At 47.7% G+C, this 576,716-nt stretch overlaps 1 protein-coding gene across 2 annotated transcripts; it reads right to left on the bottom strand.

Annotated features, from left to right (window-relative positions):
• Positions 1 to 195,260: 195,260 nt before the first annotated feature.
• Positions 195,261 to 551,112, bottom strand: RAD23B (RAD23 nucleotide excision repair protein B). Of its 2 annotated transcripts, none has more exons than XM_078676661.1 (10): positions 550,629 to 551,112; positions 463,306 to 463,387; positions 404,481 to 404,560; positions 378,065 to 378,369; positions 335,544 to 335,596; positions 323,203 to 323,330; positions 321,995 to 322,163; positions 246,949 to 247,076; positions 221,369 to 221,563; positions 195,261 to 196,176 (listed from the first exon to the last, which is right to left on the bottom strand). In XM_078676661.1, exons 1-10 carry the CDS (start codon positions 550,716 to 550,718, stop codon positions 196,063 to 196,065), a joined length of 1,344 nt encoding a protein of 447 aa, XP_078532787.1. In that variant the 5' UTR covers positions 550,719 to 551,112; the 3' UTR covers positions 195,261 to 196,062. The 2 variants fall into 2 exon arrangements, with proteins under 2 accessions (XP_078532787.1, XP_078532785.1); XM_078676659.1 differs by having other exon boundaries at positions 195,919 to 196,176; positions 221,369 to 221,582; positions 246,950 to 247,076; positions 550,629 to 551,040.
• Between the last annotated feature and the right edge of the window lie 25,604 nt (positions 551,113 to 576,716).

Below are 576,716 nucleotides of genomic sequence, written 5' to 3'. Positions count from 1 at the left end.
AAAAAAGCAACCCAGTTGGGTAATCCCTGCCCTGACCCATCTAGACATACAGCCATCCTGAAAAATCTCTGGGAGGTCGGTGTTACCGTTAACTGGAGTATAGCAACAGAAGCGTCCCAGCCCTAACAGTCTGCAGATATTAATCCAGACTTTCCAGATGCTCGAGATAGTCTTGAGTCTAGTTTTCTTAAAGAAATTGTCATTGACATGGCGCCATAAGCACCCTTTACTTCTATCCCCTAGAGCCATTTCCTGTGGGGTAGGGATTTGAAGGTTGCTAGAGTCGATAGCTATCATACTCACGCAATATTTGGCCACTGTAGCCCAATAGTAAATCCTAAAGTTAGGCATAGCTAACCCCCCTCTTTCTTTCCGTAGCATAATCCATTTAAGTGCCCTTCGAGGTTTCTTAAATCCCCAAATAAATCTGGAAAACCGGGATTCAATATTTTTAAAATAGTGCGGAGGAAATTCTAGACAAATTGTTCTAAAGAAATATAAAAATCTGGGTAATACCAACATTTTAATCACATTGCATCTGCCGCCAATAGTCAGATGTAGATTATCCAATCTGATCAGATCTTTTCTGGTGCGCCCTATTAATGGGTCGAGATTTGTCTGTACAATTTTGTCTACCTTGGCGCTTATACTGACGCCGAGATATACAGCCTGCTCCACTACTCTAATGTCCCTCATCTCTGCTTTTTCATTGAAAACAATCTGAGTTTTCCCTGTATTCAAGCTATATCCGGACGTTTTGCCAAATCGTATTGCCTCTTCTTCGACAATTTTAATAGCTTCGTTCGGGTTAGAGGTAACTAGAGCTATATCGTCCGCATACGCTAAAACTTTTGTATCATAATTATTAATCATAATAGGTGCCACACGCGGATGGCTTTCCAGTTTGCGGATAAATTGATCAATATATACCGCAAATAAAAGAGGCAAACAGGGGCACCCTTGTCTAGTTACCCTCGTGATCATAAAACTCTCCGACATGCTCCCATTTATCATGACGCTAGCGCTCGGGTTGACATAGAGTCCTTGTATAGCTTTAACAAATCTATTTGTTATTCCACAGTTTAACATAGCTGCCCATAAAAACTTCCAGGAGACCCTATCGAACGCCTTTTCTGCATCCAGTAAGATGAGGGCCATAGGGTCTCCTGTAGTCTCTACATAGTCAAATAGGGTTATCACTCTCTGTATGTGATCAGTCGTTGATCTACCGGGGATAAACCCATGTTGTCGAGGTGACACCATCTTATGAATTATCGGTGCCAGCCGCCCAGCTAGAAGTTTGGAGAAAATCTTTGAATCGCCATTAATCAAAGTTATAGGTCGGTACGAGCCCATCCCCAACAGATTTTTCTTTTTCTTCAGGAAGATCATAATTTTTGCTAAGGACCAGGACGGAGGAGGGTTCCCCCCCTGGAGTATGGAAGTAAAAAGCGGTAGCATGATTGTTTTCAGTTGTTCTGCGAATTCAACAAAAAACTCTGTAGGGATTCCATCTACCCCTGCCGCTTTACCCAGAGTCAGTGATTTCATGGATACTAATATTTCATCCCAGTTAAGGTGAGAATCCAATCCATCCCGATCCTCTTGTTCCAAGCATCTCAGATATCCTGTTTCTAGCGATGGCAACTTATGCTAATCCCTCCGTACCCTGACCAGATTGAACAGCTGTGCTTTATTCAAGTTCTGATGTAGAGAGGCTAGTTCTAGTTTACCTTTTCTGTTTGTATAGACCAAGAATTGCAGTGTTTCCCCTCTAATACCAGCCTTCAAAGTATCCCATACTATCTCAATCGGAGCGCTACCTAAATTTATTTCTAAGAAGGATGGTAGCCACTCTCTCATATGCCTGCAGTATTCCTCATTTCTTAAAAATGCGCTTTCAAAGGTCCAAGAACTTCTAGTGCGAGTGACCCTACTACATTATATATTAAGTTCTAATGGGTTGTGGTCTGAGAGTACCCTAGGGAGCTTCTTTATAGTGCAAGTGTCCCCGATATAATTTGATAAAAGTATATAATCCAACCGGGCATGACGTGAGTGAGGATGGGAGAAAAAAGTGTATCCATGGTCCCCGGCGTGTCCCAATTGCCATCCATCTATCAGGCCATGCCGTTTACACAGATCTTTGAATGCTCTAAAGACTTTAGGTTTCCTCCCTTGATATTGGTATTCAGGGCCCGAAGTCCAATCCCAAGGTAGGTGGATGTTGAGGTCACCACAAACAATGAGAGGTAAGGGCCAATGTACCAGTTCATTAGAAATGCTCAGTAAAGTATCTGGGTCATCCCCCACATTCCCATAAACTGTACATAAGGTCACCATGTTTTGCCCATTATTGTAGCTGCACTCTGTAATAGCTCATCTCCCAAATTTGTCTGCCAGCGATCGATTGAATTGTAACCCGCCTCCCTTTTTAAGAATGGCCACTCCCTTTGTGCGAGTTCCCTGAGTGGAAGCAGTTACCAGTTGGAACCCTAAGGATTTTAACAAATGTTGCTGTCCCCCATCTATGTGTGTCTCCTGTAAGCAGACTATATTGGCCTCCACAGCGTGCAATCCTTCAGCTACCGTTTGCCTCTTTTTTAAATCATTAAGTCCACAAATGTTCAGTGATACAATTCTTAATCTAGCCATCCCTCTTATAAGTCTTTCTTTGAATTATACTCCACATTAATATTAGTTCTATTATTATTTTATGTACCTCTTTTGGCCCTTAAAATTATATCTAAATAATATATTCGACTTCTTCCAGATCCTGCAACTATTTTCTTGAGTGTGTATCTGCTTTTTAAATCCTTTTTGTGAAATTGCTCTTTCCAGGACCCTACAGCTAATCTCTTTAGTGAGTGTCTTCCCCCCTTCCCTCCCTTCCTCCCCCTTAACTCCCCCCACCCCCTCTTACCACCCTATGAGGCGTCCTGGGTCCCTGAGTACCCAGGTATGGGCATCCGTATAGTCAGTACGGTTCAGTAAGCCCCGTGTGCTGGTCATATATACCCTAGACATATCGACTGGAGGGCGGTGGATACTCGTTTGTCTCTACTCAGCCATTTTGCTAGACATTTTTTGACAAGTCCCAAAAAAATCATATCATAATTGATTACCAAGCAGTATCCGATTCCCCCCCTTCTCTTCCACAGGTTGTGACCCATACTATTTAGCAAGTTTCTTGGTGCTGGACAGTTCGCTTATATGCGTAGCAGTTTCAAAGTCTTTAGGTCTTTCCTTCCCATTTCGATTTACATGGGTTTCTTTTTTCCCTTTCTCTTTTATTTTTCCATTATTTTCTATTTGCCCTTATTTTGGTTCACGGACTCAGAGATTTCCTTTAGGGAACTCTCTGCGTGGATTTCACTTGTGAAACTTCTCGTAGTTCCTCTGAAGCTAACTTTTAGACGCGCTGGATTTTGTAAGAACACTGTTGCTCCAAGTTTTTCGAAGGGATTGAAAAGTTGTCGCATACGCCATCTACGTTCAACAGTTGCGTGGGCAAAGTACGGCCTGGCAAAGAACATAAATCCCTTGTGTTCTCTTTTTGTCGTAGGCCTAGCCAGGTCATAAATAGCTTCACGAAGTAAGAAGTTTCCGAAGTGGACCAGCATAGTCCTAGGATATTGGGATGGTTTGTCAGAGCGTTTCGGTAAAGTCAAAAGAAAACGATGGGCCCGATGAATTTCCCTGTCAATTTCCCAAGATCTGAGTTCCGGGAATGAGGATTTTAGAAGGTCGGACATAAAGCCCCTAGGATCACCTCCTTCTGTTCCTTCAGGAATCCAGAGAAAACGCAAATTATTTCTTCTGGCTCGGTTTTCCTGGTCTTCAACTTTAGACATTAAGTCTTTAATAATGCCATCTTGTTCTTTTGCCTGAGTTTGAAGCTTGCCAACATCAGACTCTAAATTCTCTGTACGTACTTCTACAGAAGCCATTCTGTCAGAGATCCCCAGACAGGTATTACCCACTTTGTTAATAGCTCCTTCAAGTTTTTGAATAGCCACATGGTTCCGTTGACTGTCCTTTTTTACATCTTGGTGGAAGATTTTAATAGAGCTGAGAACTTCCCTCAATGAAGGCTCTATTGACAATCCCCTGTCACTTCTATTTCTGTTTTTCCTTTGCCCCCCCTCTTCATGTTCGTCCAAAAAACTCTGGTTGCGTTCTAGTTCCACATTTACTTTTGAGTGGGAGCTTTTTCGTGTTAGTTTGCTTCTTCCTGTGGTATGCTCCGTGTTACTCCCCGGGTCTGTAGTTTCTTCATAGGATGATTTAGATTGTCTCTTGTGCCTTGTTCTTTTTTTTTCCAACTGTTTCCTAGGGGTAGTTTCTTGTCCTGATTCTCTTATATTTATATGATCAGTGAAATCAGATACCTCAGGGGTTGGTCCATTTAGTCTGGGGTCTTCGATTGCTTTGCTCTCCTCGCTGGAGATGGAAACACCTGTCTCATATAGATCTGAATTGGAGCCTTCAGATAGTGCGTCGTTCAGCGGTCGAGACAATTCCACCGGGGAGGATATTAGCATTTTAGGACTAGGGTGGTCCTGGTTCTCCATGCCTGTATTGTACTTAAGGCAAATCTCGGCTCGCTCAGCTAGCTCGCCTTGTGTTGTGACAGTGTTAGACCCTTCTGCGCTGGGGCATGAGTCAGGAATTAAGTCCAATTTGGGGCTCATCATAGTCTTTTCCTCCATATTAACATGATCTGAGCGCGGGGCAGAGTCAGCACCACTTGCAACCCCCTCATGATTACCTTGTTCACGCATGGTGCTCTGTAGTTTCTCATCATTAGAGCTAATGTGATGCCCGTCCTTCGTGAGTGGGCTGAAAATATTGGAGATCTTAGACTGAGCAGCACTCGACTGTCCGGAAGCTTTGGCCGCTGCTTTTAAGCTTTTGATTGTTTGTAATCTTCTTGCTTTTTTTGCCATTAACTCCAAATTCTCAATGTCTTCTGAATCCTTTCCCTTATCCTTCTCTTTCTCATTTTCCTTCCCTTTCTTTTTCCCCTTCTCACTTTCTTTGTCTGCGTTCCTTTCTATTTAAGTGTTTTTGCTTTTTACGTCTTGTTTTTTAATTCTCACGTTGCCATCTTGTTTTCCCTCGTTATTTTCCTTTGCCTTAGACCCTCTAGTTTCCGGTCGTCTCTGCGTGTCCTTTGCCTTCTGTGGACACTGTATGTTTTCCATGCTTTTAATATTTCCCTGGTTCATCTTTTCCAGACTCTCCAAGGCCTCGGTCGGAGTCTGGGTCTCTTGTGGTATCTGTGGGGTTACTAGTGGGACCGGTGGGTCTTGTGCCGCCATTCCATTGGTAGATTTCAAAATGATTGAGTTATTGGTCTGGTCCCCTGCTCCCCATCCATCTGGCCCCACATAACCTGCCATATCCGTTGCTTGTGTCCGTGCTTGTGCCTGTACCAAAGCTAGTGCTTGTTTCAATTGCAGTGGCCGTGGTGTTGAGTGCCTTAACTCCCGCGGGTGTGGTGCTCTTTTCTTCACTTTATTTATTTTTGTCCTGGTAGTCACAGCTGAGATTGATTTTCCTAGTGCATTTGTAGTTTCTATTACGGCTTTAATAGCTATTTTAAAAATAGTCTGAACCCCCTTTCCGGGCCCTTTGACAGTCTTGGAGCAAAGACTTGTGGCAGCCTTGGCTCTTACACCTGCTCTCTCGGTTAATAATCTTCTTTATCTCGTGCACTTGGAGCGTGCTGGGCGAGAAGCAGAATAGCCTGCATGAGGTTTGATCAAGCAGCTCATACGCGTATTTTAATATACTGTCCCCAGCCTCCAGCTTTCCCCAGTCTTGCCTTTTTATGCTTATTGCTTATTTTTGCCTTATTTTGCCTTTTTTTTGCCCTTTGCTCCTTTCTTTACTCTTGCGTCTCAGTGTTCCGTGCTTCTTTTTAAGATTCTTTGCTTCCCTTTGTTCACTTCGTTTCCAGCTTCTTTACGTTCCCTTTGTGTTAGCTTACAAGCTTCTTGCATCTTTCTGATTCCTTACCCCTCCTGCCTCATGCATAGCCAATCTGTGCATGCGCCAGTTAAGTTGACTGTTTGCTCTGCACTGTTTGTGCTGTATCTTCGTTATCTTAACTGCCTATCGACCCCTTCAACCCCCTTCAAACCTCTGCCTACTACCTCCTGGTTTCTGCCTTTTCGCCTCCTTTTTTCCTCCTTTCGCCAAACCCCGATTCAAAGTTCCTTTCCGATTCTGGTTCCGTCTAAGCCGACCCCCGACTGAGGCTGAACTGTCTGTCTGCCTCTGTGTGATTCAGTTTTGCTACTCTTAGAACAAAGTCAGCAGTACATTGCTCCGTACTTGGTCTGTCAGTCACCGTCCCCTTGACAACGTGGGCCTCCTTAAGCGCACCCGACGGTGTTCGCCGATGGAATGACAGGCAGGCTGGCAGACCGGCTAGGCGAGTGGGGAAGACGGGATGAAATGTAAACAGCAGAAGAAGCCGAAGGTGAGAGCAGCGGCAATGGCGGCAAACGAGGCTGCTGCCGTAGTAGGGAACTCCCAGGGAGGTGAGAATTGATCAAATTGATGAAACCCGTGAGATCGCCTGAGTCAGCTGAATGGTGGGTGGGGTATCTCTGCCGGACACAACCCAGCCAAAACACCGGCGACACACCAGATACAGAACCACGGCTCAATCACAGCTCTGCAGAGTGCAAAATGTAAGTCATTGACGCCTTGACACATTAGACGTTTGATTCACTGAAATGAGCAAAGCATAAACAATACATAGGCAAGGCATACAAGTCTTAACGTGGCTTTTTAAGATGTCTGTCGTTTCTACGTTACCAAGTCCATACGCGTATACTCATGATGATACTCACGGTTGCATGGCAGCAGCTGAGGCTCCAAAACAGTGCGGCCCGCAAATGCAGGGGCCCCCCACTAGTCTCTCCACGAGCAAGGCAACAGAGCCCCCAGCACCAACACCGCAACGCACCAGCACTAACTCCAAGGGATCCAACCACTGTCACAATCCACCCTATAGCAGGAGTGCAGGCAGCAATTGTAAAGATTGTAGATATGTCGGGTTTCTCAAAATCTCCAGCTCCGGCTCCCGCTTCGGCTTTGACTATGACTTTCCGATCCCTTCTCCTTCTATACCACCACGGCCCTTAGCTCTCCCCTCTCACCTAGCTCTGGAATTACCTAGGGTTTTTAGGCCCCCCTCGAGCGTTAGAGTTCCGTTTAGACCGTTAGTCCGCTAGTCCATTAGGACCCGCTGGCATCTTCCTGGCATCCTGCATCCAGCTGGCCTCTTGTAGCCTTTTCCTGCACATAGCTACACCTTTTGAGGAGGCGAATAGCAAATAGCCCTTCCCCTCCTGCGGTGTATGCCACTCCGCACTGATTATCTGGTTATCTGCATAGTCACAGCCTATTCCTGCTTTGACCAAGGCCCACGGAGCGAGGCTTACTGCGACCTCTCACACAGACGCCATCTTGCCTCTCCTAGAGATACTCCTTCCTAGAGATACTCCTCCCCACCGGGCTTTCTAATGCTACAAACCTTCCTCTACAGGTTGTGGCGCATCAAACTATTTGGCTAAGAAGCTGGGACAGATCTGGTGAACTCCTTATAGCCGGAATGGTGAGTCACGCATCCTAGCATATTACACAAATGTTCCAATATAGGAATGTTTTTTAATTCATGAGCAATTGGAGGATCTAATTGTCAACCCATGATGTATCTTTGTATATAAATGTGACACACAGTTATTTGTCTCCATCAAAGGGTATACATTGAACATACTGAACAGCGAAAATTTCTGGTTCAGTATTGTACCATTTATTTTTCACGTGTTTTCCTATAGTTTTTTCAAGCATCACTCACTTATTTATTGCAGTAGCTACATTACCGACTCTGAAGAAAGAAATTACACTATCCTAGGTCTGATAGGCTGAAACATGTTGGTCTTGTAATAACACAGAGGCCTTGAATCTTGGCACCTGTGTTACAAGCTATATTTTGTTTTTAATCCTGACACCGGGCAGCTGAATAAAAGTTGTATCATAGCTGACCTCATAGCCAGTGTTAACCACCAATATCATAGCACTGCACTTCTTTCATCACACCAAGCTCTCATGGGGTTTTAGTACACCCTCCGTCCTCATTAAAACATCCCTGAGCTCCTCCCTCGTAGCGAGGGGGTTGTAGCCCGAGTGAAGACTAGGTCTCTCACACGAGGAGGTACCCCCAAGATGAAGCATGACACCTCTGGAGTGTGAGGGGAACTGTCCTTAAAAGGGAAATCCCCCAGCATGCACTAAGACACATCTAGACACAGCATAGACCTCATCACTACGGACCTGGGGCTTCTTTTGTGATGTGTGTTGTAGTCCGTGCTCTTCTTGTATGCTCTTGTTTTAAGCTGGCCTTGTGTGAGGCTAATCAAAAAATTGGGGAAGGGGATCTCTAAGTCTGAGATTAAGCTAGTGAACTTAAGGTAGGAGTTAAAAGTATTGACCCAATCTGTGAAGGATTCGCTGCTGTCCTTGTTGCCCTTCCAAAAGACTCGGATGTCATCAATGTATCGCTTCCATAAAAGGATGTTGGTCTTAAATGGGTTTGTGGTGCAGAGGATATGTTTGGTTTCAAAGTCGGCCATGTAGAGGCAGGCCAGACTGGGGGCAAATGTGCTCCCCAATGTTGTCCCCTGTACCTGGTGAGAGATCTGGGTTTTGTACATGAAGTCATTATTTTTTAGAGCAATGGTTGCACATTCAATGATGAATTCCGCTGTGGTGGCAGTGGGGAGGTTGGTAGCTCTCAAAAGAAAATCAATCAATTCAATAGCGGCGCCTTGGGGGATGTTTGTGTACAGCACCTCCACATCAAATGTCATCAGGAAAGTAATCTCTTCTGGGTTCCCCATTTTGGAAATGAGATTCAGAACGTCCTTGGTGTCTTTTAGGTATGATGGGGTGGTCTGGACCAGGGGTTGGAGGAAGTAATCACAAAACTGCCTCAGCTGTTCCACACCTGTTTAGAATGCTCTTTCTCCTTCTTTAGGAACAGATCGTAAGTAAGCCATCTGACCGTCTGCCCTATTTAGAATGGACGATCAGAGGTCCCTCATTGCAATGTATATCCTGGCAGTGAGGGACAGTACATTAAATAAAGCTCCACACAATGCAAGAAAACAAGTGTGTGGGTCATATTATTACTGTTTGTTTTAAAACAAACTCCTGCTTTGGCAGTTTGTTTATGAAAATTAAAACGCTTTGGAAAATGTTGGCAGTCAGCTGTCATGTTTCACTGAGCCTTCTATTAAACTCTTTCTGCTTTGATAGGAACCATCATGACTGCAGTTCTTGCCAATGTATAGAGATGCCAGCTGGGCTGGGGGACATCACTAAATTTGATGGGGAGAGTAAAGGCCGTAAAGCGGTTTGCCACCTTGTTTGCCCTTACTCTGTCTACTAAGTCCTATATGCGGCCCTCTGTTTAGAGCAGCACAGTAGATGAAAACAATGGTTTGGAATGCTACCTGAGGGATTGTGTGTGGTTACATTATTTGAAAGAATTCATCCCATCGCCTTTTTGGTGTCTGATTGCCAGTAGGATGCCTGGAAACCTGAGACTGGTGTAGCTTTCCAAGCATACTACAGTCAAAGTTGCAAAATCAAAAAAAGGAGTAAATTTGCCTCCGTTCAAGAAGTACTTATATAGGTGCAGATTTGCTACTTTTTAGGTAAACTGATCATTATGAGGCATATTTGTAAAAATAGTGTGAGAAGTTGGCCTTGTATATGATGTTCACTAATTAAAGTGGGTACCTTGCACCAGTCCAAACAACCGGTATGGTGATTTGAGAGGTCAAAGATAACCTTAGAAAGCTATCCAAGTGGTAGCTGTGGAGAGCAGCCTTCAGGCTTAGTCTTGAAGGAATGTTAAGCAGCATGTTTTACCAGAATGCAACCTTATAGTATTGGTTAAATGAAAGGAGAACCACACAGTAGTTATAAAAAATGTGTATTTATTACTATAACACAATCTAAGAGTGACACAGTATCTTCTACACAAAGATACTCACAAAGCACACAATACTGTAGCACAGAAACAATAGCACTAATGCACAGTGATCTCCAGGGGGAGACCAAACCATATACTAACATAGTGGTAGAAGAACCACGACTCGAGTCAAGACAGTGTTTAGAGGATATAGAATTGCTGGGACCCCAAGGAACAACCCAAGGTGAGTGGGGACCCCACTGAGGACGGATGCAGTGTGGGAACACGACTGCATGCACCGTACAATTCTATGGGATAGTTGCGATTGCAGTTGCAGTTTTAAAGTAGAAGGACCCATGTGAGTGGGATTCAAAGAAACCCAGTGGAACTTAGAAGGTTGGTGAGCCACCCCACCCGTGGATAACATAGTACCAGAGTTACCTATCCCAGAGAAGCCTGGTGCATAGGGCTTAAGTGACGTCGGAAACCACCGTCAAACTCAATGGAGGACTTCAAGTTGCAGTCCTTCTTGCAGCCCAGGAGGCCTCGGGTTAGCACAACAAACAAGGGAGTCCAATGGCGGCTCCTCCTGGCAGCATAATAGTCTCGTCTGGCAAGATGCAGTCTATAGAGCCAGCAGCACCTGGTTACAAGTTCATGCAGTGTCTACAAATATGGAGTCATAGTCCCTCTACGTATATTCAAACTGTTTTTGCTGTGGAGGGAACTTAAAAATAAATCTTACAAGTTCACACTAACCCCTTTCAACTCAGCCATGGCTCCAGACATCAGTCGGGGGTAAATGAGCACTTTGTATGAGAGCAGGATGCACCATTTATGGATGTAAGTGTGCCCAGCCTCACTCTCTCCCAGCCCAGAAAGACTATCAGTATGCAGAAGGATGCAGATGCCTCTCTTGTCACACCCAGCCCTCCCAGTGTTGTGACTGTCTGGAAAGTATGCACAAAGCCTAGCTGTCACTCTGCTCTAGATTTGGATTGGAGTTAGGCTACAAACACAAAGAGTCATTAGCACATGGAAATGCCCACTATCTAAAAGTGTCATTTCTACAATAGTAATGAAAAATCCTCCTATACCAATAAGCAGGATTGATTACAACTATTCAAAACATACCAGCATGGCAATACTACTCCTTCCAGAGCAGGAATTATCACTTACAGATATATAAGGGCATTCCCAATGCTAGCCTAAGAGAGAATCAGCACTCACTGTAGTGAAAATGAAATTGGGTGCTTGGCACTACCAGGACACGCCGCCACACAGTAAAGGCACATATACTACCTTTGACCTACACAGCACCCTGCCCGTAGGGCTACCTAGGGCTTACCTTAGGCGTGACCTATATATATCAAAAAGAAGAGTTTCAGGCTTGCAAGTAACCTTAAATGTCCGGCCAATGTGGCAATAAACTGTGCAGGCAGGCCCTGCAGTGGCAGGCCTGGGACAGGTTTGAAAGTCTACTTCTTTGGGTGTCACAATGTGCGCTGCAGGCCCACTAGTAGCATTTAATTTACAGGCCCTGGGTATATGGGATACTACTGTACAAGGGACTTACAGGTAAATTAAATATGCCTAACAGGTGTAAACCAATTATACCAACTTTAAGGAGAGAGCACATGCATTTTAGCACTGATTAGCAGTGCTAAAGGGCCCGGAGTCATAAAGACAACAAAAGCAAGTGAGAAAAAAAACAGTAGGAAGGCAAAATGTTTGGGGCTAACCCTGCAAAAAGGGCAGGGTCCAATAGTCTCCTACGCCGATGTGCCCAGCTCCATTCTCTCCCTCACCGGCGAGAACACTACCACCAGGACTAACTATACCCCCTTTGTGACCAATGTGGCCAAATGGATGAGGGAGAACTGCCTAAAACTCAACATGGGCAAATTGGAAATCTAGATCTTCGGAAACTAGAGTCCTCATGTGACTCCTCCTGGGGGCCAGCTGAACTGAGACCCATGCCCACAGACCAGTCCAGAAACCTCGTTATCCTAGATGACAAACTTACAATGAATAAATAGGTGAACCCAGTGTCGTAACGCACTGCCGCTACAGGCACTCGTAGAACACTGTCAGATATACGAGACCCTGTATTGGCCAGAAAGACTACATATCCCATGACACCATGTGAGAAGGACATATTCACGTTGAACCAGGAAGACACACCTGCATAAAGGAACTTCCGGGGCACCAGTCCGGTGCCGAATATTCATTCCTGGAGCCGCAACGTTGAGTGAAGGGGTCCAGTAAGGGTGCCTTGAGCACCACTTATATTACGCCCTTTGTATTATTGTGGCAGCTGTTATCAGTCTTCACAGAATTTGGTCTACACTACTTTGGGCAGCGTTCTGGTATTTCCTTTACTTTGCCCTGTTGACTGAGTCGGGGCTCCGACTCTTGCAGGGGGAGGGGAAAACTTTGTTATAGCTGTTGTTCAATTAGCAGTGACCTTGCGTACTCTTAACTTACAGTGGATCAACGAGTTCGGCTCTAAGCTACTGTACTTACTTTACATTTCCGTGCAGGTTACGTGTACGTTGTGTTGATTCTGCTCTCACTGCATTTCCCTTGTCTGCAAGTTGGCCTCAACTCATGCAGGGAGATAAAGAGAGTGTTGCCCATAAACCAAGCTACACGTTTCTGTTGTGTAGTATTATTTGACTTACCTTTTGTTCTAAGCATTATTAGGAGAAGGCGATCTTTACTTTAGACTTAAGGCATACTCTCTTTATGCTATCTAATTACAAGCCATTAAGATTGGTGTTTTGCTTCTATTCCCAAACAGGGAACGATCAAAGGTTCCTGGAGTGTCATGATCTTCCTTCCCTGTTAAACACCCCTTGCGATGGACTTCTGGTATGTTGTGTTACACAGAGAGCTATACTGGTAGTTGTGCATAGTGTATAGACGTACCACAGTTCTTCCATTAATACCTGTATTTCAAGCTATAGATTGTAAGGATTACCAACCACAAGGGATCTGATTCCAGAGAGAAGCTGTTTTATCTTTCTTTACAGGTAATACATTTATTAGTTATATAAGCGGGGGGTTAGGGATGCTACCTTAGGGTTTCAGTACAACTATGTGCTCAACGATATGTTTGTTTGTTACAGGTCTCCCTCCCCACTGTTCGCCTCCTTTCCGTCACCTCATCAGGTCTGTTTGCTTTTTCAGACATTGGGCTATCAGGAGGTGGACCATATATAGCAAAGCACGATCCTGGGGATTCCAAGGAAGCTGACACCCAGTAACCTTTTTTTAAATGGCTCCCCATGTACACAAGACGCACTGTCGCCCAGGTCCTTATAACCAGCAGACTAGACTACGGCAACGCGCTCTAGGTCAATGTCTCCAACTAGCTGACTCAAGGACTCCAGACCATCCAATACATGGCAGCCAGACTGATCCTAGACATCCCCAGAAGCACCCACATCACTCCCTACCACACTGAACTACACTGGCTACCCATCCAGAAACTATGCCAATTCAACTGCCCATCCACGCTTATAAGCCCTCCACAACACTGTACCTGCATATCTCAATGACTGACTTCAACTCTACCGTCCAACCAAATAGCTACACTCAACCTCACTTGCCCTTGGACGTGTCCCCCGCATCCGTAGAAGCACGTCAAGATGGTGCTTCTCCTTCATTGCCGCCGAGACCTGGAATTCACTCCCTCAACACATCAGGAACACCCCTGTTACTACTCAACGTCTGCAAGAAATTGAAGACCTGGCTGTTCTACTAGGAGCTCCACCCAGGCAACATTCCTTTCCCAGCACGTGGATACTCCCACAGGTGTTGAGTTGCATCATACTAATTGACCTAACATAACATTACATAACAAAAAGAGGTCAACTCTGATGTCAAGTTATTTAACTGGTATTTTTGTGTAACACACAATGGTATGGTACTGCACAAGCGCAAGTCCTAATCCACACCGCTAAAACCCAATGTGTGGAATTCCCACAATTCCTGGCAGGGTGAACCACAAAAAGTTACTATATTAATCTGTGCTTAACCCTGGGTAGCTTGGCACAAAAGGAGTTAGGCTTAACCTACAGGCAATGTGTAAAGTATCTATGCAGTACACAAACAGCAATAAAGTGGAAACCCAACACAAGAAAAAACCCACACCAATTAAAAAAATGAGTACATTTTTATAAATTATTTTGACACTCAAACAACAAAAACCTAATCTATGGAACTGGAGTTATGAATTTCCAAAGTTTTTTGTAAAAACTAGTCTAAAAGATCAAAGCGTCAGCCACAGACATCTAGTCACGCTAGACTGGGTCAAAGTCAAAAAATAGAGCACAGGTTGGGTACAAAAAGTGGATTGGCCCAGTCAGAAGAATTTTCGGAAAAAATGTTTGGAGAAGTTAAAGTTCAGTGGGGCAAGGCTGCAGGCGGTGTCCGAGGAGGAAGTGTCATCATTAGGGAGCTGCTGGACAAAGTCACGTTGAAGATTTCTATATTAGGACCTTGTCACTTTTTTGGAAGTCGGAAACCTCCAGTGGGACGAAACAGGAGGCTGTGGCTGAAGACAGTTCCAGGAGCTCGGACACCCCTTTGGCGAAAGACTGCTGTGTAGGATTTGCTGCACAGAGAAGAACGTAGCAGGAGTAACCACAAAGTCAGGTCGACCAGCGCAGCACCTTGGGTGAATGGACGAGCAGGTTGGTCCTCATCTTCCCTCGGTCCTCATAGCCAAAAATGTCCACGTCCCAAGTTTTGGATTTTGCCTATCCGGGCACCTTTAGCACTACAACAAATGGTCCAGCAGGGCTGGTGGGTCACTCCTTGAGGGTGTGGGACTCACTCAAGCGGGGTCCAGGAGCGGGTTCAAGGCTGTGGGAGCCGTTCATGACCCTGTGGCTCTTAACAGGAGGCCAGCAAACTAGATCTTGGAGTCACTCAGGTTATCCGGGATTAAGGTAAATATGCAGGGCGTACATCATGGCTGTCCTCTGAGCATTCGTGGCAGGCTCCAGGCAGCAAAGCAGTCCTTCCAGGTGCAGCAACACAGTCTTGTGAAGTATACAGCAGACCACAGTCGCAGGCAGTCCTCTGAGAGTCCTTCCAAAGATTTAGAAAATGAACTGAAGAGTGGGTCTGAGGGCCCTATTTGTAATTCCTGGTGTCACCTTTGAACTTGTGAGACGTTTCTAGAGGTTTCTCTTTGAAGGGCTTGGAATTTTCCCGACTCCCCTGCCTTGGCTACAAGCTGCATGCAGAGACAAGCAGAGAGAATGTGGAGGTGGGAAGCCCTTTGTGTGAAGGCTGAGCACAGCCTGTTCAGTTGCAAAGGGGATTGTGCTGAGCACCCCCCAATCCCACCAGCAGATGTCCCATTCAGGCACACCTAATCCCTCTATTGTTTGACTATCTGTAAAGAATTTGCAAAGTCTGTCAGTTACACCCAGGCATGTGACCCAGGGGAGTCTACAGGCACCAAATGACTAATGGCAGGAAAATGCCACTTTCTAAAAGTGATGGATTTAGGCCCAGATCTCTGTACTGGGGTGAATGTATGAAATTGTTCTGCATTCTGTCCATCAACTGGTGTTTTTGCATTTGTCACCCTGAGTGGGACGGGTATGCTCAGACGTGAGTCCCGTGCTCCCACACCACTGGAGTCAAGCTATCGTGGCTGAAGACGGCTGATAGCCAGAAACCGGTCCTAGGATGCTTGATTCTGGTCCAGGGAAGACATGGCTTGGCAGTTCGGGCTGGACTGTTCCCATGAGGCACAGGGTCAAGGCTGATTTGCATATAGCCATGTCTGAACTGGGGTGGTGTGGTGAGAAAAACAACGATGGATTTAGGCCCAGATCTCTGTACTGGGGTGAATATATTACATTGTTCTGCATTCTGTCCATTAACTGTTGTTTTTACCTTTCTAAAAGTGGCATTTTCAAAAATATTATTTAAAATCGGACTATACCAATGAAGAGGATTTTTTATTACAATATCATATCCACTAAATATGAAATGCTTATCTTCTTAAAATTAAACATAGTCACTTATTAAATGTAATAAGGCAACCCTATGTTATCCTATAGGGCAGGTAGGCCTCACAATAGTGAATTTAGAAGTTTTCGCTACCAGGACATGTACAACTTAAAAGTACATGTCCAACCTTTTAATTACAATGCACCCTGCCCTATAGGCTACCTAAGCCCTACTTAGGGGTGACCTATATGCAATAAAAGAGAAATTTAAGGTTTGGCAAGGGGGCTTATTGCCAAGTCAAATTTTCAGTTTACATGTGCATTCAGGCTGCAATGGCAGACCTGTGACATGTTTTAAGGGGCTACTTCAGTGGGTAACACATGGCACTTGGTTGTGCATAAACTACTGGCTGTTTACCAGGGATGCTGTCACCATGGCTACTGCGGTGTCACACCTATCCCGCACACTCTCTGAGCATGCTCTGATATACCTAGAACTCTCCCCGCCACTAGCCACCTCATGCACTTTTACTTGGCACCAGGGTCTCGCCCTGGTTCAGTCTTTAGAGCTGAGATCCACACTGCGATCATTGGGTACTTTGCGACCAATAAGAGGTTGGTTTCTTCACCATCAGTGCTATAGGAAGCTTTTAAAACCGTGATTCGAGGGGCGTGCATTGCAAAATACGGGGTGTTATATATAGCAATCATGATGCAACTAGCTAAGCTCGGGCATGGACTTTGGGTGCTGAAACTTGAGTATTATGCTTCCAAGAGTGCCACTACTATGGCGGTTATTCATGCAAAACTCACTGACTTCAACAAGGGGGCTGTGCAAGAGAAACTACATGCACCATGAAGCGACTGTGCATCAGTACAGGGAGGGAGATTATCCCAGCAGCACACTGGCCACATGCTAGCAAGTCACAGGCTACTGATTATGTAGTAGAGCTGCTTAATGATCATCAGGAGCAGCAGTCTACCCTCACCACCTTCCTTCTCACAATGATTGCCTTGTAGTACCACCTCTACAGTGCCATGAATTTCCGAAGTGAAGAGAAGTTAAGTCAGGTCAAGTCAAATGCTCTTATAGAGCGCACTTTTTGCCGTGAGGTCTTAGAAGCACACGGTCTAATTTGACACTATACTGCTACTTTGGCTCGACCGAGTACTTCTCCTATACTTTCACTCCCCCTTTACCGAGGATGAGGTACTTCAGGTCATACAGAGCGTACCCAGTGACAAGGCGCCCAGCCTCAATGGGCTTACAGCCTCCTTTTATGAAGAGTATTCTGCTCTCCTGGTTCCACACCTACTCATTATGAACGAGGCTATGCTGGAGTCATCACTTTTTGAGGCAGTGATCACGATATTTAAACCAGATAAGCCTGAGAATTGTCGCGATTCGTATAGGCTGTTATCAATGATAAATGTCAATAACAAAATATTTACCAAACTCCTCACTGACCGTCTCCTCGCTCTGCTGCTGGACATGATTCACACAGACCAGTCAAGGTTTCTGCCAAGACGATTCACGCCATAATTACTGTACACTGTTCACCCTCATCCACAGCATTGAACCCCAGCTTTCTGTAATCGCTGTCCTACTAGACGCCACAAAGGCATTTGACTCGCTGGAGTGACCTTTCCTATTTCCCCATATCTTGTGTCTTGGCCATAGCCTGCAGTTTGTGCACCTCATTTGGTCACTGTACACCTCCCAATGGCGAAATTACGCTTAAAAGGAATGATATCAGACCAGTTTCCAGTTACGTGCGGCACCTGACAAGGTTGCCCATTCTCCCCAGTTCGGTTTGCGGTTGTAATGGAGCCGCTGGCCACCTGGCTACAGCAGCATCATGCCAATAAACAACAGAGGGTCCCTGAAATCTCAATGGGGAGGAAGAGAGCAGGGAAAAACACAGGTTAAATAACAGAATCTTCCTCCAAAGGTTATAATATTATGGGCGATTCATCCAAACCATATAGATAGTTGTCCCACAGATTATAGAGCATCACAACATTTTATTGATTCACATTTTATTAGTATCAAAAAAAGATAAGATAATTACATATACATACATTTAAAAATTACTTTCTTTTCTCCAAAAAGTGCTTACAATACACAGGCAGAGGTCCATAGTTCAGAGACAAGGCTAAATAAGGAACACTGCATATACAACACCAACATTTAGTAGGTAACAGTGATTCAAACGCAAGAAAAACACATATTACAATAATACAATGAAGTGACAGTACAAAAAAAGACTAGACAGAGAAACACCTACGTGCGTTTCGGAACACACAAACATATACAAAGTTCCTTCTTCAGGGCAAGAACATTTTTGCAGGTATTTGGGTGGCCATCAGAATTTAAATGGAGCGACCACCGGATATGTAATGTAGCAACTCACAGAACGTACATTTGATGTACAAGAGGAGAAAACAATATCTTCCTGTAGTACGTGGAAGCTAAATGCAACAAATAAAGGCTCCACAGAGTTCAAGATCAACAGCGATCTCGAAGTAGAAAAAATTATCCCGATGGTCCACTGTCGATCATGGGCTGAAAGATACCTTCCCCTGTCTGCACTTCAAGGAGAGGATGTAGGTTTAAAGGTGGTGAACATATCAGGATGAGTAATGAAGCGTGATGTACCCGCAGGGCAGACTAGCCAGGTTCGCAGAATAGGGGCGATTTGAAAACTAATCACAGCATGAATAACATGATAAGGTAAGTCAACCTCCAAGCCGGATAAGTCGCCCTGTGGCGCCTGCAGGGTAAGAGGGGCAGGTTCCCAATATCGGGATTCTAGAGCTCCTCGCTGTGTGATTCTGGCTGTAAAAGGCAACTAGCAGAGACGTCGTCAGGGTTCCTCCGAGACCGGGACAGCAGCATCATGCACATCGGGGCTTCTTTTCACAGCCTGCAGGATATTAGTCTCAATGTACACCGATGATATCCCGCTATATATTTGGGAACCTCAAAAGAGCCTTGACCCAGTCATTCTGGAAATCATCTGATTTGGCGGCTACTTGGGAATCCACATAAACTGGGCCAAATCCATTTCTTTCCCCTCACTGAGGGCAGACAGCCGTTCAAATCAGAGTATCCCTTGCAGTGGGCCTTAGAGCTAGTGCGCTACCGCGGCATCTGGCTCAGCCATGACACAGACAAATTGGCATGCTAACTATGGCAAAGTTATGGCGTGGTTGGACGAACAAATCCCGACCTGGAAACAGCTACCCATGTACTTGAAGAGCGACTCGTGATTGCAAACATGGTTGTTACCCAAATTCCCAGTACTTTAAATGGGCCGGTACTCACCGGTACTGAGTACCGTCACTTCCAAATTTTCTACCCATCAGTACCGGCACTTTTCTTTAGTCAGGGAGAGTACCGGTACCCTGATTGAAGGCACGGCGGGCTCGGCTTCGGTATCTACTCCAGATGCCGCTCTGCTTTCAGATCTCGCAGTCGCACTGAGCCTCTGAAGTCGACTTTTGCAAAGAAGCTGCTAAAGTCCAGAAGTGCCCCTTTGAATGTCCCCACACTGCAGGGGTTTGAGAGGGCTTGCATCACGCTGTGATTAACAGTGCAGGGTCTAGGCAGACCCTGCACTGTTAATTAGGCGTGCAACAATCATTCAGGTGTAAGTGGTAACTGCCAGCATGAGGTCTGCATTTTCCTTGTCTAGAAACGCCTGGCTCAGCAAACTGGCGTCTCGCTGGTGACTGGGCACCATTGAAGCCTATGCAGAAGCTGTGAGGTTTGGTCGGCATGTTCATTTGTTTGTTTACTGGCCTCCTTCGACCCGTACTTGTGACCTTCACAAATGCTATTTTGTATGCTGCTTTACGGAGTGGGACATTGAGGCATTTTGGCAATTCCCCTGAAAACGTCAGAGATGTGAGTTGCCGTTTTTCCCGTTATGATTGCTTGCCAATTACCAGCACAAGGAACTTAATGAGACAATCATGTTTCCTGATGAAATGCGGTTTAGCATACGGCTTCCTACCGAGTTATTTCTGTGATAAAATTGTCCTGTACATAAGGCTTATGTTAATTTGCAGTTATCTGTTTTTCAGGTCGAGACTTACATAACTTAACCTGGGGCATTAGGGGACTAGTAGTCCAGGTCATGTTATGAATGTTAACATGCAGGCCGACAATTTTGTCTGTAAGATTACACAATTTGTTTTTTTCAGCCTCTTGCATGTTGTTCATTAAGCTTAATATTACCTGTTGAGTAGGTATGTGTAGTATCTTGTGGCACGCTGTTTATTGGGTGCTTCAGAATATCGCTCCCCTCTGCAATGCATTATTAAGACAGTAAGCCTTATTGGTATGTCATTTGTAGATTTTATCCCAAATGAAATACTGTCTCCTCTTAATTAGTCTACTTATATATCAACAGCATGTTTTTACTATATGTTTTAACACGTTTTTTATTGAGGTTACATTCACTGAAGGGGTCAGCGCCATCTTATGAGTCCATTCATACACATTTTTGTGGTTTTAATAGTATATGTCCAACCCTTTGGCAGGCAATTTGGTCTTTCGTGTGCTCTTTCATATTCACTGGTAATGTGGACTGATTACATCCCAAAGTCAAATGTATTTTATAATTTTGCAGTTTGCTTAATTATGTTTATTGCAATTTTTCATCTAAGTAGCCACACTATTTGAGTGTCAAGTTGTGAATTATTCACTTCATGTGTCTGAAGAACTACGGAATCCCTCATTTCTATGTTTACCATGCCTAACAGTGGGGGAAGGGCTATTTAAGCTCACATGTGTATGGCGCAGGCCAGGTTGTGAAAGGCTGCTTTGGCAGCCGAAACCTCTCTCTTCAGTTATAGGGTCAAGGGAGAGCAGAGAAAATAAATCAATCCTCGAGTGCATGCCTTTTTCTGATGGGAGCAGGAAGGATTGTGGAGATAGATAGATATATATATATATACATATATTACCTACTGGCGGTCGCCAGTAGGTATATATAGTTAGGATTTTTTGTCTATGGGATTTTTGAAAATTCTATGTCTAATAACTTTGGCGTTTGTGGACGGAATTGGCTGAAATTTTCAGGAAAATGGAACATTTTGTTTCTGAGCAGCCCCTGAAAATTTTGGGGGGGTTCGTCAAGGGGGGGCTGAGAAAAAAGGGGGGTCCCAAAACGTGTTTTTAACATTGAGTTTTCCATAGGGCGGTTGGCCTCACTTTTAGCCCGAACGGCTGAATGGATTTGCACGAAACTTGGCAAAATTGTAGGGACTGGTAGCCCGATGTGCCTTTGCTAGGTCTCAATATATGTGCTCCAGTGGATTTTGAGAAATTAACGTTCAAAAAAAGATATATCTGTAACAGCGGACCGGGCAGCGCTCCAGTTCGCGTACTTTTCGCGTTACGGAGCTTTGTGAAGCGAAGCTGATTGGTTCTCCGGCGTCTGTAAACATTCCAAACAGTCCGTAGCAGCCGCCATCTTGTCTCTCGGTAGGATCGAGAGACGAGAGGAGGCCAAAGCGAAGGGGCAAATGACCATAAGGGGGCATAGTAGATCCTCCCTGACCCCCTAGGTTTGATGTGGAGGTTTTAAAAGGGCCCCTCGGGGCAAAAAAAAAAATAATAATAATAAAACGGCTGAATGGATTTGCACGAAACTTGGCAAAATTGTAGGGACTGGTAGCCCGATGTGCCTTTGCTAGGTCTCAATATATGTGCTCCAGTGGATTTTGAGAAATTAACGTTCAAAAAAAGATATATATCTGTAACAGCGCTCCGCTTCGCGTACTTTTCGCGTTACGGAGCTTTGCGAAGCTGATTGGTTCTCCGGCGTCTGTAAACATTCCAAACAGTCCGTAGCGGCCGCCATCTTGTCTCTCGGTAGGATCGAGAGTCAAGAGGAGGCCAAAGCGAAGGGGCAAATGACCATAAGGGGGCATAGTAGATCCTCCTTGACCTCTTAGGTTTGATGTGGAGGTTTTAAAAGGGCCCCCCGCGGGGCAAAAAAAAAAATAATAATAATAAAACGGCTGAATGGATTTGCACGAAACTTGGCAAAATTGTAGGGACTGGTAGCCCGATGTGCCTTTGCTAGGTCTCAATATATGTGCTCCAGTGGATTTTGAGAAATTAACGTTCAAAAAAAGATATATATCTGTAACAGCGCTCCGCTTTGCGGAGATAACATTATCTCCCTATTACCTAGCTGTTGCTAACACCAGTTAGCGACCGCTAGTAGGAGATAGCGACCATCTTGGGCTCCACTTTGCATGTCAGTGATATTTATCACTAATGACATGCAAAGTGGGCATGTCAAGATGTTAGCGACTGGAAACAGTCGCTAACATCGCTATCTTCTATTACCAACTTTTGGAGATATTCGCGCTAAGCGCGAATATCTTTAAAAGTAACACCTGCCCTGAGCAGTTCTTAGCCATGTTATCCAATGGGAGGTGGATAACATGGCTAAGAGCATTAGCTCGGTAATGCATGAATATCGCTGACTTTTCAGCGATATTAATGCATTGCGGTCGTTTTTCATCGCATTTGCGATAAACCTTGATAATAGCAAGGTTTATCTGCGATAATTTCTGACGATGCTTAGCGGTAAAAAATTCGTTGCTAAGCATCGTTAGGGATAAATATCGCTTAACTTTGGTAATATGCCCGAACGTCTGTTAACGTTCGATTCGAAGGAAATCAGGAAGTGTTGAAAAACATTGTCTGCGCCATCTTGCCTTTTTTGAAATGCCACACTTTTGTCGTGCACGGCAGCCATTTTAGATGCCTTGACCAGACCCACTCTCTGTACGCTGTCGATCCTTAGCATGGCTCCCCACCCTCGCAAGCATTTCCCCCAGGCACTGGTCACCCCCGCTCTCTGTCTTATGCATGGGTAATAAACCTCCCCCCATCTGCGCTGCTCTTCCCTGAGAATCACACCCTGTGCCCGCCCGACACCTCCCTTTCGCCCTATTCACTACCGCACCCTCTGACACTCCTTTTCCTCTGTGTCCAATTGTCCAGGCCGGTCCTAGGCTATCAGCTAGCCCTGCAGATGTAGTTTATGGCCCCAGCTGTAAAGAATCACCCCTCTTCAAAGGAGTTATAGTAGATCAAGGCCCACACCCGATGAGATCCGTCACAGCACACGCGTTCCTACTATCTGAAAACCATCCTGTATTGTGATTGGGGAGGGGACCGAGCCTGAAGCGGAAGATTCCAGGGATGACTCTTTGTACATCAAAGTTTTTACAATTATGTGTCACATTAAAAATATATAGCACTCCAACAAAGTAGTAAGATTATAAAACTTTAATAACTTATAAATATATACAACAAAACAAAAACAGTAAAAACATTTAAACATTTTTAGGGAAAATGAAGGAAGTAGCGGTCGGCTGTGCGAATAGTCCCAACGTAGCACAACGTCCAGATTTCTGAACGGCACCCAGGTGATGTTGCCTGGGTGCCGCACTGATTTCGGTATCCGGCGTGGGGCGTCGCGGGGGGTGGGTCATCAGTAGCGGTCTGTTGTGCGAATAGTTCCAAGGCAGCAGAACGATGGCACCAAGGTGATGTCCAGTAAGTTGCCGCCCTCCGAATAACGGCGTGGGGCGCCCCGGGGGAGGCGGCGTGAACGGGCCTCTCCAGGTGGAGTCTCGTCTGTTGTAGTGGGGCGCCCCTTTACCGTTTCAGTTGCCATTCCGTCCGCTTTTGGTCCACTGTGTCAAAAGCCGCAATTCAGCTGAGTTGCGCCCACTCTTGCGGTGCAGCGATAGGCGGCTGTCACAGGACTCTCAAAATGGCGGCAGGCTGTTTCCTTTTTGGGCCTGGTCCACTGAAATGGCCCTGGGACACCTTGGAAATCGGACGCTTGTCTGCTAGGTCTTGGACCCCATTCTCGAAAGCGTCCCCTCCGCCTTGAGGATTCATCAAAAGTTTTGGGGGCCCCCCGACTCCTGCAGGCTTCTGGTGGGGAGCGGCTGCCATGATTGCTCGCGGAATGACTACGACGGAGCCACGAGATGGTGGTGCTTTCATGGTGACGCCAGCTTCAGTCTGAAACATCCAGAAACAAGGTGGGGCTTTCATCGTTTGGGGGAAAAAAAAGTTTTCATCCAATGAAAAGTGTTGTTTTTAGGTCATATGATCAAGCCTTCCATCATTAGGAAACCAAAAGTAAAATGAACCAATGAAAAGTTTTATAAACAAGTCACATGACCTGTTATGCGGCATAGGGTATAAAATGCGGAGAAAATACGTTGGCACGTGAGGCGGCGTCAGTAGCGGACCGATGTGCGAATAGGCCGAAGGCAACACAACGCGCCAAGATCCGGATGGCACCGAGGTGGTGTCCAGCAAGTTGCAGCACTGGTGTGGCCATCCTACAATGCTGAAAGTCGGCGTGGGGCGCCCTGTTGGCCTGTGAGTTCGCGTCAGTAGCGGACCGATGTGCGAATAGGCCGAAGGCAGCACAACGCGCCAAGATCCGGATGGCACCGAGGTGGTGTCTAGCAAGTTGTCGCACTGGTGTGGCCATCCTACAATGTTGAAAGTCGGCGTGGGGCGCCCCGTTGGCCTGTGAGATGGCGTCAGTAGCGGACCGATGTGCGAATGGGGCCAAAGGGAGCGCAACAATATTTTCTGAATAGAAGACACCACAAGGCGCTGAGATGCCAAGATCCGGATGGCACCGAGGTGGTGTCTAGCAAGTTGTGGCACTGGTGTGGCCATCCTACAATGGTAAAAGTCGGCGTGGGGCGCCCTGTTGGCCTGTGAGATGGTGTCAGTAGCGGACCGATGTGCGAATGGGGCCAAAAGCAGCGCAACAATATTTTCTGTATGGAAGATACCACTAGGCGTTGAGATGCGAAGATCCGGATGGCACCGAGGTGATGTCTAGCAAGTTGCTGTACTGGTGTGGTCATCCTACAATGCTGAAACTCGGCGTGGGGTGCCCCATTAGCCTGTGAGATGGCGTCAGTAGCGGACCGATGTGTGAATAGGCCGGAACCAGCACAAGGCGCCAAGATCCGGATGGCACCGTGGTGGTTTCATAGTTGAGAGGCACTTCATCTGCAGTGGGGCGCCGAGATCCGGATGGCACCGAGGTGATGTCTAGCAAGTTGCTGTACTGGTGTGGCCATCCTACAATGCTGAAAGTCGGCGTGGGGCGCCCCATTAGCCTGTGAGATGGCGTCAGTAGCGGACCGATGTGCGAATGGGGCCAAAGGCAGCGCAACAATATTTTCTGAATAGAAGACACCACAAGGCGCTGAGATTCGGTTGGCACCGAGGTGATGTCTAGCAAGTTGCCGCACTGGTGTGGCCATCCTACAATGCTGCTCCGAATAACGGCGTGGGGTGCCCGAAGGGGGGGGGGGGGGAGGCGGCGTGAACGGGCCTTCCTAGGTGGAGGCTCGTCTGCTGTAGTGGGGCGCCCCTTTAACGTTTCAGTTGCCATTCAGCTGAGTTTCGGCTGCTCTTGATGCTACAGCGACAGGCGGCTGCAACAGGACTCTCAAAATGGCGGCTTGTTCTTTGGATTTGGGCCTGGTCTACTAAAATGGCCCTGGGACACTTTAGAACTCGGACGCTCGATTTTTTTTTTCCTTTCCTGTACATGCAAAAAAAGGTAAATTCCCGGTACGTTACACGCTTCATCTGCCACGATGTACTCTCCAGAGGAACCGAAAAAAAATATAGTTATGGTAACTATACCATGCATCGTCATATGGAGAGGTGGCACCAATTAATTATAGTGCTGCATAAAAGAGAGATTTGGAGGAGAACCCCCGACCTGCCAGTACATTCATCAAAGAAGTGGCACTGACAGCATCAGAGGCAAGGGAAATGGTCCCAAATATTTAGAACTTTGGAAAGATTAAAATGACATGTTTAGATTGTGGCAAATTAATTTCATGTGGACAGATGAGTGTTACTCTAATAAATACAGCATATGAACATCATCATAGTCGATGGTTGGTAGAGACATTTTGACTATATCCTGGACCTGCCCGTCCTCGCCCAAAATGGCGCCGGAATAAATGGGACTCGTAACTCCTTGTTGTGTACTGGTTGCAGAACCTTGAAATCACGAGATACGTATGCAGTTTTGAAGCATATGGCGGGCGGGGACGAGAATTGATTGAATATTTCGACATCCCTATTGATATTAAGTTCTGATGTGTTATTGATTACTGTACTATTGAAAGTTCGAATTAACGTCACCCATGGTACTTGCCCGCAAATGTATATCTAGATAATTTTATTGTAACTGGCCCTGTCGTATTTTAATTATAAAATGTACGTCCACCGATTCCGCAACTGTTAGACACCTTAGTTCTTGCAACCTAATGGCCCGCCCGTTACGTTCCTCTACAGTGTAAATGTCTACTCATCATATACGATTACAGTTTGCTCCGTGGCCGGCCCACGTGGTTATAGGCTCGTATTTGTATAATGAAATTTTCACAATAAAGGTTTTTAAAAGAAAACATGGTAGTAGTATATACATTGTTAAAGTTTTTAATAATAGTTACTGTTTTAGAATCATTAAAAGGCAAGTGAAATAAAGCAGACCAATTACATGAAGGGTAAAAGGTATAATACGCAGGAACGCAGTAAAGATAAATGGTCAAGGGCTGTTGTGTTTTCTACTCCTGCAACATAAAGTGATCGATAAGAATCTCATATTCAGGCGTATCGGCGACTAAGACAGCAGGTCGACCCTCTTTTGCTCAACGGCTCCGTCATGGGACGAAGAAACGCTCTTTTTCTCAAAAAAAGAATATATTTTACTTGCAGGACAGTTGTAAATTTTCCGGGAAAGTACATTAGCCTGGAACATTATAACATATATTTAAGAAAAAATAATGTTCGGAAGTAATAAAAAGCGTAATTTTTAGGTCATATGACCAAGCCTTTCATCATTAGAATAAGAAAAGTAAAATGAACCAATGAAAAGTTTTATTAACAAGTCACATGACTTGTTATGCTTACGTTACGCACTGCGCGTCGCGCCCCGGATGACTTCCGGATGCGCTAACGCGGCGCGTCATATGACGCATTACGCGACAACGCAGGTCCAGAATATAGTCAAAATGTCTCCACCAACCAGCGGTCGGAACACAACCCCTTTCAGCAGGCTAAATAGTTCTGTTAAATGACAACAGAAGGGACAGGCAACAAGAACCATCAGTCAAAGAGGGGAGGGCTAGTTCTTCTCTACCGGGTTACATTGGGGCGCTACCGGAACTGATCGAATTGGTAGTCTACAGTGTTTCTGGATGTTTCAGACTGAAGCTGGGGTTAGCATGAGAGCACCACCATTTCGTAGCTCCGTCGTGGCCATTCCGCAACCAATCATGGCAGCCGCTCTTTATCGTTATTTTGGGCGGGGTGGGTGGCGGAGCCGAGCTGTTTTGCAGCCATCATTGTGTGGAGTTCAGTTCATCTCACTAGTTTCGTATTTGTCATGAGGGGTTGTTCCTAATGTTTCTATTTTAGCGAGGTCAAAAAGAGATCCCATTAGTGGCCTACTGATTTTGCTCGATTCCTTTTCTTTTTTTTTTTACACGATTTTTCGTTATCTGCAAAGACTAAACAGAGTATTGCGACTCTGTGTTTGTTTGTAAATAGAGAATGAACCAAAGAGAACCAATTCTAAAACAGTAAATGCTTGGATAACAATCAATCAAATGGAGAGAGAAGCAGGCACGACGTATTACAACGGGGGCAAAGGCCTGCGTTAACTACCTTTCACTACCTGCAAAGAGAGAGTACTCCTAATAGAAATGAGGGGGGGGGGCACCATTCAAAGCAGATCAGTGTGCATAAACACGAAAATGTTTTCACTTACCACGTACTTGACATTCGACAGCTTATGATATTTGCTATTAAAAAACCATTGAAATTCACTGAAAAAACCATAGGTTATAGACCATATATAGTTAGGAATTAGCATTTACAAAACCTTGAAAATTCACTGAAAAAAACATAGGTTATAGACCATATATAGTTAGGAATTAGCATTTAAAAAACCTTATTTTACTCACACAAAACCATTGAAATTCCATATATAGTTAGTTGCACTAACTATATATCGCGCACCCGCAATCCACTGCTGATGATGTCACATATTACATCATTCATGACATGGTCAGTGACATCACTGATGACATCACTGATGACATCTCAAATGACATCACTGATGACATCACTGATGACATCTCATTTGACATCAATGACCACATCACTGATGATATAATTCATGTGACAATACAATGCATCTCCTCACATTTTAATATAACCTCTGTTTCACCCAGTGTTAAATACAGAGTATAATTTTTGAAACCATTGACACACCAATACTAGTTACTACATACGCACTCACTGATTCCTACGTCTACACACACATTCACTCATTCACCCATACAATCATTCATACATACAATCACTCATCTTTACAACACTATCATATGCACTCATACACCTATACAGACACTCACACTCTGCCACTCATCCATGGAGTTACTCACACACCTAGTCAGTCCTGTAAAGAATCAATCACACTTCCATTTTCTTGTCTATACAGTTAAACATAGAGCACCTTACATTTTCAAACATATACTAACACATACTTACTTTCTTATACAATCATTGATACAAGTACACATTGATCTGCACAGAGTCACACACCTCCCAGCCAGCCACACACACACTCAGTCTCCCATACAAATACTTGGACAATCAATCAATAACCCATATAGTTAATCATATAGCTACTGATCAACACATGCAGCAGTTTACAGAACAACAGACATAATGATGCACAAATTAAGACAGTTTAGTCACTAACCCATGCACTCAGTGAGACACATTTAATCACTCACTCATACATTCAGTCACGCACCTACTAAATCCTTCGTCCAGACACTTATACATCTACTCATTCTTCAATATGTAAAACATATTTAAACTTTACAGAAACACACAGTCACTGGATGATGTCATCAGTGATGTCATCAGTGATGTCATTTGAGATGTCATCAGTGATGTCACTGACCATGTCATGAATGATGTAATATGTGACATCATCAGCAGTGGATTGCGGGTGCGCGATATATAGTTAGTGCAACTAACTATATATGGAATTTCAATGGTTTTGTGTGAGTAAAATAAGGTTTTTTAAATGCTAATTCCTAACTATATATGGTCTATAACCTATGGTTTTTTCAGTGAATATATATATATATATATATATACTTATCCTATTTAGCTTTCATTTTGTGTAATGAGGTAACCTGTTTTGTTTACATAAACACATTTCTCATGGTTTAATATGTACTGCAACTTGCATAAAAGTCATTATCTATAATTATGTCTTGCCCTTAGCCCCGCCCACCTGCCACTCCTCTAGCTCATTTTAATGAGTACCTGCACTTATTTTTTCCCATTTAAAGCACTGCATATTCCTATACCTTTTCATCAACATTCCCATCCCACTCATGCCACAATTCTTCTGGCACCTGCGTTCAAACTGGAAATAAACTGGCCTGGGCTGGAAAGCAACCAAGGATCACATGGGAAACACTTACACTGCGGTTGCAGCAGAGTGGCCTAAATGCACCGGAAAATTTCATTATACGCACTCTGCAGTCAGGGCTAAAATATCCACCTCTGGCTTTACCCTACGCGCTTTCAGACCCATGCAGTGGTGGAGGAGGACGGGGTGGCATACTGTGCTCAATCAGCCGTTCAAACCTCCGTGTGCAGAGATTGACACAGCCGAGTGTGTCCGGTCGGCCTCGGATTGCATTCGGAGCCGTGCTTGCCTACCCTGCGCCTTTATGCCCTATATATCCCTCTAGCACCCAACCCCCAATGGCCGGAATGGCAAAATGATGATGCCAGAGTGCGAGCCCATAGAAGGAATTTCATGACATCTACCCTGACGGCCAAATTTCTACCCCCATTGCAGTAAACGAGTTCCCCTGTCACTGCGCTTGACGTCATGCTTTACCACCAGATTCTCGCTACCTGCAATGCTGCGCAGGACACGTTTCCGGCACCCCTGCCCACACTACACGTGCTCGAACACATGTTGATGAATACATCCTCCGTAAACTAGTTACCCGCCACTACACTGGCAGACTGCGGCTATATCACCCAATTAAAGACCGTAGCTCATACATTTCAGATTTCTTCATAAGCTGTATCGCACACCAACATAATTACTATGCATAAGGCTGGTGGCTGAGACATGCTGCTTATGGTTTTGGTGCCCCGGGGCTCATTCCGTCATCTTGCCAGGGACTGCCCGAGTGTGGTGGTCTACTGGCTAGGGTTGCAGTCAAGCCTACAGCATGTAAAGGGTAATTCTCCCCCGCAGACTCCACTGGTAAGCCCCTTAGGGCATGTTAGAGATGTTCCTCCCTGGTATCTTAAGCCCTACAGATATCCTTTTGGCAAAGTGACGAGTGTGCGCAGCCAGCAGGAAGGCAGTGGCGGCTAGGAGAGACTGGCGGCCAGGCTATGTCACAGTAGATAGCCACCGTTTGGGAGGTAAGTCCTAGTCATGGCCCCGGTAAACTCCACTCCGCTGCAAGTGCGGAGTTTTTGTGAACTTTGCACTCCAAGTGGAGTGTGGAGTTCTAAATCTACGCAAACTCCGCTGGCGGAGTGGAGTTAACTGAACACCCTTACTTTAAACTGGTTGCGGGCCGGTTTCTTGTAGTTGTTTAAGATCAGCAACGGGTGAGTGCAATGTGCTAACTTTAGTTTGTCTTTGTGATGTGATTTCTGCAGCACAGCTTTGAAGACTAGGGGGCATATTAGCAAGGGCCCTATCGCTGCTTTAGCGGGACTTTTTCCCGCTAAAGCAACGATAATTTTATCGCCCTATTAGCAAGCTGTCGCTAACAGCAGTTAGCGACAGCTTTTAGGCGATATCGACTGGTTTGGGGCCCACTTTGCATGTCAGTGATATTTATCACTAATGACATGCAAAGTGGGCGTACCCAACCTGTTAGCGACTGAAAGCAGTCGCTAACACAGCTATCGCCTATTAGCAAGGCAGGCTGTGCGATTAAAAAAGTCGCGCTGAGCACGATTATCGCCAGAACCTAACGCCTACTCAGACCATGACTTAACCTATATATCCAATGGGTGGTGGATATTCAGGTTAAGTCCCCATTAGCGTTAATGCCTGAATATCGCTGGATTTCCAGCAATATTAACGCATTGAGCCGCTATCGCCGGATATTTTATCGCATTAGAGATAAACGTTGCTAATAGCATGTTTATCTGCGATAAAAAAACATGCGCTAAGCGCATTTAGCGATAAATATCGCTATTTGTTGCTAATATGCCCCAAGATCTTTAAACGTGAAGGTGAAACAGACTGCGTCGCTGTCCATAAGATCTATAGTGATTCGTCAAGATAAACTTGGGCTGCTGACTTGCTATCTGCACTACAGATTTCTAGCCACAGTTGATTTTCCAATGTGTCTTCCCTTTCGGCACTTTGAAAAGGCCCCTTGTCTTTCCAGTGTTTGGATAGATAGGTCAATCTCAGGTGATTGCGTGCTGGGAAACCATGCTTTGGGAGGTCGAAGAACGTCTTATAGGTGCTAACTAAAACTTTGTCCAGTAAGGTGGAAACTCGTTTAAACATAGCCTCGGATCCATAAGCTAGAGTAGGAAGTAGTTTGGCATGTATGACTTCAATTAGAGGTTAAAGGCTCTCATTCCAGGGAAGTGGCCAGCTTGCTTTCATCACTTAACGCTCTACACTGATCTATTGTGAATTAAAGAGCTAGGAACGAGTAAATGGCACAGAAAAAAAAGGAAACCGACATCACCACTCCGAAGGGGCACTTTATGACTCTAGTGATGTCACGAGGTGCTGCGTGTGGCACCAAAGAGCAGCTGGTGCCCCCTTTTGGCATTGGAGAGCTATTGAAAAGTTTCCGGATCCAGACTGGCGCCTACGATAATCAAAAGGTGAGGGAGAAATCCACAGGTAGAAGTATTGATCAGAAGCCACTGCATTTCTGCTGCAGAGTGATGTGTGAAAATCAAAGGTTTCGACTGCAGAGGTCAAGTGAACCTCTTTTTGAGTTAGAATTGCAATTAGGTTATTTAATACATCGTAGCACACATTTCTGAAATTGACTTTTAGCCATGCAGGAATATTGGCAGCTTTTCTTGGAGGGAGATACATTCTAAACCTGCAACATTTTATTATTCTCTGAACAGGTATTAGATAAGCAGATTTGAATACCATCGCTACCATTGCGTAGAAAAGTACAATAAAAGGGATGAAGGGTGCAGCAAGCAAGACCAGAGTTGAAGTGTTTGCAATACCCAATGAGTAGCGATGTAATCCCAAAGAATTACTATAGGAAGAAGCACTTCTGAATTGAGAATTCTTACTGTACAAACCAGGGAAATTTGAAGAAACGTATTTTGTATGCGCTCATTTACCTACTTAAAGAAGCACATCACTGACAGCCATATAATCGACAGGTGATGATAGGTAAAGAAATGCTCTTTGTTGAATTGAGAGAAGACTGCAGGATGCTTTTCTTGTTTTTGAGATGGATGGGCATTGTTAGAGCACACATGTGAGCTTGTCCCTATATCAAAGAGTATAATTCTTCTTTAGGACTATTTAAAACAGAAGTAGAAACAGAAGAGATTAAATAGACATTTAAACAGTTTCTGGAAACAATTATCTGACTTTGTAAGCATGCAGCATGTGTTTTCTGTCATCCTTCTTTATTCTCTCAGCAGCTTGCTCTTGCCAAGCAAGCTCTGTCTTCTTGTATGGCAACATAGCAATATTTCTTTTGTCACTTGAAGGATTTGGACTCAGAAGAAAAGCACTTAAACCCATGCCATCATTTGTTTCCAATACATGTTTTTTGTCTTTTTTCAGAACTGAGAACCGGAAGACATCCATGGCTTGCACAACTTACCTATACTATTTGTAATCACTGTAACAGGAGAATAAGTAGAACACCTAGGACCTGCTGAAGAACATGTATCTCAAGACAAACCCTTTCCATACATACATTTCCATCTAACACATATAGGGCTATTCCAGTCGAACAATGCAGTGGCATGTTAAAAGTACCCTTTTGGATCATTTCATTTGCATCATTATTCAATATATTACCTTTAAGTTAAAATGTGTACACTTGACTTTAGGAACCAAAATCAAGCAGATGACCTATTCTAGGAAAAGGCTGAAGGGCTATTTTAATCTAGGAAGTGAATTATTTGAAAGGGACAGGGAGTTTGGTTCGGATTCTGGCTCCTGAGTCCCTCAGATTATTAAAAGCTCACATCTGGCTAAACCATATAGCAGGGGCAATTTTAAGATTTGCAAAAAAGAAAGTTACTTGGTTTCCGATCTTTCCAGCAACAAAAATCTATAAGATACAAGCTAGGGGTGCGGAACTATATGGTGCTGTACTATGGGTATGCTGCAACATGGGGGCTATAGGCACCAGCAAAAACAATTTTATTAGAGCCTTAACTGATTTAGGGACGGGAACACCATTGGTGCCATCAACATTGGACCTTGACATTAACCCTTTCATGAAGCTGGCTGCTCTGAGACAGCGTTAGTAATGGGGTCTCTAGTTGGCAGGTTTTTACCCTGTCCAAGTAGAGAACCTTCCTTCTAGTCATGATAAGGGAGTACACTTCTAAAATAACCACTGCTCTCCCCTATCGTAGCTTGCAGTCAGGCTTATCTCAGTGGCAACGTGAAAAGTATTTGCACATAACACATAGAAATACAGTGAAAACACTACAAAAGGACAACACACCAGTTTTATAAAAATAGCCAATATTTATCTGTGTAAAACAAGACCAAGACGATAAAAATCCAACATACATTAATCCAAATAAGAATATTGCAAAAATAGATTTAAAATACAATTCCTTGAAGTCCATAGCTCCATCTGGGGCTATCACGGCATTGTGAACAAGCAAATCCGACAGTTTAGGCAGACACAAGGTCGTCGGCTAGCTGCGGTGTCAGGAAGACCACGTACAGTACCTTGGACATGAAGGGCATCGAGGACCTTGCGATGAGCTCTGAAGAGGTGGGGTCACTGGCGTCAGCAGGGGCTGGAAGTCGGTGCAAGAGTCATTGAGCCCTTGGAGTCACATGCTTTGCAGATCGAGCTTTGAGTTTGAAGTCAGGAGCGCTGGCATTGATGGCACTAGGGTTGCAATGTGAAGTGGGAAGATGTGACGAGTGATGCTTACAGTCACGGTGCAGGCAACGGCTTGGTGAGGGCGTCCAGCATCGTGAGTGAGACTCAGGCTGCAGTGGGAAGCAGGGCAATGCTATGTGCGGTGTGCACATGTCATGGTGCAGGCAGCTGTGTTGTCGTCGCTGTTGCTGAAGCGCTGTCGGTAGATCCAAAGTAGCAATTGGACACAGGAAGATGATTTGTGTGGTGCCTTCAGGTCGTGGAGCAAGCAGCGATGTCTGTTGACGAGGCTGGAGTCAATGGCACAAACATCACTTGACCAGGGCTGAGGTGTGGGATGGGGCGATGCTTTGTGTAGCTCACGAGCAGTGTCCACAGGCCAAGGTGCAGGCAGCGCCGTCAATGTCAGCATGGTGCCTTTTCGAAGATACCAGGGCAGTGATGTGATATGAAGCGAGGTGAGGCGGTGCGATGTGCGGTGCCCACAGGTCACAGTGCAAGCAGCGGCTCAGTGACAGCATCAGGTGGTGACGTCGGGAAGACCAGGGTTGGGGTGCGAAGTTGGGGGATGCTCTCTGCAGTGCTTTCAGGTCACAGAGCAGGCTGCAGCGTCGTAGTTGTTTTTCTTCTGTTGCAGCACAGAACACACAGGTCCCAGTATTGTTGGCAGATGAAACTGAAGTCTTTGATCTCCTGAGACTTCTTAGACAGGAAGAAAGTTCTACCTCTAGCCCTTGGAGAAACTCAGGTAATAAGTTGCAGGAAGTTCAGTCCAGTCTTTCACTGCCCACGACAGAAGCAGCAACTGTAGGCCAACCCGAACAAAGCAACACACAGAAAAAAGGGCAGTACTCCTCTTGGCAGCTCTTACAGCTCCTCTTCTTGGCAGATCCCTTAGTACAAAGGAGTTCTACATTTCTGGGGTTTTGTAGTAAATATTTATACCCCTTTTTCAGTTTGAATTATTTGTTCAGAAAGTCTGCCTTGTTCATCAAAACCTCTGCTGTCCTCCCTGGTCCAGTCACACTACAGAGGGTGCAGATAGACTGTGGCTGCCCTGCACAATGCTATCATGTGCTAGTGACAACTCCTTCCACCACTCTAGCCCAGGATGGCTCATCAGTATATACAGGGCACACCACAGCTCCCCTTGTGCGAGTGTCTGGAGGGAATGCACAAACTAGCCGTCAATCTAATACACAGATGATTATTCCACAGGCAGGCAGAGGCACAGGATTATTGAACAAGAAAATGTCCACTTTCTAAATGTGTTACACAAACAAATGATGGATGGAATACTGAATGAATCATACATTCACCCCCAGTCAAGAGATCTGGGTTAAATCAATCATTCTTTTGCTCACCATGCCATCCCAGTTTAGACCCAGTCATATGCAAATCAGTCTTGACCATGCTCCTCATGGGAATAGTCCAGCCCAAACTGCCAAGCCAGGTCAGCCCTGGACTGGTAACAAGCATCCTGGGACCGGTTTTGGAGTATTACATCTCATCAGCCAGACTAGCTTAAATTGAGTGGCACAGTGAGCAAGAGACCCAGGTCTGGAAATACCCATCACACACAGCGCGAAAAGTGTTACACAAACGATGGACGGAATGCTGAATGAATTATACATTCACCCCCCAGTCAATAGATTTGGGTTAAATCCATCGTTCTTTTGCTCACCATGCCACCCAGGTTGGACCCATCCATATGCAAATCAGTTTTGACCCTGTTCCTCATGGGAACAGTCCAGCCCAAACTGCCATACCAGGACCTCCCTGGACCGAAAATAAGCCTCATGGGACCGGTTTCGGGGTATTACCCCATATCAGCCAGGCTAGCTTAAATCCAGTGGCACAGTGAGCAAGAGGCCCACGTCTGGGCATACCCATCCCACTTAGGGTGAAAAGTGTTACACAAACAATCAATGTTCGGAATGCTGAATGAACGTGGGTCCTGTGCTCACGGCGCCACTGGATTTAAGCTAGCCCGGTTGATGAGGGGTGATGTCCCGATACCGATCCCAGGGCACTTCGGGACAGATTGTTCCCATGAGGAACAGGGTCAAGAATGATTTGCATAAGGCTGGGTCCAAACTGGGGTGGTGTGGTGAGGAAAAGAATGATGGAATAAACCCAGATCTTTGTGACTGAGGGTAAATGTTTGCATTGTTCATCATTACGTTCATCATTTGTTTCTTCTGCTTTTGTTGTCCCAAGTGGGATGGGCATGCCCAGACGTGGGTCCTGTGCTCACCTCGCCACTGGATTCAAGCTAGCCTGGCTGCTGATGGGTGATGTCACAAAACCAGTTCCAGTATGCTTGTTTCTGGTCCATGGAGGACGTGCCTTAGCAGGTTGGGCTGGACTGTTCCTATGAGGAACAGGGTCAAGACTGATATGAATATGGTTGGGTCCAAACTGGGGTGGCGTGGTGAGCAAAAGAATAATGGATTAAACCCAGATTTTTGTGACTGGGAGGTAAATGTTTGCATTATTCAGCACTCTGTCCATCATTTGTTTCTTTTGCTTTTCACTTTCTAAATGTGGCATTTTCAGAAGCACAATTTAACTAAAAGATGCGTCATTAAATTCTGAGCTCAGGGAACCTAAACTCCATTTCTCTATCTGATCCCAATTGAAAGGTGTACTTTTAAATTCTTACAATGACCACCAATGGGAAAGACAGACTTTCAATAGTGAAAACCGACATGCACAGTGTTTCACTATTACACCATGTAAAAATACACCACTACATGTCCTACCTTTTAAGTACTCTGCACCCTGCCCATAAGGCGGTCTTGAGCCTACCTTAGGGGTGACATTTTATAAAAGGGAGGGGTTAGGGCTTGGAACGTAGGTGCACTTGCTAGGTTGACATGGTCGTTAAAAACTGCGTGCGTAGACTCTGCAGTGGCAGGTCTGAGAGACCTTTGAAGGGCTATATGTATGAGAGACACAATCAGTGCTGCAGGCCCACCAGTAGCAATTGAATTACAGGCACCGGATGAGCACAGTACATTTATACTAGGGACTTACCATCAAATCAAATATGCCTATCGTGGAGAACCAATCGTAACGCAGTTTACAGTAGTAACACCTGCACTGCAGCACTGATTAGCAGTGAAAAAGTGCGCAGAGACACTGAACCAGCAAAACCGAAGTCCAGTATACAATCAAAAACAGCAGGTCATAAAGCAAAAAAGACAGGAGAAACATGTCAAAAGATGCCAGGTATAACAGACAGTTACTGTTTTGGGTGTGTATTTGGGTCACTGATGAACTACACCCCTTTTTAGAGAGAGACTCATTGAGATTCTAAAATTGCAATCTTCCAAGAAGATTTAGTGGCTGACATATGTCCAAAAAAACTTGGATTGGGTGAGGCCTAAAACATTTCTGGGGTGATCCTTCCTGGGCACTGCAGGCACAATGGGCAAATTAAGAATGTGGGAGAGCTGCTGCTCAGATTGACCGGTCTAGTCATACAGGCAGCCTCACAAGACACTTTTAACTGCATAAATCTGTATCTAAGGCAGAGGAATCTTTAGACTACATCGGCTCATCATTTTTGTAGTTTAGGCATGGGACCCTTCCAAGTGCTGTGTACACCTCAACATGAGACCATGCAAACCTGGCCTCATGTGGTGCTACTTTTGTATGCTTCTGGATGAAATTGAGAAACATTTGAAGTTTTTCTGTCCAAAATAGGCTAAATCCAGAAGCAGGTGGATGTTCCTCCATGCCTTTGCTTGGGTTTGTCAAACTGAATATATGCCCGTAAATATGATTCCTCAACTGTGAGTGTAGTGGCTGTATCTAAATTTCTTTATGAGGCATGACTTATCAGACTAAACATTGTTTGTTCACTCTTGGAGACTTTGTGTACTGAGACCACCCGTGTAGGATTTCAGGGATCCTAATTTTTAAAAATATTCTTTTATTTGATTTGCTGGAATTTTAGGGTTTGGGCTATTTATTATGATTAACTGTTTTGTCTTGATGATAAAAATATATTTTCAAGCTATCAATCAACTAAACATTGAAACTTTATGAATCAAAGGTGTTTTCAGTTAGGTACATGAACAAAGCTTTGTTTAAAAATATGAATTCTCCAAGATACAAAGGTGCAGGAAACATGGTATCAGGTCCCTTGATTTGATATACTTTTGTGCCCCAACACTCTTCTTTTTCTTTTTTTGTCCTCATTCACCTCGGAAAGGTAGATAAAGCAAGGAGTCCATTGTTTCTGCCCTTATTTTCAAGGAGGGGAAATGCGGACTTCCTTTTTTCCTGTTGGTTTAGTTACCAGTTGATCTTCCATGCAATTTCCCATTCCTATTGTTGATTTTTTACTTTGCTCCCAGCTTTTCAGTCGCAGATATTTGAATTTGGAGAGAGTTCCCGCCATTATCTCATTTAAGTTGTGCCAAGATAATAATTTGCCGTCTTGTGTCAAGTCGCCCCAGATTTTAATATCAGCGACTTTGATTGGTGTTGCCAATTTATCCTTGAGACACTGCGGGGTACCTGGTCATTCTCAGATGGGGGCAAAGTACGAATAATAATTCAATTTCATAAGATGTCTGATTTGATACCATACTCTTGCCATTGACTTTAGGACCTTCAATTTAACCTTTTTTTTAAACTTGGGATAACCAAATTTAAAAAGAAAACCGTCTGAATCTATCTGGCACTCCTTTTACATGGCTGTATAGATTCGACCTATCATAGATGTGTTCGGCGTTTTTGTAAGCATTCTAGAATTCTTTAATTGGAAAGCCCAAGCTTAATTTTGGAGGTCAGGCAGGGTTAAGCCTCCGTTCTCCCTTCTCCTCTGCAATTATTTCCATGAGATTCTAACCCCTTTATTAACCCAGATGAATGAATTTATATCCTGTTGTATTTTTTGAATTTTTTTAGGGCAACCTCACGCAGCTGCCCTCCAGCTCTTCCTGAGCTACAGGGCGGCTGTAATGCAGCACGTGCCGGCAGATGAAGACAGGCAGACAGGGGGCCACGGAGCGGGATCACTCTCACCTACTCGGCACATTGAAGGGGCGACATCCAGGGTGGATTGACAAAAACAGGGCGCGTCAGAACAGGTTAAGTTCCACTATTTCGGCAGACATTCCGGCATCAATCCGCGTGTTTGTAAGCGCTTCTCAGAGCCGCTTTCGACGCGTTCACTCGGCTGCCATGTTCTCCTTCCCCCTCCCAACACTCTTTTCTTGCCAATATGTACATTCTTATTCCAAAAGTAACTAAAGGAATTCTACAAAATAAATGCCTTTGTATCTAGTAAATAAAATGTTTTTCATTCGCCCAGTATCCTTTAAATAACATTATGCCAATGGCCCATATGTTTTCACTCTTAAAATAAACCAAGCTCTCTTGAAATATCTTAGACCAGCCAATTGATTGTACCAATTATACATTTTTATTTTGATCTATGAACATAACGATGACTAAAATAATGAAAACTAAAGTTTTTGGCAATTATCGGCATCCAGATAAGGATTTTCATTGTTCAATAAGGCATATGCCTCAAGATCATTTAGATGGTTAACTGTGTTGATGACCAATGAATTTGCAAAAGGACCTGGTTTTATGATATCCAATGAGATGTAGTATTTGAATTACTTAAGTGGAACCCACAATTTGATATGCCACTATCCCAAAGATTGCCATCAGGCAATTGGTATACAGTGGCATTACCAGCATGATAAATATTAACTACTATGAGGAAAATGTGGTTTTAGCTCTTGCATCATAGGAAATGGCAGGGTATTTTCAGGAAGATAGTGCCCACACACCATTATGAAAACAGTCATGAAAGTAGTAATACACAAATTGAATAATTAAGTTACAGCAGAAATTCAAATGAATGGCCATGGTGAATGAATATACCTGTAATGCAAAAGCAATATATTCAGTGGCCCTTCTTACGCCTTATCGTGCCACGCTTGTGCCTTCTCACAGCTTGTTGAGTAGCCACGTCCCAGACTTCGCTCTGGAAGTTTTTCTCCATAGAGCTTGTGTTTGCCAGTGACCACTTGGATGTTGTTTATCCATCCGTGCTGCTTGACCAGCCCCATAGTTCTGGCCATGGTTGCAGCTGCCACTGGGGGATCAGGTGCTGTCCCCACGTCCTTCTCCCATGGGAATCCAGAGGTGATTGGGCATACAGCAGGATGGTCAAGGAGCTGCAAGAGCAAGTCGATGATCATGGCCGAGGCAGCAACGAATGAGTTAAGCGTTTATGGGGACGCTTGGCTTGATGGCTTTTTTCCTCTCTACACCCTTCCCTGACCATCCTACTATCCGCATTACTGGCATGACACCCCTGGATGCTCCATCAAAAATGAGCGAAACCTTTGGGAGGCAGCAGCGGCTTCATGACAACAGGGAGGAGGCAAGTCTACGACAAAATATTTTCACATAGAATGTCCCTCATTTTACTTGTTGCTACAGTTTGCAAACCACTTCACTTATGTCAGCAAGCCACAGCACACTTTTCTTGTCATTTCCTGTTTTGGAACTAGTACTATTCATCGCATTAGCAACAACTCTGGTTACAGGCAGGGCCACTACAATTATGAGATTCTGCAGCAGCTGCTTTTTTGCATATTTAAGGATTTGCCGCAAAATCCATCATATGCTGCATAAACTGTAGACGTTAACAAAAAAAATGTGTTTCTAGTTAAAATGGATCAAAAGTTACTAAAACTGTGGTGATATCTGATCGCACATCATGGAAGACTCTTTGCAAAGGTTAACTGCTTATCTTTCAGTTGCTTATTTATGTGTTTGGTAGTTAAACTGGTACCAATGAGTTGACATTTTTGTCTGGATGGTATTACCATGTGAAAGAAATTATGAGGTAAAACTCCCTGCGGCATAATTCCAGATGTCCTGGTTACGGGTTAGAACAATAATTCACCTAATCACAAGTCAAAGATTGGAAACTGCAGCAATCAAACTATCATCCAGGAAACATACTAGAACAAAATAAAGACCAGAGCAAAATCAACAGCTTTAAATTTAGATATACTTATATCCCAACCATGCACTGAATCTGATGGTGTGTGATATTGGCTTAAAAACATAACACAGCTTCCACAAGAGGCATTTAAATGCAAACATAAAATAACTAGATCAGGTTTTTCAGCAGCTCACCCCCAGACACTTGATTTGTTGTAAAACGCCAGGTTGCTCTGCCTTCTATTGCTGCAGGAGTGGAAATAGCCTTGCAATATAAAATATTATGTGTAACTGCCCAAATACATTTTCCCATGGGTCGTCTCTGGAACTATCTGACCGGGACTCTGATAATGAATCAATTTATGGCAGACAGAAGCTTCGGCCCAGTATTTAAATTCTACCAGCACAACCACTCAGGTATAGGAAACTCATCAGAGGACCCTGACCTACTGCTTCACTAACAACTCCTCTCTCAACATGGACAACTCACAATCCTACCAGTACAGCAACAATTGACACCATCTTCAGAGACTGCAGCTGTAGTTTTTAAAGTTCCGTCTAATCTGGATATTTCCATCCAAACGGATTTAATCTTTGACATAGATGTCCCACCTACTTACCTGGTTCTCATAGTGATGAAAGCCACAGCCAGTACATTACACTCACGGGTGAGTAGTGCGCTTTACAAATACTTGATTGATGGTATAACATATCAGACACTGATTGTTCAATCAATATCTATAGGCAGACTGATACTAAAAGAAATTGCAGAAAAAAAAAACCTTTAATATCCGATAGGAAATATTACCCAAGAAGATCTGTCGGACGCCCTAGTCTTACAAGTGGAAAAAATTATTCGCATTGATGATCTAGAATTGTTACTGCTCAAAAGTAAGGGTTTAACTGAGGGTTACAGAATTTCATCAGCGTCTGAGCCCCGTCTCTCCGCGGATCCCAGCACAACACAATTACTGGGGATCCTCACGAACCACCATCAAGAAGCTAATGCAGACATTTTTACAACAAATCTAAATATCACAAAATGCAGACATCAGAGAAGTGGAGAACAACTTGAGTGTTATATAGTAAACTCTAAATCGGAGAGTCAATTACATAATTTTCAATCTTACAGTAGAGACGCAAAAAAAAAATACATAAACAGGCCAAAATGAGTATCTGAGACAAATCAGTTCTCAGATTAGTGAGCAACAGAACTATTCGATTATTGACATCAACACAAATCATAAAAGCATGCAAAAAGAACCCCAAAAACATAATCCTACTTCTCCCCAGGCTATTCTACCCTTACAATCTGGACTATAACAAAACATGACTAAGAGTTACCAAACAGATCAACTTCTAAAGCATTTTACAGATTCTTAATCTAATAACGTTAATGATAAAGAACTCTTAGATTTAGTAAACAGTAAGGGTCCCATCGTCCATGTTGATATACAGTAGGAGATAATGGCCGACTCAATTAGTGAAATGAACAGTAGGACGACAAATCAATTAGAAAGTAATACATACAGAAACTGCCAAGATTAACAGCTTAAATATCAGTGAGCAGAAACAAGATTCTGAGTTGTCTGACGAAGAGAACAGAGACATACTTATAAAAGAAAATCTGATGGCATCGCAGAAACAGTGAAAACTCTAAAACACCCCATACCAGAAAAAATGTTAAGCAATCGAGTACTGCCACAACTACTCCACAACTTCGTAGGAATAACATGGCTCTTGATCAAACCTATGTGAATGATACTGTAATCGGCAACATCACAGTTATTGAAATACAAACGTCTTCTACCTTTGCATCCGGTAGCATGCATGATGCCCAGATGAAGTCTCCCTTCCTACTTGACATCTTTCCAACCTATATCTCAGGCGGGCCATTCAAAATCATAAACCAGAACTCTATATTAAAGATCTTGGAACATGGTCAAGTCATCTACTAAGCATTTACTTTATGATTGATAATCAATCTCAGTAACAGTTTACCAGAACAAGTTGGGCAACAGAAGACTTGCATTTAGAGTTTCTAAGTAAAATATAAACTTTATCAGACTGGGGGATACTTTTAAATCTAAAATAAAAATTAACAACAAAGGAGTGACTATGAAAAAAAGAGGTGCTATCAAACTTAGATAGTGAGGTGTGATATATTTCACTCTGTACTGCAAATGTGATCAATGCTGACACACGTGCATGTACAAAGTGAAATCTCTCTATCTCCCTAAGAATGCCCAACAGGTCTTCCACTAAGGGTGAAACCTAACGTGTATCGTGATCACCCAGTGTTAGAAGGGGGAAAAACCTTGCTTTTTAGAAGGACCCTCACTCACCACTAGTTGGTGACATGCTTCATCATTGGGTCCCCGCTTGGGTGACCGAATGTCCCCCCAGCGTGCTACAACGCCTGATTACAGCGGAGCAGGATGTGGTGAGTGTAACAGTGCCCAAATTAGGAGGTGACTATAAGTGAGTGTTCAAGTGTATTAAAAAATGCAAAAGTTGTGCCTTTACAAAAATCTTTAATAATGGCCAACCTGCATTGGATAAAACCAAAGTGAACGGACAACTCAAGGTTCTGAGTTAAGGAACCGGAGTCCTAGTAAGTATCAAAAGTTGGTCAACATTTTTTTGCTGCTTATGTTGCAATTTGCTCAGCATTCGTCAGGACCTACACAAAAGTCCTCCGGTGGTGTGCGCACGCTAAGGCGTACCCTCCCGGGAGGCTCAAAATGTTAAAAATATATATATGGAATAAAATACCGGATAGTGTCCGTAGTTACCCACTACAATTTGTAGGGATACACCAAAAACCTCACTAGAGGCATGCTCACGCCCCTTCGGTTAAGACAGCGCGGGACTCTTTCACTCGGTGTCTATTTCGGCACCCGCGACTCCCCGCTGTGTACCTGCTCTCTCGGCTGCTGTCACTGGGTGATCACGATACACGTTAGGTTTCACCCTTAGTGGAAGACCTGTTGGGCATTCTTAGGGAGATAGAGAGATTTCACTTTGTGCATGCACGTGTGTGAGCATTGATCACGTTTCCAGTACAGAGTGAAATATATCACACCTCACTATCTAAGTTTGATAGCACCTCTTTGCTGTCAGCAGCCGAGAGAGCAGGTACACAGCGGGGAGTCGCGGGTGCCGAATTAGCGCGTGAAAGAGTCCCGCGCTGTCTTAACCGAAGGGGCGTGAGCATGCCTCTAGTGAAGTTTTTGGTGTATCCCTACAAATTGTAGTGGGTAACTACGGACACTATCCGGTATTTTATTCCATATATATATTTTTCACATTTTGAGCCTCCCGGGAGGGTACGCCTTAGCGCGCGCACACCACCGGAGGACTTTTGGGTGGGTCCTGACGAATGCTGAGCAAATTGCAACATAAGCAGCAGAAACATGTTTACTTACTAGGACTCCGGTTCCTTAACTCAGAACCTTGGGTTGTCCGTTCACTTTGTTTTTATCCAATGCAGGTTGGCCATTATTAAAGATTTTTGTAAAGGCACAACTTTTGCATTTTTTAATACACTTGAACACTCACTTATAGTCACCTCCTAATTTGGGCACTGTTACACTCACCACATCCTGCTCCGCTGTAATCAGGCGTTGTAGCACGCTGGGGGGACATTCAGTCACCCCAGCGGGGACCCAATGATGAAGCATGTCACCAACTAGTGGTGAGTGAGGGTCCTTCTAAAAAGCAAGGTTTTTCCCCCTTCTAACACTGGGTGATCACGATACACGTTAGGTTTCACCCTTAGTGGAAGACCTGTTGGGCATTCTTAGGGAGATAGAGAGATTTCACTTTGTACATGCACGTGTGTGAGCATTGATCACATTTGCAGTACATAGTGAAATATTTCACACCTCACTATCTAAGTTTGATAGCACCTCTTTTTTTCATAGTCACTCCTTTGTTGTTAATTTATAATTGATTGGGGTATAGGAGTGTCTACTCATGCCCTCCCTCTCTTGTTGGTATTTACCAATACTTTTAAATCTGCCAGAACAATGAAATAAGCTCATTAAGAAAAAAAATTAAAAAAAGGATTCAGAAACAAGCTCAGGCCAAACAACAAAGTCTGCTCTAATCCATATGCCGGCATTCAAGGGTCCCGATATTCAAAATGCTCCAATGAAATATTTTCGATTGCACATTTTAAATATACAGATTTAAACCTTTACATTACATTTAAATTAGAGTGATGGCAATCTACATTCCATTTTTGGCTCATCACATAATTTGCCTACAAGTAACGTGGACAACCTTTACAAAATTACATTATATTGCATACTCCAGCTATAAAAAGCACGTAAAAAACACAAAAAAAGAACGCAAAGCAGCCACCTATCTATTTTTTTAAAATCCGATATGGGAATGAATAGCTACAGTAACTACCAACTCTAGATCTAAAAATGTAATCACAGTAGGAGTTAAGGTTAATGCCAAGTTTCAGATTTATTTAATCAGTGTTTACATTGCACCAACACTAGTAAATGATAGGAAAGAACTTACTGCAACATTATGTCATAAAGCAATCTTAATGGATGCAACCAAAAACGTAACATTCCTTTAACTAATGATTTTAATATTGCCGTATTACAATCTGCAGCAGATGAAAAACGGGAGAATTCTGTTGACCAGAACATTGGAGTGCCTGAGGCAATATTTGTCAAAACAAAGGAGAATTTGCTGACTTTTTAAATATCTTGCCTTTCGCCACAATCACCCCTCAGCCAATCAGGTGCTGAGCTTGCCACTTGTACCAGGAGGCTGCCGGACAAACACAGCGGCCATCTTGAGTCAGGTACGCTGGGTGGCGGTCTAGTTGGTGCAATCGCGCTCTGCAATCAGATATAAAAACAGACGGGCATGCCTCCGCGCAGCGGACTGTTATGTTACTGTATCTTTAAAAATGTCAGTTGATTGCATCATTAATGGAATGATTACATTCCAATTGTTGAAGAATCAGTTTGCTGTAATCTCTACCTGTTGATGGTTGTACATTAAAGATCCTTCTACAACTTATCAGATTTCTGAGCTTTTATCACTGGCGACGAGGACCTAGGCTTGATTGGGGACAAGCACTTACAACCATCAACTCCCCTACGATGGAAATTTCGTTTTGGACTTGGCCTTGCTCGAATTATCAATTTTGAGCATTAGATTGGATGTTACATTTTGGATATTAACCTGAACTGGGCTTAATTACTTGCTTTCAGTCTACTTGGATTTCGCTCATGGATTTACTTTTATCTAATTTCCTATCTGCACCTTGTTGGATTAATCTACACTCTTCTCTTGGATTGGTTGATTAAGTTTCCTTTCGTTGAGAAATCTTGCTGCATTTGGACGATTCTACATTGGACAACATTGAATTTTTTCGTCATTGTGCTTATGGACTTAAAACCATCGAAATTGAAGAGAAAGGTATCGTCCTCCCCTCACTAGCGCTTACCGTTATTCCTTGTTTGTATTCGAATCTATTGCAAGCCATCGCGTGTGACTTCAGCTGCGGATGCCATTGCGCGTGTCTTGCTGCGTTTCTGTCCTCGCTCTTGCCGCACTGTAGAGCCTCGACCCTCGGACAGCACGCAAGTCGCGTGAAGCGTCACCACGCAAATCACATCACGCAAATCACGTGGAGCGTCATCACGCAGCAGCGGCCATCTTTGTTTATCCTGTCACCATGGTAACGCCGATGCGCACGGCAGCGCAATCTACTTAACTTTTCTCGCGAAAGTTTACAGCAACGCGTTTAAACCAAGTTGTCCCCTACAACGCGCAAATACACAAGGTGCAGCAACATACATTATTGGATTATCGTCACCAATGTTGTTATAACTGCCTCCACAACGCCGATGTGCACGACTGCACATCAATTATTCTCTTATACGCCGATGCACACGGTTGTGCATCAGGAACAGTTATATTATTAATTCCACACTGATGCACACAGCTATATATAAATTATCAAATTCATGATATTGTGCACTTTCTTACTTAAGGTTTGGACCACATTCATGTTTCTATATTGTACTTCACACATCAGTGTTTTGTCTTCATGTTTACAATTATTATTTAGAAATCCAAGTGTTTTGTAGACACTTAACACAGCCCATATTTTTATCTCGTTATTTGAGTTTATTCTTTTTGTTATTACTAAGACATCATTAGTGTAGTGTATTACATCTTCACCATGGCTACCACATCTAGCATGCCACAGCCACCACCATTTCTTTCGGAGGAGGGTGAACCCATTCTTCCTTGGAAAAGGTGGAGAAACCTATTTGATTCATACTTAATTGCTATTGGTGGAGAAAAGTTTTTGGCAAGCCATCTTATTGCACAATTTAGGAGTTGAAGGCAGACACACTTATGACAGTATGGACAGTATACCTGTGGGTGGAGCTGATGGGGAACCTGCAGATATTTTCGAGATGTCTATGACTATGTTGGAACAGTATTTTGGTCCAAGAATTAATGTTGTCTTAGAACAACATAGATTCTTTACTCGTGTCCAAGGTTCTCGTGAACGTGTAGGGACATATGTCGCAGCTCTGAAAACTCTTTCTCGAACATGCGATTTTGGTGTATTGTCCGAATCTCTAGTTAGAGATCAACTCGTTCGATGCACGAACAGCTCTAGGGTTCAAGAGAAGTTATTATCCAAAAATCCCACATTGAAAGAAGCTTTAGATATAGTAGAGGGAATGGAGAACACCTCTACATGGGTTAAAGAAATAAGAAAGAATAAAGAAGATGATAGTCACACTGTTAGTGATGGTAAAAAGAAAGTTTCTGACTCCGTACATATGTTAGAAGACGACGAACTGTTTGGTGAATATCATGAAGAAGTAGCTAAAGTCAGTGTAAGTTCTAAGAGCAAACCTATCCAAAAGACACTTGCCCAGAAAAACACTCTTGATAATCGCTCTTCTTCGTCCAAAGAGTCTAATTTCTCTAAAGAACGTGATCCTCACCAACAACGTCCTATAAGTAACCAAAAAATACGTTGTTTCAGGTGTGGGAGTTTTTCTCACACTTCCAATTTTCCTCATTGTTTAGCAAGGGACAGCATCTGCAATAACTGTGGTATCAAGGGACACTATGCACGTGTATGTAAGTCTGGTAAAAAGAGAGAAATCAGTATACCAACCTCTGATATTGTACGTACACTTGTGGTTTCCAATGTTAATGGTGCAATGGTTGACACAGAACATATTTTTATGCCATTCTGTGAAGTAAAAATTGACAAATTCATATTTAAACTTATGGCAGACTCTGGGTCCCCTTTTACTTTAATTGGTAACAAGATTTGGGATGAGGTGGTTGGTTTGGAAAATGTTCAACTATTACCCCCTGATATCTCTCCCCTTAGTTATAATAAGTCAAAAATAGAGATTTTAGGATACACTGTAGCCAACATTTCCTTCAGTGGTAAGAGTATATCTGGAAAAGTTTACGTAGCTGTCAGAGGTGACAATCTCCTTGGATGGCGACATCAGCATGATTTAGGGATTATTCTTAATCCTGGAGCAGAAGATCCAAAAAATCAAGTCATGCTAATGGAAGATTTTCTTTCTAGTTCTCTTCACTCTCGTAGTGAGTGAGTGGAGAAGTGTGGCTCAGGGGTTAGAGGCAGCAGACCCGGAAGCTGAGATCGGTCCTGGACCAGGGTTCGATTCCCCGCCTCGGCGGGTCTTGGGCTAAAAATTCCACGGACTCGATAATTCTCGCCCCGGTGCCTCCTCGACTCACGGGTTCACACTCTGCGACTCTGGGCAATAGCTTGCTTAATCTCCACAACGGCCCCTCGCGGCGGGATGCCTGACTTTCACCTTGTGGATACCCTGCTATCTCACAGGGGAATACCAGGAAGGGTTCCCTAAGCAAGCGCCGGGAAACCCACTGCGGGTAGCTGTGCGCTATATAAGCTCGACTACATTTACATTTACATTAGATGTGTGTGAGTCAGGTAAATATTTTGATGATTATCCAAATGCCTTTTCTGACAAATTGTGGTGTGTAAAGGGATTTGAACATAAAATCATCCTTAAAAAATCTGCCAAACCATGTGTACACAAAGTCAGGAAAGTACCTAACACGATGCTAGAGCCACTTAAGCTTGAGATTAAAAAATTGTTAAACTTAGGAGTGATTGAAGAGATTGAATCATCGGAGTGGTTAAGTCCAGTGGTTCTAGCACCCAAGGATAGTGGGAAATCGATTAGGATGTGTGTGGATCTTCGCGGGTTGAATGAAGGGATCTGGGTAGATCGTCAACTATTGCCCAACATAGCAGAGAGTATAAGTATTCTAAAAGGGGCAAAGATACTTAGTGTTCTTGATCTCTCTTCTGCTTACCACCAAATTGTACTACATAAAGATTGCAGGCACTTAACATCGTTTGTTACACCTTTGGGTGCTTACCAATTTCTAAGAATGCCTTTTGTTTAGCTTCGGCAGCCGCATGTTTCCAAAGAGTGATGAAGATAGTTTTGGGCAATCTCTCCAATGTAATGTTCTTTCAGGACGATATTTTAATTCATAGTGTAGATATGTATGAACATGACAAAGAAGATCTGTCTTAGATAAGTTAAATGAGAGTGGACTTACAGTGAAAAAGGAAAAGTGTCGTATTGGTTTAAAGTCTGTCACGTATTTAGGACACGTTATTTCTGGGAATGGAATTCAGCCCATATTAGAACTAGCTGAGAGCATTGTTAAGGCACCTACTCCAGTGGATAAGGATCAGGTCAAATCATTTTTAGGGATGGCGGAATTTTATTCCAAGTTAGTTAAGGGTTTTGCCAGTCTCGTTGAGCCCATTAGGTCTCTTTTGAAAAAAGGTATACATTTTTCTTGGTCTAGTGATTGCGAGAAAGCCTTTGAATTGGTTAAGAAAGAAATAGGTAAAATGCCAACTAGGTCATTTTGACTCCAAACTCAAAACTATTTTGACTACCGATGCCAGCCTTAAAGGATTAGGCGCTGTGCTTTCCCAAGTTGTTAATGGTGAAGAAGTTGTTGTTGCTTTCGCTTCAAGAGCTTTAAAGGAAGCTGAACATAATTATTCTTGTATCGAAAGAGAAGCGTTAGCAGTATTTTGGTCTATATATCACTTCAAATTTTACTTATGGGGGATTCCATTTGTGGTTAAATCTGATCATCGTCCCCTGATTCAAATTTTTTCATGTCATCAAAGTGATCATATGACACCAAGGTTGAAAAGATGGAGTGAAGGTTTGCAAGAATTCAACTTTATTGTACAGTATATTCCAGGATTGAACAATAAACCTGCTGATTGCTTGTCACGTCTTCCCATTGATAGAGATTGTGTTACAGAGGTTGCTACTTGTATAAATTGGGTTTTGGAGTCTAGCATTTCCGAGGAAGAATGGTCAAGGAATGTTAATAATGATGTTGTGTTTCAATTGCTGAGGGATGTTATCAGGAATGGTTGGCCAGATTATGACACTCTTGAGAGTGTATTGAAGCCTTTTTGGTCTGTGAGAAATGACCTAACTTTCTTCCAAGACAATTTAATGAGAGGTGATAGAGTAGTGCCTCCTAGTGATTTAAGAGAAAGAGTTGTTAATCTCGCTCATGAAGGACATTGGGGTAGAAATCTCACGAAAGCCCGCATCAGGGAAAGATACTGGTGGCCTGGAATGGATCGCATGGTGGAAACTGTTGTCAAAGATTGCCATTTGTGTGCGGTCAATGACAAGTCACGTACCACCAGTCAATCTCCATTGTCACCTGTTGAAGTTCCTATTGCCGTTTGGACAAAACTAGGCTTAGACATTGCAGGTCCATTTGAACGTATGCCCTCACATGAGAGATATGTTGTATTATTAGTTGATTACACTTCTAAATGGGTAGTATCCAAATGCATGAGTACAGTCAACTTCAGAACTCTAATTGAATTTTTAAAAGATGTGTTTGTGTCGGAGGGTGTTCCCAAAATTGTACTCACTGACAATGGAGTACAATTCACTTCCAGTGAAATGGGAAGTTTCTTGAAAAGCCTGGGTATAATTCATCAGAAAACAGCTCTTTACTCTCCTCAAGCAAATGGTCTCACGGAGAGGATGAATAGAGTTGTGAAAAGTTGCGCACAGAGGGCCTTAGAGTCCAAGACTTCATTTAGCAGTGTTTTAAGGGAGACGTGGTGGGCACACCGCATGACTCCTAATGCTGTCATGCAGAGGTCTCCTTTTGAAGCCTTGAGGGGTAGATTAGCTTGTTCTAAACTTAATCCTACTTGGCTTCCGGAGAAAGTGAGTGGAGATAGCATTGAAAGAGAAGTAAAGAGGAGAGAAGTATTGATTAATTATCAGCAAAAGTATAAACAACGTTATGATACTAGAATGGTTGTTAAACATAAGAAATGGAACATAGGTGACAGCGTTCTTGTGAAAAAAACGAAATTTGGTCACAAAGGTGTCTCAAACTTCATTGGTCCTTTCACCATTATTTCCATTAGAAAAAATGTTGTCACCTTAGACAATGGTTGCATTTGGAACATGTCTAAACTAACCAAGTGCAATGATGTCAGAAATCATTTCAATGATAATTCCAATCTCTCCAGCAATTCCAATGCTTCTTCTTCTACTCCTAGAAGGTCTTTACAACTTCCCAGGAAGTTTAATGATTATGTGATGTATTAGTAATCTTTCTGTTATCATATAATCTTCTTTTATAGTTATAATTTTTATCTCATAACAAAGAATTCAATTTATTCTTTTATTATGTATAGGGGATGTGTTATGTTACGTTATCTTTAAGAATGTCATAGTTGATTGCATCATTAATGGAATGATTACATTCCAATTGTTGAAGAATCAGTTTGCTGTAATCTCTACCTGTTGATGGTTGTATATTAAAGCTCCTTCTACAATTTATCAGATTTCTGAGCTTTTATCATGGACGCGAGCAACGGGCGCGCCAAAGTCGTGCCGAAGGACCACCAAAGGATAGCCCGTCTGTGCCCGTCCAAGCCCAGAGGCACCGACCCCTGCCCGCACAAAGCCTAAGACTCTTCCAACGCCCCCCCAACGAATCATTTATACCTCTGATAAATTGTGCTTGATTATAAATGCGCACAACCTTGACCAAAACCCCGTGTTCAGGTGTCGGAATCTATTTCCTGATTCCTTGGAGGGTCCAGTTGTGTGCAGACACTGCTCCTTCCAAAAAAATCTACATCTAACCTCCGTCCCGTCTGTGAGACTCCAAAGATATTTCTCCACGGGGGGGAGCACATTTATTTTATGCAATGTGCGTTCCCTGGCTAAACATCCCTATGAAATCTGGGACATGATCACCTCACACTCACCTGAAATCTGTTTTTTCACGGAAACCTGGTTGAACCCAGGGAATCATCCTATTATTAATATTGCCATACCTGATAACTATAAATTCATTCACCTCGATCGCACCGGGAAAACTGGTGGCGGAATTACCATCGCCTCCAAAAAACATCTTAGCATTTCATGGGTCTCTACCATGATGCATGAGAACCTAGAAATAGGCATTTTTAAGGTCATCAAATCTCCAAAAGAGAGCTGGTTAGGAGCATTAGTATACCGTCCCCCGGGCTCAAAAATGGACTTTGCAAACACATTAACTGATTATATAGCCATCCATGCTCTCGTTTCAAAGAGTTTTTTGTTGTTGGGGGACTTTAACCTCCATTGTGAGGTCAACACAAATGAAGAGGCCACAAACTTCCTAAGCGACTTAGAACAGCTGGGTCTCACGCAAAGAGTAATAGGCCCTACGCATCAGGCAGGCCATACTTAGGATCTAATTTTCTCAAATATGGAACAGCTAAGATGTGATCCTCGCTGGCCTTTTACCTGGTCTGACCATCATATGGTCAAATTCGAAATGATTAATGCCCCCCTGCAATTTCCAAAAACAAAAGAGCAAAAAGTAGACCAGAATTCCGTAGACCCTGGCACAAATTATCGCCCTTGGCCTTTAATCCCATATTTCAGACTGAGTTACTGATGCAACCCCAAGATCAAGAAGTGTCGAACATGCTGATGTTTTTTAATACAACTCTTACAAAATCCTTTGATAAAACTATTCCGGCCCAAAAAAAAAAACCTTAGGCCTCCCTCCAACGAGCCTCGGCCTCTTGGTACTCGCCAGATTTGCGACAGGAAAAAACTTCCTGCAAGCAACTAGAGAGACTCTGGCGAGCATCAAAGTGCTCCCTAAATAGGCTAAAATTCAAATCTGTTCTAACAAATTACCATCGTAGCCTAAAAATGGCCAGACGCCTATACATCCTTAACCAAATTGAGAATGGCGCTAACTCGGCCAAAACCCTCCTCCGCATAGTTAGAGACTTCACGTCCCCCGAAGTCTGTAAGCAATCCCCGGTAGAATCCCAGGACCTATGTGATGCTTTGTCTACCTTTTTTCAGGACAAAATGTCAATAATTTGTTCTAACTTCCCTCAGTCCGATACTGCGATTCCCACTATCACACCTAGCCCCTTTGTCCTCATAAACAAGCCAACTTGCCATCTGGATAATTTTCTGCCAGCCACACTGGAAGAAGTTACTCAAGCATTGGAGACGGCAAAATCGGGATCTCCCATTGACCCATGCCCCCCGAAAATTATGACGCTACTAGCTCAATGCTGTGCCCCTACCATTCACATTTTTTTTAACCTTTCCATCCAATCAGGTGTTATCCCCACATCCTGGAAGGAAGCGTTTGTTAGACCGATCTTAAAGAAACCTTCGGCTGACCCAAAGGAGCTCAGTAACTATCGCCCCATTTCCTTGCTCCCCTTGCTCGCCAAAATCTTAGAAGGCATCATAAACAAACAACTGAGCAGCTACCTGGAAGCAAATGACATCCTGGCCCCTTCGCAGTCCAGTTTTCGCTCGGGTTTCAGCACAGAGACTGCTCTTCTAGCAGTTACTGACTCCTTGAGACTGACCGTGGATGTGGGGGGCTCGGCCATCCTGATCCTTCTTGACCTCTCCGCAGCTTTTGATACCGTATCTCACTCCAGGCTCGCGGAGAGGTTAGGAGCCTAAGGAATTCAAGGCCTAGCCTTAAAATGGCTAATACATTTTCTATCAGACAGAGCCCAGACAGTCATCCTCGGTCCTTTCAACTCTGAGAAAACAGCTTTGGACAAGGGAGTTCCCCAGGGCTCCTGCCTCAGCCCTACCCTTTTTAATATTTACTTGGCCCCTTTAGCTGAGGTAGTAGAAGCTCTGGGCTTCGAAACAGTCTCCTACGCGGATGACAGTCAGCTGTTGTTCACCATAGGCTCAGACCCAGAATCAGATAGGCTCCGCTTTACCAAAGGAATGCTTGTGATATCCAATTGGATGTCCCACAACTTTCTCCAACTGAACCCTGGAAAGACTGAGGTAATGCTGTTGGGAAAAGCGGCAAACATCTAGAGCAACGAATGGTGTCTGTCAAAACTGGGGCCCCCGCCCCTTCCAAAGCAACATGTAAAGAACCTGGGTCTGAAGCTAGATCACTCGCTCACTATGCGGGACCATGTAGCAGCTACGGCTGGCTCCTGCTACTATAACCTCTGCCTCCTCAGAAAAATCTTTACATATATACCCACATACCATCGTAGAACGTTGATCCTAGCAATGGTGACCAGCCGCTTGGATAATGGAAATGCCCTCCTTGCGGAGGTTGGGACCTCTCTCCTAAATAAGCTGCAAGTTATTCAAAATACGGCGGCAAGAATGATCCTTAACATGCCGACCGGCTCACCGTCCTTGCCTCTGCTAAATTCCTTAGACTGGTTACCAGTGAAAAAGCATTCCTTTTTCAAAATTTGCTGCCTATCATTTAAAGCATTGAATGGACAAGGCCCAAAGTACTTACAAAAAAAGCTAAACAGATATTCCCCAGGACGTTGCCTAAGATCAGCTACGGTTGGATTGCTCCACATTCCACGCATCCGGCTAAAGAGAGCAGGAGGTATGGCCTTCTCCTTCCTGGCCACAAAATATTGGAACAGCCTCCCCAAATCCATCCGGGAACTTTCTCATTACACCTCCTTCAGAAAGCATCTGAAGACCTTCCTGTTCTAAAATTATGCCCATTTAGCCCCCCGAATATGCCAACTCATGCTGCATCTTCCAGACAGCGTCGAGATGTCCCAGGGTGATTCTAGCGCTATACAAGAGTGGATAACATAACAGAATTGGACAGGTAGACTGACCAACTCCATTCTTTTTGATATAGGCCTTAGACACCAGAATATGAGATATATTAAAGATCAATTGAAAAAAGCAACCTTTAGGCTGCATAAGCAAAAATCTCTTATCGATTACACTTTAATTCATTTAACTGACTTCAACAACATCAAGGAGTATCAAATATTACTAGACCAGAAAGGGACCATAACCCGTAGCACAAGGGGCGTGGCTAGGCCAGCAAACATGGCAGACCTGCTCAGGTAGAGATCCGCCGGGAGCTCCATGTTTGTGGCCGCAATTATCCGCTTATGCTGTCCTGCAGTGGCTGCGGACGGATGAAGACACCCCTCGGCACCTATAGCAGATCCAGGGCAAGTTTTGGCCTTGACCGAGGGCCCCACACCGGACCACGCCACCCGGACCTGTGCCACACTGGGTGAGCTCTCTCTACAATTGGACCCGCTGATCACGTGAGTCCGAGGCTGGGTGCCGCCCACTGGGCCCCATCGAATGGCGCAATTGTCCCTGAGCCACCGTGGTGAGGAGTTTTGAGTGACATTTTCACAGATGGACACATGGGCGGCGTCCTTAGCCTCTGCACTATTGGGCTGAACTGCTGATGTGCTAAGAAACTTGAAGAGCATTCTGTTTTTCGCGCAACTGGTGCGGGGCCCAGACATTGCATTGCACGGACTGCTTGTCCTACGCACCGGAATCTGTACTCTGAGACCGAGGACTGGGGGAGCTGTGTCGACAGCCTAGGATTACCTGCCTGATTGCCGGAGTCGTGCTGAGGGGAGGCGTTGGCGGACTGGGGCACCTGCGGCCGGCTTGCTTGTGAGGTGCTGCTGAGCTGTGACGATCGGACGCATCCAACAGTCACGGTACACTTGCGGGCCCCCGAGATGCTCCCTCTCCCTGCCCGGACTACTCACCTCGCCTCTCCTGACGCGGACACCCCCGGGTCTGGGTTTGGGACCCACGTAATGGCGGATCTGGCGGGCGGCGTTATGTGAAGACTGGAGTGTCCACACAGCCCTATCTGCTACTGGGGTGTTCCGCCGCCTGCTTTCCCCCGGCTATAAAGCACCACTACCTAGTAACCTCCATTTTGCCTCCACTGTCCTGGGATTCTGGCAATTACACTGATGGACTATGCTCCTTCGTCCCTGATCACGTTCATCTGCTGGACATTCAATCTCTCAGCCACAATGGCACAGTAGTGCGGTACCCAAGCGCCAGAACCAGACATGCACTGACTAGTGGCGCTTCACTCTACCATTGTGCCCTAATTGCAGTCCTATGATGTGGGTCCCCTACATGAGGTGATGGTTCCCTAGTGCACTGTGTCTGACATATGGAGGGGCCCTGAAGCAGTTATCTTGACCACACTGTTCAGCTACAGCCCTTGCCGGCCCGGGAGAGGTCAGGGGCTTGTGCTCATAGACACATGTCACAGGGCACCCGCGCCAAGGTGGGCGCAGGAGGCGTCTTCACTTCCTTTGTCTTTCAGGAGCAAGGCGAACAAAATGGCGGTACAAATCCATGCAGACTCAACTTCTAGTAAACTAGACGCAGTGCTAGCTGCAGTTGAAAAACTGGGAGAGACCCTAAATCAAACGCGTACTTCGTTAGAGAACAAGATTGAAAAAGTGTCTATTGACATCACTCAGTTACTAGCTGACCACCGCAAGCTGGCAGACCGTACTACTGTCATAAAAACGGACATTGCAGACATTGCCCCACAGGTTGCAGCTAACGATCAGCAAGTTCAGAGCCTACTAAACCAAGTTGAGTTCCTGGAAAACAGGGTCGGAGATGCCGAAGGACGGACACGTCGCAATAACGTTCGCATAGTAGGGGTGCCGGAGGAACGGGAGGGGAGGGTAGGGACCCCACCACCTATATTGAGGCCTGGCTTCGTTCCCTGCTACCTGGTGGACCCTCTCGTCCTGTTTCGTGAGGAAGCGTGCGCACAGGGTGCCCACGAGTCCACCGCCAACAGGCTCTAATCCATAATCGTTCTTAATTCGACTTCTTAACTATAGAGACGGACACCATACTGCACGAAACGAGAAAATTACAAGATATCCAGGTCAATAACCACAAAGTCATGTTTTTCCCAGATTACACATTGCAAGTTCAAAAGCAAAGGTTTTCTTTCATGACAGTCAAAAAACGCCTTCGACAATGCAAACTCCAATACTCCCTTCTATTTCCAGCCCGACTACGTGTGATCGCCAACGGGAAAACTCACTTCTTTCAGAACCCGACGGATGCTGAAGAATGGATGGACTTTTATGTTTCTGCGCACCCTGAGAAAGTCATTGCCCAACCACAGACACAGGCGCATACTGCACCCTCCCGCCGCCGTCGTGCAGACAAAAAGCAGAAGCGGCTCCTGGCTTCGTCAGCTGCTGGGCCATATCAGAGCCAAACACTGAATGAGCGACGTGAAGCCCTTCAGGCAGCTGCGGAAATCACAGGTTCTCTAGTGGATGATCTTGCCTCCGTCTCAAGCAGACACGAACAGTTCAGAGATAACGAACCTTCGGATGACCTGCAGGAATCGCAAGGCTTGTGTGAACTGCTAGATGTTACGCCACAAACGTCAGCCGATCTTGGTTAATAAGCGGCGCCCGGGCACAGCTCCTGTGTAGCATGCATGTCAGTCGCTCAAGCCAATGCGCTCGACCTGCTCTGCTCTACTCTTTCTTGCGCAGCAGCCTCGCCGCAACCAGAGTATATATGCGGCAAGATATCTTGTCAATCCACAGATGGAGGATTCCCTCGGCGCCATGGTGTAAGTACACATGTACTCTGCAGATGTCGGCAGAACTTGCTGGGTCAGGATGTCATGAAACATGGCATCCGCCCTTTAATACCTTGCCGACAGCCGGGGAGCTTCAGAGAACTGAACTGATCAAGTTATCTGCATATTCCTTGTCCTTCACGTTGTGCGTAGTACACCCCCTTAGCTATTATGTAAATATTGTCTTGGTACAAGGTTTGGATGATTGCCTGTTGCAACTTCGCCCTTTTGGAATTTTTCATATATTTTATTTTATTGTTTCAATCGCCACTCAGCACGTGTCTAAGTCATGGATATTATGGTGGTGTGGGACCAATGGTACAGTATTCGTTTGTGTTGGTGAGGTCCAATTTCCTCGCATCTTGTTTGTGCACTCTCGTGTTGTTGATATTTTTATTAGATAATGGCCTCAGTTAAAATAGGTATCTGGAATGTGCGGGGCATCCACACTCCTTCCCACAGATATCAAATGCATTCTGATTTAAAACGCCACCGCATACAGATAGCGTTCTTACAAGAAACTCATTTAACCAAGAAAGAACTCTCGCACTTACATCGCTGCTGGCGTGGGCAGTTGTTCGCCACAGGGTATTCAGCATTTGCACGGGGGGTCTTGGTGTGGGTGAGACCAGGGATCCCTTTTAAAGTTGTGGACACCAAAATAGACAGAGGGTAGGTACGTGGCAATCAGGGGCGAGCTTGATGACAGTATATGTGAGATAACAATCCCAGGCATACAATATAAAGAAGTGGCACACTAGACAATGGCAAACACACAACTAATTCAATATTTCACTTTTTAGGTAAGCCGAGGTGCGCTTGGAAACTATGACTGTATGTGCACTTTTTGTGTGGGTTAGTGACCCCTTATCGTTCTATATTTGTAGAAATCGTCGAGGATAATTATATTCCAAACTTGAAGATATCGGTCTTCCGCTTTCCCACATTAATAAGAAACAACTTGAAAATAATGGTAAGAGGCCACTTTTCTATAAAATTAGAATACTGCCAGAATTCCGATGGTGGGTACTTGCTCAATAATAATGTAATCGTATAGGCGATTGTTAAACAGGGAACAACATCGTTTTTGTACACTTATAAGGCAACTATTACGTATATAATATATTAGACCATTAGAATAGACCTGAACCTTGGTTAGTTTAAATAATAATGAGTGAAAGCAAGCTTAAAATCTGAATATGTAATAGTTATGGCCCTGAATTAACACCTTTTTACCCGCAGATGTTCAAGAGACCATTTTTGATAGTTTGAATTTTGTTCATCTAACCCTATACCAGCCAAATTACGTGTTCATCATACGAAAAATCTTTTTAATATAAGGTAAGATCCTTTGCGACAATATACTCATTCTGTAGTGAGGTCCTTATTTGTGCTATATGCTCTTATACTGGGCTGAGAATAATCATCTTCAAACTAGATAATATATTTACTTCAAACTTATGCACATCTGGTCTGAAGGGAATAAATAACGAGTAGGGCTTAGGTTGGTACAACACTGATTTCTATAATAAGGGCCCTCCTTAGTTCTGAGCCCTCATTATGGACATCATTCCCGGTTCATTGATAGAATATAGGACTATTTCCCTCTCCTGAAAGGTTGACTAATATCTTTTCTTTTATCCTTTTTCTATTTTTTATGCTTTGGTCTCCTCGCTAAAACTTTTTCATCTTACTGTCTCTCTCTGTAGGTTGGTAATTAATAAATCACCTAGGATAGTGATGGAACATCATTGACTTATGCAGCAATTTTTATTTTTCAACCATCATGTATCAATGGATAAATGTCAAATATATGTACGAATAAGAAAGAGATCTATACATATTCAATGTTTGTACGATAGTATATGTGTTTAAATGCTATATACATGCATTCTCCATTTGTGTCTCTGTTTGAATAATCAGTAAGGCATAGGTATTTTTTGACAATGTATTAAATGAAGAAGCAGTACATCAGCTTGTTGAACAGAATAAGTGGCAATAGAATGTTGTTTGGCAAATCTAAATACTAATTCAATTATCCTGCTACAGATTGAAGGAATTATGGAATAAAACATTTTTATAATCCTCTTTTTTCACAGAAATATGATGGTTACAGTCCTGATGAAGGCATAGTGTGTATGTCGAAACGCATCGACAGGAAACCATCAATTCTTCAAATAATAATTTTTACTGTGACAACATATGTATTAGTACAATGTTATTTTATTAATTTGGATCAATGTATTGATTTTTATTATATGTCTTTATCATATTAAACATGTATTTTTTCATATTGAATTAGTTGTGTGTTTGCCATTGTCTAGTGTGCCACTTCTTTATATTGTATGCCTGGGATTGTTATCTCACATATATTGTTTGCCCTGTCCCAGGATATTTATCCATAACAGGGGGTCCTTGCTTTTTTCACAAGTTTTACCCACGGTTATCCGTGTGGGACTATATCTCTTTTGGTGTTTTATGCATATACTGCTGCTCTTTATACCTATGCATTAGAATCTTGTCTTAATAACAGAATTTCTCTTGTATTGTGTCTTTCGTTCATCTCCTATCCTTTTCTATCTTTTACCTTAACGTTCATTCTATTTAGAATTCCATTATGACCCAAATGGAGACGTTTGGCTTCTCAGAAGAAGATTTTGCTACTCTGATAGGAACTTCTGTACCCGCCAGTACTAACTTTATGTCAAAACCACAGGGAAATAGTGACATAACTAAGCTATCCAACCTGAAGAAGAAACTAATAAGGATTGAAGCTCATGGCGAGTTTATGCTCAATTACTTAAAAGCTGGAATTATTCCATTAGGATTACGGATTAGAAATATCCCGGGCTTATTTGTAGATATAAAATCTTTTTTACAGAAATGGAGCATGATTGCCAGTAGGTGCTCCAGGGATTTAATGATCCTAATTATAGCTACTTCTAAAGAGTTAGCATCGGATATAAAGAAAGAGATAGAGGAGTTAGAGAATAAAATCAAAACATCTACAGTAATAGTAGAAGCAGATAAACAACTTGAGGCTTTGCATAATGATATTCTATCTTTTTCTGAATATCTTACAAAAAGAAAACAAGATAAATTCGCCAAGGACAAAAGATTCTATACCTTGGAGCGTACCTACCCTTATTTAAGAGAGAGTTTCTACAATACGGATAACCAACAAGGAGAAGCTAGCTATAACCAGCAGAGAGTAAATCATTTTTCAGATTCCTCTGACCCCGAATCAGATAGCGATTCTAATTATCATGATGATAGTCATTATAACCCCCAGAATGGGCGTAGAAACATGCGCCAGCCTTTTTTGGGATACAGAGGTGCGAGACGGGGACGACAGAGTACGATTCCAACCACCATCCCGGGGTCATCATCAGACATACCAGCATCCTATAGAACCCCAACATTACCTGGAAACCCGCAGCAGACAATATCGGAGGCATTGGATGTAATTCCTATCTTTAATCTGTCAAAACATAATCTAGAAATTCCAGATGTATCTCTACTCTCTAAAGGTCTAACTTTTGTCCCACATGCCACTGTAAACTTATTTGAACTCCATCAGGACCTTCATTCCTTTTTTAGGAAAATAAGGCTCCAAAAGTTCTTTATGGATAATATTGACTTAGATCATGATAATATTAATAATAATATTGTTGCTCTACCTTCTACATTCACTCCATCATTGGACCAACTTGGTCCTGAGATGGCTATGTTTGAGAAAGTGGTTTTATCTAGACTTGAACAAGCTCTCAGATATGTTCCAAAACCAAAGTATAATATTACGAAAGAAGAGTACAATTCTCTGCAGAAATTTAAAAATGAAAAATCCTTGATAATAAAGAGCAGTGATAAAGGAGGAGGTATCGTTCTGATTGACACCGCTGCATATGAAACTAATATGTTAAATATGCTAAACGATCCTCTTTTCTATAAAAAAGTTACCAACAATCCTACCGATAGGGTAATTAAAAAAATTCATCAAATCACAAAAAGAGCTTTGGATCAAAAGATAATAACTAAAAAAGAATACGAATTCCTGAATAAATCACAAAGGAAAATAGCATGCATTTATGGGCTCCCAAAAGTGCACAAAAACCAGCAGGATTCCCCTTATCGCCCTATTGTGTCCACTATTGGGACTCCCACTGAAGCACTCTCTAAATATGTGGACAACATTCTCAGACCGTACATTTCATTGACCCCATCATATATTAAGGATACAGGGGCAATGATTTCCAAGGTAGAAAATTTACCATTTGACAATACTAGTGACCTATTGGTCACTCTTGACGTGGAAGCTTTGTATAGTAATATTCCACAAGATGGAGCTTTAGAAGCCACTATGTGGTTTATTGACTTACACCAAATACCCTGTAATAAGCAGTTCATATCTGAATGTCTGTCCTTGGTTTTACAGGAAAATGTCTTCCAGTTTGCTGATTTACTATATCAACAGATAAAGGGCGTGAGCATGGGGGCAGCCATGGCTCCGTCGATAGCAAATATATATATGGCTCGGTTTGAATCTCACAACATCCAAAATGAGATGGCCCCATTCTTTGAGTCTGTTTCCCATTGGTACAGGTTCATCGATGATATTTTTTTCATCTGGACCAATGGGGAACAGACTCTGAGGGAGTTCCTGGAGTGGATTAATCTTGCTGATGAGAATTTGCGCTTCACGGCGCATATAAATGAGAATCGAGTTGAATTTCTAGATATATACATTAGAAACAATTCCAGCAAATTGGAGGTAGATCTTTATTCTAAGCCAACATCCAGAAATACCCTGCTTCATTTTTCAAGTTTTCACCCTAGGAATCAAAAATATGGTATTCCCTTCTCACAATTTCTTAGGGTGAGAAGAAACTGTACAAATATCAAGGATTATGATGCCCAATCTGTAAAGATGAAGCAGAAATTCCTTGACAGAGGATATCCGCACCGCCTTGTCCGTGAGGCATACAAACGGGCGCGATACTATGACCGCGAGGTTTTGCTGAGATCAAATAAAGATGTTCAGGCACCAAAACTGGTGTGCATTACGAAGCATTCGACACTGAATGCAACAGTGAGGCAGATAATAAATGCCAATTGGCACCTTTTGAATATTGAACCACTGAAACCTAAATTGAAGAAACCGATGTTTGCGCATCGTAGAAATAAAAATCTAAAGGATCTTGTAGTAAGATCAAGATACTCTGGAATACCCAGCAATCTCCCCTTTGTACAAAAATCAATACAAGGATCCAATCCTGTAAAAGGTACTTCGAGATGTGGTTCGTGTAAGTCATGTGACGGTATTATACCAGGAGAGACCTTTAAACTAAATGACTATGATATCAAGGCCAATGATTTCTGGACATGTAACACCTGTAATATAATCTATTTGATCGTATGCCCATGCAATATGGGATACGTGGGTGAAACATCCAGATCAGTGAAAGTTTGGTTACCCGAACACAGATCAGCCATAAAAACACGTAAATTGACAGCCCCTTTGGTTACCCATTTTGTGGATTTCCAACATTCACCATCAGACATCAGATGGCGTATTTTGGAAAAGATCCAAACGCCTAATGCCAAGGGTGGGGAGAAGATACGAAAGAAAAGGGAGGTCTTTTGGATATTCTCTCTTAAAACCTTCACCCATGGATTGAATAATGATTTACCGTGGGAAAATGCTATTCTGTAATCTAAATCTGTTGTAGTCGAAAATGCAGAGAATATGCGTTTCTGCTGCGTGATTGGCGTGATCTCGAAATATGGAAATACTGTTTCTGTGAATTAGAAATAGCTCTAGACTGTGCCTGGCAAATAGAATTAAAACCTAAATATAAAATGTAATGTAAACATGTTACTGGGTAGGTACCTAAACCGTAGATAGTATATAACTAAGAAAGAAGGTTTTTGTTTGCTACATACTGTTTCCCTTGCTGATAGAATAGAATTCTTAGTGAACGCAGCCTTACCAAAAGAAAAAACAAGGTAGACACACGTGTGCCAAGATTAAAATCGTCTTTTTGGCATAGGATCTAAGTAAAATAGGATCCTTCTCCTTTAAGAAACCTTAGTAAAAGGAAGTGAACCAATAGATATCCTCCTCTTATAAAAGGGCTCTAAAAAATGAGCGCGAGTTCATTTTCGTGGAAAGCGGAAGCGATAGATGGTATACGTGGACACACCGCATCTCTATGCTTTGACCGGTAAGCGTGTTATCTTTCCCGCACTTCACGTTGAATCCTTAGAAGTGCAGCAGCCTCCTTTTTGTAAAGTTTATGACACGATCCTTTCCTTTCGTTTTAAACATCTAGATGCGCCATATGTAAGGGTTAGTAGCTGCGGAAAACTAACAAAGTTATCACCGGCTCTGATACATCCACTTTGCGTGATACTATCGGTAAGAATGCAACCCTGATAATTTGTTCGTTGTAACTGATTTAGATTACGGTGTGTTTAAAGTTGAGCCGTTTTCTCTGTTTTCATTTAATTAGAGACATCGTGCACAAACCCTTTGTGCTTAGAGTGAACGATTAAGTCGTCTGAGCTGGATGCCTCTAGCCAGAATTAAAACCATCACGAAAAAATATTTCACTTTTTAGGTAAGCCGAGGTGCGCTTGGAAACTATGACTGTATGTGCACTTTTTGTGTGGGTTAGTGACCCCTTATCGTTCTATATTTGTAGAAATCGTCGAGGATAATTATATTCCAAACTTGAAGATATCGGTCTTCCGCTTTCCCACATTAATAAGAAACAACTTGAAAATAATGGTAAGAGAGGCCACTTTTCTATAAAATTAGAATACTGCCAGAATTCCGATGGTGGGTACTTGCTCAATAATAATGTAATCGTATAGGCGATTGTTAAACAGGGAACAACATCGTTTTTGTACACTTATAAGGCAACTATTACGTATATAATATATTAGACCATTAGAATAGACCTGAAACTTGGTTAGTTTAAATAATAATGAGTGAAAGCAAGCTTAAAATCTGAATATGTAATAGTTATGGCCCTGAATTATCACCTTTTTACCCGCAGATGTTCAAGAGACCATTTTTGATAGTTTGAATTTTGTTCATCTAACCCTATACCAGCCAAATTACGTGTTCATCATACGAAAAATCTTTTTAATATAAGGTAAGATCCTTTGCGACAATATACTCATTCTGTAGTGAGGTCCTTATTTGTGCTATATGCTCTTATACTGGGCTGAGAATAATCATCTTCAAACTAGATAATATATTTACTTCAAACTTATGCACATCTGGTCTGAAGGGAATAAATAACGAGTAGGGCTTAGGTTGGTACAACACTGATTTCTATAATAAGGGCCCTCCTTAGTTCTGAGCCCTCATTATGGACATCATTCCCGGTTCATTGATAGAATATAGGACTATTTTCCTCTCCTGAAAGGCTGACTAATATCTTTTCTTTTATCCTTTTTCTATTTTTTATGCTTTGGTCTCCTCGCTAAAACTTTTTCATCTTACTGTCTCTCTCTGTAGGTTGGTAATTAATAAATCACCTAGGATAGTGATGGAACATCATTGACTTATGCAGCAATTTTTATTTTTCAACAATCATGTATCAATGGATAAATGTCAAATATATGTACGAATAAGAAAGAGATCTATACATATTCAATGTTTGTATGATAGTATATGTGTTTAAATGCTATATACATGCATTCTCCATTTGTGTCTCTCTTTGTTTGAATAATCAGTAAGGCATAGGTATTTTTTGACAATGTATTAAATGAAGAAGCAGTACATCAGCTTGTTGAACAGAATAAGTGGCAATAGAATGTTTGGCAAATCTAAATACTAATTCAATTATCCTGCTACAGATTGAAGGAATTATGGAATAAAACATTTTTATAATCCTCTTTTTTCACAGAAATATGATGGTTACAGTCCTGATGAAGGCATAGTGTGTATGTCGAAACGCGTCGACAGGAAACCATCAATTCTTCAAATAATAATTTTTACTGTGACAACATATGTATTAGTACAATGTTATTTTATTAATTTGGATCAATGTATTGATTTTTATTATATGTCTTTATCATATTAAACATGTATTTTTTCATATTGAATTAGTTGTGTGTTTGCCATTGTCTAGTGTGCCACTTCTTTATATTGTATGCCTGGGATTGTTATCTCATATATTGTTTACCCTGTCCCAGGATATTTATCCATAACAGGGGGTCCTTGATTTTTTCACGAGCTTGATGACAGGCCACTAGTGATTTACCTCCCTGTACGCACCCAACACAGACCAAGGAGAATTCTTTGATCACATTTTGCGGGTATTAGCACCCTGGCATGTTGTCCCTATGTTGATAGGGGGAGACTACAACAGCGTGCTAGACACAATGCTAGATCGTTCGTCCCCCCCCCCTTACCGGCCCCAATCACAATTCATGCCATGAAAGCATTGAATGACTGGGCAGAGCAATGGAACCTGACAGATGTGTGGAGACACCAGCACCCGACAGATAAAATATTTTCTTATTATTCAGGGGCCCACCGACTAGATGTGCGACTGGACCACTTCATGATTTCAACTACTTTGCTACCCCATGTAATATCAACACATTATCTGGGGCGAATGCACTTGGACCATAACCCCCACACTTTGGACTTACAATGGGATAACACTAGACCCCCGACCCGACCTGGCGACTGCAGCCCGACACCTTATTAGATCCGCTGGCTACTGCTGTTGCGCAATATTTTGAGGACAACGTCGGAACAGCTTCTACGCCCCAAAATGAATGGGACGCCTTTAAGGTGGTGGTGCGAGGCCATAGTATGCACATGCAGGCAGGTATGCGTAAACAATTGGAGGGGGATCTGCTGTGAGTGGAGCGACAATTAGCTGAGGTTGAGCGGGAAGGGGCCGGGGATGCTGCGAATGCCTTGTCCAGTGCACGGGCAGACCACTCCAGTCTGCTGGATAGATTACGTTGTTTAAATTATGCGGCATACTCTGAAAGGACCCATCGCCAGGGCAACAAGGCAGGCAAGCTCCTCTCATGGCTGATCCAGCAGGAACTTTTGGCTCCTCCGGTCACATCTTTATATACAATACAGGGGGCTATGGTATACACCCAGAAAGTCAATGACGACAAATTCACATCCCATTATGATGCATTGTATAAGTCCCGCACGCAGGTCACGCTTTATGAGGTCCAGACTTTTCTGGCGGACCTCGCTTTGCCGAGACAAACTCCCATGTAACAAGAAGACTTAAACGCTCCCCTTCCGCAAGAGGAAATCAGAGACAGCATTTTCTCATTATCTAACGGCAAGTCACCAGGCCCCAACGGCTTGCCGGCAGAATGTTATAAAGCTTACTCCAATATCTTGCTCCCGCCGTTATTACATTTATATGCAACGGCCATAGAAGACTCCTCGCTCCTGTCCACACAAAACGAGGGGACCCTGATCGCTCTGCTTGAGCAGGTCACAATCCACAACTCCATGACTTTCACCGCCCTCTAGCACTCCTTAACACCGATTACAAAATATTTACATCGGTACTGGCCCCATTAGTGAAGACATTAACCCATCCTGACCAGAATGGTTTTGTTCCTGCTAGGAGCACATCCCTTAACATACGTAGGTTGTTTCACGTACACGCGTATGCCCCGAATGACTGGCCACGTTCCGGATGCCTGGTGCTTGATCTGGAGAAGGCATTTGACTCCTTTGAGTGGTATTATCTTGCGGCAGTATTACGCAAGTACGATTTAGGGGAAGGTTATATTAATATGGTGAGTCTTCTCTATCAGTGCCCCACAGTACAGGTTAGGACAGGAAAATTGACTTCTGATACCTTGAGAGTGAGACGTGGGACGCGGCAGGGCTGCCCGTTGTCTCCCCTGCTCTTCTCCCAGGCGATGGGAGCCCTTGGCGGTGTTACTTAGATCCAGCGGAGATGATTGGGGCATACCGCTAGGCGATGGCACTCATGTGGTATCGCTCTACGCGGATGATCTACTTCTGTACATCAGAGACCTACAGGCGATACCTCTGGTCATAGCAGACATTTTCCCACAATTTGAACGTATGTCAGGGCTTAGAGTAAATTGGGCAAAGTCTGGAATATACTCTTTTACGAATACGGTGGCAGAAACAGACATTAGTATTAATGGATCCGGTCTGGCCTGGCACTCCACTATGTTTAGATACTTAGGCGTCTACATCTACAGATCCCCCTCTGATATACTAGATGGCAATCTAGTGAGAGCCATTACGGCAATCAAAGCACAGGTGGGCTTTTGGAAAACACTGCCCTTGAACATAATGAGTCGCGTCACTTTAACCAAAATGATCATCTTACCACGATTGTTATATTATTTTTCAATTCTTCCCATATATGTCCCCGCCGGCATTCTTCGCAGCCTAGAAGGCATTCTTTGAGACCTAACCTGGAACAGAGGTAGACCACACATAGCGTTAAGCAAACTATAGGTGCCCACAAGCAAGGGAGGCTTAGAAGTCCCGAAACTGGAGCTCTATCTAGCCTCTCAGCTACAGTGGGTATCAAAATGGATGAGTGAGAAGGAACTGCCGGACACCGCGACCACGGCACCCCGTGGTCGCAGTCCCAGCTATACCACTTCTTTCATCCTATAACTAGACTCCCTGCCCGTCCCAGCTCTATGTAGCATTGGTCCATAAATGTTATCGAAGAAGCCTCTAACTGACCCGCGGTACGCACCCTTATGCTCCGCTGATACCACCAACAGGGATCCCCAGGGGTAAAGAGAAAATATCCGACGCTGAGTTGGCGACATGGCACGAGGCAGGGCTTGATGCGGTGGGTGACCTGCATGCGGAGGGCACTCTCCTTACGTTTGATGCACTGTCCGCAGAAAATTATCTTTCTGCAGGACAGTTCCTTTTACATGCTGCAATGATACAAACCTTGACTGCAGCCTGGGGAGACGTAATGACTGAGCTCTGCACACACTCGCTCATCCAGTACTTGCATGTGATGGGGGAGAGGTCGCACGTGGGGCACTGATTAGTGGAGGCCCTGCTGACACACACACTGGCACGGTTAATTAAACTTCGCGCGAGGTGGGCTGCGGATAGACGACGGCCATGTACTGATAAAGAGTGAGATTCACTGATAGCTGGGTCCACATATATACCACGCAACTCGTGATTTAAACTTATCCAAACATATATTATACATAGGCTGTACCTTTCACCAGACAAAATCAATGACTATTTTCACCTCAACACCTCCACCTGTCCCCGATGCCATCAGATTTATTTATTTATTTATTTATTTAAAAGATTTCTAAAGCGCGTAGTCACCCAGAGGGTATCCCAGCGCTGAACCTCTTACTCACAAAGGGGAGAAAGCCGGGGGGGAGAGAATGGCTTAGGGAAAGAGTAGGGTTTTGAGGGACTTCCTGAACCGAAGGAGATTTGGTTCTGTTCTGAGGCTCAGGGGGAGTGTGTTCCATTTTTTCCCCGTGTTGACCGAAAAACGACGGCCACCGAACCGGGCCTTCTTCACCTTGGGGATCGTGATGTAGTTCCCATGTTCGGAACGGAGCGCTCTCGTCGGTCTGTACGGTGTAATCCACTTACCTAGGATAGGGGGGCCAACATTGTGCAGTACCTTGTGGGTCAGACAGAGGGCCTTGAAAGTTACCCTTTCCCTAATGGGGAGCCAGTGCAGCGTCCTCAGTGCGGGCTTGGCAGATGTTCTGGCCGGGGTGTTTGTTAGGAGTCGGGCTGCGGCATTCTGGGCTTTTTGAAGCGTTTGGAGGGTGGATTCTGGAGCTCCTAGGTAAATGGCGTTGCAGATTGGCGAGGATCTACTACACTTGCAATGGTCTTGCGCCACATTACAGCTATATTGGCATACACTGGTAGACACACTAGCAAAATGCACTAAGACGCCATTTCAGTTCAACTGGGAGACCTGTGTGTTGGGATTATACCCGCGGACAGGAAAACAAAGTTATATCCAGATTCAGAGATCTGGGCTTGATCACGGCGAAGCACCTTATTACCAAGCGATGGGAGCACGCTGACCCTCCAGCCTCAATCCATTGGGAGAAATCCCTCACAATCTGACTGGCTGCCCCGGGCCACCAAAGGTGGCCACCTACGAGGGCGGCCACCCTTAGTGCCATAGGATGGCACAGACCTTAGGTGCGGTCTAGTGTTGGGGGGACCGGATGGTCCCCCAGTGATGTCACTTCCTGTTTGGGGAGGAGTCTGAGGGGGTATATAACCAAGGGGGCGAGGGTCAAGCGCCCTCTTTGTTCCTGGTCTCTGCGGCGCTTTGACCCTCGTCCTCCCCCGCCCGGACCCCAAGCTGGTGACTGCCCGTGCGCTGTTTTTTAAGGTAAGGAGGCTGGTTTGTTGTCGTGTGCAGAGTTATGGGGGTTCGCTTATATGGTGGGAGGTCTGTATGGGTGTGCAGGGGAGGGTCCGTTCTGCAGGGTTTCAGCTGTTGGGGCCCCATTACATTCTCCCGGACAGCTTGCTTGCCGCGTGTTTTTCCTGCTACTGGGAGAGTGTGTGTTTGACCAAGGCGCGGTAGGCCGCTGGGGCGGCAGGTTGTGCAGTCTCCGGCGGGGTGAAGTGGCCTAGGGTTCGGGGGTGCTGTGAGGAGTGGCGAGCGGGCAGGAGGTTCGTCTTTGCCCTGGCTCGGAGCCCCCCCTCCCCCATCTCCTCCTCTGAGTTTTCGTGAGGGTTAGGGCTCGGCGAGTTAGAGTTAGCGCTTCTTCTGCGTGGCCTCCTCGGCCTGTTCTGCTTTTCGAGGCCTTGCAGCGCTTACCCCTTTGCTGGCTCTGCTCGCGTCGGCCCCGGGCCTCTGTTCCTTCCTTGGGGTGGTCGGAGTATTGGCGGGATGCGGGGACGGCGTGGGCCTGGGACATCCTGCTCCCTCCCTCGGCTCACGGGCTAGTTGGGGGGGGGGGCATCTGCGGTCAGGCCCGTGTGGCCTTTCTCCCTCCGCCTGGTCCACTTTTGCTTCGCGCCCTGTGGCTGCGCCGGTCTTGACATCCTCGTATTGGGGGCCTTGGCGGGTCCTCCGTTGGGGGAGTTGCTATGGCCGGTAGCCTGGCCGTTTGCTTGCGCGTGCAGGTTTCACACGTTTCTATATGCCCACCCTGCCTTATTGCAGCTATTTGCTGCGGTGTGTTGGCGTTTCCGCCAGGCTTGCATTTTTCATTTAATTTGGTGTGTGAGCGATGTCTCTCGGGCGGGTATTTGAGGGAAACCGGACGGACATTCCCCCGCGCATGCGCAGTGGCACGCGTGTTTTGTTCGACCATGCCGCCCCGCCCCTCCCCTCATCCCTCCTCGCAGCTAGCCTCAGCGGCGGGGAGGGGATTGCACAAAGAAGAAGGCGTTTGTTTTCTTTTAGGCCTTTTGCTTACCGCGGAGCCACTCGAGGGCTTCTTGCCCGAGTAGGAGCACTTAGGTGGAATTCTTTACACGTGAACGATTTACTAAAGCACACGTTAATTCACTTGAAGTATTTTTAGAAGGGGATGCGAAGTTTATGCATTCATGGAACTTGAGATGCATCAGTGCAACGATGATGCGGGGGGTGAGGGGATATGTCTTTCTGCAGGACAGCTGGATGAGAGGAGCGGCACACGCTATGATAGACTCAAACTATGTGTTTGCGGCATTGATGATGCATACGTGGGGTCAATAATATTCTGGTGTTAGGAGTGGGGGGGCTTGGGGGAATTTCATTTGTTGTTTTGTCTTACTACAGGGCAGCTGCAACAGAGAAGGTCGACGCACGCTATATAGCCCACACACGATGTGGCTCAGGAATTGCGATGCATTAATCAAAACAAGCTAGCGTTGTATTTAATTTTAACTTTAACTGGAATGCAATTGACAACCAATATTGTGCAATATTTAACTAACTGATCTAGGGCCATAATTAACTGGGCAGGGTAGAGTTTGGGGGGGTGCTGGCATTAATTAGCAGCAGACCTTGGGAGACTGTGTTGTGTGTGTGTGTGGTTAAGTCGGCTGAACTTCAGCGACAGGACAGCACACAGCTGTTTGATCACGTGCTATGCACTAATTTTACTTTAAAACATGTTGCGAGCTAGTGCATGAGTCTTCTGCCTCTGATCACTCCGGTCACTGACACCTTGACGTGTGACATAACATTTTGATTTCCTTGTGGGCGAATTTGGACGGCACGGCCGGGACAAGCACAAGGCAGTTCTGCGAGCACCTGTCCGCGGTGCCGGCTCCCATTTCCCCTTACCCCTGGCCGCTTCCTTCAGATACACGATACAACAAGTAATGGCTTACACTCAGCATGTCAGGACTTAGGCTGGTCGTTGGTTGCTAGTTGCAAGTGAGTTTCAGTGGGCCGGGGTCTCGCAAACCAATAGCGGCGGTGGCATTCCAGCACCCTTGGGATGCCCTGCCTTGTGGGGGACAGGCGAGTGAGCCAAGCCTGCCGCTCCAGCCTTTTTAAGCGGCAGAGCAGTAGTGACCCCCTTGCAGTTCCCCAATGTGCACGTATTGTCAGTTGATGTGAGAGAACTGGGTTTGAGTCGTGTAGTGACTCACCGCATCCCGCTGCAGTTCGCAAGCATGTACTCACTTTAATTTTGCCTATTATAGCGCAGACTTTATTCGAAGGTGGCAGAGTGCTTCACAATAGGAACGGACCGGTTACATGAGAGCACTATCACTGAACACATTACTAAAGTAAACGATATGTTACATAAATAATGTGACAATTAAGAGCAAACATTACAAGAGTTACCAAACTGCATCACAGGAGGATAAAGTGACAGGGGTACAGGTAACTAAAGCGTTGAAAGTACAAGTAGAGGTAAAATTACAGCGATACCTGGCAGACAGTCAAAACACATGAATGAACGCTACGTAGGCGACGGTGGCACTTGTGCAAGTATCGGAAGCAAACACATCGTCAAAGGTGGCTAACAGTGTGTTACAGGAGAAATGTAATATGTGCATGTTACAAAAGAGTACCAAACACAGGTAGAAGAATATACTGCAATAAATGACAGAATCTCAAACAACATGAACACACTGGGCAGACACTTCCATAGCCAAAGCGAAATATATTGTCATTAAGGAAAGGACTGCCTTCAGATAATGGAGAGGGCATGAAGTATAGTTAGAAGTGTCTTTATAGGAGGATAACTTTGAGGTCAGTTTAGGAAAGCCCGTGAGGAGGATGTGTTTCTGGGACGAATTGTAAGGGGACGAGTTAAGAAGTTACTCTATATCACACACATCTCTGCAATGTATATAGCATAACTTTGAATTAGAGCTGTTAATAACTGATGGTTAGTATCATCATTGATCAGTTTAAGAGTGTATTATTGGTGTTGTCGGAAATAGTGCCTTCATCCATAATTTCTGGCATGATGTGCTGGGGCGATGGTAATATTGCTATCAAGGAATCAAAAGTTTAACCGGAACAGTGTGGGCCTACTAGGATATATTTGGCTTTGCATAGATTATTAGTGCATGAACTCTTAACATCTTGAGGCTGAACTCTTGGGGAGCGAACATAGATTTAACCTATCAGTAAAGTGTTGAATGACGGAACTATGCTTCAAGATCTCAGTATAAAAGCAAACGTGAAGTTACGCGAAGCAATGTGACTACATGAGAGGACAGTAGAATAGGTTTAAGCTGGGCATTACAGGAGGAGAATGGGTCATGTGTACTAATTACTATGGTGTAAATAGTACAAGTGAGGTACATTAGTACAATCATGGAAGACAGTCAAACATAAGAACAAACGTTATGTAGGCATTGGTGCAACTCGTACAAGCGCCGGAACATAACAGACTATAACAGGTAGCAAGATGTGTGTTACCAGTGATTGGTGACGGGTGCATGCGACAAAAGAGGACCATACTATGTTAGAGGGCTAGACTGCATTAATGGGCAGACCCTCAAGGCATCAGAACACTTGGGAAGACACCTCCAGAGTCAAGGAGAGGAGAATTCCTTTCCTGAAAGTTCTCCCTTCGAATATTAGAGAGGACAACCTTAATTTTGGAAGTGTGCAGGTAAAGCGGACAAATTAGTGCTCGTAACTTTCAACTGGCCTGGGTAGCGTGTGGGGCATTAAGGGCCATGTCGCATTGCTGAGAATGCAGATTGGTAGATCGGGGGGTGTGAGCTTTTGATGAATGTTTTCTGTCCCTAATGCAGGAACCGCGCTGGAGAACTGCCCTAACCACATGGGGGGCCACATGAATTATCAACAGGTATAAGGATCATAGCACACTGGGGGCAGTGTGCCAGGGTCTGTGATTCCCAGGTTCTCCCCAGTTGTCTTACTATCCGTGGTGTGGGACGCGTGCTGGTTACACTCATGAAAGTAATACATCGATAGTCCACTGGGAGCCGGGACATATTAGGTAGCCCTGTGCAGTATTTGGATGTTCTCGCTTACTGTTGAGTCTGGACAATGTGTTGTTTTACGGTGCAATAATTGGGGTGCTCCCTCTGGGTGCAGTGGCATAACAAGGGCTAATCATGCATTTCATGCAATAGATAATTGGAAATGTATTTTCATTTAAACAACTGGTTGATTTGGTCATATCTGGCATCCCATGTGCAATAAGTAAATGTGTTCGGTAGTCCAGCAACAGGTGTGCAACTAAGGGGCGCTGATCCTGGCGATCGAATGTGCAATGAATTACTTGGCGTCGCTGGTTGGGGGCTGTTTTCATGGCTTTGTTCTTTCTGCCAGAAATGCACGAGTTTCGCGCCAGAATGGTCTAACCCCGCCTAGAGGGCTGGCATACCATGACTTGGAGCTGGTACAGGGGAAGAACACACTGGAGCTAGTGTTTGGGGCCTGGGTCAGAACATCCAGGATTGGAGTGTAACAATTTTCGAATTTTAGGACAATCTGGTCAAATACACAGGCAGCACCTTGAGAAGGTCAGGTGGGAATGAAAGCCGGATGTCCAAGGCATGCCCCGGGCTCGGAACTTGTATGCTGTTCCTGGTTAAGTGCTCTTGGGGGGAAAGGTGACCCAAGGTTCTGACTTCTGTTAGGGGATAGTAGAAGCGGTGTTATGGACAGCGGTTGCACTAATTACTAGGACATCCATATACTTCAGCCCCTGTTGTGCCCAATTACCTCTCAGCGCTTAGGGATCCACAAAGGTAGTGGGCAGAAGACTGGTTTGGTAATCATTGGTGGGTCTTTGGGTAAGCGCGACCAGGGTCCACACAAAGTCCAGAGGATGGGGTCAACGGCCTTCAGCCCAGGGCAACATTTTTGCCTTTGGGGACCGGGTTTGCTTCTTCTGACACTCTGCATCTTACTCTGGGATGGGTCAGTTCTGATGGCTAATGAGACGTATTAGAGAGCTCTTTGGAGTAAGGCGGGCGCAGCAGGGACCTGGGTTAACCAGATCAGGCTTGCTCCTGAGCTTGTCAAGTTATATACGGGCTTAGGAGGCGCTGCACCATGAGTAACGGCTTAGTACAGCACCTTTTCACTGGTTTGGTAGGGAACCATCATTAGCAGCGGCGGCTGGGCACATGGGTAACGGTGTGGCTCCGTTTAGTTTGCCCAGGGATTGGGCGGGCAAGGTCAGCAGCTGGCGGCCGGATACGGAGTGGAAGAATTGCTTAACCGCATAGGTACTATGCACACCCAGCAGTCAAGGATGCTAAATTTTATGCAGAACACTGGTTAAGGTTAGGAATATATGCAGTTATGGGCTAAACATAATATCCGCCTTTTTTGGATCTAGGGGTCTGCGTAAGTTATTTCCAGGAGAGGGCAAGTTTGCCTTCAAAGTGCAGAAATGGAGGGGATAGGGTTCCCTTCAGACAACACCCACACACTGTTGCAGGCATAGTTGAGAGGTTCAGGGACTTCACTCATAGGTTTTCCCCATTTCCCCTGATCAAATGGATTGAATGTTACCTGTCGCTCCAGTAGGGCAAAGCATTACGGGGAGATTGTCAGCTAACGGGTCGGCTTTGTGGGAGGGAGCCGCCTGGCTGGCCCTTTATAGGAGGTTATATCCCCGGTAGGTCTAGGTAAGGGTTGTGAGGCCAGATGCCAGACAGGGGACACAATGCCACTGCCAGTAGAGCGGCTGACCTGATAGGGGCTTGTTGGTTGCTGGTCAGCCAGCTGTCCAGAGTAGGAAATGACTCGGGGGTGGAGCACTATAAGGACATCCTCAGAGCACAGTTTGCAGTTAGTTGAGAAGTTCAGGGACATTACTGTTACAGTTCCCTGTCCGGAGTAGCGGCAGAACTGAGAAGGTAGTTTGGTTGCGGGGCAGCACTGTGGTCCCGGGAAGGAGAGGACATGTCCTTGATTGAGCTGAGGGAGGCCGGTGAATGCACAGTCTGTAGTTCAATCGGTCTATGGCGACTAGGATAAGGTGGATAGTGTCGCCCGACATACTTTGGAGTGGCTTGAAGCATTGGGGATTTTGTTGCATAAGACCTGGGGTGTTACATACTAAGTGCACTGGGTGTTTTTTATGAAGACGGTGTTCATTTATCCGAAGTGGGGATGGCGGCTTTCTGCTGGATGTAGCGGAAGCCCTGGTAGCAGCAGGTTGTAACTAATAGGAAGGTAGTATGTGGGGGGACTCTGGGGCGGCGGCGTCCGCACCCAGAGCCATGGCGGAGTTGCAGGGCGATCCAATGCCGGAAGGTACAGTGGGGTACCCTCTACAGGAGCACCGGAAGGGTGCGAGAGCAATTTATCCCCAGGGAGATCCACGGTGGGATCCTGGAGGAGTGACGGTGCCCCGTTAGTCCTTCGGGCGGTTGTGGACCTGAGCCGGGGGTTGCCTACAACACTCCGCTCCCCGGAGGAGGAGGGGCGTGAGTAAGGGGCGGACTGAAGGTCCGCCGGGGGGAGGGGTTAGACCCTCCCCCAAAATTGACAACGCCCCGGCAGTTAACACCACGGGGGTTATGGCTCATCAGGTGGGCTGGTCGCGAGGGGCGGCCTGTCCTTGGATCGCCCGTAAGATAACCCAACATGTTGGCATAATGTACATGCTATTAAAGCTGCAACAACTTGCTGCAACAACTTTCTCCAACAACTCATGGTGTGGTGTTTGTTAATTGGGAAAGTTGGCCGAGGAGCGGCCTGGGGTATGGGCCGATATTGGCACTATGGGCACAGGCTGAGAGCGCTACACTACACAAGGAAGAAACTGTGGGCCTGCGCAAATATCAGATTGCGCAAACCTGGGATACTTTTCTTAAAGTGCTCATGCAGCCAGACACCGCAGCTCAACACTCGTAGCTTCCAAATCCTCCCCCCTCCCTTTTCTTTTTTCCCCACTCCATGGCATCGCTATTTGTCGCTGGGTATGTCTCGGCTGTGTGTAGTGTGTTCAAAATCGCGATGCGCCTCCCCCCGCCGCAATATTATCATGGAACTTCACTATTGTTTGTTCAGATTTTACAATGCATTGGTTCACATACACCCTCTTACCGGTCAGATCACGTGATCTCTGTAGGCTGCAAATGGCGATTTTCTTTTATGTTTTTGTTGTTGGTTACAGTTTATTTAGATGGGCATCACACTCAAACGTTTGACGCAGCCACTGTACATAAAGACAACGTACATTCTTTGCATAACAACCTAGTCAGTGACTAAGCAGTGACACAGGAACTGGGCCATATGTTTGTATGTAATAACTTGTTATTTGATGCATATCTAATTTCCAGAGCTCCCAACAATGCTGATGTATCATTCTTGTCCCGCAAGACTCATTAATATTATGTATGTAATCAAAAAAAAATTCAATAAAAAGATGTTTAAAAAAGAAAAAATAACCCGCAGCACATCCTTTAAGAAAAAACAAACGATATGTTTGTACTGGACAATAATAGTTATCCTGACTATTCAATGGTAAAAGGCAGGAACTAAATAGAGGAATTTCGCCTTGAATGCCCAGTTACAGTATACTCTAGTACGATTGATCTTTATTAAAGCAATGCAGGATTTAAACTCTGGTTTCGGTAATCTGGTTTTGGATATTCCCTCATGCGCTAAACATCTGTCTGAAATATTTGGTTTTGTGGCTAAAACTAATCAAAAATAAAGCAGAGTTCACAAACCTTGAACCTCGTTTCACGTACAAATGAAAAAATTCTTTAGGGTGAAATTAAGACAACTATTTTGGCTAGATATCACTTGGCCAAACTTCAGGTCTGTAAAATATTTCAAAAATTGTTTGACAAAAGAAATTTAAAGATCAAAAAAACAATCAAGAGCAGATCTGAACACAGCTCCAGGATGTTATTCTTACAGAAAACATGCAAACGTTCTGGTGGCTACGAGAACTAATTCCTAATAAATGGGGAGATAAGCACATTCTATTAAGATCCTAGAAAGAATATCTGATTATCCTTGATGGAGTAACACAAAATAAACAAGTTACTTACCTTTGGTACCGCCTTTTCTAGTAGAGACTATCTAATTGCAGATTTCTTACCTTAGATTTATCCCCAGGAGTCTGACTGGATACGGAAACTTTTCATGAGCAGTACACCCATGCCTGCCAGTAGGTGATGTTGTCCGACTCTGCGTGGCGATGGTGTCCACACCAAAAGTGACATGACGTGCCTATATAGGTGCCACCCCAGCACGGACGTCAGTTCATTTTTGTAACTTTACATGCGAGGCGTGCGGAGTCACGAAGAACGCGCATCACTGGTGTGGAAAACTAGGGCCCTGAAAGGGGGGAAAAAATGTCCCTAGAGATCCGTTTGCAGAGTAGGGAAGATGGTTGGGTCAGTAAGAAATCTGCGGCTAGATAGTCTCTCAACCGGATAAGGAGTTACCGAAGGTAAGTAACTTTTACATCTGATAGCGACTTCTAGCCGCAGATTCCTTACCGTGAATAGATACGTAAGCAATACCTCCCAGGAGGTGGATCTGCAGAATTAATTCACACTAGAAAGTCCTGCAGGACCAAACAGGTAATGTGGCCAATGCACCGGACAATCCAGGATGTAGTGCTTGGTTGCAGAGAAGCCCACTTTGCTGCTTGGCAGATGTTGACCTTAGCCCTAGTGTTACAAACACACAAGCCTTCAGGGGGTTGCTTTTCGGCCGATGCATAGCAGATTTTAATGCAAAGCAGAATCCATCAGAGGTTGATCCGTTTATGCACAGCTTTCCCCTTCTTGGCTCCAACATACCTCTCCCCACTGCTGAACGAGACCTTGCACCACCTCCGGATGGAAACACGATTAGTGATCAGCTCGGCATCTTTGGCTGAGTTACCACTCTGGCTTTCTGAGACCCCACCATATGTTGAACCATCAGGGATACCTTCCGCTGTTCAACCATGTCCAAAGATGCAGAGCCTCTTGACAAATGGTACACAACCCTACCCCACCTGGTCTGTAAACATCTGAACTAGCCTTCCCTTCATGGAGGGTAGAAAGGCTTACGTTGCCAGCTGGATCGCTTGGAGCTCCAGTAGGTTGATGTGGAGTCCTGATCTCCACCTGTCCCAGATGGCCGTCCCATACCAGGAGAGAAGCATCTGTCCCCACTGTCAGATCTGGCTGGGTCAACAGAGGGGGCTACCACTATCCCAATTGCAATTCGTTAACCACCACTGCAGATCTTTTGCACTTCCCTCCAAGATCCGGACCAGCCTGGAGAGATTCCCCTGATGATGCACCCACTGGAACTGGAAGAGCCCACGTATGCCAGCGAGCATGTGTCACCAGCAGGATGTAGAAGTCCCAGAGTCAGTATCACCGAAATCCAGGATAGAGACTGAACCATCGATATCATAGCCTGAATATCCCAGTCTCAGTCCGGGAGGGTAAGCCCAAAACTGCACTGTCCAGAACAGCCCAGATGAAAGGAAGCATCTGTGAGGAAGTCAGGTGTGACTTTGGCACATTGATAGTGAACCGCAGAAGGTCCACTGTAGTATGGAGGAGGGAGAAGACTGCCTGGGACAAGCCTGCCTTAAACAGACTGTCGCCGAAATAGGAAAAGACTTGTACCCCTGATCTCCACAGTTGAGCTGCAACCACCTTGGTTAACATCGAGGGGAGCTAGTAAGGTTAAAAGGGAGCACAGCAAACAAAGTTCTAGTGACCCATTGTAAACTGTAGGTAACGTCTATGGCAGGCAGGTTGGGAATTGGAAACATGCATCCTGCAAGTCCAACGCTACAATCCAGTTCACCTGGTCCAGGACAGTCGGGACTTGAGCAAGCATGAGCATTTTGAATTTCTACTTTTTGAGTAAGAAATTGAGAAGGTGCAGGTCTAGGATAGAGTGGAGGCTGCCATCCTTTTTAGGCCCAGAAAATTAGTAGGTAATAACGACCATTACCTACTTCTGGCATTGGCAACCTCTCTATGGCTCCTTTGGTCAAGAGAAGGAAAGATGGTCTTGTCGCAAATTGGTGGAGGGGTCGCCACAAAGGGAGTAGCCCCTTTGAACAACCTGGAGAACCCAATGGTCTGATGTTATTGACTTCCAGCGGAGCAGGTGATGGCGTATCCTACCTCTTTCTGGCAACCCATTATGGTTGGAGGGCGAACTAAAGAGTTTTAGAGGTTGCGGCTGCCAGGGAAATGGTGGATTAGCCTGCCCGACACACAGGGTGTGGGGGTATCACGTCCTTGGCCATGCAGAGGCTCGGGAGCTTGCATGCTGTGGTGGTGTGGTTAAAGGCGCAGCTGGAAGACCCTTCCATGGCCGCAAAAAGAGCATAAGGCAGACTGGGATTGGCGTAGGCCATAGAAAGGCTCAAAGACCTGGTAATATCTTCACTATCCTTGGAAGCACTCCAGCATGGAGTCTGCCTTGCCTCTGAAGAGAGGGGAGATATCAAAGGCCATGTCAAAAAGCGAGGCTTGAACATACCCTGAAGAGCCAGTCGTTTTCAGCCAGGAATGGCACCGCAAAGCCATTCATGAAGAAACCGCTCTGCCTAGCGAGTTGGTCCTGTCCAGCTCATGTCCGATTGTGAACTTGGCCGCATCTCTTCAGTTTGCCTTAGCTTGGGAGAGGAAAATCCAGGTCTCCTCCGGGATCATGGGTAGCACCTGCGCAACTAAATCCCACAGTGCATGGGGAGTATCAGCCCAAAAGGTATGTGGTGTTCACGGACTGCAGTTCCAGGCTGGAGAAAGAAAACATTTTCTTGTCTAAGGTGTTCAACCTCTTGGAATCCCTATCCGGTGGGGTGGTAGTGAATGCACCAGGGTTTATACAAAGCGTGGAGGCTTGAATCACCAAGCTCTCCGGAGTAGGGTGTTGCATGAGGAAATTGGGGTCCCCAGGGAAAGGGGACTGGCAGCAGGCAATTGTTCTGTTCACAGGTGCCCCTGTGCAAGACTCGGACCAGGTCTCAAGCAGGAAGTTGGTAAGTGCATCATGAAATGGGAGAAGCAGTTCTGAGTGAGTCACTCCCGGTTGAAGCACTTTCATCAAGATGCTAGTCTTGATCACCACTGAGGGCAGGTTAAGGTCCAGGACCTCGGCTGCCCTTCTCACCACCAAAGCAAAAGAAGCTCCCTCCTCCGTAGCCACGGTAGGAGGAGAGACCATGTCAGTATCTGTGGTGGTGTCCAGACCACTAGGGTCTTCCAATTCCTAACAAAAGGCCATGTTTGGGTCTAGGGGCTGGTATTCCTCAGGGTCCAATGGCGCCTCACAATCTTCCCCAAGTCCTAGCCATAGGAATAAGGCTCAGGTGTGTGAGCAAGGCTCTAGTTGGAGCCTGATTCGGCATCGGGCGACGCCCCTCGGCTGTGCGTCAGAGTCAGGGATGAAAGTGAGGATGGTGCTGCTGCGAGCGTTGACATTGGAACTGGTGTAGGGTAAGGTTGAGGTGGCTTGACCGGTGCCGTCCCAGATCCGTCCTGGCAATGGTGACAGACCTGTCAGCTGGGAACCACTATGGGGCCCTCCCAAACCTGTGTGGCCCAAAGGCAAACCAGCTTGGGCAGATCACCAAAGTATGAGGTGCAAGGTGCAAGGCCTCATAAAACTTGGGAGTTGGACGGGGGTTGCTCCTGCTCCTGGAAACGTGGTGGGGAGTGATGGAGCGGGATAGAAAACAGAAATCTGTTTAAACCCGTGAAGTCACACTTCCATAAATAAATTAATAATGCTAACAATTTGTGCTGTGTGTATAATAATTCAACCTAGTTTAAAGTTACATTACATTACCGAACACGTGGGAAATTAACATGTGTGCTCATAAATGTGCATTATGTTGCATTCTTATGTATGTGGAAAATAATAAATTAATCTTGTCTATTGTCATGTCATAACTAATAGCAGCTGTTTTTGAAATAATGGCATGTGCTTATTTTGCTTCCCTTGTCTATGTGATGTCATTTCTACTATTCTAGGTGCACATAAGGCTTTATGGATTATGAAGACTGGTAGATATAAAATGCTGCTTTATTTGTGCTTTACTGCTAGGTAATTTAGACTAATGGGTTAATTATTAGCAATGATGGGAGGCAACAGAACAAACTGTATTTCTTTCATTAATTATTCTTTGTGTTTGTTTATATAATAGTTTTACAAGTGAAGCTTAGAGATGGCTGCAGAAAATTAGTACCCTTTTAAAAGTGGCGCAGGGACAGTGGCGCAGAAAATTGACGCTTTCTGAAAGAGGCCTAATGATGAAAATGGCTCAAGTGAAAATAATTCCAAGAAGGATGGAAAAGGCCTCTGAGCTTTTATTTTGAAAGGCTTTGGATTGAACTGCTAAAAAGATGACTTTTTGGAGAAATTTGCTAACGTTTGCTAACGTGCCACGGGAGTTCAGAGCTGACTAGCTCAAGGTCAAAAGGAAGCTGTCGCTACAAAATGTAGCAGTCTAAGGAGAGCTGCCAAGACTTCTAAATGAACAATGAACTAGTGAATTTGCCCGGGCATGTAAGAAGGAGGTGTCACAGTTTACTGTGGTACGAGGTGGTTCAGCCAATGGAGAACTAGAATTCGTCTGCTGGAATGTGAAAAATAGTTAGCTCAGCTAAAATTAGGGTATAAGAATAAGTTCAGAGAACACATAGTTGGCTTACGCTCGAGAGAATTCTGGAGGACGATGTTATGCTGATGGACTTTACACGTGAGGACAGGAGTTTTTATTAATTACTTTATTACTAGGTGATGAGGGTAGAGACAGAGATATAGTTAGGATTTTGGGAAATGCTTAATTTTACTTATTCCTGCTAATGAATAATAATTCTTGATTTATGCTCTTTTTATTAATACTGAATAAATCTTTCTTTATGACATTTTCTAATGCTTGTTTAATAAATTACCAAAACCTAAGTTTTTCTAGATGTGTTAAAATAAACTTTCTAAAATGACAAGCTGGTCTTGATTATTGCAGATGGTTTAAACAACTATATTTAGATCTTATCGCCTCATGATTCAAGCGCTCTATTGTTGTTATGGGCCTAGTGTTGTAGTGTAAGTTTTGTGGTAGTAGATAGTGTCATTTGTGTAATATTTTGGTGAGAGCGCTGGATCAATTTCTGGTAGCCATCGGACGGTTTATATATGTTGTTTTTGACATACATGTTACATGCATGATACATATATGTTGGTAAAATCATAGGATTAAGTTTTAACACATGTTGAGTTTGTTTATTTTGTGCTATGTGTGTACCGGTACAAGAACTGTGTGATGAGAAAGTAGTCATGCAGAATATCTGATCTGTTTCTGTGATATCGCCGAGTATCACTGTTGGTATCGCCGTGTACCAGAAGTATTGTCGCCGTGCAATACAGTGTTGTCGCCGTGCAACACAGTTTTAGGGCTAGGTCTGAATCTTGTAACAGTGAGGGTTTTCTAAGAAATTAGAGCAGCATGAGAATAGGGACAAAGCGCCTTCCATAAAACTCACTGTGATAAGAGTATTAGTTATATTCAAGCTTGAGTGAAGGGCAGGGTAATGTCGGTGCATGATTATCTATAAACAGGTGAGAGTCCTGTACGGGTACATGTTTTATATCTATAAACAGGTGAGAGCCCTGTACGGATAACGGTGTTATTTTGCTAACGGTGCATGATTTCTATAAACAGGTGAGAGTCCTGTACGGATTTCATGTGTGTCTGAAGTTAGGGAATTTTCAGTGTGAAAGTGCGTGATTGTTTTGTAAGGTATGTTCAAGTGGAACTCTTAGATACTGTCACTTCGCGGTGCGTTCAGAGGAAAATGAGTTCATATTCTTACGTGTTAGAAGGGTAGGGTAAGAGTTGCTCTACTGGCAAATGGAAATTATCCTTAGTGTGAATAGCGACGTCTATTCCGAAGTGTGGATACTTGAATGTATGTAAACTATCCTAATTAGAGAAGCAGACAGATGTGTTTCGTTTTTTATGTATTCACTAAATGTACCAAAAGTAATTTTAAGGTACTTAGGAAAGTTCAGGATAAAGTCTGTACCATTCTAAGACTTTTATGATGATGTGCAGTGTTTAAATACATTTAAAAGCTCTGCACGCTAATAAAATTCAATTCAAAAGTATTCAGCATAGTTGAAAAGTATAAAAAGGTGAACTATGCTATTTTAAAACATTCAGGAGCATTTTAGAATGTTTTGTGTTAATTAGGCAATAATTAAGGTATTCCACGTTATTAAACTCGTTAAAATAAGTAAAAAGCGATTAATATTCATTTTATAAACATTCCACACTTTAATTATAATAATAAACTGTTCTCTGTGGTTTAAATCCATTAAAATGTGCCCCGATCGAAAATTGTAAGGGAGGGGCTGGTTTTAGGAGTGAGAACGTGTGGGGAGAGAGCCTGCAGCTGCAGCAGCTGCCTACGTCAGAATTGCCGCGCTCGGATTGGCTAGAGCGTCAGCATTGTTAATGAAAAACTGCTCTCTGATTGGTTGAGGCGTTGTTATGGAGTAACTAGCTAAGCCTCCACTTTTGTTCCCTTCGTTTTAATAATAGCGCTAAATTAAAAACTGATGCGTGTAGTAAGTGCAAGGCTTAAAGAATAAAAATAGCTGTCAAGCACCCAAAGTGTTATAATAAATTATCACTCCAATTAATTGAAGAGTCTGGAGTTCCTTCTGCTAAAAGATTTTATTTAAATAAAGGTCCACAAAATAAATGTCCGTTTTAATTCAATTATAATAATTTCCAAACACTGATATTGAGAGAAGAGTATAGCGCGCTTTGTTAAAATACATTTTGTGAAGGAGGGGAGGCTGTTAAAGCGCGAGTACGAGAGAGAGCTGTCTGCAGCAGCTCCCTACGTCAGCCGCCGCGCACCCATTGGTGAGAACACCGACGCGTCATACATAGTGCCGCGTGTTGATTGGGCGAGGCTCCGTGAGCTACTCTTCTATTGGGCGAAGCTCTGTGAGCCCCGCTCTGATTGGACAAGACTCTCCCTATTAACAGTATTGGTTGGAGTGTCATGAGTAAATAATTAAAAGTATAAATTATCGCTTTAAATTCCCTTCCTCGTCGCGCTATTGTTTTTGGGTCACAGCTAATGTGTGACAAGCGCGCGAGAAAGAGAGGGATTATTAATTTGCCGCGCTATTGTATGAAAGAAAAAAGTGTATTACAGCTGATGTAGGCGAGTGAGCGTGCGCTGTATTAGAATATTTCTAAAAACTGTATAAAGCGCGAAAGGAGAGAGCTGTAGAAGCAGCGGCCGTGTGTGTAAAAGCCGCCGCGATTTGATTGGGCTTGTCATTATAGAATAGCTCCCTGATTGGTTGACATATATTAGCATCAGAGCAGAACTATACTCTGATTGGTGAGCAAACGTTTCCATATTCAAAGTGATTGCGCTCGAATTTACTATTGCACGTTATTACCTATCAAATTTATTATTATTTAGCAAGTGTCCCCAAAGTTAAAATTCATATTAAAAAGGGTAGGTCTTAGTGGATTTGCTGTCTGTATGGACTAATCTCCAATATATAATAAGAACACAATTGAACATAAATTTAAGCCGCCGCTTTTGTTTTCCTCGCTATAATAGCTAAACGCGGGGGGAAAAGATTGAAATAAAACGGAGTTGGGAACGAAGGAGCCGCCTTTCTATTGGCTCAGATCCCGGCTCGTCATAAAAGAGCTGTGTTCCCATTGGTTAAGAGGCCGTAGTGTCATAACAAGGCCGCGACCTGGTTGGTTGAAATATAAAGCAACTCACTGATTGGCTAGAGCTCCGAATTGTTTGCAATTTGTCTCCGTTTTAATTTTTCCTTAAATGCGCTAATAATTTAAAACAAAGCGTGTTACATCTAAATTGAATAACGAGCATTGTGTATAATTTTTTTTAAAAATAATTTTGTTATAAGAGAGAATTTTGAGTATAAAGGAAGAAGGGAAGATCGTAGGGCATTGTATACCGTGATGTGATTGGAGAAAGCATTATAGACACGCTCTAATTGGCTACAGCAAAGCAGCGCTCTGATTGGCAGGGAAGTCTGGCAAATGAAAGCGAGGCCGCGTTGGTATTTACTGTGATTAGATTTCCTTCCTTACCGCGCTATTATATTGTATCACAGCTGATGTGTGACGAGCGCTAAAGAAGGAGAGAGAGACTGCATTAACAGCAGTGTATGTTTCAACTACAGCCTGGTAGAAAATACTGAGTATCGCGGAAACTGCGCTCCGATTGGCTAAGGTGTTCGTGAGGTCACAGCAAAGTCGCGCTGTGATTGATTGAAGCGCTACTGTGTTCTTCACAAATTTAAATGTCCCCGATTAAATTTCTTTCTTTGCTATAAACAAGGTGTGTTACAGATAAAGTATGATAGTGACTGATGAACATAGTGCACTTTATTGTAAGCTCAGCTCAATTATGCAAAGAAGGGGCTGAGCATGGAGAGCTAGTCATCAACACCACTTATTAAGTTATTTGCCGAAGTATTTAAATTAGTCCCTGTTTTGATTTCCTTTTTGTCACTACAATTACACTGTGTGTTGTCTAGCAAGTATTGCGTGCTGAGTTAAAATAGTATTTTGCAAAAGGGCTGAGTGTGACTGCAGCAACAGTAAGACACGTCACAGCAGAAGAAGCGCTGTGATTGGTTGATGTGAAACGTTGTGATTGGATGAATGTTTTAGCTCTGTGCTGTAATTGGCTAATGCGTGTCACGGAATCTGTGCAGGGATTGGCTGAATGCGCGTTGCTGCCTGCTAAATTGTTTACATTTGTCCCTGTTTAAATTTTATTCCCCGCTATTGCTTTGCTTATCATAGTTAATGCGTTTAGAGACAGCTAGTTATGCGCTGTGTTGTGGGCTTGTTTGCAGAGGAGGGGCTGATTGGAGTGTGAGAGCTCGAAGGGAGACTACAGCAGAAGTGGCTGTGATTGACTGGGCATTTATTAGCGCTAGTACCTGAAGCTTTATTTGAAATTTAGTCTACAAATTGGGGAAGTGAGATTAATTGTTAAATAGCAGTCATCACAGAACTATTGGTAGTACATTATTAGAAAAATCACGTGTTGCAACTGCAAATACAGCCACAACAATAAAAATAGTGGCAATAACAAATACTACTATTAGAATAGGAACTACAGTATTATGTTGATGTGTGTTATAGTAACAAACAAACATTTTAATAAATAAAATTTGGTAATTTGTGATTTCTATATAAAAATTAAATTATTGTTTTAAATGAATTAATAGAAGGAGTTTAAAGGTTTTTGCAGCAAGAAATTATATGTAAATTAAAGGCAAACAGATTAGGTTTTCTTTTTCCACAGGTATACGTTGCAGAAGGTGTGTAAGTGAAAAATAAGTACAATTAAAACACATGTGATTATATGTTGGTATTATTGTTATAAATAAATATATTACATTGCTACTGTTTTTGCAAATTGATAATTTTTCTTTACAGGTTAATTAAATTTAGTGATACAGGTAAATTAGGAGAAATATTAAATTGACCAAATTATAAAGTTTTATACACCTGATAGTATTAAATTAATTAATTAATTGATCAGCAAGCGCTGTAAGGCAAATTTAGAGAGTATATTTACAAAATTAATTAAAGAAAATGTCTTCCTTATATAAGAAAATGAAAAAGGTTGTTGCCAAATGCGAGAATAAATTAAAGATTCCCAAATTAGCAAAAATAAATAATAAAAGTGTCAAAGTAGAAAATATTGATCAATGTAAAATTGATATTGTAAATATGGATCAGAACAGAAATTCAAGAAGACCCCCAGAACAGGTTAATGTAACGTCAAAAGTGTCGGATCAGATTGATAAAGTGCCAGCTCAGAATTCTACTAAAATTGATGCAATAGAAAAGCATGATGAAATGACTAGTACTTCTGGAATTAATATTCCTGATCATATAAATTCATCAAATGATTTAAAAGAGTCCATGAAAATTATGGAAACAGAGATAGTCCATGTGCTTAGAAAGGATGAAATTAATTCCACAAATTTAAAGGTCCCATTAACTGAAAGGGTTTATTCTATTGTACTTGAGATTGAATTAGTAGGGACTACAGCTCAGCAAGAAACAGAGATAACTTCAGTTCTGGTAAGTGAGAAGTCTGATACTAATCTGATTGATTTGACACAGTCTGATGAGTCGAAATTATGTTCAACAGAAAAGGAGATTGAGATAAATGAGCTGAATGAACAGCTACAAATACAGCGACAGGTAATGGGTCAGCAGATTGACATGGCTTCATTGCCATTGCAAAATTTTGTTAATGAACAAACAGACAAAACAGATACAGGATTAAATAAAGAACAGGAAAACAGTCCAAAAAGATTAAATGCACTTCCAGAATGTTGGAATAAAATTGATGTTCTTTTGAGTGAAGACATCAAGGTAAAGGATACAATTGATCAACAGATTGAAACATTGACTTCTGCAGGTTCACTTTTCAGAAATGCAAATTTAATTAAAGGGTTGATTGATAATATTCAATTGGCAGAAAAGTTTGCTGTCATGATATGTGCAGCATACAAAATAAATGATGAACATGCTTTGAGTTCACTAATACTAACATCTGTAGTTGAAACATGGCAGAGAATTAAAGACTTTCAAGATGATGCAACTCATGAGGAGAAAAACACATGGTTGAGAACAGATTTTAGACAGCGAGATGAGGATGAGATTTGGATACACAAAGATAGTAGAATAGTTTTACCAAATAGCATGATTACTGACATGGACAGAATGTACCATAAAATTGCAGAATTTCTTTACCAGAGGCGTCTGACTTGTCAGCAAGTGAACACAATTAAGAGAACAGTTGTGAGATTGGGAACAGAATTACAGGAGAGTGATTTATTCACTGGATTACAAATAGATTTCTGTGAGATGTCACTACATGACAAACTGTGCTACATTTTTGTGATTTTCTGTTTGATTACAAAATGGATTGAAACATTTCAGATGCGACATGATGATGAAATTACTGTTGAAAAATTATCAGATGGTAAAAGACATATTGAAAACAGATTGCTCCATTGTACAGATAGACTAGAAATTTCAGATGTTGAGGAGCATGGGAATGTTATTATAAAAGACAGAGATGCAAAAATGTGCCTAGCTGCAGGTACAAAGTGGACAGATGTTCTTCCACTTGTTTTGATGTTTCTGAAAAACACTACTGATAAAAAGACAGATTTAAGTCCACGTGAGATTATGATGGACAAGGTCATGAGACAGACATTTATACCAGAGAAAAGAATGATACCTATCAATGATAGCATCAATTTGGAGAACTGCAGGAATTTATCAGATGAAATGATTTCTGTGTTTGATGAAGATGAAACTGAAGTGCAAACAAGAGAAAAAGAGCAAGTACTTGATCTGTTACCAGGTAAAAGGATCAGGAAAAAGGTTCGTCTAAAAAGAAATTCTCTAGTGCCAACGTGGCAGAAAAGGAGGCTAGTCAGTCTTGTTACAACAAATGCAGAGAAGTGCAAAAGACTGAAGAGGTGGATTGACACTGGCCATACTTTTCGTGTATCTACACCTGAAAATCCTGATGAGAATAGTGTCACAATTGATGATTCAGATTCTGAAAAAGAGCCTGAAGAGAATCCAGATCTTGAAGATCGACAAGTTGGTCGACATCTGGAGAACATGAAAAGAAAACAAGCCTTGATTGAAGAAGACTTGAAAGTTATGACTGAAGACTCAGAAAATGATGGAAATCTGCCAGAAAAAGAAGCAGAAGAAGAATGTGATCAGATTGTGATTCAAGACCAGGAGAGTATTGAAAAGCAGAAAAGTAACTCTGAAAGCAGGAACAGGAATTCTGAAACTGGGAAGTTGAAGGTAATTGAAAAAAAAATGAATTGCCAAGTACCAGCTACAAAGATGATGTTCCTAACGGAGTGAAGCTGCCGAGTAAAGAAGTACCTGAGTCCAGAATGGAAATGTCTGACACTGAAACTAATGAGAGTGATGAAGATTCTCAGATGAGAAAATTCAGAAAAGGAGCTTGGAGAACAGAATGTAATGTGACCAAGCAAAAGAAGAAATTACCAAGAAAAAGTGATGAATGGCCAGGAGAAAATGAAGGCCTAAAATTCAAATTGAGATACAGATCAAAGAAACAGATTGATGAGATATCAAGTCAAAAAGATTCTGTAAAGAAAAGTGAGGCAGGAAAGAAAATAGAAGTGATACCTGAGGTAAATAGTCACAGTCAAAAAGAGATTGAAGACAAAAGTGACAATGATTGAAGTACATACCTGTTAAATTTTTAGGTTTCTGTTTTTGGCATAAGGCTGAAGAAATCTTGTTAGGCGACACAAGGTCGAAGAAATTATGTTAGCTGAAAAATTAATTTGTGACATTAGGTCGAAGAAAAACTGTTAGAAGGTTTAAAGAGTATAAAAAAAAAAAAAAAATAAATAAATTGAAAAAGGGGGGTGTTAGAAATTTTTAGAAAATTTAGGTAAAATTTTTGTTTTATTTTTCTTTGCAAGCTTAATGAAAATATAATTTTGCTTTGGTTAATTTAGGTTATTGTTCTTTTTGAAATTTACAAGGAGAAGTTTTAGGTCAATATGACAAGCAAGATACTGACATTTTATTAGTTATAGTTTTTACAACACATTTATTGAAGCTTAGTTGTATGTTACACAAGAGAAAGAAATAGAACTAGAGGGGTTTCTTAAAACTCAATATGAGAATTGTAGATAAACTGATGAGATAAGTCTTTAGAAATACTAACACAGGTGAAATTGAATCATGTTCATCTTAGATAAAATCTTTGCTAAAATATTGGGTGGTGGTGTGGTGATTTGTTAATCACCAGATGAGGGAGTTGATGGAGCGGGATAGAAAACAGAAATCTGTTTAAACCCGTGAAGTCACACTTCCATAAATAAATTAATAATGCTAACAATTTGTGCTGTGTGTATAATAATTCAACCTAGTTTAAAGTTACATTACATTACCGAACACGTGGGAAATTAACATGTGTGCTCATAAATGTGCATTATGTTGCATTCTTATGTATGTGGAAAATAATAAATTAATCTTGTCTATTGTCATGTCATAACTAATAGCAGCTGTTTTTGAAATAATGGCATGTGCTTATTTTGCTTCCCTTGTCTATGTGATGTCATTTCTACTATTCTAGGTGCACATAAGGCTTTATGGATTATGAAGACTGGTAGATATAAAATGCTGCTTTATTTGTGCTTTACTGCTAGGTAATTTAGACTAATGGGTTAATTATTAGCAATGATGGGAGGCAACAGAACAAACTGTATTTCTTTCATTAATTATTCTTTGTGTTTGTTTATATAATAGTTTTACAAGTGAAGCTTAGAGATGGCTGCAGAAAATTAGTACCCTTTTAAAAGTGGCGCAGGGACAGTGGCGCAGAAAATTGACGCTTTCTGAAAGAGGCCTAATGATGAAAATGGCTCAAGTGAAAATAATTCCAAGAAGGATGGAAAAGGCCTCTGAGCTTTTATTTTGAAAGGCTTTGGATTGAACTGCTAAAAAGATGACTTTTTGGAGAAATTTGCTAACGTTTGCTAACGTGCCACGGGAGTTCAGAGCTGACTAGCTCAAGGTCAAAAGGAAGCTGTCGCTACAAAATGTAGCAGTCTAAGGAGAGCTGCCAAGACTTCTAAATGAACAATGAACTAGTGAATTTGCCCGGGCATGTAAGAAGGAGGTGTCACAGTTTACTGTGGTACGAGGTGGCTCAGCCAATGGAGAACTAGAATTCGTCTGCTGGAATGTGAAAAATAGTTAGCTCAGCTAAAATTAGGGTATAAGAATAAGTTCAGAGAACACATAGTTGGCTTACGCTCGAGAGAATTCTGGAGGACGATGTTATGCTGATGGACTTTACACGTGAGGACAGGAGTTTTTATTAATTACTTTATTACTAGGTGATGAGGGTAGAGACAGAGATATAGTTAGGATTTTGGGAAATGCTTAATTTTACTTATTCCTGCTAATGAATAATAATTCTTGATTTATGCTCTTTTTATTAATACTGAATAAATCTTTCTTTATGACATTTTCTAATGCTTGTTTAATAAATTACCAAAACCTAAGTTTTTCTAGATGTGTTAAAATAAACTTTCTAAAATGACAAGCTGGTCTTGATTATTGCAGATGGTTTAAACAACTATATTTAGATCTTATCGCCTCATGATTCAAGCGCTCTATTGTTGTTATGGGCCTAGTGTTGTAGTGTAAGTTTTGTGGTAGTAGATAGTGTCATTTGTGCAATATTTTGGTGAGAGCGCTGGATCAGGAGGCGTGGAGCCAGCCCAGGCTTAGGCGTGTAGCCAGCCCAGGCTCAATCGCGGAGCCAGGCCTTTAATGACTACGCACCCTCGTTTTCATAGATTACTTCAACGAATGGGGTGAAGTGATAGGCCTCTGCAACTTCTTACTCTTTCTTCTTGTGGGACTTGGCCAAACGCCCAAGTTACTTCAACTGTGATGAAGATCGATGGTTCCGCAAACGATCCTGGAACTTTTCGATTTAAACTGTCAAGGCATTTGACAAAGAGCGGCAAGAGACTTAAGGGACCACTCCCTCAAGGCCTTGGGGTGCATGGGACAGCAGTGAAAGCAGGTCTTCACATTGCGGTCACGCTTATGGCACCAGCTGCAAATGAAATATGGGTCAACCAATGTCTGTTGGTGACAGGCCCTGTAGGGCGTGAAGCCAGCTTTCCTAGTGGACATCTTGCCAAACCAGGATAAAGATCTAAATATCATTGACAAAAAGTTGAAATAGCTCTCTCCAGCTCTGCGCCTACTGGTGCGGAAAGAAAACAAAAGTCAGTGAGCTGGGATGGTGCCAATATAGGCATCTCGCACGTCACTTCCGGGCGTAGATGATGCCATGCAGACCGACGCCATCTATCGGCGTCCAAGGGCACTGCTCTTGAAAAATGTCCTGATCCAGTCTGACACCTGGGAATAATTCTAAGGTAAGCAAGCTACAGCTAGAAGTCTATCAGATAAACCCTATAACCTCGATATGAAAAAGGAGATGTCTGGTTAAATCATTTTACAATCAGAAACTGAAAGTCTTATTAAAACCTCTAACAACTCACTCGCTTTGGGCCGAATGGTTTCCCAAATTCACTTAAAAAACTCAATTCATCAAGATGGGGAGCTTTACTGACTATAATAATTAATACAGTGATTTATTCAGTTTTTGTATTAAGTTCTTGGTATTATTCAATTATCCAGCCGATTTACAGAAGAGGGTTGAAAGACTCCCTACAAAGCTATTGGTTGATCACACTGCTTGACGATGATGAAAACATCTTCGCCACGTGTCAGGCCGCCTTAGAAAAGGGCCGATAAATCGAAGAGAATACTGTTTAATCAGATGAGCTTTCGCTGAAAAAGTTCTACCATAGACAAAATAGCACTTTCCATCTTAGCCCAGAAAACATACCTGAACTTGAATATATTCTTTGCATTCTTTATTGATTTCTCAACAGCTTTCGATAAAGTAAACAGATCAAAGCTGTACTAGTGGGGACAGCCCAAGGACTCTTAAATATTTTAATTAACCTTTACAGCGATACCTGGGTATGGATGAAACTATGGGATGGCAGAGGGGTGTCGCCCAAAATTAAAACCTTCAACAGATTAAAGTTTGCAAGTTGGCCCCATTACTATTTAATTTATATATTGCGGACCTGTAAGGTTGTCTTATAACAGCATCGGGGAGATTCAGCTTAATTGTTAACACAACGTTCTGTATTTGGCATATGGAGATGACAGTCATCCTTTCCACTTCACAGATCAGTCTACAATGCCAGGTGTACAGGGTGAGTGATTTTAACACTGATAACGTGCAGGTTCATATCACAAAAACAAAAGGTTCTTTGGTTGCCAAAATCCTATAATTTTCTGTTCTCTGACAAAATTGAATATGTGACAAACTTCACATATACGTAGGTGTCACTATAGACAAGAAATTAAACTGAAACTGGCACATCCGAGTCATAAATCTGCAATAATTATGGGATTTATGAAATGATTTGCACCAAAAGATGACAGGGCAGAGATTGGACCAACTCTAACAGCTGCCAGCACTCAAATAGTTCCAGCTCTTGCTTATGGTTGGGTGTTGGAATTAAGATATAGTACGAAAAGTAGAAACAATATTCTTGAATGGCATCAGGATGCTATTTAATGTACGGAATTTAACACAGCAAAGTCAATTAGGTCTCTTGTTTGGAATCATGTCTTCACACATTGACCTCTATTAACCAAATGAACTATTTCATCGACTGGGTGGGAGGGTGATGTTTTAAAATGTGATATCAAGAAAGCTGCTAACAGTATTGTATATGGTTTTTAAGAAACAGACAAAGAATCTAACTATATAAGAAGTAATCTGCAGTTTTGACTCATTTCAGATGTTGACTTTTCTGGGAGAGATGGCAGAAACACAACGATTTCTTCATGACTGGGTGATTCATCATTTGACAAGGTTATTTCTTGCAAAGGTACAGCATCTGTAGTTGAAATAGATTAATTTAGTGGCAATTGTAGCAATCATATTTGACGTTGCAGCTGGTTCAATTAATGAATGTGCCACTTGCACCACATCAGGATCAGTAATTTAATATAGTAGCATAGCGTTAGACTCAGCAGGCCATAGGACGGAACCTATGATTTTAAAGTGGCCGATCCCTCCCTGAGTAACTTCAGAAAAGGTAAAGTTTACCTATTGTGGGTTACTTAAAAGAATCGGTCACGCAAGGCAACAATTTACCAAGAATGTGTTCTTGGACTACCTCTCCCACCTTTGTGGCCCACCCATCAACAACAGTTTCATCTTCAGTGGCTGAGCCTAGCAAACTCTTCTAGCTTGCAAGTTTCTCTCTCACCTCTTGGATGTTCTGTACATGTGTCACAATCAGATTAATTAATAAGTGACTCCACCATTCCATGCAGCTCTAAGTCAGGCACATAGATAGGTTCCTCTAGAAGCATTTCGTATGGATTGCATCCATTTAGTATACTTACATAAGAAAATAATGGAGTGCACACCGAGCCCTGTATTGGTGATAGTATTATGGCAATCCAAAATCCTAGCAGTCAAGACTTGTTTAAGTGTGGTATTTGCTTGCTCTATGATTCTGTTTTGATTAGGACAGAAGGGTTGCAAGAACAGGAGACATGCTCCCAGAGAAGACAGATGCAAAAACAACAATTGATGGACAGAATGCAGAACAATGTCATACATTCACCCCAGTACAGAGATCTGGGCCTAAATCCATCGTTTGTTTGCACTCCACACCACCCCAGGTCAGACATGGCTATATGCAAATCAGCCTCGACCCGGTGCCTCATGGGAACAGTCCAGTCTATCAACTGTTTTTGCCCAGAGAAGACAGGGCATCAACAAATGACTGTTGCAAAGGTTGGATCATTATTTGAGTGGAAGGTATGAACTGCTTCCATTGCTACTAGACACTGTAAATCTTCTACAATTTTGTGATCACTGACATTCTTTTGTGGTCAAACTCTCAGATATTTAGAGCAAGAATCAAACAACCCAATATATACTTAGATTGATTGACAACGGGCCAACATGGTCAAGGTACAGGACATTACATTTTTTATTTGATACTGTAAGCAGAGTAGGCACTGGCCTTATAGCAGTAGGGTTCATTTGTTGACAACTGTTTTATATATTCTTTATAGTTTTTTCAGTAACTTTGGCCAGCATTATTGTTGTTGTAGCACAGATATTGTTATCTGTCAGTATAAGCAGAAGCTATTCCTCATGAGCTTCTACAATAAGATCTACTCTACCTTTTTAATTTAAAATATGCATATGCCTGGCCCCAAGTATGACAATCCTGAGTACATTGTCTTTAGTAAGGTTATATGAATATTTAGAAGGGAAACAGCCAGAAGGCATTTCCCTGTTCGGTGTTTTCTGTATTACACCTTAATATTTGCATCAATCTTTTGAAACACCCTAGGCTTGCACCGCTGTGCTGTTTAGATCTCTTTAGTACGAGTTCCTAAACTTATATTGGCCACTGTATGTTATTTGTCAAACAAAGGTAACTTGTCCTATAAGGAAGTAACTTTTCCCCAACGCTGTTCATCTTTTATCAATCTGCCTTCTGAATCTGTTAAAGCAGCAATGGAGGCATGTCTACAGTGTAATCTTTAGCACAGAGCGCTGAAAAAGACCAGAGTGAGGGCCTTCTGAAAGGCAAGAAGGAGTGTATGAAGAACAAGTTGCATACCTTTGGTACCAGTCTTTCTGGAGGATAATATGACCACAGAGCCCGCACTTGTGAATACCCTCAGGCACGAGACTAGAGCCATATTTTTCTCTTCGGCAATTCCCTTGTGTCAGTAGGTGGCATTATGAGTCTGCGTCAGATCAGTCCCAACCTAGATAGTAAGCCAGGGCCCCAACATTGTCACCATCTTCATGTGCTGACATCAGTTTCTTTCTCATATCGGTCTGCGCCATCCGACTCAGACTTCATAATCAGATTGTGCAGATCTCTAAAATGGTCTAAGCAAGTCCATTCCATAAAACAGGGAGGAGGATGGGTCTGTGAGGAATCTGTATTTGTTCTTCTGATGTATACTTCTAACCGCAGATTCCTGAACGTGTGAATAGATAGCAAAGCAGTACTTCCCCAGGTGGTGAGTCTGTGGAATTTCTCAGGCCAGTAAATCTTGCAGGACAGTTTGGGTAAATGGACTCGCCCACCGAACATGTGCAGGCAGTAGCGTTCATGACAGTGTGAACTGATGCTCTCATAGCAACTTGACAGATGTCCATGCCTGGCACACAGGCACAAGCCACTGGGAGTAGCCTTTGCTCTGGTAGAATGTGTGCACAGGCCTTTCGAAGGCTCTATCTTTGCTAACCAATAGTCGATTATGATGCACAGTACAATCTATTTAAAGGTGTCTCTTCAAAGCTTTTTCCTTCTTTGCTACCAAGAACCCAACAAATTATCTATTTGGGTCTAGGCAATTAAGCCTGTTTCTCTTTAGAAAGATGAGGCAGAAAGAATAAAGTCGGTAGGGTAATGAGCAGTCCAATGTGCAAAAGGGTTACACCTTTTGGGAGAAATGCCACTTTAGTCCTGAGCACTTGCTTGTCCAGAAAGGTCGAATTATATGGTTGCTGGACAGACAGTGATTGTAGTTCTCTTAGGAATCGAGCTGACAAAACTGCTAAAAGACATGCTTTCTTTATGGCGAGCAATCAGATGGCAGCTATGCATTGGCTCAAATGGAGTGCAAGAGAAAATTGAAAACAAGATTGTGGTACCACTGAGGCACCACAAATCATATTAGCAGGAATATATGGATCAGCCCTTGGAGCAAACGAGTCACAATAAGTGATTTGAATAAATATGATTGATCAGGTAAACAGAAAAAGGCCCTAAGAGATGATAAATACCCTTTAACTGTTGCATATCAAGATTATGCTAAGTTATGGTTAAACAAAAAGAGTAATATGTCAGAAAACTGTTTGTAAAGGTTGGATATTTGGGGAAGAACACCAGGTGTTAGAAACGGGATTTCTGGTTGACTAGGGCATACGCCTAAGCCAGGCAAAAACCACCCCTCTAGCCAGGGCAAGGGAGTTGCACGCTAAAGATAAGCCCTGCTCACCCCCTTGGCAGCTTGGCACGAGCAGTCAGGCTCATCCCAGAGGCAATGTGTAAAGCGTTTGCGCAACACACACACAGCAGCAACAAGCTAGGCACACCACAAAAGAAACTCCATACAAGGTTATATAAAAATAGCCATTGTATTATCCAAAACACATTAGAACCATAATCACATAATCACAATGTACACTAGGTAATATTTACAGGGGATTATATACAGGACCAGGCCAATCGGGCTACGGTCAGAACCATCAGAATGCAGGTAGTAAATATAACACACAACCAGTAACTACTAGTATAATAATGACCTCAGCATAATCACATTAGGAATAAATCACTTAAGGCATAAAACACATTAGGCCCAAACCTCATTAGCTTAAACACATTATGCAATAGGCCTCACCAGCATGAACACATTATGCAATAATCATGGTGCATAAATCACATTTGCGCCTAGTGCCCTATCTTATTGGGCCTAAGCACAGTATGCCTCCACATTAGGCATAGATCCTAAAGCAGCAGTTAACCTCAGTGGCACTAAGCATAAAGCACAAGTTACTTAGTTGTGTAACGATATATCTGTAAGAGACAGTTAGTGATAGATTCCTTACCTTAGAATATCCTCAGGCGTCAGACTGGATCCGGAGAGTTTTTTCGTCAGCAGTACCCCTGCGCGTTGGTAGGCATCGTCCTACGGCCCCGCGTACGTCGCTGGCATCGTAGTCGCAGAGATGATGTTGCTGGAGCTACTTAGACACGTCCACGGGCACGGACGTCAATTCTGTACACGACTTTCCGTGCCAGGAATGCAGAGCCATGCAATATACTGACCACTGGTGCATTGAAACTAGGACCGTGAAAGGGATGACCTTAACCCTAGAAATCAGTTCGCAGAACAGGGAGGATGGGTGAGGCGGTAAGGAATCTATCACTAACTAATGTCTCTTACGGATATATATCGTTACAGAAGTAAGTAACTTGTGCATCTGAAAGAGACAAGTTAGTGATTGATTCCGTACCTTAGAATAGATATCCCAGCAATACCAACCCCGGTGGTGGGTCTGACCACAAAGATCATGCTAGAACGTCACGGAGAATAGAACGACCAAAGAAGCAGTCTCTCCAGACTTGACTGTCAAGACATTAATGTTTGGTAAAAGTGTGCAACGAGGCCCACGTGCCTGCCTGACAGATGTCTTGTAGGGGGACACCTCGTCCCAATGTAGTAGTAGCTGCTGTCGCCCTGGTAGAATGGGTGCGCAACCCCACCTGAGGTTCCTTTTTAGACCGAGAATAACAGGCTTTGATTAACAAGACTACCCAGCGGGAGATAGTCCTCTTGTGTACAGCCTTGCCTTTCTTGGCACCCAAGTAGCCAACAAAGAGCTTGTCATCCACCCGGAACTGTTGTGTGCGACTTAAATAAAATGAAAGTGCACGTTTTGGGTCCAGCCGGTGGAGCCTCTCTTCCTCTCTGGAATGGTGCAGAGGCGGAAAGAAAGTGGGCAAGGAGATATTCTACCCAATGTAAAAAGCAGTGACAACTTTCGGCGAGTGCGAAGCACAACCTTGTCCGGATGGACTGACAATAAAGAGGCTTACAAGAAAGAGCCTGGAGTTCACTCACACGCCTAGCGGAGGTGATGGCAACCAGGAAAGCAGTTTTCAAAGTCAACAAACGAAGAGGACAGTTGTGGAGCGGCTCAAAAGGAGCGCACATCAAACAAGTAAGAACCAGATTCAACTTACACTGCGGCATCCCAAACGGAATAGAAGGGAAAAGGTGAGTAATGCCTTTGAGAAATCTATTAACAGGGGACTTGAAAAGAGAGGGCAGTATAGGACGCCTGAGAAAGGCAGAGATTGCAGAAAGGTAGCCCTTGATAGTGCCCAGAGCAGAGCCCTGCCAGGCCAAAGAAAGAAGGAACAAAGGTCCTCAGAAAGAGGATCCACAGCCTTTGTTGTGCACCATGCCACAAATTTGTTCCACCTGCAGACGTACACCGATTTAGTGGAGGGACGCCTGGCTAACAGAATGACTTCACAGACCTCAGGAGGCAAGTCAAACGGAATCAACTGTCGCCGCTCAATCTCCACGCATGTAGGTGGAGGCTGGACAGGTTCGGGTGGAGGACCATCCCCTGCTACTGCGACAGAAGATCCTCCCGAAGAGGCAGTCTGATCGGTGGATCCACGCTCATACTGAGTAGCTCGGGATACCAAACTCTTCGAGCCCAGTCCGGTGCCACAAGAGTGACTTGGGCCCGGTCATGCCTGTTCTTCAGCACTCTGGGCAGAGGTGGTATAGGTGGAAAGGAGTACAATAGACCACAACTACACTTGCGATGAAAAGTGTCGCCAAGCGAGCGCCGCCTTAGAATTTCCAACACGCAGAACTTCTGACATTGCGCGTTCTCTTTGGTGGCGAATAGAGCTAACCAAGGCTCTCCCCACTGTCGAAAGAGACCTTGCACCACCTCCGAGTGAAGACTCGTTTTGTGATCCATCAGGCACCGGCAGCTGAGTTTGTCCACCCTGGCTTTCAAAGAACCTGCCAGGTGTTGAACCGTCAATGAAATGCCTTGACGCTCCAACCATGTTCAGAGGCGCAGAGCTTCCTGATATAGGGTCCACGACTCAACCCCACCTTGTTTGTTGCAATACCACATGGCGGTGGTGTAGTCTGTTACCACCTGCACCACCTTACCCTTGACAGAGGGAATGAATGCTTTCGGTGCAAGAAGGATTGCCCAAAGCTCCAGAAGGTTGATATGGAGCCTAGACTCCGCCGGAGACCAGAGGCCTCTCATCTCCGCCTCTCCCATGTGGCCGCCCCTTCCCAGGAGGAACAATCCGTCACCACTGTGTGCTCCGTTTGGGTAAGGGAAAGGGATCTGCCGCTGACCCAATGCTAATTCTTGAGCTACAACTGCAATTGTTGTGCAGTGCCCTCAGAGATCTGTCCCGTCATCGCTGTTTGGGAGGATAGACCCAAAACTGTGCAGTGTCCAGAACCGCTCCGATGAAGAGGAGCTTCTGAGAGGGAATGTGCTGCGACTTCGGCGCGTTGATGGAGAACCCCAGCAAATGCAGGAGGTCGGCCGTAGTCTGGAGGTGGGACACTACTGCCTGGGGCGAGCCCGCCTTCAACAGTCAGTCATCGTGTTAGGGGAAGACTGTATCCCCTGATCTTCTCAGATGAGCTGCGACCACTGCCATTGCTTTTGTGCACACCTGAGGGGCGCTTGTAAGGCAGGAGGGTAGCACAGTGAACTGAAAATGGTCCTCCCCTACCATCCTGGCAGGACGGGGATATGAAAATAAGCGCCCTGCAGGTCCAACGCTACCAACCAGTCTTGCGGGTCGAGGGCACACAAGACCTGAGCAAGTGTGAGCATCTTGGAATTCTCCTTCCGGAGGAAGCGATTGACATACCGAAGGTCCAAGATGGGACGCAAGCCCTTGTCCTTCTTTGGAACCAAGAAGTAGTGGGAGTAGCAACCACGACCTACTTCTGGCATCGGAACGCACTCTATGGCCCCCTTGACCAAGAGGGCTGTAACTTCCTGCTGGAGAAGTGTCAAGTGATCCCCGACAAGCGGTGGCATGGCTGGAGGGCTAGTCTGGAAGGGGAGGGAGTAGCCCCTTCGAACAAGTTGCAGAACCCACTTGTCCGATGTGATGGTGTGCCAGTGGTGGAGGTGATGGCGAATCCTGCCACCCACTGGCGTCTGGTGGGCCTGAAACACCTGACTAGGAAGGTTTGGAGGCAGTGGCTGGGGGGGGGGGGGGGGGGGGGGGGGGGAGAAGAGGTAGACTGACCAACACGCTGGCCCCGTGACCCACCTCTGCAGGTCCCACGTCCGCGGCTGCGCGGAGATTGTTGCTGAGCAGGCTTGTGGCTCTGAAACGAGCATGCTTGGGCGCCCCTTCCTTGGCCACGAAAGAAGGAAAAAGCAGAAGCGGAAGTAGTGCGTGTGACCAAAAGGCCCAAGGACTCAGTCGTAGCCCATGGATCCACTTTCGGGACCGCTCCCGCAAAGTTGTCAGAGCCATTGCCCGGCAGTGGGGTCACGACTCGGAGTCGTGGTCGCGCCCCAAGCAGTAGAGACACTCACGGTGCGGGTCTGTCTCCGACATTGTGCAGGGACAGGCCACTCAGTACTTAAAATCGGGCATCCTCATGCACCTGTAGATTGATATATACTTGAAAACAGAGACAAAAAGTCCCCAAAAACTCTGTCAAGAAATGACTAGGGGTACCATTCTCTCCGGATCTGCGCTTGCTGGCACAGAGAAAGAAAGAACTGATGTCAGCACACGTGGGCGCATCTAAGTAGCTAAGTAGCTCCAGCGACGTCATCTCGGCAATAACGATGCCATCGATGTACGGGGAGACGTACGCAGAGCCGTGGACGACGCCTACCGATGCGCAGGGGAAAAAACTTTCTGGATCCAGTCTGACGCCTGGGGATATTCTAAGGTAAGGAATCTATCACTAACGTGTCTCTTTCCGATCACATTATAGAGTAGGCATCACAGCATTAGGCATAAACCCTTTATGCAATCTTTGGGCCTTGCGCCCCACCAGAGCACCAAAAATATGACACCAGGGAGGAGCCTAACCAGCAACCATGATGGCCGCCTGATCTCTCGGCTCCGCCGACCCTTTTGCTTTCTCCCGTTTTTCTGCTTAATCCTGTGTTTATCCTGCTGCTACCAAGTATTTGCGGAAGCGGGAAGAGACCCCGGATCTATCGGTGTGCCTTGTTGCCGAATCCCGGCGGTGCAGCAATTGAAGCGTCTCCGTCCCTGCCTCGCGCTGCACGGCTACTACCAGGTCTTTGTTCTCGACTGGGACCGGCCTCGCTCGCTGCAACAATCACCGCCGCTGATGGACCATACACGGTGACGCAAGCTTCGTCCTGCTCCCGGTGGCGTTCTTTCATGCTTGGGGGCTCGCATATTGCCGCTACGGGGAACACATAGTATCGTGTTTTTCCCTTGGCCGCAACTCCGTTTGATACTTTGTCTCCCTGTGAGTCGGCTGGGCGCCATCTTACGGACTGTTCTCCCTTCCTTACTCGGGCGGACCCTGGGCAGCTACCGAAACTGCGGCTGTCCTCCCACGCCAAAGCTCATACTCTGTGCCCATGCAGTGTGCCTCCTTTGAGCCTCAAGACTTGCTCCGCCATTACTCGGTTCTACGTGGTGCCCGGCTGACCGCGGGTGGTAATGGTAGATGCCTTGACGGGCAGGGCTGCCCTTGTTTACCCCGCGTGCAGAGGACTGCTGAATCCTTTCATCATGGTGCACCAGTACTGCTCAGTGACGTGATGTGCGCCCTGGCTTCTCTGGGAGAGGCTCTACACTCGGCTGCTCGTGTGCTGGGAGACCGGCTGGCTTTGATCTCCCCTGTGGCACCATTGCTTGCACATGGGCGCCGCCGGGGGCAGGACATTGTGTCGCAAGTTGATTCTGCCCTCTGTTGTCCCTCCACTCCGGCTATTACTGACGACCTGAAGGTGCGAGACCCACTTGTGGCCAAGATACCGGCTGTACTATCCTTGGAGCAGGCTGCAGTTTCGGGACGTGTGATGCGGCTGGAGCGGCGTCGCTGGGCGCCATGTCTTGTCTCCTCCTGAGGTCCCTGGGGTGTCTCGATTTCTCCTCCTGATGCGACTCCTATTGCCTGGACCTACCAACCCCGGGGGATCACTGATGCTCGCCATTCTCGTTTATGCTGCGGATACCTGCATTGCTATGTCTCGGATGGACCTGATTGATCGTCCCTTTATTCAGGTTGGATTATTTGATTTGCCTGCCTCCTTCAGGATGTCTACCGTGAGGCCGGACTGCGTTGCTGCTTCGCATCGCAGGGGACAGGGCTGAGACCGCCCCCCCCCCTTCTGTCGGGACCGTCTCACTTGCATCGCTGGGACATTAATGGACTGCCGGGGCTGTCGAAGATGGGTATTGTACTGGTCGCGGGGTCTGGGAGCGGGCGGCCGGAATGAAACCTTATGGTGATTTGGGGAAACTTGATGGCCCTCCTCCGGCCTTCTGTGGATTAGGGTTTTTTCTTCTTTTCTTCCCTTCTCTCTGTTCTAAATTTCGGGTTTGGTTTCTGGGCGACAGGCACGCAGCTTGGGGGGGGGTAGGCCGTAGCCTCCGCATACGTGCAGGGTGGGGGGTGGGGGGTAGGGTCTTGTTTTTGTTTCCGTTTCTATGGGCCTTTTTTCTCTTGTCTTTTTCCTTTTCTTTCCTTCTTTAGGGTTGTTAGGTGCTTTGGGGTAGTGTCACCTATTTTCTCCGTGGTTGATTCTGTTTTTTATGGTTTTGGTGTTCCGAGTCAATGGGGCGGGCGGTGGCCGATATGTGCTGTGTTATTGGGCTATTATCCTGATGGTTACTATCCTTTGTTGCTTTTTATTTTACTCCTTCTGTTGTTGATGACTCGCTGGTTCCCCGCCATTGCTTTCGGTGAATTGACTGCACCTGATCCTTCTTTATTATTAAGTTTTAAAATTAACCTCACTTCTCCTCTGCCTGGTGGTCCCACTTTATTTTCGCAGCGTCTTGGACAATTGTCGTATATATTTTCCTGGGGACTGCCGCATTGAACCATCCGTACTGTTTGTGCTATTGATTGCTTTCGCGGCCGGCCTGTATGGTTGTGGGCCCGTACCTGTATGCTTGCTATGCACAATAAAGGTTTAAAAAAAAATAAATATATATATATATATATATATGACACCAGGCCAACTTGCCTTTCACTGGGGCCCAATGGCCCTTTGTCCCAAATGTCAGGGCAACCTAGATGCTCAATGTGATGGGGGCGCAGGAGTGTAACTCACCCCTTCCACATCCTGAAAGCAAAGTGCCCCCTTTGTTCCAGCTGCCCTCTGTCCAGTGGGGCAGCTGTAGGAAATTGGAAATGGTACCACCGTGCCTCCTGGGCCCTATAAACAATGTGCCCCACATTGTAGCTGCCGGTAGTCAGGGCGGTGCAGCTGTAACAGGCCAAATGGGCATGGGCACAAGTACTAACTGTGCCTCTGGAGCACCAACACCACTCTGCTCTGCCCCATTCCCCGGAGCTTCTCCAGGTGCCTTCACGGCATGAAGAAAATAAAGGCTCCAGCATGGCCCCACTCACCGGGGCTCCTTCGTGGACTCCACTCCTCACGTTTCTCAAGGCTGCACTCACGCAGCAAAGCCGCTCCCGTCTCACGAGGAACCAGACGGGCAGGGCACGTAGCGAAGTCTCCGGAGGCTCTCTTACACGGAAGGCGGCAATGGAGCCCACAAGGCTCCAGCCCCTCTTGGGCATATGTGGGGCTCCCACCAGCTCATGGGGGCCCCCCTTCCTTGGCCGGACTTCCCTTTTGGCGCCCCACCACAAGGCATCCTCAGCGCTTAGCTCCGCCCCCGTTCAGGCAGTCCGCCTGACTTCTGGTTTTGCCTGCCGGTCCGGCGGTGCACACACAAGCCCACGTCTAGAGACTCACGTCAGGGAACACAAACCGGCGGGGTAGGCTCCCGCTCCGGTTCGCTCTCCTCACAAGTGCGGGATGGGCTACCGCGAGCAGGAGCACACGATCAGCGGGGTAGGCTCCCGCTCATAAATAAGCACCAATGCAGCTGCAATTGCGGGGTGGGCTCACGCCGCAAAAATTAACCAAGCAGCACACACTGTGGGGTGGGCTCCCGCAAAGGCACACCACAATGCGGTGTGGACTCCTGCTCCAATAAACAGCACAGGGGGAATCCCACACTCCGGGGGGGGTTCCCTCACAGCCCGTCACAGCCCAGCGCTACAGACACCCACGCTCCCTCTTCACCTAGCAATTCACACAGCGCTCACGAGGCGCTAGGGCCCTAAAAGTTAAAGGCGCAGAGCTGGGCCCAGGCAGGCCAGCACACAGGGCCCTCCAACAGGGCAGTTCCTCCTGGGGCCCAGCAGCAGCAAGCCCCCATGTCACAGGGAAGCACAGGAACAGAACACATGGTGTCACAGCCCCAATATTTATATCCCAAATTCCTTTGCCTGCCCTGGCACAGGGCTTGGGGGAACCAGCCCTAACTGGTTCTGGGGAGTGTGGAGCACTTTGTTTACAAGGCTCCTCTTCCCTTTGTCAGGTTGGGGCTCTGTCACTAGACACCACAGGGGGGGAGCCAGCATTCACATAGACAGGCAGGGTCAGGGGACTACTCCACCCACTACTCCAAATGCAGATGCCCTATTCAGCCTAGCGCTGACTCACCCTGCCCTCCCTGGAGCCACACACATCTCATCAGCCCCTGTCACTCCAAAACCAGACATGCAATACACATCAGGCAGGCAGACACACCGCACACAGAAATTCTAAAATAGTTAGAATAAATCTGCATGCACCATTGCGTAGCATTTATTATCACTATTCCAAACATACCAAACTTGACCACGCTGCTCCTTTGATATCCGGAATTACCACTGAAACATTTATCACGGAATCCCCAATGCATTCCTATGGGAGGGCAGCCTCAAAGCAGTGAGAAACCAAAAGGGCTGTTTGTCACTACCAGGACACAAGTCACACACTCAAGGTACATGCCCTACATTTTACCTACAATGCACCCTGCCCATAGGGCTAGCTAGGGCCTACCTTAGGGTGACTGACATGCGGTAAAAGGGGGGTCACAGACATGGGGCACACTTTAGGTGTCACGTCACAGTGGCAGTAACACTACGCACACAGGCCCTGCAATGGCAGAGGCCTGAGACAGGTTTGAAAGGCTACTTTGGTGGGTGGCACAGTCAGCTCAGCAAGTCCACCAGTAGCATTTAATTTACCAGCCCCGGGTATATGAGATACCACTTTACAAGGAACTGACAGGTAAATTAAATATGCCAAACAGGTGTAGACCAATCTTACCATGTTTATCACAGAGAGCACACGCGCTTTACACAATGCATTAAGTCTCACATTATTAACGTTTGAGCTTTTGGCATTGCTAAGTAATGCAACACCAATAGCTCAAACTTTAATAATGCGAGACCTATTGCATGCAGGACAGAAGGTCAAAATTCAGGACAAAACTTTGTGGAAATGGTACGTTTTACCGAAACATCAGAGGAAGTTGCGCAGTAGTATACAGGAAGTAAATAGACAATCACTTAAGTACAAGTCAAAATAAGTTTATATTAGGTTGAGACAATCGCGCACTTCACGTTTTTTTCTGGTGCAGAGAAGGTACAATTCTTAGGCCTCCCAATAGAATTATGGATTAAACAATGCATTGTTCTGGTCGCCAGTCTCTCAGCTGTATCCAATTTGTATTTAACCTCGTGGGATCAGGGTGACTAAATGGGGCGTGGTTTGTTAAACACACAGATAGTATTGAGTAGCATGCATTGTGGGATAATCGAGTCGGGGAGGGTTAACGTATATCTTCACTGCCAGCTCTGGCTTTCAATACCCTCTTTTCCCTTTAAGTATGTGATCTTGAGCTAATGATCAATTATAAGTAAAAGGATGATGCACTTTGAGCTCTTAAAAAGACCCCTCTGGGGAGTCACGCCCAATGGAAGAAGGAACGCATTACACACGGTGTTCAAGCTGGTGCAGCGAAAAGTAGCTTCAGTAAACGGAGACACAACCATATGCTTATTTGCTTATATATAGCCCTTTTAGTAAATACTCAATACAAACACAATGTATACAAAGTGAGTAAGGTGGCCACATGTGTAGATCTGGGAAACGTTAGCAGCAGATAAGTTAGCTCAAAGGGTTAGTGGGCCCGTTGCAAATATCTGTGTGCAACATGAAGTCATGTGTTCTAAAAGCAATGCAACAAGTCATATTAGTGAATCAATGCAGGTGCTACCATGATCTATGTCGCGTACACGGGTGGCATGCACTCAACCTTTCATCATTTCCCAAGTAATTCATTTTGCGCACGGTCCATAAAATGAGTCATCTGGTTAACAGCACTAAAATGTAATTGCATAAAAACGAAATAAAAATATTCAACATCAGGCACAAAACGCTACTATTAGCAGTGGAGAGTAAATCTATCCTTTGAAAATCAGTACATAAGCAAATCCCCTCAGCTTTGCTAAAACGCCTTGGCCGCTTTGGATCGCCTTGAAATAACTAATAATTAGTTCAATACGGAAGCGACTGTACTTCACGACGTCCCCCAAAGCATCTTTAGGGAACATTTGGCCGTAGTGTAGTGATAGTTAGCTCAGAAGTTGATGCACGCCCCCTACAGGAGAGTGAACATAAGCATTAGGTCACTAGCAATGTACCCGGTAAGACAAATCAGCTAGTAAATACCACAGAGTTGAATCATATTAAGACCTGCAATATAAAGAGCGTTTACACTTCTAGGAGCTTGCTGTATTTAATAATACATTATTGGTAAACCCATCTTCAACTTAGCGCCGTACCTTGCAGCTGCTTGAACCGGCCCTCTAGAACGTTGGCATACTGCGCTGCATTGACGAAGGTGGCAGGAGACAGTCCTGGGGATGAGGGCGTCTGGGGAACATCCAACTGCCCGGATTCAAACTGGAACATCTTTGATTAATTCTTTATAGCGCCTCAACAGCGAGGGTGGCACAAACAAATAGAAATAAAAGAATAATTCAATAATGCAAGCAGATCTTCAAGTCGGTGCTCAATAAAGTATTATGTCGCTTTTCTTAACCTAGAAGAGATGCAACGAGGGCTCAGCGATCTACGGGTCAAGTGTTCCAAACAGAGCCTCCACCATCCCAAGACAGCCACTCCCTTCTTTTAGTTTCCCTCCTAAAAGAACAGGAATTTGGAGTAGGAAAACAATCCTGAAATCTTGAGGAATGTGGTTTCAATTCTAGACAGGCCTGTGAGGGGATCTCTCAGTTCCCCCTGAGGTGGAGGAATCGTGAGCAGAAACTGATTGAAAACAGCAGCGGGAAGGGGCGGGTCTCCACGAGGTTGGCAAGAGGTAGGTTGGGGGTCCTCAGTACCCAGCGAAAGCGAGTTTTCCAGGGGTGTCCTCAGCAGCAAGCTGGCTTCAGCATGCTAGCATGGCAAAAGGTCGGAATCAGAGGAGCCCCGGGACAGGTGGTGGTTTTCAGCGCACTTCAAGTACAACAGGAGGTGCTGAAGCAAGGGGTGTTCTGACGCCCTTGGCCTGGCAGCTGAGGCGCGCAGGGTTCTTCCTCAGCGGCGGCCGGAGGCGTGTGCAGAGGTATTTCCCGAGCTGCAGCACCTTGATGACTGCACAGGGTTGCCACACGGCTATCTAGTAAACAGTTTTTGTTAGCTCATTTATATTTTCTTTAACTATAGGTGCCCCACCCCTCACATCACGCACTAGTCCTGATGAAGACCCCACAGTAAGGGGCCAACCAACCTACAGTGACCAGGGGTCGAAACGTCGACTTTTCTATCTTTATAACACCTACCCACAATCAACAGATCATTGCTACTGTGTTTTATTGTATGGGATAGGATTTCACAATTGTTAGAGATGAAGGGGGCTATAATAACATGCCCATGTGTTGTCAACCAAAAAATGGTTTGTGTGACCACATCTGACTTTTGAATACTACTTTGCACAACCTCAATCCTCACGAATCACTTACCACTTACCTCCCCCCCTTCTTTTTCGCCTCACTTTGGGCACAACGTTAACTTGTATAAAGTATATACATAAAATGTATACAAATGAGGATGTGAATAAACAACATCACTCATCCAAGTTGTTTTATTAGTAATATGTACATGGCCTTCCAATAATTTGTTTGTTTTTGAAAATCACACTGACTGGGACCCCCACATATGCAACATTAAATACCCAGGTCCCAGTACCATTGGGTCAACCCTATTGTGTAATGTCTAGTACACAGGGGCAGAGCCAGAGGAGTCCACTTGACAGGAGAGCTGGTTCAGCTAGTACAAGGTGCGTGCTCAGGGCACCGTGCTTGCCTGTCTCTCATGGGCCCCAAACTGCTGAGTCCTGTAAGGGCACTGTTAGAACTGGCTATTTCTGGTAGGCTAAGGCTGACACCAAAGCCAAGCAGAAACCACCATTCTAGTCAGGGCGAGGGAGTCACACGCCAAGATAACCCCTGCTCACCCCCTTGGTAGCTTGGCACGAGCAGTGAGGCTAAACTCGGAGGCAATGTGTAAAGCATTTGCACCAGCGCACAACAGCAACAACATCCTAGGCACACCACAAAAGGGACACCACACAAGGTTATATTAAAATAACTTTTGTATTGTCAAAACACATCAGATAAAAAATCACACATGTACATTGTGCCAACTGGCACGGGCAACATTCATAAGGGATTATGTACAGGACAGGGCCACATGGGCCACTGTCAGAATCAACACTTTGTAGATATAGAAATAGTACTTATAGAACTTAGAATAAGTATAGCAAAAAGAATAACAGTTGTAAATCACATCCAGTAACTACTGGGGACAGGTAAGTACCACCTACGCAACCCTAAACACCTTAGGAGAATGTCACGCAGGGGACCAGGACCTCACTAGGACCACCTGTACTAAAAAGGACAACCACCTAAGTATCACACAGCATTTAGGGGTCTAGGAAAGAACACATTACCCATGATGCATAAATATACATTCAGAGGAGTAGTAAAGGGAAACACATGATGCATAAACCTACACATTCAGCGGTGTTAAGAATAAAGCACATGATGCAATAAAAATACATTCAGAGGTACCATAACAATACAATAGCGCAAAAGTCACATGATGTCTAAAAACATTCAGAGGTGCAGGAATAAAAACCATACAATTGCACACAACCTTACATAAGCCACTACCTGTGGCAGTCCCTAGGCCAACTGGCCGTGTTGGGGCTAAGACGCCCTGAGTCTCAATGTCAGGGGCCTAAACGGAGCAGGTGCCCACAACTTGCTGGGCAGCTGGGAACATCCCAAAACCTAAACAGTGCAGCTGCCCACTAATTGCTGGGCAGCTGGGAATCATCAAAACTGCGCCAGGGCCCTCACTGACCCTTAGGTGCAAACTGCACCCACTGCTGGAGCCACACAGGCTCTGGAACTACACACAGTCAAACGTTGGAGCCACTCAGGCTCTAAAACACATATGCCCCATGGAGCCCTCAGGCTCTGAAAACAACTGTGCCCCTTGAGCCTCTCTGGGCTCGAGATCAATGGGGCCTCCTGGACGTACATAGTCCCACTGAGCCACACAGGCTCTCTACTCAATTATGGCCCCGTCGTTGGAGTCCCTCTCTGGGGGACTCGAAATATCACCACTGCCCAGGAGCCTCTCGGGGCTCTAAAAGCATTAACCATGCCCTCGGGGCCCTCGTGGGCCAAACAAGAATGCGGTGGGGCGGCCCACTGCCATCTGGGGCCGCCCTGACTCGAGTGCCTCAAACCGGCACCGCACGGAGCTTCCCCCTGGCCCGACAACACTCACCGGGCTGCTCCATGTGCTCTCGGGTCTTCGGTGCGGCGGGGGCGGACTCGGCGGCATCTGAGGAGCTCCTGCTCCTCACGGACTCTCCTTGCTTTGCCCGGTCCCCCGTCTGGGGACCGGGACTCAGTGTGGAGCCAGCAAGGCTCCCGGCGGCAGTCTCTCTTCTCTCTGCGGCGGGGGCAGGCACCGGCAATGTGCCTCGCGCCCCCTCCGCTACTGCTCCACTCCTCCGGGGCTCCCTCAGCAAGGGGAGCCCCGCACCGGCGATACCAGCCGCCATTTCCCGGGCGCCTTCTTCCTCTCTTCCCGGGCTGCGGGGCGGGACTTCCGGCCGGTTGCGCTGGGATTGGCCGGCCGGCCAACCACTTCCGGGTCGCTGCGGGCAGCGCAGCGGCCCCGCTTTAGGCAGGCGGGGAATCATTATCCGAGGGGTGGGCTCCCTCGAGATAAATAAATATAAAAATAAAAGCGCTATTAAGCGCGTGGGGCAAAGTACAGCGCTCCTAGCGCTGTAAGCACACAAAGCGCTCAAGCACTTGGGGGCAATAAAGCGCTCCAAAGCGCTAGAATAGCAAGTCAAGCGCTTCCAAGCGCTACAACAGAAAAATAAAGCGCTCCTAGCGCTAAAAGGCAACCAAAGGTCAACAGTCCAGCAAAAAGCACACTCAAAGCGCTCCTCAGGCGCCAGGGCCCCAAAAGTCCTCCACAAAGTCCTTTAGGAAGGTGAAGCAAAGGGGACCCAGCAAAAGGGTCTCCAGAGTCCAGGAAAACAGCAGGAATCCAGGGCAAAGCCAAGTCCCCCCCATCAGCCCAGGCAGGGCAGAGGGGTCCCCCAGCAGTCCTCCAGGCATCCAGGGGCTGGGCAATGCCCGCCCCTGGTAGATTCAAGTCAGAAACAAGAACATTTTGGAAGGGGACACAGCCCCTTCTTATACAGAAAAAAGTCTTTGAAGTCTTTGTGTAGGCAGTGTGAGAACCAGCTAGACTGGTTTATAGGGAAGTCCTTCCAGTATCAGGGACAGAGGTGACAGTCGCCCAGCGGGGGGGTGGAGCCAGCATTGTGGCAGGCAGGCAGAGCCCTTCACTATCAGGTGCTAATCTCCTCCCACTTCCCTGGCAGCAGATGCTGCCTTTCATCCACGGCTGACTCAGACAACCATCTGGGGGCTCTGCAGCCCCTGTCACACTCAAACCAGACAGTCAATCCACAAGCAGGCCCAGGCACTCCTGGGCCAGGCTCACCAGCCAATCACGTGCCAGCAGACTCACTACACAAATATGCCAACTTCTAAAAGTGGCGCTTCTAGACTAGACACAATCATGCCGCATACACCATTACGCAGCATTCAATCTCACGAGTTCACACATATCAAACTCGACCCTGCACTCCCCACACATCAGGAACTACCATGGGCATACATATTCCCCATTCATTCCTATGGGAGGGCAGGTCACTCACCACACATACACAGAGAGCACACGCACTTTACACTGTACCACAGTGAAAAAGTGCGCAGAGGCCTAAAATCACCAACCCAGGTTCCAGAAACAGGCTAGGAAAAAGCAAAAAGTTTCGGGGTGAACCTGCCAAAAAGGGCCAGGTCCAACAGGCACGTGGTTCAGTCTGCGGTGTGACGGGCAGGGTCCAGCAAGGCCATCTGCACTCAGTGGTCATCAGCCACAAAGTAAACTCTCAGCACCAAGCAGTGTGGGTGCTCAGTTGCAGGAAGCACTTGCCCTGCCCAAAACTACCTGATCCTGTGAACTCAGCCAGCTTATCACCGAGGCCATCACATGGCCGAGCCAGGAGCTGCAGCAGAACCTCGTCACATTTACAGTGTTTTAAAAAAATTGATTCGCTGTGAAATGGTTTCCCCGCCCAAAAAAGAAGCTTGCTAGTGGTGCCCGCATGCGCACCACAGTGAGAAGTGGTTTCAAAGATCGCGCCCGTGTCTGGGCACGATAATTGAAACCACATAGCTGTTGGTGTGCGTAATAGACACCAATAGGCCATGGGCTGAGCAATGCGCCCGCCTTTGGCCTATTGCATGCTCTCTTGATAAAAAACGAAGGCCAATCGCATAGCACAAAAGGAAAAGCACACGCACGAGCGTGTGCGATTCCTAGGTCAGTGCTGAAACCCGTTTTTCACCTACTAAATGCCTCGCGCTTCGCGAACAGTGCTGTGCACTGCACCGCTATGCACGAGACCTAACAAAAGGCTAGGAGAAAGCCAAAAAGTTCACGGATGACCCTGCAAAAAGGGCCAAGTCGAACACCAGGCAACACATTTTTCTCAGTATCCAGCATAAATTATTTTTATTGAAGGATACCTGGTTCACAAGAAAACACTCAAGGATGCCAAGAAGTTTGTGTACCGCTCTTGTTGAGAACCAGGTCGAGTTTTGATACATTGGGATTACCGCCTGAATGTCCGGGACTCGTTAAGACTGAGGGAAGTACTGGAGCAGCACTGTATTCATGGTGACTCCCAAGGCCGGACTGGTCGTAGCGGGCACCAGGCGTTTCCCCGGTGGGCAGCCAGGGTGGGGGCCGGTTTTAGGCCCCTGGGGGACGTTTGTTGTAACTGGGGACCTGAAATATAGGCCCCCTGTAACAAAATCAGCCAAAATAGGCCCTAGCAAACAGCTTGGCCGCACCCCCTCCTCCCTCCCAGGGGGGCCAGCTGAGCAGTTTGCCAGGGCCGGTTTCAGTTTCCAGTCCAGCCCTGGTGACTGATGAAGGAAAGCCTCTATGAAGGAGACGGATGTGACTTTGGCATGTTGTTGGGCATCGTATGGAGGTGGTCCACAACCATTTGAGGCTAGCTTGATTCAGGTAACCAGTTGTGGGAAGATTGGTACTCCCAACCTGCGAATGTGGGCAGAGACCACAACTATCATTTTCATGAACACCTGTGGTGCACTGAAAAGGATGAAGAGGAGAAATTAAAACAGAAAGTGATTGTGGCCTACCTAAAACAGCAGAGAATGCCTGTGAGACTGCAGGATGGGTTTATGGAAATGGGCATTCTGCCAATCCGGCACAACCACTCAGTCTCCTGGAACTATGGCAGGCCGAACTTGGGCCAGGGGAGCATCTTGAACTTGACCTTCTTGAGTACGAAATTCATAGGGCGAAGTTAGAGGATAGGGCAGAGGCCTTAGTCCTTCTTTGGAACTAGGAAGTAAAGGCGTCCCAACGAGTCCAGACTTCAGACCCAAATCATCTCTATGGCTCCTTTGTCCAAGAGAGGCTGAACCTTCCCTCTCAGAATAGACAAGTGGTCCTCTAAAAGTCTTGTGGTGTAGGAGGCATCTCCGTATTTATTTATTTATTTATTTATTTATTTGCGGGTTTGTATCGCGCTAGGATCATCTCCCGGAGGAGTAGCTCCGCGCCTTTGAGAACCTTTCAGCTTGTAACAATAGGTAGGTAGATGTCATTAGTTAGGAAATAAGAAGGTTTTTAACTGTTTCCTAAATGGGAGATATTCCTGACAGAGTCTCAAGGAGAGAGGAAGGCTGTTCCACAACCTTGGTCCAGCGATGGACAGAGCTCTTCCACCTTGTCTGGTTTTTCTGGCTCTTGGAACTTGTAAAAGACCTTGTTCACTGGATCTCAAGGATCGAACAGGTTTATAGAGAGAGAATCTATTGTTTAGATACTCTGGGCCTTTGTTCTGGAGACTTCTATGTATAGTGCACCCTATCTTGTATTTCACCCTTTGTTTGATGGGTAGCCAGTGTAGGGTGTTCAAAAGAGGCTTTGATGGTGTGCGGGGAGGCTGATTTAGGACAAGACGGGCCGCCGTGTTCTGGACTACCTGCAATCTCGCAATAACTCCCTCGTTTACTGATAGGAGCATCCCGTTGCAGTAGTCCAGTCGACTCAATATAAGGGCCTGCACTAACGTTCTCCTAGTTGAGTCAGGGAGCAAGGGGAAGACTTTCCTCAGCATAGCGATCACGTGGAAACAAGAGCCCACCACTTGATTGCTGTTTTGTTTTAGAGAGAGCTCCTGGTCCAGACGCACACCAAGATTTTTTACCACCTGCTTTGGCTCCGGGACTGGGCCAAGATCTTGCGGCCACCAGTCTGGGGACCATAGGAGCTTTGCCTCACCGAACAGCATCACCTCCGTTTTTGCCACATTGCATTGCAGGAAGTTTGATGCCATCCAGTGAGCCACTGCCTTCATCCCCAAGGAGAAAGAGTTCCTGACCGTATCCGTAAGATGTTTAAACGGGAAGAGGAGTTGGGTGTCATCCGCGTATGACATAGGGATGAACCCATGGGATCTCATGATGTTTGCCAGGGGTGCCACGTAGATATTAAACAGGGTCGGGCTTAAGCAGGACCCCTGTGGCACCCCCTTTGAGATCCCCAACTCCTCTGACCGATAGGCACCCAAGGTGACAGTCTGGGTGCGGTCGGTCAGGAAACTCCTCACCCATGCCAGAGCTACACCTTCCAGACCGATGTTAACAAGTCTGGTGGTCATGATGTCATGTGACACGGTGTCGAACGCCGCAGACAGATCCAGTAGAACCAGGATGACGGAATAACCCCCATCCTGGAATAATACCCCCGTAGGGAATATCAATTTTATAATATGTAAAGCACCCATACGTTTGATGCAATGCACTGTCACTTGTGGAGGTAAAAGGTGATCTGACCTCCTTGAGTTACTGTGTGTTGCAGAGGGCCAATAAAAATGTATTTACAACAGCTGTGCTTTTGGGGCGATGGGCGGTGATTAAGAAGTTTCCCGCCACTGCAGGCCGGGACGCTAATGGTCGAATACAAGCCCTCTGCTTTGAAAACCTTGGGAAGCCTGCAGGTTGAAACCCTCTGGAGAAGCCTCGAAAGAGGTAAAATCATTGTGGGAACTGTCAGTCCAAGGGAGTGTGCAGTGGCCTTGCTCAATTTGAAGTGTGCCAAGGCTAAGTCCACCTGGTCTCTGAAGAGTCGTGTGTAATCACATGGCATGTCCATCACGGATTGTTGTATGTCAGTCGAGAGCCCTGTGGAGTGAAACCAAGTATGGTACTGAAGCACCACACTGGTCCCCATTGGCGACCCGGAAGTGCTTCCCCAGACAGCCGGAAGCCGACGGGAGCCCACCCCGCGCTCCTGTGTGAAGGGAGAAGTGAGCGGGACGTAGAGCCCAGGCGGGAGCCTACCCCGCACTGGATCTGGACCGAAGGAGAAGGGCTGCCGCGCTAGCGGGGCTCCTGTGGCGTGAGGAGAGCCCCGCTGCACGCAACTGGAGAAGTTGACCGCGACGTCTGAGCCTCCCCGCAGCACAGCCCAGTGAGTGTTGACAGGCAGGGGAGAACTCCGGACATATTCATAGTGCCGGAGAGAGGCGCAGTGTTCTCCAGGTGTGTAGAGCGGCCCCGTCTGGTCAGCGGGCTGCTCTAACGAGGCCCCTTCTGATTCACGAGTCCCCCAGCGAGGGCAAAATGCCACCAATTCGGGGGCATTTTATTAATAAGAGCCCCCGAAGCTCAATGGGGGCATTGTTGTCTCGAGTCCACGGGGCTCACAGGTTGTTTGCCCTATTGTTTATTAGAGCCCACGAGGATCTAGCGTGATTTGGGGGGCACAGTTTAATTCAGAGCCCACAAGGCTCCAGGGCGCATTTTGTTTCTTGAGCCCACGAGGCCCCTGTTTGTTCATAGAGCCCACGAGGCTCTCATGTTGCTTCCAGGGGACCTACTGTTCATTTGGAAGCCCAGAGGAGAGCCAGGAGGCACGCTGATGCCAGGCTCAGCTTTCCAGCTGCCCAGGAGTTAGTGGGCAGCTGCCTCGTTTAGGCCCTTGCGAATCTTCTTTGGCTGCCTGCGCAGTCAGCCCAGACATTCTGGAAATTGGGCCTGTAAGCCCCTGAGAAGCCAGGTTGGCCTGGGGTCAGTTCTGTGTACTTTTTGGTGCAAATGTGATACTTGCCTAATGCGATTTATGCAATGCGTTTTGCCTATACCTCTACGTATGTTTATGCTTAGGTTATTTTACCTAGTATAGTTATACTAGTGAGTTCATGGTTCCCTGCGTGATTTATGCCTAAGGTGTTTAGGATTGCGTAGTGTGTTCCTACCTTTTACCAGTGGTTACTGGCTGTGTGCTACATTTGCTATTTGGTGCTACAATTACTCTATGTTCGAAGTGTTATTCCTACAAAGTGCTATTTCTACAAAGTGCTAGCTCTACCAAATGCTTATTCCTGAAAGTGGTCCCTGTGGCACTGTCCTGTGTATATAATCCCCTGTAAATTCTGGCCATGCCAGTGGCACAGGGTAAAGTGTGTGTTTATTATCTAATGTGTTGGTATAATACAAAGGCTATTGTTATATATAACCTTGTTTGGAGTTTCCTTTGTGGTGGGCCATGGGTGTTGTTGCTGGGTGCGCGCGCAAACGCTTTACACATTGCCTCCAAGACAGTTCTGACTGCTCGTGCCAAGCTACCAAGGGGGTGAGCAGGGGTTATCTTTGGCGGGTGACTTCCTTGCCCTGACTAGAGTGGTGGTTTCTGCCTGGCTTTGGCACAAGCCTCAGCCAACCGGAAATCCCATTTCTAACACTAACCAAGCAGTCAATAGTATCCAGATACGAGCAAATCATATTTTTGGCTCGGTCTTGCTCATTCTATATGATCTGGAGGAGTTTTGTTCTGAGATCCTCCGGGACTGCTGGCAAGATCTTTGCCACTTTGTCCCACCATAGCGACTCAGGAGTCAGAGGGAGTTGACTGAATGTAAGACATGGCTTTCAGAGGAGAACAAGTTTTGACAATATCTACATGCCCCCGAAGTGGTCGGAAGCGCTTTGTGGTTGAGCCTGCTGGTAGAAGTCAGGACTACCAGACTGTCTGGTGTGGGATGTTGCAGGAGAAAGGCAGGGTCTCCTCGCTATCTGCCGCCTAAGTGGTTGGTAAGATTCTGGCTTTGCCCCCAGGTGCCTAGCAGGGGTTTCAGTGAAAGCCCCATTAAAAGGTAAAAGATTACTGTGGGGTCTACCCTGGCCGCAGGACCTCTGTGAGAACATGTATCTTAATCTCAATGGTAGGTAGGTAGTTACAGGTTGAGGACTTCTGCTGACCATTGCGTAGGATACATGCTTTTCTGTGGCCATGCCAGAAGTGGGAGTGCAGACCAGTGCCTAGAAAGGCATCTAGTCCACAGGCATTGTAAAGTTACAAAAATAGGTTTTGATCGTTATAAACCTGTGAACTATCATCATTTGGGTCAGGCAAATTGTATATTTATAGGTTTTATATAGCGCTAGCTGGATCTGGAGTTATCAGAGCACTTTACAGAATAGTGTAAACCTCTCCGAACCCAAATTGCTAGCAGCCGAGATGGATGGGACTCTGGCGGACGTCATAACAAATTCACTTCGGAGTCCAAAAAGAACTATCAGCTCCTCTGATGCGAAATTGGTGCAGGCGTTTGGGGTTCTGGCCTCTGTCATGGTGCCTTATGGAGCATAAATGCCAGAGCCGGGGCGGACACAGAAATTGGATTAAGGGGGCATAGTCTGCATCGGGACAGATCTGCCAGCAGTAGATTGACTGGAGGCCCCCTCTGACCCTTGGAGCCCAAAGGCACTCCAGACGGATCCAATAGGGTATAAAAAAAAAGTCAGCATGGCTGCTTTGAAGGCCTAGACATGAGGTGGCATCACCAATGGACCAGGGAATTCTGGTGGAATTCATACCAAAACCAGGATCAGTTGCGAGGTCTGAGACAGAGATAGCGATTTAGAAGTACTCTGGACTCCACCTAACACTTTGTGGCAGGATGAGGGAGTGTCGTACTTCCGATTTCTTATGCTTCTCAGATTTACCCTGATGACTTCGATCGGGAAGAAAAGAAGTTGTAGGATTTGCCTTGGGAACAAGAACACGTCTGTGCTCTCCACTTGAGTTGGTCCTTTCATTGATTTCTGCAACATAGAGCCTCACACTGATATTTGCATGTGGTAATACTTGTAGAGATTAAATCTTGTTGTGTTAGGGTGGAGACATGCCCCTTGCACAGTGAAAAAACAAAGTCCGACGAGCCGGACAGATGAGTCATAAGGTGTGGAAGAATAAGTAATTTACCTTCGATAATGCCTTATCTGGTAGAGTCCAGATCTAGCTGCAGATTACTTACCTTTGCATTATCCCCAGGTGCCAGACTGGATCCGGAAATGTTTCCACAGTAGTACCGCTGCGCATCAGTAGAGGGCATCGACTGACTTCGTGCTGACGTCGTCCACTGGATGTGATGTCAACAGAATCCATATAAGCCCTCCCCTGACTCCCGTTTCTTCCTCAACTACTACCTGCACAAAAACGCAGATACCAGTTTCTATACATGGCTTATCGTTTTTGTGCGGAAAGTAGTCGCGGATAAAACTGATGTCAGGGGATGGCTTATATGGACTCTGTCGACCTCACATCCTGTGATAGGTGTCCCTGACACTGGGTCAAAGTGAGAATCTGTCCCATGCCTTCCGGTGCTTCCCAGCACATAGGCGATTCTAGCTCTGATGAGGGAATAACCATCTCAACCTTTAATGCATTTTAGTTCTCAGCCTCCCTATGGTGCAAGTCTCAGCCCAAAGGAGGTAGATGAAGGCTTGACTGACTCCAAACCGGCAGGTCATCTCTCGGGGTCAGTGAAGCCATCCAAATTCGTGATCCAACCTTTGTGTCCAGTGCGCAGCCCTTCAGGGGTCACACTTGTGACACCAGTGTTTGATCCAATGGGGCAGATTGCCCCTACTTTGTCTCTCATCCCTCATGCCAATGTGTTGCCTCTTTGGACACCTCTCATACGCAGTAAAGTTGTGAAAGGCTGCAGCGCCGACGTCCTATGGCGTGACTTACCAGCCGACAGCGAGAACAAAGGACTTCGGGAGCTGGTCCTGGGAGAAGAGGACCACAACCGATGAGGGATCTTAGGCCACCGTGCCGCTAACAGTGCCATGCGGTGCTCCTGCAACACTGATGACCAAAGATGAAGACATGAGTCACACCGTTTAGAGTTAGGGTGCATACCCAGACATCACATGCAAACAGAATGAGGATGCAGGGTCGACATCGTAGTCCACTGGACCCCAAAACTATCCAGAAAAAAAGCACACTTTTGTTGATGTTGAGATAGGTCAAAAATGGCCACAGGTACCGCTATCCGGATCCACATGGAAGTTTGGAAAGGAAGAAACTGATGTCAGGGGAGAGCTTACATGGATTCTGTCAGTGTCACATTCAGTGGACAACATCATTACAGTCTCTAGACGAGCAGAGGTATGGCTGTAAAAAAATTGGCGCCTGGGGATATTTCAGAGGTAAGGAAAATGTGTAGGAAGCTGGCTGTGTATATCCTATACAAACGTAAGGTATAGTGTGCACAGTCTAGTGGATCACCAAAGGCTTACAGAGATAAAAGTAGATTATTTACTCTTTATTTGTGGTTGTGTGGGCGAGCAGTAAGGCTTTAACAGAGTAGTGTTAAGCATTTATTGTACACACTCGGGCACGAAATTATGTGTCACACTCAAAGACTGACCTCAGAACAACTGTTTGTATCAAAAATATTTCTTTGTTGTACTTTATTTGTAGAACGAAGCAGGCTTGGTACAGGTAAATAGAATGGTACTTTTCCAGACATATTGATCAACAAGCAAGCTGGATGAGAATGACTTGTTACAGATTTGTGCAAAGATTCAATTACAGTTGAAATTACTGTGCAGTTACTTTGTATTTACTTTTTAGATTACTTTTCTTACTCGGTGTGGTAGGCCTAGATACCACACTGGGACATTTTCTGAACAAATGTAAGTAATTCAATTTGTCATCATAACACACTTGTGTGGCTTTTCATACAATTTTCAACTCCACACTTAGAACTTTTTTCACAGGAAAAACAGTCACTGCAGTCCTATGGTAGAACATGAGGTTATTGTTTTAAAGGGAAGTAATCCATCTTGGGAGTCGAGTTACTGGGGTTAGAACAATGGTTCCCCCCAGGGTCAAGGATGCACTCAAAGAGCAACCTCAGCAGCAGTAGGGTGGCCGGGTGTAGAGTACCAAGGCCCAATGTTATCCAAAGGGGCATTGAGGGGCTCTGGTTGGTGGTTGCTCTTGGACATGCCACTTGGATGTGGGAGCAAAGCTCCTAGGTTTTAGCTTAGGGCAAAGAGGGATCAGAGTCAGCACACAAAGGGCTCCCACAGCTGCACAGGGACGGCAGAGTGCAAGGTGCTAGATTGGCGTTGGGCCCTGTTGGTTTTAATGGGGATTCTGTGGTCACAACAAACACTGCAGGCTCCGGCACAACGACTTACTGGAGGAGATCATTGGTTGGAGAGGTACGTTGGAAACCTGGGGGCTGCCTGGACACCGTCGGTTGGGCCACCCAAGGCCATGGGGCATTGGGTGCAGGGGTGTCTTTAGGCATCAGATTTTCTTACCAGCTCTGGTCTCGGGGACCCTCCAGATAGAGGCTGCAGGCATCAGCTGGAGAATTGAGGTAGGTCAGGGATCACAGGATTCCAGGTCAGGATCGCTGGGGAGACCTCATCAGGGTGTTGGGCTACAATAACTCAGGTGCAGACTTGCAGTTCGGCCTGGAACCAAAGTCTGTTTGGTGTGCAAATCCGGTGATCACAGGAGACAGACTCTTGGTAGGGAAGGCAGGGCAGGTCCTTCAGGTTCTGGGGGGATGCTGGCTACTGGACACACGGGTTTTGCGGGAGCAGGTCAAGGTCAGGACAGGCTGGTAGGGCTGGGGCCAACTCAGTTGGTGTCCTTCTCCTCTTTCAGCACCGGTCTTTGGTCTTTCTTCTCTTCATGCTCGTCTGAGGCAGCAAGCTTCAGGGTTGCCCATAAGTACTAAATTTAGGGGCATTTCCGGTAGGTACAGGTCAGGACCAATGTGTCCCAGGCTTGAGGTAGGTACAACCACTATTTTGCCACCCTTCAGTGAGAGGGGGCTTAAGCCTCACTCTGGTTGGCTAGGTCTCCCATCTTCGAGATGACGGAGAGTTGTGCTGTGCTTTGCTTCGCCTCCCCCACCGAAGGGGTGGGGTTGGCAAAGGTGGGCACATCGCTCCTATTTTGGTTTCCCCATCGATTCTCCCTCTCAAGGTTTGGGTTAGAACCGGTGGGAGCCAGTTGCTGGGAGCAGTAATTGGTTGGGTCACCTCACAAACGTGGCAAGCCTTTGAAGATCTCTTTTGGGGACCCTGTCTATCCTGGGGGAGGAGGATTGGCACCTCTGCCCAGGATGTGCTTTATTTCAGGACACCGAGAGCAGGAGGTTCTCAACCAGGGGTCCAGAAACATGCCTGGGGGTGGCAGCTGGTGAGCAGCCAGGACCCTAGTGTTAAGTCATTTTTCACGGGACATCTCTAAGATACCTTCTGAGTGAATTTGGGTTTAAATCCCACACTGGCATCAATGTGGGTTTAATGTGCTGAGATGTTTGGTACCAAACTTCTTCAGTAAAGCCATTATTGAGTTGTGTAGTTCAGAATGACAAACTCTGTGACAATAAACTTTTTATGGCATTAATGCACTTGTAATGTCGAACAATGGACTTCAACACTGTAGGGGTATGGGGTTCATGCACCTGTACCCTCACCAGAGGTTTAGTGCACCCAGCTAGAGGGGTGGCTTACCTATGCCATAGGCATGGCAGGAAGTAGATTGCAACATACATAAACGCCATGCAGAGGAGGGGCCCTAAGGCGACCAGAACTCACTAGCAGAGCGCAAGCTATATAACAGCTACCACTACCCCACCTTGGGTAAGTTAAGTCCCAAGACATGGGAACCCTCTTTTGAAGAAACTTCTGCAGCAGAGGAAAAAACGAAAGAACCACAGGGAAACAACCCCCGCGAAAGGCTTATCAAGCAGCCCAAGAGAGAAACAGAAGGTTTAATTTCAGGGCCAAGTCTGTGCAGACAACTCTAGCAAAAACACACAGTCTACAAAGGGCCGTCCAGCAGCCAACAACGCCACAGTCCCAGCAAGGAGGATTCAAGTGGCCATAAACACACCCCACGGCAAGGGCAATCAGCCCAGAAGAAGATCCAGAACCAGATCAACTCCGCAGTCACTGAGGAGAGAAAGGAGGAGGGGGAGGATGAGGAGGGGGAGGATAAGGAGGAGGAGGAAGAGGAGGACAGAGCCCTGCCAAGAACCTTTGGATGGTGTAGTCTGCCGGGGCATGGAATAACAGGGTGGTATCAAATGGAAGACCAATCAGCCGCTCCCGAACATTTTCAGGAACACGCAGTCCCGAAGCCAAGCATTGCGGCAGAGGGCGACTGAGAAAGCCATGGCCCGGCCTAGCACTTCCGACATGTCCTGAGCAGAGCGGAGAAAAGACGCCGCTAGCTCCCGGCCATCCAGGGCATGATGCTGTAAATCCACCTCTCCTGAGAAGCGGCAGATCCCAAGGACTCAGCCGAATCCCACAAACAAGAGGTGGCCCTAGCCAACACACATAAGGTGTTAAGGGCCGCAGGGCAGCACTGGTCAAAGTGAACATGTTGCACCCTCAAGAGTACAGCCAGCAGGCCTCCCGGGACGGTATATACAACAGTGGCGGCAGGGAGGGAAAAGCAGTCTCTAGAAGTGGACTGGAGGCAGAGGGGTGGAGGTAAAGGCAGAGGGGTGGAGGTAAAGGCACGCCGGGTCACGCGGCGCCGGAAGGTGCCGGTGCAGAAGGTGTTGAGGCCCCGGATCCCCTGAGGCAGGGCACCTCCAAGTCCCCCTCAGGGAAGAAAGGAGCAAACCCGCAACGGGAAGCAATAGCTCCCTCCCACCAGAGCCCTGGTGGAGAACCTCCAAAAGATGGTCCACCGGGAAATGAGCAACCAAGTCACCCATGCGCAGAATACCCACAGCCGAGGACACTGCATGAGCAAAGGCCGCACCCTCCTCCGCAGGGCCCCGCGGTGTAAAAAGCAGCCCCTCCGTGGACGACGGCTGTAAAATAAGGCGGCCGTCCCCGAAGACGAGCAGGGCGGGCAAAGGCCAGACCTGGAAGTTAGAAGGAACCGAAGAGTGGGGGACCTGTTGCTCCTCCAGCGAACAGCTTGGCCTTGAGAATGGAAGGGAGCCGCCCTTCGATGATGCCGGTGAAAAAGCCACCATGCGGTGGGCTGTCTCCGGGGAGAATAACACCAGTAGGCCCTCAACCTTCGGAGAAGACAGAGCGTCCGAAGACGAATCCGCGACTCGACGTCTGTCTGGTGCCGTAGAGTCAGCTGCCTGAGGCAGGACGTCATCACCATCCGGCACCGAAGGAGAAGTCGGATAGGGCTCCTCCAAGTCACACCGCACCAGGGACCGGAGCGGAGCGGCCAAGGGGCGGCACAGGAACGACCTCCAACGAGGAAGCCACCTGCGTGGAGGAACGAGAGGGACCAGGGGAGTGACACGAAGCCCTCTGCCAGCCTCAGCCCAGAATGTGACGGAGGTGACCCGCCGACCCATGCAGTGCCGCCAGGGCAGATTCAACCTCAGACACCACCCTCCGACGTGGCAGCCGCCTGCGTGGAGGGAAAGGTGCCCAGAGGAGGACGAGGTGTCCCCGTCCAGCCTTGACCCCAAGCGGGACGATGAGGGTCTAGCAGGTGCCGGCACCGTGGTGGCATCAGCTCAGCCGTGGGCAAGGCCGCCACCAGTCCAGAGGGACGAGCAGGGGTCAGGGATTAGACCCGAGCCCCTGCGACCTCCTGTGACACCACAAGGACTCCCGCAGGAGTTTGCGGCGGGGCAAAGGCATCTTGGTCCGAAGGAGGGACCCCAAAGAGCCGCATCCCAACGGCACCATATCCTCCAAGTCCGGAGCCGAGCCAGTCGGCGCCGGAGAGGGTCCTGTGCAATGCAAGGAATCCGCTGACAACCCAGGAAGGGAAGGAGGAGGAGACACCAGCGAGGCCTGCAAAGCCACCGCATATGTCTCCAACTGGACTCTCGACGCCCTTTCACCGGGAAACGGTGGATAGGAAAACGACGCGCGGGCCGAATCACCCGCGGAGAGCCCACGCCCCGGGCAGGCAAAACACCAGCCCCCAGGGACACGCTGTGACACTTACCCACCGGAGAGCGATGCTCTCGTGACATAGGAGAGGGATGAGGACACAGACTACTGCCACTTCTGAAACAGTCTGCTGAGGCTGATCGAGGGGATGAAGCTCGCCTTGAAAGACGCGCCAGAGCAGTTTCATCCGGCGCTCCCGCCGCAACTTCCCTTCAGCTGTTGGCACGCCTTACAATCAGTGGAGCTGTGATCCTCCCCTAAACACCACATGCAAATGAGGTGAGAGTCCGTCGCCGACATAAGACGCCATATGACGTGCAAGTCTTGAAGCCCAAAGGCATTCGCACACTGCTCCACCAAAATATGTCACATTGAGGAAAGAAAAGGGGCCCAAACAGGCCCGAACAGAGATCGGATCCGCGTTGCACGCGGAAAAGGAAAAACGGACGTAGGCGCACCGGGGTGGGACTTATGTGACCTCGCTGACGTACGCAGAAAAACACCTGGGCGGAGTCGCGTGATGCCGTCCCCCCTGGCGCGCAGGGATGCTGTGGCAAAAATTTTCCGGATCCAGTCTCACACCTGGGGATAATTCTACGTTAAGGAATTTGCGGCTAGTAGTCTCTATCAGATACATACTTACTCTCTTATACAATCACTGATACAAGTACACACGCTGTTTCGGTACACTCGCCTGGAAGGGCGGCTCAGCATTGCACGTAGCGCTGCTTTGCAGCGCGCCTCTTTTTAAAAAAGTCCAGTTTTTTTATTTGCTTTAATTTTCTGTTTTGTCTCCTTGTTTTTACCAGGACGGCCCCCTGACTGCACATAATTGTTTTAACACCGCTATTTCAGCGGGTCCGGGCTCTGGGGCGGTTGGGCTCAGCAGTTTCCTGACGTTGGCTGCCATATTTGAATGGGCAGTGGCGCTCTGGTAGCGCCATCTTGAGTGTCCTTGTGGGGCAGGTGAGACATTTAGGAGGACCTACTTAAGGCGGGCCCTGGGTGTGTAAGCTCTGTTTCGGTACACTCGCCTGGAAGGGCGGCTCAGCATTGCACGTAGCGCTGCTTTGCAGCGCGCCTCTTTTTAAAAAAATCCTGTTTTTCTATTTGCTTTAATTTTCTGTTTTGTCTCCTTGTTTTTACCAGGACGGCCCCCTGACTGCACATAATTGTTTTAACACCGCTATTTCAGCGGGTCCGGGCTCTGGGGCGGTTGGGCTCAGCAGTTTCCTGACTTTGGCTGCCATATTTGAATGGGCAGTGGCGCTCTGGTAGCGCCATCTTGAGTGTCCTTGTGGGGCAGGTGAGACACATTTAGGAGGACCTACTTAAACCGTTCCTCGCAGCGGGGTTGCCCTCGCGTTTGCCAGAGTCTTGCCAGAGTCTTGCCCGTCTGCGTCCCGGAAGCGGCGGAGCGGAGGTAGTGGGCTGGAGGTTTTTATTACTGCTTATTCTTATTTTTCTTGTTCTTCCTCCTTGTATTCACTCTTGGGCAGAATGATTCGCTATTCTGCTATGGAACTTTGCGCCTTGCAAAAACACTCTGGTGCCTGCCGGTCAGTGTTTCCGGCCCGATACAGGGGGAAACGTCGGTGTTCTGGATGTGGTTGGGCGCCTACTTATACCCCTGCTGCGCCACGAGGGAGAGGAGATGCCGGTGTGAGACATCTAGGACTACTGCTGAATACCAGGTCGGTAGGCAAACACGCGCTGGAAATCTTTGATCTCCTTGTCAGAGAAAAACTTCTATTTCTTCTCCTGACTGAAACATGGCTGGGGGAGACGACCAATCCGGACATTATGGCGGCAATTCCACCGGACTATAACATCTTCCGGCAGGATAGAATCACAGGTAGAGGAGGAGGGGTGGCGGTGGTAGTGAATAAATCAGTATCCTGTTCTACTCTTTCTCTTAACACCATTACAGGATCTGAGTCTTTAGCATTCACTATTAGATTGACCCCGCAACAAGCCGTGAAAGGACTGGTGGTGTATAGACCCCCTGGCCCAGTGGGTTCTTTTTTTGACGACCTTCAGATGGCGATTGCGGGTTTGGCATTAAGCACACAGCATTGCCTGTTGGCAGGAGATTTCAATTTCCATATGGATATGGGCGACGATTCGGACGCCAACAAACTGTTGGATATTACGGCTCCTTTGGGTCTTGTTCCTTTTCTTACAGCCCCCACACATGATAAAGGGCATACTCTTGATCAGATTTTCTCTTCGTTCCCTCTGGTCGACATTGAGCTCCTCCCGGTGCTCTGGACTGACCATAGGCTGACCAGATTTGCCATCCTGGCCAGTGAGTCACCCCCGTGTAGTGCGCCCAGACAACTTGGCCCTGTTAGAAGGGCCTTGCATAGAGTCTCACCTGATTTGCTAGCCATGGCCGCTGCGGACCACCCGTGCCCTCTTATAGGCGATTTAGAACAGGACGTCGAGTCCCTGCAGGGATGGTTGGTGGAGAGGCTGAACGATCTGGCCCCCCCGATGGCCCTGCGGGAGACGGCTAAGAGGGTCTCGGCACCATGGTTTACCGAGGCTCTGCGGGTTGCCCGCAGTCAGTGCAAGGTGGCGGAGAGGGCGTGGCGCCTTAATTATGATCAGGGGGCGAGATTGGCCTATAAGACCATGGTTAAGTCATATCATCGCGATATTCTTCGGGAAAAAAGAGACTATCTGGCTAGGAGGATTGATGCCGCCTCCAACTCCTGTAAAGAGATTTTCTCGGTGGTCCGGGAGTTTATGGCCCCTAGATCCAACACCTCCCAGGGTGTTCCATCGGAGCTGTGGGTCTGTGACTTGGCCAAATTCTTTACAGATAAGATTAAAACTATACAGGACTCGTTCACAGTGGAGTCTTCAGAGGAGGGTGTGAGTGCGGTGACAGGACCGGCACGGCTGTCCGTGCCGGTTGTGGTTCTCGAAGAGTTTCCTGCCATTTCCAGCGATGCCTCACTAGCGCTCTTGTCCAACCTGATATCGGGCTCGCCTCTAGATCCCTGTCCGGCCAAATTCTTGGCTAGGATGGCTACCGTGGTTAATCCACTGGTGAATCCACTTGTGAATCAGTCTCTTAGTGCCGGGAAGGTCCCGTCGCCCTAGAAAAGAGCCATGGTGATCCCCCTTCTGAAGAAGGCCGGTTCGGACCCAGAGGTTTTGGCTAACTACAGGCCAATTTCCCTTCTTCCAGCGTTGGCTAAGATCACGGAGAAGCATGTGCATGGCGTCCTCTCCGGCTATCTAGAGTCCAATTATCTGCTTCACTCTTCGCAGTCCGGTTTCCGCCCTAATTTAAGCACGGAGACGGCACTGTTGGAGGTGTCGGAGATCATTAGGGAGACTCTGGATGCTGGAGGTAGGGCCATGTTGGTCATGCTTGACCTATCGGCGGCCTTTGACACCGTCCCCCATGGGGTGGTCCTCGCCAGACTACAGGACATCGGTCTGAGGGGGACGGTGCTCAATTGGTTTACATCATTTCTTGAGGGCCGCCGACAAACGGTCTGGGCCTCTCCGAGCTCCGCCGAAATGCCGCCATTGGGAGTCAGGGTTCCACAGGGTTCTGTGTTGAGCCCGACTCTATTTAACATCTTTTTGACACCTTTGGCGGCACTGGTGGAGTCTTTTGGGGCCCGGATCGTGTCCTACGCGGACGACACGCAACTGCTTTTTGCGTGTGGGAAGGATCAGGCCTTCGATGGAGAGAACATCCGGGGGTGTCTGGAGCAGGTTTTTAGCTGGCTTCAGCGAAACAGTCTTAAGGCCAACCCCAGTAAATCGGAGGTGCTGTTTTTCGGCTGCCTCCAAGACCCTGATTGGCGTGCGTGGTGGCCCGTGGATAGTTGTCCCCCGGCACAGGCATCGTTGGTGGCCAAAAACCTGGGAGTGAAGCTGGACAATGGCCTGTCGTTGGTTCCACACATACGGGGTCTGACGGGGACTTGCTATGGGCTGCTCAAGATGCTCCGGAAGTTCCTACCTTTGCTCACAGAGGAGCATAGGAAGATCACCATACAGGCCCTAGTGGGGTCCAGATTGGACTATGCCAACGTCCTCTATCTAGGACTCCCAGACTATCTAGTTCAGCGGCTGCAGGTGGTGCAGAATTCCGCGGCCCGCGCGATCTTCGGCCTTCATAGGCGAGCAAGAGCTTCCGCATTGGTGCAGGCGCTTCACTGGCTGCCCATCCGAAAGCGGGTTATGTTCAAGGCTCTGACCTTGGCACATAAAGCGCTATTTGGCGCAGGAGCAGAGTATCTGCAGCGCAGGTTGACCTTCTACCGTCCTACTAGATCACTGCGATCGGAGTCTCTGTTCCTGGCCATAGTGCCACGAGTGAGGAAGGCACGCACTGGGGGTCGTTCCTTTAGTTTGAGGGCCCCTCAGTTGTGGAACACCTTTGGCATTACGCTCCTCCTCAAACCTGCTCTTGTTTAGGAAAGGCCTTAAGACCTGGCTTTTTAATCTTTAGGAGTCCCTTTTCTTTTTTTCTGTTGTTTTCTGCATTGGTATTATGTTGTTTTATTCTGAGCTGCCTGATAAAGCGCCGGGACACTCCCCTGGAGTAGCCGTGCGCTATAAAAATAAACATATAACATAACATAACACTCATCCATACTGTCACTCTCACAATCACCGACTCTCACGTATAGTCATTTATATACACTAAGTCTCATACACACTGCCTTTTACATATGTAGTCACTCGGACATGTACCACTGAGACATCCAATCTCTCACCAACCCACCCATACACCCACTCACCCGCCCAAACAGCTGTTTCCACAAGCACTCTTGAAACCATATACCCAGTGAATCAACCACTCACACATCTATGCACAGTCACACACATCCCCCCCCACACACACACTCAGTCTCACACGTTCAGCTGTCGTTGCTCAATCTCCAAGCATAAAGATGGAGATAGGGTGCTCTACTAGCTACTGGGCTTTTCATTGGGCTGGCAGGGTGGGGCTGGTTTTGTTGCTGGGGACCGGCAGACTACATTCCTACGCGCAGCTCTACTAAATAAACAATGCAAAGACAAATAATTTCAAAGCATGAATAAAGTGTACTCTAAAACCATTTGATTTACTATTTTTCATTTAGAACAAAACTCCCGGTAGCCAGTCTGGCCTCATGGAGATTGCTATGGACCAGGTGCAGCAGACCCTCCTGGAAGGGCTGGGCTAATCGTAGGACACATGTTGAAATCCAGGAGTTCTGAATACTATACTCTTTGTGCCCAATCCGGGCCACTAAGATGACTTGGTCCCATTCGGTCCTGATCTTTGATAACTGGGCAGGAGTGTTATTGGCCGCAAGGCATAAGAGTCTGGAGTTCCACTTTAGGTGGAACTAATATTTGAACAACAGGCGCCTTTGTAAACTCCAACTCGCAAAGGTCTGACATTGCACATTCTAGACTTTGGCAACCAGCTCAAGCTAAGGTTCTCCCAATTCGAGAAGGAGATCTAGCACCACCTCCAGGTGTAACTGCCACTCGTGATCTGCTAGGCCTGGGTGGCTGTGATCATCTGCACTGGCATTCAACAATCCTGCCAGGTGGTTGAACACCTGGAAAATTCCTCGGTGGTAGTCATTTCCAGAGGCACATGGTCTCCTGGCACAGGGCCCACAACCCTGAAAGTGCATAGGAACGCATTGCTTGCATGTAACTGCACCATCACCCCATTGCGTCTTGGTAGTTGTAGTTCAGCTTTTCACACAAAGTTCATATCATTTTCAGCTAAGGCAGTCTGTCTAAATCGTATCTCTAGACACCAGTGTTTCTGGATTCCTCCCTCATCAGTAGAGAATATTTACGGGTTGCTGCCAATTTTCTCAGGTATAATCCCACTCATAGCGTGAAGGCATTCCAAAGCTCGTCAGCTTGGGGGCAGCTCACGAGAGCCTTGTGAAAGTGGGTAGGAACTGCATTAGCTGAAAAATTATATGAACTGTGTGTGAAAAGCTGAACTACAACTACCTAGACATGATGGAGTAATGGCACGGTTACATGTAAGAGTCAGTTCCTACCCACTTTCACCTCCTTCCAGATGACTGTGTAAAACTAAGGGCACACTAAAGGGACTTGGCACGTGGGAGTGGCAAGTGGACTGGGCAGCCCGTAGATCTTAGCGGTGGGCAACATGGCACAAGATTGCTGGGGATGGATTGGCTGACAGTATGGGGTACCTATGCCGAAGCCATGAAAGTAACAGTAGGGCTGATGTGGCTGGCAAGGCGGGGTAAATAAGCCTAGGAAGTGTGCCATGGCCCTTGTCTCCATCAACCGTTTGAGAGCGGAGCCTGCCTTGTCCCCAAACAAGCAATTCCTGTTGAACGTCATGTCCTTGAGAGAGGACTGGACACAGCCTGAAAAAACCGGTGGACCGCAGCAGAGCATGGCGGCGAATGGCAACACTGGTGCCAATGGTCCACCCACAGGAATCGGTACTGTCCAAGCCACAATGAATTGTGAACTTGTCTGTGTTGCAACCATCCTGTATGGCTTGAGCAAACACAGTCGGAGACCGTAGGGGACACCTGGGAGGAATTGAGCTATGGAGTCCCAAAGGGCGTGATAACAGCACCCCGCAGGCAGCTGGCATTCACTGATCTGAGTGTCAAGTTGGTGAATGAGTAAACCCTTTTCCTGAATGTCTCCACACGCTCAGAATACCTATCAGGGGGAGGCGTCTGGAGTGTGTTGGTATTAGTCTTGCCTGCAGACATCTGCACTACCAAGCTTTCAGGTGAGGGATGTGGGGATAGAAATATACAGTTGCCCAGGGCAGGATTGTGGAAACGCATCACCACATTTGATTTGAACAAGGATGATTAGTCTGGTAAACCCAAAAAGACTGAAAAGGCTGACTGCTAACCCTTACTAGTGCATACTGCCAGTCTTTGCTGGGCCAAAGATAGAATACATCCAAACACGTCTGTCAGTTTAGTTTGCAATGGGTCAATGTTACGGGTGCTACACCAAGCCACAAACAGGGTCTGACTGAAACAGATTTCATAGGGCACCTGGCTAACAGGATGACATTCACTACTTGTGGAGGTAGATCGAATGAAGCTAACTCCCTCTGTTCAGCCAGAACGCATGGAGGTATAGACTGCTCAGGGCTGGGCGCAAGACCCTACAGCAACAGAAGATCCTCTTGAAGCAGCAGCCTGATCAGAGGAGAAATGTTCACACCCAGAAGTTCAAGGTATCACACTCTTCAGAGCCAAAACGATAACTTGGGCCTGTTGCACTTGATCTTCAGTATGCCGGGCAGATAAGATAGCAGAAGAAGGCATACAGAAGTCCTCACTTGTTGCAAAAGCACATGGTAGTGGTGCTGTCCGGGTGGACCGGAAACTGCCTCCTCCTGATAGCAGTTGGCTGAAGTATAATGGTTTTCAACACCAAACAAACGTTCCACAACTCCAGCAGGGGGACGCAGGTCTCTACTGAGATCAGAGCCCTCGGACCACTCCCAGATGACAACTCCAACCAAGCAGTGACTGTCACCACTGTCCGTTCTGGGTAGAAACGGGAGTCTGCCGCTGGTTCAATTTGGATCCAGCAGCAGTACCACAGCAGATATTTTGTGGTCTGCCTTGGAAACCTGGGTGGAATCAGACAGGTTCCCCTGGTGCTGGGGCCACTGCGAGTTCAGATCCCACCACAGAGACAGCATTTGTCATCTGGCACGGTCACCAAACACGATGCGGGGGCCAGGGAAATGCTCATTGAGACCCAAGACGGCGAATTAAACCTCAGAATCGTAGCCTAAATGTCAGGAAACCCTGAGTGTGGACAATATCTAGTCTGGTCCTGATAAAAGGGAGCCTCTGGAAAGGAGTTCAGAGTGACTGACAGGTTGATAGTAACAATTTTAGGAGGTTCGCTGTTGTGTGAGGATGGTCTGTGACACAGGTGGGAAGCCCACCTTTAACAGGTAGTCATCGAGGTAGGGGAAGACTGGTACACATGCCCTCCAAAGGCATGCTGTGACCACTTGTGGGAAAGGAGATTTCTGCTGCAATAACCTCCCAACCCCACCCCCACCTTTTGCTCGACACTTGATGCACTTTGACTTTATGTGCCCTGGGTCTCTGCCAATCAGGTTCCCAGGGCCTGTGTTCTTTCCCGAACCTGTAGCTTTGTACCCACAATTGGCACATCTCTGGTCACAGGTAAGCCCCTCGTAAAAGGTACCATGGATACCAAGGACACTGCGACCAGAGAAGGCCTCTAAGGCCTGCATCACCTATTGTGCCCCCATTAGAGGCCCTGCACATTCACACCCACACACTGTCATTGCAGGCTGCGTGTTTTGGTGTAGAAAAAAGTGAAGAGTCAACATGGTGTGCCATGGCTGCAACCCACTGCATGGGGCCTAGGTAAGTCACCCCTCTAGCAGGGTGTGCTAGCCCCCAGGTAAGGGTACAGTTGCATGATCACTGTACCCCTACAGTGTCAACGTCTAGTCTTAGACATTTTAAGTGTAGTAAAGCCATGAAGAGTATATGGTCTAGGAGTTGGTCATTACGAACTCCACAGCACCATAATGGATTTACTAAACACTAGGAAGTTTGGTAGCAAACTTCTCAGTACATTAAACCCACACTGATACCAGTGTGGGATTTAATATAAAATGCACTCCGAGGGCATCTTAGAGATACCCCCTGAAAAACTACCAGCCCTGGTGTGGTTCCTAAATGACTACCTGCCATTTGCCACCAGCAGACAGGTTTCTGGACACCTGGGTAGAGGGCCTCTGCTCTCTGGGTCCAGAAACCAAGCCCATCATGGGCAGGTGTCATGCCGTTTTCCCCAGGACGGGCTGGGTACACGAGGAGAACCTGTAATCTGTCCTGGCATTTAGCTGACCCCAGCAACTGGTTCCCACTGGTTCTGACCCCCACTTTGGGTGGGAGAATCAGCAGGAAAACCAAGTTAGGAGAGGTGTGCCCACGTTTGCCAACCCCCACCTCTCAGGTAGGGGAGGCGAGGTGAAGCACACATCTCAGTACCCTCCATCTTGAAGATGAGGGGAGACAGCCAATTAGAGAGAGGCTCATGCCCCACTCCCACTGGAAAGTGGCATAATAGGGGAATGCACTCACCTCAAGGAAGGGACCAATTGGTCCCTACCTGCACACCCGGTAATGCCCCTAAATTTAGTATTTGGGAGGACCCTGAAACTTGCCTCTCTAGATTCCTCCAACCTACGAAGGGGGATGGAAGAAGACGCTCAGCAGACTAGACTGGAGAAGAACTGAATTGGCCCCAGCCCTACCAGACCGTCTGCAGTTTCTGGAAATTATGTGCCAAAAGTCTACTTGTCCTGCAGCCAGCCACCTCCAGAACCCCTGGGAGGACTGACTGCCTTCAACAAAGACCGGATCTCCTGCAACCAGCAGCTTTCTTCCTAAGAAACTCCAAAGAAGGACTCAGAGACTGCGGAGGACGAAGAAACTAGATGCCTGGAACCACCTCTGCACCGACTATGGCCGGAGTCCAAGTGGCCCACTGTTCCCAGCAAGGCCCCCACCCCCCCAGGGCTCCAGATTCCAAGTCCACCATGGGTTGACCCCTCCAGGATTCACTAACGTCGCCTGCAGCCTCTGCACGGATACCCCTCTCAACCGCGAATGGCCTGGTAAGGTGAAATCCGACATCTGGACGCCCTGTGCCCTGGAGAAGAGAACTTGAGGTGTACCTACGTCCCGAGCCCTCAAACTAACCTGCCCTGCTGTTGGTTCCTCCTCCTGGAAGACTTATTTGATCAAGCCTGCAGCCAAAATCCAAAACCAGCAACTCCCACAGGAATGTATTGGGCTCCTGATTTCTCCTAAGCACCCTGCACCCGGCCACCCCAGCGCTGCTAGTGGTGTGGACTTGGTGCTGATCTGGGGCCCCCTTTGCCATGACCTTAACCCTAGGAGCTTGACTCCCAAGATAGAGTGGCCTGCCCGTGAGCAGATCCCAACCAAGGTGCCCCCAGCCCCATTGGCTTACATTGGGACTCTGCACTTTGCCACCCTAGTGCCACTGGCGGTGCGATTTAAGTGCCCAACTCAACCTTGGGAACCCTTGGTTCTAACTCCCAAAACCTACTCTTGCAGGTCTTTTACTTAACTGCAAACCGATAACCTTCTTTTCTCCCATGTTATGATTTTTATTCCTAAAAATGTTGTGTTGTACTGACTTTGTATGAAAACCAAAGTAACTTTCTTTGAATCAGAAATTGTCGTTCTTACCTGTAAATTGTAAGAACTCTTGTGTGATATCTCGGCATATCACCGCAAGTACTCAAACTGATAAGTAATCAAAAGTAATTGCTATGTATTTTACACTGTTTTAAAAGCAAATACAAAATTGTAACGATTCGAATTCCATCCACAATTGAATTTGTAAAGTTATAAAGTTTTGCATTTGAAAGTATACTTCACTTACTACCTGTGCCAAGTCCTACTTCGTTCTAGTAATAAAAACATAAGTATACCGTTTTATACTTACCTAATGCACAAGTTACTACTTGTGTAACGATATATCTGTAAGAGACATTAGTTAGTGATAGATTCCTTACCTTAGAATATCCCCAGGCGTCAGACTGGATCCGGAATTTTTTTGCGTAGCAGTACCCTTGGCGTCGGTAGGAGTCGTCTGCGGCTTTGCGTCCGTCGTCGGCGTCGTGATGACGTCGGAGTACTTAGACGCCGCCTCCGCGTGCTGACGTCAGTTCTTAGACACAGCTTTTCCGCGCCAGAAGCGCAGAGCCATGTTAAAAACCAACATTGGTGCCATTGAAACTAGGGCCCTGAAAGGGGATGACCCTAACCCAAGATATCGGTTCGCAGAACAGGGAGGATGGGTGGGTCGGTAAGGAATCTATCACTAACTAATATCTCTTACAGATATATCGGTACACAAGTAGTAACTTGTGCATCTGAAAGAGACACGTTAGTGATAGATTCCTTACCTTAGAATAGATACCCCAGCAATACCAACCCCGGTGGTGGGTCTACGAACCAATAATCACACCAGAAAGTCCTGGAGGACGGAACGGCTAAAGAGGCCATCCCTCCGGACTTGACTGTCCAGGCAATAGTGTCTTGCAAACGTGTGCAGCGAGGCCCACGTAGCTGCCTGACAGATGTCCTGCAAGAAGACTCCCCGGCCCAGGGCAGTCGTAGTCGCCGTGGCCCGAGTGGAATGAGCCCGCAATCCAACAGGGGGCTCCTTCTTAGCCAATGAGTAACATGCCTGGATACACAAGATGATCCACCGAGAGATGGTCCGCTTGTGCACCGCCTTTCCCTTCTTAGCGCCCACGTAGCCAACAAAGAGTTGGTCATCCACCCGGAACCGGCGTGTGCGATCCAGTTAGTAAGAGAGCACATGTTTTGGGTCCAGACGGTGGAGCCGCTCTTCCTCTTTAGAGGGATGCGGTGGCGGAAAGAAGGTGGGCAAGGTGATAGACTGCCCGATGTGGAAGGTCGTGACAACCTTGGGCAGGAAAGATGGCCCAGTCCGCAAAACAACCTTGTCCGGATGGACAGAAAGGAAAGGGGGTTTAGATGAAAGAGCCTGGAGCTCACTCACTCTCCTGGCAGAAGTGATGGCAACCAGGAAAGCAGTCTTCAGAGTAAGACGGCAGAGAGGGCAGTTGTGAAGCGGCTGAAAGGGAGCGCACATCAGAAAAGTAAGAACAAGGTTCAAGTCTCGTTTGTGATGCCTCAGTGGAACAGGAGGGAACGTGTGTAATGCACTTCAGGAAACGATTGACAATAGGGGACTTGAACATAGAAGGTTGATCAGGCAGCCTTAGAAAGGCTGATAGGGCAGAAAGGTAGCCCTTGACAGTGCCCAGAGCAGAGCCCTGCTGGGCGAGAGGAAGAGAAGAACCTCAGAAAGTGGGGCAGAAAGTGGATCCACAGCCTTTGCTGTGCACCATGCCACAAATTTATTCCACCTGCAGGCGTATACCGATTGGGAGGAGGGCCTGGCTGCCAGAATGATATTACAGACTTCAGGAGGCAAGTCAAATGGCCTCAACTGTCTCCGCTCAATCTCCAAGCATGGAGGTGGAGACTGGACAGGTTCGGGTGGAGGACCGTCTCCTGCTGCTGCGACAGAAGGTCCTCCTGAAGAGGCAGACGAACCGGGGGATCGACTGACATACTGAGTAGCTCTAGATACCAGTACCTTCGTGCCCAGTCCGGAGCCACAAGGATGACTTGGACCCAGTCGCGCTTGATCTTCTTCAGCACTCTGGGCAGAAGTGGTATAGGCGGAAAGACGTACAATAGACCGCAACTCCACTCGCGGCGAAAAGCGTCTCCGAGCGAGTGCCGCCTTGGAAATTCCAACGCGCAGAACTGATGACCTTCGCGTTCTCTTCTGTGGCGAATAGATCTAACCAAGGTTCCCTTGCGCCACGTCAGAGTTCAGACGCCATTCGTGATCCATCATGCACCGACGGCTGAGCTCGTCCGCCCTGGCGTTCAGGGAACCTGCCAGGTGTTGAACCACCAGGGTCACGCCCTGATGTTCCAGCCACTGCCAGAGGCGCAGAGCCTCCTGGCAAAGGGTCCACAACCTCACCCCGCCCTGTTTGTTGCAGTACCACATGGCAGTGGTGTTGTCCGTGAACACCTGCACTACACTCCCCCGAACAGAGGGGAGTAATGCCTTCAGTGCTAGACTAATCGCCCGCAGCTCCAAAAGGTTGATGTGGAGCCGGGACTCCGCCGGAGACCAGAGAACTCTGATCTCCGCCTCTCCCATGTGGCCTCCCCAGCCCTGGAGGGACGCGTCCGTCACAACTACGTGATCCGGTTGGGAAAGGGAGAGGGATCTGCCGCTGACCCAATCGCGGTCCGTGAGCCACCACTGCAGCTGTCTCGCAGTGCCCTCCGAGATCAGGACATGGTCGGATAGGTTGCGCTGATGCTGGGTCCACTGAAACTTCAGGTCCCACGGCAGAGCCCGCATCCACCACCGGGTGTGATGCACCTGCAGGATGCAGGAGGCCATCAGCCCCAGAAGCCGTAGCGTCAACCTGACCAAGACCCGGGATAAAGGCTGAAAGAGTGGAATCAGAGCCTGAATATCCCGAACCCGCTGTTCGGGAGGATAGACCCGAAACTGCGCCGCGTCAAGAACCGCTCCTATGAAGAGGAGCTTCTGAGAGGGGCACAGGTGTGACTTCGGCACGTTGATGGAGAACCCCAGCTGGTGCAGGAGGTCTGCCGTCGTCTGGAGGTGGCCGACGACTGTCTGGGGCGAGCCCGTCTTCAACAACCAGTCGTCGAGGTAGGGGAAGACTGACACCCCTAACCTGCGCAGATGAGCTGCAACCACCACCATCACTTTTGTGAACACCCGTGGGGAGCTGTTAAGGCCGAAGGGGAGCACGGTAAACTGAAAGTGCTCGAGGCCAACTGTGAACCACAGGTAGCGCCGGTGGGCCGGCAGGACGGGGATGTGGAAATAAGCGTCCTGCAAGTCCAACGCTACCATCCAGTCTCCTGGGTCCAGGGCAGCCAAGACCTGAGCTAGAGTCAGCATTTTGAACTTCTCCTTCCGGAGGAAGCCGTTGACGTTCCGTAGGTCCAAGATAGGGCGTAGGCCCCCTTTTCCCTTCTTGGGTACCAGAAAGTAGTGGGAGTACCAGAAAGTAGTGGGAGTAACAACCACACCCTACTTCTGGCCCAGGAACGCGCTCGATGGCCCCCTTGGCCAAGAGGGCCGTAACTTCCTCTTGCAGAAGTCGCAAATGATCCCCCGATACACAGTGGTTCTGCGGTGGCATGGCTGGAGGGGTCGCCTCGAAGGGGAGGGAGTCGCCCCTTCGGACGATTTGCAGCACCCACCTGTCCGATGTGACAGTGCACCAGTGGAGGAGGTGATGGCGAACCCTGCCCCCCACTGGCGACACATGGGCCTGAAAGCACGGACTAGGGAGGGTTTTGAGGCGGATGCTGCGGGGGAAGGTGTGGACTGTCCTCGCCGTTGTCCCCGACCGCCACCACGGCGGTTTCCATGGCCGCCACCGCATTGGGTATTACTCTGCGGTGCGTATCTGGCAGCACGTGTGGGTACACCTCTTCCTTGACCACTAAAGGAGCAAAAGGCACCCGTTTGCTGGTGCGGGGCCGAAAGGCCCAAGGACTTGGCCGTAGCCCTGGAGTCCTTAAAGCGCTCAAGCGCATGGTTTGCCTTGTCACCAAAAAGGCGACGGCCATCAAACGGCATGTCCATGAGTGTATTCGGGACATCAGCCGAGAAGTTGGCGGACCTCAACCAGGCGTGGCGACGAATCGCCACAGTCGTTGCCATCGCTCTGCCCAGTGGGTCTGTGGTATCCAGTCCACACCGAATAGAATAACGTGCCGCATCTCGGCCTTCCAGAAGGGCTTGGCAGAGTTTAGCCCGTACCTCCAACGGGCATTCTGGCAGCACTTCCGCGACCGTATCCCACAGGGAGTGGGTGTAGCGGCCCAAGAGGCATGCGGTGTTGGAAGACCGCAGTCCCAGACTTGGGGAAGAGCATACCTTCTTGCCGTATTGCTCATATCTCTTGGATTCCCTGTCAGGCGGAGCCGACGGGAATGCGGTCTGGGAATTGGAGGTCTGGATCACCAGGCTCTCAGGGGTGGGGTGGGTGGACAGGAAACAAGGGTTGCCCGGGGCGGGCGGTGGCGTCTGGCCACGTTCCTATCTACAGGCCAACCTGTAGCGGGCCTGGACCAAGTGCCCAAAAGAACGTCGGTCAAGACCTCATTAAACGGCAGCAGAGGCTCAGCCGAGCTTGACTGCGGTTTAAGGACCTCAGTGAGGAGGTTAGTCCTCACAGCCGCGACGGGGAGTTCAAGGCCCAAGGCCTTGGCCGCCCGCACCACACTGTAGGTAGCCCCCTCCTCCATAGCCACGGTAGGAGGTGAGACAAAACCAGTGTCTGGCGAGGTGTCCAGACCACTGGCATCCCCAAGTTCACCTGTCCAGTCCTCCTGGGACTGACACTCCCGTGTCAGAGGGTCCTCAGACCCCTCCCAATACTCGTCACCCATCTATCAGGGGTGTCAAAGGATGGGGCCGGCTCATGGAAGATGAACTCTCCGAACGGCACTGAAGGCGGCGCCGTTCCGGTGCCGGAACCGGACCGAGGTAGGTATCGGGGACAGCGTCGCCCGAAGACGGCGCCGGGGGAGACACGTGAGGGACCAGCGCCGGGGAGGTCGTTAGGTCCACCGGCGACGATCCGGATACGGAACCGGATCCAGTGGGGGCCTGAGGTGCCGGGCCTGAAGGCGCCAGCGGCTTCGGGGCCAAAGCACCTGACGGCGTCGAAGCACCCGACCCGCTAGGGCCCTCAGACGGGTCCGCGCTGGGCCCGAAGGCGCCGCGGAGCCCACTGGGGGAGTGAGGGACCTCATGGCCATGAGAAACCGCTCGATCTCCTCTGGCGTCGCGTGCGGCCCAGGGACCGAAGGGTATGGGGCCGGACGCAACGCCGGCGACTCCAACGGAGCCGTGTGGGTGGTGCCACCTGAACCCCGGCTGCGTCGTGCGAGCGTCGGGGGGAGTCGGAAGAGCGATGGCGTCTCTTCGACTTCTTGTGCTTACCTGACAACTTCGACCCCGAGGAGTGATGTCGACTCCCGGAGCTACGATGGCTCCGCTCCTGCGACCGATCCCTCGACCTCAGTCTGGACCGGGACCTCTCTCGGCACGGGGCCGACTGCCGGAGTTCGAGTCGCTAGCGAGACCGCTCCCGCCTAGCTTTCGAAGTTAGGGCCCGGCAGTCGGAACAGGTCTTGTCGTCGTGGTCGACGCCGAGACAGTGGAGACACCGACGGTGAGGGTCGGTGACCGACATCAGTCGGTAGCAGTTAAAACCTGGCATCCCTATCGGAACCGTTCGGAGTCAAAGACTCAAAAAGAAATGATTAAAAGGGATCAAAAAGTTTAGTCAAAAAAGACTAAGGTACCACTTTTTCTGGATCTGCGCTGCTGGCGTGGAAAAAAGAAGAACTGACGTCAGCACGCGGAGGCGGCGTCTAAGTACCCACGACGCCGACGACGGACGCGGAGCCGCAGACGATGCCTACCGACGCGCAAGGGTACTGCTACACAAAAAAAATACGGATCCAGACTGACGCCTGGGGATATTCTAAGGTAAGGAATGTATCACTAACGTGTCTTTCAGATCGGTCTTGATTCTGTCTCGGAGTGTGTGCCGTCAGTCTTGATTGAGTGAGTGAATACAATATATGCTTACCACCCTCCTGCTAAGCCTAGCTGCTCGACCACACTACCACAAAGAGAGCGGTTAGTGAATATCTAATTTAGCCTCTGCTCTACCTCTGGGGATCCCCTGGACTTGTGCACACTTTACCTTACTTTGGTATAGTATCTACAAAGACAACACCCTTCATTGGAGGATCAGCGGGGGGGACTTTGCATTTGTTGGACTAACTTGGTCAACACCTGACATACGTGACGTAAGCGAGGTCACACAAGTCCCTCCCAGCGTGCTGACGTCCGTTTTCTTCGGAGAAACTTTTCCGTAGCACAACGCAGAGCCACCAACAAAAACTGTGAAAGTATGGGAACAGGGTGCGAAGGATGAAAAATCTGTGAAATAAAGGAGGATGATGAAAGACACCATCGTAAAAGACAGAGTTAGACACTGCTTACATACAAGTGAAAAAGCTGTGAGAAAGCCCCGCAAGCTAAGCGAAGACCCTTCCCCAAGGGCAACAAGGGAAGACTATCTCAACAGACAGAAATAGACTGTCATTGCCATGTAGAACTGTGACGTCCAGCAAGAACGGAGCACAGAGAGAACAGTTCACTTGCAGGAAGGTATGAAAAGACTGGCACTGCCCGTATAGTAATGGAGGTCTGAAACAGAGGTCAACAGATCCCCAAAGAAGACTAATGTAGAGGAGACCAGAACCCTGAGTCAATTGAGAAGGCGGGAGGAAGGGAAGGCAGCAGGAGAAGAAAAGAAAAAGATGAATTTCCTCGTGAAGGTGAATCAAAAGGCACCATTTTACAGAAAAAAATCCCTTGGAGAGAGTCAGCTGTATTATGGCAATTCTCAAAGGGACGCAACAATGTGAGCACCGGTGGGAGAAAACCAATGGGAACTGAAAGTGGCCAGTGGAGTACCCCACTTGGCAAGGTGCTCGCAGAACGGGGAGGCTAGGTGGGCGTTAAGGAATCTGCGGCTAGGCAACGTCTCTACCAGATGCACAAGTTACTACTTGTGTAACGATATATCTGTAAGAGATATCAGTTAGTGATAGATTCCTTACCTTAGACTATCCCCAGGTGTCAGACTGGATCCGGAAAGCTTTCGCCAGCAGTATCCCTGCGAGTAGATAGGAGTCGTCGTAAGGCTCTGCTTGCGTCGCATTTCCCGAGATGACGTCACTGGAGCTACTTAGACGTGCCCATGCGCGCTGACGTCAGTTCTGTACACAACTTTATGCGACAGGAATGCAGAGTCATGTAAGATACTGATCATTGGTGCAGAGAAACTAGGGCCCGAAAGGATGACCTTAACCCTCAAAAACAGTTAGCAGAATAGGGAGGATGGGCGGTAAGGAATCTATCACTAACGTCTCTTACAGATATATTGTTACACAAGTAGTAACTTGTGCATCTGAAAGACACGTTAGTGATAGATTCCTTGCCTTAGAATAGATACCCCAGCAACACCAACCCCGGCGGTGGGTCTGCGAATAAGATTACACCAGAAAGCCACAGAGAACAGAACGGCCAAAGAAGCCGTCCCTCCGGACTGGACTGTCACGGCAATAATGCTTTGTAAAAGTGTGCAGTGACACCCACGTGGCAGCCTGATAGATGTCTTGCAGGAGAACACCACGTCCCAATGCCGTAGTGGCTGCTGTTGCCCTGATAGAATGGGCACGCAGTTTAGCCATAGAATAACAGGCCTTGATACACAAGACGACCCAGCGGGAGATGGTCCTCTTGTGACCAGCCCGGCTTTTCTTGGCACCTGCGTAGCCAACAAGGAGCTGGTCAAGCACCTGGAATGCTTGTGTGTGACTCAGGTAAAAGGAGCGCACACCTTTTGGGTCCAGACGGTTGAGCCTCTCTTCCTCTCTGGAAGGATGCGGAAAGAAAGTGGGCAAGGTGTCTGCCCGATGTGGAAGGCAGTAACAAACTTTGGCAAGAAGGAAGGACATGTGCGAAGCACAACCTTGTGCGGATGAACAGACAGAAACGGAGGCTTACAAGAAAGAGTCTGAAGCTCACTCACTCTCCTGGCAGATGCCACCAGGAAGGCAGTTTTCAAAGTCAGAAGACAAAAAGAAGAATTGTGAAGCAGCTAAAAGGGAGCACACATGAGATAAATCAAAACAAGATTCAAGTCCCACTGAGGCATTTTGAAAGGAACAGGAGGCAACATATGCGTAATGCCTTTTAAGAATCTCTGTACAACAGGGCCCTACAATAACGGACTCGATCAATGCCTCGCTTTCCTCTCGAGTAGTCCCCCCCCCCCTTCCTGGAAAAAGGCATTGGTAAAAGCATTATTGAAAAAAACCCGATTTGAGACCCCGACTGCCTTAGTAACTAACGACCCATTTAATTACTTCCCGGGGTTAGTAAAGTGGCAGAAAAGCATGTCAACCAGATACTCTCCAGATACTTTGAATCAGGTAACCTTCTGCATGCGTCCCAAACTGGATTGCAACCGGGCCAAGGAACTGAAACTGCCCTATTGGCAGTCGTGGAAGACTCCAGAAGGATTCTGAATGCAGGAGGTTCACTGGCCGTGCTACTTTTAGATCTTAGCGCTGCCTTTGATAAGGTGAACCACCGTATCTTAGTCCAACGCCTCCAAAACATGGGCTTATCTGGAGTTGCTCCATACAGGCAGCGATCCTTCCTAGAGGACAGATATTTCCAAGTAGTTGAAGGTGATGCCGTGTCAAGCCCTCGGCCCCTCCACTGTGGGGTGATCCAGGGCTTGTCACTGAGTCCAACTCTCTTTAATAATTACATGGCCCCTCTTGCGGATATCGTCCTCCCTTTTGGGGTACATATTGTCACTTATGCGGACGACATCCAATTGGTGGTTGCCTTGAACCATAAGGACAGAGCCCCGATTCGTCTTGGCCCTTGCCTCGAAGTGACTAGCTGGATGCAACATTCCCATTTAAAACCTAATGGAGAGAAAACCGAGCTCATGCTCCTTGGTAATTCATCCTCTTTTGAGGTCGCTATTTCGTGGCCAGTATGTATGGGCCCCGTCCCGACACCCAAACCGGAGATAAAGAGCCTCAGCTTCTGTCTAGACTGAGCTTTGCTTTATATCTCAAGCTAGAAGGGTTGTTGCATCTTGCTTTGGCATACTAAGAATGTTGCACAAAATACTCCCTTTGCTACATACTCAAGCAAGAAAGCTTGTAGTACAAGCGCTTATTCTATCGCGCTTGGACTACGGAAACGCACTGTATCTATGCGCCCCGTGCTCGGTTCTGGCTAAGCTTTAAACAATGCAAAATTGTGCTGCCAGGACACTTATGGGCACTCTGAGCCGCCAATCGGAAAAACCGGCTTTAAGGGCTCTTTATTGGCTTCCAGTGCTTTAAAGAGTCCAATTTAAAGCCCTGTGTGTTGCCCACAGGCTGATTGGAGGAAAAGGACCAGCTATTATTTCCTCTTTGGTCCAGCCCAACCATGTAAACAGGTAACTACGCTCAAATAGCCTTCGTCTGGCTCTCATCCCCAGAATTAAGAAAGCTAGAAGCGGCGGCCACCTCTTTTCCTACAATGCCGCCAAGCTTAGGAACTCTCTCCCACTTCAATTAAGAAAGGAACCTAATTATATGGCATTCCGTAGGATGTTTAAAACTTGGCTGTTCCCTAAATAACACCAGGGCTCTTCTCCGAATAACGTCGCTGCCGCCTGATAATGCTCGCAGCGCTGGGATGCCTCCAGGTAGCCATGCGCTTTATAAATGTTTTCATTTCATTCATTCATTAATTCATTTCACATGGAAGTTGAAAAGAGAAGGCTGATCTGAAAAGCTGAAATTCCCAAAAGGTAGCCCCTGATAGTGCCCAAAGCAGAGCCCTGCCGGGCCAGAGAAAGAAGTAGGAAGGAAGAGAAGGACCTCAGAAAGAGGGACAGAAAGGGGATCCACAGTCTTGGCTGTGCACCATGTCACAAATTTGTTCCACCTGCAGGCGTATACCGATTTAGTGGAGGGACGCCTGGCTGCCAGAATGACATCACAGACTTTAAGAGGTAAGTCAAATGTAATCAATGGTCGCCACTCAAACTCCACGCATGTAGGTGGAGGCTGGGCAGGTTAAGTGGAGAACCGTCCCCTGCTGCTGCGACAGAAGATACTCCCGCAGAGGCAGTCGGATCGGGGGAATCCAGGCTCATACTGAGTAGCTCGGGATACCAAACTCTTCGAGCCCAGTCTGGAGCCACAAGGATGACTTGGGGCCCGGTCGCGCCAGATCTTCAGCACTCTGGGCAGAAGTGGTATAGGCAGAAAGGTGCACAACAGACCGCAACTTCACTCGCAACGAAAAGCGTCGCCGAGAGAGTGCCGCCTTGGAAATTCCAGCGTGCAGAACTGATGACATTGCGCGTTTTCTTCGGTGGCGAATAGATCTAAGCAAGGCTCTCCCCACTGTTGAAAGAGACCATGGCCACCTCCGAGTGAAAACGCAATTCGTGATCCATCAGACACCGGCGGCTGAGTTCGTCTGCCCTGTCGTTCAAAGAGCCCGCCAGGTGTTGAACCATCAAGGAAATGCCATGACATTCCAGCCATGTCCAAAGGCGCAGAGCCTCCTGACATAGGGTCTACGACCCCACCCCGCCCTGTTTGTTGCAATACCACATGGCGGTGATGTCTGTTAAAACCTGCACTACCTTCCCCCTGACAGAGGGAAGGAACGCCTTCAGTGCAAGAAGGATCGCCCGAAGCTCCAGAAGGTTGATATGGAGCCGGGACTCCGCCGGAGACCAGAGGCCTCTGATCTCCGCCTCTCCCATGTGGCCGCCCCATTCCTGGAGGGACGCATCCATCACAACTGTGTGCTCCGGTTGGGGAAGGAAGAGGGATCTGCCGCTGACCCAATGCGGATTTGTGAGCCGCCACTGCAATTGTAGTGCAGTACCCTCAGAGATCTGGGCGTAGTCGGACAAGTTCCCCTGATGCTGCATCCACTGGAAGTTTAGGTCCCACTGCAGAGCTCCCATGTGCCACCTGGCATGGATGGTCAGCAGGATGCAGGAGGTCATGAGTCCCAGCAGCCTCAAGGTCCCCTTGACTAAAACCCAGGAAAAGGGCTGAAAGATCAGAATCATAGACCGAATGTCCTGGACTCGCTGTTCTGGAGGATAAACCCGAAACTGCGCAGTGTCCAGTACAGCTCCGATGAAGAGGAGCTTCTGGGAGGGAATCAGGTGCGACTTTAGCACATTGATGGAAAACCCCAACAAATGCAGGAGGTCGGCCATAATCTGGAAGTGGGAGAAGACTGCCTGGGGCGAGCCCGCCTTGAACAACCAGTCGTCGAGATAGGGGGAAGACAAACCCCTGATCTGCGCATTTGAGCTGCGACCACCGCCATCACTTTCGTGAACACTCGAGGGGCGCTGGTAAGGCCAAAGGGGAGCAGGGCGAACTGAAAATGCTCCTGGCCCACTGTGAATCGCAGGTAATTCCGATGGGCCGGCAAGAAGGGAATATGAAAATAAGAGTCCTGCAGGTCCAGAGCCACCATCCAGTCTTGTGGGTCGAGAGCAGACAAGACCTTAGCCAGAGTGAGCATTTTGAACTTCTCCTTCCGGAGGAAGCGATTGACGTTCCGAAGGTCTAAGATGGGGCGTAGACCTTTACACTTCTTTGGAACCAAGAAGTAGTCTGAGTAACAACCACAACCTGTTTCGGGCGTCGGAACGCGCTCGATGCCCCCCTTTGGCCAAGAGGGCCGCAACTTCCTGCTGGAGAAGTGCCAAATGATCCCCCGACATGTGGTGGAACTATGGTGGCATGGCTGGGGGGTAGACTCCAAGGGGGGGGGGGGTAGCCCTTTCAAACAATCTCTAGAACCCACCTGTCTGATGAAATGGTGCGCCAGTGGGGGAGGTGATAACAAATCCTGACCACCACTGGCGTCTGGTGGGCCTGAAACACCGGAGTAGGAAGGTGTGGAGGCACTGGCAGTGGGGGTGTTGGTGGACTGAGCCCACGTCTGCGGCTGCTCTGGGACTGTTGCTGTGCAGGCTTGTTCTGAAAGGAACATGTTTGCACGCCTCATACTGAGCTTCGAAAGAAACGAAAGTTAGAAGTGGGAGGAGTACGTGCAGCCGAATGACTTGGCCATGGCCAGAGTCCTTAAAACCCTCCAATGTGGAATCCGCCTTATCAACAAAGAGGCGGGTGCCATCAAAGAGCATGTCCATCAAAGTATTTTGGACAGCTGCAGAAAAGCCAGTCGTCTTCAACCAGGCATGACGACGTAGCGCCACCGCTGTGGAATTGGCCCTACCCAGCGAATCAGCGGTATCAAGGCCACAACTTATAGTGAACTTGGCCGCATCTCTCCCCTCCATAAGAACCCGGGAGATAACTGTCCGGGTCACCTCCGGACACGGAGGTAGCACCTGCTCATCCGCATTCCATACAGAATGGGAATAGCGGCCCAAGAGACACGCAGTGTTAACAGACCGCAGTCCAGAACTTGTGGAAGAATAAAACTTCTTGCCACACTGCTCCAATTTCTTGGTGGAGCAAAAGGAAACGCGGGGAAGTGGAGGCCTGAACCACCAAATTCAGGTGTAGGGTGAGGAAGGCAGGGTCGCCCAGGGCCGGGCGATGGAGTCTGCCCACACCCTTGTCCACTTGGGACCCAGGGTTGGGCCGGAACCAAGTGCCCAGAAGCATATCTGTAAGTGCATCATTAAACGGCAACAGCGGTTCTGTAGAAGAAGAAACTGGCCGAAACACTTCAGTCAGTAGGTTGGTCCTGACAGCCACTGTAGAGAGCTCGAGGCCAAGAGCCTCTGATGCCCTACGTAGTACAGTGGAAAAGGAACCACTCTCCTCCATAGTAGCTGAAGGGGATAGTGAACCAGGGGCGGAGTGAGTGTAATCCAGGCCACCAGCCTCCGCCTCCTCATCCAAGTCTGGGACGGACTCGCACTGTGCTGCGAGAGTGTCTTCAAACCCTTCCAAGTCCTCCCCTTCCTCCACAAGTGGACGAGGACGTGGGTGAAGAAAAGGGTATAAGTTCTCCATCAGCGTCAGGATCGGTGTCGGGAGACATCGCTCCGGCACTGGTTCGGCGTCGGAAAAGAAGTCGATGCCGGCATCGGCCGCCGGCGATGTTAGTGGGGGCCGTACGGGGTCCACCGGCAAGAACGGAGAGCCCTGGCCGGAGCCACGGAGGCCTCTGGGCAACAACGACGTCGGGCCGGTGACGTCGAGGAACGCAGAACAGTGGGGTCCAAAGGCGAACCGATGGGGCCCGCACGGGCCGAAGATACGTGGTATGCAGACACGAACTCTTGCAATTCGGCCGGTGTAACCGATGGACCCGGGAAAGGTGGGTAGACCACCGGTAACTGTTCAGGCTCCGTTATAGCCACAGGGGCAGTGCCACCTGGCCCCTCAGCCACGTCCCACGACCGGCGAGGGGAGGACGAAGAGCGGCAACGCTTTTTCCACTTTTTGTGCTTCGCCTTACCTGACTCAGAGTGTGAAGACTTCTGAAGGACAGTGCTTGCTCTGCGACCGGGCCCTCGACCTCCAACGGGAACGACGTGGGTTGACTCCCGGGTCTCCAGCCACTTTCGGGACCGCTCCTACAAAGTTTTCGGGGCCATGGCCCAGCAGTGGGAACATGACTCTGTGTCGTGGTCACGCCCCAGACAGAAGTGACAGTCACAGTGCGGGTCCGTCAGCGACATTGTGTGCGGACAGGCCTTGCAAAGCTTGAAACCGGGCATCCCTATGCACCAGGAGTAAGTATTCTTACAATTTATATCAAACAAATACTTTAGTCCATAAATGACAGGGTACTGCTCTCTCCGGATCTGCGCTTGCTGTTGTGGAAAAAGAAAGAACTGACATCAGCACACGTGGGTGCGTCTAAGTAGCTCCAGTGACGTCATCTCGGCAAATAAGACGTCAGCGACGCACACAGAGCCACTACGACGCCTATCGATGCGCAGGGGTACTTCCGGATCCAGTCTGATGCCTGGGGATATTCTAAGGTAAGGAATCTATCACTAACGTGTCTTTCAGATACATCGTTACCGAAGGTAAGTAACTCGTACATCTGATAGAGACATCTAGCCGCAGATTCCTTAACTTAGAATAGATACCACAGCCATACCCCAAAGGGAGGTGGGTCTGCAACAGAACAACAGAAAGCGCCAAGCACTTGAGCTGGCAACAAAGTGACGGACAATGGGGGAGGCTGTGGCGGAACAGCCAGAGAGCAACCCAATTAGCTCGGAAGAGCAAAAGATAAGATGCAAGACATCCCAAAAATGTCAGAATGGCGCTACACCAAACCTGTATAAGCATGAGATGTAGAAACGGCACCAGCCATATACCAGAACAAAGGAAAGAGAGTAAGAAGGACCACTCTCCACTTAATGGCACACTATGTGGACACTGACCAAAGGTTGAGAAGAAACATGAAGAGTTGCAACCAGAGCCTACCAGACTAGCCCACAAAAGGAAGGCCAGAGAGGCTACAGCCAGGAACCAAAAGGTCAAGAGGTAGAACTCTCCAATGTTTTTAAAAGTGCAGGCGGAAACAAGAAAAATGCCAAGTGCACTCCCAGTCCCAAACAGGGAAAACAGGGACGAACAGTAACAATCTGAAGTACGGTGATGCGGGCCCCCACGGAAACATGCACAGAGCAAACAGCCACAGAGACCACAAGGTGGCGTAGGTACAATAAGCATCAGACTGCCTGACAAGGCAGCTGCTTGAAGACTAAGGTGAGAACCAACACACAAAATACAGATGTGCAGGGTATAGACCTAGGACAACTGACATCAGAAGAGCCGTCCTGCATGCCCAGCTGATATAATATAGGATGATACCTAATGAAGGAGGCACATCCGAAGGAAGGGGCAGGAGAGGTACCAAAGTACCAAGGTGTAGAAACGGAGGAAGAACCTCAGAATTCTAGACCACACTCTCCGATTGGAAGGAAAGTAACTCTGGTCCAGAAAAAGAGATATCGTTCAGTATCTGAACACCAAGAAGGGAGCAGTGGAAAACTGGGGAACCACCCCAGTAAGTGGAACGCAAAAAGGGGCCATATTGGCAATTCCGCATGCATCACTGAAAAGCTCCCTGACACATGGAGACATTGCACCAGACCTCGCAGCCTCGAAGAGAGGTGAAGACGTAGGAAGAAGAGTACCCCTGGAACTTGCATATATACATAAATAGACTGATATATATATATATATATATATATATCTATATCTATATCTCAAAGACGGGTAAACAAGCCACAACTATGCTACATGGCTGTACATGAACATACCTAGTGCATTAATGGCAGACGGTAGCCGCTTTTAAAGCATGATAAACACCCTGAAAACCTCCAAAGGAGGAGAATGAGGCAAATAAGCAATATGACCCGTGACGTATAGAAGATGGCGCCAAGGCACAACATTGAGCATCGTACAACGGCAGATAAAAGTACCAGGTGACGCAGAGAGTCCAAGGAATCTCTTAGGCCCAGTTGACATAAAGCAGAGCTATATAATAGCAGACATGTACCCCACACAGAGTATGCACACCCCAACAATGGGGAACACCTCTTAGGACAAACCAGTCAGAAGGCCTGACAACAATCTGTGGGACACTGCCACAGTAGACTAACTGCGAGCTCAAAACGCATAATGCACACAATGAAAGGTTAACTACCCCAACCATGTGAAAAGAAGACCTGAGGCTTACCGCCAGCCTAAAATCAAATAGCGCATCTAAAGGATGCTAAAGGAAAAGGTACCACCCCAGAACAAACGCCTGAGGCATACAGGCCTAAGGGGGAGGGTAAAAGCCCGCAAGGAGGCGCTGAACAGCCGATTCGGAGTGAGCATCAAACAACAAAACCCCATCAAATGGTAAATCAACAAGTCTCCCGGATATTCTCTGGGAAGATGCTATACCGCAACCAAGCATGGCGCTGCAAGGCAACAGAACCAGCCATAGCCCGGCCTAAGGAATCAGCAGTATCCAAGGCAGAGTGGATCATAAACTCAGCAAGGTCATGGCCATCCCTGAGAAGACGAAGGATGTCAACACGAGCGCCTTCAGAGTTGGCGGAGAGCAAAAACTCTGCAGAGTCCCATAGGGCAGAGGTAGCCCGAGCCAGAACACACACTGTATTTAAGGACAGTAGTGCAGCACTAGTGGAGGCAAAGATGTTCCAACCCCATGACTCAAGCCATCTGGACTCCCGGGAGGGAGGAAGCATTAGTCAGGGAAGGGAAGGCAATTTGCAAAACAAACCTCTGCACATCAGGGTGCACAAACTGGCTCATGTGGAGCAGGACAGTGGCAGTGCAAAACCGAACGAGCTACTGAATCACTCCAAGCAGGCCGAACCCAGATCCTCAAAAGGGCATCATAAAGAGAAGCTTCAAAAAGGCAGAAGCGCCTCCATATTACCGGATCCACGGTGAAGGACCTCAAGCAGAGGGTCCATAGACTAGGGGGCTTAAGGGGGTTGCATGTTCAAAATGCAAGTGACCAAAGAGACTACTCTCAGAAAGGCCACACCAGCCTCGGTAGCCCTCTGTGGAGGGGACAGCAGCTCATCTGAAGGGGAGGGCTGTAAGCTAACCCTCCCAATACAATGATGGTGCAATCAATGCCCAACTGAAGGGAGCCTCATCGAAGAATAAGGATCCTGATGGGGCTGTTGAGGAGGCGAAGAGCCTGCCGGGGCCCGGGGGCTCCTGAAGAGGCGGGGAGATCCTGCCGGGTCCACAAATTCTAAGGGGGGCACAGGCAAGAATATATCCGGCGTCGCCGGGCAACACCAAACTCTCTCTAGAGACTTCGGGAGAAGAGTCAGCAACCCGGGGTCGATGCGGCGCCAAAACGACGTCTGTTGGCGCCGATCGTGCCTAGTCAGACGCCGACTCCACTCCATCCGGCGTCAAGTCGGCCCCATCCAACACTGAAACCATGATAAGCTCCCCTTCCGCAGAAGGAGAAGGCGCCGCAGCTGAAGAGGCAAGCCGACTCTGCCTCAACCACGACAGGCTACGACTCCGGGGAAAGAAGAGGAGGCGGAGCCGGGGAGGAGAGTTTACGGTGCCAGAACAGCGCCGACCCTGGCTCCGGACAGGCAGCCACCTGCCCGGAAGGCCGGGGTGTGCTCAACCACCTGCAACGCCACAGGGGTCCCAGAGGGACTATGCAGCACGGCAGGGGTCCAGTGGGTCGTAAAGGGGGACCCAGCTGGGCTGCGCCCTGACGACACCACACCTCCAACCTCCCTGGGGGCAAGGACTCAATTGGAGCCGGGAGAAAATCCACCGGCGAGTCCGTTGGGGATCCCGCAAGAAGCAGAGGCCCCGAGGATGTCCCAGGAACGAGAGAGGACTCAAGGGAGGCCTGCAAAGCCTCTGCATAGGCCTCAATTTGGTACAGAGTCGCCCTCGCACCTGGATAGGGCAGATAGAGTGGGCGGGGGGGGGGGGGATCTGTCGGGGGCGCACATCCGGAATGTTACAGGAACCAGTGCCCCCGACAACAAAAGAAAGTGAGGTCGAGGAACTCTGCAACATGCGCCTCGACTTACCTACAGATGGCAAACAACGGCCCCGGGCCCCAGAGGGTGATCGATGGCGGAACCAGATAGTAGAGGGACCTGCAGGCGAGAAAGAGGCTGGGGGACGAGAGTACTCTGACCGGGACAGCCGTGCCGAATGAAGCTTCATCCGGCGCTCCCGCCAGGACTTCGGCTTGAGGTGTTGGCAGGCGTCGCAGTCCGTGGAGTCATGGTGCAGACACCACATACAAATAAGATGCGGGTCCGTGGCGGACATCTGCAGCGAACAGGAAGTACAAGTTATAAAGCCCGAAGGAATCACACACTGTTCCAGACACGAAGCATCGAAAAGGAGGCTTGAAAACAGGCCAGAGGAACCACTTACTCCGGATCCCTGTTGTACGTGGAAAAGAAGGAAACCGACGTCAGCGCGCCGGGAGGGACTTATATGACCTCGCTGACGTCACGTATGTGGACGTCAGGGCGGGATCGTGTGGCGTAGTCCCAGGCGCTCAGAGGTGCTGCTGCAAAATAAATTCCAGATCCAGTCCGACGCCTGGGGATATTCTAAGTTAAGGAATCTGCGGCTAGATGTCTATCAGATATCGACTTTAGTAAAACTCTTTTTTGAATTGGCTATTTTCCAAAATTTTAAATCTTATTAGGGGCTTGTGTTAAGCCATTGTAGTAGTATTTTTAGAAACTTAAAAGTCACTCAAGTGTGGGGGGAGGGGGTGTACTCAAACTTGTTTATAGGTCTTCTAAAAAGAACGTCTGGGATTCCCCTGGATTCTGTGCTCACTATAACTTATTTTGGTCTAGTATAAACAGAGCCAGCTTCCTACACCACTGCCATCACTTTCATGAACCCCGCCCCCCCACCGCCTACCAACGGGGAGCATTGAGAACTGAAAACACTTGTAGCCCACCTTAATCCACAGATAGTGCCAATGGGCCTGCAGGACAGGATATGGAAATAGGCATCCTGTAGGCCCAACTCCACCATCTAGTGTTTGGCATAGAGGGTTAGTAGAACTTGGTTTACAGTGATCTTCTTGAATTTGTCCTTCCAAAGGAAGAAATGGGGGTGTCTAAGACCTATACTAGGACGAAGGCCTCTGTTCTTCGACACAAGGAAATAGTGAGAGTAACAACCTGTTCCCAGTTCTGAGGCCAGTACCCTCTTAACAGCTCTTTTTGACAAAAGAGCACGAACATCCTGGAGCTTAACAGACAGATGATCCTCTGAAATATGCTCTGATGGAGGGTCAAAAAGGAATGGCAGGGCATATTCCCGTTGGGGGACTTAAAGGACACCTGTCAAATGTGATGCAGTGCCACCTCTGGAGGAAGTGGCTGAGTCTGCCTTCCACCGGGTGGGTGGTACTGTGCCACCAAGTGCGCACTAAAGAAGCTTTGAAGTCGTTGACCAAGGGTGCTGGGCTTGGACATATGCTATTCCTAATGGCCTGGAGACATTGTCTGCAGGAGTCATGGCTTTGACTTCAACAGACATGGAAGGCTTGTTGTGCGGGTGGTTGGACTGATGATGCGGATACACCAAGCCCCAAATTTGGGGTGACTGCTAAATTAAGGTCGAAAGAGCTGAGCCGGCTCAGTTTATAGCGCTCCATGGAGTGATTACAGTTATCACCAAACAAGAGTGATCAGTCAATGGACATGTCTATTAGGGATGGCTGTCAACCCCGGAAAAGCCAGTGGATTTCATCCTTGCATGCAGGAGTGTGTGGGTGTAACAACCCAGAAGGAATCTGGTGTTAACTAACCTCCGGGCAAGGCTGGTCGACTAAAACATTCTGTTATCAAATGCTTCTACGCGTTTGAACTCTGCCTGGAGAAGTTGGGAAGGTGTTCAGGTTCTCTTGGCTGGCGGACGCACCACCAAACTGTCAGGGTTTGGATGAGGAGTTAAACATTGAGGGTTGCTTGTAGCTGCTCCTTTGGTGAAGGGGTTTTGTTGATTGACTGAAGGATCAGCACATGGTTTAGCCCAAGTGCCTATGAGAATATTGTTGAGGTTCTCATTGAAGGATAGAAGAGGTTCCCAGACTGATGGACCTCAAGAAAGGACATTAGTTTCACCCCCATACTGAGGAGGTGGAGGTGAAGGAATTTAGCAGTGCTTCTGAAGACTGTGGAGAAGGCCTCTGCCCCTTTTGGCACCAGGAAATAACAGTTCCAAAGCCAGAGGCTGAGGCTCTCCTAACGGCTCTTATCCAAAAGAGCCTGAATTTCATGCAACAGAATGAACAAACGATCCTCTGATAGCCCATGTAATGTAATTGGAACAAACAATGGGGTGGAGAGTAAAGAGGGTGTACCCCTTTGGACTACCAACATGAGTGTAGGAGAGTAGGGTCTGCAATCCTATGATCACCCAGATTTTTGCTTTTTGCTGCACTGGTTTACGACTTTCCCTGGCTGTCGGCCTGCTAATCAGACCCACAGCCTAGCTGTTCTCTCTATCCAAATTGTACTCAGGTACTGAATTGGCACTGGGCCCTCTCCAGGTCCCTGTACCCAGGGCTGAGGTGCACCCAGAAGTCTCCCAGGGGCTGAAGCATGTATTATGCCACCCCTGGGCTGACTAACTAAACTGACACAACTGGCTGCACGACAGCTGGGGCAAGGTGGTGTACTCACCCTTTGCTTTAGATATAGTATACCTATATCTAACCCTAAAATGGACACACAGATCTCCTATCAGTCACTCCTATGGCAGGCCTTAACAATCCTGAAGGCAGAGTGCTTGGAATCGTGTGAGATGGTGCTCTGGCATGAGCTGAGCCTGTCTGCGGCTTTCGGGATCCATCCCTTGCCGTTTCCATGATATCGCATACCATATACTCTTAAGTGCATTATAATCCTCGCGGTTATATGCCAACTCTGGTATCGCTTTATCAAAACATGTCGAGTAAGGTGTCATACGAATTGGAATACTAACCCCTCGCCAATTCTGGCGACGGGGTTAGCATTCCACCCTTCTAGAGGGACACGACATGTGTGTAACCTATAACCCGGTTAAAAGTCAGACAGAGCCGCCACCGAGACACAAGTCTGCCCTCCTGCTGCTGGGAGTCCTCCCAGAGCAGGAGGCAAGGACAAAGGGTTTCCTGCCAGGGGCGGTGCCAGCACCGTCCCAGACAGGGTTTTGTGTATTCCAGGTAGGCAGGGCTACAGAGGAAGGTGACTGCAAGTGGCACCCCGGTGCTCACTGTGCATAGGCCGGCTGAAACCAGTTCCAGGGGCACTCCAGCCCCTGGCCTGGGGAAAGCCCGCCAAAGGAGAGGGGTGTAACCACCCCCCTCCTGGTCCCACCCATAGGGCAGGACTTAGTCGCGTGCCAGCCCCCTTTTCCCAGATAAAGGTAGGAGCAGGCCCCCTTCCAAATTAGATCATCTTTGGAATCAAGACACGACTTTCTACGAAAGGACATCAAGATTTCTTCTTCAAGATTCTCCCTTGTGACTAAGGAGTAGTCACCCTGCATCCGCAGGCACCATCCTAAGAACACTGCGGTCTGCTGCAAGTCCTTCCTCCGGAATCGACTGCCCAGCTCGACAAGACCCGGCTTCCCTGGCACCTCCGACCTCTACTCACCTCTACAGCCAAGCTGAGAACCGTGAGTGCGACGAGACCTCAAGGGACCGACTATTGCCAAGACTGCACGACTTCTTCACAGCAAGCCCGCCGAGTAATCTCCTGGCGAGTGCTTTGGGGTCCGAGAAGCCCCAGCCCTGAGCAGCTCCAGCACCGAAGAGCAGCCCCCCAGCATCTCCACGATCGGCGTGGGGCCCTTCTGCTTTTTGCTGCTCACCGCGTTGTTTGGCTACTAGCCCGCTGGCTTGTGGCCTTCTGAACGACGCCTGACAACATCACTGCTGCTGGTCTGGTTGCTCCAGACTGGCTCTTGCTCCCTTCCAGAAGAGGAGCACCCCGGACCCTCCTGGTCCACTCAAGACGCCATTTTGAGTCCACCGCGTGGGCTTGAATTAGCCAAGGCTTTGTTGCCCAATCCTGGGTTCTTCGACGCCGACAGCTTCATCCATCGTGGGACAGCTCGCCTCTCCATCCTGGTCGCCGACAACGCCTCCTGGTCCGTGAGATCTGCAGAGCCCAGCGTCGCCCACTCACCTAGCCGAGGTGACTACCATCCGGTGCCCTCCTGGTGCCCCCTGACTACTGGCTAGTAGTCACGAACTTGGTCCCCTCTGCTTTCAGGTATCATCCATCTTCGAGATCCAGGCTTGGATCCCTTCGAACTCTCTTCACTGGTCGCCTGCCAGCATCTTTCTTCCAGGCTCCTGGTTAGTCTACGAGGATTCCCGACGTCTTTTGAGACATATGCAGCTGCAGCCCCTGGGCTAGGTAACTTCGGCATTTCGGTGCCCCAGCATAGCCTCACTATCCAAGGGTCAGGATCCACTTTCGTTTTCTCCCTACCAGGTCGGGTTCGCCCGTGAACACTAACTTTACCTTTACTAGCTATCATAGACTTTGTCCCGCATCCCGCGTGAGAGTGCACACTCTGCACCCGAGTCCCCTGGGCCTCCTAGAAGTAATCTAACGATTCCATAGTCAAGTCCTAGCGATTCCAAAGCCTATTAGTACTGTACTTACCTGCTAGTAATTTCGCATTCCACTTTCAGAGTATATGGTTTTTCGTGCCCCTCGGGCATTTGTGTATACCGTGCTAACTTAAGTATTTTTACAAGAGTTTTGTTGTGTGCTTAGCTCCCTGTCTCATAAAGAGCCAGGGTAGTCTTGTTATAAATAAATACACTGTTTATTTTCATAACAACTTGTGTGGTGTCCTTTCACTGGGTGTTCAAGGGGTAATGTGATGGTAAAACAGCTGGCTTAACACGCCCTCTAGAGTCTTAGCCTTAGACTGCTCGTATCCATGCTACTAGGATAGCTGGTCTATAAGGTTGACTTACAACCAATCATCAATAAGGGTTGTTTGGACTGATATATAGTGATCACTAGAATAGTGAACACTGCACATCAGGCCAACTTCTCACAATGAGCCACTGGTCAGATTTCATGACTAGTCGTCCGCTGAGAAAATGGGCAATCCTGCCTCCCACGGAAAGGTTGCTTGCCTCTAAGTAGAATCTAAAGTGCTTGGAGGCTACTGGTGGGCCTTGATGTTGTCTGAAGGTGAAGCCTCAAAATGGGTGGGTTGTTGAGGATATTGCCTTGTAGGTATGGAAAGACTGAGTAAGCACGCAGTTGCTCTGTTGTATAAACTGCTTGAGGAGAGTAGTCGGCATTCTCCCCAAAGAGGTAAGACCAATCAAATGGCATATCTGCGAGTGATGCTTCAAAGTCCCAAGAGGCCAGTGGATCTCATCCACAGGTGGCACCTGAGCACCACACTACTGCCAACCACTCTAAGAAGTATGTTGGGTCCAGGCTGGACCAGATAAAATACTTAGTCGCATCTAAAATTGGAGTGACATTCCGCTGAGACTGCTGGTAAGATCTCAGCAACTAAGTGACAAAACGCGTGGAACACACTCAGCAAACTGCTGGCATTGACTGACTTGAAGGGGAAGCAAGCAGAAAAAAATGATCCTCTTTACAAATACCTCAATTCGTGACTGTAACCAGTGGGGTAGTGGCAGTAAAAATGGGGTTAAGTCTGCTAGTGGAGTACTATACAACCAGGCTTTTTGGAGTAGCATGTTGCATGAGAAAGGCTGGATCACCAAGAGCGGGACTGTGGTAACATGCCACCTGCATGTTCATCAGTCGAAAAAAAGCAGGTTTCGGTCAAATTTCTTATTAGTGAGTGTCAAGGCCTTGTTAAATCGCAGCAGAGGCTCAGATGAGGATTGTCCAGGTTGTAGCACTTCTATCAGGATGTTAATTTGTACCTCAACTAAAGTCAGTTGTAGATGAAAGCGTTCAGCCTTCCGTTTATTAATCCTAGTGAAAGAATCAGACTCTTCCTGGAAGGACCAGGGGGAGAGACTAGTGTTGCTTAAGGAGAAATATTTTGCCAACTGGTCTCTTGTAGGTCCATATAAAACAATTGTCATACTGCGGGAAAATTCATCCACAACATAATCATCATCATAAGCTGGTTTGCACTGGTCAAAGTCTGAACCAAAAAGTTGTGGAGCACTGACAGATAGCTCAGAGGCAAAGGCATTGTCTTATCAGAGTCCAAACGTATGAGGGCCAGGCAATTAGGAACTGTATTCGCATGCAGCTGAGGTGGAGGTGGATTCGACTCGGACAGAACTATTGACTCAACCTCAGCTAGTGGTGCCAGAGTGGACGTGGAAGGACCCGCCTATGGTTGGGGTGCCAGGTGTGCAATAAGCCCCAGAATTAGAGCTGAATACGAAGCAGGCTCAGGAGGCATAGGAGGAGCAGACGGACTAATGAACAAGTTACTTACCTTCGGTAACGATATATCTGTAAGAAACAGTAGTTAGTATTAGATTCCTTACCTTAGAATATCCCCAGGCGTCAGTCTGGATCCGGAAACTTTTGCGTAGCAGTACCCCTGCACGTCGGTAGGTGTCGTCTGCAGGCGTCCCCTGCGGCTCCGCGTCCGTCGTCGGCGTCGTGATGACGTCGCTGGAGTATATAGACGCCGCCTCCGCGCGCTGACGTCAGTTCTTTGTACACAGCTTTTCCGCGCCAGAACACGCAGAGCCGTGTGAGAACCAACACTGGTGCCATTTGAAACTAGGGCCCTGAAAGGGATGTCCTTAACCCTAGGTATCAGTTCGCAGAACGGGGAGGATGGGCGGGGCGGTAAGGAATCTAATACTAACTACTGTTTCTTACAGATATATCGTTACCGAAGGTAAGTAACTTGTTCATCTGAAAGAAACAGGTTAGCATTAGATTCCTTACCTTAGAATAGATACCCCAGCAATACCAACCCCGGTGGTGGGTCTGCGAACCAATACAATCCTACACCAGAAAGTCCTGGAGGACCGAACGGCCAAAGAAGCCATCCCTCCGGACTTGACTGTCCAGGCAGTAGTGCCTCGCAAAGGTGTGCAGCGAGGCCCACGTAGCAGCCTGGCAAATGTCCTGCAAAGGGACTCCCCGGCCCAGGGCAGTAGTAGCCGCCGTGGCCCGAGTGGAATGGGCTCTCAGCCCAACAGGAGGCTCCTTCCGAGCCAAAGAGTAGCACGCTTTGATTCACAGAACGACCCACCGAGAGATGGTCCGTTTATGTACCGCCCGTCCCTTCTTCGCACCCACGTAGCCAACAAACAGTTGGTCATCCACCCGGAACTGGCGTGTGCGATCCATATAAAATGAAAGCGCACGTTTTGGGTCCAGACGATGGAGCCGCTCTTCATCCTTTGAAGGATGCGGAGGCGGGAAGAAGGAGGGGAGGGTGATGGACTGCCCGATGTGAAAAGCAGAGACTACTTTGGGCAGGAAAGAAGGTCTAGTTCGTAGAACCACCTTGTCTGGATGAATGGACAGGAAAGGAGGTTTGACAGAAAGAGCCTGGAGCTCACTCACTCTCCTGGCAGAGGTGATGGCAACCAGGAAGGCCGTCTTTAAAGTCAGGAGACGGAGAGGACAGGAATGAAGTGGCTCAAAGGGAGCGCACATCAAGAAGGTCAGAACCAGGTTCAAGTCAAGAAAGAGGAGAACCTCGGAAAGAGGGGCAGAGAGAGGGTCCACAGCCTTTGCTGTGCACCATGCCACAAATCTGTTCCACCGGCAGGCGTATACCGACTTTGTGGAGGGACGCCTGGCTGCCAGAATCACATCACAGACTTCAGGAGGCAAGTCAAATGGCCTCAACTGTCGCCGCTCAATCTCCACGCATGGAGGTGGAGACTGGACAGGTTCGGGTGGAGGACCGTCCCCTGCTGCTGCGACAGAAGGTCCTCCCGAAGGGGCAGGCGGATCGAGGGACCGACTGACATGCTGAGTAGCTCGGGATACCAGTACCTTCGAGCCCAGTCCGGAGCCACAAGGATAACTTGGGCCCGGTCGCGCCTAATCTTCTTCAGCACTCTGGGCAGAAGTGGTATAGGCGGAAAGGCGTACAACAGACCGCAGCTCCACTCGCGCCGAAAGGCGTCGCCGTGCGAGTGCCGTCTTGGAAACTCCAACGCACAGAACTGATGACATTGCGCGTTCTCTTCTGTGGCGAATAGATCTAACCAAGGCTCTCCCCATTGCAGAAAGAGGCCTTTCGCCACGTCCGAGTTCAGACGCCATTCGTGATCCACCGAGCACCGACGGCTGAGTTCGTCCGCCCTGGCGTTCAGAGAACCTGCCAGGTGTTGAACCGTCAGAGTCACGCCCTGACGTTCCAGCCATTGCCAGAGACGCAGAGCCTCCTGGCAAAGGGTCCATGACCCCACTCCGCCCTGCTTGTTGCAGTACCACATGGCGGTGGTGTTGTCCGTGAACACCTGCACTACACTCCCGTTGACAAAGGGGAGGAATGCCTTCAGTGCTAGGCGAATCGCCCGCAGCTCCAACATGTTGATGTGGAGCCGGGACTCCGCCGGAGACCAGATGCCTCTGATCTCCGCCTCTCCCAAGTGGCCTCCCCAGCCCTGGAGGGACGTGTCCGTCACAACTACGTGCTCCGGTTGGGGAAGGGAGAGGGATCTGCCTCTGACCCAATCGCGGTCCGTAAGCCACCACTGCAACTGTCTCGCAGTGCCCTCCGAGATCAGAACATGGTCGGATAGGTTGCCTTGATGCTGGGCCCACTGAAACTTCAGATCCCACTGCAGAGCCCGCATCCGCCACCGGGCGTGATGCACCAGAAGGATGCAGGAAGCCATCAGCCCCAGCAGCCGTAGCGTCAACCTGACCGAAACCCGGGATAATGGCTGAAAGATGGGAATCAAAGCCTGTATATCCCGGACCCGCCGTTCCGGAGGATAAACCCGAAACTGCGCCGAGTCGAGAACCGCTCCGATGAAAAGGAGCTTTTGAGAGGGACACAGGTGTGACTTCGGCACATTGATGGAAAACCCCAGCTCGTGCAGGAGGTCTGCCGTCATCTGAAGGTGGTGGACGACTGTCTGGGGCGAGCCCGCCTTCAACAACCAGTCGTCGAGGTAGGGGAAGACTGAAACCCCTAACCGGCGCAGATGAGCTGCGACCACCGCCATCACTTTCGTGAACACCCGTGGGGCGCTGGTAAGGCCGAATGAAAGCACGATAAACTGAAAGTGCTCGTGGCCTACCGTGAACCGCAGGTAACGTCGGTGGGCCGGCAGGACGGGGATGTGAAAATACGCATCCTGCAAGTCCAACGCCACCATCCAGTCTTGTGGGTCTAGAGCAGCCAAGACCTGAGCCAAAGTCAACATCTTGAACTTCTCCTTCCGGAGGAAGCCGTTGACGTTCCGTAGATCCAAGATAGGACGCAGGCCCCCCTTGTCCTTCTTGGGTACCAGAAAGTAGTGGGAGTAGCAACCACACCCTACTTCTGGCCCAGGAACGCGCTCGATGGCCCCCTTGGCCAAGAGGGCCGTAACTTCCTCCTGCAGAAGCATCAAGTGGTCCCCCGACACACGGTGGTTCTGCGGTGGGATGGCTGGAGGAGTGCTCTCGAAGGGGAGGGAGTAGCCCCTTCGGACGAGCTGCAGCACCCACCTGTCCGATGTGATAGTGCGCCAGCGGGAGTGGTGATGGCGAACCCTGCCACCCACTGGCGTCACATGGGCCTGAAAGCTCGGACTAGGAGGATTTGGAGGCTGCTGCTGCTGGGGGAGGTGTGGCCTGACCCCGCCGTTGTCCCCGACCGCCTCCACGGCGGAATCCACGGCCGCCACCGCGTTGAGAAGTATTCTGCGGTGCGTGGCTGGCAGCACGTGTGAGACCGCCCCTTCCGTGGCCACGAAAGGAGCGAAACGAACCCGTTTGCTGGCGCTGGGTCGAGAGACCCAAGGACTTGGCTGTGACCCTGGAGTCCTTGAAGCGCTTCAGCGCGTGGTCCGCTTTGTCGCCAAACAAGCGACTGCCATCGAACGGCATGTCCATCAAAGTATTTTGGACATCCGCCGAAAAGTTGGCGGATCTCAGCCAGGCGTGGCGACGAATCGCCACCGTCGTGGACATCGCCCTGCCCAGCGAGTCGGTCGTGTCAAGACCACACCTGATTGAATATCGTGCTGCGTCTCGGCCTTCAATCATAGCCTTGCCGAGCTTCGCCCGTACCTCCGGCGGGCATTCTGGCAGACACTCCGCGACCGTATCCCACAGAGAGTGGGTGTAGCGCCCCAAGAGGCACGAGGTGTTGCAAGACCGCAGCCCCAAACTCAGGGACGAGAAGACCTTCTTCCCATACTGGTCGTACCTCTGATTCCCGGTCGGGCGGAGCCGACGGAAATGCGGTCTGGGAAGTAGAGGCCTGGATCACCTGACTCTCAGGGGTGGGATGGGTGGACAGGAACTTGGGGTCGTCCGGACACGGACGGTGGCGTCTGGCCACGTTCCTATCAACAGGCGAACCTGAAGCGGGCCTGGACCATGTGCCCAAAAGAACGTCTGTCAAGGCTTCATTGAACGGCAGCAGAGGCTCCTGTGGGCATGACTGCGGTTTGAAGACCTCAGTGAGGATGTTAGGCCTCACGACCGCGATGGGGAGCTCAAGGTGTAAAGCCTTGGCAGCCCTCATCAACACCACTGAATAAGCAGCCCCAGCCTCCGAAGCCACAGTAGGAGGCGAGACAAAGCCAGGGTTAGGAGAGTCGTCCAGACCACTGGCGTCACCCAAGTCACCTGTCCAGTCCACGTCGTACTAACACTCGCGTGACAGAGGGTCCTCAGACCCCTCCCAACCCTCTCCATAATCTGCATCCTCACCATATTCAGAGTCAACGATGTAGACCGGCTCCTCGGGGTCAATGGGCCCCATCGGCGCCGGACTCGGCGTCGGACGACGCCGGTCCGACTCCGCGTCCGGAGTAGGAGAGGGAATGGGGACGGCGCCGCCCGGAGGCGGCACCATGGGTTGCCCCGATGGAATCGGCGCCGGAGAGGCCGGTGGACCAGCCGGCGTCGACCCTGAAGGGCCCAGCGGCGCCGGGGCCGCCGGCGGCGTCGGGGCCGGAGCACCCGAACCGCTTGGGCCCCCGGACGGGACCACCGGGCCCGCAGGCGCCGTAGGCCCCGTCGGAGGAGATAGTGCCCTCATGGCCATGAGGATCTCCTCGCGCGACGCGCCTTGCCCAGGGACCGTCGGGTATGGAGCAGGCAGCGCCGGCGACCCACGCGGAGCCGCGGGGGTGGGGCCACCCGAACCCCCGGCCGCGTCGGGGGGGAGTCGGGGGTACGATGGCGACGCCCCGACTTCTTGTGTCTCGAACCAGAGGAATGGTGACTACTTCCGGAGCGCTCGTGGTGGCTCCGCGACCGTTCCCTCGGCCGCTCCCTCGACCTCCGGCCGGACCGGGACCGCTCTCGACGCGGGTCCGACACCCGGAGCTCGAGTAGCTTGCGGGACCGCTCCCGCCTAGCCTTACTTGTCAAGGCCCGGCAGTCGACGCAGGAGTCCACGTCGTGGTCCGCGCCCAGGCACCGGAGGCAGAGTCGGTGGTGGTCCGTGACCGACATCGTGCGGTCACACCCGTCACAATTCTTAAAACCGGGCATCCTACCGGCACCTTAAGAGTAGATATAATCAAAAAACTTTGGTCAAAAGACCGGAGTACTGCTCTTCGGATCTGCGCTAACTGGCGCGGGAAAAAGAAGAACTGACGTCAGAGCGCGGAGGCGGCGTCTATATACTCCAGCGACGTCATCACGGCGCACGACGCCGACGACGGACGCAAAGCCGCAGGGGACGCCTGCAGACGACGCCTACCGACGCGCAGGGGTACTGCTACGCAAAAGTTTCCGGATCCAGACTGTCGCCTGGGGATATTCTAAGGTAAGGAATCTAATACTAACCTGTTTCTTTCAGATGTAGACGCTTCCATGTATCCATGGCCCAAACGGTGCAACAGAGGAAACCGGAAGGGTGCCGAAAATAAGAGTACGGCCTCAAACGACTCAATCGGTTAGGTGACAGTCATGGAAATTCAGGGTGCATTGGCTCCTCAGTAGGGGACCGAAAGCAAAACCATAGTGCACATGACGTCCTGGCAACTTCTCAAACAAAGTGGTGAACCTGGGACAAGGCCCGCTTGGATTTTTTAATTTCTGCTTTGGCTTGAACTTACCCCAAAAATTGTAACGAGATAGCGACGTGTCACAGGACCAGCCCACAGTGTAGGGGCAGGTCTGTGTCCTTGACGTCAAGTGGGAGCAGCCTTTCACAATTTTGAAAGATGCTCACATACAGCTTTCCTCACTGTCCTGGATTGCCATCAGGGCACACTCCTCTAACAACTTGTAGTCATGGACCACTGCCAGACACCTCATGGGAATCGGTCTCAGACATTTGTGTGAGACAGTCCTAACAAGGATTAAACCCCCTAAAGTTTTAGTAGGTGGCATTTTCCCTTGTAGACTTGAAAAAAATTTGGAGTAAAATAAAGCTCATCAACTGAGGAGAAAAAAGTAGGAGCTAGTTCCAGATCTGCTTATGAAAGCAAAGAAAGAAAGTAAAGCATGCCGGTGTGCTTGATTGTGACTTATAGGTGGCTTCAGTCACTTTCGGGGCATAGCACAGTCAACCCACAGCCACCTACTGGAGTTTAGGGCCTATGCTTAAACTTTTCTGGAGCCAGTCTGGTGCCTGAGGATATTCTACAAGTGAGGAATATGTGGTTAGCATCCATCAAAACGTGGAGACCTCTGACCGTTGTAGATGTGCCACAACCACCATCCCCTTTGGTAAGGCTCAGGACACAGATGTTAGCCAAACAGGACTGCAAACTGGTAGTATGTGGCACATACCTCCAACCATAAGTACCTCCAGTGCAACTGGAGGATTAGTATCTAGCAACGGGCTTCCTGTGAGTTGAGGGGCACCATCCAGTTTTCGGCTTCCAGCAAGAACAGTATCTGAACTAGAGACCGCATTCTAATCATTTCCTTGTGCAGGTAAAAGTTCAAGAACATGCAACCTAGGATCGTACGTAGACCACTGTGCTTGGGAATTCGAAAGTACTGAGAGGAGCACCCCTGCCCAATTCCTGCTCTAGGATCAAAAACACTGCTCCAGTTTGCAGCATGGTGGCCACCTCCTCCTGCAGGATGCGCAGATGATTCTTCGACTGAAGAAACCGCATAAGTTCCTGCTTTGGACTAAAGGAATTGAGGGAAGAGGATCTGCAGAGGACGCAGGTCCATAAAGGGTAAGAGCGAAGTCCATGTGATCTGAACTTATGGTCTTTTAAGCCAGCAGAAAGGAGAATATCCACCAACCCTCTTGCAGTCTGCCACATATGCGCTCCTTTACCGGTAGCTTAAAACGGTTTTCCAGGTGGTGCAAGGGGGCATAAGGAAGAGAAAGGCAGCTAAACTAGACAAGTCTTGCATTTGCTTCTGGACAGGCAGGGGCTGCTGAAAAACAAAAGACAGAGGAATATAGTTCAAGAGACTGGACAGTAGATCTTCCCATTTAAAATATCACCAAGATCAATTCAAGCTTTTCTCCAAACAGACAAGCCTGTCAAACAATATGTCCATGAGATTCAGCTGTACATCTCCAGAAAACCATGTAAACCAAAAGCCACGTAGGCCTCCTCAGGGTTATGGAGGCACCCATCTCCTTGGACACAGAATCCACTGTGCCCAGGCCTGCCCTGATAATTTTCCTTGAGGTATACTATTAACCCTCACCACCTACCCAATGGTTCCTTAGGAGGTCCGGCAAACTGAATTACTTAATTTGCAGTGTCTCACATGGCATGGATATAATTTACAAGCTGGCTGGTCTCCTTCACTGATCTAAGGGCCAATCTGACAGCAGAGAACACTTTACCAATAGCATCAAACTTTTAGGATTCTCTGTCTAGTGGTTGTCGTGGGAACTCGCCTGTATTCTGCTTCATGCATGACAAGACTAGCACATAAAGTGGGTTGGAAGGAAGGCAGGCAGGATCTCATTGGGCAGGCCTATACCATCTAGCAATAAGCTGGTTTATGGTAGAAGTACGCTGGCCAGGCTGCTTTGATAGGGTCAAATATTGACTCATTAAAAAGCAATAAAGAGTCTGATGCTGCAGAAGTGGCTGTAGGACCTCAGTCAAAACCTTAGACCTGGCCTCCTCTGCAGGCAAGGGAGGCCTCAACACCATTGCTGTCCTTCTCAGGACAGCATGGAAATATGCAAGCTCAGGTGATTTGCCCAGTCCGATGGTATTCAGCAAAGCCAGGAAAGTCTGCAGAATCCAAGGACGGAGGGCAAAGTAAGCTTGCCACTTTACAGCTTTCATTCATTATCGCCCTGAACCACATTCTCAGACGTTTGTATATGGTCAGAGCCACATTCAAAAATGTATTCTGTTTCCCAATAATGCTGGTGTGGTGCGTTCATGCTGCAACTCCTCTCTGTACCCAGTCTCAGTCTACTCTCTGTCCCTCCCTCTTAGACAGCATGATGATTGCTTTGGTTGCGATGGCCGTTTCTGTGATGGAACCAGCGCTGTTGATGGTGTGGGTTTCCAGAGGTGGTGGTGGTGGTAACAACACTAATGTAGAAGCCCCTGGTTTGAGGCTTGGCACTGGGATAGTGCCAGTGGCACTCTGCATGGGAATCCAATGGTCGAATGGCTCAGAGGATGGACCAGGCAATGCAAATACATAAGCCGAAATAGATCCATGGGTCAGAAAAGGAACAAAAAGGAACTGCTGAAATGGTCATCATGGAGTGAAGCAATTGGTCCAGATGGGCTACTGATGCCAACATTTCTGGATAATCTTGCATTAGTGCAAGAGCAGTAAAAGGTAAGGGCAGCTGTGGGACGAGGAGCATAAGCCTTATGGAAGACGCTGGATACTGCATTGCCACAGCAGGAAAGGGCTCCACGGGCACAGTGATGTTAACTAGCTCCTAGCTTTGCACTCCGTGACATGCTTAGGCTGCATTTTTGCACAACTTCAAGTTGAAAGTGTGACTGAGTGCCGGGGCGATTCGCAGCTCACACAACAAGGGATAGGTTATATATAGCGCTCCTTCATGAAAACACAACTTTGCAAGAAACTTGCAAGGATGCAAATTTGAAGAAGCTGCTCTGCACACATTCGCAAACTATTATTGCATTAGGATGAATGCCAACGACAATCAGTACGAAGTAGCTTTTTCACAATTCTCACTGTCCCACCTTCACATCTAGTCATGGCTTTGGCCTCAATTAAACACATTTGGATTAGAGAAAGATCCAGAGATAGAGGGGAAAAAGCTTTTTTCCTTTGCAGTTTTCCTGTGTTATCTTTTATGGACTGCAACTGGATCTCCCAGGGAGGTATTAACTAATGAACAAGTACTTTTTGTGTGCTACTAGAACTTGATAGGATCTAAGGTTGGAACCAAAGGCCTATCCACTCAAAGAAGAGCGCACACACACCAAATGAAAAGGAGTTGCAGATTAAATCTTTTAGGATGCTTAATAAAAAAAACCCTGCTAAATATTTACTGACAGTGGATTACATACACGGAGTTACAATACTGAAAGCACGTGAATGTATGAAAGATACCAATATCCGAAAAATTAAGCTTTCATTAATTTTGTAGAAATTAGTTTGTGTGCACTGATGGGTTTGGGCCAACCCGCCAATTTATTGGTCACTTAAAAATATGTTTTAATGTGTATTTGGATTTGAGGGCAGCAGACCAGATATTTATGCAATGAATCTGCAACACACTGTTTGTGATGAGATCATGTTAATTCTTTTAACACTACAAGTATTGAACATTTGATAAACAGATAGAAAAAAATTATTTTAAACTGGGGGCTTAACAATTAAAACATTTGAGGTCGGTTTGCTGGTTTCTGAATAGGATTCCATGGATTAGTGAGTTTAGAAGGAAGAATTTTAAAGAGCACTTTATGTCTAAATTTGGTTGCATTCTCTCGATGGAAAGAGACCCATATGAAAGTGGGTCCCATTAACTGTATTCCAGCCCCAGTTTCAAAAGAATTATAGGACTAGGGAACTATGGACTGAACTACTAGCAATCACCAGGAAGTGAAGTGTGATGTCAATCATTTTAGTATTTGTAAAGTAAATGTTCACCCTTACTAGGGCATCGGGGTGCTATGACTAGAGATTCTGTAAAACACAAATGCACCAAAGCTCCAGGAAGCTGCTAAAGTCATGGAAATAACCAAACTTTTAATGGGGTTTCAACCAAAGCTATAGGAGATTTGAATTACACCTGCTGTGCAGAAAAGGATTAGCCATCCATAGCTTTTAGGTATCACAAGGAGCTGTAGGTTTCTCAGCACACAAGGGAGAATGTCCCATTTAAAATTGGGCTGAAAAAGTATTCAGGAGAGTAGACTGCATTATAAACCAGACTGGTTCATAAAGGATACAGGCCTTCACAGTGTAAAGAAACTCAAAGAGGAAACCCCACACTCTAGACTGGCTGCCTAATTCTCGATCAGGGGCAAATTACACAACAAACAGAAATGCAAGCCCAGATAGGGATTATGCTACTTACCCTGTAGAAATCGGTTCTTGGTATGTAGTGCTGTAGATTCACATGCTTCTACTTCTGCCATCTAGTGGTGGGTCCGGAAGAGTGCAAGTTGTTTCTCTTTGAAGAAGTGTTTAGAGTCATGAGGTAAAGCGACTCCTCTCTGTGATAATGCGCAGGGATATTGGCTTCGTTGTTAGATTGTTTTCCCGCAAGCAGGTGAAAATGAACTAAAAGTAAGTGTCAGTAAAGAGATGCCCATGCAAGTAAAGTAATATAAAGGAACTGCAACGGTCACACGGTCAGGTGTCCGCGGAGGAGGGTGGCGCATAGGAATCTACTGCACTACATTCCACGAACAGACGCTAGGGGACCTGAACTTCCACCTGGAGAAAAACAACGACAACAACTCCACCACCCTGCTCGACAACCTCAGACTCAAGCAACTGGTGAACACCCCCACCCACTACGCCGGCCACACGCTCGACCCCATCTTCTCTGCCAGCAGCCACGTTGCCTTCAGCCACTCCACCGGACTACACTGGACCGACCACAGCTGCATCCATTTCACCTTCAAGAAGACCACATCCCACCACCACACGCTACAGATCCCCCGCAGATGCTGGAGCAAAGTCACCACAGACCAGCTGACCATATTGCTGAGCCAGAACCCACCTGCCGACACCCCTGACACCAACGACGCAGCAGACAATCTCGCACAGTGGATCACCAACTGCGCAGACTACCTCGCTCCACTAAAGAAACCCCCAGGCAAGACTAGCAACAGAAAAACCTCATGGTTCAGACGCCCTCAAAATCGCTAAGAAAGTTTGCCGAACCCTCGAAAAAGCATGGCGCCACGAATGGACCTCAGAAAACATGACAGCCCTCAAGAGCGCCACCCGCGAATACCACCAGATGATCTACACCACCAAAAGGTCATCGTTCAAAGAGCGGCTTGACAACAACTCCCACAACAGCAAGGAACTCTTCAGCATCGTCAAAGAGCTCTCCAACCCCAGCAACAACGACCTCACACCTTCGCAAGACCTCTGCGATTCCCTCGCCGCATTCTACCACCGCAAGATCGCAGATATACACGAGAGCTTCGGACCCCAGACTCCGCCTCTAGCCACCAAACCAATGAACCTCACCACCAGCCTCAGCGCATGGACGCCCATCAGCACTGGAGACACCACCCGCGTCATGAACACCATCCACTCCGGCTCCGCCTTCGACCCATGCCCTCATCATATCTTCAACAAAGCCGACACCATCATTGCACCCCACCTCCGGAACATCATTTTTAACAGCTCCTTCACGTCAGCCACCTTCCCTGGAAGCTGGAAACACGCAGAAATCAACGCACTTCTGAAGAAACCAACAGCGGACCCCTAAGACCTCAAGAACTTTCGCCCCATCTCTCTTCTTCCCTTCCCGGCTAAAGTCATCGAGAAGACCGTCAATAAACAGCTGACTACATTATTCGAAGCAAACAACTCGCTCGACCCATCCCAGTCCAGATTTCGAGCCAACCACAGCACCGAGACCGCCCTCATCGCAGCCACCGATGACATCAGGACCTTGATGGACAACGGAGAGACAGCCGCCCTCATCCTCCTGGACCTCTCGACAGCCTTTGATACCGTCTGCCACCGCACCCTAACAACCCGCCTCTACAACTCTGGGATCCAAGGAAAGGCCCTGGACTGGATCACATCGTTCCTCTCCGACAGAACCCAGAGAGTCCGCCTCCCTCCCTTCCGCTCCGAAGCCACCAAGATTATCTGCGGCGTGCGTACCCGAGGGCTCCTCACTCAGCCCGACCCTCTTCAATATCTACATGAGCCCCCTCACCATCATCGCACGCAAACATAACATCAACATCATCTCCTATGCCGATGACACCCAACTGATACTCTCCCTCACCAAAGACCCTCTCACCGCCAAAGCCAACTTCCAGGACGGAATAAAAGATGTCGCAGAATGGATGAAGCACAGCCGTCTGAAGCTCAACTCTGGCAAGACGGAGGTCCTCATCCTCGGACAATCCCCATCCGTTTTGGACGACTCCTGGTGGCCCACTAAGCTGGACACCGCACCGACACCCACGGGCCACGCTCACAACCTGGGATTCATCCTGGACGCCTCCCTCACGATGACCAAGCAAGTCAACGCAGTCTCGTCCTCATGCTTCAACACCTTGCGCATGCTCCGTAAGATCTTCCAGTGGATCCCCACCGAAACCAGAAAGACGGTCACCCAGCCCTCGTCACAAGCCGACTGGATTATGGGAATGCCCTCTACGCAGGAGCCACAGACAAACTTCAGAAACTGCTTCAGCGCATACAGAATGCCTCCGCATGACTCATCCTCGACATCCCTCGCTGCAACCACATATCCGCCCACCTGAGAAACCTGCATTGGCTCCCTGTCAGCAAGAGGATCACGTTCAGGCTGCTCACCCACGCACACAAAGCACTCCACAACATGGGCCCCGAATACCTCAACAACTGCCTCTCGTTCCACACCCCCACCCGCCAGCTCCGCTCCACCAGCCTCGCCCTCGTCCCACGGATTCGCAGAGCCACCACCGGAAGATCTTTCTCCTACCTGGCAGCCAAGACATGGAACTCCCTACCCGCACACGTACGACTGACCCAGGACCATCTCACCTTCAGGAGACACCCCAAGACCTGGCTATTCGATCAGTAGCGCGCCCCCCCCTCCCCCTTCAGCGCCTTGATACCCTCACGGGTGAGTAGCGCGCTTTACAAATGTAGTGATTGATTGATTAAGGGGACCATAAACTGTTTGAGGCATGTGTGGCTGTAGGTACACATGTTTAGCATAGACTGCAAAGCAGACCCTTTTAAACAGCGGTGGCAAACCTGAGGATGTTGCAGTTGTTTCAAATAACACATATACCTGACTGACCTACATTGGCTTGTTGCTATGCTAAATCATCCACACAATAATGTTTAGTTAAAGTGTGTGGTGTAGACAATGTAGCTCCTTTGCATATATCAGCTATAGGTATATTGCCCAGGAAAGCCATACAGCTCCTATCTTACGAGTAGTGTGGGCAAAGTTCTTTTAGTTTTGGCATAACATGTTTGAATGCATTTAATTATCCATCTATCGTACCTCGCTAATAAGAGTGTGGATGCTAGCGATGCACCAATGATTGGAAGGCTGCGCAGCTACTCTTTTGCCTGAAGCATTAATAAGTTTCGACTCTGTCAAAAGATGTATCAGCTGAGGTCTGTGAATTAGCTCTTTGGCGTGCAATGGAAACAACTAAAGAGTCTGGAGGAAGCTGCCCGTTAATATATTGGGTCAGATATTGCCACTTTGTATTTTCTTTTTTTCTACCCTAGGTGTGATGATGCCTGTTTGAACGGTGTGTTTAAATAGATCCTCAGCATGTCGGAGCATGCCTTTTAGCATGGGCAGGTGCTGAGTCACCCTATGGGTATTGGAGAGGGTTTCAAATAGGAAATCGTCAATAGTGTCTTTACGTAATGGAACTAGGTGCTAAGCAGCCGCAGTAGCAATAAGGCCCTGGTAAGAAGAAGCATCATCAGGATGTGATGGTCTGGCTGGATATAGGTCAGGGTCAGTATCCCCTGGAGGATCAACATCAGTTGTCCCAGGGATCTGTAGTTTCAGGATGAGAATCATCTCCAAGAGGAGCTTGTGAAGACACCTGTGTTTTAATGTCCCCTGTACCAGTGTATGACTGAGGTGGTTAAGAAAGAGGTGGAGGAGGTGGTGAAGCAGTTAAAGGAGGAGGCGGCATAGGGCTGGTGGCTATGTCCTTTTTCCCCTTTTTATGAGGAGGTGGCCTATCAATGTCCTCTTCAAAACAAAGCTGGGGCTGAGATGTTAGAGGCTAATGCTGTACAGCTTTTGCTATTATTCGACAAGTTTAAGGCTGGATATAGATTTTTGCTTTGGAGCGAGCCACTCCTGCATAACCTGGAGGAATGGTCCTGTAGGCATGTATGTTGTGGAAATCACAGGTTTTGGAACCTAAGTTTTTCCTTCAGTGTGGAAGTGGATTTTTCTTTCGGTGCTGAATGAGTTTGGTCTTTGGGTGCTGAAGAACAAGTTACTTACCTTCGGTAACGCTTTTTCTGGTAGATACAATATCTGCCTGTGGATTCCTCACCTTGTGAATATCCCCTTGCGTCAGCAACATTCGGAAATTCTTTTTGTAGCCTCGCGACGACGTGGACTTGGACGTCATAGAGACACGACATCGCTCGCGACTCCGCTGACGTCACCGACGCCTATAACAGGCCCACGCCGGCGTGATGACATCAGTTCCGCCCTTTTTTCCGTGCCATCGAGGCACACGGACGAACCAATGACAGTAGATATATACAAAGTACACACAGTACACAATAGTCAAGGCAAAACACACAGTGTAAAGCAAATGCAGGAAAGCAATTGAAACATTTCCATGACAACAAAATATATATACATTACATTACAGTAACTCTGGCATAGAAGAGTGGACAACAGGGAGGCGGGTGGGTCAGTGAGGAATCCACAGGCAGATATTGTATCTACCAGAAAAAGCGTTACCGAAGGTAAGTAACTTGTTCTTCTGATAGATACATCTGCCGTGTGGATTCCTCACCTTGTGAATAGAGTCCCACAGCAGTCCCCACTCCCGGAGGAGGGTGTCCACTCTTCTAAACCAGGAAATCCTGAAGGACAGAGCGCGCAAAATGGCCGTCCCTCCTCACCTCGGAATCCAAGCAGTAATGCTTCGCGAAAGTGTGGAGGGAAGACCAAGTTGCCGCTCTACAAATATACTCCACAGGAACACCTCTAGCCAATGCAGAGGTCGAAGACTTAGCTCTTGTAGAGTGAGCCCTTATACCCTCTGGTGGTTCCTTACCGGCCAAAGAGTAGCAGATCTTAATGCAGAGGACGATCCATCTCGACAAGGTTCTTTTATGGACCGCTCTTCCTTTCTTGCAGCCAGCAAACCCAATGAAGAGCTGGTCATCCAAACGAAAGTCTTTAGATCTGTCCAAGTAAAAAGACACCGCCCTTTTGGAGTCCAGACGGTGCAGTCTCTCTTCCTCCTTAGAAGGGTGAGGGGGAGGATAGAGGGTAGGTAGGGTAATGGACTGACCAAGGTGGAAGGGAGACACCACCTTAGGCAGAAAAGCAGCCCTGGTCCTAAGAACCATTCGATCAGCATGAATGGTCAAGAAAGGGGGCTTGAGACTAAGAGCTTGAAGCTCACTTACCCTCCTTGCCGAGGTTATTGCAACGAGGAAGACTGTTTTAAGAGTAAGAAGCCTCATGGGACATTTGTGAAGAGGCTCAAAGGGAGCACCCATCAGAAAGGTCAAGACAAGATTTAAGTCCCACTGAGGCACAATAAAAGGAGTAGGGGGGAACTTATTTGTGAGGCCCTTCAAAAATCTTAAAACCACAGGAGACTTAAAAAGAGATGGCTGATCAGGCAAACAGAGAAAAGCCGACAGCGCAGAAAGATAGCCCTTAACTGTGGCAACCGCAAGTCCCTGTTGCGCCAGAGAAAGGGCAAACTGGAGAACATCAGACAAATGGGCTCTCAAAAGGGTCAATAGACTTTTCCCCACACCACGTGACAAATTTTGACCATCTATAAGAATAGATGGACTTAGTGGAGTCACGCCTGGCTGACAAGATGACATCCACAACGTCAGGCGGGAGGGAAAAGGAATTCAGGTTGCCCCGTTCAATCTCCAGGCATGAAGGTGTAATGTCTGGAGGTGGGGGTGTAGAACCTGCCCCTCCATCTGAGAGAGGAGGTCTGCCCTGAGAGGGAGACGGAGCGGCGGGTGAGAGGAGAGGTGGAGAAGATCTGTATACCACACCCTTCTTGGCCAGTCCGGGGCGACCAATATGACTTGGGCCCGGTCTTGGCGAATCTTCCTCAGAACCCGAGGAATCAAAGGTATGGGAGGAAACGCGTAAAGGAGTTGACTTCCCCAACTCAACTGAAACGCATCCCCCAAGGCTCCTTACATCGGAAACTGGAGAACGACAGGCAGTGAGCATTCTCGCGAGTGGCGAACAGGTCCACCCGAGGAGTCCCCCACATCCGAAAGATGTCGTGAACCACCTCTGGGTGAAGCCTCCACTCGTGGTCGGCAGAGAACTGCCGACTGAGACTGTCTGCATGAACGTTCAGAACCCCGGCCAGATGATTTGCCATCAGACAAATCTGATGGTCCTGAACCCAGGACCAGAGACGCAGAGCCTCTCTGCAGAGACACTGCGACCCCACTCCTCCCTGCTTGTTGATGTACCACATCGCGGTCGTGTTGTCTGTCAGGACCTGGACCGAACGACCGCGAAGGGAAGGGAGGAAGGCCTTGAGCGCCAAACGTATCGCCCGCAATTCTAGAAGGTTGATGTGAAGCAACCTTTCCTCTGGAGATTAAAGACCCTTGATCTCCAGATCCCCCAGATGAGCACCCCACCCTAAAGTGGATGCATCCGTTATCACTGTGGCCACCGGGGGAGGCAACTGAAAAGGCTTCCCTTGAGACAGGTTGCCTTCCACGCCCCACCAGGATAGATCCGCCGCAGCTTCTCTGGAGATCCTCACTGACTCCCTGAGATCTGTGTTGTGCTGATACCACTCCCTGCGGAGGCACCACTGGAGTGCCCTCATGTGCCAGCGTGCATGGTTGACCAACAGAATGCAAGAAGCCATCAGACCGAGCAGGCGAAGGACCTTCAGGACTAGAACGACCGCTCCATTGAAAAATAAAGGGATCATCTCCTGTATGTCGCGAATCCTTTGAAGGGGAGGGAATGCACGACATACAGTTGTGTCCAGTACAGCACCTATGAACAGGTTGCGCTGGGAGGGCACCAGGTGAGACTTGGGTACATTTATCGAAAAACCCAACCTGTACAACAACTGGGTTGTCTCCTGCAGATGATGGAGCACTCTCTCTGACGACTCTGCCTTGATCAGCCAGTCGTCCAAATAAGGGAATACAGGAATCCCTGATCTTCTGAGATGCGCCGCCACCACTGCCATCACCTTGGTGAAGACTCGAGGCGCAGTAGTAAGACCAAACGGAAGGACCGCAAACTGATAGTGCTGCGATCCCACCGTAAAACGGAGATACTTCTTGTGCGACTTCAGGATTGGGATATAAAAATACCATCCAGTCTTCTTCCAGCAGAGCCTGAAGAACCTGAGCAAGGGTGAGCATCTTGAATTTTTCTTGCTTTAGATAAAAATTCAAGATCCTGAGATCCAGGATTGGACGAAGCCTGCCATCCTTCTTGGGTATCAGGAAATACCGGGAGTAGCATCCCTGACCCCTTTCCTGCTCCGGGACCACCTCTATCGCACCTTTTCTCAATAAAGTTTGAACTTCCTCTTGAAGGAGTAACAGGTGTTCCTCTGAGCAATATCCCTGACACGGAGGGTAATTTGGAGGGAATTCCCGAAAGGGAAGGGCATACCCATTTTCTACGAGATTGAGAACCCAAAGATCTGATGTAACCGATTCCCAATCCCGTAGAAAGTGGGTAAGCCGACCCCCCACCGGACCCACATGATCCTGAATGGCGGATCTAGGGCTGCTTTTCCGTGGCTGGGGGGTTGGAGGAGGTGGAGGAGGAAGAGGCTTGACGTCCTCGAGGACGAACTCTCTGCTTTCCCCTGTATGACCTATACAAGGTATTTTGCTGCTGCTGCTGTTGTTGCTGCTGCTGACCTTGTCTATATGAACGAAAGGAAGAGCGACCAAACCCTCTGAATTTCCTGGTTGTAGAACCTCTGATCTGAAGGCCAAGAGATCTAGCGGTCGCTCTGCTATCCTTGAATCTCTCTAAGGCCTTGTCTGCTTTTTTCCCCCCCAAAGAATCCTTCACCATCCAAAGGCAAATCCAATAAAGCAGACTGCACATCAGCCGAAAAATCAGATTTCAACCAAGCCGAACGCCTTGTGGCAACCGCCGTGCCCATGATTCTTGCCACAGAATCAGCAGTATCGAGGCCGCTTTGGATGACCTGACGGGCTGCCGCTTGAGAGTCAGATAAAACTTCCTCAAAGTCTTTTCTGCTATCCTCTGGAACCTTAGAGATCAATGAACGCATAGAGTCCATAAGTGCATGTACATATCTACCCATAAGGCAAGTGGCATTAGATGATTTTAATGCCATACTAGCAGAAGAAAAAGTCTTTTTGGCGACTTGATCCTGTTTCCTGGCCTCTTTGTCGCCAGGCACCTGCGGAAAAGCACCAACCGACTTCTTAGAACAAGCGGCCTGAATCACCAAGCTCTCAGGAGAAGGGTGAGATGACAAGAAGGCAGGATCTTCAGGAGCCACTCTATACCTCCTAGCCACACTCTTCAAAACTGCAGAAGCAGAAAAAGGTTTCTTCCATACTTCCATAATGTGCTCCGTTAAAGCATCATTAAATGGTAGTAAAGGTTCCACCGCTGAGTTCGGAGAATGAAGAACCTCAGTCAGTAAATTTGACTTAAATTCGACAGCAGGTAAAGTCAAACCTAAAAGTCCTGCTGCCTTCTTCATAACAACGTGATACGGCTGAACATCTCTAGAGGGAGTATCGGGTCCCGAAGGTAAAGCCCATTCTGGAGAAAATTCAAGACCACTCGCCTCTGCCAGGTCCTCGAAATAATTCCCATCCAGCTCACCTTCTTCCAAGTCTGAATGAGACTCACAAAATCTCTGTTCATCTAGGAGACGCTGAGCCTCTCTCCTAGACCTCAGTTTAACTCGAAGTGCAGCCGGATCCAATGTCGAATCCGACGGCGCCGGAGCAGACGTCGGAATCGAATCCGAAGGCTTGGAAGGACGTTCCATAGACTTGCTTGGAGCCGGCGACGCCGGAGCCGTCGACTTCGGTCGAGCCGGCGTCGATATCGGCGTCGACCTCGGTGGAGCTTGGTACTGCCACAGCGGGGTCGGGGCTGGCATATACGGCATGAAAGGTGCCGGAGCATATGAGTGAGGTACACCCAAATTAAAAGCCATTGGACCCATGGGACCCGAAGGTGCTCGAGAGGGGTGCCATGATCTTGAGAAAACACCATACATGGCGTTTAGAAAGGCAGAAGGGTCCTGACCTGGAGCTGGAAATGGTGGATGCTCAGGTTGACCTCGAGGCAGATTTGAATCTGTTATATTAACAGGATTCGAAGTCTCCTCTTCAACAGGAACTCCATCGGCGTCCTCCAGAGTTGAAGATGGAGCCGGAGACTGAGTCGGAACCGGAAAATGAGAATGGACCAGCGACTCCGAAGGTGAGGCCTCACCTTCCTGATCCGACACTTGTGGAGGAATTACCTTCGACTTCATTTTCCTGGGAGATTTCGATCTTGAGCCAGATCTATCATTCGAATGATGTCGGGACTCATGTCTCCTCTTCCTATGTTTTTTACGAGAGCTGGAAGCATGATCAGATGAAGACTTCGAGACAGACGCCTCACGAGATCTCGACCTGGATCTCGACTTCGATCTCTTCGAGTGTTTTGAAGATCGTCTAACTTTACTCGCCTTCAGCTTAGCCACAAGAAGTTTTGACTCTTTCTCGTAGAGCCTTCGGATTCATTTTCTGACACGACGAACACCCATCCACGTCGTGGTCAGAGCTCAGACACCAAATGCAGTCTTGGTGTGGGTCCGTAACGGACATCATCTTTCCACATTCTCTACAAGGTTTAAAACCTGTTTTCTTTGTGGACATGACAATCGAGTAAAAAGGGCAGAGAATGGAGAATCTAAGAAAAATAGCAACAAAGTCACCAGTAAAGCTACAGAGTATCCCGAAACCGTTAGCGTCGACGACGCGGAAAAAAGGGAACTGATGTCATCACGCCGGCGTGGGCCTGTTATAGGCGTCTTTGACGTCAGCAGAGTCGCGAGCGATGTCGTGTCTCTATGACGTCCGAGTCCACGTCGGCGCGAGGCTACAAAAAGAATTTCCGAATGTTGCTGACGCAAGGGGATATTCACAAGGTGAGGAATCCACACGGCAGATGTATCTATCAGAAGAGCTTTTTGCCTTTGTGCTAGGAACCGGTTTGTAGGGCCATGGGGTGCTGGGAGCCAGGGAATGAGTTGAATTGCTGGGAGCCAGGGACTGAGTTGAATGGCTGGGATCCAAAGCTGGTTGGGCCAAAGCTGAATGTGGTAATTTCAGCTTAATTTTCGCAGGTTAAGGGCGGGGCATCCGTATCAAATGTTTGGTGCCTTCCATGGACCAGGATAAGTTAATTTAGCTTGATCCCTTTCATTGGTCTTTACAATTGGACCACTGTTACATGTTCCATGGCCTTTAGGCAGTGGAGGCCCAGAAGCTGTATATTCACTCGGTCCAGAGTCTCTTAATACATTCTACAGGGAAATGTGTATTCACGGTTCGTTGACCCGGAGAAATGTCTTCAATTTGGAGACTTCTTTCCATCTCTGAGTTGGATGAAGATTCTTGGCTGGAGAAGGCCTCTTCCTCAACTGTAAAGGCTTCCAGGATTTCTTGCCAGTGTTATCTTGTTGTCCAAAGATGTCTGGTATATCCTTGATCTCCCTGCACTGCATTTCTCTGCAACATGTCAAACAGTCCCTCCATGTCTTTTTCGATCTAAAAGATCAAAAATCTTCAGTCTTCTGCTCTGTGATCTGGGCACAGACATATGTTGCAAACCAAATGTTTGGTCAGTTCTCGGATATTTTGCACGGCAGGAGGGTCAAAAACGAAAGGAAGTTTGTTCTATTAGTAACACAGTGTGGATGGAGGCAGATGGTAAAAAGAATATGCTCAAATGGGCAAAGTCAAGTGAAGCTCGCTGAACTGACAGCGAGATTTTCAGTATTTATTTTGATACGTAAGAATGTAAACTATCGCAAACAATGCAGACAAATGGAGAAAGGTATAAGGAACCAAAGTGAGCCCGAAGCTTTCTTGAACTGGAGCGCCACCAAACACGTCCAAACCTGATGGCGAAAGAAAACAATCCAACAATGGAGCAGATGACCAGGCGCACTATCACCAATAGGAGTCATTTTATCTTGTGACTTGAAAAACTTAGGAGAAAAACAACCTGCACACATTCAGATCAAACACTAGATGGCGGAAGTATGCTAAGCATGTGTATCTACAGCCACACATGCCTCGAACACAGCATTTCCATAATCTAAGCTTGAGCTTACAAATGGAATTTGAGTAGTTTGAGTAGGTACTGAAAAGGTAAAGTACATATTTCAAAACAAATAGGTGGAGAAAAAAAAACAGATTTAACCACCACTGAGATCTGATCCGATAAAGTGCTGAATCAATGAATACTCCCAATGTCTTCACAACTTTCACTCGTGAAAGGGCTAGGCCTAATGAAGAGGGCCAAAAAGGAAAGTTCAGGGGGTTTAGGAGGGCATACAATCAGATTTGTTCCCTTTACGATTAAGAGTTTCTGCTAATTCAGCTCTGAACATTAAAGACAGTCATGCAGTTTAGCCACAGCAGTCAGATGGTCACCTTCAAGTTTAACAATGATCGGTATACCATTTTTGTATAGATTTCATTTTATCCAAATGACTTGATTAAATGGGCCAAAGGAATAACTTATTTAAAACAGCAGGAAATGAATGGAGTTGTGGAGAACACCACACAGACAGTGTCTTTCAGAGGACTCGAAAGAGGCCTGAACCACCCAAAAGGATCTCCGAGAAAGATTTGGCAAAGCTTACGGAGGAAAGGCAGCTGAGAAAAGGGTCTATAGTTAGACCACTCACCTGGGTTTAGCCTTCTTTGAATACCTGGAGAACAGCCTTCATAGAGGAAGGACTTCATTATAGTGCCGGATCTGCTCTTATCTAACACAAGGTAATCCTTATGGAGAGGAGCTTAAACAGAGTCCCAAGAAGAGCCAGAATGTTCCTTAAAAGTGACAGTGGAGGGAGAAATAATCGAACCTCCACTATCGGTAGCAGTTGCCAACAAGTAGATTCACCATATCAAAACTCTATTTTCTAATTTCTATCACACCAGATGTCCTTTTATTTGCCACTAATAATACATGTATTTGCTTTCAGACAGTTAAGACCGGGGTGCCTAGCCCAAATTGCGGTTCACTTTAGCCAAATGTGTTATTTGTAACAGAAATCTAATGTGGAAACCTATTGTTCTGTATGTATGGGATTGTACTATCTTACATTCGTGGTTGGAGGCATTTAATTTTAAAGCTGTGAGCTGTAGTAAAATATAAAAGGAAAATGCTACTTACCAGTATGCATCTGTTCTTGGCATGTAGAGCTGCAGATTCACACACTATGCATATATCGCCATCTGTTGTTGGGCCAGGGTGTTTGCAGTTTTTTAATGTCTTGGAAAGTCTTTGGAAGTCACGAGTTAGGTAACTCCTCCTTTGGACAACAGTGCGCATGGGCATCGACTCCATCTTCAGATTGTTTTTTCGCCAAGAAGGGAAATTATGGTTTTGTGAACAGAACGATGTCCATGTATGTTGTATCTAAGTAAGATAATACTGGAACAGATAAAGGTAGCCAGGGAGGTGGGTGGGCATGTGTGAATCTGCAGCTCTACATGCCAAGAACAGATGCACACTGTTAAGTAGCATTTTCCGTTCGAGGCATATGAGCTGCAGATCACGCACTATGCATAGATTTCATAGCAGTACTGTCCCTTTAGCAGCGACCACCAGTATCTGTTGCAGTAATTTGAAATAGTGTTTTGAGTACTGCCTGGCCCACACTAGCTTGTTGTTTGCTTGCACATCTACACAAGTGTTTTGTGAATGTGCGCGGAGTAGACCATGTAGCTGCTTTGCAGATATCATATAATGGAATGTTTCTTAAAATGCCATGGAAGCCCCTATTTTACGAGTGGGATGAGCTTTAGGGGGAATAGAAAGTGTATGTTTTGCTTTGTGATTGCAAATCTGTATACATTTGACAATCCACCTTGCAATTCCAGACTTTGATATGGGATTGCCTTTATGTGGTGGTTAAAAGGAAACAAAAAGCTGTTTTGTTTTACGAAAAGGTTTTATTCTTTCAATATATTAAAGAAGTGCGCTTTTTACGTCTAAAGTATGAAGAGCTCTTTCTGCTACTGTTTGTGGTTACGAGAAGAAGACTGGCAACTCTACATATTGGTTGAGATTGAAGGGAGTAATAACCTTTGGAAGGAATTTAGGGTTTGTTCTGAGAACCACTTTGTTATGAAGGAGTTGTAAAAATGGTTCTTGAATAGTTAGTGCCTGTAGCTCACTGACTCTTCTGAGAGATGTTATTGCTACAAGGAAAGCAACTTTCCATGTAAGAAATTGTAGCGCACATTTATCTAGAGGTTCAAATGGAGGACCCATTAACCTAGTTAGAATGAAAGTTAGATTCCATACTGGGCAGGGTGGTATTCTGGGAGGAATTATTCTTTTGAGGCCTTCCATAAATGCTAATGGCAGGTACTCTGAATAATGAGAGATGTTGTCTATTTTGCAGGTAGGCTGCTATGGCAGCGAGATGTAATCTGATTGATGTGTAAGCTAGGTCACACTTTTGAAGATGTAGTAGGTAATGAATATGCTACTTACCAGTATGCATCTGTTATTGGCATGTAGGGCTGCTAACATTCATATCTGTTGCATTAGATCGCCGCCTAGTGTTGGGTCCGGATGATCGCACATTGTTGTCCTGGAAGAGTCTTCGAAGTATCCTGAGATAGGTGGCTCCTCCCCTGGACTACAGTGCACATGGGCATCGGCTCCATCCCCAGATTGTTTTGAGCCATTGTGGCAGAGATGGAGTGTAAAGTGTAAAGGATGTCCATGCTAATGATTGAATGCAAGAGTATGTCTGCAGCTGCGACAGGCACCGGGGAGGAGGGTGGGCGATATGAATGTTAGCAGCCCTACATGCCAAGAACAGATGCATACTGGTAAGTAGCATATTCAGTTCGAGGCATGTGGGCTGCTAAATTCATATCTGTTGCATAGAATATATAGCAGTCCCTCCATTAGCGGCGGTTGCCCGTGCCAGCTGCAGAAACTTGAAAAAGTGTTTTGAGAACAGCCTGTCCTACAGCTGCTTGCTGCTTGGAATGCACATCAACACAGTAGTGTTTTGTAAAGGTATGTGGTGTAACCCACGTGGCTGCTCTGCAAATGTCTTCTAAAGGAATGTTCCCCAGGAAAGCCATAGATGCCCCCAACTTGCGTGTGGAGTGCGCCCTTGGGGGTATTGTCAAGGTACGTTTAGCCTTCTGATAACAGATTTGGATGCACTTAACAATCCACCTGGCTATTCCTGCTTTGGAAATAGGGTTGCCCTTGTGCTGTGGCGAGAAGGCAACAAAAAGTTGTTTTGTTTTCCTAAAGTGTTGTGTCCTGTCAATATAGTACATCAATGCCCTCCTGACATCCAAAGTATGAAGCATTCTTTCCGCCACCGTTTGTGGGTTTTGGAAGAATGCAGGCAAGTCAATAGTTTGGTTGAGATGAAACTGTGACACCACCTTCGGAAGGAATTTGGGGTTAGTACGCAGTACCACCCTATTTGGATGAATCTGAAGGAATGGCTCTTGTATTGTGAGCGCTTGCAGCTCACTAACACGCCTCAGTGACGTAATAGCTATTAGGAAAGCTACTTTCCACGTTAGGAACTGGAGTGCACACGAGTGTAGTGGCTCAAAAGGTGGTCCCATCAGCCTGGTGAGGACCACATTGAGGTTCCACACCGGAGCTGGCGGTGTTCTTGGGGGAATGACTCGTTTCAGACCTTCAAGAAAAGCCTTAATGGCAGGCACTCTGAAGACAGAGAGATGCTGCCTGTTCTGAAGATAAGCTGCTATGGCGGATAGATGTATCCTAATGGAAGTGTACGCTAGATTGCACTTGTAAAGATGTAACAGATAGCAAATGATGTTAGGGATAGATGCATCTAGCGGGTTGATGTTATTAGCCGTACAGTAAATGACAAAACGCTTCCATTTTTCAGCATAGCATGCTCTGGTAGTAGGCTTTCTTGCCTCCTTGATGATGTCCATGCATTCTGGAGGTAGGTGAAGGTATCCAAACTCTAGGACTTCAGGAGCCAGATCGCCAGGTTGAGCTGTTGCGGATCTGGATGCTGAATGTCTCCATGGTTCTGCGTCAAAAGTCTGGGCGTGAGGTGCAGCCTTTGATGCGGCACCACCGAGAGTTCCAGAAACGTGGTGTACCATGCTTGGCGCGCCCACGTTGGAGCAACTAGGATGAGTGTCATCGAGTGCTGCCTTAGTTTTCTTGCCACCAGCGGTATCAGAGGGGCTGGCGGAAAAGCGTACGCAAATCTGCCTGACCAGTTCATCCATATCGCATTCCCCTGCGACTGTGGGTGAGGGAACCTGGCGGCAAAGTGTTGGCATTTTGCGTTTTAGTTTGTGGCAAACAGGTCTATCTCCGGCTGACCCCACTGCTGGAAGTACGGGCGGAGTACTGATGGGTGCAACTCCCACTCGTGCATTTGATGGCTGTATCTGCTGAGCAGATCCGCAATCTGATTGTCCTTGCCCGGGAGGTGTTCTGCCATGAGGAAAATGTTCCTCTGAATGGCCCACTTCCACATGCTCTGAGCCAGATGAGACAGCTGTGGCGAGTGGGTGCCCCCCTGCTTTTGAATGTAGTACATCGCGGTCATGTTGTCCGTCCGGACTAACACTACCTTGTTGCACAGATGTACATTGAAGGACTTGAGCGCCATGAAGATTGCCATCAGTTCCAGATAGTTGATGTGCATCTTCTGTTGCTGCGTCGTCCATAGTCCCTGCACTGTGTAAGTGAGCAGATGAGCTCCCCATCCCTGGAGAGACGCGTCCGTTGTCAGGATAATCTGTGGCACTGGCTCCTGGAACAGTCGGCCCTTGCAAAGGTTGTGTGGATTCCACCAATGCAGAGAGTCGTACGCCCGACTGGTAACCAACACTAGGTCTGTTAATTGTCCCTGAGCCTGTGTCCACTGATTTGCTAAGCACTCCTGGAGCGGACGCATATGTAAACGTGCGTGAGGGACTATGAAGATGCAGGAGGCCATCATGCCAATCAACTGCATGAACACTCTCGCTGGAAGCGAGTGTTGTGGTCTGAACTTTTGGATTAGAGACTGCATGCTGTCTATCCTGACTTGTTTTGGCTGAGCCATGGCCGTCAGGGTATTGATCGTCGCACCTAGAAACTGCCGGACATGTGCCGGCTGAAGATGCGACTTTGGGTAGTTCAACGAGAAGCCCAGGTCGTGAAGGAGGTGAATGGTAGTCGACATGTCCGCGGCGCACTGTTGTTCCGACTTGGCTTGAACGAGCCAGTCGTCTAGGTAGGGGTAGACATGGATGTTCTGCCTCCTGAGGTGCGCCGCTACTGTCGCCAGACACTTGGTAAACGCTCTTGGGGCTGTGGTCACTCCGAAGGGCAGGACCTTGAACTGATAATGCTTGCCTTGGATAGTGAACCTGAGGTATTTTCTGTGGGACGGGTGTAGTGGAATGTGGAAATAAGCATCCTTGAGGTCCAAGGTTGCTAAGAAGTCCCCTTGGTTTAACAAGGGAAGAATCTGTTGCAGTGTTAGCATATGGAAATGTTCTGACAGTATATACAGGTTGAGGGGACGCAGATCCAGAATGGGTCTGAGAGAGCCGTCCTTCTTTGGAATAAGGAAGTACAGGGAATACACCCCTGTGCCTTCCTCCTCCACTGGCACGAGCTCGATTGCGCCTTTTTGCAGCATCACCACTACTTCTTGCTGCAATAAGTGCAAATGCTCTGCGGACATAGGCCGTTGCCTTGGTGGAATGTTGGGTGGAGTGGACTTTAACTCTAGACAATAACCGTACTGGACAAGTTTTCGTACCCACCTGTCTGTGGTGATGTTTGTCCAGACTGGCAGGAACTGCTGGAGTCTCCCCCCGACATGTGTTAAATGGTCGGGGGGCAGTGACAGAGAGTCACTGTTTGTTTGGGGCAGAGGAACGGGAATTGTTGTTTCCTCTGCCACGTCCTCTGGTGTTGTTTCCTCGATTACCCCCTTTGTTCTGCTTGGGGTACGAGGACTGTGCTCCACCTCTAGAGAACTGCGACTGTTGACCCATCTGTCCTCTGGTGACTCCACATGCACCTGAGCGACGAAAAGTGTTGCCCCGGAACTGTTGTGATTGTAGGGCCCCCATAGACTTAGCTGTTTCGTTGTCTTTCTTAATCTTTGAGAGTGGTGTCAACATCGGGACCAAACAGTCTATCAGGATTGACGGGCTGATTGAGTATGGTTGTCTGAATGTCCGGTTTAAACCCCGATATGCGGAGCCACGCTTGCCGTCTCAGCATGACGCTAGTGTTAATAGCCCTAGCCGCTGTGTCTGCGGCATCAAGTGCACACTTTATGGCTGCATTGGAGATTAGTTTGCCCTCTTCTATAAGCAGTTTGGTAGCCTCTTGAAACTGCGGAGGCAGGTGTTGTAAAACTTGCTCTAGGGTGTCGTAATGCGCCCTATCATAACGTGCCAATAGTGCTTGTGTATTTGCAATACGCCAGAAATTGGCAGCCTGCGCAGCTACCCTTTTGCCCCCTGCCTCCAGCACTTTTGACTCCTTGTCCGGGGGAGGAGCTTCACCCGTCGTTTGGGAGTTCGCCCGTTTGCGGGCATTTGCGACCACAAGGGAGTCAAGTGGCAACTGTCCCCGAATGTATGCAGGGTCTGCAGGTGCTGGTCTGTACTTCTTCTCGATGCGTGGATTGACCACCCTCGCCCTGGTAGGTTCTTTAAAGATGTCCGCAGCATGTTTAAGGACCCCTTTGAGCATAGGCAGTGTCTTTACTGTCCTTTCAGAGACTGAAAAAGTGTCAAATAGAAAGTCTTCTTCAACTGGGTCAGCATGCATGTCCACATCATGATTAGCAGCTGCCCGTTCAATGAGTGCATGAAAACCTGCAGAATCTTCTGTTGGGGATGCACGTGCAATGAAAGGCTGTGGGTCCTGCCCCACATTCTGGGTGTCTTGGTCACCTATGTCGTCATAGGAATCCTGCTGTGCATCAGGGTCATTGATGGGGAAAGTGTATTGGTCATCTTCTCCATATCCCTCACCCTCAGAGTGTTCTGGGGAAGGTGTTGGGCTCCTTCTAGGAGGAGGCTGTATAGGTTCCATCAGGGCTGAAGCGTCCTGAGCAAGCCGTTTCTTCTTTAGTGGGATGACATAAGAGTCCACTGGCTGTGAAGTGATCTTTCTTTTGTAAAGGGTCAATTTGCCCGTGTCTGCGTCGATAAAACGCTCAGAATCTTCTCCTGAGTCGGGTAGTCGACCTGAAAGTGCTCCAGACGTTGATGATTCCGACGTCTTTGGCGCCGATTTTGTCGTAAAGGCCTTCGGTGCCTCCTTTGGCGGCAGAAGGAAGAGAAGTTTGCCTGCAGACTTTGCCGGCAAGTCCATCGGCTTCTGGTGCGACGGCGTCGGAGCCGGCGTTGCAGAGGCCTTCTCCCGAATTCTCTGTAGTGAAGAGACGATGGGGGACGCGTCACTCACAGCGTCACTTGGCGCCGACGAGGAGGCCTTCACCCTGCCTTCGGATCCGACGTCTTGTTGGCCCTTTTGAGTCTTAGACGTTGATGCTGCAGCCGTGGACACAGAGTCTTTGGACCGATGTGTTGAGCTTCCAGCTTTCGATCCGTGTGATTTTGCAGGCTCCGTTTCCACCACGCGTCCGACTAACGATGTCCCAGTCGGCACCGGAGTCTTGTCGCTGGCTTTGACGGGCTTAGACGGCGTCGCACCGGTCGACCCGTGCCGAACTCCCTTCTTAGAGGAAACCTCCTCCGCCGACGATTTCGACACCGTCGAATCGACAGTTTTCTTCGACTTCTGTGGACCGGAGGTCGACTGAGTCGATGAGGCAGCAGGTTTTGGTGTTTTTGGTGGAGCGGCCGCCATCTTAGGGACGCTCGAGTCCGTAAGTTTCGGTTTCACTTTCGGCTCGGCCATTTTAGGTGTAGTCGATACCGCTTGTTTCAGTTTCGGTTTCGATACGGGCTGCGCAGCAAGTATGTCCGTGGCCGGGCCTGAAGGCGGGGCCGTGGCTTGCGGTGCGGGGTCTTGGGTAAGGCCGACTGGCGATCCCGTGACCCGAGCCTGATCCGTGTAACCTTCGGGGCATAGCTCATCCCCTGAGCTATCTTCCGCGGCCCCATAAACTTCTTCGACGTCCCCTACCTCGTCGACGTATTCAAGGCCTTGACCCACGACTCCGTCGTCGTCGTCTTCCGGATCCGCCTCGATGTCCGTCGCGGGCGGTGAGATTTGAAGATGATGGCTCTGGCCCTCCTCTCCTTGGTCGCCGAAGATGTTTTCTAGATCCGGGGCCGCTTGTCTGGCCTCAAGGCGCGCCGAAGTTTGAGTGTCTTTTTTGACCTGAATCTGGAGCAGGCCATGCAGTTGTCCTCGTTGTGGTCCGGCGAGAGGCACTTGTTACAGACCGGGTGCACATCGATATGTGGGTATTTTGACCCACAGACGGGACAGTATTTAAACGGGCTCCGCTCCATGGCAAAAAGTTGCGGTCGTGTTGCGATGAGAAGGCCTCGATGTCCGAAGAGTGATACGACTCCGTAGATTCCGACTCAAAGAGACGGAAGAACTCGAGACCGTAAGCAAACAATACCGACGCAATGAATCTAAGGCCTTTTGGCCGTAAAAAAGCTAGTTTTCTCGGTTCCGACAGAGACGTCGAGACCGCATCCGAACCCAATGGCGGAAAAAAACAATCTGGGGATGGAGCCGATGCCCATGCGCACTGTAGTCCAGGGGAGGAGCCACCTATCTCAGGATACTTCGAAGACTCTTCCAGGACAACAATGTGCGATCATCCGGACCCAACACTAGGCGGCGATCTAATGCAACAGATATGAATTTAGCAGCCCACATGCCTCGAACCATATGTTTTGAATATACGCATTTAGAGGATCGATTGCGTTATTGGTACAATATATCACAAATCTCTTACACTTGGCTGCATAGCAGGCTCTAATGGTGAGGCATCTAGCTTCTTTGATTACATTCATACAATCAGATGGAAGATTTAGGTACCCAAAACTTTTAGGATTTCAGGAGCCAGATCGCTAGGTTCAGCTGTGCTGGACCTGGGTGTGTGATTTCTCCATGGTTCTGGGTTAACAGTTGTGGGGAGAGATGTAGTTTTTAGTGGGGAACTACTGATAGCTCCAGCAAGGTTGTGCGCCATGGTTGTCTGGCCCATGTTAGAGCAACTAGGATCAGTGTTGTTGTTGCAGCTGGAGTACCACTAGTGGAATGAGTGGGAGAGGTGGAAAAGTGTAGGCAAATTTGCCTGACCAATTCATCCATATCGCATTACCTTAACAATGGGTGTGGATATCTGGCGGCGAAGCTTGGGCATTTTGTGTTTAAATGTGTGGCGAAGAGATCTAGGTCTGATGCCCCCTCATTTGGAAAAACGGTTGAAGCACTCGTGGATATGTTGTGTTTGGTGACTTAACAGATCTGCCATCTGATTCTGTATTCCTGGAAGATGTTGGGCTAAGAGGAATATGTTGTGCTCTGTGCTAGTTGAGAGAGCTGAAGAGAGTGCTTCCCCCCCCTTGTTTCTGTAGATAATACATTGCTGTTATATTGTTCGTACAGATTAAAACAGCTTTGTTTGACAAGTGTTTCTGGAATGCTTTTAATGCCAGAAATATTGCTAGTAGCTCCAAGTGATTGATGTGGAGTAGTCTTTGCTTCGGTGTCCACCTGCCCTGTATGGTGTGATGCAGTAGATGAGCTCCCCAGCCAGTGAGCGATGTGTCTGCTGTTAACACGATTTGTGGAACTGGCTCTAGGAACAGTCGCCCTTTGGAAAGGTTTTGGGTGATCCACCACTGCAGAGAGTGATATGTGAGGCCATCCACGAACGTCAGATCTGTTAATTGACCTTGAGCTTGGTTCCACTGACGTGCTAAGCAGTCCTGTAAGGGGCATATCTGGAGTCTTGCGTGAGGTACTATGAATATGCAAGAGGCCTTCATCCCTATTAGTTGCATAAATACTTGAGGTGGTAGCGAGTGTTGCGGTTGGAACTTTGTTATAAGGGCTTGCTATCCTGGTCTGGATTGGGATATGCAAGGCCTTTTGAGGTGTCTATTGTGGCACCTAAATATTGGTGGTTCTGGGATGGTTGGAGGAGGGACTTTTGGCCGATTTAGTGTGAACCCCAAGTCGTGCAGTAGTTGGATTGTAGTATGTGTGTGACATACACACTGAGTATGTGACTTGGCTTTTATGAGCCAGTCGTCCAAGTATGGGATGACATGAATCTGTTGTCTTCTTAAATGGGCTGCTACCACTGCTAGACATTTTGTGAATACTCTGGGTGCTGTGGTAACTACGCATTGGGACAAATTTGAATTGATAGTGCTGCCTGTCCACTACAAACTGAAGATATTTTTTGTGAGCAGGGTGAATGGGAATGTGGAAGTAGGCGTCCTCGAGATCTAAAGTGGCAAGGAAATAGCCTTGTTTGAGTAGAGGAAGGTTTTGTTGAATAGTGACCATGTGGAAATGGTCTGATTTTATGTATAGGTTTAATGGTCTGAGGTCTAAGATGGGCCTCAGGGTTCCATCCTTCTTTTGAATCAGAAAGTAGAGGGAGTGAACACCTGTGTTTAATGCTGAAGGGGAACTGGCTCTATTGTATGTTTGTGCAGTAGGGAAAGCCCCTCTTGTTTTAGAAGCGTTAAATGTTCTGTTGCCATTGGGTGCTGTTTGGGTGGTATATGGGGGGGGGGGGGGGGGGGGGGGAGGCAGTGAGCTCCAAGCAATAACCATATTGAATAATTTGTCTAACCCACTTGTCTGTGGTGATATTGTTCCAGACAGGTAGGAACTGGGTTAATCGTCCCCCGACTGGAGTAGAATAGTCCGGGGGGAGTGATGAGAAGTCAATTGTTTTGTGGTGGCGGCACGAGTACTGGTAGTCTTACCCCTACCTTTGCTGTTATTGCCCCTGTAGTCTCCTCTGTAATAACCTCTGGGAGAGGAGGTTTGTGTGTGACTTTTATACGACGTAGAGGCATTATATGTGTTGAAGCCTCTAGAGGCACCCCTATAAGAGGAGTGATGAAAGGAACCTCTGGGAGCTTGCAATTGCAAGGATCCCATTGATTTGGCAGTGTCAGTGTCTTTTTTCATCTTTTCTAAAGATGAATCCACCGCAGGCCCAAATAAATGTTCTTTGTCAAAGAGTAGTTTGAACCTCTTGTTTAAATCCGGATATCCTTAGCTAGGCATGTCTGCGTAAAAGGACACTGGTATTTATGGCTCTTGAGGCTGTATCTGCAGCATCGAGAGCACAGCGAATGGAGGTATTAGTTATTTGTTTACCTTCCTGTATAAGATCGTAGACTTTTGTTTTATATTCATCTGGAAGGTGTTGTAGTAGGTTCTCTAGCTCGTCCTAGGGCGCCCTATCGTATCTGGCTAGTAAAGCCTGCGTGTAGGCAATTCTCCATATGTTGGCCGCATGTGACGCTGTTCTTTTGGCAGTTGTGTCCAATAGTTTTGACTGTCAGATGGTGGAGCATCACCGGATGTTTGAGAGTTGGCCCTTTTCCTGGTGTTGGAAACAACTAAGGAATCTAGTTGAAGCTGTCCCCTAATGTATGTAGGGTCAGTTGGGGCAGCTTTGTACTTTCTCTATTCTAGGGTTAATAATTCTAGCTCTAACTGGGTCTTTAAAGACTTCAGGAGTGTGTTTAATTATCCCATTTAGCAATGGTAGAATAGAGGTGGACCTTTGGGATGTTGTAAAAGTGTCCATGAGAAAGTCGTCCTCTATGGGGTCTGTATGTAAGTTTACCCCGTGGTATTGTGCAGCCCTGTGTACTAGTGGATTGAAACCTATAGTGTCCTCTGGAGGGGATGGTCTAGATGGATAGACATCCTCCTGTGGTACATCAGGAACGTCTGGTGTGCCATCATTTTCCCATCTATCATTTGGGATGTAAGGAATAGGCTCTTCTAGAGGTTCATTATGTCCTTCATCATCTCCTTCGTCACCAGTGGTATCATCAGTATCTGGAGGTAGCGGAGATTGTGTTGGTCTTGGAGATGGAACAGGAGAAATATGTAGTGGAGAAGGTGGAGGAGAGATGCTTAAAGGAGAGGTGGCAATGGTTCTTTTCTTTAAAGGAAGTGGAGATGGTATGGGTTTGTCAGTTTTTCTTTCATTAGAAAGACTAATCCTAAGATGACCTGTTTGCGGGTCTAATTCCAGAGAGTTTGTTTTCTGGGATCATGTGTCAAAGTTGTTTCTCGGAAGCGTGGTGTTTCAGTGCTGATTTTTTCGGTTTCGGCCTGTCGCACAGTCTTAGGAGTAGTTTTATGCTCCTTTGTTTTGGCCTGAGGAGTTTGTGTGCGATCCGAAGGTTTGGTTGGAGTCTTTGGAACCGGTTGCTTGGATGGCACCAATGATTTTTTCGGATCGGAGGTGACAGATGTTTTTGGAACCGGTTGTTTTTTCGGTTCCTATGTGTGTTTCGGAACCGGTGGTTTCTTTGGCTCCGAGGATTTTTTTGGATCCGAAGTGTGAGTGTCATTTGGTTTCGGTGCCGAATGAACCGGTGCAGAACCGGGCTTCGGCACGGAGGAAGACAATGGTTTGTCTTTTGGTTTCTGTTTGTCGGTGGTCAGTGCCGATGATGGAGTTTTGGCACAGACACCAGGCTGACTCGGTCGGGGGTGCCCTGAAGGCTTACTTGTAGACTTTTTTGCCGAGCCCGAAGGCAGGGCGTGGGAAGTGTTATCAAGGTGTGCACCTAGGCCCAAAGGTGAAGGTGTTACCAAAGCCTTTGGATGGGTACGTGGGGGGGGGGGGAGGGGGGGTTGGCGGGGCGGAGGAAGGTCGACGCCAGTACTTACCTGTTGCCCCGGGGTGATATCTTCCACGTCGGAGTTCTAGGCAGCTGAGCCGCTGCAGGTACCTTCTTCCATCTGCCCCACATTGATGCCTTCCTGGTAGATGTCGTCCGGTATCGATGTGGATGATCGAGCCATACTTCTTCGTGCTCGCCGGTCTCTGATGCTTTTCTTGGAGTAGAAAGAGGCACAAGCCAGACAATCTTTGGCCTCGTGTTCAGTTGAAAGGCAGAGGTTACACACCTCATGCAGGTCAGCATATGGAAACTTGGCTCCACATTGAGGACATTTTTTGAAGGGAGACCTTTCCATGCGCCACGAAGGCATGATGGCACAGCTAGGCTCGAAGGCCTGCTTCGACGACTGGAACCGAAGTAGAAGTTTGTGGTGATGCGCGTCGAAAGGAAAACGCAATCGAGACAATACCGAAGAATTAGGTAAGGATTGCGCTTCGAAAGTGAACTCTGTAACGATACCAAACTGGAACGCGTGGAACACATCTGAGCCCGATGTGGAAAAAAACAATCTGAAGATTTAGTCGGTGCCCATGCACACTATTGTCCAAAGGAGGAGTCACCTATCGCGTGGCTTCCAAAGACTTTCCAAGACAATAACAAACTGCAAACATCCGGGCCCAACACCAGGTGGCGATCTATGCATAGTGTGTGATCTGCAGCTCATATGCCTCCAACAAATATATTTAGTCATGTGATTTACAACTCTTCAGAAAGGACACTGCATTCACAATCCGGTACGGAATTACAACAATTTTGTTACCTTTGCACAAATTCATGCTGTGTGATTAAGGGAAGACCATTACAAATTAATGCAAAGCATTTTTCAAAATAATGTTATTCAATGTACGTAAATTTAAAAATACACTTTCAAGTAAAAGGTTATATTTTCTAACAAGAAAGAAATAGGAAAGCATTTCATGCCAGTAAAGAAGCTCTTCATAACCAAACGTGCAACAGTTGTTTTAAAACTTTTACTGCAATATGACATTGAAGTAAACAGTAATTAGATAGCTACCATTTTTTCAAAAAGAAAAAAATGTAAACAGGAAAATAAGTTGCCTGTAAGTGTACAGCTTCTCAAATCGTATCAAGAAAAAGGGCATCTCACATTCACTGATTAGGAATTTCCTTTAGTGCTGTAAAATAGCAAGAAAACGATTTTCAATTATCCTTAAATTCAGTTAAAGAGTAAAGTGTTACTTCTGCACAAAAATCTGATAGAGGTCCTTTCAAAGCAGCAAAAATCAACGTAAAATTTGGCGTTTCTGCTTTCTAGTCGTGCCTATCCCTTCATAGATTTTACAAAGCCATCATCCAGTGTTACTATGAGATACAGATGGAATATTCTAGGTAGCTTGGAGGCGATTTTCAAAATACCAATGCAACGAAGGAAGAATCTGAAAGCAGGGCAATAAACTAAATTTCTGGATCTAATGCGCTCAAAGTAAATTGTGAAAACCTAGAACAAAACAGCCCAACGGTTATAGAAGGAACTAAATGCCTGCAAAAGCGGATTTTTGGTTGTATATTATATTACATGTTGACTGTTGCCCCATCTCCTTTAAGCAGACCTTTGCTGTACTTCTCACTGCCCAATTTCCTTTTATCTGCCACACAATATTTACCGTCCCCACACCAATAAATGTGGATATGACCTGCACCCTCCCCCCTGCCTTCCAAAATTATCTTGGAATTCAATGACCAGAGTTAGAGTGATGCACTGGTGTGAGATAAAAGGTACAAGTCTCTTGCGCTCAGTCATCATCAAAATTCTGCTGTAGAAGGAAGTTGGCAGCCAAATTTTCATTCTTCTCACAAGCAAAATAAGCCTGTATCACAAGTCCTTCTGGGAAACCTAAAGCCTTTAACTGTAAAAGAAAGAAAAGAAAAGCACTGGCAGTTAGATTCACATTTTGTAAATGCATCAAGCTAAAGCATAAAAATAGACTGCACAACTCTCCTGCTGCTGGGACACTTGCCAAAACTCTCCTTACCTGTTGGTTTCTGCATTGCCCTGATAGCATGTCTCCCGCCTCCCACCGCCGCACACTAAACAGCTCGCTGTGTGGCTGCAGAGTGGAGGGGGGGGCCCAGCGGGCGAAAGACTACACTTCCCATCAGCCTTCGCGCCGCACCTGGGATCAGCGGGACGTTCTTGTTATCTGATTTAGAACCTGACTTTGTTCCCGAAGGGGAAGGTGTAACTAGTAACAATCAATCCATCAGTACAGCTAAAGTGAACACCAAAACAGTTATGCGGGCGGTGGGTATGGGGACTCTTGATGGTTATCTGAAACAGATAGAAACGGCAGTTGCAAAGGAAATTGAATTAGTAGAGCGGAGATTGTCCTTGGACCCAAATAGGCAAACAGTCTCTCCGTCCTTAATTGTAGTGGAATCCGCCCCCATTGTTGCTCCGTCGGACTGCTCGCATCCCTACCTGACATTAAATGGGTCAGAAGCAGCAGATAGTCTTACAATCTCTCCCGCACCCCTACCTGGAACGAGTGCAGCCCCTTCTCCCGTGCCTATATCCACTAGTCAGTTGAGGGCTAGACCAGACATGATAACCAATCGTAGTAAAACCGTACCAGGGAAAAAGAAGGCTAAGAACACCCCACATGGTAGCTGGCAACAGGCAAAACAGCCGAGAAATAGTAACTCCTCATCTGGGTTGGGTCGAAATGGAGTTAGTGTCTCCCACCTAGACAACGAGGACAGTGGTAGGGAAGAAATGATTGTATTGAATTAGATACTGAGAACATAAGTGGGGGAATCATGTCAGATTTTGTTAAGATTTTGGATGCACGTCTTAGGTCATTTACTTCGCCCTTAATGGTTAAGTTGGAGCGAATAGAGGACCGACTTAGTGCAATTGAAAAACATCTTCACACTAAGGGTCCAAAGACGGGGCCAAGTACATCGGCAGCTCACTCGCTAAGTGCAGTTATAGCCTCAGTTAATAATTTGCTGGACTCTATAATCACCCCACTCCAACAACCGGCACCTCAAGCCACTCCCCAGGGCATAGGACTAAGTATTCCATCTTTAGTGTCAAAAGTCACTGGAGACACTCAGGGAGAGAAACAGGGTCTTCGGGGTCCAGTGGGGAGATTAAGCTCGCCGACAGCCCCCCAAGAGAGAATTGTCATTACATCTACCAGTAGAGGCATCCCCTTATACAATAATCCTTGCTAATGTTCCCAAAACGGAGGGCGGCCAAAAAGAACATTGGACCTCACTAAAAAATAAGGCCCTCCGCTACCTGTCCAACAAAACAGTTTTGGGAGAACATTTGGATAACAACTTTATGATGACTAGTAGGGTGCCATGGGTGGGTAAGACTATGAAAAGCTTAGAAGGCGACTGTGTCGTCATAAGCTTTAGATCCCCCAGGCTGGTTGATGACATATTGAGGCAGGCTGGGTCGGTTAGAATTCAAATTGAGTATGTAAACGTACTCCCTTTGGGGTTCGTTTATCCTCCACATAACATTAGGCCAGTGTGTAGTGATCTATTTAAAGGGAGAGGTCCTTATGAATTCACTGTTCCAGTCTTTAACAGATTTGATACCTTTTCTAATCTGGGAGAAAATGAATGACTAGGGAGCCAAGAAGACACTATCATCCCTGTCACCCCGGTTAGAGCCCCCAGTGCAGCCACATCGGTAAGAAAGGCCCCCCTTGTAGATGGGCGTGATCATGGGCCTAGGGGTACATCCATAAAGCTGGTTACTTGGAATGTTGCTGGTCTGAAAAACAAAATAGATGACCCAGTATGGAGAGAATTTATTGGTGTGGGTGACATTATAGGACTACAAGAAACTTGGGACACAGGGAACATCCTGAGTTTGGATGGTTACTCGAGTTATTTTATTCCTGCTGTTCCATCTAATATGGGGAGGGCGAAGGGTGGCCTGGTTACTCTAATTTCAGTTACCATTCCCGGTACCCATACCCAACTAGATACGGGATCCCGAAACTGCCTGGCAGTACAAATCTCTCAGAGTGGGGTGGGAGATGTCCTAATTATTAATTCTTATAACTCATATGAAAGAGTCAGCACGACTGACCACCTGGCCATTTTAAATCTTTTTTTGGCAGATTATAAGGAGGTCAATAAAAATAAATGTTTCATTATAGTTATGGGAGACTTCAATATCCATGGCTGTCCGGATAAATGCTTGTCTTTAGATCTATTAGGTCCACTAGAGCAAGGGGAGACTCATTTTGAACACTCTGTAGAGGGAGATCTCCTTGAAATAATTTTGGCGGATAATGGTCTGATGCTTCCTTCCATGCTGGATGAGGAAATACCTACCTTTAAAGTGAATGGTAGTCACTCAGTTATTGACTATATCTTTATTAGCTTAGCACTGGGGGATAGGATTTATGGATATTCGTCGGTTTGGTCACATTTCAGCGACCATAACCCAGTGGTCCTCAGTGTTTCGGACCTGATCATAAAGCCTGTGATAGCTCAAAATAGAACTGACAAATTTGATATTCGTCCAACAGATCAGGCCCGTAGGATTAGATGGAGTAGAGTCATACCGGGAGACTTTCATACCAATTTAATAATGAAGGTAGGATCTGAGCTGGACACGTGTTTGAACTTGGAACCAGGGATTGAGGTGGTTTTAGAGGCTTATTCAATAATTTGTACCCAGGTCTCAGCAGACCTTAGACCTACAGGGAAAGCTAGGGATCCTGCTGAGATGGGGTGGTTTGATCGAAATTGTCCGTCAGCCAATAAAAAGCTAAAGGCCGCCCTGAATTGTAAGCCAGTGAATAGGGATACTGTGGCCTTAAGGAAAAATTGTAATAAAGCACTGGAAACCAGAAGACGGGAGATGGCCTGGGAAGAATTAACCTCTGTAGATGTGCTCAGGAATAGTGCCAAATTCTGGGCTGTCGTTAACAAACCCTTTTTCCATGACCCTTGTAATGACCAATTAGACTGTGGTATTCAGGAACAGGTGTGGTGCTCCCATTTTAAGTCAGACTATGAAGGGGAAAACTGTGGGGAGGTGATTATGCCTACCCCTATTTTTGTTCCCTATACTTAACGGTCACCAAGATTGAGGTGGCAAACGCCATCGGGAAGATGACGAGCAATAAGGCTCCGGGTCCCGATGGCGTTCCAGCCGACCTCTTTAAATCAAATGTCAAGACCTGGTCTACAGTTTTAACGAATGTTTTTAACAGGGTGTGTACAGCAGGCATCCCGGACAGTTGGTCTGAATCTGTTATCATACCCATTTTTAAGAAAGGCAAGAGGGTATCCCAGTTGTTATCGCCCTATCTCTCTCATTGATTCTTCGGTGAAGGTGCTAGGGCGAGTGGTCCTAGGCAAAATAAAAGCTTGGTTGGAGGATAGACACCTTTTCATGCCTGCAATATGGGTTCAGGAAGGGACGAGGCACTATAGATCAAAGCCTCAACCTTCAGCTACTAATTGGAAAATACACCATTGCCAAAAGGGGTACGCTATATTTAGCCTTTATGGACCTTTCCTCGGCCTTTGACCGAGTGAATAGGTCCAAACTTTGGGGATTGCTCCTTAAGCTTGGCATTGATAAAACATTGTGTATTTTCTTGCTGATTTACATAGGGACCTTACAGCCACAGTTCGATATGATCGCTTAGGTAACTGTACGGGCAAGATTGGGATCATTAACGGGGTTAGGTAGGGGTGTATTTTAGCCCCTCTACTTTTTACCCTCTATATTAATGACCTGGGTGCTGTTTTAACGGAGGCGTGCAAAGATATCCCAAGAGCTGGCAAGTATTCTATTCCGGCATTACTTTATGCGGACGATGCCGCTTTAATAGCATGCACAGAAATGGGGTTGCAATGTCTTTTAACCGCATGCGTGCGGTAGGATTTCCGCCCGTACGCTGGGTTTTACGGATTCGCATGTTACGTGACGAGCTGGGCTCGTCATGAGCGTGCGAGGAGGCTACCTCATGACGAGCCCAGCTCGTCATCAGCGTCGAAGGGGTTAAACCAATTTGCTAATTTTATGAAAGCGCTGGATTTAAGTGTGAACTTTTCATAATCTCATGTAATGATTGTGGGCAGCAAGCCCAAAAGAATTAAGACTATGCACTGTGAATGGAATGTTTTATCTAGGGTTACAAGATTTCCATATTTAGGGGTTATTTTCGACGATAAGTCCACCTGGTTGCCCCAACTAGTTGCTAAACGTAAAGCCTTTGCTAGGTCTATCCTGGCTGTCTTGGACTTCGCCCGTAAATTAGGGGTGAAGCCTTTACAGGCTGTGTTGAAAACATATGACGCCAAATGCATCTCAATAGCTATGTACGGAGCTGATCTGTGGGGGTTCAAAAATGTAAAGGCGTTGCAGGTGGCAGAGGATAAGTTCCTGAAATCTATCTTATCCGTCCCCCGGTCAACACCTGGATATATTGTTCACCAAGAGTGTGGGGTAGAATATTTAGTAGACCGCATAGCCTTAGCCCCGCTATTGAAATGGATCTCAATATGGCTAAACCCTGAACTAGAGCTGAATCATGAGATTCTCAGGGATTGTTTAGCCCTTGAGTATGGTAATACCATCCCCTAGTTGAACTATGTTAAAAAACTAGCAACAGAAATGAGTCGTCCAGAATTGTTTGATCACCCAAATAATTTACTAAAGGGGGATGAGAAACGGGTGAAAGATACATACAAGCAGTTGGTATACCTAGCAAGAGAAGAAAAGGAATTATGCAAACCAACAGTAAGGGCTCACCAGTTGTTAATTACCTTCAGTGGTATAGAACCCTACCTGAGAATCGTCAATAACATGAATCATCGTTACTTACTGACTAAGTTTAGACTGAACAAATTCCACCTTCTGCTTACCGAACGCCCAGGTTGGACTAAGAGGATGGAATCGTTGATTTGTTCTTGTGACAGATTCTATATTAAAGACACTGTGCATTTTATTTTATTTTGTAAGCATTTGTGCCCTATTCGTAAAAAGTTAATTATTCCTCTTATTAGAGATAAGGGCTTTAGACAAGTTAAACCTGCCCTTTTGTACCTACAGCTGTTGTCTAATACCTGGGAGAATTTTAATACAGCAAATTTCTTGACAATAGCAATGAGACTTAGGAAGAAGAGTAATTGGTTATAGTGCACATAGTGGGAGATTTATGAAGCATGACCGAGCGCTTTGCTTCTTTTTAAATTGTCTTTTGTGTTTGTATTGTTCTTCTTAAAGATATATATAGATATATATATATATATATATATATATATATGTGTGTAATTGTATTGTATGGCTTGTAAAAATTTGCACAATCGTTCTGTTATATTTTTAAAGTGGTCTTGACTTGGATGTACTGTAGCATACTTTTATGGTTTTTTCGTTATGAAACCGAATAAAGTATTTTTGACTGACTGCACAATACTGTAATCTGAACCAGAGTGATACTAATCAGTTTTCCAAGAACACATACTTATTCCAGGAGAGATATTCAAATTCTGTGCAGCAATGCAGTTCTGAAAAACGCTACTTTGCTGGTTAAGCAATGCTACTGCTTTAAAGGAAAAATTAAGATTTCTAGCATACTGTCTTTACATTAACCAAATAACACAACAAGTTACTTACCTCTGGTAAAGATGTATTTATGAGTTGTGGATCCTTACCTTGGAATTTCCCCCAGGCGTCTGTCTGAATCCAGAGACTTTATCAACAATAACCCAGCGTGTCGGTCGGTCGTGGGCACAAGGATGACGTCACGGGACCTATATAGACGCCGCACATGCGTGTTGTCATCAGTTCTTAACACGACTTTTCACGCTGGAACCGCAGAGCCACGAAAGACACGAACCACTGGTGCGTCCAAACTAGATCCCTGTAGGGGAGTCCCTTTCCCTAGAAATCAGTTTGCAAAGCGGGGAGGATGGGTGGGTGGTAAAGAGTCTACAAATAATATGTCTCTCCCCGATACATCATTACCGAAGGTAAGCAACTTGTTCAACTGTTAGAAACTATTAGTTGTAGATTCCTTACCTTAGAATAGATACCCTGGCAATATTGTCCCCGGAAGAGGGTCTGCGAACCAAGATCAGAAGAGAAAGCCCTGGCAAACTTAACGGGCAAAGCATCCGTCCCTCCGAACTGGACTGTCCTGGAAGTAGTGTCTGGTAAACGTGTGCAGAGATGCCAATGTCGCCGCCTGATAAATATCAAGCAGTGGGTTCCCCGTGCTAACAAAGTGGCTGCTGCTGTTGCTCTAGTGGAGTGACCACGTAACACCACAGGAGGTTCCATCTTCGCCATAGAATAGCATATTTTAATACAGAGGACAACCCATTTGAGAGATGGTCTGTTTTTGAACAGCCCGACCCTTCTTGCACCCTCATAGCCAATGAAGAGCTGAACCACCACCGGAAGCCCTTGGCACGATCAAGATAAAAAGACAACACATGTTTTAGGTCAAAATGGTGGAGTCTTTCCTCCTTGCAGAGATACAGGGGCGGGTAAAAGGTGAGCAAAGTGATGGATTGTCTCACACAAAGGGTGTGACCACTTTAGGAAAGGAAGAAAGCTTTCATTAAAAGTACCTGTGAGAAAGTGCCATCTTTCTTGCATTGGTATGCCCCCACTTTTTTCTGAACTGCTGATGTGCTTTGACTGAGCGTGCCCTGGGCTCCTGCCAACCAGGTACCCAGGGCCTGTGTTCCTTCCCTAATAACTGTGTTGAAACAAAACCCAATTTGCATCTCTGCCCACCTATCAGCCCCTAGTAAATGGTACCCTAGGTACCCAAGGAATAGTGACCAGAGAAAACCCCTAAGGGCTGCAGCACTTATTGAGCCACCCTTAGGGGCCCTGTACCTTGGTACCCACACACTGCCTTTGCAAGGTGAGTGCCTAGGTACAGAACTAAACAAAGAGTCGACATGGCACACATCCCTGTGTGCCATGCCCACAGACCCACTGCCCTGGCATACATCAGTTATCCCTCTAGCTGGGTGCCCTATGCCAGTGGTGGAGGCACAGGTGCATGAGCCCTGTGCCCCTACAGTACCCAGGGCCATTCCTGGGCACTAAGTGCAGTGATGCCATTAAGAGTATATGGTGCTGGGAGGTTGTCATTACGAACTCCACAGCACCATAATGGCTACACTGAAGACTGCCAAGTTTGTTACGAAACTTCTAACACATTAAACCCACACTGATGCCAGTGTGGGATTTAATATAAAATGCACAAGAGGGCATCTTCGAGATGCCCCCCTGAAAACCTAACCTACAATCCACGTTTGGCTGAGTGGCTGCCACACAGCAGACATGTTGCTGGACCCCTGGGTAGGAGAGCCCCACTCCCCTGGGCCTGCAACAATGCACATCCTGGGCGAGGTGCTAGGTTTCCTCCCCCAGGATGGGCAGGTTGAAGCTTCATAGGCATACCGCCTCTGTGAGCTTCTCCAGACCATTTGCTGTACCCAGCAACCAGCCCCCAACCGTCCTGACCCCCACTCTGGCAGGAAGACTGGTGGGAAAAACTACGTCAGGAAGGGGGCTGTGCCAGCCTGTGCAAACCCCACCCCTCAGGTGGGGGAGGCGAGGTAAAGCACGACCCCGGGTCCCGGCCATCTTGTAGATGAGGAGCCCTGCCAATCCCAGCTAGGCTCCTACGCCCCTAACACAGGAGAGGAGCAGGCTAGGGGGTGTACTCACCCCAGGACCGGGACCCATTGGTCCCTGTCCATGCCCTACCTGTAACGCCCCTAAATTTAGTATTTAGGGGCTCCCTGAACCTTCCTACCTCAGATTCTGATATCAAAAAGAAGAAAGAAGATCAAGAAGAAGACCGGCCTCGCAGCTGCGAACAGGACAACAACAACTGACTTGGCCCCAGCCCTACCGGCCTGTTGATCCTGGAACCTGCTCCTGCCTAATCCTGGCGACCTCCGCAGACAGCAACCTTGGGACACCCAGAGGACCTGCCTGCCTTGACCCTCTCGAAGATTGGGACTCCCATCAGCAGAGGCTCTGCTGCAACAACCCACCTGGTGCTCACCAGGAAGCTCCGGACCAGCCCACTCTGCACCAGCCAAGCCCGGGCCGGGCCAACCCGAACCAAGACCACGAGGACGTCCCCTGGCAACTGGGACCCGAAGTCCAGTACCCAAAGACCCTCCTCAGCGAACCAGTCGACGCCTGCAGACTCAGAACCAGGGGCCACCCCAACCGCGACCAGCCGAGGGTAAGCTTTTCCAACCCCCAAAGACACCCTTGCACCCGGCGCCCCACGGCCCCCTGTGCCTCCCTGTGGGGTACCTACCTGTGCTCCAGCATCCCAACTTACCTCTCGAAGTGCTGGTAGCCCCTGGACAGTCTCCGTCCCTGAGCCTGCAGCCTTTGTTCCCTCTTCAAGATCCTCATTGGATAACATTGAGCGCCCAACAGCTCAAAGGCACCGTCCACCCAGCCGCCCGAGTGCCACTGGCTGTGACCCCTTTGTCCAATCCTACTCCCCCCCCCTCCCCCCCTGCCCTGAGCCACGTGGCCTGCTAGCCAGCAGCCACCAACCGGAGGAACCCTTTCCCTCATTGGATATCATTGGGCCTACCTACCTCTGCACCCGGCTGCCCCTGTGCCGCTGGGACTGAACTAACAGTACTCACCTGACCTTGGGGGACCCCTGAGTCTATACCCAGAACCTTAAATTCACCAACCAAGTACTCACCTGGAAACCGGTAACTCACTTACCTGCCATTGGATAACATTGACCCATTCTGACTCGAACATTTTCTAAGTGTGAAGTTTTGAAAACTTCAAATATTCCTATAAAATCAGCCGAAGTACGAAATCCAAAGTATCCACCTGTGATCAGGGGAGAAGCCAGCACTGTACCTTTCAGCCCAGTACTGAACCGTAAAAGTAATCCCTCGCGGGTTTACTAGTAATCTGTATTTTCTCCATAGGAACCCATTGTCTGCTTTTCTATGAAATTTCTTCTGTCTACTTTTGAAAACTGCAAATATTCTTTAAAAATCGTACGAAATACTGAAACGCAATTACCTACCTGTTTTGAATTAAGCCCCCAGTGCTGGCCCTAGGAGACCAGTGCTGGGTTACAAAAGTAACACGATCATACTTTACCTGCAACCTAAATTTCTTCCCATTGAATAACATTGTCAGATGCATTGAAAAGTTTCTAAGTGTGAACTTTTAAAACAGCTGTATATTCATGACAATTCATCACAGTAACTAAAACGTTTTTGCTAATCTGGCTTCAGATTAGGCCCCAGGACTGAATCTAAGATCTGGTCCTGGAACTATCAAAGTAATCCATAAAGTAATCAACCGTACTTATCTGTGGAACACCCATTGAGCTCACTCAATGCTAGAGTGTGTTTCAGAACTGTGTTGCTTACTATCTATCCTGTAATTATTGTGTGCACAAACTTTATTGCTCCTTTGCAAAGTATTTACATGAGAGTACTCATAACTTGAAAAGCATATTTTTATAACTGTTGGTTCTAAAAAATAAAACAACTATATCTGAGGATATAACAACAATGGCCTGGAGTTTAGTTATTGAGTGTGTGAAACCTTTAACTGACTGAGTGTGTACAACAAATGCTTTACACTGTCCTCTGGTACTGCCTTACTGCTCTACCAAGCTACCACTTTGGAGAGTAAGGTCAGTTCTGACTTTAACCTCGGTTATACCTCTGGGGTTGGTGGACTCTATACATACTGTACTTCATTCTAGTCCAGTATATACAGAGCCACTTTCTCACAGCACCACTTTATCCGGATGGACAGACAGTTGCGAGGATAGGTGATGGCAATAAGGAAAGCAATTTTGACAGTCAGCAGCCTTAGAGGACAATTATGAAGGGGCTTGAAGGGAGCACACAAGAAAAATTCAAAACAAAAATTCAGATTGGGGCATTATGAAAGGAGATGGAGGAAACAAATGAGTAAAGCCGTTAAATTACCTAGTAAAAATGGGAGACTTAAATTAAGAAGGCTGATCTGGAAGGGATAGAAAGGCAGTGTTAGCTGCAAGATATCCTTTACGAGTGCTCAAAGCAGATCCCAGCTGGGCCAAAGAAAGTATGTTCAAGAGAACCTCTGAAAGGTGGGCAGAAAGTTGAACAGCCTTTGCTGTGCACCATGCCACATTTGTTCCACCCACAGGCGTATACCGTTTTAGTGGAGCAACATCTGTCTGCCAAGATAACATCATAAACTTCAGGCGGAAGGTCGAAAGCTGTCAACTGCCTCTGCACAATCGTCACACAAGGGGGCAGAGCCTGGACAGGAAAGGTTCAGGTACAGAACCCTGCCCTGCTGCTACGCCCAAAGGGCAGTCTGATAGGAGGATCGATGGTCCTGCTCAGAAGGTCAGAGTACCAGACTCTTTGTGCCCAATCCGGAACTACAAGAATAACTTGAGCCCGGTCATGCTTGATCTTCTTGAGCACCGTGGGCAGAAGTGGTATGGGCGGAAAGGCGGACAGGAGGCCGAAGCTCCATCTGCGATGGAAAGCGTCGGGGATCGAGTGCTACCTTGGAAACTCCAATACGCAATACTGCTGACAATGCCATTCTCTTTTGTGAGGCGAACAGATCTAACCAAGGCTCTCCCCACTGCTGAAAAGAGAACTTGCCCCACCTCTGGATGGAGACGCCATTTTGTGATTGACCAGGCACCGACGGTTGAGTTTGTCCATCTTGGCGTTCAGAGAGACCACCAGGTGTTGAGCCACCAGGGTCATGCCATGTCGAGAGGCGGCAAGCCCTGTTTGTTGCAGTACCACTTTCAGTTGGTGTTGTCCATGAACACTTGCACCACTTTCCCTTTGAGAGAGGGAAGGAATTCCATCAATGCCAGTCTGATCACCCTGAGCTCCAAAAGGTTGAAATGGAGACCAAACTCTGCCGGAGGCCAGGCACCTCTGATCTCCGCCTCTCCCATATGGCCGCCCCAGCCCAGAAGTTCCCTCCGAGATCTGGATGTAGTCGGAAAGATTCCCCTGATGCCCACTGGAACTTCAGGTCCCCCTGGAGAGCCACCATATGCCACCTGGCATGATCAGCAGCAGGATGCAGTAGGCCATAAGGCCCAGCAGACTGGAGTTATTCTCACCAAAATCCGGGATAGAGACTGAAACATTGGTATCATAGCCAGAATATCCCGGTTCGCTGCTCGGGAGGATAGGCCCGAAACTGCACCATGTCCAGAATCGCTCTGATGAAAGGGAGCGTCTGAGAAGGAGTCAGGTGTGACTTCGGCAAGTTGATAATGAACTCCAGCCAGTGAAGGAGGTCTGCCGAAATCTGGAGGTGGGAGACGACAGACTGGAGCGAGCCTGCCTTCAACAGCCAGTCGTTGAGATAGGGGAAGACTGGAACCTGCGCCGATGAGCCGAGATCATCGACATCACCTTTGTGAACACCAGAGGGGCAATCAATCAGAGTACTTGTAAAGCGCGCTACTTACCCGTGAGGGTCACAAGGTGCTATGGGGAGGGGTGGGGGGAGTGCTGCTACTTGAGGAGTCTTCTGAAGGCGAGTAGGTCTTGGGTCTGCTGTACGTGGGTAGGGAGGGTTTTCCAGGTCTTGGCAGCAAGGTAGGAGAATGATCTGCCGTCGGAGGTCGTTCGTTGAATGCGGGGGACAGCGGCGAGGAAGAGGCTGGCAGAGCTGGCGGGTGGGGTTGTAGAAGCTGAGTTTGCTGTTCAGGTAGGCTGGTCCGGCGTTGTGGAGTGCTTTGTGTGCGTGGATGAGGAGCTTGAAGGTGATCCTCTCGTCAACGGGGAGCCAGTGTAGGTCTCTCAGGTGGGGGGGTGATGTGGCTGCGGCAGGGGACGTTGACGATCAGTCGGGCGGAGGCGTTTTGGATGCGTTGTAGTCGTAGGTGTTTGACTGGGATTCCTGCGTAGAGTGCGTTGCCGTAGTCCAGGCTGACAAGGGCCTGTGTCACCGTTCTTCTTGTTACGGTCGGGATCCACTTGTAGATCCTGCGGAGGGTGTTGTAGCAGGAGGAGGAGACGGCGTTGACCTGCTTAGACATCGAGAGGGAGGAGTCAAGGATGAATCCTAGGTTGCGTGCATGGTCAGTGGGTGTTGGTGCTGTTCCCAGTGTGGTCGGCCACCAGGAGTCATCCCAGGCTGAGGGGGTGGGTCCGAGGAAGAGGACCTCCGTCTTGTCCGAGTTCAGCTTCAGACGGCTGGTCCTCATCCAGTCGGCGACGGCCTTCATTACCTCGTGGAGGTTGGTTTTGGCGGTGTGTGGCTCCTTGGTGAGAGAGAGGATGAGCTGGGTGTCGTCGGCGTAGGAGATGATGTTGAGGTTGTGATGGCGGGCCACTTGTGCGAGGGGGGCCTTGTAGGGCTGAGAGATGAGCCCTGGGGGACGCTGCAGATGATGTTGGTGGCTTCGGATCGAAAGAGTGGGAGGCGGACGCTCTGGGTTCTGTCGGAGAGGAAGGACGTGGTCCAGTCAAGGGCCTTCTCTTGGATTCCGGCTTCTAGGAGGCGTGTCTTTAGAGTGCGATGGCAGACCGTGTCGAAGGTGGCTGACAGGTCCAGGAGGATGAGGGCTGATGTTTCGCCGTTGTCTAGTTGGCGCCTGATGTCGTCTGTGGCGGCGATGAGGGCTGGGTTCTGTGGTTTCGTCTGAATCCAGACTGGGACGGGTCCAAGATGTTGTTGTCTTCCAGGTGGCAGGCCAATTGCATGTTGACGATTTTCTCGATGACCTTTGCTGGGAACGGGAGCAGGGAGATGGGCCGGAAGTTCTTGAGGTCCTTGGGGTCCGCCTTGGGCTTCTTGAGGAGGGCGTTTATTTCGGCGTGCTTCCAGCTTTCCAGGAATGTCGCTGTTTCGAAGGAGATGTTGATGACCTTCCGTAGTTGGGGTGCGATGGCTGCATCTGCTTTGTTGAATACGTGGTGTGGGAAAGGGTCTGACGGAGATCCTGAGGGGATGGAGTTCATGACCTTGCGTGTCTCGTTGACGTTGGACCAGGAGGTCAAGCGGTTGGCGCTGGTAGTGTTCACAGGGGAGGTGGAGTCTGGCGTAGTCTGGGTGGTCGTGGTGTTGATGCTGTCGTGGATGTCAGCGATCTTGTGGTGGAAGAAGATGGCTAGTGAGTCACACAGTTCTTGTGAGGGCGGGATGTCGTTGGCGCTGGGGTTGGAGAGTTCCTTTACGATGCTGAAGAGCTCCTTGCTGTCGTGTGCATTATCCAATCAGTCTTTGAAGGAGGATCGCTTGGCTAATCTGATGAGGTGGTGATGTCTGCGGGTGGCGTCCTTGTGGGCTGCGTGGTTGTCCGGTGTGCGTTCGTGGAGCCATATCTTCTCCAGTTTCCGGCATGCACGTTTGGAGGTCTGGAACTCGTCGGTGAACCAGGTGGCTCTCTTGCTGGCGTGGCTGTTGGAGGGTTTCTTGAGCGGGGCGAGTGTGTTGGCTCAGTCGTCGATCCACTGTCTGAGGTTGCAGGCTGCGGCGTCTGGGTTGGTGGGGTCGGCGGGTGGGTTCTGGGCGAGGGTGGTGATCAACTCGGTGACTTTGCTCCAGCAGCGGCGACGCAGCTGTTGGGTGCGGTGGTGCGTAGTTGGTTTCTTGAAGGTGAAATGGATGCAGCGGTGGTCGGTCCAGTGGAGTTCGGTGGTGTGGTCGAAGGCAACGTGGGTGCCTGTGGAGAAGACGGGGGCCAGCGTGTGGCCGGCTGCGTGGGTGGATGCGGCGGTGACTAGTTGTCTGAGGCCAAGGTTGGCGAGGTTGTCGATCAGGGTGGCGGAGTTGGCGTCGTTGTTCTCGAGGTGGAAGTTCAGGTCCCCGAGGAGGATGTAGTCCGTGGAGGTGAGTGCGTGGGTGCTGGCGAGGTTGGCGATTGAGTCGCTGAACTGAACCCGGGGGGTCTGTAGATGAGTGTTTCTCTGAGGGTGGTGTTGGGGTCAGTGTGGATCCGGAAGTGGAGGTGTTCAGGGTGTCGTCTGCGTGGGTGGCGACCTTGAGGGTGGACTTGCGGACGATGGCTATTCCTCCTCTGATTCTGTTGGCGCGATCCCTGCGCGTGTTCTTGTAGCCGTCCGGGATGGCTATGGCGATGTCGGGCGCTGAGGAGTCGTTCCATCAGGTCTCAGTCAGGAAGGCCAAGTCTGGGGCGGAGGTGTTGAGAAGATCCCAGAGCTCGACGGGGTGTTTGCGTGCGGAGCGGGTATTGAGGAGTATGCAGCGGAGGTGGTTGGGTCCAGTCCTTGGAGGTTTGGTGGCTCTGTCGCAGGTGAAGCTGCAGGTGCGGCAGGAGAAGGGTCCGTGGGTCCGCTTCGGGGCAGCCTGGAAGCAGGTGTGGTTTCGGCCGGCGTTGAGTGCGTGGAGGGTGCTGGCGTCGTAGTGGAGTCTGGTGTTGTGGCGTTCGCGGGGTCCAGGGGTTCTGGCGCTGGGCGCGGTCCAGGCGCGGACGGGCTTGCCTTCGGGGTGCCAGCGGCACACTCGCTGCGCGCGTCCGCTGGACGGCTGTGCAGCGTCCGGCATATATGAGGAGGTGGGAGGGAGGAGCAGCTGGGAGGCGTGAGCAGTGAGTGGGCATGGGGCGGGGCTGCAGGGGGCACTGCGGCGGGGAAACAGTGGCACAGAAAGCAAAATGGGGCACAAGGGGGGGAAACGAGGGACACAGAGCAGAAAACGAGACACTAAGAAGGGGAACAGTGGTACAGAAGGCAAAATGAGGCACAAGGGGGCAAACGAGTGGCACAGAGCAGAAAACGAGGCACAAAGAGGGGGAAACAGTGGTACAGAAGGCAAAATGGGGCACAAGGGGGGGGGGACGAGTGGCACAGCAGAAAACGAGGCACAAGATGGGGAGACAGTGGCACAGAAAGCAAAAAAGGATGGAGGACACTTACCAGCGGCAGTGGCAGCAGCAGCAGGGCCACACAGTCGGAGCTGCGTGGAGGGGGAGTGACCTACCTGGAGGGGGAGTGACCTACCAGGAGGGTCAGGGGTCGCTCACCTCACCGCGCAGCGTCCGGCATATATGGGGAGGTGGGAGGGAGGAGCAGCTGGGAGGCGGGAGCAGCGATTGGGCAGTCAGGGGGGCAGGGCTGTAGGGGGCACAGCGGAGTGGGAAACGAGTGCAACAGAAGACAAGAAGGGCACAAAAAACGAGTGGCACAGAGGGCAGAAGGGCACAAATAACGAGTGGAACAGAGGGCAGAAGGGCACAAAAAACGAGTGGAACAGAGGGCAGAAAGGCACAAAAAACGAAGGAAAAACGGGTGGAACAGAAGACAATAGGGGGAGACAGTGGCACAGAAAGCAAAAAGGACGGAGGCCACTTACCAGCGGCAGTGGCAGTGGCAGCGGCAGCAGGGGCACACAGTCGGAGCTGCGTGGAGGGGGAGCGACCTACCAGGAGGGTCAGGGGTCGCTCTGGGGTTGGCACTGGTAAGGGCAAAGGGAAGAACGGTGAAATGAAAGTGCTTGTGGCCCAAGTAACGTCTGTGGGCAGGCAGCATGGGGATATGAAAATAAGCGTCCTGCAAGTCCAACACCACCATCCAGTCTCCTGGGTCAAGGGCAGAAAGAACTTGGGCCAAAGTGAGAATCCTGAACTTCTCCTTCCGGAGGAAGAAGTGAGGGCCTAGAATTCTAGGATAGGATGCAGGCCTTGGTCTTTTTTGGGCACCAGAAAGTAGAGGGAACAACCATGACCTACATCTTCCCAAGACTGGGCCTTTGTACCCACAATTGACACATCTCTGGCCACAGATAAGCCCCCTGTAAAAGGTACCATTAGTACTAAGGGCACTGTGACCAGGAAAGGACTCTAATGGATGCAGCACCTATTGTGCTACCCTAGAAGGCCCTGTCCTTTACCACCCACATCCTGCCATTGCAGGCTGCATGTTTTGGTAAGAACAAAAGTGAAGAGTCAACATGGTACGCATCCCTGTGTGCCATGCCTGCAACCCACTGCCTGAGTCCATTCTTAGATATTTTAAGTGTAGTAAAGCCATGAAGAGTATATGGTCTGGGAGTTGGTCATTACGAACTCCACAGCTCCATAATGGCTTTACTAAACACTGGTAAGTTTGGTAGCAAATGCACTCAGAGCATCTTAGAGATGCCCCCTGAAAATCGACCCACCCTGGTGTGGTTCCTGAATGAATGCCCGCCATTTAGCACCACCAGACAGGTTCCTGGACCCCTGGGTAGAGAGTCTTCGCTCAATGGAAGCAGAAACAAAGCCCATCCTGGGCAGAGGTGTCATGCCTCCTCCTTCAGGATGGGCTGAGTCCACGAAGGTGAAGCTTCAAAAGCCTGCCGCCTTTAGAAGCTGTCCCGGCCTTTTTGCTGCCCCCAGCAACTGGTTCCCACCGGTTCTGGCCCCCACTTTGGGTGGGAGAATTGTCAGGAAAACCAAGCTAAGAAGAGAGGTGACCCCCACCTTTGCCAACCCCACTCCTCAGGTGGGGGGGGGGCAGTGTGTGAGGTGAAGCACAGCTCAGTCCCCTCCATCTTGAAGATGAGGGAACCCAGCCAATTAGGAAGAGGCTCATGCCCCCCCCCCTCCCACCTGAGGGTGGCATATTAGGGGCGTACCCACTCTAATGAAGGAACCCATTGGTCCCGACTTGCACACCCCTTTAAATGCCCCATAATCTAGTATTTAAGGGCAGCCATGATTCCTCAGATTCAAAGAAGAAAGAAGGACCGAAGAGCTATGCTGACCGAGGTAGAGGACACCTACTGCGTTTGCCCTAACCCTACCGACCTGCTCCGATTCCAACCTGCTTAAAGCGAGGAAACCAGTGTGTTCAGCAAGTCAGCAGCCCCCCAGAGGCCGGAGGACCTGCCCTGCACTCACCTTACAGACGGTCTCCAGTGAGCACCAGATTTACTCAACATAGACTCGGAATCTAGCAACTCTGCAATCCTACACCACTCTGCACCAGATGCCCACGGCCCGAGTTAGAGTGGCCCAACACCAGGAGGAAGTCTCCCCAGCGATCCTGGCCTGGGATCTGGTAATCATCGACCTCTCTCAAGCTGCAAGATGAGGTGGATGCAGCCTCTACCTGACGGTCTTTTCCCCTGACCAGAGCTGGTAAAGAAACTGGATGCCAAAAGACACCCCTGCACCCAACGCCCCACAGCCTTGAGTGGTGCAACCGACAGTGTCCAGGCATCCCTAAAGAACCTAACTTACCACTTTAGCCAGTGGTCTCCTTCAGGAAGTCTCCCTGCTAGAGTCTGCAGCAACTTTGCCGAACCAATGGTCCCCACGGAGAATCATAGTGTTCCCAATGTCTTCTTGGCACCCTGCATACAGACGCCCCAGTGCGGCCTGTGGTTCAGCTCCTGTGCTGATCGTTGGACCCTGCAGTGCTGATCTTAACTCCAGGAGCTTTGCTTCGACACCCAAGTGGCCTGCTCATATGCAGTCCCTAAGCGAAGGCCCGCACCTGCACTCTGCACACAGCCACCTCAGTGCCGCTGGTGGTGCAACTTGAGTGTCTACCTAGACCTTGGAGAACCTTGGTCTTAACACCCAAATCTCCCACTCATGAGACGTTTACTTACCTATGAACCAGCTAACCATTTTCCTCCCATAGGAACCCATGTTTGGGACTAAAATGTTCAAAGTGTTAAACTGTTGTTTTATATGGAGAAAAACGTCAGTATAACTTAAACCTAGGGATACCACTCCCAGTAGTGAAACTAATCAAAAAGTAACCACAAAGTATTCTAAAAGTAATAACTGTGTAATTTGAGCTGCTTTTTGACAATATTCCAACCTGTAACACATGGAAATCCATCCTCAATTGTATTTCTGTGTAAAGGTTTACAAATGAAAGTGTATTTTACCTACCTGTACCAAGTCCTGCTTTGTTCCCGAAATAAGATATAAATATACTTTTTTAAGCTTACCCAATTGATCTGGATTCGGTCTCTGAGTGTGTGCCATCAGTCTTGATTGGGTGAACACAAATGCTGAACACACCCTCTGGATAAGGTAAGTAGAAACAGCTCTCTTTGTGGTAGTGTGGGTGAGCAGTTGCTACTTACCTAATTTAGCCTCTGTTATACCTCTGGGGACTCACTGGACTCTGTGCACACTATATCTTAACTTTGGTGTAGTGTATACAGAACCAGCTTCCAACATCCTCTCTATAGCTCCCTTGGCCAAGAGAGCCAAACCTTCCCTGTGTAGAAGTGCCAAATGATCCTCCGACATGCGGTCGTAAAAAGGTGGCATGGAGGGTGAGGTAGTCTTGAAGGGAAGGGAGTAGCCACTACGGACTATATGCATAACCCACCTGTCCAACATGGACTGCCAGCAGAGGAGGTGATGGTGAATCCCGTCTCCAACTGCCTGATGATGGGCCTGAAACGTCTGACTAGGAAGGTTTGGAGGCAGTGGCGGGAAGGGGGGTGTGGGCTGGCCTGCCCACTGGCTCCCTGACCCGTGAGGACGCTGGGTCCGACTTCTGCAGCCACTCAGCAGCTGGACAGGTTGCTTGTACCGGTGGCTGGGCTGGACAGGAGGTGGCGGGGAGCCCCTTCAATAGCAACGAAAGGGACAAAAAGCAAACTGAGGTGGATGGGTAAAAGCAGCGAGGCCCAAGGATCTGGCCGTAGCCCGAGAATCCTTAAAGAGTCAAGCACAGAGTCTGCTTTGTCGTCAAAAAGGCGAGTGCCATCAAGGGCCATGTCCATCAAGGTTTATTGGCCATCCCCCGAGAAGCCAGAAAACCTCAACCAGGTGTAGCATTTGAGTTCTACCGACGGGGCAATCCTTCTGTCCAGTGAGTCAATGGTATCCAGTCCACAACATATTGTGAATTTGGCTGCATCTCTCTCATCAGCCACTTCCTGGGAGAGGACGGCCTGGGTTGCCTCTGGGCACTGAGGCAGCACCTGTGCAACCGTATCCCAGATGGTATGGGAGTATCGGCCCAAGAGTCTAGCAGTATTCACTGACCACAATGCCAAGCTGGAGGAAGAAAACATCCTCTTCCCAAGGTGATCCAGCTTCCCTATCTGGAGGAGCAGAAGGGAATGTGCCCTTTGAAGATGAGGCTTGGACCACCAAGCTCTCAGGGGAGGGATGTTCAGTCAAGAACGCTGGGTCGCCCACAGCGGGCGGTGGGCGATTGTCTTGTCCACAAGAGCCCCTGTGACCAAGGTCTTCATTAAATGGCAAGAGGGGTTCAGAAGTGGAAGCCGCAGGCTGAAGCACCTCTGTCAGGACGTTAGTCCTGACTGCCACCGAAGTGAGCTCAAGGCCAAGGACTTTAGCTGCCCTTCTCACCACTACAGCGCAGGAATCTCCCTCCTCCAAAGCAACGGTAGGGGGAGAAAGCAATCCAGTGTCAGGGGAAGTGTAATGACCACTGGCAACACCTGGTCCATCTGCCAGACAGGTTTGTTAGGCTGGTCAGTTAAAGGGTCCAGCAGTCCTTCCCATTCCTCTTTACCACCTACTGGCCCAGAATTAACACCATGAAACAGGAACAAAAGTCCCTTTTGGCATTGGAACCAACATTGCTCGAAGTCGTGGCAACTTCAGGGATGAGGATGGGGCCGGCGACGACCAGGGGCGCGTCATCGTCGGGATCGACTTCGGGGGGAAGGTCGCGTGAAATCGACCTTCATCGATCCGGATCCAATACCAGATCCACAGGGGCCCTCCGGAGTCGGGGCCGATGAAGCTGGCGCCAAAGGCCTAGGGCTGCCCCCACCAGACTCCGCGGGGCCCAAAGGTGCAGCAGGGAGGCCGAACTGTCCAAAAAGGAGGTAAAGGGCCTCAAAATTTCTGGATTTAGGCAAGAGACTCACCGGTCCTGGATAAGAGCGAAGTAGTCTCAGAAGTCTGCTCTGGAGACAGACGGGTGAAGTTGAAGAATGCTTGTACATTATATCTATTGATTATTTTTCCAACAATATTGCCACAGCAATGCGGACAACTCCATAACAGACCCCTAGCAAACCCTGGTACAATTAAACTAACCACGCGCAAAAAGGAAATCAAAAAGTGGGCACAAAGATAAGTCGGGTAAATTCTAAACCCAAGCTGATAAAGGCTAAAATTTTGTTCAAAATAGAAATAAAAACTGCAGCTATCCTTTTAGGAACCAGTCTCTCGTTCACTGAACCCAGCAACGCATGTTATTCAACTCAAAAGCAGCACTAGTACTATTTGAGCACCCTTAACAGAAAACAAACAATTCTCTTACTTTTCCTCAACACAACTGCAAAACTGAAATCTTACTTCTGCACCCATAAAACACCAGACTGATGAAAAGCTTTTTAGAAACTCAACTCGTAAGACCTACCCAAAATAGTCAAACGCAAATCACAAAAATATGTCAAAGGCCAACAGCAGCCAAAACAATCAAAGAAAAGTTTATTTGCAATAATTTGGCTTACAACAATCAACGCTTCTCTAACACAGGTCCTTCACCCCAACGTAATCAGATAGGGCCAGATCTTGCCTATTATTGGGGGGAAAAAAACCAAATCACTCTGAAATTCTAGAACACTTCAGACTCATTAGCAATCTTCCCCGATTTGGAAAAGTAATTGTAAAGTGCGGTGTACACCAACTAAACAGTCACATCAAAAACAGTGAACTTCTCACAAACCCCAATCAGACTTCAGATTAGTCTTCTGCACAGAAAACACAACATGAAATATTCTAACAATATTCTGCTCGCAGAACTAACCTTGATGGGTACCAATTCATTACACAGTAACTCAGCCACACCCTCAAGTTTCACACTGGACTTCTTCCTTTTACTTGCACAACAAGTGAGCAACATGGCACAGTCAGTCAACAACCACCTACATTCATTAAATTAAAAAACAAAAATCAAATACCTAAGCTCTCCCATAGTACTAAGTGTAGGAGAGTGGGGTCTGCAATCCTATGGTCACCCCAGATTTTTGCTTCTGGCTTCACTGGTTTACGATTTTCCCTGGCTGTGGGCCTGCTAATCAGACCCACAGCCTACCTGTTCTCTCTAAATTGACAACCATGTACTTTAGGTGCATTTACCAATTGGTACTGGTCCACCTTATCAGTCCCTGTACAGTATACCTTAGGTATCCAGGGCATAGGTGTACCCAGGGCCGACCAGGGGCTGAAGCATGTATTATGCCACCCCTGGCTGGCCATCTAAAACTGACACACCTGGCTGCACGACAGCTGGGGCAAGGTGGTGTAATCACCCTTTGCTGTAGATATGGTATACCTATATCTAACCCTAAAATGGACACATATATTCCTATCAGTCACTCCTAAGGCAGGCCTTATCAATCCTGAAGGCAGAGTGCTTGGAATTATGTGAGATGGTTCTCTGGCATGAGCTGAGCCCGTCTGCAGCTTGCGGAACCAACTCCTAATAGCTGTCCCATGATAACGCTATACCATATACTCATAAGTGCATTATAATCCTCGCGGTTAAATGCTAACTTTGGTATAGCATTATCAAAACATGTCGAGTAAGGTGTCATACGAATTGGAATACTACCCCCTCGCCAATTCTGGCGACGGGGGTAGCATTCCACCCTTCTAGAGGGACACGACATGTATGTAACTGTGAACCCCGGTTAAAGTTAACTCGAGCCTTGGCATCACAAAATGGATGCTGCCACCACAGACACAAGTCTGACCTCCTGCTGCTGGGAGTCTTTCCAGCGAGGGAGGCTTGGACAAAGGGTTTCCTGCCTTGGGAGGTGCTAACACCACCCCAGACAGGATTTTGTGAATTGAGGTAGGGAGGCCTGAAAGGAATGAGACATGCCTGGGGCACACAATGTGTCCTGTGCATACACCGGTTCAAACCAGTTGCTGGGGCATCCCTGCCCCAGCTCTGGCGCGAAACCGGACAAAGGATAGAGGGTGTAGCCACCCCCCTTCCTGGTCCCACCCAGGGGAGGGACCTAGTCAGTAGTGCAGCCCCCTTTAGGAGAATAAAGGTAGGAGCTGGTCCCATTCCAAATTAGAATATCCTGAACAACTTTACAAGAAGAAACTCTGGACTTCGACGTTCTGCTCAACAGAAGACTGATGAATCTCCCTTGTGGGCAAGGAGGGTCCACCCTGCACAAGCAGGTACCATCAAGCGTCCAGCGGCTTCCCTTTGTCGTCTTCACTCGAGGATCCAGACTTCAGAGCCCGACGAGACCCGGATTCCCAGACCTCTCCGACCTCAACTCACATCTGCAGCAAAGCTGAGACCCGTGGGTGCGACGAGACACGTGGGACCGGCCATCTTGAAAGAACCTGCACTTCGCTTCCAGCACGACTCCCGAGGAAAACTCGACCAAGTGCTTTGGGTATTGAGAAGCCCCAGCCCCGAGCAGCTCCTGCACCGAAGATCAGCCCTCCAGCCTCCACGAGATCTGCGTGGGGCCCTTCTGCTTGTTTGCTGCTCGACGCGTTGTCTGGTTACTTGCCGGCTGGCTAGTGGCCTCCTAGACGACGATCCACGACAACTTCACTGCTGGTCTGGTTGCTCCAGACTGGCCCTTGCTCCCTTCCAAAAGAGGAGCACCCTGGACCCTCCTGGTCTACTCCAGACGCCGTTTCCACTCACCGCGTGGGTTGCCTTTGCCAAGGCCTGTTGACGCCGAATCCGGATCCAACACCGCCGACAGCGAGAGCCTGCGTGGGACAGCTCGTGCCTCCATCCTGGTCGTCGAAGACACCTCCTGGTCCACGTGGCTGCAGAGACAAGCGTCCACTCTTCACCTGATCGCGACGACAGCATCTGGTTCCTTCCTGGTTCCACACCCGTCACTGGCTAGTGACTTTGAACACTGTCCCCTCTGCTTTCAGGTCCTCTTCTTCACCGATCCACCCTTGGATCGCACCGGACATCTTCCTCCTGGTCGCCTGCAGCATCTTTTCTTCCAGGCTCCATAGACTTCAACGCGAGAACCCGACACACTTTGACACCTATGCACCCGCAGCCCGTGGGTGAGGTAACGAGAGCATTTCGGTGCTCAAGGGTAGTTTAACTGTCCTAGTGTCCAGATCCACAGTCTTCTTAGTCCTAACTAGTCAGGATTGTCCGTACTCACCTTTAACTTGAACTGTACTGTCCATAGACGTTGTTACGCATCTCGCGTGTGAGTTCACACTCTGCACACGCGTCCCGTGGGCCTCCTATTACTTACCTAAGGTGAAGATAGCGTAGTCCTAGCGAACCTCCAGCCTCTGGACAGCTCCATTTCTTCTATCGACTTTCACATTCCACTTACTTAGTATATGGTTTGTCGTGCCTCTAGGGCACCATTGTAATTTTGTGCAACTTATCGTATTTTTCTTAAGAGATTGTCATGTGCTTAGCCCTCTGACCTCATAAAGAGTTCAGAGGTGTTGGTATTAATAAATATAGTGTTTATTTTCATAACAACCTGTGTGGTGTCCTTTCATCTGGTATTCAAGGGGTTATATTGTGGTAAAACAGCTGGCTTCACATGCCAAAAGAGTTTAGCCTAAGACTGCTTTGTCCATGCTACCATTAGGATAGCTGGTCTATAAGGTTGACTTACAACCAATCACCATAAGGGTTGTTTGGACTGATACAAGGTGATCACTAGAACTAGTGAGCATCATATATCAGGCCAACTTCTCACACTAAAAACCACAGTTCATTTTCCCATCTCAAGAACTGATTTGTGCAACAGCATCCTGTCTGGTATGCCGTGATTAACCCTTGCTGTGCTCAAAACCACATTTTTAGCTAAGATTCAGCTATAGAACAAGTGCCCAAGTCTACCTTTTCACAAGGTTGGGCTATTTTGTGTCAATGTTTGTTTGCAGAGCGGCCGTTGAAAAGAAGTGCCTTTAAATATATTTTGTGCTTGACGGTTGCAGGGTAGAAAATTCCTTGCTGAGCGATAGTGGCAAGGGATGGTGTGCAAATAATATGTTCCTTCTCAAGCGTCTCACAAGTGTAGTGAATTGAAGACATCGTATCATAGATTTAGCAAACCTGGGAAATCATCTGTTAACAGTATTAGCTGTTTGTTTCCCTATAGTGTCATTTAGGCTTCAAAGAAAGCTGAGGGGACTTGGACATAATGAGTGGCAATGTCCAGGAGTAGAAAGGATCGCTTTTGGGGCAGATGTGCAGTGCCAGCTCCTGAATAGGTCCAGGGAGAGAGGACACATTAAGGACCAAGGAACACTTCCCAGGAACTCTTCCCCCAAGATAGCTGGTGTTTTTTGCCCGAATGAGGAAATATAAACCCCACCAGTTAACGGCAGTGCGAAGCTAAAGCACAAAAAGGGAAAACATTTGCTGTTCGGTACATCTGTGGTCTATGTAGGCATGTCCAGGGAGTATGTTCCCCTAATTACTGTACTTCAATTTTTCCTGCAGGCAGGGCACCTATTGGGGCACTGTCGTTCAGCGAGCTTTCCACCAAATAGAACATGCAGGCAAACAGCAAATCTGGCAGTTGTAGGAGAAAAATAAACATATGAAGGCCAACTGTAGCCTGTAAAGGCCCTGGACTAAAACAGAAAAAAACACACACACAAGGGAGAGAGCAATTGATAAAATTTGTTTCTGTCAAAGGTATAAGAATGATTGGACAGTGATGTGCACTCCAGGGTAGAAGACTGGACGTTATGCAGAATCCGAAGCTGTACATTTGTTGAATAGTTTGTCACCCAGTCAAGAGCTTTTTCTGTAGACTGAATTTATCAGTGTGATCTCTAGATGGGGCAAAATTAAGTGTGCAAATTTAATTTTTTGCACATGCAGTATTGTGATGTAAAACTTTGCTAAGGCTGCTTTTATATTTTTTTCTAAAAGGAGTACCCAAATAGGAAAATATGGGGGCCAAGTGCAAAGGTAGCAGTCTATGTCTAATCCAAGTGATAAAGCAGAAACCGTTTTATTCTGTTGGTTAGAACTATCCAATTTGGAGATTCTTTGCGCCATTTGGTATCCTTTCCACCTCAATGCAGAAAAATGGATCAGGTAACAAGTCATTTTTTTCCTTACAAAAAATCTTAAAAGTACTTGTGCATGCATTCATCAACTCACCCGCTCTATAGCTTCTTTTTCTTGAGGTGTAACTTGAATATAGTTCATGTGGCCGCTTCCGGAGTCACCTGCCATTCCAACACCACCACTGCCACCAGTACCACCTCCACCTCCACCACCTCCAGTCTGGCCACCAGACTCCTGAACTGGCTCATTTAACATCTGAATAAACTGCTCCTGGTGTTGACTGATTTGCTGTGGTTCATCAGGGAACAAAAGGGAATAAAGATACAACACGCTGAAATAAAGTATTGTTGGTTCTAATTGTTGGTAGTTTTAAGTTTTTTCATAAATATTCCCTGAAGCATGCTGAATAACATACTTAAAATATCCGGTGAGAAAAACAAGTTAGTGACAACTGCAAACCATTGATAGAAGTTGTCACCGCCACACAATTATTAGATAACCAATTGAACTATTAAACTACTCACCAATAACTTAGAAAAACACCAAGGCAGAACATGTGAAAAGGAAAATGTTACTTACACATGTAAGCATCTGTTCATAGCGTATAGTGCTGCAGATTCACATGCTCTGTTTACTCCCCTGCCAAACAGTGTTGGGCTGGACATCTACAACTTGTTTTTCTTTGAAGAAGTCTTTCGAGTCACAAACTAATCTCCCTTAGCCAGCAATGGGCATGGACTCCATATTAGGCCGTTTCCCACAGCGGGTGAGAGTAGTATGGAGAGGTGAATGAAACAGTAAATGATGCACTTGTACTGCAGAAAAGGAATAGTTATTTGAGAGAAAAAAGGTCTGTAGTCTGAACCACGAATGTCTGGAGAGGAAGATGGCTGCACATGCATCTACAGCACTACACACTACAAAGAGATGCGTACAGGGTTAAGTAATATTTTCTGTTTGTAGCATGTGCTGCTGTATGTAAACATGCTCTGCATAGACTCTAAAGCAGAACCCTCCGTAAGCAATGACTAGCATGCGGCTGGTGCAGATGTCGATTGTAAGGAAATGGTCCTTTTTGTATGGTAACCCCCATGTTTTTAGGTCTCGCGTCAGAGAAAGACCTTATGTCGCCCGTTTGCGGGAAGGTGGACAGGAGATATGCACGCGCTTTCCCTCGGCGGATTTCACCTCGTGGGCGTGCACGTGCACATCTCCTGTTCAACATTCAGCAGCCTCTCTCATTCACGCGCGCGCACACAGCCACACTCACGCATGCGCACACACATTCCCAAGCGCACTCCCCCCCTCCCCCCCGCACACGCAGGGCTTACATACACACACAAACGTGCACACACACACACACCCTCCCAACCCCACTCACCGGGCACACGCAGGGCTTCCATCACTGGGGGCATGTCATCCGGCATCATGTCAGGAGGTTAGTGGCTACGTGTCCAGCCCCGGTCGCCGATACCAGGCCGGTGTTCCATAATCCACTGCCCCCCATGTGGCAGTGGACCCCCCATCGTTGTGCGCATGCGCACTAATGGTGCGCATGCGGATAATAATTTTCATGACGTTTTCATGACGTCTCACTACCACGCCTATCAGGGACTGTATCCCCTGTTTGTTCACACATTTACGTAAGTGTGGGTGGGGCCAGTTGTTCTACGTTGCCATGTGTAAACACTTCATTCATTGGCTCATCAACTGCTAGTCAGCGCGCTCTCTTTAGACGACAGCCGAACTTGATAGGGTTGGAGCTATGAGTGAGGCGCCGCGCGAGCGAGCGCGCGGGGGGGGGGGGGGGGGGGAGGTGCTGGCACTCCAGGATACTGCGCCTCACCCCTCGGGTACCTGGGCACCGGGCTAAGGCAGCCAAGAGAGCGAATCACCAGGGGCAGCGTGTGGCCTGGGGTGGCGCGGGCGTCCCTATCCTCTTTCTATACAATTGGTCCACCGGGGAGAAGGCTCCAGTGTCGCCCCAATATGCAGCGCAGCGGCGGCTGCCCTGAGCGTGTGGCCTGGGGTGGCGCGGGCGTCCCTATCCTCACGCCGGGGAGAAGGCTCCAGTGTGTCCCAAACGGCATCCCCCGACCTGTGTCTCCTACTCGGGGGATGCCGCCGTCGTTCAATCTGCGGACTGCGCCTGGGGCGGGGGACCTGCTGTTCGACCCCGGAGGATGCCTGGCTCGAGGTGCGGGGCGGGCGGAGCAGTGGTGGCTGCTCTGGAGGGGGATTTAAGGGTGGGGTGGGAGGCGCTACCGTGCACCCTCCTGTAAAGATGAGGCCCGCAATCGGAAGTATCAAGTTGTCAAGATTAATTTAAATAGACACGTTTTCTATTGTTTTTACAAACTTAGCACACAACGTTACCGGTGTCGTGTTTTACCACATTAATAGACTAACCCTGCATGTCCCACTATTGGAAATATAAATTCGTCTGCTAGACCCCTTATACTTTAACTGATGCTTAAGCCCAGAGCATCTTTACAACTAAACAACGTCATTCTTATACCAAATCGTCCATTGTGGACATGTGTAGAACCTGTAGGTCACAGGCTCGATCCTTCCGAGGTCATATCAGTCAGTTGGTGCTATGGTTAGCAAATATTTTCCCACATACAGACGAGAAAAATTGTATAAAGTGTGCGTCATGTATACTTATTATTAAAAGTTTGCTTGGTAATGCACAAACCCGTTCAGAAGACGTCAGTGTGACCATTACACTGGAAAAAGAAGTTAGAGGTTTATTATGAAGGAAAGCCTTATCACCTGTTCTAGATCTAAAGGGCTGATCTCACAAACAAAATCCCCTTTTGTTGCACTACCCTACACAGCCACACACACTTTGATTCCATTACTGCAAACTGTACTATTGCAGCTTCCCTTTGCCGATCCAGACATTCATTTTAAATATCAACTTTAAAAATACTGATATTAGTGAACTCCACGTTACTACCAAGCGGTAGCCGGTGACCTGCACGGACAGGTGTATGGTTGATATGAAGGTTTTAACTTAATGAAACCTATTTTGTTTTCTCATACATTTAAAGTATTCAAGGGCGTTCTAGGGTATGGTGTAATGCTAAGCTATGGCGCTTTCTGGCTATACACTCGATTACTTCCGATAATATTTCACACCCCAGATCCTTCCCTAAAGCCTTTACGGTTAACAGCGCAAAGTGCTTTGTTGTTGGCCACATAAACCACCAACATAAAGTGTTCTGCTACCATCCACAGAGCGCTCGGTAGAAGAGCAGAAGGGTAGCTCCGACCCTCTCCCCCCCAGCCAACTCGGGTGTCACCCCCAACTTTGTGCCCCCATCTGGGGCACCCGAGAGCAATGTCAGGACACCCCGCTGCGTCCATGTTGCACTCCAAGAGGCCTTGTCCCCACCCTGCGGAGTTGCGAAGCTTGAACCCCCCCCCCCCTCCGGACTCAGTCAAGAGCTCTCAGGCCAGGTTACTGTCCTGAAGAAGCCCTCGGGAGCTCGCTCGCGCTCCCCCATCGCCCGCACCGCGGGGGCTGCCGAGGCTAACGCCAATGGACCAACCCCTCCCAAACCTTGGCCCGGTAACTACCCACGATTAAACCCAATTTAAGCGAGACCGCCCCATCTGAAGGCCCGAGCACTGACTCGGCGTCACAGATTTGGGTATTAGGAGTGCGGTAGGTGCTGGTACAGTCCCTGCCTCTGCAGGGCCCCCATGTCTGGAGAGTCCTGCAGCTCCCACCATGGCCATGGTACAGTCCCTTCCTCTGCAGGGCCCCAGGTCTGCAGATCTCATTGTGGCCCTGGTACAGTCCCTTCCTCTTCAGGGCCCCAGGGCTGGAGAGTCCTGTGGCTCCCATCGTGGCCCTGGTACAGTCCCTTACTCTGCAGTGCCCCCAGGTCTGGAGCCCTGAAGCTCCCATCGTGGCCCTGGTACAGTCCCTGCCTCTGCAGGCCCCCCCCATGATGGAGAGTCCTGCAGCTCCCACCATGGCCATGGTACAGTCCCTTCCTCTGCAAGGCCCCAGGGTCTGCAGATCCCATCGTGGCCCTGGTACAGTCCCTTCTTCAGGGCCCAGGGCTAGAGAGTCCTGTGGCTCCCATCGTGGCCCTGGTACAGTCCCTTAATCTGCAGGGCCCCCAGGTCTGGAGCCCTGAAGCTCCCATCGTGGCCCTGGTACAGTCCCTTCCTCTGCAGGGCCCCAAGGTCTGGAGAGTCCTGCAGCTCCCACCAAGGCCCTGGTACAGTCCCTATCTCTGCAGGACCCCCAGGTCTGGAGTCCTGCAGCTCCCACAATGGCCCTGGTACAGTCCTTACCTCTGCAGGGCCCCCATGGCTGGAGAGTCCTGCAGCTCCCACCGGTGTCCTGCAACAGTCCCTGTCTCTGCAGGACCCCCAGGTCTGGAGTGTCCTGCAGCTCCCACCCACTCTACCGTCCTCAATCTACCGCCCTCACTCACTCTACCGCCCTGACTCACTCTACCGCCCTGACTCACTCTATCTATCGCCCTCCCTTACTCTATCGCCCTCCCTTACTCTATCGCCCTCCCTTACTCTATCTATCTACCTCCCTTACTCTATTGCCCCCCTCCCTCTCTATCTATTGCCCCCTCCCTCTCTATCTATTGCCCCCCTTACTCTATCGCCCCCCCTTACTCTCTCTCTATCGCCCTCCCTCTATTTATCTATCGCCCTCCCTCTCTATCTATCAATCGCCCTCCCTTACTCTATCGCCCTCCCTCTCTATCTATCTATCTATAGCCCTCCCTCCCTCTCTATCTATCTATCGCCCTCTGGCTAGGTTCTGTTATCTGCCGACATTCCATTAAATTCAGAGGCTGCTGTTTCATGATACTTTGATTTGCATCTCTGCACCACCACTGCCATGCACACACGGACACCAAAAAAAAATTATCATTTACAATGCCAGTAACTCAAACTTAAATGCTGCGAGACCTATTGCATTGCAAATGCTTGTTGGACTGATGCTGCTAGTTTATCGACTCGGAGTGCATGGAGGCCTGTTAACCTGACCTCAGTGCCCTTTAACTGGAAGGTCGAATTTGCTTTCACCCAACTGGCCAAACTAACTTACCAGCAAGACCATAGTAAATGGTACCCAGGGCATGTAAGTTAGAGGGTCCACCTCCAAGGATTGAAGCACTGGCTGTGCCACCCACAATGGGAAACCAGTAAAACGAGACTTCCAGGCGGCCATTTGCAGGCTGGAAGAACAGGTTTAACTGCTGGCCGACTTTACATTTAAAGCAATGGCAAAGTCAGACTTCCCCAGGTATATCTGGAAGTCGCCCCTATGGCAAGCCTATTGAGTCCTAGGGCAGGATGCAACATATACCACAGGCAGAACATGTAATTTAACATGTTAAGATGGTAAAAACGCAAAACTGTAGTCTTTATGGTGAAAAAGCTTGGTTGCCCAATTGGCAAGTGCAGAGTTACGCACCAAAAGCTCAGCTGTGCATCCTCCTGGAAAGGTGCAACCAAGGATGGTCGTCTAAAGTATAAAAAATCTTGTAACATTAAGCCCCACTTGAGTCTCAGGTCGAAATTAATGTACTAAGTTGCAGTGTGCAAATTTAGCAAAGTTGCCACTTTGTTGCCTTTAGTCCCCTGTGCTCGTACCAGTTGCACACAGGGTCCTGTTGCTGAGACAGCTTTCTGCTATCCTGGGGAGATGTTCTACCGGCGGACAGGAAAGGATACAAAAGGGGCCTGCTTTGGAAGGTGGTGTCACCTCGCTCCTGCAGGAAGCCATAAGGGTGTTGGCCCAAAAAGCAAGCTTCAAAGGAGAAGTCACCTTTGAAGACCAAATGGGTAACCCTTGGGAGAGGGGCTACTCAATTGTTCAGACAGGCTGGCACTTGGGACAGGAGAGGGGAAATCATTTTCCAAACCGGTTTTCAAGGAGGGTTCAGTCAAGGAGCTCAAGACACAAAGAGAGGGGGGTCCTGCCATACTGGAAGCGGGCACAATAGTGCACCCTGGAATGCTCAGATGTCACACTTCACAGAAGTGGTCATCAGGTGGAAGGGAATCTAGTAGTCTATTGACTATCAACTGTATCTTGCACTGATGGCATTTTATGAGCATAAGTAGGGTAATCACTGGCACACCAAAACTCATATCTCTACTGGAAGGACTGAAGGGGGACTGCCCTGCTGCACTGTGGAAACAGCAAAGAGGTTGCACTTGCGTGGACAGCACCTGCTGGCTAGCCGAGAAGGACTGTGCCTGCTGTGTCCTGCTTAGGGAGAATAAACACCACCAGAAGTGCCAATACTGTTCACTATTCATTCCATTACTTCAAGAAAGGGGCACATCCCTGACTCAATGTGACACCAAAAATTTCACTTGATATCTTTTATCTGAATTTTTGAAACTTCATTATACTTTTTTTCTATTAAAGTTAATCAAACAATCTAAACATATCATATATACAAACCACACCCACCATTTACATGTTTACAATAAACACAAAAATAATTTTTTTAGACATTACCTAGGTACAACATGAAAGACCTACACTTCTGAAAAGAATACAAACAATTCAATACATACAATAGAAAACAGATTTGAATTTGCTGAATGATAATTATATAACCAACTGTCCCTGTTATCAATGAACCCACTGCCGTGAAACCTAATACTATTTTCACTTGATATGTTTTTCACAAAGTCTACAACGAGACTGAGGTAATTCTCTTTTTGCTGCACTTGTTGGAACAAATTACTGGGTTGTCGATGCGTTTAGAACCCAAGAATTAATTCACAGGGTTCTCATCAGGACCAAAAGCTTTTTCAACAAGATCAGCCGATCTCCTTTCATCCACCTATACACTTCGTATCTCCTAATTGTTTTTGTTTATGGGGGTGCATTATCAGCCATCCTTGCCATATTTACAGCTTCTCTTTCTTTAGTCTTTATTTTTTTTTTTTTAATTTTTTTTTTTTTTGTCCTCATATATGCCACCAGGATTCTTATGCTCTAGATGGGTCTCGCGGTTACCTCTTATACTGTAGTTTTCGTGTCCGCCCCGGAAACAGTATCATGGCAAACAGGGATGTCCCAGAGGTAGGCTGTTTTCCTTATCCCACTCCTCAGAGCCTATTTTGGGCGCCCTAGGCAAAGTGGAGGACAGGACCGACACAACCTCTGGCATAATCATAGGACCGCTCACCTGTTCATCCAGATCACCAGTTTAGACCAAACATTTTCAGTACTCTCGTTACAACCAGCTAAGTCCATTTTACAAACTTCCATTATATATTTCAAGCATATTACAAATCTAGGGGGAGACGCTGACTTCCACTCCATACAAATTTGTCTCCTTGCAATAACTATTATATAAAAAATAAACTTAGTGTCTAGATTGTTAATATTATAATCGTCTGTTAAGCCAAAAAATACAAGTCTACGAGAGCAAGTAATAGTTATAGAAAGTACGTCACTCAAAAAATCCGTTATCGCTTTCCAATAATCTTGAATAGCTGGACAATCAAGGAAAATATGGACATCATCAGCGGTACAATGATTACATCGAGGACAGTAGTAATTATTATGAGTAATCTTATGCAGTTTGGCAGGGGTCCAATAGACTCTATAAGCCGTAAACAAATGATTACGTCTTAAATTGGCTGGTTTAATTAGCCTCTGTGAAAGCGTAAAAGAGTCTGACCAAACTTTACAGATTTCCTCAGGAGGGTCGGATATACAGTTTCCCCATAATTTTTTCAGCTCCAAGTGCAAAGTACTATACTCTTCTGTGATCATTAAATTATACCAAAATGAAAGTTCTTTTAACCATTTCCCCCCCCCCCTGCCAATTGCATCAAGAATGTCTGTATTTTTCTCCCTTTGCATATTTTGACTAGACCACCAGGCAGATAATTGATAATATTTGAACCTAGTCAGCTGGCCGTTGGTTAGTTGTGCTAAAGAGTTCCAGTTTACTAAGCCTGAATCTACCCAGAGATCACCCCAATTTTTTAACCCGGCTGTTTCAAAGGTTGTGAAAGGCGTACTTGAAGACATTGAGGTGTACCAGGAGAATCCCATATTGGAGTGTGTGAATGATAATGGATATCGAATGTCTTCCTGATAAACCCCCAGTTTCTTAATGCAGTCTGTAAGATTCTGAGGCGAATTTTTTAAAAACAATTCTGGTCTCCAAACTTAAATAAAAAGAAATCATGGTCATAAGGTAGATCGTTTAATAAGGCTTGAAACAGGCGGCCCTGCGATGATGCATCTAACTTGTTTGCAAGGAGCCTAAATTTTTTAAAGTGGAAGGCATGGCAGTATAACATTAAATCCGGGACGGCTAACCCACCATTTTTTAAGCCCCTTCTCAGCTTCTTCCATGCAATTCTAGTGGACTTGCAGGCCCATATGAATGATCCGATTTTGCCCTGTAAAGTATTAATGTCTTTAGGTGAAAATGATAGAGGGATGCAATTAAATAAGAAAGTCAATTTTGGAAGAATTATCATCTTAATAAGATTGACACGGCCATATATATTCAAAGGCAGGCTCCCCCATCTGATTAAAGTTTTATTGATGTCTTTAGCCACCTTTTGCCAGCTGAGTAATGTAATGTCTTTTACAGATTGGGTTAGGTGAATTCCCAGGTACCTCATTGTCTGTTTTGCACCCGATATGTGTATGTTATTATTCCATCCCATAATCTCCGTTTTCTCCTTATTTATCTGGTAACCTGACAAATTCCCAAATTCTTCCGATAAGAAAAACAACCTTGGTATTGCTGCTGAGTGATCAGAGGTATATAAGAGAAGATCATCTGCATACAATGCCACTTTCAGAGATAGATTACCGAGCTGGAATGGTTGAATTATATTGTCCTCTCTGATGCCACACACAAAAGGCTCCATATACACATCAAACAGAAGGGGAGACAAGGGGCAGCCCTGCCTGGTTCCACGAGATATATCAAAGCAATCGGATAGGATTCCATTAACTAGAACCTTCGCCTTTGGATTATGATATAATGATCTGACCGCCTCTATAAAAATAAGAGGGAACCCAAATGCCTCCATTGTGGCCCATAAATACTTCCAATTGACCTGATCAAAGGCCTTAGCCGCATCTATGGCGATCAGAGCAAGCGGAAGACTTTTAGTGCTGGCATAATCTATGGCTCCTATTGCTTCAAATGTTAATTCATTTAACTGTCTCCCTGGTATAAAGCCTCTCTGGTCAGGGTGAATTATGGATTTTATAACCTTCGATAGTCTAGTGGCTAGAATTCCAGAATAGATCTTCATGTCGGTGTTTAACAATGAAATGGGTCTATAGGACTCTATTTGTTTAGAATCTTTGTTAGGTTTTAGTATGAGCGTTATAATGGCTTCAGCCCATGAGGGGGGAGTAGAGTGACCGTGGATTAATAATGAGTTAAAAAGATCCCTTAGCGGAGGTATTAGTTGATCTTTATTATCTAAATAAATCTCCACTGGCAACGCGTCTGAGCCTGCAGCCTTCCCTCTTTTCATTTTCTTTAGTTGTCCCAGAATTTCCCCTTCTGTGATCTCACTTCCCAAATAAGCTTTATCTGTTTCAGACATTAGCGATAAATGTTTTGTTGCCAGCCAGGATTCTAAATCCTCCCCCTTAGGATCTTTGACTTCCGTGTAGAGACTACTCATAAAGGACCTTGCTTCTCCTCTGATCTCTGCATCCGTTTCCATCAAATCTCCTGTCTGCCGTTGTACTAAGGCTTTAATGTTATTTCTTGTTTTCTCTTCTCTAGCTTTCCAGGCTAGGAGGGCTCCACACTTTTCCCCGTAATCAAAATTTTTTAGTCTACTAGACTCCCATTTTTCTTTAAGAATTCTCTCATCTGAAATTTTTAACTGAAGTTGTAACTCTGTAAGTTCCTTCTCTAGCGAATGTACTCTACTAGAGTTCGTTAGGATTGCATTTTGTAATTCAAGATCCTTTCTTGTTATTGCAGTCAAGTCTTCCTTTCTTATTTTTTTCCTACTCTTTCTCTTATGATTCATTAATGAACTTAAGACTCCCCTCAGATAGGCCTTGTAAGTTTCCCATACGACTTGAAGGGAGGAAGTTCCTGAATTTATTATGAAGAATTCTAATGTTTTGTCTTTAATGTCTACTTTTATTTGTTCATCTAATAAAAGTTCTCTCCAGTGTCCACCTAAATTTTAGGGGAGTTGTATTCAGTTCAATTACCATCTCCAAGACAGCGTGGTCCGATAGTCCTGTAGGTGTGAAGGAGAGGTAATTGATATCTTTGAGAAGGTGTTGATCGACCAAAAAATGATCTATTCTTGAATGGTTCTTATATTTCTTACTATAAAAAGTAAAGCCTAGTTGAGTTCTATATTTTTTCCTCCAGACATCAACTAGAGTAAAATCTTTCATTAGGACGTCCAGGATGGCAAGTGATTTTAAGGGAGCATGGTATTAAGCTTTAGAGGTTCTATCCAACTTTTGGTCAAAGACCAGGTTGAAATCACCGCCTAGTATTAAAGGGCCAGTTGTCGTGAGTAATGCTGTTTCGAGTTTGGACAGAGGGCTCGAATTATCCTCATTTGGACCGTAATACACAGCGATGGAGTAAGGGATATTTTGAATATATATTTCAGCGACTAACCATCTTCCCGATTGGTCTGTCTCAAAATTTCTTAGAGTTATCCCTCTGTTTGCTCGAATTATGATAGAAACTCCCCTTGTGGCACCTGCTTGCCTGGAGCGAATTATCTCTTGGACCCACCGAAGCTTTTTAAAGAGAGAATTACACACTGCGGCCTCTAGGTGTGTTTCTTGAAGCATTATGATTTGTGCATCAGAATTTTTTAGGAATTCACAAATTCTGTTCTGTTTTATTTTTTCCCCTAAACCGTTAATGTTCCAGGACAGGACCTTTAACTTATATGAATTGATCATGAATCTAATATCCACTCATACCCATCCATGCCTCTATACAGAATAAGTTTGTTTATATATGAGGATTTTTTTTCTTTTAATTTCCCCCTGACCCCCCCCACCCATACAGCCCCTCCCCCCTGAGGAACCCCCTCTGCATACCTGGCGATGACTTCGCCTTTTCGGCGCAGCCGGGTGGTGTCCGCGACCAATAATAAGTTTTTAGCGAGATGAACTGAATCAGAAATAAATCATATCCCCAGTTTTATCATGCAACATTTTATGCAATAATTTGCTTTCTCGTGTGCCCCCAACCGCTTTTTTTTTTTTTTTCCCACCCTCTTTTTTTTTTTGCAGTTTCTACCATCTTTAAGGTGAACGCCAGACTTTCCAGTACTACTCCTCCTGCTCGCTTCTCATTCGGTCCAAAAGGTTATCAACCTCTTCTGGCTGTGTGAAGCTGTAGGTCTTATTCTTCCACATAATCCTGAGCATAGCCGGAAATCTCATTTGTACCTGGGCTCCCAGCGACCTCAGATCCGGCATTCTAGTGCCCAGCTCTCATTGTCTTTGTGCAGTTCTTGCTCCAATATCCGACCTAATAAGATAAGAACTAGACTTGTAGAGGAGGTCTGTTTTTAACAGATCTCCTCAAAATAAGCTCCTTGACATTATACGTTTGGAAGTTTACTAGTATTTTTCTAGGTTGTTTCCTGTCTGTACGTCTCTTATAGGGGTCTCTGTGCACCCTTTGAATTTCTGCCTCCAGATCTATGTCCGGGCGATCTTTTAGGACACCTTCTCTCAGAAGTTTACAGACAAATACCTTTATGTCCTCCAGCTCTTCCCCCTCCGGTATTTTCAAGATTCTTAGGTTGTTCCTACGTGCTTGAGTCTCCAACCGCTCAATATCCATAACCAAAGATCTATTCTGGACTTTTAAATGCTCTATATCTTTTTGGTTGCCATGCACTGTTTTGTTCAAAGCAGCTGTTTCTGTTTCAAGGTTCCCTGTACGAAGAGTGACCTGCTCCAGCCTAGATTCTAATGCATCAAATCTATCTTGTATGGTTTTTTGGTTGGTCTCTGAGATCTCAAATTTCAACATCATATCGCCTCTAAGAGATTGAAAGAGATCCCCTAACCTGTCGCTCTCCCGCTCCCGCTCACCAAGGTCCACAGAACTTCTCCTCGATCCAGAAATTATTTGAACAGTTTGGTTATCTTTACTTACTTCCTTTCTCCTCGCCTCACCTATTGAATCTTTGGAGCTACTTTGTGCAGGTTTTACTGCTCCAGACTGACTCGGTTCGTGGGGTTCTTATCCTGGTTTCCTTGGGCCTCGTCTACTGGGTTTACTTTATTTACATTTGCCGGAGTACCTATTGCTGTTGCATTTTCAGTCTCAGTCTCAGTCTCAGTCCCAGGGGGATTTAACTGTCTTAAGCTCTCTAAACTCGACATATGAGTTCCCTCAACATTTTCCATGTTTTCCAAGTTTTCTAGGACCTCGTAGCGGTTTTTTAAGGGTACAATGACAGTATTGACCTCCGACTGCACAGATGAAAGCCTAGCTTGATCTAAGACCTTAAAGAAAGATTTAAGGGATGGGGTGCTTTTGACCGCCTGACATTCAAGGGCTGCCCCTTTAAGTTTCTTAACTAAAGTAGACTTTTTCTTTCTACTTTTACAGGGAGTTAGTGGCATGGGCCGCTCCCTCTCTTCAAATTCAAATTCCAAAGCACATTTTTCCTTTAATTCAACCCTAGATCTCAGCTGATACCTATTTCTTCTTATTGGGAGAATAATCCCCTTTTTTACGGGATTGGAGCTTGGCTCCACTGCGATAGGCTCCACTGTCACAGATAACGCCGCTTACGTTGACTTGTGTCCCGCCGGCTTGGTACCTTTCAAAAATGCAGGCTCTTGTGCTGAGACTTTCCCTAAAATAGCATAGCCATCCTTGTAAGTAGAGACATCAGACTGCGTTAGATCCATACAGCAACCCGACCTCTCCGTGATGTGAATGGGAGAAGTCTCTACCGCTTTAGTCCCATAGCCCCCACATCTTACAAAAGAATAAAGATTCTTTCTCACAGGCTGTATTGTACATGATTGCTGCTCAGAGGTGTATGCTACCAAACCTCCAAGTTTTAGTCTAAACAGCACGGAGCGACATCTGCTCCATAGGCACCGTTGGCGTTCTTCCAGTATGAAAAAACAGGTAAGCGCAGGTCCGTTAAGGCCCTTGCGACGTTTTTTGAAAATTTTTTTATTTCCTTTTACCTGTTGGGAGGCTAAGCCGGTGTAGATACGTTATATTGCCTCTCTCACCGGTCGCTGCAGGTTAGATACATGCGAACACAGTCTGCTCCACACACTCTGCCCGCATCTCTCGATCGTTGTATTTTGTTTTCCCCGGCGGCAGAGCCGGGTTTGCGCGGTCCTAGCGCTGCCTGCGACCTGCAATCTCCTCTCGGGCGACCGGCTGGCCAGCAACCTCAAAGAGAAAACAAACAGAGGTGCCGGCTTAGCTTAGTGCTGGATAATGACGGGGGAAAACGCATCTGCCGCTTTACCTGTCAGAAGGGAAACTCGCGACTTCTCGCTACAACATATCTCTCGTTGACCAGCGGAGGGCACCACGGCGCTGCCGCGACCGGCTCTCAGCCCGCCGCCATGTTCCTCGTGGGCGTGTCTCCTAGCCCCCCGTGTGCCAATAGTTGGCGTTGTTCGACTCTGCATAGGTGTCATCCGCCTAGTCTTTATTTTCTGACGCCTTCAAAAACTGAGTATTTTAGAAATTTTTAGTTGTATGTCTCGGCAGGGATGGCAATCTTCCTCGCGCATTCACTCAAACGGGGAATTGTTTTTTCAGAAGTGTATGTCTTTCATGTTGTACCTAGGTAATGTCTAAAAAAATTTGTTTTGTGTTTATTGTAAAAATGTAAATGGTGGGTGCGGTTTGTATATATGATGTGTAGATCGTTTGATTAATTGACAGAAAAAAAGTATAATGAAGTTTCAAAAATTCAGATAAATAAAAGATATCAAGTGAAATTTTTGGTGTCTAATTGAGTAAGGGATGTGCCCCTTTCTTGAAGTAATGGAATGAATAGTGAACAATATTGGCACTTTTGGTGGTGTTTAGGATTAATGGGCACAGCCTTACTGTTGAGGGGTCTTACCTTCTGTTAGCTGCTTAGGGAGAAGTCATCTCCAGAACCCAGCCAAAGCCAAGAGATTCCAAGAGTCAGTGAGCTGCCATCCTGTCCACAGTACAGGGGTAAAACAGCTGAAAAGCCTGCTGAGGCAAGTTGGTAGCCAAAAGACTTCAACCCACCAACTGCCGCCGTGCAGCCACAAGGACCAGAAGCACACAGCTGCACTAGAGTCCGCTGAGCCAGAGAGTGCCAATGGAGTGCAGCTGGGACCGAACCTGTGACTAGGACCACCTCACCTCCATCATGGACCGAGGAGTAGTCGCAGCAAGACCTCTGTTGACCGCATTGCATTCACAGTATCCTTTTGAGCATCTGCAGCATCTTCCATCCCCTGCATCAGGATCACTTCCATAGAAAAGCCCTGCAAAGGATATAAGTGCCTGAACTTACTGTAGACCGCTTATCAGCTGAAGCAACTGCATCTGAGGATCTTGTTGCTCCCCCTGACTTGTTCTCTACTGGATTTGGTCACCTAAAGTGATCTCAATACAAATAGCCAAAACCTTTAGTGAAAACGTTTAAGTGTCACATTAGTTGAATTTGCCAATGCGTGTTAGTGGTTGAAATGCTTTGATCTACTATACTTTGTAAATTCTATATCTCCGGAACGCTCTTGTGGATCTATTTCATTGTGGTGTCTAAAAATACATAAAAATACAGTCTATTTTTATGAATCGGTGTCGGATTTCTTTTGTGTCTTGTAACTTTCTTCAATTGATTTGGTGCTATTCATATGCTTTACACTTGTTCTTTTGTGACAGCTTTGCTGCTCAGACCTACAGCTACCCAGGGTTCAGCTGAAGGTTTGACAAACAAAACCCAAGAGTCCTAAAGAGGACGGTAAGTGTATTACACGATGAAGTCACACAATCGCAACATAAAATACACTTAATTTCCTCACATCTGAAACAAAATTCTTAGACCTGTCTGGCCAACCAGTGCTTGTTTTTAGGTCTAGAACATACACACAGTAGTGCTCAGTAAATGTGCATGGGTTAACTATGTAGCTGCCTTGCATATGTTGGCTAGGGAAATGTTTCCCCCAAAAATGATGGTAGCCACCTTCTTTAGAGTGGAATGAGATAAAGAAGTAATGGGGAGGGTCCTTTTGGCTTTGGGATAACAAGCCTGAATGCACTTAACTATCCATCTAGTAATTCCTGCTTGGATGTAGGCTGTCCTTTTGTGAGGCTTTGCAAAACTACACAACATTTGTCAGCATTGCAAAAAGCTTTATTCCTGTTAATGTAATACATGAGGCCGCACTTGACATATTGGTTATTGAACATTCTCTCAGGTACAGAGTCTAGTTGGGGGAAGAACACCAGGAGCTCTACAGTCTGATTATGGTGGAATGACAAACCCACCTTTGGAAGAAACTTAGAGTTAGTCCGGAGTACTAACCTGAGCTTGAGATCCTGCAAGAAAGGTTCTTGCAGGGCGTGGGCTGCCGATTATTAATGCAGTGTAAAGAAGTTACTGCCACCAGGAAGTGAGCCTTCCTGGAGAGGTACTGGAGTGGACAAGAGTGTAAGGATTCAAATGGGGGAACCCATGAGTCTGGTCAGTATGATATGGAGGTTCCTCACAGGTGCAACCCTAGGAAGGATGACTCTCTCGAGCCATTCCATGAACACCTAAATAGCAGGAATGCAAAAGAGAGAGGAAGGCTCCCTGTTTTGCACGTACACAGCTACAGTAGATAAATGAACATGCACTGAAGTGTAACCTAGGCATGATGTCCGAAGGCGGAGTAGGAAGATGACGATGTCTTGGACTGCAGGTGTCAGATTATTTCATTTCTTGGCAACACAGTAATGGACCAAACTTTTCCACTTTGCAGCTTAACATGCAGGTGTTGCAGCTCTACGAGACTCTCACATGATATACATACATTTTGGGGGAGGAGACGCAAGTATCAAAATTCTAGGTCCTCAAGTTGCCAGATCACTAGAACTAGCTGCTTGGAATCGGTGTGCATTATCAGGCCTTGGTTTCTGCTGTGAAGGTCCAGCCTGTTGGGAAGCCTCTCTTGGGGGCTGATCTGCATCTCTAGTATGGCTGACTATACGCAGGCTGCCAGGCCCATGTGGTGGTCACTGGAAGACTGTTAGTGATGTTTGTTGCATTTTCTGCACCACCAGTGGAAAAAACAGGACAGGCAGAAAAGCGTAGGCAGATATCCAGGACGAGTTGACCTATAGTGCATGGACTATGGATCGAGGCTGTTGTAACCCGGAGTTAGAGCATTTTGGGTTTGCAAGGTGTCAAACAGGTCTACATCTGATGTGTCCCAGCACCGGACGCAGTGGTGCAGGACTTGCAGGAGGAGATCCCACTTGTGGGCTTGCTGGTGCATTTTGCTTAACAGGTCAGTTAGGTCACTGTTCACCACCCAGAAGTTACTGCACCATTAGCTGAAGGCGGCGGCGAAGGGTCCAATCCCAGATTGACTGAGCAAGGAAGGAGAGGGGTACATAGTGAGTGCCCACTGCTTCTGAAGGCAGTACATGGTGATCATACTGTATCCTAATCAGGACTACTTTGCCCCAAATAAGCCGCAAGAAGGCTTTAAGAGAGAGGTGAGTGGACCACCAGAAGCTTGAGATAGTTGATGGGGTGGTTCTGCTGTTCTGGAGACAGCACCTGCTGTATTGCGTTGTGGTCAAGGTGAACTCCACACCAGTTTCGGAGGCGTCTGTGGTGATGGTGACCTAAAGAATGGGGGTCTAGGAAAGGCCTGTACCGCAACATGTTGTTGCTCTTCCACATCTGCAGACAGTCATGACCGTTAACAACAATAGATCTTCAATCTGCTGTATTAGGTGCATGTGGTACTATAACGATGCACAATACCACTATACCAAGAAGCGCATTACAGTTCTTACCGTGACGATGTGGGAGGCAAAAGAGGAACTAACGGCCCAAAGACCGCAACCCTTTGAAGACTTGGGTAGGCTTTGCTGCCGACTGAATTTAGAATTGGTCCTAAAACAGGTTGTATCTGGAAGGGTTGGAGGTAGGACTTGTCACGTATATGGTAAACCCAAGACTATGAAGAAGGGAGATGGTTGTCTGTGTCCCTTCTACGCAATAATGGATGCTTGCACTCTTACTCAGCCAATTGTCAAGAAACATAAGTTACTTACCTTTAACAATGCCTTATCTGATAGAGACTATCTGGCCATGGATTCCTTACCTTAGATTTATCCCCAAGTGTCAGACAGGATCCAGACATTTGTTTGTAAACGGCATCTGTGTGCCAGTAGGTGGCGTTGATCGGCTCTGCGTATAGGCGGTGGGAGTGATGTGCGCAATGCCTATATAGGTGCCACTCCAGCGTTCTGACATCAGTTTCTTTTCGAGACTTTCCACACCAGGAGTGCGGAGCCACAAAGAACTGACCACTAGTGTGAAAAACTAGGGTCCTGAAAGGGGAAAGCCTTATCCCTAGAAATCCATTCGCAGAGGAGGGAGGAAGGGTGGGTCGCTAAGGAATTTGCATCTAGATAGTCTCTCTACCAGATAAGGCGTTACCGAAGGTAAGTAACTTGTTCATCTGATAGAGACTTCTAGCTGAAGATTCCTTATCTTAGAATAGATGCCCAAGCAATACCTCCCGGAGGTGGGTGTGCAAAACAATTTTATACCAAAAAGTTCTGCAGGACCAAATGGGCGAAGTGCCCATCACCACGGACCTGGCTGTCCAGGCAGTAGTGTTTTGTGAACGTAGGCAGAGAGGCCAATTGTAGATGTCCAGGACCGAAACTCGGCATGCCGACTCAGTGGTCGCAATATGGACTCTGGAGGAATGAGCACGCAAGCCCTCAAGGGGTTGCTTCTTGGACAGTGTGTAGCAGGTCTTAATGTAGAGCATGATCAATCGGGACATGGTCCACTTCTGCATGGACTTTCTCTTCTTCGCTCTGACATACCCACTGAAGAGTTGGTCGTCCAACTCTCATGTGGTCAAGGTAGAAAGAAAACGCTTTTTTTTGGTCCAGTTAGTGGAGGCGTTCGTCTTCTTTAGAGGAATGCAGCGGAACGTAAAAAGTAGGCAGGGTGATGGACTGGCCTTCATGAAAAGGAGTGACTATGCTAGGCTGAAAAAAAGCACTAGTTCGAAGAATCAACTGATCGAGATAGATGTTTAAATATGAAGGCTTAGATAACAAACCCTGAAGCTCACTAACCCTCAGGGCAGATGTTATCGCAACCAGGAAGGCAGTCTTGATGGTAAGGAGCCTAAGAGGATGGTTGTGCAAGGGCTCAAATGGAGCACACATCAGGAACGCCAGGACTAGACTAAGGTCCTACTGACGCAGGATGAAGATAGGAGGAAACATGTTGCAAACCTTTAAAAAACCTATGTACAATCAGGGATTTGAAGAGGGATGGCTGGTCAGGCAACCACAGAAAAGATGACATGGCAGAAAGGTAGTCATTAAAGGTCCCTAAAGTAGAGCCCTGCTGGGCAAGAGAATAAAGAAGGTCCTGAGAAATGGGGGCAGAAAGAGGATCAATCCCCTTTTCCACACAATGCCTCAAACTTGCCCCAGCAGCAGGCATACCGTCTTGCTGGCGAGACACCTGGCTGTCAAATTAATATTACAGACTTTAGGCGGATGCTTGAAAGAGGTCAACTGTTCGGGTGGAGTACCCTACCCTGTTGTTGTGACGGAAGCTCCTTCCGAAGGGGCAGCCGGACCGAAGACCAATGGGCATGCTCAACATCTCGGGACAACAAACTCTCGAGCCTACTCTTGAGCTACAAGGATGACTTGGGCCCGGCTGTTCCTTATCTTTTTGAAACACTGGGCAGTGGTAGTATGGGCGGAAAGCCAGTAGTCGAGATAGGGAAAGACTGGCAGTCCTGATCTCCCCAGATGAGCTGCAGTCACCTTGGTGAAAACACAAGGGGCACTTGTAAGACCAAAAGGGAACAACCTTTGGCTGCCTGACCCATGGGGCCTGTGGCACTGCTCTGGCTAGAGAGTCAATAGTAACAACTCCACATCGGATGGTGAACTTGGCTGCATCTCTATTGTCGGCAACAGTTTGGGAGAGTGTAGGAAGCAGACTCTGTATATGATATTGCCACTAGGTGGTAGTACAGTGCACAGAGTCCAGGGGTTCTACAAAAGTTTACAGGGCTCAATATAAAACCCAAAATGCTCTATTAGGGGTAGTGTGGGCAAGCAGTCTTAGGCTTAACACAGAGAAGTGTAAGACACTTATTGCATCAATAATGGGCAAACGACTCAAGATCCACACCAATTTTAGAACATTTTACTTTGTACTTTATTTTAAGACCCAGGTCTTCGTAATAAGGTAGGAATATGCTACTTACCAGTATGCATCTGTTCTTGGCATGTAGGGCTGCTGACATTCATATCTGTGCATAGATCGCAGCCTAGTGTTTGGTCCGGATGATTGCACCTTGTTGTCCTGGAAGAGTCTTCGAAGTATCACGAGATAGGTGACTCCTCCCCTGGACTACAGTGCGCATGGGCATCTTCTCCATCCTCAGATTGCTTTTCGCCATTGTGGCAAAGATGGAGTATAGAAAAGTAAGAGATGTCCATGTAAATATGTGTAGAAAAGTACTGCAGCTGTGACAGGCACCGGGGAGGAGGGTGGGCGATATGAATGTCAGCAGCCCTACATGCCAAGAACAGATGCATACTGGTAAGTAGCATATTCCGTTCGAGGCATGTGGGCTGCTGAATTCATATCTGTGCATAGACTGTATAGCAGTATCTCCTCTAGCGGTGGTCACTTGTACCAGCTGCAGCAGTTTGGAAAAGAGTTTTAAGGACAGCCTGGCCTACAGCAGCTTGCTGCTTTGATTGCACATCTACACAGTAGTGTAGAGTGAAAGTGTGTATGGTAGACCATGTAGCTGCCTTACATATCTCTTCTAGGGGAATGTTTCCTAGGAATGCCATGGATACCCCCATTTTACGCGTTGAATGTGCTTTTGGAGGAAACGGACCGTTTAGCTTTTTGGTAGCATATCTGAATACATTTAACTATCCATCTGGCTATTCCTGATTTTGAGATGGGATTCCCTTTATGTTGTGGTGCAAAAGCAACGAATAGTTGCTTTGTTTTCCTGAATGATTTGGTTCTGTCAACGTAACATAGCAGAGCCCTTCTTACATCTAGTGTGTGTAGGGCTCTCTCAGCCACTGACTGCAGGTTTTGGAAGAAAATTGGTAATTCTATGGACTGATTGATATGGAAAGTGGATATTACTTTTGGCATAAACTTAGGGTTAGTACGATGCACTACCTTATTGTTCTGTATTTGCATGAAAGGTTCTTGAATGGTTAATTCCTGTAGCTCACTTACTCTCCTAAGGGAGGTAATGGCAATTAAAAATGCCACCTTCCAAGTTAGAAATTGTAATTCGCATGAATGTAGTGGTTCAAACGGGGGTCCCATAAGTCTGGTAAGTACTATATTTAAGTTCCAGACTGATGAAGTTGGGTGCTTTGGAGGGATTATCCTTTCAAGTTTTTCCATAAAAGCTTTGATTGGGGTACTTGAAACAAAGACATGTGTTGTCTATTTTGGAGGTAAGCTGCAATAACAGCAAGATGTAATCTTATAGAAGAGTATGCCAAATTGCATCTTTGAAGATGCAATAGGTAACAGATAATGTTTTGGATGGAAGCATCTAATGGGTTGATTTGGTTATTTTTGCAATAAATTACAAATCTCTTCCATTTGGCTGCATAGCATGCTCTAGTAGTTGGACGTCTTGCCTCCTTGATAATGTTCATGCAATAAGGAGGCAAATTAAGGTACCCAAACTCTAAGACTTCAGGAGCCAGATCGCTAGGTTCATCTGATTGGGATCTGGATGCCTGATTTCTCCATGGCTCTGAGTTAAAAGATGTGGCGAGAGGCGCAGTCTTTGGTGGGAAACTACTGAAAGTTCTAGGAACGTTGTGTACCATGGTTGTCTTGCCCATGTGGGAGCAACCAGGATCATTGTGAGTGACTGCTGTCGTAGTTTGCGTGCCACCAGCAGAATCATTGGGGCTGGTGGAAAAGCGTACGCAAATCTGCCTGACCAGTCCATCCATATCACATTGCCCTGTGACAACGGATGTGGGAACCTGGCGGCAAAGTACTGGCATTTTGAGTTTTCGTTTGTGGCAAACAGGTCTATCTCTGGATGCCCCCATTGCTGAAACAATGGTTTGAGAACCTGAGGGTGAATCTCCCATTCGTGTAGCTGTTGGCTGTGCCTGATTAGCAGATCTGCTACTTGATTGTCTTTCCCCGGTAGGTGTTCTGCTAGGAGAAAGATGTTTTTTGGAATTGCCCACCTCCATATGCTCTGTGCTAGGTGAGATAGCTGTGGAGTGTGTCCCTCCCTGCTTTTGTATGTAATACATGGGAGTCATGTTGTCCGTCTGGATCAACACAGTCTTGTTGTACAAGTACTTCTGAAAAGCTTTGAGTGCTAGAAATACTTCGAGCAACTCTAAGTGGTTGATGTGCAGTGTTTTTTGTTTTATTGTCCAGAGCCCTTGAACTGTGAATTGAAGTAGGTGGGCTCCCCAACCTGTCCGTGATGCGTCCGCTGTTAGTACTACTTGTGGAACCGGCTCCTGGAACAGTCGCCACTTGGAAAGGTTTTGTGGGTTCCACCACTGCAGAGAGTTGTAAGCGCGACTGTCCACAAACACTAGGTCTTTTCATTGTCCTTGAGCTTGGTTCCACTGCCTTGCAAGGCATTCTTGCAGTGGACGCATTTGAAGGCGGGAATGAGGGACAATGAGTATACAGGAGGCCATCATGCCTATGAGCTGCATGAACACTCGAGCTGGTAAAGTGTGTTGTGGCTGAAACTTTGAATGAGAGTCTGCATATTGGCTATCCTGGCTAGATTTGGATTTGCTTTTGCTACTGATTTATCTATGGTGGCTCCCAGATATTGCTGTATGTGGGAGGGCTGTAGATGTGATTTTGGGTAATTTATGGAAAAACCCCAGACTGTGCAGCAGCTGGAGTGTTTGAGACGTATCTCTTGCACACTGCGCGTACGAGCTGGCCTTTATTAGCCAGTCGTCGAGGTATGGAAACACGTGGATGTGTTGCCTTGTGAGGTGTGCTGCTGCAACTGCTAGGCATTTTGTGAAAACTCTTGGGGCCGTAGTTACCCTGAAGCGGAGAACTTTGAATTGATAATTTTGCCCTTCTTTTGTGAACCTGAGCTATTTTCTGTGAGCTGGATGTATAGATATGTGAAAGTATGCGTCTTTGAGGTAAAACGTAGCAAGGAAGTCGTTTGCTGGAGTAACGGGAGTACTTGCTGTAGAGTAATCATATGGAAATGCTCTGAGAGTATGTATTGATTTAGCGGTCTGAGGTCTAGAATGGGTCTGAGGGACCCATCCTTCTTGGGAATTAGGAAGTATAGAGAGTATACTCCTGTCCCCAGGTGTTTAAAAGGGACTGGCTATATGGCTCTTTTTTCCAGCATGGACACGACCTCTTGTAACAGTGTGATGTGTTCTTTGGACATAGGACGATGTTTGGGTGGTGTGTTGGGTGGAGTAGAAGTGAGTTCCAGGCAGTAACCATACTGGATAATTTGTCTGACCCACCTGACTGTGGTAATGGCATTCGAGACTGATAGGAATTGTTTTATTCTGCCTCCGACCGGTGTTGGGTGGTCCGGAGGGTGTGTCACTGTTTGGTAGCAGTGGAGGCTCTGGTGTTATTGCCTCCACATCCCCTGCCCTTATAGTTTCCCCTATAACTCCCTCTGTTGGAGCCTTTATTAAAGGTACTCTGGGTGTTACTTTTGAATGTAGAGGAAGCCTTTGATGTGTTGCCTCTGTAGGAGGAGCGACGAAAGTAACCTCTGTTGTTGAAACTGAAGTGCGCCCATTGACTTCGCAGTTTCAGTATTTTTTTTTCATTTTGTGTAAGATTGAGTCTACTGCTGGACCAAACAGGAAATCTGGGTTAACTGGTTGGTTGAGGATTGTACCTTGTTCTTAAAACCAGAGATGCGTAACCACGCATGCCTGCGTAGTAATACACTAGTATTAATGGATCTTGCTGCTGTATCAGCTGCGTCAAGCGCACATTTAATGGAAGCATTAGTTATAAATTTGCCTTCCTGAATTATGTCGTTAGCTTTAGCTTTAAAAGGTTCTGGTAAGTATGCAGCAGACCTTCAAGTTCATCGTAGTGCGCTCTATCATAGCGTGCTAATAAAGCCTGTGTGTTTGCAATCCTCAATGAATTTGCAGCTTGTGAGGCCACCCTTTGCCTGAAGCTTCTAGGATCTTAGAATCCTTGTTAGGAGGGGAGCATCTCCTGTTGTTTGTGAGTTGGCTCTCTATCAGGCGTTTGCCACTACTAGTGAGTCTAAAGGCAACTGGGATTTGATCTAGGCGGGGTCGGAAGGGGCCGCCTTATATTTCTTCTCTACTCTGGGGTTGAGTACACGCGCTCTGGCTGGATCTTTGAATATGTATGGCGCATGTTTGAGTACCATTTTCAACATAGGTAGTGTCCTGACATTTTTCTCAGAAGTAGGAAAGGTGTCAAATAAAAAGTCCTCTTCTATGGGGTCAGTGTACATGTCCACATTGTGATATTTTGCTGCCCTATCTAGCAATTGATTGAAAAGAATGGTGTCAACAGTAGGCAACGGTTTTGTAGGGTATGTGGAGGTGTCTAGGATGTGCTGTGGATCATATGGATCGTTTTGGTCATCCCATGGGTTATTGTGTATCAGGATCTTGTGCATCTGGATCCTGTGGCTCATCAAAATCGTTATGAGGATCTACCCCCATGTTCTCTTCCTCATCATATTGTGAATGTGTAGGAGAGTAAGGCACAAAAGGCATATTAGGATAGAGAGGAGGAGTGAAAGGTCTAGAGGGAGATGTCCCGAAGTCTTACTTCTTTGGAGGAACAGGGGAAGGAGTGTCCATGTCCATTGGTCTCTTTTTCCGATGATAAACTAACTTTTCCTGTTTCAGGGTTTATGTACAGTTTAGATTGTTCCTCACACACTGGATCAGGATGGAAGAGTTCTTCCTCAACTGTCCGTGGCCTTGGTACCAATGTTTTTGGCTTGGTGACTAGTCCGTGACTTTTTGGCTCGAGAGCCTTAGGTCAAGGAGCTGTGTCTGGTTCGACTGTTGCCTTAGGGTCGTAGGCCTTTTTCGGTTCGACGACTTTGTCCTTGTCGAAGTTCTTAACAGTCTTTTTTGGTTCGGCGACCTTCTTTGGATCACCAACCTGTTGCGGACCGACCGGAGTTTTTGGTTCGATAAGTTTGTCTTGTTTTTTGTGCTCGACGACTTTTTTCAACTCCATGTTTTTGTTCGAGTCGACTGCTTTTTCCGTGTCGACGGGCTTTTTCTTCGGGTCGTGTATCTTTTTTGGATCAACGACCTTCTGTGGCTTATAACTCTTGTTATGTTCTAGAGATTTCGGTTCGATAGCTTTCTTGGTTTGGCCGACCTTTTGTTCGAGAACCTTTTCGATTCGGCGATTTTTGGGTCAACACCCTTCTTTGGTTCGATGGCCGTCGGTTCAACAACCTTTTTCGGGTCGACAACCTTTTTGGGGAGAGTGTTACTCGGGCCGGGTGTATCGAAAGGCTTAGTCTTGGGCTTCGGAGCCGAGCTGGAAGGCGGGGCTTCTGAAGTAACTAGTCTACCTCGGCTAAAGCCTTTAGGCGATGCGTCGACCGGAGCCTTTTCTTTTGGAATGAGCGGGGTTGGGGGCTGAGTACTCACTTTTTGCCCCGGCGTGATCTGGTCATCAGAGTCAGACTGGTCCTCGACGGTGATGATTTCTAGATCCGAGTCTACCGCTTCCGGGAGGTCGTGTTAGTCATCGAAGATGTTCTCCGTGATCCCAGGCATAGTTCTGTTCCAAAAACAGAATCCCTGCAACTCAGTCACAGAGGGGTAGGAATGTCACAACTCTAGGCAAGGACAAATACCAGTGCGTGGTGCATACAATGGGTACTCTGTAAGGAGACCGATCATACCATAACCAGTTTCCATATCCAAACCCACAAACCACAAGCATGTTTTACAACAGACTAACCTAGATACACAGGAGGAATCAAGAATTCCGTTATTTAGTTGATTCAACTAGGGCACCAACAGGCTTTCCAACCATAAAACAGGTAAAAGTGCTCAAGAATTATAAATTCAGCTATAACCAATATAGAGTCTCTGCACAGTCTGGTTGGATAGGGCAGAAGCAAGCCTCTACTAAAAGTGGTGAAACACTTTCAGCGAACACCCTGGCCAGCAGAGCCTAGTGCTGAGGAGCCTAAGTGGACCAGCAGATTATAGAGATCACAAGAGAAAAAATACAGGGTAGGCTACAAAAAAGAAATCAGAACAGGTGCAGGGCGTCCGATCACTCCTTGTTTTACAATGCCATTTGCCCTGCATTGTCAAATTTCAATAAAGTGAGCACATACACAGGCAATCATATTACAAAACCGAGCAGCTCATGAATCTTACCTGGAGTAGAGAGGGGTTCTCCCTTCCTATCTGCTGTAGCAAGGCTGGGAGCAGGGATGGATTCTGCTGAATAATTTGCCTCATCTGCTGAAATTGGGGCTGGTTTTGTAAGAATTCCAGCGGGTTACCTGAAGCACAAAATATATAAAGTTTTAAAGAAAATACCAAAAAGTGCAACACATTTCAACTGCTGCAAAATTCTGCCATTATTTAAAAAACAAAAGAGATTGCTCCAAAACAACAGAGGAATAGATTATAAAGCATTGCGACTTCACTGCCACAGACAATTCTCTAAATAAGTACAGCTCATCAAAAATTGAAGAACACTTTATTACAGAATGGGGGATGGGGGTGTACATTTCTCACTTTCTTTGAAGAGCCACAATACACAAACAGATTCAGGTAAGGCTTGGAATTTCCCAGGGCATTTCTACTCTTTAAAGTAAACACGTTCTTTCACACAGATCTCAAATGGAGGAGCATTTTCTGATTAGCTGTTTTACACAGAAATGTTTCTTACTTGTAATCAAGGTTCATGGGAGATTATACTAAACTTATGAAAAATGCCCATCTATAGAGGAGAAAACTGAAAGAAAGACTTTACAAGAGAAAGGAAAACTTGACTTGTTTTAAACTTATGGTTCGCTAGAAGTGTTCAATTTTTAAGAAAGGGTGGTCGAAGCTATAAAAAGGTACTTTCAAGGCAGCTGCCTTCAGTGCTACGTTTAGGAATTAACTAACTAAAGTAAACACAGCAAAAAACTGCAATGTTTCTTTGAGGCAACCAAGCTGCCTATCCAGCTTCAAAGGGCACTAGTCTTGCAGCTGATTTTGAGGCTTACAATTAAGCAACACCATTTTAATTGGATAATTGGCCAACAAAGCACACTGCCTTTATTCAGAGAAATATGGAGTGTTCATAATTTCCATGCAAATTCTAAACAGGTTTCTCATTCCCATCCTATCCAGTGATTAAAGAAAAACGGAGAAAAGAAAATGTATTGCCAGCAACATAAATGCTAGCTAATCAAACTGGTTCTACAGAGAATATTGCGTCATTTCAGCATCTGTTCTAGCGTCAGTCTAAGCAGAAGACCCTCACAAATGCAGGAACTGATCTCAATTGTCATGGAGGGCTGATAAAGTTAGATTCTCAGCAGGACTCAAAATAAGAGAAGTTTATCATGATAAAATCATATCAGTTCACTAGTTCATTTGTCGACGTTTCAACCCTATATAGAGTGATTTATCAGGGTCATCATACGGACAACAAATTAATGGTAGCAACCAGTATATAGGGGGAAAAAAAATACCATATGAAAAACAATTAGTCAGGACATTAATGTCGGGTCACTGAGTAAAGGTAGCGTAAACGCTGCAAACTGTCGCAGCTCTCTACCAGACGAGTCACAATATTGGTTGTCCAATGCACCAATCTTCAGAAAGTGCATATTTCAGCTTTTGGGCGGTGTCTGGCTACCTTTATTCAGTGACCAGACAATGTCCCGTCTAATTGTTTTTCATATGGAGGGAATCTTTAACTTTATCAGTCCCTAGTGAGAAATGTACATATATGTTGTATATATTTTTGTACAGCATCGACGCAAACTTTCACAAATGTCGCCATTCACATTCTCTGCGTCGATTTTGGAGCACCTGTTATGTGATTAAATATATTGAAATAAACTGAACTGTATGACTATTCATGTGTTTCTGGATTGTAATACTTGGCCTAGGAGGTTAGGCTCTAAACATCTCCTGAAGGGAACCATTGTCTCGTTCTTGCCTTTCCTAGCTCGGGTTCCCAGGGTTACATAGTTGCCCCATAACAGTTTGATAATTGCAGAGGCTGCTTGGCGATCTGCATTTGCGAGGAGCTTCTACTTAGACTCTTAATACTTGGCCTAGGAGGTTAGGCTTTAAACTCCCCCGAAGCAAACCATTGTTTTGTTCTTACATTCTCTGCACATATCCAGAATAAGGAATTACATTTTGTGGAATGTTATCTTGTGTGAACCTAGATCTTTTCTGAAAGCTATCTGTTTACCTTCAGTAGCAGTTTATTGCACTCGACACAATCCAGTGCTCTACAGATCCTTTAGAGGACAGCCCTTTAAAATGAGAACATAACCAACTGCTTATTCTCAATGTATTTGTTTTCCATGAAAAATAGTTATATTCACATCATGGGGTCAGAAGAACACTTCTGATAGACGTGATGTAGGAAAAAAATGTAAGGCGCTCTATAGTCTGCATTACATGGAAAGAAGATCGTATAAAGAAGAAACCTTAGGTGGTTCCTTAAAATCTGCCTAATTTTGTACAGAGAACACTTAAGGGCTCATCGTAAAGGGTCTGGATCTCACTACCCATGCATACTGCATATGTGTAGGAGCTAAAAATCCAGTCCCATACGCTTTGATACTACAATGTTTCAAGCCCCAAAAAAGAGCAAGTTTTCAGATTGGGTGAATATTTTACTATCCCAGGAAATATACAATTTGAAGGGCATTAAAGGAAATTAGGAACAACTCTTCACATAAGCACTGAGAGCTGCTCCTGAAACCTTTTTCGAAGTGAATTTCAACTTAGATTTTTCCAAGCAAAGGTTTCTGGCACATCATAAGGTCAATGAACTTCTTCAACACACAAGCTCCAGAATCGTACATTTGAATGCATGTGATGTTTTATTGAAAAGTCTTCTTGCTTTTATAATGTTGGTGCAATCCAGAGCCATTTAATTCAGGACCCAAGCTGGCAAGTTGATTACTGAAGCATACACAACAATCACCTGTATATCCTCCCTTATATGTTGAAGATGTGTGAACCACTGTTGGTGAGGCCATTTAGGAAACAATATCTTTCATATCTTAGCTTGTTTCGAAACCAAATGAGTCAATTTGAGATTTGGAAAAAATAATGGAAAGGTGTAGAAGAATGCAGCTACACCAAATAAACATGTCCTACAGACATTATACACACACAAAGGGACAAAACACTTAAGACATTTACCACCAAGACATTATCCCAGGCCCAAGAGCAAATAAACACTCAACCTGATCACGGTTTGGGAGACTTTCAAAGCCTCAAAGTAATGTATTACCCAGTCATCAGCCCACAGCTGGATGGGCAAAAGCAGAAACTATACAGTCTGCAGCAACTGTAAGCCATACTAATGAAAGTTACAATATTTAAATGCCTATCATTGTAGGGCCAATTTCTACTCACTAAAATGTTTAATCTGCCACTCATTTTCATGCTAGCTGATGTTTCAGTGAAAATGAGCAAGCATTTAAGTGAAAGCTGTAGCAAGTGAGAAACCAGTTACTTTACTTCAGTAACCCCTTATCTGGTAGGCACTATAGCAGCAGATTCCTTACTCTAGTATTTTCCCCTGGACTTACACTGGGTCCAGGCATGTTTCTACATTGACACCACCTACCTGCGAGCAGGGGTACTAATCGGCTCCGCATGGCATAACTTGAAGGGACGTTCGCAGTGCCTACTCCAGCACCCCAGCGTGCTGACGTCCATTAATATTCATGACTTTCCACGCCAGAAGCACGGAGCCACGAAGCACACCAACCACTGGTATGGAATACCAGGGCCCTCAACAGGGAAAACCTTGTCCCTAGAAATCTGAATCCAGAGGGATAAGTTACTTACCTGTAATCCTAGTTCTCTTCCAGGGGTATCCTCAAAGTCATAAGCACAGAATATTCAGACCCATGCGCGGGGACCCCGGAAATAATATAAAATATATGGAAATCACATATCTAGCTCCACATATATGTATGTACATATATCATTTTTTCTCACACCAATGCAGCCCCAAAACTGAGGCTAAACAATGTAATTACCCATGCATAGACTATTTGCAAGTATATAAAAAACACATTAGGTCAAATAGCACTTGTACTCTGATTTAATGAGCAAAACACTCATAAATCCTGAAAATTGCTAATAGACATTGTTAGCCCACAGACTGCATTGTAAAGCAATGGCATAGAAAATGAAAGCATTTTCAACAAAAACTGGCACCGTGTCTTTAAGGCAGCCATCACCCCTGGCTTCCCATCATGCCTCGGGGTGACAGGTCAGTTGTGCTTTGCACAACCCTGAAAGTCAGGGCTCAACAATAAACTATACACACTTGGACAACATCTCATTTACCTGGGGAGGCGGTTGGGTTGCTTATGACTTTGATGAGGATACCCCTGGAAGAGAACTAGGATTACAGGTAAGTAACTCATCCTTCTCTTCCAGGGGATCCTCATCAATAGTCATAAGCACTGAACAGAATAGCAAGCCCATCAACCACATGCAGGTAAATGAGAAAAACATGACCCAACCAAAGTTTGTAACAGCCAAAAATCAGCCGTTAAACAGATTCCACAAAGAGGCCTGGCCTACCTGGGTATCTGCTCTAGTGTCTGAATCTAGACAGTAGTGTCTGGAAAATGTATGGACAGACCTTCAGGTCGCCGCCTTACAAATCTCAGACATGGGCACATTATGAAGAAAAGCTGTAGTAGCCGCTTTCCCTCTGGTGGAATGTGCTTTGAGAGAAAACCCCAGGGTCTTCTGCGCCAATTGGTAGGAAAGTTTGATACACAAAACTATCCACCTTGAGATGGAACGTTTCGAGGCTGCATAACCTGATCTGATCGATCCATAGTTGACAAACAGTTGATCAGACTTACGTATAGATTTGGACCCATCAAGATAGAATTTTAAAACCCTTTTCAGGTCCAGAGAATGCAAGGCCCTCTCAGCTGGAGTGGATGGATTGGGAAACAAGCATTTACAATGCAATGGTTTCGCCTTTTGAAAAGTTTGAGCTATTTGCATTGTAAATGCCTAATTTGTATTTATGTGTTGGTTTTGAAAACAGATAAATAAATGGCATTGTCATTTACAATGCCAATAGTTTAATCTCTGGCAAATGCCACACAGAAACACACAGACCCACACACACCAACAGAGCCCCACAAACACCAACAGAGCCCCACACACACACACACACACACCCCAACAGAGCCCAACCAACAGAGCCCCACACACACACACCCCCAACCAACAGAGCCCCACACACACACACACACCCCAACCAACAGAGCCCCACACACACACACACCCCAACCAACAGAGCCCGACACACACACACCCCAACCAACAGAGCCCGACACACACACACACCCCAACCAACAGAGCCCCACACACACACCCCAACCAACAGAGCCCCACAAACACCAACAGAGCCCCACACACACACACACACACACCCCAACAGAGCCCAACCAACAGAGCCCCACACACACACACCCCCAACCAACAGAGCCCCACACACACACACACACCCCAACCAACAGAGCCCCACACACACACACACCCCAACCAACAGAGCCCGACACACACACACCCCAACCAACAGAGCCCGACACACACACACACCCCAACCAACAGAGCCCCACACACACACCCCAACCAACAGAGCCACACACACACACCCCAACCAACAGAGCCCCACACACACACCCCCCAACCAACAGAGCCCCACACACACACACACACACCCCCCAACCAACAGAGCCCCACACACACACCCCAACCAACAGAGCCCCACACACACACACCCCAACCAACAGAGCCCCACACACACACACCCCAACCAACAGAGCCCCACACACACACACCCCAACCAACAGAGCCCCACACACACCCACCCCAACCAACAGAGCCTCACACACACACACCCCAACCAACAGAGCCCCACACACACACCCCAACCAACAGAGCCCCACACACACACACCAACCAACAGAGCCCCACACACCAACCAACAGAGCCCCACACACACACACACACCAACCAACAGAGCCCCACACACACACACACACACCAACCAACAGAGCCCCCCACACACACACACACCAACAGAGCCCCACACACACACACCCCAACAGAGCCCCCCCCACACACACACACCCCAACAGAGCCCCCCACACACACACACCCCAACAGAGCCCCCCACACACACACACCCCAACAGAACCCCACACACACACACACACACCCCAACCAACAGAGCCCCACGCACACACACACACCCCAACCAACAGAGCCCCACGCACACACACACACCAACCAACAGAGCCCCACGCACACACACACACCAACCAACAGAGCCCCACGCACACACACACACCAACCAACAGAGCCCCACGCACACACACACACCAACCAACAGAGCCCCACGCACACACACACACCAACCAACAGAGCCCCACGCACACACACACACCAACCAACAGAGCCCCACGCACACACACACACCAACCAACAGAGCCCCACGCACACACACACACCAACCAACAGAGCCCCACACACACACACACACCAACCAACAGAGCCCCACACACACACACACACCAACCAACAGAGCCCCACACACACACACACACACACCAACCAACAGAGCCCCACACACACACACACACACACACCAACCAACAGAGCCCCACACACACACACACACACACACCAACCAACAGAGCCCCACACACACACACACACCAACCAACAGAGCCCCACACACACACACACACCAACCAACAGAGCCCCCCCACACACACAGAGCCCCCCCCACACACACACAGAGCCCCCCCCACACACACACGGAGCCCCCCCACGCACACAGAGCCCCCCCACGCACACAGAGCCCCCCCACGCACACAGAGCCCCCCCACGCACACAGAGCCCCCCCACGCACACAGAGCCCCCCCACGCACACAGAGCCCCCCCACGCACACAGAGCCCCCCCACGCACACAGAGCCCCCCACGCACACAGAGACACACGCACCCAGAGCCCCACACACGCACCCAGAGCCCCACACACGCACACAGAGCCCCACACACGCACACAGAGCCCCACACACGCACACAGAGCCCCACACACGCACACAGAGCCCCACACACGCACACAGAGCCCCACACACGCACACAGAGCCCCACACACGCACACAGAGCCCCACACACGCACACAGAGCCCCACACACGCACACAGAGCCCCACACACGCACACAGAGCCCCACACACGCACACAGAGCCCCACACACGCACACAGAGCCCCACACATCGATCCATAGTTGACAAACAGTTGATCAGACTTACGTATAGATTTGGACCTATCAAGATAGAATTTTAAAACCCTTTTCAGGTCCAAAGAATGCAAGGCCCTCTCAGCTGGAGTGGATGGATTGGGAAACAAGCATTTACAATGCAATGGTTTCGCCTTTTGAAAAGTTTGAGCTATTTGCATTGTAAATGCCTAATTTGTATTTATGTGTTGGTTTTGAAAACAGATAAATAAATGGCATTGTCATTTACAATGCCAATAGTTTAATCTCTGGCAAATGCCACACAGAAACACACAGACCCACACACACCAACAGAGCCCCACACACACCAACAGAGCCCCCCACACACACACACACCCCAACAGAGCCCAACCAACAGAGCCCCACACACACACACACACACCCCCAACCAACAGAGCCCCACACACACACACACACACCCCCAACCAACAGAGCCCCACACACACACCCCAACCAACAGAGCCCCACACACACACACACCCCAACCAACAGAGCCCCACACACACACACACACCCCAACCAACAGAGCCCCCCACACACACACACCCCAACCAACAGAGCCCCACACACACACACACCCCAACCAACAGAGCCCCACACACACACACCCCAACCAACAGAGCCCCACACACACACACCCACCCCAACCAACAGAGCCTCACACACACACACCCCAACCAACAGAGCCCCACACACCCCAACCAACAGAGCCCCACGCGCACACACACACCAACCAACAGAGCCCCACGCGCGCACACACCAACCAACAGAGCCCCACGCGCGCACACACCAACCAACAGAGCCCCACGCACACACACACACCAACCAACAGAGCCCCACGCACACACACACACACCAACCAACAGAGCCCCACGCACACACACACACCAACCAACAGAGCCCCACGCGCACACACACACCAACCAACAGAGCCCCACGCGCACACACACACCAACCAACAGAGCCCCACGCACACACACACACCAACCAACAGAGCCCCAGGCACACACACACACCAACCAACAGAGCCCCAGGCACGCACACACACCAACCAACAGAGCCCCAGGCACGCACACACACACACCAACAGAGCCCCAGGCACACACACACACACCAACAGAGCCCCACGCACACACACACACACCAACAGAGCCCCCCGCACACACACCAACAGAGCCCCCCACACACACACCAACAGAGCCCCCCACACACACACCAACAGAGCCCCCCACACACACACCAACAGAGCCCCCCACACACACACCAACAGAGCCCCCCACACACACACCAACAGAGCCCCCCACACACACACCAACAGAGCCCCCCACACACACACCAACAGAGCCCCACACACACACACCAACAGAGCCCCACACACACACACCAACAGAGCCCCACGCACACCAACCAACAGAGCCCCACGCACACACCAACAGAGCCACACACACACACCAACAGAGCCCCACACACACACACCAACAGAGCCCCACACACCAACCAACAGAGCCCCACGCACACACACACACACCAACCGAGCCCCACGCACACACACACACACACCAACCAACAGAGCCCCACGCACACACACACACACCAACCAACAGAGCCCCACGCACACACACACACCAACCAACAGAGCCCCACGCACACAGAGCCCCCCGCACACACAGAACCCCCCACACACACAGAACCCCCCACACACACAGAACCCCCCACACACACAGAGCCCCCCACACACACAGAGCCCCCCACACACACAGAGCCCCCCACACACACAGAGCCCCCCACACACACAGAGCCCCCCACACACACAGAGCCCCCCACACACACAGAGCCCCCCACACACACAGAGCCCCCCACACACACAGAGCCCCCCACACACACAGAGCCCCCCACACACACAGAGCCCCCCACACACACCGAGCCCCCCACACACACAGAGCCCCCCACACACACAGAGCCCCCCACACACACAGAGCCCCCCACACACACAGAGCCCCCCACACACACAGAGCCCCCCACACACACAGAGCCCCCCACACACACACAGAGCCCCCCACACACACACAGAGCCCCCCACACACACACAGAGCCCCCCACACACACACAGAGCCCCCCACACACACACAGAGCCCCCCACACACACACAGAGCCCCCCACACACACACAGAGCCCCCCACACACACACAGAGCCCCCCACACACACACAGAGCCCCCCACACACACACAGAGCCCCCCCACACACACACACAGAGCCCCCCCCACACACACACACAGAGCCCCCCCACACACACACACACACACAGAGCCCCACACACACAGAGCCCCCACACACACACACACACAGAGCCCCACACACACAGAGCCCCCACACACACAGAGCCCCACGCACACAGAGCCCCACGCACACAGAGCCCCACGCACACAGAGCCCCACGCACACAGAGCCCCACGCACACAGAGCCCCACGCACACAGAGCCCCACGCACACAGAGCCCCACACACACAGAGCCCCACACACACAGAGCCCCACACACGCACACCAACAGAGCCCCACACACACACACCAACAGAGCCCCCCACACACGCACACAGAGCCCCACACACAAAAACAACAGAGCCCCCACACACACACACACACACACCAACAGAGCCCCACACACACCAACAGAGCCCCCACACACACACCAACAGAGCCCCCCACACACACACACCAACAGAGCCCCACGCGCACACACACACCAACAGAGCCCCCCGCACACACACACCCCAACCAACAGAGCCCCCCGCACACACACACCCCAACCAACAGAGCCCCCCGCACACACACACCCCAACCAACAGAGCCCCCCGCACACACACACACCAACCAACAGAGCCCCCCGCACACACACACACCAACCAACAGAGCCCCCCGCACACACACACACCAACCAACAGAGCCCCACGCACACACACACACCAACCAACAGAGCCCCACGCACACACACACACCAACCAACAGAGCCCCACGCACACCAACCAACAGAGCCCCACGCGCACACACACCAACAGAGCCCCCCACACACACAGAACCCCCCACACACACAGAACCCCCCACACACAGAGCCCCCCACACACACAGAGCCCCCCACACACACAGAGCCCCCCCACACACACAGAGCCCCCCCACACACACAGAGCCCCACACACACACAGAGCCCCCCACACACACACAGAGCCCCCCACACACACACAGAGCCCCACACACACACACAGAGCCCCACACACACACACAGAGCCCCACACACACACACACAGAGCCCCACACACACACACAGAGCCCCACACACACACACACAGAGCCCCACACACACACACAGAGCCCCACACACACACACAGCCCCCACACACACACAGAGCCCCCACACACACACACAGAGCCCCCACACACACACACAGAGCCCCCACACACACACAGATCCCCCCCACACACACACAGAGCGCCCACACACACAGAGCGCCCACACACACACACACAGAGCCCCCCCCCACACACACAGAGCCCCCACACACACAGAGCCCCCACACACACAGAGCCCCCACACACACAGAGCCCCCACACACACAGAGCCCCCACACAGAGCCCCCACACACAGAGCCCCCACACACACACAGCCCCCCACACACACACAGAGCCCCCCCCCACACAGAGCCCCCCACACACACACAAGAGCACACACCAACAGAGCCCCACGCGCGCACACACACCAACAGAGCCCCACACACACACACCAACAGAGCCCCACACACACACACCAACAGAGCCCCACACACACACACCAACAGAGCCCCACACACACACCAACAGAGCCCCCCCCCACACACACACACACACACAGAGCCCCCCCACACACACACAAGAGCACACACCAACAGAGCCCCACGCACACACACACACCAACCAACAGAGCCCCAGGCACACACACACACCAACCAACAGAGCCCCAGGCACACACACACACCAACCAACAGAGCCCCACGCACGCACACACACCAACCAACAGAGCCCCACGCACACACACACACCAACAAGAGCCCCACACACACAGAGCCCCCCACACACACCAACAAGAGCCCCACACACACAGAGCCCCCCACACACACCAACAAGAGCCCCACACCAACAAGAGCCCCACACCAACAAGAGCCCCACACCAACAAGAGCCCCACACCAACAAGAGCCCCACACACAGAGCCCCACACACAGAGCCCCACACACACAGAGCCCCACACACACAGAGCCCCCCCCACACACACACACAGAGCCCCCCCCACACACACACACAGAGCCCCCCACACACAGAGCCCCCCACACACAGAGCCCCCCACACACAGAGCCCCCCACACACAGAGCCCCCCACACACAGAGCCCCCCACACACAGAGCCCCCCACACACAGAGCCCCCCACACACAGAGCCCCCCACACACAGAGCCCCCCACACACAGAGCCCCCCACACACAGAGCCCCCCACACACAGAGCCCCCCACACACAGAGCCCCCCACACACAGAGCCACACACACACAGAGCCACACACACACAGAGCCCCCCACACGGAGCCCCACACACGGAGCCCCCCCCCACACACACAGAGCCCCCCACACACAGAGCCCCCCACACACAGAGCCCCCCACACACAGAGCCCCCCACACACAGAGCCCCCCACACACAGAGCCCCCCACACACAGAGCCCCCCACACACAGAGCCCCCCACACACAGAGCCCCCCACACACAGAGCCCCCCACACACAGAGCCCCCCACACACAGAGCCCCCCACACACAGAGCCCCCCACACACAGAGCCCCCCACACACAGAGCCCCCCACACACAGAGCCCCCCACACACAGAGCCCCCCACACACAGAGCCCCCCACACACAGAGCCCCCCACACACAGAGCCCCCCACACACAGAGCCCCCCACACACAGAGCCCCCCACACACAGAGCCCCCCACACACAGAGCCCCCCACACACAGAGCCCCCCACACACAGAGCCCCCCACACACAGAGCCCCCCACACACAGAGCCCCCCACACACAGAGCCCCCAGGCACACACACACACCAACCAACAAAGCCCCAGGCACGCACACACACCAACCAACAGAGCCCCAGGCACGCACACACACACACCAACAGAGCCCCACGCACACACACACACACCAACAGAGCCCCACGCACACACACACACACCAACAGAGCCCCCCGCACACACACCAACAGAGCCCCCCACACACACACCAACAGAGCCCCCCACACACACACCAACAGAGCCCCCCACACACACACCAACAGAGCCCCCCACACACACACCAACAGAGCCCCCCACACACACACCAACAGAGCCCCACACACACACACCAACAGAGCCCCACACACACACACCAACAGAGCCCCACACACACACACCAACAGAGCCCCACACACACACACCAACAGAGCCCCACGCACACCAACCAACAGAGCCCCACGCACACACCAACAGAGCCACACACACACACCAACAGAGCCCCACACACACACACCAACAGAGCCCCACACACCAACCAACAGAGCCCCACGCACACACACACACACCAACCGAGCCCCACGCACACACACACACACCAACCAACAGAGCCCCACGCACACACACACACACCAACCAACAGAGCCCCACGCACACACACACACCAACCAACAGAGCCCCACGCACACAGAGCCCCCCGCACACACAGAACCCCCCACACACACAGAACCCCCCACACACACAGAACCCCCCACACACACAGAGCCCCCCACACACACAGAGCCCCCCACACACACAGAGCCCCCCACACACACAGAGCCCCCCACACACACAGAGCCCCCCACACACACAGAGCCCCCCACACACACAGAGCCCCCCACACACACAGAGCCCCCCACACACACAGAGCCCCCCACACACACAGAGCCCCCCACACACACAGAGCCCCCCACACACACAGAGCCCCCCACACACACAGAGCCCCCCACACACACAGAGCCCCCCACACACACAGAGCCCCCCACACACACAGAGCCCCCCACACACACAGAGCCCCCCACACACACAGAGCCCCCCACACACACACAGAGCCCCCACACACACACAGAGCCCCCACACACACACAGAGCCCCCCACACACACACAGAGCCCCCCACACACACACAGAGCCCCCCACACACACACAGAGCCCCCCACACACACACAGAGCCCCCCACACACACACAGAGCCCCCACACACACACAGAGCCCCCCACACACACACAGAGCCCCCCCCACACACACACACAGAGCCCCCCCCACACACACACACAGAGCCCCCCCACACACACACACACACACAGAGCCCCACACACACAGAGCCCCCACACACACACACACAGAGCCCCACACACACAGAGCCCCCACACACACAGAGCCCCACGCACACAGAGCCCCACGCACACAGAGCCCCACGCACACAGAGCCCCACGCACACAGAGCCCCACGCACACAGAGCCCCACGCACACAGAGCCCCACGCACACAGAGCCCCACGCACACAGAGCCCCACGCACACAGAGCCCCACACACACAGAGCCCCACACACGCACACCAACAGAGCCCCACACACGCACACCAACAGAGCCCCACACACACACACCAACAGAGCCCCCCACACACGCACACAGAGCCCCACACACAAAAACAACAGAGCCCCCACACACACACACACACACACCAACAGAGCCCCACACACACCAACAGAGCCCCCACACACACACCAACAGAGCCCCCCACACACACACCAACAGAGCCCCCCACACACACACACCAACAGAGCCCCACGCGCACACACACACCAACAGAGCCCCCCGCACACACACACCCCAACCAACAGAGCCCCCCGCACACACACACCCCAACCAACAGAGCCCCCCGCACACACACACCCCAACCAACAGAGCCCCCCGCACACACACACACCAACCAACAGAGCCCCCCGCACACACACACACCAACCAACAGAGCCCCCCGCACACACACACACCAACCAACAGAGCCCCACGCACACACACACACCAACCAACAGAGCCCCACGCACACACACACACCAACCAACAGAGCCCCACACACACCAACCAACAGAGCCCCACGCGCACACACACCAACAGAGCCCCCCACACACACAGAACCCCCCACACACACAGAACCCCCCACACACAGAGCCCCCCACACACACAGAGCCCCCCCACACACAGAGCCCCCCCACAACACAGAGCCCCCCCACACACACAGAGCCCCCCCACACACACAGAGCCCCACACACACACAGAGCCCCCCACACACACACAGAGCCCCCCACACACACACAGAGCCCCACACACACACACAGAGCCCCACACACACACACACAGAGCCCCACACACACACACAGAGCCCCACACACACACACACAGAGCCCCACACACACACACAGAGCCCCACACACACACACAGCCCCCACACACACACAGAGCCCCCACACACACACAGAGCCCCCACACACACACAGATCCCCCACACACACACAGATCCCCCCCACACACACACAGAGCGCCCACACACACAGAGCGCCCACACACACACACACAGAGCCCCCCCCCACACACACACAGAGCCCCCACACACACAGAGCCCCCACACACACAGAGCCCCCACACACACAGAGCCCCCACACACACAGAGCCCCCACACACACAGAGCCCCCACACACACAGAGCCCCCACACAGAGCCCCCACACACAGAGCCCCCACACACACACAGCCCCCCCACACACACACAGAGCCCCCCCACACACACACAGAGCCCCCCCACACACAGAGCCCCCCACACACACACAAGAGCACACACCAACAGAGCCCCACGCGCGCACACACACCAACAGAGCCCCACACACACACACCAACAGAGCCCCACACACACACACCAACAGAGCCCCACACACACACACCAACAGAGCCCCACACACACACCAACAGAGCCCCCCCCCCCCACACACACACACACACACAGAGCCCCCCCACACACACACAAGAGCACACACCAACAGAGCCCCACGCACACACACACACCAACCAACAGAGCCCCAGGCACACACACACACCAACCAACAGAGCCCCAGGCACACACACACACCAACCAACAGAGCCCCAGGCACACACACACACCAACCAACAGAGCCCCACGCACGCACACACACCAACCAACAGAGCCCCACGCACACACACACACCAACAAGAGCCCCACACACACAGAGCCCCCCACACACACCAACAAGAGCCCCACACACACAGAGCCCCCCACACACACCAACAAGAGCCCCACACCAACAAGAGCCCCACACCAACAAGAGCCCCACACCAACAAGAGCCCCACACCAACAAGAGCCCCACACCAACAGAGCCCCACACCAACAGAGCCCCACACCAACAGAGCCCCACACACACAGAGCCCCACACACACAGAGCCCCACACACACAGAGCCCCCCCCACACACACACACAGAGCCCCCCCCCACACACACACAGAGCCCCCCACACACAGAGCCCCCCACACACAGAGCCCCCCACACACAGAGCCCCCCACACACAGAGCCCCCCACACACAGAGCCCCCCACACACAGAGCCCCCCACACACAGAGCCCCCCACACACAGAGCCCCCCACACACAGAGCCCCCCACACACAGAGCCCCCACACACAGAGCCCCCCACACACAGAGCCCCCCACACACAGAGCCCCCCACACACAGAGCCCCCCACACACAGAGCCCCCCACACACAGAGCCCCCCACACACAGAGCCCCCCACACACAGAGCCCCCCACACACAGAGCCCCCCACACACAGAGCCCCCCACACACAGAGCCCCCCACACACAGAGCCCCCCACACACAGAGCCCCCCACACACAGAGCCCCCCACACACAGAGCCCCCCACACACAGAGCCCCCCCCCCCACACACAGAGCCCCCCCCCCACACACAGAGCCCCCCCCCCCACACACAGAGCCCCCCCACACACACGAGCCCCACACACACACAGAGCCCCACACACACACAGAGCCCCACACACACACAGAGCCCCACACACACACAGAGCCCCACACACACACAGAGCCCCACACACACAGAGCCCCACACACACAGAGCCCCACACACACAGAGCCCCACACACACAGAGCCCCACACACACAGAGCCCCACACACACAGAGCCCCACACACACAGAGCCCCCCACACACAGAGCCCCACACACACAGAGCCCCACACACACAGAGCCCCACACACACAGAGCCCCACACACACAGAGCCCCACACACACAGAGCCCCACACACACAGAGCCACACACACACAGAGCCCCACACACCCACCCAGAGCCACACACACACAGAGCCACACACCCACCCAGAGCCACACACACCCACCCAGAGCCACACACACCCACCCAGAGCCACACACACCCACCCAGAGCCACACACACCCACCCAGAGCCACACACACCCACCCAGAGCCACACACACCCACCCAGAGCCACACACACCCACCCAGAGCCACACACACCCACCCAGAGCCACACACACCCACCCAGAGCCACACACACCCACCCAGAGCCACCCACACCCACCCAGAGCCACACACACCCACCCAGAGCCACACACACCCACCCAGAGCCACACACACCCACCCAGAGCCACACACACCCACCCAGAGCCACACACACCCACCCAGAGCCACACACACCCACCCAGAGCCACACACACACACACACTCAGGAGAGCAAGCACAGCCATGTTTCCAGTGCTTGGCTATTCTGAACAAACCATTGGTATCCGGCCTGCCACTCAAACGAAAACAACTCCCAGAATATCTTCTATGAGCATTGGTACCCAGGAACCTGCACTAGCCTAACTGACTTGATAAAGTAACAGTGACCAAGTGGTTAAATTTACCTTTGCTAAACTTTACATTTTGTCAGTTGCTTTTCTTTGATTTCGTCAGGTTACAGTCCGTCAAGAAGAACTAATGCTGTTCCGGGGTATTAATTCTCCAGCATCCTGTGCATGTTGAAAGGGGACCAGGGGGGTGATGAGTGGGCTGAGCTATGAGTCGATGTCACCTCATATTATGATGGGTTAGGGTTCTGCAGCAGTGAGGTGAAGCTGATGCCTTTGTTTACCTCTCGTTTGACAGTTTGATTTTGTCTTGTAAAGCGAGGCCTTTGCTCCTTTACACCCCGAGGCCTTGGAGATCAGCCCGAAGCATGGGCATGGTACATACAGACACTGTGTTTTAATCGACAGCACCTCGCACTCTTCCGCAGGCTGCATGTCTGTCTAATAAAGCTGCTTCTCATCTCCCATATGACCTGGCTTTTGACTGCTCTGTTGGATTTTCTCTTTGCTACTAAAGGGTGCTTTGGGAATCTTTCTTTAAAATCTCTTCTGTCGCCCAGATTGTGTGGATCAGTATATACTCCGCTTGCAAGAACAACATGCATTCTTTTCCCCGGTAGTATGAACCCTTTTCACCGATAAATGAGTTAGCTTAGTTTAGGCATGTGGAGAATAACCCCGCACTCTGTGTGGCGGTGAAAGGTGTGCTGAGGCATGACAGCAAGCCCCTTGAACAAATGCCCTCGCCGGCTGGTCCCAGGTTCTTTGCAGCTTTCGCCTGCCAGGAGCTTTCAAAATCTGTCCTCGTAACAAGACTTGAGTGGCAGCAACGTTTGCATAGCTAGCGTTCTTCAGGCACTGTGCTGTGGACGGTGAGTGGAGACCAGGTCACCCGTAAACGGGTGATCTTGAGGACTAACCTAGTTTTCTGCAGAAACCGCTGTTACTATGAAGAGCTTTGGTGACTCGGGGAAAGGTAAATGAATGTGAGCAAGTTGCAAGGTGACCCTTAAAGTGCTAGAGCAGAGGTCTTCAATCTATGGGGCGCGACCCCCAGGGGGCCCGCGGAGTCCTCAGAAGTGGGTCGCGCATTCACCAGCCTCACATCTGCTTCGAATCCAAAACGTTTCCTCTTCGTTTTGTATTAGAAATACTTGCATATCAGGAGGCTCTCTGATTGGAGGACTAGGTAAAATAAGCCAATCATAATGTAGCTATGTCATCAAAACCTGTCCTCCAATCAGAGACTGCAGCATGCATACTAGGAAATGCCCGCAAACTTTGTCCACAAAGATTTGCAATGCAGCCTGTACTGCGAGGGAGTTGTGCAATATTCCACGCAATCGTTGCTGCCTTGCTTGGCCATCCCTGCTTTCACCTCGTGCTTCGTGGCTCGTTGCTGCCTCTTCCTCGTTACTTCCGCTGATTTCCAAGGCAACCCAAAGCTTCCCAGTTTAATTAGGTAACCTGCCTCTACCCCAGTGCAGACATACACTGAAACTATCTCGCGCACACCGATCCTTATTTGTTTCCCTGATTTAGCCACGAGGGGAATTGGGCAAAGGCTCCAGTTAATTTTTATTTTCTGTGTTCTGTCCGTTTTCGTAGTCATTTCTGCATGCGTGTCTATTTATTTATGCTGCCTGAACTCCGCGCTCAATTTCCTTGATTGCTCCAAAGAAACACAATGGAAGATAGAATGTTTCTCTTTAAACACGGCGGCGTCCGTGTGGTGCTTGATGCTGCTGACAATGGACATTCACTGTGAAATGCTTGAAAAGATGTTAACTAAGCAAAATGATGCTATAAATATATATTTTTTTACTTTTCACCTAAGCTAATAGAGACTAACTTGGACTACTGAAGATGACAAAGTTGATGTCTGAAACATCATTGCTTTTACGTTTGCTTAAATATCACTGCAGAAAGATGCAGGCCGCATGGTTAAATGAAAGTGTCAATGCTCGTGTTATTTGTCTGAACGAAGAATGTATTTTTTCAATAATTGACAAAACCAAATATTTTTACAGCATCAAAATATTACATGGTAAAGCCTATACAATTCCAATATTATTAAACACATTTGGTTGTGCAGTCTTTGCTCTATTAAGCAGCGCCACAATGTAGCAGTGTGGGTTTTGATGGTACTATTATGTTGCCCACTAAATTGTCTTAATTTGGAGCAGATTAGGATAAATCACATTTACTTACTGAATCTCCCTACTAGCCTCCTCACAGCAAATTTTAACAACCACTCAAATGTATAACTTTTTTAATTGATTTGTGCAGATCAAACATCTAGGTCTCATATGTGGCCTTGAAGCTAAAATGGACTTCAATAAACTCCAGGGTTGGGGCAAAGGATCCAGTTCATTTTTATGACTTTCAAATGTTTATTTTCAGTGTGCTTTCCGTTTTCATTCTTGTAGCAGCAGTTTAATATGATACTGATTGCCATCATTTCCAAAGAAAAGTGCTGGCCATTTGTTCATGTGTAGAACTCTGCAAAGGCTTGGGTGTGGTATTTCAAATTGAGCTATTTTAACATTGTTTGCATTTAATCTTAACATGGTGAATTAATGCATGGAATTGTGAACCATTTCATATCAGCTTTACCAGACAGGGATGAGCAGTCATGCTGAAAAGAATAAAGGATGAAGACTGTGTACACCTTCCATTCTGTGTGACTGTAAGACAGTTTCCAACAAGATATCATTGACACACTGCAGCAGTGAATGCTTTGTGAGTCTTCAGCTCATTTAGAACACATGCTACCATTAATCAACCAGGTACCGGGGAGAAGGAGGAGACAATGGTGTGCGGTAAACATCTGTCCGTCTCATGTCAAGGCCAGGCTCCCACAGAATCACTGTGTGTGCTGATTTGGATGCTATCCAGCTCCTTGCTGACAGCCTGTGTGATCTTAAATAATCTAGTTTACCTTTCTCTGTTAGATATCCTGTGGTTGGTAGCTGCCTCTGAGTACAATGAACGTCACCCACAAAAATGAAACAGGTGTCTTTTGACTTCCATCTCAAAACAAGTGTATTTTGCTACCTTTCACAGCCTCTCTCCTGACCCTCACTCTGCGAAGGCCTTCCCAAGACGAAGGCTCACTTGAGCCAGTCTGACCATGCAACATGTTGCCCTGCACCTGCACCAAGTGCATGGGCACATGTGTTCACAATGGATGTCATTCTTCTTCCAGACACTAAGCCCCCCCACTGAACTGATCGTATGGCCTGAAAAGAAGGGCACTTCTAGGGGCACTGACGTGAAAGAGGTCATAGGTCACCTGCTAGGGACAAGAGACTCACCATAAGCATAGGTAGTCTGCTCCAAAATGGCCTTTGAGTATAGCCCAAGCACACAAATCACAAGGGCATACCCCATGGCCGTACTTGTACCACGTGAACATAATTATAGCCTAGGTGACTGGACACCCCAGCAGCCAGCCTCTTAGCATTTTCTCATGGCCTTCAGAATTTAAACCAAGATGGTTGCCAAAAACCGAAACAAATAACAAAACCCAAAAGACCACGAACCACAGTCACCCACAAACCTTTGGTTTTGCTAAACACTGTTTAATTCTATTTCCCCACCATAAAATGATTTGCCCTGGGAATTTGGGGCGCTTTTGGTTGACCATGATGGTGAGTACCAAGTTCTTGGGGGCAGATTTATGATGCACTTGCGCCTCCTTGCGCTGCAATTCGGCGCAAACAATTTGCCTTATTTACAACGTGACGCATCTATGAGATGCGTCACGTTGGAAACCCCTGCGCCATAAGGAGGCGTTCCTGCGCAGGGGGGGGGGGGCGTTCCTGCGCAGGAACGCCTCCTAAAAGTAGCTGAGTGAAATCTATGAGATTTCAATCAGCCACTTTCTACGTCAATTCCTTACGCCTGCTTGAAGCAGGCGTAAGGGTGACGCACAATGCATTGAATAGGTGGCTCCTGTGCATTGCAGGAGTCATGTCGCACTTGCGACATGACTCCTGCAATGCGCCGCCCGTACGCCGAGAGATGCGTCACGCATCCTCACTGCCTTGCACCATGGTGCGCCGCATCATAAATGCGGCGCACCATGGGTGGCGGAGCAGTGTTGCACTGTGGCGCATGTTAACTGGCGCATCCCTGGGGATGCGCCAGTTAACATAAATCTGCCCCTAGATATTTTGGTCGGAAGGGGGTCCTTATGACAAAAGTTTTTTGACAGGGGGGTCTCGGCATCAAAAAGTTTGAAGACCTCTGTGCTAGAGAGAGAGAGAGAGACCAATAAAATCGACAACGTTCTAAAAGCCACACTTAGAACTGATACAAATTGTGTCTGTATTTTCGGTTGAAAAACAATAATATATATTTCGAAACTGGAAGGGGGGACGGGCTCACGGACAGCGGGAGGGGGAGGGGGGACGGGCTCACGGACAGCGGGAGGGGGAGGGGGGACGGGCTCACGGACAGCGGGAGGGGGGACGGGCTCACGGACAGCGGGACGGACAACGGGAGGGGGGACGGGCTCACGGACCGCGGGAGGGGGGACGGGCTCACAGACAGCGGGAGGGGGGACGGGCTCACAGACAGCGGGAGGGGGACGGGCTCACAGACAGCGGGAGGGGGACGGGCTCACAGACAGCGGGAGGGGGACGGGCTCACAGACAGCGGGAGGGGGACGGGCTCACAGACAGCGGGAGGGGGACGGGCTCACAGACAGCGGGAGGGGGACGGGCTCACAGACAGCGGGAGGGGGACGGGCTCACAGACAGCGGGAGGGGGACGGGCTCACAGACAGCGGGAGGGGGACGGGCACACAGACAGCGGGAGGGGGACGGGCACACAGACAGCGGGAGGGGGACGGGCACACAGACAGCGGGAGGGGGACGGGCACACAGACAGCGGGAGGGGGACGGGCACACAGACAGCGGGAGGGGGACGGGCACACAGACAGCGGGAGGGGGACGGGCACACAGACAGCGGGAGGGGGACGGGGGCACACACAGCGGGAGGGGGACGGGGGCACACACAGCGGGAGGGGGACGGGGGCACAGACAGCGGGAGGGGGGACGGGCACAGACAGCGGGAGGGGGGACGGGCACAGACAGCGGGAGGGGGGACGGGCACAGACAGCGGGAGGGGGGACGGGCACAGACAGCGGGAGGGGGGACGGGCACAGACAGCGGGAGGGGGGACGGGCACAGACAGCGGGAGGGGGGACGGGCACAGACAGCGGGAGGGGGGACGGGCACAGACAGCGGGAGGGGGACGGGCACACAGACAGCGGGAGGGGGACGGGCACACAGACAGCGGGAGGGGGACGGGCACACAGACAGCGGGAGGGGGACGGGCACACAGACAGCGGGAGGGGGACGGGCACACAGACAGCGGGAGGGGGACGGGCACACAGACAGCGGGAGGGGGACGGGCACACAGACAGCGGGAGGGGGGACGGGCACACAGACAGCGGGAGGGGGGACGGGCACACAGACAGCGGGAGGGGGGACGGGCACACAGACAGCGGGAGGGGGGACGGGCACACAGACAGCGGGAGGGGGGACGGGCACACAGACAGCGGGAGGGGGGACGGGCACACAGACAGCGGGAGGGGGGACGGGCACACAGACAGCGGGAGGGGGGACGGGCACACAGACAGCGGGAGGGGGGACGGGCACACAGACAGCGGGAGGGGGGACGGGCACACAGACAGCGGGAGGGGGGACGGGCACACAGACAGCAGGAATGGGGCGGGGATGGGCTCACGGGCAGCGGGAGGGGGCGGGAACAGGCTCACGGGCAGCGGGAGGGGGCGGGAACAGGCTCACTGACAGCGGGAGGGGGCGGGAACGGGCTCACTGACAGCGGGAGGGGAGGCGGGAACGGGCTCACGGACAGCGGGAGGGGAGGCGGGAACGGGCTCACGGACAGCGGGAGGGGAGGCGGGAACGGGCTCACGGACAGCGGGAGGGGAGGGGAGGCGGGAACGGGCTCACGGACAGCGGGAGGGGGGGTGGGAACGGGCTCACGGACAGCGGGAGGGGGTGGGAACGGGCTCACGGACAGCGGGAGGGGGTGGGAACGGGCTCACGGACAGCGGGAGGGGGTGGGAACGGGCTCACGGACAGCGGGAGGGGGGTGGGAACGGCCTCACGGACAGCGGGAGGGGGGTGGGAACGGCCTCACGGACAGCGGGAGGGGGGTGGGAACGGGCTCACGGACAGCGGGAGGGGGGTGGGAACGGGCTCACGGACAGCGGGAGGGGGGTGGGAACGGGCTCACGGACAGCGGGAGGGGGGTGGGAACGGGCTCACGGACAGCGGGAGGGGGGTGGGAACGGGCTCACGGACAGCGGGAGGGGGGTGGGAACGGGCTCACGGACAGCGGGAGGGGGGTGGGAACGGGCTCACGGACAGCGGGAGGGGGGGGCGGGAACGGGATAAAAAAGTAGTAAAATATGCCGCTTACCTGCTAGCAACTCTACCTGCATGGCATACTGCTAGGCTGCGTGATGGTAGTGTGGGGGAGGGGCGAGAGGCGAGAAGCTCGGGGGTAACATGGCGCAGCAAGGTTTTATGATGGGTTAGGGTTCTGCAGCAGTGACGTGAAGCTGATACCTTTGTTTACCTCTCGTTTGACAGTTTGATTTTGTCTTGTAAAGCGAGGCCTTTGCTCCTTTACACCCCGAGGCCTTGGAGATCAGCCCGAAGCAGAGGCATGGTACATACAGACACTGTTTTAATCGACAGCCCCTCGCACTTTTCCGCAGGCTGCATGTCTGTCTATTAAAGCGGCTTCTCATCTCACATATGACCTGGCTCTTGACTTCTGTTGGACAGGCCACATGAAGGGCTCGCTCCCTCCCCGCAGGACAGGGCCCGGGCCACCGTCAGCACCATTGCCCGGCCCAGCCGCCATCTTGGACACGGCACCGCGCGGCCTCAGCCCTACCCCAACCCTGGGCCTGGCCAGGCCCCGACATCCCGGCACCACCATCCACCCAGGAGGTGAACGGACCACTTGGCAGGTCAATGGGAGTAAGAAGTGTCGATGGCTCTCCCCCGCCAGGTGCCGAGCACCCCCAGCCTCCTCGGGCGCTGGCTCCACCCCCCTGCTGGGTGTCTGGACTCCCTCATCCCAGACCTCCCGACCTCCAAGAGCGAGGGTCCGGACATCAAAGGGCGCCAGACCTATAACTGAGGCCGCCCCAGGACAGGAAGGCAGTTGTATCCTGGAGTCGAGAGACACCGCGACGAACTCATCCTTGACGGACTGCGGGCGCTGCCACAGCCCTGCCTTGTGAACTATTGTCCTGCCTGCTGGCGCTGCCGCGGCCCTCTGCAACCTTCATCCTCGTGGGACCTGCTGGCGCTGCCGCGGCCCTCTGCAACCTTCATCCTCGTGGGACCTGCTGGCGCTGCCGCGGCCCTCAGCAACCTTCATCCTCGTGGGACCTGCTGGCGCTGCCGCGGCCCGTTGCAACCTGCATTCTCGAGGGACCTGCTGGCGCTGCCGCGGCCCGTTGCAACCTTCATCCTCGTTGGGACCTGCTGGCGCTGCCGCGGCCCGTTGCCACCTACGACCCCTTCGGGACCTGCCGGCGCTGCCGCGGTCTGACCCGTCCGAACACCGAGCTCGAGGATTGTGAGCTATCCCAGTTACACCTCCGTACCCGTGGGTACCAAGACTGTCCCGCTACCCCCTTCCCTTCCTAGAGACTAGAATTGAGAGGATCATCGTGTCCTGATCGCCTTGTATCGTACCACCCTACTACAAGAATTGCCTATAAAAGGTGTTATCCTGATCTTTGTGTGGTGTCCATCTGTGGGGGGGAAGTTACCTGTCTGTGCGATCGCTAGAGACGGTCCTCACCGGAGGCCTCTCCCTTGTGCTCGGCCGACCCTCCAGGTCCCCGTCTAACATTGGTGGCTAGCGGCGCGATCCGAACCAACGCGTACCGCACAGACAGTAACTCACCCTACGACTAAAACCACAATGACGACCAAAGAGAGCGGATCGGCGGAGAAGTTCCAGATGGAAAGGCTGGAAGAATACAACCACCGAGAGCTCAAACAATTTTGCATGGACTTAGGCATTGCTACCACCGGGCTAAGCACAAAAGAAGACTTCAAAAACGCTCTAGAGGCCTGGACAGAGACAAATACCGCAACCCCCCGGGACCCCGCAGCCCCGGAAGTCAACACCACCCTGACGGAAGAACGGAGAACAGGCCCTTCCCGTGAAGAGATCCAAGAGCGGGAAAAAAATAGATTACACGAGTTAGACTTGGCACGACTCAGATTAGACGGAGAATTGAAGCTGGCGGAACAAAAAATAAACTTAGAACACTTACGGCTCAGAGAAGAGCGAGAGGAAAAACAGAGACAGAGGGATCTCGAAGAAAAAAGACTGGCATACGAGCACGAGTGCAAACTAGCGGAGATAGAAATACGCAAACTGAACAAAAACCTAGGGGTGCCCGAGCAACCGCACTCCCCGGGTCCTACCGAGCAGAAGGTCCACATCCCCAAGGATGTGGTCCGAGAATATCACCGGAACGACGACATACAGCAGTGGTTCAAGGCCTATGAGATTGCCATGACCGCCCACCGGGTCGCTCGAAGTGACTGGGGAGCCGGTCTATGGGGGAGATTCGTCAACGAGGGTCGTGATGCCCTGCTGCAGCTTCCGGACCATCAAATGACGTCCTATGACCATATGAAGGCCGCCCTCCTCAGTCGATATGGGCTTACACCAGAAATGTACCGCCAGAGGTTCCGCAACTGCACCCGGATCCCAGGTACAACGTGGTTGGAATACGTGAACTATTTCAGCCGAGCCTTCGAGGGGTGGATCAAGGGTAACAACGTAACCACTTACGAACAACTCTTCAATCTCATTGTGTGGGAGCACCTCTCCAACAACTGCTTCGTCGAGCTCAGGCAGCACCTCCTCGACAGTAAATTGACTGAACCCCGGCAGCTCGCCACCGAGGCTGACCGGTGGGAGAGCACCCGAGTGGCCCGGAGTGGGCCGAATGAGCAGAACAGAACCAACCAAGGTCATCATCGTCCCCGAGGAGGAGGAGGAGGCCCGGGCCGGGGCAGAGACGCCGTCCCGGCCGCACCCGCTAACGCCACCCCGGCTCCAGCAGGCCGGGGAAACCCCCCGATGCGCCCGGGGTTCCGAGCCAACGTGACGTGTCATCGATGCCAGCGAGTCGGCCACTATGCCAGTGACCCGACCTGCCCGAAGAACCAGGTCCCCGGGCCCCGCCAGGTGGCGGCCGCCGCCCTGGGAGAAGAACAAGTCTCCGAAGACACTGAGACCTATGAGTCGGAGCAGTTCGAGTGGGAACCCGCCGCCATGACCCTGGCATGCCTGGGAGGAAGAGACATGGTCCTGCGGACCCCCCTGCCCGCCAACACTCGGAAGTACAGCCAATGGGTGAGCATCAATGGGCGCAAGGCCGAGGCCCTGCGTGACACCGGGGCCAGTGTGACGGCCGTCCGTTGTCACCTGGTGACCCCAGAACAAATCCTACCAAACGTACTTTGCCCCGTCCGATCGGCAGATAACTCGGAGAGCCTGTGTCGGATGGCCTGCGTCCCCTTCGAATGGGGAGGAGTGTCCGGCATGCTGAAAGTAACTGTCCGCGACGATGCCCCCGTGGACTGCCTCCTGGGGAACGATCTTGAGAGCTCCCCGTGGGCCGCTGTGGAAAGAAGAGAGCATCTGGGGATGTTGGGTCTCCCGGACTGGGCGTGCGTGACCACCCGGTCCATGGCCACCCGCACCATCCCTAGACCAGAAGAACCAGAATGGGCAGCACCTCCGCCCTCGATCGCTCCAGAAGAAGACTTCCTCCAGACCGACCACCCGGACCCCACCACAGAGGGGTCCACACAGCCCCCCGAGCTTCCCGACCTGGCTCAGTGGCGTCAAGAAGGGGGGCCCACCCAGGAACAATTCCGGCAGGAGCAAAAGACCTGCCCCTCCCTCGAGGGATTGCGACAGCAAGCGCTCGCCCAGAGCCAAGGAGACACCACCGGGGCCCACTGGGTTTATTGGGACAATGATCTCTTGTACAGCGAGCAGAAAATCGCAGAACTGGGGGCCGGGCGAGTGCTGGTGGTGCCCCTCCACTTCAGAGACTTCCTGTTGAACCTGGCCCATGATGTCCCCCTGGCCGGGCACCTGGGCCAAGACAAGACCTACCACCGCCTGGTGACTCACTTTTTTTGGCCCAAAATGAGAAATGACGTCTCCAACCATTGCCGGTCCTGCCCGACCTGCCAGGCCAGCGGGAAGAGCGGCCGCAAACTCAAGGCACCCCTACAACCATTCCCCGTGGTGACCACCCCGTTCGAAAGGGTGGGAATAGACATTATGGGGCCCCTGGACCCCCGAACAGCACAGGGGCATCGCTTCATCCTGGTCCTGGTGGACCACGCTACCCGCTATCCTGAGGCGGTCCCCCTTCGTACGATAACAGCCCCAGTAGTGGGTCGAGCCTTGATGGGGATCTTCTCTCGAGTGGGCTTCCCCCGGGAAGTCGTCAGCGACAGGGGTACGAACTTTATTTCAAAGTATATGAAATCCCTCTGGCAGCAGTGCGGAGTCACTTACCGATTCACAACCCCCTATCACCCCCAGGGGAACGGACTGGTCGTGCGGTTCAACCGCACCCTCAAGGGGATGATCATGGGGCTGGAAGAACCCCTACGCCGCCAGTGGGACGTGCTACTACCATGCCTCCTCTTCGCCTACCGAGAAGTCCCCCAGAAGTCCCTCGGCTTCAGCCCCTTCGAACTCCTGTACGGACACCCCGTTCGCGGGCCTCTCAGCCTAGTGAAGGAGGAATGGGAAATGGCCCCCCTAAAGACCCCTCCGGACGTCTACAAATACCTCCTGACCCTCCGCAATCAGACCCGGAAATTCAGGGAGATCGCTAAAGCCAATCTGGAGGCCAGTCAAGAGGACATGAAGAAGTGGTACGACCAACATGCCTCCTCCATCGAGTTTGAACCGGGTCAGCAGGTATGGGTGATGTCCCCCATCGAACCGTGTGCCTTGCAGGACAAATGGACGGGGCCCTTCAAGGTGATCGAGCGCAGGAGTCCCGTCACCTATCTCATCGACCTGGAGTCCCCCCGGAACCCCCTCCGGGTCCTCCACGCCAACAGACTCAAACCCCACTTCATACGCTCAGAGCTCAGCCTGCTGATGGCTACCGACAGTGGCACAGAAGGAGACTCCGAGCCCCTCCCTGACCTACTGAGGACTCGGGAAAGAGATGGTTCGGTGGACGGGGTCCGACTCTCCGAGGCCCTGACCCCAGAGCAGCGTCAAGATTGCCGGGCCCTCCTGCTGCCGTTCGCAAACCTGTTCTCCCTCGCACCCGGAGTCACCTCCTGGTGCCTGCACGACGTGGACACGGGGGACAGTCCTCCTGTCCGACACCGGGCGTACCGAGTACCGGATCGGGTACGTACATGCATCCAAGAAGAAGTCTCCAAGATGCTCGCCCTCGGGGTCATCGAGCCTTCGGACAGTCCCTGGGCCAGCCCGGTCGTCCTGGTCCCCAAGGCTGCGGCACCAGGCACTACGCCGGAGCTCCGATTCTGCATCGACTATCGGGGGCTGAACGCGGTCACCCGAACCGACGCTCACCCTATCCCCCGAGCAGATGAACTAGTCGACCGCATGGGGGCAGCCCGCTACCTAAGCATCTTTGACCTGACAGCGGGCTACTGGCAGATCGGCCACACCCCCAGGGCCCAAGAACGTTCCGCTTTCTCCACCCCGGACGGGCACTACCATTTCAGAGTGATGCCCTTCGGCATGAAGAACGCTCCAGCCACTTTTCAAAGACTGGTGAACCAGGTATTGGCGGGCCTCGAAGAATTCAGCGCCGCCTACCTGGACGACATCGCGGTATACAGCCGCCACTGGGCAGACCACCTCCACCACCTCAGAGCGGTCCTGCAGGCCCTCCAACAGGCCGGCCTCACCATAAAGGCCAGCAAGTGCCAGATCGGCCAGGGGTCCGTGACCTACCTCGGACACCAAGTGGGGAGCGGTCTGGTGGCCCCCCTCCAACTCAAGGTAGCTGCCATCCAGTCCTGGCAACCCCCCGAAACACAAACAGAGGTCCGAGCCTTCCTGGGGCTCACCGGATACTACCGGCGGTTTGTGAGGGACTATGGCAGCATTGTGGGGCCCCTCACGGAACTCACGTCTAAGAACCACCCAAAAAGAGTCAACTGGACTCCCGACTGTCACGCAGCCTTCGAGACGCTGAAGGCCGCCATGTGCACCGCTCCGGTGCTCCAGGCCCCCGACTACAGCCGCGAGTTCATCGTGCAGACCGATGCCTCCGACCATGGTATTGGGGCCGTCCTCTCCCAACTGAACCCCGAAGGAGTGGACCAACCAGTGGCCTTCATCAGCAGACGCCTACTGCCCCGAGAACAGCGCTGGAGCACAATTGAGCGAGAGGCCTTCGCAGTGGTATGGGCCCTCAAGAAGCTCCGGCCGTACCTCTTCGGAACCCATTTCCGGGTACAGACAGATCATCGGCCCCTGCAATGGCTCATGCAGATGCGGGGGGAGAACCCCAAACTATTGCGATGGTCCATCTCCCTGCAGGGGATGGACTTCACTGTGAAGCATCGCCCTGGCCAAGACCACGCCAACGCGGATGGCCTGTCCCGCTTTTTCCGCCTCGACGAGGAAAGTCCCCAAGAAGATGGGTGACTCTCCCCGCCTTCAGCTGGGGGGGACGCATGTTGGACAGGCCACATGAAGGGCTCGCTCCCTCCCCGCAGGACAGGGCCCGGGCCACCGTCAGCACCATTGCCCGGCCCAGCCGCCATCTTGGACACGGCACCGCGCGGCCTCAGCCCTACCCCAACCCTGGGCCTGGCCAGGCCCCGACATCCCGGCACCACCATCCACCCAGGAGGTGAACGGACCACTTGGCAGGTCAATGGGAGTAAGAAGTGTCGATGGCTCTCCCCCGCCAGGTGCCGAGCACCCCCAGCCTCCTCGGGCGCTGGCTCCACCCCCCTGCTGGGTGTCTGGACTCCCTCATCCCAGACCTCCCGACCTCCAAGAGCGAGGGTCCGGACATCAAAGGGCGCCAGACCTATAACTGAGGCCGCCCCAGGACAGGAAGGCAGTTGTATCCTGGAGTCGAGAGACACCGCGACGAACTCATCCTTGACGGACTGCTGGCGCTGCCACAGCCCTGCCTTGTGAACTATTGTCCTGCCTGCTGGCGCTGCCGCGGCCCTCTGCAACCTTCATCCTCGTGGGACCTGCTGGCGCTGCCGCGGCCCTCTGCAACCTTCATCCTCGTGGGACCTGCTGGCGCTGCCGCGGCCCTCTGCAACCTTCATCCTCGTGGGACCTGCTGGCGCTGCCGCGGCCCGTTGCAACCTGCATTCTCGAGGGACCTGCTGGCGCTGCCGCGGCCCGTTGTAACCTTCATCCTCGTTGGGACCTGCTGGCGCTGCCGCGGCCCGTTGCCACCTACGACGCCTTCGGGACCTGCCGGCGCTGCCGCGGTCTGACCCGTCCGAACACCGAGCTCGAGGATTGTGAGCTATCCCAGTTACACCTCCGTACCCGTGGGTACCAAGACTGTCCCGCTACCCCCTTCCCTTCCTAGAGACTAGAATTGAGAGGATCATCGTGTCCTGATCGCCTTGTATCGTACCACCCTACTACAAGAATTGCCTATAAAAGGTGTTATCCTGATCTTTGTGTGGTGTCCATCTGTGGGGGGGAAGTTACCTGTCTGTGCGATCGCTAGAGACGGTCCTCACCGGAGGCCTCTCCCTTGTGCTCGGCCGACCCTCCAGGTCCCCGTCTAACAACTTCTCTGTTGGATTTTCTCTTTGCTAATAAAGGGTGCTTTGGGAATCTTTCTTTAAAATCTCTTCTGTCGCCCAGATTGTGTGGATCAGTATATACTCCGCTTGCAAGAACAACATGCATTCTTTTCCCCGGTAGTATGAACCCTTTTCACAGATAAATAAGTTAGCTTAGTTTAGGCATGTGGAGAATAACCCCGCACTCTGTGTGGCGGTGAAAGGTGTGCTGAAGTATGACAGCAAGCCCCAGGTTCTTTGCAGCTTTCGCCTGCCAGGAGCTTTCAAAATCTGTCCTCGCAACAAGACTTGAGTGGCAGCAACGTTTGCATAGCTAGCGTTCTTCAGGCACTGTGCTGTGGACAGTGAGTGGAGACCAGGTCACCCGTAAACGGGTGGTGATCTTGATGACTAACCTAGTTTTCTGCAGAAACCGCTGTTACTATGAAGAGCTTAGGTGACTCGGGGAAAGGAAAATGAATGTGAGCAAGTTGCAAGGTGACCCTTAAAGTGCTAGAGAGAGAGACCAACAAAATCGATAACGTTCTAAAAGCCACACTTAGAACTAATACAAATTATGTTTTTAAACCGAAAATACAGACACAAACATATATATTTTGAAACTGGGAGGGGGGACGGGCTCACGGACAGCGGGAGGGGGGACGGGCTCACGGACAGCGGGAGGGGGGACGGGCACACAGACAGCGGGAGGGGGGACGGGCACACGGACAGCGGGAGGGGGGACGGGCACACAGACAGCGGGAGGGGGGACGGGCACACAGACAGCGGGAGGGGGGACGGGCACACAGACAGCGGGAGGGGGGACGGGCACACAGACAGCGGGAGGGGGGACGGGCACACAGACAGCGGGAGGGGGGACGGGCACACAGACAGCGGGAGGGGGGACGGGCACACAGACAGCGGGAGGGGGGACGGGCACACAGACAGCGGGAGGGGGGACGGGCACACAGACAGCGGGAGGGGGGACGGGCACACACACAGCGGGAGGGGGGACGGGCACACAGACAGCGGGAGGGGGGACGGGCACACAGACAGCGGGAGGGGGGACGGGCACACAGACAGCGGGAGGGGGGACGGGCACACAGACAGCGGGAGGGGGGACGGGCACACAGACAGCGGGAGGGGGGACGGGCACACAGACAGCGGGAGGGGGGACGGGCACACAGACAGCGGGAGGGGGGACGGGCACACAGACAGCGGGAGGGGGGACGGGCACACAGACAGCGGGAGGGGGGACGGGCACACAGACAGCGGGAGGGGGGACGGGCACACAGACAGCGGGAGGGGGGACGGGCACACAGACAGCGGGAGGGGGGACGGGCACACAGACAGCGGGAGGGGGGACGGGCACACAGACAGCGGGAGGGGGGACGGGCACACAGACAGCGGGAGGGGGGACGGGCACACAGACAGCGGGAGGGGGGACGGGCACACAGACAGCGGGAGGGGGGACGGGCACACAGACAGCGGGAGGGGGGACGGGCACACAGACAGCGGGAGGGGGGACGGGCACACAGACAGCGGGAGGGGGGACGGGCACACAGACAGCGGGAGGGGGGACGGGCACACAGACGGCGGGAGGGGGGACGGGCACACAGACGGCGGGAGGGGGGACGGGCACACAGACGGCGGGAGGGGGGACGGGCACACAGACGGCGGGAGGGGGGACGGGCACACAGACGGCGGGAGGGGGGACGGGCACACAGACGGCGGGAGGGGGGACGGGCACACAGACGGCGGGAGGGGGGACGGGCACACAGACGGCGGGAGGGGGGACGGGCACACAGAGGGCGGGAGGGGGGACGGGCACACAGAGGGCGGGAGGGGGGACGGGCACAGACAGCGGGAGGGGGGACGGGCACAGACAGCGGGAGGGGGGACGGGCACAGACAGCGGGAGGGGGGACGGGCACACAGACAGCGGGAGGGGGGACGGGCACACAGACAGCGGGAGGGGGGACGGGCACACAGACAGCGGGAGGGGGGACGGGCACACAGACAGCGGGAGGGGGGACGGGCACACAGACAGCGGGAGGGGGGACGGGCACACAGACAGCGGGAGGGGGGACGGGCACACAGACACCGGGAGGGGGGACGGGCACACAGACAGCGGGAGGGGGGACGGGCACACAGACAGCGGGAGGGGGACGGGCACACAGACAGCGGGAGGGGGACGGGCACACAGACAGCGGGAGGGGGGACGGGCACACAGACAGCGGGAGGGGGGACGGGCACACAGACAGCGGGAGGGGGGACGGGCACACAGACAGCGGGAGGGGGGACGGGCACACAGACAGCGGGAGGGGGGACGGGCACACAGACAGCGGGAGGGGGGACGGGCACACAGACAGCGGGAGGGGGGACGGGCACACAGACAGCGGGAGGGGGGACGGGCACACAGACAGCGGGAGGGGGGACGGGCACACAGACAGCGGGAGGGGGGACGGGCACACAGACAGCGGGAGGGGGGACGGGCACACAGACAGCGGGAGGGGGACGGGCACACAGACAGCGGGAGGGGGGACGGGCACACAGACAGCGGGAGGGGGGGACGGGCACACAGACAGCGGGAGGGGGGACGGGCACACAGAGGGCGGGAGGGGGGACGGGCACACAGAGGGCGGGAGGGGGGACGGGCACACAGAGGGCGGGAGGGGGGACGGGCACACAGAGGGCGGGAGGGGGGACGGGCACACAGAGGGCGGGAGGGGGGACGGGCACACAGAGGGCGGGAGGGGGGACGGGCACACAGAGGGCGGAGGGGGGACGGGCACACAGAGGGCGGAGGGGGGACGGGCACACAGAGGGCGGAGGGGGGACGGGCACACAGAGGGCGGAGGGGGGACGGGCACACAGAGGGCGGAGGGGGGACGGGCACACAGAGGGCGGGAGGGGGGACGGGCACACAGAGGGCGGGAGGGGGGGACGGGCACACAGAGGGCGGGAGGGGGGAAGGGCACACAAAGGGCGGGAGGGGGGAAGGGCACACAGAGGGCGGTAGGGGGAACGGGCACACAGAGGCAGGGAGGGCGGGAGGGGGGACGGGCACACAGAGGCACACAGAGGGCGGGAGGGGGGACGGGCACAGACAGCGGGAGGGGGGACGGGCACACAGACAGCGGGAGGGGGGACGGGCACACAGACAGCGGGAGGGGGGACGGGCACACAGACGGCGGGAGGGGGGACGGGCACACAGACGGCGGGAGGGGGGACGGGCACACAGAGGGCGGGAGGGGGGACGGGCACACAGAGGGCGGGAGGGGGGACGGGCACACAGAGGGCGGGAGGGGGGACGGGCACACAGAGGGCGGGAGGGGGGACGGGCACACAGAGGGCGGGAGGGGGGACGGGCACACAGAGGGCGGGAGGGGGGACGGGCACACAGAGGGCGGGAGGGGGGACGGGCACACAGAGGGCGGGAGGGGGGACGGGCACACAGAGGGCGGGAGGGGGGACGGGCACACAGAGGGCGGGAGGGGGGACGGGCACACAGAGGGCGGGAGGGGGGACGGGCACACAGAGGGCGGGAGGGGGGACGGGCACACAGAGGCACACAGAGGGCGGGAGGGGGGACGGGCACAGCCAGCGGGAGGGGGGACGGGCACAGCCAGCGGGAGGGGGGACGGGCACACAGACAGCGGGAGGGGGGACGGGCACACAGACAGCGGGAGGGGGGACGGGCACACAGAGGGCGGGAGGGGGGACGGGCACACAGAGGGCGGAGGGGGGACGGGCACACAGAGGGCGGACGGGCACACAGAGGGCGGAGGGGGGACGGGCACACAGAGGGCGGAGGGGGGACGGGCACACAGAGGGCGGAGGGGGGACGGGCACACAGAGGGCGGAGGGGGGACGGGCACACAGAGGGCGGAGGGGGGACGGGCACACAGAGGGCGGGAGGGGGGACGGGCACACAGAGGGCGGGAGGGGGGACGGGCACACAGAGGGCGGGAGGGGGGAAGGGCACACAAAGGGCGGGAGGGGGGAAGGGCACACAGAGGGCGGTAGGGGGAACGGGCACACAGAGGCAGGGAGGGCGGGAGGGGGGACGGGCACACAGAGGCACACAGAGGGCGGGAGGGGGGACGGGCACAGACAGCGGGAGGGGGGACGGGCACACAGACAGCGGGAGGGGGACGGGCACACAGACAGCGGGAGGGGGGACGGGCACACAGACGGGGGGACGGGCACACAGAGGGCGGGAGGGGGGACGGGCACACAGAGGGCGGGAGGGGGGACGGGCACACAGAGGGCGGGAGGGGGGACGGGCACACAGAGGCACACAGAGAGCGGGAGGGGGGGACAGGCACACAGAGGCACACAGAGAGCGGGAGGGGGGACGGGCACACAGAGAGCGGGAGGGGGGGACGGGCACAGAGGCACACAGAGAGCGGGAGGGGGGGACGGGCACACAGACAGCGGGAGGGGGGGACGGGCACACACACAGCGGGAGGGGGGACGGGCACACACACAGCGGGAGGGGGGACGGGCACACACACAGCGGGAGGGGGGACGGGCACACAGACAGCGGGAGGGGGGACGGGCACACAGACAGCGGGAGGGGGGACGGGCACACAGACAGCGGGAGGGGGACGGGCACACAGACAGCGGGAGGGGGACGGGCACACAGACAGCGGGAGGGGGACGGGCACACAGACAGCGGGAGGGGGACGGGCACACAGACAGCGGGAGGGGGACGGGCACACAGACAGCGGGAGGGGGACGGGCACACAGACAGCGGGAGGGGGACGGGCACACAGACAGCGGGAGGGGGACGGGCACACAGACGGCGGGAGGGGGACGGGCACACAGACGGCGGGAGGGGGACGGGCACACAGACGGCGGGAGGGGGACGGGCACACAGACGGCGGGAGGGGGACGGGCACACAGACGGCGGGAGGGGGACGGGCACACAGACAGCGGGAGGGGGACGGCCACACAGAGGGCGGGAGAGGGGACGGGCACACAGAGGGCAGGAGGGGGGACGGGCACACAGAGGCACACAGAGTGCGGGAGGGGGGACGGGCACACAGACAGCGGGAGGGTGGACGGGCACAGACAGCGGGAGGGGGACGGGCACAGACAGCGGGAGGGGGACGGGCACAGACAGCGGGAGGGGGACGGGCACAGACAGCGGGAGGGGGACGGGCACAGACAGCGGGAGGGGGACGGGCACAGACAGCGGGAGGGGGACGGGCACAGACAGCGGGAGGGGGACGGGCACAGACAGCGGGAGGGGGACGGGCACAGACAGCGGGAGGGGGACGGGCACAGACAGCGGGAGGGGGACGGGCACAGACAGCGGGAGGGGGACGGGCACAGACAGCGGGAAGGGGGACGGGCACACACAGCGGGAGGGGGGACGGGCACACAGACAGCGGGAGGGGGGACGGGCACACAGACAGCGGGAGGGGGGCGGGGACGGGCACACAGACAGCGGGAGGGGGGCGGGCACACAGACAGCGGGAGGGGACGGGCACACAGACAGCGGGAGGGGACGGGCACACAGACAGCGGAAGGGGGGACGGGCACACAGACAGCGGAAGGGGGGACGGGCACACAGACAGCGGAAGGGGGGACGGGCACACAGACAGCGGGAGGGGGGACGGGCACACAGACAGCGGGAGGGGGGGAACGGGCACACGGACAGCGGGAGGGGGGGAACGGGCACACGGACAGCGGGAGGGGGGCGCGAACGGGATAAAAAAGTTGTAAAATATGCCGCTTACCTGCTAGCAACTACCTGCATGCCACACTGCTAGGCTGCGTGATGGTAGTGTGGGGGAGGGGCGAGAGGCGAGAAGCTCGGGGGTAACATGGCGCAGCGAGGTTTCACGGAACGGGCAGAGTGCAGGGAACAATCACCACAGACCAGCAGAATAAACTAGGCACCGCATGGACAATATTCGTGAACAAAGGATTAAAAAAAATGAGTGCAGGGTTCCGGGAGCGAGCCGCGGGGGGGTTGGGGGGCTGCGGGGGAGAGCGGGACACGTCCATTCCGGCAACAGACACATTTGAAATGAGAAAAACAAACCTTGACAAAAAAAAAAAAAAAAACATCCGCCCACCGCCGCATGACGTTTTAAAAAGGGGCCCACGAATCGCCTCGCACAATGACGGACGCCTCTCTCTTCCAATGGCTAGCCTCCATTTATGGAGCTAGCCAATGGAAGACAGAGGCGGGACAAAGCCACATACTATTCTCAAAAGATTTCGCCTGCGTGAACGCTGCTGCGCAGCGGATCGCCAGGCGAAACCTAAAAATGTGGGTAGAGAGATGGTCTGGTTTACATGGAAATCGGACACCACCTTAGGCAGAAAAGAGGGATGTGTCCTCAACACCACCCTATTCAGATGGAACAGAGAGCTTGAATTTCGCTCACCCTGCGGGCCGACGTGATTGCTACCAAAAAGCAGCCTTCCAAGAAATATGCTGCAAGGTTGCTTTATGAATAGGTTCGAAAGGAGGACCCATCAATTTCGATAGCACCAGGTTCAACTCCCAGGGAGGCGACGGAGGGCGTACCGGAGGGTAGACCTTCTTCAAGCCCTGTAGAAAATCTTTCACAGGGCTTGAATCTTTGTACCACAGGAGGTGGGTTTGAATATGCATTTGTTTGTACCTTTGTAGCGTCTTTAAGAACTGAGTATGGTTGGGGGACATCCATTGGAAGCCGTGGCGGTTACCGCTTATCCCTTAAACTCTTAGATTGCCGGTCTGAAGGAGTCCCTTCTTGCAGGACGAGAGGACTTGCACGGACATCAGAGGTATCTACCACGGAGTGGCACATGTGTTACAAATAATAAATAGTTCATGAGGTATGTGAATGATAAGTATATACAAAACATATAGCTCATGACATGATATTTTGCAGGTAGGGTGGTCTTGTTGCTCCCCTCTACTGATAGCCTACCGGGAGGGAGTCACTTGGATTCATCTAGAATCTCCCCGAAATGTATAAGAGGTAGTTTTGCCTATGCATCTTGACTACAGGCGTGTATGTCATGAAGAAGCTTATGTATATCAAAGAAATCTAACATTGCAAGTCTTGAACAAATAAATTAATATGGCTGTAATGCCAGAGGTGATAATTAGTAGAGAACAAACACCTAGGTGCTGTAGATGATCGTAGTGATATGCTAGAGACAACAGGAGCTAACTGCCCTTCAAGTAAATGGTTATTGAACTACTGTGTTTTGTTTATGTTAAGATAAAGTATGTGCGATGATTTAATGTTGTAACCCTGTACCTGTTATGTCAAAGAATGTGCTGTGATGCTTAGAAAACACACTCGAGGCAATGTAATTATGAGATGTGCTTCATAGGATTTTCATTGTGTATGTGCAACTGTTTTTTAAAAAAAAAATCAATTTCTTTTTAATTACAGAAATTACTGGGAAGACATTAAATGTATTCCTGATGAAGGTGGCTTTATTAGAAGGACCGCCGAAACGCGTCGATGCAAAAAAGAAAGGAGGATTATGTTCTATATTAATTGAAGATAATTCTGACGCTCTGCTGAAATAAGTTTCTGTTTGTGACCTCCTTTTTAGGTCTCGCCCTGGAATTCGCATCCAAAGGATGCGTCCAGGGTCGGAGACTTATAGCGAGCTGACACGGGGGAATGACGGACAAAAATCTGTCACGCGCTTCTCCCCGGCTGGATTCAGCTGCTTGCACGCGCACCAACATTCACGCATGCGCACATCACAGGCACACGCATACACAGCACTCACGCATGCGCACATACACACGCGCTGCTTACTTTCACTTTGCAACCCCCCCCACCAGTCATCGGATTTTTTTACACACGCACGCATGCATGCATACATACACACACACAGACACACGCGCACGCACAGACACACGCGCACGCACAGGCACAGGCACACACAGGCACACAGAGGCACACAGACAGACACATACGCGCGCGCACATGTCCCCTCCCCCCCCCTCACACCCCACTCACCGAGTTCTTTTAGTGTGTCCCTCTCTCCTTCCCTCTCTCCTTCGGCAGGCAGCGGCAGGCAGCGGGTCATCCTAGTAGCAGGCGGGGCTCTCCACGAGCACAGGAGCCCCGCTAGCTGACACGCAAATCTTCCGGCAATCTTCCGGCTCACGGGCACAGGAGCGCGGGGTAGGCTCCCGTCTGCTTCCTGTCTTTTTGCGGCCCCGCCCCCGTCCCAACACAGGTTGCCTGGCTTCCTGTTCGAGCCGGGCTGCGGCGGTGAGTTTTTGCATGTTCTACAACTTTAAATTGTATGTCTATATAGTCAATTAAAATGATAAATAAGTCCACAAAGCTAAGTAGTCACATATATAGGCTTCTAATGTATAAACGGTCTTGACTTGTTTATGCCATGATGCGATGCCCACTCATAGGTCGCCACCCAGCTGGATGAGACAGCGTAACCGCCATTGGCTGAAGAAAACTGTAAAACGCAAGGCGATTGGTTACTATGGTTCAGCTGATGTTTTGGAAGTTAGACTTAAAGCTCGTACAGCCCTTCCTTCTGCAGAGCGCCACTACTGGCTGGTGTGGCGCTAAGTAAAAGAAACTGCAGTAAAACACCTCGCAGCGCCGCGGTTAGACATGTAAGCGGTGGTGTGATATCCAAATCTTATTTGTTTGCCACTAGATGATCGTGAGGAAATCTCCTTCTCTTATTCTGCCTCCCTTTTCCTCTGGCCACAACCGGCGTCACGTGGATGCAGACTGAAACCTAGTACCCGTAGCATCATAAGTGTATGCTTAAGGCTTGGGAACCGGAAGGCAGATTGGGGTGGACTCCGGGGCCGGCCACCTCGGGGAGAGGATGGAGCCGCTGCAGAGGAATGGCTACCAGGGGCACGGCCGGTACGTGCTGGCAGTGGACGTGGGCAGCACCGTCCTCAAATGTCACGTCTACGACAAGGCGGCGGCGGTCAGGGGAGCCGGCAGCAAGAAGGTGACTGTGGGGAAAGAAAGGGGGTTGTGGGAGAGAAGGAGGGGTGTGTCGGCTGGGAGTGCATGAAAAGACCCGGGCTGTAATAAACAGACAGTGGGACAATGCAGGCTTGCAAGAAGAGGCAGAGAAGGGAATGCAAGAGCGGAGGTTATGCAGAGCTGTCAAGTTTCCTAAGTCTATGCTTCAGTGGGTCACCCGGCCCAAGTTTTTCCTTTGCTTTTTGGGACTTAGAATAGTTCTTTTTATGGAGGGGTAAACCGGACTGCAAGTAGTGGGTCACCCGGCCCAAGTTTTTCCTTTGCTTTTTGGGACTTAAAATAGTTCTTTTTATGGAGGGGTAAACCGGACTGCAAGTCCCAGCATGCAAAGGAAATCCTTGAATTGATGACTTACTCACGACCATGGGGAACTCAAGAACTCTGTCTGTGATACATTTCAACTCACCCTCATTTTGGGGGGTGTCCCACACACCTTAGACTCATCTTCACCTTCCAAACGAGCAATGCCTTCCTTGGACTTCAACAGGGTCACAGAGGAACCTCCTCGCCTTCCAAATATGCTTCAATTGAGTTCAATAGGCTCCCCCTCAAAGGACCCCCAATTTACACACACTTAGGATACGCAAAAGCTTAGGGGTGCGGTGCTTTGCCTAAGAATGGTCTGAGACAGAAGCATGTGGGAACGGGCTGCATAAGAGAATGCTTTGTAATGCATTAAAGAGACGAGTGCAGTGCAGAATATCCACTGTAGCACTTGCTCAGTGTGCCATGCAGTGTCCTCGAGAGAGAGAAAACTAAATAAATACAAATATATAATATATATATATATATATATATATATATATATATATATATATATATATATATATATATATATATATAATCAAGTAGTCAGTGCTATGTAGGTTCTGCAGCTGTTGGAACATTGAGGCATAACGCATACTCCGTGCACTATGATTACTGATAACTGAAGTGTAAAAGTGCACTGGTCCTTTATCACGTAGCAGTGTGAAGTGCAATTGCTGAACTTGGCACACAGCTCAAAAGGTGGTAGATACATAATTAGGTTATGGAGACGTGGCATGCCTATGGTATTTTTTAAACGAGCAATCTTTCTCTATGCATTTTCTGGTTATGTGTCATGAATTATGTGGCAAGTGATACATTATGTGGCAAGCGATGAATTATGTGGCAAGCGATGAATTATGTGGCAAGTGATACATTATGTGGCAAGCGATGAATTATGTGGCAAGTGATAAATTATTTTGCTAGTGATAAATTATGTGGCAAGTGATAAATTATGTGTCATGAATTATGTGGCAAGTGATACATTATGTGGCAAGCGATGAATTATGTGGCAAGTGATACATTATGTGGCAAGCGATGAATTATGTGGCAAGTGATACATTATGTGGCAAGTGATAAATTATGTGTCATGAATTATGTGGCAAGTGATAAATTATGTGGCAAGCGATGAATTATGTGGCAAGTGATACATTATTTGGCAAGTGATGAATTATGTGGAGGGGAGGGGCTATAATCATGCAGAAGACGCCATTTTGCTGCTGCATAAGTCATAGGTGGGCTGCATCATTATATGTCAATATGCAACATATTTTATATGTCCCTTTTTATAAAAACAAAACATAACTACTGCAAAAAAAATTCTTTTATGCAAACAAATTTAAATACTGCATAAATAATTTTAACAACAAATACTTTATATGTAGCTTTTTATGTACATAAGAAAACTATAGCATAAAGCAAAAAACATTGCCATTTACAATAATAATAGCTCAAACTTAAATAATGCGAGACCTATTGCATTGCAAATGCTTGTTACCAATAGGAATCTAACTGTTTCCTTATTTTAAATGTCTGTCCCGGTTTTTAAACTTTTTTATATTGTACAATAACATGAATAAACAGTCTAGTATTTTGTTTGTTTGTACATTTTGCCTCGCTAGTAGAGTATCACGTTAATGTTGTTGTTTCCATTTATGTGTATTTGAGAACGTGTGGTCTAATAGTGAGGTGTCCCAAAGGGAAATTTTTGCTTGACGAAAATCTTTCACAGCCTGCAACTGGAAAAAAGAAGGTTGGGAAGGTGACCGCCTATAAGCTGTTATAGCTGCTAAGTGCACCTTAATGGAATTACATTTCAACCCTGCTGTAAACAGACATAATAGGTAAGGGAGAATGACCTCTTCCTGACCCTTGATAGGATGATAATTGTTCTGCATACGCTTCTACTTGCATGCATATGAATGCCTTGTGGAAGGCCGTCTCGCCTCTTTCAAAATGGACGTGCAGTCCTGCGGCAGTCCTAGGTGGTCGTATTGTATGACCTCAGGAGGCATGCTGCCAAGTTCAGTGACGGAAGTTTGGGATGATGAATCCTGCCGTTCATCTTGAATAGCAGGTCCGGCCTGCACGGCAGCCTCTTGTGAGGACACACTGACAGATGTAGAAGGTCCGTGTACCACCATTGCCTCGGCCAATCGGGGGCAATGAGAATCATCCTTGTGTACGAGTGCGTCAGTTTGCTCACCACCTTCGGGATCAGCGGAAGGGGTGGAAAGGCGTACACAAATTCCCCTGACCAGTCTATCAAAAGGGCATTCCCTTTCGATCCTGGTCGGTAGAATCTTGAGGCAAAGTCTCGGCATTTGGTGTTTTCATCGTCCGCGAAGAGATCTATTGTGGGACGACCCCATGACTGGAAGATGCTTTAGACAACCTCGTCGTTGAGAACCCAGTCCTCTTTGTCTTCGAAATGCCAGCTTAGAGCGTCCGCTCTCACGTTCTGTTCTCCTGGGAGATGGACTGCTGTGACTGGCAGATTCCGAGCCAGGAGCCAATGCCACAGATTTTGCGCTTCCAGGGAGAGGGTGCGTGAGCGTGTTCCTCACTGTTAGTTCAGGTAGTATACATGGTGATGGTGTTGTCCGTTTGTACTAACACTGATTATGTTTGAATCGAGGGCAGGAAAGCTTTGAGGGCTAGATGGACTGCCCTCAGCTCCAACATGTTGATGTGGTAGGAGCGCTCTTTGGGAGACCACAGTCCTTGCTTCTGGAGATGACCCATGTGTACCCCTCAGCCTTGTATAGAGGTATCTGTTATCAGCGTCTGGGCAGGCGGAGGTTGATGGAACAGAATGCCGACTTGCATATTTCGCCTTTTCATCCACCAAGGTATGGACGCCCGTGCTGTGTTTGACAAAGTGATCTTGTCGTCCCAGCGAGCTGACTGCTGGTCCCACTTGTCCTCCAGATCCTGCTGGAGGACGCATTCGTAGTCTGGCATTGGGGACCAGAAAAATGCAGGATGCCATCGACCCTAGCAGAGAGGCAATCCTTTGCACCGTCAGAGCTCTGTTCAGGGGAACCAGTTGGCATTTTTGAGTGATGGAAGACTGTCTCTCCTCCGAAGGAAACACTTTTCCTGCCTTGGAGTCTAGCAGAGCTCCGAGGAAATGTATTTGCTGCATCGGCTGTGAGGTTGACAATTCACACGCAGACCCAACCGATGGCAGTGATCGATGCAGCTCAGAAAATGATTCCTTACACTGTCCGGGGAAGGACCTTTCAGCAGCCAATCGTCCAGATATGGGTACACAAAGACACCTCTGCGGCGTAGGGCGGTTGCTACCACTGCGATGCACTTCGTGAACACTCTGGGAGCTGACTTCAACCCGAATGGGATGAATTTGAACTGGTATGGGATGAATTTGAACTGGTAATGAGAGGTCCCCACCCGGAAACGGAGGAATTTCCTGTGACTGTGAGCTATTTGTACATGAAAGAATGCATCTTGTAGGTCCAGCGAACACATCCAATACCTCTGCCTGAGATGTGAATATATTTGATGAAGCGCCAACATGCAAAACTTTTCTTTTTTGACGTAAAGGTTGAGTGTCTGCAAGTCCAGAATGGGCCTGTACTCCACTTTCTGGCCTTTTTTCTTGACCAGAAAGTATCTTGAATAAACTCCTTTCCCTCTGATATCTTGGTACCCTCTCGATAGCTGACTTTGTGAGAAGGGTGGCTATCACTTTTTGCAGGAGTTTTAACTGATGACTCGATGTAGGCAGTGGAGGGATAGAGAGGTTTATGTTGAAACCGAAGAAAGTAACCATTCTGAAGCGTACCTAACACCCAGCGATCTTTTCTAATGGCCCGCCACTCTTCCATACCATACGCAATGCTTCCCCCCACTGGAGTGGTCAACGCACTGGGGGAAGAAAAGACTCATTGTTTGGCTTGCGCCTTGTTGGAGTTATTGCCTGGTCGCTGATTACCTCCGCCTCTTGAGGAGCGCCTGCCCCTATATATTGGGATTTTTGCTGCCCCTGTTGGTCTTGACCCTTCTGCCACTGAGGGGTTTGAGCCCTCTGTTGGGAGGATCGCTTGTTGTAGGGGCGGAACCTTTTGCGGAATTCTTTTTTCTTTTCAAGCCCTACAGCTTTTAGTGTGTCCAATTCAGTCTTCATACCCTGCATTTCCTCATCGGTATGTGAACCGAATAGAGATGTTCCAGAGAAAGGCAGGTTCATGATCCTTGTCTGAGCTTCTGGCTTTAGGGCGGTAAGGCGCAACCACAAAGACCTTCTTGCACATACCCCGTGAGCATATCCATGCGCCGACAGGGTAGCTCCATCCGCTGCAGCACTAATAATCTGGTTGGAGACTTGGCTGCCCTCCGTAAGGATCTCTTTGAAATCCCTTCAATCTTCCTGAGGGAGTTTTTCTACGAAGCGCTGTAGGAAATCCCACAGGGATCTATCATAGCGGGCCAATAGCGCCTCATCATTGGAAACCTTCAGCAAGGAGGCAGAGGAGCCGCATACTCTTCGTCCCCACGAGTCTTGCATCTTGCTCTCCTTGTCTGGAGGTACAGGGGAGGAAGACGCCACGGCATGGGTCTTTCTTGCCGCTGCGATGATTACTGAATCCGGGGGTCGGCTCTGAGGCATAGTGGGTCCTCCTCAGGCGACCGATATTTTTTAACCTTTCTATGCTGATGACGGAACCGCTTCGTCATCGCCTGCGGTGGCGCTGTGCTGATGACGGAGCGGTTCCGTCATGGCCCGGCCGCCGCGCCGGCCCGGCCGCCGCGCGGCGCGGATTCCGCACCTGCGCTGGGCGTTCTATTGAGTGGGCGGGGCCATGACGGAACCGCTCCGTCATCAGCACAGCCCAACCGCGGCTGATGACGGAGCGGTTCCGTCACCAGCATGCGGCCGCCCCGCCCCCTTAGCGCTGCGGCGGAATAGCCGCCACAGCGATGCGGTTAAGAATCCTCGACGGTACTGACTTTATGGTCGCAGGCGTGAGGAATACATCCATGACTGGTTCTATTATCCCTGGAACCTAGGAAGCAGAGGTTTGGCCGCCGTCTTGTGGTGCAGTGTTTCAGAAATCACTGAAGACTTGGTCTGGCCCGCTGTCATGGGAATCCCCAGCTTAAGCGCCCCTCTGCCTAAGATGTACTGGAAAGTTAAGATGTCGTCCACTGGAGAGATTCTCAACGGTGGACTGTCGGTTAGTGTAGGAGAATAGTCTCTATGGGAGCAAGTAGACGAAGTGGTAGGAGATCTGCGTTGCCTTCTCCTGCTCCTTGACCTTCGCCTGAGCGCACTGGGGTGCGCGTTCGCTCTCTGGGCCTGGAAGGAGGTCGATCCCGATTCACCTGCTGCGTTAATCGAGCGGCTGTGTCTTTGTCGGGGGCCCAGTGGTGTAATGGTCTGTACCACCCAGGAGAGAGCCTGATGGAAGGCGACTTTTGCGTTTCTCTCCTCTCAAGGGAGCATGCTGGAGGAGATATCCCGGTGAGAGACAGGAGATCCTGAGGGAGATGGCGATAGGCTCACCGAAGGAGAGACCTCTGCTGAAGGACATCTAGAGCGAGATCTGGAGCGACTCTGCGATGCCTGGTGTCTTGGCTGAGACTGCCCTGAAGAAAATCTCTTCTTTTTTTAAGGTGGGCTCGAGCGTATAGGAGAACGTCCCCTTGACTTGGAACGCCTCGCTGGCGCTGATGCCACCTCCTTTCTCGGCGTCGACTTTGGAGATCTCTGCTTCGATGCTGGCCGGTGACCCAGTGACTGAGTTCGCAAACTCGACGTCGACTTTACAGGAGTCTTCTGTGTCGACGTTGGACCCAATGCCGGTCTCGACACTGAAGGTGGCGGCTGGTGTCTCGACGCCGGGGTCTGATGACCCATCCTTGGCGGAGACCCGTGGCTCGACGTCGAACGCCGACGAAGCAACCTGCTTGGACGTCAAACTCCGGTGATGCGGCGTCGACGAAGAGTGTCCTTGCGTCGAAGGCCAGTGAAGAGGTGTCGACAAAGCGTGCCTTGATGGTAAATGCCTGTGCCTCGACGTCGAACGCCGGTTCGTTGACGGAGCGCTGTGCCTCGACGTCGATCGCTGTGGCGACGACGGAGTGATCTGCCTCGACGTTGTATGCCCACCTGGCGACGACGGAGGCCTGCCTCTCGACGTTTTAACGCCACCTAGTTGACGTCAACGGAGGTACCGGAGTCTTCGCAGTCGAAGAATGTGTTTGGAGAGGTCTTCACCATCGCGGGCAGCTTCAACGCCGATCTCGACGCCGACGAACAGGTCGGCACTTCTCTCAACGTCGAACACGTTCTCCTCTTCTGCTGCCTTTTAGGAGACCTACCTCTTTCAGAGAGGCCATAAATTCGGATTCTCTCTCTGTCCTTGAGGGTTCTCCTTGATAAGTTCTTACAATATTGACAGCATTCTGCATTATGAGTCTCAGGGAGACAAAGGATACACACAGGGTGCATGTCAGTCCTGGCCTTCTTTTTACCACAGAAGGGGCAAGGATCGAATAGTGAAGGCCTTTTGACAAAAATAAACCTTTTCTAAAGAACAAAAAATAAAAAAGGCAGCACCCTAAAGTCAAAAGACGTCGAGTGAAAGTGAAAAAATTGAAGAATTTCAATATATTTTTGACAAAGTCAAAAAAGGTAGGAGCTGTAAAACCAGGATCCTCACTGAGGGAGCCGGAAAGAACAACTAAACTAACTGTCACCCCTGAGGCATGATGGGAAGCCAGGGGGCATGGCTGCCTTAAAGGCACGGTGCCAGTTTTTGTTGAAAATGCTTTCATTTTCTATGCTATTGCTTTACAATGCAGCCTGTGGGCTAGCAATGTCTATTTATTAGCAATTTTCAGGATTTATGAGTGTTTTGCCCATTAAAACACAGAGTTCAAGTGCTAGTTGACCTAATGTGTTTTTATATACTTGCAAATACATTCTATATATGGGTAATTAAATTGTTTAGCCTCAGTTTTGGGGCTGCATTGGTGTGAGAAAATAGATAATGATATATGTGCATACATATATGTGGAGCTAGATATATGTGATTTCCATATATAATTTTATATTATTTCCGGGGTCCACACACATGGGCAGGAATATTCAGTGCTTATGACTTTGATTAGGATCCCCTGGAAGAGAACGAGTCTCTACCAGTTAAGAGGTTACTGAAGTAACTTGTTCATCTGATAGAGACTTCAAGCCGCAGATTCCTTACCGTAGAATAGATACTATAGCAATACCTCCCCGGAGGTGGGTCCGCGAACCAATTTCACACAAGAAAATCCTGCAGGACGGAACGGGCAAAATGCCCATCCCTGCAGACCTGACTGACTAGACAGTATTTGGTAAAGGTGTGCATGGAAGCCGACGTTGCAGCCTGGTAGATGTCCAGGACCAGAACTCCATGTGCCAACGAAGTGGTGGCAGCTTTACCTCAATGCCAAATCGAAAGCACAACTGCCACCGCTTAATTTCCAAGTATACTCTGCCTAGCTGCTGTGACAGTAGGTCCTCCCAAAGGATGAGCCTTATCGAAGGACAGATAGATGCTCAAGAGTTCAGGATACCAAACTCTCCTTGATCTGTTCAGCGACATTAGGTTGACTTGGTGCGGATCTGTCTCGAACTTCTTCAGAACTCTGGGCAGGAGTGGTATAGACAGAAAGGCATACAAGAGCCCCAAGTCTGGAAGTGGTTGAGGACTGCATGGGAGGGAGCCTGCTTTGAACAGCCAAGGTGGGGGATGATCGCACCTGCGACCCCCCGAAGGTGATCTGCCACTAATGCCATCACTTTCATGAACACCCAAGGGGCACAGGTAACTGAAAATGCTCCTCTCCCACTATGAACCGCAGGTAGGTAGCTGGACTGGCACAACAAGGATATGGAACTAGGTGACCTGCAAGTCCATTGTCACCATCTAGTCTCCAGGGTCGAGGGCACACAAGACCTGGTCAAGGGTGAGCAGTCTGAAATTTTCCTTCCTGAGTAAGAGAATGAGAGGGCGCAGACCTAGAATAGGCCGAAGACCTTCGTCCTTCTTGGGTACTAAAACGTAGTGTGATTAAAAACAATGTCCTACTTCTGGCACTGGCACTCCTCAATAGCCCCTTTGGCAAAAAAGGCTTGCACTCCCTGCTGCAAAATGGAGACATAGTCAATCAATCGCTGGGTGGAAGGTGCGGCAGGGACACAAGTAAGGGTAAGGCGTACATTTTGTGAACAATTTAGAGAACCCACCGCCCCAATGTGAATGTTTGCCAACTCGGATAGAATCAGTGGATTCTGTCTCCCATTGTTAGGTGTTATAGCCACTGGGTGGCTGTTGCCTGGAAACTACACTAAAAAGGTTTGGCAGGTGAGGCCCCTGGTGGGTGGGGGGCTGGACAGAGGGGTGTACTGAGCAGCATGCAGACCTTGGTGAGCACCACAGCCTCTCCCGCGAAACTGCTGGATTCCCTGCTAAGGTGGGACAGACTTCATTCAAAGCCACGACAAGATGCTGAATTTCTACTGGTGAGAATGGGCAGAAAGGCCCAGAGAGTGAGCGGTAGTCCTACTCTCCTTGAAATGTTCAAGTTCAGTCAGCCTTGTCCCCGAGCAAGCGAGTTTAATAGAATGGATGTCGCCTGATAACCCAGTCAATTGTAGCCATGCATAAATTGTGAACTTGGCCGCATAATGACCCACCGAAATAGCTGTTGAAAGACCATGGAGAAGGTCTACTGGAACACCAAGGAGGACTTATGCCACGGAGTCCCAAAGGACATGAGTATAGCAGAACAGAAAACAAGAGGCATTAATCAACCACTGGGCCAAACTGGCTGAGTAGAATAAGTGTTTTTGGAAAGTCTCCAATCTCTAGGATTCCCTGTCAGAGGGAGTAGTAAGAAATTTGTTGGGGTTGGTCCGGCTAGTGGAAGCTTGCACCACAAGACTCTGGAGACGGGTGCTGTGACACAAAGGGTGGGTGGCATGGAGCTGGATGGAGAAACCTGACAATATGCTGTTTAACTGGAGGGCTGATACATGGCTTAGACCAAGCCCAAAGGAGGATATCTGTCAAGGCCTAATTGAAATAGAGAAGGGGTTCAGAAAAAGTCTGGGCAGGCTGAAAAACTTTAGTCAGGGTTCTCATTTTCACCTCCATGGTGAGGAGGTGGAGGTCAAGGACTTTATCTGCTCTACGCATGTCTATAGCAGATTCTACTGGGGCTGGGGCAGGAGAGAAGGAGTAGTTTCTTACCTGTAACTCCAGTTCTGTAGTAGGGGTATCTCTGTTATAGTCATAATCTAGTGAATAGTCCCGCCCATGTGCAGGGACCCCGGAGCTATCAAAAATAATCTCTTAAGCGGTTTCTTTGCTGTCCTGCATAGACACTTAAGAGAAAATCAAAGACAAATAATGCAGCCTATAACTACAAAGCTACATTGACCAGCACTCCATAATGAAGTGAAAAGGATCGCCAAATAAAATCAAATTTTACACATTGCCAAGTTTCACCCATAGAGAAACTTCCTTTCACCAAAATCCTTGAAATGAGAGAGGAAGGGTTGGACAGACAAGCCCCCATAGGCTGCCATTATGTGTCTGGAAAAGGGATACCGTGCCTTTAAGGAACTCTCCAGAGACCCTCGGTATCCCAGGATGCACAGCTAAAGTCCTTTTACTTTAAGTTCTTTTTGAAGGTGTATAAAGCAAGGCCTGTAGCATACAGTACATTATCATTTTCTCCACCGGGGAGGAGGGCGGGCGTTTATGACTATAACAGAGATACCCCTACTACAGAACTGGAGTTATAGGTAAGAAACTACTCCTTCTGTAGTAGGGGATCTCTGTGTATAGTTATAATCTAGTGAATAGAATGGCAAGCCCATCCCAACAACCGATCCGGCGGTGGAGGAAAAAGACAACACCACTTCTGTGCAAACTGATTTCTCAACTAAGCCTGCCCAACCTGAGCATCTGTCCTGGCATCAGAGTACAGACAGTAGTGTTTAGCAAAGGTATGGACCGACTTCCAAGTGGCAGCCCTGCAGATATCTGCAATGGAAAACATTACGTAGCAAAGCTGTTGTAGCTGCTTTGCCCCTGGTAGAATGAGCCTTAGGCTTACCCCCTAAGGTCTTGTTAGCTTTCTGATAACATAACTGGATACAGGACACAATCCACCTAGAGATGGACTGTTTTGAGGTTGCAAGACCAGTCCGGACCGACCCGTAATTGACAAACGATTGGTCTGACCTACGAATGTCCTTGGTCTTATCCAAGTAGAATTTCAACACCCTTCCGACATCCAGGGAATGAAGAGACCTTTCCGTTGGAGTGGAAGGATTTTGGAAAAACGTAGGTAAAGTTATAGTCTGATTGAAATGGAAATCAGAAATCACCTTAGGAAGGAACTTAGGGTGAGTACGCATCACAACCTTAGCAGCATGAAATACAGTATAAGGTTCTTGGCAACACAATGCCTGAATCTCACTCACCCTGCGGGCCGATGTAATAGCCACAAGGAAAGCCGCCTTCCATGATAAGTGCTGTAGTGAAGCCTTATGAATAGGTTCAAAAGGTTTCTTCATCAACCTGGACAGCACCACATTCAGCTCCCATGAAGGCGAAGGAGTAGTTTCTTACCTGTAATTCCAATTCTGTAGTAGGGATATCTCTGTTACAGTCATAATCTAGTGAATAGTCCCGCCCATGTGCGTGGACCCCGGAGCAACCAAAAATCTCTTAAATCGTCTTCATTGCAGTCCTGCATAGACACTTAAGAGAAAATTAAAGACAATAATGCAGCCTGTATCTACAAGGCTACACTGTCCAGTACTTTAACTAGAAATGCCAAGGATATTTTACCAACATCACATTTCCATAATGTGTCAAGTTCCATCCATAGAGAAACTTCCCTTTCACAAAAACCTTAGAATGAGAGAGGAAGGGATGGACAGACAAGCCCCCATAGGCTGCCATTATATGTCTGGAAAAGGGATACCTTGCCTTTAAGGAACTTTCCAGAGACCCTCGGTATCCCATGATGCACTGAGAACTCCTTTTACTTTCAGTTCTTTTTGAAGGTGCATAAAGCAAGTCCTGTAGCAAACATTACAGAACCATTTTCTCCACCGGGGAGAAGGGCGGGCACTTATCACTATAACAGAGACACCCCTACTACAGAACTGGAGTTACAGGTAAGAAACTACTCCTTCTGTAGTAGGGGATCTCTGTGTATAGTCATAATCTAGTGAATAGAATGGCAAGCCCATCCCAAAACACCAACCCAGCTGTGGAGAAACAACAGACAACACCTCTACTGTGAAAACAGATTTCTCAATGAAGCCTGCCCAACCTGAGCATCTGCTCTGGCATCAGAGTCCAGACAGTAATGCTTATCAAAGGTGTGGACCGACTTCCAAGTGGCAGCCCTGCAGATCTCTGCGATGGGAACATTACGAAGGAAAGCTGTTTTAGCTGCTTTGCCCCTGGTAAAATGAGCCTTAGGCTTACCCCCTAAGGTCTTATTCGCTTTCTGATAACATAGCTGAATACATGACGCAATCCATCTGGATATGGACTGTTTAGAGGTAGCCAGACCAGTCCTGACCGACCCATAGTTGATAAACAATTGGTCGGACCTACGAATATCCTTGGTCATATCCAGATAGAATTTCAACACCCTCCTGACATCCAGAGAATGGAGAGAACGCTCCGCTGGAGTGGAAGGATTCTGAAAAAACTTTGGTAAAGATATAGTCTGATTAACATGAAAATCAGAGATTACCTTAGGAAGGAACTTAGGGTGAGTACGCATAACAACCTTAGCAGCATGAAACACAGTAAAAGGTTCCTGGCAACACAATGCCTGAATTTCACTCACCCTGCGGGCCAATGTAATGGCCACGAGGAACGCCGCCTTCCACGACAGGTACTGCAGTGAAGCCTTGTGAATAGGCTCGAAAGGTTCCTTCATCAACCTGGACAGCACCACGTTCAGCTCCCACAAAGGCGAAGAAAGCAGAACAGGCGGGAACACCTTCAATCCTTCCAAAAAATCATTTATCACAGGAATCTGGAAGAAGGGTGTCTGCGAAGGGCATTTCCTGTATTCCGTCAATGCTGCGAGGTGAACCTTAATAGAATGGAAATTAAGGCCAGACTGAGCTAAATGCACAAGGTATGGAAGTATGACATCTTCCTTGCAGGTCGTCGGATCATAGTTCTTAGACGTGCACCAGATGCAGAATCTCTTTCACTTGTAAGTTCTAGTGGAAGGCCTCTTAGCCTCCTTCAAGATGTCCATGGAATCCTCAGGAAGATTCAAGTGGCCATATTGCACTATCTCAGGAGCCATGCCGCCAAACTTAACGTTGAAAGGTTTGGGTGCACCATCTGTCCCCCGAACATCGTGAGAAGGTCCGGTCGACACGGCAGCCGCCGGTGAGGTAGGAGCGACCGGTGAACCACTGTCTGGGCCATTCCGGAGCGATGAGGATCATCCTCACCCTGGACTGGGACAGCTTCATGAGTACTGCCGGAATCAGGGGAATTGGTGGAAACGCGTACAGAAAGCTGTTCGACCAGCTGATCCAAAACGCGTTCCCCAGAGTCCCCGGCTGGTAATACCTCGAGGCGAAATCGCGGCATTTTCTGTTTTTGGCGGTGGCGAACAGATCTATGTCTGGAGTGCCCCATATGACAAAGATGTCGCCGAGCACCTCGTTGTTTATGACCCACTCGTAGTTTTCTTGGATCAACCTGCTGAGGGCGTCCGCTTGAACATTCTGCACACCTGGCAGATGAGTCGCCGTTATCTAGCAGCCAGTGCCAGATCGCCTGCACTTCCTGTGACAGTGTGCGCGATCTTGAGTCCCCCTGTTTGTTGAGGTACTTCATTGTGGTCATATTGTCCGTCTGCACAAGCAAGGAATTGGTCTGGAAGGACGGAAGAAAGGCCTTCAGTGCCAAGTGAACAGCTCTGAGTTCCAGGAAATTGATGTGATACGTGGACTCCGCCGGAGACCACGTTCCCTGGATCTGTAGATAGTCTGAATGCCCTCCCCATCCCTGGAGAGACGCATCCGTCACGATAGTTTGAGTGGGGATGTCCTTGTGGAAAGGAACCCCTCTGAGGAGATTTTCTGCTGAGCAGGTCCGGCCGACACGGTAGCCACAGGTGGGGAAGAAGCTACCTGTGAAGCAGGTCCGTGAACCACCGCTGTCGGGGCTACTCCCGAGCAATGAGGATCATCCGTGCTCTTGACTGAGACAGCTTGATGAGTACCGCCGGAATCAGGGGAATAGGAGGAAAAGCGTACAGAAAGCTGTTCGACCAGCTGATCCATAGCGTGTTCCCCAGAGTCCCAGGTTGGTAGTACCTGGAGGCGAAGTCTCTGCATTTTCTGTTTTCGGCAGTGGCGAACAGATCTACGCCTGGAGTGCTCCACCTGTCGAAGATGTTTCCTAGTACCTCGTTGTTTAGGACCCACTTGTGGTTTTCTTGCACCAGCCTGCTGAATGCGTCCGCCTGAGCATTCTGCACACCCGGAAGATGAGTAGCCGTTATCGTCAGCCCCCTGGCTAGCAGTCAGTGCCAGATCGCCTGCGCTTCTTGTGACAGTGTGCGCGATCTCGAGCCCCCCTGCTTGTTGAGGCAATACATTGTGGTCGCATTGTCCGTCTGAACAAGCAAGGAGTTAGTCTTGAAGGACGGATGAAAGGCCTTCAGTGCCAAGTGAACAGCTCTGAGTTCCAGGAAATTGATGTGATATGTGGATTCCGCCGGTGACCACGTTCCCTGGATCTGTACTTGGCCTGAATGCGCTCCCCAGCCGTGGAGAGAAGCATCCGTGACTATAGTCTGAATGGGAATGTCCTTGTGGAATGGAACCCCTTGAGGAGATTCTCTGCGGAGCACCACCATCTCTGGGACTGTGGAGCGTGAAGGGACAGCCGGATCCTGTCGTCCCAGCTCCCCCGCTTCTGGTCCCACTGATCCTCCAGACATTCCTGCAGCAGCCTCATATGAAGGCGTGCATGAGGGGTGAGGAAGATGCAAGAGGCCATCGACCCCAGTAGAGAAGATACCGTCCTCACTGTCGTAGATGGAACAGCTATGAGAGCCCGAGCCTTCCGAAGGATCGATAAGCGTCTCTCCTCCGAAGGAGACACGCTTGCTGAAAGAGTATCAATGGAGGCTCCCAAGAACTGTAGGCACTGGACAGGAGTCGGAACAGACTTGGACATGTTTATGTGCAACCCCAGCTGGTTTAACAGAACGGCCGTCTTGTTGAAGTGCAATGTCGCTTCCTGGAAGGTGGAGGCTTTGATCAACCAGTCGTCCAGGTACAGGTAGACAAACCTCTTGTTCTCTCTCAGGTGCGCTGCCACCACTGCCATGCATTTTGAAAAAGTCCTGGGTGCAGACTTCAGTCCAAACGGTAGTACGGTGTACTGATAGGGATTGGTGCCTACTAGGAATCGCAGGAACTCCCGGTGTTTCCGTGCAATGGGCACATGGAAGTACGCATCCTGCAGATCTATTGCGCAAAGCCAGTCTCCTCGTTGCAGCGGAGGATAAATCTAGTGCAAGGATAGCATGCGAAATTTCTCCCTGCGAATCCATTTGCTTGCTTGTCGCAAATACAGAATGGGCCTGAACTCGTTCTTGTCCTTCTTGCGTACCAGAAAGAACCTGGAGTATAGACCCTTTCCCCTTTGAGACAGAGGGACGTCTTCTATCGCCCTTTTTCTTAACAGGGTATTGGCCTCCGCTTGGAGCTGGCACAGCTGGAACTGCGAGCGAACCGTTGGAATTGCTGGAGGCGGGCTGACAAAACGAAGACTGTATCCATTGCAAACAATATTCAGCACCCACTTGTCCTGAGTTTGATTTCTCCACTCTGCCAGGTAATTTTGTATGCTTCCCCCCACCGGAGCGGGTAACGGACGAGGGGGAAGTAGCACCTCAGGGCTTAGACCCGGCCGGGCCCTTGTTCACCGAGGAGGACTGCTGGCCGCCTCTGCCCCTCTGACGCTTTTGGAAAGGCTGCCGCTGGTACTGCTGCTGCTGTTGTTGCTGCTGGCCAGCTTGACGACCTTGCCCTTGCTTCTGGGAACCATACCTCCTCTGGAACGGACGGAAGGACTTTCTCCAAACCAACGGCCTTCAATGTCTCTACTTCTGCCTCCATGCGGGCAATCTCATCTGCATGCGTCTCGAAGAGAGTCGATCCAGAGAATGGTAAATTTGCGACTCCGGTTTCAGAGGTAAGGCTCAACCAGGACTGGCGTCTTAAATGAATGCCATGGCAATAACCGTGAGCCGCCAGGAGATAGGCGTCCGCCTCAGAGCTGATGACTTGATTGGAGACCATCATGACCTTGTTCAATATCTCCTGGAAGTCTTCCCTCCTATCCCTCGGGAGGAGCTCAAACTGTTGCAGAGAATACCACGAGGAACGGTCATAGCGACCCAAGAGCACCGAGGCACTCGCCGCTTTCATCGAGGTGGCAGCCGTACCGCAAACCTTCCATCTGGCTGAGTCCATCTGACGGCTCTCTTTGTGCGGAGGCACCGTATTAGACGGAGCAGTATCATGCTGTTTCTTGGCTGCTGTCCTGATGACCAAATCCGGTACAGGATCTGACCTCAAGAACGCCGGATCAGAATCCGGGGGCCTGTACTTCTTTTGCAGCCGAGATGGAGCCGACTTCACCGAGGCCGGGGTCAGAAACAGCTTCATGGCTGGTTCCTCAGTCCCGGCACCAAGGGCAACAACGGGCGAGAAAGATGTCGTTTGCGCAAAGTCTCAAAGATCACAGAGGTAGATGGAGTGGGTACCGTCAATGTGACCCCTAACTTCGCTGCCCCCCTCAGCAGCACCTCCTGAAACATCACAATGTCGTCCACAGGTGACACTCTCGTAGGAGGGGAAATCCGATAACATTGAAGAATACCTCCGGTCACTTGAGGAGTCCGTGTAACGGGACCGTGACCTGTCCCTCCGATGGCGATAAAGGGACCTTGTGGAGGAGCGATGTCCACTGTGAGTGCGATCCCTCCCTCTAGACCTAGATCTCCTGGGTCTCGCCGGAGCCGCCGGTTTTGGAGGAGGTGGAAACAGAGGAGTTGGAGCCGGAACCCCAGGCCGAGGTTGTGGAGGCGGTGGAAGAGGAGGCAGAGGTGGTGTAGGAGGCGGTGGAAGTGGAGGAGGAGGAATCGTTGCTGGAGGAGGATGCAGAGGAGGCATCCTCGGAGGCAGTGGTGGAGGCGTAGGCGTCCTGGGCCTAGGAGGCGAGTAGGTCCGTGAATAGTCCGATTCCGATGACCTCACCACTCTCCTCTTCTTCTGAGCAGGCCTCGAAGAAGATGTTCTTGAGGCAGACCTCTTTGCGGCCGAACGCTGGCGCGACCAGGAACTCGCCGATCAAGACGACAGACTGACCACTGAGGCAGGGTCACTGTCCTGGACCTTTAACGTCTCCTCGACGTCGATTTTTCTTTCCTCGACGAACTCCTCGACGTCGAATGTCTTCACCTTGACTTGCCTCTTCTTGACGTCGACGGCGAACGGCGGTATAGCCTTGACGGCGAGCTCCGTCGCCTCCTGGACTCATCTCGACGTCGATGGTGTGTCGACGCCGGTAAAGTCCTCTACGTCAACCTCGTCAGAGGTGTCGACGTCCTGCCCCTCGACGTCGAACGGCGACGCCGCTTGGACCCAGAGGTCTGGGTCGACCGGGAGCAGATGATGGTCATCCCTCTCGACGCCGAAGCTACCGACATCGACCAGGATCGGTGCCTTTTCTGGGCCTTTTCTTGACTGGGGAGCCCCCAGAGGCCGAAGCACGGGCAGAGGACGATGACCGAGTCCCTCCATGCCCAGAAGTCCCACCTGTTTCCGGATGTCTCCTCTGCTCCAGGCCTTGGAGACGAATCTTCTCCCTGTCACGCAGGGTCCTCCTGGAGAAAGAGTGACATCACAGTACGCATACTCTGTGGGGGTCAGATTTGGCCTTCTTCCTATCACACTCAGGTCACTTGTCGAACAAAGCTGGCATTTTCGACAAAAAGAGGTGATAAAACTGGTTAAAAAACACAGCAAAAGGAAGAGGAAGACCCCAGACATCGAGTGAAACACTCAAAACATTGGAAAAGTGCCAAAAATTGAAGAAATACCCAAAAGGGGAGAGCTCAATGCTCCAGGGTCCTGCTAGCAGGAGCCGGAAAAAAGAACTGAAAGTAAAAATGACTTTGGCTGTGCATCCTGGCATACCGAGGGTCTCTGGAGAGTTCCTTAAAGGTACGGTATCCCTTTTCCAGACACATAATGGAAGCCTATGGGGGCTTGTCTGTCCAACCCTTCCTCTCTATCATTTCAACGATTTTGGTGAAGGGAAGTTTCTCTATGGGCGAAACTTGGCAATGTGTGTAAAATTTGATTTCATTTGGCTATCCTTTTCACTTCATTATGGAGTGCTGGCCTGTGTAGCCTTGTAGTTATTGGCTGCATTATTTGTCTTTGATTTTCTCTAAAGTGTTTATGCAGGACTGCAAAGACGACAGCTGGAGAGATTTTTGATTGCTCCGGGGTCCCCGCACATGGGCGGGACTGTTCACTAGATTATGACTATACACAGAGATCCCCTACTACAGAAAAGAATGGTTTCTGGGAAAGTATCAAACCCACTAGTCTCTTGCACATCCTCTTACCAGCTGTCATTGGAATAGGGCTGAGCGAACTAATCACACTGGTCATAAAAAGCAAGAGTCGGTTCCAAAAAGGGAGAGTAAAGAATGTTGTATGACTTGAGGAAATGCTAGTGCAGAACCTCGGTCGGATATGGTTGTGATGTCGGTCAAAATCGGACCAGTGTCAAATCTGTGTCAGCGAGGACAATTGGGGTCACCTGGTCAAGCTCCATAGTCTGTATTGGCATTTATGTACCCAGGCCTGGCGTGGTTGTGGGCACTGGAGGCACAGTATTGGAGCAAAGGGCAGAAGTGGCTCAGAGGATCCAGCTGATGCCAATTGTGAACCTGCTGGCGGGAAGTCATGTGGATGGACTCTTGGCTCTTTAGGGCCTGAAGGCATGTCTGAGGGAGTTGGTAGAGATCCAAAGAGCCAGAGCTGTGCAGAATCTTTTTTTATCTGGGGGAGCGTGGCTGAAGGCCTCGGAAACTGGGGTTGTGTTGGAAGTCACTGCGGAATTGGTTGCGAAGCCAGCTGATTTGGGGAGCAGAAAAGGGACTGTTGGCACTGCACACACTTTGTCAGGGTAGTGGTAATAGCGTTAAGGAGCGGAACTCAGCTTCTGCTTACGTTTTTTGGACTTACCTCTGCCTGTGGACTTAGAGCATAACAAAGAGAGGCCTCTAGAATGTCTCAGTCGACTCCATTAACAGGATCGAACCTTGGACTTTGAGCAGCCCACTGAGCCTTGTGCTTGGAGACACAGTTTTGTCTTGTTTTCTCCTATGGCCTTCAGGTACATCAGCGCACAGGCTCTGCAGGTTTTGGAGTCATGGCCCAACACAACAGGCAAACCTGGTGGGTATCTGTCACAAACATCTGCTTAGGACAGTCCTTAAAGGGCTTAAAACCTGTTTTAGGTGACATCCCTTGCACAGTGTAAAAATTACTGATACGTTTGTATTTTTTTTTTTTTAAAGTGGTCTCCGTGAGACAAAATAAGCTATCTATATCTGGAAACATAGAAAGAACAAGAGTGGCGCCTATGTAGGGCCCGCACATCATTTCCAGAGCAGAAGGGAGTCTGCACGGAACTGGGAGCTTATTCAGCGAGCCCAAATAGCAGAGAGAGAGGTCGGAAAGAATCCACCTCAGGTGGGTTGGAGCCCCAATTATATTGCTTATTCTTGAACATAGGTTCTGGTGGAATGTGACTTTGACGTGGACTTCTCCTGGGAATGAGATCAAATGATGCATCCCCTCCTTATGCCAAGTGTCGTTAAAAGAGTTACTTACCTGTAAATACGGTTCTCCAGTATTGTTATCTTTCATAGATTCACATGCTTGAATCATCCCCACCATCATAGTGGGAGTCCGAGGGTATACATATAAAAGCAGTAGATAATACAATAGGCTACCATGCAACGAACACTCACTACAATAGTCTATCCATTTTCTTTTGTAAAAAGAACCGAACTTGAGTAGCAGCCAATCATGTGACTGCACCCTCTAGAACAATCCCTAGAGGCTAGGTTCCTCAGATTTTCAAGCACAAGTGTGAAACTGTAAACTTTGACGCATAAAGAAAGCCTCTCAGGGGAGGAGGGTGGGTCGCATGTGAATCTATGAAGGATGCCAATACTAGAGAACCGTAGTTACAGGTAAATAACTCATTTTCTTCTCCAGTATTGGATCTTTCATAGATTAACATGCTTGAATCAGAGTAGCTAGCAGTTGCATAGGTATACATGTATAGAAGTACCGTAAAATATATACATTTCTACTCACTAGAGGATTGTGGGTAAATATATACATGCAAATACTAAAACCTATATCATGTAGTAAAGTACCAACGAGAGAGAGATTATATATATATATATATATATATATATATATGGAATGGATGTAAATACATCACACAATTCAAAGTAAAAAATACCTTTAATAATAGAGGCTTACCTTATTGGAATAGATGACGTAGGACTGCCTCTCCCACAGCTGCTTTGCTATAAGTTGCAATATCTAGGCAATGATGCCGCATCAAAGTATGAACACTCTACCATGTAGCAGCACAGCAAATCTTGTCCAGTGGAATACCAGCGAAAAGAGCGGCATGAGAGAAAACTGCGCTTGTAGAATGTGCCCTTGCCTTGATTGTAAGCGGTTTACCCACCTTAGTATGACAGAGTTGATTATTAGCAGCGATCCATTGTGCAATAGTTATTTTTCTAACAGCAGAACCCAGTCTTAATGGCCCTTAACCCCTTCGACGCTCATGACGAGCTCAGCTCGTCATGAGGTACGCCTGTCGTACGCTCATGACGAGCTGAGCTCGTCATGCAACGCGGTAATTCCGAACCTTTAGCGCACAGCGGTAAAACGCATAGCGCGGATGAGGTTAAGATACTAGCAGTTGATCCGTTCTGTGCAGCTGCTTGGTTCTTTACAAGTAAAATTTAAGTCATCGTTGGACATCAAATGAGTGGAGAGATTTCTCAGCCGGTGAAGAAGGATGCAGAAAAAACATGTGCCGAATAATAGGCTCATAAAAGGTGAAACTGAGATGGAACCTTTGGTATGAGCTTAAGGTTTGTTATTAATATAACATGGTCCTCTGTGAAGCATGGGTAAGGCTCATTAATGGTGAAGGCTTAAATTTCACGTACTCTCTTAGCAGAAGTATACGCAAGAAGCTAAGCCACTTTCCATGCGAGGAACTTTAGTTCAATTTTGGGGATTGGCTCCAACAGCGATTTCATTAATTGAAATAGAACCACATTAAGGCTCCATTCTGGTGGAGGAATCCTAAAGGGTGGAAAAGTCCTGAATAATACCTTCATGAACTGCTTGATGATGCGAGAAGAGCAGAGAGAAAAGGTGTCAGACGCACGTCTGTATTGGCATAGAACTGCGAGGTGTACACTCGCTGAAGCATAGGCCAGACCTGATTTTGCCAGAGATAAGAGATAAGGCAAGATTTGTTCTGGCGAAGAGAGGTGAATGCCATTCCGAAGGCACCAAGAACAAAAACATTTCCATTTTAGTCTGTACCTTTTAGTAGTGGACTCAGCTCTAGCTCTGGATAATAGGTCTCAACAGTCTTTCGGGATGACTAAATCTTTAAATTTATTTTATTCAGTTTCCAGGCATACAATTGCAGAGAAGCTGGATGCAGGTGCAGGATCGGTTCTTTGTTCATCATTAGGAGAGAGAGCGACACTAGCAGGCGATAAGGCTTGAACTGCGACAGCAGGAGTAGCTCCATGAACCAGTGCTGGCGGGGCTAACGCAGAGTAATGAGGATGAGTTGGCACGGTTTCGGTTTCATTTTCATTAGTACTCTGAAGATGAGGGGGTATTGGGGAAAAGTTTACGTAAAGATTGCTGACCATCTTATCGAAAACGCATTCCACCATGACTATCTGCGGTTCCCTGCTGGCAAAGAACTGACGCACAAGTTACTTACCTTCGGTAACGATATATCTGTAAGAAACAGTAGTTAGTGTTAGATTCCTTACCTTAGAATATCCCCAGGCGTCAGACTGGATCCGGAAAGTTTTGCGTAGCAGTACCCCTGCGCGTCGGTAGGCGTCGTCTGCGGTTTCGCGTCTGTCGCCAGGATGACGGAGTACTTGGACACCGCCCTCGCGCGCTGACGTCAGTTCTTGTACATAGCTCTCTGCGCCAGAAACGCAGATCCATGCCAGAGACCGACACTGGTGCCATAAAAACTAGGGCCGTCAAAGGGAAATATCTTAACCCAAGATATTGGTCCGCAGAACGGGGAGGATGGGTGGGGCGGTAAGGAATCTAATACTAACTACTGTTTCAATACAGATGGAATATGCTACTTACCAGTATGCATCTGTTCTTGGCATGTAGGGCTGCTGATATTCATATCTGTGCATAGATCGCCGCCTAGTGTTGGGTCCGGATGATTGCACATTGTTGTCCTGGAAGAGTCTTCGAAGTATCACGAGATAGGTGGCTCCTCCCCTGGACTACAGTGCGCATGGGCATCCTCTCCATCCTCAGATTGTTTTTCGCCATTGTGGCAGAGATGGAGTATGATACAGTAAGTGATGTCCATGCTAGAGATTAATTTTGAGTGCTACAGCTGCGACAGGCACCGGGGAGGAGGGCGGGCGATATGAATGTCAGCAGCCCTACATGCCAAGAACAGATGCATACTGGTAAGTAGCATATTCTGTTCGAGGCATGTGGGCTGCTGAATTCATATCTGTGCATAGAATGTATAGCAGTCTCTCCCTTAGCCGTGGCTACCTGTGCCAGCTGCAGCAGTCTGAAAAAGAGTCTTGAGAACAGCCTGTCCTACAGCTACTTGCTGCTTGGAGTGTACATCTACACAGTAGTGTTTGGTAAATGTATGTATGGTAGACCATGTGGCTGCTCTACATATTTCTTCTAGAGGAATGTTTCCTAGGAAAGCCATGGATGCCCCGAACTTGGGTGTTGAATGCGCTCTTGGGGGAACTGTTAATGTGCGTTTAGCTTTCTGATAACAAATTTGTATGCACTTAACAATCCATCTGGCTATACCTAATTTGGAAATGGGGTTGCCTTTATGCTGTGGTGAAAAGGCAACAAACAGTTGCTTAGTTTTCCTGAAATGTTTTGTCCTGTCTATTTAGTACAGGAGAGCTCTTTTGACGTCTAGTGTATGTAGAGCTCTTTCTGCCACTGAATCTGGATTTGGGAAGAACACTGGCAGTTCAATTGTTTGATGTGGAACTGGGATACCACCTTTGGCATAATTTTAGGGTTCGTACGTAGCACTACCCTATTTGCGTGAATTTGGATGAATGGCTCCTGAATAGTTAGGGCTTGCAGCTCACTAACTCTAAGTGATGTAAAAGCCACTAAAAAAGCCACTTTCCACGTTAGGAATTGTATTTCACACGAGTGTAGAGGTTCAAAAGGTGGTCCCATCAGTCTGGTTAGAACCACGTTCAGGTTCCAGACAGGTGAAGGAGGGTGTCTTGGAGGAATCACTCGTTTGAGTCCCTCCAGGAAGGCTTTAATAGCAGGTACTCTGAAGAGTGAAAGGTGCTGCCTGTTTTGAAGATAAGCTGCCATCGCAGCTAAATGTATACGTATGGAACTATAGGCTAGATTGCATCTGTGTAAATGTAACAGATAACATATGATGTTTTGAGTTGATGCATCTAGCGGATTTATGTCATTGTTACAATAGATGACAAATCGTTTCCACTTTGCCGCATAGCATGCTCTGGTTGTAGGTCTTTTTGCCTCCTTGATAATATTCATGCAGTCAGGAGGCAAGTTCAGGTAACCAAACTCTATGACTTCAAGAGCCAGATCGCAAGGTTCAACTGTTGCGGATCTGGGTGCTGAATGTCTCCATGGCTCTGCGTTAAAAGACTGGGTGTTAATCGCAGCCTTTGATGAGGCACCACGGAAAGTTCTAGAAACGTGGTGTACCACGGCTGCCTCGCCCACGTTGGAGCAACTAGGATAAGGGTCATTGAGTGTTGTCGTAGTTTGCGTGCCACTAGTGGTATGAGCGGGGCTGGTGGAAAAGCATACGCAAATATACCTGACCAGTTCATCCATATCGCATTGCCCGGAGACTGCGGGTGTGGAAATCTGACGGCGAAGCTTTGGCATTTTGCGTTTTCTCTTGTGGCGAACAGGTCTATCTCTGGGTGACCCCACCGCTAGAAGTACGGTTGTAGCACTGAGGGATGTATCTCCCACTCGTGCATCTGGTGGCTGTGTCTGCTGACCAGATCCGCCATCTGGTTGTCCCTTCCTGGGAGGTGTTCCGCCATGAGGAATATGTTCCTGTGAATGGCCCACTTCCACATGCTTTGCGCTAGATGTGACAACTGTGGCGAGTGTGTCCCTCCCTGCTTCTGTATGTAGTACATGGCAGTGATGTTGTTCGTGCGGATCAACACTACTTTGTTGCACAAATGTACTTTGAACGCCTTCATTGCCATAAAGATTGCAGTCAGTTCCAGCAGGTTGATGTGCATCCTCTTTTGCTGTGTCGTCCATAGTCCCTGCACTGTGTAATGGAGGACATGCGCTCCCCATCCCAGGAGAGATGCGTCCGTCGTCCGCACTATTTGGGGTACAGGCTCTTGGAACAGTCGTCCCTTGCAACGGTTTTGTGGGTTCCACCAATGCAGAGTTGTATGCGCGACCGGTCACCAACACTAGGTATGTTAATTGTCCTTGAGCCTGGTTCCACTGCCGTGCTAAGCACTCCTGAAGCGGACGCATGTGTAGTCTCCCGTGAGGGACTATGAAGATGCAGGAGGCCATCATGCCTATCAGCTGCATAAACACTCTCGCTGTGAGCGAGTGTTGGGGTCTGAATTTTAGAATCAGTAATTGAATGCTGTTGATTCTTGCCAAGTTTGGCTGCGCCTTTGCTCCCAGAGTGTATTGTTGCTCCCAGGTACTGTTGTACGTGGGCGGGCTGAAGATGAGACTTTGGGTAGTTTAATGAGAACCCTAGGCTGTGTAGGAGGTGAATAGTGCGGGATATGTGGCTGGCACATTGCTGGATTGACTTTGCTTGGATAAGCCAGTCGTCCAGGTAGGGGTAGACGTGAATATGGTTCCTCCGTAGGTGCGCAGCTACTGTCGCTAGGCACTTGGTAAACACCTTGGGGGCTGTTGTCACCCCGAAAGGCAGGACCTTGAACTGGTAGTGCTGATTCTGTATGGTAAACCGGAGATATTTTCTGTGTGCTGGATGTATCGGTATGTGGAAATATGTGTCTTTCAGGTCTAGTGTTGCGAGGAAATCTCCCTGCCTGAGCAATGGTAGAACCTGCTGTAGAGTGAGCATGTGAAAATGTTCTGACAAGATATATTGGTTTAGGGGCCTGAGGTCCAGTATTGGCCTGAGAGACCCGTCCTTTTTGGGGATTAAGAAGTACAGCGAGTATACCCCTGTACCCTGTTCCTGCACAGGTACGAGTTTTATGGCCCTTTTTGCAGCATGCTGATGACTTCTTGCTGCAATAAGTGTATGTGCTCTGTGGACATAGGGCGGTGTCTTGGGGGTATGTTGGGTGGAGTGGAGGTTAGCTCTAGACAATAGCCGAACTGGATAAGTTGTCTCACCCACCTGTCTGTGGTAATGCTTTCCCAGACTGGCAGGAACTGTTGTAATCGTCCCCCGACCGGTGTTACATGGTCTGGGGGCAGTGACAAGGCGTCACTGTTTAGTATTGGCGGAGGATCTGGTGTTGTTATTCCCTCGTCCTCTGCCTTTGTTGCTGTTGCCACGTTATCCACCTCTATTGTTTTTAGTATAGGTGGTCTGCGTGTTCCCTTTATTGTATGGAGTCTGCTGGGATGCCTGGCCTCGTGCAGCTCCTCTGTTACCGGAGCGACGAAAGGAGCCTCCTCTAAACTTTTGTGACTGCAAGGCACCCATAGACTTGGCTGTCTCAGTGTCTTTTAATCTCCTCTAATATTGTGTCCACATCAGGACCAAATAAATAATCAGGGTTCACAGGCTGTTTTAACAATGTTTGAATCTCAGGTTTGAACCCAGAGATGCGTAACCAAGCATGTCTCCTGAGCATGACACTTGTATTGATGGCCCTGGCTGCGGTGTCTGGTGCGTCTAGCGCGCATTTAATAGATGCGTTAGATAGGAGTTTACCCTCTTGTATCAGTGTCTCTGCTCCCTCCTTGTAGGCATCAGGCAAATGTTGTAGCAGTTGCTCTAGTGTGTCATAATGAGCCCTATCATATCTGGCTAATAGCGCTTGTGTATTAGAAATTCTCCATATATTAGCTGCTTGAGCAGCCACCCTTTTTCCAGAAGCTTCTAATATCTTAGACTCCTTGTCTGGGGGAGGAGCATTACCAGTGGTTTGTGAGTTGGCACATTTACGAGCATTTGATACCACCAAAGAGTCTAATGGCAGCTGTCCCTTAATATATGTAGAGTCCACAGGTGCCGGCCTGTATTTTCTTTCGATTCTGGGGTTAAGAACCCTTGCTCTTGTGGTTTCCTTGAAAATGTCTCCTGCGTGTTTAAGGACACCTTTCAACATTGGCAATGTTTTGACTGATTTCTCTGAAGTGGAAAAAGTGTCAAATAGGAAGTCTTCTTCAATTGGGTCAGCATGCATTTCAACATCATGATTGTGTGCTGCCCTTTCTATTAATGCGTTTTAAACGCAGCTGTATCCTCTGTTGGTGAAGTTTTGACAGGATAAGAAGGAGTGTCAGGAATAGTCTGCGACTTCCCCGGGTCGACAGGGTCTGTCCAGGCTTGAGTCCGGTCATCCTGATCCGTGTCCAAAGGGTAATTAAAATTAAATTCTTCACTGTAGTCATACTCCATATCCTCATCATTGCGTGTGGGTGAGTATGCAGAGGTGTCTTGGCCATGGTAACTTACAGTCTCAAAAAGGACAGGTGATGTGGAAGAATCCCTTTTCTTTTTGAGTGGAATTTTTTATGATTCAAGAGGATTTTCTGACCTGATCTTCCTCTGATAAATAGTAAGTCTGCCTGTGTCGGAGTCGATATGTAGCTTAGACTGCTCGTCATAGGAGGGCTCTTGGTACACAATGTCCTCTTCTAGAGAAGGACTCCTTTTCCCCATTGACACCTTTTTGGACGGTTCAATCCCTGTCTTCGGATCGAGCGCCTTAGTCCGTGCAGTCCGAATTTTATCAGTGGCATAGTAGTTGTCGACTGACTGACCTTCTTTGGGGCTGGCGTCGTCATCAGACCGACCGACTGCGTTTTCGCCAATACGTGTTAGGCCTTGCGTTGACTTAGGCGCCTGTTGCATTGTAGGCGCTGTCTTTTGCCTCGACTCGACTCGACGTGGTCCTTCGAGCCGGTTTTGGACTTCGGCTCGAGGCCTTTGACGAACTGTGGCCTGTCGACTTGTTGCTTCGGATCGAGAACCTTCCGAGTCTCGACTCCCTTTTTTGTGTCGCTGTCCATCGACGTCGACCTCGTCGGCTCGACGCGCCTGACTTTGGATATGGACTTCGGCGTACCGATCTTCGGGTCGACACCCTGTATTTGTGACCCCGCAGGGTTGTCGACACCTTTTTTCTTTGTCTAACCCGATGGATCCGAACTCTTCGATCCGAAGACTGTCTCGAGCAGTTTCGGTTTCGTTTTCGACTCCATGGCTTTCGGTTTCGATTTATCCAGTGACTGGTAACGTTCGACCGATGGCTCGTGTGATATATTCTTAGCCGGGCCGAGACACGGGGCTATAGAATGTTCGTTACGATCTTGGCTAAGGCCTGTTGGCGATGCCTCGACCTGAGCCCTTTGAAGTCTCTGTGTCCGTATCGGGCCCCGTACTCACTGTTGGACCTGGTTCATCGCTCGAGTCGTCATCGACGGCTCCGATGGCCAATGCGTCGTCCCTTACCTCGACTATTTTTTCATTCTCGACGCTTCCTTCCTCGTCTTCATAATATTTGGGTCATGCTCCAACCGGGATCCGACTGCTGTTCTGGATCCTCAGTCTCGACGACCTCATCGTCTTCTTCATCGAAGATGTTCACCGGGTCGGGCGCTGGCTTCGCCATCGTTTGTCTCGCTGCGCGCCTTAGTCGAAGCGTCTTCTTTGATCTGAATTTAGCACAAGCTAGGCAGTTGGCCTCATTGTGCTCCGGAGATAGACACTTGTTGCACACCGGGTGTACATCGATGTGTGGGTATTTAGAATTACAAAGGGGGCATCGTTTGAACGGGCTCCGTTCCATCGATGATCGGGCCTCTGGTGTCGAAAAGGCCACGCGGCTATTTGACGTCCTGCTCGAAAACAACTGGAACAAGTACTCGGCACCGATCGAAATAACAATACAGACGACCCCGAAGGCCTTTTGGCCTTTAGAAAAAGTTTCCGAACTTGAGTAAAGAAAGTACATCCGAACCCAATGGCGGGAAAAAACAATCTGAGGATGGAGAGGATGCCCATGCACACTGTAGTCCGAGGGAGGAGCCACCTATCTCGTGATACTTCGAAGACTCTTCCAGGACAACAATGTGCAGTCATCCGGACCCAACACTAGGCGGCGATCTATGCACAGATATGAATTCAGCAGCCCACATGCCTCGAACATATCGTTACCGAAGGTAAGTAACTTGTGCATTTGAAAAACAGGTTAGTGTTAGATTCCTTACCTTAGAATAGATACCCCAGCAATACCAACCCCGGTGGTGGGTCTGCGGACCAAGATCACACCAGCAAGTCCTGGAGAACAGAACGGCCGAAAAAGCCATCTCTCCGGACTTGGCTGTGCAGCCAGTAGTGTCTAGCAAATGTGTGCAGCGAGGCCCACGTAGCTGCTTGACAGATGTCCTGCAGGGGGACTCCCCGACTCAGGGCAGTAGTAGCCGCCGTGGCCCGAGTGAAATGGGCCCTCAGCCCAACAGGGGGCTCCTTTTAGCCAAGGGGTAACAGACCCTGATGCACAACACAACCCACCGAGAGATGGTCTGTTTGTGCACCGCCCGTCCCTTCTTCGGCCCACATAACCATCAAAGAGCTGGTCCATCCACCCAAAACTAGCGTGTGCGATCAAGGTAGGAGAGCGCACGTTTTGGGTCCAGACGGTAGAGCCTCTCTTTCTCTTTCAAGGGATGCGGAGGCGGAAAGAAGGTGGGCAAGGTGATGGACTGCCCGATGTGAAAGGCCGTAACCACCTTGGGCAGGAAAGAAGGACGCGTTCTTAAAACAACCTTGTCCGGATGGACAGAAAGGAAAGGAGGCTTAGAAGATAGAGCCTGGAGCTCACTCACTCTCCTGGCAGAGGTGATGGCAACCAGGAATGCAGTTTCAAGAGTCATAAGACGAAGAGGGCAATTGTGAAGTGGCTCGAAAGGAGCGCACATCAGATAGGTTAGAACAAGGTTCAAGTCCCACTGAGGCATCACGAAAGGAACAGGAGGAAACATGTGCGTGATGCCCTTCAAGAATCTATTTACAACAGGGGACTTGAAAAGAGACGGCTGATCAGGAAGCCTCAGAAGGCAGAAATGGCTGAGAGGTAGCCCTTAAGAGTGCCCAGATTAGAGCCCTGCTGGGCAAGAGAAAGAAGGAAGAGGAGAACCTCTGAAAGGGGGGCAGAGAGAGGAACCAGAGCCTTTGCTGTGCACCATGCCACAAATTTGTTCCACCTGAAAGCGTATACTGATTTTGTGGAGGGACGCCTGGCTGCCAGAGTAACATCACAGACTTCAGATGCCAGAGGTTCCTCAGACCCCTCCCAATCCCCCTCGTCCTCCATCTCCTGAAAGTCATGAAGAAATGATGGAGCCAGATCGTTGGTGAAGGGCTCACCTATCGGCGCCGAAGACGGCACCGGACCGATGCGCCGGGAGGGTGGGGGGAGGACACCCTTGGTGACGACACTGGCGGAGGGGTCGTAAGGTCAACCGACGTTGATACGGATCCAGGCCTGGATCCTGAGGAGCCCTGCGGCGTCGGGACAGAAGTCGCGACAGCGCCAGGGCCGAAGCCGCCGGCCCACTTGGGCTCCCAGACAGTTCCGCAGGGCCCGAAGGCACCTCGACGGGACCCAACGGAGGGAAGAGCAACGTCATGGCCATGAGGAAGGCACTGATCTCCGGCGTTGCGTTCAGCCCAGGGACCGGCGGGTGTGGAGCTGGACGCGGCGGGTGTGGAGCTGGACGCGGCGGGTGTGGAGCTGGACGCGGCGGGTGTGGAGCTGGACGCGGCGGGTGTGGAGCTGGACGCGGCGGGTGTGGAGCTGGACGCGGCGGGTGTGGTGCTGGACGCGGCGGGTGTGGTGCTGGACGCGGCGCCGCGTGAGCGGTGTCGCCCGAACTCGCGTCGCGCAAGCGTCTGGGGGAGTCAGAAGAGTGAGGTCCCCTCTTCGACTTCTTGTGCCTCGACTTACCGGAGGACTTCGAACCAGACGAGTGGTGTCGACTCGCCGAGCTATGACGACAGTAGTGACCGGTCCCTCAACCACCTCCTGGACCGGGACCTCGAGCGGCGCGGGCTGATTGCCGGTTCTCGAGTCGCTTAAGGGACCGCTCCGGTCTAGCTTTCGACGTCAAGGCCCAGCAATCAGGGCACGACTTATGGTCGGCCCGAGGCAATAAAGGCACCGACGGTGGGGGTCGGTAACAGACATCAGTCGGTTACAGTCGTCACAGGGCTTGAACCCGGGCATCCCTACCGGCACCGGAGTCGATAAAGACTCGAGAAGATCCAAAATAGATGCAAAAAAGTTAGTCAAAAAGTGACTAAGGAGTACTGCTATTCCCGGATCTGCACTTGCTGGCGCGGAAAAAAGAAGAACTGACGTCAGTGCGCAAGGGTGGCGTCTAAGTACTCCGACGACGGACCTGAAGCCGCAGGCGACGCCTACCGACGCACAGGGGTACTGCTAAGCAAAACTTACCGGATCCAGTCTGCCGCCTGGGGATATTCTAAGGTAAGGAATCTAACACTAACCTGTTTCTTTCAGATATTTCTGGTTCTCTTCAAATGCAAACAGGTCCAAGTTGGGTGTTCCCCATTTCTGGAAAATGTGATCGAGAATCGGTTGATTGAGTTCCCACTCGTGATTAGTTTAACTTAACCTCCTCAAGGTGTCTGCCACGTTGGTCTTTACTCCTGGGAGGTGCTCCACCTTGATCGCTATGACATTTTGCAGTGTCCATGAGAGGGAGAGAGAGAGAGGGAGGGAGAAAAAGAGAAAGAGAAAGAGAAAGAGAGAGAGAGACAGAGAGAGAGAGAGACAGAGAGAGAGAGAGACAGAGACAGAGAGAGACAGAGAGACAGAGAGACAGAGAGAGAGAGAGACAGAGACAGAGAGAGACAGAGACAGAGAGAGACAGAGACAGAGAGAGACAGAGAGAGAGAGAGAGAGACAGAGAGACAGAGAGAGAGAGAGACAGAGACAGAGAGAGACAGAGAGAGAGAGAGAGAGACAGAGAGACAGAGAGAGAGACAGAGAGACAGAGAGACAGAGAGACAGAGAGACAGAGAGAAAGAGAGACAGAGAGACAGAGAGACAGAGAGACAGAGAGACAGAGAGAAAGAGAGACAGAGAGACAGAGAGAAAGAGAGAAAGAGAGAAGAGAGAGAGAGAGAGAGAGAGAGAGAGAGAGAGAGAGAGAGAGAGAGAGAGAGAGAGAGAGAGAGAGAGACACCTTAGCTGTATCCGTGTCTGATTTGATGGCTTGCAAAGCGTCATCAATATGTTTGGCGAAAAGTGTTTCACCATCAACTGCCACGAACAAAATTTTGCTCTCAGGGCGGAACATTGTTGCCTTTGGCCAACGCTGGCGCCTGACAACAACTACAGCAAGCTTACGAAAGACCAAGGAAGCAATTTCCATAGAAACATCGATAATCTCAGATGCAGATCTTTCCCCTTTTAACGGGATCTTTATTGCTTCCAGCCTTTTATCCTCTGGAAGGAGATCTATGAAATGAGCGATGTCCAACCACATCTGGCGATCGTATCTGGCTAGAATCGCCAGACCGTTAGCGGCGCGAATTGTAGCACCTGAGGTGGTTGAGAATCTTTTTAAGAGCTTATCTAGGCACCTCCCTTCTCTGTCAGGCAGTGCAGTAATGGGCGCTAAAGGGTTCCTTGATCTCAATTGGGCAGCTTATGAAATAACTGAGTCAGGCTTAGGATGTCCTACCAAACAAGCTGGAGCATAGTCAGGAGCTTTATACTTCTTGTCAATTCTGGGCAAGACCGGGATAACTGTGGCAGGTTTCCTCATCTTTTCACCTTCATCCCAGATGTGATGTATAATGGGTATAGATCGAACAGTTTTTCTGGATCGATCTTTGAAATCGTAGAGAAAGCAATCTGATTGCTTAACTGTTAATGACAGTTGAAAACATGAAGCTGTTCTTTCCATTTGAGAGTGAAAGCCACCAATATCTTCTGGCGGAGAGACTACAGTTTGAGGAGAAGAAGCTGGTGTCGCTATAACATAGTCCTCCCATTCATCCCCTACTTGCCCATCTGTTTGAGGTGGACTGTCCTCAATTTCTCCGTCAGAAGTGTCCTGCTGCTGAAATCGTGTGCAGTAATCAAGCAGTAAATCTTGAAGGTCCTGTACCAGAGTCACAGGAAGATGGACCATAGGCTCATTAACTTGTTCCATATATTAAATGTTTGCATGAGGAGGGTGATATTCTTGTTGGTACTAACCCTCATATTCATCATCTTCCTCTTGGTATTTTACATGCAGCTGAGAAGGAATATCAGCAGGTTCAAACATTCTATCGTCATCAGACTCCTCTAAAAAGGTTGAAGGTGGCAAAGGGGAACCTATTGCTGGATTTTGCAAAGAATGCCTAGTCGACGGTGTTGTCAACGACGCATAGGCTTAAGTCATAAGGACGATGGACGCTTAAGACGAGGGATAAAGAGTCGTCGACGGTAGAGGAGTCTGCGTCGTCGACAAAGACATGATAGGAACAGATGATAAAGTCATCGTCAGTATCGTAGACGATATTGTCATCATCGCAGTCGTAGACAAGGTCGTCGACTCAGGACGCCAACGTTGTAGTTCGAGACGCCTCGATGTGCTCTTAGGCGGTGTTGCAGCCATCGTCGTCACTGGAAGCGCAGTCAGCGAGACAGTCGTCGTATCAGTCAACAAAGATGAAGATTTTTTCGACTGAGGTAGAAGCAAGTCAAGAAGGTGATTTTTGTGTCAACGGTGACCCAGAAGAGAACGCCGTCGGTGAAAAAAGCTTTCTAGAGACGGAAACTTTCATTAAATGTTCTAAAGAGTGTTTTTCATTTCTTTGGCTTTTTTCCTCAGTTGGAAATGGAAGCTTTCCTTTTTGTGAGGTGCCTGTATCTTCTTGACAAGACTTTTCAGAAGTCCTTTTCTTGGAACCCTCATGAGATTCAAGTGGTCTCTCTCTCCTTTTGGATGTTTCTTTAGAAGCTTATGAGGTATAGATCTCCTCATCCTCAGAGACGATGTCAGATTTATGTTTTAGTTTCTGAAGTCAAATCAGTAATCCACCCTCTATCTTCGAGGGTTGTTGTAGAAAAGGTCCTTCAGGTTTAGCAGTCTTTTACCTTATGCTCAGGATAAAGGCAGTAGATGCAGTTTTTATGTGGATCTTCAGCATGTAGCCTCTTCGTACCACAGAATCCACACAACCTGAAGAGACCTTTCTTAGAAGAATCCAACATTCGGAGTTGAAATCTAGAATTGTGAAGAGAAAACTGAGCAGAGCTCAGGGAGACTCCCTTTCACGCTACATGCGGTAGAATATCTGAGGAACCTAGCCTCTCTTGGGATTGTTCTAGTGGGTGCCGTCGCCTGATTGGCTGCTACTTAAGTTTGGTTCTTTTTTTATAAAAGAAAATGGATAAGCAATTGCAGTGACTGTTCATTGCATGGTAGCCTATTGTAGTATTATCTACTGCTTTTATATGTATACCGTGGGAAACCACTACAACAACGGGGATGGTTAAAGCATGTGAATCTATGAAAGCTCTAATACTAGAGAACTTTGCCTCACGTTACCAGATCATCTTTGAGTGCATTAGGGCGCAGTATAGTCGTAGGAGGGCCCTAAGCACAAAAGGTAGATCAAGTGGGGATCAGAGACATCTCAGTCTGTAATATTCCCCACAGGGCTTAAAACCATGAAGATTTATTTTTAGGGAAATAATTTTTTACATAACTACTCCATAATAATGCATTTACCACATCTCCATGGTGCGCTTCTTGCCCCAATCCCTGCGCTCCCCATTAGTTTACTTTGCGTTGTAAGCTTTCTTTAGGGTACTCGCCCTCCCACCACTTGCGTTCATCTCCCTCATGTGGTGTTTTTCCCCTCCCTCCATGCGTTCCTTTGTTGTCTCCCACATACAATGTTTTTGTGTATTTTTCTTCTTTTTCAGAGAGGGTACTGCGGAATGTGTATGAGCTGAGGAAGCACAACTGGACCAAGCAGAAAACAAACTCCAGGCTCTTTGCCTAAAATAAAAATAAAAACAAAAAAAAAACCACTAAAGCTCTGTCAAACCAGTAGGTCCTAAAGGTGAGATCTATTGCCTTTGCCAATGTGCTTGCAAAAAAAAACACAAAACTTTTGGCGAGTGCCAAACAAACAAACTAGCACAGCCGCAAATAATCTGAGGACAGCATGATTTCTCAGATTTACAATTACCCCCGCTGAAAACTGTCCACTGTTTGCATAGTGTTTCATCCACACCTTAATATTTTGCTGATGACTGAACTATACGGTCAAACAGCAAAATGGCCAAGATCACTCACTCACCTCAAATATAAAAGCAAGGTAACGTTAGAACTAATAAAAAAAATACATTTAAAAAAGATTGCTTTTGCTAAGCCGCAATTCAAGCAGAACTACCACCCCACGCTATATGCTGTAGTGGGCTGAAGAAAAATTGAGAGTCTCACAACGAAAGAACAATGGAAACAGGGCTGGCTGTAAATCTTAACCAGGGCCATTGCAATCATGTGGTAGAGGAGAGCCAAATTATATGGCAGGTTTGAAAAAATTATGCAGTCAGAAAAGGCAAATTATGTGGCATAATGCGGCACACTTTGTGATAGCATTACTTTGTTATTTTGTCATTTCTATACTTGTTAACACTGTCTGGGCATTGGTCCCACCTAATTTAAACACGCACATTTGGCAATAAGCAACCAGTGAACCTTTTCAAATGCCCTTCCACTGTGCAGCAACACGTTTCGCAGCATTTTTAGTAATTTAGTTAACGTTTGAACAGTTGTTGTTTTTTTGTTAAAATCTGCAGATTATGCAAAAATTGATGGATTATATGGCAAAAGCGCCTAATCTGCAACTAAGAAAAATAGCTGCAACCACATAATAACATCATTCCAGTGGCCAGGTTATGTTAGACGGATAGGATTTTTGGGAACATCAAAAGGTTTTTGGGTGAGTGCTAGACCTAAAAATAAGTGCTGCTTTCTTAGAATACATACATAGAATTTGAATATTCAGAGATCCTTGCCAAAAAGATTAAACTTACTGCCTGATGAAGGTGTTGTAGTTGTGGTGGTGGTGGTGGTGGTTGTTGTAACTGCTGCTGTTCCTGCTCCTGCTCCTGCTACTGCTACAGGGGTGGGCTGAGGAGTTGGAGAGCTGACGGCCTGTGGGGGCTCAACCAGGGCCTGGTTTTCTTGGTCCCCAGGGATGCCCTAAATTTAGATAAATTGACCAACAAAAGAGGTTTTAGGTGAAAAAAGCGTAGTAAGAAAAAGTTACACACCTGTAACAGCTCTTGATATCCTTTATAGAAATCGTTATAAGAATATCAACCATGCACAAAAGCGGATTAATGTAATTATCATATTAGGAAACAAAATTACTGTCATCTCTGACATAGTGGGAAACTTGCTTCTAAATAACTGTCCCGTAGCACAGGCATGCTCATCAGATTCGTAAGTATATTATTTCGACATCAGGCAGGGATTCACTTTTTGACTGCTTAAATGCAGTACAGGACCAGCTGTCATCCATGCTTTTCCTCGCTAACGCACTAGATATCAATGGGCCTGCCACAGCAATAGGAGAGAAAATGCTTCTGTGCAAGCCCCAAAACCATTACAAAAAAGTCACAAGAATTTGTTTCCTCGCGTTGTGAATTAGTCCATTTGTTTGAAATGATACGCATCGGTCACATCAAACTAAGCACAAGCAGATTGCGCCATTATGAGTGGTTGCTTTACTTGATCGGTGCATAGGGGCATAACAGATGCAAGGCATTGATCACAACAAGAGTTGTTAACAGTGAAATGGGGCAAGGTCTCTCCCTAGTGGATGCCTACTTGGGGAATTGCCCAGGACCATGATCTCCCCCCGACCAAGCAGTAATCCGTATTTGTTATGGAGCACCCTTTTTTCAGAAAATGTTTCAAAAGCAAAGTCACTGGCAAATTATGTCTGGCACAAAATTGTGTGATATAACTCACTTCAGTAACATGTCTGCAATGCTTAGGCCCACAAATGTAATCAATGCAGCCTACATCAACTGCAGTGCTCCAACCGAGTAGTCTTGTGGAAGTAAACATCCAGACAAACCAAACTCGTATGTTTTCCCACCGTTTACAGATGTAAATGTATTCATCACTATACCATCCCATTAATATTTATGATGTGAAAGAAGGAAAAATATAACAAAATGTAATAGAACATGGAGCTAAAGAAAAAAAAACATATGCTTGAGATAAGACTTACCATTAAAAGGTATTCCACTGCCCGGTCAGGATTATTGAAGCTAGCTCTCAGAGAAGCAATGACCTGCTCTCGCTCATACCCCATTGACATGATTTCAGTCACCATATTTTCATAAGACTGTCCCGTTACTGCAAGAAAGGAAGACCATAGTAACAATTAAATAGAAAGGAAAGTTCATAACTATTTAAAAAGCACAAAAACGATAAAAGGTGTCAGTGGACTGCTACTATCCAGCAACAACTAAACTTTTTAAAATTTAATATGCTTATTTTAAAAGCCATCAGATACTACATTTTGCTTACTTGATTTACCAACGTATAATCTGATTCCTTTGTCATGGGGTTACAAAGGCTTGGACACAAACTTTTACAACAGACCTCTTTTTAGACGATAACTTTCAACATAAATTTGCTTGTGTGGTCTCAGGAGATAATTTACTCAGAAATGGTTTGCTTACAGTTACAGCTCTTCGTAGGCATATTATCATGCCTTGGAACTTTTTGTACAAGGACTTCATAAAATGATTATATTTGTTAATGTCCATTCAGTGACAGCTCTGCGTGGACAGAATCAAAGACAACAAGATCAGCACCAAGGCACGGAATACATGGGTTCAGTTTATTATATAAACTGCACTAAGCCTCTAATTATAGTGTAAACAACAAGGACCCCCTGTTCAAGATTGATAATTCACGGGACAGGGAATTAGACAGTGTGTATAGTATATCAACAAATCTGACTGGCAGAGGGAAGGTACAGAACAAAAAGATCTACACAATTATTAAAAACTATTCTTTTTAATGATATTTCTTTTTTTTAATAAATCATGTGTTAAATACATCAAATTTACACAAACAATAACAGAATAACCAATTTTCACAATACTAAGAATGAATCATACAAATTAAAATAAAACCAAAAAAGGCGGGGTGGCAATCAATATCTCGACGCGCGTTTCGGCGTTTGAAGAAACGCCTTCTTCAGGAGCCACAAAATATTTCTGAAATACATAATATAATCAACATAAGAAACATAAATATTCATATACTTATATAAACATAATTACATAAACATTAAAAACAAACATAAAAAACTCATTATTCAACAATTTTAAAATTGTACATAGTCAGACTTCCCTACTTGCTATGACATTTAATGTTCGCCAAACAAGTTACAAAACTTATTCATATATATTTGAGCAGTTCTTTTATTAAATCTCATCTAACTATCCAGATTAAGTTATTCAGTTGTGAGCATAAGTTCCCTTTTCCTTTTCTTTTCCTTTAAGGGAGAGATATTCGTTACTACTATAATAAGTTTATTATTATAGTAGTAACGAATATCTCTCCCTTCTTTTTCTGTTTTTATGTATTGTGGATTTCCTGCATGGTATCTGCAGTTTCGCTTAAAGGAAAAGAAAAGGAAAAGGGAACTTATGCGAGACGGAAAGCGTCTTTTTTGTTTTAACTGGTTGCATATGCAGCACCTACAGGAACTTTCTTCCTTTTTATTGATAGGTAAGCATACTTGGTAACTAGTGCTGCAACATTGTGCTCACAACTGAATAACAATCTGGATAGTTAGATTAGATTTAATAAAAGAACTGATGGCTATCATTTCTTCCATCGAGGATAATCGTAAATATATAAACAGTGGGACACTATATGCTTGTGCTGGACGCAGGCAGTGAATGGCCATACCATTGGTGGTCGAATAATTGTTTTAATTTTCCTGGGTAAGTGTATTTAGCGACAGTGGATGTATCACCTTCTGGATGTATTACCTTCTGGCTTCTATATGTTTGACGGAACTGTAATATAATGATTACCCGTCCTTCTTAAGTGATATACTAAGGAACATAATATTTCTAACCGATGTAGAACCAGAATAAATATGCATTACATGATTGAGCTCATGGTTTATAAGGAAACAGATTTTTTACTACATTCGAAGGAAGTCAATAGAAAGTATCGACTTCTGTCTACAAATATACTGGCAATAATTCCAACTTTGAATCCCAAGAACTGGCCGAAGATGCAATTTAATAGAAAGTTTTGAATGTGACCTTTAATCCATTTTATTTACTACCTCTCATGTGATCTATCCAAGTTGATTAAATTCAATACTGTGATAATTTCCTGAACTACTTTCCCCTGAACGGATATAACAACTGCTCAAATATATATGAATAAGTTTTGTAACTTGTTTGGCGAACATTAAATGTCATAGCAAGTAGGGAAGTCTGACTATGTACAATTTTAAAATAGTTGAATAATGAGTTTTTAATGTTTATGTTTTTAATGTTTATGTAATTATGTTGTTTATATAAGTATATCAATATTTATATGTTTCTTATGTTGATTATATTATGTATTTCAGAAATATTTTGTGGCTCCTGAAGAAGGCGTTTCTTCAAACGCCGAAACGCGCATCGAGATAATATTGATTGCCACCCCCGCCTTGTTTGGTTTTGTTTTAATTTGTATGATTAATCTAAGCCTCTAGTTAGACAGAGGAGTATCTAGATTCGTTGTCGAAGGTCGCCCCCATGCCTGAATTCTAGTCCAGCGGCCAACACCATCCTGGAGAGGACGCAGACCTGTTCTACACCAAGGCTGCCTGCCAGATGAAACCTTCTCAGAGGTAAATGGGAAATTAGACCATTCTATGGTATTCAGGCAGATCCTAGGTTGGAGTGCAATGCATGTATTCATATAATCCTTTGCAAATGCACAATGGTTGAATTGTTTATTCTATTCACCATTCTTGTAACTCTAGTAACCTTGTTTTGCTCTCTTCTATTAATCATTGCAGCACACATATCTTACACAAGAGTACAACTGCTTCAATAAATGTTTGAAATGCCAATTTGTGTACTCAGTAACTCAGGCATGTCCAAAGGGAAACACAAACAAAAGGGTAAGTTCTATTTCCAAAATTGTCATGGGGGAATTAGGGTAGTCGTGTTCTGAGGTTGCAGTCACCATCCGGAGCGCTGTCAGTTTTATGGGCCCAGATGGCGCACACAGAGCAAGCCAGGAATTAAGTCAACAAATTCTGATAGTATGAGTGGACTCAGTCTTATATAGTTTTGAACCTCATGAGGCCTAAGCGCACAGTCGTACTGAGAAAGTAGGAACCGTACAACACCTTGACTGCCATGGTGGTGCCTAGAAATCCAAGCAAACCCCACCACCTTCAAAGCAGGATATTCCTTGATAGACAAACACCGATTAGAAAAGAAAGCCAATAAAGTGATAGGAATAAACAGATCGTAGGCAAAAAGATTGCACAAAGAAGCCTAGCCCATTGATGCAACAGACTTGGAGCACAGTGTCCTACAAATTGCTCACCAGTTCACTGTATCGTAAACTGCTGAAAAAGTGACATTTCATAATACGACAAATCACAGGGTTTCCCGGTTGTAGACTAGGCATTTGCCCTTCCTTCGAGAGCTTTGGAAGTTAACACAGAAAGCGTGCGATTATCCTACCTTGCTGTCAATAGTTTGAATGCTGCTAGGCCTGCTCCAATAGAGCCCCGATAACGGTTTTCATGTTCCAACCTCTATCGAAATATTATCTTAAAACGAACAGTAAGAATTATGCTACTTACCCAGTAAGCATCTGTTCTTGGCATGGAGAGCTGTAAATTCAAATGCCTTGCATACTCCTGCCATCTAGTGTTGGGTCCGGATGTTTGCAAGTTGTTTTTCTCCAAAGAAGTCTTTCCTAGTCACAAGCTAAGGTGACTCCTCCTTTGGATGATAGGGTGAGAATGGAATAAGTGTAGTATAGAGATGTCCATGCGTATGTAATGTAACTAATGCAAGACTGCAACAACTAAAGGTGCCCGGGGAGGTGGAAGGGTTCATGCGAATCTACAGCTCTACATGCCAAGAAAAGATGCTTACTGTGTATGTAGCATAATCCGTTTGAGGCATGTGTGCTGTAGATACACATGCTTTGCAAAGACTATATAGCAGTATTCTCCAAAAGCGGTGGCTAGCCAGTGGATGTTGCAGCGTTTTGAAAAAGTGTTATTAGCACTGCTTGCCCTACGTTGGCGTGCTAACACACCCACACAGTAATGTTTGGTAAAAGTGTGTGGTGTGGCACATGTTGCTGCTTTACAAATGCCAGCTATGGGGATATTACCTAAAAAGGCCATAGACGCTCCTATTTTACAAGTGGAATGCACTCTAGGAGGTGTAAAGTTTGTTTAACTTTAGCGTAGCCGGTTTGAATGCATTTAACAATCCATGTTGCAATACTAGATTAAGAGATCGGATGCTTTAGTGAGATGTAGCAAATGCAACAAACAATAGTTTTGTTTCACGAAAATCTTTTGCTCTTTCAATGTAGTACAATAACGCTCTTCTGACAGAGTATGAAGAGCTCTTTCTGCTACAGAATCAGGTTGAGGAAAGAACACAGGCAACTCAACTCATTGGTTGATATGAAAAGCAGAAACCACTTTGAGAAGGACTTTTGTCTTGGTGCAAAGTACTACTTTGTCTTTATCAAGTTGAAAGAAGGGTTCTTCTAAGGTTGAAGCCTGCAGCGCAAAACCTCTCCTCAAAGTGATCGCAGTGAGGAAGACCACTTTCCATGAAGGAAACTGTAGGGGACAGTTGTGTAATGGCTCAAAAGCTGGACCCATGAGCCATGTAAACGCAAAGTTCAGATTCCAAACTGGTGTTGGAGGCACCCTGGGTGGTATTACTCTCTTAAGGCCCTCCATAAAGGTTTTATTTACAGGAACCTTGAACAAAGTTAGATTTTGTCTGCTTTGCAAATATGTGGCTACTACTGCAAGATGCAGTCAAATGGAAGTGTAGACTAGACAAGCACGCTGTAAATGCAGAAGGGAACAAATTAAATTCTGAGTAGATGCATCTAGTGGATCAATATTGTTAGTAGTACAATATAGAACACATCTTTTTCTTTTAGCTGCATAGCATGCTCTGGTAGTAGGCTTTCTTGCTCGTTTAAGAATGGTCATACATTCTGGTGGCAAGTTAAGATATCCAAACTATGACTTCAGGAGCCAAATCGCTCCACGGCTGATGAGCCCAAGTAGGAGCTACTAGAATCAGTGCAAGGGATGTTTGCCTGAGCTTCCAAACCAGAAATGGAAGGAGAGGGAGAGGTGGAAAAGCGTTGGCAAATATCACTGACCAATTCATCCACAGAGCATTGCCTTTGGATAGAGGGTGTGGGAGCCTGGAGAAGTTTGGGCATTTTGAGTTGTCCACTGTGGCGAACACATATATTTGTGGGAATCCCCATTGTTGAAATTATGGAAGGAGAACTTTGGAATGAAGTTCCCAATCATGTATTTCTTGCCACCTTCTGCTGAGGAGGTCGCCACTTTGATAGTTTACTCCTGGGGGGTGCTCTGCCAGAAGATGAACCCTGTAATGAATTGCCCAAATCAAATGGTCTGAGACGGCTTGACAGTTGCAGAGACTGTGTCCCCCCCCTGTTTTTGCACATAATCATATTGTCCATGCGGACTAGAACAACTTTCCCTATGAGGTGAGACTGAAAAACTTTCAGTGCTAGATAAGACAGCTAGAAGCGCTAGATAGTTGATGTGGAGACTGTTGTACTTGTTGTGCCATAGACCTTGAACTGTCAGACTGTGCAGATGGGTACCGCAACCTGTGAGATGCGTCTGCTGTTAGCATGATCTGTTGGACAGGCTCGATGAAGGGGGGCCCTGTTGTTAAGTTTTGTGTGTTCCACCAGTGCAGAGAGCCAGGAGTGCGGCTGTCTACCAACACCAGATCTGTTAATTGACCCTGAGACGTATTCCACTGACGTGCTAAAGACTCTTGTAGATGACATGTGTAACCATGTTTGAGGCACTATTGCAACGCATAAGGCCATCATTCCCAACAGTTGCATGAAAGTACTAACTTGGTCTAAAACTGTAGTAGCAGAGTTTGAATATTTCGAATTCTGCCTGCATTGGGAGAGGCTAGAGCTGTGCAAATGTTTTAGAGTCGCTCCCAGATAGTACTGCATTTGTGAAGATAGAAGAGGAGATAATTGTGCATTGACAGTGAAACCATATTGGTGGAGTAGGTCCAAGTGTTGTAAACACTTTTGGTGTGTGCTGGCTTTGATGAGCCAGTCGTCTAGGTACAGGAGGACATGAATCTGTTGTCTTCTGAGATATGCCGACACTACTGCTAGACATTTTGTAAATATATTCTAATATTATGTACAGATTTAACATCCTTAGATCATAAAAACAAGGAGCCGCCCTTTTTGAGGATTAGAAAGTACAGAGAGTAACCCACTGAACGGTGGTACTGTAACAGAACTGGTTCTATGGCTACTTTTGCTAATAAAGCTTGCGCCTCTTGTTTGAGGAGCTGCAGGTGCTCCGATGAGCGTTTGTGAGTGTGAGGTAGAATATTGGGTCGATTGCTGGTGTGCTCCAGGCAATAACGATGTTGGATAATGTCTAGCTCCCATTTGTCTGATGGTATGGATTATCAAATGGGGAGAAACTGATGAAGTCTTTCCCCCGACAGATGTTATATGATCAGGGGGAAGTGTAGGCAAGTCACTTTATTGGGGGAAGGGGAGTTACGCGTTGGTGTGCTCTTACCTCTACCTTTGAAAATGCTTCCTTTGTACACTCCTCTGTAGAAGCCTCTAGAGGAAGAGGGTTGCGTGTTGGACTTATGTGAGGAAATGTTAGGGTCTGAGGATGTAGTTTTGCCCCTCCACTATAAAATGAGCAGGCGAAAGGAACCTCTGCTTGGAGACTGAAGCGCTCCCATGGATTTTAACAGGTCTGTGTCTATTTTCATCTTTTCTAAAGCCTCATTAACTTGGTCCGAAAAGACGCTGCTTGTCAAAGGGGGTATTTACTTCTGGTTTAAAACCTGAAATCCTAAACCAGGCATGTCGAGGTAAAAGAATGCTGGTGTTAACTTCTCTCACTGCCGTGTCAGCAGCATCTGGAGAACATATAATAGAATAATTAGATATAAGTTTTCCTTGGACTAGCTCTTGTGCCTTTTTCTAGTGCTCTTCTGGGAGTTATTGATGTGTGCCTTCCATCTCGTCCCAGTGTGCCCCGTCATACTTAACTATTACGCCCTGCATGTTGGCAATGTGCCAGTGGTTAGCAGCTTGAGCAGCCTCTCTTACCAGATGTGTCAATTTAGACTCTTTATCCGGAGGAGGGGCATCTCCAGAGGTCTGCGAGTTTGCTCTTTTACGAACACTAAAAACTACCAGTGAGTCTAAGGGTAGCTATCCTTTAACATACAGGATCAGATGGTGATGGTTTGTCTCGTCAACCCTGGGTGTTAAAATACAGGCACGAAGACGGTCCTTACAAAACTCATCTGCATGTCTTATCATGCCTTTCAACATAGGGAGACTCTGACTAGTCCTATCTGAAGACACTAGTGTCTCAAATAAAAAGTCGTCATCCAAAGCCTCTTTATGCAGTGTAACTCCATAAGCTGCTGCCCTTGAAATAAGCTCTTGATAAGATACGTTATCATCTGGAGGTGATGGTTTTGCAGGTTATAAATCTGGATCATTATCCATGGGTGGATCAATATTATAATCATCCCATGGACCGGTGGGTAAAGGAACATTGCCATCATCAAGATTATCTCCTAAATCAGGCTGTGTATGAGGCGACCCCTGTGGTATGTATAGTGGATCTGAGGCTGGCAGTTGTGGTAATGGTGAAGGTGATGGCAAAGTGATAGCAGAGTAGGGTGGATAGAACTGGTAGCAATGTCCTCCTTAACACTTTGCCTACTAAGGCAATTCCCGCTGGGTGTTGAAATTTACAAAACCCCATATTACATGACGAGTTGACCTTGTCAGGAGCACAGCTCCAGTGTGCCTCATGACGAGTTCACCTTGTCATTAGCATGGAAGTGGTTAAGAGGAATCTTATACCCAGTGTCCTCTGAACTAACTTTCGTTTTTGAAGGAGTTTTAGCTAAAATGTGCCCAGTATCTGGGTTGAGTTTGTTCCGTTTCGGTCTAATCTGTCCTTTATGACATCCAAGATCGGTCCTGGGGGATCGGGGAGATCTTTTTATTTCGGCACCAAACCAGACTTGCCCCTTTTATCCTTCGAAGCGGTAGGTTTCGGTGTCGAACCAGACTTGCCCCTTTTATCCTTCGAAGCGGTAGGTTTCGGTGTCGAACCAGACTTGCCCCTTTAATCCTTCGAAGCAGAAGGTTTCGGTTCTGAACCAGATTTGTCTTTCGGAGTGGAATGTTTCGGACCCAAAGATGATCTGTCTCAACTCGATCCAAAGCCGGAAGACGACTATTTATTTTGGTGTCAGGCCAGAGGGCGGGGCGTCAGAAACATCAGCTAGGTGGCGACCAAGGCCTGAAGGCAGAGGTGGTAACGAAGCCTTCTGTTTAGTGGAAGAGAGTTTATTGGGTAAGGGGGCTTTAGTACTCCTGGCACCCTGTTCCGCTGGAACTTCCTCGGACTCCAATTCGATTACTAAGTCGGAATAAGATTCTCAGACCGAGAAGGCCGACCAGCTTCTTCCACAGCTGTCGCTTCTTACTGTTCGGATTCTCCTCAGAAGATATCCGGAGTACGCAGAGTGCTTTGGTGCTGCTTTTCTCGTCTTCAAGCAAGACGGTCCAGAGATTCTTTTTCGATCGGAACGACTGACAAGCCTTACAATCTTCTTCCTTTTTCTCCGGTGAGGGGCACAATTGCAGACTTGGTGTAGGTCAGTGCGAGGGTACTTTCAGTGGCACAGAGGACAGAATTGAAACAGAGTCCGTTCCTTCGGCAGGCTAGACTGATATGGTTAGGTCCAAAGGCCGCCCGAGGCGTTTGACCGAAGATGGAAACTTTCCCGATCAAATAAATACGTGGAGGGAGGGAAACTAGGGTACTATGGATTGAGCACCAAGGGGAACCCAAAGGACTGTTTTGAACCAGAGTGCAGCAATACACGTCCGGAACTTGTTGGCAGAAAGAAAACAATCTAACAATGGAGTCATTGCCCATGCGCACTTTCATTGAAACGAGGAGTCACTTTTGTGAGAAGTTGGCCTGGTATATGATGTGAACACCTTGCACCAGTCCAAACAACCCTTATGGTGATGGTTGTAAGTCAACCTTATAGACCAGCTATCCTTGTGGTAGGGTGGACAGAACAGTCTTAGGCTAAAAGAATCTTGAGGGCGTGTAAAGCCAGCTGTTTTACCATATGTAACCCCTTGAATACCAAATGAAAGGACACCACACAGGATATATAAAAAATATATATGTATTTATTTACTAACACACTCCTCTGAACTCTCTATTAGATCAGAGGCAAAAGCACATAACAAGTTACTCTTAGAAATACTTTAAATAGCACAATTTACAGTTTGGCCCTAGAGGTGCGTAAAACCACATACTAAGTAAGTGGTATTAGAACCACGACTCGGGAAAAGGAAAGGCCTAGGGAATCGCTGGGGCTACACTATCTGAACATTAGGTTAGGAGTAGGAGGCCCACAGGCGGCGCGTGCAGTGTCAGTACACTCACGCGAGAGTCAATAGAAAGTCAATGGGAACTTAAAAAGGTAAGTAACGAAGATTTAGGACACTTCCGGTCTAGATAGGAAGATACAAACTAACAAAACTAGACACTAGGATAGTCAATCCCTACAGGAGCACCGAAGTACTCGCGTTACCTCACCCAACAGCTGCGGGTGCATAGGGGTCAAAGTGTGTCGGGTTTTCGCGTTGATTCCTATGGAGCCTTGGAAGAAGATGCTGCAGGCGACCAGGAGGAAGATGTCCGGGTGGATCCAAGGGTGGATCGGAGTTGAAAAAGACCTGAAAGCAAAGGGAACAGAGTATAGGTCACTAGCCAGTGACCGGGTGGAACCAGGAAGGAACCAGACGTCGTCGAGGAGCAATCAGGTGCTGTCGTGAAGCTCGTCTTTGCAGCCACGCGGACCAGGAGGAGTCGAGGACGACCAGGTGTTGGAGAGGAGCTGTCCCACGAAGGTTCTCGCAGATGGAGGGGTCGACTTCAAGAATGGAGCCAACAAGCCTAAGCAAAGGCAACCCACACAGGATACACAAAGAGCTTTTGGTGCAGACCAGGAGGGTCTGAGGTACTTCACCCTTTCAGGGAAGCAAGGGCCAGTCTGGAGCAACCAGATCAGCGATGGATTTTCAAAAGGATCGTCGTCACAGGGCTACTAGTCAACTGGCCAGCAACCGGGACAACACGTCGAGCAGAACACAAGCCAAAGGGGCCCACGCAGATCTCGTGGAGTGTGGAGGGCTGGTCTTCGGTGCAGGTGGAGCTCGGTGACGGGGTGTCTCAGTCCCCAGGGCACAGCTTCGAGGATGCGTCGGGAGCTGTGCTGTTAGCAAGTTGAAGGCTTTCCAAGTTGCCTGGTTCCACGGGTTCCGACACCTTCCACGGGGCTCAGCTGTGCTGGAGTAGTGCAGTGGGGTGAGAGAGGTCCGGGAGTCGAGGTCTTGTCAGGCTCTGTGCTCGGTATTTTGAAAAAATTTCAAAAATGTTTCTAGGTAGATTCGAAATGTACTTATAATTGGACCATTCGTTTGTGGATTGTCTGCATCCACATACTGAACGTAAAAAAATATATATTATTGGATGAAGAAGCTTTAACATTCGGTCATCATTTTTCAGGTGTACGGACACACCGCCTCTATAGCATCAGTGCATTTGGTGTCCAAGTTAAGTTTTCCATAGCTTAAGTGTAAGTTGTGGATTGTGTAGCTAACTAGAATTTGCAAATTCTAGTGGTATTTCAGTTTTAGGGCATAACCATAATTGTACTTTAACTGCGGCTTTTTAGTGAATTTCTTAAGTTTAACATACATTAGGTGTAAAAACAAAAAGTTAACCATGACTTCACTTTAATTTAAATTTTTTCAGTGAAACAATACATATCCGTAACATTTTTGGGTGATTTTACAGCACAAAACACAGCAGAACAAACCCCATATTTCACCGTTCCATGTAAAATAAGGTTCCTCAACACCATAATAACGGCCCCAAAGCTACTTTCCAGAGCTTCAACATTGTCAGGGCTCCAAGGATTATAAGGCATGAAGGACCGAAAAAGTCAGAAAGGTGCACCAAGGGCTAGTATTGTGTATGGCCATATTCAGGAGGTAGGGTAATACGTAATAAAAACCAGCTGGCAAGTGAGGGTGCACACTGTTCTTTATTATACAGGATGCTGAGGGGATACATGTATATCTATGTGTAAATACATAAATATGTGTAAAGCTCATTCTCACAGGCCTAAAGATAGATTAGGGAGCTTTTATATATCTTCTACTAAGGCGAGTCATACTTTAAACTTAAAATCCAGCAGTGACCCATACTTAAGGGTGGAGGGGGCACGCCCCTTCACCTTTTGGACATAAAGAGTGTGTCAGGCTGTGCAAAGGTCAGTCTGATTGTCACTCTTTATTTTCAGCCAGGCAGCCAGGAGCTAGAAATTAACGAAATGTGCAGGCTATTTGCTGTCTGAGCGGAACTTTGTTGGGCTAACGATATCACAGCTCCTGTGGGCGTGACCTCCTCAGCTCAGGAGAAGATCTCGAGCCCCCCCCCCCTCCCCCGACAAGGGAGAGTGTCAGTGATGCCTTGTACCAGGGTGCTTCAGTTTTAAGCCCTGAAGTGCCTAGGGCTGAGTGTCTATCACTGGCACCTCGTCAGAGTGGATGGGGTCAGCAGTCTCTCTGACCCCATCATGCTGGTGTTTTTTTTAACAACTATTTGGTGGGTGCTTGTATGTATGAATGTATGTATGTATGTATGAATGAATGTATGTATGAATGAATGTATGTATGTATGCGTATTTTTGAGTGAGTGTTGTGAATGTGTGTGGGTGCACATGTCTGCATGTGAATGCATGGGTGTAAGGGAGTGCATGTGTGTCTGCGCTCCAACCCTCTTCTCAGTTGCAGTTAACGGCTGCCACTGTTAAAATACAAAACAAAAATATGCAACACTAATGAACTGTAGTTAAAAGTGGCGCAAAAATGCAGCTAAAAACTCAATATTGTGCTGCAAAATTTCAAATTGTGGGGATAAATTTCATGGTTTATGCCGCAATATCCTGGAGAGTCTGTACAAATGAGCTAGCAGCCAAATAATTCTGCATTAGTCAATGTATAACTGACCAACTGCTTGATCACAAACTAAAATTGACTGACTATACATGTACATTTAACATAGGCAGTTTTTTGGGACACACCTTGACTGTACAGTCACAAAGATGACAGACCATACTAGCACCACAAAAACACAAATAGCTTCTTAAGCATTAAGCTTACCAAGTGCACTCGTAGCATCTTCAAAAAGGGACGCTCGAGGTTCGCTTTGTATGCTGCAAAACAAAATACGTAAAAAAAATGTTAAAAAGCATGAAACTTAAGTATGTTTACAGCAAATAAAGAAAACTAATGCAGTTCCTTTTGAAGCAGGTTTCGTTAATGGAAAAAATCTTGTTTTATAAAAAATAAACAGTAGATAATGAAAGTAGTAGTAAATGGAAACGTAGGTGCAACGACAGGTACATCTCTACAGGCAGTGACTCGACGTCAGAAATGGAGTAGTTTCTTACCTGTAACTCCAGTTCTGTAGTAGTTGTATCTCTGTTATAGTCATAATCTTGTGAATAGTCCCGCCCATGTGCGTGGACCCCGGAGCAATCAAAATAGTCTCTTAAATTGTCTTCTTCTGCAGTCCTGCATAGACACTTATGAGAAAATCAAAGACAAATAATGCAGCCTAAAACTACATGGCTACATTGGCCAGCACTTAATCTTGAAGTGAAAAGGATAGACAAATAATATTACATTTAACACACTTTGCAAAGTTTCACACTCAGAGAAACTCCCCTTCACAAAAATCATTTGTAATGATGGAGAGGAAGAGTTGGACAGGCAAGCCCCATAGGCTGCCATTATGTGTCTGGAAAAGGGATATCATGCCTTTAAGGAACTCTCCAGAGACCCTCCGTATCCCAGGATGCACAGCCAAAGGCCTTTTACTTCCAGTTCTTTTTGAAGGTGTATAAAGCCAAGCCTGTAGCATATAGTACATTATCTCTTCATCCACCGGGGAGGAGGGCGGGTGCTTATGACTATAACAGAGATACCCCTACTACAGTACTGAAGTTACAGGTAAGAAACTACTCCTTCTGTAGTAGGGTATCTCTGTGTATAGTCATAATTTTGTGAATAGCATGGCATGCCCATCCCAACAAACCAGCAGTGGAGGAAATAGACCACATCACTACTGTGCAAACAGATTTTTCAACGAAGCCTGCCCAACCTGAGAATCTGCTCTAGCATCAGATTCCAGACAGTAGTGCTTCGCAAATGTATGGATCGACTTCCAAGTGGCAGCTCTACAGATATCTGCAATGGGAAGATTTTGCAGCAAAGCCGTTGTAGCCGCTTTGCCTCTGGTGGAATGAGCCTTAGGCTTACCCCCTAAGGTTTTGTTAGCTTTTTGGTAACATAACTGGATACAGGACACAATCCACCTAGAGATGGACTGTTTTGAGGTGGCAAGACCAGTCCTGACCGATCCATAATTGACAAACAATTGGTCTGACCTACGTATGTCTTTGGTCTTATCAAAGTAGAATTTCAACACTCTTCTGACATCCAGGGAATGAAGAGACCTCTCCGCTCGAGTGGAAGGATGTTGAAAAATCGTAGGTAAAGTTATCGTCTGATTAACATGGAAATCAGAAATCACTTTAGGGAGGAACTTAGGGTGAGTTCACATCACTACCTTAGCAGCATGAAATACAGTGTAAGGTTCTTGGCAACACAAGGCCTGGATTTCACTCACCCTGCGGGCCGATGTAATAGCCACAAGGAAGGCCGCATTCCAGGACAGGTGCTGTAGAGAAGCCTTATGAATACGTTCAAAAGGTTCCTTCATCAAGCGAGACAGCACTACATTCAGCTCCCATGAAGGAGAAGGACACCTAACAGGGGGAAACACTTTCTTCAATCCCTCCCAAAAATCTTTAATTACAGGAATATGGAAGAAGGATGTTTGTGAAGGGCATTTCCTATACACAGTTAATGCTGCGAGGTGAACCTTAATAGAATGGAAATTAAGGCCAGATTGAGCCAAATGCAAGTGGTATGGAAGGATGACATCTTCCTTGCAGGTGGTAGGATCATAGGTCTTGGACGTGCACCAGATGCAGAACCTCTTCCACTTGTAGGCATAGGAAGTCATTGTGGAAGGCCTCTTAGCCTCCTTGAGTATTTCCATGACAATTGTCAGGCAAATTCAGGTGTCCATATTGCCATGCCTCCAAACTCGAATATGAGAGGTTGGGGTGCATCATCTTCCCTCCGAACTTCGTGAGAAGGTCCGGCCGACATGGCAGCCGCAGGGATTGGAGAGGCCGGTCTAGCAGGTCCGTGAACCACCACTGCCGAGGCCACTGCGGCGCAATGAGGATCATTCGTGCTCTGGACTGGGACAGCTTGACGAGTACTGCCGAATCAGGGGAATGGGTGGAAAAACATACAGAAAGCTGTTCGACCAGCTGATCCATAGCGCATTCCCCAGAGTCCCCAGTTGGTAAAACCTGGAGGCGAAGTCTCGGCATTTTCTGTTTTCGGTGGTGGTGTACAGATCTATTTCTGGAGTGATCCACCTGTCGAAGATGTTTCCTAGCACCTCATCGTTTAGAACCCACTCGTGGTTTTCTAGGACCAGCCTGCTGAGTGCGTCCGCCTGAGCATTCTGCACACCCGGAAGATGGGTAGCTGTTATCGTCAGTCCTCTGGCAAGCAGCCAGTGCCAGATCGCCTGCGCTTCTTGTGACAGTGTGCGCGATCTCGGGCCTCCTTGCTTGTTGAGGTAATACATTGTGGTCGTGTTGTCTGTCTGTACAAGCAAGGAGTTGGTCCGGAAGGACGGATGAAAGGCCTTCAGCGCCAAGTGAACAGCTCTGAGTTCCAGAAAATTGATGTGATATGTGGATTCCGCCTGGGACCATGTTCCTTGGAGCTGTAGATGGTCCGAATGCGCTCCACAGCCGTGGCGAGAGCCATCTGTCACGATAGTTCGAATGGGAATGTCCTTGTGGAATGGAACCCCCTTGAGGAGATTCTCTGCTGAGCACCATCTCAGGGACTGTTGAGCGTGAAGAGACAGTTGGATCCTGTCGTCCCAGCTCGCTAGTTTCTGCTCCCACTGATCCTCCAGACATTCCTGAAGCGGCCGCATGTGGAGGCGGGCATGTGGGGTGAGGAAGATGCAAGAGGCCATCGACCACAGAAGAGAAGACACGTCCTCACTGTCGTAGATGGAACGGACATGAGGGCCTGAGCCTTCCGAAGGATCGATAAGCGTCGCTCCTCTGAAGGAGACACGCTTGCTGAAAGAGTATTGATGAAGGCTCCCAAGTACTGCAGGCACTGGACAGGAGTCGGAATGGACTTGGACATGTGGATGTGCAACCCCAACTGGTTTAACAGAACGGCCGTCCTGTTGAAATGCAATTGCGCTTCCTGGAAGGTGGAGGCTTTCAACCAGTCGTCCAGGTATGGGTAGACAAATACCTTGTTCTCTCTCAGGTGAGCTGCCACCACTGCCATGCACTTTGAAAAATTCCTGGGTGCAGACTTCAGTACAAACGGTAGTACGGTGTACTGATAGTGATTGGTGCCTACTAGAAAGCGCAGGAACTTCCGGTGTTTCCGTGCAATGGGCACATGGAAGTACGCATCCTGCAGATCTATTGCGCAAAGCCAGTCTCCTCTTTGCAGCTGAGGATAAATCTGGTGCAAAGACCGCATGCGAAATCTCTCCCTGCGAATCCATTTGTTTGCTTGTCGCAAATCCAGAATGGGCCTGAACTTGTTTTTGTCCTTTTTGTGTACCAGAAAGAACCTGGAGTATAGACCCTTTCCCCGTTGAGACAGAGGGACGTCTTCTATCGCCCTTTTTCTTAACAGGGTATCGGCCTCCGCTTGAAGTTCGCGCAGCTGGTACTGCGAATGAACTGGTGGAATTGCAGGAGGAGGGCTGACAAAACGAAGACTATCCATTGCAAACAATATTCAGCACCCACTTGTCCCACCGGAGCGGGTAACGGACGAGGGGGAAGTAACTCCTCAGGGCTTAGACCGGCCGGGCCCTTATTCGCCAAGGAGGACTGATGGCTGCCTCTGCCCCTCTGACGTTTCAGGAAGGGCTGTCGCTGGTAATGCTGCTGCTGTTGCTGCTGGCCAGCTTGACGACCTTACCCACGCCTCTGGGAAGAGTACCGTCTCTGGAGAAAGCTGAAGGACTTCCGCTGCACCTTTGGTTTCTCCAAGCCAACAGCCTTCAGCAACTCAACTTCTGCTTTCATGCGGGCCATTTCCTCATCCGCATGCATCCCGAAGAGGGTAGATCAGGAGAGCGGCAAGTTTGCGATCCTCTGTTGTGCCTCTGGCTTAAGAGAGGTAAGGCGCAACCATGAATGAAGTCTTAAATTGATGCCATGTCAGTACCCATGAGCAGCCAGGAGAGAGGAGTCTGCCGCCGAGCTGATGACTTGGTTTGAGACCATCACAAAGAGCGGTCATAGCGACCCAAGAGCGCCGAGGCACTCGCTGCTTTTATCGAGGTGGCAGCCGTACTGCAGACTTTCCGTCCATTGAGTCTATTTGACGGCTCTCCTTGTCCGGAGTCTAATGCAGTTTCTTAGCCGCAGTTACCATCACAGAATCGGAGACCGGATCTGACCTCAAGAACGCCGGTTCAGATTCCAGGGACCTGTCCTTCCTTTGAAGTCGAGATGGCGCCGACTTCACCGAGGCCGGCGTCAGAAACAGCTTCATGGCCAGTTCCTCCAGTCCTGGCACCAAAGGCAGCAAAGGACGAGAGAGATGTCTGCGTTGCAATGTTTTGAAGATCACAGATGTGGAAGGAGTGGGCTCAGTCAACGTGATCCCTAACTTTGCTGCCCCCCTCAGCAGCACATCCTGGAATGTCACAATGTCATCCACAGGCGACACTCTCGTAGGAGGAGAGTCAGATAAAGTGGGAGAATACCTCCTGTCACTGGATGAGTCAGTGTAACGGGCCTGTGACCTTTCCCTCCAACGACAATGTCGTGACCTCGTCGAGGATCGACTCTCACTGCGAGAACATCGTTTTGAGGTGAGTGTGAAGACAGAGTAGGAGAATGTGGAGGAGAAATCTGTGGTGAAATGTAACAGGGGATGAAGGAGAAGGAAGTATAGGAGAAGAAGGGTGCATAGGAGATGTGGCAGTCCTTAGCAGGTACTACAGGTATGGGTGTTGTATCTGCCTTCCTCTTCTTGTGTGGTATAGTGGCTACAGCACCTGTTTTTGGGTCAATGTAGATCTTCTTTTGCGGAGGATCTGGTTGGAAAAGTTCTTCTCCTTGTGGAACCTTTATCGGCGCCGATTTTTTCGGTTCCGGACAAGGTTGCTGCTTGTCTTTAGCCTTAGCAGGTGTTACAAGTATACTACATTTACATTTACATTGTGCTTTGGCATTATTTTCGGCACCGAAGATCTTGTTTACGGTGTCGTAGGCTGTTTCGAGGGCTTGGGTGCATCGGAATCAGGCCTTGTCGATTTCGGAGTGGAAGCTGGTATAGTCGGCTTTGAGGCGTCGGACGCTGGCTTCGCACCTTTGTCTTTCGAAGTCGACTGTCTTGGAACCAAGAATTCTTTCGGTTTCGGTGCTGAGGGAGATAGTGGGATCGGCACGTGCGGCTTGCTCGGTAAAGAGCTACCGCAAGGCTTAACTGCTTTCTTCGGAGCCGGGCTCGATGGCTGGGCTTTCGAAGTGGTTTTTCGGTCGAGACTACGCCCCGGAGGCAGAGTGTTGACCTTTGCCTTCGATCGATGGGCCCTCCGGTTTAGGATGGTTTTCTTGGATCGAAAGGACGCGCAGGCTGTACAGCTGGATTCGTGGTGTTCTGGCGATAAGCACTGGTTGCAGACCTCGTGGTGGTCACTGTGTGGAAACTTTGCTTCACACTCGGGGCATTTCTTAAATGGTGCCCATTCCATGAGGTGTAGGCCTCACGGCGTGGATAGGCCCAACGGCCCACGTCGACGACCGGAATCGAGCGGATGGAGTCGAAACGATGTCAGTCGATATCGAAGTTAGTTAAGTAAAGTTTTGATGATTTTTTGCGCTTCAAAGTACTTGAAAAGTAGATTTCGAAGCAGAGCATAAAAAGTTCATCCGAACTCAGTGGTGGAAAAAACAATCTAAGGATGGAGTCGATGCCCATGCGCACTATCGTCCAAGGGAGGAGTCACCTATCTCGTGACTACAAAAGACTTCTTCCAAGACGACAACAACATGCAATCATCCGAGCCCAACACCAGGTGGCGATCTAATGCAAAAGTGTAATATCTGCAGCTCATATGCCTCAAACATTGAAGTTATACCCAAACGGGTAGAGCTCAATGCTCCAGGGTCCTGCTAGCAGGAGCCGGAAAAAAGAACTGAAAGTAAAAGGCCTTTGGCTGTGCATCCTGGGATACCGAGGGTCTCTGGAGAGTTCCTTAAAGGCACGGTATCCCTTTTCCAGAATTGTGTTAAATTTAATATTATTTGGCTATCCTTTTCACTTCAAGATGAAGTGCTGACCAATGTAGCCTTGTAGTTTTAGGCTGCATTATTTGTCCTTGATTTTTCTCTAAAGTGTCTATGCAGGACTGCAGAAGAAGACAACTTAAGAGACTATTTTTATGGCTACGGGGTCCACGCACATGGGCGGCACTATTCACAAGATTATGACTATACACGGAGATCCCCTACTACAGAAGTAACACTCCACCCCAATCTACAACACTCCACCCCAATCTACAAAACTCCACCCCAATCTACTCCACCCCAATCTATCATGCTAATATGTCCAACTTCCCAGCTCGAATCGACTTCATTCTACCCTGCTTTACCCCACTCCACGCCAATGTACCCCACTCCACGCTACCCCAATGTACTCCACTTTTGACAACCAGATCACAGCTGTAGCAGGCAAGTGTTTTGGAATACTAAAAACTCTTAAAAAGATCCTTGGCCTCCTCCCCGAATCTGCCAGGAAGTCAGTAGTCCAGGCTCTAGTTACATCCAGGCTAGATTACTGCAATGTATTATACCTGCGAGTCTCACAGTCTCTGCGGATGAGACATCAACGTGTGCAGAATGCAGCAGCCCATCTGCTGCTGAATCTTCCTACATTGGCTTCCATGGGCTCTGCACTCTCAAAATTGCATTGGTTACATATGAAGAAAAGGCTCTCCTTTAATGCCATGTGCTACTGCTTTTTTCGAGCCCTATTCTCCCGCAAGGAACCTAAGATCTGCAGGGGTCTTGTTGGCTTGCATCCAAACTACAAAGAAAGCCCACAGTGGGGGCAGCTCCTTTAGCTTTTTAGCAGCTGAGCTGTGGAACTCTCCCTCTTCAAATCAGACAGGAAATTATTACTCAGCAAAAATCTAAAAACATGGCTGTTTAGGTTGGTCTGATTGTGTTCTCATCAGTATGCTGTATTGTTTATGACTCTTGGTGAATGAGTCCCTGGCACTGGGACACTTCGTTAGAAGTAACTAGGCACTCTACAAATTATGTTATTATTCTATTTACCAGATGAGGGCTGGTAATTATCTACAAAGGAAGAAGTGATTTACTAAGCAACTTACCTGTGACATTAGTTTATTCAAAATGGATATGTACCTCCGCTATAAGAGAGGAAATCTCTTCTGCCCCTATGAGCCTCCACCATGGATGTTTCTGAAGTAGACAAACACGTCTTGCTTCAGGGATAAATAATTAACAAACTTAATAGAAAAACAGGCTTGGCAACTCTGAAACAGCGCGTCCCTTTGCAATCAATTAATTATGGGAATCTTAGCGAGAGTTCACCATGTATAGAATTGTTACAAAGTTGGGATTCAATGTACTTGATCTTTTTTAGCCACTGTGAGAAGTTGGCCTGATGTGCAGTGCTCACTGTTCTAGTGATCACTATATATCAGTCCAAACAACCCTTATTGAGGATTGGTTGTAAGTCAACCTTATAGACCCGCTATCCTAGTAGCATGGATACGAGCAGTCTAAGGCTAAGACTCTAGAGGGCGTGTTAAGCCAGCTGTTTTACCATCACATTACCCCTTGAACACCCAGTGAAAGGACACCACACAAGTTGTTATGAAAATAAACAGTGTATTTATTTATAACAAGACTACCCTGGCTCTTTATGAGACAGGGAGCTAAGCACACAACAAAACTCTTATAAAAATACTTAAGTTAGCACAGTATACACAAATGCCCGAGGGACACGAAAAACCATATACTCTGAAAGTGGAATGCGAAATTACTAGCAGGTAAGTACAGTACTAATAGGCTTTGGAATCGCTAGGACTTGACTATGGAATCGTTAGATTACTTCTAGGAGGCCCAGGGGACTCGGGTGCAGAGTGTGCACTCTCACGCGGGATGCGGGACAAAGTCTATGATAGCTAGTAAAGGTAAAGTTAGTGTTCACGGGCGAACCCGACCTGGTAGGGAGAAAACGAAAGTGGATCCTGACCCTTGGATAGTGAGGCTATGCTGGGGCACCGAAATGCCGAAGTTACCTAGCCCAGGGGCTGCAGCTGCATAGGTCTCAAAAGACGTTGGGAATCCTCGTAGACAAACCAGGAGCCTGGAAGAAAGATGCTGGCAGGCGACCAGTGAAGAGAGTTCGAAGGGATCCAAGCCTGGATCTCGAAGATGGATGATACCTGAAAGCAGAGGGGACCAAGTTCGTGACTACTAGCCAGTAGTCAGGGGGCACCAGGAGGGCACCGGATGGTAGTCACCTCGGCTAGGTGAGTGGGCGACGCTGGGCTCTGCAGATCTCACGGACCAGGAGGCGTTGTCGGCGACCAGGATGGAGAGGCGAGCTGTCCCACGATGGATGGAGCTGTCGGCGTCGAAGAACCCAGGATTGGGCAACAAAGCCTTGGCTAATTCAAGCCCACGCGGTGGACTCAAAATGGCGTCTTGAGTGGACCAGGAGGGTCCGGGGTGCTCCTCTTCTGGAAGGGAGCAAGAGCCAGTCTGGAGCAACCAGACCAGCAGTAGTGATGTCGTCGGGCGTCGTTCAGAAGGCCACAAGCCAGCGGGCTAGTAGCCAAACAACGCGGTGAGCAGCAAAAAGCAGAAGGGCCCCACGCCGATCGTGGAGATGCTGGGGGGCTGCTCTTCGGTGCTGGAGCTGCTCAGGGCTGGGGCTTCTCGGACCCCAAAGCACTCGCCAGGAGATTACTCGGCGGGCTTGCTGTGAAGAAGTCGTGCAGTCTTGCCAATAGTCGGTCCCTTGAGGTCTCGTCGCACTCACGGTTCTCAGCTTGGCTGTAGAGGTGAGTAGAGGTCGGAGGTGCCAGGGAAGCCGGGTCTTGTCGAGCTGGGCAGTCGGATTCCGGAGGAAGGACTTGCAGCAGACCGCAGTGTTCTTAGGATGGTGCCTGCGGATGCAGGGTGACTACTCCTTAGTCACAAGGGAGAATCTTGAAGAAGAAATCTTGATGTCCTTTCGTAGAAAGTCGTGTCTTGATTCCAAAGATGATCTAATTTGGAAGGGGGCCTGCTCCTACCTTTATCTGGGAAAAGGGGGCTGGCACGCGACTAAGTCCTGCCCTATGGGTGGGACCAGGAGGGGGGTGGTTACACCCCTCTCCTTTGGCGGGCTTTCCCCAGGCCAGGGGCTGGAGTGCCCCTGGAACTGGTTTCCGCCGGCCTATGCACAGTGAGCACCGGGGTGCCACTTGCAGTCACCTTCCTCTGTAGCCCTGCCTACCTGGAATACACAAAACCCTGTCTGGGACGGTGCTGGCACCGCCCCTGGCAGGAAAGCCTTTGTCCTTGCCTCCTGCTCTGGGAGGACTCCCAGCAGCAGGAGGGCAGACTTGTGTCTCAGTGGCAGCATCCATTTTGTGGATGCCAAGGCTCTGTCTGACTTTTAACCGGTTTAAAGGTTACATACATGTCGTGTCCCTCTAGAAGGGTGGAATGCTAACCCCGTCGCCAGAATTGGCGAGGGGTTAGTATTCCAATTCGTATGACACCTTACTCGACATGTTTTGATAAAGCGATACCAGAGTTGGCATATAACCGCGAGGATTATAATGCACTTAAGAGTATATGGTATGCGATATCATGGAAACGGCTACGGGATGGATCCCGAAAGCCGCAGACAGGCTCAGCTCATGCCAGAGCACCATCTCACACGATTCCAAGCACTCTGCCTTGAGGATTGTCAAGGCCTGCCATAGGAGTGACTGATAGGAGATCTGTGTGCCCATTTTAGGGTTAGATATAGGTATACTATATCTAAAGCAAAGGGTGATTACACCACCTTGCCCCAGCTGTCGTGCAGCCAGTTGTGTCAGATTTGGATGGCCAGCCAGGGGTGGCATAATACATGCTGCAGCCCCTGGTAGGCCCTGGGTACACCTATGCCCTGGGTACCTAAGGTACACTGTACAGGGACTGATAAGGTGACTCAGTATCCAATTAGATATGTACCTAAGGTACATGGAATCCATTTTACAGAGAGAGCAGTAGGTCTGGGGTCCTGAATAGCAGGGCCCCAGGTCAACTAAGTCAGAAAACCAGCAAAACACCAGGCAAAAAGTTGGGGGCAACCATAGTCAGGGATCTACCTTCCTACAGCCACTTCTTGACATTAATGGCTGCGAGCCTTCCAATAAGGGTCTGGACTGAATATAGGGGAGGCGGTCGATAAAGGTGGCACAGGACTGATTATATTGCGGTTGTTGAACTGCACCATCATAAGCTTTGTTTCTGTTGACAATCATGTGATCCCCTCACGCTATTTGTCTAACCAGAGCCCACAGCCCTTCTTTGGCTTACGCAACAACTAAGAGACCAACAAAAAAAAAGGAATATGCTACTTACCAGTATGCATCTGTTCTTGGCATGTAGGGCTGCTGACATTCATATCTGTGCATAGATCGCTGCCTAGTGTTGGGTCCGGATGATTGCACATTGTTGTCCTGGAAGAGTCTTCGAAGTATCACAAGATAGGTGGCTCCTCCCTCGGACTACAGTGCGCATGGGCATCCTCTCCATCCTCAGATTGTTTTTCGCCATTGTGGCAGAGATGGAGTATAGTACAGTAAGAGATGTCCATGCCAAGAGTGAATGCTACAGCTGCGACATGCACCGGGGAGACTGGTGGGAGATATGAATGTCAGCAGCCCTACATGCCAAGAACAGATGCATACTGGTAAGTAGCATATTCCGTTCGAGGCATGTGGGCTGCTGAATTCATATCTGTGCATAGAATGTATAGCAGTATCTCCCTTAGCGATGGCTACCTGTGTCAGCTGTAGCAGTCTGGAAAAGAGTTTTGAGAACAGCCTGTCCTACAGCAGCTTGCTGTTTTGAATGTACATCTACACAATAGTGTTTTGTATATGTGGTTGACCACGTGGCTGCTCTACAGATTTCGTGTAAGGGAATGTTACCCAGGAAAACCATGGATGCCCCTAGCTTGCGTGTGGAATGCGCCCTAGGGGGAACTGTTAAAGTGCGTTTTACTTTTAAATAACATATTTGGATGCACTTAACGATCCATCTGGCTATACCTGATTTTGAAATAGGGTTACCTTTGTGTTGTGGGGAGAAAGCCTCAAACAGCTGCTTTGTTTTTCGAAAAGCCTTAGTTCTATCAATATAGTATAGCAGAGCTCTCTTGACATCTATGCAAGGCCCTTTCAGCTACGGTCTGTGGGTTTTGAAAGAAAACCGGCAGTTCTATAGTCTGATTTATATGGAAATGGGATACCACCTTTGGCATGAATTTAGGGTTTGTTCTGAGAACTACTCTATTTGCATGTACTTGAATGAATGGCTCTTGAATAGTTAGGGCTTGCATTGCAGCTCGCTAACTCTTCGAAGTGAAGTAATGGCAATAAGGAAAGCCACTTTCCAAGTAAGAAATTATAGTTCGCACGAGTGTAGTGGTTCAAACAGTGGTCCCATAAGTCTGGTTAAAACAACGTTTAGATTCCAGACTGGTGAAGGTGGATGTCTTTGAGGAATTATGCGTTTAAGTCCTTCCATAAAGGCTTTAATTGCTGGCACCCTAAACAGTGAAAGGTGTTGCCTGTTTTGCAGGTATGCTGCTAACGCATCTAAATGTATCCTGATGAATGAATAGGCTAAATTGCAACGTTGTAGGTGCAATAGACAGCAAATGATGTTTTGAGTAGAAGCATCAAGTGGGTTAATGTCATTGACTGCAGTAAATGACGAAATGTTTCCACTCTGCTGCATAACCTGCTCTGGTAGTGGGTTTTCTTGCCTCTTTGATAATATTCCTGCAGTTTGGGGGCAAGTTTAGGTATCCAAACTCTAGGACTTCAGGAGCCAGATCACAAGGTTTAGCTGTTGCGGGTCTGGGTGTTGGATTTCTCCATGGCTCTGAGTTAGCAGATTGGGTGTGAGGCGCAGTCTTTGATGAGGCACCACTGACAGTTCTTGGAACGTTGTGTACCACGGTTGCCTCGCCCATGTGGGAGCAACTAGGATCAGTGTCAGTGAATGTTGGCGCATTTTTGCGTGCCACCAGCGGTATTAGTGGAGCTGGGGGAAAAGCGTACGCAAATTTGCCTGACCAGTTCATCCATATCGCATTGTCTTGCGACTGTGGATGTGGGAACCTGGCGGCAACGTATTGGCATTTTGCGTTTTCGCTTGTGGCAAACAGATCTATTTCCGGTTGTCCCCACTTCCGGAAGAATGGTTGGAGCACTTCGGGGTGAATTTCCCATTCGTGCATCTGTTGGCTGTGCCTGCTGAGCAGGTCGGCTACTTGATTGTCCTTGCCTGGGAGGTGTTCTGCCATGAGAAACATGTTCCTCTGAATGGCCCATTTCCACATTGCTTGAGCTAGGTGTGACAGATGTGGTAAGTGTGTTCCTCCCTGTTTTTGAATGTAATACATAGCTGTCATGTTGTCCGTCCGGATCAACACAGCTTTGTTGCATAAGTGTGTTTTGAAAGCTTTTAGGGCTAGAAATACCGCCATCAATTCCAGAAGATTGATGTGCATTTTCTTTTGCTGTACGGTCCAGAGTCTCTGTGCCGTGTAGTGTAGGACATGGGCTCCCCATCCTAATAGGGATGCGTCTGCTGTTAACACTATTTGTGGGACAGGCTCCTGGAACAGTCGTCCCTTGCAAAGGTTTTGTGGATTCCACCAATGGAGTGATAGGTTCAAAGAGAATAGGAGAGGTAGCACAGTCCCTTTTCTTCTTTAGTGGAAGTCCAGAAAAGTCTCCAGTTGGCAGAGGCCTTTTCTTTTTTGTATAGACAGTCACTTTGCCAGTGTTCGGGTCGATATACAGTTTTGACTGGTCTTCTGTGGAGGGATCTGGATGAATAATCTCTTCCTCCACAGTTTTTGGCCTTGGTGCAGTAGCCTTAGGTTTAGCCTTTTGTGGGTCGGTGCCTGTTTTGGGTTCGACCGCTTTTGGTGGTTGTTCCGGTATTTTGTGTTTGTCGACAACTTTTGTCTGTTCGACGTGTTTTGCTGGCTTCACCACCAGTTTCGGACCGAGCGGTTTTGTTGGTTCGATAGAGTTTTTGGGCGTTTTCGGAGCCTGCGCTTTTGGCTCGATGCCCTTCTTCGGTTCGATGTGCCTCGGCTCGACCGATTTTCTTTGGTCCACCTTCGGTTCGACTATACTTTTGGGCGTCGGCCTTGTTGTTTCGTCGACCTGTTTTTTCCCTTTGTCGATACTTGAGGCTGGTTTGCTTGAGTCGACGTGCTTAGTTTTAGGTGTCGATTCGACGCGCTTCTCTTTGGGTGTCGATTTGACGTGTTTTGGCCTCGAGCTTGACTCGACGGCTTTCGGCTTTGATGTCGACTCGACTGGTTTTGGCTTCGAAGGTTGTAACGGGACTGTGGCCTTCGGGTCGACGACCTTCGGTCCGAAGACGGTATGGTCGACGAGCTTCGGTTTCGATGGAACCGGTGTCGTATGTCGTGTCTCAGAAGGCTCTTTTTGAGTGTTCTTAGCCAGGCGGTGTGGCGGGGCTGTAGAACGAGGATGTTGATCTTGGCTAAGGCCTGATGGCGATTCCTCGACCTGAGTCTCTGATAGAGGTATAGTATTTATATGGGGCGGGGTACTCACGGTTCGCCCCTGGTCGTCATCGGAGTCGTCTTCAACCGCTACGATGTCCTGATCATATTCCTCGAGATCGACGATTAGTTCTCCTTCTTCGAGGTAATATTCAGAGTCATGCTCCGAGTATTGGTCGTCGTCGTGATCCGAGTCTTCGGCACTGGCTAGGTCTTCCTCATCGTCGAAGATATTATCGTGCTCTGGCACCGACCTCTGCATTTCTTGCCTCGCTGCCCGTCGATTCCGAATCGTCTTTTTTGACCGGAATTGGGCACAGGCTAGGCAACTATCTTCATTGTGATCTGGAGATAGGCATCTGTTGCACACTGGATGTTTATCTGTGTGCGGGAACTTGGAGTTGCACTGCGGGCAGAACTTGAATGGACTTCGTTCCATCGACGGTCGGTCCACGTGGTGTCGAGAAGGCCTCACGGCCCAATTCGACGACCAGAGTGCAACGGATGTTGAAAAAGTATATCGATACCGAGCGCTGAACAATACCGACGGATCCGAAGGCCTTTTGGGCTTTAGAAAGAGTTTTCTTGATTCCGAACTTGGAGTGTAGGAAAGTACATCCGAACCCAATGGCGGAAAAAAACAATCTGAGGATGGAGAGGATGCCCATGCACACTGTAGTCCGAGGGAGGAGCCTCCTATCTCGTGATACTTCGAAGACTCTTCCAGGACAACAATGTGCAATCATCCGGACCCAACACTAGGCGGCGATCTATGCACAGATATGAATTCAGCAGCCCACATGCCTTGAACACTTATTTGCATGTTAATATGGGTATGGAAAAGGAGTAGCATGGGCCATCACTGGCACAGAACCATGAACACCAAAGGGCGATTAGGCAAGTTCATATTAGAAAATAGCTGTAAGATCGACCAGAGGGTTTAAAATCGGCAGGGCAGCACTAGTCTGGGAGATGGGCAAGCAGGAACGCACAGCTGGCCGGCACCAATTCTCAAAGCTTCCTTAATTAATCCTTGATTGTGCACAAGCATAAATGAATGGGGGGCACACTGGCTGGTCCTGGAGGCTAAATGTAAACGGGTTGACCATGATGACAGTCTAAAAGAAGATGCATAGGCCACTGTAGAGCCCAATGGCATATTGAATAAGCATTGACAAGGCAACAGGTCTCGCCTATGCGAGAGCTATTGGTTTGGGCAAAGTGTTTTAGCTATGTTGTACACCACTGTGGCTCCTGTTCAGCATGGCGAAACTTTAGTGGAATGGGGTAGATTGGGGCAGAGTGGAGCGGGTCAGATTGGAGGAGAGTATGGTAAAGTCGGGTAAAATTAAGTTGGGTGGATTGTGCTAGATTGGAGTAGATTGAATTTGGGGAGACTTAGGTAGACTGGGGTGGAGTAGATTGAGGTATATTGGAGCGAAGTAGGTGGGGGTAGGGTAGATCGGAGTGGGATACTTTGTGGTAGATTATAGTGGAGTAGACTGGGGAAGAGTGGCGTGGTGTGGGGTAGATGGGAGCGGGGAAGAGTGGCGTGGGGTAGATGGGAGCGGAAAAGTGGTGTGGGGTAGATGGGAGCAGAAAAGAGTGGAATGGGGTAGATTGGAGTGGGGTAAATTGAGTGGGGTAGACTGGGTATAATGGAATGGAGTGGGGATAGTTTGGAGCAGGCTAGATTGGGGGAATTACATCAGAATATTGTGGGGTAGACTGGCGTGGAGTAGATTGGAGGGCAGACTGGAGCGGTGCAGGGCAGACTGGAGCGGTGCGGGGCAGACTGGAGCGGTGAGGGATGTATTATGGTAGAGTAGAGAGGAGTAGATTAGAGAAGAATGGAGTGCAGTAAGGTGGAGTGGAGTAGATTGGAGAGGAGTATAGTTGAGAGGAGAGGAGTAAGGTGGAGAGTGGTAGATTGGAGTGGGATAGGTTGTGTGGATTATGGTAGGATAGATTGGAGTAAAATGAGGTAGAGTGGAGTGGGTACGTGGAGTGCCATAGAATAGAGTGGAGTAGGTTGGAGTGGAATTGGATAGAGTGGTGTGGGGTACATTGGGAAGGGGTGGGTGTAGGAAGGAAAATGCTACTTACCAGTATGCATCTGTTCTTGGCATGCAGGGCTGCTGACATTCATATCTTTGCATAGATCGCTGCCTAGTGTTGGGTCCGGATGATTGCACTTTGTTGTCTTGGAAGAGTCTCCGAAGAATCACGAGATAGGTGGCTCCTCCCTCGGACTACAGTGCGCATGGGCATCCTCTCCATCCTCAGATTGTTTTTCGCCATTGTGGCAAAGATGGAGTATAGTAGAGTAAAGATGGCCATGCAAAGAAAACCCTGCAGCTGCGACAGGCCCCAGAGAGGAGAGTGGGCGATATGAATGTAAGCAGCCCTACATGCCAAGAACAGATGCATACTAGTAAGTAGCATTTTCCGTACGAGGCATGTGGGCTGCTGAATTCATATCTTTGCATAAACTGTATAGCAGTACCCCCCCTAGCGGTGGACGCCTGTCCCAGCTGCAGCAGTTTGAAAAAGAGTTTTGAGGGCAGCTTGGCCTACAGCAGCTTGCTGCTTTGCTTGCACATCTACACAACAGTATTTGGTGAAAGTGTGTATTGTAGACCATGTGGCTGCCTTACAGATGTCTTCTAGTGGAAAGGCCTGGATGCCCCCATTTTGCGCGTGGAGTGTGCTCTTGAGGGGACTGTTAGAGTGCGTTTAGCTTTGTGGTAGCATATTTGAATGCATTTAACTATTCATTTAGCTATTCCTGATTTAGAGATGGGGTTACCTTTATGTTGTGGTGAGAAAGCAACAAACAGTTGCTTTGTCTTTCTGAATGGTTTAGTTCTGTCAATGTAATATAACAGAGCTCTTCTTACATCTAGTGTGTATAAGGCTCTTTCCGCTACTGACTGCGGGTTTTGGAAGGAAACGGGCGGTTCAATGGACTGATTGATATGGAAAGTGGAAATTACCTTTGGCATGAATTTAGGGTTAGTACGTAGTACCACCTTATTTGCATGTAAGGTTCCTGAATAGTTAAAGCCTGTAACTCACTTATTCGTCTGAGTAAAGTGATGGCAATTAAAAAAGCCACCTTCCATGTCAGAAATTGCAGTTCACATGAGTGAAGTGGTTCAAAAGGAGGTCCCATAAGTCTGGTAAGTACTATATTTAAGTTCCAGACCGGTGAATGTGGATATTTGGGAGGGATTATCCTTTTAAGCCCTTCCATGAAAGCCTTGATTGCTGGAACTCTGAACAGAGACAGGTGTTGTCTGTTTTGGAGGTAAGCTGTTATAGCTGCAAGATGAAGTCTTATTGAAGAGTATGCTAGATTGCATCTTTGAGGATGCAACAGGTAACAATGTTTTGTATTGAAGCGTCTAATGGATTGATTTGGTTATTGTTGCAATAAATTATAAATCTTTTCCATTTGGCTGCATAACATGCTCTAGTGGTTGGGCGTCTTGCCTCTTTGATAATGTTCATACAATCAGGAGGCAAATTGAGATATCCAAATTCTAAGACTTCAGGAGCCAGATGGCTAGGTTCAGTTGATTGGGATCTGGGTGCCTGATTTCTCCATGGTTCTGAGTTAGATGTGGCGATAGACGCAGTCTTTGGTGTGAAACCACAGAGAGTTCTAGGAATGTTGTGTACCATGGTTGTCTGGCCCATGTTGGAGCAACCAGGATCAGTGTCAGAGACTGCTGACGTAGTTTGCGTGCCACTAGCGGAATCAGTGGGGATGGTGGAAAAGCGTACGCAAATCTGCCTGACCAGTTCATCCATATCGCACTGCCCTGTGACAACGGATGTGGGAACCTGGCGGCAAAGTACTGGCATTTGGAGTATCGTTTGTGGCAAACAGATCTATTTCTGGATGCCCCCATTCTTGGAAGAATGGTTGGAGAGCTTGAGGATGAATCTCCCATCTGTGTATCTGTTGGCTGTGTCTGCTTAACAGATCCGCTATTTGATTGTCTTTCCCTGGCAGGTGTTGTGCTAGGAGAAAGATGTTCTTTGGAATTGCCCACCTCCATATGCTCTGCGCTAAGTGAGAAAGCTGTAGAGAGTGAGTCCCTCCCTGTTTTTGGATGTAATACATGGCTGTCATGTTGTCCGTCCGGATCAACACCGTCTTGTTGTATATGTGGTTTTGGAACGCTTTCAGTGCCAGAAAAAACTGCTAGCAACTCTAAGTGGTTGATATGCAGTGTCTTTTGCTTGGCTGTCCAGAGTCCCTGGACTGTGTATTGATGTAGTTGGGCTCCCCATCCTGTCAGTGATGCGTCGCTGTCAATACTACTTGTAGAACTGGCTCTTGGAACAGTCGCCCCTTGGAAAGGTTTTGTGGATTCCACCAGTGCAGAGAGTTGTATGCGCGACTGTCTACCAACACTAGGTCTTTTAGTTGTCCTTGAGCCTGGTTCCACTGCCTTGCTAGGCATTCTTGTAATGGAAGCATTTGAAGTCTGGCATGGGAGACAATGAATATGCAGGAGGCCATCATGCCTATGAGTTGCATGAACACTCGAGCTGGTAGGGAGTGTTGTGGCTGAAACCTTTGGATTAGTATCTGCATGTTGGCTATCCTGACTGATTGGGATATGCCTTTGCTACTGATGTATCTATTGTAGCTCCCAGATATTGTTGTATGTGGGAGGGTTGCAGATGAGATTTTGGGTAATTTATTGAGAAACCCAGAATGTGCAGCAGCTGGAGGGTTTGAGACGTATGACTTGCACATTGGATGTCTGACTTGGCTTTTATGAGCCAATCATCGAGATAAGGAAACACGTGGATGTGTTGCCGCCTGAGGTGTGCTGCCACTACAGCTAGGCACTTGGTGAACACCCTTGGAGCTGTAGTTACTCCAAAGGGAAGATCTTTGAATTGATAGTGTTGTTCTTGTATTGTGAACCTGAGATATTTCCTGTGAGCTGGGTGTATAGGAATGTGGAAGTATACGTCTTTGAGGTCTAATGTGGCAAGGAAGTCGCCCTGCTGAAGCAGTGGGAGAACTTGTTGTAAAGTTATCATATGGAAGTGCTCTGATAGTATGTATTGGTTCAGAGGTCTGAGGTCCAAAAATGGGTCTGAGCGACCCGTCCTTTTGGGAAATTAGGAAGTATAGAGAATATACTGTTCCTTGGTGTTGAAGTCACTGGCTCTATGGCACCCTTTTGTAGAATGGATTGGACCTCTTGCTGTAACAGTGTTATGTGTTCTTTGGACATAGGACGGTGTTTGGGTGGTATGTTGGGTGGAGTAGAAGTGAGTTCCAGGCAACAACCATACTGGATAATTTGTTTCACCCACCTGTCTGTGGTAATTGCATTCCAGACAGGTAGGAACTGATTGATTCTGCCTCCGACAGGTGTTGTGTGTTCTGGAGAGAGTGTGGTGAAGTCACTGTTTGGTGGCAGTGGAAGCTCTGGTATTATTGCCTCCACGTCCTCTGCCCTTATTATTGTTTCCTCTGTAACCTCTTCTATTGGAGCCTTTGTTAAAAGTGCTCTGGGTATTTGACTTGAAGGTGGAGGAGCTTTGCAATGTGCTGCCCCTTCATGCACCTCTATATGAGGAGCGACGAAAGGAGCCCCGGTGTTGTTGGAACTGAAGCGCCACCATTGACTTGGCAGTTTGTGTCTTTTTTCATTTTATCTAAAATAGTGTCAACTGCAGGGCCAAACAAAGTCTTGGTTTACTGGCTGATTGAGGATGGTGGATTGCACCTCGTTCTTAAATCCAGATATGCGTAACCGTGCGTGTCTGCGCAGTAGAACGCTGGTGTTTATAGACCTGGCCGAAGTATCGGCTGCGTCTAGCGCGCATTTGATGGAGGCGTTTGTTATGAATTTGCCTTCCTGAATGAGGTCGTTGGCCTGTGCCTTAAAGGGTTCTGGTAGGTGTTGCATTAGAGTCTCGAGCTAGTCGTAGTGTGCTCTATCATATCTCGCTAATAGAGCTTGTGTATTAGCGATTCTTCAAGAATTAGCAGCTTGTAAAACTACTCTTTTCCCTGATGCTTCTAAAATTTTAGATTCTTTATCAGGAGGGGGAGTGTCTCCTGTTGTCTGCGAATTGGCTCGTTTATGAGCATTTGCAACGACTAAAGTATCTAAAGGCAATTGTTGTTTTATATAAGTAGGGTCTGCTGGTGCTACTTTTATTTTTTCTCTATTCTTGGATTGAGCACACGTACCCTAGAAGGATCTTTAAAGATATCTGGTGCGTGCTTGAGGACGCCTTTAAGCATTGGAAGAGTTCAGAAATTTTTCTCAGAAGTGGGGAAGGTGTCGAACAAAGAATCTTCCTCTATAGGGTCAGTGTACATATCTACCTTGTGATATTTAGCTGCCCTGTCTATAAGCTGATTAAACATGATGGTGTCTGTAGGGGACGGTTTGTTGGGTAAGGGGAAGTATCTGGGATGGGCTGTTGCTCGTCAGGATCATTTTGGTCATCCCATGTGTTACCTTGTGGATCAGTATCCCCAGTGTCATCATAATTGTATTGAGGATCTTCCCCCATGTCCTCTCCATCATTATAATCAGAGTGTGTGGGAGAGTAAGGAACGAAAGGCAAATCAGGCAGAAAAGGAGGAGGAGTGAAAGGCCTTGAGGGAGATGTGCCAAACTCTTTTCTTTGGAGGAACTGGAGAAGGAGTGTCTTGTGTTAAAGGCCTCTTCTTTCAGTGGTAAACGATCACGTGTCCTGTATCTAGATTGATATATAATTTAGCTTGCTCCTCAGACAGGATCTGGGCGGAATAGTTGTTCCTCAACAGTCCGTGGCTTTCGCGTCGAGGGTTTAGGTTTATGAACCTTTTTTGGAGTCTGTGGCTCGGTGCTTTTTGGTGTCGGAGCTCCTTTGGGCTGGACAGCTGTTTTAGGTTCGATAACCTTTCTTGGTTCGACGTGTTCTTTGGCTTTTGAGTCTTCCTTTGGTTCGGTGGCCTTTTTCAGGACACCGAAGTGGGGGGCTGGGTACTCAGTTTTTTGCCCCGATGTGATCTGGTCATCGGAGTCCGATTGGTCCTCAACAGTGACACTCTAGATCGGAGTCGGCAGCTTCGGGAAGCTCTTGATCGCCCTCGAAGATATTCTCCGGTTCCGGTGCAGACTTCTGCATCTCTCGCCTGGCAGCCCGTCGATTCCGGATAGTTTTCTTGGATCGAAATTGGGCACACACCGGGCAATCCTCTTCTTTGTGTTCAGGTGACAAACACTTGTTGCATACTGTGTGTTTGTCAGTGTGTGGCAACGAGTGGCATTGTGGGCACCTTGTAAATGGACTCCTTTCCATCGACGGAAGTCGCACGTGGCGTCGATAAGGCCCAACGGCCCTCGTCGACAACCGGATCAAGATGAAAATCTGGATGGAGTCGAGGGGTACCGAGCGAAAACAATATCGTCGAGTTCGAAGGCCTTTTGGCCTTAGAGAGTAGTTAGCTTCGATTCAGAGCTGGAGTGTAGGAAAATAAAATCCGAAACCAATGGCGGAAAAAAACTATCTAAGGATGGAGTGCATGCCCATGCGCACTGTAGTCCAAGGGAGGAGTCACCTATCTAGTGATACTTCGAAGACTCTTCCAAGACAACAAAGTGCAATCATCCGGACCCAACACTAGGCGGCGATCTATGCAAAGATATGAATTCAGCAGCCCACATGCCTCGAACAGTGGGTTTTTGTTGCAGTAACCCCTCCACTTTTTGCCTGATGACTGATGCACTGTTCCTTGGGGTTCCTTGGTGTGCCCTGGGTCCCTGCCAATCAGGTACCCAGGGCTTGTGTTCTTTCTCTAAAAACTGTACTAAAGCCTAAACCCAATTAGCATCTCTGGCCACATGTCAGCCCCTGATAAATGGTACCCTAGGTACCCAGGGTATTGTGACCAGCAAAGGCCCCTAAGGGCTGCAGCACTTATTGTGCCACCCTTAAGGGCCCTGTACCCTGACACCCACACACTGCATTGGCAGGCTGACTGCCTTGGTGCAAAACAAAACAGAGTTGACATGGCACACATCCCTGTGTGCTATGCACACAACACCACTGCTCTGGAATACCTCAGTCACTCCTCTAGCTGGGTGCCCTATGCCAGTGGTGTGGGTACAGGTGCATGAGCCCTGTGCCCCTACAGTGCCAAAGGTCCATTCCTGGGCCCTGTAAGTGCAGTGCTGCCATTTAGAGTATATGGTGCAGGGAGGTCGTCATCACGAACTCCACCGCACCATAATGTCTACACTGAAGACTGATATGTTTGGTATCAAACTTCTCAGCACATTAAACCCACACTGATGCCAGTGTGGGATTTAATGTAAAATCCACACCAGAGGGCAACTTAGAGTTGCCCCTGAACCTAACCTACTATCAGTGTCCTGACTGAGAGGCTGCCTAGGCTGCCACACAGCAGATATGTTGCTGGACCCCTGGGTAGAGAGCCATCCGCTCTCCTGGGCCTGCAACAGTGCACATAGTGGGAAGAAGTGCAAGGTCTCCTCCCCCAGGATGGGCAGGGGAAGCTTGAAAGGCATGCCGCCTTTGTGAGCTTCTCCAGGGCACTTGCTGTACTCAGCAACTGGCCCCCACCGGTTTGGACCCCCACTCTGGCAGGAAGACAGGCGGGAAAAACAAAGGAAAGAAAGGGGGTGTGCCAGCCTCTGCCAACCCCACCCCTCAGGTGGGGGAGGCTAGGAAAAGCACAACTCCGGGCGCTCGCCATTCTGAGAATGGGGAGCCCTGCCCAATCAGAGCTAGGCTCCTACCCCCACTCCCACTGGAGAGTGGCAGGATAGCGGGTGTACTCGCCACAGGACAGGGACCCATTGGTCCCTGCCCTTGCCCTACCTGTAACGCACCTACAATTAGTATTTAGGGGCACCCTGAACGAATAGTTTCTTACCTGTCGGTGTAGTTTTGCAGCTTGAAGATCTTTCTGGATTCACTATGCTGTGCATATTCCGCAATCTGGTGGTTGGGTCCGGAATCGTAGTCTTTTTTCTCTTTTTTTTGTCGTAGCCCAGGTGGGCGTCGACGTCCCACCATTTGGTGTACCTTCGGTGACGTCGGCATGCTTCCGGCGGAAGCTACCACCCTTGGGCGCCATCTTCGGATTCTTTTTTCTGTCTTTTTCTTTTCTGACTTTGTAGTGAAACCATGGCTATGTTTGTTAATCGTTTTTTCAACGTAATTCTTTTCACGTATCTTTTCACGTATCTTGTAAGCTTCAACTTGCTTTCTTTTCTATGTGTTTCCGCCCTCTTCTCCAGCCTCATCTTTCTAGCGGAGGCGGGTGGGTTCGCTAGTGAATCCAGAAAGATCTTCAAGCTGCAAAACTACACCGACAGGTAAGAAACTATTCATTTTGCAGCGTGAATCTTTCTGGATTCACTATGCTGTGCATAGATTTTGTAGCGGTTTTCGTTACTTTTGTGGCGGTTGGGTGGAAGATGAGCATTGGTTGTTGAATATATGTTGAAGCACCTTTTGTCCTACTTGTGGTTCTTTGTTCATTTGTACATCCACACAATAGGGCTTAGTGAAAGTGTGCACTGAAGCCCATGTTGCCGCCAGGCATATGTCCTGAATTGGTGTGTTGGCCAGAAAGGCAATTGTTGCTCCTTTCTTCCTGGTGGAGTGGGCCTGTGCCCCTCCTGTTAGCTCCTGGCCAGCTGGTTTGTGGCAGAATTGTATTGTCTGTGCGAACCATCGAGCTATGGTGTTTTTAGTCACTGGTTTGCCCATGTAACCGTTTGCGAAGGATACGAAGAACTGTTTTGTTTTCCTGTGTTCCTTCGTCCTTTCGATGTAGTGCATCACAGCCCTTCTTGCGTCTAGGGTGTGGAGCGACCTCTCAGCGCTTGTAGTGGGGTTTTGGAAGAAGCTCGGGATCTGAACACTCTGATTCATGTGGAACCTTGACACCACCTTTGGCATGAAGTGTGGGTCTGTTCTCATCACGACCCTGTCACTGTATCTGGATGTAGGGTTCCTGCAGTGTGAGTGCCTGCAGTTCGCTCACCCTTCGTAGCGAGGTGATTGCTACCAGAAAGGCCGTCTTCATAGTTAACATTTGCAATGATGCTTTGTGGATGGGTTCGAAAGGTGCTTTCATGAGCTCCGTCAGTACCATATTTAGGTTCCAGGCCGGTGGCGGCATTCTCTTTGGCGGCGCTATTCTTTTAGCCCCTTCTAGGAATCTTTTTACGACTTGGGATGTAAAGAAGCTTCTCCCTGTTTCTCCTCTTGTGTATGCCACAATCGCTGCCAGGTGCACCCTCAGCGAGGATGAGCTTAGCTTAGCCTTAATTAGGTGCGTGAGGTACCTTAGCACCGTGGATTCCTTGGTCAGTTTCCTATGGAGTTGTTTCTTGCAACACCATTGAATGAATCTTTTCCATTTTTCCCCATAGCACTTGCGTGTGCTGGGCCTTCTTGCCTCTCGCAGCACCCGCAGGGTGCTCTCTGGTAGTTTTAGGTGTGCGAACTCTAAGTCCTAAGGAGCCAGGCTGAGAGGTTGAGGCTCTCCGGCTCTGGGTGTAGAACTTCTCCGTTTTGCATGGAGAGTAGGTCTCTTCTTTTTGAGAACTTGTGGGGTGGCCCCTGCCCCATCTCCATTATCTGAGAATACCAGGTCTGTCTGGCCCATTGTGGTGCCACATGGATGAGCGTCATGTTGCTCTTCATGCATTTGTTGAGAACCCTGGGGATCAGTGGTATCGGGGGAAAAGCGTAGGCAAATGTTTTTGACCAGCTTATCCGTAGGGCATTCCCCTGGGACAGTGCCTCTGGTTGCCTGGATGCAAAGTATTGGCATTTTGCATTCCGGTGTGTTGCAAACAGGTCTATTGTTGGCGTGCCCCATTTCCTGAATAGTCTCTCTGTTTCCTGACTGTTGAGTTCCCACTCGTGGGACGCTGAAGTCTGCCTGCTGAGCCAATCCGCTTCTACATTGTCCTTCCCTGGCAGGTGTATGGCTAGCAGGTCTATTTTTAGTGGTATAGCCCATTTCCAGATTTCCTGTGCCAAGCTTGACAGAGGGAACGATTGAGTTCCCCCCAGTTTGTTTATGTAAAACATCGTTGTGGTGTTGTCTGTTTGTATTAGCACCTTCTGGTTGTACAGGTGTTTCTGAAAAGCCTTGAGGGCTAGCAACACAGTTTTCAGTTCCAGGTAATTGATGTGTCTGACTGCATCTGTAGGGCTCCACAGACCCCTCACTCCGAGCCTGTTCATGTGTGCGCCCCACCCCTTCTGGGATGCGTCTGTGGTGATGGTCACTGTTGGGTCCGGTGGTGTTAGAGGTTTACAACAACAAGAGTACCAGAGGGTCAAGGTAGTGACAAGGGATACTCGGATAATGGCTGAGAATTAGTACCACTAGCTATATCACAACTCTTCTTTATAGGATAAAAGTGAGCCAATCAAGTGTATGGTCTTGAACACCCATCAGTCACCACTCGGAACCGCCCTTCATCATTTGGGGTTCTGGGGACACGCACACCAAACTGCCTGATCTCAACCAGAAAAGAGCCTAATAGATGATAAACTGTCCCTCCTGTGGGCAGCGTGGGGTCACCTTTTGTCAGGAATAGTTGGATATATATATATATATATATATATATATATATATATATATATATATATATATATATATATATATATATATATAGTGGCGTGGCTGATGGGGTAACAGAAAAATGTGCAGTGCAGAGAAAATGTGATACCAAAAATTAAGAAAAAAGTAGATAAAATTGGTTTAGGAAGCAAAAAACTAATTTAATTGGATATAGCTTCCAATGCCAACATTAAAAATAGCCAAGACAGAGAAAATGTATAAACTGTCTAGTAGTGGAACGTGGTCAACATGTTTCAGCAAAAAGCGGCCATGTGGCCTTGCTTTCTTCAGGACCTTGTCAAAACGACTACTGCTACTGCAAACAGAACCAAAGTGTAAACAAATAAAAAGAAATAGTGTTGTAAAAAGTTGAAACAACTCAGATACTGGTATACAAGTCACCTGGACCTCCTAGATGTACTCTTCCGTATCTCCTTACAGATTCGGTTGTTCACTGAAAGAGTCAAAAGAATAGCATGAGTACATCACACACAACCTGTCTCTAAACATCCTTGTCCACATTATCATGAGTAAACTTCATCATTAATGAGGCCTGTAAAGAAAATAAGGCCGATTGCACTGTATTGTTCCGGGAGGTGCTTAAGCAATTGTCCCATCTCATCCCAGTGCTGGTATTGATGTCTATTCAGGAGGGCGTTGGAGTTCGCCATCCGCCAGTGCGTTGCGGCGTTCCTCTCAATTTTTCTGCCAGTTAGATCCATCCTCCTGCTTTTCTTGTCAGGTGGAGGTCCAGACGTTGTTGGGACGTTTGCCCTTTTCCTGGCCGTTGCAGCGATTATTGAATCTGCTGTGACGGATCCCTTGATGTAAGCTGGGTCTTGGGAGGAGAATGTGTACTTCTCCGTCCTCGGCGTTACTGATCTGCATGTAGCCGGGTCCTTGAAGGCTACCTTCCACTGGTCTGTGATACTCTTGAGCATGGGCAAGAACTGGCTTCTTGTCTGTATGGGGAGCACTGTCTCGAGCAGGAAGTCTGCTTTTGGCTTCTCCTCTTCCAGCTTAACTCCATAAGCTGCTGCCGCCTTCCTGACCACCTCATTGTATGCCCCAATGTCATCCGGTGGCGAAGGCCTCGAGGGGTATGTTTCCACCGCCTCCTCCGGGTTTTCGGCCTCGATGTCCTGCCATTCCTGGTCTTAGGCCGTCAAGGAGCCTGAGCCGTAGCTTGACTGCTGCTCCCCGTAATCCCCTTCTGTGTAGTAGAGGTCTTCCTCCTCTTCGTGCTCCGAGGGTTCCGGGGTTTTCGGCGTCTCTTCGACGTCGAACTCCTCGAGCTCCTGTACCTCAGCGGCGGTCGGTGCCGGCTTCGAGGGGATCTTGTAACTTCTCATTTTTTTTTTATCGAAGTCTTTCTTTCTCTGAAGGATGTTCTCCATTTCGGCCTCGAGCCTTCTTCTCTTTCTCTGCATCTCTGCAGCCTGCTCGTCGTCGAGCGTTTCGGCCGCTCTTTTCGGCGGCGTCGAAACTTTCTTCGGCTCATTTTCTTTCGAAGTCGAAGGCCCTTTTTCGGGGGCTTGCTTCGATGACCTTTGCTTTTCGCTGGTCTTCGGCCTCCGGGAGTCCTTCTCGGAGGATCCGCTGGGCTCTTTTTTGGAGGATGCAGCTTTGGTCGTCGATTTGTTCGGCGCCGGTGCTCCTTTCGAGGCTCTGGGCTCAGACTTTCGGGAGTCTGCCTTTGGCTTTCGAGGCCCTGTGGGAGTTTTCGGGGTTGTAGACTCTACCTTGTCAGGCGTTTTCTTATCGGTCTCAGCGACCGTGAAGTCATCTGGGCCTTCGGCAATGTTGTCCTCGTCGTCGGTGGAGAGGCCAAGTTCATAAAGCGTCAGGGCTTGGCCCTTGCCCTGCATCGTGTGGTGAGCTGTCCTCTGTCTCTCTCCAACTCGGCGTGTCTTCGGCTTGAAGATGGAGCAGGCGTTGCAGTCTCTGCTCTGGTGGTCGATTGGCAGGCAGAGGTTGCAGACCGGGTGCTGGTCCTTCTGTGCGAACTTGTGGTGGCAGTTCTTGCAGAATTTAAAGGGCGTCTTGTACATCCCTGCGCTCAGGGGGGCCCCTGTGTGCGCATTCCTCCAAGGACGTTGAAGATTTCGAAGTTCTCTCCTTTCTTAGTCGTCTCTTCTCCAATGGTCCTCTTCTCCCGATCTTCTCAGGTCTTCACCGTTGAAGAGATGCTGTATTTCCTCCTTCTCTCCTCCAAAACTTCTGGAGCTTCACGCGACGATCCAGACCCAACGGCGGAAAAAAGAATCTGAAGATGGCGCCCAAGGGTGGTAGCTTCTGCCGGAAGCATGCCAACGTCACCGAAGGTACACCAAATGGTGGGACGTCGACGCCCACCTGGGCTACGACAAAAAAAAAAAAAAAAAAAAGAGAAAAAAAGACTACGATTCCGGACCCAACCACCAGATTGCGGAATATGCACAGCATAGTGAATGCAGGAAGATTCACGCTGCAAAACCTTCCTTCCCCAGATCCCGATTCCGAAACAAGAACAAGAAGAAAGAAGACCTGCCGTGCAGGTGCTAACAAGAGGATGACACCAACTAAGTTGGCCCCAGCCCTACCGGCCTGTTGATCCTTGAACCTGCTCCTGCTAAAACCCGGCGTCTCCTCTGGTCAGCAACCTCGAAAACCAGGAGGACCTGACTTCCTTGCTCATCTAAAGACTGGGACTCCCATGAGCAGTGGTTCTGCTCAAACAGCAACAACCCCTGGTGCCAGCCAGGAACCGCGAATCCAGCACACTCTGCACCCGCCGAGCCCGGCCTGTGCCTGAGTGAACAAAGACCACGAGGACGTCCCCCAAGCGATTGTGACCATGAATCCAGTGCCCAAGGTCCCTCCTCGATGCACCTGACACCTGCAGCCTCACAACAAGGGACCCCTCCAACCGCGACCAGCTGAGGGCAAGATTTCCAGACGTCAAAAGACACCCCTGCACCCGGCACCCCACGGCCCCCTGTGCCCAATTCCTGGGTGTCTACATATCCTCCAACATCCCAACTTACCTCTCGAAGTGATGGTCGCACCTGAAGAATCTGTCCCTGAGCCTGCAGCCTTTGTTCAACTTCCAGCTTTCCCATTGAATAACAATGGGCACCCGAAGGCCCAAAAGCACCCTGCACCCAGCCGCCCGAGTGCCACTGGGAGTGCAGCATCTATCCTACTCTACTTCCCCACGTGCCCTGTGTAAGTGACCAGGAGCTCAGCTCCCACAGCACCGTGGCCTGCCTGCTAGCAGCCACCAACCAAAGGATAACATTGGGCCTACTCACTCTGCACCGCTGAAGATGTAACAACTGTACTTACCTGACCCTAGGAGGCCCCAAGAGTCTATCCCCAGAACCTTAACTCTGCCAGCCGAGTACTTACCCAAAGACCAATAACTTGATTTTCTCCATAGGGTAACATTGGCTGGTTTCACTTGGAAATTCTTGGAAGCGTCGAATTTTGCAACTTTAAAATATTCCTTAAAAATCAGCCGATCAAAGAAAACGAAATTACTCACCTGCTACCAGGAGAGATCCAAGTGCTGTATCCTTGAGCCCAGCACTGAACCGGAAAAGTAATTGTAACTGTAACTTACCTTTAACTTGATTTTCCTCAATAGAAATTTTGGTGAAAACCAAGCAATGTAATCCTTTGAAGTGTCGATTTTCAAAACATACAAATATTCCTTAAAAATCGCCTATGTAACAAAAACAAGTAAGAAAAGCATTTGTAAAGTGATTTTATTGCAAATACTTAAAACTTCCCATTGACCTCAATGTATTTTGTGCTGAACTTGTGTTGCATATTGCAACAACTGTATCTATTGCATTTAAAAGTCAACTGCTTTTTGAAAGCATTCAATTGCAACATCTGATTCTGAGAAAGTATTTATGGTACCTACTTGTGGTTCTAAAATAAACAACTATATATTTTTATATACAAAACAATTGGCCTAGAGTTCAGTTCTTGAGTGTGTGAGACCATTTGCTGACTGAGTGTGTACAACAATTGCTTTACACTGTTCTCTGATACTGCCTTACTGCTCGACCAAGCTACCATTTTAGAGAGTAAGGTTATGTAGGGAGGTAGATCCCGGACTATGGTTGCCCCCAACTTTTTGCCTGGTGTTTTGCTGGTTTTCTGACTTAGTTGACCTGGGGCCCTGCTATTCAGGACCCCAGACCTACTGCTCTCTCTGTAAAATGGATTCCATGTACCTTAGGTACATATCTAATTGGATACTGAGTCACCTTATCAGTCCCTGTACAGTGTACCTTAGGTACCCAGGGCATAGGTGTACCCAGGGCCTACCAGGGGCTGCAGCATGTATTATGCCACCCCTGGCTGGCCATCCAAATCTGACACAACTGGCTGCACGACAGCTGGGGCAAGGTGGTGTAATCACCCTTTGCTTTAGATATAGTATACCTATATCTAACCCTAAAATGGGCACACAGATCTCCTATCAGTCACTCCTATGGCAGGCCTTGACAATCCTGAAGGCAGAGTGCTTGGAATCGTGTGAGATGGTGCTCTGGCATGAGCTGAGCCTGTCTGCGGCTTTCGGGATCCATCCCGTAGCCGTTTCCATGATATCGCATACCATATACTCTTAAGTGCATTATAATCCTCGCGGTTATATGCCAACTCTGGTATCGCTTTATCAAAACATGTCGAGTAAGGTGTCATACGAATTGGAATACTAACCCCTCGCCAATTCTGGCGACGGGGTTAGCATTCCACCCTTCTAGAGGGACACGACATGTTGGTAACCTGTAACCCCGGTTAAAGTCAGACATAGCCTCAGCTCCACAAGATGGATGCTGCCACCGAGACGCAAGTCTGCCCCCCTGCTGCTGGGAGTCCTCCCAGCACAGGAGGCAAGGACAAAGGGTTTCCTGCCAGGGGCGGTGCCAGCACCGTCCCAGACAGGATTTTGTGTATTCTAGGTAGGCAGGGCTTTTGAGGAAGGTGACTGCAAGTGGCACCCCGGTGCTCACTGTGCATAGGCCGGCTTGAACCAGTTCCAGGGGCACTCCAGCCCCTGATCTGGGGAAAGCCCGCCAAAGGAGAGGGGTGTATCCACCCCCCTCCTAGTCCCACCCATAGGGCAGGACTTAGTCGCGTGCCAGCCCCTTTTTGCAGGATAAAGGTAGGAGCAGGCCCCCTTCCAAATTAGATCATCTTTGAATCCTGAACCAACTTTCCACGAAAGGATCTCAAGACTCTTCTCAAGATTTCTCCCTTGTGACTAAGGAGTAGTCACCCTGCAGCAGCAGGCACCAACCAAGCATCGCGGTCTGCTGTAAGTCTCTCCTCCGGATCAAGACTGCCCAGCACGACGAGAACCGGCTTCCCTGGCACCTCTGACCTCAACCTGCATCATCAGCCCAGCTGTGATCCGTGGGTGTGACGAGACCTCGAGGGACCGGCCATCTTTAAAGACTGCACGACGCTTGTCCAGCACGACCACCGAGTGACCCTCGACTGAGTGCTTTGGGGTAAGAGAAGCCCCGACCCTGAGCAGCTCCAGCACCGAAGTTCAGCCCCCCTGCATCCACGAGATCTGCGTGGGGCCCTTCTGCTCTTTGCTGCTCACCGCGTTGTCCAGGTCGCTTGCCCGTTGGCTAGTGGCCCTCTCACGACGCTTCACGACGACAAACACCGCTGGTCTGGTTGCTCCAGACTAGCCCTTGCTCCCCTCCAAAAGAGGAGCACACTGGACCCTCCTGGTCCACTCCAGACTCCATTTTAAGTCCACCGCGTGGGCTTGCATTTGCCAAGACTTGTTGCCCCAATCCTGGGTCCAGCGGCGTCGACAGCAGAGACCTTCGTGGGACAGCTCGCACCTCCATCCTGGTCGCCGACAACGCCTCCTGGTCCGAGAGACTGCAGAGCCCACTCACCTGGTCGAGGTGACTTCGTCCGGTGCCATACTGGTGCCCACCTAAATCACTGGCTAGTGATTCAGAACTTGGTCCCCTCTGCTTACAGGTTTTCTTCTTCCCTGATCCAAGCTTGGATCACCACGAACTTCTTCACTGGCCGCCTGCCAGCAACTTCTTTCTTCAGGCTCCTGGTTCTTCAACGAGGGTTTCCGACGCAACTTGAACCCTATGCAGACGCATGCCCCTGGGCTAGGTAAACTGAGTACTCCGGTGCTCCAGCATAGTCCAACACCCTAAGTGTTCGGATCCACTCTTGTTTTCGACCCACCTAGTCGGGTTCGCCCGAGAACAGTAACTTTGTGATTGCTAGTATCCATAGACTTGTTCCCGCATTACGCGTGAGAGTTCCCACTCTGCACACGGCGTCCCTAGGCCTCCTGCTTCTAATCCAAGGGTTCAGCATTGTAGGCCTAGCGTTTCTACAGTCTAGAAAAGTATTACTTACCTGCTAGTAACTTCGCATTCCACTTCTTGTGTATATGGTTTTTCGTGCCCCTCGGGCATTTGTGTAAATTGTGCGACTTTCAGTAATTCTTTAAGAGTTTTGTTGTGTGCTTAGCTCCCTGTCTCATAAAGAGCCAGGTAGTCCTGTTATAAATAAATATACTTTATTTTTGATAACAACTTGTGTGGTGTCCTTTCACTTGGTGTTCAAGGGGTAATGTGATGGTAAAACAGCTGGCTTAACACTCCCTCTAGAGTCTTAGCCTTAGACTGCTCGTATCCATGCTACTAGGATAGCTGGTCTATCAGGTTGACTTACAACCAATCATCAATAAGGGTTGTCTGGACTGATACATAGTGATCACTAGAATAGTGAGCACTGCATATCAGGCCAACTTCTCACAGGTTATATCTATCTTTAGGCTCTGCCAAACCTCTGGGGACTGTGCACACTGTACCTTACTTTGGTCCAGTATATACACTTTCTGACAGTGGGGAAGGGTAAATCTGAGTGGGCGGATTGTATGGTGTAGATTCAAGAAGGGTAGTTGGCGGGATAGATTGGAGAGAGGTAGATTGGGATGGAGTGAGGCAGAGTGGAGTAGATTGGAGTGGGACATATTGGAGTAAGTGGGGTTGAGTTGGGTACATTCGAGGCGGATAGATTGGGTGGATTATGGTAGGATTGACTGGAGTGAAGTAGCGTACAGTGGGGTAGGGTAGAGCGGTTTGGGGTAGAGTGGGTTGGGGTAGAGTTGGACGGGGTAGAGTTGGACAGGGTAGAGTGGGTTGGGGTAGATGGAGTGGAAAAGATTGAAGTGGGGCAGATTGGTTCGGGTGGGGTAGATAGGAGTGGAGTAAATAGGAGTGGAGTAGATTGGGGTGGAGTAGATTGGGGTGGAGTGGAGTAGATTTGAGTGGGTAGATTGGAAGAGGTAGATTGGAGTAGTGTAGTTTGGGGTGGGGTAGGGTAGATTGGAGTGAGCTGGAGTAGGAGGGACTGGGTTGAAGTGGGATATATTGAAGTGATTGGATTGGAGTGGGGTAGATTGGAGTGGGTGAGGTAGATTACAGCAGAGTGAGGTGATTCGGGATTGATTATAGCAGGGTAGATAGAAGTGAATGGTTTGGAGAGGAGTGTGGTACACTGGAGTGGGATAGATTTAAGGGAAGTGGAGGGGTTTAGATTTGGGTAGAGTGCAGTGGGGTATATTTGAGCGGAGGGGTAGGTAGAGTGGATTAGAGTGTGGAAGATTGGAGGAATGGTGTAGACTGAGTTGGGTAGATAGCGGTGGAGTGGGGTAGACCGGAGGAGAGTTGGATACATTGCACTGGAGTTTGGAGTGGGGTTCATTGGAATGCAGTGGGGTAAATTCGCCTGAGTTAGATTGGAGTGGGTTAGATTGGGGTACATTAGAGTGGGCTGGAGTAGGGTGGGGTAAAGTGGATTGAAGTGGGGTAGACTGGGGTGGTGTGAGGTAGACTGGGGTGGTTTGGGGTAGACTGGGGTGGTGTGGGGTAGACTGGGGTGGTGTGGGGTGGGTAAATTGGGGTGGGGTACTCTAGAGTGGGGTAGATTGAAGTGGGGTAGATTGGATTGAAATGGATTGGGTAGATTGGAGTGGGGAAGACTGGAGTGGTGTTTGGAGTTGGGTAGATATTGGTTAGATTGGGGTAGACTGGAATGGAATGTGTTAGAAGTAGATTGGATTGAGAAGGGGTAAACTGGATTGGAGTGGGGTGGGGTAAAGTGGAGTGTTGTGTAGTGGAGTCGAGTCGAGTCGGGTGAAATGGTGTAGATTGGAGAGAAGTAGACTGTAGCAAGAGTGGGGTGTGTAGAAAAGTCAGCCCATATCGCACCCGATGCCCAGGCCGTTGGTGCAGGACGACTCTTCGTTTGCATCTTGAATAGCTACCAAATAAAGAGACGGGCACTGGAAGTAGGAAAACAAGAACAGGGTTTATTACTCATGAGGAGAGCCTGTCCTTTGGGACACTCGCATAGTGTCTTCGGGAGGTGCTCTAACAAGTTTCTCTGAGGCTTCGTCTTTTATACACAGGTTTGTGGCACACAGGCATCCTTTATTACAATCAACACTTTGTATAGTATGGAGGTATTCCAACACGTGGCTACAGTAGGGCCCTTATCCTCCATGCAATAGGAGGGGGCTGTCAGGCGGCTGAGTGTTCTGCTGATTCCATTGGATTGTGTGTGCCTGATCGAATCTCAGGGGGTGGGGTGGCCATGATCAATAGTAGCTTCTTCCAGGAGAGACGAGTGCATAAAGTAGTGGGCAATAAACTGTATCCTCAGGCTAAGGGATGACCAGTGGTCAGGGCTGACATTCAGGCTCAGAGGAAGAGGTCATCAAAGGAGGGGTATTCATGGAGGGACAGGAGGTGTTGGTCAGGCGCGGGGTGCGATTCTGAGGGACAGAGTCATGCGGGAGGGGTGGGCTCATGACTCGCGCATGTGGGAGAGGGGGCAGCCAGGGTGCATGGGGGGAAGCTTGCAGGGTCAAGGAAGGGGCGCTGGCGATCGACCGCAAACTGAGAGACCATGGTGCCTAAAGTGGCTGTCGTGTACGTGTGTGCATGGGTCTATGCTAGTGGGACAACACAGTCAGAGTTTTAGTGATATCCATTCTGTTTACACCAAGGGGTACTGTGAACACAAATGAACGCCGCTTATGTACATACACATTGCTATTTTTAACAGGTGGGGTAAACTGGAGTGGAGTGGAGTGGAGTCGAGTCGAGTCGAGTCGGGTGAAATGGTGTAGTTTTGGAGAGAAGTAGACTGTAGCAAAGTGGGGTGGGGTACATTGGAGTGGAGAGGGATACACAATTTGAGTTACAAGCCACACAAAGTCAATGGTAAGCAACGGGCGGTAAGCATTCCTAGGTCAACTTTCTGAAAGTCCCTAAGATGTCTTTAGCAAACTTCAATCTAAAAATGGAAGAACAGCACTCTTTGCTTTTGAGGCGAAAAAAAACACAGGTGCCACAAGTCATTTCGATCCAAACCCTGATTTCTCCCTGGAAAGCTGCTTACACCACTGCTTCCAAGTCCAAAACACTGACATGCAAGTACAGGTTGCCAAAGAAGCAAACCTGTATGTATGTATGTATGTAAGGAACACTTCTATAGCGCTTCTTTCACTCCAAGGAGTATCTTGGCGCTCAATCCAACCTAGTTGAAGGGGTTGGAGGGAAAAGAAATGACTTGCATACTGCACTACATATTACACCAACTCCCAACACGCCGCATCAGATAGAGAAAAAATCCAGGTTTTTAATGCTTTCCTGAAGGGTGTTTCTTGGGAGAATTCTCGTAGATAGGGCGGGAGCTTATTCCAGGCCTTGGAACCCAGTACAAAAAGTGATTTACCACCCTTTGTAACCAGCTTGAATCGGGGAATTGTAAGTAGATTCTGACTGGCAGACCTCAAACAGCGTGTCGGGTGATATCTTTTAAAGCCATTGCACAGGTATTTTGGACCCTGCTGATGGAATGCCCTGTAAGTAATTATGAGAATCTTAAACAGAATTCTTTTGCCTATTGGTAGCCAATGAAGTATTTTGAGTGCTGCCGAGGCTGAAGATCTGCGAGGCCAACGTAATACAAGACGGGCGGCTGCATGTTGGACCATTTGTAACCTATGGAGAACGATTTTGTTAGCTCCAGCATATAAACCGTTACAATACAAACCTATCAAATGCACTCAAGTATCCATAAGTGTCTCCCAGCAGCGGCAGCCGGGGATGAGTAATGCTATTCTGCACGTTTATCTATTATTGTTTTTTATCCTAACTTTATCTTTGACCAAGAGCAGATGCTCTCAGGAGTCAGTTCCTGTGACCACTGTTAGTACTAAAACCCTAAACAAGTCCTCTTCTGGATTCAAACATTGGGGAACAGTAAAATACACAAGGCTACTATGAATAAGAGGCAGAACACTTTCCTCTTTAATGGAAACTATAACGTCTGATAAAAAAAGGAATCATTTTCTGAAATGCAACTCATTCTTGAGGGAGCTTTGTCCCCAGCAAAGTGATGATTTGCATTTTTAGCCATCAAAATATATGGTCCTGGGAAACATCTTAAGGTATGTAAAGAGCGGAGGAAGACATCTGCTTCTTAATTCTTTTTTGGAGAGCATCCAATAACATAAGGTTCTTGTGTTCAAGACCAATTGTGTTCTCGATATTTGTCACACTCTTGTTGCAAAGAATGTTGCAACTGAGATTACAAAGACAATTTCTGTTGGCTGTGCTATGAGGACGTTTGGCCGTAGGCTAAAGTCTCTCCTACTGTATACGAAAGGGTGGGAAATGCTGCAATTAACGTTAGCTGCATGGATCTAGCAAATAGCAGATTCATCAAGTGGATTTGAACTCTAAACCCATTCTCTCTTTCACCAAGCTTTTATGTCATTGATACTCAAATATTGATTCGGAGGGCCTCATGCGGCGCTCTTGACCTTAACATGTGGCCCCCTGGTCAACAGCGGCACTGAGCTAACAAGTATTGGCAAATTTAACTAACTGACAATTAGAAACTTTTTCACCACTAAGTTTAGACATGCGCCAAGTTTGAGTCGCTATAGGTGACCAACTTCAGTAGGGAGCCAGTCAGGGAGACCAGCAAGTTAATCAGAAACAGGTAACTCAGAAGGGGAAGCAGTTCTCAGTCAGTTTCAGGCGCTTTTATCGTTTGCAGGGCTTTCCTATGGCAGTGGTCTCGATGCAAGGAATGAAAGATGCTTAAGATGCTCAAAGGATGCTGTGGATGCAACGCGATCAACAGGGGTCTTGATTGGACTACTCCTCAGTTCACACAGGGGTTGAGGCGGTCCTAGTCACAGGCTTAACATCCCTCAAAGTCCTCTCAGTGCGGTCAGAAATCCAGTCCCCACTGGATTACTAGTCACCCAGTATCACTGTCATGGGCCAATCCTCCCTGGGTCGATAACTCTTTCCTCTGGTGATTCCAGCTGCACTCAGACGATACCCCCGCACTCCGCGAACTCTGGCTAAACGTTGCGCATCTGGTCTTAGTCCCTGGCGCTGCACGGTGACGTGTTGAAGATTTGTGGCTACCAACTTGCCCCAGCAGGTTTCTCAGCTAGTTTGTCCCCTGTGCTGTGAACAGGACGACAGTTCACCAACCCTTGGTGTGTTTTGGCTTTGGCTGGGCTCTGCAGATGACTTCTCCTCAAGCAGGCCTCAGCCAGCACAGTTACTCTCTTTTGCTAGCCACCAGGTTGAGCAGGTGCAGTTCACTCCAGTGCCGGGTTCACAGTGCAGTAGGGCAGTCCTAATTTGGTCCTTCTTCCAGTCCAGATCCAAGTTCACGGTGCCACGAGTTCCCTACTTATTATCAGAAAACGCCCTCTGGGTAGGATACAGTTGGTAGCCAATGGGCTACCAGGTTCCCTCCCACCGGAGGACCACTTTCTGTGAAGTATGGCATCTGGACTTCTCAGACTGCACCAGTCTGCCCACTTCCAAGATGGCAGGAACCATTTTCTGGAGTGTGGAGCTTCCTAGCTAACCCGGAGGTGTGGCACGAAGAGTACTACATGCCCCCGATAACTGATTTATCCTCGCCTGTCGCTAGTGCCAGCCTGTCTGTCTGTCTGTGTGCCTGAACATTGGAGCAGCCCTCTCCTAAATGATAACCCTTTGCACTTCACAGAAGGCTTCTCCTCTGAAGCTCGGCATTTGGGCCAACACAAGTGTGGATTCCTGCAGGACGGAGGTGACACCTCCTTCCGTAGCAGGCTCCTAGTATGTCCTTTCCTGGGAGTCATTTGCATGCCTTCACAGAAGGTCAGAAAGCTGTCTCAGCAACAGAACCCCGTGTGCAGCCAGTATGGTCACAGGTGACTAATGGCAATGAAGGGGCAATTTTGCTAAAGCTCCCCATTGCAACTTGGTATATTAATTTCGACCTGATAATCAACTTGTGCTTAATGCAACAAGCTGCTTGATACCAAAGATGCACAGCTGAGGGGATTGCATGCAACTCTGCACTTGTTAATTGGGAGACCAGGATTTCCCGCAGTAAAAACAGCAGCTCCACATTTTTACTATGAGTTTATATAAAATGACATGTTTTGCCCATGGAATATGTAGCATCCTACCTTAGGACTTGATAGGCCTGAACCAAGGGTGAATTGTACATATACCAGGGGGAAGTCTGGCATTTTGCCATTGCTTTAAATGGTAAAGTCAGGCCAGTAGTTAAAACTGCTCTTACAGCCTGCAAATGGCGGGTTGAGAGTCTTGTTTTACTAGTATCCCAGGATGACACAACCAGTGAAGCAATCCCAGTGGTGTGGGATGGTAGGGGCAGGGGGCTCTAACTTACATGTCATTGGTACCATTTACTAGAGACATTCAGGTTTCTTAGCTGAGCCAATTGGGTAAAAGCCAATTCAACATACCAGTTTAAAGGTAGGGGCACAGCCACTGAGGTCTGGCTAGCAGGCCTCGGTGCACTCTTGAGAGTTTAATAAACCAACAGCAGCAGTCCAAACTTGGGAGGGTAACCATATAAAAATAGTTATTTCTTTACCTGGCCACTGGTGTCCAAAGAGGGATTTGTTTTCTCAATTGACAAACCATAAATTATAAAATGTATATCTCAAGCTCCTCTAGCATAGAACCAGTTTGAAAATCATTCTATTCAACTAGGTTGAACATAATGTCCAACAAACCCGGTCAAGTCATGTAAAGTCAGTCTCCATGCTGCAACTGCAGAAAGCAATTAGACATGCTTCAAATGGCAATGCCCACTTTCTCTAAATCCTTGTGTGAGATAAGATTAGGCAGTGATTTGGAGCATTGCAATGGAATCATGGAAGATTATACACACCATTCCTACCTACGACTCTCTAAGGTAATCAACATATATGGTGATGAACCCAGAACCTGTCCTAGCTGTGACTCGCTGACTGCAAACTTCTTTCAGACGGTCTGGACGTGCCCACGGTTGTGGACCTACTAGACCAGTGTAACATCAGTTAAAACAAACTTGTGATGGAGAGATAGAATGCACGTCCCAGGTGTTGCTTCTCATAAGCTTTCCTAGACCTGAACCAAATAAAGTTGACAAAAGCGTTTTTGACTTAGAATTGAGCTTAGCTAAAAGATTGGTGGTTATATGTTGAAAAGCTGCAACAAGACCAATATTCGGCTTATTGTTGAGGGATGTAGCACAGTGGGCTCATGCCTTGAAATAAGAAGCCCTACATAGAGAAGAGGCAGATAGAATACATCGCTTTCTATTAGGCAACATCTGATCTGAAGCGATATAAGCGCTCAATAAAACTGAAGGCTAAAATTGTGCCTTGACTGGCGAATGCCACTGAAAGGACATGGGGGACTGGAGAACTTGCTTGGATTTCCTTCACCTCCCCCTGCCCCATACCTTCCCCCTTTTTTAGGTCTCGGCCTGCGTAGGCTGCGCTTGCTCAGTCTCCCCAGCGAGATCTTATGTTTTTCAGAGTGGGGCTTGAACCCGCCCCTCTTCTCCATTGGCTGGCTTCCTAAAACGGAGGCAAGCCATTGGAGGAGAGGGACGTCTAAGCCCTGTCTTTTTGGGATTCGGGGTGTGTTTTTTAGTTTCTTTTTCTCCTCTTCCCATTGGCTGGAATTTTACATTCCAGCCAATGGGAAGAGGAGAGAAAGAAAAACACGCCCTCGAATCCTAAAATGACGGGGCTTTTCTCCGAGGCATTTCTGCTTCACCTCGGAGAAACATGGAGGTGTGGCGCTTCCTGCTGTGAGTGCTACACCTCTCGCTATTTTTGTGAAGGGACGCGACCCCCCCTCCTCACGCCAGCACGTATGTGCCCCTCACTCTGTGGGTGCATGGTCACCTGCACCAATGATAACTGTGCTAGAAACTCGGTGCAAGCAGAGCCTACATACAATGCTTCTGTCCTTTCACTCCATAGAGAGCCTTGTTTCTAATTGTCCGAGGGGTGGTGGGGGCGGTTTAGGGTACTCCCATCGCCGGGGCCCGCAGCGGCAGCAGCTTTAGGACCGAATTTCCTCTGAGTCTGTGTAGGGCGGGACGCCGTCGCCAGGCCCTGCCCCGGTGCAGGGACCGCTTGGGAAAGAGGACGAACACCAGACTCCAGAGCAGGCGGACAAGCAAATAGCGGACCCCGAGGGCTGGGGACACCCGCAGGCTGACAGTTACCTCACCACTCCCGCCAGCGTCTCCGAACCCGCCTCCGGCCTAGGGCGGAGGACGCAAAAACAAGGAGTGGTACCCCGCCGGAGCCCCGAGAGGAGACAGCAGCCACCCGAGGTCTGAGCTGACCAGAGACTGCTGGGTAAGGGCTTAGCGACCACCCCCTCAGACACTGGTATTTGAAATAACGCTGTGTGTTTTGGGTTTGTGTTACCTCGGGCTCTCTGCTGTGTTTGGAAGTTCCTTTGCGGGTCTGGCTGTGGCCCGCTTGGTTTGACCTCGAGCCGCCTCACACTCAGAGCTCAGCCAGATGTGAATGTGGGTGACTTTGTTAGGATCGGTTCTTCGTTCCAGCCTCGTGAACGCAGCCTTCCTCCCATGTGTGCCCTGCGGTCACACTAGTATGAACTTGTTCTGCCCGGGGGCACGCTAACTTACAACTGCTTGTTGGCTCTTCCTCTAACAGTAGATACATATTGTAATTAAAAGAGCAGGCTGTGGCTTCCTGAGCCCCGCAGCCCCCTTCAGCATATCCGGTCCCATGTCCTGCGTTGTTTCCCTGGTTGACTAATGAGGGTCATTTTCGACCTCTGGTCTCTTGTTGTAGTGCTTAAAAAAACTTTTACTCACGGTCTTTCAACTGAACGTTGGAAATGTGTTCCGGTTTGTCTAAATGTCCTATTTGAATTGACCTCGTGCAGGGAAGTTTTTCAGAGATATTTTGCCATCCTGTCGTGAGGAAATTAATTACAGTGTGTGCCAGGGTCGTTGTTGGCGATTTAAAAGCAAGCGATGAGGAAAAGGGGCTGGACTAATAGGGGAGGGTACTGGGGCATTTTGCAGAGGAACATAGGAAGGGGAAGAAAGTATAACGTTTAGTTATGTCTAGAGATACTACAGTATGATAGTAGGATACAGACAGTGGAAGAGGTGTTAGTTATAAGCATGGCCACCGGAATTATGCAGCAGGAGAGTTTGTGCCAGTTTTTTCTTGCCTCTGTTCCCTGGGTGTGCCAGTTTTTTCTTGCCTCTGTTCCCTGGTTGTGCCCATTTTTTCTTGCCTCTGTTCCCTGGTTGTGATCGCTTGTCTTGCCTCTGCCCCCAGGTTGTGATCGCTTTTCTTGCCTCTGCCCCCTGGTTGTGATCGCTTTTCTTGCCTCTGCCCCATGTTTGTGCTTGCCTTTCTTTGCCTCTGCCCCATGTTTGTGCTCACTTTTCTTGCCTCTGTTCCCTGGCTGTGCTCGCTTTTCTTGCCTCTGTTCCCTGGTTGTGCTCGCTTTTCTTGCCTCTGACCCCTGGTTGTGCTCGCTTTTCTTGCCTCTGTTCCCTAGCTGTGCTCGCTTTTATTGCCTCTGCCCCTGTTTGTGCTCGCTTTTCTTTCCTCTGCCCCCTGTTTGTGATCGCTTTTCTTGCCTCTGTTCCATGGTTGTGCTTGCTTTTCTTGCCTCTCTTCCCTGGTTGTGATCGGCTTTTCTTGCCTCTTTCCCGCCCCCTGGTTGTGCTCGTTTTTTCTTGCCTCTGCCCCCTGGTTGTGCTAGTTTCTTCTTCTGGTTACCAGTCCCTTTGACTAGAAACAGGTTTTAAATGAATGTACGGTCTAATAATCAAATTATTAAGCCATTGCTGACTACCCTAAGGGTACTCTGATGCACAAATATTTGTGCTGATGTACAATTTGGTCTGAAATGCAGTTAACTGACTGAAAAACGTTTCAGTTTGAGCATAGCGTCACTCTGTTTTTTGTATGGATATTTACCTTACATGATGTGTAACTTACATATTCCGATAAAGAATCAAAGTGCATGTATTCTGATGGCATACGGTTGGCCTATGCATCAATAATTGAAAAAGTATTTGAAAGCAAAATTCAAAGGATCATGGAAACCACACAAAGGTATAGTTCAAAAAATCTCACAAAAATGTTTAACTGGTTTCATAGAGCAAAACACAGAAAGATTGCATTAGAGTATAGTGTATGGACTACAGTGCATACAGATCATGGTTACAAAGTAAAATGCATACAATAGAAGAGAGGCATAAAAAGTACATGACTGGTCCAACATTTATAGATTTTGCACTTCGCAATAATAATAATTCTGGCCTTCTGTGGGTTTTCAAAAAGTTACGAGACTTGTGAACAAAGTGTTCATGAGTCTTCGACTTAAGAAGGCCTTTAACTGATATATGTTCTATTTTTGGGAGCCAATAATGATTTTATGTACTTACTGAACTGCCAGGATGCCTCTTCTAAAGTTTATCAGAAGGAGCTGGAACGCCTGCTAAAGAAGGTATTAAATGGGGCAGCAAACAAAGCTGCTTAATGGGTAGGCAGTGAAATTCCTCACTTCCTACTCTGACTTTACCACGGATTAGGATTTCTGAATTATGTAAAACATGTATCAGATATAATAACACTTATCACCTGCTATCTGTTGATGTTGGACTAACTGTGGAGGGAGGCTTTGCAGTTTCTTCTGCAGGTGTTTCTTCTTTGGGCTTTTGGGTGGCTGTGACCGGTTCTGATGTCACTGGAACAGAGGCTGCAGCAGTAGGAGCAGATGTGGTAATTGAAACAGGAGCAGGTGTGGTGATGGGAGTAGGCAAAGGTGTTGGAGCTACAGCTGCAGCTGTGGTGGTGGTGGTGGAGGTGATGGTGGTAGAAGCAGCACTGGACGAAGAAGTCAGTGTTGGTGCGGTTACTGGAGCAGAACAGGCCGCAGCCTTCGGCTAAAGAAAAAGAGAACAAAAGCTTAATTAAATAATTGGGAAAAAATGTAGGCTTCACTATGCATTCCTCTGCAAAAGAGGCAGGAGAGCCACAGGATACATCATTCAATAATTTGTCTAACCTTTTTGAGCAGAGACCAAAGCTGCATTAATGCGGCACCTTGAGAAATATGCAAAGAACACACCAAACCCAATTTAATGTAGAGGAGAATCACTGAGTCCCAATCAGCACATACACGTTGGAGACACACAAATACTAGTACCAACTATTTAGCCAGTTGAGAACTTCCCAACATGGTAGAAGTTCTTGATCTATTCAACATTACATTGGACTCCAATTGCAGGATCCCACGTTCACTTGTAAACAGGTCATGAGCTTATTTACACTCAATTACGCTACCTACCCTCACTCACATCCTCCAATAGAGCAGATGAAGATGAATCCATAACAGTGGCAGAAATCATTTCACTCAAACATGTGAAACGAGGCAAGGCCCGATCCTTTAATAGTCACCGCCACATTTTAATAAGTACCACGACACTCTAAGTCCTCTACAAGCTAAGGCCTACAATGGCATGAACCACCTTTCCATGATTTTTCTCCAGTAATGGTCAAAGCGAACCATCATCATAAAGCCTCACAAGGATCCAGGTAAGTGCAAGCAATACAGACCAACATCTCTGCTAAACATGGATACCAAAATAATGGCCAGGGCCCTTGCAAACAGATTGGAATCTTCCCTACCATATTTGATACATGCCAATTAAACTGGCTTTATCTCATACAGGTTCACAGATGACAGCATCAAAAGAGTATTAAATATAATAGACTTAGGAGGGAAGTGCCACAAAGACGTCGTTCTGCGGTTCCTGGACAAGGAGAAAGCCTTTTAACGGGTAGACTGGGGTATGATGGAGACTCTTCTCTAAGGGGGCTCTGGTGCATGCTTTTGGGGTTGGATTGACGCAATATATAGGATACACCATGGGCCAGACTGCATGTGAATGGCACCAAATAGCCAGAGATCGCAATTCGGAGAGCCCCTCCCTCCACATGCTTTTTCCATTAATGGGGATTTTGAGCAGTTATGACCATCAGATGCAGCATGACATCTCACCAAGGCATGAGCAGCCTTGATTGAAGCTGCTGTAATGGAACCAACTCTATGGCACTAATTTTCTATGCACCAACCGTCCCTATTGGGGGTGCACCAGAAGGCATTATTGGGTTTTTTGATCTGCACTAGGCCGCAGACACTATGACAGAACAGGGACCCTGAAAAAATCCCGACCTGCCTTATAGGCCAGCCTAACCGGATTCTCCTTCTCAACTTTTACAAAAAAGGAACAACATCTTACAATCTGGCTGGCGTCCTCGTTTCACCTAGTAGCTTACCGTGGCTGCTCCTTGAAGTCGTATGAAGCATCCTTGCTCCTTTCATTAACACATGGAAACCTGTCATATAATCAGGTGGTGAATTTGGTTGGCCTGTTGATTTACCACTCTCCTTTGGTATAATATAAATAATCAACCCATTCATCATTACCCCCATCAGGTAGTTCACCTTCTTCCTCTAATTCGGAGTAAACCAAATCTGAAGAATCCTCTTTTCCCACATCCTTTGAAGTAGACGGGATCAATGTTTGTTTTGGACGGGATCAAAGATTGTTTGAATGTCGATGCAGACTCGTCTGCGGGAGGTAAAGGGTGTGAAGGTGGTGCAGGTAATGCTGCTAGTGGAGGGAGGCAGTGCTGGAGGCGAAGCTGACATTCCAGTAGGCTATTGAGAAAGGAGTAAGTCTTTGAAAGGATGGAAGGTTGTGAAAAATGCACAAGGTACTTACAACGCTTCTGAATGTAAGTAGTCACAACGTGGTGCACAGGGCGGATATTGATCAGCTATTAATATCTAAGGCTGGTAGTCATACTCCTGCTAAGCCTCGTGATCGTTCAATGCACCTCCCTCAAACTCCAGGAAGTACTTGACATCCAACTGCATACGTCTACAAGCAGACTCAAACATCTTGGTCACTGAGTTGTACTAATTCAGAATTGAAGATCTGTGAGGGACGGCTTGCAGTCACTTGAATTGGCGAAAAGGTGACTGTAATGGGGGAAAAAACGGTCACGGACAGGGTCAACATTAGGAGTACAGATATTCTAGGTGTCTACGACTGTTGAGACGTAAAAGGTGCTATTGTCGGTAATGAGGGCCTGCTAGTCAGTGATTTTTTTTATTCAGTCGGTGACTATGGGATGGAGGTCACCGGCGGATGGTGGAAATCAGTGAGGACACACGAGGAGGAGGAATTTCACATTGATTTTCAGTCTCATTCTGCTTGGAGGTCTTTTCTGGAAAAATTCCATTCTTTGTGTGAGAAGGTGGCTATAGGCGCTTCAGAAGTTAGGTCCAGCTCTGGGAAATCCAGGAGGCAGCTTTTGCGCAGTTTTCGTGGCAGTGCTTGGGTAGGTACTTTAAACCAAATCACCCCCGATAAGGCAGCATCCACCTCAAATGGAAAGTATTTTTTCTAGGAAATACCCACAATTTTACTCTCAAAACAACTTGCGGTTAAATGAAAGATGAAGAGGGAACTGCATAAGTTCCAGGGTAGACCAAAAAAGTTTCAGAATAAGGTCAATATAAATGTTAGAGTATAGCTTTTAACAGAGACACTCGCACATGACGTGCGGTAAAAATATGAGCTGTGGCGACCTGTACGGGCAGTAGGAGAGCTAGCACTTTCACTTCATTGGCGAACATTTGGGTTGCATCAAATTAGGTGGATTTGCAACTAAAGCACTGTTTTTGGGAGTCTATGGCCATTTAACATGGTTTACTGCTATTTAATGTAGGATTCCCAGCTTGATGACAGGAAACAATTCAAGCATGTGAATATGAGAGCCAATGTTGGATAAAGGCAAAGATCCTTGGTAGGGAAGCGGGGTGAACAAGCAGCACTGACAACTATTCAAATTCTATAAAGCACCTTCGCTTCTTCCCAAATCGCAAACATTTTTCATCATGTAATACTCAGTTTGCAGCTTGAGAATCATATGCGGTGCACCCTTCTATCAGCTAGTGTAAGATTCTAATATTTGGTTTTTTCAAACACTTGTTTTGGGATTCAAGTATGAAGCAAAAGGTTTGTGATCATGTCCCTGAAACAGACAATGCATCAGGACAAAGACTCCACTTCAGATCGATTTTTCAACAATCAAGCCTTGTGCAGTTCCGAAGCTCATGTTGACACTGTGCACCAAAAATATTTCTACACTGAAGATTAAACTTGTAAGTGCCCTCTTCATTATGAGACTGAGCCCACTCCTACTATGAATTTTGACATGAGTGAGGAACCTGTCTTGTGATGAACCAAGCAACCATTGGCCTTTGGATGGGTGATGGTGCAGTGTCATAGTAGTAAAAAGGAAAAACAAGCATTTGCAATGCAATAGGTCTCGCATTACTGATAAATTTGCAATATTGGCGTTGCAAATAATAATGCAACGCCAATAGCTCATACTTTCAGTAATGCGAGACCTAGTGCATTGCAGATCCTTGAGTACTGAGCCAGGAACCAGCATTGTATGTCTTGGTGCAGTAACGCAAGCTGCTCCTAGAGGTCCCTAGTGAGCAAGGCACCAGCACTGCATGTCTTGGTGCAGTTCCGCAAGCTGCTCATAGAGGTCCCTAGTGAGCAAGGCAAAAGGACTGCATGACTACAAAGTTGGAGTTATTGGAATTATAAAAGTCAAATGTTTTTACCTAGTCATGTTGCAGGGTACCTCTGTCACATACGGTACTGCACCCTACAAAAGATATGGAAAATCCACCCTACCCATAATGCATTGCATACAAGACAGTACTACAGGCACATTCAAAATAGCTACGTCCATATATACATTTAGTAGCTTTGAAACTAACAAAAGAATTATTACATCCATTTCAGATTAGGTTGTACTCTGTGTGGAGCTGATGGAGGGACATTTAGACGGTCTCATATAAATATGCGATGTTCTAGTGAGTGAAGTAACCACTGTCAGCCTAGCTTAGGACCAAGTGAGTGTCCTACCTGAAGCCATTTAAGAAAATAGTGCTTTGAGGCTGTAATTAAAACCTAGGGAGTAACAACACATGTAACAGAGTGTGTCCTCATGGGAGGTTACAAGAAGAGACAAGGCAGTACTAAGGAGGGACTACTAAGCCTACTGAACAATGAAAAGCCACCATTTAGAAAGGACAGGAGCCAATTAAAAAGATGGGCGGAGCTTTATACCATATCCTGAATACTGCATGTCACAAAGAGACAGCGCAAGCTCTGTCAATGTGAGACCTAAAAACTGTGTATTCCAATATTGACCAAACGCAAAAAGTAAATCAATCCCCTCTTAGGGAATGGGACGTTTATTCCTTTTGAGGTGTTGTTCCTAATATTCATTTCCCTGGGGTATGTTTGTGATACAGGTTTTCTAGCCAAGATGTTAGAGTATTCTGGCTCGCCTCTCATATGTTGTAATTTATGCAACATAAATTGGACTATCGAAATCATGGAATTAACATTCGATGCTACACAGCATTCTGAATCAAGGTATAGTCGAAGAAACAAAGGAAGTTTAGTTAAGGAGGACGTGTTTTTAGGTCAAATAAAATATTTGTTTTATGTTATGCCCTAGTCTAGTGGTAATGCTAAATCTCCTTGGTCTCATATTTCCTAGAAAACTACAAAGAAAATAATTATTCCTCATACAAAGCCTTTCGCAGCAAAATAAAAGACTGCTCCCACCAGTAAGTGCTCTATTCCTTAAGGGGAAAACAGGACTTTATGCAACCTTCTCAGGGCATGTTTAAAAAAAGAATATGGAAGACCAGATTACATGGGAGTAAAAAGAACGGCCCAGCATTATCCATGTCAACGTAAAGTAGCTGTGCCTATTCCCTAGACGTGAAGATGGCTCTGAGCCCAGAGAGGTGGGATTTCGAGAATATCCACAGTACCCAGGACACAGGCTCCAACTTAAAAAGTAAAAAACTCCATGCCAGCAGACAAAAAGGGGTGGTGATGGACGGAGCATCTGAACCAATCAAACACTCACACCCAGTCAACAGATCTGGGTTTAATCCATCACAGTTCTTTAGCCCACTCTGAAACCACAGTTCAGACAAGGCCATATGCAAATCAGTCTGACCCTGTGCCTCATGGGAACAGTCCAGCTCGAACTGCCAAGCCATGCCTTCCCTGGACCGGAAACAAGCTTCCGAGGACCGGTTTTTGGCATTTCAGCCGTCTTCAGCCCGGCTTGCTTGAATCCAGTGGCAAAGTGAGCAAGGGACTCACGTCTGAGCATACCCTGCCAACTTATGGCAGTCAAAGTGGTACAAAAGGGGGTGGTGATGGACGGAGCATCTGAACCAATCAAACACTCACACCCAGTCAACAGATCTGGGTTTAATCCATCACCGTTCTTTAGCCCACTGTGCCACCCCAGTTCAGACATGGCCATATGCAAATCAGTCTGACCCTGTGCCATGTTGGCAGGGTATGCTCAGACGTGAGTCCCTTGCTCACTTAGCCCCTGGATTCAAGCAAGCCGGACTTAAGACGGCTGAAATGCCAAAAACCGGTCCTCGGAAGCTTGTTTCCGGTCCAGGGAAGGCATGGCTTGGTAGTTCGGGCTGGAATGTTCCCATGAGGCACAGGGTCAGACTGATTTGCATATGGCCATGTCTGAACTGGAGTGGCAGAGTGGGCTAAAGAACGGTGATGGATTAAACCCAGATCGGCTGACTGCGTGTGAGTGTTTGATTGGTTCAGATGCTCCGTCCATCACCATCCCCTTTTGTACCACTTTGTTCGCCATACGTTGGCAGGGTATGCTCAGACGTGAGTCCCTTGCTCACTTTGCCACTGGATTCAAATAAGCCGGGCTGAAGACGGCTGAAATGCCAGAAACCGGTCCTCGGAAGCTTGTTTCCGGTCCAGGGAAGGCATGGCTTGGCAGTTCGGGCAGGACTGTTCCCACGAGGCACAGGGTCAGACTGATTTGCATATGGCCATGTCTGAACTGGGGTGGCAGAGTGGGCTAAAGAACGGTGATGGATTAAACCCAGATCTGTTGACTGGGTGTTAGTGTTTGATTGGTTCAGATGCTCCGTCCACCACCACCCACTTTTGTACCACTGATAGACCGGCAACAAACAAATTGGCCCGACCAGACTCTCAAACGCAAGAAGGAGGAAGACTTCAAATGTAGGATCACAACTCCATGAAAGGTCGACCCAGAAACTGGGACTGAGTCATGCCGATAACAGAAACTAACTCTGATCGCCACAAAAATCAAATCTTAAAAAGAGATGGGACGGGCATAGAATCCACTTAACCATGCAAGGATGAAAAAAAAAGCTCGCTGTTCTCACCGAAAAAAAGCTACAGGGCATAGCACCGCTTTGCCCTCAAAACAAGATCAAAATGCAAAGATGAGATGAGATGAGACATACAGTGAAGATCAACCAACAGATCTTGGACAAAATGTAAGCAACTCTTTTTGGCGGGTACTGTAACTGCAGATTCTAGATCTGTAGAATATTCCCCAGTGGCAGACTGGATCTGAAGATTTTTGCAGCAATGCTACCCGCATGCCAGTAGGCAGCACAGTATGGCATTTCGAAGACTTCACACCACCACAGAGGTGACGAGTGCAGAGCCCCATAAAAGAACCACCCTGGCGCACTGACGTCAGTTTTTTACCTTCCCTAAAAAACACAATAAAAATAAAACCCAATTGGCACTCTTTGGCCACAGGTCAGTCCCTTGTGAATGGTACTACAGGTACCAAGGGCACTGTGGCCTGGGACGGCCTCTAAGGGGTGCAGCACTGATTGTGCCATCCTTAGCGCCCCTGTACGTACGTACATGTGTGTACGTACGTACACACACACACACACACACACACACACACACGCACACGCACACACGCACACACGCACGCACACGCACGCACACGCACGCACACACAATGCCTTTGTAGGGTGTGTGTTTTGGTGCAGAACAAAGTGAATGGTCGATATGGCACACATCCTTGTGTGCCATGCCTACAACCCACTGCCCTGGCATAGATCAGCCACCCTTCTAGCTGGATGCACTATACCAGTGGTGAGGGTACAGGTGCATTAGCCCAGCACCCCTAGTGTCCACAATTCTTAGACAGTGTAAGTGCCTTAATGTCATTAAGAGTATATGGTGCTGGGAGATTGTCATTACGAACTCCAGAGTACCATAATGGCTTTTCTGAAAACTGAGAAGTTTGGCATCATACTTCTCAGCACATTAAACCCACACGGATGGCAGTGTGGGATTTAGTGAAAAATGCACTACAGAGGGCATCTTAGAGATGCTCCCTGAAAAACGACCTAACACTAGTGTCCAGGCTGAGTGGCTACTCGCCAGCTGCTACCATCAGACATGTTTCTGGACCCCTGGGTCGAGAGCCTGCTGCTCCCGGAGGGGTCTGAACCTTGCCTTCTCAGACAAGACCCGACCAGAAGACAAGAAGGACCGAAGAAGCCATGCTAGAACTAAGAAGAGGAGGACACCCACTGACTTGGCCCCAGCCCTACTGGCATATCTGCACCTCAAATCTGCTCCAGCAAAATCCTGTTGAGTCCTGCAGCCTCAAGAACCCGAATGACCTGCTCTGCCTCCCAAATCAAAGACTATCTCCTGTGAGCACCGGATTAGCTCACCAACAGACTCAGACTCCAGCCAAAACGTGAGTCTGAACCACTCTGCATCGGACGCCTACGGCCCAAGTTAAGTAGCCCAACACCACAAGGCGGTCTCCTCAGCGATCCTGATCTGAGATCTGGTGATCTCTGACCTGCCTCGAAGTACGAGTTACCTACCTCCGGTAACGATGTATCAGGTAGAGACTATTCTAGCCGCAGATTCCTTAACGTAGAATTATCCCCAGGCATGAGACTGGATCTGGAAAACTTTTTTTCCACAGCATCCCTGCGCGCCGGGGGACGGCACCACATGACTGTGCCCTGACGTCATCCGTGCTAGTGACGTCAGCGAGGATGCACAAGTCCCACCTCGGCGTGCCTACGTCAGTTTTCTTCGGAGCTCTTTTCCGCGTCACAGCGCGGAGCCATCACACACATTAACTGTGAGAATACTGGAACAATGTGCGAAACAAATCAGCTAAACAGAAAGGGAAGAAACAAATGGTGAGGAACAGCACCATCCAGAATAGTGCCAGGCACTACGGTACCAAACAGAAGGAAAGAACAGAGCACAGCTACAGCAAGCAAAACAAATACAACAGCCTCCCTGGAGGTAGAAAACATGTGAGAAATTGCACAGCAGACGAAGAAGTTTGCAACCACAGCCCAGAGAAGGGCATCAAGGCCAGAACGGAAGAGGAACAACAATTAACCCCCAAACAACACCAGCAGGGAGAGACATCTCCTGAAAAGAGCTAAGGGTCGAGATCCAGCCAAGAGACCTTAACCCCAAGGACTGCAGAGGAGTCATAAGTGCAATCAACGAAAGGAATAAGAGCAAGAGCAGACCCCACACTGGAGACCAGGGTACAGGGGCGCAGAAGCACCCATGAAATCATCAACCAATCCCCAGAAGGGAAGAAATAGAGCAAACCACAAGACTAGCATCCCCCTAGGGAGGGAGTAAGAAAAGGCACTCGCAAAAGACAACCACCCAGAGGCAGGCGAGTGCAGAAGAACAAAGGGTCCTCGCAGAACGCAGAGGAAGAGCGGGTCGTGAAGGAATTTGCGGCTAGAATCGTCTCTACCGGATACATCGTTACCGAAGGTAAGTAACTCGTACATCTGATAGAGACTACAAGCCGCAGATTCCTCAACGTAGAATAGATACCCTAGCCATACTCAAGGGGGAAGGAGGGTCTGCGAGAGGACCTCTCCAGCTCAGGCGAACACAACAGGGGACAAATCACAGGGACAGGGAAAATAGCCCAGTCCTCCCCAACAGGGGACGAGTCACAGGAACAGGGGAAAGATCCCAGTGTCCCCCTCCCCCCCCCACCCCCAAGCAGAAGAGAACCTCAGCATCGTGCAAGAACACCGGCCCCAAAGAGGATGAGTTATAAAAACAAAAGAGGCAGCCCAGCCCTCGCCAAGCAGGCGAAAGCAAGGGCAATACGAAAGGAGGCCAGCAGTCTATGTACCAGGGACATTCACTGGAAGCCCCAGAGGTACAGGCAACGCAGAGGAGTACCGAGGAAGAAGAGCAACCCAGAGACTCCAAGGAGAAGGGGTAGAAACGAAGACAAGAGCCATCCACCAGGAACACACCCAGTGAAGAGGGCAGCCGCATCCATCACATCTGGAAGTCAACAGACCAGACAGAACAACGCCTCAGCAATAAGGCAGGTGGGAGAAGAAAAACATAGTCCCACTAGGCTCCCGCAAAACAAGAAGCAGGGGCGCCAGGCCCTACTCCAAGGCCCCTGGCCGTAGACCAGAAGAGCAGGCGGGCGCAGCTGGACGCTGACAAGCACCACTAAACTAAACGTCCAGACCACATCGTCCAGTTGGACGCAGCTGGGCGCCAACAAGTGACCAGCCGGAAGATAAGAGTAGAAACAAGTAGGAGGAACCAAGCCGTCAACACAGGAAAATAACTCCTCTGGAACACCAGACAGAGGACCGGGCCGAACGGCAGACAAAGGGCATATACACTGCAGCACAATGCAGCAGATGGCCAAGAAACCGCACCCGCAGCATACAGCGACACCAGGAAAGCGAGGAACCAGCAAGGAGTCCACACTTCCCAGCGTAAGACAGGGCTATACAATAGCTACAAGTACCCCACGTAGGGTAGGACACGTCCCAAGAAAGTATGGGAACCACTCTTGGGGAAGAAAAATCCAGCATCAGAGAACAAAACTATAAACCTGCGGCAGAAACCACATAAGGCTTAGAAATCTCCCAAAGGTAATCCTTGTCAAAAAGGGGGGCTGAACCAGCAGCCAACTGAGAGGGGCCAACCAGAGGACCCGGAGGACCCAGCAACCCACACAGAAAGTGTAACAGCCACTCCAAGCACTAACAAGCATTTGCAATGCAATAGGTCTCGCATTAGGAAAGTGTGAGCTATTGGTATTGTAAATGACAATTTTTTTTATAATATGTGTTGACTTTGAAAATATCTAAATTAATAGCATTGACGCGGTGGTGCCCCCGAGTGACGCGGTGGTGCCCCCGAGTGACGCGGTGGTGCCCCCGAGTGACGCGGTGGTGCCCCCGAGTGACGCCGTGGTGGTGCCCCCGAGTGACGCCGTGGTGGTGCCCCCGAGTGACGCCGTGGCGGTGCCCCCGAGTGACGCCGTGGCGGTGCCCCCGAGTGACGCCGTGGTGGTGCCCCCGAGTGACGCCGTGGTGGTGCCCCCGAGTGACGCCGTGGTGGTGCCCCCGAGTGACGCCGTGGTGGTGCCCCCGAGTGACGCCGTGGTGGTGCCCCCGAGTGACGCCGTGGTGGAGCCCCCGAGTGACGCCGTGGTGGAGCCCCCGAGTGACGCCGTGGTGGTGCCCCCGAGTGACGTCGTGGTGGTGGTGGTGCCCCCGAGTGACGTCGTGGTGGTGGTGGTGCCCCCGAGTGACGTGGTGGTGGTGGTGCCCCCGAGTGACGTGGTGGTGGTGGTGCCCCCGAGTGACGTGGTGGTGGTGGTGCCCCCGAGTGACGTGATGTGGTGGTGTCAGTGAGTGATGTGGTGGTGTCAGTGAGTGATGTGGTGGTGTCAGTGAGTGATGTGGTGGTGTCAGTGAGTGATGTGGTGGTGTCAGTGAGTGATGTGGTGGTGTCAGTGAGTGATGTGGTGGTGTCAGTGAGTGATGTGGTGGTGTCAGTGAGTGATGTGGTGGTGTCAGTGAGTGATGTGGTGGTGTCAGTGAGTGATGTGGTGGTGTCCCCGAGTGAAGTATCCTCTTAATAGACCTGTAAACAAAACTCCTGTTATGTATATAACATTGATTAACAAAGCATGGGATGTGTTATAAAGAAAGACGAGTAGGCACAGATCAATACTGCAATGATTTTCTTAGCCAAGAATGGAAGTATGTCTGCGAGATGGAGAGGGTGGTAAATTGGATGAGGAAGATGAATGAATAGGAGACAGGAACAGTAAGCGCGGGAGAGGCGAAGGAGAGAGGAAAGAGGAGGAGGGGGCTGAGATCCAAGATCAGCGAGGGAAAAGGTTGGAGATGGGCCAAAATTCATAGGAGCAAAAGCAGCGAGCAACAGAAGTGAGCCTGTATGGAAGAGAAGAGCCAGGGCAAACAATATGAAACAACAAGGTTGAAAGCAAGAGAGGGAAAGAAACAATATGAAACAACAAGGTTGAAAGCAAGAGAGGGAAAGAAAATATGAAACAACAAGGTTGAAAGCAAGACAGGGAAAGAAACAGAGGTAAGGAGAGAGAGCGCTGGATGAAAAACAGACCATGAATAGAAGTAAATAAAGGCTCACGAGAGCGAGGCCAGCAAGTTCGGGAGCGCATTCCTTTGAAGTCTGAGGGGGGGGGGGGGAGCGGCTTCCTTTGAAGTCTGATGCCGAGGCTCAGACAAATGGTGGTGTGCGAGCGGCTCCCTTTCAAGTCTGATGCGGGGTGGGCGGGCAAATCGGGTGAGGGTCCGTCGCCGACATGGGACGTGCACAGGAGGTACACGTCTTGAATCCCGAAGGCATTCGCACACTGTCCCACTAACGCCAAAGCGTCAAAAAGAAGAGAAGGCCTGAAAACAGGCAAGGAGACCGTCCGGATCCGCGTTGCACGTGGAAAAGAGAAAAAGATGACGTAGGCGCGCCGGGACGGGACTTGTGTCCTCGCTGATGTCACGAACGAGGACGACGTCAGGGAGGAGTCACAGGTTGCCTTCCCCCCCGGCGCGCAGGGATGCTGTGGCAAAAAAGTTTTCCGGATCCAGTCTCACACCTGGGGATAATTCTACGTTACGGAACCTGCGGCTGGTAGTCTATCAGATTGTCCAAGCAAAGCCTGCTGCCTCTTTCTGGAGGATCCCTTGACTGCGACCGGAGCTGGTAAAAAAACACCGGATGCCTAAATACACCCCTGCACCAGGTGCCCACCGGACTTGGGAGTCCCAAAGGACTGTGTCCAAGCAACCCAGGCTTTCCAACTTACCACTCTAATCAGTGTCACCTCCAGAAGATCGCCGTCCCAGAGCCTGCAGTCTTTGTTGCAACTGGAGAATCCCCATTGAAATCAACAGGGCACCCAACGCCAAAACAGCACTTTGCACCCAGCCGCCGCTGGACTTTTGGGTGCTAACTGGGATCCCCCTTTGCCCTGAGCCTAACACCAGGAGCTTTGCTCGCACAAACTTGTGGCCTGCTCATGAGCAGCCACCAACCGGAGGCCCCCTAATCCCCAAATGGATAACATTAGGCCTCAGCACTCTGCACCCGGCCACCCTAGTGCCACAGAGGATGCCTTGAGAGTGCATCTCTGACCCTGGGGGAACCCTGGTTATAACCCCAGAATTCAAACTCCCACAGCCAAGTACTTACTTGTTAACCGATGGAATACAATGACTGTTTTTCCTTGAAAATTGTTGTGTGGAGTTGGTTTTGTATGAGAACGTGGAAAACTGCAAATAACTGCAAACTGCTTTACTTCCCTTTTCTCTAGGAAATGTCCCAGTGTGATATCTAGGCATATCACACAGAATAGAAAAAGTAATCCATAAAGTAATCTGTCAAGAAGTCAAAAGTAATCTAACCGTAATTTCCACTGTATTGAAAAGATTTACAAACCTATAACAAAGACATTTTCATTCAGCTTCCTTGTATTGTTCAACGTGCCTTGAAATGAATATGCTACTTACCAGTATGCATCTGTTCTTGGCATGTAGGGCTGCTAACATTCATATCTATTGCATAGATCGCCGCCTAGTGTTGGGTCCGGATGATTGCACATTGTTGTCCTGGAAGAGTCTTCGAAGTATCACGAGATAGGTGGCTCCTCCCCTGGACTACAGTGCGCATGGGCATCGACTCCATCCCCAGATTGTTTTTAGCCATTGTGTTAGAGATGGAGTGAAATAGCGTAAATGATGTCCATGCTAATGATTGAATGCAAGAAAATATCTGCAGCCGCTACGGGCACCGGGGAGGAGGGCGGGCGATATGAATGTTAGCAGCCCTACATGCCAAGAACAGATGCATACTGGTAAGTAGCATATTCAGTTCGAGGCATGTGGGCTGTTAAATTCATATCTATTGCATAGAATACATAGCAGTCCCTCCATTAACGGCGGTTGCCCGTGCCAGCTGCAGAAATCTGAAAAAGAGTTTTGAGAACAGCCTGCCCTACAGCTGCCTGCTGTTTGGAGTGCACATCTACACAGTAATGTTTGGTAAACGTGTGTGGTGTAGACCAAGTGGCTGCTCTACAAATGTCTTCCAAAGGAATGTTTCCCAGGAAAGCCATGGAGGCTCCCAACTTGCGTGTGGAGTGTGCTCTTGGGGGGATCGTCAAAGTACGTTTAGCTTTTTGATAACAAATCTGAATACATTTAACGATCCACCTGGCTATCCATGATTTGGAAATAGGGTTGCCTTTGTGCTGGGCTGAGAAGGCAACAAAAAGTTGCTGTGTCTTTCTAAAGGGTTGTGTTCTGTGAATGTAGTACATTAATGCTCTTTTTACGTCCAGTGTATGGAGCATTCTCTCCGCTACTGTTTGTGGGTTTTGAAAGAATGCGGGCAGTTCAATAGTCTGATTGACATGAAACTGTGACACCACCTTCGGAAGGAACTTTGGGTTAGTGCGGAGCACTACCCTGTTTGAATGAATTTGTATAAATGGCTCTTGTATCGTGAGCGCCTGCAGCTCACTAACACGCCTGAGAGATGTAATAGCAATGAGAAAAGCCACTTTCCATGTTAAGAATTGAATCTCACAGGAATGTAGAGGCTCAAAGGGTGGGCCCATCAGCCTAGTGAGAACCACATTGAGATTCCACACAGGAGCTGGCCGTGTTCTGGGAGGAATGACTCGTTTCAGTCCCTCCAGGAAGGCTTTAATGGCAGGCACCCTGAAAACAGAGAGATGCTGCCTGTTTTGGAGATAAGCCGCTATGGCGGATAAGTCTATCCGAATGGAAGCGTAAGCTAGATTGCATTTGTAAAGATGTAACAAATAGCAGATGATGTTAGGAATTGATGCATCTAGCGGGTTAATGCGATGTTCTGTACAGTAAATGACAAAACGCTTCCATTTTGCAGCATAGCAAGCTCTGGTCGTGGGCTTCCTTGCTTCCCTGATAATGTCCATGCATTCAGGAGGCAGGTTGAGGTAGCCAAACTCTAAGACCTCAGGAGCCAGATCGCCAGATTGAGCTGTTGCGGATCTGGATGCTGAATGTCGCCATGGTTCTGCGTCAAGAGCCTGGGTGTGAGATGCAACCTTTGATGCGGTACCACGGAAAGTTCTAGAAACGTGGTGTACCATGGTTGGCGTGCCCACGTTGGAGCAACCAGGATGAGCGTCAGAGTGTTGCTTTAGCTTTCTTGCCACCAGCGGAATGAGAGGCGCTGGGGGAAAAGCGTACGCAAATCTGCCTGACCAGTTCATCCATATCGCATTGCCTTGCGATTGTGGGTGAGGGAACCTGGCGGCAAAGCTTTGGCATTTTGCGTTTTCCCTTGTGGCAAACAGGTCTATCTCTGGATGACCCCACTGCTGGAAGTACGGGCGGAGTACTGATGGATGTATCTCCCACTCGTCCATTTGATGGCTGTACCTGCTGAGCAGATCCGCCATCTGGTTGTCCTTGCCCGGGAGGTGTTCCGCCATGAGGAAGATGTTCCTCTGAATGGCCCACTTCCACATGCTCTGAGCCAGATGAGAGCTGTGGAGAGTGCGTACCCCCCTGCTTCTGGATGTAGTACATGGCTGTCATGTTGTCTGTCCGGATCAACACGACCTTGTTGCACAGATGTACTTTGAAGGATTTGAGCGCCATGAAGATTGCCATCAGTTCCAGGTAGTTGATGTGCATCTTCTGTTGCTGCGTCGACCACAGTCCCTGCACCGTGTAGTGGAGCACATGAGCTCCCCATCCCTGGAGAGAGGGGTCCGTCATGATGACTTGCGGCACAGGCTCGTGGAACGGTCGGCCCTTGCAAAGGTTGTGTGGAGTCCACCAATGCAGAGAGTTGTATGCCCGACCGGTCACCAACACTAGGTCTGTTAGCCGTCCTTGAGCCTGTGTCCACTGATTCGCCAAGCATTCTTGGAGCGGACGCATATGCAACCTTGCGTGCGGGACTATGAAGATGCAGGAGGCCATCATGCCTATCAACTGCATGAACACTCTCGCAGGTAGTGAGTGTTGCGGTCTGAACCTCTGGATGAGCGACTGAATATTGTCGATCCTCACCGGGTTTGGCTGAGCCATAGCAGTTAGGGTATTTATTGTCGCGCCCAGATACTGCCGCACATGGGCTGGCTGAAGGTGCGACTTTGGGTAGTTCAGTGAGAACCCCAGACTGTGAAGGAGGTGAATGGTGTGGGACATGTCTGCGGCGCACTGCTGTTCCGACTTTGCTTGAACGAGCCAGTCGTCTAGGTAAGGGTAGACATGTATGTTCGGTCTCCTGAGGTGCGCCGCAACTGTCGCCAGACACTTTGTGAACACTCTGGGGGCAGTGGTCACTCCGAAGGGTAGAACCTTGAACTGGTAATGCCTATTTTGTATGGTGAACCTGAGGTACTTTCTGTGGGATGGGTGGAGTGGTATGTGAAAATAAGCATCCTTGAGGTCCAAGGTTGCTAGAAAGTCCCCTTGGTTCAACAATGGAAGAATCTGCTGCAGGGTCAGCATATGAAAATGTTCCGAGAGGATGTACAGGTTGAGGGGGCTAGATCCAGAATGGGTCTGAGTGAACCGTCCTTTTTTGGGATGAGGAAGTAGAGGGAATAAACCCCTGCCCCTCCTCTTCCACTGGTACGAGCTCTATTGCGCCTTTTTGCAGCATCAGAAGAACCTCTTGCTGCAATAAGTGCAAGTGCTCTGCTGACATAGGACGTTGTCTTGGGGGTGTATTGGGTGGAGTGGACGTTAACTCTAGACAATAACCAAACTGGATAAGTTTCCTTACCCACCTGTCTGTGGTGATGGACGTCCAGACTGGCAGGAACTGCTGGAGTCTCCCCCCGACAGGTGTTGGATGGTCGGGAGGCAGTGACAGAGAGTCATTGTTTGTTGGCAGCAGAGGAACGGGAACTGTTGTTGCCCCTGCCTCTGCCCTTGGTATTGTTTCCTCTGTAACCCCCTCTACCCTGTTTGGGGTACGAGGATTGTGCGCCACCTCTAGTAAATTGCGTCTGCTGTGCCAAGTGTCCTCTGTTAACACCACGTGTACTGGAGCGACAAAAAGTGCTCCCTCTGAATTGCTGAGACTGAAGTGCCCCCATGGATTTAGCTGTCTCATTATCTTTCTTGATCCTCGAGGGTGGTGTCAACGTCTGGGCCAAACAGTCTGTCTGGATTAACGGGCTGGTTGAGGATAGTTGTCTGTATGTCAGGCTTGAACCCTGAGATGGGGAGCCATGCTTGGCGTCTCAACATCACACTGGTGTTGACCGCTCTAGCCGCCGTATCTGCCACATCAAGCGCACATTTGATTGCAGCGTTGGAAATAAGCTTGCCCTCCTGTATCAACATCTCAGCTGCCTCCTTAAACTCGTCTGGAAGGTGTTGTAGGAGTTGCTCTAGGGTGTCGTAATGCGCCCTATCATATCGTGCTAACAGGGCCTGTGTGTTAGATATGCGCCAGATATTGGCTGCCTGTGCAGCCACCCTTTTCCCCGATGCCTCCAGCACTTTTGACTCTTTGTCTGGGGGAGGAGCTTCACCTGTCGTCTGCGAGTTCGCCCTCTTGCGGGCATTGGAGACCACCAAAGAGTCCAGAGGCAGCTGGCCCCGTATATATGCCGGGTCCCCAGGTGCCGGTCTATTTTTTTCTATTCTCGGGTTCACCACCCGTGCTCTTGCGGGTTCCTTGAAGATGTCCGTGGCATGCTTTAGAACCCCTTTAAGCATTGGGAGCGTTTTCACAGTCTTCTCTGCTGCCGAGAAAGTGTCAAACAGAAAGTCCTCTTCCACAGGGTCGGCATGCATGTCCACCTTATGGTTTGCAGCCGCCCTTTCAATCAAGGCATTAAATGCTGCCGAGTCTTCAGTTGGAGATGTTCTTACACCATAAACCTGTGGGTCATGTACCACCTGTTGGTCCCCCTGGTCACCAGCGTCCACTCATGAGTCCTGTTGCTCATCAGGGTCATTGTTATCAGGGAAGTTGTACTCCTCATCCTGTACACCTTCATCTCCCTCTGAGGCATAAGGTGACGGACTCCTCCTAGGTTGTGGATGAATAGGTTTCACAAGGTCAGGAATGACTTGTGCTGGCCTTTTCTTCTTTAGAGGTATCACAAAGATTCCAATGGCTGGGAAGTAATTTATCGCTCGTAGAGCGTCAATTTTCCCGTGTCGGCGTCGATATACTGCGCAGACTGCCCTTCTGATGCATGTTGTCGACCAGAACGTCCACTTAGCAGTGAATGCTCCGAACCTCCCGAGTCTTTTGGCACCGACCGAGGTGCAAAGGCCTTTGGCGCCACCTTCGGCGGCAGAGTGTAGAGGAGTGGCATTGAAGTCTTCTTCGGTGCCTCCATCGCTTGTGGACCCGATGGCTTTGGAGTCGTCGACGTCAAACTCTTCTCCCGTATTCGTTTGAGGGAGTCCGAGACTTGTTTAGTGAAAGAAGCGGAGGGCTTAGTCGGCCCGACCGATGACCTTGGTCCGCCACCATGGGAAGACCCCTGCGTCGACGATGTTTCTTTGGTCGCCGGAGACGCAGACGAATCCTCGACCGCTGTGGTCCGGGCTTCCGCCACGGCCTTCGGTGTCGACGCCGATGGCTTCGGATCGGCAGGTGTCTGTTTCTGCGTCGGAGCTCCAGACTTCGGCTCGGCGCCCTTCGCCGACTGCGCTTCGACCTGGCGTTTGCCTGTTGGCGCGGTAGTCTTGCCTGAAGGCGGTGCGACAGTTTTCTTCGACTTTCAGCCACCGTGCTCGACACGTGCTCGACAACCTTCTTCGAGCTTGGCTCCTTGACCACCTTCGGTAGTTTAGTCGGCTCGAAAGCCTTCTTCGGCTTCGGAGCCACTGAAGTCGACGGCGTCGATGGCGTAGCAGACGTCTTCAGTTTCGATGGCGCGTCGGCCATCTTTGTTGTTTTCGAATCCGAAGGTTTCAGTTTCGGTTTCGATTTGCTCAATGGAGGCTCCGCTGGTGTGTCCGTAGCCGGGCCAGAAGGCGGGGCCGAGGATCGCGGTGTAGGGTCGTGGGTAAGGCCGTGTGGCGATCCCGTGACCCGAGCCAGAGTTAGTGTACGTTCGGGGCATAGCTCTTCCTCCGAGCTATCTTCCGCGGCCCCATAAACTTCGACGTCCCCTACCTCCTCGACGGTTTCCTCTAGGTCCTGGGCCTCTACGGGATCTTCAGAATCGGCCTCGACCTCCGTCGATGGTGGTGAAATCTGCAGAGGATGGCTTCGGCCTTCCGCTTCGGGGTCGTCGAAGATGTCGACAGGTGCCGGAGCCGCTCGCCGGGCCTCAAGGCGCGCCGAAGCTTGAGCGTCTTCTTCGAACTGAACTTAGAACAGGCCATACAGTTGTCCTCGTTGTGGTCCGGCGAGAGGCACTTGTTGCATACAGGATGCACGTCGATGTGTGGGTACTTCGAACCGCACACAGGGCAGAATTTGAACGGGCTCCGTTCCATCGTAGTATCGTCGGGGTCTTGCTGCGACGACAGGGCCTCGATGGTCGAAGAGTTCCTAGACTCGCCCGAAATCCGACTCGAAGAGTTGGAAGAAACACGAGACCGAACGCGAACAATACCGACGAGGTAACGAAGGCCTTTTGGCCTTAAAGAAGTTGTTTTATCGATTCCGAACAGGAGACGTCGAAATCACATCCGAACCCAATGGCGGAAAAAAACAATCTAGGGATGGAGTCGATGCCCATGCGCACTGTAGTCCAGGGGAGGAGCCACCTATCTCGTGATACTTCGAAGACTCTTCCAGGACAACAATGTGCAATCATACGGACCCAACACTAGGCGGCGATCTATGCAATAGATATGAATTTAGCAGCCCACATGCCTCGAACAGTAAAATTTACACTTACCTGTACCAGGCTTGCTCGGTTCTAGAAAATAAATATAACTAAATATTTTTGATACAAACTGGTCTGAGTTCAGTGTTTGAATGTGTGACATCATTTGCTGCCTGTGTGTACAACAAATACTTAACACTACTCTCTGAAAAAGCTTTACTGCTCACCCACACCACCACAAATTGAGAGTAAGGTGCTACCTACTATTACCTTTGCCTACCTTTGGGGTTCCACTAGACTGTGCATACTATACCTCATTTTGGTATAGTATATACAGAGGCAGTTTCCTACATGGAGAACTTAAAACCAATTGCGTTTGACGGTGTGCCAAACCCTCACTTCAAACCTCATTATGACATTCCAGAGCACACTCCAGAGAAGGATTAAGGAGGTGACAAATAGTCAGTTAGATTGAGTATCCACCGGAAAAAGTTAAAGGTTGGCAATGTGCTCTTCTAATGGTTACTTCTAACCACAGATTCAACTTAAAATAAGTACAACAGCAATACCTCTCAAAGGTGAAGGGTCTGAGAAGTGGACAGCATCAATCCTCTGCCCATGTTCCAGGTGGCACCTAGACACCTAGCTTCTACTTCCCTGTGGACTCCAGTTCCTGCTCTTCCAGACGGCTCCAGTGACCACGCAGATGCCTGGGTTTACCGCTGGGGTTTTCCCTACTGGGGTTTTCCACTCACCGTTCTTCCTGCCCACAGAAGCCCTGCCCACCCCCAGGACCTACTTAATTCAGACTGCAGCCCTACTGCATAGAGGATGCACCACTGGCACGCTAAAGGCAAGGCTGTCTGGGACCCTCCGTGCCGGGACTGCACCCAGAGCCATTACCCCTGACCCTCCTGCCCTACCAAAGATACACCATCGCGGGGCTCTACACCCTTAAACCTCGAGCCCCACCACAAACACTGCAACAACCTATGCTCAACAGTTGGACTTTTCACTTGCACCCACTGCCACTGCACCTGCCACTGCACCTGCCACTGCACCTGCCACTGCACACACACCAGCCCACCAAACAGCACCACCCTAAACACTTCACAGACACCACCTGAACAAAAACACCAACTTGCATACGATCTTCTCAACATACGCTCACTATGCAAGCATTCAACTGAATTATGGGTCCTCATCGCCATCCTCGCACCCAACATAGTCTCTCACTGACACCTGGCCCAACCTCACATCTGCCCCAGACATGGCCACAGCAATCCCCGAAGAATATAAAATCACTCACCAGGAGAGCACCAACAAGCCGGGAGGAGGAAGAGCCATTATCTACAAAGAGACCATACAATGTACCACCAACACGACCACTCCGATGGCACATCTCAACTTCAAGCTCCACAAGAATAGACAAGCATCAGAGGCACCCCCGCGTACCAACCCCAGGGCCCGTGCTCCGGCCTCTGCAACACCACTGCAGACTTCATTGCGCCCCTAGCCTTAGACTACAAAGACTACATCTTCCTTGGCGACCTAAATTTCCACATCAACAGCCCCAACGTCAAAAACAGGGCACACCTAGACAGAATGAGCTGCCTCAGACTGACCCAGATCGTCCACGACTCTAAATACACCGCAGTACACATGCTTGACCCAATTTCCACTTCTAGCAACTGCGTCAAATACAGCCATGTAACAGAACTCATATGGACCAATCACTCCATCAACCACTTCAGCATCTCCAGCACGCCCCCTACCAGATATGGAACAAAATCTCAGAGACCAGCTGGGCAAACGCCCTCAACACCTCCAACCCTGCTACTGCCACCAAACTCGAACATGGAGTGAAAAACTTTAATGCCTGGATCACTAATTGCACAAACAGCATCGTCCCAAGCGAAAGCAACATCCTGAGAAAATCCTACAAAAAGTCCAGCTGGTGCACCCGAGAACTCAGAACAGTGAAAAGACAGCAAACAGTTGGAGAGGAGATGGTGAACCAGCAAGGAGACCACCAACAGAGAAGACTTCAAGACCTCGCTCGACCTCTACCACCGCCTGCTCAGGGCACAAAGATGACAGCCCTGGACGCATGCATTGAAACTAGCAGCACCACCACCAAGGAACTTTTCAACATAGTTAAGGAATTCTCCATTCCGGCTGCCAGTGAAAAAACGATACGACACACTCACAGGAGCTGTGTGACAACCTCACCCACTTCTTCCACAAAAAGATCTCATTTACAGAAACTTTAAACCCCAACCCACACCTACGGACTTCAACAGATATGCCATCATTGTAACGGACACAAACCACACACTGACCACCTGCAACATCCTCTCGAGCCAGGACAACAACTCCACCATGAAATCCATCCACTCTAGAGCTCCCAAAGACCCATGACTGCACCACATCTTCAACCTTGGAAACAAAAGGATCGGCCAAGAACTCACCACCCTACCCAACACCTCCATAACTACTGCAATATTTCCAGATGCCTGGAAATACGCCACTGTCAAACCATTACTCAAAAAACCATCCGCCGACCCTAGCGAACTCAAAACTACCAGCAAATCTCCCAGCTTCCATTTACAGCGAAGGTAGTGGAAAAGATCATCAACTCATGATGCACCTGGAGCAGAACCAGCTACTAGACGCCGCCCAATCCGGCTTCCGCAGCAACCATAACACCAAAACAGCCCAGATCATAACCACTGAGTGTACCTGACCCCTCCTTGACTGAGGAGAAACAGCAGCTTCGATCCGCCTTGTCCTCTCAGCAGCCTTCGACACTGTATCCCACCACACAATGATCTAAAGACTCCAACACATCGGCATCCAAGGGGACACACTCGGATGGATCGCCTCCCTCACCAGAAGAATCCAGAGTATCTACCTTCCACCTCTGAACCCAAGAGGATCACCTGCGGTGTCCCCCGGGGCTCATCACTCAGCCCCACGCTCTTCGACGCATATATGGGCAACATCGTCAGATCCCACAGTCTCAACATCATTTCCTACACAGACAACACCAAATTCGTCCTCAACTCACAGATTACCCCACCACCACCAGAATCAACTTCCACAGACGCATGGCAAACATCAAAGTCTGTATGAAGAACAACTGCCTGCAGCTGAACATAGACAATATGGAGGTACGGATCTTTGGCAACAGCAGCAACACATGGAACTACTTCTGGTGGCCATCAGATCCAAAACCTGCCCCCGCTCCCTCCAAACACTCCAGACACCTCAGGATCATCATTGACAACAAGCTTACAATGAATTCACAAATCAACACAGTCTCCTCCGCCTGCTTCCTCACTCTGTGCATGCTACGTAATATGTTCAAGTGGCTACCACTACATAAGACACACTGTGGCACAAGCCCTCATCACCACCCGACTGGACTATGGCAATGCGCTCTTCATAGGAATCGCCGCACCCCACCTACAGAGACTTCAGACCATACAGAACGCTGCAGCCAGACTCGTCCTCAGCCTTCCCTGACAAACCCACATCGCACCCCATCTCAGGAAATTCCACCGGCCCCCTGTACAGAAGAGAACAATTAAAGATGCTGACCCATGCACACAAGGCTCTATAAAACCAAAGACCCGCCAACATTAACCATCGCCTGATTTCCACCAACCATCAAGAAGACTACACTCTGTCTCCCTTTAACTTGGCCATACTCCTCACTTCTAAGGAAGCAGAAGTGTTGACTAGATTGCAAGGCAAAGTAAGATGGATTAAAATGTTATAATCTCCCCAATGTACTACAAACCTACTTCCAAGTGCACAATTGACGAAGGGGTGCTGCAAGGAAGTGATAATCTATGCAGGAATTCGTTTTCACTATTATGTAATACTGTATGGTCTGTGTACCCCCATACGCTGCCGCCATAAACGACTACAGCGATATGATGCTCTCTCTCCCACATTGCAGCAAAGAACTGGAACAGCCTCCATACGCATCTTTGGACTATCACTTCACTTTCGGAATTCCAAATGGCCCTCAAGACCTGGCTGTTCCCATAAGCCTACGGGACCTGTAGGCCCCTGGAAACCTATTGGGTATTTAGGCACGCTTTCTGAACCCTGATTGATTGATGCCATCATACTGGCCTTAGCCATTGTGCAATGAGCAAGGGCTTTTGGGGGTTCCTTCTTAGGTGACACGTAACAGATATGAACACAGAAAACTATCCCATCTGGGCAAAGTCCTCTTTCGAGCACCTTGTCTTTCTTGATCTCAGTAAACTAAAGAAAAAGCTGATCATCAACATGATGATCTCATGTATGGTGAATATAGAAACTCCTAGCTCTCTTCAGGTCAAGGCAACAGAGTCTCTTTCGAGGGAGGCTGGCAGGGTAATCAATTCACTGTACTGGAAGGGTGATGGTACCTTTAGCAGGAAGGCAGCGAGAGTCCTCGCCACAAATGTGTTCAGCAATAAAAGTAGTGTATGAAGGGTGAATAGAGAGCTGCTGTAGTTATACGGCATGCAAGCGTGATGGTGAATGTCAATGGTCAGAAGCGGTAGCATGCAACTGAGCATAATCTCGAATGGCCTGCACTTAAGGAATATCAAGACTAGATTCAGGTCATACTGAGGCACATCAAGTGGAGGGAACATATACCTCAGGTCCTTCAAAAAACATACCACACCACACTAATGATTTAAAGAGAGGATTGATCAGGCAAACACAAACAAAGAAAAGAGACAGAAAGGGCTGACAAGTAACCCCAAACTGTACCCAATACAAGGCTGTGCAGGGTCACTGACGAAGACTAATAGGTCCTTCTAAAAAGGTAGTTTGATAAGAGGATAAGTGCTCAACTAAGACACTGCTTAGCACGCTCTTCTGAAGTCAGTGTCCATTAAGATGACTTTAGTATGTACTACCCTGAATTTCCTCAGAAGTCAAGGCAGGACTGTGTGTGTGTGGAAGGAGCCAATACAGGAGACCCCCGCCCCACTGCAGAAGGAATTCATCTCCCAATTACCTCACCTTGGCAGTTCCAGTCTTCACCATAGCACTGAACATGTACAGAAGAATGCTTGGATTGTTTTCTCTGTCTAATGTAATTGAAATAAGCTAGTTTTGAATAGGATAATTGATTTATGAAAATTGTACAGTATTGTAAAATTCCGAATATCAAATGATGTACTTGATATAAAACATTGTGAGAAAAGATTGTGTATATAAAATAAACTGCATTTAGTAGCATACATTTTGGGTCTTTTTTTTTTTTTTAAACAATCAAAGACTTCAGCGTCTTTGGTCCTACCTTTAGTCCAGGGTACTCCCTTAATTTCCTAAGCAGTTGTCAACGCTGCAGCAAATGGTGGCCTTAAAGAATGTCATCCTGTACTTTTCCAGAGGTTGCCTGCTACCTCTTGTGTGCATTCCTTTGGTCCTCAGAACCATGGGTGCTCTGAGTTGCATTTCTGCCGACAGACCTTCTGTTGACTCAAATTGTACTTCCAGGCCTCGTTTCAAGGCCTGCAGCAAAGCTGATCCGGAACCCTGGATCCACACAAAGTGCTACAGTGCTGGCCCGATACAAACTGCAGGGGCCAGTGCTGAATTCAATTACGATGCCGCAATCTTGACTCCATACCCACGCAAGCCCATACCAAGCCTATGGCGCACGGTGAAATAACTAAGACATAATCACTAGTACATCCATATATTTGGCCTCGGTGCCAGTACTATCAGAAGCTAGAGGCCCTATTCAGCTGTTACTTTGATGCGTCCATAGCATATCTAATGTACTTCACGTAACTGATGAGTTTGATCTTCACTCCCCTCAATACTGATGAATGAGCAAGATCATAAATGTCGAACAAAGCATTCACACCCAAGATCGGAATGTGCAAACCTCAGGTACTTTTAATAAATGATCATACACACCAACATATATAACACTTTTGTCAGAGTTTCAATTTTAATCATTTAAAGATGCCAAACACACTAGGGTATACAAACAGATAAAGAACATTTAAACAAACTGATGGGTCATACAGACAGATGCCTACTAGGGATCGGCTAGAAGCTATAATACCAAGAGAAGGCTTGAAAATGTCTCCCACTGAGGGTCAGAATATAAGCGATGATTGTTAAAATTAACATTCTCCCAATAGTCTAGTGCACTCAAGCACTGCAGCGTTTGACAGATGGTGCGGACTACTGAATCGTGACTTTGGTTCTGCACGGGAAAGACAGGTGCAGGGGAAAGACTACCCTGATGGCTCCATCAGCTGAGCAATTGCTCCACCAGGGACCGCAACAGAAGAGGAAGGAATAGTAACACCATCCATCCTCTATAGTCTGGTGTGATTGGTCAAGACCAATCTCAACATCTCCATGAGTGAGTGCCCATCTTCAGCTGTACGTACAGACATTGATGCACACTGCAATGCATCCTCAATTATGTGATAGCAAGTGTTGCAGCATGGTTATCATGCCTAAAAGTTACTGAGACCCCCAACAACGCTTTAACATTAGACTACAAGCTTTGCAAGTGATGGATTCAGAGTCAATGCTGTCCATCTGTGCAGTGTGAGGCACCAATACCTAGGAATCATCAAGAATTCTTCAATGAACTGCTGCGGACCATTCAAAAGAACACTCAACACGTGTTTACTCATTGCGACCTGCAACATTGGATGTTATAAAACTTGAAACTGTTTGAAAAGGAATGCATTTGAATTGTTTACGGTTACTCAAAACAAAGCAGAAAATTAAACAAACTAGATTTGGAAAAGATAGTAGGCCTGTATCCATGCATAAAACCGGCTAGATGCCCTGGCATTGCTCTGCTGAAACTCTGTTGCTACATCTTCGAAACACAAACAAGAACAATTGCAAAATTGCATGTCCAGCATTATGTACTTACTTTGGTTACCATAACTACAACAAAATTCTTGTCGTCAATTTTGTATTCTTTTAAAGCAGTGTCATCGTTGAGGATTTTACCTAAAATTTGAAACAGGAAATAAAACACCAATTAAAACAAATGTAAAACCGGTCTAAACTCTGCTCCAGCAAGTAGCCACAAAGAACTACATTCAAAAGGAACAATTAATTTTCATCAATACAAACTACAACACACCATCAATCATCCATACTTTATTTGGTTTTTAAAAAAAAAACATAAAAGCTTACAAATAAAACAAACATTCACTAATTACAATGGCATATATACATAAATGTTCTCCCTAAAATACATGTTCGAGTAAAGTACTTCAATACAAATTAACGCCTTCGATGCTGATGACGGAGCAGTTCCGTCATCAGCATCCGTTGGGCTGTGCTGATGACGGAACCGCTCCGTCATCGGCACAGCCCTCAGGGGGGGGGGGGGGGGAGCGCTGCTGCTCCCCCCCCTGGGGCATCGATCTTCCTGATTTTAGCAGGGGTGGCAGCAGAAGACTTTCCGCTGACACCCCCGGGCCCCCCCCACGCTTCCTGGTGACGTCAGCGCGCACAGACGTCATGAGGAAGCGCTGGAAGCCATTTCTTTCCAGCGCGTCCATGCATAGGAGGGGCAGTTTCTCGGTGCCTTGAGGCATCGGGGCGGGGGGGGGGGGGGGGGGGGGGGTCTACACTGTTTCCTCTCCCCTGATGTCCAAATGCAGGGCATTCCTGGTGCAGGATCGGGCACAGCGTCGCGATCCTGCACCAGGAATGCCCCCACTAGACACCATGGATGTCTTTCAGCAAAAATTATTCAGACTTTTCTGCCCCCCCCCCTTCCCCCCTTCCCCCCGGGGGCAGATCGGGGGGGGCAGAAAAGCCCACTAGACACCAGGGATTTTTTTTTTTTTTTTAAAGGAAGCGTCCCCTTGGGCAAGGGTCGCTTCCTGGGGGCAAAATAATTTTTTTTTTACTTTTCTGCCCCCCCTGGGGGCAGATTGGCCGATTCTGGACCCAGGGCGGTAGAAAAGCCCACTAGACACCAGGGATTTTGCTGCTCTTCAAAATGGAAGTCACCCCTTGGCCAAGGGTCGCTTCCTTGGGCCCATAGTTTTATTGAATATATTCTGCCCCTTAATTTGGCCTTTCTGCCCTCAGGAGGGAGCACAAAACCCTACTAGACACCAGGGAAATCTTTTTTTTTTTTTTTAAATGGAAGCGACCTCTTGGGCAAGGGTTGCTTCCAGGGAGCCCACATTTAAAAAGATTTATATTCTGGCCCCCATTGGGACAGACAACCCATTTGTGACATACCCCGTTGTAATGTGCATTGTTTTTTTTTCTCTTTAGACTGTTGCAGTGTGCGGTTTCGTTGCTGTTTGTGTAGTTGCATATGTTTGGTAAGAGACCTTTTTTGTACAATTTTAACGTAAATGTATTTTTTGCAAAGTGTAGTAATAAGAGTATGTTTGGTTTCTGTTTTTTGTGATTGTGAAACATGTTTTGCATTTGTGCTTGATGTGTATTTTGCTTTCTGTAGATTTAAGTTTTTTTTTTCTTCTTTCTAGTGGGATTTCGTTGACTATTTGCTGTGTCTTTGCAGAGTAGGTGCTGGTGAGTGTGGCTGTATTTTGTAAGTGAATTGTATAGTTTTTCAGTATATAGATCTTTGTGATAAAGGCTTACATTTTTTTACCTACTTTGCACAGTGTTGGTTGTTGAGTTGATTGTGCAGTCTCCTTTCTTAGTGAGGATAATGGCTAGCCGCCGGATTACTGCTCAGCAAGTTGTTGGAATGCTTTTTGATTCTTCCCCTGACCATGGTGCAGAGACTGATTCTGAGGCAGAGGTGGGAGGTGAAGATTCTCTCCACATGGCATCGCCTGATGATGAAGATACTCTGAGTGCTGATGAAGCTACTTTTGGTGTGGATGAAGTGCCTGTGTTAGAGGAGGACATTGCTGTGCACATAGTGCGGCAAGAGGCCGCTGGGCGGCAGCCTGGGGCTGCCAGACTTCCTGTTGGTACAGTGAGGCAAGAGGCAGCTGGGCGGCAGCAGGGGGTTGCAATTCTTCCAGTTGAAAGTTCTGACCTCTGGGTTGAACCCAGGCATGGTGCAGCCGGCATTGCCAGACTTTACTGGTGTTCCAGGTTGTAAGGTGAACACTGAAAACGTTTTGCCGATACATTTTTTTCAGTTGTTTATGGATGTGTTTTTGGCAGAGATTGCTGAGCAGACTAATTTGTATGCAGAACAGTGCCAGCCTTAAGCCCCACGCTAGAGCCACCCGGTGGACTCCCACAAATTTGGAAGAGATGAAAAAGTTTTTGTGTTTAACTTTTTTGATGGGCTTGCTTAGGAAACCATCAATGGCTTCATATTTGTCTAGTAGTCCCTTGATGGCAACAGCTATATTTCCGGCAATCAAGAGTCGTGATAGGTATTTGCTTCTGCTTCGGATAATGCATTTTGTTGATAATGGTTTAGCTTTGCCACGAGATCACCCTGATTGTGACCGTCTTTTCAAGATTCGGCCTGTCATTGATCACTTTGTTGATCGATTTCCTGAGATCTTTGCTCCTGGGAAAGAAATTGCAGTGGATGAGTCTTTTGTGCTGTTCAAGGGCCGCTTGGTATTTAGGCAATACATTCCTAGTAAGAGGGCACGCTATGGAATTAAGCTGTATATGCTGTGTGACAGTCAGACTGGATATGTCTCTAATTTCAGGGTGTACACCGGTAAGGAATCCAGGACTAACCCCCCTGGTTGTCCGTCCACTTTTGGAGTGATTGAGAAATTTGTGGGGGAACTTGGTAGAGGATTTTTTAACAAAGGCCATCATTTATATGTAGAAAACTTCTACACTAGTGTGTGGTCGTTCAGGGAATTGGCCAAAGTGGACACTGTTGCTTGTGGCACAATCCGCTCTAACCGTAAAGGTTTCCCAAAAGAAGCTTGCTCGGGGACAGTGCAGTGCATTGCGTTGTGAGGAGCTTCTAGCTGTGAAGTTTTCAGACAGGAGAGATGTCTACATGTTGACTTCCATACATGATGAAAGCACTGAACCGGTGACTGTTTGGGGTCAGGTTGCAGAAGCGCGCAAACCTGTGTGCATTTTAGACTAGAATAGGCACATGGGTGGTGTTGACAGAGTAGATCAGAGGTAGGAACTGTATGCTGCTCTTCGTAAGGCTTACATTTGGTACAAGAAGTTGGCTATCCATATTTTCCACTTTGCAACCTTTAATGCTTTTGTTGTGTTCCAGCAATCTTGTCCTCAGTCAAAGATGACTTTTGTAAAGTTTCAGGAGTCTGTAATAGGAAGCCTTGTTTTAGTGGAACAGGCAAGTGTTCCTATAGTTGGAGTGGTGGAGGATGTTGCCAGATTGAAAGATCGCCACTTTCCTGATCAAATTCCTCCTACATCCTCAAAAGACTTTCCCAGTTGGAGATGTAGAGTCTGTTGGCGAAGAGGTTTGCGGAAGGAGGTTTGTATGTACTGCCCTAACCCTGGGTTGTGCGTACCTGCTTGTTTTAGAATGTACCACACGCAAAATAATTTTTGTGAGCATCCATGAGTGGTAAAGTGAACTGCCTGGCCTCTATTCTTTAAAACGTATTGTTCAGTTTCAAAGTTGGCATTTGTGTAGTGTATTTAGTTTTAGTTGCTGTGTTAGTAAATTTGTATCAATTTGCATTTTGTTTTTTTATTTATATTGAAAAAAAACTAAAGTATGATGTTGGTTTGCGTGTAGTGTCGGTTGTCTGACGGTGTGCATGGTCTGGCGGTGTCTGTGGACTGGTGCTTGGCTGGCGGTGTCTGTGGACTGGTGCTTGGCTGGCGGTGTCTGTGGACTGGTGCTTGGCTGGCGGTGTGCGTGGTCTTGCGCTTGCCTGGTGGTGTGTTTGGATTGGTGCTTGGCTGGTGGTGTGCCTGGGCTGGTGCTTGGCTGGCGGTGTGTGTGGAGTGGCGCTTGCCTGGTGGTGTGTGTGGACTGGTGCTTGGCTGGTGGTGTGCGTGGTCTGGTGTTTGGTTGGCGGGGCGCGTGGTCTTGCGCTTGCCTGATTGGGTGTTTGGATTGGTGCATGGCTGGTGGTGTGCCTGGACTGGTGCTTGGCTGGCGGTGTCTATGGACTGGTGCTTGGCTGGCGGTGTCTATGGACTGGTGCTTGGCTGGCGGTGTGCGTGGTCTGGTGTTTGGTTGGCGGTGTGCGTGGTCTTGCGCTTGCCTGGTGGTGCGTTTGGATTGGTGCTTGGCTGGTGGTGTGCCCGGACTGGTGCTTGGCTGGCGGTGTGTGTGGAGTGGTGTTTGCCTGGCGGTGTGCGTGGTCTGGCGCTTGGCTGGTGGTGTGCGTGTCCTGGTGCTCGACTGGCGATGTGTGGAAAGTGACTTAATGCTGGTTACTACACACAGTGCTAGCTGAGCGCCACTCCATGCAATCCATGAGTTTGTGTAGTTGCTGTGTCCGGCATGTGGACGTGTGAAAATGATGAACCCTTGAATGGCGTTGTCTGCTGGTGGAAGTGTACACATTACTATGTGATGGGTCCGCGGCTGGCGGTGTGAATGTTTTGTATGGGTCCGCGGCTGGCGGTGTGAATGTTTTGTATGTGTCACACGTATGAAAGGTGTATGGCCTGTAAAGAGGTTTGTGCCTTGTCGTGGCTTTACAGCTCACGAGCTGCGAGTCAATGGTTCAGTTTCTCGTCCTTTCCATTATTAACAGTGTATTTCATTTTTTGTGAAATCACTTGCTAATACAATGGTATATACTGAACCATCACTCACCCTCGTGCCAAATCCAACCAGTATGTGTGTGTGTGTGTTTGAGGACTTGATGTCTGTGTAGTAATTGGTTTTTTTTTAAGCAGGGCGCACCTTGTCACTTTTTTGTAAATGTTGTGATGTGTTGCTTTTGTGCCTGGTGGTGTGAATGGTCTTCTGTGTGTCAGGTATGAAAGGTGTGTGAATGGCCTGTAAAGCAGTTGGTGGCTTTACAGCTCACGAGCTGCGAGTCATTGGTTCCGTATTTTTGTCCATGTAATTGACAGTACATTTCATTTGTGAAATCTCTTAATAAAATTATATATACTGAACCATCACTCGCCCTCGTGCCAAATCAAACCAGTATGTGTGTGTGTGTTTGAGGAATAGATGGCTGTGCAGGGATCTTGGTCTTTTTAGTCTCTCTGCCAAGGTGTACATTTCACCTACGAATAACCTACCAATTGTAGATATTGTTGAAAACCCATGGGCGTACATGGTGATGTCTCTCTAGTGAAATCTAACAATTAATTTTATCCACAATATCCTGCAAAACTCACAATGTCCGTCATAGTTTCCTTGCAATATTGCGCCCAAATTTTCACGCTGCACAAGTAAACAACTAATTTTGTCAAAACTAATTGGTTTAGCTAGGAGGGGGTCACATGGGTTTTTCACTCCTTCCTCGGTTGCCATCTAGGGAAACCAGGCAAACCCACACATTTCTGGAAAGTAGACACCCAGGGGCTTTCAAGGGGGTATGGTTTGCGAGGATCCTCCAACATTCCTTTTCCCAGAATCCCTAGCGAACCTTAAATGTAGCTGAAAAAAGAAGTTTTTTCAGACATTTTTGTGTGTAAAAGCGTGGCATCACTAGGCTCACACAAATTTCCACCCACCCAGCGTTTCCCCAGGTCTCCCAATAAAAATGGTACCTCACTTTCGTGGGTGGCTCAAGGACCCGCAACCAGCAAGGGCCCAAAACCAAATGAGGCGACATCAAAATTACTTATCACAAAGCAACCTGGTTTTGCAAGGGGGTTCCCATGAGTTTTTGGCCCGGGGCTCGGCGGCCATCTAAGGAAACCTACCTAACCCATACATTTCTGGAAACTAGACACCCGGGGGACTCCAGCGAGGTATGGCTTGCGTGGGTCCCTCATCATTCTCCTACCCAGAATCCACTGCAAGGCTCAAATTTCACCCAAAAAACAACAAAAAAAACGCTTTTTTCTCACATTTCTGTGTTGTAAAGTTGTAGAATCTGCGTGGATCCTCAAATATCCTCCCACCCAGCGTTACCCCAGGTCTCCCGATAAAAATGGTACCTCACTTGCGTGGGTAGGCATAGTGGCTGCAACTGGAAAAGGACCAAATCGTATGGTGGAGACTTGAATATTACCTATAGCAAAACTACCTTATTTTTTTTGGGGGGGGGGGGCACCTGAGTTTTTTGCCCCGTGCTCGGCGAACATCTTTGGAAACTACCAAATCCAAACAGTTGTGAAAACTAGACACCCGGAGGAGTCCAGCGAGGTATGGCATGCGTGGGTCCCCCAATGTTTTCCTACCCAGAATTCCCTGCAAACCTTAAAATTAGGTTAAAAAAAAACACTTTTCCATACATTTTTGTGTGGGATCTCCGTGCCGGCACAAATGTCCCATCACCCAGCGTTCCCCTTGTTCTCCCGAGTAAAATGATACCTCACCTGTGTGAGTGGGCTAAAGCAGAACAGGCTAAAAATGTATTTTAAGAAAATTGTAGCGTTTGGTATTTACAAAAAAGCACGAGAACTCTACTGTTTTGGGGTCATCCTAGTCACAGGCCTTTGGACCACCCACATAAGTGAGGTATCCTGTTACTCGGGAGAACAAGGGGAACGCTGGGTGATAGGACATTTGTGCCGGCACGGAGATCCCACGCAAAAGTTTGAAAAAGTGTTTTTTTAAACAAATTTTAAGGTTTGCAGGGAATTCTGGGTAGGAAAACGTTGGGGGACCCACACATGCCATACCTCGCTGGACTCCCCCGGGTGTCTAGTTTTCAGAACTGTTTGGGTTTGGTAGTTTCCCAAGATGGCCGCCGAGCACGGGGCAAAGAACTCAGGTGCCCCCCCAAAAAATAAGGTTGTTTTGCTATAGGTAAATTTTAAGTCTCCACCGTACAATTTGGGCCTTTACCAGTTGCAGCCACTATGCCTACCCACACAAGTGAGGTACCATTTTTATCGGGCGACCTGGGGGAACGCTGGGTGGGAGGAAATTTGAGGATCCACGCAGATTCCACAACTTTACCACACAGAAATGTGAGAAAAAAGCGTTTTTGTTTCTAAATTTGAGCTTTGCAGTGGTTTCTGGGTAGGAGAATGATTAGGGACCCACGCAAGCCATATCTCGCTGGAGTCCCCCGGGTGTCTAGTTTCCAGAAATGTGTGGGTTAGGTAGGTTTCCCTAGATGGCCGCCGAGCCCCGGGCCAAAAACTCATGGAAACCCCCTTGCAAAACCAGGTTGCTTTGTGATAGGTAATTTTGTTGTCGCCTCATTAGGTTTTGGACCCTTGCCTGATAAGGGTCCTTGAGCCACCCACGCAAGTGAGGTACCATTCTTATCGGGAGACCCGGGGGAACGCTGGGTGGGAGGAAACTTGTGTGGGCCCAGTGATGCCACGCTTTCCCACACAAAAATGTGTGAAAAAATTGATTAGTTTCAGCTAATATTGAGGTTTGGAAGGGATTCTGGGTAAAGGAACGTTGGAGGAACCGCGCAAGCCATACCTCCTTGGAAGCCCCCGGGTGTCTACTTTGCAGAAATGTGTTGGTTTGGTAGGTTTCCCTAGATGGCCATCTAGCACGGGGCCAAAAACCTAGGTAACCCCCCCTCGCAAAAGCTGGTGGTTTTGACATAGGCAATTTTGAAGTCGCCCATCTCAAAACCACCAGTTTTTGCAAGCGGGGACATCTGGGTTTTTGGCCCCGTGCTAGACGGCCATCTAGGGAAACATACCAAACCCACACATTTCTGCAAAGTAGACACCCGGGGGACTCCAGCGAGGTATGGCATGCGTGGGTCCCTCATCATTCTCCTACCCAGAATCCACTACAAAGCTCAAATTTCGCAAACAAAATAAAATCGCTTTTTTCTCACATTTCTGTGTTGTAAAGTTGTAGAATCTGCGTGGATCCTCAAATATCCTCCCACCCAGCGTTCCCCCAGGTCTCCCGATAAAAATGGTACCTCACTTGTGTGGGTAGGCATAGTGGCTGCAACTGGAAAAGGCCCAAATCGTACGGTGGAGACTTAAAGCACACGTTACTTACCTTCAGTAACGATATATCTGTAAGAAACAGTAGTTCGTATTAGATTCCTTACCTTAGAATATCCCCAGGCATCAGACTGGATCTGGAAATTTTTGCGTAGCAGTACCCTTGCGCGTCGGTAGGCGCCGTCCCCGGCTCCGTGTCCGTCGTCAGCGCCGGAATGACATCGCCGGAGTACTTAGACGCCGCCCTCGCGCACCGACGTCAGTTCTTATACACAGCTTTTCCGCGCCAGAAACGCAGAGCCATGATAAAAACCAACACTGGTGGCATGAAACTAGGGCCCTGAAAAGGGGATGACCTTAACCCTAGATATCGGTTCGCAGAACGGGGAGGATGGGTGGGGCAGTAAGGAATCTAATACTAACTACTGTTTCTTACAGATGGAATATGCTACTTACCAGTATGCATCTGTTCTTGGCATGTAGGGCTGCTGACATTCATATCTGTGCACAGATCGCCGCCTAGTGTTGGGTCCGGATGATTGCACATTGTGGTCCTGGAAGAGTTTTCGAAGTATCACGAGATAGGTGGCTCCTCCCTCGGACTACAGTGCGCATGGGCATCCTCTCCATCCTCAGATTGTTTTTCGCCATTGTGGCAGAGATGGAGTATAGTACAGTAAGAGATGTCCATGCAAAGAGTGAATGATACAGCTGCAACAGGCACCGGGGAGGTGGGTGGGCGATATGAATGTCAGCAGCCCTACATGCCAAGAACAGATGCATATTGGTAAGTAGCATATTCCGTTCGAAGTATGTGGGCTGCTGAATTCATATCTGTGCATAGAATGTATAGCAGTATCTCCCCTAGCGGTGGCTGCCTGTGTCAGCTGCAGCAGTCTGAAATAGAGTTTTGAGAACGGCCTGTCCTACAGCAGCTTGCTGTTTGGAATGTACATCTACACAATAGTGTTTGGTAAATGTATGTATGGTTGACCATGTGGCTGCTCTACAAATTTCGTGTAAAGGAATATTTCCAAGGAAAACCATGGATGCCCCTAGTTTGCGTGTGGAATGCACCCTAGGGGGAACTGTTAAGGTGCATTTTGCCTTTAAATAACATATCTGAATGCACTTAACGATCCATCTGGCTATACCTGACTTTGAAATAGGGTTGCCTTTGTGTTGTGGTGAGAAAGCAACAAACAACTGTTTTGTCTTTCGAAATGCCTTAGTTCTATCTATATAGTATAGCAGAGCTCTTTTTACATCTAGAGTATGCAAGGCCCTTTCAGCCACGGTCTGTGGATTTTGAAAGAACACTGGCAGTTCTATTGTTTGATTGATATGAAAATGGGATACCATTTTGGGCATGAACTTAGGGTTTGTTCTGAGAACTACTCTTTTTGCATGTACTTGAATGAATGGCTCTTGAATAGTTAGGGCTTGGAGCTCACTAACTCTTCGAAGTGAAGTTATGGCAATTAGGAAAGCCACCTTCCAAGTAAGAAATTGCAGTTCGCATGAGTGTAGTGGTTCAAAAGGTGGTCCCATAAGTCTGGTTAAAATGATGTTTAGATTCCAGACTGGGGAAGGTGAGTGTTTTGGGGAATTACTCATTTGAGTCCCTCGATAAATGCTTGAATTGCTGGCACTCTAAACAGTGAAAGGTGTTGCCTGTTTTGGAGATATGCTGCTAACGCAACTAAATTTATTCGGATGGATGAGTAGGCTAAATTGCAACGTTGGAGGTGCAAGAGATAGCAAATGATGTTTTGTGTTGAAGCATCTAATGGGTTTATGTCGTTGTTACTGCAGTAAATGACGAAACGTTTCCACGTAGCTACTTAACATGCTCTGGTAGTGGGTCTTCTTGCCTCCTTGATAATATTCATGCAGTCTGGAGGCAAGTTAAGGTATCCAAACTCTAGGATTTCAGGAGCCAGATCGCCAGGTTCAGCTGTTGCGGGTCTGGGTGTTGGATTTCGCCATGGCTCTGAGTTAGAAGGCTGGGTGTGAGTCGCAGTCTTTGATGAGGCACCACTGACAGTTCTAGGAACGTTGTGTACCAGGGTTGCCTCGCCCATGTGGGAGCAACTAGGATCAGCGTTAGCGAATGTTGGCGCATTTTGCGTGCCACTAGCGGTATTAATGGAGCCCGGGGAAAAGCGTACGCAAATTTGCCTGACCAGTTCATCCATATTGCATTGCCTTGCGACTGTGGATGTGGGAACCTGGCGGCAAAGTACTGGCATTTTGCGTTTTCGCTTGTGGCAAACAGATCTATTTCCGGTTGTCCCCACTGCTGGAAGAATGGTTGAAGCACATTGTGGTGAATCTCCCATTCGTGCATCTATTGACTGTGTCTGCTGAGCAGGTCGGCTATTTGATTGTCCTTCCCTGGGGAGGTGTTCTGCCATGAGAAACATGTTCATCTGAATGGCCCATTTCCACACACTCTGAGCTAGGTGCGATAGCTGTGGGGAGAGTGTTCCTCCCTGTTTTTGAATGTAATACATAGCTATCATGTTGTCCGTCCGGATCAACACTGTTTTGTTGCATAAGTGTTTCTTGAACGCTTGTAGGGCTAGGAAGACCGCCATCAACTCTAGTAGGTTGATGTGCATCTTTTTCTGTTGCGTAGTCCATATTCCCTGGACTGTGTAATGCAGGACATGGGCTCCCCAGCCTAGCAGTGATGAGTCCGCTGTTATTACTATTTGTGGGACAGGCTCCTGGAACAGTCGCCCTTTGCAAAGGTTTTGTGGATTCCACCAATGCAGAGAGTTGTATGCCCGACTGGTCACCAAAACTAGGTCCTTTATTGCCCCTGAGCCTGGTTCCACTGCCTTGCTAGGCACTCCTGTAGTGGACGCATGTGTAGTCTGGCATGAGGTACTATGAAAATGCATGAGGCCATCATGCCTATTAGTTGCATAAACACTCGGGCTGGCAATGAGTGTTGTGGTTTGAACCTTTGGATTAACGTTTGCATTCCGTTGATCAGTGCTGAGTTTGGATATGCCTTTGCTGCTAGTGTATCTACTGTTGCTCCCAGGTACAGCTGTACATGGGAGGGTTGTAGGTGTGACTTTGGTAGTTCAGAGAGAAACCTAGACTGTGCAGGAGATGAATGGTCTTTGACATGTGGCTGGCACATTGCTGGGCCGATGGCGCTTGTATTAGCCAATCGTCCAGATATGGGTACACATGAATGTGTTGTCTCCTGAGATGCGCCGCCACTGTCGCTAGGCATTTTGTGAACAACCATGGAGCTGTTGTTACACCGAATAGTAGGACTTTGAACTGGTAGTGTTGTCCTTGAATTGTAAACCAGAGATACTTTCTGTGAGCAGGGTGTATTGGTATATGAAAGTATGCGTCTTTGAGGTCCAGAGTTGCTAGAAAGTCTCACTGCCGCAGCAGTGGTAAGACTTGTTGCAGAGTGAGCATGTGAAAGTGCTCTGATAAAATGTAGTGGTTAAGGGGCCTGAGGTCCAATATTGGTCTGAGAGACCCGTCCTTTTTGGGAATGAGGAAGTATAGTGAGAATACTCCTGTTCCTTGATGTTTGAATGGGACTGGCTCTATGGCCCCCTTTTGCAGCATACTGATGACCTCTTGCTGCAATAACGTTATATGTTCCTGTGACATTGGACGGTGTACGGGTGGTATGTTAGGTGGTGTTGATGTTAGTTGTAGGCAATAGCCATGTTGGATAATTTGCTGACCCATTTGTCTGTAGTGATGTTTAGCCAGACTGGTAGGAACTGTTGTACTTTTCCCCCGACCGGTGTTGTATGGTCTGGGGGTAGTGCCAAAAAGTCACTGTTTGGTATTAGTGGAGGATCTATTGGTATTACCTCCACGACCTCTGCCTTTGTTATTATTTCCTCTGTATCCACCATGATTTGTGTTTTTGTTGTATGTGGATTGTGTATTAGTCTTGTATGTGGAGGATTGCTGCGATGTGTTACCACGCGCTCCTCCTCTATAGTTGGAGCGACGAAAGGAGCCTCTGTGTTGTTGGGACTGAAGAGCTCCCATGGACTTTGCAGTATCCGTGTCTTTTCATTTTGTCCAGAATTGAGTCAACTGCTGGACCAAACAAAAAATCTGGGTTTATAGGCAGGTTAAGAATTGTAGCCTGGACTTCATTTTTGAATCCAGATATGCGCAGCCATGCGGGTCTCCTAAGCAGTACGCTTGTGTTGATAGATCTGGCAGCTGTGTCCGCCGCGTCTAGAGCACACCTAATGGAGGCATTGGTGATGAGCTTTCCCTCCTGTATAAGTTCATCTGCCTGCTCTTTGAAAGGCTCAGGTAAGTGTTGGAGAAGTTCTTATAGACTGTCATAGTGCGCCCTGTCCTATCTAGCCAGCAAGGCTTGAGTATTGGCTATTCTCCATGAGTTTGCTGCTTGAGCAGCTACTCTCTTGCCTGATGCTTCTAAAATCTTGGACTCCTTATCAGGAGGAGGAGCCTCTCCAGTAGTTTGTGAATTAGCACGCTTTCGTGCGTTGGATACCACCAATGAGTCTAAAGGCAGTTGTCCCCTGATGTAAGTAGGGTCTACTGGTGCAGCCCTATACTTAGCTATTCTAGGGTTGATGACACGTGCCCTAGCAGTGTCTTTAAATATGTCATTTGCGTGCTTTAGGACACACTTTAACATGGGGAGTGTTTTGACACTTCTTTCTGATGTTGCCAGTGTATCAAATTGAAAGTCTTCTTCTACAGCATCTGAATGCATGTCTACCTTATGGTAGCTTGCTGCTCTATCTAGTAAAGATTTAAAAGCCACTGTGTCTTCTGTGGGTGATGGGTTTGCTGGGTATACAGTAGGGTCCGTAATGGGTCAAGCCCCCTAAGAGTCTGGCTCCCCCCTCTCCCCCCCCCCCCCATGGCTGAGAATTGGGGTCTACATATGGGTTTTGTGGATATCCAAAACCCACATCTGCGTCCTGATCTTCATCTGGGTTGCAGTCAGAGCATGCAGGTGAGTATGGGGCATATGGAGTAGTAGGCATAGCTGGAGAGATAGGTTGGAAAAGAATAGGAGAGGTTGCACAGTCTCTTCTTTTTTAGTGGAATTCTAGAAAAGTCTTCAGCTGGCCCTGGTCTTTTCTTTTTTGTATACACAGTCACTTTCCCAGTGTTTGGGTCAATATATAGCTTGGACTGATCTTCTGTGGAGGCGTCTGGATGTATGATCTCCTCTTCCACAGTTTTTTGCCTTGGCGTCGTAGTCTTCGGTTTGATGCCTTTAATCGGTTCGACCGCTTTTGGTGCCTGTATTGGTTTTTGCGGTTTTCCCGACAGGTTTTGTCGGTCCGACGTCTTTTACAGGTTTCACCACTTGTTTCGTACCGAGCGGTTTCGTCGGTTCGATAACTTCTTTAGGCTGTAGAGGTGTCTTTGGAGCCTGCGGCTTTGGCTCGATGCCCTTCTTCGGATCGATGGGCTTCGGCTCGACCGCCTTTGTTTGGTGTACCTTAGGTTTCGCTTAGACGACCGCCTTGGACGTAGCCTGTTGGCCGTCGTCGACAGGCTTCTTTCCTTTTACGACAGTCAAACTCGATTTGGTCGATTCGACGGCCTTTGGCTTCGAAGGTTTATATGTAACGGTAGCCTTTGGCTCGGCGCCCTTTTGTTTTATCACCTTCGGTTCGACGACGTTCGGTCCGAAGACTGTCGTGTCGATGAGTTTCGGTTTTGATTGAACCAGCCTTGGATTACGTGTTTCGGAAGGCTCTTTTTGTATGTTCTTAGCCGGGCGGTATGGCGAGGCTATAGAACCAGTATTTTGATCTTGGCTAAGGCCTGTTGGCGATGCCTCGACCTGAGTCTCTGATATTGGTGTAGTGTGTGTATGGGGCGGTGTACTCACGGTCTGCCCCTTGTTGTCATCGGAGTCGTCTTCGACAGCTACGATGTCTTGAATGTATTCATCGACATCGACGATTTGTTCTTCCTCGTCGATATAATATTCAGAGTCGTGCTCGGAGTATTGATCTTCCTCTCGATCCGAGTCTTCGGCGTCAACTAGTTCTTCCTCATCATCGAAGATATTCTCGGGCTCCGGTGCCGACCTCTGCATTTCTTGCCCTGCCGCCCGCCGGTTCCGGATTGTCTTTTTGGACCGGGCACAAGCTAGGCAATTATCTTCATGATGATCTGGAGATAAACATTTGTTGCACACGGGATGCTTATCTGTGTGCGGGTACTGAGTTGCACTGCGGGCAGTATTTGAATGGACTTCGTTCCATCGACCATCGGTCCACGTGGCGTCGAGAAGGCCCAACGGCCCAATTTGACGACCGGAGTGCAACCAATAGGTGAAGAAAGCTTATCGGTACCGAGCGAAACAAGACCGACGAATCCGAAGGCTTTTTGGAAAGTTTATTTTGATTCCGAACTTGGAGTTATGGAAAGTACATCCGAACCCAATGGCGAAAAAAAACAATCTGAGGATGGAGAGGATGCCCATGCGCACTGTAGTCCGAGGGAGGAGCCACCTATCTCGTGATACTTCGAAAACTTTTCCAGGACAACAATGTGCAATCATCCGGACCCAACACTAGGCGGCGATCTATGCACAGGTATGAATTCAGCAGCCCACATGCCTCGAACATATCGTTACCGAAGGTAAGTAACTTGTGCATCTGAAAGAAACAGGTCAGTATTAGATTCCTTACCTTAGAATAGATACCCCAGCAATACCAACCCCGGTGGTGGGTCTGCGAACCAATAATCACACTAGAAAGTCCTGGAGGACGGAACGGCCAAAGAAGCCATCCCTCCGGACTTGGCTGTCCAGGCAATTGTGTCTAGAAAACGTGTGTAGCGAGGCCCACGTAGCTGCCTGACATATGTCCTGCAAGGGGGCTACCTGGCCCAGGGCAGTAGTAGCCGCCTTGGCCCGAGTGGAATGGGCCCTCAGCTCAACAGGAGGCTCCTTTTTAGCCAAGTAGTAGCATACTTTGATGCACAAGACGACCCACCGAGAGATGGTCCACTTGTGCACCGCCCGACCTTTCTTAGCGCACACGTAACCAACAAAGAGTTGATCATCCACCTGGAACTGGCGAGTGCGATCCAAATAGAAGGAGAGCGCAGGTTTTGGGTCCAGACGGTTAAGCCTCTCTTCCTCTTTCGATGGATGCGGAGGCGGAAAGAAGGTGGGCAAAGTGATGGACTGCCCGGTGTGGAAGGCCGTGACTACCTTGGGCAGGAAAGAGGGTCTTGTCCGCAACACAACTTTGTCCAGATGGACAGAATGGAAAGGAGGTTTAGAGGAAAGGGCCTGGAGATCACTCACCCTCCTGGCAGAGGTGATGGCAACCAGGAAAGCAGTCTTCAGAGTAAGAAGGCGGAGAGGACAGTTATGAAGTGGCTCGAAAGGAGCGCACATCAAAAAAGTAAGTACAAGGTTCCAGTCCCACTGGGGCATCACGAATGTAACAGGAGGAAACATGTGTGTGATGCCCTTCAAAAACCTATTTACAATGGGGGGCTTGAAGAAAGATGGCTGATCAGGTAGCCTCAAGAAGGCTGAAAGGGCAGAAAGGTAGTCCTTGATAGTGCCCAGAGCAGAGCCCTGCTGGGCAAGAGAAAGAGGGAAGAGGAGAACCTCAGAAAGGGGGGCAGAGAGGATCCACAGCCTTTGCTGTGCATCATGCCACAAATTTGTTCCACCTGCAGGCGTATACAGACTTTGTGGAGGGACGCCTGGCTGCCAGAATCACAGTACAAACTTCAGGAGGCAAGTAAAATGGCCTCAACTGTCGCCGCTCAATCTACAAGCATGGAGGTGGAGACTGGACAGGTTCGGTTGGAGGACCGTCCCCTGCTGCTGCGACAGAAGGTCCTCCTGAAGGCAGACGAATCAGGGGATCGACAGACATACTGAGTAGCTCGGGATACCAGTACCTTCGTGCCCAGTCCGGGGCCACAAGGATAACTTGGGTCCAGTCGCACCTGATCTTCAGCACTCTGGGCAGAAATGGTATAGGCGGAAAGGCGTACAACAGACTGCAGCTCCACTCGCGACGAAAAGCGCCGCCGAGCAAGTGCCGCCTTGGAAATTCCAACGCGCAGAACTGATAACATTGCGCGTTCTCTTCTGTGGCGAATAGATCTAACCAAGGCTCTCCCCCACTGCTGAAAGAGGCCTTGCGCCACGTCCGAGTTCAGACGCCATGCGTGATCCATCATGCACCGATGGCTGAATTAGTCCGCCCTGGCGTTCAGGGAACCTGCCAGGTGTTGAACCACCAGGGTCACGCCCAAATGTTCCTGCCACTGCCAGAGGCGCAGAGCCTCCTGGCATAGGGTCCTCGACCCCACCCCGCCCTGTTTGTTTCAGTATCACATGGCGGTGGTGTTGTCCGTGAACACCTGCACTACACTCCCCCGGACAGAGGGGAGGAATGCCTTCAGTGCAAGCCGGATCGCCCGCAGCTCCAGAAGGTTGATATGGAGCTGGGACTCCGCCGGAGACCAGAGGCCTCTGATCTCCGCCTCTCCCATGTGGCCCCCCCCAGCCCTGGAGGGACGTGTCCGTCACAACTACGTGCTCCGGTTGGGGTAGGGAGAGGGATCTACCGCTGACCCAATCGCGGTCTGTGAGCCACCACTGCAACTGGTTTGCAGTGCCCTCCGAGATCAAGACATGGTCGGACAAGTTGCCCTGATGCTGGGCCCACTGAAACTTCAGGTCCCACTGCAGAGCCCGCATCCGCCACCTGGCGTGATGCACCAGAAGGATGCATGAGGCCATCAGCCCCAGAAGCCGCAGCGTCAACCTGACCGAGACTCGGGATAACGGCTGAAAGATCGGAATCATAGCCTGAGTCTAGAACCGCTCCAATGAAGAGGAGCTTCTGAGAGGGACACAGGTGTGACTTCGGCACATTGATGGAGAACCCCAGCAGGTGCAGGAGGTCGGCCATAGTCTGGAGGTGGCCGACGACTGTCTGGGGCGAGCCCGCCTTCAACAACCAGTCGTCGAGGTAGAGGAAGACTGAAAGCCCTAACCTGCGCAGATGAGCTGCGACCACCGCCATCACTTCCGTGAACACCCGTGTGGCGCTGGTAAGGCCGAAGGGGAGAATGGTAAACTGAAAGTGCTCGTGGCCTACCGTGAACCGCAGTTAACGCCGGTGGGCCGGCAGGACGGGGATATGAAAGTAAGCGTCCTGCAAGTCCAACGCTACCATCCAGTCTCCCGGGTCCAGGGCAGCTAGGACCTGAGCTAGTGTCAGCATCTTGAACTTCTCCTGCCGGAGGAAGCCCTTGACTTTCCGCAGGTCCAAGATAGGGCGTAGGCCCCCTTAGCCCTTCTTGGGTACCAGAAAGTAGTGGGAGTAACAACCACACCCTACTTCTGGCCCAGGAACGCGCTTGATGGCCCCCTTAGCCAAGAGGGCTGTAACTTCCTCTCTGAGAAGTGTCAAGTGATCCCGTGGTACTGCGGTGGCATGGCTGGAGGGGTCGCCTCGAAGGGGAGGGAGTAGCCCCTTCGGACGATTTGCAGCACCCACCTGTCCGATGTAACAGTGCGCCAGAGGAGGTGGTGATGGTGAACCCCCCACTGCCCCCCACTGGCATCACATGGGCCTGAAAGCTCGGACTAGGAAGGTTTCGAGGCGGATGCTGCAGGGGCAGGTGTGGACTGGCCGCGCAGTTGTCCCCGACCGCCGCCACGGCGGATTCCACTGCCGCCACCGCGCTGAATGTTAGACTGCAGTGCGTGGCTGGCAGCACGTGTGGGGGCGCCCCTTCCTTGGCCACGAAAGGCGCGAAAGGTACCTGTTTGCTGGCACGGGGCCGAGAGGCCCAAGGACTTGGCCGTAGCACTGGAGTCCTTAAAGCGCTCAAGCGCATGGTCTGCCTTGTCGCCAAAGAGGCGACGGCCATCAAACGGCATGTCCATAAGAGTGTTCTGGACATCAGCTGAGAAGTTGGCGGACCTCAACCAGGCGTGGCGACAAATCGCCACCGTCGTTGCCATCGCTCTGCCCAGTGAGTCCGTGGTCTCCAGCCCACACCGGATGGAGTACCGTGCCGATGTCGACCCTCCGCAAGGGCTTGGGTCAGTTTAGTCCGGACCTCCTCTGGACATTGTGGCAGCACGTCCGCAACCGTGTCCCACAGAGTGGGTGTAGCGGCCCAAGAGGCATGCGGTGTTGACTGACCGCAATCCCAAACTCAAGGATGAGAATACTTTCTTACCGTATTGCTCATACCTCTTGGCCTCCCGATCAGAGGGAGCCGTCGGGAATGCGGTCTGGGAGTAAGAGGCCTGGATGACCAGGCTCTCGGGGGTGGGGTGGGTGGACAGGAAAGCAGGGTCGCCCGGAGCCGGTCGGTGGCATCTGGCCACGTTTCTATCTACAAGCTGACCTGTAGTAGGCCTGGACAGGTGCCCAGAAGAACGTCAGACAAGGCCTCATTAAACGGCAGCAGAGGCTCGGCCGAGCTTGCCTGCGGTTTAAGGACCTCAGTGACGAGGTTAGTCCTCACGGCCGTGACAGGGAGCTCAAGGTGTAAAGCCTTGGCTGCCCGCGTCAACACCACACTATAAGCAGCCCCCTCCTCCGTAGCCACGGTGGGAGGGGAGACAAAGCCAGTGTCTGACGAGGTATCCAGACCACTGGCATCCCCTAGCTGTCCTGACCAGTCCTGGTAAGACTGACACTCCCATGCCAGAGGGTCTTCAGACCCCTCCCAATCCCCCTCACCACCCATCTCCTGATACTCAGGACCTAAGGATGGGGCCGGGTCAAAGAAATAGAAATCTCCCACCGGCGTCGGATACGGCGCCGATCCGGTGCAGGACCCGAATCGAGGGAGGGATTGGGGACGGCGCCGCTCGAAGGCGGCGCCGGGGGCGACACCCTAGGGGCCGGTGAGGTCGTGAGGTCGACCAGATGCGACCCGGATCCAGAATCGGATCCTGCGGCGCCGGTACCTAAGTCACCGGCGGCGCCGGTACCGAAGTCACCGGCGGCATCGGTACCGAAGCACCCGACGGCGTCGGGGCCGAAGCACCCGACCCGCTGGAACTCCCAGTCAGGGCCGCAGAGCCCGAAGGCGCCGCGGAGCCCGACGGAGGAGTGAGCGACCTCATGGCCGAGAGGAAGGCCTCGATCTTCTCCTGCTCCATACCCGACGGTCCCTGGGCAGCACGCGACGCCCGCGGCTCCGGTGGAGCCGCGTGGGCGGTGTCACCCGACCCCCCCCGGTCGCGCGAGCATCGGGGGGAGTCAGAAGAGCGATGACGTCTCTTCGACTTCTTGTGCTTACCTGAGGAGCCTGAAGACCGTGGACGACTCCCGGAGCCATGGTGGCTCCGACCCCGCGACCGGTCCCTCGACCTCCTCGCGGACCGGAACCTCAAGCGGCACGGGGCAGACTGCCGGAGCTCGAGCCGCTTGCGGGACCGCTCCCGCCTAGCCTTAGACGTCAGGGCTCGACAATCGGAACAGGCCTTGTCGTCGTGGTCGAGGCCTAGGCAATAAAGACACCGGCGATGGGGGTCGGTGACCGACATCAGTCGGTCTCAGTCGGCGCAGGCGTTGAACCCGGGCATCCCTACCGGCACCGTCTGAGTCGTACAGACTTCGAAGTAGATCAAAAATGATCGAAAAAGTTTAGTAAAAAATTGACTAAGGGTACCACTTTTTCCGGATCGGCGCTTGCTGGCGCGGAAAAAAAGAACTGACGTCAGCGCACGAGGGCGGCGTCTAAGTACTCCGGCGACGTCATTCCCTCACCCACGACGCCGACGACGGACGCGGAGCTGCAGACGACGCCTACCGACGCACAAGGATACTGCTACGCAAAAATGTCCATATCCAGTTTGACCCCTGGGGATATTCTAAGTTAAGGAATCTACTACTAACATGTTTCTTTCAGATATTTACCTGTAGCAAAACTACCTTATTTTTTGGGTGGGGGGGCACCTGTATTTTTTGCCCCGTGCTCTGCGGCCATCTTGGGAAACTACCAAACCCAAACAGTTCTGGAAACTAGATACCCGGGGGAGTCCAGCGAGGTATGACATGCATGGGTCCCCCAACGTTTTCCTACCCAGAATTTTGTCTACTTTTCTAAAATGTATAGCTTTCCAGGATCCATTATTGCTTTCAAACTCATTTCTACCATTAACTGGAAGGAGGTTGAAAGCACTAAAAATAGCAAAAATAGTTTATGCCCCAGAAAAATGCCAAAACTGTGTGAAAAATGTTGGTTCTCTGACAAAAGACTCATTTCCTAAAAGCTGAGAAAATGCTGATTTCAGCCCCAAAACCCCTTTTTTGATAACATTTGCAGGGAAAAACCCAGAGGTTTTCATTTGCAACCAGTTTTCCCCATTTTTCTGAAAAAAAAAACAATTTTTTTACTGTATTATGCTTCATTTCTGGGACCCCTCCAAGGGAATCCACAAACCCTGGGTATCTTTAGAATCCCCATGATGTTGGAAGAAAAGTACGCAAATTTGGCGTGGATACCTTGTGGTCAAAAAGTTACAGGGGCCTAAGCGCGCACTGACCCAAATCGCCAAAAAATGGCTTAGCACAGGAGGGGGAAAAGGCCTAGAAGCGAAGGGGTTAAAAACCGTGATCACAATGATAAAACATGCCACACAAAAAAATAAAAAATAAAGTCCTAATAAAAATTATTATTATTTCCTCACTTATTTCCTATATTTTACAGCATGAGCTAGACATCTTTATACTATAATACACACTGGATTTGTCTGGAGCAATTGCAGATACTCTAAAGCCTTTTTGCACATACTGATATTTAAAATTCTCAACAGTGGCTTTAAAAACCGATTTCTCTGTTCTTTATAGAGTTCACACACAAAAAAGAACAGTGTAGTAACTGCATTACAAGGACACAAATCCAAAGTCTTTCAAGGAATTGAGGTCCTTATGCAAAATTAAAAAGATAGTCATGGGCCTGCATCCAACCAAACAAGGGCTCCAGGAGCTCCTGGCTGAGTATGCAAAAGGCCACCCCTCTGAACAGGGTGACACCCAGTCAGAGGAGGGGGCTAGTGCTCCCCCCCCCCGCCATCTCTAGGAAAGTGAGGGTCCCCATACCCTTAACTCCAAGAGTCAGCTTCTGGGAGCCCAGGAACCACACAGGTGGACTAGGCCCAGAGCACCCATTGGGGAGAGCCCCAATAAAGAGGGCAACTTTTTAGCAAAGTTGGCCAAGAGATTAGATCTAGAGTCCAGACTCCTGGCTCTGGAAAAAGAAAGGAAATATATTGGTTTAGCCCCTATCTCTGGTGGCAGCAATACCAATAAAAAGGATAGAGAGCAATCTTATGATCCTAAAATCCCCAAAGGGAGTGTACCTAAATTTGAGGAAGGTGATGATATCACCAAGTGCTTCACAGCCTTTGAGAGGGCCTGTGATATGAGAAGGTTAAAGAAACCGCTCTGGGGGGCACTCCTATGGGAACTGTTCTCTGGTAACTGCAGAGACTGGCTTCTGAACATCTCTGGGCCTGATGCCAGGTCCTATGACCTCATGAAGAAAACTCAGAGATTTGGGCTCACTACTGAGGAGTACAGAATTAGGTTCAGGGGGCTCACAAAATCCAGACCCAATCCTGGATAGATTTTGTAGACTACTCAGTAAAGACACTGGATGGTTGGTTAACTGGACACAATGTGCATGACTTTTCTGGACTTTACAATTTGTTTATGAAGGAACACATTTCGAGTAATTGCAGAAATGAAAAGTTGCATCAGCATTTGGTAGACCTAGGTCTAATTTCTCCCCAAGAATTGGGAAAGAAAGCAGACCATTGATTCAAGAGTAGGGGGACCAGGACAACCACTGGGGGTGACCAAAAGAAGGTAGTTACAAAACCTCCCATGGGGAAAGGTGGTGAGAATCCCCAAGATAAAAAGTCTGAGTCTTCCAAACGGCTCCAAAAACCTGTACAGGGGGGTGGGCCCAAAATATTCCATATGTGCCTAAGCCCTATAGGGGAAAGAACTTTTATCCCCTCAAGGCCTATTGTAACAACTGTAATAAGTTGGGACATTTAACTGTAGACAAAAATTGCCCCTACAACACAGCCCCCAAGGCACCCAGCACAGCTTCTCCTGGGGCAGCAAGTCTACAAATGGGATCAGAGTAGTGCCCAGAGCAAATCTGGGAATACACTCAAGCTAGTCTAGTCTCCTTGGGGGACATGGAGTTTGCCAACGTAGCTGGGTTGCCACCCAACTTGAAAAAGTATTTGCAATACTCCTCTATCAATGGAACTAGAATAGAAGCCCTGATGGATACAGGTGCCAGTGTCACTATGGTGAGAGATATCTTGTTTTCTCCAGAGCAATACTTGATTGGGAAAACTTACCCTGTCACCAATGCTGACAGTGTTACCACTAATCGTCCTATAGCTATGGTGACATTAGGTTGGGGGAGGTTACTGACCTGAAACTGGTAGTGGTCTCTCCACAGTTGCCAGCTGACTGTCTGCTTGGAAATTACATGGAAACCTCAGCCTGGGCTGAGGTTGAGCTAGTAACCTATGCAGCCACGCTGGGTATCCCTAGACTGGTGTATGTGCAAACCAGAGCACAGAGCAAAAAGAAGGGTGAACAAGTAGGTTTGGAGCCTGAAAGTATGGCCCAACCAACCAAGAGAAAAAGCAAGAACACTGGGGGACCAGCTTCTACACAGCAAAACATTCAGGCCCCCTCCCCCCAGGGAGAGGACTTAGAAACTCTAGAGGGAACTGAGCCCATGGAGCTTGAGCCTTACCAAGTTGAACTCTTGGGCCCAGGGGGGACCCACTAGGGAAGAGCTGTGCCAGGGTCAGCGAGACTGTCCCACTCTTGAAAGCCTGAGGCAGCAAGCTGTTTTAGAAGCACAGAGAGATGTCAGTGGTACCCACGGAGCTTATTGCGAAGAGGGATTACTGTATGCTGAGGCAAGAAACCTCACTCCTGGAGCCACCAGGAGAGTGGTAGTGCCACAGAAGTACAGGGAGTTCCTACTAACTTTAGTTCATGTCATCCCCCTAGCTGGGCATCTGGGGCAAAACAAATCTTGGGAAAGGCTAGTCAGTCACTTCTACAGGCCCCAGATGCATCAAAAGGTGAAGGAGTTTGTGAGCTCTGTGTTACCTGTCAGGCAAGTGGCAAGACAGGTGGCCTCCCAAAGGCCCCCCCGATACCACTGCAAGTGGTGGGTGTCGCCTTTGAAAGGGTACTCGTGGGCATTGTGGGTCCACTTGAATCTCCCACAGCCTCAGGGAACAAATTCATTCTAGTAGTAGTGGATCATGCTACTAGGTACCCTGAGGCAATTCCCCTTAGGGTTACTACAGCTCCTGCAGTAGCCAAGGCCCTCCTGGGTGTCTTCACCAGGGTAGGGTTTCTAAAGGAGGTGGTTTCAGACAGGTTCCAACTTCATTTATTTATTTATTTTGAAGGTCTTCCATAGCGCGCAAACAAGATCCTTGCGGATATCAGAGTGCTTTACATTCAATCAGGCAGAGTATACAAACGAATAACTGTAGGCACATAAAGACACTACAAAACACATAGTGCAACGTGAGGCATTAGGGTACAGGAACAACATAAAAGCTTTGAATTAGGTCGCGGTCAGCGTGCGTACCTAGAAAGTCTGGAAGGCCCCTTGTCAATGTAGGTGTTAATGGTAAGGGGGTGCTTGGTCCCCACGATACCTTGGCCTGCTTACCTGAAGCACATGTGGAAGGAGTGTGGGGTGCAGTACAAGTTTACTACCCCATACCACCCACAAACCAATGGACTTGTTGAGAGATTTAACAAGACATTGAAAGGTATGATGATGGGTGTGAGAAGTTGGCCTGATGTGCAGTGCTCACTGTTCTAGTGATCACTATACATCAGTCCAAACAACCCTTATTGATGATTGGTTGTAAGTCAACCTTATAGACCAGCTATCCTAGTAGCATGGATACGAGCAGCCTAAGGCTAAGACTCTAGAGGGCGTGTTAAGCCAGCTGTTTTAACATCACATTACCCCTTGAACACCCAGTGAAAGGACACCACACAAGTTGTTATGAAAATAAACAGTGTATTTATTTATAACAAGACTACCCTGGCTCTTTATGAGACAGGGAGCTAAGCACACAACAAAACTCTTATAAATATACTTAAGTTAGCACAGTATACACAAATGCCCGAGGGACACGAAAAACCATATACTCTGAAAGTGGAATGCGAAATTACTAGCAGGTAAGTACAGTACTAATAGGCTTTGGAATCGCTAGGACTTGACTATGGAATCGTTAGATTACTTCTAGGAGGCCCAGGGGACTCGGGTGCAGAGTGTGCACTCTCACGCGGGATGCGGGACAAAGTCTATGATAGCTAGTAAAGTTAAAGTTAGTGTTCACGGGCGAACCCGACCTGGTAGGGAGAAAACGACAGTGGATCCTGACCCTTGGATAGTGAGGCTATGCTGGGGCACCGAAATGCCGAAGTTACCTAGCCCAGGGGCTGCAGCTGCATAGGTCTCAAAAGACGTCGGGAATCCTCGTAGACGAACCAGGAGCCTGGAAGAAAGATGCTGGCAGGCGACCAGTGAAGAGAGTTCGAGTTGATCCAAGCCTGGATCTTGAAGATGGATGACACCTGAAAGCAGAGGGGACCAAGTTCGTGACTACTAGCCAGTAGTCAGGTGGCACCAGGAGGGCACCGGATGGTAGTCACCTCGGCTAGGTGAGTGGGCGACGCTGTGCTCTGCAGATCTCACGGACCAGGAGGCGTTGTCGGCGACCAGGATGGAGGGGCGAGCTGTCCCACGATGGATGAAGCTGTCGGCGTCGAAGAACCCAGGATTGGGCAACAAAGCCTTGGCTAATTCAAGCCCACGCGGTGGACTCAAAATGGCGTCTTGAGTGGACCAGGAGGGTCCGGGGTGCTCCTCTTCTGGAAGGGAGCAAGAGCCAGTCTGGAGCAACCAGACCAGCAGCAGTGATGTCGTCGGGCGTCGTTCAGAAGGCCACAAGCCAGCGGGCTAGTAGCCAAACAACGCGGTGAGGAGCAAAAAGCAGAAGGGCCCCACGCCGATCGTGGAGATGCTGGGGGGCTGCTCTTCGGTGCTGGAGCTGCTCAGGGTTGGGGCTTCTCGGACCCCAAAGCACTCGCCAGGAGATTACTCGGCGGGCTTGCTGTGAAGAAGTCGTGCAGTCTTGGCAATAGTCGGTCCCTTGAGGTCTCGCCGCACTCACGGTTCTCAGCTTGGCTGTAGAGGTGAGTAGAGGTCGGAGGTGCCAGGGAAGCCGGGTCTTGTCGAGCTGGGCAGTCGGATTCCGGAGGAAGGACTTACAGCAGACCGCAGTGTTCTTAGGATGGTGCCTGCGGATGCAGGGTGACTACTCCTTAGTCACAAGGGAGAATCTTGAAGAAGAAATCTTGAAGTCCTTTCGCAGAAAGTCGTGTCTTGATTCCAAAGATTATCTAATTTGGAAGGGCTCCTACCTTTATCTGGGAAAAGGGGGCTGGCACGCGACTAAGTCCTGCCCTATGGGTGGGACCAGGAGGGGGGTGGTTACACCCCTCTCCTTTGGCGGGCTTTCCCCAGGCCAGGGGCTGGAGTGCCCCTGGAACTGGTTTCAGCCGGCCTATGTACAGTGAGCACCGGGGTGCCACTTGCAGTCACCTTCCTCTGTAGCCCTGCCTACCTGGAATACACAAAACCCTGTCTGGGACGGTGCTGGCACCGCCCCTGGCAGGAAACCCTTTGTCCTTGCCTCCTGCTCTGGGAGGACTCCCAGCAGCAGGAGGGCAGACTTGTGTCTCGGTGGCAGCATCCATTTTGTGGATGCTAAGGCTCTGTCTGACTTTAACCGGGGTTACAGGTTACATACATGTCGTGTCCCTCTAGAAGGGTGGAATGCTAACCCCGTCGCCAGAATTGGCGAGGGGTTAGTATTCCAATTCGTATGACACCTTACTCGACATGTTTTGATAAAGCGATACCAGAGTTGGCATATAACCGCGAGGATTATAATGCACTTAAGAGTATATGGTATGCGATATCATGGAAACGGCTAAGGGATAGATCCCGAAAGCCGCAGACAGGCTCAGCTCATGCCAGAGCACCATCTCACACGATTCCAAGCACTCTGCCTTCAGGATTGTTAAGGCCTGCCATAGGAGTGACTGATAGGAGATCTGTGTGTCCATTTTAGGGTTAGATATAGGTATACTATATCTAAAGCAAAGGGTGAGTACACCACCTTGCCCCAGCTGTCGTGCAGCCAGTTGTGTCAGTTTAGTTAGTCAGCCCAGGGGTGGCATAATACATGCTTCAGCCCCTGGGAGACTTCTGGGTACACCTCAGCCCTGGGTACAGGGACTTGGAGAGGGCCCAGTGCCAATTCAGTACCTGAGTACAATTTGGATAGAGAGAACAGCTAGGCTGTGGGTCTGATTAGCAGGCCCACAGCCAGGGAAAGTCGTAAACCAGTGCAGCAAAAAGCAAAAATCTGGGTGATCATAGGATTGCAGACCCTACTCTCCTACAATGGGACTCCCTGAAAAAATAAAAAGGGGATGGGATGTCCTGTTGCCATGCCTGCTTTTCGCTTGTAGGGAAGTGCCACAGAAAGGAGTAGGGCTTTCCCCCTTTGAACTTCTGTTTGGTCATCCTGTAAGGGGACCACTTTGTAAAGGAGGGTTAGGAGAGGCCTCTCCAGAAACCCAAGCAAGACAATGTGGACTATGTGCTTGGCCTAAGGTCCAGAATGGCTGAGTATATAGAAAAGGCATCCTAGAATCTTGAGGCCAGCCAGTAGCTTCAGAAGCACTGGTATGACCAAAAAGCTGCACTGGTTGAATTTCAACCTGGGCAACAGGTGTGGGTTTTGGAGCCAGTGGCACCAAGGGCTCTCCAGGACAGATGGAGTGGCCCTTACCCTATTCTGGAGAAAAAGAGTGAGGCCACTTACCTAGTGGACATGGGCACAAGCAGGACACCCAAAAGGGTTATCCATGTGAACCGCCATAAACTCTACAATGACCGGGCTGACATCACCATGCTGATGGTATCTGATGAACAGGAAGCAGAGAGTGAACTTCTCCCTGATCTCCTCTTGCAGCCCAAAAGATGGGTCAGTAGATGGAGTAGTCTTTTCAGATGCCCTCTCTGCCCAACAGCAGACTGACTGCAAGTAAGTCTTGCAACAGTATGCTAGTCTTTTCCCTGACCCCTGGTCAGACCAACTGGGTTACCCGTGATGTGGACACTGGTGACAGTAACCCTGTCAAAAACAAGATTGATCGACAATCAGACCAAGTCAAGGAAAGCATCAAAGCTGAAGTCAGCAAGATGCTGGAGTTAGGGGTTTCTGAACCCTCTGAGACACCCTGGGCTAGCCCAGTGGTTCTGGTCCCCAAACCTTACCCACAGGCTGGAAAGAGAGATGAGGTTCTGTGTGGACTATAGAGGGCTCAACACTGTCACCAAGACCATTCCAAGAGCAGATGAGTTGATAGACAAATTGGGGGCAGCCAAATTTCTCAGTACCTTTGACTTAACGGCAGGGTACTGGCAGATTGACATGGCCCCCAGGAGCAAAAGAGAAAACAGCATTCTCCACCCCTGATGGGCACTATCAGTTTACTGTAATGCCTTTTGGGTTGAAGAATGCCCCTGCCACCGTCCTGAGGTTGGTGAATCAAGTCATGACTGGGTTGGAGTCCTTTAGTGCAGCTTATCTTCATGATATTGCTGTCTTTAGCTCCACAGGATCCACCTTGGGAAGGTCTTACACACCCTGCAATCTGCAGGGCTAACTATCAAGGCATCCAAATGACAGATAGGGCAGGGCACTGTGGTGTACTTGGGCCACCTTGTTGGTGGAGGTCAGGTACAACCCTTACAGCCAAGATCCAGAGTATCATGGACTGGGCAGCTCCAACAGTCCAGACCCAAGTCAGGGCATTCCTAGGCTTGACTGGGTACTACAGGAGGTTTGTGAAGAGATATGGGTCCATTCTGACTCCCCTCACAGAACTCACCTCCATGAAAATGCCCAAGAAAGTAAACTGCATGGTTAGCTGCCAAAAGGCTTTTGACACCCTGAAAGAAGCAATGTGCTCAGCACCAATTCTAAAAGCACCAGACTACTCCAAGCAGTTCATAGTGCAGACTGATGCCTCTGAGCTGGGGATAGGAGCAGTCCTATCCCAGATCAATGAGGAAGGCCAAGACCAACCTCTTGCCTTAATAAGCAGGAGGCTACTCCCCAGAGAGCAGCGTTGGAGTGCCATTGAGAGGGAGGCCTTTGCTGGGGTTTGGTCCCTGAAGAAGTTGAGACCCTACTTGTTTGGGACTCACTTCCTGGTTCAAACTGACCACAATCCTCTCAGATGGCTAATGCAAATGAAAGGGGAAAATCCAAAACTACTAAGATGGTCCATCTCCCTACAGGTAATGGACTTTGTAGTGGAACACCAACCAGGGACTGCCCATGCCAATGCAGATGGTTCTTCCACTTAGACAATGAAGACTCCATAGGGCAAGGTTAGACCCATCACCTTTCGTTTGGGGAGGAGGGGGGTGTTGTGTAAGAAAGTGCCATCTTTCTTGCACTGGTATGCCCCCACTTTTAGCTGATGTGCTTTGACAGAGTGTGCCTTGAGCTCCTGCCAACCAGGTGCCCAGGGCCGGTGTTCCTTCCCTAAAACTGTGTTGAAACTAAAACCCAATTGGCATCTCTGGCTACCTGTCAGCCCCTAGTAGATGGTACCCAGGGTATGGTGAACAGAGAAGATCCCTAAGGGCTGCAGCACTTATTGTGCCACCCTTAGGGGCCCTGTACCCGGACACCCACACACTGCCATTGCAGGCTGAGTGTTTAAGTCCAGTACTAAACAGAGTCGACATGGCACACATCCCTGTGTGCCATGCCCACAAGACCCACTGCCCTGGCATATCTCAGTCACCCCTCTAGCTGGGTGCCCTATTCCAGTGGTGTGGGCACAGGTGCACAAACCCTGTGCCCCTACAGTACCCAGGGCCATTGCTGGGCACTGTAAGTGCAGTGATGCCATTAAGAGTATATGGTGCTGGGAGGTCGTCATTACGAACTCCACAGCACCATAATGGCTACACTGAAGACAGACAAGTTTAATATCAAACTTCTCAGCACATTAAACCCGCACTGATACCAGCGGGGGATTTAATGTAAAATGCACCAGAGGGCATCTTAGAGATGCCCCCTAAAAACCTAACCTACAATCCATGTCTGTTCCGAGAGGCTGCCACACAGCAGACATGTTGCTGGACCCCTGGGTGGAGAGCCCCTGCTCTCCTGGGCCTGCAACATTGCACATCCTGGGACGAAGTGCTAGGTCTCCTCCCCCAGGATGGGCAGGGTGAAGCTTCAAAGGCCTGCCACCTTATGAGCTTCTCCAGACCACTTGCTGTACTCAGCAACTGGCCCCCACCAGTTCTGACCCCCACTCTGGCGGGAAACCCTACGTCAGGAAGGGGGGGTGCCAGCCTGTGCCAACCCCACCCCTCTGGTGGAAGAGGAGAGGAGCGGTGAAGCACGACCCCGGGCTCCCACATCTTGAAGATGGGGAGCCCTGCCCAATCACAGCTAGGCCCCTGCCCCCCTCCCACAGGAGAGGAGCAGATTAGGGGGTGTACCCACCCCAGGACAGGGGCCTATTGGTCCCTGACCTTGCCCTACCTGTAACGCCCCAGAATTAAGTAATTAGGGGCACCCTGAACCTTCCTTCCTCAGATCCCAAGAAAACAAGAAAGAAGATGAAGAAGAATACCAGCCGTGCAGCTGCTAACAGGACGACACCAACTGACTTGGCCCCAGCCCTACCGGCCTGTCGACCCTGGAACCTGCCCCTGCTGAAGCCCGGCGACTCCTGCGGACAGCAACGTTGGAAAACCCAGAGGACCTGCCTTGACCCTCTCAAAGACTGGGACTCCCCTGAGCAGAGGCTCTGCTCCCGCAACCATACCCTTGGTGCCAGCCAGGAACTGCAAATCCAGCCCACTCTGCACCCACCGAGCCCAGCCCGTGCCCGAGTGACCCAAGACCACGAGGACATTCCCCTGGCAACTGGGACCCGAAGTCCAGTGCCCAAAGACTCTCCTCGATGACCCAGACGCCTGCAGCCTCAGAACCAGGGACCCTCCAACCGCGACCAGCCGAGGGTAACATTTCCCGACACCCAAAGACACCCCTGCACCCGGAGCCCCACGGCCCCCTGTGCCCTCCTTTGGGGTCCTCACCTATTCTCCAAGAACCCAACTTACCTCTCGAAGTGGTGGTCGCACCTGAAGAATCTCCGTCCCAGAGCCTGCAGCCTGTGTTCACCATGTTACTTTCCCATTGGATAACATTGAGAGACCGACGGCTCAAAAGCACCCAGCTGCCAGAGTGCCGCTGGAAGCGTAACTACTACCCTACTCTACTTCCCCACTTGCCCTGAGTAAGTGACCAGGAGCTCAGCTCCCACAGCGGCGTGGCCTGCCTGCTTGCAGCCACCAGCCTTTGTTCTCTATGTTACTTTCCCATTAAATCACATTGAGCGCCCGACGGCTCAAAAGCACCCTGCACCCAGCTGCCCGAGAGCCGCTGGAAGTGCAACTACTGCCCTACTGTACTTCCCCACTTGCCCTGAGTAAGTGAACAGGAGCGCAGCTCCCACAGCGGCGTGGCCTGCCTGCTTGCAGCCACCAACCAAGGGCCCCTTACCCTCCATTGGATTGCATTGGGCCTACCCTCTCTGCACCCGGCTGCCCCTGTGCCGCTGAGGGTGGAACAACTGTACCTTTCCGACTCTGGGAGACTCCAGAGTCTATGCCCAGAACCTTAACCTCACCAGTCGAGTACTCAGCTGAAAGCCGATAACTCACTTTCCTTCCATAGGCTAACATTGACTGGTTTTCACTGAAATTTTTTGTGTCAATTTTTGAAACTTTCAAATATTCCTCTAAAATCAGCCAAATAACGATTTCCGAAATACTCACCTGGGATCAGGAAAGAAGCCAGTGGTGTACTTTCTAGTTCAGAATCAAACCGCAAAAGTAATCTTAACCGTACTTACCAGTTACCCGTATTTTCTTCCATAGGAAACCATTGACTGACTTTCTCTGAAATTTCTTCTAAGTGTCGATTTTTGCAAACTACAAATATTCTTTAAAAATCGTTGTGAGAAGTTGGCCTGATGTATGATGTCTCCAATTCAGGGGGCACCTTGTACCAGTCCAAACAATCCCTTATAGTGGTGGTTGTAAGTCAACCTTGTAGACAAGCTATCCTAATGGTAGCATGGACTAAGCAGTCTTTAGGCTAAACTCAAGAGGGCATGTGAAGCCAGCTGTTTTACCATATGCAATCCTGTAATATCAAATGAAAGGACACCACACAAGTTATATATTATAAAAATATATGTATTTATTACTAGAATAATCCTCTGTACTCTTTAGGAGTATAGAAGCACAAGCGTTTAAACAAAAGCACAGTTTAACATATGAAAGTTGCACAATTATGGATGAGGCCGGTGGCCACTCGAACCATATACTAAATAAGTGGTATAAGTATCACTTTACGAACAGTGGTAAGGCCTGGGGCCTTGGGAATCGCTGGGACTACACTGGACTAACAGCAGTTAGGACGGGAGTAGCCAGCGGGAATCGGGTGCAGCGCTAAAAGCACACGCATGCACCAATGCAAAGTCAATGGTGCGTAAAAGTTACAAAGTTACTGTTTTAGAAGTCTTCCGACTGGACTAGAACTTAGCCACTTAAAACTAAGACACTAGAGGTGCAAACCACTACAGTAGCACCGGCGTTCATGCGTTACCTCACCCACAGGAAACGGGTGCATAGGTGCCAAAGTGTGTCGGGTTTCGTCGTGGAGTTCTATGGAGCCTGGAGATGAAGATGCTGCAGGCGGCCAGGAGAGAAGAGTCCGAGATGGGTCGAAGATATAGAGTACCTGAAAGCAGAGGGGACAGAGTCTGGGTCACTAGCCAGTGACCAGGATGGAACCAGGAAGGAACCAGGCGATGTCGGGAGCAATAAGGTGGTTGTCGCAAAGCTGGTCTCCGCTGCTACGTGGACTCTGGGGCACCGAGGATGACCTGGAGTGAATCACGAGCTGTCCCACGAAGGCTCTCGCTGTCGGCGGTGTCGGCTTCTGGATCGGAGTTAACAAGCCTTGGCAAGTGCAACCCACGCAGGATTGGAAGATCGCTTCTTGTTCGGACCAGCAAGGTCAGATAGATTACTCCTTTTTAGGGGAGCGAGGGCCAGTCTGGAGCAACCAGACTAGCCGTGTAAATTCAAGGATTCGTCGGTACTGGGGCCACCAGCCAACAGCAATTGACCGGACCAACGCGTCAAGGAGAAAAAGGCAAAAGGGCCCCACGCAGCACTCTGTGAGTGTGGAGGGGAGATCTTCGGTGCAAAAGATGCTCAGGGCTGGGGCTTCTCAAACCCCAATGCACAGCTTCGAGGGAGCATCGGGAGCTGCACGGTCAGCACTTCGAAGTTTTTCCAAGATTGCCGGCTCCACGCTTCACGTCGCCTCCACGGGTCTCAGATTCGCTGGGACTGTGGATCGGGCTGTTACAAGTCTAGGGAAGCTGGTCTTGTCGATCTGTCGCTCGAGTTCCGGCGGGAACTGCAACAAAGCAAACCGTTGGGCGCTGGATGGTGCCTGTTTGCACAGGGTGGTCACTCCTTGACCACCAGGGAGATTCTTCAGTCTTCCACGTCGAGTGGGATGTCAAAGGGTCCAGAGTTCTGAATCAAAGTTTCAGTCAGGATAAATCTACTGCTCATGGGCACAGCTCCTACCTTTATTCCAAATCAAGGGGCTGGATTACCTGCTAGGTCCCTCCTATGGGTGGGACCCAGGAAGGGGGTGGTTACACCCCTTTCCATTTGTCCAGTTTCGCGCCAGAGCTGGGGCTGGAGTGCCCCAGAACCGGTTTGACTGGATTTTGCATAGGACACTTTGTGTGCCCCAGGCAGTGTCTAGTTTCTTTCAACCCTCCCTGCTCCAACCCAATATCTCCTGTCTGGGGTGGTGTAACACCTCCCTGTGACAGGAAACTCTTTGTCCAAGCCTCCCCTGCCAGGTTTCGGTCAGCAGCAGGAGGCCAGACTTGTGTCGGGGCAGCAGCATCCATTTTGTGATGCTGAGGCTCTGGTTAGGATTAACCGCGTTTTCAGTAAAGTAGCATGTCTTTCCCGCTAGAAGGGTGGAATGCTACCCCCGTCGCCAGAACTGGCGAGGGGGTAGTATTCCAAAGTGTATGACACCTTACACAACATGTTTTGATAAAGCCAAACCAAAGTTATCAATAAACGCGAGGATTATAATGCACTTTAAGAGTATATGGTATGGCAATATCCTGGAACAGCTATTAGGAAATGGTTCCGAAAGCTGCAGACAGGCTCAGCTCATGCTAGAGCACCATCTCACATAAAACCAAGCACTCTGCCTGCAGGATTGTTAAGGCCTGCCATAGGAGTGACTTATAGGTATATATGTGTCCAGATATAGGTTTAGATATAGGTATACTATATCTAAGCAAGGGGTGATTACACCACCTTGCCCAAGCTGAGTGATCAGCCAGTTTTGTCGATTTTGATGGCCAGCCAGGGGTGGCAAAAGTTATGCTGCAGCCCCTGGTAGGCCTTGGATGCACCTATGCCCTGGGTACCTATAGTACACTGTACAGGGGCTGATAAGGTAGCCTAAAGAGAACTGGGGTTTTTTAGAGGTAGGGAAATACTAGGCGCACAGCACACGGTAGTGTGAGATACCGATAGGTCAGGGTGCAAGCAGGTGAGGGATAAAATGCCCTAAACCCCTCCAAATGTGTGCAAAGCACACCAAAACAAGGACAAAAAACAGTGACCTGATGCACACCAATAGTTGACAGTATAGTTAAGATGTCACAATGGACATTAATATGTACAAGTATCTACAATTGCAGAAAACGAAAACGATGGTGGTAGGTTTTTTCTTTTATTGAGAGGATGGCCAGCCGACACGTGTTTCGTCGTCAAGCGGTTACAGTGCTTGCACGACTCATCAGGGCTGTAGCGCGAAGGTGTACAACCACAGGTCGCTTAGCCGGTGATAATTCCGACCCGGCCTCAGCTCAAGACCAGGTTCGGGCCGTATTTGTGATCGGACGGCAGGACGAGTACTCCTACATGCAGGTCCGCACCCGGAACCTGCATGTAGGAGTACTCGTCCTGCCGTCCGATCACCAAAGAAACGGAGCACACTCCGACATGTGATAATTGGTCCTTCCGTCACAAATACGGAGCCCACTTTTCCGGACCAACAATCACTCTACAGTGGATGCTTGTTACCATTGGTAACTCTGACGAACCACAGGCGGCTTGAGCACTATTCAAATTTCGCCAAGCACTATTGTCGCATGAACCCTTTATGAATTCGGAGCCACATCCAGCTTCAGGATTTGATCTTACCTGGTCTTGAGCTGAGGCCGGGTCGGAATTATCACCGGCTAAGCGACCTGTGGTTGTACACCTTCGCGCTACAGCCCTGATGAGTCGTGCAAGCACTGTAACCGCTTGACGACGAAACACGTGTCGGCTGGCCATTCTCTCAATAAAAGAAAAAACCTACCACCATAGTTTTCGTTTTCTGCAATTGTAGATACTTGTACATATTAATGTCCATAGTGACATCTTAACTATACTGTCAACTATTGGTGTGCATCAGGTCACTGTTTTTTTTTTTTTTAGGGGCTGATAAGGTGTCCAGTACCAAAATGGGTGATGTACCTAAAGTACATGTCTGAATTTAGTGAGAGAACAGCAGGCTGGGGGTCTGATTAGCAGGCCCACAGCCACATTAAGTCGAAAACCAGTGAAGCAAAAAGCAAAAATTGGGGTGACCAAAGGAAAGCAGACCCTACTCTCCTACAATCGTACCAACTACTGAAACGTAATTACTTACCTGTCTTCGGTAGAGGTCCCAGTGCTGAACCTAGGAGTTCAGTACTGCATTACAAAAGTAATGAGAACCTACTTTACCTGTAACTTGAATTTCCTTCCATAGGATAACATTGCTAGTTTTTCTCTGAAACGTTTCTAAGTGTAAACTTTGAAAAGACATTTGTATCCTTTAAAAATTGCAACTGTAACCAAAACCCTTTTACTCAACTGTTTACAGCTTAGGTCCCGGGAATCAAATGGGATTCCTAGATATGTAAAAGTGGCAACATTTTTAATAACAGTATTGCCAAAGTGAAGTGTAGGAATTCGGATATGCAGTCACTCACATATAGTGTACGATTTGGTTTTGTTTGTTGTAAAACCTTAATCCGATAAATCCCATAAAACCATACAATAATTTCTGGAGTCCTCTTCCTGTTTGCACCATAAGTTCACAATCGTCTGCGTGAATTAAAACCGGTAGGCGACGAGTCCATATTCTAGGAAGACCAATATCCTAAGACATCAAGTCATTTTCCAGTTCATTAATATAGCAGCTGCAAAGAAAAAGGGGCCAGCACACAATCTAGTCTAACCCCTTTTCTGATCATAATAAAAGAGGTACATTCCCCATGTGGCCCGAACCTGATCCAAGCTTCCACATCAGAATGGAGTTGGGACAGGAGATGGACATTTTTTGGGTTTGCCCCTTTAGTCAATAGCCCACTGCTTCCCCCTCAAAAAATTGTCAAAAGTCCATGAACGTCAGGAAGAGACGACCCTCCCTGGCAGTCACATACTTACTAAGGACCAAATGGACATTCAGGCACCGAATTACTGTCACTAACATGTCTAAAACCATATTGTACTAATGACAGAACCGGATTTTAAATTGCCAAACAATGATATAGGATATGATAGGATAGGATCACTCCTATCCCCCTTTTTTCAGATCGGGACAATTGTTGATTGTGATCAAGATTTCGGAGGGGGTGGAGGGCTGCTTAATTGCACTCATGAGCACGTTCAGCAAGACCGCAGTCCACAGTGCCAAATTATCATTAAAAAGATCAACATGGGCCTCCATCCGGAACCGACACTTTGATTTTGAGATTTAACGGGGAAATAACATCTCCAAAGGAAATAGTGAGGTATTCTGAGCTAGATAGAATCCCTCCTTCAGTCAAAATGCTACTTTCCCTGAATATTTGCTAATTAATATGAAAAGTTTTTAAAACGCACTACCTAAAAATGTTCGAGAATGGTTTCCTTCGATACCAGCTCTGGGACAAGTTGAAAAAAAGAGAGCATTCACTATCTTCCAGAATTGCATAGCATAATTTCTGGAAGAGACACTGACCAACTGCAGCTAACTATGCCTCCTCTCTGATCTCATTTTTTCCTGCACATCAGGGCTGCTTTATGAACCGTCCTGCAGTTCCTAATGTCTAATGAGGTCCTTGGGGTAGCTTTCAGGGCATTTAATAAGTTTCCTTGGGCTCCTGAACATGGCTTATCAAATCATTCAGTTTGCCTCTGTGGATTAGGAGGATTTGGTTTAGCTAATTGGACCCAGGCCTGACAGCAGATTTCAGAAAAAGCACACAGTAATGCATCAGGATCAAGAGTCTCACTTAAGCAGGTCTCAAAGTGGGCCATACATGTTTGTACCAGAAGGACCAAATTCACATTAGGCTTAATGTGGTTCCATTTCTGTTGAATCTCCCACCTTTTCTAGTACACTAAAAGGGACAGACCATTTTATCAAAAGGAGAATGTTTCAATTCAAGATTCAAACTAAGGATTAATGGGTTATCACCCCTTAGGGCAGAGCTTTGAATATGGAAATTATATAGCATACAAGGCCAGGTTACAGAGCATACAATCAAATAAATTAGCAAAGCCTTGCCTCTAACCACGTAGGTCATCTGCTGTGAAATTTCAGATGGCACCAAATCATGACTAAAGAGGAGATCATACACACCCAGCAACACCTTCAGCTTTCCTCCACACAAATAGTGAGCAAAGTGCAAAATATTAAAATGACCATCCCCTAAAAGTGGCGCAAACATTATCATGCACAATGGATGAGAGTCTGAGATTAAAATCTCCACTCACACCAAGATGATTACATAATCCTCCTTTAATGAAGTGACCATCACTAGATTATGTGCTAAAAAGTTAATAATTTCGGTCTTACTAGAACTAAAATATGATAGAAATTAATAAATTTTACCAAAGACGTCCCAGACAGAAAGAGACAAATTCTTTGAGAAAAAAAAAAGGAGGAGAATTTGTCCAAGGTTTTACTACACTTGCTGCCAAGGTGGTACCAATAAGGGTTAGTAAATCTCCCCTATGATGCCATGAGGGAGATGGAATAGCAGAAGAGAACACGGACAAAAAGTCCTTAACATGCATTGTCTCCTGGAGACATACAATATGGTGGGCAGATATTAAATGTAACTATCAGTAAGTTTATTACGCAACCCTGCGAAATTCCAGGAAAATACAGAGATATCCGGTAACATTACACCTCTTCTGGATTTAGCAGCGGGTCGGTCAGCCCTCTCAGATGAACAGATGAAATTATCCAGACCATTTGCTTCTAAATGGAATAAGTCACTGTAGTCCATCACAGCAGGTACGGTCATTAAACTGGCTTTGAATAATCAGAAATTATCAAGGTCAATACCCTGATTTCCAAAAACAGTTGGCAGGAATTGCTGTGTAGGGGAAAAAATAATATTGGATGAACTAGAAATCGGATGATCATGAATTTCAACTAGGAGCACCTCTAATCCCCTATTATCCGCACTAGTAGCTTAGAGGAACCTGATTAAGTTCCCCGTAACTAGTCAATCTCATTCAAAACAGAAAAACGATTCTAGGTTCAAACAGAGAAACCCCCAGGATGTTCCACGCAATGCACCCACTAAGTTTATAGAAATAGCCCACAGGGACCAGGCAGATTCTATCTGCAAGCCCTCGTGCGATGCCAGCCCCCTCCAAGATCTACTTTACAAGGTTACAAAAAATAATAACAATGCAATCAACTGAACCCACCCATTATTTATCTGCAAACACATCACAGCTTATTTGCCTAAAGGTAGTATTCATCCAACGGATCTCCAAGTTCTTTAATTGGTGTAGTGACTCAAATTGAACAGGGATCAAAGGGGGGTGGGAGGGAACATTCTTTAAAACAATTACATACGGAGTACATTTCAGGGAAGATGAAGGATCTGTAGATTTCCAGTAGCACACACTACGGTAGAAACAGACTTGGGTGCAGTCGGGTAACATTCCTTTCCAGGTAGCGCACAGCCCTATTAGACTGATCTGCAAGCACCACGCCTAAAGTTACCCCATCCATTTGCGACCCCCGTTTTTCCAAAATCATTCTTGTAGTTAACTCTACAGATGTACTTTGTCTCACATGACACTCCCCCTTTGGTCATCATAAGGTCATCCTATCAATACTCTGGAGTGCAAGGGTCACAGGGGTCAACAACCTTGCAAGAATACCTTTTAAAGTGTGAAGATCTCCCCAGGGGATGGCTACCATTGGCTCATACGCCAATGGTATCGTTTGGCCACTAAGGACGGTACCCCCACTTCTATCCACAGGACGATTAAAACCAGGGTGTTTCTTCCTACTCTCAACCACTCCCTCTTGGCAGGAACCCACCTTTTTATTTTTAATTGAGGGAGAAATTAGTGAATCTAAAGATGGGACTTTTCCCTTGTAATGACTATTGTTCCGCTGTCACTTTGGATAGGTCTAGATCACCTGTGAGAATACAACAATTCCCTGGATATTACCATTCAATTTGACAGATTACCCAACAGTCAGTTTAACAGGGCTCTAATCTGCATTAGGTTTCTTCAGAGGCACACTCCGCTCAATAGCAGAGTAAGGTTAAAGATTTCATTGTTGCTCCCAAGCTCTCCTCCACAGGTTCAATCTCCAGATTAATTGCGGTCTCAGCAGTGGTTAAATAGTTAGTGATTGTGTCAGCCCCCGGTTTATCCTAATGAACAGCAATGACTGTATTGGCCTTCGGTCTACCCATTTTGCTCGATACCAAATCAATTTGCTGGTCTAAGTAGTCCCCTGGGTTATGGAGCAAGTGGCAGAGTCAAGCAGAAACTAATTCCAGCGCGCGCTGCGGAGATGGCTTGCCCTTTGCAAACGTCTCACAGTTGGGCCGGTGGGGTCAAGGTTCCCCACCTGGCCGCCTCCTTTATGCATATAATACAATGTAGAAAATGGACCTATACGGAATGTAATGTTTAAAACAAGTTGATATCTCCGATATGCTGGTAAGCCCAATACACTCGCCTCAACACATTTTGCATCCAATATGAAGTTAATATTGTATGTATGTATGTACGAAAACACGTAATGTTTCTGCTGTGATCCATGAAGTCTGTTCACCATTTCCATTATACCAAAAGAACACACGATGTTTCTTTAAATCAAGATGTGCTGCAACTATGTTACTCGTGATCAAGGAGACTTGTTCTCCAAAACGCGTTTAATTGCATTGGCAATAAATCTGCTTGAAAGCATTTTTGGGGCTGTGGTGTGTTTACGGAGAGAACACTGTTTTGGATTATTGAGGGGCTCGCTACCCCACCACAGCCCGCCGTCACCAAGTGGCATGGGTCCATTGCGATTAGAGGTACTGGAATAGATATATATATATATATATATATACACACACACACACACACACACACACACTTATGTATACATACACTGGGAAAAAGCAAAGCTTAAACGATTGTTATAGTTAGGTGAAAATGTCTTGCAAGCCATACAAAACCAGTGGAATTCACCCCTTATAGTTATCTCAAGTAAATATTACTCGCATCCTGAAGTAACTAACTCGTGCCCCCACCATGCACAGTATTATCAACATTTCAGATGTGATTAGGGATGTTATAAAAGGTAGTTAATGTCATGTGTGATTTAATATAGGAGGGTAAAAGCAGTGCATGGAGAGGGTGCAAGTTATAATTGGTTTAGGGTGCAAGTTATATTTACTCAAGATAGAAATTATAGCTAGTGCTCCAAAAAACCATAATGAGGACACATTTTCCGAGTTCTCTAATAGGGACAGAGCCCTTTTCAATCATTTGCTGTATTTGTTTTTTAGTGTTACCCAGTTGATCACTTGATTATCTATGGCACCTATGGGAGAGGAGGTGGCGTTACGGTCAGAGCTGTCAACTTTGCAACTGGGAAACCAGGAACGAGTTTCAGCATTGTGATTCTTGGCAAATCACCTAATCTCCCTAAGTCTATGACCAAAATGAAAGTGTCTTTATGTAATGTAACAGATGCTTATGTAAAGTACACCAATACCTTTGGATCAAATCCTCGCTATACAAAACTGTAAATAATTTAAGCGTTTTGCACACACCGGTCATTGAGCTATGCTTGGGCTACATTTGGGTGATGTTTGTGCTACATGTGGGCTCCTGTCTCAGGTGGGCATTTTGGGAAACTTTGTTATGAAGCTCCCTAATTATCTCATTTACTGCAGTATCAGTAGAAAATGCTTTCCGTTTAAAACTTCAGTTCCATCAAGATGGCATTCAGATGTGCCACGCTTGGCATAAATTATGAATGTTTGCACTCTAGTTGATCATTAGAACATTGTGGTAAAGATGCTGATCACCAGGGAGTTAACTGGCAGTCTGCTGCTGGTGTTGAAAGTGAATGTTTTAGTATGGTTGTCAGAATGTTTTAAAGAAATAGAAGAGCAAGATATTTGAGATCTCTTTTAAAATGTATTCTAATTTTGCTTTCTACAGCACTAACCATAATGTATATGACAAAATGAACCCTCATGTTTCTTTCTAAATGAAATGTGTTTTGTTTTACCAGTTCGATTCAATCAAGTTGGCTTCAGGTGTGCCACACTTTCGTCATAAGTAAGGGTGTTATCACTCTAGTTGTTTTTTAGCAGGCAGTAGAACACAGGGGAGTCAACTAACAGGCTGCTCCTGATGGAAGTACGTGTTTTACTGAGAGCGTCAGACTTTATTCTCACATGGCTGAGAAAGATGCTGTGAATTTACAGAAAACATGCTCTCACTAACTTCTGGAGCACCTTCCATAACCTCTCTGTGAAAATCACGAGAAAACTACTTTCTCTCAAACATGATTCATAAAATTCCAGCAGGTGGTCAGCATTTTTCACAGGGTAAAATCACCTTAGAACCCATCACAATCCCTAAAATTAGTTCAGTACCACCAACAAATGATTTATATTTGAACTAAAAACTGTTATCACCCTTTATGCGTGGCCCCCTTCCATGACCCTATTTTGGCCCAGGGACCCCATACCCCAGGACTGTATTTTAAATACAGGTAGGTGCCCTGGTGCACACCCAGGCCGACGCGGCAATCCCACCCGCAGGGAAAAGCGGTTTATGCTGCTCTCTCTGGGCAGGGTCAATATATTGATCTGTTTCCCTGCTGGCATCAGTGTAGACAGGGAAACAGATCTCAAGTCTGATCCCAGCCAGCAGGAGCATTTTTAAAGCTCCCGCCAACCGGATGCAGGCTTTGCGTTTGCGCCCCTTTGGCAGGAGTTGAAAAAATGCTCGTCGGGTGGTAGCAAACAAAAGTTTCACAGCAAATGAGCAGACCCCAGGGGACAGGGTTTACGGGACCAATAAAGGCTCAAGGATGGGTGCCGGGTTTTCTCTCCCTTTTACAAAAAACTCACAGCCCTGTGGGTGTTGGGATTGCCGGGGCAGAATGGGTCATGCCCCCCTCCCCTAATGATGCAAGTCAGGCCACGGGGGTGGGGTGTGCAGGGCTGAATGAGGCTTGGGGAGGGGGCTGCGAGCCCCCTGAAGGAAGTTAGCTATTTATGTAGTGCACCAATGTAGGGATACACCATGCAAATAGTCCAGACTCTCACTGGTTTACATGGCTTATATTAAATGATACCAAGTGAAATATTTGTGGTAGTGTGGTTGAGCAGCTTCGGCTTATTAAATGGTAGTGTTTAGCATTTGTTGCGCACACAGTCAAAAAATGAGACACACTGAAAAGATACTCGAGATCAATTTAGCACAATAACAGATTTTAATATAATTTTAGACACCAAGTTTATCAGAATCAAGTAAGCACTTTGAGATGTGAATTTTTACAGAAATAGAAAATAGTTGAATATCTGTTTTGAGGAATGTGTCTCAAACGCAGGAGTATTATTCTACAGGAGAAACATCCACTGCATAGGTAAACTTGCGAACTGTTTTGAGGGATATCCGCTCATGTCGATCTTTCCTCACATAAGATAATGCACCCAGCCTCAAGGCTTTAAGGCCTGCTGTAGGGGTGACTTGCATATAAGACGTGGTGTACTTGGGCATTGCACACAGGGTAATGTGCAATGTTGTGTTTTCAGATAGGCTTGCGCGCCCCTTTCATGTTTCCAGCAATGGCAGTCCGCATGCAGATTTTGTGTGTGTCCCTATGGATGGCATAATACATGCTGCGGCCCATAGGGACCCTCAGAGTTGAACCCAAACTTCCAGATATACAAATATATTTTAACCTCCATTTTAGCAAAAGATTACTTAAAAGGTTTTACACCAAATCACAAAAACACAATCTGCAGACCAAGATCTAGCTTCCTGCAAATTAGGTACAATTCCATTCAGCAGTTCTTGCGGTAGTGCTTCTTCAATAAGTCTATGGAAAATGCATTAAACCCCCCCCCCTCTCCCTCTTTTTTACGCTCGGGCCCCGCTTGACGGATCACGCTGAAACTTTCCCTGCACAAACCAGACCAAAAAAAGAGCACTTTTTCGGAAAGTTTCATGAAGATTGGCCATATAGTGTCTAAGTTATTAGCAACACAAAATAATAGCATTTCCTATAGGAACACTGACCCAACTAGAACTACTGCAACTGGGAGGGAGGGATTATATAGGAGCTGTCCAGTTCAATCCAATTACTTTAAAAAAAGACCTCTAAGCAATCCCAGATAGGTACTTACTGAAGGTACCAGGAGGGGTAGTTAGCCTGCAAGGACGTCCTTGGAGGCCACAACTCCTCCGGTTACCTCTAGCAAGGCCCACACAGCGTGACTTCTGAGAGGTCTTCAGAGGCCACATCCCCTTTCTCCACCACTCTGCAAAAGCACCTTCTCGCTGGGAATGAAGTCCCCTTGGCTCCAGATGGTCCTTGGGGGGCCAACTGCCCCTCCTGTTACCTGCTGTAAGTCCCAGACAGCACGCTGCAAAGCACCTCCTGGCGCACTACTGGTTGTGGGACGAAGTCCACTTTAGTCCTGAAGCCCTCAGGTGGCAAGGGGGCGTCACTCTCCATCCCTCCCCCCACCAGCAGCAGTGCGTCGAGGTGTGTTTGCAGAGTAGTAGAGAAAGGGGGCGTGGTCTCCGACCACCTTTCAGCAATCACGATGTGTGGGACTTGTTGGAGGTAGCAGGAGGTCTTGTTGGCCCCCAAGGACCCTTAGCAGCTTGCATGAAGCGGAGCAGAGTTTGCTATGGTGTATCTGGAGCAGTGAAGGGCCCCCCGCCCCCTAAAGGCCTAGGCGGTCACAGTGTTTCTACTCTGCCCCCTTTTGCTTTTAAAAAATCTTTCTTCTGTAACCTGGTTCAACCGATTACCAAGATGGCTGGCAACATTTCCTGGTTTAAAGTGCTGGCAGTCAATCAGATGTCAGCACAAGATCGGGAGGGGTTGTGGATCATCCACATCCCTATATATACACACAACTGGAAATGTCTTTAAATAACTCTGAAACTAATGAACAGATTTACACCAAATCACAGATAGGCACTTTCTTGGACGTACATCTACCTCGCTACCAAATTTGGTGTAAATCTGTTCAATAGTTCGGGCATTAGCCATGTCTAAAAGTCCTATGCGAATTAATATGGGGGAAGACACACTTTTAAGCAACATCTTGTTCTCAGCCCCCGCTTGACAGATCACCCCGAAACTTGCAAGACAGCAGCTGAAGTGAGTGCTGTATCAGTTTTGAAGGTTTTGTGAAGATTCGTCAAACGGTGCCAAAGTTATCAGCAAACGTAAAAACTCGGCCTATGGAAACTAGTCCTAACTAGACGGAAGTAGTGGCAACAGGATTTTATATATAGTAAAATGTAGTAAATAAACATGTCTGGAATAAACTATATAAATGGTGACAAGCTTTCCCTCAAGAACCCCTCCAAACAACAGCTGCCATTTTGTGTCCTAATTGAGAAGTAAGGCTTGTAAAGTCAGCGACCTGGGTTTTGTACTTCTGACAGCCATTTTGCACTACTTTTATACTGAGGTTGTTTACCTATTGGGTGCAGCAGACCGGTTTAGGCATGAGAAATCCGTGCGGTACCAAAGGGATGCCGTCCAAAATCAAATTCAAGTTGGCTAGTCTGCACTCTCTGACTAATATTTCAGAGGAAAAGCGTAAGGTAATGCCTTTTATTTATGGTCACCCCCACGTTTTTCAAATTGAGCGGTTTTTCTACTCAGAGTGCACCAAGGCCTGCTAACCTAAACTCAGTGCCTTGACCCTAAAGTGTATGTCGAATTGACCATACCCAACAGGAAATGGCTACCTAGCAAGTGGAACACTGGTATGCAGGGAATGTAAGTTAGAGGGTTATCCTAGGGGATGCATGCAGGAAAGTGGCTCTGTATATACTGGACCAAAGTAAGGTACAGTGTGCACAGAGTCCACAGTCCCCAGAGGTTTGGCAGAGGCTGAAGTTAGATATAACCATACTCTCTAAAGTGGTAGCTTGGTTGAGCAGCAAGGCAGTTTCAGAGGACAGTGTAAAGCATTTGTTGTACACACTAGTCAGCAAATGGTCTCACACTCAACAACTGAACTCTAGGATATAGTGGTTTTATTTTAGAACCAACAATAGGTATCAAAATATACTCTCTCAGAATGAGATACTTCAGTTAAATACTTTTCAAATAGGCAATAGACTTTTGAATACAATAGCTACAGTTGTTGCAATGGGCAACACAATTTCAAATACAATGTTACATTTAGCTCAATGGGAATTTCTAGTTAAATGCAATTAGTTACTTTATAGATTACTTTTCTAACCACAGGACTGGAACCTAGATTCAGTCCTGGGACATCTGTAAACAATTAAGTAAAAGCGTTTTGGTTACAGTAGTGATTTTTAAGGAATATTATTGTATTTTAAAAGTTGACACTTCAAAACTTTTTCACATAGAATCACCAATGTTATCCTATGGGAGGAAATTCACTTAGCAAGTAAGTAACGTTATCGTTACTTTTTCTTACTCCGTGTTGGATCCTGGATCCAGCACTGGTGTATCTCCTGTAGACAATTAAAAGAATGCGTTTAAGTCATACAGGCGATTTTTAAGGAATATTTGTATTTTTTGAAAATCGACACTTTGAAACTTTTCTGGTGAAAAACAGACAATGGATTCCTAAGGAGGGAAATTCAAGTTACTGGTAAATACGGTTAACATTACTTTTCAGGGTCAGTGTTGGGGTAAAAGATGCAGCACTGGGTTCTCTCCAGTTAACAGGTGAGTAAATCGGAATTCGTTGTACAGCTGATTCTAGATGAATATTTTAAAGTTTCAAAACTCCACACTTAGAAGAATTTCCAAGTGAAACCAGTCAATATTACCCTATGGAAGAAAAGTTAGTTATCGGCTTTTGGGTAAGTACTCGACTGGCAGAGTTAAGGTTCTGGGCATAGACTCTGGGATCTCCCAGGGTCAGGTAGGTACAGATGGTAAACCCTCAGCGGCACAGGGGCAGCCGGGTGCAGAGGTAGTTAGGACCAATGTTATCCTAAGACCGGTTGGTGACTGCTGGCAAGCAGGCCACACGGCTGTGGGAGCTGGGCGCCTGGTCACTTGCTCAGGGCAAATGAGGAAGTAGATTAGGACAAAGGATGTACTGCCAGGGGCATTCGGGGGGCTGGGTGCATGGTACTTTTGAGCCGTTGGGCGCTCAATGTTATTCAATGGGAGTCTTGGAAGATGAACAAAGGCTGCAGGCTCTTGGACGGAGATTCCTCAGGAGCGACCAACACTTCGAGGGGTAAGTTGGGATCTTGGAGGATAGGTAGGCACCCAGGAGTTGGGCACAGGGGGCCGCGGTGCACCGGGTGCAGGGGTGTCTTGACGTCGGGAAATCTTACCCTCTGCTGTTCGCGGTTGGAGGGGTTCCTTGTTGTGAGGCTGCAGGCGTCGTCTAGGTCGTCGAGGAATGTCCGTGGGCACTGGATTTCAGATCACAATCGCCGGGAGGACGTCCTCTGGGTCTTTCTCCACTCAGGCGCAGGCCGGGCTCGGTGGGTGCAGAGTGTGCTGGATTTGCGGTTCCTGGCTGGCACCAGGGGTGTTGCTTTTTGAGCAGAACCACTGCTCGTGGAAGTCCCAGTCTTGGTAGAGTCTCAAGGCAGTCAGGTCCTCTGGGGTTTTTGAGGTTGCTGACCACGGAAGGCGCCAGAGTTTAGCAGGAGCAGGTTCAAGGATTGGTAATTGTACTCACTTGCTGACCTGGAGTGATGTGGTGGCCAGAGTCAGAATCGTCTGCTTCGGACACGATTTCCAGATCTTCAGAATCCGCCTTCGGGACATCGGGGCCTTCATCGAGTCACCTCTGAGTACCGGAGCTGCTCGCTGCGCAATGATGTGTCATCGCGCCCAGCGATCGCGGACGGTCTTTTTGGATCGAAAAGAGGCGTAGGCCTGGCAATTATTCTTGTCGTGCTCAGGTGAAAGACACAGGAGTGCCCTATCTCTCGACTACAAAAGACTCTTCCAAGACGACAACAACAAGGTGCAAGCATCAGAGGCCAACACCAGAGGAAATTCTATTCACAGTGTACGACCTGCAGCTCATATGCCTCCAACATTTACTTCAGATGTTCTGGCAGTAAAACATGTGGAACGACCATTTTTACTGTGCAAAGACTTGGCTGCCCAATTGGAGAGTACAGGATTAGACGCTGACTCCTACTTTTTATGTCCTGCCAGTAAAATACGTGGAACAACCGTTTTAGATGGAGCCTGCTCCATGAGACCGCTTTCTGCACTCCTGGAGAGACATGCCAACGACTCAAGGAGAACAATGAGGTATTGCAGGCCACAGTAAGTGGTGTTCCTCAGGCAGGACACCACTTAGGTGTTACCTCCAAAAGGCAGACTTCACAGGTGAAGCCACTGTTGAAGAGGAGATTTGGGACACCAGGGGGAGGGCTGTCCCATTGTTGAGGTAGACAGGCTGGCGCAGAGAGAGGAAATCAGTTGCCAAACAGTTTCCCCCAGGAGCTTGTAAGCCTGCAGTAGCCACACCCCATGAGTGGGCTAGTGAGATCTGTACACTGTGAGAAGGGTCTTGCCATCTTGAGAGTGGGCAGAATGGTGCGTCCTGGGATAGACAGATGCCACACTCCACATGAAGTGGTCACCAGGTGGGAGGAAACCTGGTATCCAATTGGCTACCGACTGCATCCTGCTCGGAGTGTACTTTCTGAGCATAAAGGGGGCATCTCTGGCACCCAGATCTCAACAGACTCAGAAGGAGGACTGACGGACTGCCCTGCTGCACCGATAGACTAGTACAGAGGCTGCACAGGCGAGAACAGCACCTGGTGGCTAGCAAAGAGAGGGACTGTGCCTGCCGTGCCCTGCTTAAGGATAAATGATCTCAAGAGTCAAGTCAAGTGAACTCCGGGGGCCAGCAGACTGGACTCCTGTTTGCAGCACAAGGACAACACAGCTGAAAGTCTGCTGGAAAAAGTTGGTGGCCCAAAGCTTTCAAACCCTTACCACGGCCCCGTGCAGCGTCAAGTACCAAGACCTGACGCATAGAATTGCGCCAACGTTCGCGGAATCTTGGAGTGTTATCAAAGAATTGCTGGGACCCTCAGAAGGGAATTTATCAACCCAGGAAAGATTGGCCTATGTCTGCGAAAACGGGTGACTGGTAGTCCAAGGGCAACTGGACTTCAGGCAGACCGTAGAGTACTTCGTGGGACGTTGACCCTGAAAATAGGACCCCCCCCTTTCACCATCTTCGTACATCTTCGCACCTCAACCACAGTATCCTTGGAGCATCTTCAGCATCCTTTGCATCAGGACCATTCTATAGGAATCCATTCCAACGTGAATAAAGTGCTTGGAACTGCTGTAGGACTGCTTATTTTGTGAACTTAACTATTCCTGAGCACCTTGCTAGTCCCCCTGACTAACCCCCTGCCAGATTTAGTCCACCACTTACTTCGAAACAACCACATTGACACCTACGTTTTCTCTGAAAACGAATTCAAGCGTCCAATTTGTTGACTTTACCAAGACTTGTACACTGCAGAGTGAAATTGCTTTGATTATTTATTGCTTGAAAAGTCAATATCTCCGGAACCCTCTGGTGGATCTTTTCCGCGCTAATTGCAGTCGGATTGCTTGAGTGTTGTGTTGATTTCTTCTGCAATGGTTTTGTGTTCTTTAATGCTTTACATTTGTTCCTCTGTGTAAGACTTGCTGTTCGGTGCCATAGTTACCAAGCATTGAGCTGAGTGAGGGTTTTCCAGACTAAACCTACTGGACCCTAAAGGGGTTGGTACTCATTACACTGTGAGGTCGCACAACCACACCCAGTAATACACCTCACTTCCTCACAAAAAAGAATATGCAAAATGTTTCAGACCAACTCATTACCCAAATACCTCCGCAGTGTATACTCTGATGATGAACTGTAGCATTAGTTGGTGCCCGCAACAAATCAGCAAAGATAACCAAACTGAGCGAAAATGGCACCTACCACGCCAAGACTAATGACCACTGGTTTGTCATGCAACTATAAACTGAGTGCGACTGTAATGAGGTTATGTTCCACTGCAAGCATTCTTTAGTCATATGCACTGTTCTAGCTCAATTTCCAAATAGTGAGTCTGTAATTCCTCTATAAACAGCAGTCTCTAATTTCTCTATAATCGGTGACTTGTGATGCACCCAGTCCCTAATTTTAAAGAAAATAAGTAAGAACTAGACTATTATAAGTGATTACAGTAGAGTTCTGAAGCCACAATGGCTGCTGGCAGAGCCAGCAGCCGAAGAGAAAGGCAGGTCATGTCACAGAACATAATGGAAGCAGCTGTTTAAAGCAACAGAAACGGAACGTTGCTTTTCTTTTTCTGCTCTATTTTAACAGTTTACAATGACAAGCAAGAAATATATAGGTTAATTTTTTGCACTCCATAGATAGAGAAATCCTAGAATCTTTCTTCGTATTTCTACACATTCAGAGCTACTGCAGCTTTTTTTCTTTTTTTCTTTTTAAAAGCAGACTTGTATTGAACGGTTTCTAATATCTGTATGCAACAAATATCTAACAGATTTGTGATGCTCGCTCTTTCATGTGGAAAGTCTAACACACCAAGATTTTAATTGGCTTGTGGGCAAGGTGATGTTGTGATCATATCATATGGAATAAGGTACCCCCTGGCATACAGGATAATAATATTGCGAGTCACCTCTGAGTTCCATAACGTAATAAAGGAACTCCGGTATCGGCCTTGTTCCTCTATATGGTTATGGAACTCCTCTGTGACTTGCAACATCCTTAGAAGGTACAGCAGGGGTCATTTATCCCTCATATACTGCACCTCTATCCTTCCCAGCAAGTATCACTATTTACCAATTTAATGGTACTCAATCACTGATTTTGTATTGCTGGTGTTTGAACTTGTAACCTGAAAAACTGAACTTACCAGGTAAGGTACGGTCCCCTCCCCTTACATGTGCACCTCTACCACTGAATCATTCTATAAAAGCACTGCAGGTAAGGAATTTGTAAAGTCCTTCACCTACTACATAGCAAACGTATGCTACAGATGCTCGGAATATTAAAGTATCAACATTTCAGAAGCTAGAAAACTGTCAACTAATAGTGGGATGAGAGTGTAATAACCTTGAAGGACGAGTTACTTACCTTCGGTAACGATGTATCTGGTAGACACACATTTTAAAGTCAAAGGAAGATCCCTGGACAGGTTAATCCTATAACACTCACTCGCAGTCTATCATTACAATGAAAATAGTGTCGGGATCACTGATCACAGACTAGTTTGTAACATTCATGATATTTTATTATAAAAAACATATATTTGAAATAAAATTTCAGCATGAAATTAATTATGCTGAAAGTATAAAATGTACTAGACAGTTTTCATATACATTAAGGCACCACAATAGCCAATGAAATTAAAAAAAAACGATTGAACACAATTATATTAAATTATACAACACAATCTTTTAAAAGAAACACATTTTCCAAAAAAACAATACATTTTTCAACTTTGTAAAAAGATAGAAAAGATCAAGAAAAGATAAGTAGAAAGGAGAAAACCCCACATAGAGAAAATACCAAATTTTTCAACAGATAATTCAATTCAAACGCCTTCAATCAAATGTGTGTAGATTTCTGGTATTACAATCAGCAAAATATCCAGAATCCCAGAGGCTTGAATTTCATACAGAAAAAGCGTCGACGCGTTTCGGTGTATCAGACCATTAATGCGGTTACACCTTCATCAGGACAATTTCATTTGGGGTCATCTCATTCAGTCAGCAGGTATCCATGCTCCAAATGAGGTTAATTCTGAATCGCGGTTTTGGACAATTTTTCACCGCCTCCAGAAGGATTGGAAAGGTACAACTTGATCCAATTCGATTTGAAAGGACTTTAATGCCGACTGGCTTCATTCACTCCTCGATTCTAGAGCATTACTCTTTGTTAATAAGTTCTTCATATGGGTAGACGCAGGAACCCTTGTATTATTGGAGGTGTCACTTTCCCCGTGGTTCACTTTATTTTTCTGACACTTGTCTTGCTTCGAGATAAGGATTTTATAGGTATTCACGTGTGTCTTTTTAATTTTCCTGTAGTGCTCGCCACGGGTACAGCCCTTCGCGGAGAGGACGCGAAGGGCTGTACCCGTGGCGAGCACTACAGGAAAATTAAAAAGACACACGTGAATACCTATAAAATCCTTATCTCGAAGCAAGACAAGTGTCAGAAAAATAAAGTGAACCACGGGGAAAGTGACACCACCAATAATACAAGGGTTCCTGCGTCTACCCATATGAAGAACTTATTAACAAAGAGTAATGCTCTAGAATCGAGGAGTGAATGAAGCCAGTCGGCATTAAAGTCCTTTTAAATCGAATTGGATCAAGTTGTACCTTTCCAATCCTTCTGGAGGCGGTGAAAAATTGTCCAAAACCGCGATTCAGAATTGTACCTTTCCAATCCTTCTGGAGGCGGTGAAAAATTGTCCAAAACCGCGATTCAGAATTAACCTCATTTGGAGCATGCATACCTGCTGACTGAATGAGATGACCCCAAATGAAATTGTCCTGATGAAGGTGTAACCGCATTAATGGTCTGATACACCGAAACGCGTCAACGCTTTTTCTGTATGAAATTCAAGCCTCTGGGATTCTGGATATTTTGCTGATTGTAATACCAGAAATCTACACACATTTGATTGAAGGCGTTTGAATTGAATTATCAGTTGAAAAATTTGGTATTTTCTCTATGTGGGGTTTTCTCCTTTCTACTTCTTATCTTTTCTTGATCTTTTCTATCTTTTTACAAAGTTGAAAAATGTATTGTTTTTTTGAAAAATGTGTTTCTTTTAAAAGATTGTGTTGTATAATTTAATATAATTGTGTTCAATCGTTTTTTTTTATTTCATTGGATATTGTGGTGCCTTAATGTATATGAAAACTGTCTAGTACATTTTATACTTTCAGCATAATTAATTTCATGCTGAAATTTTATTTCAAATATATGTTTTTTATAATAAAATATCATGAATGTTACAAACTAGTCTGTGATCAGTGATCCCGACACTATTTTCATTGTAATGATAGACTGCGAGTGAGTGTTATAGGATTAACCTGTCCAGGGATCTTCCTTTGACTTTAAATTGTCCTGAGTACCCTGTTCCCTGGAACCTGTGGGGTCTTCTCTCGATTTATCGACCGGTCTGGTAGACACACAGCCTAGCCGCAGATTCCTTAACTTAAAATATCCCCAGGTGTCAGACTACATCCGGAAAATTTTCTGCAGCAGCACCTCTGCACGCCGGCGCCGCACGGCTCCGCCCTAATGTCGTCCACGGACGTGACGTCAGTGGAGTCATACAAGCACCTCCCGGCGCGCTGACGTCAGTTTTCATCAGAGAAACATTTCCGCGCCACAACACGAAGCCACAAGCAAAAACTGAGAGGATGGGAACAGTGTGCGAAAAAGATGAAAAAGAAAAGAAAGTGAATGGTGAAAAACAGCATCATAAAGTACAGTGCCAAGCACGGTATACTGAAAAATAATGAAGGAAAGAGCAGAGCACCGCTCTGAGAAGCAACCCCACAAAAGCAGAGGCTATACCCTCCCCTGAGGCAGAAAAAGATGTGAAAAACATCAGGACAGATGACAGGAAGTCTGCAACCATAACATAGAACTGTAAAGGGCAACACGTCTGGAACACAGGAGCATTGACAATCCACCACAAGTCAGTACCAGAAAGGGAGGTCATATCCCCTGTAAGAGAGTTAAAGACTGAGGCAGAGCCAGTCGACTTCAAACCAATGGACTGCAGGTGAGGGAAGGGACCCCAAGGCCAATGGGAAAAGGTGGAGGAGAGGGGGTGTGAACATGAACAGACCTCACACTGGACGACGTAGGGATGTAAAAGGACACAAGACACATGAGCATTCCACACTATCACGAGAATGGGTGGCGCCAAGCAAGCAAAACAGAATAAAGCATCCCGTCTAGGCGTGAAGTGAAAAGGTCCTCCCGCAGGAAGACCAAGTCACCCAAAGGAAGGCGAAGGCGGGAAACCTATTCTGAAAAGCTCCTTGCAGAACCGGGAGGATGGGCGGGCATTAAGGAATCTGCGGCTAGACTGTCTCTACTAAATACATCGTTGAGTAAAGTAACGTGTCCATCTGAAAAAGACAGCTAGCCACAGATTCCTTAACTTAGAGGAGATACCAAAGCCATACCCATAGAGGAGGTGGGTCTGTGACCAAACCCCCACCAAGTTCCGGAAGAACTTAGCCATCACCAAAGTCACAAAACTCAGTGGGGACAGCAATGCCAGTGCAGCCAACACCAAACCATAAAGCTCTGAAAAGAGCAGTAAACAATGGGAGGCAAAGGCACCAGAAGCTGCCAAAGAACAGCACAAACGCCCGTATGTATACCGGGGTGAGAGAACGAAGCACAGAGACAAAAATGTTGGTGCAGAAGAAAGAATGCATTGCTTCGTAAAGAAGAGGAACTGAACCTAGGTCCGAAGGATCCGCAGGAGCAGATGTGTCGACCGGAAGAAAGACCCAGAGAGAGAACAAAACGGTATGACAGATTCAGGGCACACCGGTCGAGTGTGCACAACAGTGGAAAAAAGCAGTGCTGAATCTGCACCGGCTAAGTTACGTGGAGCAGCAGTGGCAGGATGCCGACCCATGGCCAGAAAGTGCCGGAATTACCAGAACACAAGACACTCCAGTACACAGTCGCTCTTTCTCAAAGACGTGACAGGGTGGACGGCAACAAGCAGAAGCACCCAGAACAGAACCACAGTAAGACTGGTATTCATGTGGAATACAGGAATACACATAAGCATACAGTGTGGATGCCAGAACCACAACAAGTATAGGGAAATCCTCCTGTAGGGTAGCGTGAGCAGCCCATAAGTGAAGGACGCATCACCAGGTAGGCAACCAGCAAAAACGGCACCCGACACACACACACAAGAGCTCGCACCATGAGCAGACCGGGGCGAAGGCCACGGACACCGCAGCAAGGAACGTTGCTTGGGCAACCCTGCTGTGGGAAGAGCACAGAGTAGATATATATATTAAGAAAGATACACATCTAAAAAGGATGTGTTGCATAAAACAAGACATGGGTACGCCATAAGTACCAACAGTCATGTGGAAGCAGAGTTGGACAGGACATTGTCCAGATCCGTAGGGACATCAGCCACCCGTCCGGGAAGAGCCACGGTCCCCCCACTAGACAGATGAGGAGATGGAGCAGGACACGAAAGTGGAAACATTCAGGACCAACGTAATGGCCTAAGGATGTACAGATAAGACCACCCAAGAAAACGAGGATACTAAAAAGAACACTTTACAGCAGGAACCCAAAGCAGAAGCGTGGAAAACACCTGCGCAGAAGTCAGCAAGGAAATAGGAGCAAACTCTTGTTTGGGAAGTGCCCAGAAAATGAGGGCACAAGTAACTGTACAGCATAGATGTACATGGCAAAGACGCCACCGTCTATAGACAGGGCCAGACAGGGCTGAAGTACGAGAAAACATTACCCGTCCCGGAGAGTGGAGGATAGAACCAGTCACCGCAGAAGCGGAAGAAAGAACGCAGGCAACCCATGATAGCAAACAGAAAGTCACAGTAGCCCAGACATGAGGTGGGAGACCGCTGAATCAGCGTGGTAGTCAAAAGGTCCACATCACTGAATGGCAGATCCTGAAGAGCACCCGAACATTGTCTGGGAAACTGTTGCGCAGCCATGCATGGAGGCGCAAAGCAACCGACCGGGCTAGTGCCCTACCCACAGTCAGTTGCATCAAGGGATGATTAAAAGCAAAATTGCACCATTCTGCCATCGAGAAGGCGATGTAATTCAGCCCGGGCCCTTCTGAGAGAGAAGGAAGAAGGAGCTCAACTAAGTCCCAAAGACGTGTTAAATGCACGGATGCCCGCACTGGCAGAGACAAAAATGTGGCGACCACATGTCTTCAGCCACCTAGATTCCCCAGTGTGAAGTGACAACGGTAAAGTGGAGGAAGGCTGCACGACGAAAGCTGCCTGGACAAGCAGACCCTGAGCTCTAGGGTGAAGAGACAGGCAGAGAGGATCATCCATGGCCGGACGATGCCGGCGAGCAAAGGCCCGATCAACAGGGTCACCAGAGGAGAGCCGTGCCCACGTACTAAGCAGGATGTCAAACAAAGACCCACAAAGGTGCAGCAAATGCTCCATGTGGAGGAGATCCAGTAAAGGATCAGAGGGCAGGGAAACCACAGGGGGCTGAAAGCGAAGAATATCTGCAGCCCTGCCAATAGCCCGGGCGAAAGCTGCACTAGCCTCAGTCGCCATTCTGGGGGGCGACAACAAACAGTCGGTAGGAGACGATTGGAGACAACCCGTCCACTAGAGAGTAAAATTGGAGGAGACCGAGGTTTTTCCGAAGGCCATGGAACGCTAGGTACCTGCACCAAGGGGCACCGAAACGACCTCCGACACGGGGAGTCCAGAGGGATGTCAACCCCCTGTAATAGAGGAGGCTTCGGCGCCAGCACCGGCGTCGACCGATGCAGAGACTGTGTTATATCGACGTCTAGAACCTCCAGAGGGGAGTCGGTCTTGGTGCGGTCCGACAGCGACCCAACCTCTATGTGCAGGGAGGAAAGAGGTCGACAGGGCATCGAAATCGGTGCCGCATCGTCAGAGAAGGAAGCAATGCAGGGCTATGCGGTGACTGGACAGGTGGGCTGGAAAGACTGGGTGGGCCCTACAGGCTGTGTCCCGTCGACGTCGTATCAACTCCCGCACACAGCCGGCGCCGAGGACTAATCCGCCGGCGAACACCCTACATGAGTGCCTTTCTCCTGTGGGACCCAGAGGCGCACCAGGGAGAAGGGGTGACCCAACGAAAGAGTGGAAGGCCTTTGAATAAGCCTACATTTGGACCAGTGTCACTCCAAGCCCCAGGAAGGGATGGTATGGGGGAGACGACTGCTGGGCGCCGGTGCCTAGCAAAGACTGAGAGCAACGGGCCCCAGCATCACGTTTACAGGAGGCCGACCTCCACGACTTATGTTTGTGCTTACCTGTCTCCGAACGACGTCCGCGGGATCGACCCCGTGAGCAGGCCTGATCAGAGAGGGTGATCGGCGGCGCGAAGGAGCAGGACCGGACAGCCGTGCGGCCAGCATCGTCATACGACGCTCCCTTAAGGACTTAGGTTTCATCTGTTGGGAGGTGTCACACTTTTCAGAGTCGTGGTGCACTCCCAGGCACCACATATAAAGGGCGTGCGCGTCCGTGACATACATTTGGCACGCACAGGTATCGCACGTTTTAAAGCCGGAAGGCATCCCACACTGTTCCGTGACTGCAAAAGCATCGAGAAGGCCTGAAAAACAGGCCAAGGAACCGCTGGTTTTCCAGGATCCACGTTGGGACGCGGAAAAGAAGAAAACTGACTGTCAGCGCACCAGGAGGGGCTTATATGGCTCCACTGACGATACGTCTGTGGACGAGCCATGCGGCGCCTCCCCGGCGCGCAGAGGTGCTGCTGCGGAATGTTTTCTGGATCCAGTCTGACGCCTGGGGATAGTCTAAGTTAAGGAATATGTGGCTAGATGTCTCGATCAGATTTGTAATGTTCCTTTGTAGCGATTAAATTGAAGTATATCCAGATATGGTATTAAAGTTCCATCTTTCTTATGAAGATGGACAGGGTTGCAGCCAAGTAATTACCAGTGGCCAAGATTAACTCAAGTATTCCATTCATCGCTTTTGGTACACTAAAGTGAGAGAAAGGCATGGCAGTGCTTATGTCATTTTGGTGGCTGAATAGTAAAGGAAATAGGCAAGTACGTGTCTACCGTGACAGCAATTGACAAAGCTCATTAAGAAAAGTGTTTGGGGGTGGCAGTGGAGGTTTTGCAAGGGCTCTGAAAAGCAGACACTTTCCCACACACTTTCTCAATGTTCCACCTTCAACAGCAGGGCAGTGTAACGTTGTAGTTGTTCTAAGCAAATATAGCCCCCCCCCCTCTCTGCAAAGGGGTACAGGAAACAGAGGTTGCCCCAGAAGAGGCTGAGCATAGCAGTCACAAACTAACCACGGTAGCTATGAACATTCTAAGAGTTTCTTCCCCACCCCCACAAGGAAAAGGGAGTAGAAGCCTGAGGCAGTTGAAGGACAATTCGAGGATTTCGACAAGCCATCTTTGGGTACGACAAACGGTTGGATACTACAAAATAGAGTTTACAGAGCAACCTTTTCAGTGAGGGAAAGGAGTTGGTTTTCAAGTAGGAAAAAAGTCATTTGTAAGAACCCAAGATGGAGCAAATGTTAAAAGGGGATATTGTCCAGATTTCAGAGGACGAAAAATTATTTGAGAGTTCACCATTTCTGGTAGAAAAAAGGGCAAGGAGTGGAGACCAGGTATAAATCTATGGGATCTGAACTGGTTTGCAAATAGTTTCCATTTAAAGAAAAGATTCACTGCCTAAAAGCCAAATTTTCAGGCAGGAGAACGGCTCTTGAGGCTGGATCTAAAAGATGCTTATTTCACAATGCCAGTGGCTACAAAGTCACATTTCTGTAATTCAGAGGTTTGTCATTTTTAAACGCACTCACTCTGGCTTCAATTCCATGGTGACTTAAGGCAGCTAGGATTACTGTGGCAGTGTTTATGCAAGAACGAGTGTTAAGGTTGATAACATACTGGAACGACTTACTCTTTATGTGTTAGGAGTATGAGATAATAAAGAGTCACATGAAAATGACTTTCTTGAAAAGTTTGGGCTTCGTGATAAATCTTGAGAGGTAAATTGTCGAACCAAGCAGGGAGTTGACATTTTTGGGGTTGCAGGTGGATATGGTGCAGTGTTAGACTCCCAGGAATCAAGTGAAAAGTATTAAGTCAGAGATTCGAAGGTTGTTGACTTGGGAAGATTTTACTAAGAGTACGTTGGCTCCGATGATCTGTCTGTTTTCTTCCATACAGACTGTTTCCAGGACCACTGCGCTACAGAACTTAAAAGCAGTACAGCTTCATGTTCTATATAAAACCACAGTAGACCTATCCAGAACAATTTGGCACTGCCGTAGGATTTGACATTGTAATGTCAAGAGGCCCACTGTGACTGGAGCTTAGCTGGGGGACAAAGGAAGGGCCCTGCCCAGGAGTGTGCTACCATTTTCCTGTGATAAGGGAGACCTCTGAGAAGAGCCCAGGAGTTATATTGAAACTCCTCAGCTGATGTGTCTGAAATTCTTTTTATCACATGTTTGAAAAGGACAGTAAAGAGACTTAAATTGTACCTTGTGGCATTATTTAGTAAAAAAACACTGAATACAAACCCAGAAAAGGCAACCAAACTGCTGAACTGCCAGGTCACCATTGTCAGTGGATATGATACTTGAAAAGTCGATTCCTTGACAGTGTCAGTATAATAATTGACCAACAGTGCTAAAAATGTCGTACTTTTCTTGTAGATCTTGCAGTGACCCAATGGGATCCACTTTGTGCAGGTTACATTGAGAATGTATGTCCTAAAAACGATTTGAGTTTAGTTTACCCATTCCTTAATAGAAAGGTACCCCTGATGTGGGAGGTTGAAAAACAAAGAATGGTATGTAGCTGCCTCAGATGCAAGCACAGAGAGAAGAAAATATATATGTTTAGGGATATCCTGCCTGCTTTCTTTAGAATCTGCATGTTTTATCAGTAAAAAAGCATGAAAAGCTTATTTAGGTGACACCTGCCCCTACAATCTTGTTGGTATGTAAAAAGTGTTTGCCTAGATTACCTACAATACAGGAGTGAGTGAGAATGCATTACCTACAGTGTTCCATAAAAATGAAATTCCATTGTACATTCACATATACTAGTACCTCTAATTTGAAACCCACATAATATTTTGATGTTGACTTTTTATAAAAAAGTACCTGCATAAATTAACTTTTGTCCGCCAACAGGAAAGGCATCCTTTCCCTTCTCACTCTCTATCTTCTCCTTCAGCGCCTTCACCTAAAAGCACAAGGAAAACAAAAAGAATATGATCAATTGGAGATTTGGTATTCATGTCAAACAAAAAAACATCTAAAATAAGATGCCAGTCTTTAACAGTTACTCAATATATTGTATCCTACTCCACAATTGTTGATGGTAAAAGAACTCTTCACCATAATGGGATTGGGCTGCAAAGACCTCATCAGGAATTCATGCTGCAAACAACATTTTATTGGTGTTTGCGGTACTAGTAGAGTAACTGGAGAGCAAATGCTGTGCAACAACTACGAGACAGTACAGGCAAGGTATCCTGGAAAATTCACTTGATAAGGAATGTAAGCATTCTTTCAAAACCTTTTCCTAACAGTAATCAACTGTGTATTCAGCAATTGTTTAGACCCAGTGTGCAGCAGCATTAAGAGGCTACCTGGGTAGCTCGCAACACAGGAGTTCCTGAATTGGCCCAAGGGGTCAAATGTCCCTCCGAGGTTCTTGGTCTGTGAGCAAGCATTTCCAAATTCACCATTGCACATGTAAGCAGAACCTAAAGAATTTATGGTGGTTTTGGGATAGTTAAGATACCCTTACAACAGTTGCAGCAAGGTTAGCAGTGGGCACCTCCAGTCAGAGGGGAGTGCAGTTCCAGTCCAGGTGCAGAAGATGGAACTTGACAGTACAGGCTGAGATTTCCAAATGCTGCACTGGGAACTGCAGAGAGAAATTTCTGTGATAAAAATAGTCATAAGTTGAAAAATATGAGCAGGTATTTTTGTTTGAGCTCCAGTGCCAAGTAGTTAAGGAAACTAATCATCTGGGTTTGCCCACAAATACCACTACCGCATAACAAGTTTGACTGCCACTCTAGAAATGTATGTAGCCAGAGAGCTACAACATTCTTTAATGGAGGAATGAGGAGAACAATTAGGATCACTGCAGGCAGATGCAACGGAGTGAAGCTTAGACAGACCACAGGTAATGATAACTAAGTTGAAGAAATAATGATAATGTGGCAATCCTAAAGTACAAGTTACCTATCTTCTGTAATGCCTGATCTGGTAGAGACTATCTAACTGCAGTTTCTTCACCTAAGAATATTCCCCAGAGGTCAAACCCGACCCGGAAACGTTTTCTGAACAGTTCCTGTGTGCACCAGTAAGTGACAGACTGCTTGCAACTCTGACCGTCCAGGCAAACGTAACAGCTACAAGAAAGATTGTTTTGATGGTGAGCAGTCAAAGAGAGCAGCTGTGCATGGGTTCAAAAGGTGAACATATCAAAAACGTAAGAACTAAATTAATGTCCCATTGCGGCATAATGAAAGGTGTGGGAGGAAACCGGTATTGCAAACCTTTCAGGTATCCGGTCACAAAGGTCGACTTCTACAAGGAGGGAAAAGGGGACCCGATCCAAGAACAGCGACTCGTGATCAGGAGTTCTGGATATAGTGAATTATGGAGGTTGCCGCGCACTCTTGTTTGCCGGTATCCTTGTTACTCTGTTGTAATCAAAATATAGAATTTTAGCGTGCTGGGTGGGAAAGAGGTGGCCAGCCTCGTATGATACTCGAGTCGAGTGTATTTCAAGTGTAAACAAGTACTTGCCCCTGCCGGCTAAGCTATGGTAGCAAAAACCTTGCTACATTAAACCACCTTTAATTGTCACCAATATACAGATTATAAAAATATCATACACTCAATCTAGTCTCAAAACTTTAGATTTTTATTGCAGATAACTCTCCACAATCACCCTGTATTTGAACACGCTGTACAATCATAATGTATTGCTTGTTGATACATCATGTATGCATCATCATTTCTATCAACAAGCAACAAATAATTTCCAAAGTTGTTCCCTTCCCAATGATATCTGGACCAGGTCGCAGAAATTCCACTGATGCTTAATTACTGGACCTTTCGATCCCACTGCAGAACCCTGCTACGCCGATGGGCCTGCTTGGCCAGCAGGATTAAAGAGGCCAGGAGATACAGCAGCCTCAGAGTCAGTCTCACCAAAATCCAGGATAGAGGCTGAAACATCAGTATCATAGCATGAGTATCCTATGAAAGAGAGCATCTGAGAAGAAGTCAGGTGCGACTTTGGTACATTGCTAAAGAACCCCAGAAAATGAAGAAGGTCTGCCATACCGGGATATGACTGTTGGGACAAGCTCGCCTTCAACAGTCCGTCGTCAATGTAGGAAAAGACAGACACCTGACCTCCGCAGGCAGGCTGCGACTACCGCCATCACTTTCGTGAAGACCCGAGGATTGCTGGTAATGCCGAAAGCGCACCATGAATTGAGAATGCTCGTGACCCACCATGAACTGCAGGTAATGGCTGTGGACTGGAGGGACGGGAATATGAAAAAATACATCCTGCAAGTCCAATGCTACCATCTACTCTCTGGGATCTAGGGCAGACAAGACCTGAGCCAGAGAGAGTATTTTGAACTCTTTTTCAGAAAGTAGTTGAAAGGGTGCAGATCTAGAATAGGATGAGGAACTCAAATCCTTTGGCACCGGAACATAGTGGGAATAGCAACCATGACCTACTTCTGATGATGATGATGATGATCTGGAACGGAGATGGGACAGAACTTACTGATTTTCACAATTGGTTGAACCACCGAACACAAGAATTTAACTTTACAATGTCGAGTGACCCCAATAAAATCAATTTTTTGGATGTTTACATCGAGCATGAGGACGGAATTTGTGTGTCAGTTTATACACAAAACCTACAGACCGCAATACTTTACTGCATTTTAGCAGTAATCATCCCGGTACCCTGAAAGAAAACCTGCTGTACGGCCAATTTCTCCGTATTAGGAGAAATTGTAGTAATAAACAACAATACTTCCTCCATGCCAATATTTTAAAAGAAATTGATTACACGGGGTTACCCCAAAAGGTTAACTAAAGTTGCGCTCAAAAGAGCTTGGTATACTCCAAGAGACACCTTGCTGGTACCTAAAGATAAGGATAATACTACTACTCCATTAACTTGTGTACTAATGTTTGATCCAAGAGCTAACAAGGTCAAAAAAGTGATTAAAAAAAATTGGAAACTGTTGGGTGACCTAGATATACCTAAACCTTTATTTGCGTTTAAGAAGGGACACAACATTCGAAGTCAGCTAGTGAGAGCCAAGAGTAACACTGTAAAGTTAATGCCGAGAGATACTAGAGATCTTCTAGGTTTGCCTCCAGTGATTGGTCACTTCAAATGCCATAATTGGGTGGCATGTGACTTGACGAAGGACTCAAAAGAAATTAACATTAATGGCAATACACACATTCAAAGAAAATTCTCAAACTGTAATTCGAAAAATTTGATTTACTGTATTAGGTGTCCATGCGAAAAATTTTACATTGGACATACTATTCAGGCAGTAAAAACCCGGATTTTACAACATAAATCCAGGATCAAGTGTCAGACCATAGGGGCTCCTTTGGTCAATCACTATTTCACCCACAACCATTCATGTACAGATATGTACTGGTCAGTATTGTGTTGTGTGATTACTCCAAGTAAAGGAGAAACAGAGGTTAAACTCAACCACCTGGAAGCAAGAGTGATTGAAAAATACCAAACTTCGAAAACAGGGTTAAATGATAAAGATGAGGTTTGGTCATTACTTAGTTGAATAGCGTATATGATTACAAGTATGTAAATAATTTCACCATAATATATAGAGAGGCGTTGTTTCTCTACATATATACATTTCTCGGATCTGTACCTGTTGTTAATGTGACTGTTTGTAAATAAATTGTTTTTATTGTATATTCTGTAATATATTTGAAACTACTTTAGATTGTAAGAGGCGCTGGCAACTAATTGGGATATAAGGTCTCTTATTATTTGTTTGACACAGATATTAGAATTATTTTGTGTTGCTGGTATATCGTATTTATTTAGAAGCTATAATTGTTAAAGGACTAATATATTTTTCTACACCACTATGCCTTTTGATTAAAGATATTAATGGTTGTAATTTATGTAGAATCGCTGTTTTAGTAGCCATCTTGGATCAGGTATTGCTAGAGATCCCATACAGTGAGTCAGTTTTTTCTTTCTAGTTTAGAATAATGCCGGAATAGTCTGTTGTTGGTTTCCTTGCATGCCGTAAGGAAGGATATAGATAGCCGGGGTGATTTTGTTCTTCCGGTAACGTGAACGCGAGGCACTTTACCAACGGAGTTGATTACGCCGAACAAAAGGAGCTGAATCTAATTTTGGAGTGACTCGAGATTGATTGAATTATTCACGGCATCCCGTTTTCCTCGTATGAGATGGCTTGACATGTAAGTAATGGGGCACGTCAGGGTTCATGGTGCCATTACAGACCCTTAGCATCGAATTTGTGTAGTCACATGTATTATGTTATAGTTTATACTTCTTTTTATTTAATTTCTATTTAGAAAATTGGATAACTGAGTCTGGTCAAGTAGATTACGTAGCACTACCCTAAGTGGTAGGTGCAAGAGATCGTTTTTTACTCGATTTTGAGAGACAGAGGACGGTACCGACATCTGTTGTACTAAGAGGTGTTACACACTTATTATTGGTAGGTTTTGATTTGTTTAGAATTGTGATCCCCAACAGACCCCTGCCCTCGCCACGTCTTCAACAAGGCCGACGCTGTCATCGCACCCCACCTGCGGGACATCATCAACACCTCCTTCGACATCGCCACCTTCCCGGAGAGCTGGAAGCACGCCGAACTCAGCGCTCTACTCAAGAAACCTTCAGCAGACCCTACCGACATCAAGAATTACCGCCCCATCTCGCTGCTCCCGTTTCCGGCCAAAGTCATCGAGAAGACCGTCAACAAGCAACTGGCCGCCTTCCTCGAGACGAACGGCTCCCTCGACCTCTCGCAGTCTGGCTTCCGGGCAAACCACAGCACCGAGACCGCCCTGATCGCAGCCACAGATGACATCCGAGCCCTGCTCGACAACGGAGAAACAGCGGCCCTCATCCTCCTGGACCTCTCCGCGGCCTTCGACACTGTCTGCCACCGCACCCTAGTACAGCGCCTCAGCAACGTCGGAATCCAGGAGAAGGCACTGGAGTGGATCACCTCCTTCCTCACCGGAAGGACACAGAGTCCGCCTCCCCCCGTTCAGATCCGAGGCCACCGAAGTCATCTGCGGCGTTCCTCAAGGCTCCTCGCTCAGCCCAACTCTCTTCAACGTCTACATGAGCCCCCTCGCAGCCATCGCACGCCAGCACAACCTGAACATCATCTCCTACGCCGAAGACACCCAGCTGATCCTCTCCCTCACTAACGACCCCGCCACCGCCAGAGCCAACCTGCACGAAGGGATGACAGAAGTAGCCAAATGGATGTCGAACAGCCGCCTGACACTGAACTCAGACAAGACGGAAGTCCTCATCCTGGGATCCTCACCCTCCGCCTGGGACGACTCCTGGTGGCCCCCCGCCCTGGGCAGCGCACCCAAATCAACTGACCACGCACGCAACCTGGGCTTCATCCTGGACTCCTCCCTATCCATGACCAGACAAGTCAACGCCGTCTCCTCGTCGTGCTTCCACATCCTGCGAATGCTACGCAAGATCTTCCGATGGATCCCCACCGAGACCAGGAAGACGGTCACCCAGGCCCTCGTCACCAGCCGTCTGGACTACGGCAACTCCCTCTACGCCGGAACCACCGCCAAACTCCAGAAGAGACTCCAGCGGATCCAGAACACCTCAGCACGACTCATCCTGGACATCCCCCGCCGCAGCCACATCTCCGGACACCTGAGAGACCTGCACTGGCTCCCGGTCAACAAGAGAATCACCTTCCGGCTCCTCACCCACGCACACAAAGCCCTACACAACCAAGGACCAGGATACCTCAACAGCCGCCTCAACTTCTACGCTCCAACGCGCCAGCTTCGATCGACCAGCCACACCCTCGCCGCCGTCCCCCGCATCCGAAGAGCCCGAAGAGCCACCACAGGAGGAAGGTCCTTCTCCTACCTGGCCGCCAAGACTTGAAACTCCCTTCCGACCCACCTCCGCCTGACCCAGGACCACCTCGCCTTCAATAAGCAGCTCAAGACCTGGCTGTTCGAGCAGTAGCGGACCCCCCCACCCCAGCGCCTTGAGACCCTCCGGGTGAGTAGTGCGCTATACAGATGCTCTGATTGATTGATTGATTGATTGATATTGGCAGTGGATGCACTAAACATCATTAACACTAAACATCATTAACACTCTGTGGTGTGGTGAATTATGGGTCTATCACAATAAGGACTTGTGCTCTTTAGGTGGTGTTTTTCATTCTTTTTGCTTTTTCTAATAAGCATGTTGCCAAGACCTCGAGAATTGTTCTTCTCCTTACACTTTAGGGGCACCTTTGGGCGCTCGTGTCCGTGATTGTTATAGTCGTAGATGTATACAAATATGTATTTATTTTTATTATTATTCTTTTTTAGGTAATTTTGTACTTGTTGCCCACAGTCCTGAGGAGGCTTTAATTGTTTTGATAGGCCGAAACGCGTCGACATTTACCATAGTCCGACACCATACAAATGTGGAATTGATTGTGATAAATTCTACGAGAGCTTTTCAAAAAAAGAAGTATAAAGTTTTTTTAGCTTCCTAGGCTCTATGACTAAATGGTGTTTGTGAAAAAGGAATTAAGGCTCAAAAAGATTATGCCATGAATTTCCTTATGTAAAAGATTGGGCTTCATTTCAACCCGGAAAATAAGGGTATAAAAGTGTGTTTGTTCATACGTATTGTTTATGTCTTGTTGTACAGTGTATATTATGTGGATAGACATGTGACGTCTGGATGTTTATGTATAAAAACTGAAACAAAATCAGAAAATCCTAGTGTAAAGAAAAATTGGGTTGACTAAAACAAGTAACCTAAACTATTTTCTTGTGTTTGTGTATAATTTTGTTGATATAATGTTTTCTGATAGCGAGTAGATGAACAAAAAATATTAGATTTTTTTCTGTGTGTAAATTAATACTCCTGGACAGATAATTTACAGTTTGTCCTCCAACTAGAAGGCTCTTTAAAAGAAATACCAAAGGCATCATTATACTTATTTTGTTGTAACGTCCCAGATGCCTTGTGGTTTATTGGGTTTCCCCTGATATATATATATATATATATATATATATATATATATACATATACACACACACACACACACACACACACACACACACACACACACACACACACACTACTTCTGATGTCAGCATTCTCTCAATGGCTACTTTGGCCTAAAGAGCCTCCAATTTGTCGCAAGACCGAAAGGTGGTCCTCTGTTAGTGGATCTGAGGACAGAGGCATGGGCGGCAGGCTTTCGGTAAAGAGTAGGGCATAACCAGGGTACACCCATTTGTACAAAGCTATTGTATGCCATTGGGCCAGCTGGTGCCAAAACCTGTATCCAACCAGCTGCCCATGATGTTTCAAGGACATATGAAAGGAGATCTTTGAGGCTGCAGCTGTCGGGTGGATTGGGTAGACCTCTGGCCTTGGTACATACTAGTGTTATGGGGCTGCGTCTACAAAAGTACAAGGAGCCTGGTGGTAGTGTTGTCGAGGGGTAACAGGACGCAATTGGTAGCCACTACCGTAGCCACAGAAGGGGCATGGGGCAGAATGCAGCTGCTGTGGGGCAATGGTGAGCCTCAGGGACCTAGCAGCGGTGGGCCGGTTATCTTTATAACACCCAAGCGCTGAATCTACCTTGGTACCAACAAGGTGTGTGCCTTCAAAGGGCATGTCCATAAGGTATACCTGGATATCCCCTGAAAAGCCAGTTGACCTCAACCAGGTGTTGAATCAGAGTGCCACTGATGACACAATTGATCTACCTAGCGAGTCGGTCATATCCAGTTCGCAGCATATGGTAAACTTGGATGCGTCTCTACCATCAGCATTTGTTTTGGAGAGCATGGCTTGGGCTCCTTCGAGACCATAGGTAGCACTTGTGCAACTGAATTCTATGCAGTATCAGTTCAATAAGCATGCGGTGTTCACTTACTGCAGTGCAAGGCTGGTGGAAGAGACAAATCCTCTTCCAAGCCAGCCTCTTGGATTCCATATCCGGTGGTGTGGTAGGGAACATGCCAGTATTAACTTTGGAAGTAGAGGCCTGGACCACTAGGCTCTCAGGGGTGGGGGGTGGGGTGCGGAGTGAGGAAGGCTGGGTCCCTGGGAGCAGGGCAATGGCAGTGGTCATGTACACAGGAGTGCCTGTGCAGGGGTTGACCCAGACCCCAAGCAGGACATCAGTGAGGGTTTCATTAAATGGCATTAAGGGTTCTGAGGATGATAACCAAAGGTGAAGCACCTCTCTCAAGAAGGTTGTCTTGTCTTCCACCGTTGGCAGTGCAAGTAAGGTCCAAGTCTTCAGTCACTCTATGAGCCACCTCTGCAAAGTAGGCCCCTGCTCCGTAGACAATGTATGAGAGTGGAGGCCAGTGTTTGGTAAGGTATCCAGACCACTGGCATCAGCCAGTTCTTTATTCCAAGTAACCTCGGCCATGGTCTCTTCTAGGAGGTCGCGATAACTGAGGATTCGCCGATCCCTTCCATTCATAGACCTCACAGGGCCTTTCTGGTAAATAAATAAGAAAGTACTGTGAGAGCAGCGAGGAAACGAGACGACCGGACTCCATTCTGCAGCTCCCGAATCGCCATGATTAAGTCGAGGCGATTTGTTTCGAGGACGAATCTTTCTCCTCAGAAGCAAGTGAGCCGCCCTTCGGATCTCCAACTACGGACCACGGGCTTATTACAATTTACTCCAGAGACCTACATACCACCATTAATTTTAACCGATCCAAAAGTCATAGAACTCTGATTTAAATCCGACTCAAATCAGATAAGAAATCTGACCGCTGTATTTTTCGAGGACACCGTTTTAATCTTGAATTGATTTATCACGCCCACCAATTCATTTGGAGATTTCAGGAAGCTCATCAGTCCTGAGGATGATCTAAAATCACTATAGATCGAAACGCCGTCGACCTATACAAGGAAATACCCCTACTCTACTGTATATATTTATGTGGTTTATACCTTGTTGTTGTGTGACGTGTTCTTTCGTCTTCACTATGTTCACTGATGTCACGTTCTGCACTTTGTCACCAATATGAGCACCTGAAACGTCTGATATATATTTTTTATATGCTAAAAAATGAGAATAAACTAATGAGTTTATGTCTACCTACACCTCAAGCTCCCTAAGTGTTCATTAATTATACACTGCAGATACTCTCTCAAGGACCTTATTAGGCCACCCCTGAACCACTGTTCCTTAAATACGTTTTCACCCCAGGTTCGCTTTATGGGGTACCCTTGTTCTCAAAATATACTTTCTGGTAAATAAAGCTCCGACACGGACTGTCTGGGCCCGATCCGTGCCAGTACAGGCGTCGTGTGACACCAGTCCAGCTCTGTATTAGATTCAGGAATTATGATGGTATCAGTGGCACAGAGTGGTGTTGGCGGTGCCGGGAACTGTGCCATTGGAATGAGCCCTGGAGGAGGTTGTGGAGTGATCACGGGGGGGGTCTGTTTGATCCTGTGCCGTTTGAGCCCTCTGGATCCAGTCTAGCCCCTCTCAGACACAAAGGCACTCCAGAGTGGTCCGACCATTCAGAAATAAGCCTTGCTTCCTAAAATTCTTTTAGTTGGGCAGGTGTTGCTCCGGCTCCAGGTACTCGGGGAGGCGCGGAGGTGACTCAAGCTCTACAGGGACAACATGGGAGCAGGGCCTTGAATTGGGACGTTGTTTCCATGCCTTGCCCGATGACTTGGATCAAGGAACTAGTCGAGGAACACTTCGACTCTGACTTCTTTTTCTGGGACTTACCAAATGAAGTTCGGGATCGCAAAGATGACTGGAGAGAGCGACTCAGAGTGGCCCCGGGACTTGGAGTGGTGCAGAGTTTGTGTCAATAAGCCAGGCGATTCATGGTCTTGCAATCCTTGAGTTGTGGTCCAACCCCAAACACAAACGCAGACCAAGTGGGGGTCAATCACAGACATGTGCCTGTGACAGGTTCCACATGGCTTAAAACCAGTAGCTTATAAGGACATTAGCTCAAAAAAGATGGAAAATGAGGCACATTTGCACGTCACTTCTGGCACGGATAATGCAACACAGAGCCAAACGACAACACCCACCGGCCCATAAAAAGTTTCTAGATCCAGGGAAGACTGCAAAATACTTTAAGCTAAGCATTTGCAGGCAGAAGTCTCTATATTTCAAACTTTTTCCATCTTTACAACCTAGAAAGTTGACAAGAAGGGTGGGGTCTCCCAAGCCTAAGATCTGGAGAATTAACTCATTAAAGGGGCTCAAAATAAGAGCACAAACCAGAAGTCCAATTAAAAACAATCAAACTGAGACAGCACTTCAATGTCAGTAAAAATTCCTTCCCAAGCACAAAGAAGCTTGTAAGACGCAGTATTGCTTTGCTAATTCTTGCCTTCAGAATACAAGTAAATGAATCCCAATCAGAACATATCCAAGCTGCGGAAAAAGGAGTATATATTCAATTCAAAAGAACGGCTAAGTGCTCAAGGGTTGTCAATGAAAAAAGCCACTTAGGTGCAAAAACTGTGGAACTCCCACAATGATGGCAATTTCCAAAGGACTACTTAAAAAAGTAGATTAAAAAAAACACAAAATCTGAGAATTATCAATACAATTTGTACACTGGCAAGAGTGAGAAACTTCAAATGTAGCAAGAAAAAAAAACGTTTTCAAAAACAGATCAATCAAGAACGTCCAATCTTTGATTTGGAGAGGAGACTTGGGAATTGAAAGTATGTTAAAGCTTCATTTCATAATTGACTCCAAGCTCCAGGAATACATACAATGCTGGATAGGAAGCATCAAGTGTATTGGAATATCAAAATAACAAAGGGCCAACGCCAGGCACATCCAATAAATATATAGAGCCTAGACAGGACCTTAAAATTGAACCAAATTCATTACTTCAATACATCGTTTAAAGAATTTAGGAAAATTACGCAGCTTTAAAGAAATTGCAACCTGACTGTGATAATTAGATCTTGCTTTTAAACGAGGGGGGCTATTTGAAAAACTTCACAAAACACATTTGTGCAAGGGAAAATGCTTGTAGCACAAATCACCTGCATTAATAGCGGGCAGAAAGGCAGGTGAAATGGAGCAGGCATTACAAGGTACATGGCTCCAAAGAAAGGAAACAGAAGGTTCAGCAGTCCTTAGAAATACACATTTGTATACCCAATATTTCGATGTCTAGAGATCCACTTCTCATGTTACTAGGATGAAACTAACTAGTTATCTTTCCATTGGTCATCCCCTTTTTCATGAGTTGTCCACTAGTTTGAGTTTTATTGTTGACCGTTCGATTATTTAAAATCATTACAGTAAAAATAAAATACAGAAAAGTAAAATAGAAAAAAAAAAAAAAAAAGAAAAAAAAGCTACAATTTGGATTCCCCCATCCCCCATATTTCACCCTCTCCTGCGGCCCCCCACCCCCGCTGAACTGCGTGTCATTCAAGCCCTATTTCTGGCAGTCTGGTCCTGTGTTGCCAGGTCCCTTATTGCCGTCAGCTCTTGGACTTGATTTTGCTTCGGCGGAAAATAAATCTGGCTGGCTCCTCCGTGACCTTGGATTGTTGCTGAAGCATATCGTTTGCCTGTTTCTGCCTCTGTGTTGTGCGTGCTTATGGTAAAGCACTTGCACCTAGGGCCAGTCTGATGTGATGGATACATTTTGCTGCTCTGGCGAGGGAGTGGGTTGTTGTGTCCGAGAAGCACCAATCCGATGCCTCCCTGCATGTTCTAATGCCAAGGTTTCTAAAGATGGGGCGAAGCATCCTTTGTCGCTCATTAATTAGTTTGGGGAAGCAACATAGTAAGTGGAGCCAAGATTTATTTTGGTAATTGCAAAGACGACAAGAGGAAGCACCAACTGCGCGTGCCCATTCAGGATTGAGGTCCGCTGTTCTTAAGGCCACTAGTCTCATAAAAAGAATTTTCCAATGGGCCTGGGCCCCTAGTGCTTCATTTAGATATGGCTGGGCTTTCCCCATGATATAAGAATCATTCAGTGCCTTGGTAAGGATGTTCTGGCGAAGAGCGTTTAGATCCAGTTCGAACGAAATTGAGTGGACCTGCCGTCTCAGGATGTTTGACCAGGTCTTGTGCGGGATTTCTGTTTTGTCCACTATTAGACCAGACCAGGTTCTGGTCTTAACCACACTAAAGAGGAGAAAATAGATCAGGGTTTGGCAAGCGGGCATGAGAGGTAAAAAAGTAATGACTAATGTTTGTCCTTTATTATTCTTTGTTCAATTACCAATCAAGGTTCATAAAGAGCAATACATTTCAACAAGGTTAATATTAATGTATTTCAAATTAGTAACAAAAGGTAGGTGGGATTTTTTTTAAGTCACTGATTTGAGTGGGACGGGAGAAATCAGTGTTATTTGGAGTTGTACTTTGAAGGGCTTGCTGTTTTGGGGGACCTAAGGTCAGAACTTTTAAAGTGGGAAGTCAACAAAATGAAATCATGGAGGTTCCCACCATCAACTACAGTCCTACTTCTCAGTCATGTCAACTGGAAAAAAACAAATCTAACAGGCTTCAAAGTAACACTAACAGCAACACTACTCATTATAAAGGGCATCTTTGTAAAAGAGCATCTTTGAAATTAGAACAATGAATATTCGTCAAGACATAAAAGGGTTAAACAAGACAATGTATAGGTTGTTTCGAAAACATTAACCACGATGGAAATAAATAAAACATCAACCTTAAAAACACCTACAAATCTGCTTAGTGAAATGACTTGGCATAGATTAAAGTCAAATAACGCCTTCTAAAATTTAACATTTATTAATCAGAAAACGTCAGAAGCAACAATACACAAAGGAGAAGAAAAAACAGTTAGGCAGAAAAGCAGGACCATGAATATTTTTGTTAGTGCAGACCAAAAAGGGATGTTCCACTAAAAAGCAACAGATGAAATCATTTACATCCAACTAAACATTTCACTTTTTGTCAAGTTCTTTGGAAAGTAAAAATTTGCAAAAGCTGCTGGATGGCATTCCTTGTAACGGAATTGTATCTTGCTGTGAAATCATTACAGAACTGGCCAAAGTTATCTAAATGTGTTGTTGTGAACATTCCCATTTGAGGGCGCAGGAGAATACCTGGTTAGATCTCCTTATCTTCAAGGGTAATGTGCATCACATCCCCTTAGTGGGGAAAAAAGGAGAACACACAGGGTGTCTCAGGCTTCCTTAAGAAGAGTTAGGCTCATCCAAATTATCTGTTAAGACTTCGAGATCTCAGACAGAGAAACTATTATTCGCATGGGTTAGTTAGTAGAAATAGTAAACCAACACAGCTGTTTGTATTTTGAGATAAAATATTATGTATAATCAGTATGTAAATCTTATGCATCATAATAATGGTAATTGGTAAATTAATCTCATTAGCCATATAGAATAAGATTAACATTAGAAAACCGCAAAGCATTTTAAATTGCACAACCTTAATAGATGTAACACACTAGTCTAGTTGTTGGTTGAAGGATTGGTAATTTCCCAACTATTTTAGGCTATGTACTTATCCCCACGACCTCAGAAAGCGGTCAGGCCTGCAATCAAAACATCACACTACAGCAGTGGTTCTCACCCACCCCCCTCTCTCCCGAGCCATGACTGCTAGCCGAGGGCCCTAGTCTAAGCACTATGATTTGAACCGCAAAACACGAAAAATACAGTAAAAAAACATTTAAATACATAAATTACACAATTAATTTGCAAAATCATGCACTTAAAAAAAAAAACACAATTTTAATACGAGGTAGGAGCTTTTTTAAATTCAATCCGAGGCTACTTTTCCGTTTGATGCACTTGCACTGCTCCCACAAATCAATCTGAGGTAGTACATTTTAAAATGTGCAACTGTACATTTAGCTTCTTTATGTAAGTACATTGTATTAATCTGTTATTATTATTTAATTTTTTAAGTAGTCACTGACCCCTTTCGAATTGTAGTCATATTCCTTTTGATCTGACGTTTACCTGATGTGTATAACTCCTGGTTGTATGGGATTATGTAAATCATATGTCAGTCTTGTATGGCTTTTAGCTAGATTACATTGGCATGGAAATGAAATGCACACAGACTTATAAAGTAAATACCATCGATAGACAATTGAACATTGCATTGTGCTTTGTAATCCTAGTCAAATTCATTCCGATCTAAAACTGTGTGTGTGTAACATGTTGCTTTGCAGTTGTGTGATGCATTAATTGTGTGCTGTAATTTCGCAGAGACGAAGAGGACTAGGAATATGGAACCATCTTCACGTTTGCGAAAAGATTTGAGATAGTGAAGCAACAATCTAAAATCAAGAAGACCAACATAAGGGAGTCCACAAACACGACCCCAAGTAAGTCGGAATCAGATCTCAGTGAGGGGGAATCGATATCTGAAACACGCAAATTTTCTTTTTTAGAGGAAATGAAGCTGCTCTATCAGGAGCAGCAAACACCAAAAAACAAAACAAGAGGACGAGGATCAGGACGAACGAGAGCAAGAGGAAGGGGAGCCTTCACGTCCAGAGAACACGAAGGAAGACAATAAGAGGCACCCGAAAGAAACAGAGGATATTACCTGAGGAATCGAACCATAATGAGAAAATGTACTCTATAAAACACCTGCGGAAAACACCAACTTTAGTCATCAATCTATCCAGATATAATTTGACAGAAGCCGAATGCAGCCTTCTAAATAGAGAGCCGTCATTCTGCCAGGAAAAACATCAAGATCCTGTGGAAACAAAGATTGAGGTGTATAAACACATCAGAAAATTGAAATTAAAGAATTTTTTTGTTAAACGTCCGCCAATAATCACTGATCAAGCAAGTACTCGGACGACAACGGAAGAACAGAATTTATATCTGATTGCAAAAGCTCCAAGTTTAAGAACTCCCTAAGAATTAGCAAATAAAGTAAGCACGTCACAGCTAACAGAGACACAAATTTTGGAAGAAATGGGTGTCATAGCAGACAAACGAGTGCCAACGAAATTCAAGAAACAATAGAAATTTTGTCCAGCACTCCATCCAGGAAACAAAAATGACATTTTACGATCTAGTGGTGGCAGGACTAGACACAATGAAAAATGTCTCGGATAGCAAAAAACAGGAAAATCTATCCAAGAAAGAACGGGAAGCAATTAACACATTAAAAAATAACAACTTAATTGAAATAAAGTATGCCAACAAAGGCGGAAGCATGGTTGTGATGGACAAGCAAAACGACATAGATGAAGCAATGCGACAACTATGTGAAGAAAAGAATTATAAAGTACTAAAGAAAAATTCTATCAATGAGTTGACAACTGATTTGAAAAATCAATTGGAACTTTGGTACGAAAAAGGCCTCTTAACTGAAGACGAAAAAAGTTTCCTAATGGTATAAAGTCCGGTGGTACTCACTATATAATTTCTGCCGAAAGTTCACAAGACTCTGAATAAACCACTGGGTCGCACAATCATATCTAGTTGTGGCAGTCTGTATGAAAATATATCAACATACGTAGACTTCTTTTTAGCACCAATCCTTCCCACTTTGAGTTCCTACATCAAGGATACCGTGGACTCTCTCAGAATACTAATGGGCACCCAATGGCAACCAGACTATTTGCTTGTAACGATTGACATGGTGTCATTATACACCTCAATTAACCAGGACATGGGAATAAATGCCATCATGTACTTCTTGAATTTAAGACCCATGAGTGAATTGCAACACACCAACATGTTGATTGACATGATGACGCTATGCTTGAAGAACATCATCTTTCTCTTTAATAAAAAGATATACTTCCAAAGCTGTGGAACCGCAAAGTTTCCTTTTCTCAGAGTTATGCTAATTTCGTAATGGGGTGGTGGGAGAAGAGCATACCTTGGAGAGAGGAGAACGACCAATACACAATGAAAGTAGCCCTCTGGCTGCGAAACATGGATGACCTCTTCATCCTATGGAGGGGGACGGAGGAGGAATTCTTGACATATTTAGCGGTTCTGAATAAGAATGAATCGGGATTAACATTCCCCCATAACATCAATTCAAAAGAAATAGACTTTCTGGACACTAAGATCTACATTAAGTCAAACCAAATACACACGACAGTACACCGGAAAAAGACTGCGACGAATTGCCTGCTCCATGGGTCAAGTTTCCAAATCCCCATTCACTAAAAAACACAAAAAAGCATACCATACGGAGAGTTCTGAAGAATAAAACGGAACTGTTCGGAACAAGAGATGGTGAGGAAATTTGAAATAAAGTCCCGCTTTCTAGAAAGAGGATACAGACAGAGTGACATTAAGCGAGGAGAAGAAAAGGCATAGCTAAAGACAAGAACGCAGACATTGGTGGATAAGAGAAATAATGGGAAAAAGAAGGATGAAGCAAGGTCAAAGGACGAGTTGCTACGCCCAATACTGACCTATAGTGAGGAAAATGCTACTTACCAGTATGCATCTGTTCTTGGCATGTAGAGCTGCAGATTTGTACACTTTACATTAGATCGCCACCTGGTGTTGGGCTCGGATGATTGCAGGTTGTTGTCTTCTTGAAAGAAGTCTTTGTAGTCACAAGATTGGTGACTCCTCCCTTGGACAATACTGCGCATGGGCATCGGCTCCATCGTTAGATTGTTTTTCGCCATGATGGGAAATGATGGAGTTAGTAGAAGTAAAGAAAAAAGGATGTCCATGCGTGTGCATCGAAGTAAGATGAAAACTAGAACGGATACAAGTCCCGGGGAGGCGGGAGGGAGTGTACGAATCTGCAGCTCTACATGCCAAGAACAGATGCATACTGGTAAGTAGCATTTTCTGTTCGAGGCATATGAGCTGCAGATCGTACACTTTGCATCGATTGTGCAGCAGTGTCTCCTCTAGCGGTGGTCGCTTGTATCCGTTGCAGTAGTTTGAAAGAGTGTTCTAAGGACAGCTTGGCCTACTGCAGCTTGCTCCTTGGCTTGCACATCAACACAATAGTGTTTAGTAAAGGTGTGTGGTGTAGACCATGTTGCTGCCTTACATATGTCCTCTAGTTGTATGTTTTCTAAGAAAGCCATAGAGCAGAGGTCTTCAAACTTTTGTAGGTTGAGCCCCCCCAGCTGAATTCTTTAAGATGTTGGGTCCCCCCTACCACCTGACAGAAATTTCTGGAATCTGGTACACTACATAATCGACTGCCACTTGCATATCACGGGCCATATTCGGCAAATAATGTTTAACAGAATAAGAGTGCTTAGTAAACTGCAGGTTTGTGAATGGGTGTGGTGAAATGACAGAGGCTTATTACACAGCTCAAAACACAATTTTCCAAGAGAAAATGCGCGCACATTTTTACTAGGATGCTTTGTTTTACACATGACCTAGATTAATAATAACACCACCAACATAAATGTGTGGACCCTTTTGATCTAAAATTGCATGAAACAAAAACATTTCTCTGCAAATAGTAATAGACTCTCTCACATCAATCACATTAAAAAGAAATTAAACAAAACAGTATTTACAAGAATCTGTTTAGGAATTATTCCATGCCATCAGGGCAAAAACAGAGCTGCCTCTAATAAGGGAAACAATGAAAGGCTGGATTGCAGTGCATGTAAATTTGTCCTTTGATAATTTAGGACAAAAACCTTGATGGGGCACAACATGCCCATACTTGTGTACAGGGGCGCAACAAAACCCGAACTTCGGGGGGGGGGGGGGGGGGCTAACACTCCCATCCAGGGCTGGTTGGTGCCCCTCCCCCATATCCTCCTTCTCCATGAATTTCCACACTACCACTCACCAACAATGCACCCCATCTCTCTATAGCACCTTTCTGGCAAACATTTCATTTTTTTTATAGCGCTACTCCTAGTTTATCCACACTCTTTGATCTGCATGGTACACGTTCTTTGTAGCAGGCACATTAAACCTCTGCGCGGGTGTCAGAAGTACCCATGTGAGTGCACGTTGAGCGATGCGACAGTGTGGGAGTAGGGTAAGAGGAGTGACTGCAGGGTGAGTGAGGTGACCATATGAATTTGGGTGCGGATGTAAGTGCAGAGTGGGACAAATGAATGTATGGTTAGTGATGGTCTTATTTGAAGGAATATGCACATTAAGCAGTAAGGGGGACATGCGAGTGAAGTGTTTCATTGGTGCAGAGTGAGTAATGTGCTCGTGTGATTGCAGGGTGAGGTACAGGGTGAACATCACAAGTGCATTGTGAGTGTAGAGTGATCACTGAGTTCAGAGTGAGCGTGTGAATCGTGTGAGTGCATGGTGATCAGAGCCAGTGCATGGTGATCATTGTGTGTGCATTGTGATCATTGTGAGTGCATGGTGAGCGGGTGAATGGTGTGAGTGCATGGTGATCAGTGTGAGTGCATTGTGATCACTGAGTGCAGGGTGAATGGTGTGAGTGCGTGGTGATCGCTGTGAGTGCATTGTGATCGCTGTGAGTAAATTGTGATCACTGTGAGTAAATTGTGATCACTGTGAGTAAATTGTGATCACTGAGTAAATTGTGATCACTGTGAGTAAATTGTGATCGCTGTGAGTGCATTGTGATCACTGTGAGTGCATTGTGATCGCTGTGAGTGCATTGTGATCGCTGTGAGTGCATTGTGATCGCTGTGAGTGCATTGTGATCGCTGTGAGTGCATTGTGATCGCTGTGAGTGCAGGGTGAATGATTTGAGTGCGTGGTGATCGCTGTGAGTGCGTGGTGATCGCTGTGAGTGCGTGGTGATCGCTGTGAGTGCGTGGTGATCGCTGTGAGTGCGTGGTGATCGCTGTGAGTGCGTGGTGATCGCTGTGAGTGCGTGGTGATCAGTGCGAGTGCACTGTCATCACTGTGAGTGCAGAGTGAACATGAAAGTGAAAAGCGAGAATGAGGAGTGAGTTGTCTGAATGCAGGGTGCATTCCCAGACACTTGAAGTAACTCAGCAGGTTACTGACGGCAGCGTAGGGTTTCAGATAAGTTAAACTATTGCTATTATGGCATTAACCGGGGATCAAGGTGGAAGTAATAAATGTGCTGATCTTTCAACAAACTTCCAGTTTTATGGTTAGGGTTGCCATCTCATTATTTTGATGGCCCAGTTGGTACAAAAATAAATAGTCGCCTAAAGCTGTATTGTCAGCACTGGTCTGTGCATACTTTGAACAGCAAATATAAATAGTAGCACTTTTAATTATGTTTTAGGGCTCCCCGAATGGTCCATGACTGATAATAAAATATAAAATGGAACAAAGACAGAAAAGTCACATTACAAATGTATACATATTTATTTTTAAACATATATGGTGTCAAGACAAGCAATTTGCAGGCTGTTTAAAAAACACATGGATGGCTGGCATTTTTCTTTTGGTAACTTGAAGCCCTGTGGGTGTTGCGGTGCCTGCCTGTGCACATTTAAAAGAAACTTTGCCTGCCTGTGCACATTTAAAAGAAACTTTCTCTCCTTTCTGCAAAGAGCTTCCTCACAGTACGTGGTTAAACTGGTAGATCTGAAATGCTTCAGCGGCTTTGGGAGGCAGGATGTCTCCTTTGCTAAAACGCCGCCACTTCGCGCCAAGCCCTGGCCACGCCCACTACCAAGAGGCCACGCCCACTCCGCCCCAGTCTGCATAAAAGTCGCGCTGAGTATGAGTCGTGCTCTATGATATTGACACTCCTGAGGCACAGCCGGGAGAAGTAGCTTGTTAGCCTGTAACTGTTTTTAAACCTCACTGTATTTGTATTTTATTTGCACTTTCCCTACCTCTGGGCATCTCTCCCTCGCAATCTTGACCAACAAACCCCGCGCTGCGGATCTAAGCGCAGCAGCGGGTTGATTACATCGCCGCCACTTCGCGCCAAGCCCTGGCACGCCCACTACCTAGAGGTCACGCCCCCACTCTCTACATCAATGAGTGATTCCGGGACGCGCAGCGGATGAGCGCAGCGGGCGCGCCAAAGGCACGCGAGGCAAGCCCGTCTGCGCCCATCCGCGACCGACCGGGACCCGGGGCCATGGGCTATGTCCAAAGACTCACTTACTCGGCGGGAAAACTTATTTCCCTTAGGCCTCCACCTCACCTCTGTCCTCCTATTTCTCCTCATATACGGAGGCGTACGGCTACGTATGGCATTTCTCAGGACACATCAGCTTACTCAAACGCCACACTTCGTAACACCTCATCGGTCAATGACTCTCAAATAAAACTACACTGCTTATATATTAACACTAGATCTATAGTCCAGCATCAAATGGACATTTTTCTATTGCTTTCCACTCAGAAACCAGATATCCTTCTGGTCACCGAGACCTGGCTTTCCCAGGACTCACTACCGGACATCCTTGCAGCGCTTCCATCTGATTACTATATCATAGCTGAGAATCGCCCGGTGGGCAAAAGAGTTGGGGGAGTGGCAGCTATTATTCGTAAAGAGCATAAATTTATACAGCTGCCCTCTCTGACCCTGTGTGACATGGAGAATATTGTAATGAAAATGGATACAGCTGGTGGGGGCTTTGTTGCTCGTCCTACTCTATCGACCTCCCCAATCCATGACTACCTTCCCAATGTCGTTAGCAGAACAGATGGCACTTCTTGTGACCAAATATCCAAAAATACTCCTGGTCGGGGATTTAAACTATTGGTTTGATAATCCTATCAGTGACCCTCAGGCGTTGGAAGTTTCAGAACTACTTTAAAACATCAACGTAATTCAGCATATACACGTGGCCACGCACGAAAAAGGTCATACGCTAGACCAAATCTGGTCGCTTAACCTTCCTTGCTCATTATCATCTATTATGCCCTGTACCTTGTCTGATCATTTTTTTATCCAATTTGCGCTAACCATCGGTGGATATACTAGAATTCCACCTCTGGCGGGCGGAGAAACTAGGAAATGGAAAGCCACTAATATACCTGCCTTCATTAAAACATTGACATCCACGGTACCAGTACCTAATAAGGAGGTAAACCTTATGGAAGAGGAGATCTCACACTGGCTCTTAAAGGCTACGGACTCCCATGTGCCCTGAACAAAATTTTCTCGGGGCACGCACTAGGGATGCACATAAGTGGTTCACCTTGGACCTCAAGAATTTAAAACTCAAGGTACGTCAGAAAGAGAGAAAGTGGAGAGCAAAATATAAACCCCAAGATAAGGAGGAATATATTGCGGCTCACAGAAATTATCTGAAGATTATTCTTCAAAGTAAAATCAACTATTTCTCCGAGAAAGTTTTAAACTCTCAAAATAAAACCAAAGACACATTCAATATTGTAAATGACCTGTGTAATAGCGAAAGAACTTCGCTTCCTAGGACGTATTCGCAGGAGCTTTGTGACTCTTTAAATGACTTTTATAGATAAAATTGCCAACATAAAAAAGAATATTCAAAATCTCCTTGGAGGGGATCCTATTGAAGATATCTATTATAATCCAGCTACTTTAGACACTATACCTCCTATTGATGAGAAGATCTTCGCAGAACTTCTTATGCGCGTCAAGTCGGGCTCACCTTTCGATAGCTGCCCCCCTCATATCTTGAAGGAGGTTTGCCTCGCTATTCCATCAGGAATCCTTCCTCTTCTGAATGAATCACTCGGACAGGGTAAGGTTCCTGATAAGTTCAAAAATGCCACGGTGATCCCATTATTGAAAAAACCTGGAGCCGATCCCCTAGTTTTAGCCAACTACAGGCCTATCTCCCTTCTCCCGTTTTTCTCTAAACTCCTGGAGGCACATGTATCCAGGTGTCTTTCTAATTTTATTGAAGGTTCGGAATATTTAGAACCTAACCAAGCGGGATTCCGACCATCTCACTCAACGGAAACTGTCATTTTGGCCGTCCAGGACACGTTAAGATCTAATGCTGATAAGGGTATCCATCAGGCCTTGGTGCTCCTTGATTTGTCAGCCGAGTTCGACACGGTTGACTATAATATTGTGATCAACAGTGTCGAGCAGGACGGCCTCAGGGGCTCCGCATTGAACTGGATTGCCTCCTTCATCACAAATCGCATACAGTCAGTGAGATTAGGTTCCTTTACAGCCTCCAAGATGTCATCTAGCTGTGGCGTCCCCCAAGGCTCGTCACTTTCACCTTTATTATTTAACCTTTATCTTCGCCCACTTATTTACTCCTTAAAAAATTACAAACTTACCATATACAACTACGCTGACGATCTTCAGTTAATCATCCCCCTAAATTTCCCGAATTCGGCCGGCGAATGCTCAGCTGTAATGTCACATATACAGAGATGGATGACGTTAAACCATCTTAAACTTAACCCAGGCAAGACAGAATTGATCTTGCCTGGGGAAAGTGGACTGAGCTGGGGCCATCAGTTTTGGCCAGCTGATATGGGAACTCCACCTACAAAGACTCAATCAGTCAAAAGCCTGGGGATAATACTCGATGAGGATCTATCTCTTAAAGGACAGGTAGGAATGGTGGTTTCCTCTAGTTTCTTTCAACTCAGGAAGATCGGGAAAATTGCCCACCTTCTAACACACTCTGCACTCATTCAAGTAGTGATCGCCCTTGTCCTTTCACGGCTAGACTTCTCCAACAGTCTCTTCTTGGGTCTTCCGATCGGCCTATTAAAACGCCTCCAGATGGTTCAAAACCAGGCGGCAAGGCTCATTTGGAAGCAACCAAAGTGGCAATCAATTAGAGCCGGGCTGGAAAAACTTCACTGGCTGCCAGTAGCCCAGCGAATCGCTTTTAAAGCAGCGTGTATCACCTTTAGGGCGCTCAATGAGGCAGTCCATCACTAACTATACACCTCAGCGCAATCTACGTTCTACACATCTAAGGCTTGCAAATGTCTCTTCATTTAAGAAGAAGCGCCAGGGTGGCAGCTGTTTTCACCATCTGGCTGCCTCTCTCTGGAATGCTCTTCCACTTTGTATTAGACAGAGCAATGATCTTCTGGCTTTTCGAAAGTCTTTAAAAACTTGGCTCTTCCAACAGGGCTATGCTTAAGATCTGTGTCTAGTGTAATGAACCTACAGCGCCAAGAAACCCAAGGGTGTAAGTGCGCTTAAGAAATTGTTATTAACATAACATAACAAAACTGAAAGCAAGTAAAGACTGTCCTTTCAGATGCAGTGGGAAGCAAGGAGTCTCCTCTGCTATGAAATCGAACACAAAGTAACAGGACTGTCTGTTAGTTTGCTTTCGTTTTTAGCAGAGGAGACCCTGCCTCCCACTGCAGCTGAAGCATCCCAGCTCTACCGATTAACCCCCTCCTGGGAAGGCTGTTGGCTCTCTACATCACAAAAGCACAAGTCCGTGCCTTATCTATTTCCCCTCCCTCCCCCCTCCAGCCCTCAGTTACCGGAGCTCGACAATAAACAGACTCCATTTGAAGGGGTGAAGACTTGCACGCCTCGGGACAGTAATAGACTCTGAAAGGAAAGATCTTCGTGTGGAGTGTGCGCCCCCCATGAGATGGTGTCGCGCCCCCCTGGGGGGGAGGGGGCGCCCCACAGATTGAAGAACTCTGCCATAGAGGCTCCTAGTTTGCGAGTGGAGTGCGCTCTAGGAGGAACTGTTAGTGTACGTTTAGCTTTTTGATAGCAGATTTGTATACACTTTACATTCCACCTTGCAATCCCACTTTTAGAGATGGGGTTGCCTTTATGTGGAGGAGAGAAAGATACAAACAACTGTTTTGTCCTTCTAAAGGATTTAGTCCTATCTATATAGTATAAAAGAGCCCTTTTAACATCTAATGTGTGTAAAGCCCTTTCTGCTACAGAGTCTGGGTTTTGGAAAAACACAGGTGACTACAGATTGGTTTAGGTGAAAGGGAGTAAAAATCTTTGGGAGAAATTTTGGATTAGACCTAAGAACCACTTTATTAGGATGTATTTGAAAAAATGGTTCTTGTATAGTGAACGCTTGTATTTCACTTACTCTTCTGAGAGGTAATGGCAACAAGGAAAGCTGTTTTCCATGTTAGGAATTGCAGTTCACATTTATGTAGAGGCTCGAAAGGGGGTCCCATGAGTCTTGTAAGGACAATGATCAGGTTCCATACAGGAGAAGTTGGTAACCTGGGTGGGATTGCTCTTTTTAATCCTTCAAGGATTGGTTTGATTGGAGGTACTTTGAAAAGAGATAGATGCTGCCTGTTTTGTAAATAGGCTGCAATTGCTGCAAGATGTAGACGTATGGAAGAATAAGCCAAATTAGACCTTTGTAGATATAAAAGGTAACAAATGATATTTTGGATGGAAGCATCCAGTGGATCAATGTCATTATTTTTGCAGTAGATTGCAAATCTTTTCCATTTAGCGGCATAACACGCTCTGGTAGTGGGTTTCCTAGCCTCCGATGATATTTATACAGTCTGGTGGTAGGTTTAGATAATCAAACTAAGACTTCAGGAGCCAGATCGCCAAATTCAGTTGGTTTGGGTCTGGGTGCCTGATTTCTCCATGGTTCTGTGTTAACAGTGATGGTGGGAGCTGTAACTTTTGATGTGGAACCAGAGAGATATCTAGTAGTGTGGTGAACCACAGCTGGCGTGCCCATGTGGGAGCTACTAGTATCAGTTTGAGAGACTGTTGTCTGAGCTTGCGCACTATTAGTGGAATGAGTGGAAGAGGCGGAAAAGCGTATGCAAACCTGCCGGACCAATTCATCCATATCGCATTGCCTTGGGACAGTGGGTGTGGAAACCTGGCGGCGAAGGTTGGGCATTTTGCATTGTCGTGGGTGGCAAACAGATCTATGTGTGGATTGCGCCACATTTGGAAGAATGGTTGAAGAACTTGTGGATGTAGTTCCCATTCGTGAATCTGTTGTGACTGCCGACTTAACAGATCTGCTACCCGATTGTGAACTCCTAGAAGGTGTTCTGATAGCAAATGTATGTTTTGAGGAATGGCCCATCTCCAAATGTTCTGTGCGAGCTGGGACAGTTGCAGAGAGTGTGTTCCCCCCATGTTTTTGTATATAGTACATGGCTGTCATATTGTCCGTCCGGATTAAGACAGCTATGTTCCGTACTTGAAGTTGGAACGACTTGAGTGCTAAGAATATTGCTAGCAGCTGTAGATGGTTGATATGGAACAGTTTTTGTTGGTTGTTCCATTGACCCGGAGTCGTATGATGTAAGAGTTGGGCTCCCCATCCTGTGAGGGATGAGTCTGTAGTGAGCACTACTTGTGGAACAGGCTTGAGGAACGGCCGTCCTTTTGTTAAGTTTTTGGTGTTCCACCACAGCAGAGAGCGATGTGTGCAGCTGTCCACCAACAACAGGTCTGTTAGTTGACCTTGACCCACTGTTGTGCTAGGCATTCCTGTAATGGTCACATTTGCAATCTTGCGTGTGGTACTATGAAGATGCAAGATGCCACCATGCCGATTAGTCTCATGAACACTCTGGTTTGGAGAGTGTTGTTGGTGAAAAGTGGAATCTAAGGCTTGAATGCTTTGTACCCTGGCTGGACTGGGCTTCGCTAGTGCTGTTGAATTGTCTATTGTAGCTCCTAGATACTGATGTACATGCGAAGGCTGCAGGTGCGACTTGGTGTAGTTTCTTGTGAACCCCAAGTTGTGCAATATTTGAATTGTCTGATGTGTGTGTTGCACACATTGGTTGAATGATTTGGCTTTTATGATCAAATCGTCCAGATAAGGGAAGACATGAATTTTCTGTCTTCTGAGATGTGCCGCTACTACTGCTCCGGTGCCTGTCCTCGGAAGGTTGTTTCCGTTCCAGGAAGGCATGGCTTGGCAGTTCGGGCTGGACTGTTCCCATGAGGCACAGGGTCAGACTGATTTGCATAGAGCCATGTCTGAACTGGGTTGGCAGAGTGTGCTAAAGAACGGTGATGGATCAAACCCAGATCTTTTGACTGGGTGTGAATGTTTGATTGGTTCAGATGCTCCGTCCATCACCACCCCCTTTTGTACCGCTTTGGCCACCATAAGTGTGGCAGAGTATGCTCAGACGTGAGTCCCTTGCTCACTTTGCCACTGGATTCAAGCAAGCCGGGCTGAAGACGGCTGGAATGCCAGAAACCGGTCCTCGGAAGCTTGTTTCCGGTCCAGGGAAGGCATGGCTTGGCAGTTCGGGCTGGACTGTTCCCATGAGGCACAGGGTCAGACTGATTAGCATATAGCCATGTCTGAACTGGGGTGGCAGAGTGGGCTAAAGAACGGTGATGGATCAAACCCAGATCTTTTAACTGGGTGTGAGTGTTTGATTGGTTCAGATGCTCCGTCCATCACCACCCCCTTTTGTACCGCTACTACTGCTAAGCACTTTGTGAACACCCAAGGTGCTGTTGTGACCCCAAAGGGAAGGATTTTGAACTGATAGTGCTGACCCTGTATTACAAACCTTAGATACTTCCTGTGGGCAGGATGTATAGGAATGTGAAAGTAGGCGTCCTTTAGGTCTAATGCCGAAAGGAAATCGCCCTGCTGCAGTAGTGGGAGCACTTGTTGCAGAGTGATCATATGAAAATGATCTGATTGAATGTACTGGTTGAGTGGCCTGAGGTCGAGAATTGGTCTCAGTGTCCCGTCCTTCTTGGGAATTAGAAAGTACAGCGAATAAACCACTGTTTCTTGTTCTTCTAAAGGAACTAGTTGAATAGTATCTTTTAGAAGAAGTGATAGAACTTCTTGTTGAAGCAGAGTGAGATGGTCTGTGGACATTGGACGCTGCCTGGGAGTTATGTGCAGAGGGGTTGCTGCAAGTTCTAGGCAGTAGCCGTGTTGGATAATCTGTCTTATCCACTTGTCTGTTATAATGGAGTGCCAGACAGGCAGGAACTGCGTTAATCTGCCCCCTACAGGAGTGGAATGCTGTTGGGGGAGCAGAGGGAAGTCACTGTTTTGTTGCGGAAGAGGATCGGTTGCTGTTGTTACCGCAACCTCTTCCTTTGCTATTGTTGCCTCTGTATCCTCCTCTAAAATATCCCTTGTTAGAGGAGGTTTGTGTGTGTGACTTGAAAGATGTGGTAGTATCTGCTCCAGTTTGCTTGGAGCCTCCTCTATAGAAGGAGCAACAAAAGGAACCCCTAGCTTGTGTGGACTGTAAAGCCCCCATAGACTTGGCGGTGTCCGTGTCTTTTTTCATCTTTTCAAGTGTAGTGTCTACTTCTGGGCCAAATAATTGGTTCTGATTAAATGGTTGGTTCAAAATAATGGTTTGCACTTCTTGTTTTAACCCCGAAATGCGTAATCACGCATGTCTTCTGAGTACGACACTGGTATTTACAGCTCTAGATGCTGTGTCTGCAACATCTAGTGCACATTTTATAGAGGCATTGGATATTAGTTTGCCTTCCTGTATAAGGTCTGTTGCCTGATCTTTATACTGGTCTGGCAGGTGCTCAAGTAGTTTCTCTAATTGATCATAATGAGCCCTGCCGTAACGAGAGAGGAGAGCTTGTGTATTTGCTATACGCCAAATATTTGTAGCTTGTGCAGCTATTCTTTTACCTGACGCATCAATAATTTTGGATTCCTTGTCAGGTGGGGGCGCTTCACCAGAAGTTTGAGAGTTTGCCCTTTTCCTAGCATTTGACACAACTAATGAATCTAGTGGTAAGTGTCCTTTAATGTAGACTGGATCTGTGGGTGCAGGCCTATATTTCTTCACTATTCTGGGATTTACTATTCTAGTGCGTACAGTATCTTTAAAGATTTCTGGGGCATGCTTAATGACCCCCTTGATCATAGGCAGAATTTGAGCAGATCTTTGTGAATTTTCAAATGTATCTAGGAGAAAATCTTCAATGTCATCAGAATACATTGGCACCCCATGGTAAACAGCAGCTCTGTTTAAGAGATGACTAAAACCAATATTATTTTCTGGAGGAGAAGGTTTGGTTGGATATGACTGGGGATCAGGAATGTCGCGCACATTTTGTGTGTTTGTAAAATCCCATGGTACATTTTTAGGGTTGGAAAAATCCCATATACCCTCATCTACAGGGTATGAGTCAGGTTCTCCTATATCCTCCCCTCCACCTACATCGTATTCATCATCAGTATGCTGAGGTGAATGTGATGGTACTGTAGAATGTACAGGAGAGACTTGAGGTGAAATGTGAGGAAGAACAGGAGAGGAAGGAGGTATAGGAGAGGGAGGGTGCATAGGAGACGTAGCACAGTCCTTTTTCTTGGCAGGTACTACAGGGTGGGGGGAGTATCTGTTGGCCTCTTTTTGGGAGGTATAGCACCTACATGACCTGTCTTTGGGTTTATGTAGATCTTCTTTTGTCGAGGATCTGGCGTAAAAAGTACTTCCTCATCTACAACCTTCTTAGGCGTCGATTTTTTCGGCTCCGGCGGAGGTTGCCTTGTATCTTTAGCCTTGGGGGGTGGTAAAACGTCCTGTGGCAAAGTTTTCGGTGCCGAAGGTGTTGTTTCCGGCTTGTTAGGCGTGGTCGAGGGTTTATGAGCCTTGGAATCAGGCCTCGTGGGTTTCGGCACTGAAGAGGGTGTTTTTGGTGCAGAAGCTGGTCTCGTCGGTGTCGAGGCGTCGGACGCTGGCTTCGCATCTTTATATTTAGAAGTGGACGGCTTCGGAGCCAAGACTTCTTTTGGTTTCGGCACCGGTGCAGTTTTAGGTTTCGGTGCCGAAGGGTCTTTTGGCTTTGGTGTCGAAGGATCTTTGGGTTTTGGTGCTGAAGGAATAGGTGGAATTGGCACATGCGGCTTGTTCGGTGTCGAAGCACCGGAAGGCTTAGTTAGTTTCTTCGGAGCCGGGCCGTAAGGCGGGGCTTTTGAAGCAGGGATTCGGTCTCGACTCGGCCCTTTGGGCGGAGTGCGGACCTTTGCCTTCGGTTAGGGCAGTGTATGTGGTGCAGGGGCAGTAGTACTCACGCGCTGAACCAATGGAATGGAGTCATCCGAGTCGTCTGCCTCCGATACGATCTGGAGATCAGGCGAATCCTCTTCGGGGACGAGTGGAACTTAGTCGAAGATATCTTCCGGTTCTGGGGCTGATCATCTCATTTCGTGTCGACGGGCCCTCCAATCCCGGATAAATTTCTTCGATCGGAATGAGGCACAAGCTGTACAGGTGGACTTGTCATGTTCCGGTGATAGACAGAGGTTGCAAACCTCGTGGTGGTCGCTATGTGGGAACTTTGCTCGACATTTCGAGCATCTTTTGAACGGAGTTCTGTCTATGAGGTGTAGGCCGTGCAGCGTCGAAAGTACCAACAGCCCGCACCGATGACCAGAATGGAGCGGATGACGTCGAAAGTTATTGTACTCTATGTCGAAAGTAGTTTAGGAAGTTTTTGCGCTTCGAAGTTGCTGAAAAGTGTTTTTCTAGCCGGAGCGGAAAAACTTTCATCCGAAACCAGTGCCGGAAAAAAACAATCTAACGATGGAGCCGATGCCCATGCGCAGTATTGTCCAAGGGAGGAGTCACCAATCTTGTGACTACAAAGACTTCTTCCAAGAAGACAACAACCTGCAATCATTCGAGCCCAACACCAGGTGGCGATCTAATGCAAAGTGTACGATCTGCAGCTCATATGCCTCGAACACAGTTACAAGATCCAGCAAACATTAGTTAAATACTGGAATGTCCTACGAAAAGAACCAGACATAGGTAATCAAATTGGAAATAAGCCTATAGTATCCTACAGGAGAGCCCTAACAATATCGGACTCCTTAGTAAACAGTCATTTTGAAGAGAAAAAAATCAGAAACATGGCTACAATTGAGAGCAAAAGGCTTTACGAAATGCACAACGTGCAAGATCTATAAAATTGGGAAAAATATAAAATCTGTAAGAGACCCAAGAGGCAAAATCTTTGAAGTGAAAGAAACCATCATTTGTAAGTCAACGTATACAGTGTACATGTTGGAGTGCTTTTGTGGAAAAAGACACATAGGAAGTACCACCTGTCCCTTAAAACAGCGCATACTTGAACACATCAGAGCAACACAAAAGTCAGATCACACATACGCTACTGCAAAACACATGAGCATGCACAGTGAAAAAACATGGCTGGATATGAAATATTCAGGACTGGCAACAATTCCCCCACATGGAAGGGAAGGAAATGGAACTCAAAAATTGAGACGACTAGAATCCAGGCTCATAATAAGGTTCAAGACAAAGATGCCAATGGGACTGAACGGAGACGAAAAGATGTATGTGCATTTATGAGACTGTAAAACTACTAACAATATTGGGACATAATGAGCTCTGAAAAGAAATCTTACTAAAAGAATTTCTCCTTTTAGTAACCATTTCGCTCCGAATCCAAATAGAAATTTGCTTATTGTTTTTGGTTGTGTGGACACGGTTATTGAACAACTGACTAGCGACATAGTATAAGAAGGTATAGTAAAGATAACAGTATTTGGTTTGCTGTAGAGACTGTCCCGTGGCGGAGGTTCCGATTGTTCATTTCAACCTACATACAAGGGTACTTAGCCGACAATTTAATAGGACTCTTAGTCCACATGAAGGGTTTGTCAGAGACCCGTGAAAATCAATGTCGGGGTGCTCAGCAATCGAAAATGTGTCACCAGACATACAAAGATATGGGCACGATCTGAAATAATTCAGAGGGCATATTAAACATGCTCCTTAAACATGATGGGTTGAAAGAGCATTGAAAGCAATGCTTGGGGCAAGTCAAATGCAGCAATAAAGTCAATCAAATATGATTGGAAGAACAAAACTACCATACCCATAATGCTTCATTATAGGCTAATATGGTTAAGAGCATAAAAAAGCAGAAAGTGAAAAAGGACTGTTAATACAACTGTGATCAGGAACTGTGTGTTTAAAACTGGTAGGATGGTGGTGGGGCACTGTTGATCTTTGCGGGACATATATACATATACATTATATATATATATATATATATATATATATATATATATATATATATATACACACACACACACCGAATATCCTATGAATTATATATATTTGTATATATATATTTTCGTTGTCACTGGGCAATCATTACAAAGCAAGGTCTATTTCGTTAATGGAATTTATTTTAGGCATTGAACTATTGTGACTCACTCAATAGGGCATTTATCTTAGTCTTTCTTCTATTTTTATTTTGGCATGTGCCAAATGAAATCACCTGTGTATGACCTATAAATTGGTGTTACAATTCAGGGCGCGTTATGTGAACAAGCTCCTTTACAGAGCGAAACGCGTCATGGATGACAATATGTCCTTCACTTTCTTTTGTGTGAAATAAATATTCTGCCTTCACTAGAAAAAGACTTGCTGCCTCTCTTTGCTTGGATTGTTCGAAAAGGTCCTTACCTGGTTTTCCTCACCGTGGAGTGGTGAGCAGGAACATTTGTGTGTATGTGTATGTGTATGTGTATATATATATATATATATATATATATATTCACTGAAAAAACCATAGGTTATAGACCATATATAGTTAGGAATTTGCATTTACAAAACCTTGAAAATTCACTGAAAAAACCATAGGTTAGAGACCATATATAGTTAGCTGGACATTTTATTGACATAAAACCAATGAAATTCCATATATAGTTAGTTGCACTAACTATATATCGCGCACCCGCAATCCACTGCTGATCATGAAACATATTACATCATTCATGACATGGTCAGTGACATCACTGATGACATCTCAAATGACATCACTGATGACATCACTGATGACATCACTGATGACATCACTGATGACATCACTGATGACATCACTGATGACATCACTGATGACATCACTGATGACATCACTGATGACATCTAGTGTCTGTGTGTTTTTGTAAAGTTTAAATATGTTTTACATATTGAAGAATGAGTGGATGTATGAAAGACTGAGTGTGTGTGGCTGGCTGGGAGGTGTGTGACTCTGTGCATATCAATGTGTACTTGTATCAGTGATTGTATAAGAGAGTAAGTATGTGTTAGTATATGTGTGAAAAAGTATGGTGTTCTGTGTTTAACTGTATAGATGAGGAAATCGAAGTGTGATTGATTCTTTACAGGACTGACTAGGTGTGCGAGTAACTCCATGGATGAGAGGCAGTGTGCGAGTGTCTGCATAGGTGTATGAGTGCATATGATAGTGTTGTAATAATGAGTGACTGTATGTATGAGTGATTGTATGGGTGAATGAGTGAATGTGTGTGTAGACGTAGGAATCAGTGAGTGCGTATGTAGTAACTGGTATTGGTGTGTCATGATGTCATTTGAGATATCAGTGATGTCACTGACCATGTCATGAATGATGTAATATGTGACATCATCAGCAGTGGATTGCGGGTGCGCGATATATAGTTAGTGCAACTAACTATATATGGAATTTCATTGGTTTTATGTCAATAAAATGTCCAGCTAACTATATATGGTCTCTAACTTATGGTTTTTTCAGTGAATTTTCAAGGTTTTGTAAATGCAAATTCCTAACTATATATGGTCTATAACCTATGGTTTTTTCAGTGAATTTTCAAGGTTTTGTAAATGCAAATTCCTAACTATATATGGTCTATAACCTATGGTTTTTTCAGTGAATTTCATTGGTTTTTTAAAAGCTGATATCTATATCTGTAAAATATATTCTTTATTACGTGACGTATCACGTAGCCACGTGAGACGCCTCATGACGCGTCGCATAACCGTGACGCATCGGCTCTGCAGCGCAAACAAAACCCGTAACGTAAGCGCGCAGGAGCACGCTTACAGATATATATTTTTTTTTTTAACCTTAATTAGACAAAATCCACACGTGCACATATCTTGAGGCCTTGCAAAGGCACATCAAACAAACAGTCCCTACAATTTTTCAAAGTTTGCTGGAAATCTATTCCCTTAATTTTTTTTTTACTGTATCTCTTGTTACGCTTACCGGGACGCTACCCGGTACGCGAACCGGACGCTCAAAAAACACAAGACGGCGGACTCCCGTTAAGCTGCCGGTTAGCTGCCCGGTTCGCGTACCGGGACGCGCTTCTATGGCACTTTAATATCCCCCTCATCAATCCTAGGGGGTCAGGAGGGGTCTACCTTGCCCCCTTTCCTTCATTTCCCCCTTCGTTTTTCACCACATCTTGTCTCTCGATCCTACCGAGAGACAAGATGGCGGCTGCTCCGGACTGTTTAGAATGTTGACAGCCACCGGAGAGCCAATCAGCTTCGCGAAGTTCCGTTACGCGTCAGGTACGCGAACCGGGGCGCTAACCGGAGCGCTGTTACAGATATATATATTTTTTTAAACGTTAATTTCTCAAAATTCACTGGAGCACATATATTGAGACATAGGAAAGGCACGTCGGGCAAAGCATATCTACAATTTTGCCAAGTTTCATGTAAATCCATTCAGCCGTTCGAGCTAAAAGTGAGTCCAACCGCCCTATGGAAAAATGAATGGGAAAAACGCGTTTTGGGACCCCCCCTTGACGAAACCCCCCCCCCCCCCCCCCCCAAATTTTCAGGGGCTGCTCAGAAACAAAATGTGCCATTTTCCTGAAAATTTCAGCCAATTCCGTCCACAAACGCCAAAGTTATTAGACATAGAATTTTCAGAAATCCCATAGAGAAAAAATCCTAACTATATATACCTACTGGCTATCGCCAGTAGGGGAGATATATATATATCGGTCAAAAGAGCCTGGCTGAAACCCTTAAAAGAGTGTCCGGGACAGACAGAGCTGAATTGCTGAAAGACAAAATAAACCCTAAAAAAACAGATGAGGGCAAATTCCGTTTAATAACAGCTTATAGCAACAATTCCAACAAACTAAAAGGAATCTTACGCCACAGCTGGCATATCCTAAAGACTGATTCCATAATTGGGGCAGATATCCCCAACAACCCACTTGTAACTTTCAGAAAAACGAAGTCTATTAAAGACTTATTGGTACATAGCCACCTAGAGACTCCCGCTGCTAGGACGAATACTTTGGCTGAAATGAAAGGATTCTATCCTTGTGGCAAATGCAAGGCCTGTGCTTATAGCAAAAGGGTCTTGGGTTATGAAATCCCTGGGGTCACGAGGAAGAAAAACATTGGGTCCTTCATTACATGTCAAACACCCTATGTGGTGTATTGCCTAGTATGCCCTTGCAACCTTAAATATATAGGGAGCACCATAAAAAGCGTGAAGTTAAGAATCTTCGAACATATGAGGGCGATAGCCAATAAGGATTTGACTTCTCCTGTTGCCAAACACTTTGCCATTAAACATCGGAGCAACAGAGATCTGCTACAATACTTCGGGGTGGACCAAGTTCTGGAAAATGAAAGGGGTGGGAACAGACTTTTGAAGCTGAGACGTCTGGAGTCTCGTTATATCATTGATCTACAGACTAAAATTCCAACAGGTCTGAATAGTGGCGAAGAACTAGCCATCCACCTGGGTAAATAAACTGCATCAGTCAACAGCTTGCTATCTCATTCTAATCTGGTGGAATCTGTCTTGACTTGGGGGGTGCCCCCGGGTAATGATTAGCGGTTTCTAGCAATAGGAGCCGCCCAAGCCGATCCACGGCAAGATAGTAATGGAATGTTTGATCGAGTGGGCATTTACATTCATATTTTTGTGACTAAATGAGTAAGCATGTACACTCAATAAGAGAACAAGGATGGTTGGAATCTTTATGTAATATTCAGTATATCTATAATGTACTTGTTTTGGCTCAAAGTCTTTGTCACAATATTCATCAACTGAATTTAAAATGTAAGCTGATCCACAGCTTAATAACTAAATGAATTATGCTGAGAAAAGTTATTTTTCGCCCTATGATCAATGTAACTGTGTTACTTTGCACATTCCAATATGGCGCCCGTAGTTCTGAGCCGGGTAGTCCATTTTCAGTTTCCATCAGAAACATCGCGCTGCATATAATGTCTTCCTGCCAGCGTTTTTGTAATCACATTGACAAAGGGCTTTGCCCGAAACGCGTCTGCACAAAGAATAAAGAAACTCTGAAACTCACCCCGCAAGTGCTGCTTTTCTACCTCTCTCTCAGCTGGGAGAGGGGCTGCTGGAGCATTGATATTACACGGCGCGCCGACCGTGCAGCGGCACCCACCGCCTGAGCCCCGTTTTTTGGCGCGATTGGAGCAATTATATATATATATATATATATATATATATATATATATATATATATATATATATATATATATATATATATATATATATATATATATATATATATATATATATATATATAAGACATATATATATATATATAAGACATATATATATATAAAATATATATTCAAATTATACATATTTACATGCACAGGCATATGCTTTACATTTGTGTGGTAGCCATTAAGGACATAATAGTTATCTGTGGCTCCTATGTTTAGGGGTTATGAATTCCATACTTGTCTGCTTGAACAGAGGAAGAACCACCACCCATGGTTTTTCCCGTATGCTGGGGTTTTGAGGCGAGGTGCCAATCTGGAGCAGAGGTTCCTTTGTTGTATGGATTTGCTGATTTTAGTCATGAGAAAAAGTGTCCCTGTTCCATGTATTGTTTTGTGGGTGATACGAAGCAGCTTGAAAATGGATCTTCTGGTAAACAATGTAGAGCCCTCAAGGTAGGGGAAATGTGGGTTTGTGGCTTTACATGTAGGAGTAGTCTGGCAACAGAGTTCTGATTTCATTGTAGTTTTTTCATAGTTGATCAAGATTATCTGTGGTAGAGGCCATTGGGGTAATCAAATGTAGACAGTACAAGAGACAGTAGCCTGGACTGTGTATGGAATCCTAGGTGTGGGAAGATGTGCCGCAGAGTTTATGATAATGAAGCTTGATCTTGCCAACTTGTCCATTTTGGCATTCATTGATAATTTTGAGTCCATGCTAATTTCAAGGATGCTTACTGCTAAAATACTTTAGGAGATGGTCCAAGATAGTCTGTCAAGGTACACAGCGGGTCATAATTTTTACAATTGCCCCATGCGAGTATTTCCATTTTGGAAGCATTAAAATTGAGGTGGCTCCTTGTCATCCACTGATCAACGGCTCTGAGGAAACTGCAGATTTTTCTGTTTCCGTAGTATTTGGGGCTTTCCAGTTTCATAAGTATTTGTGGGCCATCAGCATAATTCTACCATGCTAGCTGAAATTATTTGATCATTACTAGCAATTATTTTACGTAGATGTTAAAAAGCATAGGTGAGAAGATAGTCTTGAGGGAACACTGCTTTCATGAAGTACGGTTTGGATGAGAAAGGGGGAGTATGGATGACATTTGCTCTGATTTGAAGGTAGGATGTGATCCAGGTCTAGAGCAGTCCCTTCTATAGAGACTTCATAGTCTCTTTGGATTAGTATCTCACATTCAACTGTGTCGAAAGCAGCGGAAATGTCTATGAGAAGTAGTGCAGCGCCTTCATTCTAGTCCACTGTTTTTTTAAGATCATCCCAGATGGCGATGAGGGAACGTTTTGTGGTTCTTCCTGGACAGAATCCTGTTCGGAAACCGGAAATTATGGAGTTAACTTCAATAAATTGTGACATCTGGGCGAATGCTGCTCTTTTTACCAGTTTGCACAGGAAAGGTCTATTTGTAATTGGCCAGTAGTTGTTCGGGTCATGCATGCCCAGGTTTGCTTTCTTTAATATTGGGTGTATGTATGCTATTTTTAAGACTTCTGGAAAGATTCCTGTAGTTAATGATTTATTGATGCTTTTTCTTAATGGTGCGGCAGCAGAGGGAGTGTAAAGAATGTCCTAGAAGATTTGTGGTGGATAAAGATCAGAAGGGCATTTACTTTGTGATAGTTGTTTAAAGGAATGCAGAGGCTGGGGTAGCATCCTCTTGGAAGGGACTGTTGGAAATGGACTGGTGCTGGTGGTTTTTCTTTGATTTAAATCAGAGTCCAACATGCCCGCTTAGATTGTGTAATTATTTGCCAGTTGCAAATTGAGTTATGGGACGAGTTTCTTCTGAGCATTTAGGTTTACAAAATTGTGAGAATTTTTATAAAATACCATATTTGCACGCTTAGCATTTTGAATTCTGTATATAAATAGTACCTTTTTTTAGCTGTTTTGATTGTTGACTTCTATATTCTGTTCAGTTTCTGTTGGTGAAGTTTGTCTTGATTACTATTTATTTTGAGGCAGGTGTGTTGCAGATTTAAAATTGATTACATAAGATATCTGACATAGCCTCTCTGATTGTGCAAGGGCTCCTTCCATAGTAGGGTTTGAATATTAGCAATTCCCTTATGTTGCCATGTTTCTGCAGATCTACATACTAGGGCTAAAGGTAATGGTAAGCAACAGTTCCAGGGTTAGAATACCCTTTTGAGTCTCTGCAAACCTACTAAGTTAAATGTTTTAAGGGCTTTCATCAACTCTTCTCTAACCGTTTCCCATGTTGAGAAAAGGTTGGAAATTTTCTCCTGACACAGGCAGACATAAAACGTGTTCCAGGGTTGGTAAAAAAAAAGTGGTTGGAGGTAGAGTGAACTTGAAAACACTCAGATTTTCGCACGAGCAAATCTACATATAAATATTTGCTCATGCTAAAATGCAGTTCACAAATATATTCTAGGAGTACTATTTCTCTGCCTATTTTTGTGAATTTACGAAAGCGTTATATGTGCACTTAATGCAAGGACATGGGTGCACTTTTGAGGCTTTATTGAATAATTGGGCCCCTAATTAGGTCTGGCGTTAACCATGACTATTTGTTTATTAAAATTTCTCTCTCCCCCTGTGCTGTAGGAGGTAGGGCCTACTTGTCCTAAGGACAAAATACACATGATAACTTGTAGCCCTTGGCCCCAAACAATATGTCCTGGGCATCAGGCTAGAGGAACTCCACATCCCTGCTTTATCTTTTTCAGTTCTGCATTTCTCCAAGGTGCTTGTTTTCTTTTGTCCTGCTTTGCTGTTCAAAGTGGTTTTAGGTTATCAAAAGCTTCCTGCAGCCACTCAGCTTTTACCGAATTTATTGTGTCTACACTAGATTTGGAAGTTAGTTGCGTTTGCAAGTATTCAAAATTGGGTTGGTACCAGTCAACAAGTGTATACACGTATGGTGGCCTTAGGCATGCTGATTTGTGTTTTTTGTGTGCTGGAAAGCTACCAGATGAGGTCTGACTATGTGACTGGGGTAATCCTTTGAAAGGTAACAAGCTGTAGATTTGAAAAAATGACCTCTAGGATGCGTTCAGTGATTGGAGTGGGTTTGTGGACGATCGGATGTAGGTTCAGTGTGTCTAAGTCAGTGAATTTTTGGATGCAGCATACTGGGTTTGTCAAACCATATGTTTATGCATAGGTTGGAGTGTAGTGCAATAACATTTGAAACAGAGTCTAGAAAGGTGTCTGCAAATGTTGCACAGCTAGATGGTGGTATGTAAAGAAGGAGGAAGTTACAGGTTGAAGTTGGATTAGGGTAGCATCTGGTCATGAGGATCTCGCAACCTCGTATGGAAATGTAATTCGCTTTGGTGAGGTTTATTGTTTCCTTGAATATAACATATAGTCCATCACCTATTTTGGCTATGCAAATTTTGTGTGACAGCTTGATAGCCTGGAGGAACGGTTTCATTAATTACTAAGCCATATCATCTCCCAACCATGATTCGGTTTTGAAGAGTAAGTCCGTTTGTGTAAGTGAGTAAGTCGTAGATCTGGTGCTTCTTTTCAGAGAATGATCTAGCATTCATCAGTAGGCAGTCTAAAGATTGTGTTTTGGCTCAGGTGTTTTTTTTTTTTTTTGCTAGAAGAGTGAGTAGTACTCCTTTTGTAGAGTAGCCTTGCTGTGTAATAGAGATGCGAAGTTATGAATAGTGGCATGTAGTCAATTTTGTTGGCGTCTGTTTAGGGTGGAAGGTGCATGGGTTTAGGGTGCTGGTGAAGCACGTGGGCCATGTTTTAAAGCTCCAAATTGTGCAATGGATTAGAGGCGTGTGAATGAGGTGTTGTGCTGGAGTGTTTGTAGTAGGTGTTGGTAAAGAGAGGATTTGGGAGTAAAGATGGTTCAGGTTAGGTCTTATTTGCATAGTCATTCAGGTGGAAGTGGGTGTTTGTATTTTGTGATGAAATATAGTATGAAGGTGTGTGTGAGAGATTTTGATGTGCTAATGTGCGTGCTGTTTATGTGTAGTGAGGAGATATTGATGTAGTGAATGTCTGAATGATTTGAATGTAAAGTAATGTTGGTGAATAAAAGTTGACTAGTAAAGGTGGTAAAGTGCGTTGGAGGAGAGTTTATGTGGTGTGTGAGAGAGGATGGACAGGGGTTAGGAGTAATTGTTAGATTTGGTAGCAAAAAGGAGGTAACATGTTTTGAGTGTAAGGATTGCTTGGTAGTGTGTTTTTGGTAGAAAGAGAAGGAGGGTGCTGGTGGATGATATGAGAGTGTGTTGAGTATTGGGTTAGTGTTGATGGAAAGGGGTCTGTTAGGAGCAAGTAGAGGGTAGAGCTGGTGTTTTGTATGAACAGGATGTGTGCCTTTATAGGGATTAAGGTTAAGAATAATGTGGGTTTTGTGTTGTGTTATTGATATGTGGATTAAGACAGAGTGGTAGTGTGTGAGAGAGTGAAGGTGCCACTGTGTGGCAGTTGGGGTAGAAGGGAGGATAGATGTGCTTTGCGGATATTTGTAGTGGTTGTTGAGACACAAAAGTGTGGCATGGGTTTTTTGTTTGTAAATATGTAATGTGCTTTTGCTGAGGGCGTGTTATGTTTGTGGATGGGTTAAGGTGTCGGAGAGTAAATGGTACAAATGCAAGCCCGAACATGCCCAAACAACAATACTTGTACTCTCTGCCCTTAGCCTCAAACCCCTGAGCCTTAAGGTAACCATAACCCTAACAGGTCAGAACCCTAGCTCTAAGCCTTAGAACCAATGGGAGACCTGACCCTTTCAAAAAAATCACAACCTTAGCAACCAATCAAAAGCCAAGCGCTATGCCCTAGGTACTAATGCCCTGCCAGCAAATTAGATCTCAAAAACCAAGTACAAGAGAAACCCTAGCTACCAATCAGAACCCTAGCCCTATCGGCAAATCAGAACTCTAACCCTTAACCGCAAGTCTAATACAAACCATAGCCATAGGAGCCAGCCAGGGAACAGATGCAACAACCAATAATAAGTTATGGAAGGGGTATGGGACCTTAAGCACAGGCTGATGTGCAGGGAAGTGCTCCTTAAGTTAGAATCTCCTTGGATACAGACAGGCTCAATCCACACTTTGTAGTTCCTATTCAACCCTGCAAGTAAGGCCCAAACCTAAAGCCACAAAAAAAAAAAACACTTTTCGCTCACTTAAGCAAGTCACTTTTTCTAGCCCAAAAAAAAAACAAGCATTTGCAATGCAATAGGTCTCGCATTAGGAAAGTTTGAGCTATTGGTATAGTAAATGACAATTTTCTTATTTATGTGTTGTTTTTGAAAATAGCGAAATGAATAGCTTTGTTATTTACAATGCCAATAGTTTTAACTTTAGCAAATGTGACACCTATAGCATTTGTAATGCAATATAAAAGTTATTGTAATTTATAATGGCAATAGCTTTTGTAAATAACTTTTGTAAAGATTATGTTCATTGTATTTTATTGTGGCGAAAATCCAAGAACAGAAGTGAAATATTAACATGTTTTTGTGACATTTGTAATAAATTGTAATAGCAGAACCTGTAGATAGGGGTCACTTATTTGCACCTGAAGAAGCAGTTTTGTCATTTAATTCTACAACGCGGTTGACGCTCAGTGCGCACGATGGCCTCTTTTGTTCAGTTCCATATATCTTTCATTTAATCAAAACAATGCCTGCCTTAACTGCTGGTTCTTGAGCGCATACCTCACACTTTTGACCCCATCCTGGTCTTCACCTGGCGATATCCTGCTTTGTTTACGTTTTAGTTAACTTTAGACCACCAAATACGACCGATGTCCTGGCGTTTTTTGATCCTTTTGTCTTTTTTTTCTTCTATCCATTTAGTATATGAAACATATGAAAAATCATTGGTGAGTGTATCACTTTACTCATACGGTGTTTGTACATTCTACACTTTGAGACTGTGTTGGCTTTATGATTATGTAAGTGTACCGGAATGATCATGTACTTACTTGCATTTGGGGAAAGGTCACAGCATTTCAACTTGTAACCACTAACGCCATAATTCACTTGGGAACCTCTAACGAATTTTACTTCGTGTCCTTTAGTACTCGCTCACTCTCTCCACCACTCCAATATGGAGGTGAATAGTTAAACCCTAAAATGATTGTGGGATAGATTGCATTTATGCTGTTAATTAGAGCATCACTTTTGATTTGTTCGTACTGATTATCCAACCATATCCCTTTTTCCCCACATAATATGGCGTAAAAACTAACTAATTAGAGGATGGACTGTAATGTGCACCTTGGAGGAATGCACCTTATACCAATGACCACCAAATTACTTGAGAAATGTTTTTTGTTGGATTTTTTTGGCCTGTTGATTAATAACTATGCAACACCTTCTCTCTTCTCTACTACCCTTCCCTACTTGCACACAACTATCCTCATCAATTTTGGCATGCTTACACCTCTTAACTCTTTGCTCCATCTGTAAACACTCTGTGCTCCACTTTTCTCTTTCTTTTATTCTGGTTCTTCCTCCCGTTTTCCCTTTTTCTCTCCTCTCTTTCTCTGTGTCCCTCACACACATCTGACTTCATCACACTTGGTTTTGTCTAAACCGTCTTTCTTTTTTTTTTCTTTCCCCCTCTACACCGCTTTGAATACATACCCATGGCACATATGACTTTTGGGTTAATCACGCATTTATAATGTACAGCCTTGAGAAAGCCCTCGGCCAATTAGGCGCCATGGGCAAAACACGTGTCGGCTGTTTGTTTCTTCCTTTTGCGGTCTGTGAACCTAATCACCCGCAATAAAACAAGCATTGAAAATGCAATAGGTCTCGCCTTTTACCAAGTTAAAGCCATTTGCTTTGCTATACAATATCAGCAAAGCAACTGGCTTTAACTTAAAGGTGAGGCCTATTGCATTTTCAATGCTTGTTTAAATAACTGTTTAGATCCAAGATAATCAACACAATATTTTTAAACTCTTGTGATTAGACTTCTGTTCTGTGATGGTGGTAATTTTCTTGATTGTATAGAATGTGGCGATCTTATGGGCACAATAAGCTATACTTAAACCCAATTTACCTGCTATTCACCTGCTAGTCACCTGCTATTCATTGTATTATCGACCTCGACCAGGGAATGACCGAGCAGACTTCACAGTGAAGTGCCCCTGTTAAGCTTGTAACTTCATTTCAGAGCGTTTTCTCCAATTTGTTAGCTCATCCTATATGTCCAGCAGGGATTAATGAATGACTGCTCTGTTGTCATTCTGTACATCATCTGGCGAGAAAGAGCCACTCACAGGGCACTATTCAATAGACCACTATTAATTGTTTCACTGGGTCAATATGAATTTCAGAAACAGCTGACCCTTTCAACCCAAAGACTGTGCTGGGGTTTTGTCATTTCAGTGTTCTTCTTGGACACCTCTCACATTTGAATTAACAGGTCTCTTAGAGCAACGTGGCACCAGCGATCACATGAAAGCTTGCGGACGAATTGTTCGGACTCAAATGTTTCAAAATAAATGGTCAGATAAAACATATGAAGCCATGAGTTCACAACATTCGGAAGCCATGAACTCGGCATCTGAACAACAGTTAGACATTTCAAATGTGTTGGTCTAGAGTGCTTAATTTTAGCCTGTGGTTTCCGGTGATTAGCACCAGCACTTAATAATCATTATAATCATATTGAGTATTCCACATGGTGATGCGGTCTGTCTAATTTACAGATCAGCACAATAACAGTTGTTTTTATCAACATAGTGTACATTAACAAGCATTTGCAATGCAATAGCACTCGCTTTTGTGAGAGTTTGAGCTATTCGCATTGTAAATGACAATGCCTTTTATTTATGTGTTTTGAAAACTTGCAAGAGGTAGGTAAACATGCACTCTACTCTGTACTTATAGCCTTTGCTTACGAGAAGCAAGGCTGGCAATAGCTGCGCCTCTTTTACTGCCAGCCTTGCTTCTCGTAAGCAAGGACTATCTGTACAAAGTGCGTGTTTACGCACCGCTTGCAGGTTTGCAAAACACAAATAAAAGGCATAGTCATTTACAATGCCAATAGCTCAAACTCTTACAAATGCAATAACTATTACATTGCAAATGCTTGTTTATGTTAAGGATCAGACTTGGCGTGAAAGTCAAACAGAAATGTAACAAACCCATGTGCAGAATAACAAGAGGAGTGGGACTAGACATAGTGACAGGTTCAGTTTTATTTTTCAACAATGGAAGAAACAGTATGGAACAACAAATTCAGCAAACACCCAGAAGAATATAGTGGAGAAACAATTGAGATGTGAGATTATAGCACACTAGTATTCAGGTGTAAGAATCTTTAAGCAATAGGAAGCCTGTATGTAAATAAAATAACTCCAGTTTTGTGATTCATTGGACAGAGTGTTCCTTATCGTTTTAGATGCTAACTGTATATCCGGTAAAGGAATTAGGAAAGAATAAAAGAAGAGTTAACCAAGACTTTCAGTGATAGAATTGGCAAACAGAAGAGATGCGTACATTGTATTAGAATGAGGAAGGATGCAAAACAAAACACTCACACAGCAAGGAATATTTATAGAAGCATCAAAAATGACATTACTAGTGGATAGGAAATACTAGAGTAAGCCAAAAGAACCAACAGTTTCCTCTGAATTGTTACCTCCTCTTACGTTTGTGAGATGATTCAATGGCAAAATCGGTTTACGCTTCAACCTTAGAGACGATAACAAGAGCATAACGGGCAAATTCCATTCATCTAGAATAATTTAAATATTGGGACTTAAAGATTTTTATCACAATTGATTTATCAAAGGTATACCTTCAAACGTACCTGCATTCAAGTGAGGGGATAGGACCTAAAGAGATACTGACGCAAGCTGTAAATAAAGTTAAAAAACTCTGGAATAAATATGAGTCGAGGTCAATTTTGAGGATTAGTAGAATTCTACTCTAAATATCTGAAAGAGTTAAAGACAAGACTAACAAGTTACGATAGCGGTTGAATGTAAAAACTAAATGTGAATGAGAGGGTTAAAGTGAGAGGGGTTCCCGAATATATTTAGAAAAAGAAAAAAAATTGTGCTCTGCTTAACTTCTACATGATTTTTACCCCAAATGAGAAAATATAGTTACTACTAATGCTAGCAGGTGAGGCCTTGGAGCTGTAATATCCCAATGTGGCTATGCAAGAAAGAAAGAATCGTGCATAGGATTTTCTTTGGAGCTGAAATTGAGCAAAGAGAAATACTCGGTTACTGAGCGAGAGAGACTTGCATGTGTTTGAGGGATTGAATATTTTAGTCTACTCATTTGGAGGAAATTATTTTTTGTTAAGGAGGGACTATGATCCATTACTGAAATTACCAAATGAAGGTTTAAACAAGAGCAACAGCTAGGATTGGTAGATTTTCAAGACTACAGGTAGAGTGCAAACTATTTTCCAGAGGCAAAAACATATATTGCACATTTTCTGTCCATGCTAGGTACTTCGCTAGAGGAAGTTGAAATCAATAAGTGGTAAAATTATTGTATTGTGTGGGAAAACGCCCTTGAAAGTTTCATTACCAAGTGGAAGCGCTGCAAAGAAGATGAAACACAAGAGGGAGTGGAGGGGTGGGGAAAATATCAGCAAACATGGTTTGTGGATGGCCTGACAAGTCAGATTTCAATGAGGAGAAAATATTTTGGGAAGGGAATTGTTCATTTTGAGGAGGGGAAAAGATTCCCTCAAGGAGACTGAGACAGAGTAAAAGAGTCACGTGACGAAGGCCACATGGGAACCCAAAGAGGGCGACAAATGTACAGGTGGTTGGGAGATGATGATGTGAACGAAAGACTGGAGCAGGAGTGCGTTATGTGTGAAAGGTAAGACAAACCCCCGAAAACCCTTAATATTACTGTGGCGTCCCATGAAGCATCTGGATGTGCTTTGGCAGGGAATAACCTTAGATACTGCTGGACCAATACTTAACAATAAATGCTGTTACTCATAGATGTATTTATTAATTGGCCCAAAGGCAAAGTGGTGGGAAAGGCAGACACTTTAATGTGGGGGTGGCCAAGACGGAGCGCCGCAAAGCGTCAAATATAAGCAATAAGCCCTGAAGGAAATAGGCTCCCCATACCATCTGTGAAGGTTGCTGGAAGTGATGGGGATGCCATTGAGGCACACAGGTGTCTCTAGGCTGCTGCTGACAGTGTGACTTCGGGAGTGGCCCACCCGGATGCCACATGGCCTAAAGAAGGGAGCGGCCCGGACCTTGCCATTGGGCATGGGTTGCCCTAGCTCATCCCCCTCACATTCTTCCAGGCTCGCCTGAGGAAGGGAGAACGACAGCTAAACTATCAAAGGGGCCCGGAGTCACCAGCACAGAGTCACACAGTGCCAAGCTCAGTGAGGCCTGCTGCGCGGAGAGATCATGAATGCCCGCATTGGGTAGATGTAGGAAGGGGTTATCTTGCTGCGTGGTTACCCCCACTTTTTGCCTGGTGTTTTGCTGGTTTTCGACTTAGTTGGACTGGGATCCTGCAATTCAGGACCCCGGTCTATCTGCTTTCCCATTAAATGTATTGCATGTACTTTAGGGGCATACCAGATTGTCTACTGAGTCACCTTTGTCGTCCCTGTATCAAATTATATAAATAAATATGGTACCTTAGGTACCCAGGGCATAGGTACCCCAGAGGCCTACCAGGGGCTGAAGCATGCATTGTGCCACCCCTGGTTAGCCTTCCAAACTGACACCACAGGTCTGCACTAGCAGCCTAGGTAAGGTGGTGTAAGCACCCCTTACTTAGATATAGTATAGATGTAGTATATCTACCTTTACATATAGACACATAGTAACCTATAAGTCACTCCTATTGCAGGCCTTGACAATCCTGAAGGCAGAGTGCTTGGTTTTGTGCGAGAGGGTGTCCTAGCATGAGCTGAGCCCCTCTGCAGCTTTCGGAATTAACTCCTTATAGATGTTCTAAGATATAGCCATACCATATACTCTTAAGTGCATTGTAATCCTCGCTGTTAATGCTAACTTTGGTTTGGCTTTATCAAAACATGTTGTGTAAGGTGTCAAACACTTTGGAATACTACCCCCCCCCCCTGCCAGTTCTGGCGGTGGGGGTAGCATTCCACCCTTCTAGAGGGAGAAGACATGTACCTACTGGTAAACCAGGTTAAGGTTAAACAGAGGCCCAACATCACAAAATGGATGCTGCTGCCACAGACACAAGTCTGCCCTCCTGCTGCTGGACGAAACTCCGGCAGGGGAGGCCTGGACAATAGGCTTCTTGTCCAGGGAGGTGCTGGCACCCCCACAGACAGGCTTTAGTGAATGGGAGCAGGGTGGGTTGCATTCAGTGAATGCTTTTCAGACACTGCCTGGGGCACAGAAGGTGCTCCATGCATTTCCCAGTTCAAACCGGTTGCTGGTGCACTCAGCCCCAGCTTTGGCGCGAAACTGGACAAAGGGGAAGGGGTGTAACCACCCCCTCCCCAGGTCCACCCATAGGTGGGACCCTAGTTAGCCCAACCCCTAAACTTAGTATAAGTATAGGAACCCAGTCCCTAGGACTTTAGATTACCCTGGACGAAACTCTGCAACATATATTTTGGACCTTTGACATTCCATATCAACTGTAAGGCGGAGGAAATCTCCCTTGTGGTCAAGGAATGACCACCCTGTTCAAACAGGCACCAAAAGCATCTTTGTCAGTCTGCATTTTCGAGGCTCCCGCCGGATCCCAAAGAATCTGAGACACAGGACACAGACTTCCAGACATCTCTGAAGCGTACCAAAGATCCCAGCAAAGCTGAGACCCGTAGCTGACACGAGGGACTGGAACTCCTGGGCCTCTTGCATTTTTGCAACTGCACCTACTTCCCAAAGTATCCCGAAGTTGTGCATTGGGGTATTTGAAGCCCATGCCCCAAGCACCTTTTGCACCGAAGTACAGAGGCCAGCACACCACGAGTGACCCGTGAGACTCCTTTCTTCACCGCAGCTCGAGGCTCCTGCGCGGTTCCTAGTTCGTTGGCTACGGAGCCCCCACAAAGGCCAATTCTTTGTTTCTTGAGCTTTTCTGGTTGCTACAGACGTGCTCTGACTCCCCTCCAAAGGAGGAGTCCCCCAGACCTTGCTGGTCTGAACCGAAGCCAATCTTGTCATCTTGCGTGGGTTGCTGTTGCCATGGCTTGTTGGGTCCAATCCAGATTCCGACGCTGCAGCACTCGACATCCTTCGTGGGACAGCTCGAATCCAGCTCCTGGTCGTCGTCGCCGCCTGGTCCTTCTGGCTGAAGAGTCAAGCTTCACCTCTTTCACCTGAAAACACCCGACATTGGTTGGCATCTTCCTAACGCCATCCTGGTCACTGGCTAATGACTCAGACTCTGACCCCTCTGCTTTCAGGTTCTTCACATCTCCGATCCACCCTTGGATCCACCCGGACTCTTTTCCTCCGGTCGCCTGCAGCATTTCTTCGCAGCTCTCCATTGGAAATCAACGCCGAAACCAGACACCAAAAGACACCTATGCACCCGGCTTTCCTGGGTGAGGTAACACGAGTACTCCGGTGCACCCGTGGGTCTCGACTCTCGAAGTGCCCTAGTCTAAAAGAGTTCCATCGCAGTTCACCTCTAAGAGCCCTTAATCTTTAAAATTGTAACTTGTTCGTGCTCCATAGAAAGTCAATGGTGATCCGTGGCTGTGTTTAGACACTGCATGCGTCCCCCGTGGGCCTCGTGCGTCCCTACCTTGGTTGGTTCCTGGTAGCCCCAGCAGTTCTACAGGCCCTAGGGCCTGCTTTCTAACCCTCATGTGGTTCTTATACCACTATTTTGGTAGATGGGTTGTGAGGCCCCTAGGGCATAAAGTATACTGTGCAACTTATCGTTAGCTAATTAAGTTCCTTGTATTGTACTTTCACCTCTGACCTCAAAGAGTCCAGAGGGGTTGAGTTTAGATTAAATACATATATATTTGATATATACCTTGTGTGGTGTGCTTTCATTTGATCATTCAAGAGATTATAACTGGTAAAAAAACGTGCTTAACTCGCCTCTAAGTCTAAGCCTGAAGGCTGCTCTCCACAGTACCACTAGGATAGCTTTCTATAAAGGTTGACTTTAAACCTACCATGAATAAGGGTCATTTGGACTGGTGCAAGGTGCCCACTAGAATAGTGGACATCATATGCCAGGCCAACTTCTCACATTAGACATGGCTCCAACTGCCCCACAAGCGTGATCGGAGAGAGCGTGAAGACTATGGCTACTCAACGACTACGGCTACTTCGCTGGACCGCTGGCAAGCATCTCAGTGCCGGCTGGTGAGTGGTGGCTACATACATCCCTCCTAAGCCGCATGGCGGTGTATGAAGCAGCTGTCGGCCATCTCTTGCGACAGGGCTGCCCAGACCTACCCAGGGGGACCCTGTGTGCAGCGAGGATCTTCACCTACAGGCTATCGTCAAAGTCTACCATGAGCCGCCAGAAACAACGGGGGGGATGAGAGTATGTGCTGCTGCCCCGGGGCGCCATGACATGCCGCATGGTTTCTTGATGCAGGCTGGAAGGATAAACATTAGAGGAGACTTAGCTGGGAGCTTGCAGTCGTATGTCACTGCCATGAAAATCCAGCACATTTTGGGCCTCACAGCTAGGGATAGCCTATGAAACACCACACCTGGGCTGAATCTGGAGCATCGAACTGAACTGGGGATTGGTGTAGCCTAGTGCAGGGTGCCCCGCAACAGGATGCTAGCCTGGGGGAGTTGGGGGTGGAACACTACGAGCACTCACCGGAGCCCTGTTGGACATGTGGGACTTCCTCCACTGCTGTCTTTCCGTGGAAGGACGCATGTAGCAAATTCTGAGCTACAACACCGGTGTGTTTTGACCCCTTTCTGGGCACCAAGACCTCTGGACTGTACTTCAGGAGAGCTTTGAGAAGATGCTGCCATGAGACGGACGGAGACTCCAGTCGTCCCCTTGCAGTCATTGAGGACCCCTGTGAGCCGCCTGGCTGTCCGTCCCAGAGGACCAAGATACAGTGGGATGCTTGCACTGTGTGGTACCATAACCTTGCCACAGATCTGGAACTCAGCCTGCACGGCCACGATCCTTGACGCCATTGCTGGGTAATCAGGCTGCGATCGCGGAGAACCACGCCACCGGCCTCTACCTCAGTCGAGGGTAAACCGGACATGCTAGTAGCAGCAATAGAGCAGCCCCGAGTATCCCTGGCATTTAAAATCGAGGCGTATGTAATATAGCTTATGCAACAGAGAAACTATTACTGGTTATTATCCAACAGCAAACTCAGTCTCAGCTGCACACACTGGGTGAGAAGGTCTGCACTTTGGAGGAGTGTGTGGGACACTCCGAGTGCCAATCAAAGCAAAATATTTGGTTGGCGGGTCTGCTCGAAAACGAAGAGGGCTGGGACGCTGAATTCTATCTTGAGTCCTGGATCAGCAGTTTCACCCCAGTCGAGGCCCTCTTGTCCTTCTCAGTAGAGAGGGTGCATAGGGGTTCCAGTGCAGAGGCCCACTCTGGGCGCTCCGCCTACACCACTGGTAGCATGCCTCATGCACTATAAAGACAGACGTAATCCTGAGCAAGGCCCGGAAACGGGACAGTCTGGCAGTCGACAATGCTACACAGAGGATTCTCCCAAAATACAAGTGGGCAGTGCAGCACAACCGCCATACTTTTCTCCCGCCGTCAAACATACACTGAGAGACCTCAATATCCAGTACTCACTTCTATTCCCATCCAGTCTCCTGATCCAGACAGATAGCTAGTTGCATAACTTTACTTCCCTAAGGATGCATGGATCTGGGCAGAGTCTTGGAAGTGAGGGAGCTGTCTGGGGACCTGGAGCGTCTAGGAGCATGCCGCCCACTGGTGGAGACTGATCAAGGAGCAGAGGAAGGAGACAGCTGGCAGCTCCACGAACGCCTTGTTCCCCGAACTTGGAGGAAGTCATAAAGGAGAGGCAGAGGGCACTAAAGTCTGGAGCATTTTGTGATCCCACTCCACCCTCCAGCAGGCAGCAATGACTCCAAATCTTCTGGAGACAAGGACTCCCCGACGTCAACCTCTTCCCCCCAGGTTCCAACGAGCCGCCCGCAGTGACCACGCAAATGTTTTGAAAAAAAAAAGTGTGATATTTATTATGTGGGGACCTTCCATTATTCCCTCTAACTATGGCATCTCAATATGCCCCACTCCCAATTGCAGACATGCTGCCGCCTCCTGGGACATTAGGGGTCACGGAGGGGCTGCTCTGCATCTCAGGTAACAAACCATATCTACATGCCCTGTTCGCAGCACCATTGGCCCCTTGGAGGTTGGGGAGGGCTGATGGACCTAAATCACGCAAACTTCTCCTGACTCCCACTAGCGCCGACATCACTGCCTGCCCCCACACAACACCATTACCCTTCATGCTTGCACAAGCTGACCCTGCGACACTATAATGATTTGGGGCTCCTGGGTGTATCACTGCGTACACTGGCACACAGGGGGACCATGTTCGCCTGGATGAGTGGCACAGGCATGCTCTGATCTCCCCCCTCCTTCTCTTAACTGCGATGTTGATGTGAGGGTGCACGTCCTCCCAGAGTAATCTGTTGCCCCCCCCCTCCCCTTTAGACAATCACATGATGAGAATGGTGGCCTCCAGGGCCAATACCACCACCAGTTCAAAAGGAATATAAGCGCTGTTTAAACTATCTCCACTGTTGCCACCCCCACCAAACAAGTTCATCATCGCCGGCACCCCTTAAATACATGTTTGGGCGGGTACCCGCTGTATCCCTGCTCTTGATGGCATTATATGTACTATGTTATTATGGCTGTTTCCTTTTGGTTTGCTGTACTCATCTAGATCACTATGCAGGGTGGGGCTGGCCCTGCCTTACCTGTGGGAGCCATCATGATGACTGACATCAATATTATAGCATGGAATGTACGGGGGATGCACACTCCTTGTCGATATTCTGTGTATTCCTATTTACGCCGCAGGAAGGCGTATGTAGCGTTCTTACAGGAATCCGATCTTACTCAGGTAGAAGCCCTGCGATTGCAGAAGAGATGGAGGGGACAAATATACTCTACTAACTCCTCTACTTATGCCTGGGGGATATTGCTGTGGATTAAGGCAGGGGTACCCTTCACCGCAGACAACACGGTCATAGATCCAGAAGGTCGTGATGTATTAATGGAGGGTCACCTAGTTTGAGTTTGAAAAAACCACCGCAATGGAGCGCACACCGCTAGCCCCTCCTCCGGATCGCCCCTCGGGACTCTGGTACTTGTAGTTCAGTAGTGGATCACCCAGGTGGGTGCAAGTCGGTACTTGTTGGACTGATGAATCTCTAAAATGGTTTAGGGGTGGAGGAGAAGGCCGCCAAACAACAGTCAATGGCCTCGATGCCCGAACCGGCACGCAGGGCAGCATCCAGGAGCCCGTCGGCTCAAAGCTCAAGGGAGCCAATTAGTAAAAACCACCGCAATGGAGCGCACACCGCTAGCCCCTCCTCCGGATCGCCCCTCGGGACTCTGGTACTTGTAGTTCAGTAGTGGATCACCCAGGTGGGTGCAAGTCGGTACTTGTTGGACTGATGAATCTCTAAAATGGTTTAGGGGTGGAGGAGAAGGCCGCCAAACAACAGTCAATGGCCTCGATGCCCGAACCGGCACGCAGGGCAGCATCCAGGAGCCCGTCGGCTCAAAGCTCAAGGGAGCCAATTAGTATCAATGAGTTTGAGTTTAAAAATACTTGTACAGCGCACATACACCAGCGGTTTCTTGGCGCTAAAACTGTAAAGATCTGGGCCTAGGAAGCAAGGGAAGCTAAAAAATGTTTAGTCAAAGGCCTTGGAAAACAGGTGAGCCTTAAGGTGTTTGCGAAAATCTAAGTACAGAGTGAGGGAACGAAGTTCAAGAGGGATGGAATTCCACAGGGTTGGGGCAAGGGTCGCAAATTTCGAACCTCCCCACTTCTTTCTCCGATAGCGAGGGATAGTGAGGAGGGACTGAGAGGAAGAACGCAGTTCCCTGGTGGGAACATAGGGGGTAATCTCAGAAGAGATAAATGCGGGTGCCAAGCCCTGTCGAGCCAGGAAAGTAATGGAGGTGAGTTTGAATTGGACCCGGGCTCGCACAGGAAGCCAGTGTAGGGTTTTCAAGAGAGGGGAGGAATGGTGAAATTTCGGAAGGTTAAAGACCAGGCGGGCCGCCTGGTTTTGTATTTGCTGCAAACGCCGAAGACTATATGCAGGAATACCTGCATATAGGGCGTTGCCATAATCCAGGTGGGACACCACCATGGCCAAAATGATAAGTTTGAGAGCAGAAAAAGTAAAAAAAAACGGGACACCCTGCGAATAGTGCGCAATGAAAGGAAAGAAGAAGATACCACGGAGCTGACCTGAGAATGAAGGGTGAGTTGAGAATTGAGTTTTATACCCAGAGTTTTAACAGAGGTAGTGGGGACGGGGGGGGCCCAGTGCAGGGGGCCAAAAAAGAGAAGACCAGGGGCTGGATGAACCACCCGTCAACACCAGCTCGGTCTTATCGGGGTTGAGTTTCAAATGATTGTGGCTCATCCAGTCCCGGATATGAAGCATAACAGATTGAAAGTTAAGAAGAGAAGAAGGGGAAGAAGACAGATTGAAAACAAGCTGGAGGTCATCCGCATAATTAAATACGGCCACCTCCATTTGTTGAAGAGAAAAAATAAGAGGGGCAACATAAAGATTAAACAGAAGGGGGGAAAGGGAGGAACCCTGGGGAACCCCGCACTGAACTTTCCGGACGTCCGCTGTGAAATCACCCAGGCGAACAGCCTGGGTGCGGTCACTCAGGAAGGAGGATAACCAGACCAGAGCAGTGCCCCCGATCCCCGCCGCCTCGACACGGGAGAGTAGGATGGTATGATCCACCGTGTCGAAGGCGGCTGAGAGATCGAGAAGCACAAGAGCCTGGCGTTGGTTGGTATCCATACCCTCCCTGAGGTTGTCCAAGACCGAGATGACAACGGACTCCGTAGAGTGTGCGGGGCGGAAACCAGCCTGGCGGGGAGCAAGAGCTCCATGCATCTCCACAAAGGAGCTCAGGGCGCAGGTGACATGGCGCTCGAGCACCTTTGCCAAAAATGGCAAGAGGGAGATGGGGCGGAAATTGGCGGGGACAGAAGGGTCTGCCCCAGGTTTTTTAAGAATAGGCACAATAGCCGCTGACTTCAAGGGGTAGGGAACTACGCCTTGGGCCAGGGAGCTGTTGAGAAAATGAAGGGGGGGGGGGGTTCAGGGCAGGTGACAAAAATCTGACGAAGGATATGGGCAGGACAGGGGTCCAGGGGAGAGCCAGATTTAACCAAGGATACTATGGACGTGAAAGCTTCCTTAGATATGGGAGGGAAAATAGTGAGTTCTCCCTTGGGAGAGGGGCATTGGGGATCAACAAAGGTAGAAGAAGGGGGCGGGATGTTGTCTTTAATAGTAATGATTTTATGGATAAAATAGTTATTGAGGGATTGGCAGAGTTCTTCGGACGGGGCGGGCTTAAGGGTTGTTCTGTCTGAGAGCGCCAGATTCTGAACAATCGAAAATATCTCCTTGGACTGGTTTGCATTTAGAGGAGAAGTAGGTGGTTTTGGCCTCCAGGATCTTATTTTTATACTGGGCAAGGATGTTGGTATACTCCAGTCGTAAAATGGGGCAATAACTTCTCCTCCAAGCCCGCTCTGCGCGGCGTACTGTGAGTTTGGTGGCCTTTAGCTCAACATTGAACCACCGATTGGCATCCTTGTCGCGCTTAGAGGTGATGCATTTGAGCGGGGCAACAGAATCACTACCAGCGGAGAGCCACTGATCTATAGCCGCGACCTGAGAACCTAGACGGCCGCCAGGTGCAGCTTGGTGCAATCTATGCGCCTAATTTAGAACAGACTGTTTCTGAATACACTGACTGGGGTCCTGTCAAGCTGGAGCAGAAACTACTGGCTATCAGGCAGAGACTTTAATAGTGCCCTTGATTTGGATTAGATCGCTCCTCCTCCACCCCACCACTGCCCCTTTGAATACCCACACCTTAACCACATGAATACAACATTGTTGGACCTCGAATGCCAGCGCAATGCCACCACAAGGGAGTACTCATCGATTCACATGCCCATGGCTTACAGATTTGAATAGACTGATCTGTCAGCACTTCAGACAGTCTCACATGTCACACAGAGTACCTTGGCAGGACACATTCAGATCACAACCCATTGCATCTGCGACCGTACTGGTGAGACGCCCCCCACCCCCATACCATGTGGCGACTGCAGCTGTCGGCACTGGAGGACACCCACTTCAGGCCTTCATCAGTAGTAGTTTCACAGTATTTTGATACACACCCAGATACCGCTACTTCCTGGGTGACAGAATGGGATGACTTCAAGGTGGCAACTAGGAGACACTCCCTGGGGCAACACACTAAAAACTCACCGTCAAGGTTTCCTGGGTGGAACAGATGTTGCTTAGACTTGTGGGGCAGGCCGCGAATGACTGGGTGAGGCTACGCGCGACAACGCTGTGTAATTGGAGCGGTTGATTCCCTCAATTACGCGGCTCACACTGAAAAAACATGCTGAGGCAGACAAACCGGGAGCACTTTTGGCGTGGTTGCAATGTCAGGAGCAACCGCAGATGCCCATACTGTCTATTCGTGCTGACACTAAGGTCTTACTAAATACTCAAAATGATTAACATGTTGCATTCACACGCCACGATGTTTCATTATACATATTGGCGACTACAGCAATGGCAGGGGACATCGGGTCCTTTCTAGTAAACATTGTCCTCCCTCAGGTCTCCCTAAGGAGAAGGGGGGGGGGTTAACTTAATGGGGACATTACGGTCTTCAAGAGTAAGGAAGCCATACACTTGATTGTCGCGTGTAAAACCCCAAGGCCTGGCGGGCTACCACCTAAATTTTATAAGGCCTATGCCTCCTTGCAGGCACCTCGGTTAAAAATAATATACAACAATGCGTTGGCGGAAGCATGTCTTCCACCCACACTAAAGGAAGCCTTACTTATCTTGTTGCCCAAGCCTGGAAGGAACACAATGGAGCAGGAATCCTACAGGCCCCTCTCACTCCTACACTCAGATTACAAAATAGCAGCAAAGATCCTGGCCACCAGACACTCCCCCCTCCCTCACCTTCCTCCCTGTCCCATTGCTGGTCCAGCCCAAGCAGAATGGACCAATGCCTTCTAGGAACACATCCGTGAACTTGCAACCTTTTTTTGGGTCGCTGGAATACACCCCACTTAAACACCCCCAGTCGGGCTGCCTAGTACTCGACCTACAGAAGGCTTTTGACTCCCTGGAATGATCTTGTCTATTAGAGGTACTCCCTCAATGTGGCCTGGGGACCCACTTTATGCTTCTGGTTAAACTCCTCTATGCCTACTGGCCAGCCAGGGTAAAAAAGGCAAGCACATATCAGACCAGCGAAAGATCCAGAGGAGTACACATCAGGGCTGCCCACTGTCTCCACTTTTTTTCCCCTATTGATGGAACATGTGGCCCACATTTTCTGAGCGCAGGGCCAGCAACAGGCAATACCCCTCAACGATGGTTACACCCAGTCTCGCTTTAAACAGATGACATGTTCCTTTACCTTAAAAATGTCACTGCAGTCCCTACCATCACAGTGAAACTGCTTACTCGGTTCGCGGAGTTATCAAGCCTTAGAAAGCATATTGGGCTAAATCTTGCTTACTCCCATTCACTTTTGCTACACCCGACCATGCATTACATATTAATGGTGTCCATATGGCAGACTGTCACATTCCAGTACCTGGCTTTTCGTATTCACCACACACAAACTGACCTTATGGATGATAACTTAGTTTGCCTAGTGTCAACTCCGCTGGAGCACATACTGTTCTGGAAGTCCTTGTCATTGTCAGTGGTGGGCCACGTGGCCCCCACGAAGAGGATTATGCTTCCACACCTGCTGTACCATTTTGCCCCTTTGAATTAACAGTCCCTTTTTTCACTCTTTGGAGTGTTTAACGGGCGATTTCATATGGCACGCAATGCGCTGAAGGGTGGCCTTCGCTAAGCTATACCACCCAGCAGAGTGTGGCAGATTGGGTGTGCCAAAATTTGAGCACTTCTATCTGGCCTCGCAACTGCAGTGGGTGGCGTGCTTGTTGACAAAAGATTCTGCTACTGCCTTCCCCCAGTGGAACCTGGGGCGTGTACTCTACATTTTGCACCCCCTATCCAGGGCACAGTTGCCTTAATCGCTCATGCTTCAGGTTGCATGCCAGTACTTTCGTAGGAGTCTTTCTTTCCAGATTGGTGACACCTTACACCCCTGCACTGCCACTGCTTGGAACACCGCTGGGAGATGTGGTGACCTCCCTAAGGGAACTGGCTCCCTGGCACGAAGCAGGAGTCTGCAGCATGGGTGATTTGTATTGGGATGGGGCCCTCATATCTATATAGGTGCTGTCGCATATGCTGATGTACTTCCAGGGCAGTTTCTATTGCATGCTTCCCTCTTCCAATCACTGGGGATGTGGTTGGCCAACATGTAGCAGGAACAACCCAAGCACCTCACGATCCAATACCTATACGTAATGGGACGGGGTAGTCACCTGACGTGATGGATAGCCAGGTCCCTGCGTACTCACACAGCAATTCCAGTTGCCATACTGCGCCAACATTGGGATATGGACTTGGGCGGTCCTTGATCTAATAAAGAGTGGCAGGAAATAGCTTGCCCCACCTACGTATCCCGCAACAATCGCATTAAATTAATACAATTTTAAATACTATATAGAGCTTACTTAATTACCCACAAAACCAATCGATACTTTCACAACACAGATGCTGCCCCTGGAGCCTCTCCCCTGATGAAGATTTTCTAAACCTGTTTTGGGCATACCCGTTGCTCACCCAGTACTGGCTGGGAGTTAAGACGCACTTGACGTGGTGTACGGGCCTTTCCACTTTATACACCTGGGAAATGTGTCAGTTGGGACTAATACACCGTACCAAGAAAAATAAAGCAGTGAGACGTTTCACACGACCTGGCCTTTATCCTAGCTAAAAGCTCGATTACCCATTTATGGAAGTCGGCACACCCTCTCACACACACACACACACACACACACACACACACACACACACACACACTCCGCCTGGGCACTCTCAATGGTAGCCTGGGCGAAGGCGGAAAGTAAAGCCTTGCATAGAAAAGAAACAAGAGGTTTGCAAAAATATTCTCTCTTAGTACGAATTACTGGTTGTCCACCCAGTTGCATAAAAGCCCCGGCTGCCGAGCGAGACCTATGATTGACCATCGTATCTCATACACGGCGCCCTGCACCTACCCTTGTCTGGGCTCAATTGTCACATCGTTAATTCTGTCACATGTGGTGGGTGCAGGCGAGTTATGTTCATTACAGTTACAGGTAGTTCAGTTTCATTGTATGCCTTGCACCGGTTAACTTCATCTATGCTTATGTGTGCTCACGTATGCATCCTCAAAAATGGCTGTCTAACGTTGACTTGGTTTAGAATGCTCCACTGGTAATTTTACTGCATTGTACAGTTTTGTGATATACCACCTGTTGCGTACATATTGAGCAGTATGCTTTATAAGCTGTTTAACACCACTGTAAATGTAAAAATGCCAATATATATATTTTTTTAATAGATCAAAGATTACATACAACTTTCAGTGAAAAGCAAACTTGACTGGGGAGAGAAGTTATTGAGTTACGTACAACTGCTTTTTAAATATATAATCCCCTTCAAGCGATGAGGCTCAGAACCACTGTAACAAAGGAAGTACCTTCTTTGTAAAAGGAGTCAAATTAATTAGTGACAGATAAAAGGAAGAAAGGTCAAAAGGTATGCAAAGGATATATTGATAAAAGGTCCACAGCAAGGCACAGAAGAGTTTGCGACAGCGGTTTTATTAAAAACAAATATTTTTTTAAATGTTCACCTTTTTTTCAAAAAAGCACTGCACAGAGAGTGTAGGGAGAAGCTACATTCGGTGAACTAGTGCGGTTTATTCCAATTTGGTAAGGTTTAGATGAAAGATGGATGATGGAAAGACTCAGGTGAGAAAGGTGAAATTGATGAAGTTCATTTGGACGGGTTGGAGTTCTATATTTTGAATGATGGAAGATATTGGGGCGCAAGATTAAATAAATATTGATCTGGATAATGGTGATGATTCTGGTGCGTTGGATGAAGTAAATGGGAATGCTAAAGAAATTATGTTATTCCTGAAGAAGTTTGGGCAGGTCAGCCTGAAATATGCAAAAGCAAAATAACCACATTACGGAAAGAAGTTGGTGAAACCCTACTGAAACTCGAGGATAATTGGGGGACATTACATAAGTTGCCATATTTCATAAATGCACAAATAACGTTGGTTACGTGCCACTACTGTAAAATGTTTGGTAGATCTAAAATGTAACATTTATCCTTATACCCAATTTTATTCTTTAATTCTTTTATGAATAAATTAGGTTTTAAGAAGATAATATAACCATATTGTTCTTATTTTACATCTTGCATGTAATGTCATTGTGGAGATTAGAATTGGAATAGCAATACTAGAAAGTATGCGAGGGAAGGGAAAGATCTAGGGAGGAAGAGACATATAACAGTACTGACCTGGAGCTTTATGAAAGTCTCCCGGGTTGTACACTGAAATTGTAACGATCTTTCAGTAGACTTGTTGCTTTAAGTACATTTGAAGCTCACTCAAACCTTAGGTATATCTGTGTTGGAAGTAGTCAGATGATGCAACCAAACTCCTCCTGAGCTGTGATAAGTGTCAAAGATAAAATCTAGATGCTCATGGAATACACCAAGCAGGCTAGCTGTGTAACAGTATCCCCAACAGGGACTCCATGTGCCCTCACCGATAACGTTGCAGGTGGCATATTTTGTGGCCTCACTACTGTTTTAACACGTTACATTAATAGCGTCATTATTCATATGGTTGTTACATGCAAAATTCAGCATATAATAACAAATCTCTAACAGAAAGGTGCCGCAAAGCAGTCGTCCGGTGTACAAGAAAAAACTGTTTTCTTTGCCAAGCCCTGCATCTCTAGCAAACTTTACCATTTTCATTTGTTTGATCAGGTCTACTTGAGTTTAGCGACCTACTGCAAGATTATTCAAGGGATGGCTCCTTGACAAATACAGAATCACTCGGTTTGTCATTAAAGCCACTGCAGAGATCAGGACTAGAATCCTGTGGTACAACATGCCATATAGATCCGCAAGGTCATTTTAGAGTCTTCCAATTTTTTATATCTTTTAAAGATATGCTGATAGTCATTTATACAAACATCAAACCGCAACCTCATAACATACAAATAATGCATTTGAGTTGACAACAGAACCTTTAAAATGAGTTTTGAATCTTAATGGATGGAGTAACCTGAGAAATAAACATACATTTGCAAAGGGACATAAGAAGAGCAAACAGAAGATTGGCCTAGTAACAGAACGAACTTTAGGGGGAACTAATCTTAAAGGATACACGTTTCTACTATTTAGACACAGGTCTTTGAAGAGCATGGAATGCAATTCCATGTTCTTTGCATACCTCAGCTTTGAAATCACAGAACGTTGCTTCTGGAGCACGTACCATCCCCACTCCTAACTAGACAAGGAGGGAGATGAGACTTTTCGAAACACACTAAATCAAATTGTGCTATATAGGTAGAAGTTTGCTGAATTATTCTGATAACTACCATTTACACAGTACATACAGAACTATTGCGAGGTTAAAGTGTTTCGTAATATGGAATAGAAGGCACCCAAGACAGTTCTTGGCAGTCATTCAGAAAAGGGATTGTTATGCCATGTGAAATGTCTATTGGGTATAAAGTCAAGGTCTGAAGTGTAAAAGTATTTCCCTTTCAGAGCGTTCAATGAGTCTTTAATCCTTAAGCAAAAACATAAGGTAACATTTAGCCACATTTTTACTAGAGAAAGGCTATTTTTTCTGGAAAGGAGGGCCCTATGAATATCATAACATCCCCTGATGGTTGGAGGTTACTTGCAGCACTCTGTCGCCGCAAACCCAACAAGATATGTTGGATCTCACATTTTCAAAATCTTTCCAAGATCTGAGCTCTTCTAGGTCGAAGATTTCGATCAGCTGTTGTGAAGCAATCTATTATTTCTATAGACAATTACTGTTCAAATTATATTATATTTTTTTAACTGAAAGAGTTCACAAATACATCATACACCCATAAAAGGAATAAAATATATATATATATTAAACAATTCATAGTTATGTGTCATGCTACCTGTATGAGCTTACAGAACCTTAAGCTGCATTATTATTATTATTATTATATGACCTTAAGTTATTGTTCTACGATAATATAGGAGCAATACAAGTGTTCCAAGAATCTCTGGGAGAACAGATTCCCTCACACTTAAGACTATTGATGCAAAGAAATATAATCCCTGATGAAGTCCTTTCAGAGGATGAAACACATTGGCTGGGCTGTTTCATTGATGTTTTGAAGAATATTGAGACTTCATACTAGGCTTCAGAGTTATTTTGGTCTTGGAGAAGAGTATATTGAGATCGACACCATAGAATTATGTGTTCTTCATAAAAGGAGGGGGGGGGAAGGGAGCATGCTCCATAACACAATTGTAGAACTCTTAACACTACCTTTAGTGTGTGTTGTCTATCTATTAAAAGCACAAGTGCGGGAAAAATTTTTTGTTTAAAAGAATCTAAAGCTACTACCAAAAGTTTGTGCTCATTGAAAGATGCCTACCTAAAATAAAACCACGCTGATCTGGGTGGATAAGAGCCCCATCTACATTATTCATTCAGTTGGCCAGTAACTTCATTACTATTATTTAACCTATGTTGACGAGACTAATGGGTGGATACTAATTAATGTTCGCTGGATTCTTATCTTTTTTTTTTAAAGATAAACACAATAGCAGTGTTGAATGATGGTTGAATTTTGATTGTGCTACCATTCAGAATAGGGTTGGCGAGTTGAGACATTTTGAATTTCAAGATATATTTTTTAATAAAATTTGCACGGTAAACCGTCCTCCCCAAAGGATTTCCCATGGACTAAAAACTTGATGACTTCCACCATCTCCTCAGAAGCCACTGAAGCCGTCAAATCCTGTATTTGATTTTGTTTTAGATAGATAGAGATAGGGAGACTACTCAGGAACCTACCAAGGTGTCCTACATCGGTCTATTGCCTAATGCTACAAATTAAGGGTGGGCGGAGTGCCACTACGCAGAGTTTAATGGAGTTGAGAAAAAGCTTCCCTGTATATCCGCTCCCCTCCACCTACCCAAAAAAAATGTAAGTATGAAATAAACAGCTGCTCTGGCATCTCCGCGCTTGTCTTCTCCTCGCCATGTGCAGAGGCAACCTCCTAGGTTGTACATCTTGCGAGGACTGCGCATGTGCGCTCATGCGCAGTCCTCCGAAGATATACAACCTAGGAGTTTGTGACCTGTGAGGACGGTGAGGAGGAGGGCAGCCCGCAGATACCAGAGTGGGTAAGTGTTTATTTCCTACTCTTATTAGGTCTCGGTCTAGCATACACTGCGCAAGCAGTGTCGCGCAGCCAGAGTCCTTTTCCTGGGGTTTTGAAAATGGACCTGGAAATTCCACGCAGCTCGTGCGTGTTATTTCCTAGGTCCATTTTCATTGGCCTTTGCGTGCGTGTATTTTTACAACAGAACACGCATTAGGCCATGGGCGGTCGCGTATCTCTGCCCAATGGCCTATTGGTGCCTGTTACGCGCACCAAAGGCCATATATCTTCAATTATGACGGCCGCGATAATTGGAGACATATGCTGGCAGTGGCTCGCGTGCACTACTCCCCGTTTTTTAAAAATAATTTCCTAAACTTATCCTCACGAGGTTTTACTATACCGTGAGAAAAAAACTATACTTGCTGTACACAAAATATTTCCGCAATTAAATGCAGCACCGAGAATGGCAGGTTAAGTTTTTAAGGTGGACCCACATTTCCAAGTAAGAAGACCCTCGTTGCAACTTTAACAGCATCTTCCTCGAGACACGATACTTAACTATTTACTTACACTGATTAATAGTCCATTTCGCTGTAGCAAGACTTTATCTGCTGTGTAGTAAAAGTTACATGTACAGTGTATGTGGGTGTGCAGGGCGAGCAGAGTGGGAGTCTGCAGGGCGAGCAGAGTGGGAGTCTGCAGGGCGAGCAGAGTGGGAGTCTGCAGGGCAAGCAGAGTGGGAGTCTGCAGGGCAAGCAGAGTGGGAGTCTGCAGGGCGAGCAGAGTGGGAGTCTGCAGGGCGAGCAGAGTGGGAGTCTGCAGGGCGAGCAGAGTGGGAGTCTGCAGGGCGAGCAGAGTGGGAGTCTGCAGGGCGAGCAGAGTGGGAGTCTGCAGGGCGAGCAGAGTGGGAGTCTGCAGGGCGAGCAGAGTGGGAGTCTGCAGGGCGAGCAGAGTGGGAGTCTGCAGGGCGAGCAGAGTGGGAGTCTGCAGGGCGAGCAGAGTGGGAGTCTGCAGGGCGAGCAGAGTGGGAGTCTGCAGGGCGAGCAGAGTGGGAGTCTGCAGGGCGAGCAGAGTGGGAGTCTGCAGGGCGATCAGTATGTGGGGGTCCAGGGCCAGCAGTGTGCGAGTGTGCAGGGTGATCAGTATGTCTGTGTGTGAGTGTGCAGAGTGAGCAGTGTGTAAGTATGCAGGGTGATCAGTATGTGGGTGTCCAGGGCCAGTAGTGTGTGTGTGTGTGCGCAGGATGAGCGGTGTGTGAGTATGCAGGGTGAGCAGTGTGTAAGTATGCAGGGTGAGCAGTATAATTTCCTAAACTTATCCTCACGAGGTTTTACTATACCGTGAGAAAAAAACTATACTTGCTGTACACAAAATATTTCCGCAATTAAATGCAGCACCGAGAATGGCAGGTTAAGTTTTTAAGGTGGACCCACATTTCCAAGTAAGAAGACCCTCGTTGCAACTTTAACAGCATCTTCCTCGAGACACGATACTTAACTATTTACTTACACTGATTAATAGTCCATTTCGCTGTAGCAAGACTTTATCTGCTGTGTAGTAAAAGTTACATGTACAGTGTATGTGGGTGTGCAGGGCGAGCAGAGTGGGAGTCTGCAGGGCGAGCAGAGTGGGAGTCTGCAGGGCGAGCAGAGTGGGAGTCTGCAGGGCAAGCAGAGTGGGAGTCTGCAGGGCAAGCAGAGTGGGAGTCTGCAGGGCAAGCAGAGTGGGAGTCTGCAGGGCGAGCAGAGTGGGAGTCTGCAGGGCGAGCAGAGTGGGAGTCTGCAGGGCGAGCAGAGTGGGAGTCTGCAGGGCGAGCAGAGTGGGAGTCTGCAGGGCGAGCAGAGTGGGAGTCTGCAGGGCGAGCAGAGTGGGAGTCTGCAGGGCGAGCAGAGTGGGAGTCTGCAGGGCGAGCAGAGTGGGAGTCTGCAGGGCGAGCAGAGTGGGAGTCTGCAGGGCGAGCAGAGTGGGAGTCTGCAGGGCGAGCAGAGTGGGAGTCTGCAGGGCGAGCAGAGTGGGAGTCTGCAGGGCGAGCAGAGTGGGAGTCTGCAGGGCGAGCAGAGTGGGAGTCTGCAGGGCGAGCAGAGTGGGAGTCTGCAGGGCGATCAGTATGTGGGGGTCCAGGGCCAGCAGTGTGCGAGTGTGCAGGGTGATCAGTATGTCTGTGTGTGCAGAGTGAGCAGTGTGTAAGTATGCAGGGTGATCAGTATGTGGGTGTCCAGGGCCAGTAGTGTGTGTGTGTGTGCGCAGGATGAGCGGTGTGTGAGTATGCAGGGTGAGCAGTGTGTAAGTATGCAGGGTGAGCAGTATGTGGGTGTCCAGGGCCAGCAGTGTGTGAGTGTGCAGGGCGAGCAGTGTGTCAGTATGCAGGGTGATCAGTATGTGGGTGTCCAGGGCCAGCTGCTGTGAATAAAATAAATTTGTGAAAAGAGGTTAGCCACACGTTTTGCATGGTCGTAATTGCGCTCTGAGGCATTGTTAAAAGTCCGTGCTATATGAAAGCGTATAAAAAGTAATAAATAAATATATTTGCCACAATTTCGGTATTAAAAACGCTTTTCTTAATCCGGTTGTTAGTGCGGAAACAAAGCTGTCTCCCACCCGCCTTCTTTTTTTTTAAACATGTAGCTAGAGATTAAATGGGAGGCCAGAGTGAAAGGGTCAAAAGGTGAGAGGATTGGAAGTGAGAAAAACAAAACAGATGGCTCATGCTGTTTTACGAGGTGCATACAAGGGTCTCTTCTATATGTGTATTGTGTATAGTTTATTTTCATTTCAGTTTGCAGTTTAAAACTGTATTAAGTAGAGATTTCGAGTATTATAGTATATATAATGGAGTTCTCAATACAGCTATATAAAAAGATAGGTAACTTTAAAAGGATCAGACAGCTACAAATACGAGACATCACAGACCCATAAGCATTAGCAGACATTAGACACACACAAGCATTAGACAGTTACAAGCATTAAACCTTAGACAGCAGGCATATGACTCCACAAGTGACAGACAAGTTAAACACCAGACAATCACAAATATCAGGCATTAAACATTTATAAGCATCAGGTATCAAACATCAGTATTTACAAGTAAAAGGTGTCAGACATTATGCATCAGACATCTACAAATACAAGACTACATACACCCACAAACAGTATCAAATATCGGCATCTACATATATAATGTCAAAGACATTAGGGATCAGACATCTACAAATACCAGACATTAGACACCCATAAGCATCAGACATTAATCATCAAACATCGAGAATCATCAAATACGAACACTATACAACCACAAACACTTGACATCAGACATCCACACAGATACAGGTGGAGAGAGAGAGAGAAACACACATAGTGAGAAAAGGATTAATATATTAATAGACAAGAAACAAATACGGACAGCAAAAGAGAAAAGCATATTAGACAACCACCATCAAACAAATATGAACACCATACAACCATAAACACCAGGCATCAGACATTTACAAGTAGAAGGTATCGACATTATGCAGCCACAAGTCTGCGTTGTCAGACATCAAGTGATTATTATGCAACCACAAGTATGAGGTGTCAGACATCAGGCGTTAGACATTACCAAATACTAGACCACACACCTATAAGCAAGAGATATTAAGCATCAGACATCCACGAGTATTGGGTATTAAACATTCACAATCATTGGGTATCAGACACCCACAGACATTAGACATGCACAAGCATTAGACAGTTACACGCATTAAACATTAGACAGCAGGCATATGACTCCACTAGTGACAGACAAGTTAAACACCAGACAATCACAAATATCAGGCATCAAACATTTATAAGCATCAGGTATCAAACATCAGTATATACAAGTATAAGGCATCATACATTATGCATCAGACATCTACAAATACAAGACATCAGACACCCACAAACAGTATCAAATATTAGTATCCACAAATATAATGCCTCAGACATTAGGGATCAGACATCTACAAATACTAGACATCAGACACCCATAAGTATCAGACATTAATCATCAAACAATGACAATCATCAAATAACAAACATCAGACAACCACAAACATTAGACAACTAAATAAACAATGCATCAAACAACCACAAACATCAGTATCTACAAGTATGAGGTGTCACACATTAAGAAGTAAGGTACACGTTGTGTTTGTAAAATACCCCTCACACATCAAACGTTTATTTGATGTCATGATTCATCATTGGGGTCTTCCCGTTCTTGCTACAGTACGGGGCTTGCTGCAACTTACAGAGACGTAGGAGCACTTTTTTGGTGTTATGGTATGTGTGGTGCCGTTACTTACGTATACATTGAAAAGTGTTAGTGCTGTAATTTTAGTGAGTTAACATTGTAGTGAAAACTTTTATGTTATTGATGTAGATGTTGCTTGTATGCTGCCTCTTCTGTTTTATTTGATGTTTAAATAGCTACACACAGAGAAAGGGACACTAACAAGTGGATAAATACACAAGTTAGAGCAACAAAGTTAACAGAGGACATGGATATAAATGTAAATATAGAAAGAGGCAAAGAAAGGCAAACCACAAATACTAGGCATCAAACATTGATAAGCATGAGGTATCAAATATCATTATCCACAATTATAATGCAACAGACACATACTAACACACACACACACACACACAATCTTATACACACACAACCCCACACACATACATACCTACACACAAGCACACACACATACATACCTACCTACACACACACCCACACACAACCCCACACACACCGGTCTGCTATTGGCGTTTTCGTGTGTGTGTTTGAAAGGGAGCATACCATAGGTCAGAGAAATCAGGCGTTAATTATGCAACCACAAGTATGAGGTGTTAGACATCAGGCGTTAGACACTCCCAAATACTAGATATTACACACCTATAAGCAAGAGACATTAAGCATCAAACGTCCAAGAGTATCAGGCATTAAACCTTCACAATCTTTGGGTATCAGACACCCACCCACAAGCATCAGACAGTTACCAGCATTAAACCTTAAAGAGCACATATATCAGGCAGCAAACATTTGAAAGCATCTTAAATTATGCACTCAGTAACAGTAGATTTGTGTTTGCAATACAATGGAGGCAGTTACTTTGTTGAACTATTTCTTTTCTTTTCTAATTAGTATGAATGTGCCGCTAATCTTTATGCGGTAACGATATATAAAATACTACATCAGGCAAGCACAAGTATTAATTGTCAGACATTATGCGTTAGACACTCAGCACTAAATAACCACATACACTAGACAACCACAAACACCACACAGCTACAAATACCAGGCATAACACGTAAACACGAGCATCACAGATATCAGACACCCACAAGCATCAGACATTAAGCATCAGTGTCAATCATCAAATATCAAGCATCACACAATCACAAACATTATATAACTTGAAACACCAGCCATCAGACATCTACAAATTCAGGTGTTGAGATTATGCAACCACAAGTCTGAGGTGTCAGCCATTGGACACTCCCAAACACCACACATTACACACCTATAAGCAAGAGACATTAAGCATCATACACCCACGACTATCAGGTATAGTTCAAGGTTCGTAAATCAGGCATCAGACATCCACAATTACAGACACCCACAAGCATCAGACAGTTACAAGCATCAAACTTCAGATAGCAGCATCATACATCACAAGCAACAGAGATTAAACACGGCAGACATTATGAATCATTATGCATCGAACATCAACAGGCATTAAGCAGCAGACATTATTACATTGCAAACATGTATAAGCATATGTAATCACGCACCTACTAACATCATTTAACACACATTAGACATCCACAATCATTAGGCAAATTTATTTATAAAGATCCCACATTAGGCATTACATATTAGCAGTCAAACACCTACAAGCAATAGACATAGTACATAAACAAACATCATAGATTAGGTATTACACATCAACAAACTAAAAGCATAAGACATATTATGCATGCACAAACATAAGGTGTTAGACAGACATCCACAAGCGCATTTCATATCCACAATCATCGTGCATCGGACTCTCACAACTAGCATTACACATCGACACTCATAGCTCATGACACCCACAACTATTACACATTCACAAGCAACAGATAGTTAGAAGCATTAAACGTCGTAAACAGGTTACAACATTAGTATTATATTTTGTATTAAACATTAACTTGTAATGTAAGTTATTACGGTTTAGGGCGTTGTTATTGTGGAGAAAACCTTGCTCATTTCTTCTTTTACTTAATAGTTGTGTTAGTGGGAAAACAAAGCTTTCAATCTCCCCGCCCGCCTTCTTTGAAACATGTAGCAAGCAGGTTAAATGTGAGGCCAGAGGAAAGGATAGGAATGTGACAAAACTGGCACCTGATCATATAAGAAGTGATAAACACAAAACAGATGGCTCATTCAGTTTTATGAGGTGCACACTGGGGTCTTTTGTCTATGTAAATCTTGTTGGGTTTGTTTTCATTTCAGTTAGCAGTTTAACAGTTTTTTTAACAAGATATTTCTAGCGTTATAGCTTGTATCATTGTGTTCATAGATATAGATAGGTAACTAATGAGGAAAACATCGTGTGGGAAACACATGCACAACCTCGTACAATTATGACACCTCTCTTACAGAACACCTAGGGGATCACAAGTAGCGTTCTTCTGATGCCGGTTGTCACATCACACAGAAAAATTAAGCTTATTGTAAGCACTGGGGCTCGTGGCAACATTCATGGAAGTGGTACAATGTGCCTGTAGTTAGGCATCACCTATTCACAAATACTAGACATCAGACACCCATAAGCATCAGAAATAAAGCATCAAACATCGACAATCATCAAATACAAACACTATACAACCACAAACACTAGGCATCGGACATCCACACAGATACAGGTGGAGAGAGAGAGAGAGAGAGAAACACAGTGTGAGAAAAAGGATTAATATATTAATAGACAAGAAACAAATACGTACAGCAAAAGAGAAAAGCATATTAGACAAGCACCATCAGACAAACACTATACAACTATAAACCCCAGGCATCAGACATCTACAGGTAAAAGGTATGAGGTTTCAGACATCAGGTGTTTATTATGCAACCACAAGTATGTTAAGTCTCAGACATCAGGTGTTAGACATTCACAAATATTAAACAACACACACCTATAAAGCAAGAGACATTAAGCATCAGACATCCACGAGTATCGGGTATTAAACATTCACAATCAATGGGTGTCAGGTACCCTCAGACATTAGGGATCAGACATCTACAAATACTATATATCACACACCCATAAGCATCAGACATCATCAAACATCGACAATCATCAAATACAAACACTATACAACCACAAACACTTGACATCAGGCATCCACACAGATACAGGTGGAGAGAGAAACACACATAGTGAGAAAAGGATTAATACATTAATAGACAAGAAACAAATACGGACAGCAAAAGAGAAAAGCATATTATACAACCACCATCAAACAAATCTAAACACTATACAACCATAAATACCAGGCATCAGACATCTACAAGTAGAAGGTATCGACATTATGCAACCACAAGTATGATGTTTCAGATATCAGGCGTTAGACATTCACAAATACTAGACCACAGACACCTATAAGCAAGAGACATTATGCATCAGACATTAGACATATACAAGCATTAGACAGTTACAAGCATTAAACCTTAGACAGCAGGCATATGACTCCACAAGTGCCAGACAAGTTAAACACCAGACAACCACAAATATCAGGCATCAAACATTTATAAGCATCAGGTATCAAACATCAGTATTTACAAGTATAAGGCATCAGACACCCACAAACAGTATCAAATATTAGTATCCACAAATATATTGCCTCAGACATTAGGGATCAGACATCTACAAACACTAGACATCAAACACCCATAAGCATCAGACATTAAGCATCAAACAATTACAATCATCCAATATCAAGCATCAGACAACCACAAACATTAGACAACTAAATAAATACCATGCATCAAACAACACCAAACATCAGTATCTACAAGTGTAGGGTGAGCACCGTGTGAGTGTGCAGCGTGAGCACCGTGTGTGAGTGTGCAGCGTGAGCACCGTGTGTGAGTGTGCAGCGTGAGCACCGTGTGTGAGTGTGCAGCGTGAGCACCGTGTGTGAGTGTGCAGCGTGAGCACCGTGTGTGAGTGTGCAGCGTGAGCACCGTGTGTGAGTGTGCAGCGTGAGCACCGTGTGTGAGTGTGCAGCGTGAGCACCGTGTGTGAGTGTGCAGCGTGAGCACCGTGTGTGAGTGTGCAGCGTGAGCACCGTGTGTGAGTGTGCAGCGTGAGCACCGTGTGTGAGTGTGCAGGGTGAGCACCGTGTGTGAGTGCGCAGGGTGAGCACCGTGTGTGAGTGCGCAGGGTGAGCACCGTGTGTGAGTGCGCAGGGTGAGCACCGTGTGTGAGTGCGCAGGGTGAGCACCGTGTGTGAGTGCGCAGGGTGAGCACCGTGTGTGAGTGCGCAGGGTGAGCACCGTGTGTGAGTGCGCAGGGTGAGCACCGTGTGTGAGTGCGCAGGGTGAGCACCGTGTGTGAGTGCGCAGGGTGAGCACCGTGTGTGAGTGCGCAGGGTGAGCACCGTGTGTGAGTGCGCAGGGTGAGCACCGTGTGTGAGTGCGCAGGGTGAGCACCGTGTGTGAGTGCGCAGGGTGAGCACCGTGTGTGAGTGCGCAGGGTGAGCACCGTGTGTGAGTGCGCAGGGTGAGCACCGTGTGTGAGTGCGCAGGGTGAGCACCGTGTGTGAGTGCGCAGGGTGAGCACCGTGTGTGAGTGCGCAGGGTGAGCACCGTGTGTGAGTGTGCAGGGTGAGCACCGTGTGAGTGTGCAGGGTGAGCACCGTGTGAGTGTGCAGGGTGAGCACCGTGTGAGTGTGCAGGGTGAGCACCGTGTGAGTGTGCAGCGAGTGTGCAGGGTGAGCAGTGTGCGAGTGTGCAGGGTGAGCAGTGTGCGAGTGTGCAGGGTGAGCAGTGTGCGAGTATGCAGGGCGATCAGTATGCAGGGTGATCAGTATGTGGGTGTCCAGGGCCAGCAGTGTGTGTGTGCAGGGTGAGCAGTGTGAGTATACAGGGTACACACTTTCACGAGGCACACACCACCAGCCGTCAGTGCACGCTTCCGTCAGTGCGCGCTTCCACCAGGCACACACACACACACCACCAGTCGGCAGTGCACACTTCCACCAGGCACACACACCACCAGCCATCAGTGCACAATTTCTACAGGCACACACACCACCAGCCATCAGTACACACATCAATTGTGAACGCATCTACAATTAACTATTGTAGCAATCGCAGTATTGCGCACTTTACTTTTAAACATAGTCATCTAAAGCGCAGGATGCCACCATTGCTACAATTCCAATCCAACCCACATAATTCCACTACACACCACATGCATACACTCCATAACACATGGCGAAAAGACATTGCCATTTACAATGCTATTTGCTCTAACTCAAATAAATCCGAGACCTATTGCATTTCCAATGCTTGTTTTGTGCATGGGTGCAGGGGCTAACTCCGCTCTGCCGCAGTCAGAGTTTTTGCCTGAACTCCGCGTTCCCATGGAGCGCGGAGTTGGCAAAACTCCAAAAACTCTACCGGAGGAGCGGAGTTTGACGCCCAGGTTTACTATAAATCTGTTCATAATGTTTCTGGAACACGGACTTCATCTGCCCCAAATTAGTAATCCGGGTCTTGATCTCCTCATTATAAAGTGGCTAAATATTATTCTAGGCCTTCTTTTGAGCCTGCCAGGCCAAAAACCTAAAAACACTGTGCCTGCCCTTACAACAAGGTGAACTATCCCTTCACTTGGGTTTTTTTCAAACAATCTCAGTAGTGGGTATATCTTACTCCTACTACCAACTTCAGTGTCTCATGTCACTCTTTCTTTGCATATCCATGTCTAAAACCACGTATGTGTGTGCAAGCTAATTCCTTGTGCTATACTTCTCTCTTACTCTACCCTTCTCTGGTGAAAAAAGGGGAGGGGAGGTTGGCAACGCCTCACGGGAGCAACCACCAAGGGGGATTTGTCAAACTGGTTCTCGCTTGACTCCCCGCTTTATCATCATCAGCAGTTGCCAACCTTGAAAATAAAGGGGATAAAACTGTGCACAAAAAGAAACTCAGTGTAGTTATGTGAATGACCCACCTAAGTGATAGGGCCTGTGATAGTGATAGTGCTGTGGCCTCCGCTCACCCTTCTCGCGAGCGAGCGAGAAGGGTGAGCGGAGGCCACAGCAAGTTGCACAAGCGATATCGACCCAAGGGCGAACACGCGGACCCACTTATGGATAAAGGGGGTTCTTTTAACAGCAATTTCTTCTACGGGAGCCTGGTATGCACCTCAACATAAGGCTACCTGGTACAATAAAGGGAGAAAATTAATACGATAAGTGCAAGAAGTACGCTGACCCAGACACAACCCTGATGAAATCGCCGGTAATGTATAACGCGGCGATGAAACAGGTTTGTTTTTTATTAGAACAGGCACACGGCAAAGAATAAAGTGGAAAGTGCTAGTGGAGCCCAGTTCTTTTTAACCGAATAGGTCCTATAACTCATAACCTGGAGGTTAGGCCCTATCACTTAGGTGGGTCATTCACATAACTACACTGAGTTTCTTTTTGTGCACAGTTTTATCCCCTTTATTTTCAAGGTTGGCAACTGCTGATGATGATAAAGCGGGGAGTCAAGCGAGAACCAGTTTGACAAATCCCCCTTGGTGGTTGCTCCCGTGAGACGTTGCCAACCTCCCCTCCCCTTTTTTCACCAGAGAAGGGTAGAGTAAGAGAGAAGTATAGCACAAGGAATTAGCTTGCACACACATACGTGGTTTTAGACATGGATATGCAAAGGAAGAGTGACATGAGACACTGAAGTTGGTAGTAGGAGTAAGATATACCCACTACTGAGATTGTTTGAAAAAAAACCAAGTGAAGGGATAGTTCACCTTGTTGTAAGGGCAGGCACAGTGTTTTGAGGAGTCTAGTGAGTAGGGGGCAGCCTGTACCCAGTACAAATCCCCTTTGGTCCCCTTGTTGTTTGGAGGCCAAAAACCTACCCATAGACGCCCTTTCTTCATGCACCTTTTGTAAATAGGCACTATCAGCAACACAGGCTCTCTCATAAAAATCCTTCATTAGCAGTTTCGCTTTCCTTAACTCTCCTTGACTGTTAAGCCGCAAAATGTCTTTACTGGCTCTCTTCAGACCCTGCTCTAGTTCAATTCTTTTTTTTAGGGTGGGAGGCGCACATTTTTTCCGGCAATAGTCTTAGAGGATATGCAAGACCATATGGTCGCCTCAAAAGAGTCCCCCAGTTTTTAGCTGGCTGTAAACTGAATAATCTCAAAGTAAGAATCAATCTCCTTAGAGGGCCCCATCCCCACAACTGAAACTGCTACTAGGGAGTAGTCCAAAAACCGATTTGGCACATGCGTACAATACCTTAGGGCAGAGACCTTCAAACTGTGGGGCGTGCCCGCCTGGGGGCGGTGGATGGGTTCCCAGTGGGGGCACAAATGCCCCTGCAAGTAAATGTTAATGAAGATGGTGTTGAAGTGCGGCCTTGTTTATTTGCTGCATTTCCAGGCTGTCTTTGTTTACACATAGCCCTTGAAGTGAATTAAAAAGAAAGAGAACTGTGTTGAAAGTGATGTGAGGGAAGAGAGTCAGAGGAGGCAAAAGAAAAATAAAAGAACAAAATAGTATAAGTGTGTTGTTTTTTCACCGTCCGGTAACTGAGTATAAAATAAAGCACAAACAGCTTAATTTTAATTGAAAAATAATGCAGGTTAAACTAACAAGTGATAAAATGTATACTTTTTGGTTATAAAAACTCAGCAAATACCATCACTGCAAATGTCTGTGTGTGTTAAAGCTGAGCAATGCATAATTGTACCCTAGTTGGTGCATTGTGGAAAAGTGACCTTTGAATTTATAGTCCGGGCCACTGGAAGCATGCGATTGTGCGGTTGCACCGTTTTTCTCATAATTATGGATTTGCTGTACTTGCCACACAATCCATCATCTGCTGCAAAATTTACAGATGTTTAACAAAAATTCTAGCTCAAACAATTCAAAACTTTACTAAAAATGCAGCAACACGTGTTGCCACGCAGTGGAAAGCTCTTTGCAAAGGTTGACTAGTCACCTTTGTTACGTTATTGCTATATATGGGTGTTAAACTAGTACTTATGCGGGGCAATATATGTTAAGACAGTGTTAAAGAGTATAAAGATAACAAAGTAAGGATGAATACTATTACAAAATGTGCTGCATTATGTGCGTTTTCTTGCAGCATAATTTAGTCAACCCAGTCACATATTTTGGCCTTCTGCCATATAATTCCAGAGGCCATGTTTATAGTGCTATCAGGTCCCTGCCTACAGCAAAAAGCACTGTGAATAGATGCAGTACACTGGAGCCTAGGGGTCGGAGGGGCCACTGCATCACAATTATGAATGACTGTCTCACTTAAAAAAAGAAAAAGGGACATGGGAGCTTATTTTCCTTTCTAGCTTTAGGACAGAGGACACACTTATAGAACAAGCATTGGCATAGCCAATAGGTCTCGCTTTTGGGACCTTATAAGTATTTAGTCATGGAGCACAAAATCCTTGGTGCAACAAAATCAACTGTTGCATGGCTAAACACTTATAAGGTCCCAAAGGCGAGACGTATTGGCTATGCCAATGCTTGTTTATATTAGTGCTGGCAGGGGTATGATGTGGGTTATACCTATTGAAGTGGGTTGGGTTTGGGGTGGTCGAACCTAGGGTTAGTGTGGTTAGGATGGGAGCCTGGTTAGGGTTACAACTAGGGTTTGTTTTAGGCTCTGGAAATTATGTAATATTAGGGTCAGAGTTTGTGTTAAGTTTAGGGTAGAAGTAGATGTAAAGACATGGTGATGTGTTGAGGCAGTAGTCAATTACAATATAAACTGGCCAAGTCAACTGGCTCCTTTGATGTAGTGGTATATTGGCATGGCGCATCTCAGTGTAGTAACATACAGCCAAGTGCACCCCTTAGTGTTCTGCTTGGGCGCGATCGTATTGTGCATCACACAGGGGTCATGCTCTGGAATTGCAGTTTCTAAGCATGTTGGCACGGGCGTGTGGACATGGCTGGACTCACTCGCTATGTCGCAGCCAGTGTTGGACAGTAGTGGGCAGCAATGCATGTTTAATGAGGATTAACAAAGAACTACATTATTAACTTTATGACAAAAGAGCGTTCTTTCTCTTTTATGCAGGGAAAGTGATAAACAACCCAGGGACTCATGTGGATGTCGAATACGGTTTCACATTACTATATATTTCTGTTGTATCAGACATGGAAAATACTGAATACTGCAGCGTGGTTGCTTTGCAGTACAAATGAATGGTTCTTTTGAAGCGGTCTAAATCTTTTCAGACGGGGTATTGGGGAAAACAGAAGGATAACTGCCATGCTACACAGGAATACTGACAATTTTACACATTTATTTTCACCTACTCACTCTTGGCTGTTAGAGAATAGTATAACACAAACAAAACCAGTATTTTTTTCACTAAAAAATAAAAGTGAGGCAATGCTGCGCTCAAGTGACATTCACAACTCCTATTAATTTAATCCACCACAAAGAAGCTGGAGTAAATGCATGAAATGGTTTCCTTCATAGCGCTGACTAATCATAACAAGCAAAAACTACTAAATTATCCACAGCTTCTGTTACAAGGTTGCATGTTAGCCACCACAAAGAACTCCGACGCCTTGTCAAGGGCAATAAGTGGTATATGAATGCAATAACAATCCAATGTAACGCAAATAGCATATAAAAAGTACCTCATAACAGTAGTCACACGCACAACTGATAGGGACTTCACTGTCGCAAACCTCGTAATCTCACCCAACGAGGACGTTAGAGACGAGGGCCAATCATATTTTTGCGTTGCTTGCCTCAAGAGCAAGCGTTGTAATTAAAGCCTCGATTTCGATTTTACAACCGCCCTTCCCCACTTTTAGACATACAGACAAAACAGTACGAACAGGAGCGAAAGATGGCCCGTGAGGCTTCCACTCGACGTCCATCTTGAAAGAGTCTTTACTCCTGTCCATAATATCTCGAGTCAAGCTGAATACCACAAAAACAAAGTTCATATCAGAGGAGGGCAATAATTGTCTGTTTTGCTGAAGTAGTATTTTAATACCTGTTAAGTATTGCTAAGGCCAGTAAAGGTTTCCAAATATTACGAAAATATAAAAAGGTAGTAAAAGTTAGAGAATAATAAAGACACGCAACCGAACTTTTCTTTAAAAAAAAAAAAATTGTAATGCAAATAACTCTTTGAACGATACATATAGCAGTTCCCTGCGGCATACAGATAAGGAACAGTGCACATCCATTACATTTAACAAGTCGTCACACCAAAACGGCACGCGTAGGGTAGAGGATATGTGGTAGCTAAGGCAACTGGTCCGAGACGCGGCTGTGTGGACTTGCCGTGTCAAGTCACAGGAGGAAATGAAACGAAGTACCAGAAGTTATACTTTAAACATAAAGCTTAGACATCCAGGAAGTGTGGAGCTTGGATGCAGACGGCGCACCCAACGTTTTGAAACGCTGCATTTATAGGCCTCGGCTGAAGGTACTCGGAGGAGTGGGGGGAATGTGGGATCGCTGTGCTAGGCTCTGGACTTACGAGCGTGCAAAAGTGAAAGAGATCAGCAACAGAACATTGGAGAAGCGTGCACACTTCTGCTGCCCATAACAGCAAGTTGGTGGCCGCCTTTGGTAGCACTTTAAAAACCCGCTTACTAAATGTCTCGCCAGAGCAGCGCATACGCTAGCTCTAGCGAGACCTAAAAAGGGGAAAATATGTGGGAGCTTTTTTCCGATAGGAACAGAGGGCCTGTTTCAAGATTGGAGTGATGATATAGCATGGTGGGGAAAGGGTTAAAGACACAGGGAAGATAACCTGCTACTCAGGAATGCAGGTATCATTAGCTCAACAAGTGTGTGGTGCATTGGGGCCCAGAAGCAGGAGGGGCTCACGACACCTAAATTACGGGAAGCAGTATTTGTGGTCAATACTTGTTTTTGTTTGTTTCATTTGCTGTTTAATACGCCTCATGTTGTGTGGTTTACGAGCTATAAAAAAAAGTACTCCTGAAATGATCTCATAAGCCCCGCCCCCGGCACTCAACCATGTCCCTTCCAGAGAGTGCAAAAAATAGTCCAACCTTGCTGCTGACTTATACCGCTCTGACACACAAGTAAATTCACACCTAGATGGATAGTCCTCTCTCCAGCCATCTACCAAATTCAGAACCCTCATATTGTCAAGTATAAATCTGACAGAACGTGGTTTGTTCTGGTTTCGAGTACTTGTGGATGTATCTGATGTCGGATACAAATTATATTCAATTTGATATATTTTTGCAGAGACTACATCTTCTGGCCATTGTCCTGCTGCAGTCACCTCACAGCCTCCAGGTGCTCCTGACCCCATCTGCTTTCTTTAGAATTCTCTTGTTGTCACTTTCTACCAACAAGTATCATTTTAACTCCTCGTGGTAAAGGGGTGGTTCCCCTCTCCCACAGGAGGAGAAAACACTAGAGGTCATTACAAGATCATCACAGCGCCATCTACAGGCTATCACTAGACACTAGTGTAAAATCCCCATCTCCTGCTTTCATCATGCGAAAGAGGCGTTAACATGTTGACTGACTTTATTCATTGCTCTGTTGTATAGCAATTGCTTAGCTTACAATCTATAGGGAAGGGCTTGCGGTCTGGAGGGATGCTGGGTTAACCTCGGTGGGGGATCTGTTCAGAGACCAGGAGTTAATAGAACAAAAAGGAGCTGTGCCGTTCCTCAGAAGGAGAAAGGTTTGAGTCACACTATATAGGTGCCACTGGTCTTGATAAGATCACAGTCGGGCATCCATTAAGTTGGATGTAATGCCCTCACACACCCTTGCAGGTGTCATGCTTCATCATCTAGGCTGCTCCTCGTTGGGTCAGCGGTGCAATATCCAACGGGCTCACCTCTAGGAGGGGCTCTTTACTGGAGATCTTTTTCCAACTGCCGTTTGGTGAATTGCGGGTGTGGGGCCAAGGGGTGTGTAGACTTGGAAGTGAGTTAAAATAAGACTGGGAGTACCTATAAGAAAATCTTTTTATTCTGGGGGTCTCCTGTCTTAATTAAAATGTGTGATAACTAGCACTTGACGGAATTTGATGTTCCTGTTTCAGTGCTGGTTAGTATTTATAATGTTTCTCGCATCTGTGTTAATTCACTAGCGATTCTTTAGGACCTTAAAAACTATTAATTTGAAAATGTCTACACTAGAGGACCTCGGTAAGTGTCCGGTAGGTTAGTTTAGGTATCACAAGAAGAAAGGTGCTAATTGTGTTCATGAGTCTGTGATAGGCTGGATCTTCCTGTAGTGGTGAAAAAAGGCATAAAAACAGGTATAGGTTTCCAGACCATGGTAATTGTGACTTTTATGCATTTCTCCAGAACATGCTTTATTAAGTGCAACTAGCGTGTACAGTGCTAAAAGGTGATTAAAAACATATTGGCTAAATATCCTCAGTGAGCAAGTTGTGTTCTGCATGCCCCTGTGGATACAGAAGCATAGCAATCAGTGGTATAAATGAGGTATTGGACTCACCTATTCTGCAAGAAACCTAGGCATCAACAGTACCCGGCGGTCTGCACAATGGTTTAGGCTTCCATCAAGTTTAAGCTGTGTGTAAAAGGATTAATTTGTCAAGAAACGGGAGTAGTGTCATCTTGTTCCTCTTATTAAAGTTAAGTTGGTATGGGTTCTCATCGAACAAACTGGCTGTACAGGTTCCTAATTCTAAATTCCGTGACTACTTGCTCGTTATATCCCTTGTGTGTCTCGAGTGTTCTCTGGGTGTTGGTAGAGACTTTTATAGAGTTAACATCTCCTTGCGATGGTCCTTCTGGCTGTATCGCTACAGCTTTGTCTTCTGTAATTTAAATCAACCGCCCTCAAGGGATAGTAAAACTCGGCGGTGCTTGCGCGCTTCTATGTGTTTGTAACAGTGGCTATAGTTCGTTGTGTGTACCTTTGTACAACCTGTGGGGGTTATTTTGGTTGTATTGCTACAGCTTTGTTTTCTATAGTTTAAACCAGCTGCCCTCAATGGAAAGTTTCACAGCGTGTACAAAGTAAAATAAACCTAGGCGGTGCTTGTGCGCTTCTCAATAGTGATAACGGTGGCCATAGTTGGTTGCGTGTACCTTGCATGAGCTTATTCTCGCCCCTGGTTATGTGTCAAGCGATAGAGTAAGGTTTCGCTCTATTCCCATATTCAGTGTGCCTTCAATCTTGGTTGGAACTTAATGGCGGTATATTATGATTATATCGCTAAAACTTTGTCAGTGTTAATGACAGTGGCTATAATTGATTGCATGTACCTTTTAACAATCTGTGGCGGTTATTTTGGTTATCCCGCTACAGATTTGTTTTCTATAGTTGTAAACTGGCCGCCTTCAAGGGATGGTTTTACAGCGTGTACAAAGTAAAACTAGGCGTTACTGGTGCGCTTCCCACTGTTAATAACGGTGGCCACAGTTGGCAGCGTGTACCTTTTATAAGCTTTTTCTCGCCCAGGTTATGTGTGTAGCGATAAAATAAGGTTTCGCTCGATTCGCTTATTCAGTGCGCCATCGATCTCAGTTGGAACTCAATGGCGGTATAATTCGATTGTATCGATAAAACTTTATCATTCCGGGGACTCAGTACACTCCCTTGGGTGCGCTTGCTTTTAACGTAGTGAACCATATGGAGGCCGAGTTGCGCTGGTCTCCTTTCCCACAATCTTAACAATCACATTTGTAATAGACAGGCGTGTATCTTTTACTTACAATTTGCGCCTCGTGTGCTCGCCGATATGACCTACCCCACGCCGCCAGGTCCGGGAGGTGTTTTCCCAGTGCAGCCATCTTGCTTATCTGTACGCTCCCTGGTCACGTGGTTAGGGTCGTTTCTCTGTGAAGGTCATGTGATTTGTGATCAATAGTGGGTGGCCATGATGGAGTGGTGCCTATCGGTCGTTTCTCTGTGAAGGTCATGTGATTTGTGATCAATAGTGGGTGGCCATGATGGAGTGGTGCCTATCGGTGTATTAGTGTCTTCCCTTGGTTTCATCCACAGGTGGTTTCGGGTATTAGGGTTGCTTTTCACTTAGACCTTAAGTTTGTGGATAAATGGATATAATATCCCTGTGGGTAAATATCTAGATAGAATGTTTTGTTTGCTGCTTCTCTGCTGATTACCGCCATGTAGGCGCTCACTTGGAATGTCATCTGATAAACGCTGATCAGCGAGCAGCCATGCCAAAGTGGTGTATTGTACTGCAGTGGTACCTTCTTTTAGCATAGTGCCAGGGTGGTATGGAGTGGTATTCCCTAGGCACTCATGCTTTTAGGTAAAAATGTCCGTTTGTGGCTCTTTAACCATTATTTTTCGCCATATAGGCGGCCAAGGACATATCCCATATGTTGTTGGGCTGTGGTCGTGGAGATCCTCTCCATATATCTATATGTTGTTTATAGAGTATGGCCTTGCCTTCTTCAGTTCTTGAATTCTGTTTAGGGCACTGTGTTTGTTAAGTGCTTAGTGTTGAGTATGTTGTGCCCATAAGGTCTAGGGAAAATGATGGTTTTTATTGTCACTTGGCCCATGTGAACGCTCTCCCCTAGTGTTACAACAGGGGTGACAGGGTTGTAGTAGCAATCGACTCAGCTGGTCTAGACTCCCTTGCTCAATAGACGCGGGTTCTGTGCTAGATTGTACTCCATGGGATTTCCTCATTAAGGCCTCTGTTGTCTGAGGATATGCGGTATATCCATCTTTGCTCTTTTTTAAAGAGGTTCTGTTTGGTCGTGTGGGGGCTGGTTTCTAATATTAGCCACTGTAATGAGTCTGCTGAGTGATTCTGTTCCAGGTAGTGTGTACACATCTTTGTATTCGTTTTCTTGCAGCGGAAGCTGCTGCGATTCTCCGAGGCCGATACAGAAAAGGGGGGTGGTGATGAACAGAGTGTCTGAATTAAGCAGACCACTCTTACCCAGTCCAAAGATCAGGGCTTGATCCATCACCGTTATTTATCTCACTGCCCCATCCCAGCTCAGAAACCTGGAGATTCTCCGAGGTGCGTACTTTTATGGGGTGTGTGGTCATGCCCATATAGTAGAGTCCACATGGGCATATCAACAGGTAGATGCAGTAGGTGGTATTGCAATTAGTGGGACTCCTCAATTCCCAGGTGAATGAGTCATTCAAATGTAATTGTTTTGTGGGTGGTTGTGAAAGCACACGCGCTACACATCCCACAGGGATAGTGGCCCTTGACTGTGGGCAATTGCCACAGAGTTGTTTGCTGGTTCTGTGCCGTCTTTTTGGTTCTAGTGTGGATGAAGATGTATTTAATATTTCTAGACCGCTTGAACGCAAAACGCGGTCGTTCCAGACTCAGGCATCCTGTGTTTAGGATGTGCCAATGTCACGTCAGTATTTTCTTCAATTTATCTGAAGCTGGCGTGAACGTAGTCACACAGGTCATGGGTTGTTTCTCCTTCGGCTCATCAGGTTTGTGCTCGAGAAGGCCTTCCCTGTGATTGTTACGTGCCCGGTGCCCTAGAGGTGAGCCTGTTGGGTATTGCACCGCCGACCCAACGAGGAGCAGCCCAGATGATGAAGCATGACACCTGCAAGGGTGTGTGAGGGCATTACATTCAAAAAAGGGATGCCCAACTGTGATATTATCAAGACCAGTGGCACCTATATAGTGTGACTCAAACCTTTCTCCTTCTGAGGAACGGCACAGCTCCTTTTTGTTCTGACGCTTTGGGGCACTCGCTGTAGCTGGACCTCCCACTCCAGTGGAGTGGAATTCGCCCCCAACCCTAGCTCCCCCTTGTTGAATAGACCAGGAGTTAATACCCTTTGGCCAGTTGCAGGAAGATCATGACATACCAGTAGCCCATTTCTCGATGCATGGAACACTAATAGCTGAGATGGGATGCCTGTGGAGTGTCACTGACACTGAACCAGAGCTTCACCCACTAACCCACGCCCTGCTCGTCGTGGGGGCGGGGCAGAAGCTGGTGACCTGTTTTTTTTAAGCCTTGGCGTATACGGCGACTGACCCTCTCTCGCCTGTTCACCAGCACTGGGAAACAGAAATAGGACGAGCCCTTGCACCTAAAGAGTAGGAATGCACTATACACTATCCATTCAAAGTACCCTGTAATGCCAAATTCCAGTACATTCAATTCAACATACTGCACAGGGCATCTCTCACCCAGGCTGTCCTACATAGAATGTTTGGGTCCTCCCCTCTTGGTCCTCGATGTCATGCACCCAATTTGGATCAATTACACATGCTCTGGTCATACCGGATGCTGCGACCCTGTGGTTCAGAGTCACAGATGTATTTACCGTAGTGACAGGTTGTGCCAACCTCCTTACCTTGGAGGGGGTGCTGTTAGGGATATTCAGAGAAAGGAGGGCATAAAAGGTGTCCAATCGATTCATAGAATTGGCGATGCTCATTGCCCGCCAGGCCATTGATATGCATTGGAAGACCAACGCACTCCCAACACTAAAACACTGGTGTGCAGCGACTCTCAAATGGGGTACGGCCGAGGTGAACGCGCTGCGCAGGGAGGAAGTTAGGGACCTCCGCAGGGTTCCAATTGCTCATCTGCGGGACAACTCGTTACGTGACCTACAGGATACACAGGAAGCCCCATTGGACGGGTGATGGACTTGGATATTCCAGGCTCACTGGCTTGTAGTCCGGGACCTATCAGAAGTGGTAGTAGTATGGCTTGATAAAGCTGCTGCTCTGTTGTGTAGGTAATTCTGTGGTCTCCTCCCATCACGGGGGCAGTACTTTGAATCCACATATGGTAGTGCGAAAACTGTTAATGGCTGTTGTACTAGTGGACACAGTATTGTCCCCATGTCTGGACTGTATAGCATCTAGGATGCTGGCTTTCTTAAAGCCCAGGATCTCTCTGTAATGTGCTATCTTGTTATGTTTGTAGGGATTTAGAGTTCATTAATATCAAACCATGTGCTCCTATCTCTGTATACATGACAATGTTGCGAATCTTTTCTATGAACAGCCAACTGGATCCAAACTATCTACTGATGTAATATGATCAAAACTAAAAAATTGATTCAGGAAAAAAAAAAGTCTATGTCATAAGACTTTGAATGTTTACCAATATACTCAACCCTAGGACACAACAGGAACAAATTTGAAAGAATTCTGATCGCACACCCAATACAGCTCAGATATGTCATTTGTAGTTTGCTATAATTAGTGCTCAACGCAGACTGCCATCATTCAACACCGTACATACCCTACATTAGAAAAGGGTGGGAAAAAATACATCACCCAAACCACAAAAAACGCTTACCACTGGTTAGAACACCACACACAAAAACATGTAACCCAGACATGCATCACAACCAGCAACAAACCCACACTATTTACATACAAAAGGCATTCTTCCAACTTAGGTGTGTACGTAATAGCAACTCCCTTCAACTCAAAAGAACACAAATATACACTCACAGCTTAATGAACAAGATGGAACCAACAAAGTTACGTACTAGAGGACAAACCTCACAAAATCCCAATTAAAATCAGATTTCGGTCTGTGATGGTAGCATGAAAGTCACATGCAAAGCCACCACAATAGCAAAATGTGTGTCACACAAGTGTCAACGCAAGCGCTTGCTAAACAAGGAGCAGATGCTAATACCTTTCGCTGCAACAGATCTAAACAACATTCAAAACTATATAACTGTATTGTCAGAATGATATATTAATCAAGCAAAAATTCAAGTGTAGAAGAATGATCTGGTAAGCCAGGAAATATACTCGGGCTGACTGGATCCGTTTTAGTCTTCAAGGAGCTTCTTCTCCTACTTGGACCAGAAAACACAAACTTAAAAGTGCATGTATATTGACTGCTGCTTAACATGAAGATTTCAATAGATTTTGCTACAAAGCCCTCCCACATCATTTTAAGAAAGGCTTCTGAGTGCTCACTCAGAGAATGACCAACTGAGCAGAACCTACGCCTACAGGTTTTCATATACATGTGGAGAAGATTTCTATCACATGGGACTCCCAAATAATCCCATAAGTACACTTTGAAATTTATGACTGACACTATTCCCTGTTTATTCAAGCACAACAAAGTCAACGTGCATTTTCCACTGAGTGGAGAGTCAGTGGGGTAAAATAATGTAGAAATGTATGACACTACGTTTCTTTTTTCCAGCAGAGGGAAACTACCTTGCCTAATAAACTCCTTCTCCGAGACCGCCAAGAAATTGGAGAAGGGGTAGTTCCTATCCACTCAAAGAAAAGTCGCTTACTCTGCCTTCCGCGGTATTGTGTGTGCCCGAACGGGGAGGTGCAATTTAGTACAGCACATCTTTTTTCTGCATGACTAAGGGGCACTCAGGTGCACAGAAACACGTGACACTCAGGCCCCGTTATAGCACTGCTGAACCTGAATACGATGTGCAATGGCTACAGAAGCAAACACCCCGTAGTTGATTTAAATAATGAGCAATGAGAAAGTGGCACGTTCAGGGTTGCTTAATCACCGTTACAGGCAAATTGTTTGCAAATTTTGCATCAAAAGCGTCATGAGCAGACATAAGAACATTTGAAGGACATTGTAGCACATAAAAAAACCTTGCACCTCTGCACCCAATCTTTGTGAAACTTCAGCCATCGGGAATACAATGAAAAAACATGTTCTGAGGGTTATAACATGTTTTTGGTTATGATGTGCATCTATCTAGGTATCCGCAACTGTTTGCCTTGAGTGGCGCCCTAAGTGCAGCCCTTTGGTCAATGAAAAATTATCACTTTAGCCATTTCTTAAAATTATTGGTTTCTTTTTAACTTTTCCCGACAATATTCTAGGAGTAGAAATAATAACTACGCCTCCTGGACTTGCTAGCTTTAATGTATTCTCACTCAAGCAAAGAAACATGCAAATGTAATAGGAGCCGAGCACCGCTCTTAACGTGCATGACACCAAAACACTGCAGACATAGGGCACTGGGCAAAACCACACGCTCACAACCAAGCACAACTGAGTAACACGCTTCAATGCCTTATCAGAGACATGCAACTAGAATACAATAAATGTGTCGTATGTGGACAGTCTGGAAAAGGCATGGATCCAATCCTGCAGGGCCCAAATTGAATATCCTAGGTAGGCAAATGCAGGTGATGATTTATACACGTATAATTCAAGAAGGCGGATTGGTGTTAAATTGAAGCGGGTGGAATAAGTTTACATTTCTTCTGACAAACGTCACCTTCATAAGGTGAAAAATTTGCATACATATGTAGAACTGAAAAAGTACGACAGTCACCAACTGGTTAAAACACTGCGGTTCTAGCGGTACAAACCAAAGCAAAATTAAGTCCTTAACATTTTTGCACAAGACTATGCTATGCTATGGACACTTATAATGCGCACAGATGCTCCAGTAAAGGAGCGTCCCGGCGCAGGACAAGGAAGAACACAACACCGCTAAATGCAAAGACAGACAAGAGAAACAGCTGCGGGGGCAAAATTTAAAATAAGAAGGTTTTAATGGCCTTACGAAACAGCAGGAGGTCCTCCAGCAAACGGATCTCTACCGGAAGGGAGTTCCAGATAGCCGCAGCTCTTACTCGAAAAGATCGGCCCCCGGCTCGACAAAGCTTGAAGCGGGGGACCACAGCGAGAGTCTGGCCCAAGGATCTGAGAGAGCGTGTCGGAACATACAAAGACAAGAAGTTGGTAAGAATTTGGGGAGCAGAACCTTTCAAGATTTTGAAGGCCAAACATAGGACCTTAAAATGAATTCTCGTCTTGACCGGCAGCCAGTGCAAGGATCGTAAGGTGTTAGAAACAGAACAAAACCTGGGCAGGCCAACTACCGCTCTGGCTGCGGCGTTTTGAACGCGCTGCAGGCGAGAGATTTCTGCCTGGTTGGCCCCCACCAGGAGAGAGCTGGCATAATCAAGCCGGGACATCACCGTCGCCTGAATCACCAGCTGCCTGGTCGAGGCATCAAAGAATTTGAGGACAGGTCTTAAGCCCCGAAGGACACCAAAGCAACAGGCCGCAGTTCTCTTTGTGTGGCCGACAAAGCTTGACTTGTGCCTTTTGATATTACTGGTTTACCTGATTGTATACTGACATGTTTTATGTATGTTATTATTATCCTACCATGTTAATGACTATTATATTGCTACCATTTTCTCTGTTCATTCCTACTGCCCCCACCCTGTCTTTGTGAAGCGCTCTGATATCTGTAAGGATCTTGTTCGCGCTATACAAAACTTTGAATAAATAAATAAAGCTGACTATCTAATTAGAGACATTCGAATGCTCCATTTGATGCTTTTAAAATAAGATAGATTCTGAAAAACTACAACTATTGTCCCTGTGATTAGGGTTTACTCTTCAACGCCAGTGCTGTTGGCGTACTGGGGAAAAAATACCAAACTACATCGAGTTACGTAGATATTAGACTGAAGCAGGTGCCCTGAGCAGCCGAGGGTGACGTTACTAGTCTGTCATCGTCCGGGGTGTTCAGGAAACCCCAGTTTTCCACACCCCCATTTTACGTCAAACGTGCCTCACTGTCACATCTGGTTATTCTGCAAAAGATGTAGGGTTGCGTATGACTTCTTCAGACCTGCAAAAGCAAGCCGGAGCTGTTCTGCAGGTAGTGCAACTGGGAGGAAAGTGTTCGGGCAAGCCTCATTCCATTAACAGACCCTGGGATGACACTGCAATTCCCAGCTCCGATACTTGACTTCTGACCCTCCTCCGAATCATTTCACATTATGACCGCTACTTTTAACTTTTCAGCAACATCCATCTCTACGACCAGAATTCTTATCAAAGATAATAATTGATAATAAACACCCCGTGACAATGGGTAATTTAGACTCCCCAAGATCCCACACTTATAACTCCCTTGCCAATGCAAGCCAAAAGGGACATAATATACCTTCCAGAAATACTCCGAGTTCTCAATTTTCGCATGTGTTGGGTGGTGGAAGCTAGAGTGGAGGGCTTCAACTACTACAAGTCCTCTCACAATGGAGAAGTGGGGGGGTTACAGTCTCTGGGTTACTTCAGATGTAGAAGATAATCTGAAGTAAGCCACGAGCCCACTGGGACGTTGAGGTCCGACTCAAAAATGAAATACGCGGCACACCTGACATATTTCAAATATTAAGAAAAGAAGGCGTGTGCGCTTTACTATGGGTGGGGTTTCTTCCAACTGCACAGGAACTTGAAAGGAGACCCTCCAACCACCCCTTCTTCAGCCCCACTTCTGCGCCCAGGCCCTCGCTGTACCGTCTGTTCGGGGTCGATCTCTATCTTGAAGGTTTGCTGCTGCAGGGTCTTCAGGGTGATCTGCATGAGGCCGTCTCCCCGTGACTCCATCGCCGCTACGCCTGTTTCCGGAAGGTCCGGCACTCGCTCTAGTGCACTGCGGGACTGGGCTGCGCGCGCTAAGGGGTCGCTATCTCATGGCCGCGCGCCGCCCGCCGCCATCGTGACTCGCTTAGGGTATCCTGAAAACTGGACTAGCTTGAGAAGGCGGGGGTGGCGACCAACAAGATGCGCATGCTCACATCCTCGCCTCCGCTCCAGAAGCAGAAGGTGTTTTTCATAGACATAGAAGAGAGAAGCACAAGGGTTCCCGTCGCGTTGAAAAGCCTACATAGACCACCAGACGCGTATTTCTCACTGTACGCATGCGCTCGCTTAAAATATTGCTCGTCATCGCAGAGAAAACGTCACTGTCAACGTCTTCTTTTGGCACATAGTAAGCACTGCCTGATCCTAGCATGGCATTCGGGAACGCCCCGTTGATGCGCTCTGTCAAACTTCAATGAAATTAAAGCTCAACTGTGAAAGCGCGCCGCGGACATCGTGCAATGATATGTTTATAATTCACATATTTAAGTGTTTAATTACTATAGGCATGTGTGTGTTTATAAGATGCTATTGTTATCAGATAAAAAAGCGTGATTACGTCGTTCTGTCACCGAAGGATTAAGAGTAGGTGAAAAATAGTTTGTGCAACATTTTCAATATTCTGCCAAATATCCCCGCTTGATTTAATAATCATTTACACAGCTGCCAAATACTTTGTTAGTAACTTCTTCCTATGTTTGCCGGTTTTGGTTTATTTTTGAGAAGGGAAAAAAATCCGGATTTCGATGATTTTCCTAATAGGTCGTGCCTAGAGACAAATTAGTTATATTGCTAGGCTCATGTAGTAAAAACGAATAATAAAAAAACATCTGTACAGGTTTGGTTCAGCACTCTTCAATCTAGTGGAGTGTTCAACTGTCACTCACATTTTGCTTTTCACTCATCACCATAAGGGGAAATGGATCTGTCCACCTCAGCCGCTGTCTTACTCCGAGTGGTCATTTACAGGCCTGCCAAGTATCACGCATCAGGCGTGAAGCTAACTCATTTCAGTGTGGTGTTACCGCATCACCACACTGGAATGCATTGTCACGCATTTTTGCCACTGACCGCACTCTGCTGACAGCGCTGAAACTAGCTGCCCTCTACGTCAAGTGCTAGCGTGCGCCGGCGCCACCTGTGTCCACCCTGGCCCGCAGCAGACTACACTTGCCAGCAGCAGCAGCTCAACAGTTAAAGATCTGCTCTCAGACTGTAGTGCTACAGTGTTACAATATCTGCCCTACTGCCTGCGAAATTCACGCCCACTGCGCCGGCTGCACGGCTAGTGTCAGTCACAGCGAGCCACTCTGACTGCAGCCAATTAATACTGAGACCTGGCGGGGCCTACCCTCAGCAGTCATTGCATTATAGGCTGTGGCGCCGTGGGGGGGATGTGACCTCAAGTCCTCCTGGGACAGGAAGTGAGGTCAATCAGAAGCGGCGGGCCAGGGACTCCACTGGACTGCAGTGCTGTGTCGTCGGTCCCGTCCGCGCGGTTGCCCTTTCAGTCTGGTAGTGTGTCTGAGACTGAATGCAGGAGGGGTAATCATTTAATATAATATTAACCCAGCCACGGCATTGGACCGTCGGCACGGGCCAGAATCAACCTCACCTGACAGTGACTCTCTCACTCAGGGTCAGTCAGGTCAGGCAGCATCAATGCCGCGCGGAGACTGCATGCAGTGCTGCACAGCTGTGTGGCTCCGTCACGGTCTGCTGCGGCCGCCGGATACCCCCCCTCCCCCCCCCCCCCCGGCGCACAGAGAGACAGTGCCTCCTGCCAGACTGGACTGAAGTTCACAACAAGTAAGTACTTTCTGGTCAGCCTGGCAGCCTGCTACTGACTTTACAGTAGTGTTGTTACCTTAATGTCACACAGCAGCACGCACGCACATGCACTGCAGATCTGATTTGATCATTATTTCAGTAAAAGCTGCAGGGCTGCTCTGTCTCGTCATCCTTCTGAGGTTTCAGATCTGCAAGATCTGATCCTTTCATTTCAGACAGTAATACAGGCAGGGCTGATCATGTGCATAATACGTTAGGTAGACTCCATTAAGCTGACTGTTGATTTATTTATTTAAAACACAGGAGAATTTAAATATAATTTCGGGCCCTCAGTGCTGCTCTGCTGTGGAAGAGATCCCGCTCATTCTGACACCAGGCAGGAGTGTTTTTTAAGTCCTGCTGTGCCCTTGCTGCCTCACCAGCCCTGGCCCCCAGGCAGAGATTTCCGTGTTCTGGGCGGGCATGTGATGCAAAGCATTCTTCACCTGCCCTGACTCCATGTGTGTTCCAGGAATGGTCTGGGCTGGACTATCTTGAAAAAGCCTAGCAGACCAGAGCCTATGACTTGTCTATGACCTGAACTGGCAGCTGCAAACGAGGATTCTGCAGAGTGCCAACTCTTTAATGCATTCCTGAGCCCCCAAAGTCAAGAGTTGCCCAGCGACTGTTGCTATCAGAGCAACGCCTGCACCAGTTCAGGGGATTGGCAATTAAGCAGAACCCCGTAGTCCAGAAAGTTGGTTAGTGGCCGGTACAGAAGAGGCCCTCAATCCGTGCTTATAGAGTGATGTCTGCAGTTGGAGGAGTGACATATACCTATGAAATGGTGCAGGTCAGTACTTTAAATGAAAAGATACAAAAAGTGCTGGTACTTATTATCCACAGTACATATTCGCTCCTCCGAAGTGCAGCTGTTCTCCCATTAAATGTATTACAGCACTGCTGAAAAGTGCAGAGGCTCTCCCTTTTAAATTAAAGTTTTCCTGGCCCTTACTCAGTACCGGACACCATCTGCCCAGTTAAAGCAATAGTTTACAGGAAGAAGTCTGGATTTAATGATTATTCTGGTAAGGTTTTGTAGCATGGAATGGCAATTTTACACTGAGTGGAGCGGTGTCAATTATCTGGTTTACGGCGGTGCAAACAGGTGTAAAGTGTAGGATGAGAGGAGATTATGCTAGTGTATGATAGTATTTTGAACAGGAGAGTTGGTGTTTTGAAGAAGTATGTGTGTGGCAGAAAGCTGAAGAAGGATGTGGTATTGCTTTTGGCACCTGTTGAGGAGGACTGGCCTGCCATTTCTGGTTCTTTGCAGCAGTTTTGAGATAATCTTGAAGTTTCACATTGCTCAAATGGGTATCATTTCAGAAATTTATATATCTCCCTCGTCTTCTCATCTCGTTTTCTTGATTTTTTGCTCGCAAGAAAGTGTCACTCATAGTTGTTGAATGTCACTCATAATTACACTAAAATTCTGAAAATGTCACACATGAGTAATCTGAAACCTTGGCAGCTATGCATTTATGCACATTCACTTTAAAAGAAAGAGGTATATTTCAGTGCCTGGGCTGGTGGAATAACACTTTACTTAGACAATGTTTTTTTTCTCTCCCTTCTTCATCATTTTTCATTTTCTTAGCCACCATTATGACTTTGAAGTATGTCTTCATGTCAGTGCTGGAGTAAACAATTTGCTAGCATTCGTGCCAAGAATTTTCAATTCTATTAAGGACACAGAGGCAAGGATTATGCTTTCTCTTTAGTGAAAAATACAGCAGCCAATGAAAACTTTTTAATACGTCAAGTAAACCACATTTCCCACAATGGCATGGTACAACTCCCAATAACCATAGAGACTATATCCTTATATAAGGAGTCCCAAACGCGAGCACTTCCTCTTTCTTTGCTATGAACGAGCATTGTACATGTATTCTGCAACCTGTCCAATGATGACAGAACCTTGTAGAAAAAAACGCAAACCGATTAACATGACAGACTCAAAAGAAGTCCATGCGGATGAAGGCTGTAGAGCACGCCTTCCAAGAAATCCAAATAAGCAAGTGCTTATTCACCCTTCTACCCAGCTCCTGAAACAGAAACATCAACTCGTAATAACCATGATAACTAGTTGTAACAGGGTGGGTAATAAACAACAATTATAAACATGAATTGAACAATGGGCTGGAAAATCCTCACCTCCATGTCCAGAATAGAATTGAAAATTCTTGGCGTGAATGCTAGCAACATTTTCATTCTATTACAGGACCGGAGGCTTCGGATTATGCTAATTTAACGCTTTTCCAGAACAACAGTAGCAATATCGGCCACAGGTTTATAATAGAACTGTTTAAATGTAGAATCTGATGACCAATCCGCTGCTCTCATTATGTCTTGCACACTGGTACCTAGCATAAAGGACTTCAACGTCATTGCGCAGCTCACTGAATGAGCCCCAAACATTTGAGTATCAATCCCAGCTTCAGTCATTACAAATCTGAGCCATCTCGCAATGGTAGCAGAGGTAACTGGTTTAAAGGGCTTTTGTAATGCAATTAAAAGTTTTGAACAACCTTCCGGCCTAATAGGTCGGGTACATTCCCCATAAACCTTAAGACATTTAACTACACACAATTTATTATCATTAGCAGGAAATGCATTGTAATCAGTAGACCGCGAAAAAGTCTTTGTCCTAGCAGAAATCACAAATGGCACTCCCCCTCAGGGGAGAAAATCCTACCTGTCAGGCCCAGAACTGTGACATCAGAAACTCATAGACAAGCAGATAAACGAAGAAGCATAGTCAACTTAGGAGACAATTGTTTCCTAGATAAACCTGCATAATGTGGCCAAGAATCAAATAAACTTAATACTTTAGAAACATCCCATAAAACGGAATACTTAGCCTTAGGGGGTTTCGCCATTCATATTCCTTTGAGGAACTTGCATACCATAGGATGCCTACCTATCAGTCTACCATCAACCTGACAATGCCCGGCGGAAACAGCTGAACGGAAATTATTAACTGACCTGTAAGATAACTCTTCTGAAGCTTTCTTGGAGAGAAAATTCAACACTTGTGAGAGATCCACTTCCATGGGATCAATGTATTTCCCCAAGCACCATCCCAACCATGCTCACCATGCAGAGGAATAACGCTTCCTAGTAGAGGGAGCCCAGGCCGGCTGGATGAAACCTGAATCTTCCTTCAAAATTCCTGGCAGTATCCACTGTTGCCTGGAAGCCTCCATGCCATCAGGGACAGCTGCCCGGAAAGGACTAGAGAGTACAATTCCCCCTGATGGCCCTGGAGCATCGTCCGAGAGTATGGTAATGTTAGACTTGGCATCTTTTGGCGTGTTTCTCCCGAGTTTTTTGCTTTCTGCCCTCCCGGTTTTGACTCTGTTTTTGCTGGTATAACGTTTCTACGTGCTTTTCGCACTACTGATCAGTGGTAAAGCCCTGGTGCTCCTGTGGTAAATTATGTTATGATTGGATGTGTGACTTACTTGTCAGTCCCCAGTAAAGGGCAATGCAGGTGCTGGGGCTTGTGAGTCAACCGCTACTCGTGGGCCTGCAGCACGAATTGTGCCTCCCACGTACGTAGCCCGAAAGAAGGTATAAGTGAATGAAGTTTGGTATGCCTGAACTCAGCGTCTGAAGACGCAGCCTTTAGCAAGGGTGCCCTTTTCATTCTGAGTTCATAGAGGCCACTTTTAGAAAGTGGGTATTATTTTGCTCAGTCATCCCGTGGGCCTCTGCTGGAAAGTGGATTGCCTGTCTGGTTTTTGGAAAACACTTGGCTGGGAAGCAGGGTGGCTCCCGATAGTCTAGGTAAGTCAGGAAAGGGCTAAGCAGACCTGGGTTACGATGGGGGGAAGAAGGAGGGGATTTCCTTGCACCTCAAAGGCCTGGTCTGCCTCTGACAAAGCTGTCTCCACCTCCTGCCAGAAATTCACGCCAGAGAAGGCCCAACTTGCTCTGGCCGGACACGGACACCCTCTGCCTGGAAGATCAAAGGATTTTTGGGTACAAATACTGGGTCCCAGACCCCTGAACTTTAGAACTCATCTGGATCAAGAAGACTGGACAGAAGAAGAGCCGGAGAAGCTGCTAAAAGGAACGGCCGCTTTGCTGCGTGCTTTGCTGGGCTGACCTGCAGTGGCTTCTTCTGTCTTGGGCAGTGAAAGGACTGGACTTTCTGCAACCGAATTGGTGAGACTCTCCAAGGGTTTGAGGTAGAGCTTGCCCTCTGTTCACAAAGTCTCAGGAACAGCAAAGACTTCAGGTTCTTCGACCCGCAGCACTGGGGACTGTGCGTTTTGTGCTCCAACCCGAAGAATGCCACTCGACGACATCTACGACGACCCTGCCGAACCCATGTCCTGAAGGCACCACAGAGGGCACCACTGCATCGCCGTACCTTGACCCTGGTCTCACCGACAACGCCTGCTGATGCCATCACCGGGCCACTGCTCACACTGCGACCTGTGGGCACTGCACTCCGCACCGCCGAAGCTTTGGCACCGCAGAGGGCACCGATGCCACATTGCACCGCAACCCTGGTCTCAGACGTCGCCTGCTGATGCCATCGCCGAGCCGCAGCTCACATTTTTTGTTGTTGTCCTCATTTGCCTCATTGGAGAGTAAAACAACACTCCCAATCTCACACACTACGTTTCTCGGGAGAGACCAGACACTTCAAGTGCATTAGAGATCACCATCGACAGGGGAGGAGATTACTGACTGTACCGCCCATGGAAAGTATGTCTCCTTCCATCGCTTTCTGCCTTTAACCCTTTCTCACCAACCTCAGAAAAAGAGTGAAGCATAGAAAAAAGAGGAAGTTTATGAAGGTATCAGGCTTAATCATTGGACATTTTTAACCTTATCTGCCTTTTTAAAAAAAATTTTTTATCCAACTTTCATCTTGCACACCTTTCCAATATCGGGAGCCAAACGTCACAATTACTGTGACCCAACTTATCTAGGGAGGCTATATATTTAACAGAGAGAACCCAATTTTCGAATCTTGGAGTAATTTCAGACACCCATAACTTAACAAATCTCCCTACGTGCCAGTAATAAACTGTAAAAGATCAGCTTGGCCTGATTGTTTGTAACCTTCAACCCTGGTTCACACTGCCCAAAAATGACAAGCATAACGCTTACCTCGATGTTAATTTTCATGCATTCTGAAAGGGCCTTACTCACGTTACTCTAGAAGACCTGAAGTTCTGGGCACGTCACAAACATATGGACATCGTCCTCTTTCATACTGCCACATTTAGGACATGCAACATCCCCTCCTCTCCCAAACTTCGACAGTCTCTTGGGGGACCAGTAGGCTCTATGGATGGAAAAAAGGTGATTCCTTCTTAGGTATGCAGGCTTGACTATTTTAAAAAACATGCTCATAGATACTTGCCATAGATGTTCTAAAGGTGCTTCCGGCAAGTATCTTCCCCATATTTCTGTTGGCAGCTTAAAGTCTCCTTCCTCTGAGTCAATCAACAACCAGTAGATTGCTGCCAGTTCTTTCTTTAGTTCAGTTTGTGGCGCCAAACAGGTTTCCAAGTCATTCTGACTCCCTACGCTTGTCTCATCAGCTTGGTACCAGCTTCTGATTTGTAGGTATTTAAACCTTGAAAATTGGTTATCAGTTTGCTGATTACATAGTTCCTATGAAATCTATTCTCCTTCAGTGATTATATGTTCCCAGCGAACAAATCCTGCTTGTAGAAGAGGTCTTGCTAGGGCGTCCTTTGTCCAGTCTGGAGACCCCGGGGGAGTCCCAGATAGGTGCAAGTAGACTATGGTAAGGAATTTTTGCCATTTTCCTAACCTTAAACCATACTTCTGCTACGCTTTTAAGAGTCTTCAACCTAACTTTTTAAAAATATTTGGGATCCGCGTATTTGAATAAAAAACCTTTATTGGCACCTGGTTCTGAATTTGCCATCACAGCCCACATACCTCCCATCTTAGTTGTACTTGGGTGGCCGAAAAAACTTTTACCATTCTTTAAGAGGAAAGCCCAGGAATAGTGGAGCAGGTCTGGCAAGGCCAGTCCTCCCTTCTCCACCCTCCTTCTTAGTTTTTTCCACGCTATTCTGGGACCGGTGTTCGACCAAATAAAGGAACTAATTTGGCTTTGCATGTTTTTTAACCATTGTTTTTTAAATGGGAGCAGTATGGTTCAAAAAGAAAGGTACATTTTGGGAGAATAATCATCTTGATTAAGTTCACCCGTCCTATAAGAGATAGTTGAAGGTGTGACCACATCTTTAAAAGGCTGCAGGCCTCCTTTTTAACCTTCTCACAATTTACCTTAGTGATCCTGGTTATATCTTGTGTTATCAGAACTCCGAGATACCTCAGTTCTTCTTTTTTGGCCACACCATCCACCTCTACATTCCAAGACATGATCTCCGTTTTATCCCGGTTGATCTCATAACCGGAGACCGTCCCGAAATTAGTCGTCAGAGTCATGATCCTCCCCAGGGTATCTGCCAGATCTATGGAGTAAATGGGGATATCATCGGCATAAAGGCCAAGTTTTTTGCTCCAATCTTAATATCTGAAAGGTGTAATAGCCTGATCCTCCCTGATTTTCCTGGCAAGTGGTTTTATATCAAGATTAAAAAGGAGGGGAGACAGCGGGCAACCTTGTCTCGTGCCTCTGGAGATATGCACTGGATCGGTTAAGGCGCCGTCAACTAAAATTCTGGCTACTGGAGATTCATATATATTTGCCAACGCCCTACAAAAATTAAGTCCCAAATTTCGAACTTTGGCACTATTTTTAAATATGTCCAATTAACCCAGTCAAAGGCTTTAGTTGCATCTAAGGCCACTAAGGCCAGAGGGAGCTTATATGTCGTGGCCAGATCAATAGAGGCCACCAGGGTATATGTTAGATCTTTTAAAGTTCTGCCCAGTATAAACCCCTTCTGGTCTTCATGTATCAAAACGGCCATTGAACCATTCAGCCTATCAGCTAGAATTTTAGCGTAAATTTTATAATCGCTATTCAATAATGATATCGGCCGATAGGAGTCGCATTTCTTAGGATTTTGTCCAGGTTTCGGAATTAAGGCTATCGTAGCTTCATTCCAGGAAGCCGGAATTGGAGACTTTTCAGTAAATAGAGTATTAAACAACCTTGTCAGTATGGGTACTAACGTATCTCCTAAGGCCTTATAAACTTCTTGAGGTAGGCCATCGGGGCCTGGGGCTTTCCCCTTCTTTAGCTGACTAATTACCTTTCTTGTTTCATCTATTTCTATTTTCTTATTCAGGAGCTTTACTTTTTCTGGACGAAGAGGAGTAACCAAATCTTGTCCCAACCATTCCTTTATTGTTTCCTCTGTTGGGTTTAAGTCTTCACAGTAAACTTTATTGAAGTGGCTATAAAAAGCTTGCTGTATCCCTTTAGTATCTTCAAACAGAGCCCCAGTTTGCTCGCATATCAGCTGATCGATTTGGCTTCTTGCGCGTTCTTTCTTTGCCTTCCAGGACAATAGCTTTGTGCACCCTTCGCTGTACTCAAAGTGAGCTAAACGGCTTGCTTCTCACCTGTTCCTTACCCTACTTTCGAGAACAGTTGCTAGTCTGGTCTTAACTTCTGTTATTTCTAGGTGTAGCCTTAATCTCACTTCTTCCTCTATACCTGAAACAACTATTTGTTTTTCCAGTGTACGGAGTTGCTCTTCCAAAGCTGAAACTTCGGCTATCGGAACTCTCCTGATGGCTCTAACCGTTGAAAATCAAGAACAGATTCGAAACTTCTGAAGAAAATCAGACAATCTTTCGAATCCTTGGAGAGAAAGATCGATGACCTAAGGTGCAGAACAACAGTGCTAGAAGAGGAGGTGAAAGAACTTAGAGAAAAAGTCCAAGCAAATTGTTCTGAATTATCTAGACTAAAATCAAATGAGCAGCTACAACAGGATAGAATAGAAAGGATGGAGAATTTCCAAAGAAGAAACAATATAAAGATTCTGAAAGTGCCGGAGGGAAAAGAGGGTGACGATATAAAATCTTTTGTGGTAAGATTAATCAAAAAGGAATTACAGGTGGAAGAGTCAGAGAATGACATAGCCAAAGATCTGCAAAGGGTGCATAGAGACCCTTTCAGGTTAAACGCCAACAGGGCAAAGCCCAGAAAAGTTTTGATAAACTTCCTAACCGACTCCCTGAATGTCAGGGAGCGTAGTCTAAAAGTGTTCTCTTGCCACGACTTGCACAGGAACAGATGGTTGCCTTTTTCCCAACTCCACCTCCAGGATGCTCAGAGCCAGTTATGTTAAACTTGGCCCTCAAGAACCCCAAAGAGTGAAAGGGGAATTGGATAAAATAATAAACCAAGAAGAGACTGCTCTGGATCTGTTCTGTTCAGCTTCTTCTGTAGACGATGTTTTTCTGTCTACCCATTGAAGTCCTAATGCACATAAAACAGGGAAAATTTAGTTCTCATCCTACTCTGACCAATCTTCTCTATATCGTTACTTCTTTTCTTACCTAACTATCCAGATTCTAGCGCCACTCTTCTTCTTTGTCTTTTCTGTCCTCTAAGTTCTACACTAGTGCTTCTGAAGAGTAAATCTGTAATATTGATTTTAATTAATTCTCTTTTTAACCTCTAAATTCTCTCTAACCTGTAATTCTTACAATATCCTTACCTCCTATTTTAAGCACCTTATCTTATCAATTATCTTGTAGAACTTGCTCTTGCAAATGTGTTTCCTTTGTTAACCTTATCTTCTTTTATGTCTTCCAGGAATCTCCTGCAACTGTTGATATTAATCTGGTAAGTATTAACCTCACTCTGTACTCTCTCTCTCTCTCTCAATTTAATTGGGGCTGGGAGCCTTAGACTGTCTTCTTAATGTATTGCTTGCTTAAGTATTAGTCTTATTAGTAACTTCTTTCCTGTAAGTCTCTAGTACTCTGTAGCCTTTAACATTGTTCGCTTTTATAACAGTATTCGAATGTATCTTTAGCCAGAAACTTGCATGCATGCACTTATCTGTGTCTTCTCTTTCTCCTTCTCACAGGACGACTCAATATCCAGTTGGACCCTCCTTTAATCTCGACGCGGTAAGTAGATACTCGAGACTTCTTCCTCTTTTGTTCTCACTTAGGTCATGACTCTGGTAGCGCAAGATTTGTTTTATGAATCTGCGTCAGGAATTCTTTTAGTTAAACTCTAAACTCTAGGGCCAGAACGGAATTTAAACGGCATGCCGAAAAATCCAACCGTCTCTTTCACAGTATTTAGTGAAGTGTGCATTACAATCTGTGCGCGCGCTCCACTAAAGATCTTGCACCTGGAAATACAGACAATGACTAGACCGCTAACTCGTTATTCGAGTCGGCGGCCATCTTGCTATTCCGCTCATGAACCGCGGAGCTCCAGCTGCGGTTCCGAGTTGTTCCTTTCTGGTTATTTTGGCAATGCTGATCTCTCAGGGCACAAACGGCGTGATTTTGTTTCGTTGAGACCCCGACAGTTCTAACACTGAAAGAAAAAAAATTGTCGAAGGCTTTGAGTTTAAAAAGGGTAGAAGTTGAGGGAAATAGATATGAATTTAGGTCTGATGTCTCAACTACAACGTCAAATAGGCAATGGGAACTGGGCAAGAGGATGGACACACTTAAGAGCTTAGGTGGCACAGTTCAGTTGAGATTTTCAGCTCATTTAAAAGTTATGTATAAGAATAAAATGTCCATCTTTCACTCAACTGAAAAGGTAGATGATTTTATCTAAGATCCACAGGCTGGAGATATATGATATGATCTGTGACCCCTGTAATTCCGAACAAATTTTTCCCTTTTTTTTAGAAAAATACAGCTGAGGTGAAGAAGAAGGGAGAAGAAAAGGAAAAGAAAACATAATAGAAGTAATTGAAAATATGAAAGTAAGGAAAAAAAATGTTTATATAAATATATATATATAAATATAAACAACATACACAATACTCACAAAAAATATAAGGAGAATAATTGAATACATTTAGCACCTTGGCTAGATAAAAAAAATGAAAAATTATTACTATTTTACACTCTGAGGTGAAACCCATATGGCTTTCAGCTATGTAGAGAGAGGGTTGTTTTTTCTGGGGGAGGGCGAGCACAGGGTGGGGAGCAGTGGGGAAAAAAAAGAAAAAAATTGTTCCTCTATGGCCTTTAGGATGAGTAAGCAGTTATTTTCGCATTTTGGCGTTATTAAAGATGGGTGAGCGAAGGGAGTCCATTATAAGGATCCCTTCCTGGAATTTAAATGGTCTTAGGGTGAGAGGGAGACGAGAAAGAATTTTACAATATTTAAAAGATTGCCCCGCTCAAATTATAATAATGCAAGAAACGCATCTGACAGAGAAAGAGGGAATGGAGCTTTTTAGATCCAAGAACTGGATTGAACAGGCTGCGTGTACAGCCCAAACAGCAGTTACCAAAGGAATGGCAATAATAGTCAAACAAGCATTTGCAATGCAATAGGTCTCGCATTATTAACGTTTGAGCTATTGGCATTGGTAAATAATGCAACACCAATAGCTCAAACTTTATTAATGCGAGACCTATTGCATTGCAAATGCTTGTTTTAAATGTGAATAAAATGTAATGTGGGTTAAAGAGCGACTGTGCAAATTAAGTTGGCCAAAGCCTGCAGTTTTGCAGTTCTTCACAAACACTGCCATGTAATGCAGTATTGCATTACTTCACACCTCACCACTTGCTTCTGTTGTGCTATGGCTGTATGTCATGTGTGCATTTGTTAAATATTCACTGCCATTATTTCGGAGTGAAATTAAAAAATACACAAACAGGAAAAAAAGCCAAACACAGGTACCAAATGTAGAGAGGGCTTTGAGTCAGTGTCGCTCTGTCCAGCACATCAGACTTACCATCACAAAAACGCACACAGTACAAACACAAGCAGCACACATTTCAACCTTGATGTCATGTTTACTCTCAGCAAACTGCAGTTATCAGGAGCATAGATAGTGTTTTCGTACCACACCTCAAGCCTCGAAAATGTACATCCAGGCTAAGCGCATCGACAATATCAACCAAGCTGCTAGAAACAATTTCTTTTCTTTTTTTTTACACAGAAATGCTGGAGCATTAATCCCAGATATTCGAGATAAACAGCCACTGAATAACGCTATTCCATTCAGAATCGCTGCCTGTAAATGAAATTTTAAGTGGTTATCATAGTGATCAGGCCATCCTGGACATATCTTGCAGTGCTACAGAAGGGTTTATCGAGGTCTACACTTCCCTTCTTAATAAATGGTGCATCAGGTATGTGGACCAACCAGAGACGCCAGCTGACATTATGAAAGAGGCTCCGCCTCAAAGCGTTCTCCATATATTCAAACACCTACTTGAGGCATGCTTCCCAGACACTAAATGCCAATGTAGCTTCCAAGTAAGTTGTGATATGTTTATTTTTTTTTAATCCTAAATAGAGCTACAATAAGTAACCTGCAACTCCATTTAAAATTGAGCCTTTTGCGGTGCATGCTAATCACCTGATCCAGGCAAGCAACTAATAAGTGAGCCAGAGCTAACTTTGAGGGACAGTGGCACGCGGTTTACCCGCTCTCTCCTATTCATCATGCAAAAGTACTTACACAACAGTCATGCCGAGAAGAATTAGACACAAGATGAGACAGACAGCTTTGTGGTTGTACACAAAGAAAAAACATGGATTGAGGACTTAAAAGCTCTTATGGAAGAGCATTCCAGAGCCTCACCCCTTTACTAAAACCAGCAGTAAGAGTGTGAGGTTCACAGGCAGCGTAAAAGGCAAGGCAAGAGTGGCAACCCAGCGGGCAGCCACGAACACCCACCCGAATTCGATGGATATGAGGTAGAAAGACCCCAGTGGGGGGGCACACCAGAGCTCAATGGCGAGGGCACCAGGCGTGGCGCTCACCTATGTCGTGAGGGTCGGAGCAGCAGCCAGGGCCAAGAAAGACCCAAACAAGAGCCCAGGAGAGGAGCAAGGCCCGTTACGATCACCACCTCACGGAGATCCGCACTAATCAGCTCGGCGGTCAGGCTTGTGTAGCCAGAGAGTGCCGGGCAGCACAGATGCAGGACTGGTCAGGAATAATACCCAATAGCCAAGCCACGACAGGCAAGGGCAGTAGAAGGTACTTCCTACACTGATGCACCCCTGCCCCGTCCAGGATGCGTCATTGTAGTAGCTCCAGCAAGCAGGGTGCTCCGGAAAGCTAGAGCGGGTGGGGCGGGTGATCCAACACGCTCCGTCTCGGCCTACCTTAGTCCTGTGTCAGCTGAGGCGTTATAGCAGATAGCGTGGCACCCAGTGGGGATCAGCAACAAGGCTTGGTGGTCGGCATAGAAGTTCGAAGCTGGACTTTCTGGACTGGCTAGAGCGGGTGGGGGGAGACACAACAAGCTCCAACAGACCCCATCCTTGTCTGGTAGCGGCGTAGGCGGTGCATCAAGTGGCATGGCGACCAAGATGGGGGTCTGCACAGGAACCTGTGGCCAGGGTGGGTGCAAATCCTGCTCAGCCCAAACTGCCTTAGAAATGGGCGAGCATAGAAGAAGGGGGTACTTCGCCCTCGTCGGGAGCGCGGGAGGCAAGGAGGAGGGGGGTCCCCTCCAGTGCCGGAGAGACAAAGCAGCGATTAACCGTCACAACCCCGGAAGAGAGCAATACCAGGGTCGGTCGGAGGGAAGAGGACGAGATCTCCACCAAAGAAAGATCGAGGTCCGAGGTCGTCATGATGAAGGATCGTCTGTCATTGGATACTCAGTCATGGGGCCATGGGAGGGGACGGGGACAACAGGAGGGGGTCAGGAGCATGTTGAACACGGACAACGGGAGGAGGGGCAGGAGCACTGGGAATGCGCACAACAGGAGGGGGCGGGAGCAAAGTGAACCACAACAGGAAATTCAATAAAGAAGAAGCGCGAGCGTGCTCCACTGTAAGGCATGTGTTTCTATTATCACGCCCGTGTGTGCATGCTAATAGAAACCACATGACTGCCTATTAGTGTCTATTACGCGCACCAGGCGCGTAATAGACACCAAAAGGCCATGGGCGGAGCAACGCGTCCGCCTTTGGCTAATTGCGTGCAGTCTTTTATAAAAAGACGCATGCAAAGTCCAATGGGGTAGCACTAAACAAAAAAGCACACGCACAAACGTTTTACAGTCCAAAGTGACTGCTGATACCCCCTTTTTCGATTACAAAATGCCTCGCGCTGCGCAAAGCACTGCTACGTAGTGCAACGCTAGGCGCGAGACCTAAAAAGGGGTGCAAGCCAGGATAGAGTCTTATGTCTCCAATAAAGCTGGGAGGTGGCTTGTTGCCAAGTTTAGAATTCTAACCCGTCCCTTTGTTTTAGCACGCTACTATGGCCCAAACCAGGACGATGTTAACCCTCTGGGTGAATTGATTACAGAGCTACTCAATTACACTGACCCAATCATCTTAGCCGGGGATTTTAATGCAGTTTTAAATCAGGCGATGGATAGGTCTTCACATAGCAGGGCACTGGTTAACCCCAGGATGTCGACATTTATTAAACAGATGATGGATCATCTGGGGCTGTGCGACTTCTGGGGACAGAGAGCAGGTACACAGAAAGGTTTCACCTTTTATAATAAAAAATACAAGCACCAGTCAAGAATAGACTACTTTCTGATTGATGGCAATATAAAAAACATGGTCCACCGAGTGGAGCATATGGGAGTTCACCTATCTGACCACTCGGCTGTGATGCTCCAATTTAAGGCTGGAGAGCCGGCTGTTCAATCCAGGTGGACGCTAGATCGTACAGTTCTACAAGATGAGGGTATCATTGAAATGTTGAGTGAAGAGACTGAAGAGTTTTTCGAATACAACTGGGGATCAGCTCCCCCTAGTATAAAGCTTTTCTAAGAGGGAGACTAGGAGCTTTAGGGGTGGAGAAAGGAAGGGAGTATTATGGAGAAGTGTCAGCTTTGGAAGAGCAACTCCGTACACTGGAAAAACAAATAGTTGTTTCAGGTTTAGAGGAAGAAGTGAGATTAAGGCTGCACCTAGAAATAACAGAAGTTAAAACCAGACTAGCAACTGTTCTCGAAAATGCGGGCCCGCATTTTGCACCGCCTCGCTACAAGACGACGCTGTGGCCTTCCTGCCGCGCCACTTCCTGCCGAAACCGATGTCGCTGCTTGCACCATGGTTTGGGGGCGCCGCTCGTAAATTACATGACGCACTGCCCTCATCCCACACCGCAGCCTTGGCCCACCGACGCTGTTGTCATCAACTCTAGTTCATCCACCGACGACAGCGCTTCAGCAACGACAACGCCGCTAGTTGCACCGTGACGAGCACCACCTCCATCTCGCACCGCGACCCTGGTCTCACCGACGCCGCCATCTGACGCCGCCACCGAGCCGCTGCTCGCATTGCAACCTGGGGGCACCGCACGCCGCACCGCTGCACTTCACACCGCAGCACCCGACGCCTGTTGGCCCCAGCTCTCCGGATCCCATCAGAAAGGAGCTCCACCTGCAACACGAGTGACTTCAAGAGCCCCATCGACCTGCATCTCTGAAAGGTACTGTTTGCGGGTCTTCCCGACACCATAGTTGCAGCCTGCCAAGTATCACGCATCAGGTGTGACACTCACACATTTCAGTGTGGTGTTCCGCATCACCGCACTGAAATGCATTGTCACGCATTTTGCTATTTGCCAGCACGCGCCACCGGCAGCGGCTGTGCACCGGCTCTGCTGCTCCGAGAGACGTGCTGCCAGCCAGCAGCTGCTTGCTGGGATCTGAGTCAGAGTTCATAAATAGTTAAAGAAGATCCATTGTCTGCTCTCAGCTCTGGAGTGGCTGAGAGCGCTACAATTTATCTGCCCAGGCAGCCTGTGCCGTCTCGTGCCTGGCTCCAGGCAGGCTGCATTGTAGTAATATCCTGCGGCGCCGCGTGGCTTAATTGACACACACTGCGCTGCCAATTACCGGGGGGGCGGGGTCTGCCCTCAGCAGTCGTTGCTACTGGCTGTCACTCACGCTGTGGGGGCCCGGGATAATTATCTGGATGTGACCGCCGTAGTGCCAGTGGTTACTACTGGCTGTGGCACCGCGTGGGGTGGAATATCTAGCCTCGGCTCCCTCACATCCTGGGACACAGGAGGAAGGAAGTGAGGTTGGTCAGAAGTGGCGGGGGACTCGAATCTGAGTCAAGTGAGTCCTGGTGCACTGCTCCGTGACTGCGCATATTTGTTTGCATTGGTAGGTGACTGTAGAGCCTAAGGAGGAATTTACCATTTTTTTGGTCGGTGGCTGTATTACGTTCAAATAAGGCTGACTTGTTCTGACAGCTTGTAAGTGAACGCGGTGCACGGTCTCGTACGTTTTTTGCAAACTACAATAGGACCACGCATAGCAGTTATTGTGTGTTTTTTGCAGGTGTAGAAAGTACCATTGCTTTTTATATTTGTATGTTATGGCATTGTGATCGGTTGCACATTACTGCTGGTAGTGTCTCACAGAGAGCAGTTTAAAAAAAAGCTTCGCTTTGTTTACCTAATAGGCTTTGACCATATTTTAATCGCACTTACATGTCTATCAGTTAACCTCAAAGATCCCCGTTTCTCGTTGCATTTTCTTCCACTTCTCAAAACTAATGAGCATCACAGGCTTTCTAGATGGGAGAGGGAGCAGGTGTGGCTCATTTACTGCCACATTCAACATCGGTATTTGTTGACCCAAGCTCTGGCTTGGGTCAACCACCACAGCTGTTCAACGTGGCGGCACATAAAATAAACACACTGCACCCAAATACCTTTAACTGTAAAGTAGTGTTTAAGATGTTTAAATCTGTGACGCTCACTTGCTCTAATATATATGGTTACGAATTTAGCTTTAGGAGTTTAACCACATGTGTGTATGTATGACTGTGTGTATGTCTATCTCCTGCTGGCGGTTGCAAATAAGTTAACTGTGTATCTTCGGTGCGCCGGACCATTACACTGTGGCTGCTCACTTTACTGGTGTGACATTTTAAAATAATACAGCCTGCCTGGCTGTGATCGCTGTGTGTCTCTCACAGCCTCTCCTGAGGCTTGCCCAAAAATCATGCTTCCATGCCACTACTGACTGCGGCAGCCAGAGTCCGAAAGTCAGCTGACTCCAATTAATTTATGGTGTAGGCCCGACTCATCTGAGCTCTGTGTTAGGGCCTCTCACATCCTGTTGTATAGTCCTGTGATTCTGCCGTCAAAACACAAGTCCGTGCTCTTTTTTGCTGTTAATTCTTAGCGGAGCCATGTGACTTGCTTTCTAGATGTCCGCTTTTTATTGTTTTCTAGTGGTGACATCTGAAGCTGGTATTAGTAGTTACTTCACAAGCCTTACATTCCTGCTTACAGCATTCGCTTATGAATAAAGTTGCCCCTGCAGTGGCAGCCTTACCTACTCTGTTGTTGACCTCACTCCAAGTGACCTCGTCATGTACAACAAACATCACCCGGTAAAAGTGATTTGTTTTATTCTCCTTGTTTCACCATGCTCCTTATCTTTTATTTTTGCATTTTTTCCGCCTTTTTATCCTTATTCCCCAATACATTGTGCCATCCAAAATTCCCAAGTTTATTATATGATCAGCATTGTACAAGAGAAGCAATTAAATAGCAATAGAATAAAACACATAATTCCTATCACTTTTATGAAATATGTAAGTAAAGAAGACTCAGTGACAAGAACAGGAGAATGGGCACGGTCTTTAATGCTATGTCATGTAAAGTGTTGCCCGCCCTCTTTCATAGCAGTCAAGCTTTTGTGTGACATTTTGATAATTTCATTATAATTATGAGTCACCCACGCAGGCGTTTGCAGCAGTTTTAAGATCTCCTTAGAGTTTCTCATTGCTCAAATAGGTCTAATTTCTGATATTTATACGTTTCTCTCGTCTTCATTGCTGGATTTTTTTGCACGCAAGAAAGTGTCACTCATAGTTGTTGAAATGTCACTCATAATTATCCTGAAATTATGAAAATGTCACACATAGCAATCTGAAACCTTGGCAGCTATGTAGCTGGCCTGTGACCCCGCGGTCAGCCAGAACTATTTTTGGATTTGATTGCTCCCGACGCTGTGGAAGCCCAGGCGGGGCTATCCACACAAGGAACTCTTTTTAATCAACGTATTTTTGAACTGTGAACTTTTAAATATAGTATTGTGGATTTTCATCATTTTTGGTCTTGTTTTAATTATATAAAAATATTGGATATTTTTCTAAACTGGTGTGGTGTCCTTTTGTGGTGCGTGCACTGTCTTACTGTGGTTATGTGCAAATGCTTTACACACTGCCTCTAAGATAAGCCTGGCTGCTCGTGCCAAGCTACCAAGGGGGTGAGCAGGGGTTATGTTAGATGTGTAACTCCCTTATCCTGACTAGAGTGACGGTTTTTGCCTGGCTTTGGCCCACGCCCTAGCCTACCAAAAATCCCATTTCTAAAAGGGAGGAGAAGAGGAAAGTCGCATGCCAGCTCTAATAGCATTGGAAATCAAGGTTGGCCTTCCATACTCAAGTGACTAGAAGGATTTCTGTCTTCTGGCGAACTATTCGATTCGCTTCCCTGGGTATGAGGACAAACGGAGGAAAGACATAATTCAGTGTCTTTGAATTGAATAGGATTTATAAAGCGCGCAATACCCAAGGGTGTCTTAGCGCTGGGCGGAACAGGACGAAAAAGAGGAGGCAGCAGCCAGGCAGATGACTCGCCAGACCCTGGAGCTAAGTTGGGGGAAACAGCCAGGTCTTCAGCTGCTTTCTGAACAGCTGCAGGTTGTGTTGGTAGCAGAGGGCCAGCGGGAGGGGATTCCATAACTTTCCCCCCCGAAATGTCAGAGTCCTCCCACCCCACTTTAATCGCTTGATTCTCGGAATCTGCACCTTGTGTTCTGTGCTGGACCTCAACATTATACTTGGTGTATACCATGTAAATAGCTCCTGAAAGTAGAGGGGGCCGGTTCCATGAAGTGCCTTATGCATTAGGCACAAGGCTTTGAACGAGATTCTCCTCTCGACCGGGAGCCAGTGCAGGCCATGTAGTAAATGCGACACAGGTTTGAACTTGGGAACGTTCAAAAGTGTTCTTGCCACCGCATTTTGGAGAGACTGCAGTTTTTTGATAGAATATTTTGGAATGCCTAGGTAAAGAGTGTTGCAGTAATCTAGCTTTGACCTGACTAGGGCCAGCATTACGGTCTTCTGCATTTCAGTAGGAATAAACTGAAGTATTTTTTTCAGTATCCGTTGCAGATAGTAACCACCTGAGGTTACTGCAATGATCTGAGCACTGAAGCATAAGTTGGTATCAAAGATGACTCCAAGATTTTTAGCCTTCAGGCTATGGCTTCAGTAGATCCTCCGACTCCTGGGGCCACCACGACGCATTCCAGAAGGAGCTTTCATTTCCGAATAGCAATACCTCCGTCTTCCCAGAATTTACCTTAAGGCAAGTCTCCTCAATCTAGCCTGCCACTGCCGACATGCAGCTGCGTATGTTATGAGCATCATATTCAACCTGTGATGTTACTGACACCACAATCTGTGTGTCATCAGTAAGAGAGTACAGATAGGCCAAATCTCAATATAAGCTGAACCGGAGGGGTAGCGTAAACATTAAAATGCGTTGAATTGAGGGCCGAGCCCTGTGGGACCCCACATGGGAAAGAGAAGGGGCTGGATTTAATCCCACCCAACTCAACCCACTGTTGCCTATTTTCTAAAAAGGAGTTTAGCACTGAAAGTGCCAGGCTCTTAAAGCCCAACGTATGTAGGCGTTTTCTCATAAGCACATGGTGGACCGTGTCAAAGGCGGCAGAGAGATCGACTAGAGTTAATGCAGCTCTGCTGCCCTTGTCCACTCTCCCTCTGATTTGCTCCGACGCCGCCACGAGTGCGGACTCGGTGCAATGTTGGGCTCGAAACCCGTGTTGAGCAGGGTCCAACAGTCGGTGGGCATCCAGAAAGGTCTGTAGTTCTGCGTTCATAGCCTTCTCCAAGCCTTTAACGGGAGACGGGAAATAGGTCTATAACTGTCCACTGACCTAGGGTCCAGAGAAGGCTTTTTCACAAGAGGGAGAATAGAGGCCTTCTTCCATATGTCAGGATATAACCCAGAACTCAGAACTTGGTTCAGAAGGTCATTGAGTGGTCCCGCCACCTGATTGGTCAACTTATTAAAGATCCCAGGGGCATAGATTTGAAGGAGCACCCGACTTAATAGAGTTCATCAGGCTGATTTTTTTTCCTGCGTGAGAAGAGAGAACTCCTCAAATGTGGGGGAGACTTCCTGACTGCTGCCTGAGTCTGAAACCCAGGCCCCCTCTGAGTTCCAACTGGAGCTGGCACTGGGAGGCTGCTGAGAAAAAGCCTGGAAGATGGAATTGACCTTAGATTGAAAGTGGTCCGCCAGCATGCCACCGAATGCTTCGTCCATCTCAAAAACCTTATTGTTACTCTAATGTGACACATCATTAACTGTTTTAAATAGTTCCCTGGAGGGAGCGCTGGGGGTCGCTAGGTGGCGTACGAGCGGAATGGCCTCGATTCTTTGAGGCTCCCGCTGTCCTGTTAATTATCCTGCATTTATCCTGATCTACGTTCCTATTTACAGGCACAGACTGCTGTGTTGGTCCGTCTGAGCCGTTGTGGTGCCCACGGACTGCATCTGACTGTTGTGGTGTGGCGTTTGGGACAGCTCCTGCTGCCTGTGATAGGCCTGTGGGGAGACCCCGGCGCTCTTGTGGAGCTAAGAGCGGGCGGCGGCAGTTACACGAGTGCCGCGGCCTTCCAGTGCTGAACAGGCCGCATGGTGGAGAGGGCTCGCCCGGACACGAGACAAGTATGGCGGACGACTGCTGCAGCCGGGGACGGCACTTTAAGGCCCCGGTGGATCCCCCCCTATGATATCATCGCGTGATGTGGCTGTCTTAAGCCAAGAAGTAAGGTGGCGGACTGGTGCTGTGGGGCAGTGTCTGCTGAACGATACAAAAAATTTCCCTCGTGGCCTCAACCTTATTTATCAATCGACATTGTTCAAGTATTTTCAAAGGATCATTTCTAATTAACACGGGTACTCTAATTTATTCAAAATATATTTGATATTTTATTCATTTTTTTCCACCACATATCAAAATTACTTTTCATATTTTTGTATATATTTCATTTTTGAATTTACATTGCATTATTCTTTTCAGTTGCATTAGCTAAAAATCTATTCTTCAAGTACATATATAACAAATTTAATGTGCGAAAAACATTTTTGGGGGGGTTTTCCTCTCATAAAAAAATCAAGAATACCCTTGTAATCACACACCTATCACAAACATACATTACACATTCATTCATCTACACATACTTCACTAAACAGTCAGGACAATCTCTTTTCTTTTTATCTGAGTTTGTACTGGTAAAAGTTGGTTACTCTTCACGCCAGGTCGACGCACGTTTCGGTGGGCTTGTACCACCTTCCTCAGGACCAACAGACTAGAGTATGTCTCCTTAAAGTGTGGATACAGGGTATCCTCTAAGCACTCTCCAAGCGTATAACATGAGATGTCAGTAGCTAGACTTCCGCAATCTCGTGGCGAGATGCCTTAACAAAGAGCACCGCAGGTTTCCGACATACGTCGCTCAAATGGTGTGTTCAAATAATCAATAACGTGGGTTCCATTAACACTTTGCTTTTAGTTTGACATATGTATCTTCATCGGTATTATCCTGCAGATTATTATTCCTGAATCATCATCGCTAAGTTCTCAACATCAACCGTGTATTTCTCCGAAATCTCTCATGCGGTCTCCATGCTGGTTCCACCGCGAGGACGCCGTGATGTGACATCACGGCGTCCTCGCGGTGGAACCAGCATGGTGTTAGCGATGATGATTCAGGAATAATAATCTGCAGGAAAATACCGATGAAGATACACATGTCAAACTAAAAGCAAAGTGTTAATGGAACCCACGTTATTGATTATTTGAACACACCATTTGAGCGACGTATGTCGGAAACCTGCGGTGCTCTTTGTTAAGGCATCTCGCCACGAGATTGCGGAAGTCTAGCTACTGACATCTCATGTTATACGCTTGGAGAGTGCTTATAGGATTCCCTGTATCCACACTTTAAGGAGACATACTCTAGTCTGTTGGTCCTGAGGAAGGTGGTACAAGCCCACCGAAACGCGCGTCGACCTGGCGTGAAGAGTAACCAACTTTTACCTGTACAACCTCAGATACAAAGAAAAGAGATTGTCCTGACTGTTTAGTGAAGTGTGTGTAGATGAATGAATGTGTAATGTATGTTTGTGATAGGTGTGTGATTACAAGGGTGTTCTTGATTTTTTTTATGAGAGGAAAACCCCCCCAAAAATTTTTGCACATTAAATTTGTTATATATGTACTTGAAGAATAGATTTTTAGCTAATGCAACTGAAAAGAATAATGCAATGTAAATTCAAAAATGATATATATACAAAAATATGAAAAGTAATTTTGACATGTGGTGGAAAAAAATGAATAAAATATCAAATATATTTTGAATAAATTAGAGTACCCATGTTAATTAGAAATGATCCTTTGAAAATACTTGAACAATGTCGATTGATTAATAAGGTTGAGGCCACAAGGGAAATTTTTTGTATTGTTGTTGCCACTGTCCCCTCTTTTCCCTGGCCATAAATGAGTAGTAGAGGTGGTCCCGAATTTATGCTGCTGAGTGTCTGCTGAGCGAACATGGTGGCGGCCACTGTGGCGGCTGGCGGAGACTGCGCCGTAATCAGACAGTGATGGCTCATGGTCACTTACTCTGCATATGAGGCGACTGGCGGTGCGGTAGAGTGGGCCGCACGCTCTAAATTGGAGTCGGGATGAGCTTGCTCTACCTAGATAGCGCGATAGTGGTGTGCACTGCTGACTGATCCGGCGCTGGAAGTGCGGAGGAGCCATTTCGCGGCAAATATGACCCCGATATTGGGCGCATCACAACTGATTGTGAGTGCTTGTCCGCTCGAGGTGGGGCAGCTCTAAATGACGGTCGATGCAGGTTGAAGTGCGCTACTCCATTGGACGGCTGCTTGAATTCATGGGAGATTAGATGCAGGCCTCAGGTCCCTGGGAGCTTTACAAAATGGCGGCTGTCGTGGCGGTTGATTAAACTGAGCATTTCGCCGGCAGCTCCATGAGTACAGGGAGATTGGCACTCACTGTGACTGTCACATCTGCAATTGGGGTCATAGCGCGCAGAGCTGACAGTGCAGGTGGTACACTTCGTCTGGGAGCAGACTGATATCCAGTGGCATTTCATGGTTGGTTCGCCTGTATAGGTCGGCGGAGGAGACGGCTTGGTGTACCACTGCATTCATATTGCCCCGGAGTGCTAGGATAGATACATTCTCATTGCTGCAGGAAGAAGATTCGAGGACGTTCTGCCCCGTGAGTGGGAACTAAGAGGGTACAAGTGATGCGATTGTCCCCACTAACTACATTTGCTTTACAGTACTGTTGAGGGGGTGCGGATAACAAAGCTCTACCGCTCCTAAGCCCGTCGGCGCGCAGCGCCGGTGCAGTGGCGATTGGACTATCCTGGTTGGCACTCGTACTTCCTGCTTCTTGCTGGGGGAATCCATCATTATACTCGGCTTTGTGGCTACCAGCCTTGCTGCTGCGCCTGTGAGGAGCTCATAAACAGTGATTCGGCCTTGGGGGGGGGCTCCCAGGGTGGTGCTGCATGGGCCGCCAGGACTCTAGACAACCCGCCTCACTTTTGAGGCTAAAAGAACTCCCAAGAAAACGCCTGAGGATGACGAGACCAGGGCGGCGGAGTTGTCGGGTGCTAAGACCTCTGGCTCAGACAGCGACCTGCACACCATACTTACTGAAATGAGGCACGGTTTCGCGACGATAGCGGATAAAGTTGATACGCTTTCCACCCGCATGGATAATATCGCCCACAAGCTGGACACTCACGACACCCGGCTCAAGGAAGCTGAACAGCGAATCTCTGATCCGAAGATGTTACGGAGCAACTAAAAAAGGCGATGACGCAAATGGACAAGCTAATGCGCATCATAGACGCCAAGAACGAGGACATCGAAGCCCGCAGCCGCCGTAACAATGTCCGAATGTTAGGCATCCCTGAAAGCACCAACACGGGGCGCTTAGAGCAATATGTCGAGAAACTGCTGATGGCAATCACCGCTGAAGGGGCCCACTCAGCCCAATTCATAGTAGAGAAAGCGCACAGATTGCTTGGCCCGCGGCCGCCTCCAGGGACCACCCCTCGCCCCATTATAGCGCGCCTTCTCAATTATAGAGACCGTGATGCGGTTCTGAAGGTGGCAAGAGAAAAGAAACAGCTTCATTGTGATGGGGTCCCTTTTACTATCTTCCTGGACTTTACAGCTCGGGTGCAAGAGGAGAGACACAAGTTCACCGGGGTGAAGCAGAAGCTGCCCCAGGAGCAGGTGGATTAAGCCCTATTGTACCCAGCGAGCCTACGTATCACCCACCAAGGGACACTAGACTATTCACACCACGCCACAATCGGTGGAGAAATTTCTGAAGACGTTGAGAAGATGTGAGGATGTCACGAACTACCAAGATGAGCCAGAGGAGGTGCCACTGTAGGATGTAGAATGAACACCCGCAGTATTGAAGTGCTGGAACTTGATTCATGTGGATATACGCACTTTGGTGTGGCGACTGCGTAGGGACTGCTTGACACTTCAAGACTGTAATGTATTGCAATGTTTGTTGCCTTAAAATGTCTATTGCCTGTTATTGCTGACCTATTTGTTTAGCTAGGTATGGGGACAGTAGTCTTTTGCATGTTTTTCACTGGACACCCTTGCTAGTACTGGGGACTACTGAGAGCTGGAGGTTCCCTGACTTGGAGCAAGGTTTACGTGTGTCACCTGGAGAGACAACCCAATGGGAGAACCCCTATTTCACCATGGTTTGGTTATGTTGGGGGGGGGGGGGCGGGGGGGGGTACCTTGCTGGCATGATTGGGATGCTCCAGTGGGTGGAGGGTGGTGGAGTTGGGATGGGGTTTTTTATGCAGAGGAGGCGGTTGTTGAGTGTGGTCCAGTTGCAAATACTGCTGTGGAGGGGCGGAAATG

The sequence above is a fragment of the Lissotriton helveticus genome, chromosome 2_1 (assembly GCF_964261635.1).
Source record: "Lissotriton helveticus chromosome 2_1, aLisHel1.1, whole genome shotgun sequence".
NCBI lineage: Eukaryota > Metazoa > Chordata > Amphibia > Caudata > Salamandridae > Lissotriton > Lissotriton helveticus.
Note: the sequence above shows the minus strand (reverse complement) of the source record. Positions and strands in the feature narration are given on the sequence as shown.

Bases quoted from the DNA above. Each gene is read 5' to 3' on its own strand.
- RAD23B (XM_078676659.1), bottom strand. From the start codon at position 550,718: ATGGAGTCACGGGGAGACGGCCTCATGCAGATCACCCTGAAGACCCTG. The intron at 323,331-335,543 runs GTAAGCTTAATG...CCTTTCTTGCAG, and splicing joins AGATGCTACGAGTGCACTTG to TAACGGGACAGTCTTATGAA. The intron at 322,164-323,202 runs GTAAGTCTTATC...ATCTAAATTTAG, and splicing joins CAGTGGAATACCTTTTAATG to GGCATCCCTGGGGACCAAGA.